This window comes from Micromys minutus, assembly GCF_963924665.1.
Source record: "Micromys minutus genome assembly, chromosome: 14".
Classification (NCBI taxonomy): Eukaryota; Metazoa; Chordata; class Mammalia; order Rodentia; family Muridae; genus Micromys; species Micromys minutus.
In genome coordinates this window covers 44,581,045-45,157,760 of record NC_137983.1, presented here as the reverse complement: position 1 = coordinate 45,157,760, position 576,716 = coordinate 44,581,045, and the positions used below count along the sequence as shown (strand labels likewise).

At 42.3% G+C, this 576,716-nt stretch overlaps 1 protein-coding gene across 1 annotated transcript; it reads left to right on the top strand.

Moving 5' to 3' along the window:
- Positions 1 to 177,534: 177,534 nt before the first annotated feature.
- ZMAT4 (zinc finger matrin-type 4) lies at positions 177,535 to 442,253 on the top strand (the record flags this gene model as incomplete). Its single annotated transcript, XM_080929128.1, has 5 exons — positions 177,535 to 177,636; positions 234,801 to 234,890; positions 331,907 to 332,063; positions 356,599 to 356,826; positions 442,153 to 442,253. 5 exons carry the CDS (start codon positions 177,535 to 177,537, stop codon positions 442,251 to 442,253), a joined length of 678 nt encoding a protein of 225 aa, XP_080785254.1.
- Positions 442,254 to 576,716: the final 134,463 nt, after the last annotated feature.

Genomic DNA, 576,716 nt, shown 5'->3' with positions numbered 1-576,716 from the left:
CCATCGGGGGCTGTCTGTGGCAGCCATATTTTCAGGAAATTCCTTCTCCTTCGGTTTAAACAACCTTCCTTCCCATGGCTGCTGACTGTGTAGATGGTTCCAGTTCCAAGTCATTTTCTTACTGCTTGGGTGGGCTGCTGATTTCTCCGTGGCCTCATTTGAAAGTTCTTGAGAAATGTCGAAAAAAACGAGTATCCGGTTAATTACGCTGGAGAGAAGACACTTGGAAGTTGGGAGTCAGAAGGAAGGAAAAGGGCAGAAGAAACAAGTATAGACCATGATAAGGAAATAAAAATAAAGATTCATGTTTTGAGCAAACTATAAATTCCGTTTCTGAGTTCACATTTTTAACACTGGGTTTAAAACATTTTGGAATGTGGGGTAAAGAGAGACATCTACGGCTTCTCAAGTTTCTAATTTGAATCTCTTCAGTGCTGCCCTGCTCGTGATCTCAGTCCTTAGAGGTTTGTGTCAAGTCAGTCTTTGGGGGATTGGTTCTAATGCTTTGAATTAATCGCCCCCCAAATCAGGAATCTGTGTGTTTTTTTTTAATCCATCAATAAAGAGCCAACAGCCAAAGGTTGGACAGGTAGACTGAGGTGGGACCTTTAATTTGCTAGAGCTAGGAACTGGGAGAGAGGAAGGCGGGAGAAGGTCGTGCGCGCGAGAGCCATTCGCGAGTCCTGATAGCTCTTGGGCAGGTGCTCCAGTGCAAGCTGTCGGGAGCGCAAAGGGCTTTAGTTAAACTCACTGCTACATCAGTCACTTTCAGCCAACAGATATTCTAGAATCCTGGACGTGATAACGTGAGTTGGAACTGGAGGAAGCTAATACTACAGGCCCTCGAACTAGAATCTCTTCTCAAAAATCCGTTTTCATTTCCAGCCTCTTATGGGAAACGGGAGACTGGAGCAATGGCCAAGTTCCCCAGGCACAGGGCACTGGCTCCGCAGCAGGACTTAATGACCATTTCTGCTAACCGAGGCCTACAAGTCAGTCGGCACGTGCGTGCGTATTTCCCAGCTTGCATTTCGTCTTTCCTACGAGCTGTGATGGTGATAGAGGCAAACCACGGAGAGGCTGAGAATCTCTCTCCTCCTAGTCTTGACGAGAAACAGTAAGTTCACCTTTCTATCTTTACACACAGTGTGCTATTTTCTCTTAACATGGGTGAATGCTATGCAGATCTGGGCTTTACAGCCAGGATCCCAGGGATGCTAGAATAGGGGATGCGGTGAGGTCTTTAAGATGGAAGATGGCATTTTGCAGCCAAGTCTGTGTGAGGTAACTGAGCTTCAAAAACAGCCTGCAGGGCTAAAATGTACCAGCCCACAGCTCACACATGAGAATAAGTCATGAAAGTTCTGTGCAGCTGAATTGCTTCTCCAGTCAGAGGCGACGAAAGCAGGATCTCCACTCTCATCAAATGTGGCCTGCGTGCCCCAAGAATGCGACTGGTTACATAGGTTTATTCTGCTAAAAATCATTCTAAGTAATTTGGACTGTGCAAATCTTCCTGCGGCTAGGAAGGCACACAGAACTCTCTGGTAGACTTTACCAGCAGTGCCTGTAAGCTGAGCTAGGCTGAAGGGGCAAAAAAAGGGTAGGCCGACTTCTTGCTGTCTGAAGTCATGCAAGACAGCAGACCTTCGGGGGACTACTCTATCAGTGGAGACTCAAGACCACCCTCAGTCAACTGCAGACCATAGTGACCATGGACGCTCCTTGAATCCATTTGAATGGCACGAGTTGATTGCTAGTCTTGAGAAACGGCCTGAATCCATCCTACATCTGTTCATCTGAGGACAGAAAAGGGGATACACCATACTGTAAAAAAACAAAAAAACTTGACTCGGTTACTCATTTCTCCATTTCTCTCTGACTCACCCAATTTACGAATAATTCCCCCTCCATTAGAATATGTCCTTATGATGAGTTGTCTCAAACCCCAGTAGTGTGCTTTATTCCAAGGAAGAGCTCCCCATCGCTTGGGAGTATATGTGTGCTCTGTGATAAAACCTCCGTTCCTGTCCATTGTCTCATAGCTCTGAAGTCTTCCTGTGTGAAGAGCATGAGAACACTGAATAAAGGCCTCAGGTCTGTCTCTGAGATGCCTGTGGCCACCACTAGCAACAGAGTTGTCCAGTACATCTTACGTTTGTTCATCCCTCTGAACTGTCCTCTCTTACCTGCAAGCTGGGATGCCACAACTTGTAAACACTCATGCCTTGAACACCTTTATCTTTTCCACTGTATCCTCAAACTCTCAATAATATATTCTATTTTATTGACCATCTATTCTCCCTTTCTGGTTTTGCTTTCTGGAAACCACCCAGAGCTTTTGGGGAAAAGAAAGAAAGAAAGGAAGGAAGGAAGGAGGAAGGAAGGAAGGAAGGAAGAAAGAAAGGATGGATAGATTGAATACACACCTGAGATCTTTCACATCTTAAACTGATTGTATTCCCTCTTCATGATTTTTTTCCCTTTCCTGGTTGATAGATGTCTTAAACTTATTACTGTTTTGACCAATAGAAGGACATCTCCCCTCTGTTCTTGAGCACAGGAAAGAAGGAAACCCATGATGATTTTTGTTACTGCAGCTCTGTAGTACAACTTGAGATGGATTAGGGAAGGTGACACCTCCAGCCTTGTTCTTTCATTGTTCAGGCTGTTTTAACTGTGAAGCTTAAGACTGTGTTTTCAATTGCTGCTAAGGACTGTGTGGAAAGTTTGATGGGGCTTGCCTTGGGTCTGTAGAATGCTTGAGTGTAGAATAACCAATTCCACAGTATCAATCAACTGATGAACACGTGGGAGCTTTCCATCCTGTGGTATCTTCTTCAGGTCCTCTCTTTAATGCCTTGAAGTTTTTATTACACAACTCTTACTTTTGTTGTTAGAGTTCTCTCTCTCTATGTATGTATGTGTGCATGTGTGTGTGTGTGTGTGTGTGTGTGTGCATATATGTGTGTGTGTGTAACATAATATATATCATTTTACTGTATTAGGAACATTATATAATTTTACTATATACTATATTCTCTATATGTAATATATACTATATATTACATATAGTATATTTTATATTGTATAAATATGTACTATATTATATACTATATATAGTATACATACTCTAGAGTATATTTATTATATACTATATATAGTATATATACTGTACACTATATATACTATATTCTATAATATATTATATACTATATTAATATATAGTATTATATTATATATGACATATATTATGTTATATCTATAATATATTATATATTAATATAGTTTTATATATAGTATATAGTATTATATACTATATTATATATAATATATTATGGAATATAACATAATATATGTCATATAACATGTAATGTGTAATATACAATAATATATAATGTGATATATGATATGAGATACATGATATATAATACATTATATACAATACATAAAGATATAATATATATGATATATGATGTATAATATAATACATAAAACATATAACATAATGTATAACATAATATATAAAATATATAATATATAATGTGTTTAATACAATATACAATATATAACATAGTATGTGTAATATGTAATAGATAATGTACAATGTATAAAGTATAATATATAATATAAAACAAATAATATAGAATGTTCAATATGCTACATACAATATGCAATATATAATATGTAATATATAATTTACAATGTACAGTGTATAGTATATAATATATAAAATATATTTTAATAATTTAATAAGATATTTGGCATATTAATATATGGTATTAATATCATATATAATAAATATGTAATATATTTGATATGAGATATATAAAATCATTAATATCTCCTTCAGTTGTCTTATTGGTCTAGTGAAAAATTCAAGTAGTATATTGAATATGTATGAAGAGTATTATTTATGTTGAGGTATGTCCCTTGTAAGCGTCTTTTCTCCAGGACTTTTTTTCGTGAAGGGATTTAAAATATTTTCAAAGCCTTTTTCTGCATCTTAGAAGATGATCACATAGATCATGTCTTTCAACCTGTTACACAGTGGTTTGTGTTTCTGGATTTCTATTGCATCTCTGCATCTCTGTGATGAAGCCAACTTTATCATGGTGGATAATCTTTTTTATGTGTTCCTCAATTTGGTTTGCAAGTATGTTATTGTGAGCGTTTGCATCTATGTTCCTAGGAAATATTAGTCTGTGCTTTTAACTTGTTTAATCTTTGTGCAGTTTTTATTTTAGGGCAATGGTTGTTTCACAAAAAGAATTAGAAAGTATCTCTTCAGTTTCTATTTTGTGGGATAATTTGATAATAATTTCTCTTTGAAGGTCTGCTTTGTTTCTATATAGAGTCAATCTACCTTGGGCTTTTTTATTTTTCTTTCTATTTTTTGTTGTTGTTTTGGTTGGAAAATTTTAAATCACTTCTATTTTACTGAGAGCTATGGGTTTATTTAAATTGTTTATTTCATTTTGATTTAACTCTGGTAGTTAGTATATGTCAAACAACTCATCCATTTCTTTTTGGGTTTTCCAGTTTGATAGGATATCAATGTATAGCCTCACCAGTCTATGAATTTTCATAGTATTTGCTAAAGTCTTCTCATCTCTAACATTATTAATTTAAATATTTTTCTCTCCATCTTTTCGTTAATTAGGCTATGGGTTTGTCAATATTGTTGATTTTTCAAAGACTCAGCTCTTTCTTTTATTGATTCTTCGTGGGTTTTTTTCCTTGATTTTTTTTCTAATTCATTGATTTCGGCCTTTGGGTTTGATCATTTCTTCCCATTTACTCTTTTTGGATATTATTTCTTCTTGCTTTTCTAGAGCTCTTCAAGTATGTTATCAAGTTTATATATATGTATATATATTGCAAACTTGCCTCTAAGAACTGCTTTCATTATGTCCCATAGGTTTGGGTGTGTTATGTTTTCATTTTTACTCAATTCTGAAAAGCTTTCAATTTCTCTGATTTCTGACTTGATCCAACTTTTACCCTGTAGTTTATTTACCCATGAGTTTGTGCACTTCTTCCTGTTTTTGTTGTTGTTGATATTGAACTTTAATCCATATTGTTCAGACAAAATACATGACATGGCTTCAATTGTTCTACATCTATTGAGGCTTGTTTTGAGCCCTAATATGTGGTTAACTATAGAGAAAGTTCCACAAACTTCTGAGAAGAAATTTTATGCTTTAGTGTTTGAGTGGGTCATTTTGTTGATGTCTGTTAGATTCCTTTAATTTATGAAGTTATCCAACTCTAGCCTTTCTTTACTTAGTTATTATCTGTATGTGGAATCTATTAGCAGAGTAGGGTATTGAAGTCACCCAGTTTTATCATTAATATATAATTTTAGCTATTTTATATATATAAATAATAATTATATATAATATTATATATAATAAATAATTATATATATATATATATATATATATATATATATATATATATATATATATATATATATATATATATATAATTTGTTCTTGTGTTTGGGGCATAGATGTTAAGAATTCAAATATCATCTTGGTGGGTTTTTCTGTCAATGAGTATATGGTATTTTTCCTTGTCTCTTTTTTATTAGTTTTTATTTGAAGTCTTTTTTTTTTTAATGGCTTACTTCTTGGGCCCATCTGGTTGGAATATCTTTTTCATCCTTTTCCTCTAACGCCATATCAATTTATCTATTCTTGATAGTGAGTTGTGTTTCTTGGAGACAGAAGAAAGTTGAATCCTGTTTTCTAATCCAGTCTTTTGTTTGAGGTATTGAGACCATTAATATTAAGAGTTATTAGTAAGTAGAATTTATTCATTAATTCTTATTTTGTTGTTGTGGTATGGATTTTTCTCTCTCTTTTGATAAACTATCCTGAGATTCTTTATTCTTTGCGCTCCTTTGAATTTCTAAACACAAAGAGCTTTCCTCCTTTCCTTTATTTAAAAAGTATGATTTATGGTAGGCCAAGCCTTTATTTTAATTTTCCATATCCAGAAACAAGAAGAATTATCTTGTAAGAAAACACACATCTTTCATGTCCATAATAATAAAAAATTGTTATGTGCTTCTGGACATTTGATTTTATTTTTTCCCCAACTTTTTAATTAAAAATTCTCTGCGTTTATATTTCAGATGTTATCCATTTCTTACAACCCCATACCCCCCCCCCTCCTCCCCTTGCCTCCATGAAAGTTCTTTCTTTCCCAACCACCATCTCTCACTTCAACAACTTGGAGTTCCCCCACACTGGGAAAACAAGCCTTCACTGGACCAAAGGACTCTCCTCCCATTGATGTCAGAAAATGCTATACCCTGGCCATAGGTCTTTCCATGTGAACTCATTGGTTGGTGTTTTAGTCCCCGGGAGCTGTGGTGGGATTGGATAGTTGATAATTTTGTTCTTCCCATTGGGTTGCAGATCCTTTCAGCTCCTTTAATCTTTTCTCTAGTTCCTTCCTTGGGGTCCTTGTGTTCAGTCTGATGGTTGGCTACAAGCATCTTCCTCAGCATCAGTAAGGCTCTGGCAGAGCCTCTGAGGAGGCATCCATATTAGATTCCTGCCAGTATGCACTACTTGGCATCAGTAATAGTGCCTGGGTTTTATGGCTGGTTATGTATGGGGTGGGTCCCCAGGTAAGGTAGTCTCTGAATGGTCTTTTCTCCAATCCCTGGTCATCTATTTGTCTTTTTATTTTCTCCCATGAATGTTTTGTTCTTCCTTCTAAGAAAGACTGAGGCATCCACTTTCAGGCCTTCTTTCTCTTTGAGCTTTATAAGTTCTGTGGATGTTTCCTTGGGTATTACAAGCTTTTTGGGCTAATATCCATTTATAAGTGAGTACAAACTATGTTCTTTTGTGATTGGGTTACTTCACTCAGGATGATAGCTTCAAGTTCCATCCATTTGCCTAAGAAGTTCATGAAGTAATTGTTTTTGATAGCTGAGTAGTACTCCATTGTGTGCATGTACCACAGTTTCTGTATTCACTCCTCTGTTGAAGGACATCTGGGTTCTTTCCAGCTTCTGGCTAATATAAATAAGGTTGCTATGAACATGGTTGTGCATGTGTCCTTGCTAGATGTTGGAGCTTCTTTCGGTTATATGCCCAAGAGTTATATAGCTGGGTCCTCAGGTAGTACTATATCCAATTTTCTGAGGAATCATCAGACTGATTTCCAATAGTGGTTGTATCAGTTAACAGTCCCACCAGCAGTGGATGAGTGTTACTCTTTCTCCACATTCTCCCCAGAATCTGCTGTCACCTGAGCTTTTGACCTTTTAGCCATTCTGACTGGTGTGAAGTAAAATTTCAGGGTTGTTTTGATTTGCATTTCCCTGATGACTAGGGATGTTGAACATTTCTTTAGGTGCTTCTCAGCCATTCGATATTCCTCAGTTGAGAATTCTTTGTTTAGCTCTGTACCCCATTTTTAATAGAATTATTTGAATCTCTAGAGTCTAACTTCTTGAGTACTTTGTATATATTGAATACTAGCTCTCTATCAGATGTAGGATTGGTAAAGATTTTTTTCCCAATCTGTTAGTTGCTGTTTTGTCCTTTTGACAGTGTCCTATGCCTTACAGAAGCTTTGCAATTTCATGCCATCCCATGATTTTTGAACAGAGAGCATAAGGCATTGGTGTTCAGAAAAAAAATTAAGTAGATAAAGGCTACTACTGATTTGTTTGAGTTAATTTTATATCCAGCTACTTTGCTGAAGTTGTTTATCAGCTGTAAAAGTTCTCCAGTAGAATTTTTGGGGTCATTTAAGTATACTATCATATCATCTGCAAATAATGATATTTTGACTTCTTCCTTTCTGGTTTGTATCCCTTTGACCTTTTTTTGCTGTCTGATGGTTCTGGCTAATATTTCCAGTACTATATTGAATAGATAAGGAGAGAGTGGGCAGCCTTGTCTGGTTCCTGATTTTAGTGGGATTGCTACAAGCTGCTCATCATTTAGTTTGATGTTGGCTACTGCTTTGTTGTATATTGCTTTTGCTATGTTTAAGTATGAGTCTTGAATTCCTGATGTTTCCAAGACTTTTGACATAAAGGGGTGTTGAATTTTGTCAAATGCTTTCTCAGCATCTAGAGAGATGATCATCTGATTTTCTCTTTGAGTTGTTTATATAGTGGATGACATTGATAGATTTCTCTATATTGAACCATCCTTAAATCCTTGGGATGAAGCCTACTTGATCATGGTGAATGATCATTTTGATTTATTCTTGGGTTTGGTTTTTATTGAGTATTTTTGCATCAGTGTTCATGAGTGAAATTCGTCTAAAGTCTTTTTTCTTTGTAGGGTCTTTGTGTGGTTTAGGAATGAGTGTGATTGTGGCTTTAAAGAATGAGTTGGGTAGTATTTCCTCTGTTTCTCTTTTGTGGAATAGTTTGGGGAGTATTGGTATTTTGTGGAATAGTGTGGAGAGTATTGGGCTTTTTTTCTGGTTGGGAGGTTTTTTGATGACTGCTTCTATTTTTTTAGGGGTTATGGGGCAGTTTAGATGGTTTATCTTATCCTGAATTAACTTTGATACCTGATATCTGTCTAGAAAATTGTTCATTTCCTCTAGATTTTCCAGTTTTGTTGAGTATAGGCTTTTGTAGTAGGATCTGATGATTTCTTAAATTTCCTCAGTTTCTGTTTTTATGTCTCCCCTTTCATTTCTGAGTTTGTTAATTTAGATACTCTCTCTGCGTCCTCTAGTTAGTCTGAATAAGGGTTTATCGATTTTGTTGATTTTCTCAAAGAACCGGCTTTTGGTTTAGTTGATTCTTTGTACAGTTCTTTTTTGTTTCTATTTGGTTTATTTCTTCTCTGAGTTTGATTATTTCCTGCCGTCTACTCCTCTTGGGTGTATCTGCTTCTTTTTGTTCTAGAGCTTTCAGCTGTGCTGTCAAGGTGTTAATGAATGCTCTCTCCAGTTTCTTTTTGGCAGTGCTCAGAGCTATGAGTTTTCCTCTTAGTACTGCTTTTATTCCATCCCATAAGTTTGGGTATGTTGTGCATTCATTTTTGTTAGATTCTAAAAATTATTTAATTTCTTTCTTTATTTCTTCCTTGACCAAGCTATCATTGAGTAGAGCATTGTTCAGCTTCCATGTACCTGTGGGCTTTTTGTTGTTTTTGTTGTTACTAAAGACCAACCTTAGTCTACTCTGGTCTGATAGGATGCATGGGATTATTTTGATGTTCTTGTATCTGTTTAGACCTGTTTTGTGACCGACTATATGGCCAATTTTGGAAAAGGTACCGTGAGGTGCTGAAAAAAAAGTTATATTCTTTTGTTTTAGGATGAAATATTCTATAGATGTCTGTTAAATCCATTGTGTTCATAACTTCTGTTAGTTTCACTGTGTCTCTGTTCAGTTTCTGCTTCCATGATTTGTCCATTGATGAGAGTGTGGTGTTGAAGTCTACCACTATTATTGTGTGTGGTGCAATATATGCTTTGAGCTTTAGTAGAGTTTATTTTATGAATCTGGGTGGCCTTGTATTTGGAGCATAAATGTTCAGGATTGAGAGTTCATCTTGATAGATTTTTCCTTTGATGAGTTAAAAAGTATCCTTCCTTGTCTTTTTTGATGACTTTTGGTTGGAAATCTATTTTATTTCATACTAGGATAGCTATTCCAGCTTGTTTCTTAGGACAATTTGCTTGGAAAGTTTTTTCCCTACCTTTTACTCTGAGGTAGTGCCTATCTTTGTTGCTGAGATGAGTTTCTTGTATGCAACAAAATGCTGGATTCTGTTTACATATCCAGTCTGATTGTCTCTGTCTTTTTATTGTGGAATTGATTCCATTAATGTTAAGAGATATTAAGGAATAGTGATTATTGTTTCTTGCTGTTTTTGTTGTTAGAGTTAGAATTATGTTTGTGTGTTTTTCTTCTTTGGTGTTTGTTGCAAGAAGATTAGTTTCTCGATCTTCCTAGGGTAAAGTTTCTCTCTTTGTGATGGACTTTTACATCTATTATTCTTTGTAGTGCTGGATTTGTGGACAGATATTGTATAAATTTGGTTTTGTCCTGAAATATCTTGATTTCTCCATCTATGGTAATTGATAGTTTTGCTGGATATAGTAACCTGGGCTGGAATTTGTGTTTTCTTAGGATCTGTATGATGTCAGTCCAGGATCTTCTAGCCTTCATAGTCTCTGTTGAAAAGTCTGGTGTAATTCTGATTAGTCTGTCTTTATATGTTACCTGTCCTTTTTCCCTTACTGCTTTTAGTATTCTTTCTTTGTTTTGAACATTTGTTGATTTGACTATTGTGTGTTGGGAAGAATTTCTTTTCTGGTCCAATCCATTTGGGGTTTTGTAGGCTCATTGTATGTTCGTGGTCATCTCTTTCTTTAGGTTAGGGAAGTTTTCTTCTATAATTTTTTTGAAAATATTTACTGGGCCTTTTTGTTGGGAGTCTTTGCTCTCTTCTATACCTATTATCCTTAGGTTTGGTCTTCTCATTGTGTCCTAGATTTGATGGATGTTTTGGGTTAGAATCTTTTTGATTTTTGCATTTTCTCTGACTGTTGTGTCAATGGTTTTTATGGTATCTTCTGCTCCTGAGATTCTCTCTTCCATCTCTTGTATTCTGTTGGTGATACTTGCATCTTTGAGTCCCAAAGTCTTTCTTAGGTTTTCCAACTTTAGGGTTGTCTCCTTTTGTGATTTTTTTTTTTTTTTTTTTTTTTATTGTTTCAATTTCTGTTTTCAGTTCCTTCACTTGTTGGTTTGTGCTTTCCTTTAGTTCTTTAAGTGATTTTTGTGTTTCCTCTTTAAGGGCTTCAACTTGTTTGAGTGTGTTTTCCTGACTTTCCTGTACTTCTTTAAGTGTGTTATGTATATACTTCTCGAGGATTTCTATCATCATCATGAAGATTTTAAGTCTAAATCTTGTTTTTCTGGGGAGTTGGGATACCCAGTATTTGCCGTGTTGGGAGGACTGGGTTCTGATGTTTCCAGTTTGTCTTAGTTTCTGTTTCTTAGATTTTTACACTTGCCTCTTACCATTTTGTTATCCATGATGCTAGGTGATTTTGTTTCTTACTAGAGCTTGTCTCTCCTCTGGGTCTTCAGAGGAAGTTTGTTCATGGGTGTTTGTGTCTCTGGGTAGGCTATGAGTTCCAAAGGCAGTGCCCAGTCCTGATGAAACTGGGTTGGGTCCGGCCTTGGGCTGGAAGTGTGTGCTCCCAGGCAGCACCTCCACCTGTACCCTGTGAGTTCCAGGCTGTCTCTCCCTGTATAGCAGTGGGGAGGGAATGTGGACTCACACCTCTGATCAGGAGTGAGAGCCCTCCTGAGGCTCTTCAGAGTACCCAGCAATCTGTGGGCAGGCCACCAGTTCTGATCGGTGTTCAGCTCTCTATGGGCAGTCTGTGAGTTCTGATGGCAATGGGCCAGCACTAGCTGTGGGTGCAGATGGAGGCCCGTGGGCTCCATAGGGAGTGCACTCCTGTGTCTTCCCTGGGCGCTCAGTTCTCAGGTGATCAGGCTGCCAGTCCTGATGTCAGTGTGCCTGATCTGTCCAATCCCTGCACCCCGAAAGTTCCCAGAGGTCCTCCGCAGACAATTAATGGAGAGAGAGCTTGGGCTCACCTGTGGGCTGGGCACTCAGTTCTTTGTGGGCAGGCTGCCAGTCCTGATGTCAGTGTGCCCGATCTTCCTGTGGCTCTGGGCAGAGATTGCTTCTGGACATTTTAAAAATTATTTATTATATTGTATATTATTTAGTTAACTTTGCATCCTAATTGCAGCTTCCTCTCCCCCTTTTCCTCCTAGTCCTTTTCTCTCTCCTCATCTTCTCCCTATCCCTCACTCTTTCCTTTCTCCACAGGAAAGGAGGTCTCCCATGGATGTCAACTTGCTTTGGCATATCAAGTTGTTGTAGGACTAGGCACATCTTCTCCTATTGAGGATAGGCAAGCTAGCCCTTCTGGACATTTTAAATAAGGTGAAACTGGATCAAATTGCACTATGAAAACTTAACAAACAAGCGAACCCCATCTTGTTCCAACAGTGTTCTATGTAATCCCTAGCAAGCACTTAATGGGTGATTGTTTTTTCATTTTCTAGGCTTAATGAAATTTGCCAGGATTTATATTTGTTCAGTTTTCTGAGTATGTAAATAGATGAACAATAGCTAGTTTTATTTACAGAAGACCTATGGTCAGGATGATTGGAAACTCCATTCTTAAAATCAGTATGAGAAGGAGGAGGAGTTTTTTTTGTTGTTCATGGATCCATTGCTGTCCTGTAGAAGACACCAAGTCTACTCTGAACTGACAGGAACTCAGGGGGTAATATCCCAATATAGACCTGGCCAATATTTTTATCTTTTGTTGCCCACTGGACATCATTGCTTCTTCTGAATCCAGAGATGTAGCCTTACTCTTTTACTGAGTTTTCTAGAGCAGTCAAGGGAAGGATACAGGAATGTGCTCAAATTTGTATGTACAAGTGATTTCAGTAGTTACAACTGTCACCTGAGCACTGGTACCATTTAGGAACACAAAAAAATACTGTTATTGGTCTAGCAGAGCTTGCTTCATCTGGGATTTCCGAGATTCAACATCTGTTCGCAGTCTCACACCACTGGCCTGATATACTCAGTCCCAAATGCTTTTTGGCAAACTCTGCAGTGTGCTGTTTTGCCTACTTGCCTCCCCAGGTCAGTCATATGTGGGGCAGTGGACCATACTAGGAAACTTGGTAAGGTTGAGTGGGTTTGCAAGCCCCAGAACCTCATGCCAGAGAAGATAGATGCTTCCCTGCTCCCTGACCAGGCCCCCTCACATGACCACACCCTATGGAGAGGACTGTGAGGATCAGTCAGGAGGGGCAGTGCATCATGTAGATGAGACACCCCTAACATCTCAGATCAAGCCAATAGGAAGCATCTTCTGTCAGACCCAACCCACCCCCAAAATGTATATAAGATTCTATCCAGAAGGAAGAAAACTGTGAGAAATCCTCCATCACTGATCATCTGAAAAATTCTGTCACGTAAGAGCTGTAACACTTCCTAGGGAAAAGGGTTCTCTCCTCTCCTGAAGCTGCCCAGGCCCACTGTGGTCACTTCCTGCCCACTCGCCCTGACCTAGCCAACACCAATACCTCATTTGCTAGCTGAGTAACCCTTCCCAAACCCTGCTGACTCTGTGGCTCTCTGCTTTGCACAAACTGGCACCAATGTCGTGCAAGACTCCCCTTTCCCTTTTAGGGAATGAAACACATTGACTGTTCCAGCTGGGTCAGAGCCCCCATGTTCAGTACGCTGGCTTCTTATTTTGTAATTTCTGGATCATGTGAGTGTTAATACTGTAGTCACCTTTGCCTTGATTATCTGGACTCTGAGAAGCAGTTTTTATATTCACAACATTCAACCAGAATTACTTTAATACAACACACAACAGTTACTTCCTATTCAAGGTAAAAAGTGGGAGCCATATATTATATTAAACTCACATCCCTCAGAGTTGTGTAACAGTAGATGGCCCCTTATTGTGATTCAGAAATGCAGTCAGTAACATCAGTGGGCAGAGAGTTGTCAGTGAGATTGTCTCCTGAAGATAAATTCTGTGAGCCACGCATTTTCCATGTTTAAAATAATATTACATTTAACTCACTTTCGATTGGTAATGTAGTGATGTACATGGGGGTTTTATAGTTTTCTTCCAATTTCTCTACTCACAGAACAAAGCCACGGTTCTTCACATCTGGAGGGGACCCTCCTGGATGTAGATTGTTCTGTGTTAAATGTATGCTTGTCCTGGGGAAAGAGCCCCTGCCTCTCACAAAGAGTAGGAATAGGTCAAACACTGCTTCTCACCACAGACATACAGTTAATCTCAGCCTTTCAAATCTCCAGACCGGCAGAAAGAACACTATTCAGACTGACCTAGGCAAATGATTCTTATACACATAGGGTTCTAGATGCTTTCTGTTCATTGACCTCAGCAAGTTTTTAAAATTAGTTTTAATGTTTGACAGTGGCCTATGTTGTTATTAGAGTCATCACCGTTACCTCCTCTCAAATAGATTATAGGAAATATACTGAGTTGCTGCTTAAGCTGAAGACATAAGAAACACTGAAAGAAAACCAGAATTGCTAGAGCTTGGAATGAAGGCATTGTTTGATGAGGAGAAAAGACAGACCTGCTGATCTAGGGATATAGTTCAACGAGAGGAGTGCCCAGCACAAGACCTTGTGTTTGATGCCCAACACTGAAAGAGAAAAGATGGACGATTCTGATCCACTCAGTGGTTGCTGGGAATAGAAGTTTCTGGAGCTCTAGAGAGACAGTGATTCTTGTTTTTGAGCATTAACTTAGATTACAAATACCCTATGTCAATAGAATGAACAATCAATGCATCTCAGTGTCAAATGCCTACAATCCTGTGATACTGATGGCTACATGCCTAGTATTCTCAAACGGAGTTTGCCACTTACTGACGATTAGGAATATGTAGAAGTCATACGGGAAGCGTTCAAATCCTTAGTCATTTTAGACCCAGGTCACATTTGTTATTTTATGTATTGTTTCTTAACATTAGTTCTTAGGGCATTTTGTATAATGAATTTTGATCCTATTCTTCTTCCAACCCTCCCTGGATTCTCCCCCAACACCCCCTCCTCGCATCCTATATCACCCAATTTCTCAATTTTGTCTTTTGTTTTGTTTTTTCTTTTTTCCATCAAGGGAATATTTGTGCTGCCCAAACATTCTTGAACGAGTGGCTTGCCAGTGGAATGTGGTTGACTTACCAGGGGTTACGTACCCTCTTAGAGAAAACTGACCCTTTCCTTCTCAACAGCCAACAGTTGTCACTAGCTCCTCTATTATGGGTAGAACTCCATGCCAAACGGTAGGGAGTGAGTGAAATCATGAGTAAATGTGGTTTTTTTGTTTTTGTTTGTTTTTTTTTTTTTTTTTTGTTTTTTAACATAGACATGACCAGGTCAAGGACCACACCCACAGGAGTAGAAAGACCTCAGTGGCATGGGACTAAACTTCTAGTTTGAGTACAAATGCTAATAGTGTGTGCAGAAAATATCCACGATAGCTTTCTTCCCCTAGATAATTATGGCCTGAAGATGACTCCTACAGAGATGAGCTAACTCTGCTCCCATGCTTTTTTGCAATAATGCCATCTTTCTGTTCAACTGTATAGAATAAACAAACTGGGCTTCTGGGTTGCTGTGGCCTCTTCATATGATAACCCAAACAGTCTGATCTCAGATTTTCTGTCTGTCTGTCACTGACTGTCATTTCTTTGCTAGGATTCTGGGACCTAAGCTGTGCCAGGATGTCAAACCTTGCGTGTGACTCTCTCTGACCCTGGGGATTGTCAGCCAATATTGGTCCACAAGGGCAGTGGTGCAGAGCTGATAAACAGGGAGGTGGTCCAGAAGCCCCGTAAGTATGTCTATTAATGATGACACACTGAGAGTCAGCTGTGGGGAGACAGATCAACTTTACTTGGTGGTGATTCAAGGATTATTCTGTTTGGGGGGTTAGGGGATAGAAATATCCAGGATAGGCAAAGGTCATTGGCTAAAGGCTTAAAGTACCAAGATGCCTCATTAGCATGGGAAAACATTCCAGGAATCTCAGGTGCTAGCTGAATGGGTTATTATTAGGGGAAAGGAAGTTGAGCCTGTAATCTTAACCAAGGCTATGTGACATTCTGCAGGTAGAGATGCGTGTGGGTTTTGAACTCCCCAGACAAGGTCAGAGGAGGAGAAATCCTCTTGGTAAAGGGAGCCTGCAATTTTGCACTGAGCCCAGAAAGCTGTCTGTCTGGACAATGGTGGACTTCAACCTTAATTTAGTAGGACAAGAGTACCCTACTCCTCTCTCTGTGCTGGGATTTGATCTGACTTGGGCTTGACAGGTCATTTATGCTGTTACAATTACTGCAAATTCTTGTGTGTAATCTTCCTCTTGTATTTAAAAGACCCTGTTTGTCTGTCGTTCTGGCTCTTACTGTTTTCCTCAGTGATACCTGAGTCTTTAGAGGAAGGAGTGTAATATGTGTGTATGTGTGTGTGTGTTTATGTGTGTGTGTGTGTATGTGTGTGTGTGTGTGTGTGTGTGTGTGTGTGTGTATTCTCTTTAGGGCTGAAGACTACAGAATTGTAGTCTTTTATTCTGTACCCTGTCCAATTGTAGGTCTCTGCCTTGATCATTAACTGCAGACAGAAGCTTCTCTGATAAGATCAAGGGGTTCCTTAATCTATGGGTATGATAATTCATTAAGAATGGTTTACTATTATGTTTATTAAATAAAATAACAGTAGTAGGTTTTTCCCTATTGCCTACGATCTATGTAACCATAGATTCTAAGTCGAATAACAGTGCTAGGTATAGGTTTTACCTTGTGAATGGGCCTTAAATCCAACCAGAAAGTGGTCAGATATACTCATGATGTTCAATCCACTATTGCATCGATGGGCATGTTTTGCTAGATCAGCCATTACTGTAGCTCACAAGGTTTATAGTTGAGTATGATCAATGCTTACTTCCCTCCTCTGGTAGGGTGCATAACACCTTCCAGCACTATGAAAAGTAGCCAGTAGGCACAAAGTTTCTTTTACTGATTTTTTTAATGCGACAGAGTGTGGTTACTTGACGTATGGCAGTTACTTATGATACACTTTTGTTGGAGGATGTTTTTGTACATTGTGTATTCAAATGCTGATTTCTGTGCGTGTTGACCTGGTTATAGTCTGAACTTTGGTGTTGTCATTAATGAAGCGTCTCCTGACTCAATATTCTGTAAACACTGTACTCAATCACCTTCTGATTGCTTAAGTAAAGAGCTGAACAGCCAATAGCTGGGCAAGAGGTGGAACTTCTGGGACCCAGGAGGAAGAGAGAGAGAGGGTCTCAGGTGGGAATGGGGAGTTACCATCAGGAGAAGAATGAGGAGGAGGGGCCAGGGCAAGACTAAAGTGGCAGGTAAGGAGCACATGGCTGGGAAGTAGGCCAGGCCAGCATTGTTGGGCAGAATAGCCGAGTATCTGCCCAGCAACAGTACCTGAAGCTTTTAATGAACATAAAGGTATCTGTGTCATTCAGAGTAAAAGCAGGCACAGAAAACTGGACTTTTACAATTTTGAGCTCTGGTAAATAACTCTTTTCCCCAAAGATATTTTTCTTTCTTTCTCTGTCCAGCATTATCTCGTAATACAGGATAAGTTTTGACTGTGTATGTCAGGGACCTTAGTGTAGCTAAACATGGGTGGGATTTTGCATACATGTATTTTGTGGTATGTTCCTTGGGACAGCAACAACTCCCACATGCTAAAATGCTCATCTTGTGGCCTTTGAATTTTGAATTTCTATGACTGAGCTTAGAAATAGCCTAGACATTCATTCAAGGTCTTAAAGCATGTCCTAAGATGGCTTTCAGAGCCTTCAGTGGCACCACTGGTCAGAGGAACAGAGTGTGCCCATTTATTACTACAGTCAGATGTAAGTTTGGTCTGCATGTATGGCTGGATGAGTAGGAGAAGGAAAATGCCCCATTTTATAAGGTTTATAAGCAAATTGCCTTAAGGAGTTTCTCAAGCTCCACATTTCCCCCACAAATGTCCCATGGGAATGGCAGAGGGACATGGCACACACAGGAACACCCCACTTCCTATAAGGATCTTTTCTGCTACACACTATTATGTATAATAGTCCCTTTTACATTTTCCATGTTGGTGCAAAAAGACTCAAAACTACAAGCTGGAACAAAGCACACACACACACACACACACACACACACACACACACACACACACACACCAGTTAATTGGCATTGAGCAGGGGTCAATGGTGATTGTTGGTTTTGTTGGGTTGGGGAGTGATGGTTTTAACTTCACTTTATCTCTTACAGAGATGCAGCTTGTTTGAGCTGATAACAGAAAGCCTGTCACTCAGAACCTTCCATTTCTAGTGGTGGGATACAATGACTCTTTCAAGATTAAACAGTGAAAAGCAAGGCCTAGGAACCAGCCCTTTGGCATTAAGATCCCATATCTTTGGTCTCCAGCTCACATCCTGTTCCTTATTTCAAGAATGTGATTGGCATCTAAGGCAGGCTCCCTCTCCCCACAACTCAGTGTTGTCCAGATTCTACAACCCACATCTGGGCCTTGAAGAGATCAATGGTACATCCGTAGATGAGGGTAGCCTTTTTCTGGCTCTTCAGTTTCCCTGTCTTCCTGACAACCCTGAACCTTCTTGTTTTGATACTGTTGTTTTTGGATCACGTTCACAGGTTTCCGGTTGCCCCAGACCTTACACAGACTTGGGTGATTTGACTTCTATTGCCTTAATCTATCAATGTTCTCCCTTGGCAAAAAGGCTCATGGAGCAGCTGAGCCTGTCTCCTTGGATACAGATCGGCATCTCTAGCACTTCCCTTTCTTTGAACCTTTGTTGTCTCCGAATTACCCACAGGAACATCTCACCTTTCTGGCCTGGCACAGTTCCAGCTTTGTGATATTATATCCTTACAGCCTCTCACTAACATTGGCCACCAGACTCTCTCTTTTGTGTGTGTGTGTGTGTGTGTGTGTGTGTGTGTATGTGTGCTTTGTTCCAGCTTGTAGTTTTGAGTCTTTTTGCACCAACATGGAATATGTATAAGGGACTATTATACATAATAGTGTGTAGCAGAAAAGATCCTTACAGGAAGTGGGATGTTCCTGTGTGTGCCGTGTCCCTCTGCCATTCCCATGGGACATTTGTGGGGAAAATGTGGAGCTTGAGAAACTCCTTAAGGCAACTTGCTTATAAACCTGTTCCTCCAAAACAGGATCTTTCTAAGCCACTGAAAGTATCTACTTGGTGGTGATAGGGACCCCAACCTTCTTTTCAGGTGAAACAGAGACATTCATTGTCCCCAGCAAATGTCTTCTTGCTACAACAAAATGATCTCTATGTCACCCGAGACAGCTCATTTTGAAGGCTTAAGGTTTCCCCTCCTTAACTAATAAGAACCCAATAAAGCATGCCTTGTTCCTCAGAGCAAACCTTCTCAGTGGCACGATCTTCATATCACTTTTGCACACATATTAAGTTGCATCCCAGAGCTAAATGGCCTTCTTTTTGCAAACATAATGGAAATCTGGGGAGGCAAGCTACAGCAAGAGAGGGGTGACAAGGAAGAGTCTTTGCCTGCTAAGAGTTGCTAGATTGTCTTTGGGCACTCATAGAAAACTAGCCCTTCATTTTATCTTTGAATAATAGATTTTTTCTTTTTATAATCACAAGGGATCTAGAGGTTCCCAGAATTTAGAGCTAATCTGGTACCCTGAGCAGATATCCCATCTTTGTTGATGCTGATAAATAGAACATGTAGATTTGACTACACATCCCCATTGATGAAAAATTCACTGCACACAAAACAGAAAGCAACTGTAAGAAAAAGGTGTGTGTATGTGTGATATCACATCTGCACCCCAGAACCTATTTCTAGAATAAACTTCTAGATGGTACCCAAAGAAAAATTTGTCTCCATTCATTTGTTGTGGCTATGCACAAATCAGAGCCAGGAAATTCAACTTAGAGGGCTTATGGGAGCGGAGGGGCTCCTTACCCAGCTCTTCCGTACTCTGTATTGTGTTGGAAAACACCGAGTGCTACTATTTCATCCCAGTGTCAGATGGGAACACAGGACAAGGTCCCCTGACACTTGCAGCTTGAGGACATGTGGGGGAGATGGCAGTTCCAGCTTCAGATGACGGCAGAAAGAGGGATGCCCATTTTATGTTGCGGGGATGCAGCTTGGGAAGAAAAGGTTGATTTCATCTTGTCCTTTTCAGCCATTCTTTCAGGGAGTTCAGGGATAAACACATGGTGTCTAGGACAAAACTGCGCACGTGTGGATTCACTTTGCTGTGCAGTTGAATGATACCCAGAATAGCCTGACTTCTGCCCTTTGCTGGCTTCCTTAATCCCACTAGCTGGCTACTATATTTCTGCATCTGAGTCTTCATCTGCAATAAGGATGAATCTAGTAAACGCTCTGTCATGTTTTGTGTGGATTAAATAAATGTATACCATCTGATTAACGGACACATGCTGGCATTGGCACATGGACATACCATTTGAGTTTCTATTCAGTGAAACAGAACAGTGCACATCATACATGGAGCTATTTTTCACAGCATCTTAGAATCTCAAAAAAAAAAAAAAAAAAAAAAAAAGCTCTTACATGAACTCCCTCTTTTCCCATCAAGAATATCTCCAGAATGTACAAAGTAAATTGGAAGAAAATGGGTCTATGTACTCTTTAAGCCTACTGCCCACAGCAGCGAACCTTCTCCAGCATGGCTGCACCTTCTCACAATCTCCTCTGAACACCGCCACCAACCAGGTACCAAATGTTCACATTCGTGAGCCTCTGGGGGGATATTTTTCATATCAGGACTTGTTCATAATCAACTCACTGAGTTCTTTTTCATACTTTCCAAGAGGAAAACTGATAACGGGATCAAAAATTATCTGTCAATGGTAAGGATTCGTTAGTGCAGCCTCCCAGCAGCAGAGTGACGTGTGACATCTTAGACTTCTCCATTTTCCAGTATTCCCTCTAGCACGATCCAGATAAAGCCCGGGACTTACTCTTTGACCCTAGGTCACTGCCTCTGCTGTGGGTCTGGCTTTATTAGTCTTCCCTGATCTTCTCATGTATCCCTGAGATCAGAATGACAAACAGCATTGTGTTTGTTCAAGATAATGTTGGGAGATAAACAAACACAGCATGAAGCTGGGTGTCATAATCAGAAAGCTTTTCGTGAGTTCTAATTACCTTGAGGAGAAAGCACCAACATTCTTCTAAGTGTAGCTAATTTTCCGTTAGAATAAAATGAAAGAGGAGGCAAAGTTTGACTCACTAGGCAGGCGATCATGTAGCCAGTGAAAAGTAATATTTTATTTTGTGACATATCTGAGTTATGTCCTCTTTCTGGCAAGTGACCTACAAATAACATTTTATAAAAAAAGAAATGCTTCTTAGATATATCTTTGTATTGTAAATACAAATACAGTTAAGTCACAATATAAACGTTTAGAAGTTTAAAAATGGATCCCCTTGAAGAAACACAGCTCTTAAGTAGCAGCCTATTGGCATGCATATGTCGTAAGAACTCAGGAAGCAAACAGCACTCAGGCAGGCAGTGTTGGAGAAATGATGTGTGGTATGAAGTTGTATGGACATGAAGCAAGTTGGTTGTATTAGTTGCTTTGCTGCTGCTGTGAGAAAAACATCCCAACCAAGGCAGCTTATAGAAAAGTTGGGCTTATGGTCCCAGAGTCCATGATAGGGACAGAATGGCAGCAGGAGCAGGAAGCTAAAGGGACAAATATCTGAGGGCAAACATGAAGCAGAGAGAGCAGCCTGGGGCAGGCAGCAAGACTCTGAATCTCAGACGCCCACTCCTCACGAGGTATGCCCTCCAGAAAGGGTGAACTTCCCATACCTCCAAGTACCGGCAACTGGACCAAGTGTTCAAATTCCCAGCCTATGGGAGACATTTCTTACCCAAAGATCCTATTACTGTATCTTGGCTTTGCTCTTTATTAGCAGTACAATCTGTGGCAGGTTATGCCACAGATGACCTTTATTCATGGAAGATAAAGCAGCTAATCCCCCACAGTTATTCTGAAAGCTGAGTAGCTTGTTCTATATGACAACACAGATCTCTTACTGTGTTCTCTGCTTTCTACCTGCCTCTAATCCCACCATGCGTACTATTTATTTTTGACCTGTGGTGAACTCTACTTTTGACTGTCTCCCTCTATGAGGAGAATTTGCCAAAAGCTTATCATCAGCATTGTAGGAAAGCATCCTTACCAGACCAGGGGAGGAGATGAAGTTCCCAAGCCTGACTCCTAGCGGCGTGTGCAGTGTGCAGCATTAGTGAGCATTGTGTGTGCAATATGCAGCAGTAGTGAGGAGTGTGTGTGTGTGTTCAGTGTGCAGCAGCAGGGAGAAGTATGTGTGCAGTGTGCAGTACCAGGGAGAAGTGTATGTATAGTGTGCACCAGCAGTGAGCAGTGTATGTGCTTTGCACAGATCAGTCGTGGTTAAGTCTGACTGGTAAAGCTTGCTAATGTTTGGGAAGAAAGCCAAAATAATCCAGTGGGAGAAGAGTCACATTTTAATCACACAGAGCTACAGAATTCAGATTTTTATGTGCAAAAGAAGAAAGTTGGGTTTATTGCTTTTGGTAAATTAATATTTAGTTCAGAATGTATCGTAGAGCATCAGCTAGATTGTAAAAGTTGTAGAATAAAGCAAACAAGTAATTCTTGGTTTGAAGTTAGGTATGACAAAGGAAAAAAAAACAAGAATGGGATTTTATCAAAATTGAAAACTTTTATTCTTCAAAGTACATATTTATTTAAGAAAGCGAAAAAACGAGTCGTCAGTAAGATACTTGCACATCGAGTTTTTTGATCGATGGCTAGTATCTAGAACACAGACAAGACACCAACTCGACAGGAAGAAGACAAATATTTGAATATTTGAGTTGTGGAATATTTAAATGGGGGAGAGGTGGGAGGGCAGAGCAGGAAGGAAGTATGAAAACTACTGGAAACCGGCTGCTTAATAATCTCATTAAAATACAACTCTTAGAAGAGTTTAGGGGAGGTGCCCTGCATGGGTAGACACTGTTTCTCCCAGAAGCCAGCGGTTGTTGGATGAAAATCCCAGGGTCAGGTACGGGATGCTCCACACGTTGTTGGGGCGGGGAGGCCCCTGATGCCTCCTGAAAATGCACATTGACATTGTCTTTACTCTTGGCCCATTAGAAGTTGATGGCGAGACCCTGTTGCTGAAGACATGGGCCACACACTTTGCATACAGAGCGGAGAAACCAAGCTAAAATGGAACCAGGAGCTTTCTCCACATTGACTAGCTTCCACAGGTTTTTATAGTGCCAAAACGTAGGGACAGGAATGAGATGATGAGGTTGCTGCTTAGTAAATGGACCAGACCATGTACTTCATGCCCCAGAGTATGGTTGTTACAGCAAGGGGAAACTTTTAGTTCAAATCACCATAAAACATACGTATCAGAATTTATAGGTTGTAAACTAGTGGCCAGAGGTATGCCTCCTGCCTAGATACTTATATTGACATGAATAAAATGGAAGTACATGTCCAGTTAAGAGAAACTAGGGAATAGAAAGAAAAGCCAAAGCTAAAAGAAAAGACTAGAGTGAGAAACACAACTTGGTGTGATACAAAGTAAGAGAAACCAGAAGAACAGGAAATCCAGACTGCCTTTATATAAGCAGCAAAGCATGCCAACCACTGGTCAACCCAGGATGTGTTCATACCGACATGAAAGAACATGAGTGAGGAATCCTCAAGTGGGGAAGTTAAAGCCAGCAAAAGAGACCAATCTGTCACTGTTCAAAAAAAAAAAAAAAAAAAAAAAAAAAAAGCTTAGAAAGCATACTTTCTCAAAGTTGAGATAAAACAATTGTGAGTCTGTTTCTGAGCCTGGGACAGAGTATCTGGCCATAACTTCTAAAGAGTGTAGGTTGCTTAGGGCTCATGGTTTCTATGGTGACCTTTCACTTATGGGCCAATGAGCTGGCAGAAAAATATGAGGGGTGAACGGTGAAACAAAACTACTCATTTCAGGGTGTGTATGTGTGTGTGTGTGTGTGTGAGAGAGAGAGAGAGAGAGAGAGAGAGAGAGAGAGAGAGAGAGAGAGAGAGACAGAGACAGAGACAGAGACAGAGACAGAAGAGAGACACACAAACAGAAAGAGAAGGCTGAGGAGGGATGGATAGACAGAGAGAGGTGATGAGGAAGGAAAGGAGAGAAAAAGACACAGAGAGAGACAGAAAGAAAGGTAAAAGGGAGGAAAGTAAAGAGAAAGAGGAGGGAGAGACAGAGAAAGACACAGAGACACATGGAGAGAAGACAGGTAGAGAGAGGATGGTAAGGAGGGAGACAAAGAGAAACCTGTTCTAATGTCCTTTTCAAGGATTTACCTCCGATAAAGTTACTTCCTTTCTTAGGCCTCATCTCCCAAAGGCTCTACCATCCCCCAACAGTACTGTATGGTAGCAACCAAACCTGTAGCCTATGGAGAACATTTAAGATACAAAACTGTAACAGTCTTCAACAAAACTCAGTAGCTGCTCCTTATGAAAACATAAGCTGTGAGTCAATGGGTGTATGTTTAATGTGTGTGAGAATATACTTATATAGTTTACACACACACACATTAATACCCTTTGAACCCAATACAGAGTTTTGTGGTAAACTACTGCAGGCTTTTCCATGGAGGTTGGGAACAGTGGAAGGGCGGTGAGACTCTTCACTACTATGTAATGTTCTACAGACTATATGAGACATCTCTGATGAGAAGCAAGAGAATGGCAATTGGAAGGCATATAAATTTCTGGAGACATTTTAACGGCAAAACACTTAATGATAAATGGAGCAGAAATGTCTACAATATGTTTGCAGATGGAGGACTAATCACCCAATAAGGAGGAAGATAAACAATCAGAAATTTGATGGAAAAAGAAGAACCAAGTAATGGACAGATCAGAGAAACAGTGTCTTTAAGACTTGCAAATAGACTGATAAAGAATACCCAGCTCATGGAAAGAAAAATTCAAAGCTTCATAACATTTCCACTTACTGATCCAGCAAAACCCCAGAAGCTTGCAGCTCACTGTGGCAAGGTTTTGGGAAAGTAGGGCTCTTGTGTTCAGTGTTGGCAAGTAGCAGAGTAGGAAGAACCTCTGGATGGGATCCCTGGACACAGCACACAGAATACTAGACGTATAATCTTTGGACCAGAAATCACTTCTGGTAGTTTTCTGAAAGTATGCATTTACTCTTAAGGATTTAAAATAATAGATACTGGATGTTATACACTGCTGGTATCTGTCATGGCAAAATGGTACAAACAAATAGAATGTGCACCCATAGCTTTTGAGGAACAACTTTCCTCAAATTGAAATATTTCATCCTGGGGGAAGACTCCGTAAGACTTGGGAACAACTCACAAGTTTCAGGAAGTTCCTGAAACTTACTAGACTAGTAATACCACCCAAAATGTGTACACACACACATACATACATACATACATACATACATACATACATACATACATACATACACACACACACACACACACACACACATATACACTACAAATATACAGGCAGTAACAATTGCTGAGAAAAAGAGATTTTCTGAACAGTCAAGCTTTCTGCAAGTGGTATAGAGAACTCCAGAGTCAAAGCTTTTATAGATTATCATTCATGCTGAGTCATCCTTTTGGTGATGAAATTGCTTTTGTAATTATGATCCTGTAAGTAGCCCTTTACCTACACCCCAGTAAATAACTCCAGTAAACTCTCTGGTTCAGGAAGCTAGACTTGGGTGACATTTTCTTTGATTTGTCTTTGATGTCCTACCTAGGGTGAATAGATATTTGTTCTTAATCCCCAGGAAAAGTCATCTAATGAGAGGAGACTGATTGACTGGACCAGAATGGGGAGGACCTGACTCCACAGTTATACAAAGGAGAGAAACTGCTCTTAATTGACAGTGAGCCAGATTCAGACCATATCACTAACAGGCAAAGACAGGATGCGAAAGCTACATAGGTTTTGTTATTCTGTGCACAAAAACCACGGGGAGATGAACACAGTCCTGTGTATATGTTTGTCTCTTTGTGTTAGCGTGCGGCATTTGTTTTGACATGAAGAAAACTAGGAAGGAAAAACTTGATCCTCACACAAGAGTGGATTAAGAGAAATGTGTGGTTCATCCTATTTTAATCTTTGCTGTATAGGTTGAAATTTTTAAAGAAGTAGTGTTGGGGATACAAAGATCAAGCCCAGAGCCAAATCCTAGCCTAATGGCCGCACAGATCAGGGGAGAGAGGAAAACTTGTATTAGTCCTTGCTGATTGCTGAGGGGACCTGTTAAGTGGTAACCTTGAACAATGTGGAATGAAATGTTTGCATGTGGGCCTGGGGTACAGGCACTGACAAAGCTTGTTACCTAAGGACCTACCAGCACCCATCAAGGGCTCCTAACTCTACTCTCCATCTCCCTCCTCTCTCTGTCTTCTTCTACAGCATTCTACACCGCCAGGGTTCCAGCTTCATCCTGGCCACAGATACAAAGGAACAATTCCAGCCTTCCCAGAGCTCCAACTAGGGAGGCAGACAAGCACCGAGAGAACTCTTCTTCTGGTGGCCTGAGTAGGGAAAAGGAAACCCACGGCACTTTAAGAGATGAGGAAGGTCATTGCTCCCTTCCTTCAACTCCACTGTAGCGGTTACAACGGTCACTCCTGTTTCTTGTCACATGGGATGATTGGTGCTGTCCCTGAAGTAGATAAACCACCCTTTCCATCTGGGCTCCAAAACACGTCACCCTTGTCACAAGCAGATCTTCCCCAGGACCGAGGGGTCTGCTGTCTTGCATGGCCATTGTGTTTGGCCAGTTCTAAACCTCTCAGGCAGAATCTGTCCATAGCATTCTCTCCATGACTCATGGGAGCTGATAGATGGCTTTGGGGGTAGAAGTGTCTCACCTCAAATGTGCCTACCCCAGGTACCTCTGAGAAGGGGTCCTAAGTAGATATTACAGCCTTGGTCTATTAGCCATGAAAATACCCAAAACGAGTAATGACAAAAACAAACAAAAACAAAAAACCAACCAGCTTACCCCTTGCCTGCTGTCTTTTAATAAATAAAAAGAAGAAAAGAATAGCATGAGGTAAGTTCTAACTTTCTTCTGGTAGATGGGTCTTTTCTAGAGAGAAGCTATCTGGTTCAGAGGGAATGAGCCCAGGACAGACATTAAAGCCAAAACAGTGCTAATTGCTGATATCTCGTGCTACCCTGAGACGATTGAGAGAGGGACTGGGTTGGCTTCTTGCTTGAGCCGACCAATAATCTTGAGGAGCTTCATGCTATGTTTTAACCTCTGGGCTTTGGCTCAGAGAATCCTTTTGTCCCGAGTGAAAAATCTTCTAAATCGATGTGGGATGTTTGGACAGATAGATGCAACACTAGCGTCTTCCACAAGGTGGCAGACTTTCCCCGGGAAATGCGCTCTTCCGTAGCTGTTGCAGAGTTAGGCTGTGGCGTTTCACAGCATTCCTTGACAAATGCCATTTATGTTGACTTGGCTTTGTTAATGTGTCAGAGGGAAGATGTGCTCATACATACTGGTCGTGTTTGTTACCGTTTTAATTCTTAAATTTAGAAAAAGAAATAAAAACAAATAAAGCTTTCACCGTTTCCATGGCTGCATATAAATGGATCAATCAGAATAGTTAGAGAGGCATAAGGAAGGGACAGATAAGAACAAAATTGGGTAGAGAGCCGCGACTGAAGAGCCTCTTGAGGCAGCTCTTTCTTTCACTGTGGTGTGGATGCTGTCTCAGTATCTGTTGAGTAATTTGGCCTGTTGGGAGGGGAGGAAATGCTCTCTCTTGTCACTCCCTTGGAAATGACATGGGGGTGGCCCTCCCCACTGCAAGCTTCTGCTACATCAGGACCTGAGGATGCTTCGCCCAGTCTCCTGGCTACTTTCCTTCCTGGGTGCTGATAATTGTTCTTTAAAAAGGCGTCTAATAAAAAGAAACATCCGTGTGCACAGGCATAGAAAACTGAGATAATCACTTTAGGAAAAACAAAAACAAAAACAAAAACAAAACAAAACAAAACTAGTTAAGGAGATGCGGGCCAATCTTTTCAAGCCTTCACTTTCAGCCCAGAGGGGGTTAGGTAATGCAAACAAACAAACAAAAAAACTGGAAACATCTGGAAACATCATCACCGTTACTTACACTATATTGGTGGCCCAGATACTTAAACTTACTGGTCTATTATTTTAATCCTAAGTACAATGATCTGATTGCTCCTGACACTTATTTGAAATTTCTGTAAATAAACCTGACTCCAGGTTTGGAGATGCCTCAGAACTAGACCATGGAGGGAGACTTCCCCATGCTGAGGATTCCCGGGCCCTCCATTCCCATTCCCTCATCCCCCCCAATCCTGCCCCAGCATCTAATCACCTGGTCGTGATCCATGGCTGGAGGCAGCCTGGTAGGCACAGTTCTGTTCCTGAACGCTGAGCTGTGTGACTGAGAAGAGGCTGATAGGCAGATGTCACTAAGGGACTGATCGTCAAGCACCCAAAGGGAGACAGAGGCACGATGCAGCTGGGGAGGAATCTTGCCTGGAAACAGACAACATGAGTAGGGCTCCCCCATCCCCCCAGTCTTATCCCCCAAGTCCCACATAGCAGAGGCAACCAACAGAACTGCAGGCTTGGGCTCTCAGTGGGACATGAGCCACTTGCTTATAGCTGACTTACTAGTTAAACAGCCAAACATTGCTTTCTGTAGCCGCTCCCCCTCCCCCCACCAAACGATTTCTGCAGGACAATGCTAAAGAATGCCACCTTTTCTCTGAGTGCTGGCTAGACCCGAGTTTGTTGCTGGAAAAGCTATATCCCGTAGAATGAGTACCAGGGATTGCATAATAGAAACCACGCTAAGCATCCATTTTTACCTGCTCCTGAGGTGCTCATAAAGGACACGGCAGGTTTGCTCTCGTAGGATCAGCGGCCTCAGCCTTCTGCTAGCCAGGCAGGAGTCTTTGGCTGGTGAGAAGCATACACGGTGTAGACCAGACCCACTTGACCATGACCTCTGAACTTCAGTGGGTGAATATATCAGCAACCATGTGCTGTTTGCCTAGCGAACAATTTCCTTGTTTGCTACACACCTGATGAACAAACACCAAAACCTCAGGCCACTAAGCTTCTACCTACTTCACAACGAAGAAATGTGGGAGGCGGGCAAGGCCTTCCCCAGACTCTGACTTCCGCATCTAGCCCTCAGGTCTCCTGCCGTTTGCCATGGGCATATCCTGTGCTTCTAGATACCACACTCTGGGCCCTTTTCCTGTCACAGGAGGTTGGGGTTCCAGAACCACCTCCTGTATCGTTCAGAAATGACCTGTTCTTTGTTTTTTGTTTTTTGTTTTTTTTCTTCTTGGTTTCTGTTTCTTCTTGGGATTTTTTTCAGAGTGTGACTGCCGTGGTTGCCTGTTTTATTGCCCTGCTCAGCTGACCACCCTGCCCAAGTCAGTGCTCAGAGGGAATGCCTGCTGGTGTTGGAGGCTGGAATACTGGAATGGGTTGGGGGGAGAAAGGTTGGAGGAGGTTTTTTTGATCCACTGGAGATGGGGTCAAAGAGGAAAGAGAGACCACAGCAGGTTACCTGCTACAGAGACTGGATGGGGGGGATTAGATCTCAGGAGCAATAGAAGAGGCATGGGTCCACCTTCAGTCTATGGGACAGGAGGATCTTTGGGACCCACAGGAGATGAGAGGAGGAGGCTGGGAAGGGTGCCATGGGTATTCTGCTGCAGCACTGGGAGCCTGGATACAGGAGAGTCAGAGAGAGAGAAGAGAAGGTCTACAGGGTGTGGCCTATGGGTTAGCAGGGCTGCCTGCTGGGATTAGGGGCTGGGAAGGGGGGGCAGGGAGGTCAGTAGGGGACAGTCTGTGGGATCTGCAGGAGATGTGGGCGGGGGTCAGGGGTAAGGAGGCTGCAGCTGGTGTTCTGTTGCAGTGCTGGGGATGAGACTGGGAGCGGGCAGTGAGAGGGAGAGAGAGGGAGAGGGAGGGAGGGAGAGAGAGACAGAGGGAGAGAGAGACAGAGAAAGAGAGAGAGAGAGAGAGAGAGAGAAAGAGAGAGAGAGAGAGAGAGAGAGAGAGAGAGAGAGAGAGAGAGAGAGGAGAGAAGGTCTGAGGACAGCCCACATAGTTTTCTCTTCATACAATGATCTACCTACCTTTCTACCACACAACACAGCGATCTTTCTCTTCCCTCCCTGTGTCTTTCCCGGATTCCTATTCCACTGGTGCCAACGCTATGCCCTCATGGAGACCTGCGTGGCAAGCCAAGGGCCTTCTCAGTCAGTAGGAGGACTTGTGTTCACCAGCCTGCTCCGTGGGCTCCTCGGTTGTATCTCTGTTTCCTCCCCCAACTCCTCTCCAATGCTCAAAGCCTGAATTGTCCTTCACCCCCCACTATTGAACAAATGCGTTTATTCTATGCCTGCTAAGAAACAATGAAAAATATAATTAATTATTCGCATTACAATTCTTTAGAAGGCTAGAACCAACAAAATGTATCTTCAATGATAACACAGACTTTATTAGGCAGATCCTGAGGCTGGGTTCATCCCACATTGGCTCTCTGCGGGATGGGAGAGCTTTAGTCCCAGAAGCTCAACACCTCAGAACGAGAGAGGCTGGTGATGCAGCCACTGTGTGAGGCTGAGAGTCTAGAGCCTTCCTAGAGAGTCTCTGGTATAGCTCGGTGAGTACAGACTGAAGCACCATGTCTGCAGGCAAGGGCATCAGCAGAGGAAACACTGCTGAGCATCCTGTCGTGACAGCCCATCCTCGTTGTTGGCTTGACTGGATTCTGAGCTGGAAGGCGTGTCTTTGGGGATGTTTCTGGAGTGGTTTGGCTGATACTGGGAGATGCCCTGAATGTCAGCATCACAGCCCTATGGGCTGGAGTCCAGGACAAACCTGAGTAAGCAAGTTACCACTATCATCCATGCCAGAGGTGGGTGCACTGTGGCCAGTGACCTCGTAATCCTTCAGCCATGCCTTCCTATCAAGATGATGGCGCCCTAAAACTGTGAGGCAGAATAATCCTTTCATCCTGGCTTAATTAGGCTTTCTATTGCTATGTTGGAACGTCATGACCAAAAAAGCAAGCTGGGGAGGAAAGGGTTTATTCTGCTTGCATTGTGTTTCATTGTTGAAGGGAGCCAAGACAGGAAGGAACTCAGGCAGGGCAGGAAACTGGAGTCAGGAGCTGATGCAGAGGCCACAGAGAATGCTTGGTCATCATGGTTTCTTAGCCTGCTTTCTGAAAGCATCCAGGACCACCAGCCCAGGGATGGCTCCACCCACAATGGGCTGGGCTCTCCTGCATCAGGAACTAATTAATACAATGCCTTAGAACTGAATCTTATTGAGGAATTGTCTTAATTTCCAGTCCTTCCTCTCGGATGACTTCAGCTTGGGTCAAGTTGAAATAAAACAGTCCTGCACACAATTCTGAAGTTGCTTTCATCATGTTTTCCCCCCAGTAATGAGAAAAATAATGAATGCATCCCCCTTTCACCCCTTTGATCCATGTAGGCTCCCAGCCTATTGGATGATGCTGCCACATCTAGAGTATGTCGTCCCCCGTCAGCACATGGACACAGAAGCCAGTCACATGTTTCCCATTGATTCAGTCTATTGATAAATATTAACCATTGCGATATGTAATTTATTCTAAACCAGTTCTGTTCTCTTTCTAGTTTTAAGTCTTTGAGGACTTGGTGACTTAAAAATTATAACTTATTAATCAACTGTAGGACTCTGACTATCTCTCTCCTTTGCACCATTGTGGCTACAGGGCAGTAGGCAGCAAACAGCAGGGGGCTCATGTGGCCTCTGGTTTGCTTGCTTTCCTGGTGCTTATCTGAGTACCCAGTGCTTATCTGAGTACCCAGTGCTTATCTGAGTACCCAGTGCTTATCTGAGTACCCAGTGCTTATCTGAGTACCCAGTGCTTATCTGAGTACCCAGTGCTTAGCTGAGTACCTAGTGCTTAGCTGAGTACCTGGCACATACAGAGTACAGTCACCAGCTTCACTGAGCAAGCAGGGGTCTCGCTAAGATTTCGTTCACAACTTAAACCCCCATGTTGATTAATCAAGATATTGGGTTAACAGACCCGTCTTCAGAAGTGAGGTGCTCAGTGTCTGAGGCATTACATGCAGTCAAAACAATGTCTTGGAGCTTGTGCTGGTGACCAAAGTCAGGCCTGGGCAGCAGTGGGTGTAATAAGAATCACAGGGCAAAACAAAGAATTGGTTCTTGCAGGAGTGCAGTAGTCACAAGCCTGTGCTACTCTAGGTCTGACTGCATTTTACTTTGAGGTATAAGGCTCTCTAGCTCCTCATCTGCAGGGACTTGCTTTGCCCTAGGTTAAGTTCTGGCCTCCTGATGGGCCACATGCTCACACAGAGGCAGAGAGCAGCCCAGATGCAAGAGCAAAGCTGCCAAGCTTTTCCTGCTGGGCCAGGTGAAAACGCCCGTGCTTCCCCAGCTTTCTGGAATGATCCAGATCTGTTTCTGGTGTAAAAGCAGCCACAGGCAATAGAAACTGCGGCCGCTCGGACCCCAGTCTCAAGCTTGAGAAGCAGGTAGCGAGGGATTTGGCCCATAACTACATTGTTGCCCTTGTCTGTAAGCAGATTAGTCTAATGACTCCACAGCTGGTTTTGTTGTTGTTGTATTGCTCTGTTTTTATTTATTTGTGTGACACAGGGTCTCACTATATTTGGCTTTGAATTTATAGCACCTCTGCCTCCCAAGAACAAGGATTAAAGATGTGTGCTCTTTTGTTCTTTTTCTTTTTCTTTTTCCTTCTCCTCCTTTTCCCTCCTGCTCCCCCCCTCCCTCCCCCCCCCTCTCTCTAAGTCAGGGTCCTACCATGTAGCTGTGGCTATCCTGGAACTCACTGTTTAGACAAGGCAGGCCTTGAGCTCACAGAGATCAGCCTACCTTTGCCTGCCAAATGCTAGACTTCAGGATGTGATAGTTAACTCTGCTTTTGATTTTTAAATTTACTTTTTATTTGTGTGTGTGCATACAGATGGTGTGTGTGTGTGTGTGTGTGTGTGTGTGTGTGAGAGAGAGAGAGAGAGAGAGAGAGAGAGACAGAGAGAGAGAGAATATTATGATTGTGTGTGTGTGTGTGTGTGTGTGTGTGTGTGTGTGTGTGTGTTCCTTTGGAGGTCAGAAAATAACTTGGAGGAGTTGGTACTCTCCTTCCCCTCTGTTCTGAAGCGAACACTCATGGTTTTGTTTCACTGTGTATTCCAGCCCAGCTGGCTCTGGGTTTCTGGGCAATCATGTTTGTACTTCCGGTCTCACAGTGGGAGAGCTGGGAGGACAGAGTCACATTCTACAGAGTCACATTCTGCTTCTTGCTTTTTTTGTATGGTACCCAGTGATCTGAACTCAGGCTGTCAGGCTTGAGCGGTAAGCATGGTTATCCACGGGTTAGTCTCCTTGTTCCCGCTGTTCTGTTCTCAAGACTTTTTCCTGTTCGGATTAGTAAAGGTCTCAGAAGTTACAGAATTTATGGAGTGAATGTCTTTCTAAATCCCTATCTATCTATCTATCTATCTATCTTTCTGTCTGGCTGGGATTTATTGGAATGACTTACTAGCTGCAGTCCAATGGCCAGTTGTGAATGGAAAGTCCAAGAATCCAGCAGTTACTCAGTTCTTCAGGGTTGGGTGTCTCAGCTGGCCTTCTGTTTATGGAGGAATCCCAAGTCTCCAAGGCCAAGAGTAGATGTGCCAGCAAGTCAGGAAGCAGGCAAAATGCCAACACTTCCTTTTCCTATGTCCTTATGTAGGCTTCCAACAGAGGGTGTGGTCCAGGTTAAAGGTGTGTCTTCTAACCACAAAGGTCCAGACTACAAGTGGATTCACCCACTGCAAACCAAGCAGAACATCTCTCCCAGGTGTGCCTTCTACTTCTGTATTGCAGTTCATTCCAGATATAGTCAAGCTGACAGGCAAGAGCAGCCACTCCACTGCATAACCAGCACTGGCCCATCACTCCCATTCTCCTGCCTCTGCCTCTCTATGCCCGGGCGATGCCATCTGCTTCCAACCTAATTTTGATCTGTTTCTACTTGCTGGGTCCTACGGATTGTTTCTGTTTTTTGGGGGGGCTCCAGTCTGGTCACTGTGCCCCGTGGCCATGTTTCCTGCTCTAAGCGACTCTCCCACAGTTACACAGAGGGAAACCAAGAAAAGAAATCAGGCCAGGAGCCAATGACAAGAGAGAGGCCAGAGTTATTCATGAGAAAAGATGCAGAATCACATGTCTAGGATGGATTGAGAAGAAAGAGGATTGAGAAGAAAGAGGAGAGGACAGGGTAGGGGGAGGGGAAGAGAAAAGAGGAAGGGGAGGTGGAGGGGAAGGGAGAGAAGTTTATTCTAACATTTTGATAAGCTCTGCTGCTGAAACTTTTTAGCGTCTTCTCCCCATCAACCAGGTAGAGCAGTTTCACTTCTCTAAATCTCGGAGAGATTTAGAGTCTGGTCCAGGCTGGCTTCCGGGTCTTGAGAGACGAGATGAAATCTCTTTGGACTTGGTTCAGAAGAGAGGCTCCAGGGAAGTACACTTCACACCCCCTTCAGGAAACCTCTCCTTGTTCCCTAGACTGACTTCTGGGTCCTCTTTCTTCTCACTCTCACGGCTTTGTAGAACTAGAGACCTGGACCTAAGCTTAGTGGCTTTACTCCAGCTTCCTTGTCAGCACCGCACCCAGGGTCCCTGAGCTTCCTGAGCCCTCTTCAATTTTTACTCTAGGAAGAAAAGACGAAAACACAGGCAAAGAACCATTTTGCCCACTCACTGTGGCTCCAGCCTCTCCCACCTTCTTCTGACCCATCTACACTGTGGTCAAGAAGCTGCCTTAGTTCAGATGCATGGCAAGGACCTCAAGGAACATGTGGGCCGACAGAGAAAAGCTCATTAGAAGGGATGGTCAGCAGCTATGCTGCATAAGGGGTCCGACCTCATCAGCCTCTGGGTGGCGCTGTGGAACAAACACTTCGTCATCTGTATTCTGCCCATACACTCCATGGTGGGCCATGGTGGCTATTCTTCCTTTAGCTTTAAAAAGGCAAACATGAAATCAAAACAAGAGATGGAGGAGATCTAATTAGGAGTTCATAAAGCAGGACTGGTATCTCCATTATCAGGCCGGAGCAAGACTGCTGTTTTCTTTCTACTCTGCCACTGATATAAATGAGTTTTTAATTCTCCCCTTTGTGAAGAGCAGGTTATCACACTCTATTCATTAAGTGATTTCAGGCTCTGCATCGGGGCTTAACTATGGTTTAAATTAGCAGGCTCTGCCTCTAACGTCCTTAGAGCGGCAGAAATAGGGAGGCCAGAGAGAGGTAACACACCCTCTCATGTACCTCAGGGTTGCATTTGGGTGCTGAAAGATGCAGATGTGACCTTGGACAGACTGGAGGCAAATGCTAGAGACCTGAGTGGAAAGGCCTCCTGCTGTGCCCTAGGTGACCTCCTGTTTCCTCATAGTAGGGTCTTTCTTCTAACCTCTTCTTTCACAGAGCGCTATGGCTTCTGGGAGCTGTCTGGAAGTCCCTGCCTTTTTCTTCTCTGGTTTCCCACTTACTGTCTTTGCTCTTCTGCGAGTCCATACCCCTCTCTGCCTGTCTGCATCCACCCGGTGCTCTCAGGATCCAGCTCACGTATCTCCCAGGACAGTGGTTCTCAACCTGGGGGTTGAGCAAACCTTTCACGGGGTCACTGAAGACCACCAGAAAACACAGAGATTTATGTTACAGTTCATATCAGTAGCCAAATTGCAGTTACAAAGTAGCAAGGAGAGTCATTTTATGGTTAGGGTTACTGCGCCATGAGGAACTGTAATATACACTCCCAGCATCAGGAAGACTGAGAGCCAGTTTTTTAGGAGGCTCCAACTCCCTACAACCATTAGACTTTTCCTCTTGGATTTCTCTTGGCTTTTAAAATAGTACAGACAACTGATGTTTGTGTATCTCTGTTCATCCTGCCCGATAATGTCAACCCCAGGGTCGGGAACCCTCAGGTTTATACAGACATTGATGTCTACTCATGACAGAGCAAAGTGTACCAGGTCCAAGCGAGAGGGCAAAGGGAGGCTGCGTACTGTTCAGCCAGTCTCTGCGCCTGGGATTTGGCTTCTTGGTAAGGCATCACTCAGTGACTTCCATCTGGTCCTGCAGTATGGTTTGTCTACACTCTGCCCTTGATCCACCTTTACCCTCACTTGCAGGTTAAGTAAATTTGTGTTTTTCAGTGCTAGGGATGGAAGCCAGGGCATTTTACACAACAGCTTTACCACTGAGCTACACGGCCAGCCATACCCACCATGTGATCGAGTCACAAGCCTGGGGCATTGTTGATTTTCACTGACCCGTACGGATATGCATTTGTGAGACCCGGGATCTGAGGTCCTGAAAGAACAGTACGGGCTACAGCCTGATGCTCTCGGGGAACTTACTACAGTTCCAGTGCACTTTTAGAAGTGAGTGCGACAAAGAGAGTAACCATTCGAGGAAGGTTTTCTGAGTTCAGAGAAACATGATCAGAAAAAATATATCTAAATAAAAGCCAGTAAGCACATACTAAATGTTGACAGAGCAGCTCTTTCCCAGAGCTTTCTCAGGTCAGACCAATTTAAACACAACTGTCTGGCAAGTGCTATAGATTTTATCTGGGAAGGCATAAAATCAAGGCATGTCCAGGTTTAGGGTACACTGCCCAGATTGGGTTCCACAGCTACGATCTGACATCCAACAACAACAAACATGTCTTATAAACTGAATGTAAATGTTGGTCACAGGAGGTACAGAATCCAAGAACAATCCAGGGAACAAAATGCATCTGAGGTAAGGGCCCCTCTGCCTTCTGTCCTGGAGCCTCTCTCACGGGTCCCCAAGGTCTCATTGGTCATTGTGATCGGTCATTCTTTTGACTGTGGTTTGGCAGGGCACACTCAGAAAGTGGAGCACAGTGCAGTGTGGAGCATCTCCTTAGGGCTAGAGACCTGAGGTGCTGTGAGCTGGTTTTGATCAAGTCTCTGCAGATCCCTAATTTCCAGCAGTGAAATATCTCAGCGAAGAAGCTGTTTTCCTGTTCCTCCTGTTAGCTCCATTTTGTCATTGTAAATTTGGCTGGAGGTGGGGTGGGGTGGAATGGGGTTAGGGGTGGGGATAGGAGTGGGGGTAGGGGTAGGGGTAGGGTGGGGGTAGGGGTGGGGTGTCAAGTCAAGGACTTGCATAAAAATGAGTGGTTGAAGACTGTTCCTGGGACAACTAGGGAGGGAAGGTGAGCTGTCTGGGGAAGGGAGAGAACCAGGATGAGGCTGACTTACAGGAGGCTACATTGTCCCCAGAAAGTCTGCAGTTGGTTAGGCACCAGGCCTCCATACTTCCAAAGTTATAGATTGCCTAAGGGAGGAGGGGCCTAACTCTAAGACGTTTCTGTTCTCTGAGCACAAGGACACCATGGCTGTCAGCCCAAGGGCACTCATGAAGTAAGCAGACAGCTTGTGATGCGCAGAGCAGGTGCAGGAGGTGGGAACTCAGGTAGCAAAGGGACCCACGGGTACTAGAGAGGTCTGGCAGCACGGAAGAGCCTGGAGCTCTGGAGAGCACAACCCTGCTGGCTTACAGATGGCACGTGAGGCCCAGAGAAGGGAAGCCACTCTTCCCAGACAATTCGATTGTGAGTGGCAGGGCTGGGAATTTTGAACAGGCCTCTTTGCTGCACCTCAGACCTTTCCTGTGACACGGAGCCATCTGTCACCAGGTGGTATTAGCAGCTGATGTCCTCAGGATCGCACTGGATACATTGACTCAGAATGTATGCAGCCCTGTTTCCACCCTCATAATGATACAACAGAACCAAAGCACCTAAGGCCGGGAGTGGGGGGTGGGGAGTTGGAGGAGGTGGGGGGTTGGAGGGGGTGGGGGAGTGGCTAGGTGGGGGTGGGAGGGATGAAGTCCGGGATGGCTCAGTCAATAAAATGCTTGCCATTGCAAGCATGCTGATTGAAGTTCAATCTGCAGAATACAGAAAAAAAATTCTGGGCGTGGTGATACATGCTTGTAATTCTAGTCTCTGGGAAGTAGAAACAGGCAGATTCCTGGTGTTCTCTGGCTAGCTAGCCTAGCCTACGTGGTAAATCTCAGGCCAGTGAGAAACCCTATCATATAAAGTGAGATCCATTGTACCTGAGGAATGACACTGGGGGTTAACCTCTACCATCTCTGTGCATGCAAACACATGTGCATACACACCTTCATTCACAAGTGCCTGTACACACACACACAGACACACACACCCCTTCCCCTCCTCCATCAGATCATGAGATCTAGTGTCTGTACAGTGAGAACTTTACAGGACACTAGATCTCAGAAGCCCAACACACTTTGTCTGAAGTGTCAGGTCCATTTCCTTTACTCTGCTACCTGTCCCCCTGAGCCCCTCCCCCATTTCCCTGCCCCAGCCACTGGATCACTGAGTGACTTTCATGCTTTCCTGTGGATAAACAGTGGTTGAAATGGGAAGAGATCCCAGCTCCCAGCTCTAATCCTGAGAACAAACTTTTGCTGTCTGCCTCAGTGAAAGGTGCTTATGGGGCTATAGTAGTTCCCCCTTGAAAGTGGTTGTATGTTGCAGTAAATATTAAAAATGGAAAGGCTTATCTCTTTATCGGCCCTTCGGTCTCACTCCGTGGGCGTTGTTTCTAGTATGGAGCCCGCGCATGGCTCTGTTGCTCGGTCCAAGCTGCCCCCATCTCACTCCACTCACACAACTGCCTCCAACCCGGGTAAAATTATCGCCCTGCCTAGTACAAACATAACTTTAAGGCCTGATAGCTCTTCATACAGGTTTATATATCAAACTCTTAATCCACAAACCCTCTACACGATAAGATTACATCAAATAGACAAAGATACAAACTGCCCTTCTATACGAGATATAAGACCTGTGAAATCCTTAAAATGTTCATAGCTACCTAACGCCAATTAAGTCCATCTAGATCCAATTCATTCTTTTCAGTGTCCATCTTGGTCCTTCTCTCTTGGTCCTGCTCCCTGTCCCTTGCTTTCCCCTTTCCTCCCCTCACCTCTGACCTTCTCTCTCCACCTCCTTCCCCTGCCCAATCACTGGCTCTCGCCTTTATTTTACTAATTAAAATGGGAAGGTTCTGATGAAGTCCTAGGTGGCACTTCTTGGGGAAGTAGAATTAACATCAAAATATGAACGGTTGTAGGACCATGTGCAGTTGCCACATACTACATAAACAGAAACTGTACTCCAGCCTTCGAGTCTTGAACACCGTCAACACTGAGAAGTAGTTCTCCATTGAGTTTGGCCAAGTGCCAGGAGCCAGTTACCTTCTCTTTTCGTGCACTGAGTAGCCTCACCAGGTCTTCCAAGGGAAAACAAGCAGGGTACACAGAAAGTGACTTCACTGGGATGACATCTTTCTTCTGTCACTCACAGATACCTCAGTTAAAATGCCAAGGGACATTGGGGTGTTCTGATCGCAAGTGCCAAGCATCTCTGCTAATGACATTTAAAAGGAGGACTCGGTAGTTGTAATTCTTCTGAACCCTATTGGTGAGTCACAGTGGAAGGCAATATGGACATGTGACAGAAAACAAGTGAACTTTGCAGCTTCTACAAGCAAGGAGGACCTGCAATCTGGCCAGAGGCTGGGAGGAGGCAGGGATAATGCTAGCCAAGGCTAACGCCCTACTGAGCTCACTGTTGTTCAGTGAGAAATGAGTCAGACTTGTTTGCGGGTGGGTAGAGAGCTCTCTGTGTCTGGAGACTCTGGGTACGACAACTGTGGATTGAAACCCAGGAGAATGGCTCTGCTGGCTGGTGGCACCAAGGAGCCAGAGTGTCACAGAGCAGTTTTGTTGGTGTCATTGAGAGATTGCCTACTCCTCCCAGGCAGTAGTGTGTTCCACTCTGGGTGCTGGCTGGATCTAATCAGGACTCATGTCCATGGAGTGTGAGATTTGTTTGAAAAGGGTGTTCTATAGAAATAGCCTTCTTTTCAGTCATTGTAGAGTACCATTATTATGTTATTGTCATTGTCTTTTTGCTTGTCATTTATTTATTTATTTATTTATTGTTTATTTATTATTTATTTATTTATTTATCTATCTATCTATCTATCTCTCACATATTACATTCCATTCATAATTTCCCTCCCTCCACTCCTTCCAGTCCCCTCCCTGACCTCCTTTGTCCCCTCCCTGACCTCCCATGTCCCCTCCTTGACCTCTCCTGTCCCCTACACCCAACTCCAATTCTCTTTTATTTTGTGTGAAAAGAACAGGCCTCCCAGAGAGATCAACCAAACATGACATAACAAGTTACAACAAGACAAGGAACAAGATGAGATGAAGCAGCCCAGGAGGAGGCAAAGGGTCCCAGGAGCTGGTGACAGAGTCAGAGACACCCTCCACCCCCACTGTTAGGAGTCCCATAAGAACAGCAAGCTGCACAACCGTAACACTTGCTTAACAATATTCATAGCAGATTTACTCACAATAGCTAGAAAGTGAACACAACTTAGATGTTCCTCCATCAGATAAAGAGTGCGGTCTGCCTACACAGTGGAGTATTACTCGGCTATTTAAAAAATGACATCACGAAATTTGCAGGCAAATGGATAGAACTAGAAAAAAAAAATCATCTGAAGTGAGGCAAACCAGACCCAGAAAGACAAACATGATAGTTACTCACTTATAAATGGATATTCACTGTTAAGTACGATCATGTCACAATCCAGAGACCTAGAGAGGCTAAGTAACAAAGAGAGCTCAAGGGGGGATAGAATCTATTTTTGGGGTAATCTGGAGGTGGAGGGAGAAGTACCAAGAGAGTGGTATTATCACCACCACCACCACCACCACCATCACCACCACCATCACCACCACCACCACCACCACCACCACCACCACCCACCACCATCACCACCGACACCACCACCATCACCACCACCACCACCACCACCACCACCACCACACCACCACCATTACAACCACAACCACTACAACTGTGATTGTTATATTACTTAGTGAAATTAAGAACATGCCATCTTGGGGTTTAAGAAGCTTAGAACATGTGGCCTAAGACCTGGGGACTCTACTGAGAACTCAGCAGTCTGGCTGTTGCTGGTGCAGCTCCAGTGTCTGCTTCTGCGGTGGTGATTATTTCTATATGTTCCCTCTTTAAACTTAAATTGCCATGGAATTCTTACTAGTTTAGATGTGCATGATATCTGTGCCGAATAGTTTATGCCAACTTGACACAAGCTAATGTATTCTGACAGAAGGGAACCTCAACTGAGAAAATGACTTCATAAAATTGGGCTGTAGGCAAGCCTGTAGGACATTTTCTTAATTTGTGGTTGATGGAGGAAGGGCCAGCTTATTTTGGATGGGGTCATCCCTGAGATGATGGTCTTGGGTTCCATAATAAAGCCGGTTGAACAAGCCACGAGGGACAAGCCAGTAAGCAGCATCCCTCCATGGTCTCTGCATCAGCTCCTGCCTCCAGGTTTCTGTGTAGGTCCCTGTCTTGGCTTCCTTTGTTGAAGAATTGTTCTGTGGAAGTATAAGCTGAAGAAACCCTTTCACACCACAAGTTGCTTTTGGTCATGGTGTGTCACCACAGCAACAGTCACCCTGGCTAAGGCAGCATCCTTGGGTTGCAGAGAATAGCAGGAAGAGTGTGGCTTGGGCTAGTTTGGAGTCTGTCTGAGGACAGTTTAATTTGGTGGTGCTGCATGCTCTATAGTTTCTCTCTGTCAAAAAGAAAGGTGATTGCAGCTATAAAGCAGACTCCTTAGTGGGCTGTATCTGTGACCAGTGGGGAAGGTGATATAATCTCTTATCTATAGCTATTGAGTTTTGGACTCAAAGCAGGTGAAAGAGATCAGCTCCTTCTCTTGGAAAGAAATACTTTGTTAGAAATCCCGATACCTGGAGACCACTGAGGATGAGAGAGCTTCTCTCTCATTTTCACACAGTGAAGGCCAAAGCAGGACATGACTCCTCAGCCAGATGTTTCTCAGCCCTGCCCTTACAGTTAGTCATGTGCTTAGGCATGAAACTTGGACATTTCATGAGCTATATGTTTGTCGTTGATACCTTTGAGACCTCACAGGTTCCTGCCTTCATATTTTCTCCACTCCCTTCTGGGATTGGCTTTCAAGGGACATTTTAAAGTCTTGAGCATGGCAGATCTGTGCATAGCTAGGGAGCATGAAACCAACTGCCCCAAAGGAATGCTGTTTTACAAGACATAGACCTCCTCTATTCAAACCATTGTACTATGTGGTTCTTTGAAGATTTGCCCCGGTGCATTCATCATGGTGAACTGAGAGAAGTTCTAGATAATGAAGCCTTTAGGAGGCAGAAATGAGGCAGCCTCAGACACCCCAACTACCACTGTGGAATAGATTTCCCCTTATTGCCTGGTATTGAGCTATTGTTCTATTACACTGGAGACCAATACACTGGAGTTAAGGAGCTTGTAAAAATGGGAACACTGAAACATCCTGTCTCTTTATAACAGTTTTTATTTCTTTAATGGCAAATGGTAACAGTGCTTCTTAGACCCAGTATGTGCCACAGCATTAGACAAGGTAATGAACACAGAGATGTGCAGTTGGTTAGAGCAGTGGTTTTGAAAGAAATGGTCTCCATTTTTATTCTTAGGTTTGAATGCTTGGACCATAGGGAGTGGCACTATGAGGAGGCATGGCCTTGTTGGAGGAAGTGCGCCATTGAAGGGGTGGACTTTGAGGTCTCATATGCTCAAACTATGCCCAGAGTAGTGCATAGTCTCCTGACTCCTGCAGATCAAGATGTAGAACTCTCAGCTCCTTCTTCAGCCTCATGTTTGCCTGCACACTGCCATGTCTCCAACTGTGATGATAATGGACCAAACTCCTGAAACTGTAAGCCAGCCCAATTCAATGGTTTCTTTGTAAGATTGCTATGGTCACGGTGTCTCTTCAGACCAGTACATCTACAACTAAGACAACAAGACACAAGGGAGAGTCAGTGAATAGAGACACTGAGAAGACGCTTAGGAGGTTTGTGCTATGTAGGAAGCAGACTTTATTGAAAAATATCTAGGTAAATATATCCAGCTCCTCCTTTATCCATAGGAATTTGAGCCAGTGACTCTCCCCAACTATACCTACAACAATAATTGGCTTACACGATGAACTGGCTGGTCTAGTAATTCAAGCAAGTGCTGATCCAGATGCTGCTGTGAAGTTATTTTATGCATAGAGAGCCACAAGTCAGTTTCAACGACGTTAGCTGTAGAACACAGTATATCTTATCCAGTAAAAGCAAAACCAAGGTTTCTGGAAGACAGAAACTACACTGTCAACTCCTGTCTTAAGAGAGTTTTGAGTCTGACCTATGCATTTCAGACATGGTGGGCCCCACATTCCTGAGGCAGTTCTTTGAAAATGTCCCCTTTTCTCTCTTTTTGCTTTCTTCTTTACAACCCCCTTTGTTAGGTAACACTAATATACATCCATATATAATTGCATCTAGTTCAAGGCTTGAGTTATGACTGCATATACATCCCATGGCCCAGTATTTTGTGTGTACTTTTCTGTCTCTTAAGAACACAAAGAATTTAACTAATCCATTACCTTTCTTCTTTTCCTATCCAAAGGCACACTCTAGCCTAAGAGAATTGAAGGGTCATACGATGTGGAGAATTAGAGGTCACTCTGGGGAGCTTTTCTGCCTCCCTTCAATGTAGCGTTGGATGAGATACCTGGCCATGGTTTTAGAGAGCCCCTGTCCCAGCACGCCATGCCATGTATTGGTGGCTTTCTGTACATCCCTTTATCCATGTTAAATGCTAAGGGTTGTATTAATTGTGGCTCGCCTCTCAAGGCATCCGGTCTTACTCTTCAGGGCTCATCTCTGCCTTCTGTGCTTTGTTATTTCTGCCTGTTTACTCTTTCCTTTTCGTTTGTTCTTGAGAATGTCTGTCATGTATTGGTGCATAAGTATATCTTTGTTAAATATATTCAGCAATATACCACCTTTCTTCCTATTGTTTTGTTTTTTTAATTCAAATATTTTGTATAAACTATATTTTGGCCACATTCTCTACAATCTTTCAGCTCCTTCCAGATTCTCCCTACTTCTCTCCACACCCAGTTTTATCTCTTTCTTTCTCTCCGTCTAAAGCAAAACCAAAATAAAAAATATTGAAAACAAAATAAATGAACATAAAAATCCAATAGGACAAAAACATCAGAACAATAGAGGTCAACTACTCCTGGATCTGGGGCATGCCCTGGAATATAGTTGCCATATCCAATGTCAGTCCATTGGAGAAAACTTATTTTCCTAGTTTCTGCAAGTTTGTATGTGTATCAGCTCCAGTGTGTCTGGAAGACACTGCACCTTTGTGGTCCTATACCATCTCTGGCTTTCACAGTCTTTTCTCTTTCTTTTCCACATAGATCCCTTATCTTTGAAGGAGAGATTTATAAATCCTTCCTACTAAGACTGAGTGCTCCAAAGTCTCTCACTCTCTGCCATGGGCTGATTCTGTTTTTTTCTGTGCTCATCACTACCTACATCAAGAAGCAACTTCTCTGATGAAAGGTGAATAATGCACTGATCCATGTGTATAGCAGAATGTTATTGGGAGTCATTTTTATTGCTGTGTTCTTTTAGTAAAATAATAGTAATAGGTTTCCTCCTAGGCCTATAATTTATCTAGACTCAGATTTGGGCCACTCTAGCTGTATCAGGTATAGGCTCCATTTCTTGGAGTGGATCTTAAATCCAATCTATAAGCGGTAGCTTACTCCCGTAACGTTTGTGCCATAGGTACACTCCTGTGTCTTGCAGACAGGTTGCCACTGTAGGCCACAGGGTTTGTAGCTATGTGTCCGATGATTACACGGCTCCTCCCCTAGCATGCAGAGGACCTTCCATCCTCATGAACGTTTGTGAGTAGGGTGGAGCCTTTTGATTGGCATCAGCTTGATTTCTCCATGCTAGATGACGTAAGCAAGAGGTCTCCTCAGCAACAGCGCTTACTATCAGGTTGTAGAGAGTAGCAGCCTTGTCAATACCCTGTGGTATTTGGAGGGCTCCATGGCACCCCGTTCACCAGTGACTCAACAAGATCTAACCCATTCCTGGTAGTGAAGCCTTTAATTGGTACCATAAAATGTCTAGTTGGGGCATTGCAAACCCTAGTCTATGGTGACTCCATTTAAATTACTTCTTCCACATATGTGAGGAAGCATCTATAACAGTATATTCGCATGTGGCTTTTCAAAAGGTTTCGGTGTTAGTTTTCCCTCCCACAGTCATTCTTTTACTCTGCCCTTCAGTTCCCCTCCCCATTTAATTTCTCTATGCTAGTTTCTTCTTATCCTCCTGATAATACCGTATTCTTTCCCCCCCCCCTCATTGGAAACCCCATTCTCTACACCCCTGGTCCCTTACTTGGTATCTAACCTCAGAGGTTATTGAGATTGAAACACATATGTCTAAAGTGTGAAAGCTATACCCTCATATCAGAGGAGGCACAGAATGCTTGTCTTTTAGGGTCTATGTCACCCCCACTCAGATTTTTCTAGCACCATCCATTTGCCTGCAAATTTTGTAATTTTGTTTTTCTTAATAGCTGAATAATATTCTATTGTGCAAATGTGCAATGCTTTTATTATTCATCAGTTGATGGACGTCCAGGCTGCTTCCAATGCCTGGCCATTATGAAGAGAGCGGGAGTGAACATGATGGTGTTCTTTGCCAGACCGAAGCCTTGATGAGGTCCCATTTATTAATCACTGGTCTCAATGCTTGTGCTGTTGGTGCCCTCTCCAGACATTTCTCTCCTGAGTATTCCCCCACATTCCCATTTGTGAGATTTGGAACATTGAGTCTGTTTTAAAAGATGTATTTATTTATTATACACAAGTACTATATATCTGAAGAGGGCATCGGATCCCATTACAGATGGTGTGAGCCACTATGTGGTTGCTGGAATCTGAACTCAGGACCTCTGGAAGAGCAGTCAGTGCTCCTAACCACTGAGCCATCTCTCCAGCTCTGGAACATCCGGTCTTATTTTGATGTTCTTGATCCATTTAGAGTTGCTTGTGTACAGTGTGATAAACATAGTTCTGTTCTCATTCTTGTACATGAAGTTATCCAGTCTGACCAGCACCATTTGGTGAAGAGTTTATTTTTTTCTCCAGCTGGGGGCTTGCTACAAACTGCCTTTTTATGCTGAAGCATGTCCCTGGTATCTCTGGTTCTCCAGGGCTCTTTTTAAGGAAGAGATGTTGGATTTTGTCAAAGACCCTTTCTAATCTAATTAGATGATTATGTTGTTTCTGTTTCTTAGTCTGTCTGTGTGGTGAATCATGTTTACTGATTTACATAAGCTGATGCATCATTGAATTTCTAGGATGAAGCCAACTTCATGATGATAGATAATCTTTTTGATGGGGTTTTAGTCTTAGTTTGTAAGTATTTTACTGATAATTTTAAGAACTTTTTTTTAGCAAGGCATCAAGGGATGTTGATCTATAATCCTCCCCTTCTCTCTCTCTCTCTCTCTCTCTCTCTGTCTCTCTCTGTCACACACACACACACACACACACACACACACACACACACAAACTCACATAGAAATATTGTTGTTAGGTCTTTGTGGTTATGAAGAAAGGTAATAATGTCTTCAAGAAAAGAGTTAAATAATGTTCTTTCAGTTTTTATTTTGTGAAATTATTTGAGGAACTTTGATGTTCATTCTTCTTTGAAGGTCTGGTAGAATTGTGGGCTGAATCCATTTGTCCTTGAGCTAATTTTGGTTGGACATTATAGTTTCTGCTTCTATTTCACTAGGGTTTATGAGTCTGTTCAAATTACTTATTTAAGTTTGGTAGGTCATATATATATATTCATTCATTTTTCAAATACAGATTTTTTAAAAGTATGTCTATATGATTCTCTGGATTCCCTTGTTATTCATGTGATGTCTGTCTTCATTTATAATTTATTACTTTGCCTTTTTTTTTTTTTTTTTTTTTTTTGCTTTTGTTAGTTTGGCTAAGAGTCTGTCAATCTTGTTGATTTCCTCAAAGAACCAGCTGTTCTTTGGATTGATTCGATTTTTTTTGTAATTTTTCTGTTTGCTTTGTCTCTATTTCCTTGATTTTAATAATTCCTTCCCAATTACTTTTTATGATTATTGTTTCTTCTTGTCTTTTTAGAGCAGTGGTTCTCAGGGTTTGTAATGTTAGGACTCTTCAATGCACTTCCTCATATTGTAGTGGCCCCCAACTATAAAATTATTTCCATTGCTACTTCATAACTGTAATTTTACTCTGGAAAAGCATCTCAGCTCCTATAACCATTAAAATATATGCTTTCCAACAGCTGCAACCCATATGTTGAAAACCACTGTTCTAGAGTTTTCAAGGGCAACATTAGATGATTAATACTTGATCTCTCCAACTTTTAATGTAGACACTTAGTGCTACAAACTTGCCTCTTTAAACAACCTTCATTGCGTCCTGTAGGTCTTAGTATTGTATTTTTGTTGTTCTATTTCTTTACCCTAGAAGCAAACGGATAGATGGCCTTCAATTACAGCCCAGCACAGCCTGGACCACAAACAGCCTCAAATGAGCCTCTTTGGTGCCTCTGGGAAAATTCTCAGCAGTAGACATGAAGGGCAGCAATGCCAGCCATGGAATGTCTGAGTGTAGAGTTCCTAGCATGGCTTCCATGTGGACACTCTCCCCAGCATTGCAGAAGAATCCTCAAACCACCAGCACTACCCAGCTTTCCAGTGCCCGCCAACAAGAGAGATGGCGAGTGGGTGCCTTAATTGCTCCTCTCTAAGTATCGGTCAACTAGAGCACCCTTTGCTGTGCTTTGGGGCACAGAAGTATACAGAAGTTGGATTATCACCTTCTGTAAACTGCTGTTCAAAGTCTTTGACTATTTGTTTTTATTTATTTATTTATCTATTTATTTATCTATCTATTTATTTATTTATTTTGGTTTGGACTTCTGACTTTTTCTTGCTAGCTCTTTGATATTTAGAAGTTCATTTAGGATCTTCATTATTAATTACTTGTATATTGTAGATTCTATAAACGTCTCCCATCTCGTTATTTGCCAATTATTTTTTATTTGGGTTAAGAAGTTATTTTCTAGTCTTAGATTGTAATTTTCCATTGTCATTTATATTATAGTTTATCATTTGTATTTCAATATCCAGACATCTGGAATTCATCTTGAGATTTGGAGTTAGGTAAAGACCTAGAATTATTTTGTAATCTAACCAGTCAACACCCCCAACACCATTCATAAGCAACAGCTGCAGTATGATTTGTGGGAATGCATAACACATGCACATTCATACACACACACACACACACACACACACACACACACACACACACACATACACACACTCACACATCTCTTTCCTTTATTTCTTTGTTTTTGTTTTTGTATGCGCTAAACTTTTTAGTATCACAAATTGTTTTTAAAATTTGCAAGAAAGTCTCATTATGTATTCCAGGATAGTCTTGAACTTGTGATCTTCCTGCCTCTGCCTACCAAACTTAGAGAATAACAGATATACACAAATGTCTGGCTTATTATGACTTCATGGAACATTTAGGACAAGTGTTTTCATTTCAAGCATCATTATCAAAGTTAACAGTTTTCACGAGCCTTTCTTTCTCTAACTTTTATTGATTGATAAAATTAGATACATATAAAAATTCATAAAGAATCGTACAATGCAAATCAAACACATAATTACCCATGTACTTATTTCAGCTGATAAAATGCAACAGGTGTGTGATAAGCCAGTCTTCTAAGCTCTGTCTTCAGAGGAGGACTTGGTGGTGAACTGGATTTTTCATTCTTTTTCTTATCCTAAAATTTGCACAAATAAATATGCATTGTTTACATTTAAATATTTTATATTTTGTTCTATTGGTCTCATGAAATGGTGGATATATTCCCCAGCCTTCTTCTTACTTCAACATTGTATTAGCAACGTTAATCTCTGTGTTGGATGATCAATTTGTATTGTTTTGTGTTATTCCATTAAGTGAGCAAGCATATCATGCTGATCTGGTGGCTCACAGGTTTTGTAATTACTAGTAATGGTGTGATAAGTGTTCTTGTGTATTTCTTACACTACTTATGAACAAGAATTTCCCTATAATAAAGCTCTTAGATGGCATAATACCTTTAGTTTAAAAAATATTGAAGACTTTTAAGAGATATTAATTTTATGCTCTCTTCTATTTATATTGATTGCATTAAAAGTTACATTTAATAAACGTCAAATTTATTTATTAATTTATTTAAAATCATGGGACAACTGGTCATCCTCGTTCTGAAGAGTAGAATTAGACTCTTACTCTGCCTCATATGCAAAAGCCATCTCAAATGGATAAACGACATAAAATCTGAGTATATGAAAAATTACCAGAAGGAAATATAGAGGAAAAGGACCATGATGTTGGTCTGGACAATGAATGTTTGCATGTGATTTGAAAAAAAAAAGCCAACAAAGGTGATAATGGCTCATAGCAAATGCAAAGTTTCTGCATGGCCAAAGGCACCTTAAGCAGAGCAAAGAGAAGCATATGAATGGGAGAAACAGTCAGCAGTGTGAAGAAGTGACTAACAAACCAGGAGCTTAATACTAAGGAAGTAATCTTATTTACAAAACAAAGGAGAGGAATGCATATTTCTTGGAAGAAGGTAGACAAATGGTTAAAAGATGCTTCGCATCACCGATTATTAGCAAAATGCAAATTAAAGTTCCAGGGAGATGAGACACCTGTGAGCAGCCACTCAAACCTGCTGGAGTGTCTGTCATTATGCAGAAGATGAAGGATGACAGGGTGCACTCCCGGTAGGGGAGTACATTAATACAGCCATTATAGGACAAGCATGAAGGTCCCTCAGAAATGAAAATGTCACTGCCACTGAGGCTAGGAGCCCACTACTGGGTGCAACACCGAGGAAGGAAACTCAGAGCTTTGGAGAGATGTCATCATTTAGCGGTCTGTTGTGGCACTGTTCTCAGAAGTCAAATGGCATGGATTCAAACTTTGTGCTCATCTATGTGTGAGTGAATCAAGAAAATATGCTCCATATAGACTTACATTGGGTTTTCATCTCAAGTCTGTTCTACGTTATAAAAACCATAAGTCAGAAATATACTTGATATACTTGTTATGGTTAACTGTGACTGTCACCTAACATAAACCTAAAATAATGTAGAAGAGAGCTTCAGTGAGGGATTTTTACATTGGGTCTGCCTGTCTGTAGGACAGTTTGACTGGCACCTTCTGATAGCTGCACAGATAAAACAGGAAGAAAAAAAGATTTTTGCCTTTGGTCATTTGGCCTTCAGTCTTGCTGACAAGTCCAGCAACCCTGTTGCTGCTACTACCGATTCTTCCTTGACACCAGAAGCAAATTCTTCAGGCTTCCAACATGAGCTGAAGTAGCCCTCTAGGAATCCTCCAGGCTTTCAGCACCAGGTTTGGACAACTGAGGAACACAGCCTCAAGGAGTGGGCAGCTACAGGGTTCTCAGCATTTCTAGTGAGACAGTCACTGTCAGACAACTGTGACTGCTTCATGTAAGTCAATCTAAGTCAAACTAATAAACACCCTTTACTATTTACTTAACCTGTCCCTTCTCCAGCTAACCCTAGAGAGTGGAACACATGACCTATCAAATATGATGGCCTAATATAATTAATATAATTTAGTAGGGGATACAGAACAGGTTGTCTTCCTCACAGAGTGTTGGGTGGGTCTGTGGCTTGCTGCTGCTGTCCAGCATGACGAAACAGTATCACACCTCATTTTCATAAGTTGGGAAAAGATCCTACTTCAGGATTCGGACTATGGTTTCTACTGAATGTGTATCACTCGAACAGTTGTGGAATAAAAACTGTACAAGTCTAGCCACTGTTTATTGGGGGCTGTCTGTATATATAACAATCCTATTTATCATTTTAAAAAAAGAAAATCTTGTCATTTTTGATAACAGAAGACATGATGTTAAGTGAAACAAGCCAGACACAGAAAAGCAATCATCTCACACTCTTACTCAGTTGTGGAATCTAAATAACTTGAACTCATAGAAACAGATACTAGGCTGGAATGAGGCTTAGCTGGAGAATTTGGCTAGAACTCACAAGGCTCTTTGTTCAATCCTCTCTCTCTCTCTCTCTCTCTCTCTCTCTCTCTCTCTCTCTCTCTCTTCTCTCTCTCTCTCTCTCTCTCACACACACACACACACGCACACACACGTGTACACATACACACATTAACTTATTCACATACATACACACCCACAAACAAACACATCACACAAATGCTCACACATACACATACACACATATATATACACACACACACACACACACACATATATATATATATATATATATATATATATATATATATATATATACACATATACATACACACACCACAAAGCATACATATACCAAATAAACATACACACATACAAACACACACACACTTCAGAGAGAATAATGGCAGCTACTACTCAGCTCAAATGGCACAAAATTTCATTCAGATGGGAGTAATAAATCAGGAAATATATTATACAACATATAACTAAATTTCATACTAATGTACTATATTTTGGAAAATTGCCAAAAGAGTAGATTTTAAATATCTTTATTCTAAGGAACAATATGCACACGAGATAATATATGTTAATTAGTTAACTTAGCCATACTCCAATATTCACATATTTCAAACATTTGCTAGATAAACAAACATATTTGTTGGCTAAAATTGCACAATGTATAAATAATCCCAAAACCTACTATATGTTGATGTAAAAACATTTTCAATAAAAATGACTGTTCTAAAACATGAAAAGTTAAAGAGTGATACTGTCTCACCCTTTTGAAAACCTCATCAAGAAGAGAGGTAGCTCCTTATCTTGTTTCAAGATTATAACTGCTATTTGGTTGAGGTACATGAAGAAAATATGCCCTTGCTTGGGTTTGTAGCTAGAAAAAAAATAGTCTTTTCAAATAATTTAGGCTATTATTCTTTGATTGCACACCAATTTGACAAGTAGTAGTTTCTTAAAGGCTGGTTGCTGTGTGGAATCAGAAACCATGTCGGTGACCTTTTCTCTCTGCTAAGATGATGTGTGTTGGTTTATTCTGCACTCTGAGTGAGTCATTTGCTTCTGCATGGCTTTGCAGCATCACACACTAACTGGCCATTTGGGTACCAGTTCTCTGGGATGCAGAGGCATTACAAATGCTGATACTTTTATTCTAACATTGCATTCTTTCACATCATCCATGATTTCAGCAGAAAAGTCTCTGTTATATGTGAAGTTTCCAAAACCTCCAGTTTTCACTTGAAAGACTGTGTTTGCCACCAGCAACAAGTAATGTCCCTTTCTCCAAGTCAAAGGTTTACCTCACTCATTTTGAGTAAATTGTCGATATTAATATTCAGACTTGGATAATGAAAAATTCTATTAGTATCTGTTTTCACATAAACATGGTGTCTTTTTTGGTGTGTCTTGCCATGATAAAAACAGCTGAAGAAAGGTTTGCTTTGGCTCACACCCTCTATCATATTAGGGATGGTACATGGCAGCGAAACATGTGGTGGAGGAGACGTCTCACGTGATGGTCGGCCAGGAAGCAAAGAGCATGGCAGGAGTCAGGAAGTGACCCACTTCCATATGTCTATCTCTACTCCACAAAGGCTCTCCTGTCTTCAGAATAACACAGTGAGTTGTTGAATGAACCCCCAAAACATGAGCCTGGCTGGACATGGTGGCTTGTGCCTGTTACCCCAGAATTGGGGAACTTGAAGAAGGACTATTATGAGTTGGATGTCAGCCTCTGCTACTTAGTCCTAGGCCAGCACAGGCTACAAAATAAGATCCAGTTCCAGTCTCTTCCCCCTCCCAAAGAGAAGCCCAGAAGATACTCCCATTTTAGAGCAGAATACACTGCAGTCTCCTAGGCTGCTTGGTCAGCTCGCCCCAAGCACTTGCTTGAGGTCTTTATTGTTCTGTATCTTCTTCCCATTCCTTACGGAGAACACTTAAAGTGTGGTCATCAAGGTTTTGATTTTAAAAAATCGAACGCATTTCACTGCTTCAAGGGAATTTTTAAGTAATATTGCTTTTCTTTTCCTCTGGCTCATCGTTCTCAAATTTGTAGCAATCCTAATGTCCCTGCCTTTAAGAGTGTTGGGATCACCCCTGAGCACCACGCCCCTCACTCCAAGTGCAGTGAGTATACTTGTTACAATGTAGATTTAAAATACAAAATTCATATTGCTGAAGGTGTGGTGGGCAGTGTGGTCAGAAGTAGGGTATTTGGAAGACTACAGGATCACAGTAGCTAAATCTCAGCTACGGACTCATTCGTTAGTGGACTTACTGAAATGGGGCATGGAATCGTCAGAAGGCGGAGCCTTGCTGGGGAAGGTGGAGCCTTGTTAAAGAAGGAGGAGCCTTGCTGGGGAAGGCAGAGCCTTGCTGGGGAAGGCAAACACTGGGGAGGGATGCATACAGGAGGTCTGTATTTTGTCCCTGAGCCTTTCACTGTTTTTCCTCTGCTTTTGACTGCCATGAGATAAGTAGGTTGTCTTCGCCACAGGCTCCCTGCCACAGTTTCTGCCCAGCAACAATGAGCTCAAAGAGTGACCATGGACTGAAACTGTGTGCCAAAGTAAACCTTTCTTCTTGAGGTTGACTATCTTCAGGTATTTTGTCACAGCGACGAGACCTCACCATCACAGTATACAGCAAACCATATGCCAGGTAACGTTTAGCCCAGTGCAAGAGAAGCAAGTTATACCTACACATTCTAGAGGTAACAGTGTGGGGCTATTTGGGACACTGGATAGGACCTCAGTCCCTTCGGGGTGGTTCACACACAGAACACAACTGCTCCCCCCACCTGAGTACAGTCTTTAGGTTTCCTAGATGGTGACAATTCCTTTCATTTGTTTTCAGATAATTGTAACGCTGAGAGGAAGGGACAGGTCTCGCTTCTCCTGATTCACATTCTCTGCTCGCTGGTGATGACGGGTGTGTTTTAAATGGTGATCCACCTCGATTACCTGGTCCAGCAGCTGTTTATTATCTGTGATTTTTTCCATTGGGAATTTTAGGGTCTTGTCTTATTTTGCACTTAGTTTTTGCTTTCTCCTATTGTTCCTTGGCATCCTCCGCATGCTATAGATTTCTTCATTGATTTTGTCTTTCTGAGACGCCTTCCTTTTGTTTAGTATCTTCTTTAGCCAACGTGTTTACCATATTTCTCTCCTGAAATTTTATATTTTCAAGTATTTGTTTCCAGTGCCTGTATCCGTGGCTTCGTTTGGCAGGGTCCCCACTCTTTTCTCTTGTAAGTCTGTTATAGTCACGCCGCCAAGGGCTCTGCGTCCCTCACCTGCATCTGTGCAGAGGGAGAGAGGAGTAAGCTCACACTAGCTCTCTCCTGCCAAGAGTTTGTTCTGGCCTTCGGTTTTGTTCGAGGGTTAAGCCCATTGTGTAGATCACTTTGTGGACATGATGGGGAAAGGAGAGAAAGAAGAGACTTCAGTGGAGGGAAGGTGGAAGGGTTTTCTGGTAGCTGGGCAGGGGACGTGGCAGCAGGACATACGGACAGAGATAACTGGCGGGTGCTGCTGTGGGGGCGGGGCCTCTTCTCCTGTCAGGCAGTTCTTGCCTTAGCAGACTTCCATGTCCAAGGGCAGACTGAGGAATGGAAACCTCAGTCTGCAAGTGTCTACAGGTCTCCAGCAACCATGGAAGTGTGGGTGCCAACGCCCGCCTGTGACTTAGCGGGAACTGGAGGCTTGCAAACGAACCCCCAGGCACACAGGGAATACAAGCTCTCTGAAATGAGTCTCGAGAGCAGCAGGGGTGAGATGGTGACACTGGTACCATCCGAGTGAGGAGAGCTTAAAATATCAGAGCCAGAGGAGGTAGGTGAACACAAGGGAGGAAAGAGAGACTTCCAGACACAGCAGGGCAGCTGCAAATCTGAACCCACAGCAATTATGACAGCGTGCACAAGCCCCATGCAAGATCAAGGCAGGCCAAATCCAGCTTGGAGAGTCCTGCCCCTAACAAAGGAATGATTGACAGTTGATAGCTACTAGGAGAATGATTGACAGTTGATAGCTACTAGGAGAATGATTGACAGTTGATAGCTACCGGGAGAGGGGTGTTGGTTTTCTTTCGGAGTGTAGCCCCTGGTAAGTCAAATACTCCAGTGGAGGGTCTCACATCCAAGAATACATGAGCAGTGCAAATTGGAATTGATGACTTCAAAAAGAAAAAAAAGAACAACAGAGAACACAAAACCGGGTGGGTAGGGAAGGGTGGATAGATATTGGAGATTTGGGATAGGAGATGAGCTAAATATGATCAAAACATGCCATCCACAAGTTCCAAAGAACTAATTTAAAAAGAGAACAAAAAATTGGCCTTTCTCGCATACAAATATGGGAACTGATACACCTTTTCCCCCTGCCTGCTAAAATCAAAGCTTTGATTGTATTCATTGTAAATTAATAATGATTGTTTTATTGTGGGGAGAGGACTGGCTCCCTCTCTGGCTCGGTTCCAAACTTGCTCTACCTTGAAAAATAACAGGCCCATAATTAAATTAAACACCGAGTTTGGTGATGCCCTGGGGGCCATGTCTGGACATGCGTAAGTTACCCTGATGCCAGGGCTACTTCCATTTTGCCGTATTTCCCCCTGAGAAGCTGATGCATTTGGCATTTGGTTCATCTGAGGCTTAAGCTCATTTCCGTTGGTCCTGCTCTGATAAAGGTTTACAGAGTTGAAGTCATGTTAACAGCTCACTCCTCTTAAAGTTGTGGCTCTACTAATGATATGTAATGCCACTAGAGAAGACCATGTAATCTGAAACATTAGGAAGCTGACCAAAGCAAGGTGTAAAGAATTGTTCTGACATCAAAGAGCCCACTCCTGAGAAGGCTGGCATGTTCCCAGGACAGGTCCCTCTGAGCTCCCAGCCGCAGTGTTAAAAGGAGCCACTAGCAAGAAGGGCCCTGGATCAAGATTTCCTTGCAGGGTTTTTAAATGGCGTGCTTAGTAAGTGAACTTTGAAGAGATGCACTGGGGCTGTGGAGACAGAGAGGTTTGAACATGCCAGCCTCATCCAGCTGATAGGGCGGTGCTGCAAGAGATATTCTCAATGGCACCGGGATCTTGGATCTGTGCTGTATTTGTTGGTTTCTTGACGATGTGGCTGGTACTGTCATCTTAGATATTATACACTTTTGTTGTAATTACACTGACAATACCCAGGGAGAAAGTCAACTTGAGTCCTACCACACACACACACACACACACACACACACACACACACACACACACTCATATGCACACACACTCTCTCTCTCACAATACATTTACACACACTCACGCACCTCAAACACACACACATATACTCACAGATAAACTCCTCTCTCTCTCTCTCTCTCTCTCTCTCTCTCTCTCTGTCTCTCTCTCTCTCTCACACACACACACACTCTCTCTCTCTCACACTCTCTCTCTGTCTCTCTGTCTCTCTGTCTGTCTCTGTCTCTCTGTCTCTCTGTCTCTCTGTCTCTCTGTCTCTCTGTCTCTCTCTCTCTCTCTCTCTCTCTCTCTCTCTCTCTCTCACACACACACACACACAAAGAGAGGGAGGGGGATGGAGATCCAAAGGAAGAAAGCCAGCATGTACTGTACAACCAGGCTGTAGAACCCAAGGCCATGCCAAATGGAACATGCAAGTTACTCTCTTCATTGATAAACTGATCTAAAGATAAACGAAACACCCTTGATGTCAGAGCAGCTATCTAGGGTCAGGGAAAGGGCAGTGGCCCTATCAGGCTCAGAAAATCATCTGTCATCTTCCAGGAATGAGACAGATGTGGCAAAGTCAGCTGCCTAGACCCCCTGCCTGCCTGTCTTGAATCCTGCTGAGATCTTGCCAAGAGACTTTCGACTTGGACCACCTTGCTTCCAGCCTCTGGCTTTCATCTATCTCTTGACTGCTATCCCAGCATCTAGGGCAGTGCCTGGCAGCTTTGGGCAATGACATATTTTGTTGGGTGAATTAGCAGCCTCGGAGCAAGTTGGCACCGTTGCTGCAGATGTGCCCTCTGGGCTCTCTGTCACACTTCTACACTTCCCCTTCACTTTGACTGGCTGCTTCACACACAGCTTCTAAAGGGACTCAAGTGTCCCTCTTGTGAAGATGGAACCTCCCTCTAGTCCTCTTCCATATGCTCTAGTCAGTGTTTCTTGTTGCCTGCCCCTTCCTTCCTTCCTTCCTTCCTTCCTTCCTTCCTTCCTTCCTTCCTTCCTTCTTCTTCTTCCTCCTCCTCCCCTCCCTCCCTCCCTCCCTCCCTCCCTCCCTCCCTCCCTCCCTCTCTCTCTCTCTCTCTCTCTCTCTCTCTCTCTCTCTCTCTCTCTCTCTCTCTTTTTTCTTTCAGGTCCATCGCTGGATAGGTTTCCCCTGGCACATGCAGGTGTGGGGTGCAGAGGCTGGGCGCCCCCAGCTCAAGACTCACAGGCTCCTAGGCTCCTGTCTGGATTCTGCCAGGGCCGCTGCAGTCCCCCACCTCTGGACTTGCCTGCTCCCCCCACCCCCTAGCTTCCTGGCTGGCTCCCTCCTATCTCTCTCTCTCTCCCCCAGTGTCTGGAGACAGTATCAAGAAGACCCAGGATGGATCCTGTTTGGCTGGCTGGCAAAGCCTGGGTGCCTCAGTGTCTTCTTTCAATGTGCCCCACCTTCCTTCCTGTGCAGGGGTGGGGGGAGACCATCACCCAAGATGAGCTTTGTCTGAGAGCCCAGGGTCTTTCTGAGTATTCTTGGCTGGCCTGGAACTTGTTATATAGTTCATGCTGGCTTTAAATTTAGAGGCCTGCCTGCCTCTGCCTCCTCAGTTCTGAGATTGACGATGTGAGACACTATCCTTCCTGTTTATTAGATTAGCTGTTGTAGAAAGGCTCAAAGGAAAGAGTTCCCTGGCAAAGTGATTTTCTGGGGGAAGGAAACATTAGACTTTGCTGATTTCTCCTAGTCGTTGGAGTATCATGGCTTCTTCTACCTCAGCCACAGACTTTACATCAGCTCTTTATTTGGGCTCCTTCTATCTCCACCCCCAGTCCTTTCTCTCCTCATCACTGCTACCTGAGGGGTTAACCATGACCCACACGATAAAGGGAACCACATTTCCATCATGAACCACATTGCTGTTTCAAACTCCAGACTGTGGGTCACATTTCCATTTGACAGTTCCCGGAGGCCTGGAGATATCACCAGACAACTCAGAACCCCTTTGTGGGTTGAATCTCTCTCCTCAGACTATCTGTTCACCAATCCTCTCAGCCAGGACATGTGTGACGGAGAGGGTTTAATATGGAGAACTGGCTAAGGGCACCATAAAAGTGGGGTTACTTAAAAGTGGGGTTACTCAGACAATTGTAGTAAACAGCCTCCATCAAAGGCCAGAAGTTGACTGAGGTTGGACCCAGAAGCTCTGAGGAAGCATTGAGAAGAAAGTCTCAGGTCAGAGCCAGAGAACAGTCTACCTGCTACCCACATGGGAGAACGAGGCCCCATGTCTGTCACGTCATGTGTCACTGAGACAAATTCCTGACAGAGAAATGACGAAAAAACGGTTTCTTTTTGTTGACAGTTTCAGGGCTTGTATGTAGCCCAACACAGGGCGAGGCACCGCGGCTCTGTGGCCACCGAAGTGCATGTTGGATGCTCCACAGAGGGCGAAGGCAGACAGAATCCACGTCTGCAGCTACACCTCACTTTTGAAATGTGTAACACTGGGCTGGAGAGATGACTCAGTGGTTAAGAGCACTGACTGCCCTTCCAGAGGTCCTGAGTTCAGCAGGACATGGTGGCTCACAACCATCTGTCATGGGATCTGATGCCTTCTTCTGGTGTGCCTGAATTGAGCAACAGTATACTCATAAATAAAATAAATCTTTTAAAAAAATGTGGAACACCATTCAGAGTAGCCCCACCCGCCGGGGCTGAACCCAAGCCCTGTGACGGTCGGCACAGATTCAAACTCTTACAAGCAAAAGGACTCTGGGCCGCTGGCTGGTGATGTTGGCTCTGGAAATCTGCTTAGGCCTGGTTCAAGGGTAGTGGTTCTCAACTTTCCTAATGTTAATCGCTACTGTTTAATACAATTCCTCATGTAGTGATTCCCCAACTTCCTAACTGTAACTGTGCTGCTGTTATGAACCACACTGTAGATATCTACATTTTCTGATGTGTTTGGGGACATAGGTGAACCCTATGAAATGAGTCTAGAACCATAGGTTGAGAACTGCCTTGTAAGACACTGGAACTTTTCCTGCTTGGCCCACTGCTATTGCTGGCTCCGCTGGGAAGGCCACCCCCTTCCTTCTTCTGCCTCCCTCTAGTGGCCACTGGTTGTAGAACAAGAACACCCCTGAAAAAAGAATAGCATAGCAGTTCTTCTTCCTCTCCTCCATCTTCTTCTTTGCTTCTTCAGAATTTAAAGAACAAAATTGGAGCTGAGTCCAGAGAGAGCATTCCCTCCCTCACCTTCCAGCCTGCTTGTCTCTGTGCATCCTGTCCTGCTCCAACCCAGGCAGTGGTGTCCTGTTTGTAACAATCCACAGTCTTGCAACTACAGTTGTAGTATGAAGGGCCTTGCCCTTCTCTCCCAGGCCTCAGCCCTAACTCAGTTCATGCTGAACAAAGCAGTCATTTTTTTGTTTGTTTTAACCTGGCCCTTTGGACTCTTCTTCTCTTGAAGCCATTCTTACACCAAAGCGCTCTTTTGAGCTTGACCTTGCTTTTTGTCAATGCTGTTCACCATTAGTGGGCTTTCCCTCAGTGGAGAAGGGACAGCTGAGGACAGCATTTAAGTGTCATCTCCTTGCTTTTGTCCTGCTCTCAACTCCACCATTTCCTGCCTTGCATTCAGAACTTGGTCCACACAGAACCGCAGGCGGCTGCACAGAAGCGCTGTCATGCCACCAACCTCATTCCTAAAGGGTGTTTTTTGGAATGCCTTGTTGCCTTTACATGTCCTTGCCAATGGCTCCCTTTCAAAGGCTGCAGTCATTGCGCTTCTGAGATGCCAGGTTTTTCCGGGTGAAACTAATTGCTTAATTCTTTGCCTTTGTCACATTACTTAGTACACCGAGGTTCCAGATAGGAACTGGGATTATATTCAGCAGTGAGTTCATGAAACCAGAAGACATGTTCAGTTCGGGGACTGGAGGGGTGATACCCTTCGTTTGTTACTTTTCAATGTTTCAGCTTCCATTCCAGAGTTCAGTACGGACCCCCCAGCTCAGTGTGCTAGCTGGGTTCATACCCACCTAGTGGAGAGTGAGTGTGTTTCTCTGTGGCTGTGATTAAACACACCAACCAAAAACGTCTTGGAGAGAAGGGGATTGATTTAGCTTACACGTTACAGTTCACTTTCTGGAGAACCCAGGGCAAGAACCTGAGTCAGGAAATGAAGCAGAGACCATGGAAGAATGCTGCTTCCAGGGTTGTTCCACTCAGCCTGCTTTCTTATACAATGCAGGGTACCTGGCCCGGAGTGGCATCACCCACAGCGGGCTCCCCCACCAATCATTAACCAAAAAACTAATTTTCGTAGACTTGCTTCTATGCCAGTCTGATGGTGGCACTTTCTCAACCAAAGCTCCCTCTCCCTTGGTGACTCAAGCTTCTGTCAAGTTGCCATCATAGTTTGGGAGGAGACACGGAAGGGTGAAGGGCACAGACTAAGGCCTCCCTTTCAGCTGAAGGTGTTGTGAAACCAGGACCATCTTCCCTTGGCTGGAGTAATAAGTCTCCATGCTTCTGATGGCAGAAGTCTCCACACCGCCAAGATTCAAGTTTGTAGGGATAGCCATGTTAGTCAGGGCTCTCTAGAGTCACAGAACTTATGGATAGTTTCTATATAGTAAGGTATTTGTTGGTGACTTATAGTCTGTAGTCCCACTCCCCAACAATGGTTGGCAGCAGCTGTGAGTAGAAGTCCAAGGATCTAGCAGTTGCTCGGTCCCACAAGGCAAGCAGGCAAAGAGAGTCTTCCTTCTTCCAATGTCCTTATGTAGGTCTCCCTCATAAGGTGTGTCACAGATTAAAGGTGTGTACCACCACACCTGGATCTGGGACTTGCTTTGTCCCAGATGACTTCGAACTCAGAGATCTCCTTGCCTTAGTGTCCAAAGATTCCCAGTCTCTATGCCTCAAAATTAGGATCAAAGGTGAGCCTCCCAGTTTTGGATTGTGTTTCATTCCAGAGATAGTCAAGTTGACAACCAGGAATAGCCCCAATAGCTCATTCCAGGTCTTCAGGTCAAGTTCTGCCTACCAACAACCCCAGGTGGTCCTCACTTCAGCCTCCACTCTGTCTACATGACTTCCTTCACTGAGTGTCTTAACACAGCTGTCTCTGGGGATCTCAGTCACTGGAGTAAGGCTCTCCTAGTGTATTGTAACCTCATGTTAAATAACAACATCTGCAGAGACTCTGTTTCCAAATACATCTTGGTCCTCAGTCCTCAGTGGCAGTGCATGCTGTGGGACAGTGCAGAGCTCAGTGTGAGGGTCTTACTTCTGTACCTTTTATCAGGAGAGACTGGCTGGCACATAGTAGGGGACAAACCATGCCTGAAATGTAATACAAGCTTTTCTGGATTCCGGCATGTTCGATCTGGGTTCTCTCCAATTCACTGCTTATTTTCCCTCACAGGTTGGTTAATCATTTTGTGACATTTTCCCTCGGGGTGTGGGGGGGGGGGGAGTAAAATTCATTCAGTGTGGGATGACTTCCTGGTGATATTCATATTCACTTTACATTTGTCTTATTATTTTCAAAATAAGGCACGGGCACAGTTTAAAAGTGAAATAAGGATTTCAAAAAAAAAAAAAAAAAAAAAAAATCAGAAAAGAAAGGCTCCAAGACCACAGAACTATGCCTTTCGGAGCCCCAGTCCACAGGTTCTATTCTTTGTACTGTGTCAGTGGGTCTTCTGAAGTTTAACTGTCCCCTTGGTCACTGCTTTCTGTGAAGTGTGGGGTTTCAGGCATTGCATGTGACCTACCTATGCTGGCCCAACCCCTTAGACTTTCCTCAGCAGCAGCTGGCCCGCATCTGTTTAACTACGGATATCACCTCTCTTCACCCGAGGACTTTCTTTAGAGAACCAAGGAGCCTGCCAGAAGTGCTAGCTATTTCTCTGGGAGCAGCCTGTAAGCAGATGGGAAGTGGTGTATAAATTGCCTTCTTCCTGGCTCCTGAGGAGAGGTAAGTCTGATGCAGGTGTTTACCATTCCATGGCTCCTTTTTACAGAATTTGCAACCTGTGAGTTGCCACCCCGTTCTAGGCATAAAGTGACCCTTTCACAGGGGTTATCTAAGACCTTCCTGCTATCGGATATTTATATCATGATACATAAAAATAGCTAAGTTACAATTAGGAAGTCGCAATGAAAATAATTTTATGGTTGGGGGTCACCACAATGTGAAGAACTGTACCGAAGGGTCGCAGCATTAGGAAGGTTGAGAACCATTGTTTTGACGTATTTAGACCCACCCCCGTAAATGGTTTCTGACTGATTATGCACCCTTCTTGGTAGAAATACCCATCTTCAGACTTTCTTATCTGATACTGTCTGTGTTTCCCAAAGGAGGCTTTAAAGATACCTTTTATGTGGTAAAATCCACACAATCTAAATGCTCTCAGTGGTGGAGAACATTTTCAAAGTATGCTTCTCAGTGAAACAAAGGACAGTCACGCTTGCTCAGCCACCACCTCCAATGACCAGCCACCTTGGTCATCCAACACTGAAACCCCAGATTCACTAAAAATATAGTTCCAAACCTTCCTCTGAGTTGCCAACCCTGCAACTACATAAATGTGTCTCTGGCTTTAACCCTACTCCCAATCCAATCACTGCAGAGGAAATGTTGGGGAAAAGAGAAACAGCACAGAGCCATCTTAAGACCATGCGCTGTGAGCCCAGGACTGTCTCCATTCAGTGGAGACACTGGCTTTGAGGGAGATCTTGAGAGAATCGTTATTTGCTGTTGTGGTAATTCATTCATTACTTCATCTAACCGGTGTCTGTTAATGGTCTATGTGACAGCGATATGCTATGTGGCTGCCTTAGCTACGGCGAGTCGGTGTCAGGGAGACAGGGTCATAGACTGTGGGCCCAGTCCTTCAGACACATTGGATAAAGGAAGTAACGGTGAAGCAGAGGCCCGGGTGAGGCAAGAGAGAGCCGTGTTCTGAGCCCTGCTGCTGCTTTCAAACCCATGAGGTGATGGATTTGAAAGGTTAACAATCTGTTTCCTTCTGCCTATGTGTGTATAGGTCTTTTTGGCTCTCTTTGGTGTGGTTATAACATGCATCTTAAATAAGTTAATGGCTGTGATATTACAGGCTTATGCAAACATTGTTTACTGCAAGGCTAGTGGGTGTATGCAGTTATATTTTGCTCTTGGTTTTATCCTTAGAATTATAAATACTTTCATTCGCATAGTTTAGTCATGAGCAGGATTTAACAGGAGGAAGGGAATCACTAGATGTTTGCCGTCTTGATTTTGTTTTCACTCCTGTTTTTCCCCTCCCAGTGAAACCTTCTGTCTCCTGCTCCCTTCTCCAGCCACATCTTTATCTTCATTTAAAGCAAAAGAAACCAGGGCTTGGCATAAATAACACCGGCCAATAGTTGGTGTCAATGCAAAAACACAGCTCTCATCTCGGATGGGACGGAAGGCAGTTTATACTAGAGACAAACGAGTGACCACCACGGCCTGGAAGCATAAATTTGGGTCACTCCAAGTTCTGGGTTTCAATGAAGTAGCCATTTCATGAAATTTTTATAGCAACAGCACAAAGAAGGTCATAAACCAAAGCACTTCAAATACATGACAGAAACATTAAGCAGACAGCTTAGCTTCACAGAGAGATCTTAGCCTTCTGAGAGCATTCTCAGCCCTTTGATTGGTGGAACTCGAGTTCGTTAATCCATCTCAAAAAAGGTATCAACTGTTAATCGGGATTCTAGGTTTAGCTTTATCTGCTAGTCCCAGAATGTTAGGTCTGACAGAAGTTAGAAGGTAGTAGCCGTTTAGGTGGCTAAACCTAACCCAGGATAAATTGTAATGAGATCTCTCAACTGCCTCATTCAAATTCACTACCATTATAGGAACTCCATCAGTCAGTTGGCCTTGATGCTCAGGAAGAATTCCCACTCACATCAGTAAGGGTCTTGAGGTGGGCTCTCTTAATCTGGAGCTCATCATGTTTCTTTCTACCTATAGCCGTTATCATCCAAACAAGTTCCAGCCCTTTCTGGAACTCGGGGGAACTCAAGAGCAGTGGACACGTGCTCTTACTTCCGGGTCTGTGGGGCAGGCACCCGTGGGGTGGGCACTGGTAGCTGTCAGATGTGGAGAAGCTCAGGTAGGCAGAGCACAACATGGAGGCAACCCCTCTGCTGGGACTGCAGGAAACCTCTTCAGAGGAAATCAGCCTTCTGAACCAGGACCCTCCCCTAAGGAGCCATCTGCCTTTTCATTAAGAACAGAGGGTCTTCAGTTTCCGGCAGGAAGCCTAGGGCGAGCGGCAGAATGACGTAAGGAAGGCATTGCTCTGGAAAAATGCCTGATGCAGGCACGTGACCACCAACTCAGCACGCTGCAATTTGGGGGACTCTAATAACAGGTACACAATGGGGAGGGGGTGCAAAAAAGTAGAGACTAAGGCATGTCAAGTGTCTTCCAAATACACCTGCAAGGTGCGATTGATTGCAAGTGCAGCCAGAGGCGCGGCACCTGGAGAACGCAGCCTCATAGGCTTTTCTTGCTCCACTGACCTGCCCCATTCACGCGCCCCACTAGAGCCCTCTGCTGAGTGTGACACAGAAGCAGTCGGACACCCTTGCCTTTCTTTCACCTTCCAGTCTGCTGTGTCATGTGATTCACCTCTTCCTGTCTCCTTGACTGTTGCTCTCCTCGGAGGAGCGCTCTCCCCCTCCACCATCTTGGGCAAAACCTTTCATGGTCCCCTCAAGAACATCCCCAAACTGCCTCCTCTTGTTCTCCTTCTTGCTGGCAGGTGTGCTCCCTCTGGAGGGAGTGCTCCCTCCTCTGAGGCCCCTAGGCAGCTTTCCTATCTCTCTCTTATTCAGCATCCTTATCTGCCTCGTAATTATGTGTAAAGAAGCTTTTGGAAGGCATGGCCCTATATTACTTACTACTTCATCTCCCACAAACCAGGCATGGTGTCTTGTGTGTGGTGAAGCTTCAAGGTATTTGCTGAACACAATCTCCCCCCACCTACCACCACTCGGTTTTTCAAGACAGGATTTTTCTATGTAACCCTGGCTGTCCTGAACCTCTACTGACCAGGCTAACTCAAAAGATCCACCTGCTTCTGCCCTGGCTTCTGCCTCCTGAATGTTGGGATTAAAGGTGTGTGTTACCACCACCCGACTGCTGAGGATGATCTTTAAATTTATTTTTGGTCAAATGTATTCACCAATTGTTAACCAAGGCCAGTGACCTCAATGAATTACCCTGCCGGGCCTGTCATCCTTCTTCCGCTATAAGGTTCCATCAAGACATTGTAATATCATGATGTGCTTTCATTCCCTGATATGTGTCACCACAAATAAACCACCATGTTTATTAGTCTATGAAGGAGAGACCCAGATAGATCCCAGACTTTGCTAAGGTGAGCACATGAAACTAAAGATAAAGCATATCTTGAGAAAATAATGCTTCCCGAGTTCCCAGGACTTCCTTCTTAATGCAAGTGCCTCAATTAGGCACGGAAAGCCAGTGATAGTGTGTTTAGCTCTGCACTTCGAAATGATAAGGCATAGAGCGTAAGAGGCAGGGGGATCACGGGCAATGCGTGTGGTCTTGGCATCGAAAGCTGGGGGGGGGAGTGTCTGGCTCTAAGATCGTCACCATGGGCTTTCATTTCTTCTGTGCTAAGAGGTGGTAGAGTGAAGGCTGAGCAACCATGATGCAAGAGGTGGTCACTTAGGAGACACATGTCTGAGTGCAGGGCGGAGATCAACCTCCTGCTCCTTATCTGATGTGACAGCTGGCGTAGCAATGGAGAACTCCAGGGGAGTCAGGCGAGGCGGCCCACCTGCCCCTGCCTGGAAATCCTGGCAGCTCCTGCACATCTGTATCAACCAACCTGAAAGGGCCTCTACCTTCAAGTTCTCTGCCTGTTCCAGCCTGCAGCCACAGGGCCAGGGCCTGATATTGCCTTAGCATCTTGCAGATATGTGGATCTCAAGATGCATCTTACTATGTCGGGATCTCAGTTGTGGACTAAAGATGGCCTCTTCCCAAGACACACAGCAGGTTCTTCCAAAGTAGGGTTAGGGTGACAGGACACACGGGGCTTGGAGGTCTTGCCTCTCTGACAGGAGAATTTCTTTGTCCTTACAGTATGGCATGAAGTTGCTTCCCCTAAATTTTACCACGTCGTATGTTCATTTTATGCCATTTGGTGACTCTTATCTATGTCTATGGTGACATCACACACACACACACACACACACACACACACACACACACACACACATACACACATGGACACACATGCACACTCCTGCACATACATGCATCTCAAGTCATAGTTTAGATGAGTGCATAAATACACTCCTGTGTAAAAGAAGTTGAAAGACCATTACTACTTTTCTCATGAGAATTTGCAACTTAAGCAGAGATGTTAAACGACCCAGAAAGCCCTTCAATAAAGAGATCCCACATTCTGGCTTTCTCTATTTTGTGTTTACGCGCCCTACTTACCCTTCTAACCCCTCCTCTTCCACACCACATCTTTTCACTCCAGGGAAACACTGGGCACCCTAAGAGTTGACAAATAGGACAATAGGCGGCAAGTGGCTGGATGAGAAAAGTGTTACATTAAGACGCTGTGACAGCTAGTGTGGCAACTGCGCTTGGCGGTAGGGCCCAGGCTGTTGGTCCCTTGCATCTCTGGCACCTATATGTGAGATGGAAGAAACAGGGCCCCTAGGTTCCCTGCTAAGAGTTCTGGGAATGAACTGCTGGGCCTCCAGTGCAGTCAGAGGAGCTGTGCTCCTTTCTCCTCCATCACTGTCACCCAGCTAATCCACAACACATGGCTGCAGTCACCACAGCAGTTCTGAAGCAGCAGGTAAGGCAGAACAAGATGCAGGAGCGGCTGCTTGGGAGTGAGTGAGGCTAGTCAGTAGGTTGCTGCTCTGGTGTTATTTCTTCCCCACCCCCGTGGTTTCAGGGAAGAACCTGCAAGGGAAAGGACAGGAAACCATTTGAGCTCTCTGCTGCCTTCAGCTAACAGGAAGGGACAGAGGAGTCACCGTTCCCCAGCAACAATTCAAGGCTCCAGCAAGCCGACACTGTCTGTACAACTACCCTTGTTCCTTCCTGCTCCCATCCTGGTGGGCAGCTGGATGGGGAGATGTTGCTGCTGCTGGGGTGCCCTGGGGCAGGCCTTAAGCAGCCTCAGTAGTCTGCGTGTAGGGAAGGGACCGGGTGGCCTCTGCTCACTGCACGGTTTTCCATGCTGGCAAAGCAGGGCTCTCATTGCCGGGGGTGCAAAAGGTCCTCAGGAATCCGGTTAAGTTGTAATTAGGAAGATGGATTTCCTGCCCTTCTCCATGTCTCACAATTAACACAGAAAGGCCTGAATAGTGTGCATTAGAGGGCAGGTCCAAGCAGCCACAGCAAGGTCAGTGCAGGAAGCCCAGCCTCCTGGAGCTTTTGCTGGTTCTCCCAGGTAGGTGCTCTGAAGTTGATGCCAGCCGCTGACATCTCAGGAGCTCAGTTAAGAGACAGAGCAGCAGGGTGAAAGCGCAAGGTAAGCCCTGGGCAGCCTGCATCTTCTCCTGCTGCAACTACTTCTGCATTCCTCCACCCAGGCTGCCTGTGGTTGGTTGCTCTTCTGGGACAGGCAGAGGGAGGAAGGTGGGAAGGAGATGCAGTGCCCCTATGAAAACAGGGGTGCGCCGAGCCCACAGTGCTGGATTGGGAGGCAAGGATGCAGTGAGAGCCACTTCACCATAGAACCCCCTAGACCGAGGCTTTGAGGCACAGTTCCAGCATCTGGAGGCTTTAGCAGGTTATTAGCTCCCAAGAGTTTCAGTTTCCCCTCTCTGTAAAATTGAACACCGATGTTCTCGCTACCATTTAACAGAAAGCATGAATATATTTAGGTCCCTGTCAAGGTGCGCTGAATGCGGTGGGTGGGGGTGACCGGAAACCAAAGCAGAGTCCTCAGTGAGTCTCGGCTCTCGGGATGAGAGCTCCACCGTTAATTACGCAATCAGCTCTCCAAACCTGCGCTTTATGCATCTGCAGATTCAACCAGATGGACTGAAATATCGGGAAAGATGGTGTTAGCACTGAACCATGCAGTCTTTCCCCCCACCTTGTTTTCCTGTCACCAATACAGGAGGGCAGTTATTTCAGTGTGCCTTCATTGTATGAGGTGTTGTATATGATCTAGAGGTAATTTTAAGTATACAGGGGAGTGTGCATATATCATGACTCAAGCATCTTTGGGGTTGGGGAGGGGAGAATCCTAGAAGCTGTTCCTTGTAGATTTTTGTTGGAAATCTGTCAAGGCAAGAGGATAGCCAGGGCCAGAGTATTCGTGTGGAGAGGCTAAAAGTCTGGTCAAGATAAGTATCTCTAAGGTGACATAGGACTAGAAACAGGAAGAAAATGAAACATAGGAACATGTATGCAAAGGTATTGGTGTGAGAGGCTGGGGGGAGAGGCTGATGGAGAGACTGGAGAGAGAGGCTTGGGGGAGAAGCTGGGGGGAGAGGCTGATGGAGAGGGTGAGGGAGAGGTTTGGGGGAGAGGCTGATGGAGAGACTGGAGGGAGAGGTTTGGGGGAGAGGCTGATGGAGAGACTGGAGGGAGATGCTTGGGGAAGAGGCTGATGGAGAGACTGGAGGGAGAGGCTTGGGGAAGAGGCTGATGGAGAGACTGGAGGGAGAGGCTTGGGGGAGAGGCTGGGGGGAGAGGCTGATGGAGAGGCTGGTGAAGAGGCTGGAGGGAGAGGCTTGGGGAGAGGCTGGTGGAGAGGCTGGGGGGAGAGGCTGGAGGGAGAGGCTGGGAGGAGAGGCTGGAGGGAGAGGCTGGGAGAGGAGAGGCTGATGGAGAGGCTTGGGGAGAGGCTGATGGAGAGGCTGGTAGAAAGGCTTGTTCAGGAAGGAAGGATGATGGATGCTGAAAGAGGCTAACTAAGCCTTTAGATCCTCTCAGCTTTCAACATGATGGTGGGGCTTTCAGCAGGTCCTTAGGGATGGCTTAGTGACTTTTAGGAAGAGACTCAGAGAGATTCCCACCCCCTTGCCACGTGTGGTTGCAGGAAAGTAGCTCTGATCTGGGGTCCACCCAAGGCGCTGGATCTTTACCTGTCTTGGACTTCCAGGAACCAGAACTGTGAGTAAGAAATCTCGGCTGTTTATAAGCCACCAGTGTATTGAATTCAGACGTATCAGCCTGAATATATCAAGACAGTCAAGTGTGGGTATCACCAACATGACTCAGTTGGTAAAGGCGTTCCCACTCAAGCCTAATGACACGAGGCAACGTTTGTTTAATCTACAGAAAGTAGTAGAAGGTGAGAACCAACCCCATGAAGTTCCCCTGTGGTGCTCACACTTCCCCCATCACACACACACACACACACACACACACACACAATAACAGTATAGTAAATTAATCAAAAATTAAAAATTGTATTAGTTTTTAATTTGTGTGTTGAGTGTTTGCCTGAACGTTTGTGTACCATGTGTGTACAGGGCTCATGGAGGCCAGAAAATGGCATCAGACTTTCAGAGACTAGAGCTGTAGACGGCTGTGAGTCAACATTTGAGCACTGGGAATGGAACCCAGGTTCTCAGGAAGAGCAGCCAGTACTTTCAAATGCTGAGCCTTCTCTATAGTCTCTTAATTAACTCCTTGAAAAGACAGTAGTAGAAAAGAAGAATGCACAGTGTGTGTGTGTGTGAACGTGAGTATGCATGTGTGGAAGTACATGTGTGTGTGAGTTTGGAAGTGTGTGCATGTCTACAGGGGAAGGGGTAGGTAGATCTCAGGACCTTCATAGCTACTTAAGTGAGCTGAAATGCTACTGGAGGCTTGTGTCTGGACAGGAAGTGGCCTGCATACATTAAGAGCAATGATTCTTAAGCTTCCTAAAGCTCTGACACCTTAATACAGATCGTCATGTTACGGTGACCCCCCCCAAAGCATAACATTTTTATTGCTACTTCATAACTGTAATTTTGTTACTGTTATAAATCATAATGTAAACATATGATGTGGAGGATATCTGATATGAGGCCACCAAAGGGCAGCTAAGGAGGCAAGCAGACAATCTCAGAAACCAGAAACCTTCCATGCAGCGGTGGCAGTGGCTTCCATCACTGCAGTGGTGGCTGGGTTAACAAAAGCTGCTTGCTACAGCAGATACAATGTATAGGATTCTCTGGCAGGTGACCCTGAGTATAAACTATTAGGCACAACAGAGTGCATAATTGTGTTCTGAGCATCTGGTGAGACAGAGATGTGTCTGTGTACATGAATGGATATATATATATATATATATATATATATATATATATACACAATACATATATACATACAATACATCATATGCATATACATACACATGTAAATATACATGTGCATATGCATATAGATGTACATAGACATACACATACAAACACCCCCCCCACACACACACAAAGCAGGCAAGAAGAGGGTATTTGGGCTCTGCTGGAACTGAAACCCAGATTTAGGTTTTAGAAACATTGAACTGTGAATGTCCATGGGTGTGCATACAGAAATGCCTAGCAGGCATTTGGATTTCCATCCCTGGGCCCAAAGAAGCATCTGGAGGTGGCAGATAAAATTGGGAATCATCAGTCCATGTATGATTAAAATCTTTACATCCTGAACTGTGTGAGACAATTGAGAATGAAGTAAAGTTTAGAGGTGGTTAAGTCTAGGACAACCCACCATTTTAGAAGCCAGACAAGTGAGAAGGAAAGAATGAGGAAGTCTAAAAGGCTCACTTGAGACACAGCACCAGCTGTGCAGACAGCAGGAGAGCTGGAGGCATACCTCCCTCACTGCTGCTCCTCCCTCCTCTTGCCTCTGCTTGCCCTCACTTGTGGCCTCGGGATTCCAGTGCCTTAATGAATACACAATGCTGGAACAATCAGTGTGTATTAAAATAGCATCCCAGGACTGCTCATCTCAGCTGAGGTCTTTGGAGCCATCTGTGGAGGAATGGGTCACTGAATTAGGTCAAAACCTGTAGTGTTGGGGGCTGAAGGAAGACTCAGGGAGTCATCCCCAAGGAAGCTAGGTTCTTTTATTTGGGGGAAGGCTCTGAGTACACTTTAGTTTTCTGGTTTCTGAGATTGGTGAATTTTCTTTCTTTCTTTTTTTTTTTTTTTTTAGTATAGAATTGAGTTTATTTAGGGCATGGAGAGGGGTGTTAAAAGGATAGTAGGGAGAGAGAGAGAGAGAGAGAGAGAGAGAGAGAGAGAGAGAGAGAGAGAGAGAAGAAGAAGAAGAAGAAGAAGAAGAAGAAGAAGAAGAAGAAGAAGAAGAAGAAGAAGAAGAAGAAGAAGAAGGGAGGGGAAGAGAGGAGAGTAAAGGAGAGAAGAGGAGAAGAGGCCCACCATGAGCACATGGAAAGAGGGGAAGCGAATGGAGAGAGGAGAGACAAAGGGGGTAAGAGAGTAAGAGAAGCAAGAGCAAGGAAGGAAGAATGGTGGATTTTATTCTTACCGATCAATTTAAGCCAAGGGTTCTCTTGTCTTCCTTTCTTCTTTCCCTACCTTCATCCTTCTTTCTTTCCCTCCCTCTCTCTCCTCCTTCTTTCCTTCCCTCCCTCCTTCCTTTATTCCTCCCTTTCTCCCTCCTTCCATCTTTTGTTTCTCACTCCCTCTCTTTCCTTTGTCCTTTCTCCCTCCCTTCCTCTTCCTCCCCTTTTTCTTCCTTTCCCCTTCCTTCCTCCCTTCCTTCCTTCCTTCCTTCCTCCCTCCCTCCCTTCCTTCCTTCCTTCCTTCCTTCCTTCCTTCCTTCCTTCCTTCCTCCTCCAGCCTCAGCCTCTTTCTTACTGACCCTTTTCCTCTGTCCCTCAACCTTTTCTTGCTCTTAGTTTCTCCTTCTGGCAGAGAAAGATCTGACCCAGTGCTGGATCCATGACTGTGAGCCATCATACCCACCTCTTGCTTTTGTTCTGAGGCCCAGCCTTGAAATTTTGGTCACTTTCTCACTATAGTGTGGTGAGAGACAGCATGCAGGGGAGAATGTCACTGATGTCACACCCCATATGCCATCAGGGACTCTGAGAACTATGACGCTACTGAACCGCTAGAAGACCAATGTCCTGAACAGTGGTAGTTTATTTCCTTAGTAATTGCCTTCACCAGATTGTGTTTTGAGAGTCACTGCTTTGGCTTTATTAACCTCCTTAAATTAATCACATGAAGTTCATAACCACATCCATGATGAAACTGTGGCTATAGGAACCACACACAGTATACCTTTCTAGAAAATACAAACAGCAAGAACAACAAAAACAAGCAAGCAAGCAAACAAGCAAAAACCCAAATACCTTTTCAAGGGTATTTTGTGGAACCTCAATCTACAGAGAATTAATAGGGAAATCTCAGTAAGTCTGAGAGAACAGTGTCTAGCGAGATTTGCCTCAGAGGCTTCACTAACAAAGAATGTACTCTGAAGCCTCAGACGAGATGAACTATAATGTTACTTATTCCATTTTGTTGGTCAGGAGATCATACTTAGGGCTCCATTTCTTGGTGTTAGTGTTCACAGGACCAGCAATCGAGTATCCCAATGTTTTAAACTTAGTAGGGCTAGCTTCTTTCTAAGGAGGTAGTAGTGCCCTGCAGGGATGCATGGTAGCCAGGAGCCTTACACCATTGTATCTTCTTCCACTATTGCCAGTGGAATTCCTGTCGAAATATATCACTCAGTACTGTTTTGTATGTGTCCCATGAGCCTCTGGATTTCTGTCTGAAGAACTAAGCTTGTCTTCTGCATGACTGGTCCATACACCAGGTGTGTGTGTGCAATCTTTGCCCCTCCCATCTGTGGTGGTTAATGATGTGTAGACATGGGGGTTAATCTGCTTTAAAGACAGAACTGAATTATGTTGTGCTGAAAGTTCCAAAGTGGGGAGTATAGAAGGAGGAGGGGACTGTGGACCAATGAGCAAATGCAGCCCATACCTGTTCTTAGGGCTGCCTACTCAGCCAGGAAGACCAACAAGGACAGTTCAATCACATACCCTTGAGAGAACCAGAGTGATCTGAGAGATTACAGACGGGTTCACGTCTATGAGTAAGCTTTAAGAAAAGGCTTAGTAAATTCTGGAGCCCCTGGAGGAGAGAATCCCCAAGGCTTGGCTTTCTCTGTTTCCTGTCTGCATGAGTCAAGCCCCCTCCATCCACCACTCACTCCCTGAAATGCCTTATCACAGGGTCCCAAAGAAGTAGGACCACATAACTCCGACAGGGATCCATCAAACTGTGAGCCAAAATAAGCTTCTCTCGTTTTAAGCTGATAAGTTTGGGTATTTTATTACAGTAACACGGGACTGACAGACGAGGGGCAGGGGGTGAGTGGGGGATTTGGATATAATCAAAGGATATTTTCAAACTTAGGGAAACATAATTACAAAGCTTGCTATGAAAACTCTCAGGCAGACTGTAGAGAACAGGAAGTCCCTTGAGGCCTCTCAAGGTTGACTGGGGCTGTGCAGAAGATATAAGCAAAGAGAGGTTACTGGGAATTGGGTGGGAAGCCTAAACCATCAGGGTCACCACACCAGGGAGCAACAGGCAGTCAGTTGCAGGCATGGGAGAACATTCAATGGTCTTTTCTCCATCAGGTATTCTCCTTTTGTAAAGACCACAGTGCTTAGCTTACTCAGTAGCTGCACACAGGGCCAGAGTTTGAATACGGCAAAAGCCTTGCCTAGAACTGAAGAGAAAGGGCAGGCATCTATTCTTGTACCATTTTTCAGGGTTGTGCCCACAACAGTTGACTTTGACTTTTGTATATCCACAGGGCCAGCCTGGTGACTCTACACAACCTGGTAATTCTGAATATTTAAAAGTTCTAATGCTTGCATGGAGAAAGTACAGAACCTTTTGGCTGGGACATTCAATTATTCAGGAAGGGCTATCTTGGGAAGGTCGGAACTGCAGGAGGCCCCACCTCTTTGCAGGGCATTGGGAGGTCAGCGTGCCACCGGATGATGTGTAGTGGGGACTAGTCAGTCTAACACGTCACCCACTCGGCTTCTTCCCAGATGCCTTGAGTTCTGGTATGCCGCCTCCACCCACACACAGCTCATAATTAAAGTTTGTCAACAGCCTCTTTCTTGTGACAGACTCAAAGTCTGATTCCATCTAGGGCTTGGTTTGGGGCACGTGCCTGTTGCAGACATCCTCTTCAGTTGCTATCAGGATCTGACGAGCCATTCCCTTGGACTTGAGATGATGGTAGCTTCTCTAAAGCTTACCACCTCTGCACATGTAAATGCAATACCCTGGGGTACAGCGGCCTTCCTCCTTCCTCTGTGCATTCAGTGTCAGGCTGCAGAGACATGCTTTATTCTTCCAAGAGTCCCGTGTGGGCAGCTGTCATGTGGCATCACTCCAGCTACCCACAGCTAGCACAGAACATCACAGCAAAGATGCTCCAGTCAGCACAAATAGGGAGTAGCTGGGGCTGTGCATGGGGCTCCTAAGAGAAACTCCTAAAGCCCGAGGTGTGGCTTGGTGTGCTCCTTCTCCCCTCCCCCTTTCCTCTCCCTCCCTCTCCCCTCCCCCTTCTCCTTCCTTCTCCCTCTCCTTCCCCTCTCCCTCTCCCCTCCCTTTCCCCTCCCTTTCCCCTCCCTCTTCCCCTCCCTTTCCCCTCCTCTTACCCCTCTCTTTCTTTCCCTCTCTGGTTCATCCTTTCACTTAATAAGCATCTATTCAGCTATAATCCAGGAATCTAAGAAGAATGATTATTCTCAAAGCGACTGCAGTTGTATGTCTGAAACAGCTGTATATATTCTTTCAAAACAGCATGAGAGTATTGTAGAAGTGTTTTTGTCTCTTTATAGACATCTACACAGGTATATGTGTGTACATGTATATGTGTATGTATGTGTACATGTGCATATGCACGCATATACATGTATATGTTTGTATGTATACACACATGTATATGTGTACATGTGTGCATATATATGTTTGTCTACATACATGTATGCATATATGTATATGATGTATATGTATGCATATATGTATATGTATGTTGGCTCTAGCTGTTTTTAAACTCAATGGCTCAAGTGAGTCTCCAGTCTCAGCTGCTCCAGTTGTTGGGATTACAAGTGTGCCTGTCTCTTGTCTGTATCTTCACTCATAAGACTACAATGGCTACAACCTATAGTATGCTCTGTATGCTCCATACCTGTTCCAGTTACCGTCGAGCCAGAACGGACTACTTCTCAGCAGAAGCAGGACAGAACAAGGTAAATGTCATGGCTTCCTCGGAAGGAAGGAGAACTTCCCCATGAACTCCTCCTCCTGTCAGATTCACAGTCAGGCAACACACTGTGTGTTCAGCATTCCCTTTCAGAGAAGTGGCCATATTCTCCGAACTAAAGCTCAGGGCCTCCCAGAGGTTCCCTCTGTCTGTAGTGCTGTCTGCTGCACTTGTCCTTACAGCTCCGTGCCTAAGAGAACACAGCTGTGTGCCTATGGCTACTTGACCAGATTTAGTCACAAGTGAAGACAACGAGAAGGTCAACTTCTCAAGAGCTGCATGGTGCAGAATTACCTATGACTGATGCTCCAGTGTGAGTCCCTGATGCATTTCTAAGTACACAAAGATCTCAGTACATGAACCACTGGATTAGTTTGAGCACATGGCTTTTCTCACCCCTTACCCATGACAGCATTTGCCAGGTGTGAGGTGCGTCATCTCCCAGGCTGGGGCAATCTGTCCATTGGAACAGATGTTGAAAAGTCCAGTACAACCTCCTGAAGTTCTGAACAAAAGCTCCCAGGCAGGATAGGGAATGAAGGGGTGCATGACGGAGCAGTCAAAGCAGAATGGAATTGTATGTTCACTGAACCCCAAAGATTTTCTACACAAGGCTAAGGGAAAGCAAAGTGTGAACATGCACCTCCTTGTAGCTTGATGTCAAGGCGATACATGATTGGACAGTAGAGAGCTGGGCAGGGACAAAGTTTTAGTCAGGCATAAGAGAAGGAGAAAGAGGGAGATTCAAGATGGAGGCAGCAGAGGAGGATGGTTCAGATCAAGGTGAACTAGATAGGTTTTTATCTTGTCTAGACAGGCAGTTTATATCTTTATTAATTTATTAATAAAGGCAGTGAATTTATTGTTTGGATGTTTGTGGATTGGGAATTTAACATATGAATCTGATTGATAAATTATTTATTATTGAGTCTTGATGTCACCAGGCTATGGAGGACAGTGTGGGAAAGCAATGGCTGAGAGGCAGCCGGAGCAGGGCCTGCAGACTGAGATGTGTGTGCAAGGCTTCATAACTAACTGCTTAGGGGACTGCATGATAGAGAAACAGACCAGGTGCCCAGCCCCACACTGGAGTGGCTCCTGAGGATGAGACCCTGCCCAGACCGGTAGCAGCAGATTCTATTTTATTTTTGCCACAGCTCCTCCTTTGCTCATTTTGTTGGTGGAAGGTTTTAAGAAAATGCAACTACGCTGCTCAGATGGAGAGAAACATTTTGTCCACCACTGCTAGTGATGGTGTGAACATTCTCCAGCAGGCGTTCTATCCATTTGTGCATGTCTTGTGGCATACGTATACATGCATATATGTAACCGTCTTACCATGCTCATACACTTTGAGTCAGCAAGTTTAGTTTTTTTTTGTTTAGTTTTTTTTTTTTTTGCTACAGAAACCATCAAATTAATTTATGAGATTTATGTTCAAGAATATACTTCTCAGCCATTAGTGTACTTAAAAAATACCAGTAGCCAACCAAGGGTCCTACGGTAGAAAGCCAGATACATAATGGAGTGAAGAATCGGAGAAGAAGAGTTCATGCATGAAAAGTGATTCTCTCAAAGAGTATTTGTTGCTGGGGGGAAGTAAAAGAATTTGGGACACTGAATCTAGATGGAGTCTTTCAGACTTTTTAAATGTTGATAATACAACTGAAGGAATGTTGTTTTAATAAAACCAACCCAGCAGAAATGTAGTTACAGAAGTTTTTCCCCTAGATCTTTTTCTCACCTTGTTGTTGCATCAGCAGACCCCTTCTCTCTGAGCTATATTTGAGTGCTCTGTGAAATGTGACTCACAGAGCCACACTGCATGACACTCACAACACCTGTTAACATACCTGGCACCACTAACTGTGCCAGCAAGACATGCCCAGTCTAGATAGGAACTCCTAATGCTCGTTAAAGTTGTCACATCATGACTTAGTCCATTTGTGGTGTCTGCCACACAAGACTGTAGCCATTTGGTAAAGCAAAGAGTGTTACTTAGCTCACACCTTTGAAGTCTGGAAGTTCAAGATAGGTGACCCTATTTGGTTGCCCTGAGTGAGGCTTTTCTGGCTGTATCACATAATGGAGGCCTTCCACACAGGAAGAGCATAAGAGAGGTCCCAGGATGAGAGGCTAACAAGAGAGTATGGAGGGCCAGGTTACCTCTTATATAGCAGCCTGATTATTTAAGGCCAGCCATGTTAGGGTCCCCTGGATTGCAGTTAATGTGACTATGAGTAGTAACTGAAGGCAGGCTTAGCCATTCAGTCACCTTCTAGCCCCTTCCATATCAGTGTTCAACCAAGAAAATGAAACCACTAACTAAAACCTCCAAGTCATTCTACTGAATTTTAGTACTAGGACCCCATCTCACCTTGCCCCAGAGACTGATAAGTTCCAAGGGCCAACATCTCCATTGTTGTTGGTTCAGCTTGTCTTCAGCATCTCGCCGATGCCCATCTTAGCTTGCTGCGTGGCATAATGCCTGCTGTATATTTTCCCAAAGCCGACTTTCTGCTTTAGGCAGAGTTGCCTTCAGTGATTCTGGAACGAGAGCTTTACCTTAATGCTGCATAATGCTGCTTCCTTCCTTCCTCGAGGATGTTCTCAGCTGACTACTTCACCTCTGAGGATTCCGTCCACCTCTGCCCCTATGCCCATTCCTCCTGGGGCTGCAATTCATGCTCCAAACATTTTTATGGGAAAAATAACTTCCAGAAGGGGTCAGAGATTAAAAAGGATCTCTTCACTGCCAAAGGCGCAAGATAGACAGGTGACACTATAAATTACCCCCTCTGGCCCAAAGCCTAGGGATTATTAGTTAGCTAATTCACACTTAATAGCCTAGAAGGCTCAGCTAATAGGATCATTATGAAGCACTGAATAGGTGCCCAGAACAGGTGGTAAGGCTGAGGGAACTGGCACCCAGCCTCGAACATCTATGAGGGCATTTTCTCTTCAAAGTGACATGTTCCGAGCCCATCTAACTTGTTTTGAAGACAGAATGCTTCCACCTGCCAAAGCAATGATTTGCAAACTGTGGAGGCTGCAGAGGGTGAGGACAACAGTGGGAGGCTGCTTTTCATTATTTATCAATATCTGAGTACGAACTGCAATTTTACAAGACACACCGGCTTACAAAAATGTTGCACAACTAAACACAATAGCGGATAGCCACGATGTCTGCCTTAGGATGTCTACCACCGACCCTTCAGAGGCAGGGATTTCTTGTGTCTACAGGTCATCTCCTTTCTCCTTGCAAGGGAAACAGAAGGAGGCAGAGGATATTCCACATATCATGGCTGGCGTTGTCTGATCCCCCGATTTAGATTTGAGATGTGAACTGATGCAGTTCCGAGGCTGTCCATGTGGGTGCTTTGGACAGGGACACTTCCTGTTGCCGGGCTTTCTGCTCAGGAGAAATGGAAGCCTCATGGTTGTGCTCAGCAACCAGTTGTGACCCTTCCACCGGTGGATAAAATGTACCCCCGCCTTTAGTTCTCTCTAAACTGCAGACTAGCAGGTTGGCAACGTCACTAGTATAATGTGATTTTCAGTTTCACGTCAGCACGTGGGAGACTGACTACTTTGGGCTGCATAGTCAGCCTCTGTACAGTGTAAGCTACCTTCAAGTAAACACCTCCTGACCTCCCAGGGGCCTGCGAAGATGCAGAAATCAAGTAGAAGGAACCTTAGCAACACATAGCCAGGCATCATCTCATTGGAATGAATGTCGCTTCTTCATTCATGTCAGGAAGGAAACCAGGTTTTTCTTACTGTCATTTGGTCAGGAGGCATTTGCTGGTAATAGGGCTACAGAATGATCTCTTATAGAAGCTGGTAATTAAGATCTAAATCTTACTTTTAATTGTGTGTGTGTGTTCTGTATACTTCTGCGGGAGGTTTTGGGGAATGCAGATGAGGTTTAGTAATGAAGACACAGAGACATCTGTATAGTATACGGCTATCGGCTTTTTGCTGGGACTATCAGCTATTACCCAACTTAACAGGACTTCCCGGCCTCTAGGTCCCTGCCATGTGTTTTTACCTCCTTGTTCCATTCCCCATTCCTATCCAATGGTCTGCTCTCCTGTCTCCTACTGCCTGGTCAAGCTCCCAGCCTCCCCCCCACCCCAGATTCTCTCTCAATTTCTCTCTGTGTGTTCTGTGTTTGCTTCTTTCTAGCTAGGTGTTAGGAAAATTAAACAGACATCCGTGCATATGACTTCATGTGGCCATTTTCTCTTCTGATCCACAAACTCAGCTCTCGCTCCTCCCCAGGGAGTGTAAGTGATGGTTTCAGAGTTAGTTATGTTCAGGACCCAGAAGAAAGATGATAGAGTTTTTTTAAGTGTATGCTAATCACATTCTTTCGCCTCGAGCTACTTTAAGAGGGCACTGCAGAGGGCTGCAGAGAGCATGCCATCTCTGGAAGCTGAATTCTCGAGACCCAAGGAATGCAAAAGTAACTTTCCATTAAAACGATGATGTAGTTGGCTCAATCTTGTGCTGCGAACCAACTGTTTGACTCTCTCAGCGCAGCCCAGATACCCGGGCTCTTGTGTTCTTTCCACAGAGGTGGCAAACATCCTGTGCCGTTCTTCTTCCCTGTGTATTTACTTAGCTTTCTTCTGTGTCCAGTTTGTTCTCAGCAAAACAATCCCGTGTTATTCCTGCTGATCATGTCTTAGACGCACACGTGTTTAATATATCTGCCAAGGAACAATTGCTTTGCTATTTCTTGCTTCTCAAGAAGTTGGAATAGCCCAAGCCCAAATCACCAGCCACAGATGGGAGACAAATACTGTCCCATCAGTAGGATTGTAATGTGGTAGAAATCCAGTTCTAGGGGATCTGACAAAAGATCAACAAAAGAACTGTGGTGGTTGCTGGGTACTGGGTGCTAAGTACTGGGTGCTGGGTGCTGGCTATAGCAGGATTATGAAATTGGAGGAAAAAAACATGACCCAGGTTACAACTGACTTTCTTCTATAATATATAAAAAAGTTACCCTCAGGTAAAAATTTAGAGTATGAAGAGACAACCTAGCAGTTAAAAGCACTTGCTGCCTTTACAGAAAACCTACCTGGGTTTAGTTCCCAGCACTCACATGACTGTTCACAATTATCTGAAACTCCAGTTCCAGGTGATCTGACAGAAGATCAGCAAAAGAACTGTGGTGGCTGCTGAGTGCTGGCTGCTGAGTACTGGGTGGTGTTTCTGACGGATGATTTAGTGCCCCTGACTTCTTCTGCTCATTCTTGCCTCTTGCCAGGCTAGACTTTCCCTTCAGCTTAGGGTAGTCATTCTGGGAACAGAAGAGAATGCACAAGAGAAATGTTTGCACAGGTAGTTCCTAAGTGCACCAGAAGAGCCACTCTGTAAGAAGAGCTGACCGAAAGCAAAACGTGCCTTTAAAATAATTTTGTGATCCATACATCCCCTCCAGAGTGCAAATGAAGTGGTTATTTCACAATTACTCTTTGACTGCAAGACTTTGTAGCCAAAAATATGTTAAGATTATTTAACTTTATGTCTTATTCCTATGGCATTGAACATTCTTTTAAAGACACGTATTTTAATGTCTACATAGTATATGTCAATTTATACCAGCAGTGATGTACTTTGTGACAGTTAATTTTCAATTATTATTGTTGTTTGTCAAATTTCCTGAGTGTGTTTTGATCTGAAGCTCTGATCACGGCATTTTGTCAGTTAAGGCATTGGAAAAACTGTGGTGGCTTCTTAAAGGAAAGATTTAGTTCATTTTCCTGCATGGCATTGAGAAGGGGAAATTCTGTTCCCTAGCACACTGGGGAGCCACGCCCCTTTGTATGTAAACCACGCCCCCTTTGAATTTGCCCATGCCCCTTTTGTATTGTGACACTGCCCCTTTTATATTGTGACTCCACCCCTTCATGTAGAAGTAGAAAAGGAGGGAGAAGGAACTGAGAAGGCACATTAACTACCTCAGCCTAGGGGATGTCCCATCAACTAGAGCGCATATTCCACTGCTGAGAACCAGCCTTGTGGCTTCAACTAAGCAGGAGATGGATTCTGGAACAAGTCTAGCCATGTGCAAAGGATGCAGGGACAATGGCTAGTGGTTAATAGCCAAATGCAGTGGCCAGCCTCACTCTGAGATCTTCAGAAAGGACTGGGTTACATTTCTGAAATCTGACAACACTATTTCTTACATTATACCCTCATTTGCTTAAAGCATACCCTTTCCTCAGCGGCCCTGATGTTTTCTCTTGTTCCGGTAAGGCAGGGAAACCTGCATTCCTGAGCATTGCTTTGCCTTAGCATCCCTGGACAGGAGAGAGTCTCACACCTTTAGATGCAGAGGGCAGGTGAGGCTCATGTTCAGGAAACTGGATCTACTATGAACTGGGAGAAACATGAGCTTCGGAACAGGAGAGTCTGCTCTTGCTGTTGACATTCCGAGAAAGTTCAGTGAGGAAAGACTAGATGAAGGGGAGTTTCCAGCAGCAGTCAGGAGCTGGCAGTGTTTAATTTGTGTGCTAATGTGGAAACTAGCTAGCAAAATGACCCGTAGGGAGAGATCAAAGAGAAGCTCTAAAGCATTCTGGATCCAGAGGGACCTTGGGAAACTGTCCTGTATCCCCTCCCACAAATACCAGGATGCATGACCTCCTTACCACCACAGACACACACTCCTTAGGCACAAACACACTTCAACACAGCCTTTTCAACAGCTTGGTAGATAGGCAGAAGAAAAATGAGGGTGTCAACTGTGCCCTTTGGCCATTGCATTTTGCTGGTATCTTTCTTCTGACCTGTGTTTTCTTCTCGTATTGAATGTGTGCTTGGTTTAGTTATAAACGACAAGGTCTCGTTAACAACCAGAAGACAAAGGGCTTTAAGAGTTATTTTATTCTTTAAGTACCATGAACACAAGATACAAAAATCAAGTGCTTTTTAAAGGTATAAATTTAGAGAGCTGCCTGTCCTCCACTCCAGACATAAGCATCTCTGCCTCTGGAGGGGGTCTCTCACTGCTCCTGGGTGGTCCCCGTGGACCATACCCACATCCTTTGATGTATGTGCAGCATACCTGTAATGTGCGCCTCTCTCCTGCTTTCACACACTATCAGCATCATTCCTGGTGTTCTGTATCCCGCTTTAACTGCTCAGCACTATGCCATGGGGACCGCTGACATGTCAGGCCCTATCCAGGGTGGCTTTTCTTCTTCAATAGCTGTGTGTTAGACCACACAGGGATCTAACTGTAGTATAAAACTCCTAGAAATGAAGTTACAAAGACCCAGGCACTCATCTTTTGTTATTGTTGACAGGCCAGCTGGGGGAAAGGTAGCAGGTAGGGAGTGCCTTCCGAGGGGGCTGGGCGGGGGAGACCTGTGGCCCATGCATGGCAGGCAGAGTTTCACTCAGGCCACACCTTTTTGTCTGTTACTTTTAGGCTAGGTGTAGTTGTAGGCAGCGAAAAGTATCTGAGTTTTCACTGTGAATTCAGTAGGGGTCAGCTGTTTACTAGTTATATTTGAGTTTTGGAAAAACACATTTTTCTTTTGCTCCTTTTCTTACTAGTTATCTTGTTGATTTATAAGAAATCTTCACATGTCTCATAAATTAGTCACCTGGTTCATTAACTGCCTTCTGATATGCTGGTTGCTCTGTTTCGCACTCACCACAGATTTTCTTCAGGGGAAATCGCACGACTGGGTGTTTCTCTTTATTGTGCCTGGATTTTGTTTCGTATTTACAAGAGTCTCCATTAAACATCCTGCTATAAAAATCTCTTCACATACTTTGTGTCTGTTCAATATTTTCCTTATCACACTTAATTTTTTTTTTCCGTTTTATGGATTCCCTTCCTTCCACTCCTCCCAGTTCCTCCCCACCTTCCCTCCTCTCCAGAGCCACTGTTTTTCTGTCTCACTATAAAACAAAGAGGTTTCTATGTGATAATATAATATAATATAATATAATATAATATAATATAATATAATATAAGCCTAACACATTGACATAAGACAAAGGGGTTGTGGCTGGGTTGGTGTTTCCATTTGTCCTTTGGCAGCATTCAGAGGACTTTCCTGGACTGAAGTTGGTAGTAGGTAGTGGGTTGAAGAGTCTATGTACACACCAGGTCGAGTTTTCTGTGTTCAGTAGGTTGTGTAAGGTGTTGCCTTCAGCAAGGGGTTTTGCTGTCAGTTTGGAGCTCTCATAGGACTCCTTTGGCCAACAATTCAATGAGGTGTTACCCAATGCTGGCACTGGAAGCTTTATTTGGTGACAGGAGACGTCCAGTTGGGGCTCTCTCTCCCCCACTGATTGATGATTTCAGTTAGATTGTCTACACACACACACACACACACACACACACACACACACACACACACGGAAGCTTCTACTGTATTATGCTTCCATATTGCCCCCCTAAATGGCCCTTCATTTTAGCTGTCTTTCTCCACAGTCTTTCCCTTGTTCTCCTCTCCCCAACCTTTTGATCTTTTCTTTCCAGTTCTCTCTATCCACCCACAACTACCTGTTCTAGTTCTCATCCCTAGGGATATCCCTCTGTCCCTCATCCTGACCCAAATCCCTTAACTCTATACCTAACCTCTGTGGTTCTATAGATTGTAGCTTGGTCATCATCGACTAAATAGCTAATATCCACATATAAGCGAATGCATACCATATTTGTCTTCATGGGTCGGAGTTACCTCAAACAGGATGATTTTTTTTTTTCTAGTTCCAACCATTCACCTGCCAATTCCATTCTAAAAGGGCTGAGTAATGTTTTCTTGTATAAATGTGCCTCGTTTCCTTTATCCACTCTTCATTGAGTGACACCTTGGTTGTTTCCAATTTATGGCTCCTATGAAGAGAGCAGCAGGGGATGTGGCTGAACAAGTGTCCCCACGATAAGATGAAGAAGCATCCTTTGAGTTTGTGTCCAGGAGTGGTGGAGCTGGGTGTAGAGGTAGATCAATTCCCAGCTTCCCGAGGAATGGACACACTGACTTCCATAGTGGCTGCATATTTCACCCCACCGGCAATGGATGAGTGTTTTGATTACTTCACCTGCTCGCCAGCATGAGCTGTCATTTACTTTTTTGATCTTAGCCATTCTGATTGGTAAAAGATGAGATCTCAAAGTAGTTTTTGGTTTGCATTTCCCTAATGACTAAGGATGTTGAACATTTCTTTAAGTGTTTCTCCTTCAGTCAGTTGAATTTCCTTTCTTGAGGATTCTCTTTTAGATATGTACTCCATTCTTTAATCAGATTGTTTCTTGATATCTAGTTTTTTGAGTTGGTTATATATTTTGGGCCTCTATCAGATATGTGAGTGATAAAAATCTCTTCCTATTCTATAGGTTACTGCTTTGCCCAAATGACAGTGTCCTTTGCTGTGCCCAAGAGTTTTAATTACATGAAGTCTTTGTTAATCTTAGTGTCTGTGCTAACAGTGTTCTGTTCAAAAAGTCTTTTCCCATGTCAATGAACTCAAGGCTATCTCCCCTTTCTCTTCTATCAGATTCAGTGTATCTAGTTTTGTATTTGAGGGTATTCCTTCTTTTTAGCTTCTTACTTTGAGTAATTGTACATCTCTTTCTACTTGATTGAACTTCTAATTTATTAATTTTAACGTCTGCATTTGACAAAGAATCATTTAATTTGTGAGCTAACTGTTCTGTTTTTAGTTTTCCAGTTTATTACTTCTGATTTTAATTCAATTAAATGTTGCTTCAGTTTACTTTAGGTACGTATAATTTATTCCTAATGTATTTGTAATATGTGCATGATTGATTTATTTCTATTGTTTCCTTATTACTAAAATAGCACTCGTTATATCCATGTATCCTTAGGAAATCATTTTTGAAGAACTGATTACCGCAAGCCTCATAGTTTCTATTAGGTGATGTAATGCTATCTTCATTGTCCACTCAACTGGATTTAGGATTGTTGAAGAGAATCCTATTGGGCCTCTTTCTAAGGGCATTTCAAGGGAGGTTTAATGGAAGAAGGAGTCTCATGAGTGACACCAGCTCTTAGGCTGGGGTCCAGAGTGAATGAAATGGGGAACAAAGGAGAGGAATGCTGAGCATCGACATCCGTATTGCTGCTTTTGGACTGGATGTGAGATGCCCAGCCACTCCCTGCATCCCTTTCCATCAGCTGCTCCATGCTCCCCTTGCCATGCCTTCCCTCTTTTGACTCAAAATCGGAGCTCAAACAAAACTTTACCTTATTATGTATTTGGCCACATTAGTAAGAAAAGAGAAACCCAACAGAAGTCAGGGTCATGTTTCACAGCTATTGATGCCGATCCAATGCATATCTGGTAATATCTATGCCGTGGTCCTGCTCTTATATGTCCAGTCACATGCTAATGAGATCAGAGGACGCATGTGGTGACCTGTCTAACTATATCTGTCATGGACGCTATGGATGTCCTACAGTTGTGGATACTATGATTCAAAGAAGTTAGACGTTTGCTCTGGAAACAAAGGGATGCTGGGGCTAGGAATCAACACTTAGAGCACTGACTCCTTATCCAGCTAATTGAAAAATAAAGCACCCTAGTGAGGCTTGGTGGTATAAGCCTTTAATCCCAGTACTCAGAGGTAGAAGAAGGCAAATCTCTGTGAAATGAAAGCCAGCTTGGTCTACAAAACAAGTTCCACACCAGCCAGGGCTACACAGTAAGACCTTGCCTAAAAAACAGACAAAACAGAAGAAAATCACCCAAACAACAGCAACAAGAAGAAAAATACATAATACATTGCCCATTGGTCATATCTTTCTTTCAGCCTGCTGTGAATGCGGAATTTATGTTCATCTGACAATATAGACATTCTCTCTATAAGTGTCTATCAAGCTTCTTCTTCTACTAGGGTTCTATTTCCCCATAGTTTTCCAGTGGAAGAGGTACTCACCAGGCAGGTCTGCTTATGTGGCTGGAGGACACGTGGCAAGCTTATGACAGAGCATTTCAGAACTTAGGAGGAGGACATTTGAGAAACATGGGGCTCCCTTGTCCCCAGGGTTGTTGACCACTGACCCAAGAGGATGAAGGGAGCAGAGTCAACAAACAGGGTTTCAGATAGCCAGTAAGCACAAATGGAAATTGCTATTCTGGGATCCGCTTTGAGGAGACAGATCAAGTTTAATCGGGGGTGAATCTGGGTAATATAGTTTCAGGGAAGGAGGTAGGAATATCCTGGAGAGGCAAGGATCATTGGCTGAAGGCTAAGGTACTGAGATGTCTCATTAGCATGGGGAGGCCTTGCAGGAATCTCAGGTGCTTGTTGAGTGCTTGCTGATGGGGTTCTTATTGGATGAAAGGAAGTTGAACCTGTCATTCATCTAACCAACACTAAATGACATCCTGCAGGTAGAGGGTTTGGGGGTTTTGAGCTCCCCAGAGAAGGCCAGAGAAGGAGAAGCCCTGTCGGTGAAGAGTATCCCCTGTTCTGTGCCAAGGTCAGAAGGCTATTTGGGCAATGGTGGACTTGACCTTAATTAGCTGGGTTTCTCCACATAGAAACACACAGAGATAGAAGGTTGGGGGTTACTTCAAGGATTGAAGATGCAGAGGAGGCTTGAAATGCAGACAGCTCGGAGGCAGGGGCGGAGAACAAGCAGTGCAGCTCCTCACTTACTGAGATGTGCAGACTATTGGGGGGCTGTTTATTATGATTTATGCTAACATCCTAATATGCAAAATTAATCAACTTAAGGCAACAACATGGAGAGGGGGAGAGGCAAAGTGAAAGGAAAAGAGAGGAAGGCTGTTTGCAGAAGCAGGATTAATTAGGTCGCAAAGAGGAGATGCTAGGATGTCATCCCACCCGTTCTATTTCTTCATCTGTATGGAGAATTAGCTTCAAACTATTCAAATCGCATCAAGACTCCAGCTATACTCTGCCATCTGATAATGGTGCTGAGATGATTAAAGGTTAGATAATGTCACGGTGGTAAGAATCTCCTATATTCTAAAAGAGGAGCGTCCCTTTATGAAGAGACATCAAGAGTTTGCTATCCACTGTGTGAGATCACAGAGAGAAGACAGGCTAAGTGCAGAGATCTCCACAGAATCTGACTGGGCAGACCCAGAACCTCTCATCTCAAGAACTGTTAGAAGATAATTTTACTCTGTGTAACCCACCTGGTAGCTGTTCCATCTGATTAATGCATGTCCATTTATTTCAACAGACTTTCCCTCAAACCACAACTACTCAGTAATCCCTCATTCACAGCACCAGTGACTTGGGTAGGTGAAGAGGAGGCAATGAGTTGAAGGGACACACCCAAAGCAACTCACATCGAATCACCAGCATACACCCCATTGTAACCTTAATTTTTTTCAAATCCTGTTTTTAATAATGGTTCTTAAACACTTTAGCTTCCCTAGTAGCTCACCACCCACAAGAGGTACCGGAAAAGAAAGGATCCAGGAGAAGTGGACCTGTTCAGAAAGGTTCTTTGGAGCAACGCCCATCTGTGTTGCCTGGAAATCAGCAGGTCAGAAGGCAGCGGCAGCTCGATCCACTTGCAAACGCTTCACCGGCAGTGCAGTTTAATTGAGTTGGGTTAGCAACAGCAGTGACACGACCTAGCAGAGAGAGGCAGGCCTCAGCCTCAGTCAGCGGGAGGGACCTGGAGAGACATCAGGAGAAGTTCTCTGCTGTGCCTCTCTCAGGGAAGCAAAGATCAGCGAAGGTGAGAGCCCAGCAAGCATTGCACAGCTGGCTGTACCAGCAAGCCAAGCCCTGTCTCTGCCGAGTCCTGTTTATACCCTTTAAGCATCACGAGTAACCGATGTGCCCTGCAGCAGCACGGGTCTTAGCTCAGCATGTGCATCTAATCATCCCAAGTCCATGGAGTACGGACAAATGGAGCTTACCTACACAATGTGAGGCAGACCGATACATGCACATTGTTATCAAAGAATCCTCCATCAAAGGATTTTTTCACCTGTCTTTTCTCAAGTTTGCTATAGCAGAACATCCTCTCTCCTGTGTCTGCTTCAGTGAAACGTTCCATCACAAGTCTGCCTACACCTTTCACCCTTATCCACTTTAGGGAAACACTCCTTCACATGTTTGCCCTAGCAAAACATCCAACACGGCTGACTCTCCAAAGAATTTGTAAGTTTCCACTCTACACTCTTATCTGGGGGTAGGGGGAGATTCCACATATTTAGGGGATCTTTGAAAATCTGAAGACATCTGAGGAGATAAATCAGAAAAACTTGATAGTACCTTGGTTTATGATTCCATATATGAATGTAAACTTACAAAGAAGGAGGAGACCAAGGCCTACCTTGCCACACTAGCCTGAAAACCAGAGTTCAAATCTCCAGGGCCTGTGCAAAAAGCTGGGAATGGTCACACAAAAACGGCAACCCTAATGCTTTGGGAAACAGACAAAGGAGGTTGTCCAGATTTCAGAATTGCCAGACAGGTTCAGGATCAGTGAGAGACTCTGACTCAAAGGAATGAGGGGGACAGTGACTATAAGATACCTGGTGGCTTTCTCTGGACTTCATGTCTATACTTTGGTACTTCTACACATATGTGTGTGCATATATCACACATACACATGTGCATATTCCACACACATGCACATAAGCACATATATGTGCATATGCTACAGAGGGAGAGAGGATGGGGGGGGAGTAAGGGAGAGAGAGTGATGTTAGGTATAAATCCCTAATCTTTTGGATGTTAAGAAAGAACATTCTTCTTTAAAGACTCCATCCCAGAAAGAAAAGTTTTTGCTAAATGGGCCAAAGGCTTAAACACAATATAATCCACCCATTTATCCATCCATCTGTCCATCCATCTGTCCATGCTTTCATCCTTCAACAAATATTTATGATGCCTTAGTAGCAAGTTCTGGGCCCTGAACTTTGGCCAGGTCTCAACTTACATCTTTGCTACCACATAAACAGTGAAACTTCTATTGATACTCTTCATTTTAGAGTTCTGCACAGGGCAGTACCTTTACTAAAAATTTGATTATGATCTGCCCTGTCTGAGATCCTTCAATGTTAAGGTGAGAATCCAGCATTGTTTTCTATGCCTAGTTTCCAGAAAACCGTAATGTGGCTTTATAATTTAACCATCATAAATAATTTCACAGTGGAGAATCTCAGCTGTACAACTGATTATAAAATTTACTAAACATCCCCATGTGGATCTAAAACATTTGAATGTACTCCTCAAAAGGCAGGAAGACCACATTTCTTTCCACAAAGGCTCCTCTTATTGGAGCCGAAGAGAACAATCACAAACCTGCCACACGATCACAGCTGCCTGGAAAACGGAAGAGCCACTGGAGACGGACTGCCGTTGGCAGCAGTGACATCGCTGTGACCCAGTTCTTCTTGGTCTCTTGGGCTATGGGGACTGTCTTAAGGAGTTTGTCACAGGTTTCTCTGGAAGCCTGAAACTGCCTTCTCCTCTAGAAGGCAGAACTGCGTTCTCGCCGGGCGCCATCACTCAGGGGTTCTGTAAATCTGCTCTTAGGAAGCTTTGAGCTGAAATGTTGGCAGCACCGGTCTTTCCTTCCCCCTCGTGCACCCCTCTTGATCTCTTAACCCCCTCAGACATCCATACTGCACGATTACAAACAGGCCTGATGCTAATGAATTTCAGCACTGTGGAGTCATTTGCTGGGGTTACCTGAGAAGAATATCCCAAGCCAACTCCTGAGAAAAATCAATAAAATGCTCAATAAAACCATTACGCTATGCCTTTATGTCACTCGGCCCTCATAAACACCTTTTAGCTTCAATCTTTAAAAATCCACCTACGCCCCTAGTGCCCCCCCCCCATAAGGAAGTGGAATTTTATTTCCTCCTGTTAGAGTTTCATGGTTCTTTTCCTGTCAGTAGCTTCCTCATTAGCATAGACTGACTTGTAAGCAAAAGAAGAGACTTTGAGGAGCATTGGCCATGAATGTCTGATATTAAAAATTGAATAGGGCAGCGGGAGCCATAAAGAAGAGAAGGGGGGAGAGATGGATGTGAAAGATGTGAAAGGATGGAAGGGGAGCCAGGAGAAATAAACAAGGAGATTTAGAGGGAAGAGATGCAGACGCCAGGCCTAAAGGAAGACAGTCTTTTTTACCCATCCAACCTCAGTAAAGGCCCGTTTCCCACACTTTCCCACAATTCCCACAGAAGCCTTTTCATAGCTGCAAGAGAATACTAGGCTTTCGCCCTGTTGTCTGTGGGAGCTAGTGGCTTCTGGTCAGTCTTTGCTCCTCACATGTATGAAGTGTCCTGGTTGATGATAAACTCTCTTCTCTCTTATGAACCAGTGAATGGAGATGTTACTCATTGGTAAGGTTTCTAACAGAAGCCCCTTACTGAGGAGCAGAAGGCCTGACTTGTGGGGAGAATGGCCAAGGAACATCTAAGGGACAGTTAGTTGCATTAGCTCCCTCTGGGAGCTCAGAACCCTTGGCATCACAGGAAGCTCAGAGTTCTGGCTTCACTGGGGAAAATCAAGAGAAACTAGAGTTCTGGGAACTACATAGATCTCACACTTGTCTTCTGAAGGTGAGCCCAGAAAAAGCAGCCTAAGAGCTGAGGCACTATACTCAGACAGAGCTAAGTTCGGAGGAAGCGAGTCTTTTATTCCTTAAGGGTAAAGTAAATGCAATATTTAAATAACCATGGTTCATGGTTTGTGTGCTTTGGGGCTCTGTTTTCAATTCCCTTCCTGCTCATGTAATAAATGCTCTGATGAGAGGAACTTAAGTGTGTCAGGAGTGGGGGAGGACTTATCCTGGCCACTGTTTGAGGGTACAGTCCACTATGGTGGGGACGAAAGCCAAGGCAGAGGGAGATGGAGCATCGGGGTCATAGTGCATCCGCCACCAGGAAGCAGAGGAAGATGCCTGCTTGCCCGTCAGGTGGTCAGTTTCTGTCTGTTTCATCCACCTTCAGATCCCCTGCCCCGAGAATGGTCCCACTCACAATTAAGGTAAGTCTTCTCAGATCAATTAATATAATCAAGATAATCCCTCCCAGATGTTCCCAGAGCTTAACCTTAATCTAGGTAATCTCTTACAGGTGTACCTTGAGAGCCATCTCTCCTGTAATTCTAAATCCTATCACATTGACAAGTAACAGGAGCCGTTATAAGCTCAGGCCAACTTAAAAGAGTGTTTACATTCTTTAGCCTTTTGGGATGAGTAGAGGAGGAGAGATGACCAGAGAGGGTGGTGAAGGAGCTTGAGTGACGAATCACAGCACTATGTGGGTACGGCAGTGCCATGAAGAAGCTTAGTGTGCTTGCCAAAGAAGGAAAAGAAAGGGATTACTGAGGTCTCTTCCCTTCCACAAACGGATGTTGTCTGTTGTAGAGAAGCCTAGGATGATTATTCTAGATCTGACTTCTCTGGGTACTGGATGATGTCTCAAGAGAAGGTACTTAAGCTTTTAACTTTCTTTTCTTTAACATCACTATATTGTCACCTGCTTCTTACGAAAGAAGGAGAAAGTGAAGGGGGAGGAGGAAGAGGAGGAGGAGGAAGAGAATGAGGAAGAGGAGGAGGAAGAGGAGGAGGAGGAAGAGGAGGAGGAAGAGGAGGAGGAGGAAGAGAATGAGGAAGAGGAGGAGGAAGAGGAGGAGGAGGAAGAGGAGGAGGAAGAGGAGGAGGAGGAAGAGGAGGAGGAAGAGGAGGAGGAAGAGGAGGAGGAGGAAGAGGAGGAGGAAGAGGAGGAGGAGGAAGAGGAGGAGGAAGAGGAGGAGGAAGAGGAGGAGGAGGAAGAGGAGGAGGAAGAGGAGGAGGAAGAGGAGGAGGAAGAGGAGGAGGAGGAAGAGGAGGAGGAAGAGGAGGAGGAGGAAGAGGAGGAGGAAGAGGAGGAGGAAGAGGAGGAGGAAGAGGAGGAGGAGGAAGAGGAGGAGGAAGAGGAGGAGGAAGAGGAGGAGGAAGAGGAGGAGGAGGAAGAGGAGGAGGAAGAGGAGGAGGAAGAGGAGGAGGAGGAAGAGGAGGAGGAAGAGGAGGAGGAGGAAGAGGAGGAGGAAGAGGAGGAGGAAGAGGAGGAGGAAGAGGAGGAGGAGGAAGAGGAGGAGGAAGAGGAGGAGGAAGAGGAGGAGGAGGAAGAGGAGGAGGAAGAGGAGGAGGAAGAGGAGGAGGAAGAGGAGGAGGAAGAGGAGGAGGAGGAAGAGGAGGAGGAAGAGGAGGAGGAAGAGGCAGACGTTCAGGAAGGGAGCATGCTCAGTTCATCACCAGGGTGAAAACACATTCATCTAGTCTTGAATACACAGAAACTATAGAAGATCCTTCAAGTTCATCGCTTTGCTCTTTCTTATCCACCAGCATTTATTCTTAATAGGGACCAGTACAAGGAACTTCCAGGTGGCCCCTTCTTACTTTATCTTCCTCTTTTCAAGATGGCTGACCATCAGGCTGTGTCATCAGGTAAAGCACTTGTCATGCAGGCCTGATGACCTGAGTTCAACCATAGGGACCCACTCTACAAAGCTCTGAGCTCTCTCTCTCAATCTCTCCCCCCCCTCACACACACACACACATAATAAAAAGAAAATAAATTAAAACATCATCCTTCTTCTCTGTCCCATGAGGTTGCCATGCGAATGAACAAAAAGGCAGAGATGGGTAAGTCCTGTATCTTAGAACAGAATACAAAATTCATGTATCTCGGTTAATAAAACAAACATATTTAAAGAAATACTGGCGAGGGCATAGCGCTCCTATGATATCTCCACACCCTCAGGCCCTATCTCCAGGATGGAAGAATCTGATAGAGCAGTTTGCCTTTTTTTGTAGGCAACAGGATATGAAGCTTCATTGTCCCTAGGTGTCTTTTTTGCCCCTCTTGGCATCTTCAGGTCCCTCTGCAGGAGATGATCTGACTGGATATTACAGGCAGATAAATGAGGGCCTTCATTTCTATTGATCCAGGCTGAGGTATTGCTGGTGCTGAGACTGGGTTTAGTATGCAGAGGTATTGTGTATATACAAGCCCTCAGCAGGAGGAAGGGCTGTCATCTCCTGGTAACTCAAGCAATGGTATGATTACCCCCGTGTTAGGAGTGGATAGCTGGTGTGTGGCCAGTATTGGTAAGATGCTCAGTGATTTCTAAGGAAGCATCTCCCTTAGGCATGGGTGCTGGCAAACAAGAATTCCAGTAGTTATAGCCCTTCTTCCCAGAGGGCCAAGCCAACCTTCCTAATGCCACTCTATTCCTGCCCATTGGTACACTGCTGGGTGATATGTCACAACAGTGTTCAGCTGCACATTTCTTATAAAATTTTAACTAAAGCCAAATAATTTAGATGGGCAATATTCAAACCTCTGTCTGTCTCTCTCCCTTCATGACACCGACTCAAATAAATACAATCACTATTTGAATGAACAGATCGTCCCGATCACTCGCATTGATCATTGTTTTAAATGATTTAATATTATTTAAATAATAAAACACTCTTGTCTTGAAATTTCACGAAGACGGGGAATTTCTGATTAAGACGAACTTTCTGAAGGCTCATTAAAATTCATAAAATCATTAAGCACAGTGCCCAGTGTTCTGCACGCTCCTGGCAGCCACGGTCTCTTCCCCGACTTTGTAGAGAAGTCACTGGCTCCACAAGTTTGATTGGACGGGGAGGGAGTGTAGGACAGGGAGGTGGAGAAGGGGACATTTCTATTGCCATTATCCCCAAGGAATGCTGTGTGTTTCTCTACTTAAGAAGAGGTGCTTGGAGAGGTCTTGGAGAGGGAAAAAATACAATCTTTCACCCCATACTAAACAAGATACCAAAGACAGAAAGAAATCCCTGTACCTTATTGGACGGCTCTCACCAATTCGCAAAGACCTGGTGCTGGAAGTCTTTTTCTCATGTTTTCACACATTTTGTTCTCTCTTGGCATTGCCCATATTTATTCTCCTCTCCTCCCTTTTAGAAACAGAATTTGTCATAAATAAATGATAGCTGAGAACACAGTGTAGACAGAAGGGTGAATGGAACTCCTCCTCGCGTCTCGGGTAGCTCAGGGGGATTTCCTGCAGCACGCGGTTACCCACAGGAAGGCGCGGCTCTGCTGGCTACAAGTTCATTGTCTTCTAATAGAGAAGCACAAATTCCTTCCTTAATTACTCAGTTCAAATGCAACAGGAGCCTTCATACCAAAGCCTTTTAGAGCGCTAAGGCTCTGAAGGCCTGTTAAATTAAAGAGGGCTGAGTTGCCAGTCCTGACCACCAAATGGGTATCAGTGCGTTTCACACCGGGACAGATTTAAGTTGTAAGAGACTAATATTTAATACAACATAGGTACCCGTGGATCTGCATATCTAATATGCTTTCTTCAGTTACCAAAATTAAGCAGTTGATCTATGGGACACAAAAAGATTGTTCTTCTTTCTAAGAGAGTATTTTGTGGCCAATGGTTTTAAAACCATTTTAAACCAATTTAAAATTATTGACACCAACTGTTTGCTCTCTCCCCCACTTCCCTCTCTCTCTCTCTCTCTCTCTCTCTCTCTCTCTCTCTCTCTCTGTCTGTCTCTCTCTCTGTCTTTGTGTGTGTGTGTGTGTGTGTGTGTATGTGTGAGATATTTTAGATATATGTGTGTGTGTGTATATGTGTGATATTTTAGATATATGTGTGTGTGATATTTTAGATAATGCTTTTTAGAAAGTCACTTGTAATGTTTTGCTTTTCCTTTGGGGACAATTAAACTTTTGGTGAGTTCTCAAGAGAATCCTGGTTAAAAGTTATTATTATTATTATTATTATTATTTTTTTTTTTTTTTTTTGCTAAAGGATCTCATATAGCTCAGGCTGGTCTTGAGGACTGGGGTTTCATGTTTGTTCCACCACATCTATTTCTCCCCCATGGTCCCTCCCCTCTCTGCTTTCTCTTTTTGTCTTTCTACAGGATCTCATGTAGCCCAGCCTGGCCTTTAACTAGCCAAGTAGTCAAAGGTGACCTTTACCTTCTTGAATGAGTAGACATCTATTTAATTTCTTAAATTACATTCAGTGTGTGTGTGTTTATGCTCAAACCACATATGTGCCATGGAACATTTGTAGAGGTCGGAGTACAGTTTATAGGAGTTTGTTCTTTCCTTTTATCACATGGGATACAGAAAACAAACTCAGACTCCAGAAAACAAAGTCAAGCCTTTTAATCACTGAGCCATCTGGTTGGGCCATGCCCTGAATTGCTGATCTTCCTGTTTCTGCCTGTGGAATTCTGGGATTACAGGTGTGAGCTAAACACACAGTTTCAGGTGGGGCCATGTTTCAAATCCAGGCCTTTGTGCACACTAAGCAATCATTCCACTGAGTGAGTGCTCCCATCCCCATCTCTTAGAGACAGTCTCATAATTCCAATCTCACTTGTTCCCCCCCCCCCACTCACACACACTAGTGGAGGAAGATAAGCTTCTCCCAGAAGCTAGTTTTTAAGTCATGGAAGTGCTGCTAATGGTTTTACACTGTAACCAAATAAACCAGGCTAGCTAGGCCAGCGTTGCTTTTAGAGGTGTAGAGGAGTTCCATTTCATCAGTGTCCCATTGTAAAAATCTCACCTGGTCAATGACCAAGATGGAAACAAGCATTTTGCTATGCCCTCCGTCCTACAGTTTGATTTCTAATACTAGTGTCTCTCTCTTGCTAACCCTGCTCACTTTGGGAAAGTTACTATGGAAATGACTAACATTTCTGAGATGATACTGTGTAAAACCCCCACACTATCCACATTCTTTCATTCCCTACAGTGGCTTAAGGGAGAAGGAAGGTACTTGAACCATGATTGAATGTCAGGGGAAATTATGAGAAGGGAGGAGTCCCTTACCCTGGAGTCTGGTTGGAGTCCCCCTCCAGCTGAGAATCAAGGGTTCCATCCAATCTTAAGTGAAAAGGGGCGGACTAGTATTCCTTTGACATATGACTATTTAAGTTAAAATAGCAATGAATCAGGATCAAGATCTAAATCTATATGGTCTTGATAAATGACCTCATTCCCTTCCCTGCTATTGGAAAGAAAACTATCATCTTGGTTTATAGCAAAGAGATCCTACTGTCTTGCTTTCCTGTGACCCAGACTTTTCTACCTTATCAAATGTAATCTTCTGAGTGCCCCACCCGACCCCAGGAGCCACATGGTGGTCTCATGTAGCTTCCTTCTACTTGGCTTCAGCCGTCAACTTGACATAGGACCCATCTGAAGGAGTTCTAACTGAGGGGTTGACTCAGATTGACCCGTGAGCACATATATGGGGCATTTTCTTGATTGCTAATTCATGCAAGAGGGCCCCCTGCCCACTGTGCCATTCCTGAACAAGCTGGTGCTGGGTTGTTTAAACACTAGGGATGAGCATGAGCCGGAAGAAGTGAGCCAATAGGTAGTTCACCTTCAAGGTTTCAACCTTCTGTTTCCATCAAGCTTCTGTTGCGACTTCCCTTGGTGATGGGCTGAGACCCATAAGCTGAATAAACTCTTCCCTCTGCAAGTTCCTTTTGGTCATGGTGTTTATGACAACAGTTGAGAGTGAACCAGAGCATGGAGGTGGCGTCTTGTGACTGACCTACCGTGTTGTTCTGGGGGAGGATTGTTGAGGTGTTTGGAACTTGGGGCTGGAAAAGCCTTTGAGTGCTGAGAGCTTAATACCCAATGAGAGTGTGGATGGTAAGAACATTGAAAGAGATACAGATAATGGATGCCGAGCTTATGACACCTCTGAGAGAAGCCAAGACTATTATGTCTGCTTTTGTGGTATTTTCAATTAAGATTCTGTGACTGGGTTTAAAGAATCAGCATCGATGAACGAGAGACCATAGTCATCGAACTGGGACCTTCTGGGAAGTATTTCCTCAGGGTCAGCACACAGAGGCTGTGGTCCAAGGCAGCCAAAGCTGCTCCCAAGCCGGCAACCAAACTCTGTAGTGTGAAAGAGTCTCCCAGGGTGAGCTGTGTTGGCAGGATGGAATCAAGCTTGAAGATGTCATAGAGACCCTTGCCACTATGGGAGGCCAGCGGAGGCCACTGTTGAAGGTGCAGCCCTGGAGCAGCGGAGACCCCAGGACTGAAGGGATCGTTGGGAGAAGCTGAAGCTTGACACCAAGGGGCGGAGGTGGACTATCGTCAGAGGGGCTCAGAGTCCACGGGTGAAAGTGACCTCAGCTGCAGTGGTGAGTCCAGAGTTTTTTAGATAATAGAACATGGGCACCCACTAAGGACAGTGTCTGCTGTGGAGTGAAGCCAGCCAGGGTCTCACATGAAAGGCTATATGTGCTGTGGGTTGTAAAGTCAGAGAAAGTGGAGTCACCTAAGCTCTGTGGAGCTCAGAAGATCCCGAACGAGTGCTAGAGGTTGTGCACTGAGCTTTTTATGCTGATCAATTTGTCAACTTGGGTTTCACTTTGATATTGTTGTAATTGGGTCTTGGTTGGCTCTTCCCTCTAGGAATAAGACAATATGTAACTTTCTTTTTCTTTTTTCTTTTTAAATCTTATAGGATCCCACAGAAAAGGAGCTTTGAAATTTTATAGTGTTAATATTTTTAAAAACTGTGGAATGTTTAAAGCTTATTTGGGGGACAAAAATGGAAAGGTTATGACTTAAAGGGGCCATGTTGGTATCAAGCTGACAGTGTGTGGATTGTCCTAGTTAGCTTTAGTTCTCAGAACAGGATTATTTAAGGGAATCTCAGTTGGGGAATTGGTTAGATAAGATTAGTCTTTTGGCTTGTCTAGGGGCATTCTCTTACTTGCTGATGGAGGAGGTACCCTCTGTGTGCTGTGTCATCCTGAGAAGGTAGTCCTACATTGTATAGGCGGCAGGCTAATCCTGAGTCCGAGAGAGTGATCCAGTAAGCCACATACCTCCGTCTCAGCTTCAGTACTTTTTTTAAAATCTCTTAACGTGATGTCCATTAATTGTGGGCTATCCAAGGTAACATGAAATAAACCTTTCTTTCCCAAGTTGCTTTTGGCAATGACGTTTATCACAGGAACAGGAAGCAAAATAGAACAGGTTCTTGAGCAACCCTTTGAAGAGAAGAGTTTCAAGACCCATCAAAATCCTATATGGGACTATTGCAAACACAAAGAAGCAAGACTTCTCTTGGAGAACCCCACACCCATTCCATCAGCTGCACCTTCCTTTCTGTTCCTTCTTCTCACCATCTTTCTTAAATCCATATAAACATGTCTTTTAATAAACCACAACTCTGCTTTATACTGGCTATTTCTGAAATCCTTTTGCGAGTTGAAGCCAAGGATCTGGTTTGAACTGAGTCAAGGTCCTTCAGAGTTAAGGGGACTTCTCATGGTTTTGTGTGGGGTAGTATAGAACTGTATTTCTGTCTCTGTTGCTGGTGTCAGTGCTGAATGAACAGGAAGCTAGAGGGACCCCGGCCTGGCATAGTCTCACCAGCTGTGCAAGTTCTCAACCTTCATTCCGACTATTCAGATCTAAGACTCTGAAGTGTCCTTTCCCCTCTCAGCCTATTAAGGGCAAGTTCCGCAAGGCTCAGAACTGCACACCTATGTGTTGAACTGAACTCTAGTTGTCACTTCTTCACCGTGTATTTGTGCTGTCTGTGAGTTTTAGTTATAAACTTATACCAGATGCTGTTACCTGAGTCTAAAGCCTGGGTTGGATCCTTCCAGATTCTTGGTCTCCTATTGAAAGAATTGAAAATAAAGCCTCCCCCCCCCCCCCCAGATTTACAGAGGAAGCAAGATAATTTCATGTGGAGATAAAGACCAGTATAGATTAAAGATGGATGCATTGGGAAGGCGTGACAGTAGACCTCGGGAGTGAAGTTTCTCAAGAGCTTTAAGTTTCAGCCTGAGGTCTGTTCCTCTGGGGTCAAGAGAAAGAGGGTTTGATGACAAGAGGTGTAGTTAAGATACTTCTCTGCTTAGATGGAAAGATAGGCTGCACGGTCTTTCCCTATTATGTCTGCCTCTTTCCACAATGCTTCTGATTTTAGTTATATGAATAAACATAAAGGTGGTTAATAGGGGATTCTCCCTAACACAATTAGTTCAAGCTGGATTGGTCCTTCTATTCTTCACACTCAGATTTGTTGGGAATACACTCCAGTAGAAACTGTCTATACTTGATTGTTACCAGGAGTGGGGTAACATACTATCATTACATGGCCTGATGCAGATGAAGGGGTCAGGAGATTCTGAGGTTGCTAGGTGCGTTGTTCAGAGAGGACTGGGTGTGCAAAGAGTATGCCAAGCACATCCTTACACATCAATACAAGAGGAGAGATAACCTACATTATCTCTTTTGCCTGCCTCAATAGCATCTCCAACCTCCCAGAGCTCAGAATGTATCTAGGGAGCCAGATGTCACCCCACCAGGTAGAAGACAATGTTCAGCTTGCTTCGGAGGCTGTGGAGAACAGCTGGATGGCAGCTGATCAGAGCCCAGAACATGTGGGGGACAGATAGGGCAGGACTGGATATGTCCTTTCCAGAGAGGTGGAATTCCAACATGAGAAGCCCAAAGGGTTGGCTCTTGAACCTGGAACTTGATTTTTTTTCTTTTCCTTTGAATTAATTAAATAAATGAACAGTTATCAGAAGTAATTCCAGAGCCTTGCACACAGCGGGCAAGTATTGCTAAGCTTGGTGGATGAGCTGCTCTCTGCCTTGACCCTAGATTCTCTAAAACCTTTACTTCAGAGGATCACCTTAATCATTTTTGTGACAGATTCTAGATCACATCTTTCTACATGGCGAACACACATGAAGGTGGATAAAAGTAAAACCTGTCTTACTGTTCTGAGTGAGAAGCCAAACTGTTCACCTGATGCAGGTGGAAGGTCCACGTTTGTCCCCCTCCTTACTTTGGCTGATAATTTGTGAGACTGCAATTAATAGAAGGAAACAGGTTACAATAATGAAACAATCAAACACATACACAGCCAGCAGGCTCCTGGAAGATGCTTAGGTCCAGAGTGCCTGCCCATTTGGGCCTCCCCTGGTGAGAAATTCCAGACTTTTCTGGACTTTGAAAACAGCTCCTTTCAGACTTCAGATAGAGTGCAAGGACAACTTGAGACCTCGAGTTGGAGCAGTTAGTGGACCTTTAATGAAAAGGACTAGGCACAGGAACAAGACAAAGCATGTAATATGTCCCCTGAACAATTTGAAATGACCTTCAGATGACCTCCAAGGTGTAAAAGCATCCTTAGTTTCTTCAGCCCTGAACCTTGCTTTGCTTTCTGGAGCCTTCTGATACCAAAGGTATGATTCCCACATCAGCAAGGGGGAGAAATAAGGTTGGATGGTTGTTGCAGTGGGCTTTGTTTTGTGGAAGTTAAATTGCTGGAGTATGAACCTCAGTTCAATCTCTCTCTCTCTCTCTCTCTCTCTCTCTCTCTCTCTCTCTCTCTCTCTCTCTCTCTCTCTCTCTCTCTCTCTCTCTCTCCTCCCACCTCCCACCCCCGCCCCCCTTTCTCGCCCACCCCCACCGTTTTTGGCTGTACTCCCCTTCCTTCTCTGGGCTCCCAGTTCTGCCCCTGACACCTGGCGGGAGGAGAACCTTACAGGTTGTCAATGAAACATGGAATTATTTCCTTTGATGGCTTAGATAATAGTAGAAGCCAAAGCAATGAGTGAGGTCGGCCGAGACCAATGCAGTCCTGCCCGGGACTGGAGAGCCAATCACAAGAGCAGGAGGCGGGGCGTCGGCGCCAGCAGATAATTGCTAAGTGCATCGCTAGCACAGTTGGTCCGAGCTGCTGAAAGGTCTGGTCGCAGAGACAGGAACGCAGCATCCTCAGCGTGCTCCCGGCAGCGTCCTCCTGCGCTCCGCCGGGTAGCGAGCCTCCGGACAACAGTCCCTCTGCTTCTCGGAGAAGGTACCTTTATCTGTGTCCCGGGAGAGGGGGCTGCTTCCGCTCTGTTTCACCCGGGCTTGCAGTTAGCACAGGTGGAGGATTGCAGAGAGAAAAGTTTAAGGGGGAGGAAAGGTGAACAAGGCGGAGACCCACTGTCTTTTGTTGGGAGGAAAACAAGCCTACAATTTGGGAAAACTTCTGCACCGCCAAGAGCTAGGCTTGTTTACTACTCTTAATTAGCAGCGCTCTGGTTCATGGAAATGGGTCTGCTTTGGGGCTAGAGGACCTGCAGGGTTAGGGTGTAGACTCAGGTTTGCAGGGTGACTGACACTGGACTCCGGATCGGCTGCTTCCTGGGCTAGAAAGATGCTGTGACCATGTTAAGCTGGTTCCAGAAGCAAGCTTGGTTTGATTGGATTTTCTACCACTGGGTTTGCCCTATCCGCTATACCTTGACCTGCCTTGCTCAAACAACTGTGACCTTTAACTCCAGTCCTTCCCCCAACTTTTCTCATCTTCTCCTGGGCTACTTTCGCCCACTCCATGTCCATAGGTCTTCTTTGGTGAAAAGAGAAATTTCGTAGGGTGTAGGAGTCTGTCCTGTTTGACCCCGTGAGCATCTACCTATCTGCGCATCACCCAACTTAGTGAAAAAGAAATCCCTACTGTTGACAAAGAAAGTACTTCATTGATTAGCTTCTGAACACCCTGGAACACTTTCTTGATTTGTTGTGTTCGGGGAAAACAGTGATGGAGCTGAATTTTATCTCGGGGTGCTTTACACTCCTATCAGAGAGAGGCCCAGCTCTGAGGTCCCGGCAGCTCTGTAAGTGAGGACGGTGAGAGGGGAAGCTACTGGAGGCTAGGCTGTCTAGATGCTCAGGTACATCTATCTGTTCAGGTAGATGGTGCTGCAGTCCCTACACACACTGCTTCTGATAACTGGTCTTCCAGTAGGAAAGCTCACCATGGCCCTTGGTTGGTTCTCTAACATTCCACATTGTTGGGACTACAAGGGACTTAATTGCACCGAGACACACTTTTGATCCTGGACACGAAGATCGATCCTTTCAACTTTTGCTACAGGGCAGTGCAAAGTAATTGGGCCTTGAGGAAGAGGCTGTTCCCAGGTGGGGTGAAGGTGATGTATGTGGCCTTGGACTTCCTCCTTTAGCACAAGGGGAGTTCCTGCTTCTGTGCCTGTCACCATTGGGCATGCAGTGGTGTGTCAAACCTCTGAAGTTCCCAGTCTCCTGGTGATATTACAAGTCCTTGGGATTTGGGGCATTTGGGGTTCATGTGAATTTCCTCCATTCAATTCCTGTCCCAGACTTGAAACCACTGACAGCATTCTGGTAAGATTGTTCTGGGAGATGCTCTAAGCAGTACTGTGCACACCCCTGTGACACCCCCCCACCCCGCCCGCCTCTGAGGTGTGACAGCCTTTGATTCTTCTGCTCCCTGAATCATTCCTGCTTACGAGTCCTATTTTCTTCACTACCACACACAACAGGTTCTCCCAACTGTTTTGGGTGGGAAATGTTATTGTGGAAGTCCTACTCCCAGTGGTTGAAGATAGCTGTCTAACCCTCAGTGGCTACAGTTGGTTAGGATGTATGTACGTTGGCTAGAAGTAGAAAATAAACCCCAAGCTCTGTATAGTGTAGCTCCTTCTATCCAAGGACCCTAAGTGGAGCTGGGCTTTTCCAGGTTGTTGGGGGCAGACTTAAAGGACTTTTCTTTGCTCTGTGATGTAAGGCCAAAGAGGCCGTGGGGCCAGTGCCTAGAGCTGAGAAAGTGGACTGATTGCAGATACCTCTTTTTTCCTTTTCTTAAATGAGCATAGCAATAAATGAGGTAAGCTTTTGAGTTTGAGGGGTGCCTTGTGCCAGAAGCCAGGAGCAGAACATTAGGGTCCCCCCTTCAATTTATGCTGATCTGTGATCTGTTGATGCCGATCATGATAGAGAACATTTAAGTAAGGCATTTTAAAACATCTCCTCGTGGTGACTCATGCACAGAGGGAAGGGCTGGGTGGGGGAGGGATCTGAGGGAGCTTCAAAAAGTACAAGTGGGGCATGCCAGAGCACTTGCTTTCTCTCCCTCTCCCTCCTCCTCATTCTTCTTCCTTGTATTTCCTCATTTGGAACAGAGATCATTAAAATAACAACTTAAGCTAAAAACAAAGAGTATAGAAGGAGGAGAGTAATTGAGAAAACTCAAACCGCTCTCCTTGTAGCTTCTCCTTGGTCAGTGTGAGCTCAAACCCCAGGACCCTAAACCTCTGCCCTGATCCATTTCGGAGAAGCTAATCACTGGGATGTGGCTGATTAACTCATGGCGAAGCTGAGTGTGCGGAGGGACCGATGGCTGCTCAGGAAATTAAATTTGTTAGTTGTCATTTCATCGAATCGAACATGATGGCTTTAGCTAGGAACCTGGATGGCACCATGCATCTAGCATTTTTCTCTCTCCTCAGTTGGCCAGCCAGGATTTCTGTCACTGAGCTACTGTGATGTGGAGCTGTATCCAGGCTCAGTGTGACTCCCCTAGCAAATGAGAGACTTCCTCTATTCTGGGTCTCGGTGCCCCCTCCCCTCCCCACCTCCACCCCAGCATCCCTTTCCATGATAAACATGTCAATAAGTAATCTCTTTGCCAACCTGCTTTGATCTTACCCTTTTGTGTGGACTTGCCCCCTCCCGTTAAAGAGAATTGTGCCCAGAAATAGGATGAAAACATTAATTTTTTTTTTATCAGAGAACTGTCCTTATGTTTTGTTTTGTTTTGTGTTTTAAAATTTAATTTTGCAGTTTTGGGGAAATCAAATGAGCACGTATATTGGGTTAGGTGTTTTGGTAAACGCAGCCCTGATGTCTTCTTTCTCTTTGGGGATGTACGCATTTCGCAGCTATCCTCAGGGATGGGATGTCTGTGGGTTTGAAGCAGGTTGGAACATCCCTGAAAGTTGTCAAGATTAAGTCACAGTGTCCCTCTGTTTATTTAAAATGGGGAAATGGCTGTTTTGAAACGTAAGCTCAGAAATGTATTCTCTGAGCTCAAGTGTCCTTCAGTTTTCATTTAGAAAAATTATGAGTAACTAGTTCATCTGACTCACTCTTCCGCACACTCACATCTCTGTCCCTCAACCCTGCAGGGAACCTGAAGCAGGTGCCTTCCCCAATTTGGTGGGCAGGTGTATTTCTCTCTCCTTCCTCTATTCTGGTTCTTCCCAGCATTTCAGGACACCCTAGGAGAGATTTACTCAAACACCCTGTTCACTTCATTTCAGAAAGAGTTAACAGGAGATCCCAGGAAGGCTGGGTTAAGCCAAGGGCGACTGCCCTTTTCCAGGAGACAGTTCTGCCTCAGGCCTCAGTGGCACTAGTCGGTAGTGTGCTGCTGATTTGTGTAAGGCAGACACAGCAGATGGGCAAAGGTGATTCCTACCCGGAATAGGGCACCCATGCCCCACTGTCCTGAGGACCACTCCTCCACACCCCTTTCACAGCCTTCGCACCGTCCATGTGGAGACTGACCTTGGAGACGTTGGCAGACATTGTACTTGTCTGCTATGCTCCTATTTCTTTGTTCTCCTTTAACCCCTGATTGATCAGTCATTTGAAAAGATCAACTTTACTCCCATACGCTCACAGTGTAACCTGCAGAGGCCTCTTTCTCCCATATTCGCAGAACACACCAACACTACCATGGAACTACGCTTGTGTCGGGTATTAGAGTATGTCTTGACAAAACCCAAAGATGTTTGTAGCATCTGCTAGCAGCACAAGGAAGACAGAACTGTAGGATACAAATGGAGAACTTGTGGCCCTTTGCTACTCAGCTAAGACACTGTGTGACTACTTAGGGAGTAGTGGTAATGTTGGGGTTTTAGCTGGGGATAGTGGCATGTGCCAATAATCCCAGCACTTGGAAGGTGGAGACAGAAGAGCTAGGATTTGAGGAAAGCTTAGGTGGTTAAAGAGATCCTCCCCCCAACCACCACCAATACCAATGAATGAATGAATGAATGAATGAATGAGTGAATATTGGGTCTGGCACTTGAGCCCTGGGTTTTGATCTTACACATCACACTCATTTGCTTTTTTGGCTTTTACTTTCCTCCTGTGTAAAAAGATTGGACTGCGTTCTTCTAGGCCTCTTTCTGCAGTGACCTTCCCTTTTGATCTTGCCAGGGAGTCTGGAGGCCACAACTCTGCAGCCTCAGATGCCGCCATACTTTCAGAGCTAGAGTCTGGGAACACAGGTCAGGAGGCATAGTGGATGGTGTGCCAGAAGACAAACAGGCTGAGGGGTGATGTCATAGCAGATTCTGCTTTAGGAGGGGATGTTATATGGAGGATGGCGACCAGCTGTTCTCCATCTCCAGTAAGGATTGAACGAGAGAAAATAGACAGAAATTGCAGCAGATGGACTTAGATTAGGTATGAGGAAGAATTTTCCATCAGCAAGAATTTTTTTTTTAAAGGGAAGGTTGTGAGCCTCAGAGATAATCTTTAAGAAATGGATAAGCTGGAGGTGTTAGAGGAGTTGGAGCCCAAGGACTGAGTTGGTGAAGGGCAGAAATCCTTGAGCCTCAGGATTCATCTCTCTCCTGGGGAAGGACCTGCAGTCATCCCCCCTCCCCCAGCTACACCCTTGGCAATGGGACTAAAAGTTTCGGAGACTGGAATGAATGAGGATGCAGGGAACCCGGGGTGCTCCTTGGGTAGATCCCTCTCTGCCCTGAGCTGGCTGCCACCTTGATGGGAGTATTCTGGCTATTACCTGGAGATCTCCTGTTAGCTCTAATTGTTTCCTGTAGACCTGGCAAATGATCCCAGAGAAGCAAAAGCATTTGATGGCATCATCCGAGGAGTCAGTACCAGAACAGAGACCAGAATAAAGCCCTAACCTGCATCTTCGGAATCAGGATTATTTCCTCTACAGCTCATTTCCTTTTAATTCCCCAACTAAATAGGCCATTTGATTTATTGGGCTCCTGATATCTTTTACCTGACTGGCAAAGATTGACACCTGCTGCTGAGAATGTTCACTCATAGTTCATTGATACCCGTTGCTGGCAGCCTGTTCATTGATAGCCCATGGATGCCCGTTGCTGGTACTGAGCTCTCTGTACAGAACCCATTGCACACATTGTGCATTTATTTCCACAGTACCCACTGGCCACACTAATTGCCTTTTCCACGACCCCCATTGTTCACACTGTTCCTGACTACATTCTCTGTAGCTTACATAGCATACCTGTCCATCTCCAGATAGGAGATGGCCTTTGCCATCTCTGGTGGGGGGGGGGGACCTCTATGTGTTACTGCCAGACCACATAGCAGCATTTCTGTCAGAACTCAGCAAAGAGAGAGAGAGAGAGAGAGAGAGAGAGAGAGAGAGAGAGAGAGAGAGAGAGAGAGAGAAGGAAATAGAGAAGGGAGCACCAAGAAAAGATATGGAGAAATCGGGAGAGATGCTTCATTTGAATCTTGTAGTGATTGTTGATGATAGATATCCATTCAATTTCATCACAGAAATTATGGAATAAAAAGACCCATGACATAGGTCATACCATAGGTAAAATACTGTGCCCATTACCTTTAACAATCAGAACTAACAGCTACATATGAAGAGCATTAGAGGAAGGTAGAGGTCTGGCCCACAAGAGTTTCCCAGGGTCCAAAGTCTGGCTCTCTATAGGGTGGGGAACAAGCTTCACAGTTGTGACAATGTTGCAGCTGCTAGGAAGGACTTTGCTTCATGGTGTTTGAGTCAGCTAGAACTGAGCACCACCAACTAATCCCTCAGACTCGGGCAGCATGTGATGTCTGTCCACAAAATGGCTTCAGTGGGAGATTTAAAGGAGCCAAAGGAAGAAAGTACCTCGCAGGTGCCAAACTGGGATGCTCAGGCCCCAGTGTGTGAGATGGGCTTCGAGAGACAGAGGAGGGAGTTGGAAAAACCAGCATTTATTTGTGGAGGGAGAGAGGAGGGAGAGAGGAGTAACACCACCTGGGAGAGAAGTTTGAGGAATCCATTAGACACGCACCCCCCAACCCCCAGCAATTCTTTATGCCTTTGTCCTTCGGGATGACCTTTACCTATACTTAAACTTGGCTCCTCAGTTTGGATGCTGTGGACTGTACTGGAAATGGGAGTGTTAGGAAGGGAAGAGCTGGGTATTGGGTGTGAGGCTGAGCACATCCTTTGGCCGGGGAGGGGGAATTCGTAGGAAACCTCTGGAAGAAAGGGATGATTAAGAGTAGGGAAAATATAACTTTTACTACCAGGTCTAAGATGGAGGGGTGGCTGGAGGTGAGCCATGTTTGCCCAGTTCAAAGGCACGGGATAGCACAGTATGCCTAGAGTACTTGGGTACTGTTGAATCTGAATACATAAGGTGTGGTTTGGGGGTGGGGGCAGAGAAGGAGGAAGGGTTCTGGGTCTTTGCCAGGTAGGAAGAGTTCAGTTTCAGGCAAGAAATGACACGGTCTCCTTTAGAGTTAGGAATACCAGCTTGGATAGCTGCCAAGTGGAGAGGGTGAAGTTTGGGGCGGGGCAGGGGGGTGATGAAGAGAAGATGCCACGTGGGACATGTGAAATGTAACGGGAGGTCAAAGAAGATGGTGGCAACTGGGGAGGCATAGGTCTGGGAAAAACTCCCAGGGCTGAGGTGACTTCTGCAGGCATCTTCATTGCCCTCACAACTGAATTCCAGGGAGCATACAGATGGTCGGGGAGATGTATTTTGTCTGCATGGAACTGAGCTCCATGGGAAAACGGCTTGCTCTTCAAGGCCTGTGGACTTGCCCAGAATTGCAGGAGAACTTGTACAGCTGGAGACACAGAGTGTGACCCGTAGGACCCACATCTGACTTCCACTTGCTCTCTATGGCTTGTTTGCCCCACAACAGAGGTGCTGCCTCTGGGAAATCTACTGACTTCATGATTCACTCTAGATCGGGGCGGGTGGGGGTGGGGCGTGGTGGGGGAAGGAAAAGGACTTCTGAATCTCAGTGAGGACAGGCTGACATGTGATAAGAGAGACCAGCCATTGTTTCTGAAATAGGATAAGAGAAAATGGATTAAGGGTCTGGAGAGATGGCTCAGCAGTGAAGGGCACCAGCTGCGCTGTGTTTGAATCCCAGAACCTACGCGGCAGCTCACAACTGTCTGCAACTTCATTCCAGGGCATCTAGTGCCCTCTTCTGGTGACTGTGGGTACTGCTCAGACATACAGGCAGGCATAACACCATACACATAAATAGACTCAAAAAATTTGAAAAGGGAATGGTCTCAGAGGAGAGGGACAGGATTCAAGTGGGGGAATTAGAGTCTCTAATGGAAAGGACCATTAAAATACAGGCACAGGATCATCAAAAGAGGTGGTGAACTAGTTTTCTGCTGAATAGTAGAGGAAAAAAAACGTCCCTCAGTAGGACAGTAGACAGCAAATTTCCTACTGATACTTCAAAACATATAAAAAAGAAACAAGCGGGTAGATTATGCAAAAGCCTTGTAGTTAGTTTTTACAGTTAAGACCAAGACATTGTTAGCTACCTAATTTATTAGCAAAAATGAAAAATGTCCTATCCAGTGTCGGTAGGAGTGTTATAGAGTACAATAGACATTTATATGCTTCACTGGGAAGATAATTTGAAAATATGAGACAGGTCTCAGAAATGCCCTTTAAACCAGAAAGCAGGCCTTCTCCAAGGAATTAACCCTAAAGAAATAAACAGAGATGTGCAGAGTAGTTCTAATCAGGGATATTTCTTTCAGCATTATTCATGATAACAAAACATTGTGCGGGGGATTAATTAAATCTAATATGGGTCATCTATAAAATGGAAATCAAAGAAGCTATTAAAACTACATTGAATAATATATAAGGATGTAGAAAGTGCTAATAATATACCTATTAAGTAAAGACTGGAGACTAAACAGAGTGTAATTTCAGTCAAAGTAGAATGGAACACCATAACTTGGAAATAGATACATTTATTTATTTTACTTTTTGATTTTTCTAAATTTCTTACAGAAATAAAGGATATTTTCCAACTCAGGAACAATATTTTCCAATTCATAAACAATGTTCCTCCTTTTAAAAAATATATTGAAAATAATCTTTTTTCATACGGTATATTCTGACCAGGCGCTCCTCCACCCCCTCCTACATTCACTCCACTCCCCAAATCCTCTCCCCCATCATTAGTTGGGAAGTCAGCAGGTATCTGAAACAAAGAACAAACAAAATGGAAATGGACAAAACAAACTAACAGACAGACAAATAGACAAAAAAAAGAGCCAAGGAAAAAGCATAAGAAATGTATAAGGTTCACAGGTACACATACTCACGTACACAGAAAGTCCATTAAAAAAAAAAAGCCAGAGACTATAATATATAAGAAAAAGACAGGTAAAGTTTAAAAAAAAGTTCAGCCAAAACATTATGAGACAAAGAACCTCTAAAAATACCATGAGTTCATTTTGGGGTCTGCCCTCAAGATTGGTTTGTTTCTCCAGTGAGACTCCATTGCAGAGAACTAAATTTTCTCTTGCACACAGTTATCACTTGGAGATAGCTTCTGGGCCAGGGATGGGGGTTTGTATCTATGTCCCCTCTCGGTGCTGGGACTCCATCCTGTGTAGACCCGTGTCAGCCTGTGTCTACTGCCACAGTCTAAGTTCATATGCACATCAGTCCTGTTGCCATCCCCTCCTGGCCCCTCCACTCTTTCTGCCCCCCTCCTACAGAGAAACAGTGCTCTTTTATAGCAGTCACTGAAGCCAGAGACTCTCTCTCTAGCAGCGTCTATACCTGTAACAGCATTGTAGGCTCACTGCTTACTGTGTAGGACTGGCAATGTGTCCTCAGTACATTTGGGAAGGTGATAAAAAAACATCATTCTGAAATCCAGCAGGCACCCAGCTGTAAGAACTTATCCTCTGTTCCTCTGCGCAGGTGACAGTCACTGTGGGTGGCCAGGCCTTGCGGCTTCCTGCACAGCTCATCCCTGTGGCCCAGGTCCTGTCTGTCACTGTGATCAGACCCGTCTTAGCATTTTGAGTAGTATGTTTTCATGCACCGCAAGTGGAGAAATTAAGGCACAGAGTGGTTTGCTACTCGATCAAGGTCTAGGAACAGGCACTGGGAGGCACAAGCCCAAGGCGCTTCGGTGCTAGATGCCTTGGTTTTTGCAGAATATTGGATTTACTGAGCTCTTTATGTTCTTGAGGGGATGGCAGATTTCCACGGGACAGTGTGGAGCCTCACCCTTCCCTTCTTTTTAGTCAAGACCAAAATCAATGTCCTCATAGCGATTTCACTTTGAGCAGGGGCTGTGTGGGTCATGAGCCAGAGGCGAGCCCACTGGCTATATCCTGCCCAAGAGTCTCATTTGGATTTGTCTTCTAGAATGTGTATGTTTCCTACTGTGGTTTCCTCCATTGCATAAACTCTGCGCAGCCAAGTCAGCTCGCTTGGGGTAGAAGACACCGCTGGCTGGCTTCATGATGTGTGTCGGGCCACATGAGGACTCTGGGGGTGCCTTCTCACAGCATGGCTGGTGGTGGCTCTTATGGGCATAACCTTGGGGCTTTTGCAGGCTTAATTGGGGGGGGGGGAGTGGGCAGCTTTACAGCAAGCAGGGCTGGTTGAGGAGCTGTGTGTACATAATTTGCTGCTCTATTTATTTTAATAAAAACCCAAATGTATGCGGTCTTTTGAATTTGGGTGCTTCAGATGTGGGCAAGATGTTCTCCCCACTTTGCAGGGAAAGAGATCATCAATAGGGAATGGATATAGAATTGTGAGAACAGCCGAATTCTGCCAGCAAATCATACCTGACTTATCCGCAGCAAGAATTTCCCATGGACTCGGATGTCCTGGGTAAAGGAGGGGTGCGAATCAGTATCCTATACAGCCCTCATGGCTGCCTGGGAAGCCCATAGTGAAGTGCCAGGGAGCCTTTGGCTGAATTCTGCAGAGTGAAGCTAAGCACAGGTACAGTTGTCAGAGTGGTCTCAGAAGGCCCACAAAGACAGAACATCATGAATGCTGAGGCTGGAAGGATGTGACTAATCTGGACAGTGGGAGGGCCATTCTCTAAGGAATCAGAGGAGTCAGAGTTAGTAAGGATCGTCTCCAACTGCCAAGGGGTTGTGGGCTGCATAGAGGTGAAGTTAAGACATGCTGCAGGCACCCTTTCTTACAGGATTTGCTCTCTTAGAAAGTCTTTGTGGGTTGTACACTGGGGCAACGTGGCACTGGGGGGGGACAAAGGGAGGGAGATACTTCAGGAGCTGGGGACACTGTGGTAGTGAGGGACAGGAAGGGAGGGAGACACAGAGGCAGACGTGGGCTGGGATCGGAATGGCTTCCATTTTCCTCTGCTGAGTTCTTGAGTTTGTTCCTGTTGAGAAGAAGTTGCCTTGTGGGGGTCCAGGTCGACAGAAGGGAGGGTTGGGACTGCTACCGCTCTGTGAATACTCCCTTTCTGTTGGGAACTTAAGGTGTTCCAATTTATTAGCCAATAAGAAAACGGGGGCCAAGGTGGGAGTGAGCCAGTGAGACTCAGAGGAGTGTTTAGATACGAGTGGGGATCTCAGCTGGAGGGAGGTTCTAAGGGTGGCCTCTTTTAAAATTGTAAGTTGCAAACTTTTAGGTGGGATAAGCTACCTGTGGGAAAGAAAGGCAGAAACCTAGGATGGTCCTTTGGCTTTATATTTGTGGAAACTTGGTAAGAGCACCTTATTTTCCAGGGGAGGACCCAGGCTTGGACTGCAGCTGAAGTCTAGTAGTGAACGGAACACTGCTGGTGCAAAGCCCACCCTGTGTTCCCGTGATGCCCAGGTAGCTCCCTCTGCCCTTTGATCAGGATTCTAACCCACTAACATTTGGATGTGAAGGGGCTGGTTTTGAATTTCTGTCTACTCCAGTAGTAGAATCCCCTTCTCCCCATGGCCACACTGATCTCCAGGAGGCTCTGCAGAAGGATTCTGGTTGTACAGTCATTTTGTCACTGGGGTCTGGTTTGGTTCAGAACATCTCTGGGGCAGGTCACCAAGGAAGATGGCTGGCTAGGACATGGGAGCCCTAGGATACAGCTCCGCCTTTTGGTTTCATTTTCCTGTGGTGCAGACAGTTTATTTCTCTTCCAATATCCTTCTACTTAAAAAAAAAGTGAGTCAAAAGCTTTGCACACTTAGGTATCCACTATCTCACATCCCAAATCTTGAGAACGGGCAGAATTCTCTAAGAAGCAAGAATACAGCAGTGGATGAGAGTGTCCTAGGTTCCAGCCTTTTTGAGATTAGATTCTAGGTGGAAAGATGGGTGACTAGACCATAAGTAAATATGATCAAAGGCTGGTTGGTGTCTGCACGGAGAAATATAAAGCCAGCCAGGGGAGGATGTGTCCCAAAGAACTTTTTCTACAGTAGCACTCCTCAGAGACCTGAACTAGGGGAGCTTGTCTTATAGATACTGATGACTGGCAGCCAGTCAGGAAAGACCTCCAAGTTTAAGATTCTGGGATGCACTCAGTAATTGCGAGGCTGGAGGTCAGACTCGGCCTTCTCAAACTCTGTATAGCTGGAGGGGGGGGGGGCAGTGCTGTGTGTCTGGTCTGTGGTATCCGACCATCATTGACTGTTATCCTGAGAGTACACTGTAGCAGGCCATGTGTAGGCAGGGGCCAGCCAGGAGAGCAGGATCCTGACTAAGGATGGTGGCGGTTTACTGGCAGTGGTCAAGATCTATTTATGCTTGGAAGAGGGAGCAGGCAGGATGTGTTGAGGAATTGAACTTTGGGTTTGAGAGAGAACATTCAAGGATGTGCAGAAGGGTTTCCAGTGACGTGGGAAGCTCTATATAAGGAGCAAATGGGGAAGGGGAGTCGTGGAGGGGGTGAGCGGAAGGACAGGATGTAAAGAGTAAATGAGGGTCAGAGTAGAGCAGTAAGGAGTGACGGTGGGGATGGTGGATGGCGGGCATGGGGGCGGGACAGGAAGTGAGGGTGGGGATGGTGGATGGTGGGCATGGGGGCAGGACAGGAAGTGAGGGTGGGGATGGTGGATGGCGGGCATGGGGGCGGGACAGGAAGTGAGGGTGGGGATGGTGGATGGTGGGCATGAGGGCGGGACAGGAAGTGAGGGTGGGGATGGAGAATGGTGGGCATGAGGGCGGGACAGGAAGTGAGGGTGGGGATGGAGAATGGTGGGCATGAGGGCGGGACAGGAAGTGAGGGTGGGGATGGTGGATGGTGGGCATGGGGGCGGGACAGGAAGTGAGGATGGAGATTGGTAGAAGGACAGAAAGCAAGGATTAGGGGGTCCTTGTTGAGGCAGAGTGAGGACTGGAAGTGAGGATGGTATGGGTTGCAGGATGAAAAGTGAGGGTGGAGGGGACAGGGAAGGAAATGAGGATTGGGCTGTGGAAGGATAGAGGCAAGGACTGGAGATGCTGACAGGACGGGAAACGAGGTGAATGTTTTAGGACGAATGAGAGACATCCAATCAAAATGTCCACTGTGAAGGTGGGTTGAGAATCTGGAGTCCAAAGAAGAGGTTTAGACTACGGAAGGACTTCAGGGTCATGATTGGCATTTAAGGTCACAGGGCCGGATTAGCTTACTCAGGAGAGCGTGGGTACAGAGGTGGTAAAGACGGAGTTTTGAGAATGGCAGTATTTATAGATCTGGAAGAGTAGCTGGCAAACTTCCTAAAGTGCCAGACAGTAAATACTTTCGGCTTTGGAGGCCGTATTGTCTTTCCAGCAACTGTTTAACCCGACTCTTGTAGCACAGAGCAGACTTGGCGGACAGCTTTAACGATTAAGATAGACTGTGTTACAACAGAACTTCACTGCAAATCCATCCGACCCATAGGGCAGAATTTCCTGACCTTGGGTATAAGACATTGAGAATTATCCTGGAAACAGGAAGGAGAGGAAGTAGCAGTGAGAAAGGGGTGGGGTTGGGGGGGCGGAACTCTGCCTCAGGAACCCAAGGTAGTTCTGCTTTAAGCAGCTCAGTGGAGTCTGCTGCTTATAAGGTACTTTGGGTGGAGTGGGTTGAAGGAAAGTAAACAACTCCGTGGTAGAGTGCTGTCCTCAAGAGATGCAAAGAGATGCAGTGGTAGCGGCAGGATTACCTGGAGGTCACAGTCGGCAAGTCTGCTTTGGAAACGGGAAATCCAACAGGCCCTTGGTAAACAGATGCCACTGGTGTAGGAGCTTGAAGCTGAATACTCAGTGATACTCGTCGGGCTAGCGAGGGCAGGTCTTTCACACTGATGGCTGTGGTAGGTGCTGTGGTGGGTGGGGATTCTTTTGGTTGCTTTATTTCCCCAGGTTTGCAGGAGGATGTAGATTTGTAGGAAGAAGAAAAGGCCCTGAGTGTGGTCGGGCATCGATTTAGAGGTTCCCAAAGCAGTGGGAGAGGTGGGAGAGGGCTGCAGACAGTAGCAGAGGGTTGTATTAGTTCTCTAAAGTGAACATGAAAAGTTGTGCATGTGTGCATACGTATGTGCGCATACGAATGCTTCTGTGTGTGCATGCATGCAAGTATGTGTGTGTGTGTGTGTGTGTGTGTATACTATCACTTGAACTTTCCACTACAGTAGATGCCATGGAAATTCTGAAGCGTAATGACAGAGTTAATAAGGAGGAGCTGAGAATGTTCAGGGACTCCTGCAGATTCCTGGAGGCCTGGAGCTGACTGCCGAGGTAGCTTTTGTATAGATACATTTAAAGGGATGAAATTACCCGCCCAGAGGTACAGACAGCTCTCCTCAGGGATCACGGGTGGAGACACTTTAGAGAGAAAGTGGGGTGTGGGGAAGGATGCTGATGGGTTTGAAAAGCAGAACAGCCTAAGATCAGGTACCCAGCAGAACAGCTGGCCGGGGACTTTGTGATGGCCGGTGCTGAGATGGGGAGAGGCATAGCTCTGGGAACCTGTGAAGAGGTGAACGTTGTCCCAGTAGTACTGACCACGGAGAGAGGACGCCGTGTGCAGAGCTGGGTATCGGCATGAGGCTGGCTCTGCCTGGGATTTGTTGATTTGTTTTTGTATAGGATGTCTTCTTAGATTACCAAGGATGGGGCAGGCTGCATTTGAGACTCAGAATTGAAGTCCTTTCAAGAGTAAGAGAGGCAATGAGTTGGAATTTTATACCTAACCAAGGAGGAAGGCTTGTTTGCTATCCTTCCTGATCGTATTCCAGAAGTATCTTCCTTAGCTAGTTACAGCTCAGAATAACAAAGCTCAGAGACTTCAGATTCACCCTCAATAACTCCACATACCTGACTCAAAGAGTCTGTGTGGCTTTTTCAGACCCAGTTAAAATTTTCCTTTAGGTTTATTTAATTTTATGTTTGAGGCTGTTTGGCCCGCATGCATGTCTGCATATTGTGTGCACACTGTGTTCTGGGAAGCCAGACGTGTAACATGCACCTAACTTCAAGCCATCTCTCCAGCCTCTAAATCCAGTTTCATCTGCTTTCAAGTGCCTAGATAGGGTCTTAGAGGTTTGCCGTTAAGATTGGCTGGAGTGTCAGATGGGAAGGGCTTAGCCTTACGTACTCAGGGTCTACCACAAGCTACAAAGGGTGGTAGATGGCTCTCCGGATGGGACAGGATAGTGGGTGGGGTCAGGTATGGGTTTCAGAAGAAGGGCTGTAGGGGATCTGAGTGCCACTCCAAATAGCATAGCATTAAAAAACAAAAAACAAAAAAACAAGAACCTCGGAGCCCTTCAGCTGCAGGAACTGCAGAACCGAGAGAAGGTAAAGGTGACCGAAACCTTTGCAATGCTTAGTGCAGCAGGAAATAGATTTCTCACAGCAGTCAAATGACTTCTTGGAAAATCCTGTCCATCTCCCTAACTTGAGCTGCAGAAAGCAAACGATTGGCCGGGAGATGCGCAGTGACCCTTGAGGCTGGCCTTGAGATGGCACACATTGCTGCGAACCTTCTGCAGCGCACAGTGACAAGCCAATGAGGCAGAGGCGTAGTGGCCGGTTTTTAGTGCTCTCCCAGAGGTGTGGTCTTTGGGTCTCTCTTCCTCTGAGGTGATTTTGACCTTTTGGACTGAGGTAGCTGGAGATATTTCCTCAGGCCTCTGAGAGGGGGACATAGTAAGTGACAATGGTCCGATGATGCACCCATCATCAAACTGTCACCAAGGTTGGCACGTGTTGCTCCCATCAGCACGTAAAGAGAATCATGGCCTGTCATTCTCCTTCCGGAAAGGACAGACATACTTGCAGAATAGCGGCTCGCAAGAGCTGTGTTTTCAAAGTCCTTGTCTCTCTGGGCCTCTTAGAACTGCACCTCAGGATTTGATTCCACTGATCTTTTCCCACGGAGGCTGTCAAAACTTCAGGGTGCTTGTCATCGAAAGAGGGGTTAGTCGAGGCTGCTTCACATTCTTTCCATGTTTAGAGAAGACACTGCTGCGTAATGGTTGTGGAGAGATGTATAGTGGTTTGGAGAGTCAGGAGATGCTACGCAAATCTCCTCAGAGTGGCATCAGAGCGTCCAACATATAGAGGGTCGTTTATCCACACAGGAAACTAGGTGAAACATAGTTGAGAGGAACCCCTGAGAGCGTCTAGGGAAATGTTTGAATGCATGAGTGGTCAGCTTAGTGCTAACGTGGGGCAGATGAGGCTTGGGGGGGGTCTGGTGGCTCTGAAATGGGTTGAAACACATGGTCAACATTTCTCTATTGACTGCCATTCATTTGTGGAGTAATGGTGTGTGTTGGGGGAGGGTTACCTCTCAGTAGGTGCTGCCTGGTGGAGAGCAAGGGTAATTCCAGTCATGTACTATGACCAGTAATAACTCCAATCATAACAATACTAAAGATGCTAATTAAGATGGAAACAGGATGAAACTACGTAAGCTGTAAAAATCATTGAAGGTTAAGAAAGACATTACTCAGAGTCTCAGAGTACAGCAGGGGTAGTCTTCTTCAAAGTCTGGGTTTTCGGGATTTCCGTACCTTTTAACTTACTTCCGGGTTTCTGCCCTAAGAAAATAATCAGAAAAGAGGGAAAGTATATGCGTGTGATATCGCTTATTGAAGTCTTCTATGAAGCCTTGGAAAACTGTCAAAGCTCCCTGTCCTGGGTAGTCCTAACTGTGGATACGACACAGCCTAGAGTCATCTGAGAGGAGAAGGTTCAATTGAGGATGATAACAGCCTGTGGACAAGTCTGTGAAAGATTGTCTTCCTTGTTAGCCGACACAGGAGGACCCAGCTCACAGGATGCTTACCATCAACCCTCTGGCAGGTGGCCCTGGATAATGTAAGAGTGAGATTCAAGCAGGGCTCCACTGTTCTTATTTTCTGACCTTGAGTTCCTGCCTTGAATTCACTCTAGGGTTGCTCTGTGACTCGGAAGTATAAACTGAATCAACCCCCCCCCCCCTTCCCTAAGTTGGTTTTAGCCGGAGAGTTTTATCACAGGAACAGAATGAAACTAGAACACACCCTGGTAGAAGGTGACCAGCCAATTGTAGATATTGTACCCCACCCACACAATGGCTAGCCACCCTGGAAGACCCGGGGAGACATGAATGACATGAGCTCTTGAAGCTGCAGGTGAACAAGTCGGGGAGCTGGCAACAGTGTTACCCCAACAAAAGTGAGAACAGAACTCTGTCTGGGACCTGCCATTATGGGAGATTTTGCTTGTTTGTTTGTTTGCTTCTTTCTTGTAGTTTCCAGATATTTTGTGGCAGACCCTTATTGATTAATTACAGCACAGGGATAGGAAGAGAATGAGATCCAGTGGCCTCATGTTTTTGCCTTGTTTGTGGATCAGCCCTGGTACTGATGCCTTGCAAACCTGGCTTTGGATGGACATAGTTCGCACTCCTCCCTGACCTGCGTGGAAGAAATAACATTTTGGGAATACAAACAGACATTGGGGATGAGCACTGAGGACAGAGAACAGGGCACAGATGATTTCCAGTTGCTCTGTGTCCAGAAAGCTGTTTACTTCCAGAAGCCACAGACATGCTCATCCCAGTGTGTTGGCATGTTAGTCATTGCTAAAACCACATTAGACTGGGATCCACCGTTGCCTCTCTTTAGGTTGCCGCTGGAAGCTAGGAAGAGGTTTTGTAAAACAGGAAAGCAGCTCTGCCTACACAGTGCTAACAGAACATGGGGGCTGGAGATGCAGGGGGATGCGGGAGAGCGCTCAGGCAAAGACAATGGACTGGAGCTGGCGTCTCCCAGGAAACAAACAGTCCTCTCCAGCGTGATCCACACCACAGATACGCTTCACCTAGCACACCTGTGCCTGCGTGGAGGCGGCGCAGGGATGCCGTTTGTAAATTCTGTACTAGGTTAAGTGTACCAATGGGACAGGCTGTATAACAGAGTCCTACACAAGCAGTGATTTTCTGAGGATGTGCAGCCTCAGGCACGCACTCCGAGCTAGGCATCTCTCCTTGAGTAAAACTGAGGCTGTGAGGTAGAGTTCATTCCCATATATAAGCTGAACGACATAGTCTTGTTATGGATGCAGATATAGTGTATATATGAAACATATGTAAAATCAGGACTTTAAGAATATATTGGTTTTGCTGAAAGCAGAGCACACTTACTTTAGTTCTGTGAAATAGCATAGAAATTCAGATATTTTTCTCCCCAGTCCCAAGAGTTCGGACTTTAAATATTTTAATACGTCCATTCTTACAGCATGATGTGGGAGGCCCTTTGAGGCCTTAACTTTGATTCTGTTCAAGGAACCAATCTTTCCCAGTCGATAGCAACTGTCTCCAGGCTGAACAGAGGCTCTTCCCACGGAAGAATGAGGCAAGGCCATCAATTTGCCTTTCACTCATTCACTTAAGAGCTGAAAAGGACGGTGAGAACTCTGGGACTTGGCCTTTGCTATAGGTGCAGAATGAAGTCCCGGAGAGCGCTGGGCTGGGATGGTGCTGAGCGGATGTAAACTAGCTTCCATGGAGTACAGCTTTCTTCGGGGATGTGCTGTGACTGCGGATCTTCCTCTGCTTTGGAATGTGCCCAGATGTTTGGCTTCTTTTAAATCTCTGGCATGACCGCGGCCAAATCTATAAATAGCAGCAACATCAGCTATAATGCTGGCATGAGGTTGATTTTTATTTCCCCACCCAGTAGGGGGAAAACACTCTCCCTACAATGCATGTGCATGCATGATGAGCACATGTGCACACACACACACACACACACACACACACACAAATGTGCACACACATGTGCACACATGCACACATATGTGCGGTTTTATAGTTAAATATCTAAGCTATAAGCAGAAATCTTGGATGTAACTCAACCCCATCTGTGTTTTTGTTTCTTTCTGTTTTAGAAATTAGGAACAAAAGCAGCTAAAGAGCTTTGAATGGTAACAGGGAAGAAGAAATCCTAAGAATCTACTATATCCAGGGACAGTGCTAAATTTAATTAGTTCCTATTCTCAGAGCTCACATCTAGCAAGAGGGCAGAATGACCATCTACTCCTTGTACCAGGCTTCCTGAGGGTACTGTGCAAAGTCACCTTCCTGAAGTTCTGTGGTTGTGTACACGGTCTTTAATGGTGGCAGTGACAGAACATCGCAAACCAGATGTTTCAGCAGCAGGAATTTGCCTTCTTGTGGTCCTGAAGGCCAAAAATCCAATATATGGTGTTGGCAGGGTAAGATCCTCCTGAAGGCTGCAAGGGGAGGACCTGGTAGCCCTTTCCTGGCATGTCTTTAAAGTTAAAAAAATAAATATATTTAAAGAATTATGGAATATACTATTGTGTATTGTGTGTATATAATAAGTTTGTGTGTGCACACACACATGTTAGCATGTCAGCAGAAGCCAGTAGGGGGCATCAGATCCTCTGAATCTGGGGTTCTAGTTAGTTGTGATCTGCTCAACATGGAAGCCAGAAACAGATCTCTGGAAGGGCAGCAGCTCTTAACCCCAGAGCTGTCTTTTCCCCTACTTGCACCCCTCCACATAGTCTCTAGGTGTTTCTGCATGCCCCGTTTTTTAGCAGCCCAGTCACAGGGGATTGTAGGTCACCTTAAGATTTTCCTCATCTTAACTTGACACTTCTGTTAAGTTAAGCTTAGCAAGACTTGGGTACCGAGCTGCAGCAAGCTGCTTCCCAGAGATCCACTCCATGTCTGACATGACCTTTCAGGTAACAGTCACACCTCTGGCTGAACTTTCCTCAAACGGTCCCTGATTTTCAGATGTCTTCTCTCTCTTTGGTAAGGAATAGGTTTCTGTGATTCACATCACTTGGGAGTTTTCATTCTGCCAACTTGTTTCTCCTATTGTCAACTACCTCTTCTTCCAATGATCAGATGGGACCTGTGGTCAAAATTTCTTGGAAAGAACAACACCTTATACTGGCCCTTCCACAAGGCTGATACTGCTTAAGAGCTTCAGTGAGGTGGAGAGGAGGGACTGTCGTGGGTTCAAACCTAATTACAGTTTATGATGGGTATCTTCAGTTTCTTTAATAGCCATTCCTTGTCCCTCTGTCTGTGCCTGGCCAACATCCTTGTGATTGACAGGTAAACCACTTTGGAGTGTGTTAACTACACAGCTTCTGCCAGCCACTGAGTAAGAGTATTGCCATCAGCATCTGAAGCCAATGGTGGGTACTTCCCTGCTTTGGTGGATTACCTGGTATTTCCAAGGCAATCAGTAGGGTCTCCATTTAAGATTTTTCCCATTACTGTAAGAACTTCATAGAACTATGACCATGATGGAACATGAACCTAACTCTGTGTTTCTGGGACATATTTGACTCCAGAATAAACCACCTCTGCTTCCACATGTGAAGCAAGACCTGACAGAGCTCCCATCCAGACCTGATGTGGATGCCCAGGAGAGTGATCAGTGGCCTCCTCTATTGCTCTAACTTGGGGCATCTCTAAGAACTGTGGGCAGTATGCATTCTGCCCACCATAAACAGGGCTTAGCTGCCCATTGACTCACAGCCTGGGCCCAGCTGCCTGCAAGACTTCTTTCATTTACACATGGCCCATGAAGCCCATGTGTGCATGCACACATATAGACACAGACAACACAGACACAGACCACACAGATACACACATACACACAAGCACATAGACATACACATAGACACACATGAACACATGTATGCACATACAAACACATACATACACCTACAGACATAGATACACACAAGCATACATATATAGACAGACATGCAGACATACATATAAACATACACATAGACACAAATGGACACATGAATGCACATGAACACATACAAACACCTACAGACACACATACACACATGTACATACACATACAGACATATATAGTCACACGCACATGCACACACAAGTTTCCTCTTGTGCTTCTTTTCTTGGCAAGCCCCTAGGTAACCATTAGTACTTTTTATCTATGGGGACTACACACACAGACATATATAGTCACACACATATACACACACAAGCACATAGACATACACATAGACACACATGGACACATGTATGTACATACACAAGCACATACCTACAGACACAGATACACATACATCATACACATACAGACACACATACATACATTTCTACATACACACACACACACACACACACAGAGTTTCCTTTTGTGCTCCCTTTATTGGCATTCCCTTAGGCATCCAATCATTAGTATTTTCTCATCTGTAGGGACTGCAGCTGACATTCAGTTTCTGCAGACAGGCTACTCACTTGTTTTCTCTTTACCTGGTTGGCAGCAAACACAGACACCCTAGTTTCATCCCTACTGCCTTGAAAAAAATACTGTGACCAAAAGCAACTTAAGGGATAAAGAGCTTCCTGGTGTCATTCCTGCTCATGTACCGTCATTTCCAGGAAATAAAAGTGGCAGGGACTTGAAGCCACCCGTCATAGCCAGTCAACAGCAAGGTGAAGTAATCGTGAGCGCTCTTAGCGCTCAGCCAGCTTTCTCTGTTCTTCAACAGGCCAGGCCGCCCAACCCCATCGGGGCTGCTCAGGTCCAGGCTGGGTCTTCCCACATCAATTAAAAGAGCCAAAACAGTTCCTAACAGTACCCACATGATCTAGCCTCGCTCTGAGGCTCTCGTCCCAGCTCATCCGAGAGCAATGGTTCCCAACCTTTCTAATGCTGAGACCCTTTAGTTTTTCAAACTGTGGTGGCCCCCAACCATACAATTACTTTTGTTGCTACTTTATAACTGTATTTCACTGTTATGAATGACAATGTGAATATCTGATGTGCAGAATATCTGACATGCTCCCCTGTGAAAGGGGCGTTCAGTCTGAGAACCACTGCTTTAGACTGTGTCATGTGAACAATTGAAACTAACACCACAGCTGGAATTCCAAGTTGCACTTATTGTTTATAGACACACACTCACCAGCTGTTTCTTCCTTTGGCATCTTCTCCATCCTGAATAAACTTACAAACTTCTCTTCTCCTTCCTCCCCAGGGAAGCTGGTCAGGGGCAGGTTTATCTAGACTCATGGATACATTCGAAACGAGCCAACACTTTTCTGTGTGCTAGAGGAGACACATTTGCTCAGGGACTCTGGGATGTGAAGGGCCGGTTTATTTTCTCTGGAGAAACTTTGAGACCCCCACAGAGAGAACAACTGAAGGCTAGGGTAAAAATTCACCTTTATACCTGGATATTCTTTTATTTCTTTAGGTTTATTGGGGAACAGGGCTGTAACGTCCCATTTCTAAGTGAGGCAGGAACAAAGGCTGTCTGTGAAGGGCAGGCTGCTGTATGACATCTACCACGTGTACATATGGCATATTGGGGCTAAGGAACACCACTTTCTATGGCTGGGAGCAGGAAGAGGCAGGTTTCTTCTTATAAACTCATAAACACACCCATCCCGACTTTCTTCGGCTTATTTACCAAGAGGAGCCACACCTGGCCTTCCAGGCCGCTCAGGTCCCAAAGCTACCAGAGAAGGCCTTGGATCAGTGACAGGGAAGACCATTACAAACTAGTTCTGATAGTTAAAAACCACACATCTGCAAAAACAAAGGTGTAAGTGCCTTATGTTTAAGCTTACCTTGGTTAGCTGCCCAGGAAGGTGCAACGGAATATATACCAAAAATTCAAATAGCCCTTTGTAACTTTGACCTGGGGGCGGGGGGGATGGTGGTGAGGGGGAGCAGGAGGAAGAGATGCATTGAGTCGGGGGCTGCCTATCTGAGAGAGATGCCACCCGCCTTTCGGGGGCGACATCGTCAATGATGAATGCTGATTGCCTGTTCCTGCAGGGGCATGGCAGCAGGGGCATGGCAGTGAGCATTCTATCCATTTGTTAGGAAAGAGAAACAACTGAAACCACTTCCTCCAGGACTTGCTGCTGAACTCCCTGCCCACAGGCTTCTGGAGAGCCTTTCATTGACCTTCCACAGTGCCCAGGGGTGGTACCTCAGCTACAGGAAGGGGCTGGTGCCATTATGTGGGATGTTGTGCTGGTTCCTCTGGACTCTGTCCTTGAAGAGGCATCTACCACAGAACACTTGCTAATGCTCAAACTGAGCAGAAGCCACCAGAGGGCCCAAGGTGCTCAGGGACTTGGCACAGGTGTTAAATGCCACTCTAAGGAGGAGGCAGAAGGAAGGGCCTGAGAGTTGGGGCTTGGGGGCTGGAGATGGTGGGCAGAGGATGTTCAAGTTCAGAGGAGGAACTGATCTGGGCAGTAGTGTTCAGGGTGTAAGAGCTAGGCAAGGAGCATGGGTCCGCGCTTGATCCAAGGCCCATCAGCAGGCTTGAGTGTGAGGGATAACCAGGCTCTCTTGGCTTGGCAAGCATATGAATGTTGATTATGTCTTGCAGAACGGTCCTTGTTTATATCTTTGTAGACTAGAGATGCCTTAATCTAGCCCAGGACCTTTAGCTCATTACTACATCTCTAGCAACTTGCAGGCTGCAGAACTTTCCCCCTAGTCCTTCAGGCTGTGACCAAAGGTGACACATGCACTCCACCTCACTGTCACCTCCTTGCTCGGAGCCAGTGCACCTTGTGCCTCAGAGGTCCGTGCTACTGTCCTCTATTGAGCTTCTGTAGCCGAGACACGACATTGCCCTCCTCCTGAATACCCTTCATTAACTCTGCAGGTTCCTATACTGTGCACCCGTCAAGGCTCAGTTACACCACACCGAGCACGCTGCAGCCTCCTACCTTTCTCACCTCATGCGTCCCTGCTTCTAACAGATGCCATCCTGGGACTCCCTAATAGAAGGTTAGTAAAGTACCTTCTGCTTTGTCCCAGGCATCGCTCTTGGTACTCTGGATAAGTAATGAACAAAAGAAAAGTTCAAAGACTTTTGGTCTCATTGAGCTTACATTTTTAGCTGGAAAATAAAATCCAGACATTAAATAATAAAGATAACACATATGTAAATTGTAGAAAAGTGTTAGATGATAGTTACTTTGACAGAGGAGAAAAGAGAGCCGGAGACTGGATTTGGGAATCTAGGGATATAGGGGCAGCATGAGGTTGCTATTGTAAATAGAGTTGTGATATTAACTTTCATTGCTAACTTGATACAATCTAGAGTCACCTGGGGAGTAAGTAGCAACGGAAGTTTGTCTGTATTATATAGGCCTGTAGACATGTCTGTGGGGTTACATTTTCCGTGGGGTTACATAACCTTGGTTACATTAATAGAGGGGGAAAATCCTCCTCCGGTGGTCTAGAAAGGGTCCTTGAGAAAGACTCTTTTCCTAGCAAGGACAATCTAAAGTGCATCAAGAACAAAGAGGTAAAGCATACTGGCTGCTTTGCCTAGGTTTGATTCCCAGCACCCACATGGTGACTCTCAAAGTTTCTGACTCCAGCTCTAGGTGGATCTGAGATGCCCTCTCTGGTCTCTGTGGGCACCAAGCACTGACATCATGTACAGAATAGATATTGATTTCTGTCTTTTGTCTGTGGATATTGCTGTGATTCCCCTACTAAGAAATTCTGAGCTGAATAAACCTACTTAAGTTGCTTTAGTAAAAATAGTTTATCACAGGAATGGCAAAAGACACTAAGCCAAAGGTTGTCTCTTAATTGGCACCCTAAAGGAGATATGTATGAAAGGCCTTGAGGTTGACATGTCCACAAAGGGGTTGAGAACAGGAAAGAACCAGCAGGGGTGGGTAGTAGGTAGTAAGTGGGGAGGGGGGTAAGTGTGTGTGTGTGTGTGAGTGTGTGTGCATTCGAACGAGTGTGGTGGGGGGCATAACAGAAGTGAGGACAATCATGGAATCTTACAGGGCATTTCCGTAAGACGCTGATGTGGGGTTTGGGGCAGAAGTGAGGTGGGAAGCTTTGTTCCTTTGGAAGAATTTGTCTGATTTTATATTCAGGTGGTGGGGTGGAGTCAGGGGACCAGTCAAGGCAGGAAACAGAGGGTGGAGGAAGATTCCGGCTTTAGTACACAGTAAGTTGTATTTGAGTCAATGATTGAAACTTGGAGAGAAGGCAAGGCATTGAGAACTGCTACATTTGGGGACTAGACTTGGGGTAGAAGAGACTTAGCCACCCCGGGGCAGGGAGAACTCGGCCGGGGTGGGAGGGTGGGGAGGGGGGCTGGGTGAGGAGGACATCTGATTCATGAAGAGTCTGAGCTAGAGACTTCAGGGAGCAGCTTCACCCTGTGGTTCAGCTTCCTGGCCCTCTTTCAGAACTGAGAATCAAGGCAGAGGGATACCTTGTATCACAAAAGCTGCCTTGGTTAAAAGCCTTACTCTAGGGGATGGTATCAACTGATTTCATCATGATAGCTTAGATCAGGTTTCCTAGATTAGTGGCTTCCCCAGTTGGAACTTTTGCTTTTTTTTCTCCAGCTTCAGTGACAGCTCACCAGTAGAGCTGAGGAGATGAGGAATTGATCTCAGGTGGATTAAATCCCATGAGTTACCTTAACCCTTGATATGGGCAAGGCACATTTTCGAGGGCAAAACCTTTTTTCTAATCTTTCCTCTCACAGTCATTATCACACCTAATGAAGATGATTAATCGGTGTTAATTAGTGTGCCAACAGAGTGTGAGTAGCGTTTAAAAACCGAATCTTCCTTTTGGGTCCTGGGAAGAGTCACGTCACAAACCTGGCTTATTATTTTGATTGCTGACTGCTCTGCCCCTGCTCATTAGCGTTCAGGGGTGTGTGTGTTTGGACAGTGTACACTAGCACCCATGTGTCAAAGACACAGCCACGAGCCTGTGGTCTTAGTGATCTAAGAGACAGGGCCTGGTCAGAAGTGAGGTCAGTGAGGTGGACACCCAGAGTGAGTGTTGGTATGTTCCCTGTTCTCGTTGCCTAGCTACAGTGAGGTGGGCGGATTCCTCTGAGGTTTATTTCTTCTACACCGTGCTGCCAAAAGGCTCAAAAGCAACAGGTCAACGGATCACAAGTCAGCGTCACAAACATCGCCTCAAACTTGAGATCCTCCTGTCTCAGTCTCTTGAGCACGCTGTATATCTCATGAGTTTGTCATAGTGACAAACACAGAGGGTGGGTTTTTGGCTGGTGAATGGAACGTTATATAATCAGGGACAACTGAAGCTGGAAACAGCCAGCAGGACCGATGGTCACATTTTCTAATTGAAAAGAGCTTCTGGGACTCACTGTTGACTGACCTTGTCTGCCGAAGTCCCCTGTACCTATATGTTCTAGTGTCTACAAAGCAGGAACAGAATATCTGGGCATAGGTTTTCCTTGATGCTAGGCCACTTGGGCTGCCTCATCACATAGCAGGAGGCTGTAGACAGGCCTCTGCAAGGCCAGGCTTGAGTTCCTTGTAACTAGAGTCAGCCCTTTGAGGACCCTTTTAACCATTCTGGGCTCTATTATCCCCCAAAGCCAAGGTGAACACAGATGCTGCCTGTGAAATATGGGGTCCCTGGTGTTGATTTAGAAACATCTACCCAGCAACAGAGGAAGGTCATAGCAACAGCTTTTAGACTTATTTGCATCATGGATAATGTTTTAAAATAGCTTTATTTCAGAGAGCCATTAAATCCTGATAACTGGGCATTTTTGTAGACAGAAAAAGAAATAAGGGGTGACATTAACATTATCTTTCCTGCACACATGTGCTGGTATAGCCAAAGAAGGCCTATTTGGGGCATGGCTTGCCAGTCAGGCGACAAGAGGTTTCTCAGATGGGCCAAAGGCCACCCATCTCTAAAAGCCACAGCTGCACACTTTGTTCCTCTGAAGGATTATAAACCTAAATCTCTTTGTGACTGTGCATAGAACATTAAAAAAAAATCCTTGTGGGGCTTCAGAGACTGAGGTTCATCAGTACTGACCAGCCTTGGTTATTTAAAACCCTGGAGGCCAGGATTTCTGTTGTGATGGTCCACACAGGGTTCAGCAGGCTGGCCCTGCTGATTGCTCAGTGGTTTGCTCTGGGCTAAGAGCCCTGTGGAGTAGCAAGCCTCCTATGGATCCAAAAACAGCCACCTACAACTAAAGCCAAGGGAAGGTCTCTCGTCCCTCACCTTATCACCCCAACCAAGAGTAGGATGTGTGAGTTCAATGCTGTTTTTCAGTTCAAATCTAGTTTTCTGACAACTGTCCTATAATTTAAAGCGCTCTGAATATCACTGGCACTGAATGTCACCGGTGGGGTATGGAGGGGGAAGGCTTCTCTAGGGATGCTGCCCCTCCAAGCTGACATGCTGTCACCTTCTCTCCCCTCCAAACCCCAGCTCTCATCCAGTTGGTCAAGGCAAAGGGCAGGTTGCCTGCCTTCCCAGGGGTGAAGCTTTAGAAGCACAAAAGAGGAAGCAACTAGGTTATTTACCCTTCTTCTCCTGAGTGGAAGCCCTGGGGACTGGGAGGCAAGGGGTGGAGGTGAGGGAGCACTGTTGCCTAGTAACAGCCGCATCCTGCTGTGGCAGGACTTGGGTCTGAAGGAAGGATGCTTCCACAGGCACCTGGAGGGTTTCTTCTCCAGCTGGTAAGCTTTTGGTGCTGCTCTGTGGGGTTCTCATTTCAGATTCCACTCTGTGGGGTATCTTTCCAGCTTTGTAGAGCAGCTTCCTTGCTGAGTATGTGTGCAAACATAGGTACTCTTGTGACCCTGCACAGACATGCTCGCCATAGGACTCGGACAGAAAGACAGAAGCAGCCTTTCTTTTTTCTTTTTCAATAAAAAAACTTTTTCCTTTATTTACAGTTCAAAATTTAAACAGGATTATTAGTTCTGATCTGTAAGACTTCCAGGTCCTGGATCACACACTGGTTCAGTCTTGTCTGGATTCCATTTCCCATACTGTGAGATCACCACTGGCAGTTTGGGCTTATTGTTGGGGCCTGTGGGAACATTCTCCATCTTCCTCATCACTAGAAGTCCATCAACAATTTTTTCCAAACACTGAATGCTTTCCACCCAGCCAATCACACTTGGCACACGTGATAAAGATCTGGCAGCCATTTGTACTGGGACCACTGTTTGCTGTAAAAAGCAGGCCTGGAGCCGAGTGTCTAAGTTTAAAATATTCATCTCCAAATGGACCCCGAGAAATACTGGCAACTCCAGTACCATCACCATTAGCAAAATCTCTGCCCTGAATCATGAAATCCTTTAATGTGATTTATGAGGTCTTAGAAGTTGCTTCCTAGTTTCAAGTAGAAGCTTCTCTCTCCTAGTGGCCGGCTGCTCATAGCAACCAGAACGCCTGCTTTTGTCAAAGTTGCCCTTGATATCAAATAGCCTATTCTGCCTTTGAAAGCATGTCACATCATTTTCCACCTGAACATCATGATTTTGAGATGAATTTCTTTTGCACTTGAGCTACAAAACCAATACACTTGGAAAGGATAACTCAGTAGTCCTTGTTGCCATTTTAGACTCATCGAGATGTAGTTTATCAAGTCCATTCCTGAGATCACAAAAACATTCCTTCTGGGGAGGAGGCAAGAGCACAAAAGGACAGAGTCCTGGGATAAACGGTGCTCGAACCGCAGGCAAAAAGTGCTGAATGCAAAACTGTTGATACCGAGTGTCCCCATCATCTCCCTGTGTCCTCTCTTCCGCTCCTTGGGCCTCCTGACCTCCGCTGAATGAATTCACATGAGGTCTTCTTGATGTGAGAAGAAGACATTGCAGAGGAAAACACGTTTGCTGAGTACAAGTGGACAGTAGCCAAAGGGACCCTTGTGTAGTATACGTGCATGCACAAGTGCATGTGTGTGTCTGGAGGTACACATGTAGGGGTATGTGTGTGTGTGTGTGTGTGTGTGTGTGTCCCTGGAGGACAGCAGTCAGCAAGTGTCTTCCTCAATTGCATGACACCATGATATTTTTAGACAAAGGTCTTTGACTGAACCTCAACTTCCTGTTTCTGCTGGAAAGTTTAACCAGCAAGTACTGGGAACCCGATGTCTCTGCCCCCTGCTTCCCACCACACCACTATTGCAGACACACATTGCCATGCCCACTGTTTTATGTGGGTGTTGGGGATTTAAAATCAAATCTTTGTGCCTGTGAGACACTTTACTGAATTTAATCATTCCCTAGCCCCTGTAGATATCCCTGTTTTACAAAAGGTACTTTTACTTTGGATTCTCTTTAAAAGTCATATTTATTATTACCGTATTGTGTGTGTGTGATATGTGTGGGTGCTAGAGGACGACTTCTTTTCCAGCTGTATGTGGGTTCTAAGGGTTGAGCTCCTGACCCTGGGCTTGTATCATCATGGGCAGGCAGCATGTACCTTTACTAATTAAGTCATTTTTTTTGTCTCCTTTTCTTTCTATCTTAGCACCTACGACATCTACATGTCTGAGAGAAAAAAATTAAATTCGGAGATAGCTCTAGAACTCCATTCTCAGTCTGGCAGAACAAATGATAAATAGGAGAAGAATTTTACGGAGACCTTCCACAGTACAAGGAATATGCACAGTACAAGGAGATAAATTAGTAATTTCCAGGGGGAAAATCTGTCTGCTCAGAATTAGCCAGACTTCTTGATATTTATATTATACATGAGTAGGGTGAAAAGGTCCTTTCCCTTTCAGGTTCTTTGAGTCAACTATGAATTTGATTGACAGGAGGAAAGTCATGTGATCATATACATGCACATAGGTGCCTCACATAGAAGGGCATGCAATTGAAGTCAGTAGAAACATCCAGAGCTACAAAAGGGGTGACTGGTGGGGGGAGCAGTCACAGGAGCACAGAGGAAGAAACAAACAATGGGGTGATTCTCTGGTTCCTTAGGTAATAAGATTACCTAGAGCAGCCTGCTTCCTAATCCGCACAATTCACTGATGTAGATTTACTTTAGACAGGCACATATGCTTTATAAAAGGCCAGCTTTTCAGAGTGTCGCTGCTGCCTGATATTTCTCAGGAAAAGCAGCTCAATATATACTGAAGAAGTGTATTTAGGAGTATAGAATGTTTGATCTCCTGTAGTCATTTTGGAGAAGTGAACCCAGAGCCACTGAGGGAGGAGTTGTGAAGATCCTCAAGGATGGGATCCAAAAGATCAGGGAGTAAACTCCAGGAGAAAGAGCTACTGGCTGCTGTGGGGGCAAAGCAGGTGGTCAGGGCCCAACAACACTTCTGATGCATTTGAGCAGCTCATCCTGTCTTATGTGGTTTTTTTCCAGCAAGAAACAAGATCGACAGTCATGGTTGGCTCTTGGCAATTTTTCACATACTAGGCATTTTAAGTACCATAGAAGAAATTTTGTATACATATCTGGCTCACATTTTCTCATTGTTGACAATATGTGCCTGTTGCCCTGGGAATGAAGGTGAGGACTGTATAAAATTCTTTGCCCTGGGGAGCTTTGGGACTATCTCATTTTATACATTTCTATTTTACAGAGTGATGAAGTTGTGATAGTAATTTTGGGAGTATAGTCAAATTCAGTAACAATACTTGGCAAGTGGAGTTTTAGGTCCAGATCCTTTTGATTGCAAATTCCAGCTTTATGTTTCTTCTTCACAGGCTAAATAGAACAAAACAAAATGCCCCGTTACCCCCCCTAGACTGAAGAAGAAGAATAAGCCTAGGTCAGTTGTAAAGAGGTCATTGGGGAACTTTTGGGTGCTCCATCTCCCATTACACAGTGCATCTCCTTGTAGCCACTGGATTGTTCATAAATTCTCCTCACTAAGGACAGATGGTCATCGGGAAGGGGGAGAGTGGGATTGACTCTTCTTGGAATCTTAGTCCCCACTGCCTGCTGTTCTACTGGAGATGGGGAAGACAGAAGTTAGCGGATGGAAACAACATCAAATAGGCAAGATCATCAAAGAAAATCCCCAAGACACAGCATATTTAAAACACAAAGTATATATAACAGAGAAAGTGTATTGAAAGCTGCAAGAAAAAAAGTGCAAACAGTTACATATAATGGGAAAAGCCATCAGAGTAACAGCTGGTTTCTCAATGGAAACTTTGAAAGCCCAAAGAGCCTGGAGCAATGCATTTCTAGTCCTAAAAGACATGGCAGCCAGCACAGAATATTTCAACAAACAAAACTGTCTGCCATAACTGAAAGATAAAGAAAACCTTTTCACAACATAAACAGCCTAAAAATTGTTGTATCTAAAGATCCAAACCTATAAAATAAATACAAGGATCATGTCTTTGGTCTGAAGAGAGGAACGGGCGTATCAGAAAGCCCTTAGAAAGAGATATGAGGCCATAGTGACTCAAATACAAAACACCACTGAGAACACAAGCAATAGAAAAAAATCAATAACTCAATGATCACAATTAACATACATTTTAATAATAACTTTAAATGACCTCAATTCTCCAAAAGATGGAGGCTGACTGGATGAATCTACGAACAAAAATCCATCTATCTGTTTTCCATGAGAAGCATGTCTTTACTCTAAAGATGGGCACTGTCTGAGAGTAAAAGGATAGACCAAAGTATCCAATCAAAATGGGACCCAGAAATAGAAAGACATTGCTATCCCAATATCTGACAAAATAGAATTCGATGTAAAACTGATCAGAAGAGATAAGGAGGGACACTTAGTTCTAATTAAGGGAACAATTAACGAAGAAGACAACACTTTCTTTTTTTTTTTAAAGACAAAGCTATCTTAAATATATATTTCCTAAACTCTAGAGTGCCCAACTTCATAAAAATAAAATCCACGACTGGATTAAGGCATATATCAACATCAACTCATTAATAATAGGTAATTTCAGTACCACACTTCCTCTAATAGACCAGTCATCTGGACAAAAATTAAACGAAGAAACATCAAGATTAATTTATATTGCACACCAAATGGGCTTAACAGATATCTACAGAATACGCCACACAAACACCAAAGAATGTACATTCTAGCCAAGACTACATAGGCCATATCCTGGGACACAAAACAATTCTTTTCAACCTCAATATGATTGAAATCCTTCCTTTTGTTCTATCTGACAAGAAAGGAATAAAGCAGAGCTGACAGCAGAAAGACCACAGGAAACACACACACTCAATGAGATGAAACAACTCATTAGTAAATGTTAAATGTGTCAGAGAAGAAATCAAGGAAGAAATACATTTTTTTTCTGGAACTAAATCAAAATAGAAACCAAATAAACCCTGGGACAGGTGGAAAAGTAGTCCTTTGAGGGAAATCAGAGCAGAAATCAGCAAAATCTAAACAAAAATTAATACAAAATATCAGTGACTCTAGGAGCTGGATTTTTAAGAAGATGAACAAGATTGCTCTAATTTTTATTACTTCTTGGTATCAGTTTGGCTTGGATTTGGATTATTCTTGTTTCTCTAAAATTTTGAGTTGCATTATTAATCCATTTAGCTGTGCTCCTTTTGTGTTTTAATGTATGTACTCAGAGCTAGGAATTTCCCTCTTCCTTATACCCAGAGATCACTTCAGTTGTCACCTCTCATCAAGGAAACTGGCAACAGACAAGAGACTGTTACAGAAAACCACGAGTAATCAAAATGCAGAGCTGTGGAGCCCAGTCCCAGTGGATACATCTACAACGTGCTCTTATGCTCAGGCGCAGAGATCATTGTCGAAGAGGGGGCAGGACGATTGTAAACCAGAAGATCTGGGTGTTTGGTGTGAGACTGTGTTTCCTAATAATGTCAGAGACTACACCCTTAGAGTCTCACCAACATGACTGCTTAACATGACTGCTTAACATGATCTGAACCAGGACAACAGCAACAGACCACTAACGTGCATGGGGTGGAAGCCCAGGCCTCCTCAACCCAAAGTGCTATGGGCAACTAAAGAGCATTGGAAGGGGAAGAGACGGGCTTCACCAGAGAGATGAGCACAGCAATGTTTATATATATATATATAAAAAACATTCAGCTCTGTAAACAGACATCATAACAAAGTATAAACAAGTAACAACCGAACAGGCTATATTTAGGAGTATATATCTACACACACATACATCCATGAATGTACCAAGAATTAATTTAAGGAGATGATGCATTCGAAGAAGAAGTGTATGGGAGGATTTGGAGAGAAAGGGAAAAATAATATATTAATCTAAATAAAAATAAAATTCAAAATTTATGAAAGGGTAGAGGCTTAGCAGGAAGGAAAATTCCTTGGAGGCATGAAAAGCTCCCCTTATTGCTTCATCCAGCCTGCCGCTCTGAGGTGATTCACATGGCCCATTAGCCTCCAGGGCTGCTGTGATGTTTTCCCCAGCCTCCATCCTAAGGCACACGGTAAACACCAGGACAGCTGAAAGCAGAGGCATATTTCCATGTCTAACCCAGTCAAAGCTTGGCTGTCTTGTCAGGAGAGCAAAGCCAACTGACAGGACTTACTTGCCCTTGGGAGGTGAGGGAGGTGCTTGCAGCCACCAGGATGACAGAACCCTCAGGATCAGAGGTGACAATGTGTGTATGCTGCCCATATAGGAGAGTTGAGAAGTGCTACCCAAGGCAGAGGATCTCCTGTTGGCAGGGTTGGACATGTTGGGTTTGATCGGACACATCTGATTCTGAGGCCTTCACGTCGCCCTTCTGCTTGGTGTAATGGGTACTTGGTGCCTTCCCAACAGAGACGCTCTCAGAGTGACACGTGGTGGCCATTTGGTGGCAAAGCAAGGCAAGAGGGGCATTCGCATACTCCAGAACAGTGGTAAAATGGACAGACATTTCTCCAAAGCTTGTTAATTTGTAAGCCTGCGTGTAGCCTGAGACTCTGGGGGCTGAGACACATACAGAGCCTTTTCTGGCCACAACAAGTACAACTCGCTGTAGTCTTGTCAGAGTTCAGTCTAGAGCACAGGGCAGCTTGGGGAACTTGTGATGATCTTGGCTTAAAGAGGGTAGGGTATTAGAAAGATGTCAGACTCTTTATTTTACCTAAGCAATGCTCAAGCTTTTCATTTTGCTGTCTCAACTCAGCTCTGTTGGGCCCTCCTGGGTACTCCAGTACAAAACAAAAACAAAAACAAAAAAACTAGAGTAAAAGCTCACAAATCTTGGGCAAAGGAGACTTAGTTCCCGACTTGTAGGTTCGGCCGAGCCCGGTATCTGTCAAAGGCAGGATCCTGGGACTTCTGGGGACTGTAGGTCCCAAAGGGAAGGGACAGCTCTCCTTGTATGGCATGGCCTTCTAAGTTGCAGTGCTCCACCTGTGTTCTGCTAACTCATATCTCATAGCCCAGTCCTCTGGGCTCTGTTAATGTGAACACAAGAGATTTATATATGAAAACCCCTGGTGTAGTTTTTTTCCCCCAAATAAATGTAGTTGCAATGCAAAGCAGGTCATGTGTTCAGTCTATTAAACAAGTAGGTTACTAACATATTAATGTATTTGTGCTAAACATCGTCTTAATCTCTGTTCTAGTCTGTAGCTGAAATAGTAATCCCTGACTTATCATGGTTTAGGGTTAGCCACGTAGAAACAAGCAATGTGGAGAATTAAAATGTAAATCCTGTAGCGTGTCATAGGCTGTGGGTGTAGCAGGAAGAAGATAAAACTCCATATGAGGGATGGGGCCCACATACTTCGGTCCAGGAGTTGCAAACAGTAGTGGTGTACATTGACTGTTGAAGTTAGTCCAGTTGCCTCCCAGCCCCATGCTCCCAGAAGTAAGATTTAGACTCAAAATAGATTTACAAATACCTTGGCCGTATATTTAGGCTGGACTTTGACTAAATTATAACTGAAGATAACACATTTATTCTACCCTACATTCTGCCCTGTGGCTGATTATCTGTCATATCTTCCTGGAAAATCTCCAGCCTGCTCTCTCTTCTTTTTATCTCTTACCATTTCCCAGCATTCCCTCCCTTCCTGCCATCGTCCCACCTCCTATTTCCTGCCTCTGCTCATTGGCCGTGGGCTTTTTTATTGACAGGCAATGCTCATAAGAGAGTCTCTTTACAATTGACAGTGCTTTGGGAGTTCACTGCACACTTAGGGTACTGTCTACATGCAGCCTAAGGCAAGTCCTAATGTTGCTTTTCCATCTGTGTACCATTTGTATGTGTATCCATGTATATATACATAAGTGCACATGTATGCATGGGCACATGTGTGTAGACAGGTTCATACGTGTGGTACCTTTCCTGCCAAATATCCACAGCCATAGCCTCAAATCCATTAAATGAAGCCATTGTCTTTGGATCCCCCAGGTGCTCGCTGGCTGTGGAACACCAGAGAGGAGCCAAAGAGTCCCCCTTGCATCTCGGGCGCACATTTTGCAGGTGTTGCCTCCTCTTAATTATTCATCAACTTCCTTTCCTAACCCCTTTCATTTTGGAACTTGTTAAAAAAAAAAAAAAAAAAAAAAAAAGACGAAACAGCCAGATGTGAGCCCAGTCTCATCAGTAATCCACAAGACACCAAGCCCACCCCACTCATCTCTCAGGCTTTATGAAAAGTTAAAATTAAATCAGGGCGGCGTGATTAAGCTAAGTGATTTTTTTGCTGGGTTCGGATGAATTCCTATGTGTGCCACATTGTTGTTGGTAATGTGCTCGGGGTGCAGCGGGCTCAGAATGCACATTCGTGAGCCATTAGCAGAAATGGATCTGCTTAGAGAGGATCGCTTGACTTTCCAGCCTGGGACCCGTACTGCCTGCAGAGCCTCAGAACCCTTGTCACTAGGCTACGGTGCCTACAAGCCCTTGAAATGGAGGAAGGCATAGCCAAGGGAGGACACATCCCACTGTGCAGAAAGGGCGCTGGAGGGAATCATCTGCTTTTGGGAAGCCATCAGCAGCGGGGTGGTATTGGGGGGATGCTAGGGCATTGCTGAACTGGGCTTGCAGGCAGGAGTCATGAAGCGGCTGCAAACCCTTCTGGAGCCTGGCGCATCAACAAAGGTTCCGGATGCTCAACTTCTCGCCATTACTTGCTCCCTGGCTGCTATTCCTTGAGAACAGCTGGACAGTTGGGTGGTTTAATGCCGTACAATCTGCAGAGTTGCTGGGCAGATAGGATGTAGTTAGTGAACGGGGGAGAAGAAGGAAGGGTGTCTCCCAGGGACAAGATGTTCTGTGCGTCTGGTGCAGAGAAAAGCCACATTCAGCTCAGTATCAATGAGCTGGTGTCCTAGCCTTCAAATTGAGTGCTATCAGGGGCAACATGTATTTATTTTATTATCAAATTTGTTTTCTTACTGCCCCTACCCCGTGCATTTGTGAGCCTGTGTGCATGCATGTGTGTGTGTGTACATGCGTGCGCATGTGTTTGTAGGTGGGAGGAGAGTTTGAATGATTCAGCTCTCTCCTTTCACCACTCGAGTCCTGTCAATCAGGCTCAGCACTTGGCATTAGGCACCTTTACCTGTTGACCCTCTTCACCAGTCTGTGACATTCTGATGTTCAGTTTCCTTCTGAGCCCTAGGAAGACATTAAAGGTGTAGGCCCTTCAAGAACTGTAGATAGGGAAAATATAGCCATGTTTGCTGAGGGAGAGTCTTGGGATTCTTCCCAGGGTTGTCCCTGGGAGGGTAAAGTCCACACTCAGCCTTGAAGGCCCTATTGTAACTGGCCACACCCCCTCCTCTAAAAACCTATCACACAGGACTCTACGTGTCTTAGAGAGAATCAGATAGCACGCTGTTCAAGACTTCCTGGTTTGAAGGGGAACTTGATCAGGGGATTAGCTCTGGGTTCTACTTGTACATTTCATTCCACAGTCACATTTTTGCCATTGACTTTGATTCTCAAAACACTGTCAGGCTCAAAGGACAGGAGGGAGAGAAGGTGGTATCTGCCATTCTTGTTATCCCCTTTCCCAGTTTCCCCTCCAGAAACCCCCTATACCATCCTCCCTCCCCCTGCTTCTAGGAGGGTGTTCCCCCTACCCACTCACCTACCCACTCCCTCCCACCTCACTGCCCTGACATTCCCCTACACTGGAGCATCAAGCCTTGGCAGGACCAAGGGCTTCTTTTCCTATTGACACTCAACAAGGCCTTCCTCTGCCACATGTGCAGCTGGAGCCCTGGGTCTGTCCATGTGTACTCTGTGGATAGTGATTTAGTCACTGGGAGCTCTGGTTGGTTGATACTGTTGTTTTCATGGGGGTTGCAAACCCCTTCAGCTCCTTCAGTCCTTTCTCTAACTCCTCCATTAAGGACCTCGTTCTTAGTTCAGTGGTTGGCTGTGAGCATCCACCTCTGTATTTGTCATGATCTGGCAGAGCCTCTCAGGAGTCAGCTGTATCAGGCTCCAGTCAGCATGCACTTCGTGGTATCTGCAATATTGTCTGTGTTCAGTGGCTGTGTATGGGATGAATCCCCAGGTGGGGCAGTCTCTGAATGACCTTTCCTTCAGTCTCTATGCCATACTTTGTCTCCAGATTTCTTCCTGTGAATATTTTTGTTCCCCCTTCTAAGAAGGACTGAAGCATCCGCATTTTAGTCTTCCTTCTTCTTGAGATTCATGTAGTCTGTGAACTGTATCTTGGGTATTCCTAGTTTTGGGGTTAATTTCTACTTATCGGTGAGTGCATACCTTGTGTGTTCTTTTGTGATTGGGTTACCTCACTCAAGATGACATTTTTTAGTTCCATCTATTTGCCTATGAATTTCATAAAGTCATTGTTTTTTATAGCTGAGTAGTACTCCATTGTATAAATGAACCACATGTTATGTATTCATTCCTTTGCTGAAGGACATCTGGGTTCTTTCCAGCTTCTGGCTATTATAAATAAGGCTGCTATGAACATGGTGGAACATATGTCCTTGTTATATGTTGGAGCATCTTTTGGGTATATGCCACTCCTGCTGTGCATTTTTGAGAACCTTTGATTTTGGTAAAAGTCTTTCCTTTTCTTTTCTTAGTTTGTTTTTGGTTTTTGGCATCTCTTCCTTACTTTTGCTGAAAGATGAGATACCCACACTCAAAAAACAGTTTTTTTAAAAAAAATATTTTGTCAAGATCTTTCATTGTAGTTGAATTTCACATTTGTGTCTGACCCTGCTCAGAATTCATTCAGCAAATATCTGCATTTATTTATTTATTTATTTATGTCACTTTTATTTAAAGAACCGACTTTCTAAATTCAGGAAGAATTTCAGTAAACATTTCAATAAAAGTCCTCAGGATTTTACATTCTAGGACTCCTATATTTCATAGATGTTGGAGCTTTCTACCATACAAATGAATTTTGGTGCATCCCAATTTTCAATATGTTGTGACATATAGTTCAGTTTTTAAGAAATATAACTCACAGCCATCTCCTAAGCACTGTGGTGGTTTCTACATTTTTTTGCTTCCATCCAGCTTTTACTACTGAAGTACAGAGAAATGTCAGTTATCTGGTAAGTCATGAGCCCCACTGTAACCAGGAACAGGGAATTCAAAATTGAGACCCTCTTGACCACCAGTTACCAACTGGTTAAATGCGACACAGACCTTTCTTCCTGCTCGGATGATGTCTAGGTCTGCAGAACTGCCCCTGCCCCCGTCTATGCCTGGATGTGCCAGAATGGCTGTCGTCACAGGGCCTTGTCTGACACATTGGCATCAAGTTTCCAGTTCTCTCAGTTGTCCTACAGCCTCTTCTGAATTGCATAGTTCCATTCCTGTGAAGTTTAGCAACGTGTCTGCTCTATGGAGGTTGTGGGTGCCCATACTCCTAGAGGAGAAGAGGAAGCAAGTCCACCTTGGGTTGTTTGTAGATATTTTTCATTTTTCCTCTCTTCCTCCCCCCACCCCGTCCCCTCCATCTCTTCCTCCCCCTTTTTCTCTCTGTGTCTCTTTCTCATAGGATCCTTTATTTATTTAGGCTTCTTTTTTTTTTTTTTTTTTTTCCCAGACAGGGTATTCCCGAGTATCCCTGGCTATTCTGGAACTTGCTCTGTAGACCAGGCTAGCCTTGAACTCAGAGATCTACCTGCCTTTGCCTCCTGAATGTTGGAAGTAAAGGTGTGTGCTAACGCACATGACTTCATAGCACCTCTTGCTCCAACACTGGAATTGGATGATTTCCCAAGCTTAGGACAACAGAACCCCCACTGTTGTTACCTATGGCAAGATCCAGCTCATCCATCAACTGAGAAAGGAACCAAGAGAGCTTATCTAATCAGTAAAATAAACCCCAAGCAGTGTGCAAATACTGGTTAAGTATCTTCTGTGTGCTAATTATATAGGACACACATCATAGAGATGGGTTAGTTACGGGCAGAAATATATTCCTCTTTCTTAGGACTTAGATAATGCAGCTGCTGGCTGGTAAAAACAATGTGTGATTTTTCAGACAGGTAAGCATTCCAATGACACTGTAAGTGTGGGTGTGTAATCTTGATGTGGATGCTACTTATGAGTGTTGTGATAACTTGCTTTGGTTTCTGACAAAAATTAACAAATTTTACAAGATCTATCCTAAGTGTGGCTTCTTATAAAATTACTCTTCTGTTTGCAGAGGGGATTTTTTTTTTTTTTTTTTGTACTTGGACATCAATAACTCTGTCTTACAGATTCTCCTTAAATCTACATTCTGGGGTGTGTAGTGACCTGTACTGGGCTTTGATAGCGGGCCATTGCGTGGGGACTGGAATCTCTAACAGTCATCGATCCAATCCATCCTGTATGTTTGCTCTTACAGCTTCAACAGCCCTTTCTTCCCTCGTGTCAAAGGCCTCACCAGTGAAGACAAACAGAAGAATTCTGTTTCGTACTGAGCTCCTTGGTACCTCTGCTTCCTTCAAGTTCTTGTCCGGTTTTAGAGCACACTACCGTAATCTTTTATGTGGGTTTAGGCAATGCTCTGGCCTGGTTGCTTTATTAATCCTTCTTTGATTCATAGGCATTGATTGCACATGTCCAGCTCAGTGGGGTCTTTTCACACATGCACAGAGTGCACTTTCTCCAATCCTCACCTCCATTTCCAATCTCCAAAAATTATCATTTTACTTTCAGGAACACTTCTTCAGTTTTTACGTGTGTGTGTGTGTGTGTGTGTGTGTGTGTGTGTGTGTGTGTGTGTATGTCTTCGAGTGTGTGTGAGTGTGTGTGTAAGTGTTTATGTGTGTGTGTGTGAGTGTGTGAGTGTGTGTGTGTGTGTGTGTGTGTGAGTGTGTGTGTGTGTGTGTGAGTGTGTGTGTGTGTTGGTACTCATTCCCCTGGCTTATTTTACTTCATATAGCATCTGCCAGTTCTGTTCTTTTTCCTTTAGATGACACGATTTCATTATTTTTGTGGCTGAATAGTTCTCCATTGTGAGTATCTGCCACATTTCTTTATGTATTCATATATATGCTTATGCACACACACACACACACACACACACACACACACACACACACACAGTGGCTGACATCTAAGCATGGCTGTAGTGAGCAGTGCCACCACAAACACTGGCATGCAGGTGACTTTGGCCGCTGTTTTCATTTGCTTTGGCAACATACCCAGACGTCCCATTTCCTGTCTAGATTTCACATTTTCTATGCTGTAGTAAGTGACTAAAATCTAATCCCTTCTTCCACTTCCATGTATGTCCTAGAGAACCATCTTGTTCCTAGCAGAACAACCACATTCTCTCCTAGAGCTCACCTAGCCTGGCCTGGCCTCTCTGCTTTTTCTACCTGACTTCAGCCATTACACTGTTCCTAAGTGAACCAGGTGATCTCTGGGCCACTGTTCTTTGACTGCACTACCTGCTTCAGATCACCTAGGCCCTTCATTGCCCAGGCTTTTGTTTTTCAACCTGGGAGAGTCTTCTCAGTCAGATTCATCCAACACATGTGCCAGAGCATGTAACATGTACCAGAGCTGGAGTAGAATGCCAGCAAGGAAAATAGGCATGTTCTTTCCCTTATAGTGTCTGGAACTAGTTGGGGGAGGCATTACTCATGACTATAAATACTGATATGTCAGGGAAAGAACAGGGCAAGAGTGTCAGAGTGGCCCAGTTTACAAAGGCAGGAGTGCTTGAGGAGGGTTTGCTTCCTCGAGGCAGTGATATTGATATTGAATTTGAGACTGTTCTGTTTGGGAAATCTTTTACACATAGCCATCTCTAGGAGTCTGCTCTTTTCCTTCTTGACAGGTTCATGTGGCCTTTTCAGGGCTTATAGAGCACCAGGTACTTCTTTTATTGGAGTATTTATCTTGTTATATCACAACTACCTTCCATCTCTCAACGTTGGGAGCTGGCTTGGATATTTTTTTTTTTTATTATTCTCTCTGTATTTACATTTGAAATGTTATCCCCTTAGGCTACCCTGATTCCCTCTCCCCTCCCCCTCTACTTGTCTTCACAAAGGTGCACTAGCTCCCAATCACCCTCTCCACCCCAGTGCCTTGGCATTCCCCTACATTGGGAAAACAAAAGGCCTCTTCTCACATCGATGCCAGACACTGCTATTCTCTGCTGCATTTGCAGCTGGAGCCATGGGCCTCTCAATGTGTGCTCGATGGTTGGTGTTTTAGTCCATGGGAGCTGTGGAGGATTTGGTTGGTCGATAATGTTGTTCTTCCCATGAGGCCACAACCCCCTTCGGCTCCTTCATTCTTCCCTCCCACCCCAGCATCCTCACCAGGGTCCCCCTACTCAGTCTGATGGTTAGCTGCAAGCCTATTTACCTGCATGACTCTGGCAGAACTCTTGAGGAGGCACCCCTATCTTGTTTCTGGAAGGCTCAGATTTTAAGCACGTAAGTAGTTGCACATAAATATCTGTCGGTAATTTGGGGGTAAAATGGGGAGTCAGCTTTGCAAGCCATTCTCCTAAAGAACAGCAAGGCAACCGTAGCTTTCCAGTGAGTTCTTAGTCTCTAGATTGCCTGTGGTCCTGAAGCAAGCTGTAAGAGTTGCCAGCCTTGTGCAGTATTAACAGAGGGCTGGCGTGGCCCCCGAGAACTTGAAATCATACTGGATATTGTCACAAAGTTAAAAAAAAGTCTGTTCTAATTGATAAGTTAATTACATAAAAGAAATTCTTGAGACATAATATGACAATGTCCCAGTAACTCACTCCGACAGGACCTCTGTATCTGCCTAGTGGACCCTTTTCTATGGCAGAACACATTAGCCGTTGGTTACTTCTTCATATGTGGAGTTTTTGTTGTTTGTTTGTTTTGCTTTTATGGGCAAGTCTCATTTATCCCAGGCTCGCTTTGAACTCCTGAGGACGACCTTGAAGTTCTGAACTTTTTGCCTCTACTTCCCAAGTTGCTGGGGTTGAAAGTGTTACAACCTTCCAGTTTTGTGTGGTGCTGAGATCCAAACCTCGGGCTCTGTGAATGTACCAGGGAAGCATCAGAAGAAAGCAAGCAGTCCTAACTAGCTCTTTGTATGTTCTTAATGTTTTTCTTTCTGCTGCTAGGATTTGTTCAGGCTTTGTTAAGATTTGCACATTCTAAAGCAGGTGTTCTACCACTTGAGTTACACGCCGCATATTAAAGGTGTTTGAGTTGCCGGATTGCCAAATGGATCTGGAAGACTATGCAGAAAGCTCTTAGGGTACTGGCCAGCCTGTGTGAAAGAGACAGTGTTTTTAAACCTTCCTCCCACTGTACTTAGCTCTGATTTGACTTAACTTAGCTCATGGTAATAAAGAGCTCTTCAAGAAGCTTGCTTATATACACTCAGGGTGATTTATATTCCTTGCCTAAACAGTTACAACTGGTACATCTCTCTTACACCCATAGCTCATGCTTTGTGTCACATGACTCATGATAGCAGAAACCGAAATCCTTAAGGTGTTCGTACTTTGCCTGTATGCTTGTATATTGCTAGTCCTGACTATTGCCACTGGTAGACATTTGGAGGGGCTGAGGATTTGGGTTTCTGTGCATGTACCACTTGCAGGGAGGGGAAGCCTGGGAGGAGTGAAGGAAGACGCATGGCCCTTTTTCTTCTCCCCTGCGGATTTGTGTCATCATCACACTAAGCCCTGTCATTCTCTGATGGTGGGAACATCCTGCTACATGTGAAGACTGCCTGGGTTGGCTCCCTGACAGCTTCTAAGGTAAGGGAGGCCCTGGAGGCAGGCACGTGATTTTATGGATATTTTGCATAAATCTAATTTGCCTGGAAAAACATAATCCTTTTGATGTTGCTGGGGTAAGGGTAGCCAAAGCAGCCACAGCCCAGCTGGAGAGAAGAGGCATTCACACAGATTCTATCCTCCAGCATGGTTATAAAGCTTTCTCCGAGGTAGCTGTTGTCTTTTCAGTTCGGCTAAGTGCAAAGAACTTGCACGTGGAAGAGACGAAGGCACAACCTCACAACCAATTGTAAGTTCAGACGTCGTGAATGGGCCCCTTTGCTTCCCAGGGCAATGGACGGCTGAAACTATAGTTTCAGCTTATAGTAGTTGTGGGTAGATTTCCTCTGTCTGATCATAGTGACAGAGAGACCAAGGGCAGGAAGAGGAAAACAGCAGAGAAGGGCATTAAGAAGGAAGCAGGAACAGGAGCATTAATGCCTAAGGACAAAGCTAAGTCCTCACTTCCGGCCTGGCCAGGGTGGGCTTCAAGAAAGAAATGCTCTTTCTTATTCTCCCTGTGATGCAGGCCTTCTGAGGAGCCTCAATTTATGGCCTCATTTTTTTTTTTTTCTACATCACAGCAGCGAATCTAAGACCCACAGAAGGGAAGCCATGATTTTGGTCAAAGGCATCTCTTTCACATGCCCTCTTTCGCTTCTGACACATTCAAAGACTTACTTATTAATCTGTCAGTCTCAAGAGCCAGACGGGGAGAGGAGAGATTGCCTTTGATCTGGGTCCCAAGGCAGCACTCCCTTACTGAGTTGCTGCTAGGCATACAGCCAAGAGACCCAAGGGAGCATCTAGTCCAACGGGACGTTAAGACAACACCAAGTGTTATTAAATATGAAGAACCAGCTTTGCAGGAGGTGAACTTGAGCAGCTCGATGTTTATTCCCTGTGCCAATTAGTGACTGACTCCTTGAATGTCCAAGCATATTCTTGAGTTACCTGTCGTTGACCTTGTCCCAGACACCTTGAAATATATTTTGAATTGTACAGTGTAATGCATGGCTCTGAAGTCCAGTGGACTCCTCTGTATTTCCCCTGGGCTTCACCACTGAGCTGAAAGTACATGACTTCTGTAGCACTTCCAGACTCCTAGCCCATACTCCCTTCTGCCCTCTGGGCTCCTCCCCAACTTTCACATCCTGACTTTCATCAATGAACTACAGAGTATGCATTCTTTTATGGCTGCCTTTTCTTCCTTCAAATATTATTTTTAGATGGCCCCTTAGTGTCTTAGTGGCTTTTTTTCTTTTATACTTTTTGATTGTCTTTTACATTGTACGAATGTATCTTAATTCCCTATTTATGAGTGTATATATAATATTCCTAGGTTTTTATACAGATTACTATGTATATTCTTATGAGGTTTATTGGGAGATATGCTATTATAAAATTTACATAAATATATAGGTGTGCACAGCTGAGTCAAAGGAATTGCATATTGAATGTGAACAAATACCGATAATTTTTCCAAAAGTAGATGCACCATCCTCCTGAACTCCCACAATGCACTGGATTCGAGGAACCTCTGCCTTCTCCTAATCTCTGGTGTTGTCAGGTTTTTAACCAAAGCCCTTCTAGTGGGTTCGTTGTGGAATCTCACGTGGTTCCTGATTCAAAGGGAGACACCGGGCCTCCGGGAGGCAGCTTCTAGTTCCACCCCATGCTGCGTTTTGATCTTGTGTGGTCATCAAGCCAACACAATCAATGTGCTTGTGCCAGGCTGTGGCCTGTGGGTTCACTTGACTCCCCCAGTCCTTTTCTGTTAAAACCATCAGCTAGCATGCCATGAGGTTTCTTCCGATTCTTGTCTGTGATTAAGGGAACTTCACATCTGCTTTGTCTTAAGAGCAGAGCTTGACTATGTTGATGAAGTGTTGGGAGTATTGTATCCAGTCCTCTGGCTTGTCGCTTCCCAATTTTAGCCTCAGTTGACTGTGAAGCTCTCTGGGCTCCTTAGGACCTGTGCTAGCAATCGCTAAAGCCTCCCTCCCAGCCTGGCTACATCAACAACACCAGCTCTCCAGTCTGTTCCTATTTCAGGCTCACGCTGGTGCTCTGCTATTCTGAATGTAAAGTGGCCTTTCAAGCTTTGGGCCCCAATGCATGCTGCACCCTTGGAAACTTATCTTTGTCCATTTTCTAGTAACTGGGAGATACGGCTTCCCATTGGCAACCATAGGCACTGTCCATCTGTTTTAAGGTCATCAGGGTTGGTATTCTTCCGTTCTGGGCATCATCTTCCCAGTATACCCCTCTGCTGGGTGATGGCAGCTACGTTTGTTAGCTTAGGCAGGCTCCAGCAGCTTCATGTTCAGTTTTCTGCTAAAGCTTCAGCCCACTCTTTTTTTTTTTTTTTACACGAACTTAACAAGTCTCCCCACATGAGGATGTCTTTCTGCTGCAGGATGCCTTTGTTCTGGCCTGGTGGCCTCCTTCCCCCCTTTCTCTTTATGTTCTCTGTTCTGTCCTTCCCGTCTTGTATTGGACCCCGAGTTCCACTTCCTACATGAAACTTTGACACTTTCTGCTCTGAATCACTGTCTCCATCCCCACATTCCTTTGCCGCTCACACCTTCCTTAAAGCCCAGCATGAAGGAGTACATGACTACATTAGAGTCAAAACAAATAAAAGAGATTAGGAACGTGATTTGGACTCTGTGTCTGTCTCTTCCTCCTGACCTGCTTAACCTGTGTAGGAAAAGACTTGCTGAGATGCATATGTGCTTGCAAAGTTATTGCAAACAGTAAGGCAGTCATGAGTACTATGGTCATGATACTGCTTGGGTGTGGCAAACAAGTCTGTAAGGAAAATGGTCCTATCACTGGACCTGTCACTAATCACTTTTGTTGGGGGAAGTCGCTCCAGTAGCCAGGAAAACTGCTTCTGAGGTCTCCAAAGGCCATTGGTTATGCGGTGGAGGGCACTGCCCCCCCCAACTTGTAGATAATTTTGAGGGGTCAGTTTTTAATCTCTGTGAAAGTTAGGATGAGCACTCTGCTTAGAATCATGTGAGCATAGCAATAGAGCCTGAGGGGTTTTGTCTCATCTGGCACCGAGGCTAAAAGCAGCCAGCAGAGAAACCCCATAATGCCTCTGATGAGCTCCAGTGGGCGCCATTAGGATTCCAGGCATCCTGGCTCTGCTGGGTAAAACACAGCTTGTCAGAAAAATATTACAGGCTGTAATGGCTTCTGGTCTGGACAAACCATTTACAAAGAGCCTAAGTTAAGTGGGCTGGTAGCCAAGTTTTGAAGGCTAGTGTCATTTGAAATGCACACAAACAGTGGGGGATGGTAGAAAACCGTGAATGCCAGTGTGTTTCAGTGAGTGGTGGGAATTGCAGACAGTGTGGGTGCACAGGACCCCACACAAACTTCATTTACCAAGTGTCCTGCCTGCCCTTGGATTGTGATGATCTTTCATACAACCTGCATTACAGATCTGTAAGGTGTGGTAGTGTGTGCATTGCAGAAATAAGTCCCATAGAAAGGAAATTAGCCCTTTAAAATTAAACTTTCACAACTAACAGATCTTAAAAAATGTTAGCCTGTTGAAAGTGGTTACTTGTTAATATTTAGCCTTTCAGAGTATCGTTTTTCCTCTTTGTTCTTTCTGGTGTCCAAATTGACCACTGTGAGCATCCAGCCAAGACTTCTGTCTGCCTCTTGGTTCTGCTTTAAGGTCCAGAAGCATCCTGACATCTGGGCAGCACTGCAGTCTGGCAGCCCTAAGGGAGTCAGATAATCACAGGATCCTGCTGAGATGCCTCCTCCCTGTCTACCAGCTCCACCTGCAGGTTTAAGGCCCAGGCTCCGGATAGAGAATCCTGTCTCAAAGCAAGCATTTGCACTGGGTGCAAACATCAACTCTGCCAAAGGACATGGCTCTCAGAATTCATCTTTCTACCTCCCCTGGCTTGAGACCTCATTCAGTATGTTCTTCCTACTTCAAGTTCCCACTGTGGTACCTGACTTCTTGTCCCTGAGGGTCCCCTTATATCACCCAGGCTGATTTATGTTTCTAATATTTGCATGCCCATTTTCACAAACTGTAAGTAAGAAAAGGGACTTTTTCTCTCTGTCCTGGCTTTATTAGCTATGGGAACTTAAAAACCATGTGCACGTAGTGGGTGCTTAGAACATGTATGTGTTTTGGAGTATGGAGCTGCAGGGCATTTACAGCAGTTGTTCACAATTGTTGTTCTTTAGACTACTGAGGTTTCCTACTGTCCCTTAGGGCATCTATGAGATCCCAGTTATTTTAATTATAATGTTAAGATGTTGTTGCCTTTCCCACTCTGAGATACTTAGATTGAAGAAAACAAACAAAGCAAGCGAACAAACACACAAAATTTGGGGCAAAATTGTTAATGTCAGATCAAATCAAGTCAACATATTAAAATATACGGGTTTGAAATCAAAATCTAGCCTCCTCCAGGAAGTTAACCTGCCAATTTCAATCTAGAATGGCCTGGCTGATGGAGAAATCACTGGTTTGAGTGACAACCCTTGACATTTTTAATATTCTGAGTGGAAAAATGAGAGACATATCTTGAACATGCTTGTCTCATATCAACACAGGACCGTCTTTCTTTCTTCCTTTCATTCTTTTATTTATTTATTTATTTATTTTTATTTTAAGAAAAAGTTATTTGTACATTTTCGTTGGGAATGGAAATAGAAATTTTCACGGGCCATTTATTTTAACTTGAGGAAAAAAAATGAGTGACTGGCAAACGATTGCTCTTCCAACTTAAATATTTATGAGAAATGTAGAAAAGCTGAATGAAAATGAGCCTGTCATTTAAAAGGGGCACACAGGACTATATTATCATTTTCCCAGCTATAGAATTCTAGCGTTTGAGCAAAAATTAGAGCTTTGGGAAATTTGTATCCATCATAATAGGTTTGACAGCTTCCTATACCTTAAAGGCATCTCTGATGAGAAGGTTAAGGCTATTGTTTATTTTTTAATCTCATAGAATCAGATGTGTCAACGTTTGGAATATTTGTATAACTCAGTGAATAAAAATTCAAATGACCAAAGCATGATGTCCCAAAGCCACGGGCAGGTAAAGAGGCACAACATAGACCAACAGACACTGATTTGTGGTAGTGCACACACAGTTGACTGCTGTTGCTGTGGACGGAGAATTATAGATTACCTGGGGGAAGTGGTCCTTGGTGAAAGGAAGATGGCACAGTGGTTAAAGTATGTGTTGCTCTTGCAGAAGACTCAGTACAATCGCCAGCACCCACACTTCGTGGTGTATAACTGCCTGTCCCTCCAATTCCAGGGATCTGGCCTACCTGGGGACCCACATACACATGGCGTACACTCACACTCTCCTGTGTATATACGTAAATGGAAATATAAACCTTTCATAAAAGAAATTACCCCTTGTCAAACTTTTGTTTAACAGCAAAGAAAAGTAGCGCTGATGAGATCTTCTCTTTGCAAGCCATTTTTGAAAACCCACAAAGCTGGGTTTTCTTTATTATTTCAATTCAAATTGCATATCACACAGATTGATTAGAAACAGGGTTATGAAAACACAGCCATTGTTTACTGAGCCCTTCGGAGAAGAGATACAAAAAATGTGAAACACATCATTGTTCTCATTATTTTCTTAAGAAGATTATGAAATAATCCCTTTGTTCTAAAATAAGATTTAATTTAGAGGAAAATTGCAAATATCGTAGAGTTTCTATGTACCACCTTAGTGTCCCCTAATCTTAGTGTCTTATGTCATCCCCGAAGTCCCCAATGTGACTCCATTTTGCCTTCATTTTTACCTAGCTGCTCCCCACCCCCAGCTAAGCAGTTGTGGTGAGCAGAAATTCTCATGTGGTCTTATCCATAGCCTTGCAGAGCTCACTGTTTTACAACAAAATGAACTCTTTTCATCAAGGGACCTGAAAAATCTGACACTTCTGATCCTGCCTGCCCCTGGCATGATGTAATTGTTTTGGCTTCATAAATCCTACCCTGCCTCTCTCCCCAGTCAAGAGATTTCCCCCCCCCCCGGCATATGCCTACTTTTGACCACTCACAAATAAAGTACTCTTCACCTGACCCTCATGAGTGGCACTCACCAGAGTCTCCAGTGGATACAACAACCAGGGTGCAATTTTCAAAAGCTCAGAATTAACTTAGATTACAACTGCTTGTGGAACGAAGGATATTTATTGTCTTAGGGTTTTACTGCTGTCAACAGACACCATGACCAAGGCAACTCTTATAAGGACAACATTTAATTGGGGCTGGCTTACAGGTTCAGAGGTTCAGTCCAGTATCATCATGGCGGCAGCATCCAGGCAGGCATGGTGCAGGAGGAGCAGAGTGTTCTCTGTATTCACATGAAGGCTGCTAGTGGAAGATTGGCTTCTAGGCAGCTAGGATGAGGGTCTTATAGCCCACAGCTACAGTGAACAATTTCTCATCAAAACCACGCCTATTCCAACAAGGCCACACCTCCTAATAGTGCCACTCCCTGGTCCAAGTATATTTAAAGTACCAGAGATATTCTTCAAATTTCACATTGCATATAAAATGTAGTGGTCCTGAGTATATGATGTTTGAAAACAACCAACACAGAGTGCTTCTAAGAGGGAGGTGTTGGTTTTTGTGAACTGGAAGGTTGTAGAGACAGCTGTAAGGTGAGGGGTTTATGTTACTCCTTTGGAGGGTTTATCACCTCTTCTTCAGTCAGTGAGATCATAAATACCCTTGAGAGTGCAAGACTAAATTCAGTAGCACCAGAGACAGCATTGAATTAAGCCAGTTAGCTTAGTCAACCCAACTGATACTTACTGTGTATCACCTTTGTGCCTAGTTGCATTTTAGACCCCAGACGATTGCTCCTAAAACATTTCTGGATTTCTTCACTTAAAGACCTTAAGTCCTTTGATGAGCAGTTGAGGAAACACATAAACAAAAATGACATCACCATATATACTGGAACATGCTCCAAGGCAGAGGAATGAGGCTGGGGAGCCAAGTGGGCAAGAGGGAGCTGGGCAATGTCTATATGGGGCTCTGACGGGGATATGGAACTGGTGTTTTGGAAGTGGTCATGGCCAGTGTCAGTGCCCATGGAAAATGAACCACGAGGAGGGTATCAGGGAAGATGTCTACTTGGAGAAGTGGCCAGGAAGAGGTGGGTTAGGGCTTCTGAGTCCAAGGGGATTTTAGATGCCTCATAAGTCTTGCCAGGACTATGGCTGAAGGTTTACAGCGTTCCACTGACAGCTGAGGTCATCCTGGACCAGTGAAGATGGCAAGGTAAAGGGTAGGGCCTGGGCCGCAGGTCATAGTCTCTGTGGGAAGTGATGGCGACTTGAAATCCCGGCCTTCTGCTAAAGCTGGTGACACAGAGTTAGGATCTATATTAGAGGGAAATTCATTTCTTTCTTGCTAAGACATATAGTGAGCAAGAAGCAAAGAAATGTAATGGTCCACAAGATCTCTGGTTCTGTCCTGAACAACTTAGACTGTGTTGACTGGGAAGCCACTGGGGTGATGGCCTTGTAGGTAGATCCTCTCGTTCTTCCTGGCCCCATGTCAGGGTTGAGCTCTGTTGAATGTCCTTCGTAGTGCAGATGTGGTTCAAGGGCCTATTCTGTGCAAGACACTGAGCTGGATGCTGAAGGGGATTCTCATGAGTGTGACTCATAATACAAAGCTGTATTTATCTCCTGGCATGGTACTGTAGAAGTATAGAAGATGCAGTGAGTAATGCCTTCTGCATGAGTTATCTTCTTTTTCCCACCCTTCGAGGAGTGTGTTGAAGATGATCTAGGTCTAGGAAAATACCTGATAAGCAATGTATGTGTGTGCTTTTCAGGGGACAAGGCGGCATGATTCAGCAACAATTTTCTAAGATCTGGGCGCACAAGAGACATGAATATAGCTTTTTCGTCTCTTTCCCTTGGGAGGCTAATAGCATTTCATCTTACTCCTCCTTTCTGTGTCTGTGGGAGAGAGGTGGGTGGAGAAATGTCATTACTTATAAATATATTACAAGTAAATAATACCAGTACTCAGAGAGGCAGAGGGATGACTGTTCCTTGTGCTGTGCTGGCCCAGGTCTGTATGCTTGTTGGTTTAAAGATGATATTAGGAATGGGAGTATGGCTCACTGGTAGAGCTCTTGTCTAGCCTAATTGGGGTTCTGGATCACATCTCCATTACTGAAAAACAAAGAAGCAGGGGTGTTACTCATTAACCCAGGGCCCCTGCAGATCAGGGAGGATGTTGACAGCCTGGGTTTTTTTTTCACTCACACCATCTTTCACCCCCTCTTTCCAGATAGATCTGTGGGCTGGGCTCCCCCTAGGCAGCTGTGCAGGCTGACCTTGCCATGCGTGATGCCAGCCTGGGGTGGGGTTGCCAGTTCAATGGCAGCTTGTCCTCCCAGCATGACTTGCCACCTGCCAAGAACAGAGCTCACCGACCTGTGGAAGAACACTGAGGTCTTCTTGGCACTGGAGCCTGAGGTGTTACTGAGGCAGGTTCCTCAGGAGAAGCTGCAGTGACGTGGGTGCTGATGCCCCACATTTATGGGACCAGGAACCACAGTGAAGAGACTTGGGAATAGAGAACAGAATAGGTGAGAATCATATAGCGGTAGCCATTGGCAACAAGGATAATGACTTCATTTTCTTTGGCCTTTATTGAGTACTAAGAAGGAATGGTGCTCCACAGTCTCACAACAATGTTACCACCGTGCTTTCATGGACCATTTTATAGGCAAGTTGAGTGAGGTTCAGGGATTAAATGACTTCCTCAGAGTTCTGTAACTAACAAAGGTCAAAGTCAATGTTGACACCTAAGTGTGTGTCCCAAGAGTCTCATGCTGGCTTACGACATGGTTTTCTTTAGGAGCTTCATTCAGATTTGTGCCAACAACACAAAAGAATGACTTTTGTTTGTGGTGGTGCTGCTAGGGTACAATGAACATTTTCTTGTCATACTCAAGACATCTGTCATGTGATCATACCCAGGCACGGTCTCTGTGGACAGAGTGGGAAATTTGGTGCAAGAGGGGATGGCATATTACTTTGACTCCCCACCCCAAACACCCATCTTAGGTAGTGTGATGAGACACTGCAACCAAAAGCAACTTGGGAAACAAAGGGTTTATTGAGCTTACACTTCTACATTGTAGTCCATTACTGAAGAAAGACAGAACAGGAACTCAAGCAGGGCAGGAACCTGAAGGCAGGAGCTGATGCAGAGGCTATGGAAGGGCATCCTTACTGGCTGTATTAGTCAGGGTTCTCTAGAGTCACAGAACTTATGGGTAGTCTCTATATAGCAAGGAATTTGTTGGTGGCTTAACAGTCTGTAGTCCAACTCCCTAACAATGGTCGGCAGCAGCTGTGAATGGAAGTCCAAGGATCTAGCAGATGCTCAGCCCCACAAGGCAAGCAGGCAAAGAGAGCAAGCTTTCCTTCTTCCAATGTCCTTAGGTAGGTCTCCATCAGAAGGTGTGTCCCAGATTAAAGGTGTGTGCCACTATGCCTGGGTCTGGGACTTGCTTTGTCCCAGATGAACTTGAACTCAGAGATCTCCTTGCTTTAGTATCCTAAGATTCATAGCCTCAAGATCAGGACCAAAGGTGAGCCTCCCAATTCTGGATTGTGGTTCATTCCAGATATAGTCAAGTTGACAACCAGAAATAGCCACTACACTGGCTTATTCAACTTGGCTTGCTAAGTCTTCTTTTCTATAGGACCCAGGACTACCAGCCTAGGGATAGCACCTCCCCAAATGAGCTGAGCCCTCCTCTTTCAATCATTAATTAAGAAAATGCCTTAAAGCTGGAGCTCAACGGAGGCATTTTCTCAGTTGGGTTTTCCTCCTTTCAGGTGACTCTAGTTTGTGTCAAGTTGACATAAAACTAGACAGAGCACACCCCACCCCAACCACACACACCTTGTTCCTTTCCTGATTGGCAGCTCTTAAGCCAAGGACTTTGGCTACATTAGTATAGTTCTGCACTTTAAGAGCTGCATCCACAGTCTTAGGATTGTGCTCTTGTGGCCCAGTGCAGCTTAGATGCTGAATTATTCACTTCTAAGACTTCCCTTTTGTTATCAGAAACCGAACTTCCTGGTTAGTGTCATCATATAGGTTTCAATTTCCTCCTTTAGAGCAACGTCTTTTCCCTAGCCAGCTAGTGGAAGGGGGAGAAACAAAGACACACTGAATCATGGAGTTTCTCTTGCTCTTTGTGTGTGTGTGTGGGGGGGGGGGTATCATGTTTACCTTGTTGAAAAATTGGCTTAAAATTAGAAGCCACATGCTTTGGGGATGATCTCACACAATCCAAAGTCAGCACTTTTGGATGGTCTAGAAGGGCAGACTTTTGGTTTCTTATTAAAGCCCTGTAGATACTGGCTTGAGGGATGTAGATTCAGTCTTGCATCCTGAATGCAGTTAAAGAGCTGCATAAAGGTGGGGTCAGGGAAAATGCCCAGGGCAGAGGTGACTTCTATGTTCCAGTTTCCTTTCCCTGAGAAAGGTTGCAGATTATCAGGGGAGGATGTTTCTCCTGCATGGAGCAATGCATTATTAGTGGTCTGCCTGAGGCCTAAGGGAGCACCTTCTATGGCTGGAGGAGGACTTGAACTTTCCTGGAGCACCTTTGTCCTCCCATATGCTCCCTTTGCAGTCTTTCCTCAGTGTCCCTTGCTTTAATTTCAGGGACAAGTGTCTTTGGGAATAAACCAACCCGTTCTTTCAATATCCTGTCTCAAGGCATGGATAACCCAAGAATCTACAGCCTTTGCAGTTGGGGGAGCTTTGTCCTAGACACAAGGCTGCATAATTTCCCAGACACTCCAATGTGGTGAACAGAGAATGTAAGAGTAACTACCCATTTTACAGACAGAGATGCTGAAACTTAGCATGTTCATGGGGCCTGGATTACTTCGACTTCTGTATCACAGGATCTGGGAGGATGGGGTGTCCTTTAAGGGCAGAGGATAGTGTGAACTTACACTTGTGGAACTTTGTATAAAGCCCACTCTGGGCCCCTCTGGGCCTTCTGTCCCGAACAGTGGACAGGAAACTGCCAGGGACCTGCACCGTGCTCACCCTCTACCTCTTCCCAGAATCTAGGATGTGTCTTACTTGCCTACCCTATCCTCCCTGCAGTGTGGTCCCCACCTCCACCTTCCTCCATAAAGGAAGGCTGCTGAGGCAGAGACAGCCATGGGACAGTGAGGTGGAGCATCACTGCTTCAGCATGCTGCTGTTTTTCACCGTTCATCACAGGAAGTGCAAAAAGAAGCAATGCAGTGCTTTTAATTACTCTGCATAGAGCAGGCTATCAAACACCCAGAGCGTTGATTACAGATTCCACAGCCAGGATGGTCAGAGTGCCACAGCCTTGTCTGTGTCCTTACCCTCAGTAAAGCCATCTTGATCATCTCCGGGCATCTTCTAGGGCATCCAGGAAGGAGAATGGAACCCACCACACCACCCAGTCTTCCTCCAGGCTGAGGGCAGATTGCATAGGAAAGTAGGGCACATGGGTGGGAAAGACGGGGCAGAAGGGAGAAGTTTTAAAGACTGTGAGGAAAGAAAAATGAGTGTTATTTGGGGGAGCCCATTTAGACCAAGGTTCACAGTCTCTCTGCAAGGCTGGCTGCTCTGCAGGCTGTTTAGTGAAACGCTGACAGATCTGGCTGATCATTCTCCTCATGCCTCAGGACACCTCTCCTGGACTTGTTCTCTGTGAGTCTGCACAAGGCTGGGATCCAAATCTAGGAATTTCAAGGTTCTTAGGCAAAGAGTCTTGCTTCCCGCTCAGAGCCCATCTGTCCACTGGCTGGTTCTTCTCTGGACATTTGGGGCAGGTCCTAATTGATGCTTGGCTTTGTCTGTTGTAGGCATTTGGATTCTCTTGGACTCTCACTGTCTCTTCCAAGAGTTGCTGGTTTGCTATTTATTTATTTATTTATTTATTTATTTATTTATTTATACATGCCAACAAATGCTCTTAGCTTGTGAACCATCACCTGATAGGCTTTTATCGTTCCTTGGGACAGTGAACACAGATTTTTCCGATGTTCTCCCGGTTGTCTCTTGGGGCTCTTGCTATGTGAGAACTAACTTGTGTAAACTTAATCAAGTATCTCTCCATCGCTGGGATCACAGGATATTGCTATGTTTTTCAGGAGGCTGCCACAACCTGCTGGTTGATGGACCATTTTAGCAACTGCACCGAAGGCTGCATTATCTTTCAGAAACAGAAAAGCCATCAGCTGGCCTGCAGCATCCAACAAGACTGAGGACCCGAGGGAGGCATGTTTTTTGTTAATTGCCTAGAGATGCCCATTAATAACTTTTAACATTTTGTCCTCTTCCTTGGGTGATCTACAGGCTGTCAAATCTTAAAACAAGAGTGTTTTCTCTGGAGGAAGCAAAGCTTTTGGAAATAATAATGAAGATGCATTTAGAATTTGCTTTTTGGAGCCGTTTGGCTGTATTGATCTGAGAGCAGACCCAAGGCATGCACACATTTCACTTAGCGATCTCAGTCACATGGAAATCGGGGCACGGAGCTAATTGGAAGGTGAGGCTGTAAAGGCGGTCAAGTGGGAATTATTGCTGCTTGGTATTTAGTGCAGAGGCCCACTCAGCCCCTGTAATCATGTGAACTGGGATTGCATCTCCCAAAGCTAAGAGAGCTCAGTCACTGTCACGCTTTTAACTCATTGATGACACATAGTCAGTGAAGCTGAGGGGCTTGAGGTTCCATTCTGGAGATAGCTTGTTTCTACTCATACCAATGCATTGGTGCCTGAGTTCTTACCCAGACTCTGCCTCAAGCTGTGCCACATTAGGGAAATAAGTTTTCCTAAGGATTGGAGATTGAACCCTGGCTTCATGCATGCTGCGGTTCTTACTTTTGTACTGCTGTGATACAACACCTTGACTGAAGAAAGGTATAAAACGAAGAGTTTATTTTTGGCTCACAGCCCCAGAAAGATTAGAGCCCATCACGGTGGACATGGCAGGGAAGCGTGGTGGTAGTCAGGCATGGTGAGAGCGCATGTCTTCAACTGCAAGCAGGAAACAGAGGACAAACTTGAAATGATGCAAGTCTTTTAGCTCTCAGCATGACATACTGCCCAGTGATATACTTCCTCCAGTAAGGCTATACTTCCGAAGACTCCTCAAATATCACCATTTGGGGACTGAGGATACAAGTGCACCCACGACTAGGGGAGACACCACACTCACACTACCATGCTCGGTAAACTCTCTATTGATGAACTCTGGTCCTAGAATCACTTCATTATTTTTAGGCCTCAGTTTCTTCTGCTGATCCACATAAGAGCTCAATATATTTACATGTGGATAAGTTCTCAGGGCAGGGAAAGAAGAAAGTCTCAGCTCAAGGAGAGAACTGTAAGCTTTGCTGATTTGTTCTACCTTCAGCAGATTGGATGAAGCCTACCTACTTTGGTGATGAAAGTTACTTTTGCTTAGTCTATATGTGCAAATCCTAACATCTGGAATCAGAAGAAATGGCATATGAGCAGCTTCCTCAGTATCCTTTATCCCGTAATGTATAATGTTAGTTGACGTGCACAGTGAGCATTGTTTCATTTTTTAAAATACTTTTGCTTACCTTTTTTGTTTTGTTTTTGTTTGTTCATTTATTTATTTTATGAGTACACGGTCACTGTCTTTAGACACATTAGTAGAGGGCACCAGATCCTTTTAAAGATGGTTGTGAGCCACCATGTGGTTGCTGGGATTTGAGCTCAGGACCTCTGGAAGAGCAGCCAGTGCTCTTAACATCTGAGCCATCTCTTCAGCCCCTGAGCTATTGCTTCATTTAGCTTGGTTCAGAAAGCAAATAAGACAGGTTTCTCTTCTGCTCTCTAAGTCTGTCAGTCACAGGATAGTCAAGCACTTTTTAGAGTTCTTTGGCTGGTCTAATGAAACTATCCAGGACTTTTTTTTTTTTTTGGGATGGGGTGGGGAGGCTGGGCTTTTGCTGAATGCATGCATTTCGGGTTATATGAGTCTAGATTTTTCTGGAGGTTCTAGATGTTCACCACCATGTAGAAAGGAAGATGCTATGAACAGATCCTGAAAGCATGGGTAAGACCCTGCTGGCTTTACTTTCCATATCCCCCAGTTGTCCCAACCAGCCGGAACTCAGTTAACCCCAGACTCACCCAAGTGCTTTTGATTTCACTGGTTTATCTTGAAATGGGCATGGTTTGAGCCTTTCATATTGACGGAACACATGAAGGCACAAATCTTCCTGGCAGAGGGGAAGGCGTAATCTCAGGTATGCTGCTTGGGACCTCACATCCATCTGGTGTTTAATAAATAGAAGAATCACTACTGGGTGGGTAGAAGGTTGGAGGAGTGCGAAGCACATGGAGATAGAACTTGGGAGTAGTTAGGACTTAATGTTGCTGTTTTGGGAAGAGCTCAGGAGGGGTTAGTTCAACAGGTGGAGAGGGGCTGTGTTCTTCTCCCAGAGAAAATGATATTTCCTATGTCCACCCCTCCGCTTCTTTCTAGTTCATCTTATTCCCAGCATAGAAATGACACTTCATACTGAGCTGAACACAGTGTGCAACAGAAGAGTCTCTTACCCATGCGGTGCTGAGATGGGGCTGGGTGCTGTATGGTCGTAGTTTGGTACTGCTTTCGATTTTTGATCCAGGTCATAGCACTGGGTGGCATTGGGACAGTTCAGCATAAGGGAAATGAAAGAAACCCAAGCTGCATCCTGGTCTTGCCCCTCTGCCCAGGACTTGAATGAAATTTGGGGATGCAATCATGAGGAGACTCTTTTAAAAATGTTTTATAATACCTTGAAGGAATGCGGCTGATTGAAGACCAGCCAAGGACCAGTCAGGCCCGAGATCTGTAATTATTGCTTTCTTTCTGAAGAGATTTAAAGTGGAATTAAGTGATTAAAAGAACCTAATTACTTTTGAGCTCCCTTTATGACCCTGGCAGGTGAAGTCGGTTTTGAAGAACTGCTTTTGTCGAGGCCCCAAAGCAGTCATGGGAACCAAGGCAGGGTGTGGGATAGGCAGGGCATGGGTGGCTGCTGCTATGGCTGGGGCTGACCTTCCGTGAGTCAGAGTCTCCATTCTGTCTTTTGGTAAGGGGGAAGAAAGATACTGGGACTATTTTACTAAGTCCTAGGAGAACCTTGAACCAAATGCCCCAGTAACAGTGTGATGTCACGGGTGTAGTATGATTTTGGAGTTGAAGGTGGGAGACATGGATTTGAATCTTTGACTACTTGGTGATAATTCTGTGGATTCATACTGAGCTTTAGTTAGACACGTGAGGTAGCTTTCCAGGGCCTTCACAAATACCTTCATGGCTGTCAGGATGAAGCGCATTCATTTCATGGAACTAGAGAAAACAACATCAAATAGGGGGTTTGGTATATTTTTCCCTACAGCAGTTGTAATAAAAGTACCATGCAGAGGGTGACTTAGCAAAATACAGATTCCTTCTCTGGATATTTATGAAGGCTTGACATTGAAAATCTAAGTCTTAGGACCAGGACCTTCCTGAGAACTCTGGAGGGACATCCTTTTTACTTTTTTACCTTGTCCATGCCACGTACTGCCTGACTCTGCTGTCCCTCCTGTCATATGTCACATGACTTCCACCCTCACATGCCAGTTGTGTTCAAGTGCCGGTTTTCTTATAGTTGCTGGATTGGGGTTCACCCTGGGCCTATAGGAGACAAGAGTCTTCTATCTACCTCCAGGACTTCTGTTTTAGTTACTTTTAAATTGCTGTCATAAAACACCATGGCCAAACCAACTTATAAAAGGAGACATTTAGTTGAGGTTACAGCTTCAGAGGGGTAGGAGCCCATCACCATCATGGTGGGAAGCATGGTAGAGGGCGGTAGGTGTGTCACCGGAGCAGCAGCTTAAGAGCTCACACCCTCATCCACAAACAGGAAGCCAGGGGTACACCCCACCGGGAATAGAAGTCTTTTGAATCCCCAAAGCCCACCCCAGTGACACACCTCTTCCAATAAGGTCACACTTCTCACACTTTCTAAATAGTTTTGCCATCTGGAAACCACATCTTCAAATATTTGGATCTACCGGAACTATCCGAATTCCAGCTGCCTTAGCTATACTTCCAAACGAGTTTTCATTCACGAGTTCTGGGAGTTAAAAGTCATACAACTTCAGCTAGCGAGCCAATGATGGCTGTAGAGAGATGAGCGTTCAGCAGCATCTTCCTAGTGCCACAGGCATATTCTGAATGGAGATGCAGCCACTCCAAGGCCATGAGTGACATCTGTTAGAAGAGAGGCACCCTAGGAGGCAAGGGAAAGATGGTGAGTTCATCCAGTTTCTTGCTGCTTCTGTTCCAACAATAACCACATCTGCTCCCCCCTTACTCTAACTTTCATCTCCAGTAAAGACTCAGTGTGCACGAGCATCACAGTAGTGGAGGGAAGGTTTTGCACCTAACTACAGAGGCACCATCTGCTAGTTACAGCCAGGTCTGTAGCACTGGTGTGGGTAGACGTGTCAGTGCGTGCTGCCGGGTGTCCTTGAACTCCCCTGTTGTGCAGTTGTACTCATGAGTTGCTTTCTAGAACAACACCCTTTGGGCTGCTAGCAACAATGTTTCAGGATGAGGCTTCCTGAAAGAACAGAAAGAAAAAGTTCCGTTGTCCCGCTTGACTCTGCCAAGTGCCTTTTATTTTCATTATTTCATTACGTGCCCTTAGCTGTATTCCAGCTGCCGAGAACAAAGGTAAGCAACCGTTACTGCTTCTTCGGCCCACAGTACTTGAGTAAGTCAACACCTTCTTTCCAGAACGCATTAAGACATTTAGACAAAGGTGTTGTAAGGTGCTAGAGGGACCCGAAAAGGAACCTTCACCCAGCTTTGGGGAGATTAGTAAGTGTCCCAGGGAAGTGCTGTCTGGTACCAAGATCAGCTGAATAATGTGATAAGCACTAGCCACAAGCTATGGATGGGGAGGAGGCAAGAGAGCTGTTGGCTGGTGACAGCTGAGCTCACCTCTTTTCTACATCAGTCGCTGGAAGTTGTTCAGGCTTCAGGCTTTTTCTCACAAGAAAGCCCAGGAGCAACTAGGATCCTAAGGCAAAGCCAACCTGCACCTGAGCCAGCTCTTCTGTGGTATATTCATTTCACAAACGTGATAAATTATATTGAGTTTGACTGTCTACGGTCATATGACACCTCAAGGGACAGCTTTTGTTTTAGGGCAGAGCAATCGGTAGGGTTGCTGTTCTTCCTGCCCTCTGATGCCAGCTTCAAGTGGGGCTACTGTAGTGTACAATTTTTGTTTTCATGGGACTCCTGGGTAAATTAACCAAGGAACTCCCTCGGGTGCCAGGTGGCTTGAAATATCTCATTAGGAATAGCTGTGTGGGAAGAAAAAAAATATTTTTAGCAGTGGGTAGGAAGTGTCACTGAAATATGACTTCTTTGACATTATGGAACTCAGAAGCATCGGTTCAAGTCAGATGGCAGACAGCATCTGTAGCTATAGTGTGTGTACAAAAGAAGTGGAATTGGGACTCAACGCTAGCATATTATTAAGCAGTATTGAAGGTATCCTAGGATACAGCTTCACCAGAAACACTTCATCTCCTCCCATCACAGACATGCTATTTTGTGAATAGGTACAGGAACTTCCGGAGTTGTTGGGCTCTGGGGATTGAATTTGTCTCTGGCTGTAGAATACGGTGTATTACCAGTTACCAGTGAGGCAGATTTCAGTGTGGGCCTAATATGTGAGGTCTGCCTCATGAATGAACAGTTAGGGCTTGCCAGGAAACAGACTTTAGAGAGCTTACTGCTCAGGGGACTCACTAGGGATGCTCTCATGGAGAGAAACACCCTAGAGGGCAAGAGCAGAACAGAATGAGGCGGGGAGATACTGGACTTCAGTTGGCTCTGTTGGGAGTTTGCAACTGAAGTGGCCTCTTGGTGTTGGTCCACTGTGAGAAGCAAAGATTGGAATTCTTTTCCTTTGTGACCCCAGCTGGTGGCTATGGTCCCAAGGGAGGAGTGATAGTGAATGAATAGTCATTTCTCTGCAGCACTGAGGCTGATCCTGAAGGACTGAACGCTACCCCAAATTTCTAGTAACTGGGGCAAGATCTTCCTTGAGATGGTACCTGGGCTGCTGCATCGCCATGTTCCCAGTCTTTATCATACATTTGGTCCTGGTTACTCGGTCAGCAAGTAAGAGTCTATTGACTTGGGGCCATGATGCTGTATTTTGTCAGTGAGGAATTGGAATAATCGCAGCTGGTGTTTGCTTTTGAATGCAATCAGTACTTAGATCTGCCGAATGGTGTTACAAATAAGGTTGGTCACATGTCACAGATGAGCCTGGGTTTGACCTTTGTAAATAAAATGTTGCACATGAGATTAAGACTCCGGCTTGCATCCGGGTTACTAGGCACCTATGGATGTTGTCAGGAGGAAGGTTCTTGTAGGTCCTGCTGGTGTCACTGGCTCGTCACACGTGTGTTGTCTTCCAAGAGTTGAGAATGGCGGGTGTTGTTCCTTCCTGGCTAAATGGCTCTTCAAAGGAAACAACTAAGAGCTGGAAATGGGTTTTAGGAAAAGAATGCCATGGGGGGGGGTTATCTCCATCTCCCTTTTTACCTAGAAGATGGAATGGCCCTGCCCTCCTTTATACCTATTTGGGGGACATGGGATATCATTTCGTATTCTTTCTTCATCTGAAAGGATTGGATTAGATGATCCCCCAGATACTATGCAATGACATGATGTTTTACAATTTGTCTATACCTTGGATGACCTTATTCTATCTCCAGGATGCTCAGATACAACAGGAGTGTCACGCTCCTCTTTGTTTGTCTCGCCACGTTTTCATCTTATCTTTATCTGCCAGCTATCTTCTCTTTGCTTGCTAGCTGTCCATGAGAACAGGCCCTCCCACCCCTTCAAAGGGAGACATGAGGAAGAGGGAGACTAGAGGTGAAAGGTCAGTCTGCTGCTGGTAGGTGGGTGACCTGGGAGGAGGCACTGGCATTTCTCTCTAGAGACCAGAGTGATGATTAGTAATCACGGGCAGCAGAGGGCACTGCCATATGGACATGTTTGGTCTGCCCCCAAAGCCTAGGATAGAGCAACCCAGTCAGGGGATGAATACAGACCAACTCAGTCTCCTTTCCAGGAAGCTGCCTAGTTGCCATTCATCGTGGCTGTTAAGGAGAGAAGAATGAATGGGGGCAGTGCTAAGGGGTGGGTTAGAAAGTATTAATAAATTAAGAACTGGCTGGAGAGATGTATATTTTCCTCCCAACATCAGGGCTGTTGCCAGACAGCCAAGCTGTCATTTCTGGCGAGGTGACAAGACCCAGCTACTCTGATGTGAAGCACTTGGTCATTACCTGGCATCCCAGTGGTCATGGCCATCTGCTCGGTTTGCCCCCTCATATGATATCAAAGTAGACTTCAGAAGACAGAAGCATGGTTCTGCCAGAGGTTTTGAGGCAGATTTGTTCAAAGAGAAAGACCAGTATTGCTAAAGGGCCTCCAGGACCTGAACCCCATTTCTGGTCAGTGACCCAGTGACAGGCTTCAGGCCTGAAAATGATGCCTTTTGTTCCTATAAATTTATTTTAGCCTCCAGAAAGTAGTGGATTGCATTACTCCTGCTGTGAGGGGGAAGCCATACAGAGATCACGACTGGCCCTTCCATTGCACCGAGCACAGAGCAAGTGGAACAGTTTAATTTCTGAGTGGAAAAACCTCAAAATGTTTATTCCTAGCTTCCCCACAAGACATGTAAGATACTTGCCTGGGTAAAAGGTGTGTGTCTGTAAAATGTTTTTCAGTCATATGAAACTAGTCATTAAAATATAGTTTAGGTGATGCTAGATAAATCCCAGAATTAGAGTGGCCAAGGACATCAAAGATTCATTTCAGGAACTTGTAACTTGAGATTCTACACTGTGTTCAGGTCTTCAGTGCTCCTGTGATCTTGAACACAGGCTTTCTGGCTTACCAAGGTGACAGTATCCATCCTACTCAAGAAGGAGAGACCAGATTTCTGTGTGCACTGTACCTTCAGGTCCAGGCCTAGAAGTATATACATCATTTATATAGAGATTAGATATATGGTACTTTGGATAAAAGAGGGGACTCTAGTCTAATCTTTGTCAACTGGAGACTGAACCAAGGAAAAAAGCTATTTGTGACATAGAATATAGAGGCTTCATTTCCAGACAATCCTGACCTCATTGCTATATACATGGTATCTGTTATTTATCACATATCCTCTGTCATCTATATGCCTGCCATCCATCCATCCATCCATCCATCCATCCATCCATCCATCCATCCATCCATCCACCCACCCACCCAACCATCCATCCATCCATCCATCCATCCATCCATCCATCCATCCATCCATCCACCCACCCACCCACCCACCCATCCATCCATCCATCCATTCATCTGCATCTGTGTTTGTTTGTCATCTCTGTAATCAGATTATCACTTTTACCCTTTACCATCTGTAGTCACAGAATGAGCCCCCTCCCTCAGGGCATCTTCTGAAGCAAGAATTGGATCCAGCAACATCCTACCCATAGCTCTCTGGTTCTTTCTTGTCCTATTTTTCTTCCCTTTTCACTTGAGGTACCACCATCTTGTATCCTGTGCTTAATTATTTCTAAACGTTTTCAGAGTTGTTTGTTACCTGGATGGATGTCCTGTGGCTTAAAAACCGTGTTATGTGTGTACTCTTTGTACTTTCTTTTCATGTGGTTACTAGGCGGACACGGTTTGTCCATATTCTTCTGTCTTGCTGTGTTGTATTTTCTCCTCTGTTCATTCTCAGTTTATTTGTCTACTCTCTGTGCATATGTAAGGTGTAGAAATTTTGCTACTTGAAGAATGTGCCATTCTCATACTTTACCTGCCCCACATTGTCCAAAAGCAAGATCTTTCCCCCCTGTAAAGTGTTACAGGGCTGTTGGGATTGTAGGACAATGCTTAGCTTTCAAGCTATCTTGTTAAAATTGTATGGGTGATCCCGTGTCTACACCTTCCCCAGCACTTAGGCTAGCCTAACACCCTTGGCGTCAGCAATCTTCTTATTGACTATTCATGAGCACACAGTATGTGCACAGCAAGATTTACATGTCCAGTTCCCATGGTGGCTGAATTCTCAAAGCCATCAGCATTTTCCATTACTCGCTGCATGCCGAGGCAGGACGTGTCCCAAGACTGCAAACTGACTCTCAGATTAGGAAGGAATTCTACTTAGTGGATGGCACAGACGGTGAGCTCTGAAAACCTTCTTGATAGGTAGCCAGTCCTCTCCCCTCTCACGGAAATATTTTACTTACTAGATGGAATTAATTAGTTCGATAATTAAAAAGATTAATTAAAATTTAAATTCAAGTGGAATTTTGGCCACTTTAGATGTCCTACAGTTTGTCGGTGCTGGGGAGGAAGGCGATGAGACAAATCAGGGCCTGACAGTTTGGATTCCTTGAAAAGCCCCATTAAGTTAGCATGCTGTCGTGAAGGGGAGATAGACATGGTTATGTCTGGCCGACGGGCTTCCTGTGCAGTGGCCATGCAACCTGGGTCCAAAGCCAAACAATGGTTGCTGATACTGCCTTATGTCACCTTTGGATGCAGGCACTGCCTCTACATCCAGCATCACTGCACTGATGACAGGAACAGTCCTGTTGTCCCAAGTCATGCAAATAACTTCAGCAAAGCAATGCTTGCTTATTCATAAACTGTAAGTTTGAAGATTTGTAGCCAGTGTGGAAAAGGAGTGCTCTAATTTTTATTTTATTTTTTTATTTTTATGTTTGGCTAATTAAAGAAATCCACTCTTCTTGAACATTCACCAGCTTCCTTTAGAATTTGATAGCTCCACAATGAATTTTTGCCTTGATTTAAGATTTGTTATTATTGTTTTTCATCGTTATTCTTATTTTATTTTAAAGTATGTATGTGTGTGTGTGTGTGTGTGTGTGTGTGTGTATGTGTGTGTGTGTATGTGTGTGTGTGTCTGTGTGTCTGTGTGTGTACATGGGTACAGGTGACTATGGATGTCAGGAACTCCTAGAACAGGAGTTAACGTGGTTGAGAGGTGCTGGAAAATCAACCCATGGCCTTCTTCAGGAGCAGTGTATGTGCCTGACCACTTTGTCATCTCTTTCTCATTTGAATGGCCGCCTCAGTCTGACTCTCTAAAATGTGTGAGCATCGCTTTGATGCAATGAATGACAAACAGGGCTGTGCTTTGCTCTCTCACCATTCCTCCCCCACCTTCAGTCCTCCTGGGCTCGGGCACTTTCCGTTTCTTTGCTTCTGTCTGTCCTTTCCTGTGTGGTGCTGTCTTTGGTTTTACTCCCACCTGACATGGAGAAGGAACTGAAAACCCAAGTTCTAACCTTTTGTCCACCCAACTGATAAAGATGCTGGGGTTTCTCCAACAGTGTCTTGGAGAAGCAAACATAGTTTTCCCTGACAATAGCATCATCAGCTTGCAAGGCCCATGTCTGGGCATAGACAGATTTGTTACTATTGGACACATCAAGCTAGTCCCCAAACTGATGTTAAGTATCTTCTAGAAACCTAGACAGAAGGCTGTTTTATTTTTGTTTGGTTTTGTTTTCTTTTGTTTTCTCCACCAGGCCTTTTTGCCTCTGGCACTGGCTTGCAGCTCAGTCTTACTGTTAGGTAAAGGGAGGAAGACTTCTAGTATTGACTTCATCTTGGCCAGAACCATTAGGGTAAGAAGAGATCGCTGAATGGCAAAGGTGGTGCTGGGAGTGTAGGAAGCTTTTTTACCTCAGCTTGTGTGAATCTTTTATTGAGGAGAAAGAGAGATGATAGCCTGTCTGATGGGGTAACGTGATGTATGTTTGATTCTACTACTGGGATCTTCTCCATGAGACCAGCATCTTAGAAGTTCACTAACAGTCCACTAACCTTGAAACCCAAGCAGTGCCTGGCAGGTAGACTCTACCCAATACAAGTTCGAATGAGTAGAGGGGCAATCTATGAGGCTGTGGCATGTCTGAGACTTTGGTAGATGTCATTGGCAAGTAACACGCGATTCCTAAGGGATTAACCAAGAACTACATAGAAAGGCCTCAGCTGTGGTCTCACTGCTCAGCCTCAGCACCAATGCTGCTGAGACCCTGTGGGATCTGCATTTCAAACTCATCCATTCAAAGGGAAAGGAACCAGATAGGAGAAGTGGCTGGGAGCCAGGCACCTGCTGCAAGCACTGTGGTTTGCCTCCAGGTTTGGCCAGAGGGCCAGTGTCCTGCAAGCTGTCAGTGTGCTGCCTTCCTTCCCAGATGCCACTGGGCCAGGCTGTGCACATAAGAGAGAGGCTGACAGATGTGAATCTATTGTGAGGGTACAGTGCATATCCAGCAGTGGCACGTGGCTGTGAGTCAGGAACCACACAGCCTAGTCTTACAAGGGAAGAGAGTGTTGCCCTTAAGAGGCAATTACTTAAATGCTGTGAGTCAGTTTTGCTCCTGCCGTTGACACGGAGCAAGGGAAAAGTGTGGGGGGTAGGAATGGGGGAACTCTCAGCTCAGGGTAGGAAACAGAACTTGTGGGTGTATCTGGTTGATGGGTGGTGAGGGTGTGAACTACCAGATTCCTTTATTGGAACATTAGTCCTCCTGGCCAGAAGGATGACTGTAATTTGGAGAAGCACGGAATCCCAAAGGTTCTTTATGATCATATCTTTCACCTTCACCCCGCACTTTGGGACATCTTTTATGGGGAAATGTGGGCAGGAGGATAAGACCAAAAAAAAAAAAAAAAAAAAAAAAACAGCACAGACATCCTTACCTATTCTGCTCCTGCTAATGTTAGGATGTTAGCTTGTTACCCCTGTCCTCTGGATCGATTTTGGGAACCTACCTTCATTTCTGGAGTAATTTTTTTGGCTGTGTGTGTGTGGTTTTATTTTTTCTTTTCCTTTTCTGCTTAGTCTGCTGCCACGGCAACCAGCCCTACATCACTGCATCCTCCTCCTCCTGGCTTGGAGGGAGATGCAGTAGAGACAGGACAGAGCCATCATCAGAGGTTCTTGGGAGCCTTTGGGGGTTACAGAGAGGGTTACACTGTTGACTTGTGTTTTGAAGCTACCTGTCTGCCTTCCAATTCATTTCGTCTTTGTTGCTAGGTAAGCTAGTGGAGAAGGCTATAGTGACAGAGACCTGGAAGGAGGAGGAGGAGGAGGAGGAGGAGGAGGAGGAGGAGGAGGAGGAGGAGGAGGAGAACATGAATTGCTAGAAAGCACTGAAGGTAACATCAGGGTTCAGAGAATAGAAGCCAACAGACAACAGAATAATCCAAGACTTAATTGCTTTGTGTTGAAGATGGGCCAGTCATAAATCTAACATCCCCCTTCGACTTTCTAAGCATATTTTAAATGCTAATAAACCAGAGCAGAAAAAACCAACCAACCAACCAAACAAACAAAAAAACCATGTAAGTGCTTTTAGGGGGTATAACTGATTGTTAAATGTGGAAGGTATATTTTAATGAGAGCATTCTTAGTGGGCCATTGCAGGGGACAAATGCTCAGGTTGTCTGTGAATACTGGGAAGCAGGGACCAGAGATGCTGAGAACTGCTTAGTTGTTTCATGGTAGGCGGGAAGGGCATATGGCGGGAGTAGGGGGTAGGGTGGTGAGGGGAGGTGCCAGACTGGATCAGAAGGCCTGGTTGGCTTAGGCATGGGATGCTGTAGTTCCTCAAGGGGTCAGGCTACATTGCAAAGAGTAGTGGGTACCTAATCTGAACGTGGCTGTGGTGGCCATGCCTGAAATCTTATGGATATAAACATGGATGAAGAATAGTTATAAGTCATAGTTCAGGCCAAGAAAGGGAAGTCTAGGCTCTAAGGTCAGAAATGGCCTCTTAGGCATCTATCCTGGGTATTCAAACAGTTTTTTTGGCCCTGGACAGAGGGACCACAGCAGAGACTAAGCAGTACAGAGAGTGGAGAAAGGCAGCCCAGCCAGGGGATGCACCCATGGATAGAGGAGTCATCCTTGGCCTGGAACACTGACTGTCATGTTGGAGACGCAGGAACCTTCAGGCAAGTTAATCAGCCCCGAGCCTTAATGTTTTCACCGAGAAAATAAGCCTTTCACTGAGCTGGTGTAGGGGGAAGCCCGAGGCAAAATCTTTATACTCCCAGATGGGGAGAGTTCTCAAGGATCAGGCGCTGTTGGGAGTGTACTTAGAGGCACTGCAGTCGTGGGTCTGTGGATCTGGAGAGTTAACAGAGTAGCCGTCATGGTACCTGTGAGGATCTTAGGTTGGGAATGGCACAAGTCTTAATTCCTGGCCTTAGATGGTCGCAGAAAGGAGATAGTAGGCTAGTAGGAGTGGCCATGGAAAAGAGAGAGCAGGCTGAAGGTGGCTTATTAACCTGGGTGAGCTTTAGGATGATGGCCGCCATAGCTAATGGTTGAGCAATGACCACACAGTGGAGACCTTCAGAACTCCTTCCCTCAAAGAACTGGGGTGAGGTTGATGCCCTCCATCCCGAGGGACCATGGCTCCTCAGACACCTTGGATCAGCCACAGTGATAAGTTGTGGGCTAAGACTCCTGGTGTATATGGCTTGCTGCCAAACCTTTAATTATGGATGTTTCCTTTTGTGGCCCTTAGGGAGCAGGCTACAGGGAGAGGAGCAGAAATTGGAGAGAGGGAGACAAATTCTCCTCAAGTCACCCCAGTGAGGTTTGGCACTTCCAGTGATAAAAATAGATTGTCGTCATTTCTGGAGTGTGGGGTCTTCACAGGCCCCAAGCCTGGGTATCAGCTGGCAGGAGGGGTTTCCAGCTGTGTTTCATCACCTGAGGATGGTCCAGATAATAGAATGGCAATAGGGACTCTGATTTCAGCACACTGGGTCTGTCATTGTCCTGCTCAGCCTCCAACAAGGTTCTGTTTATTTCTCTTCTTAAATATTTACAGTCTTAATCCCAAAGCACCACATCAGAATTGATAATACTGCTAACAACGGGTCGGAATATTGGCTTCTTAAGGATCTGCCATCTGCCGCTCTGGATCTGATGTTTTAGCAACTCAACTTCTGATCCTCACAGTATCCCAGTAAACTCACCCCTACCTTCACACATAAAGAGACCAGAGCACAGAAAGCACACTGGACTGGCTGGATACCCTGGCTGGCGAGCCACGAAACCAGAGTGGGAGCTAATGACTTGCTTCTCTCAAGAGCCTCATATGGCTTTCAGCATCTCTTGAGTCACCTTTATGTTCACAGCATCAGTCATAGAAAGGAGAGGATAGTATTAGTCCTTCTTGTAGAGCCCATAATGGTTTCAGTCTGTCGTACTTCAGTCTGCTTTGAAGGAGGCCAGAAGAGAGCTGCATCCAAGGGCCCTAAAAAAGGTCTCTCTGTGCCCCCGGAGATACATTTAGCACTTGACTGTTGTCAGAATCTCCTGATAGTCTCCCCATGTCAATCCTCCATCCAGTTCTTAGCTCTCTTTGCTTCTGTTTTACTCTATGGTTTCCATGGTTAGCCCCTCATATTCACATGCATTCTTTTGCCCGTTAATAAACAGTTTTTTTTTTTTTTTTTCCTGCCAGGGGAGGGAAAGAACTGATTTAGAGTTTGAACCTGTTTCCCTCTATCCTTATTTTATCCATTGTCCAGTCTAATTCAGCCTCCTTGGAGAGTTCCCTGATAATCTGCCTTGTCATCTCAAGCAGGATAGCACTTTTCACTAATGGTTTTAGCTGTTCTTTGTCTGAGGGACTGGAGTGTGTGTGTGCGTGTTTCTCATTATATTGCCCTTGAGAATTTGGAACCAAGGATTGTGCCTACTGTCTACACATAGTAGTGTCCCAGTGACTATTATATAGTGGTATACATCTTTAATTCCCGTATCTGGGAGGTAGAGATGGTCTATGCATTTAAGGGAACCCTGGTATATATACCCAGTTCTGGGCCAGCCAGAGATATTGAGAGAGGGGAGGCTGGGGGATACATGTGTGTGAGCATGCACACACACACACACACACACACACACACACACACACAAGCACACATACACACACATACATACTCTTCAAATTTTATGTATTTGAATTCATATGAAATTTGAACATATATCTGTATCTATCTATTTATATCTCTATCTCTATTGCCCAATTCTTTGTTCAACTCTGACACTCATATACTATCAATTTTATATTCCTGGTTCTCCTAGAATAAACTGGGAACAGCAAAATCATCTGACCAGATTCACACATGGTCTCTCCTCTGCTCTGGGTCTCCTGAGGATGGCACCATCCTGGGTGAATGTTGAAGATAATCTAGGTCACATGAGTCCCTAGTGATGGCTTTGCTATGTGCCTTCGATGTGTGCTATTGGCTGAGTAGCAATGAAGAAACTTTTTTTTTTTTAGTTAGAGGAAATCCATTCTATTATGGTTGTCTTTTTTACCCAGAATGCCTAAGGACCTTATGCATTCCAGATGGGAGGTCCTCACACTGTGGCTCTGCCTATAGAGGACTTGATTGCTCTCCCAGCTGCTATAGAAGACATGGCCAGTTAGCCTAGAGGACAAGGCTAAGAAGGGAAGTTTGCTTTGCCTTTCTCTCTCTTTCCACCTGTTAGGTTCTGAAGGAGAGTGAATCCAAGAGCTCTTCAAGTAAGCCGGGGGTGGGGGGCAGAGGGAACCAGATGGTAGTTTTCCTTCTTGCTAATTCGAGTTGAATGGATTCAGGTATTTTGCTCATGTCTCAGACCCACAAGGGTCTGTATCACCTGTTCCATAGCGCACGGACTAGCTGTTCAAATCAATATTCTTACATAAGACCATGGGAAAAGCCATATTTTCTCTTCTTTTGGGATTTTTTTGGTAGTCTACACATTTTATGTTCTGCCTTTAAAGCTATTTCGGTGGCACAGCTGCTTTTCTGAGCCACAGACTCCCACGCGCTCTGCTCAGTCCAGCGTGCATCCGAATATCCTCTCACGGTGCTTGATTCCCGCAGTTGGCCATATGATGAGGAACGGGTGTGCAGGGAGCTCAGAGATTCTTATTAAGCAGGTCACCCATGAATCTATCTTCATGTGCTTCTTTATTAAAAATAGCAGAGAACATGATAATCCTTAAGCGCAACCACTTACAAGAACTTGGCTTAAAGACGTACATTCTCACTTACCATTAGGCAGTTCTTATGTTCTGTTGCATTTTTCTCCTGTACTCAAAAGTTATCTTTTCCATTTTCATTCTGGGATGAGAGGAAAGATTACATCAGAGGCTAGGCTGTTGTTAGGGTCTACTTTACCCTGTCAGACCACCCCTGGAGCCTCCTTGCTTCCCTGGTACTGCTTTTGAAGATGGACCATTGAAAATAGACAAAAGGTTATGGGGAAGGGAAGGACCCAGAAAGAAATACAGAGGACTTTTTTTCAGAAATTCAAGTATGGGTATCTCATGAAAAAGGAAGATTTGCTGTTGGGTCTAAGGCAGAATTAATGAGTGAAAGGTACAGTAAGGTAGATTTGTATTCTACCCAAGAGACATAAAGATTGCACCCTCCCTGAGACAAATTGCATTGAGTATGGTGAGGGGTAAGCCTTGGCCTGTGGCAAAAGGTGAGCTTCCAAGCTCACTAACCATCTGCTAGGGACAAATACTTCGAGAAACTACAGATCTGTACCAGCTCTGAGACTCAATGGTCTACGGTATCTGCAATAATTATTAATTTTCCAGGTATTTGAAAATATGATTAATGTTTTATATTTAGCACTTTTTGGCTTCCTTGACTCACTGAAATTTTCAACAAGTAAAAAAATATCTACTAGAGTCTCCATATCTGTGAGATAAAACAGAAGCCTACAGAGTTAAGGGATTCACACACACCACAGGGCAGCAGCAGCCCTGTAATGGAGCTGGGTCTTTGTAGAAGGGAACCAGCTAGGTCATGCCACCGGACAGTAATGCAGTTTTAGATGGTCCAGAAGGTTAGGAGGATGTTAGAGTGGGACTCACCACCGTGCACACAGTGGGCCCACTGGTGGAGACTCTCTTGCCTGTCTATGTTGCAGTCTGGTACAGACTTTATCTGTTGCCCCTTATCACTTTCTCAGGCATGAGGACTTGGAGTGCATTCTCATGACAGGTTGGAAGTAGAGGATCCATTCATTTACCATTTATTCAGCTACGGTGGGAGGATGGTTTAATGGACTCTGAAATCCCTACATGTAGAAGGTGGCATGTATGGGAAGATCTTCTCGTGTTCCAAGATGTGAGGTTAGAAGGAAGGTGGGATCCTCATTGTTTTAAATTGTAGCCACTGAATTCAAACCATAGTTTATGTTGCATGTAAAGCTTCTGTGATAACTTGTTCCTTGGTAAAAAAAAATATGTTCATTATAGAAACATTTCAAAATAAAGTTATTACACAACAGTGACCTATCATTTCTGAGAACGCACTCCACATATTTAAAAACAAGTACTCTGCTATGTGCATGAATATCTGTACACTTCTGAATTTGGATTTATAACCCACATCTTTTTTTTTACTGATTTTTATTGAACATATTTTATTTACATTTCAAATGTCCCATTTTCCAAATTTTTCTCCATATTCCCTATCCCTTCCCCCTTCCTCTGCTTTTATGAGGGTGCTTACCCACCCCCTCCTGTCTCCTAGAACTGACATTCCCCTAAACTGGGGCAAGGGGTAGGACCAAGGGCTTCTTCTCCCATTGATGCCCAGCAAGGCCATCCTCTGCTACATGTGCAGCTGGAGCCATGAACCCGTCCATGTGTATGTACTCTTTGGATAGTGGGTTAATCACTGGGGATTCTGGTTTGTTGGAGTTGTTGTTCTTCTGAGGTTGCAAACCTCTTAAACTCCTTCAATTCTTTTTCTAACACCTTCATTAAGAACCCCATTTTAAGTTCTATGGTTGGCTGCAAGCATCTGCCTCTGTATTTGTAATGTTCTCACAGAGCCTCTCAGAAGATAGCTATATCAGGCTCCTGTCAGCATGTACTTCTTGGCATTAGCAATATTGTTTGCGTTTGGTGACTGAATATGGGCTGAATCCCCAGGTGGGACAGTTTCTGGGTGGCCTTTCCTTTAGTCTCTGCTCCAAATTTTGTCTCCATATTTCCTCCTGGGAATATTTTGTTCTCCCTTCTAAGAAGGACTGAAGTATCTGCACATTCTTCGTCCTTCTTCTTGAACTTCATGTGGTCTGTGAATTGTATCTTGGGTATTCTGAGCTTTTGGGCTAATATCCAGTTATTACTGAGTGCATCCCATGGTTGTTTTTGTTTGTTTGTTTGTTTGGGTTTTTTTATTTTTTATTTTTTGCAATTTGGTTGCCTAACTAAGGATAATATTTTCTAGATACATCCATTTGCCTAAAATTTCTTGAACTCATTGTTTCTAATAGCTGAGTAGTACTCCGTTGTGTAAATGTACCACAATTTCTGTATTCATTCCTCTGTTGAAGGACATCTTGGTTCTCTCCAGCTCCTGGCTATTATAAATAAGGCTGCTATAAACATAGTGGAACATGTGTCTTTGCTGTATGTTAGAGTATTTTTGGGTATATGCCTGGGAATAGTATAGCTGGGTCCTCAGGTAGAACTATGCCCAATTTTCTGAGGAACTGCCAGAGTGATTTTCAGAGCAATTGTTCCAGCTTGCAATCACACCAACAATGGAGGAGTGTTCCTCTTTCTCCGCATCCTTACCAGCATCTGCTGTCACCTGAGTTTTCTATCTTAACTATTCTTACTGGTGTGACATGGAATCTCAGGGTTGTTTTTATTTGCATTTCCCTGATGACTAAGGATGTTGAACATTTCTTTAGGTGTTTCTCAGCCATTCAATATTTCTAAGTTGAGAATTCTTTGTTTAGCTCTATCCCCAATTTTTTAATAGGATTAATTGATTCTCTAGAGTCTAACTTGAGTTCTTTGTATATATTAGATATTATCCCTCTATCAATGTAGGGCTGGCAAAGATCTTTTTCCAGTCTGTTGGTTGCCATTTGTCCTAATGACAGTGTCCTTTGCCTTACAGAAGCTTTGCAGTTTTATGAGGTCCCATTAGTCAATTCTTGATCTTGGAGCATAAGCTATTGGTGTTCTGTTCAGGAAAATTTCCCCACTGCCCATGTGTACAAACCTCTTCCCCACGTTCTCTTCTATTAGTTTAACTGTTTCTGGTTTTATGTGGAGGTCCTTGAACCACATGGACTTGGGTTTGTACAGGGCAATAAGAATGGACCGATTTGCATTCTTCTACATGCTGTTCACCAGGTGGACCAGCACAATTTGTTGAAAATGCTATCTTATTTCCACTGGATGATTTTGGCTTATTTGTCAAAGATTAAGTGATCATAGGTGTGTGGGTTCATTTCTGGGTCTTCATTTCTATTCTATCGATCTACCTTCCTGTCTCTGTACCAATATAATACAGTTTTTATCATGATTGATCTGTAATACAGCTTGAGGTCAGGGATGGTGATTCCCCCAGTTCTTTTATTGTTGAGAATAGTTTTCACTATCCTGTGTTTATTGATATTCCAAATGAATGTATAAATTGTTCTTTCTAACTCTATGATGAACTGAGTTGGAATTTTTATGGAGATTGTATTAAATCTGTAGATTGCTTTTGGCAAGATGGCCATTTTATGTCTTCTTATTGGGGAACTGAGTCCATTAATGTTGAGAGATGTTAGGAACCAATGGTTGTTGTTTCCTGCTATTTTTATTGTTAGAGGTAGAATTGTGTTTGTGTGGCTATCTTATTTTGGGTTAATTGAAAGAAATTTACTTTCTTGATTTTTCTAGAGTGTGGTTTCTCTTCTTGTGCTGAAGTTTTCCATCCTTTGTAGGACTGGATTTGTAGAAAGATATTGTCTAAATTTGGTTTTGTCATGGGATATCTTGGGTTCTCCATCTTTGTTAATTGATTACTTTGCTGGATATTGTAACCTGGGCTGGCATTTGTATTCTCTTAGGGTCTGTATGACATCATCCTAGGATCTTTTAGCTTTCATAGTCTCTGTTGAGAAACCTGCTGTGATTCTGATAGGTCTGCCTTTGTATGTTACTTGATTTTTTTAAATTGCTTTTAATATTTTTTCTTTGTTTTGTGCATTTGGTGATTTGACTATTATGTGACATAAGTAATTTCTTTCGTGATCTAATCTATTCGGAGTTCTGAAGGCTTCTTGTATGTTTGTGGGCATATCTCTCTGTAGGTTAGGGAAGTTTTTTTTCTATAACTTTGTTGAAGATATTTACTGTCCCTTTAAGATGGGATTTTTAGCTCTCTTCTATACCTATTATCTTCAGGTTTGATCATCTCATTTTGTCCTGGATTTCCTGGATGTTTTGGGTTAGTAGCCTTTTGCATTTTGCATTTTCTTTGACTGTTGTGTTAATGTTTTCTATGGTATCTTCTGCCCCTGAGATTTTCTCTTTCATCTTTTGTATTCTGTTGGTAATGCTTGGATCTGTAACTCCTGGTCTCTTTCCTACATTTTCTATCTCCAGGGTTGTCTCCCTTTGTGATTTATTTATTGTTTCTATTTCCATTTTTAAATCCTGGATGGTTTTGTTCAATTCCTTCACCTGTTTGCTCCTGTTTTTCTGTAATCCTTTACAGGATTTTTGTGTTTTCTCTTTAAGGGTTTCTACCTGTTTAACTGTGTTGTCCTGTATTTCTTTAATGAAATTATTTATAATCTTGCTTTTTCGGTGTGTTGAGGTATCCAGGACTTGCTGTGATGGAGGAACTAGGTTCTCATGATGCCATATTACTTTGGTTTCTGTTGCTTAGGTTCTTGGACTTGCCTCTCACCATCTGCTTATCTCTGGTGTTACCTGGTCTTGCTGATTCTGTCAGTGGCTTGACCCTCCTGTAATCCTGTATGTCAGCACTATTGGGGGACCAGTTCTCTCTCAGCAGTGTCTGGGTATCGATAGCTATGGCATTGGGCATAGTCAGAAACCACAGTTTTCTGTCCCAGAATGCACCTTATTTCCTGTGTCCTGAGAGCTCCGGGTGGGATCCACAGAGCAGAAATGGTGCTCTTACCTGTGCTCTCAGATGTATCAGAGCTCCTGTGAGACAGGCTCTCTCCCAATGAGGTCTGGGTACAGAGTACTTTGGCACCACCAGGTCAGCTCCAGGCGCAGGCAGAAACTGGAAGGCTGTAACCCACATCTTATCTCTAGGGTGGGAATGTATCAGAATGCTTTTGATCTATTTGCCATTGTTGCATGAATTGGGTACTTTGCAATGCTTTGTTAATCTATATCACATGTGTTAATTATTTTGTCACAAAAAAACCAATAGCTACAAATCTGATTTGTTTAAGCAGAAACATTAAAGATGGATTCTATGTTTTAAGGCTCTAGCACCTCTGTTGAATTTTCATAGGCAGATGATCAACTCCTCATTATTGAGGTTAGTTGGTATAGTAACATTGGGGGTTGAACATATCTGTCTTCTTGATCAGAACACTAGCTACTGGGACCCTGGCTTTTCACACGTTTAGTATTCTGAGTTATCATCAGAGTAACAGATTCCCTTTTCTCTTCCTCTTTTTTTCTGTTGACTTTTCTTTAGCCTGATGAAGTCCTCCGATATCGATCAGGATTTATTTACAGACAGTTACTGCAAGGTGTGCAGTGCACAGCTGATATCCGAGTCCCAGCGGGTGGCCCATTATGAGGTAAGCAGAGCCTTGCTCACTCAACTGCAGTCCTGCTATGGCAATTGAGGATACTTGCTCATGGGACTGGGAAGTTTGCAGAACCATATGTTGTGAGCCTGTATAATGTGACTCAGGTTCAGACTGTGCTTTTTGGAAATAGGGAGTAAAGGTTAAGGGCATTATTCTGCAACTCGGGCTACTTCCAAGACTTTATTTATTTATTTATATGATTATTAATGTTTTTTAATGCGTTCTTCCTATCCTAGGAACCCTGTGGGCTTCCTTTTCTTGCTTTCTCTGTGAGGAATACGGATCACAGTTTGTTCTCTCAGTGCGGGATACATGTCAGTCAGACCCATAAGCAGAGACAGGCTCAAAGGCCCTCGGTAGTCTCACAAGGAGACTTGGGTCTTCACTTTAGGAAATGTGCTTCCTCTGAAGATACCCTTCCCAGTAGCAATCTCCTGCGATCACCAGCGTGTTTTAAACCCCAAACACTCCAGAAGGGCATTGTGAACTTTAGCACAGGAGAACAGGTGGATGCTCTTTGATCCTGTATCAGCAGCAGAGGATGATCGCAGAGGGGTTGTCCTATGTCCCAGGGAGGAATGGGGAGCCAGGAGGTGAGGAGAGAGAGCTGGGATCCCAAGACACTGAGTGCTGCATTGTGCATTCTGGTTTCAAAAGAACACAGAGCCATGGGAATGGGGGTTTTCAGGTGTAGCGACTCGTAAGGAAGCTTGGATTGCAAGGCTTAGCCAGTGAGTTTTGATTTTCATCTGAGGAGTCTAGTAAACCCAAGTTGTCACTCTCACTCACCAAAGTGACATCAAGCGACACTCACCTCTCTGCCCCAAGTTCCTCTATGCACCCCGAAAATAATAATGACAGCACACTGAGAAACCTGCCTTCCCCATGGGGTTTTGTGATATCTGAATGCAGCCTTTCATAGTGTTTGAGGCCGTGCCTTGGAAGCCAAGTGTGTCAAGCATGCAGTATTCCTTTTATTGCCATGAACTCCTTCGCTGCAGTGTGTTGATGAGGGGGAGCAAGCCTGCTCTTTGAACATCTGTGAAATGGACATCTATGCAAAAAAGTCAGGACAGTTGCCCACCCCTGCCATTGCACAGGGCTTCTTATTCAGGTCGTAGAAAATAACATGATAGTTGCAGAGAACCTCCTATATCTTTTCCATAATCTCTTACACCTTCCTCACTCCTAACATGCACCTCACCACATCTGCATAGATTCAGCTCAGTATCAGCTTGTAGCGAATTTAACTTTTGCTTTTTGTAACTTTCTGGACCCTCCCTTCCTCCACCCCCTCTGCCCACTTTTGATTTGTGTGAGAATTTTGGACCTGGGGGCTGACACATTATTCTTTTGCCAAGAAGAAAGTGAGTGCTGGAAGCGGCAAAAAGTGAATTTGTTTATCAGGAATGAATTCATTGTTTTGGAAATAACGAGCTCTTTGATCTCCGTGGACATGGCTCATAAGCGCACATCAGCACTGTTACTAAGAAATGCTACTGAAGATCAGGGGAGTTCTTTCTGCTCTGAAGCTGCACACCCTCATATCAGGCCTCTCCGATTTCATTTTTAACCATTGTTCATGATGTTTGAGGACAGAGACTGTTTTGCTATTTGCTCTTCCCTAATTCCTGACTGATACCTGCACACACATATATATTATTTAATATATATTTTATTTGATTATAGGTATTCTTGGCATTGGTAAGGTGGATGGGTCTCTCCTAAGTATGCTGGAGATGCTGTACTGTTAGTAGAACCAGACTGCTAATGCCGGAGTACTTAAGACAACAAGGCTTTGAAATAAACTAACAAGAAAACAGTAGAGCATCCTAGATGCTTGACTAAAGGTGTAGTTGTTTTGTTCTCAGGTTCTCTTATTGATGTCCTGGACTCTTGCTGTGGTGGAATCTAATTGTTGATGGTACGTGTTAATTGAATGTAGCACACATGGGTTAGGAAAAGGAAATTGGTCAATAGGATCCCCATCAGTGGTGTCACACTTCGCCCAGCGACTTTAAGTGCATTCCCACAGAATGTGGGTGGGCTCTGAGCGATGCCTTTTGCTTGCCTTCCTTCTATCAGATACAGCCTGTGTATTCTGGCTGCAGAGAGGCTAAGGCACAGAATTGGCAGATCCCTCCATTTCTTGTCTCTCTTGTCCCTTTGTTTGGAACATCTAAAAAGTAATGTGCCCCAAACCACTGGGACTATTTGAAAACTGGTATTCTATTCATCTGCCTTCAGCTCCACAGACAGCCTCTGCTGCAGTGAACTGTTGAGTGGGTTTCTCAATGAGATAGAAATCTCACTCAACACATTGAGAACAACGTTGCTGTGACTCTCAGTGCTCCCTTTCATGTGACTCACTCCTCCAGTCCAGGCTGGTAATGGTTCTGCTTTCCTATGGGAACACATCAGTGATCATCACTGTGTATTTCTATGTGACTGGTAGCACTGGTCTGAGATACTGGAGAGATTCGGAACCAGTATTAGAAATGGTCTTTCTGTAGTTCAGTCCATTTATGTGGTTTATTGTAATTATTTACTAGCATGCTTGAATAATGTCTGCATTCCAGAGATAAACAACTTGGGTCATGGTGGATAATCTTATTTTTATTTATGTCTGTATTCTTTTTGTAAGTATTTTTCCCCTCAGCATCTTTGAGTTTGTGTCCATCAGGGTTATTGGCTGATGATTTTTCATTTTCATTGTGCCTTTGCCTGGTTTGGGTATTAGAGTTACATGGAGTTTGTAGGAGTTTGAAAACATTCCTCCTTCTCTCCTCCCTCCCTCCTTCCTTCTCTCCTTCCCTCCCTCCCTTTCTCCTTCCCCCATTCTCTACCTCTCCTTTTCCCCTCTCTCTCCCTCCTTCCTCTTATCTCTCTCCTTTCTCTTTCTCCCTTTCTCCTTCCCTCATTCCCTCTCTCTCCCTCCCCCACCCCCTCAATAGTTTAAGAAGAGTTGGTTTTAGATATTTGAAAGTCTGGTAGAGTTCTGCTGTGAATCCATCTATTCTTTGACTTCGTTTACTAAAAGGCTTTGTATTACTATTTAATTTTCTCATTTATTATAGGTCTGTTAAGGTTGTTGGCTTCTTGATTTAATTTTGCTGGTCTGCCTGAATATAGAAATTTATTCATTCCTTTTAGGATTTTTAGTTCATAAAATACATTTTAAATGTGTCCCTTTTTCTGTCTCTCAGTTAGTTAGGCCATATGTTTGTCAGTCATGTTTAACCTCTCAAAGAACCAATTCTTAGACTTACTGATTCTTCGTATTGCTTTGTTTGTTTCTATTTCATTAATTTCTGCTCTGAGTTTTATTATTCATTGCTGTTAACTGGGTTTGACTTTGGTCTGTTCTTTCTTTTCCTAAATCTTTGGGCTGTATCATTGAATCATTTATTTATGTTCTTTCTGAGTTTTGAATGTAGGTACACAGAGCTATAAGCTTACTCAGTAGAAGGCTGTTTTCAGTGTGACCCAGGCTAGTTCTGATGAGTTGGGGAAAGTGAATAGATGGTAGGATCAGCAGACTCACTGAGGAGGAAGATGCTGTTATGGCTAGTTTATTGTCAACTGGACACAAACTAGCATCATCTGGGAGAACAGAACCTTGAGTGAGAAAATAACTTCTTCACTATCAGGCTGTAGGTAAGCCTAGAGAGCATTTTCCTAATTAGTGATTAATGGGAATGGGCCCAGCCCTTTGTGGGTGGGTATACCTCTGGGTAGGTGCTCCTGGGTTCTGTGAAAAAAAAAAAAAAAAAAAAAAAAAAAAAAAAAAGCAGGCTGAGCAAACCAGAGGGAGCAAGCCAGTAAGCAGCACCCTTCCACATTCTCTAAGTCAGCACCTACCTCCAGGTTCCTGCCCTGTCTTGACTTCCTTCAGTGATCAACTATAATGTGGAAGTGTAAATCAAATGAACCCTTTCCTCCACAAGGCATTTTTGGTCATGGAGTTTTATCTCAGTGATACCAACTCTGATTCAGACAGATGCATATGATCTGTCTGTGCAGAGAAACTGGGTGTTTCTCTTTTGCTTTGACACCATATGTGTTGCCACAGTCAGAAACTGGATGGGATCCTCACTGTAAGCACATTTACTGTGTTTGTTGTATATGTAAACACTACTGTTCTAGTTCCCTGTATCTTGATTTGTGTCTTTGTCACTCAGTTCTTTTTCCTTTTATATTATAATCAGGTATTTTTAATATTGTTTAAGTTTTTGGAGAAAATTTCTTTTTATATTAATGTTTTATTCATTTTTGAAACACTGGGTTTACATAATTTAAAAAATCAGTAAATTTAAAATAGTGTATAATGTATAAAATTTCCCTTTTATTCTTCTTAGCCCTCCAGATGCACCCAGTTTTCTTTGAAACATTTTATGCATAAGAATAGAATGTAATTCTTCCATACATATGTTCATACACACACAATATGTATGTGTGTGCATGAATGACCAATACGTATTCCATATATAATCTATATTACAAATGGAAAAAACTCTACCCTTATTTTTGTTGTGACATAAATATCTTCTTTATGGTTGCAGAGAGTAGATGAGTTCCAGAGTGAATTTGTAATATTTAATATAGTCATGGAAATGTCAAGCATCTTTATAGCCCAGGCAATGGGAGTAGAAAAGCCTTCCTCTGGTTCGAATAAGAATGATGAACAGTGTATATAGAAAATATCAACTACTGCTTTCTTCTCATTGGAAGACAGCAGCCTGAGACAACGTCCCTAAAAAGACCTCCTACCAAAATTAGCTAAACCTGCCTCCTCGTTCATCTGTATACTAAGAACCTTTATTTAGTTGTGTACAAAAAACCCACCTCCTTGACTCAGTTGTATAAAACAAACACAATGCGATCCCACAATGCATCTGTCCTTTCTGCATCCCCTTGTTTCCCAAGCCATGTAACTCACGGTTATACCAAAATATTTTCTGAATTGCCTGGTAATTCCTTGGCATCCAGAATGAAACCCTGGTAAAAGGCAGACAGACTTTAGCTCTCAAAACCTGTTTAGTGATATGTTTGCTACTTATCTCTTAGAGTTCCACCAGTATAGACTGGAAATGTTCACTGATGACTTATCTTCCAGAGTGTTCTTCTTAGCACTCACCAGAGGACATATTCGTTCCAGACTGGATTGTGTTTTTAAAATTCTTCTGTATTAGCCAAAGAGGAAATCCCAAAGTCTCTTGACCTGAGTAGCGTGAGTATTGAGCTACAGCATGTGCCTAGACTCACTTTCTTCCGAAGTTCTCAGGTTCTTCAGACAGTGCACTTCCCTCTTCTCTAAGACTTGAGAATTTAATTAGCTTCCTTAGACTTTTACTAAGATGATTTAATTTGGAGTAGAGTTTTATATATATATATATATATATATATATATATATATATATATATATATGCGTATATATACATATATATATGTATATATAAGTTTGAATTGTTTCACACTATTCATCTACTTTCCTCATTGCTGCAACATAATATCCAGTTCCTCCAGTCAGTACAAATGAAGGATGGGAGGGTTTGTTTGCTGCTTACAGAGTGATAGAAGTCCATCATGGTGGGGAAGGTGCTGTATCAGGAGTGTGAGGCTTCCGGTCACATGGCATCCCCACCAGGAAGCAGAGAGCAATGGATGCTAGCATTTAACTTGCTTTATCTTTTTTATTTAGTCTTGGTCCCAGCCCACAGAATGCTAGTGCTTACCCACTGCAATTAGCCTAATATGGACAACCCCTCTCCAAGTGCCCTTAAAGCAGCCTAATACAGATAATCTTTTTCAGGCATACCCAGAGGTTTATTTACCAGATAATTCTAGATTACATAAATTGATAGTCATTATTCATTATTGTGATCCCTTTCTTTGAGTAGTATATAAATGCACACATGTCATTGGACAGAAAGTTACTGGTAGGAGCCCCTCTGCTCAACCTTACAGCTTGCCTTGGTCCCTACCAGGACAATCTTTTAAAACCAATTATGCCGCCTTGTAAAAGCCCTTCCATTCTTTTGAAAGGTTTTAGATTTTACTAATAAAGAAGAAAAATAGATTATAATGGTATCCTCTGCTTTGAGTATTTGTTCTGGATAGTTTTGTGTCAATATGACACAAGGTAAAGTCATCTGAGAGGAAGGAACCTTAATTAAAAAAATGTCTTTATAAGATGGGGCTGTAGGCAAGCCTGTTGAGCATTTTCTTAATTAGTAGTTGATGGGGGAGGCCCCAGTCTATTGTGGGTGGTGCCTGGTCTGGGGATACAGGAATCTATAAGAAAGCAGACTGAGGAAGCCATAGAGAAACAGGTTAGCAAGCAGCATCCCTCCATGGGTTCTGCATCAGCTCCTGCCTCCAGGTTTTTGCCCTGACTGCCTTCCAAGGTGAACAGTGATTTGTAAGTGTAAGCCAAACAAACCGTTTTTCTCCAAGTTGCTTTTGTTTTTGATCATCACAGCAATAGAAACCTTAACCAGGACAAACTAGTACCACAGTGGGGTGGATATTGCTGGACAGGTCTAATCATGTTTTTTTCTGGGACTGAGGAAGGAGTTTGGAATTTTAAGCTAGAAAAACCATTGATTTGCATTTCCCTGGTGACTAAGGATGTTGAACATGGTGTTTCTTAGCAATTTAATATTATTCAGTTGAGAATTATTTGTTTAGCTCTGTACCTCATTTTGTAATAGAGTATTTGATTCTCTGGAGTCTAACTTCTTGAGTTCTTTGTATATAATAGATATTTGATCTCTATCAGATGTTGGATTAGCAAAGATCTTTCCCCATCTTGTTGGTTGTCCCAAGTACAGTGTCCTTTGCTTTACAGAGGCTTTGCAATTTTATGAGCTCCCATTTGTTGATTCTTGATCTTAGAGAACAATCCACTGGTGTTCTGTTCAGGAAATTTTCCCCTGTGGCTATGTGTTCAAGGCTCTTACCCACTTTCTCTTCTATTATTTTGAGTGTTTCTAGTTTTATGTGGAGGTCCTTGATCCTCTTGTACTTGAGTTTGTACAGAGCAATACGTCTGGGCAGATTTGCATTCTTCTACATGATGACCACCAGTTGGACCAGCACCATTTGTTGAAAATGCTGTTTTTTTCCCATTTGTTGGTTTTAACTCCTTTGTCAAGTGACCATAGGTGTGTGGGTTCATTTCTGGATCTTCAATCCTATTCCATTGATCTATCTTCCTGTCTCTGTACCAATACCATACAGTTTTTTTTTTTTTTTAAATCACAATACAACTTGAGGTCAGGGATGCTGATTCCCCCATAATTTATTTTATTGTTGAGAATAGTTTTCACTATTCCGTGTTTATTGTTATTCCAGTTGAATTTGCAAATTTCTCTTTCTAACTCTTTGAAGAATTGAGTTGGAATTTTGATAAGAATTGTATTGAATCTGTAGATTGCTTTTGGCAAGATGGCCATTTTTATAATGTTGATCCTGCCAATCCATGGGCATAGGAGATCTTTCTAACTTCTGAGATCTTCTTCAGTTTTTTTCTTCAGAGACTTGAAGTTCTTGTCATACAGATCTTTAACTTGCTTAGTTAGGGTCACACCAAGGTATTTTATATTATTTGTGACTATTGGAAAGGGTGTCAGTTCTCTAATTTCTTTCTCAGCCTGTTTATCCTTTAATTAGAGGAAGGCTACTGATTTGTTTGAGTTAATTTTATATCCAGCCACTTTGCTGAAGTTGTTTATCAGCTATAAGAGTAGGACTTTCTGGTGGAATTTTGGGGTCACTTAAGTATACTATCATATCATCTTCAAATAGAGATATTTTGACTTCTTCCTTTCCACTCTGTATCCCTATGACCTCTTTTTGTTGTCTATTTGCTCTGTCGAGGAATTGGAGTACTATATTGAATAAGTAGTGAGAAACATTCCATCTCACACCAGTCAAAATGGCTAAGATAAAAAACTCAGGTGACAACAGATACTGAACAGGATGTGGAGAAAGAGGAACACTCCTCCACTGTTGGTGGGATTACATGTAGAGAGCCGTTTGTGCCGCACCCAAACATGGCGCCGGCTTCCCGCCAAGGACTCAGCAAACAGAGCTGTTGCCCAGCCAAGAGACTTAGAGCGCATGCGCCATATACATGTCATAGCCCGCTCTCGGGCATGCTAATGAGTTACTGGAGGGCGCACCAATCAGGTAGCGACACAAGTCTCCTGGGCATATAAAAGCAGTGCATTTCTCTCCCACGTGGAGTCCCCTGTTCAGAGTGCTGTACAATAAAGGTTGTTCGCAGAAGAATCCTGTGGTTGCAGGCCTTTTCCTGCCAGCGGGAAGTGGTGCGCGAGACAATTACAAGCTAGTATAACCACTCTGGAAATCAGTCTGGCGGTTCCTCAGAAAATTGGACATAGTACTACCTGAGGACCCAGCTATACCACTCTTGGACATATACCCAAAAGATGCTCTAATATACAACAAGGACACATGCTCGACTATGTTTATAGCAGCCTTATTTATCATAGCCAGAAGCTGGGAAGAACCCAGATGTCCTTCAACAGAGGAGTGGATACAAAAAATGTGGTACATTTACATAATGGAGTACTACTCAGCTTAAAAACAATGAGTTCATGAAATTCTTAGGCAAATGGATAGAACTAGAAAATATCATCCTGAGTGAGGCAATACAATCACAACACACACATATACATGGTATCACTGATAGGTGGATATTAGCCCAAAAGCTCAAAATACCCAAGATACAATTCACAGACCACATGAAGCTCAAGAAGAAGGATGACCAAAATGCAGATGCTTCAGTCCTTCTTAGAAGGGGGAAAATACTCACAGGAGGAAATACAAAGACAGAGTTTAGAGCAGAGACTGAAGGAAAGCCCATCCAGAGACTTCCCCACCTGGGGATCCAGTCCATATACAGCCACCAATGCCAGACAAAATTGTTGATGCCAAAAAGTGCAAGTTGACAAGAGCCTAATATAGCTGTCTCCTGAGAGGCTTTGCCAGAGCATGACAAATACAGAGGCAGATGTTGTAGTCAACCATAAAACTGAGAATGGGACTCTTGATGGAGGAGTTAGAGAAAGAATTGAAGGAGCTGAAGGGGTTTCCGACCCCATAAGAACAACAATGCCAACCAACTGGAGCTTCCAGAGTCTAAACCACTATTCAAAGTGTACACATGGATAGACCCATGGCTCCAGCTGTATATGTAGCAGAGAATGACCTTTTTGGGCACCAGTGGGAGTAGACACCCTTGATCCTACCAAGGCTAGATGTCCCAGTGTAGGGGAATATCAGGGCAGGGAGGAGGGAGGTTGTTGGTGGGTGGGTGAATACTCTCAAAAAAGCAGGGAGAGGGGGATTGGACAGGGGCTATGAAGACGAATTCTGGAAAGGAGATAACATTTGAAATGTAAATAAAATATATCCAATAAAAAAGTAAAATTATTGAGTGTTAAAAGTTTGGTGAGCTCTTACATGGTAGGTTGGAAGGTAAAGGTGCTGAGAGAAATGCAGACAATGGAGGTCTGGCTTGAGAAATTCCAGAGGGAGGTTTGAGAGGCATGAAAAACTATCAGGCCATTGCATATTTCAATTCGAGAATCTGTGGTTCTAGCTAGCTGAGAATGAAAATCAGCCACAATTAACAAGAGACCTGAATCACTGAAGTAAATATATTGCTTTTCTGGGACAACTGATGCTGGTTAGCTAGAACTGAGAAGTTAATAGTGATTAATAAGAGACCAGCATAGTTGAAGTGAAATCTTTTGAGAAGTGTTTTCTCAGAGTCAGCACACAGAAGCTGTGTTCCAGAGGTTCCTGAGGTTGTACCTCCTACTGGCAGCACAACTTGGAGGTATGAGACTCACCCAGTAGGCACTGGTTTTGAAGGCATGGAGGGGTCATAGAGAGCAGGTGACGCTTGGCACTGTGTGGCAGGGCTGGAGTTGCCTGAGAGAGTCCAGAAGATGCTGTTGGTGAGAACGCAGCCCAATTTCAACAGAAGAACCACCATTTTGGGGTTGCTAATACCATGGGATGGTTGCCAAGAATAGCAGCACCTGAGAGTGGTTCTGGCTAAAGCCTAGGAGGCAAGCTGTGTGCCTAGAGGGTAGAGCCAGAGAAGTTACCCAGTTGCTCTATTCACCATGCCAGGGCATAGGCCTGTAACTTCATATTATATATTATATATGGTTAAGTTGCACACTTTCCTATTGGTCCACAGTACTATATAAAATGCACTCCATTGGAAAAAGTTTCAGGACCAAACTACACTGCATAGTCGAGCCACGTGACAAGCTTCCCAGACAACCTGAGTTTATTGTTTGCTTTGTTGCTTTTGCATTTCCTACTGTTGAAGTCATCCTAGTGGATTTAAATGTTTGAGCCTGCGGTGGCTGAAAAGAGGGCTCACAAAGGGATATTTTCTCCCAGTGTAGTGAGGTCTGGGCACAGCTGTGGTTTCTGCCATGTGTTGCTTTTTATAGACAATACATTGCTCAGACCTTTGCACTTTAGGCTGGTGGTAGATACTAAGGAAAAGAAGCAAGAGCAGTAACTAGCATCAAAGTAGAAAAATGTGTGTGTGTGCGTGCATGTATGTGTGTGTGTGCGTGTTCATGCATGCCAAACTGGGCCTGCATATAGGGCCAAGCATACCCTCTGGTGTTGGCCTCCCTCTGTTCTTTTTGTCAGTCTCTGGTCTCTGGTTTATTGTGCAATTATAAGGCTAGCTGACTGGTGAGTTCTCAGGATCTCACCTTTCCCTCCCCCACATCACTATAGGCTTATCATCACTATCTGGTACATCTGCCACATCTGGCTTTTTATGTAGGTTCTAGAAATTTAAATGTTTTTCCTCATGTCTCCTATCAAATCTTTACCCTTGCCTCCTTTCTTCCTTTTTTTCTGTTCTTTTTTCTCTTTTCTTCCTTACCCCTATTCCCACCCCATCCCTCCTTTCTGCAATTATTCCTTCCTCCATTTCTGTCTTTCTCTTCCTTCTTTTTTCCTTCTCTTTTTTTCCTTCTCTTTCTTTTTGTTTCTCTCTTTGTTTGTTTCCTTCTGTCTCCTTTCTTTCTTCCTCTTTTCTTTCCTTTCTTTTCTTTCCTTTCTTTTCTTCCTTTCTTTCTTTCTTCCTTTTTTTCTGATACAAGTATTAATATAGCTGAGATTGGCCTTAAACTTACTGTGGGGCAAAAAATGACCTTGGATTTTGGACCTTCCATTGTCTACTTCTCAGGACCTGTGCTACTAATCTCAGTTTATGTGGTGCTGGGACCCATGGCATGCAAACACTTTAGCAGCTTAACTGCATCCCCAGAATCATTTTATAAATATCTGATACACTTTTTATTTATGTGCTTTAAAATGTGTATAGCTTCATGGGTGTGGATATTTTTAGATAAATTTGGAATAGCGGTAGATTTAGAGAAATGTTGCAAACCAATACTAGAATTTATTTGTTTAAACTTGACCCAGTTTCTTCTACTGTTAGCATCTTCCAATACTATAGTAAATTTGCCATCCAATGAAGCAACATTGATGGGTTACCCTTACATAATATACACTATTCAGTAGCAAGTCTGGACTATATTCAGATCTCTTTCCTGTCCCTTTCCTGCCCCAGGAGTCCACCTTAGCTTTCGCCTTGCATTCAAGTGTCACACTTATTGCTCCTCACCCCGTGACTCCTTTTCAGACCTCCCTTATATTTGAAGACCTCACCAGTTTTGAGGGTCACCGGCCAGATGTGTTCAGTAGACGGACACTCAGAACGTGTCTGTGTTGTTCTCCATTGAAGCCCCTGCTGTGTGTTTGTGGAGGGGAAGAGCTCAGAGGCAAAGTGAGCCTTTCACATTTGTGCAAGGTGCCAGCACACTTACTCATGTGGCTGCTCCCCACGATTCTTTTGCTGAGTGTTTGTTCATCTCTTCACGTCTGCGTTTCTCTTGTCTTCTGTCTTTCTAGTGTAACCTCTGACTGAACATAACAATGAGAGTGCAAGGATGGTTGTTCAGTGTGTGCAAATGTTTTCCCCAATATTGAACTCACCCCCACCTTGCTGTTTGTTCAGTACTATATTTTTACACGTGCATTTGATTCCTTGCTTCTTGACGGCTACACAACACTCTGTGCGAGTATTGGTTCAGTTTTACTTTACCATTGTATTAGGAACAGACATCCATATTGTCTCCAAGATCCCCTCCCCCACACATGGTGCTTTGACAACTATCCTTAATAGATTTACTGGAAAACTTCTCTGGGAGTTGGTCTTGCATGCTTGTAGAGTGCAACTCAGAATTCCTCCATTATAAGACATACTGGTTAGCTGGATTATTTTGTCTTCAGATGAGATCTCAGGGGAGGCTGGCTTGAATGTGCTATGTAGTTGAAAATGACGTTGGACTCATTTTCATGTCTCCATGTTCCCTAGTGTTGAGATTACAGGCATTCGCCACCATGCATGACTTACAGATTACTAGGGATCTGACCCCAGGGCCTTATGCATATTAAACAAGCACTCTATCAACTGAGGTTGTCCTCCACTATAGGACAATTTAACTCACAATTCAACTAAGCCTTAATTTCCTACCCATAGTCCATAAAAGTCCTCATATTGTTGCATGCCTGTCAATAATTTAGCATCCTCATCTCCCCTAATCTGTTTGGTATTTCATGTATTCTTATCTTAAATTGTGTTCTATAATGATAAACTTATAATAACGTTCAGAAACTGCTCAGCCATTTAGTTTTCCTTTCTATCTGATTTCTATTCATATCCTCCGTCTGTATTTCCTCTGGTTTCCTTGGGATTTTTTTCCCTATGTTTGTTCTCATTTCTTTTTCTTGGGCTCAGATACTGTAAATACCTGTGCCCATTCTATTATGTGCATTCGGATGAGTTTTGATAATTTTTAAGCTGCTAAATTTTGTGTAGATTCTAACAATGCTGATTTTTCATTGTGTCTCTCTGTGCTGAGAAGGCTTTCCTGAATATGTGCTATTGTTGCCGCTTAAATTGGCTTCTGGTTGGAGGTTATTTTCTATGTACTCCTTTATTTCTTTCCCTTACATCTCTGTTGGGTTTCCATTTTTAGGAGTTTGTGTGCCACCATGTCTTGCTCTTCCTGAAGGATGTGGCCACATAACACTAGTGCAAAGTCATGATTGCACACTCACTAGTGCACACTCACCCCCACTGATTGAATGAAGCCAAGCATATCTATTGCTTTGCAGGTCCCCTTGCAGCGAGCGATGTGACTTAAAACCTATCGGTGTCAATACGAGTCTGTGTGAGCTTTTGGCATTAGAAAAATACATTGTCTGTCATTAGAATGATATGAATATTTCTTGCCAAGCTCTCTCTTGAATATTCCTGAAGTAAAAAATCAAAACATGTTCTCTCTTATTTTTCAGCTTCCCCCATAAGCTGTTTTTTTTTTTTGAAATCATATTTTACTTGCAAATCACAACCATGTTCAGGGTTCTCTTTGTAAAACTTTATGCTTTCAGGTGTTCCAATGTAGTCTATTTTGTTCTAAAGGTAAAAAAGAATGTTTTATTATTATTTTTTTTTGAATAAGCGATATAGTGTGTGCTTTCATGTTCTGAGTGACATGTCTAACTCCTGCCCTGCTCCCTCTCACTACCTCCTGTCTGTTCTTCATCTGGGTAGTCAGGATAATCTAGAAGTATAAATGCAAATGTGCATGACAGTCTTAACCTTTCCTGCTTTAGGGGGCGTTGGATTTGCTCATGTCAGTGTGAACAATCCAGTTAACTCAGTTTCCTCCCATGCTATGTATAGTCATAAGACCAAAGCAAATGATTGTGAAAGTCTAGTGTTGAATAGGACAAAGCCACAGAGGTGCTAGGAGTAGGTGTTGGTCCTTTAAGATCTCAAGTATCCTTGAACTACCCAGCAAAGCCAAGCAACGCTGGGCATAAGTATTTACATAACAATCAATACTCCGATTCCACTAACTTGAAATTACTGGACCACATGACATTTTGACTTTATCATGAAGTGTTTTCTGAGAAGAGGAATATGAAATGGTGTTACAGCGCTAGCACTGAATAGACCACAACTAGAGGAACACAGTGTCAGCTTTCTGCCCTCCCCCACATTTCCATTAGCCAGATAGTATCAGATCAGAAAAGAGGGATGATTTGCAGGCATTTACAACCTTCTGAGTTAGGAGCCAGGCGATGACCCACACTGATATGTGCCTGCATTTTCTCCCCCAATGCATTTTTTTAAACTTCTACATTACATAAAAGCACTGTAATAAATCCCATTTCCCTATGTTTTAGAAATTTGTAGATGAAAAAGGCAACAACAACAGCCTTCCCAGCACAACCCCACCCCAAAGCCAAAACAGCAGAGGAAAAGCAAAATCAAATCCATGCATTTATTTCCGGTCAAGAGTTATGATTTTGGCTTAGTGATTAGAAATGTTTGCTGCTATAGTAGAAGACCAGAGTTCAGTTCCCAGAACCCACATTGGGTGAATCACAACCATGTGTAACTCCATCCCCATGAGACCTGATACCTCTTTGTGGCCTTTTAGGGTATCTGCATGTGGGTGTGTAATACATACATATATGCGCAGACAAGTGCTTACATTTAAAAGAAGAAAATATGAAAGAGCTCAAATCTTACGAACAGATTATTAACGGCACCTGTATAGATGTGAGAACTGCTTGTGGCTAGGCAAGGCTTGGGTGTGTGAGCCACCAGAGAGAAGCACAGCCCGTTTACAAGGCAGATGAGATTCGATTCATTCTCTATAGCAGCAAATGGGGAAGTATTGGAAAGCATTGCCTGTGTCTTTTCATTGGGCCAAATTTGTAATATATGATAGAGCTAATAGTTTAGAAACAGGAGTTCATTGTTCCTGATGCAGAACAAAACCAGCCTTGGGCAGCATATGACGGAGCAGTACAGTTGCTTATATTTCAGAAATCCTACTCCTTTGTGTTGAGATTTCTGTCCTGCGTGGGATCATGAAGATGTTCTGGTCTGTCATCTGTGTACTGAGTTTAAATGAAACAAAGTGAACCTCCACTAGTGAGGTGTGACATCATCTCCACACATGCTTAAGTTGTTTAAACCCCACATGCCCAAGTGAGAGTTCGGAAAGTGCACAGAGGTGTTTCTGACGCCTGGTTAGGAAGACAGCCTGAGGCTGTGGATTCTCGTCGGCTTTTAAACTTTTGTTTCTTAAAGATGATCCTGACTGCATGTATTCTTACAAGATTTTCCATGTTAACAGTCAAAAGGGAAGGATTTTAGAAAAAGGACGGAGATAAACTTACTTTTTCTCGACAAGATTTATTTGATCCCCAAGAAGTTTGTTCATGGGAACACTTGAGAAATTCTTTTCTCCAGTTTTAAGAGATATTGGTTCAAATTATATGTATTATGAAATATTTAAGTACACCATCTGGTTATTCCATTTTTATCTATTTAAAATTGTATCTTATTTATTAATATCTAAATAAGCATTAATACATACCTACCACTTGGGCTTTGCATGATATTTCTGTACATACACGGAGCATGTACTTATCAGCACTTGGTTCGAATCCCCTGATTCCCCCTCATCCTGGTTCCTAATCACCACTAATCTGTCCAAGTGGATGTTTCACAGCTTTTGTACAAGACAGTGCGCATGGCATGTTTGACTCTCTGGCTCTGACATATTTGTCACCATAATGGTCTCCAGTTCCATTTATTTTTGTTACAAAAAAGAGGCTTTAATTCTTAAATTTAAGATATTATTTATTTGTGTGTATGTGTGTGGCGTGTGTGTGTGTGTGTGTGTGTGTGTGTGTGTGTGTATGCATGCATGTACATGCACATAAATGCATGAAACAGTGTGCTAGTAGAGCTATGTTTCTAGCATGGTAGTAAATGTCTTTGCCCACTGAGCCATCTTGCCAGCTCTAAGGCTTTCCTGTATTATGGTTGAATACTTGTTTTTAGATGCGATGACTGTTCGTTGGCATCTAGGGTGAGCCTCTAGTTTAGCCATTGTGGGCATACTTCAATGACTATGAGTGTCCAGGTTTCTTTGGTATGCTGACTTTATTCCTAGGGCATAGACCTAGAAATAGATAGGAAAGGTGAATTGCACAAATCATACAGTTGCCTTTTCTTTTTCTTTTTTAGCTTTTTGGAGAACCTCCACACTTTTTCATATAGATTGTGCAAATTATATTCTTACTAATAATGTATGTGTTATACCCTCACTAGTATTTCATGTATGTGTGGGTGTACATGTGTATTTTTGTGTGCACACTGTTTTGTATTTTAAGACAGGCTGACCTTGAACCTGTGTAGAGCCTCCTCTTTCAGCATAAGTTCTGAGATTATAGTTTGCAACACCATGCCTGATTTTATTATTCATGTTAATGATAGTCATCCTAGCAGGAGTGACATAATGTAAGATTTTGGCTTAAATTTTCATGTTGTTGCTGGTTAATAATATTAAGTATTTTTTATTTTTTCCCTTTAAAATAAGTTTATGATATAGAGTCAGACTGTTGAGACTGTCACACAGGCAGTGTACTTTGTTTTCATTCCCCTCCCCCATCTTTTCCCACCACTCCTCTCTTCCTCTTGCTGGTTCTCCTTCCCCCTCCCAAATAGTCCCTCTTATTTTTGGGGAACAAACATTTTATAACCCTGTCTGGCTTTCTGCTTTCAGTAGATCCCTTCCTCCCCTATTGTAGTCCCAACTGCTGCACACACACACACACACACACACACACACACACACACACACAGGCACATGTGCACTTGAGAACACACACATTCAAGCACACACTCAAGCACACACATACATGTAAACATGCACACACACACTGGCACAAGAACACATGCATACACATATGCACTCACATAAGAAAACACATGCACACATACAAGAACACAATGCACACATACATACATGTGCAAACATACACACATGCACACACACAGAGGCATGCACACACAGAGAGATCTGGGACATAAGAGAAAATACACAGTGCTTTTCTGAGTCTGGCTTATTTCACCAATGTAATGATTCCTGTTCCATCCATTTTTATTCAAATGTCATAATTTCATTCTTGACAGCTGAATAAAATTCTGTTGTGTATATATAGCACGACTTTCTTTATCATTCATATGCTGATGGATATCTATCTAGGCTGGTTCCATTTCCTGGCTACTATTAATAGTGCAGTAATAAACAAGTTTATGTAAGTCTTGCTGTGGTACGTTGATTTAGAATCTTTTTTGTTATGTATCTAGGAGTGATAAAGCTAGGACATGCAGTCACTCTATTTTAGTTTCTGATGAACCGATGTCCATGGTAGTTACACCAGGTACCTCCTTTTCCATATTCTCGCAAGTAAATATTGTTTCCTGGATCAAAGTCATCTTGACCTTGGTGAGGTGTAATCTGATGCGGTCTTGATTTCTGCTTTAAGGATGTTCCACATATTGGCTGGCCCTGTTTCTGCCTTTGAGAACTGTCAGTTCGATTCATTGGTCTACCTATTGATTGTATACTTTGTTTTCTTGCTATTTGATTTTTAGAGTTCTTTATAGTTTCTAAATATTAATCCCCTCTCTGATGGCAAAAATACTCTCTATTCTATAGGCTGTGTTTCTACTTTACTAGAAGTTTCCTTTCTTGGGGAGAGGCCTTTGAATGGCATGGCATTCCATTTCTTAATTCTTTGTTTGTTTGTTTAATTTATTCTCTCTTTTTAGAAACATTCATTCATTCATTTATTCATCCATTCATTCATTCACTTTCTATTCCTGATTGTTTTCCCCGTCCTGGTCTCCTCTCATACAGACCCTTTCCTCCTCCTCTCTGCCCTTCACTGAGAGGGTAGAAAGATCCCCCACTCCCCCATATCCTCCCACCCTGGCACATCAAATCTCTGCAGAGCTAGGCGCACCCTCTCTCACTGAAGCCAGATAAGGCAGCCCAGCTAGGGGAACATATTTCACAGACAGGGAACAGCTTTATGGATAGCCCTTTCCCCCACAGTTGGTGGGGGACCCACATAAAGGTCAAGCAGCATATCCGCTACATGTGTGCAGGGGTGGGGTCAAAGGTCCAGCCTCTGTATGTTCTTTGGTTTGCTGTTCAGTCTCTGAGAGCCTCAAGGGTCCAGGTTACTTAACTTTGTTGGTCTTTCTGTGGAGTTCCTATCCCCTTCAGGGCCTCAATTCTTCCCCTAACTTTTCCAAATAAGTTCCCAAGCTCCAGCTAGAGGCTGTGGGTCTCTGCATCTGTTTTAGCATCTGCAGCTGCTGGATGGATCCTCTCAGAGGACAGGGATGCTAGGCTCCTGTCTGCAAGCATAACAGCATATCATTAATAGTAAGAGGGATTGGTGCTTGCTCATGGGATGGGTCTCAACTTGGGCCCATCATTGATCATAAGATCCCTTAGTGTCTGCTCTAGCCCTTGTCCTTGCATTTCTTGCACCCAGTTTGTGGGTGGGTTGGTTTTCCTATGGCTCCAATGGGTTTCTTCCTGGCTATAGGAGGTTCTATATCCCCATTGCTGTGAGTCTCAGCTAAGGTCACCCCCACTGATTCCCTGGGAACCTCCCCATTTCCCATGTCTTTGGTACAACCTCCAGATGTTTCCCAAACTCCACCTCTGTCATTTGCCAATTTTCTTTCTTTCTCCTAGCCCTCTGTGATTTCTTAATTTTTAAGGTTGTTTCTGTTGCCATCCAAGTTATCTTCAGAGTGCCCATGCTTGTGCCTATACTGTGAAGTGTGTTTCCTGTTTTTCTCTAGGAGTTTCAGAATTTCCTGTTGTACCTTAAGGTCTTTCCTCCATTTTGAATAGGTTTTCCTGCAGAGTAGTAGATTTGATTGCCACTCTTATGCATAAACATCTGATTTCCTCAGCACAATTTGTTGAAGAGCTTTTGTTCGGTGAGTGTCTTGACACCTTTGGTGAAGGTTATAGGATTTCATCCTGGGTCCTCTGTTGTACTCCCTTGGAGCCCACACCCATTCCTATTATGTCACTGTTTCTCTTGGTTGCTAGGGCTCTGACAGGTCACTTCAGGCTTTGTGATGCAAACGTTGTGCTTCCTGCTTAAGGACTTGGATATCCAGGATCTCTCCTGCTTCCATCCCCACATGAACATGTTTTCCCCAGTGCTGTGAAGAATGTTGCTGGCATCTTGAGACATTGCAGTGACTCTGTAGACAATTATTGGTGAAAGATCTAGTTGTATAATATTAATTCCGCTGATCGATCTGTAAGCATTGGACGATCTTTCTCTCTAGCAGTGTCTTTATTTTCTTAAGAGTTTTCCTTATGGAGGTTGTTCACCAGTTTCTTTAAGTTTACTCACAGAGGTTCTAATTTTGAAGCCGTTGTGAGTAAGATACCAGCCCCATTTCTTAATCAGCAAGTCTGTTAGTGGTGTGTAGAAAAGCTAATGGTTTTCATATTCTGGTGTATTCTAGTAATTTGTCAAAAGATTCAGCAGGTGCTTCTGCTGGAGTCTGTAGAATCTCTTGAGTAGAGAATCATGTCAGCACAAGCAGAGATAACCTGGCTTCTTCCTTCTCTGTTGTCACCCTTTAATTTCTTCTCTTGTCTCTTGGCCCTAGATAAATTATTGAACACCGCATTGAACAAGAACGGAAAGACTTGGAGCTCCAAGCCTCAGTCCAGTTGCCTTCTGTTTTCCCTATTTGCTATATTGTTGTTTATGGGTTTGTTATAGTTAGATTTTGCTGTGTTGAGACGTTTTTCTCTACCAGTTAAAATGATTATCTGATTCTTGTTGTGAAGTCTTTTATGTCCTGTTCTGTGTTCATTGACTTGTCTGTCATGAATCATCCTTGCATCCCTGGAATAAAACCCAGTTTGGCTGTGGAGTATGATTTTCTTGTGTTCTTGAGTTCAGACTGCAAGGATTCCATTAAGAAATTTTGTGTTTATGTTCCCCAGGGAAAGTAGTGTTCCATTTCCTTTTTCTGTCGTGCTCTGTTGGTTTTGATATCATCCTTAACTCCTGTGCTTTTGGGGCACAGTGACTTCCTCCCTAGGTCTACTTTGTTCATCTGCTTTTCATAAGAACTGACTCTTCCTTTTCTATAGTATTTCTTTAGCTCTTCTGCAGTGTTGCTGGTCATCTGTGCTGGGTTGATGGTCATCTGCCTTAGTTTGTGCTAGTCTTGATGTGTCTTCATTTTCTCACCAAGTTTGTAAGATAGCATTGCTGAGTATAATATTCTTGATTAGCAGATATTTACATCTAGGGATTGATATGCATCATTCTCTGCCTTCCAGGCTTTTGGAATATTTTTTTGTGTTATTCTAAGTATTCACCTTTATAGGTGAGTTTGCTTTTTTTTTTAAATTTTATTTTTGATCTATTGACTGTAGTATATCATAGAAAGGTTCTTCTCTGCCAATGTATACTTAGAGTCTAACTTCCCCTTAGGTTTGTAAGCCTTTTATGAAGGAGGGTGTCTGAATTTTGGCAATTTTTTGCTCTTTATTTTTTTGACTTTTTAAATTTTTGACTCTTTATGCCTTTAGGGTTTAATCTTGGTATCTTCTATACTGTGGCGTTGTAGGTTTTGTTTCTTGATCATATCCTAGGGTTCTTAGACCCTACAGTTAGACTTAACCAGTTTTAGTTAATTGATCTCTCTGTCTCTGTGCATGCTGTGTTCCTGTGTGTGTGTGTGTGTGTGTATACACACAATATGTGGTCTGTGTATGATATATATGGTTTGTGTGTTGTATGTATGTGTTTATTTGTGTATATGTGTACAGATGTACTTGCATACATATAGAGGCCAGAGGTAGATGATGGATGTCTTCCATTTTTAAATCTACCCTATGTTTTGAGACAAGGTGTCTTAGTGGACCCAGAGCTCACTGGTTTGGATAGGCAACCATCTGCCTCTGCCTTTCCAGTAGTAGAGTCCCAGGTTTATAATGCTGTGTCTTGCTTTTTGTTAAGTCCTGAAATCTGAACTCTGGTATGCATTTCACACACATCTCTAGCCCTATATTGATATATGCATGTAGTATTTCTTCAACCTTATTCTCCTTCTCTATGACGTTTTGGCAAAGAATATTGCTGTTCTGACCTTGCCCTAAGAACTTACATCAGGTTAAAGTTTGAAGTAAAGGCTAATGTCTTTGCTGGAGAAGATTTCAAGACAACCTAATATTGACTCTGACCCATTGTTATTCAAAATAATTCTAATGCTGGTTGATAGTTAAGAAGAGCAAGTGATACACAGAAATACAAATTATGTAGTTTTAGGGAGGAAATGAAACTAAGGAGGTTAATGCTACTTCCAAGGCTTATGCCTGAAGAGTGGCCCTGACAGTCAAGGAGATCAACAGCATGAAGGAGGGCTAAATCTGGGCTGAAATAAAGGGAAAGATGCCGATGGGGCAAGATCTCACCCAGCCAAACTTCCAGCTTAGGAAAGGAAGGTTTCTACTCCTAAACTTAACACTAAAAACTTCTGCAAATGTGATTCAAGAGTCTCCATTCCAAGGGAGTACCCAAACTTGTCTGTTGCCTTTTGAGTCAGGAAGGATACACCAGGGAGGGGTTGTGGGACTTTCCTTCTCTATTAAGGAAAGGTACTTAGGCCAGGGAATGTGTGAAACAGTCCCTGCTTGTAGGCTCTGAGAATTCAAGAGTCCCAGAGAGGCATTGCATGATGCTGTGGAAGTGGAGCCCGAGTCACACTGGAAATTCTATGCTGTCAGAGGTGTTGGAGCTGTGGAATATCTACAAAGGAGAGCTGTACACGGGAAGTTGAGCTAGCCCGAGAGAGACGTATCTTGCTGCTGGAAAGGCAGAGACATCTGAGCCTTTAACATCAGACATGAAGTTACAAGATCTGGAGTTTGCCTGCTGGAATTCAGTTTTTGGTCTAATAGTTCCCCACTATGCTCAGACCTCCTACCTTTGGGATGGTAATGTATGTTTTATTATGTCAGTTTATGCTGGAAGTATGTGATTTGTTTGTGATTTTTACAGGAGGTTACAGTTAAGTCTCAGGAGATACTTTAGATGTTTAGACAATGCTGTGGCTGTGAAAGGCTATGGGAACTTTTGAAGTTGGCCGGAATGCATTTTATATTCTGATAAAGGCATGGAAGTTTGTGGTCGAGGAGAGGAATGTGGAGATTTGGGACATTTGATTACTTGGTTTCCAGGTGGTTGCTGTTTGGGGAAGGATTAGGTGTGGCTGAAAGAAGTAAATCACTGGGGGGAGGCTTTAGGTTTCAAAACCTTGGCATTATTTTAAAGTTGTGGATCAAAATGTGAGCTCTGAGTTGCTGCTCCAACCTCAGGCCTGCCTGCCTCCTGCCAAGCTCTCTGCCAAGATGGTGCTGGACTCTTATCTGCCTGGGATCATAAAATCCACCTTCTGTAAGTAACCTTAGACATGGTGCTTTATCACAGCAATAGAAAAGCAACTAAGCAAGCCATCTGATCCATTTTTTGACTGACTCATGATTTTTGTGTCTATGTTAATGAGAAGCATTTGGCTGGAGTTTTCCCATATTTCTTTGCTTTGTTTTAGACCTAGGCTATTGCTGTTCCTCAATCAAAGGAATTCAGCATTGTTGAAGAATGTCTTAGGGAACAGATAAAATTCCTTTTTAAATGGTAGGTGGAAGTTGGCAGGGAATCCATGTGAGCTTTCTCTTTTGTGAGAGAATTAATTCAATAAGCTCAACCCCAACAAGTTCTCTATAGATACAAGCCTCTTCACAAGTTCTCTATAGATACAAGCCTCTTCATACTGCTCATTTCATCTTGTGGGGCTGCCCTTTAGAATTTCTCCATTTCGTCCAGTCCATCGGCGTTGATAGACACGTGCACGCTGTTCCTTTACTGTCCCTCTAGTGTCCGTGGGCCCATAGTGATGCTTTCTTTCCCACATCTGATATTAATGGTTTGTGTCATTTCCCTTTTATTCTTTGCCTAACTAAAGGCTTTATAATTTTATTGATCATTCTGAAAAACAGGCTTTGGTTTTTGATGATTTTTCTCTGTTTTCTGTTTCCCATTTCACTGTTATTATTATTATTATTTTTTTGCCCTAAATTTTAAATTGCCCTCTTTGGATTAATTTTTTTCTTCTCTATTTCCCTAAGGCTGGATTAGAAGTGACTGATTTTAGAGCTGTCTTACCCTCCCTTGCTTTCCTTCATCATCTTCTTCTTTCTTCTTCTCCCCTCCCTCCATCATCCTTCTTTTCTCCTTCTGTCCTTAAGCTAAAGGCTTTTCATTCAGTGATCAAACACTCTTCTCAATAACCCTTTCAGATAGGGCCTTGGTATATAGCTCAGTCTGGCCTTGAACTCACAATCTTTTGGCCTTCATCTCCCAGGAGATGACATTACAGGCACATATTTATTCATTTTTCAAAATATATATTTAAAATCATATATTTTTCTTTAATCACCATTTTTGCTGTACCTCACGCATTTGACAAGTTGTTTATATTTTCATTTTGTTTATATATTTTATTTTTATAATGTTTTTATTGGATAGTTTATGCATTTGCATTTCAAATGTTATCCCCTTTCCCCATTCCACCTTCTCCCATCCCCCTCCCCCTGCTTCTATAAGGATGCTCTTCTTCCCACCCACCCCCTCCTACCTCAACACCCTGGCATTCCCCTACACTGGTGAAATGAGCCTTCACAGGACCAAGGGCTTCTCTTTCTATTGATGCCAGACAAGGCCATTCTCTGCTACATATGCAGCTGGAGCCATAGGTCCCCCCCCCACCAGCTGTGTACTGTTTGGTTGGTGGTTTAGTCCCTGGGAGCCCTGGGGGATTCTGGTGGGTTGATATTGTTGTCCTTCCTGTGGGGTTGCAGACTCCTTCAGCTCCTTCAATCCTTTCTCTAACTCCTCCATTGAGGTCCCCATCTTTAGTCCAATGGTTAGCTGCAAGCATCCTCATCTGTATCAGCAAGGCTCTGGCATAGCCTCTCAGGAGACATCCATATCAGACTCCTGTCAGCAAGCACTTCTTGGCATCACCAATAGTGACTGGATTTGGTGGCTGCATATTTTTTTATTAATTCACTGAGAATTTCATAAAATCTATTTTGGTCAAATTCATCCTACCCTCTGCACTCCCCCCATGCCCGCCAAATCCTTTCTGTTCTTCCCTTACATCTCCCTTCATCCTCTTCTCTCTCTGTCTGCCTCTGCCTCTCTCTCTCTCTCTCTCTCTCTCTCTCTTTCTCTCTCTCTCTCTCTCTCTCTCTCTCTCTCTTTCTCTCTCTCTCTCTCTCTCTCTCTCTCTCTCTCTCACACACACACACAGAGTCTATCTTTCAAAACCATGAAATTCAGTCTGTGTGTTTCCCGAGTGTGGACTGGCTTAGGGAGTTTATACCTGGAACTCCTCTTCAGACTTGAAGTTTGGACACCATGTGGTTTCAGGTTGATGTGGTGAGTGGAGGGACTGATAGATCAACAGGTGAGGGAGGGGGATGGCTCTGGGGGGTCTTTAGTGAGGGTTTCAGGTTAGGCTGTCTGCAGTCCCTGAGCCCAGTGGTGGGTAAAAAGGCTGATGGTTGGTAGACAGATGGCTTTTCACTGTCCTCTGAGATTTCTTATCTGACCAGTGTGTTATACAGACTTGCTTCATCCTGTACTATTTGGAGGCACGATTAAAACTTTTTTTTTTATTACGACTTTCATTGTGGTCTGAGAATAGATATTGTTGATTGTGAATTATTAAAACTGACTAACGTGTATTTCACAGTCCAATCTTTTTGTACTTTGGTGGATATGCTCTGTGTGTTGGAGAAGAATGTGCCTTGTTCTATTAGTGGCTGAAGTTGTCTATATATAGGTATCCATTATGTCCAGATGATTGATGCATCTCTGCTCACCTGTGTCCCCACTGATCTTCTGCCTGCTGGAGTTTTCCATTTTCGGGAGAGGCATGCTGAACTCTTCAACTATAATATTGGATTTGCTGTTTCTTCTTACAGCTCTTACCATTTCCATGCTCTTTTTAGATGTGCTCACATCCGCACATGCTTAGCTGTTATTAGGTACACATGTATTAAAGGTTCTAGGAGATTATCCCCTCTGCTGTTAGGAATGTCTGGTATGCCTGATAAGGATGCTTGGTCTCACACATGTTCTTTATGAATTAGTATTGTTCCATCATTTTTAGTTTTAGCATATCTATTTCTTTCTCCACAATTTATTTTTGGCTAATACATGTCTTTCTGTTTTGTTTTTTTTCTGACTTTTTCAATAAAACATATAGCTCTTATTTCTTGATCTATTCTAACAATCTCCATTTTTTACTTTGTTCATTTAGGCCACTGATGTACAGAGTTACTGATAAATTGATATGTACTATATTTGCCTCTTTCTTTTGTGTTCTTGCACTATTTTTGTCTTTTGTCTCCTCTCTCACTAATGCATTATTAATAAAATAACAAAAATGTTAATAATATCATTTAAAAACATTGGATTTAGAAATACATTATATATATTATATATATAAATATATTATATATTAGAAATATTATTAACAACTAAGCCAGGTAATGTGCTTGGATAAATGAATACTTTATAACATCGAAGTAATTTTCATGCCTCCTATTTCTCCTGAGTAGATTCTAGTCATCTGTTTTATTTATATGACCAAGCGTAGCATTCAGCACACAGTTGCTACTACTAATCTTTATAAGGTGCCAACTGTTGGAATAATTAGAAAAAATGAAGTTTTAAACTTATTTTCTTCTGTATTTCTTTTCAGACTTCATATAGAATTGAGACTCTGGTCTTTGATTTTTGCTTTTGTTGATTGATGGTTAGGTTATGTGTGTGGCTGGGGGTATGTGTGTGTGTGTGTGTGTGTGTGTGTGTGTGTGTGCCACAGAACTTCTGTGAAGCTCTAAGAAGAGCCTATGACCCATTCTCCCCTCTCACCAAGTGGGTTCTAGGCACAAACACAGGTTGTCAGTCTTCATGGCAAGAAATCATCTCTATCTTTGGAGTTATGTTGCTGCTCTTAATTTTTTTTTAATTTACAAATTTTTGAATACTTGTTTCCACACTTGTATTTTTTATTTAAAACCATTCATGGATCCCTGAGAGCCCCCAAGGAGAAGCTTCATTGGTGAAAAGGGAGATGTGTAAAATTAGGAATGGAAACAAAAATTTTCTTTCTCTCTGTCTCTCTGCTTCCTTCTGTTGGTTTGCACACTCTGCCTATATGTCAGAGGATAGAGAGATCAGAAACATTGCTTCCATATCTAAACAGCACTTGGTGTTTGTCTGTCTGCCTGCCTATCTGTCTGTCTATCTATCTATCTATCTATCTATCTATCTATCTATCTATCTATCTATATCTATCTATCTATCATCTGTCTCATTCATCTATCAATCTGTCTATCTATCCATCCCATCCATCTACCTGTCTGTCTGTTTAGCTATGAATGAATGACAAGATAGCCTTAGGCTGAATGGTAAAGGTAGGAGGAGCTGGGAATATGTTCTGTTCCCAGTCCATGGAGAAGGCTGCCCCTAAAACCCTCTGAATGAGCAGAAGCCAAGTGGAGAACGCTGGACTAGAGGATGGCTGAGAAAAGTGATCGGTGTGCTTATTGTACCTAGAGCTTGAACTTTGTTTCATTCATGATAACTCCCCCCCACCTGTTGACATGAGTTGAAGCTAGAGAAATGAATACTGAGAGAAAGCCACAGAAGTAGGAAAGGCAGACGTTAACCTTGGCTCTATACAGCTATGGAAGGGGCAGTAATAATTACCTACAATGAAGATTCCATCTGTCTGAGCCACCCAGCGTTGGAAGTGCTTGGGACCATTCAAAGCACAGGCTGGGGTGGCTGAGGCTCTAAAGCCGGAGAATTTATGCTGTACATGGAGCAAGCAACCTCTTCAGGGTAGACTCAGTCTGAGAGGGAGGTGTTTGTTGTTTTCGAAGTGATTTTTCTGTTTTGTGTGTGTGTGTGTGTGTGTGTGTGTGTGTGTTCCTTCATAAGGCTTGCAGACTGTGCTTGAGAAGTAGACCTGCTTACTGAGTTCTGCTGCACATTAGCAGCCTGATATTAGCGCTTTGAAGCAGAGCCATGCAGATTGCAAGAATATATCCTCTGTGGGGCTTGACAGGTCTTTGCCAGGGGAAGGGGACATGAACATTGGGAATTTCTTCCTAAGATGTGTCATTAAGTTGTACATCTAGTCTCTCAGCTTATCTGCATATGTTCCAAGTTCTTGGAAATGCTCTCAGACTAAGGAGGTGCACAGGGTTATTGGGGCGTTTCACTCCCTTTCTTCCTCTGCTGGTAGGCTGGTCTGTGCCTAAGAAAACAGGCAGGAGCCTACAGCTTCCCAAAAGCCTTGGGTCCCTGACTCCTCCCCTCTGCCTTGGTACCCTGACCTTTTTCTTAGCTGCCCTTTGGTTTGCAATCCAGGATCCTTACCCCTGTCTAGGGCTGTGTGCTCTAATGCAGGTTTTGGCATTGCAGAGTGCATGATCATGGAGACACTGCAGGAGATCAGTCTGGAACTTGTGCAGAGGTTGCTGCTGTATGGGCTTCTCACCAGCTCTTAGCTGTGACAGCCACCAAGTTCATGCAGACATGGGCACGAAGATTTACATGCATCATCTTACCTCATGATTTACCACAATGTTTCTGTTGCTCATGGTGGGCTTAGAGCCTCACCCATTTGGGCAAGTGCTCTGCCACTGAGCTGTTCTCTCAGCTGTCCTTCCTTCCTCCCTTCCTCCCTTCCTTCCTTCCTTCCTTCCTTCCTTCCTTCCTTCCTTCCTCCCTTCCTTCCCTTCTTCTCTCCCACTCTTCTTTTTTTAATAACCTTGAAAGCAGGGGACTTTATGGCTTTACACCTTTCTTTGAGTAAATTGTGATGCAGGGACACCACCCCACTTGCCCAGCTGCCACACATGAGCCTGTGTGCTGGAAGAGTCCTCAGCAATGCCTCCCCTGGTCCCTTCACTGACCCTCTTCCAGAGGAGGAAGAGGAGGAAGGCTTTCAGAGGAGGAAGGCTAGGTGAGGACACAGTTCAGTTCAGCTCAAGGTGCTCCCTTCAACTGGATAGTGTTTTATTACGCTTTTAGAGTCTAGCCATTGACCCAAGGTTCAGAAATACAGGGATGGATGACTGCTTCCTGGCTCCTCAAGGGCAGGCACTGATGTGTAAATCATTTACTATAAAAATGGGACACCCACCCACTGTGCTAGATCAGAGGAGCACTCACCGCCTGGCTAGGGACTGGCACACCTCACAGCAGTGGCAGTGATGAGAGGCAGGGTGGGCCTATCCCTGGGAGAAGGGAGGTTCTGCAGAGTGAATGGAGTTCCCTCCTCTATGGGAAGACGGTGAGGCTTGGCAGTGATAGTTCAGACTATAATTAGTAGCGCAATTTCACCTGTGCTTAGGGGGCTGCGGGGAGGCAGTTTGGGAACCCAGCTGGATGGCTAACTGCCAGGCATGGAGCAGGGCTGGGGACTATATTGAGTGGATCTTCCCCTGAGCATGGCTTAGATACAATACCTGAGATTCAGTACCTGAGTCCCCTGATACCTGAAAGCAAAGAGGGAAACAGACCGCTCTTGCTGGGCTTGGAAGGAATTCCAGATTGAATGTGATAAAGAAACAGTAGGGGATGCTGTGAGGGATGTTGCAAGCTTGCACATCCAAGTTCTTTAACCTCACCTGCCTGGGCAGTGGGCTGTGGGTGGCAGGGTGGGTGGGAAGGAGACACCCGGCTAATTAGTACAGTAAAGTAGCACCTAAGTCTGTAAGTCTTTCTTTTCTCTTTCTTCTTCTCTTTTAAAAGGAAATACCGCCAAGACAGTGATAAAAGGCTGGGTGGAATTCCACAGTTCTGGAGAACAGAGTCAGCCAGAGGGATGCTGACTAGAGCATTTGCTAGTTCCCTCCCTCAAGTGGTTTTCTCCTCCTTTTCTAAATAGCACACACACACACACACACACACACACACAAAATGCATCTCGAAATGGCCTAAGAGCCTTGTTCATTCTTCAGCATTGATTTGAGTAAATGCTACGGGGACCATTCGAAGGCTAGGAAGGAGAGTAGTGGGTAAGGGTGAGGCAGAGGTAAGCAGAGGAGGAGGAGCAACGTTGGTCAGCAGTGGGGTGTACTCTCTGTGATTTCTCTAATGCATCTTGGAGCTTGCTGTTTTCTTGCACTTTACAAAGATTCAGGAAGCTTCTTTTTTTTTTTTTTTTTTTTTTTTTTTTTTTTTTTTTTTTTTTTTATAGTCACTGCTGCCCACCGATGCCCCGCCAAAGCAGAAAGCCAGCTGTGATGGTCGCAGCAGGATCGGGGTGTAAACTTCCCAGTCCTTCACACGTCTGTTTCTATTGAGGATGTAGAATAAGTTGACTCGGATAAAACAAGAAGAAACCCTGAAAATTTTAATTGGGCCTTTTGGTTTCCAGGCTCGTTAAATAAGAAGAAGAGACCCCGAGTCTTGTGTGAGCCCTAAAAATACTTGGAACATAAACTCTGACTTTGGCTACTCAAGCCGTTATTGGTTTTGCAATTTGCAGAACAGCAGGTGTTTATGATGAAGTGTGGGGAAGTTTTATATGCCACATGAAGGCAGTGGATTGTGTGAAGTAAATCTGCGGAGAACGTTCACATCCCGAGTCTCAGAACTTTAAGCCCGTGTTGTTCTCCTGATGAGTACATTTTCTCAACTGCTGAATCAGCATACTCAAAAACATTCGAAAAGCCCCTCAGTCCAACTAAATTTCTGTAGCTGTAAATTCCAGACTTAACCATTGCAGCCAGAAATTTCACTAAAATGCAGTCCCATGGGCTAGTGGCCGTGGTATTTCATAAGGGCTATTCATAACCTCAGCTTCTGCCTATTGGAGTTAATAGGCATGTCTTCTGTAGCTGGCTGACTAAAAACCCCTTTGTAGGAGTGTTTATAGATTTCAAACCACTCCCCGGGACTACTCATGGAGATCTGTGCCCCAGCCAACAGGAATAAAGGCTATGTGGTTGGCCATCAGTGTGGGTCAGGACTTTCAAGGCAAGCGTGAAGGAGAAATGTGATTGGTGAAGGCACTGGGAAGGTGATCTGTTTCACCGATCATAAAATAAAATCATTGGACCCCTAACTGAGGAGACAAGGAGTCCAGGGAGGGGTACGGCATTGCCTTGAGTTTCTAACAGAGGCAGTGCTTTTGTGCATCTGTGTCTAGCCCCTGAGGACATCTGTCTTGCTGCTGCCAGAAGAAGGGGGTGGGATCCTTGACTCCTGTCTGTCAGTGTCCCAAGCTTTACTGGTAGGTTCTTGTTCTTATGCTAGCACAGCCCTGTATCAGTGACAACACAAACCTCAGGAAAGGGTGTGACTCAACTGGTCAGTCAGCCACCCGGGTGCCAGTCTGCCTGCAGGACACACAGAAGAGAAATCTCAGCTCATGGAGAAAGATGTGCCTGGGTTGGCAACCTCCATGCCCATCAAAGAGGGCAGAGCTGAAAGGATAAAGGTATAATTATACATTATACTGGCCCCACCTTGTGATTCTGTTCCAAAAAAACATCCTTATGAATGGGCTATGTTCACTTGTCTTTCTCTCACCAATGTGTTCAAGCTAACACCATAGGAAGAAGCCTGGTACAAATGTTTGACTACCTAGTATCAGATTGGTGGGGCCTGGGATTATTTTGACTGGAAAAACACTTCATAAACTGAAATATATGGTGTGTTTGTTCTCTCTAGGCACACCAAGCCACAGTACATCCAGTGGAGAGATGTGCTTGTCTAGTGGGTTGCTCTGTAGTGTGTTGAGTAAATGTATTTCTGAAATATTTTTCGATGCGTGAATTGGGTATATCTTAATTCCCCTGATGCCATTGGAGCCTCCAGCTCTTTCCATTCATGAGAATGTGGGCTGCTCCTCTGAATGTACCTGGGCTGCAGATCAGACCAGTGAGAGTCATTGGCCCACTGCTGAGACATATTTCGTACCATGCTATGATCCAGCTGTGGTAGATCAACGGATTTTATTAAATGGTATTTGTATTTGTGACTGAAATTTTCCATTAAGGATTTTTTCTTTATTTTAAAGCTTTTTAATCCCCGAGAAGTCAGCTAGCAGGTAACTAATTCCAGGGGAATCTCTTCGGTGGAAACAGACGTTTTGCTTTAGTGACTAAGAATGCAAGGCGCCAGGGGAAGAGAGAAACATACTTTGTTTTTCACGGATGGTTGCATAGAGTTGTCCTTGAGGAATGTGTAAATCTGGGGCAGACAACACAAATATGTGTTTCTACCAAGAAAGCCAAGGAGGGACCAGTTTGTCACACTTCTACAGAAGGTGACAAGAAGCATCTGGGTATTTGTCATTGGAGATGTCGCCTCTTGAGAGACCTTGTAGCCACCAGAAGCCCCAGGGCTAGAAAGATGACAGCTAAAGCAAGTGATTCTGGTCCTCACGGTCTGGTGGCTTTAGGAACACTGGAAAACTTGATGTCCATAGCAGCTCATTTCTTTTGGGGATGCTTGGACTTCTCAGCCTGACTTGAAGAGGAGATGAACTGTTAGCAAAACTCAAAGAAACATCCCAGAAACTTCAGAATGCCTGAGAGGGCAATGCACACTTTCAGAAGGAATGTGAAGGCTGTTGTCACTCACTGTTAGGAAGGAAAGGCAGCTTTAGGCCATTGGAAAAGTGGGGCAGCGAGTCTGTGTCTCTGGCTTCATTGAGGTCTCTCATGATGGACAACCAGAGGCTGCAGCCGCTCCTGGGGCGGCATGGGCCAGATTCATGTTCTCTATCCCGTGTCTGGTCTGTTCTTTTATTTGGCTTGGAAGGAGAATCAGGGCTTGTGTCTGGCCTTCACATCTTTGAGAGAATGGATTCATTTTTTCCAGAGCATTTTTAGTTTTAGTTCCCATGTGCACCTTTCATGTCCTACTTTTCTCTCTGGTATTAGCATCTTGTATGATGGGTGAGACACATTGGCCATGATTGGTCTGTGAGGCTGCATACATCATTGGCACAAGCGCTCACTCAGTGTGAGGGGACATTCTGCGGGTGTTACAGCATCACCCTAAGTAGATTCACTACCCTAATTGCTATGTAGGGCCCGAATACTCTCCCCTCTCTGTGTGTCTCTCTCTTTGTCTCTCTGTCTCTTTCTGTTTCTCCCCCCTCTTTCTGTTTTACACACACATACACACACACACACACACACACACACACACACACACACAGAGAGAGAGAGAGAGAGAGAGAGAGAGAGAGAGAGAGAGACCTACACACACACACACACACACACACACACACACACACACACACCTACACACACACACACCTTAAGCCCTTGCAAACACACTGGCCATTTTACCAGCTCCACTGTTTGGTGTTTTGTAGACTGTTGTATGATTGGACTCTTTACATTTATGACTTTTTGTCTTATACTTAGTAACATGTTTGCCTCAGTTACTTTTCTCTTGATGTGATAAAACAAACACCAATGCCAAGGCACCTTATAGAACAAAGAGTTTGTTTGGGCCTTAGGGTCCATGAAGGCAGAGTAGAGAGGGCAGGCTGAATGGGTTAGAGCATCAGCTGAAAGCTCCCATCCTCGAACACAAAGAGGAAGCAGGGAGATCAGCTTGAAATGGCTTTGAAACCTCAAAGATCAACCCCAGTGACATAAATACTTCAGCAAAGCCACACCCTCTTCTCAATCCTCCCAAACTAGACACCAGCTAGAGACCAAGTATTTGAGCACATGAGGATGTGAGGACCACTCTCATTTAAGTCACACTGAACTACCCTGCTCTCTTAGGCTCATGGCCATACCACAGTGCAAAATGCACTCTGTCTAACTTCAAAGGTCCCTATAGTTATTTGGCTTCAACAATTTACAGAGTCAAAAATCTCTCCTGCAACCCAAGACAGTCTTGTAATTGTAAATCCTTGTAAAAAAAAAAAAAAAAAAAAAAAAGCAAACTATATACTCCAACATACGGTGACATAGAATATACATTTCTGTTCCAAAGGTGAGTCCGAATGGCTCTCAGCACTGCTGTGACGACTCTGTGTGGCTAGGAGTGCTCATTCATCTCTGCTTCAGTGTTCAACCTCTTTTCTGTCCAAAATCCTATGGTCGTCCACATTCTTCCCCCTTAGAAGGAAAGTTTTGGTTGTTGGGCTGGGGACAGCCAGAGTTGAATTGAGTGGTGAGGGAATACTGGACCAAGGCGAGCGAGCATAAAACCCAGCAGTGCATACTGCAAGTCCAAGGGCTTAGATGGCTCTGCTGTTTCATCTTTGCTGCCTATAAGATCTCCCTCCCTCCCTCCCCCTCCTCCCCCCTCTCTCTACACACATTCTCTCTCCCTCTCCCTCTCTCTCTCTCTCTCTCTCTCTCTCTCTCTCTCTCTCTCTCTCTCTCTCTCTCTCTCTCTCTCTCTCTCTCCCCTGTGTGGAGCACTCCTTGGCAGTGGCTCAGTCTTGCCCATCACCTTTGGCTTTCCAGCGCCGTGAAGACTTCCACAGCTTCCCATGGTGGCCTGTCAGGGCTTCTTGAGCTCTCCGAAGGCTCATGCAGGGACTGCCATGCTATACATTTCTGGCCTTAGCTCTCCTTAGCGACAAAGGAAAATTTCACAACCCCTGTATTCCTGTATTCTTCCTGACCTCAGACCAAGTTTGCCTGCCTGCTTTGGTACCCTCTTGAATCATATTCCTAGTACCTTTGATTTGTTGTTATTGTTTTGTTATTGTTGTTGTTTTGGGGTCAGAAATTCCTTAGGACTTTTTTTGTTTTGCAAATTGGAAGCTTAGCTGATGTGGTCCTGCCCTTGAGGTCCCCTCCCCCCCAATTTACTCCAGTAGGATCAGTCTCTTCATAGTCTCCTAATCTCTCTCAGCACAAGCCTTGGCACCAACTAAATTTCTCTGTGCTCTTTTTCTCCTTAAACTGTACATTTTAAATAATTTTTTGTGCACCTCATTTGCTCTTCGAATTATAGACCTGAATAAGAATGATTACTAAAAACTACACGACAGAGCTAATAGCAAACTGTCTTGAAATCTCTTCTACCAAAGAAATTAGTTCAGTACTTTAACATTTAGTCTCAGGGAAGCTCTTAAGATAAGGGCAACAAGCAGTTCTTCTCAAATTTTTCAAATTTTATTTATTTATTAACTGATTTACTTGCTTATTTATTTAATTATTTGCGTGTTTATTATTTATTATTTACTTACTTTTTCATTTATTTGCCAAAACATAATGGGAACGGTCTCTAGCCTACCCACTTGCTAATATTGTTTTCTTTAAAACCCTTGAGCTGGGCCTCCACAGACCACATCTTCCCCTAAGACAGGCTCCTCCTAGAGCCCATTACTCTTTGCTTTGGTGTTCAACTACTTTTCTGTAAAACCCCAAGGTCTTTGTCATTTCTCCCAAGAACTACATGATCACGTCGGCGCTGTACCAAACCACAGTCTTGGTAATTTTTTATTTGCTTTGTTTTGTTGTTGTTGTTGGTTTTTGCCTTTTCCATTGCTTTGATGAAACAATACGGCCAGGGCTGCTTTTAGAAGGAAAATCCCGCTGTCCTGTTTCTGTTGGTTCAGTGCGCATGCCCAGATGGCTGGCATCTATGACGGAGCTTAGAGGCAGAAGGCAAGACTAGAAGTTGCGAGCTCACACCTTGGACCTCACACCGGAAGCAGAGAACAAAAGCAAATGGCATGAATCCTTTCCAACCTGCACATCTCTCAAGGTCACACCTAAGCTTTTCCTCAAAGTGCCACCAGCTGGGAGCTAAATACTTCAATGCTTGGGACTTATGGGAGAATTCACTCAAATTTCCATGTTTAAGGTTTCTTTATTTTTTTTCACACCTTTGAGGCTCATTTCTATCCTTTTCTGATTAATCCTGTAGATATCCTTTCATTGAGGCTGCTTGTAGTTCTATTTAAATCTTTAGAATACATGAGACTTATTGAAACAGAAAAATGGCTGAGTGATAAACGTTTTTTAAAGGAGTATATATTTCCTTTTTTTGGAAATTTATTGCAATGTTAAAGATAGACACAATATTTCTAATTTTTAATAAAAGTATTCTTTTTCATGTGTGTTCTGCTCATGGTTTCCTTCCCCTCATCTCCTTCCAGATCATCCCACCTCCCTAACCCACCTGAAAATGAATATTTTTTTCTGATTAGGATAAAGTTGAACCATTAGAAATCGCCATCATCTGGTCACTTTTCATTTTTGGAATAAATGTGTCATATATTTTAGCACAACTTACAATCTCAGCCTGTAGCTAAAGTACAGAAATACAGAACGTTGAATGGAAAACACAGTATTTTTATTATTGGTAAATTAACATAGCATTAATGTGAGATGTTTTTTATCCCCCAGGGTCTGTCTAGACTTGTTTGTCTCATAGCTAGCACCAGCCTGTTTTTTATCCCCAAAGAGGTGAGGTCCACCTTGCTTGTGTTCAGCCCTAGAGTGACCTTGACCTCGAGTGTGACCACTCAGCTATCATGGGACTTGTCCAGAGAAGTCCCATTAGCAGAACTTTCTGGTCTGCAGAGGAGACCTGGGGTCACAGGTTCAGACAGGAAGCTGTGGTATGTACTCCACAGTGATGAAATATGCTGTTCTCGGCATTAAGAATATCCAAGTCTCCAGGCATTTGGTCTGGGTTCTGGAGGTCAGCAGTGATCAGTCCAGACTATGGTCTACCTCCAAATGCTTACTTTGATAAGGCTTACTCTGCACCTTTTGGTCCCATGCCTGTCTTTATTTTCTGCTGCCTCAGCCAGGGGATGCAGCCAATGCTGAGGTTCATGGGCTGTTGTCCTGGGATTTCCTAGAGAGCTTTCCTATCGATTCCCGTTCTCCTGTGGTTTTGGACCTTGCTCAAACCAGCGCCTTACCCCATAAGGTCTGGGTGCCTATCCTTATTCAGCAACCTGTGATGCTCCTCTTTGTATTCTCTCAGCACGAAGCTTACTCCTCTCAAGAAAGAGAAGCTTGGGGTGTCTGGGAAGAACTGTCCTAGCTACAGTGGACCAATTGGATGGGTGAAGAAGGACACTAGCAAGCCATGAGCTGGAGGAGGAATAAGGGACCACGATGGCACCTTTGCTCTGCCAGGAAGAATTAGATCTTAGTGCCTGGGGTCCTGCATTTAAAAACAAAGAAGAGGATTTCTAATGCATTGACAGAAGAATAGTCAACCAAGTGTAGGGCTGTGCTGTGTGTGTGTGCTGTGTGTGTGTGTTGTGTGTGCTGTGCTGTTCTGTGATGTGCTGTGTGTGCTGTGCTGTGCTGGGCTGTGCTGTGTGTGTGTGTGCTGTGTGTGTGTACTCTGTGTGCTGTGTGTGCTGTGTTGTGTGTGCTGTGCTGTCGACCCTGCGTCTATCTCCTTCTGTATCTGCCCTATGCACCTGTGCCTCACACACCAGCCATGTTACAACTAGAATTGCCTCATTTTGGTCTCTCTTCTTGATGGCCATCTCTCCTGCACCTCTGATTATTCAAGTTCAATAACCCAGAGTGTATACCACAGTAGTCTTTCAAACTCTCACACTGAGAACTCTGTCTAGCTTTCCTCACCACCCCAGAGTCACCTTCCAGATGTCCTGGGGCTGCTCCTGTGCCTTAGGACTCATTGAAATTATTGCAGCTTACAAGCACTAATCCTGTTCATCCCACCTCACCCTTTCTCTCCTGTGGAAAGCTGAAGAAGTGTTTTTGTCACCAAACTTCCCTCTCCTGGCTCGGTGACAAACCCAGGTGACTCCTTTATGTATGCTGCCTCCCATTCATCATGGTTAGACACACCTTATTTCTTGGGAATTAGGAGTAAGGAACCATCTTTTTACTGGTGATCATTCCTGACACCAGACTTCTTCTAATGAAACTTTCTGTGACTATACCATGGACCCGGGCCTGCCTGCATGGTTCTTATGCATTGAATCCAACAAAACTCCAGAAGAAAAAAAAAATTGGTGAAGAAAGTTCATAAAGTCACTAATGTGGAGCTGAGACTCTGTGGATATGGCCATTATGAAAGTAGATTTTGTTGGAAATATTCAGTATTCCATACATCTCTCATGAGGAGTAATGAGTTGAGATTTTTGTTCTTATAGGACCTATATATTTTTTGCACATTTTTACTAGAAATTAAACAACTCTGAAAAAGGTGTTTTACTGTTTGCCTGAAATGGGAGGCATTTCCCCCTATTTTTATTTAATTATATTGACAAACAGAAACTTATTTAAAATGTACACTTCTGCAAACTTTGGTTGTTGGTATCTATGAGACCATGGCCCTGGATAAAGAAGTAACAAATCTTACCTGTTCCCCTATAGTTTTCTGTCCCCACCTCTCTCCTCTCTCTACTGCCTGGCCCATAGGTGACATACACTGTAGCTAGTCATTACATGCTGTAGACTCTGATTGGGGCATGATCACAAACGTTGTGGTCTCTGTGTGTCCAGCTGCTTTGACATTAGAGTCATACATATCAATGTTGGTCAGATTTCTGTTACTATAATGAAATCCCTGAGAAAACCAGCTTATAGAGAGGGGAAGGTTTATTTTGGCTCGTAGTTTTGTAGGTTCCATTCCATAACTGAATGGCATCATTGGCTTTGGGCCTGTAAAATGTAGCATGCCATGCCGAGAACATGTGGTTAAGCCTTATGGCTAGGATGTAACACTGAAAGAAGAGGTTGGGGTCTGTTATCTTTACAAGGAAATGTATCTAATAGCCTAAACACTGATCTGTGTTCCACAGTCTTCCAAATACACTAACCTAGACACCATCTTCCAGTGACACTAACCTAGACACCATCTTCCAGTGACACTAACTTAGACACCATCTTCCAGTGACACTAACCTAGACACCATCTTACAGTGACACTAACCTAGACACCATCTTACAGTGACACTAACCTAGACACCATCTTCCAGTGACACTAACCTAGACACCATCTTCCAGTGACACTAACCTAGACACCATCTTACAGTGACACTAACCTAGACACCATCTTACAGTGACACTAACCTAGACACCATCTTACAGTGACACTAACCTAGACACCATCTTACAGTGACACTAACCTAGACACCATCTTACAGTGACACTAACCTAGACACCATCTTCCAGTGACACTAACCTAGACACCATCTTCCAGTGACACTAACCTAGACACCATCTTCCAGTGACACTAACCTAGACACCATCTTACAGTGACACTAACCTAGACACCATCTTACAGTGACACTAACCTAGACACCAAGCCTTTAACTCTTGCTTCTTTCAGAATGTGTTACAGATCCAAAGTATATTGATACTGTTGTGTGTATCAAAAGTTCCTTCCTTATAAATTCTCCCGTGCCCCCATGTCATATTTTCTTAGGTCTTATAGTTAGTTCTATGATTGTTTACTTCTGAATTATCTTTGCATCTTTATCAAAAAAATCAATTGATGATATATGTGTATCCATTTCTGGCCACTGTGTTTCAATGATCTGTTTTATATATTGATATAACTCTTCACTCTCTTGATTACTATAGTATCATGGGGACTATTGAAGGGGTAGCATAAGTCCTTCTATAAACTCTCCTTTGCTTGCAGTTGTTTGGGCTTTTCTAAGCACTCTTCATATTTATATTCACTTTAAAACCAGCTTTTTAATTTTTGTAAATGAGAGATGACAAATTTTGATCAGAATTGCAGTGGATCTATAAGTAACTTATAGATAGATGAATAAACATCCAAATAGCACCAAGCCTTGCATGGCACACATTTCTAACCACTTGGTTTAGCTTTAAGTCCTCCTGTATTTATTTTGTTAGCTAACTCCTTCAGTTTTCATATTGTTGGCACCATCACAAGTGACCTTGTTTTAAGTAAGCTCCTGATTGTTGCCATACACTTGATTTTGTAGCATCTTTCTTGTATCCTGCAACATCGCTAGCTCACCAAGGTCTTAGAAGCTTTTTAATGGTATTCTATGGTAGTTTCTTCTCACAGAGCTTGTTTGTGAGATACAGTTTTTTTCCTTTGAATTTAAAAGTCTGAAGATTACTAACTAATGATAATATGCAAAACATGTTTATGTGGAGCTTCTACAGTAGCGCGTTAGCCACCATCATGTAACACAGGCTGGCAGTGAGGCATGGAGGTTTACAGTGGAAAAAAAGGAAATCCAGTGTGTCCAGTCAGGAGCCTGTGGGCACAGGGAACTCTTGGGCAACTTCACTGGAAGTGAAGCAATCTATAGTTTTAGATTTTTTTCTTCCAGCTGATACTCATTTGGAAATGGAGGTAAAGTTAGATAAGCTATCAATAATTAATCATATTCTGGTTTTTTTTTTTGAAGCTGATTGATAACACATTTTTGGCTTCTGTTCCTGAAGACAGTAGTTTGACTGTGGGAATGCAAATTAGTAGGTCATAGGTTAGTCATAGGTTAGTTTTCTGGGCCACTTGCTGCAGGTGTGACTTTGGCTTTTTTTGGGTAGGTCAGTCCTTGTTCATCATGTGTTCTTTCTTTCCATTAGCAGTCTGAAGTTGGTCATTTTCTTGTTCTCCACTATAGCATCCCACACAAAGAATTACTGCACCCTGGGAACCCTTAACCTTTAACCCTGAGTATCTTACCAACCCAAGGCTCTTTGTGGTCACATTTGCTCAGACACAGGGTGGTTTTACTTCTTCTACTTCTACTACTTAGTTTTGTTGTGATTATTTTAATCTATTTGTGCATATGTGACATACACATGTGTTTCTAAGGATTTCCCTGGCTAGTCCTCTCATCTTTCTGTGGGAGTTTGGGGGTGGCAGACACACACTGTGGCACAATCTTTATGTGGTTGGGTTCTGAGGACCTGGACTTTGTAACACATGCATACTCGCTGAGACATCTCCCAAGACTCCCATTTCTACTTTGATCAAAGTTCTTTCATTTTCCCTCAATTTGGAATTTATGCTGGCTTTCCTTTTGAATTCACTGCAGTTTTTACGAGGCCTTCCCATTTTCTATGCTCTGTATGTATATGGGAATCTTATGATGGATTTTTAAATGTTAATCCTACCCTGTGTTTTTGAGATAAATCCCATTAGGCCCTGGTATATTATCTTTTTAAAAAATCCATTGTTAGAGCTGATTTGCGAAAATTGTTAATTTTTTTCTCAAGTCTGCACTCATGAAGTTCAGCTCTTTATTTTCTTTTATTGTGATGTCTATGGCTATCAAAGCATGCTTATATCACAAAGAGTTGAAATGTATCCCCCCTCTCAGTTTTGGAGGATTTGTGTGCACTGGTTCTCTTCCTTTCTTAATATGTTGTGGAATTTTTTGATGAATCTCTACAGCAATGGTGTTTCCTTTGTAGAAAAGCTTGTAAAGCATCAATTCAATCTCTTAACACACTGCCCTTTAGATTTCCTTTTATTCTTGAGTGAGCTTTGGTAGTTTGTTTTTCAGCAATTGGTTCATCTTATCCTAAGACTTGTGACTGATGGACAGGAAGTTTTCCACACCACCTGAGTAAGTGTACGCTCTGAGACAGTGTTCTCTCCTCACACCGGTGTGGGTGTGAGAGGCTGATTCAGGCTGCCTTCCCCCTCTCAGTGGTCTAACTAGAGGTTTATCAATTTTTCTGATCTACTGCTTTCGTTGATCTTGACTGTTTTTCTCTTTTCTACTTTGTTGAGTCATGTCTGATCCTTTGTCCATATCCCCCACTTCATCTTCCCTGCCTCTCTTCAAGGTGTTTAAGGTAGATTCCGAGGCCATTGTTTTCTGTCCTTTCTTCTTTCTTCTTCTTATCATCTAATACTACAGATTTGAATGTTGTCTTAGTTTGGGTTTTTTTTTTTTTTTTTTTGCTGTGAAAAAACACCATGGCCATGAATCTTTTAAAGAAAAACATTTAATCGGGGCTGGCTTATGGTTTTAGAGGTTTAGTCTGTTGTTCTCATGGTGGGAAGCATGGTGGCTCCCAAGCAGATACTGTGCTGGAGAAGGAACTAAGAGTTCTTAGGTAGTGAAAGTGAAGGCTGAAGGCTGAGAGACTACCTTGAGAATAAGATACCTCAAAGCCTGACCCCACAGTGACACACTTCTTCCAACAGGACCACACCTACTTCAATAAGGCCACACCTCCTAATAGTGCCACTCCAGATGAGCTAAGCCTTCAAAAACATGAGTCTATAGGGACCACTCTTATTAAACAACCACAAATGCATTTTCAAAACCTCTGTGTCATGAATTTAGAGTGCTAAAGTTGATTAAGATTTTTTTCAAAATACGGGTATTATGACTGGGATGTTAAGGTGGTTGAGATGTCTTGATGGTTATGTTTCATCTTTATAGTTAAGGAATCAAATTAGCATCTTTAAATTATTTTATTTTATTTTATTTATTTTTATTAATATATTTTATTAATGTTTTAAAATTAATTTATGTATTTTCAATGACATTTTATTAAACTTTTCTTGTGAAGTTTATTTTTTTAATGTTATATATATTTATACATAGAAAGAAACTTCTAATCTATAAATGACCTTAGAAAATATTCTATCTGCTTTTACCCTTGAATTTAGAATAGCCTTCTATACAATGCAACTCCAGTCTCCTGTTTGGACAGTCTGATTGTGTCTGTCTAAGGCCTAGATTCTTTGAAGATCAGATTATTAGGCATATTGAAGCCAAAAGAAGCTAAAAACCAGTGGCTGTGGGAATTTGGGCCAGTAACAGGAATACAAGGAGCGATAGAGAATGGCAAATCAATGGATATTTGTGAAAGGGGATGCTAAGATTTCACAGGAGAATAACTAGACTCACTGATAGCTCAATCTAAATAGTTCACATTTTAGATGACTTATTCCGGAGTCGTGAATCGACATCTATGTATTATGTTCATTGATGGTTTGGAGAACAAATTATAGATGAGGGTTTATATTTTGTTACACTGTTCTAACACAATGTAAGGATATTAGTAGGTTTCTATATTAGCTGATCTCCTCCCTTCTTGGTGTATAACTTCACCCCTACCTGACAGGAGTAACCACACAGACAGTTAGAACTGGGGGACATGTAACTCAGTGGAGTCCAGAAGAAAGGACTGGATGGAGAACAGATGGTACTGTTTAAGGAATTAAGTTTTGCTGCATCCTGAATTCATCAACGAAGAAAGGCACTAGTGACAGTGGACTCCCCTTTCCCCTGTGTTTAGTAAGAAACAACTGCCATGGGCCCAAGAGAAGCTGAAGATGACTAACCCCCTCTATCTGTGTTGAAAAACAGAGTCATAATTTTGTACCCCAACTCACCATTCCTCAAAAGTCCACTGCATTTATATGAAAGAGCAAATCAGGAGTAGAGGTGGGCAGCCCTACTAGGCATCTAGTCAAGAGCAGGCATGGTGCTGTGGCATCAGGTGGTCCCTGGAAGCATTTGGATGAAGGTGTTATTATTTCCCTTGGAGAAATGTCTACCGAGATTGTGAATACATGCTTGCAAAGCTTGAACACCTGGAGTCTTGGGCTATCTTCATATACGCCCATTTATCTGTGGCTGTCTTTAGGGAAGAATTCTGAATGAAAATTAGATTGCCATGCATGATGAGGACAAAGGAGAGATCATAGACTAAAGACTATGTGTTCGAGGAAGACAGGCAAGCACCAAGGTAGACGGGAAGTTCTGTTTTCTTTTGGTCTAACGCCATCCTGCAGAGAGCGGGACTTGTTCAGACATCAGCTCAAAGCAAGCAGCCTTCATGGATTTTCTGCTTTTTGAATACAGATGATTGGTCAGAACACTGTCTTTTGCTAAAGAGGTTGCAGTGTAGGCTTCCATGATAGAAGCTGGGGAATGATTAAACTATAAAACTATTGGACAAACTAATTAAATCAGGGTAATAAGAGCCAAGCAGCACGATTCATGATGTGTTAGAATGGGATGAGCCACTGAAGCTCTGACCATGGCGCGAGCCTTGGGTAGACATAGAGCTGAGTCCAGCATCATCCTGCCTATGTGGGTTCTTTTCACATTTTTGATGATGTCCCCAAAGCCAAGTTTTTACAAGATGGATCAATATTTTTCCTGGTCATATGTGTTTTTACTGCCATGTCTCAGATGTGATTGGCTAGTTCCAGGTCACAGACATTTACTCCTAATTTTTTTGTTTTCCATAGAGTTTCACAGTTTTAGTACATGGGAGGCTGAGCACCCACTTGGAGTTTTATGTATGACGTGAGGTGAGATGTGAAGCTTTGTTCTTTATGTGTGGATATTTGCTTATTTCAATTTCACTTTTGATCTTGGTGCCCTTCAGAATCATTCGGCCACAAGTGTCAGGGTTTATTTATGGATTCGCAGTTCGCTTTCCTTGACCCCATAGCTAGCTGTCCTTATGCCATCCCGATGCAGCCACCAGAACTTACCCACTGAACTAGGAAATTTTAGCAGTTTTGTTCTTTCCAGCATGGTGTGGGCTAATCTAAATTCCCGTCGTTTAAGGATCTGCTTATATTTAAGTGTTATTTTTGACACCACTATAAATTAATTTCTTTTTTATAAATTAACCTTTTGGATTGTTCACTATTAGTATTTAGCAAAGCACTTGGGCTTTAGATATTAATCATGCATCTTGTAACTTGGTTGAATTAGTTGCGAATTAATTCACTCTAATACATTCTCCCCAAATAGATCTATCAGGGTCTTGTCATCTGCAAACAAATTACGATTTTTAAAAATTTGATTTTAATTAACTTACAAAGTAAGTAGGCTTCCTTATGGATTTTTCCTACATATTACCATGTTGTCCCTCCTTCTATTCCCTCTCCTTCTCCCACATCCTTGCTTTTCCTCCTGGCTTATCTTTCCACCCCAGTATCCCCCCTTCCATTTGCATATCACACGTGTGTGGCTTCTTAATTTAACTTCAAGTTTTTATTTGTGTCACATGCACACTTGGGCACATGCCTTGAACTCATGTGTCCACATGTGGAGGCTAGAAGTTGGCATTGAATGTTTTCCTTTATCTATTCTTTAACTGGCCAGCAATCCCCTGAGGCCAAGTACCTCTATTTTGCTAGGCCTACCATGCTCAGATTTACTTGGGTGCTTGCATGAGCAAGCACTTTTCGTATACTGGACCCCCTCTTCCCATACCACATGCGTCGCTGTTTATACGATTCCTTAAGGGCCTGTCATGTGCAAATAGAAATGGTTTTGCTTTTTTTCTGGGTGATGAATTGTTAAACCTGATTGTGTTGTCTGAACCTCTCATACAATATGGAGTGGTAATGTGGTGTGGACATCCTTGTCAGGCACTTTGGCACTTCTCCTGCCACCAGCAATGCCTCCAGGGGTTTCTATGATGACCTTTGTGACTTGAACAATTTCATTCTCCTTTCTTTTTTAAAAATGTATTTACTTATTATTATTGCTATTATTATTATTATTATTATTGCTATTATTATTATTATTATTATTATCTCACTTTACATCCTGCTCACTGCCCCCTCCCAGTCCCCCCTTCCCACAATCCTTTCTCTGCCCCCTCCCTTTCTCCTCTGAGCAGGTGGAGCCCTCCTGTGTATCTCCCCAACCCTCACACTTCAAGTCTCTATGAGGCTGGGTGCATCCTCTCCTACTGAGGCCAGACAAGGTAGCCCAGCTAGAAGAACATGTCCTACACACAGACCGGTAACAGATTTGGAATAGTTCCAACCCCAGTTGTTCGAGAACCACATAAAGGCCAAGCTGTACATCTGCTACATATGTGTATGAAGGCAGGGTAGGTCCAGCCCATGTATGTTCTTTGCTGGTGGTTCAGTCTTTGAGAGCATCAAGACTTTTTGACACTATTGAAATTGCCATGGGAGGAGGAGGAAGGAGGCATCTCTTCAAAGTGGCTGAGTTAGAGTGTTCTAGTATGGTTTGAGAAGGGGGACTTCTGAGGTGCTGTAGAAAGAGAAGAGGCATCTAAGGAACGAAAGCTGACAGTTGGGAAAGTCAGAAAGCTGAAAGAAGTTCAGGTGATGCTCCTGGCAATGTGCTTCTTCCCGGCCCCACCCTGCCCAAACTCTGGATGTCTCTGGAGCCTGGCTGGGGCAGGGTTCTTCCTGCTGTCTCTCACTGAAGTGCCTGCCATCTGGCTGAAGCCAGGAGACTCTCCAGCTGTTGTTTTCCTGCTAGTGTGGGCATGGCATCTGTGAGGGCGAGGAGGACCAGGACAAAGGGGAGCAAGGGCAAGGGGGATGGGCAACAGGAATGGATAGGGTCAGAAAAGGTGTGGTGTCATGCTGTGATCTGTCAGAATCCTCATTCCTAGGGACCATCCAGGAGCTAGTGGAAGACAGAATTCCAAGACCTCCATCCTTTTCCGGATTAAGTCCGAGAAAGCCTTTCAAAGCTTTACCATGAGGTAGAAGCTGGTGTCCCATGACATCATGCCTTAGGTCATGGAAAAGAAAGGATGGTTCTGTATTGGCTCTGCCTTTGTAAAGGCAGGTGCCAAAGTGGGACCCAGGAACCAGAGCCCAATTCAGCCCTCAAGAGACTGTGCTCGTTAGTTGAGGGACTTGGAGGTTCTAGACACATCTGGGGATGTATGGTTTAAATAAAACGATCGTCTACTAAACCACCTGTCTAGAGAAAAGGAATTACTTCAGAAATTCCCCATTTTTCCCCCTTGAATCGTGTGATAATTCCAAGCAATCCACAAACAGACTAAAAGCTGGGGCTAGATCAGGCAAATAGATAATTTTCAAAGCAGGTGGCACATGGGCTGACAGCTACGGAGCTGCAGCTGGCCGTACATGCAGGTTCTCTCTGAGGGTCTGAAAAGCAGTGGTAACAACTATGTCTGGGAAAAGAAAAGATGCCTCTGAATGCTTAACTCTGTTTGGGGACACAGCAGCACGAGATTCAAAGGGGGAAAAATCCTGTTTCCCCATCATTAAGTTAAACAGTTCCACAAAACTTCATCTTTTTTTGTTTGTTTGTACTTGGCATCAAAACTGGACCCAAGAACTTAGTGCTAATAGTGGGCAGCCTTGACACACTTTAGTGATGTAGCTTTGTGTGTGTGTGTGTGTGTGTGTGTGTGTGTGTGTGTGTGTGAAACTAGTTCAACTCTGTATGTGAGCACCAGGAAGAAGAGGTAGGGTACTACTTTATTCTGTTCTTATACACTGATAAATTCTCTTTGTAAAAGTTCCTAGCCTCTCTTTGTCAATGAAAAATGTTATCTATGTGTATAAGTTGTTTTAATGATAACACAAATATAATATTTTTTACTGTCTTAACATACAATTACATTCATATTTCCCATTCCTTTTCTTTCCTCCGACTCCTCTCACTCTCCATCTCAGAATTATGGTTTCTTTTCCTCCAGTTTTTTTTAGTTTATATATTTAATGCCTAAAGATATAAAAACATAAACCTGCTGACTCCATTTAATTTTATTTATATGGATATGATTTCAGGGCTGAACAGTTGGCATCAGATAGCCAGCTGGGGGCTTGTCCCCAGAGAGAGGTATTTCTCTTTCCAGGAAAAATTTAAATGTAGCTACATTTCAAATGAGGCAAGTAAATGTGTTTTTTAAAATATAATTTTCTGACAGATGAATAGTTTTCTTGACAAGGAACTATTATGTTTTATCCATATATTATATTTAAATATAATATTTATATATGCTATTGTTTAAAGTGGAGTTTTACCCTGTCATCTGATGCACCTGGTTACTTAAAGAGTTAGAGGGCATTTACAGAAAACTATGAAATTGGATCAGGACTACTAACATAACAAGGAACTAAAGATTTAGTCATAAGTACAGAATTCAGTTTGGGAGTACTTATATAGAACATCACAGCTTGCAAAAAATAGGGTAAAAGGAAACTCTAATGTGAAAATGTTATACAGAATGAATAAGCCATCAGACAGGGAAGAGGCCACCAGACAGGGAAGAGGCCATCAGACAGGGAAGAGGCCACCAGACAGGGAAGAGGCCATCAGACAGGTTGAGCAGCATGCGTGAGCCCACTAATTCTTCAGACCTCTTTTTGGTTATTGGAGTAACCATTTTAGCTTGTAGCTCACTACTTTTATGGGACAAAACCTCTTAATTATGGAGTAACGTCCATAGACTAGACTTTGCAAGTCTTCTGTCTATGTCCACAGAAGGGTTTATTTGGGAGGTGATATTTTTATGCATTGTTAAGGTTTCCCTGAAATCTGGCTATGAATGTTCTCAAAGAACTCGAGTCTCCAGAAGGTTACAGCACAGGACTGGCTGGTGTTAGAACTTAAGAGCTTTCAGATTTCAGATGATCTGGGGGTTTATTCCTTCCAATGGCCCTGGCCTCTCTTTCTTTAATCATTGATTCCCCTCTAGCATTAACTGCTCTGTAAGGGGCTTAGTGAAGAATATAATTTTCATCCCCCCCCCCCCCCAATAGCAAAAGAAAGGCAAGCCTAAACTGGCTTGCTCTTCCATTTCTCTTTTGACTGCTCAGAATGCACAAGCATGGGAACACTTTATCTCCAGACACACCACAGGGAAACAAAATCCTTTCTCTCCATATCTTGGTGGTGATTTAATTTTTTTTAAATTGCAAGACTTTGATTTAAAATTGTAATGTGCCTCCGTAGTCTCCTGTGCTTGCAGACAGCAGTTTGGATTCGGTACAAATATGTTTATACAATTATGGCACAGTGTATCCTTCCATCCACGGTCTTTTCCAACCCAAACGCATGTGCCCAAATCAGCCCTAATACATGACTCATGAAGGACAAACGTTTCTTATATCAAATGGCTTAAAAGATAATATTTCAGAAAAACAAAACCAGAATCAAAAGAGTTACGCAATCCTAGGAGTTCTGAGGCCATGTTTTAAAGGATGGTTTGCTTTCTGAGTACATAAAAAGGAGTCTGAGAGAACACGTAGTTTAGATAGATGGCATATGGATTACTCAGCTGGGCTTAGAGAACAAGACAAAACAGACTGGGAGACTTGGGAGACACACTTCCTTGCAGCTTGAAGCCAGAAGTCTGTCATCAAGGTGCCAGTGAGACCGTTTTCCATTCTGCTGAGGGATATGACTAGCCTGCGGACCAGAAGGGAAAGAGAAAGGGAGAAACAGAGATGACGCCACGGGGCAGACCTACAAGTCTGTTGATCACAGAGACAGAGGTCAGAGTTACTCGGCCTTGAATGTGCTGCGGTGTATACACTGTACAGCTTTTCCCTTTCTGCCCGCTTCATGGCAGTTCCTGTTTTCTTCAGAGCTTGGACTTGGAATCTGGTCTCCATCGGGCACCTCCTGAGGTTCCTGCCTGAGCATGCTGCCAAAGTCAGGGTGCTGCTCTGGGACACACAGCGCAGTGTTTGGGTTTGGAGACAGCAATGGAGGGCTGGTTCTTCCAACTCTCATTCAGAGGGATGAGACTCAGGCAAAAGGATCCCTATGCTAAGTCACCACCTTTGTAATGAATTGAGAGAATTGTGTACTTTCCCTCCTAACTATGGAATGCTTTTGTGTGTGTGTGTGTGTGTGTGTGTGTGTGTGTTTAAAAATTTAGAAAAATCAAGGATGTAAGAAAGTTCAAATCGCTTGCAATTAGACCAGTGGTTTCCAACCTGTGGGTCATGACCCCTTAGGGGGTTTCATATCAGATACCCCACATATCAGATATTTATGCAACAGTTTATAAGGGTATTAAAATACAGCTATGAAGTAGCAACAAGATAATATTTATGGTTGGGGTTCACACATGAGGAGCTGTAATAAAAGTGTAGGATTAGGAAGGCTGAGAACTGCTGAATTAGGCAATGTAAGTCCCTCAATACATCAATACATCTTCCCTAGACTTACACCACATATACATGTGTACTAGTATGTTCGTTTATAAATGTGATATCCTTCATATTCTTGTTTAAAACTGCCATTTTTATTATTACTATGTCTATATTTTTTATACTGTTGACTAGTGTTCTCTGTCTGCTACGGTATAGTCACCTGTCATACAATGTTTTATAATATTTGCCTTTGTTTGGGGGCATTTGACTCATTCTTTGATAGCCGTCTTCATAGATTCTGCATGTGTCTTTCATTGATTCTCGAAGTAAATTTATAGAAGTGCGTCAGTTCACTGCATTAAGCCTTATGTTTTTGATACTTACTGTCAAATCTCCCAGGCAAATGTTCTATGGACTTGCCTCCCTCTGAGATGAATATTGGAATTAGTTTTACTGCCAACATGGATCACGTGTAATGGAGGAACCAGTACCACTTTGATGGGAGGAAAAAAAAAAAAAACTTTTTTTTTTTTTAAATTTAAAATTTGTCAGGCTGCATTTGTATGGATTTCATAAGTGTCTTTAGTTATTCGTGTTTGTAAAATTTTATTTATATCTTTTGTCTAGTCAAACATTGCCTTTTCTGTATGGATTAGTGATACAGTGAATTCTGTCAAAGGCCTGTTGCAAACACTGCTGGGTGCTGGCTGGTTTTCTGTCCACTCACGACACAAGCTAGACTCCTTTTAGGAGTGGGAGATTGAAAACGATGCCCCGATCAGATCAGATCGGTCTTTGAGAAAATATGTAGGATGTTTTCTTGGTTGATTGATGTGAGAGGGTCCAGGTCATCACTGGTAGTGCCATCCCTGGTTGGGTGCTCCTGGGTGTCATAGGTTAAGCAGGCTGAGCTAGCCATGGAGGGCAAGCAAGAAGCTGACCTTTGATGACAGCCTCCCAGTTCCTCCCTTGAGTTCCTGCCCCGACTTCCCTGGATGAGCATCTACAGTGAGATGAACTAACGCTTTCCTCTCCCAGACTGTTTGGGTCACGGTGCTCACTGCAGCAGTAGAACCCTTGGCCGAAGCTCCCGCGTTGTGCAGTGCTTCTCGGGGACCTTTCCTCATCACGTCACTGTCACTGCATGTTCGTCGCTCTCACTTCTTTTGCTTGGCTGATGAAAATTTTCCTGACTCAGGGCTGGCTCGGTCCAGCTGGTTTCCTTACATCTGAAGGCCTTTAATTTTACTTCATCTTGTCTCAGTGCAGCCATAATGCATGAGTCTGGTCTTGTGAGTGTAAGTAAGTTCCTGTTTAAATTCCCCTTATCACTTCTGCTCTCCAGACAGGGGTCTTACTTCAGTCTAGCTTACCTTGTACTGACTTTTAGTTCTACCTCCAAGTGCTGGAATTACATGCCCGACGTCACACCTAAGCCCCCATTCACATTTTGTTTATCTTAACTTCTGCAGAGATTGGCAGTATGTTCCCGCTCTTGAACGCTGTAAAAGACCTTCAAGTTATGTGATGACATTTTTAATTTCCTTCCTTTATTAACTCAGACAGTATCATCTCAATCAGGTGTCTGGTTTCATTTCTCAGGTTATGCCCTCGGTTTGTGTTTTTCTCTCTCATTAACTGACACAGCGTGTGCACCATTTACGACTTATTTCTATTTGTCCTTGCACATACTTGCAAAATAATTGTTTGATCTCTCCTCTGATGATCTGATAAAAGCTGTCCTTGGATTGTGGGTGGAGCTCAAGCATGGCAATTGACTGCTTGGCACAGCAAGGCCCTGGTTCCCATCCCCAACAGCACCCGGAACTTTCCTTTACACCACATGGTAGTTTACTGTGTACCACTCACCCTGGGCATACCAGAGCCTATAAAGGCCTAATGCATGCTTCTGTGTGTGCACCAGCCAGGATACTGGGACTCATTCAGTCTCTTCCAGTTCAGTTTCAGTTCTAGGAGTTGCTGCAAACACTGTCAGTAGCTCATAACCTGTGCAGGAGGCCTGAAGGTAGGTCTGGGCATCTTGGGCCTTTTCCGTGACAGCAAAGCCTTCCCTCAGGGTTTACCTTTTCTGCCTATCTGATCCAGCATGCACACTTACTTAGTGTAGGAAGGTTCTGGGCCCAGCTTACTTCTATTGTAAGAACAGAAGATGACTCTTACGGTTTTCCTACCTTTAACCTTGACTTCTCATGTGGTCCGATAACAGTGCTAGGACTCACATCTGAGTCCTAAAAGTCATGAGCCCTGAAGTGGGATATGTGGTGGTTTGAATGTGCTTGGTCCAGGGACTAGTACTATTATTAGGAGGTGTGGCCTTATTGGGGGAAGTGTGCCATTGTGGGCGTAGGCTTTAAAGACCTTTCTTCTCCTGGAAGCCAGTCGTCTATTAGCTGCCTTCAGAACAAAAGGTGGAACTCTCAGCTCCTCCTGCACCATGCCTGCCTGGATGCTGCCATGCTCCTGCATTGATGATAATGGACTGAATCTCTGAACCTGTAACACAGCCCCAATTAAATGGTGTCCTTATAAGAGTTGCCTTAGTCATGGTGTCTCTTCACAGCAGTAAAACCTGAATTAAGACAGGGTTGGTCCTACCAGGACCACTTTCCTTTCATTCTTTGAGAGGGAATCCCTGTCTCCCACTGGACAACAATTCTCTAAACCCCAATGAGTTAGACTCTTGATGTTTGCTGTCTTGAAATATCTCAGAGATGGCGGCCTGTGAGAATCACAGTTCTATAATTATCAGTCCATTCTAGGCTCTGTTTCCTTGATGTTCTTGGCTTTTTTTCCTCTGGTTTCTGGAGGAGGTTTAGCTAGATGGCCAGGATGGAACTAGATGGAGAAAGACTTATCTCGGAAATGAAGAGTGGATCGGGACGATTGTTTAAGATCGCACCTCCCCTGCCAGCCTCAAAACTGAGATCTGAGGATGAAATGAGACGATGAATGTGGGAATTCTTTGAAGGCTGCTTGAGGAATTATGCAAATACAAACGTGCTTTGTGACCGCCACATTTTGTAAGAGGAGAAGCTGGTACCCTCATTGGTAACAAGCTTGAGTTAGGCTTTTCAAAAGGGAATGTGCAATTTTGCAAAAATGATTATTTGGGTGAAGTACAAATCAATTCCAGTTCCCATGTTCTCCTTGCTTCTGCTCAGCAATCTGAAATAGGGCTTTGCATTACTCTTTGTTCCCTTAAAGTATTCTTACTTTATATAGTTTCTCCGAGTGTCAAGAGATTGTTTCAGCTAAAAAAACTAATCTTCAGATGGCTCTGACTCAACACAATGCCCAGGGCATGGCAAAGGCATTTAAAGTTGAAGAGTTGGTGATTTCCCTAGACCATTGGGGAAGCTTGAATGCATGTAGTTTCAGTAAAAGTAAAGTCTTTTGGATGAAGCCTCTCCAGAGACAGTCATGCTAGGCTCCTATCTGCAGACATAATAGAGCATCATGAATAGTATCAGGAATTGGCTGTCTTACATGGGATGGGTTTTAAGTTGAGACAGTCATTGACTGGCCATTCTCTTAATCTTTGCTCCATCTGTATTCCTGCACATCTTGTAGCTCAAACAAGTTATGGGTTGGAGGTTTCGTGGCTGATGCCCAGAAGCAGATAGAAACAGATGTGGAGACCCACAGCCAAATACCACGCTGTGCTTCAGGAGTTTTGAGGAAGAGTGGGCAATTGAGTTGAACAATCTGGATGGGTCAAGGACACTGTAAGATCTACAGAGTCAATTCATTTGGGCCCATGAGGGCTCTCAGAAACTGAACCACAAAGCACAGAGCATTCAGGGGTTGGATCTAAGCCCCCTATGCATTTGGGGCAGATGTCCAGCTTGGTCTTCTTGCAAGTCCTCTAACAATTAGACCAGAGACTTTCTCTGACTCTTTTACCTGCCATTTGCTCCTTTTCCCCTAAGTGGATTATCTAGTTGGGCTTTAGTGGGAGAGGATGTGTTTAGGCCTAGGGTGACTGGATGTCACAGGCTAGGGTGACACTCAAAGAGGGCTTCCCTCTCTCCTCAGAGAAGGGGATGGGTATTGGGGGGAGGAATTTGTGAGACTGGGAGGAGAGGTGGAATGGGGCCCTGAGATAGAGATGTAGGGTGAATAAATAAATAAGTAAATAAATAAAGACAGGAGAGATGCTGTTTATTTCCTGTTCCTTTTTTTTCTTCCTTCAAGTGAGTGTCCTTTCTCTTTCCTGAAACCTCACCAACTAAACCCTGAAGTATTGTTTTCTCCTGGAAGCTAACTTCACTTGATAGCCACTTGGTCACTTTTATACCTTTGAAAGGCAGAGCACATGGTCGGGAATGAGAAATCTTGACAAGGTGTAAGAATCTGTTGTCATTGTTGTGTCTGTCTCTAACAGCGGGCCCCGTTCTGCTGATGTGGATACACTTAGCCCCCTCCTCAGTGTCTTGTCAATACATGGAATCTGAATTTTTACCACACAGTGGAGAGCACTATCACATTGTCCGTACCAAAATGAAGTTCAAAACGTTGAATGGGTTGAGAAGGCTCATCTAATATCAAGCATCCCAATGAAAAAATGAATTTGCATTTAGAGTGTTGGCAAAGGTCAAGTATACCAGTGCACAGTCTGAGCACCTCAGAGCATTGGTGGCTTTCACCAGATGTAACCACTGGATAAAAAGTGAACTTAGAGTAGACCACCATGATGGGAGCCGTGGCCACGCTCACGTTGTATTACCAGAAGGTTTTTTTTTTTGTTACAAACAAACAAACAACAACAACAAAAATAAAACATACTCCATGTTTTCTTTTATGTCTCATTTTTTAAAAGATACTCTGTATTCAGATTTGAGATGTTATATTCCTCTCTCCCACCCAGCACCTATCATCCCTCTCCCTCCATTTGCCTTCACAAAGGTGCACTTCCTCCTAATCACCCTCTCCAACCCATTGCCTTGGCATTCCCCTACATTGGGAAAACATGCCCTCCCTGGAACAAAAGTCTTTTCTCACATTGATGCCAGACACTGCTGTCTTCAGCTACATATGCAACTGGATCAATAGGTCCCTCAATGTGTGCACAGAGGTTGGTGTTTTAGTCCATGGGAGTTTTGGAGGGTTTGGCTCATTGATAATGTTGTTCTTCCCATGAGGTTGCAACCCCTTTCAGCTCCTTCAGTCCTTTCTTTAGCACCCTCATTGGGGTCCCTGTGTTCGGTCTGATGGTTAGCTGCAAGCATGCTCAGCTGTATTTACATGACTCTAACATAGTCCCTAAGGAGGGATCTCTATCTGCCAGTAAGTACTTCTTGGGATCAGCTAATAGTGCTTGGGTTTGGTTACTGCATATGTGGTGGATCCCTGGATAAGGGGACTTCTGAATGATCTTTAGATCCTTTCCCTATTCATCTCTTTCCAGTAACACTCATGGCTACTGCGACGTTTAGCTTTGTGCTTGGTGGTCTTTATTCTATATCTCTTACAAGGCAAATGAGCTCCCCATTTCTCTCTTCTGCATAAGGCTACTCCACTGTTGCTTTAACAAGACTTCTATTGTTGACCAAGCCTCTCTGTCCCATGTTTCTTTGTTCAAGAAGGCAATGCTAAAGGGAACATCTTTGCTTCAATTTAATTGTAACTTTCTGTGGGAAGTTCACTTGCTAGAATAAGTTGGAGTGACATGACTGTGCCAAACTTCAAGAAGTTTCTAGAAGGTAGTGGGGAAAGGGAGTCAGTTGGAGGCACCGAGCTAGGTACTTCAGAGTCTTCTAATGAGGATGTGATAAGAGCCAGGTTTCGTGGAGATGTTTCAGAATGTCAAATGCTCAGGAACAAACTGTGGAGATCCTTTCCTATGGTTAATCCAAATTTAAGGATTCTAATGGACCCTTCCTCCTGAGAGGGCTGGCTGTCACTTTCCTGCAGGGTCAGCTGTGGATGGAGGTGTGGAATCTGACTCTGGCAGTTAGGAGACAGCATGGGATGGAGCTAAGAAAAGGGTGGGCACTTATGAAGGAGAAACTAAGGTATTTTCACTTCTACCCCGAAGGTTATCATGGTCTCCTAAACTGTGCAAGGCTTTAGCTGAGCCCCAGGAATAGCCATGCCTGCTCTGTGTAAATAGGACCTCAGACTCTGAGTCAGACTATCAGGTGTACAGTCATCCAAACTGCTGATGAGCCTCAAATCCCAACCTCTCTCCTCACTAATGGATTCAAAGAAAGGCTTGTCATTTATTCTGTTTTCTTTTTCTATTCTTTTTCTTTCTTTCTTTTTTTTTTTGTTGTTGTTTCAGCTAATTTGTTTTGTTAAACTGCACTTAAGTAACTTGGTGAACTCTTGACTTTGAGGAAGTCTTCTCAAGAGAAACAACATACTGCAGGAAAGGGAGAAGGGGGCTGGAAAGCAGGCCCACTGTGAGAGTTCAAACGTTGTCATCATCCTGGGTGTACTGGTGGTACTGGGGCTGGAGAACTGGAGAAGCACACCTGCTTCGGTCTGTGTGAACATGAACAATGACGTCTAGTCTGTTTAGCATCCACCATATATGGTTTCCCTGCCACCTACCCAAGCTCTGTGTTCTGAAGACTGAATTGTTTCTTTTTTTATTCTTCTGCCTATGGCTGTTCTTTGAGTAATACCACTATCCTTCATCTCTACCCCCTCCACAATAAAAAATAATGTAGATTTTAGTAATCAACATCTCTCTCTCTCACACACACACACACACACACACACACACACACACACACACACACACACACAATTGATTTGTACCATGCCATTCTCAAACATAATTGTAGAACTTGAGCAATGTTGTTGGAACATCTGTCTTATCCTCAAAGGTCTCTAGTAATCTGTGCTATCAATTTTCCCATCAAGGAAAACAACCCAGACAGCCTTCATTAGGATGTGCTCTGGAACACAGTGGTGACCACAGTGTGTTCCCAGCCACACTGAGGTACTTAGACACTTGTAAAATTCCTCATGCTCTACTACTGCTTGCAAACCCACTTGAAGGTCTTGAAAGTGTCCAGGGACTGTTTGGAAGTGTGCTCTGCTTGTTCTAGGCAGAATAATGGAATTAAGACATGATGAATGAGGAAGGCTGGCAGAAAGGATTTATAGTGCACACAGTAAACAAAACACAACTCGCTGGCTTGTCTCCGAAAATCGCTCTGCCTCTCTGGCTAATCCATAAACGTAAGCTATCATCCGCTGGGCTGCCTAGCACTAAGCTATGAATGAAGATGAAGTAGAGGAGACAGGGAACCCCAGAAGGGGGTGATCTCCATGTCTAGGGAAGGGGAAGGGAGCTGAAATGAGTATGGTGGGTTAGGAACTGGGGTTGCTGATAGGGAGGAAAACAGGACTTTGGAGATCACAGTGTTTTTGTGGGAAATCATCTCATGCAGGTCTCACAACAGCCACAGTCGCATTGTGCTCATTTTGTGTGAGCAGAACATCCAACTCATGTAGACCAAAAGCACATTCCAGTTGATGAGGAGCCTGGTACCACGCAGCAATCAGAGGGTAGAGCCAGGGCTTCTTCTCAATGTCAGGAACGCTTTCTGACTGCATGCTCTTCTTTTCTGCTTTTGGAGAACATAAAAGTTAGAATTCCAATATTCTTTCAAGTGGTAGAGAACAGCTCAGGGAAGGGGTGTCATATGATTATAGGACTAAGAGAAAGAGAACTAAGGTGCAATGTGTTTCTCCTTGTAGGCCTTGAACTGGTCAAGGTCCCACAGTCCTTCCCCATCCACCTGAAGCTCTTTGCTTGTATTATTTGTAGGGCACTTGAGCTTTAACTAGTTTCCAGGCTTGCTGTAAGGGCCAGATACCCCTGGGTTCTTCATGCCCCAAGTCTGAGCTCAGAGAAGCAGTTAGAGAGAGAGTCTAGTACTCTTTCTATTACAGCTGATCCTTGCATAATTTCAGTTGCTTATGTGTCTTACTCTTGAGGATAACTAAATACATGGTATAAAGTGAACTGATTCATAACTCTTGGTTATTGCTTTTATTTATCCTCAAACTGGCTTGGGAACTTGCCCTAATTAATCTACCTGAAGCTGTCTCCCATGTAATTTACAGGAGCACAAGAAAGTATTTTCTACCAAAAAGAACTTGAATTTGTGTAATTGTCTGCATTTCCAAGTACTCTTCACAAGTGGCTACTCTTATATAGTACCTCCTTGTGTTTTTTTCCTCCCCAGAGTCGAAAACATGCCAGCAAAGTCCGGCTATATTACATGCTTCACCCCAGGGATGGTGGGTGTCCTGCCAAGAGGCTCCGAGCAGAAAATGTGAGTATTTAGTACCATACAATGGCGTGTGTGATTTGCTATGAATTTTGCATGTGTATGAATAGGAGCTATGTCCAGATTAGTAACAAAACTCAGAGAGTAGAGATAATGCTCCTTGTCCAGGGTCATGTTCTGGATGGGGAGCGAGTCCTATTTGTTGCTTGGCCTTTTCTACTGGAACCTGCTAATATCTCAGGCTTCTGGTAATGTTTTGCTGGAGCTCTTCAGAGAAAAAAAGGTGCAGAGTTACTGGGACAGAGCCATCGTGGGTGACAGAAGACAAGGGCCACCAAAGACAAAGCGTGGGAAGACAAGACCTAAAGGGCAAAACTGTCAGGAAGACCAAATGCTTTGTTCTTTACATATTTGATTTCTCTGTTGTGTAGAATGATCTGCCAGCTTGTTAATTTATTATGAGGACCACACATATCTTCTGCAAAGAAACATGCTCAGGGTATTTGTTCAGGGACCCCCTCTGCCTGAGGGTGCATTTACTTGAGAAGACAATGACAAGTGTGAAGTTGCTTTGAGGTTAAAAAGTCAGCACTGGGTTCATTTCCAGCCAGGCATTTGTCCTGGCAGGGGCTGCTGTATGAGGGGCACCCTCATCCTGTAGATACAGAGGTCCTGTATGCTAGCATTGAACATTAAGCAATTAAACTTTGAGTTCTGAGAGCTTGTGGAATAGCATTGTTCCTATGTGCCATCAGTTTGTAGGTGTTGGTCCTCTTTTTTAAAGAAGTGATCATTGCGGGCTGGAGAGATGGTTCAGTGATTAAGAGCACTGATTGCTCTTCCAGAGGTCCTGAGTTCAATTCCCAGAAACCACATGGTGGCTCACCACCATCTGTAATGGGATTGGATGCCCTCTTTTGGTGTGTCTGAAGAGATCTACAGTGTACTTATAATAAACAAACAAACAAACAAACAAACAAATAAATAAATACATCTTTTTTAAAAAAAGAAATGATCATTGAAGAAATATTTGAAGAATGTGGACTTGGGGGATTTTCAGGGAAGAAAGAAAGGGGTCAAGAAAGTGTGTGTGCCTGAAGATGAATAGCTCTTGGATTGTCCCCTCACACTAATGTCACATATGCCACTTAGCACTGTAGCATGATCTGACCACAGATAGACTAATCTGGATAAATTATTATTGTCAGAAGCAAATGGGAGGGGAATCCCACCAGAAGATCTTATCCAGGGAAGCTTGTTGCTGAAGGGCCAGAATTTTCTGGGTGGGGTCTGGGATGTGAGTGGAGTTTATCAGATGGAGGAAGGAGGCAAGAAGGAGGGAGATATCTTAGCTCCATGCTTATCAAAATTGCATGCTAAGCTTAGATGAATTAGCTTTACTTAGCTTTATGAGACCTAAGAATCTTGTACGTACATGGAAATAACACTTTCTTCCAATGAACAGGTAAACTAGAACTGTTTTTGTTTTCTTTTTTGTTTTTCTGTTTTGAAAATAGCCTGGATCCTTACTTTATTCTAAAAGTCAGGAGGTGCTGAACTTTAGGCCTACTGGAAAAAGAACTATTTGGACACATTTTTATTTATTATATATAATCACAGATGTTGTACTTTGAACTCCTTGGCCTATAAGGTCTAGAAAATGGGCAGGAATGGGCCTTTAGCTGGCTTTGTGGACTTGGAGGAGAGACAGCCTTGGCCTCTTTGAGCAGTTCCACAATTTGCCTGATGTGGGCTCTGTTCTGGCCAATAAATAACATTTATCCACCTCATATAAGGAGAGATATTTGGATTTTAGAACAAGGACCATTTTCAAGGCTTTCTTATTTAACACCTGTTTGGAAACCTTCCTTCTCATGAACCTGGGTTTTGGAAGTTTTATCTACCAACGACTCACTATTTATCTTGCCATTTCCCGTAATTTACTAATCACAGTAGGAAAGTAAATCATAAACACAAAAGCAACAAGCCAATCCCACGTTAGGAGGAGAGGTAGTTGGTGACTTTGTTACACTCTGTGTAACTTATTTCACAGGTACATATGCCATTTCTACTAGACGTTCTGATATACAAGGTACAGTTCAGAAACGGCTTCAGCTTCTATCTAGGGCTCTGCTGTAAGAATTTGGAGTAGCTCTGCCTTGGACAGACACTCACACTAACAGAGAATGATTATACAATGGTAAACAACCAATCCATATATAAAAGGAGATACCCTGACTCCAAATCTATATTTTTTTTTCAGCCAAGTAGAACAATCTGCTATAAATCATACTTAGATGGTGGCATATGCTCTTTCTGTAAATGGTCCAAGAAAGCACTCATTATCCCCATACGAAGAGGCACCTAGGTGGGCTGCTTTTGATCAGCAACAGAATCTCTAATCTTTATCCTTGCTGCTAGTTTAGAACCAAAGCAGAGCAAGGCAGACATGCACCCTTAATGATAGTATGGGGTGCTTTTCCTTTAATTGGCCTTCTACCAGCTTTTGCCCACACCCACCTGCAATCAGGATATGCCTGAAGACTTCCTTGTTTCCTAGGAGAAAGAGTCCTTCTCTTCTGGCCTTTAAGCCATCTTTAAACCCATGTGGTGGTGGCTCTGTGGTAAATCAAGGTTCATATAACTAGAGTTTTGTACATAGAGTGTCCCCACTCATGTCCATAGGGCTACAAAAGGAGAAGAACAACAGTAAACTCACAGCTTCATCTGGGATGTCACTCATGTGTGTTTTTCTACCCTCCTGGTGCTGGAGCACATTGCTAACCAGAGTCCTGGACTGAGAAGCACCCCCACATCTGTGCTTAATGCCAGGACAGGGGATAGCTTCTGAGAACCGAGGAAATGGAGGAAACTTGTTCCTCTATTTCCCCAGGCTCTTGTGCATGCCATCCTGCCATTCTCTCAGCCCTTGGAGGGTGCACGACAGCCCCTATTAGAATGGAGGGGAACAACTTGTGTCTTAAAGCCCTCTCTACACTTCCATCTCCGGCTGTAGAGTTTCCAGCTTCTTAAATCCCCCTTCATATATATGTATTATTAAGATTTTGCAATTGGAGTTTTTATTTCTGCTCCTTGAAATTTTAGGGCAGGACATTTCTCATTGAGGCCCAAGAGCAACATCAACAATGAAATGAGTTTTTATAGTGAATTGTCTTAAAGACATTTTCAGAAATTCCTTATATGCTAGAGTCCAGGTGACTTGAGAGATGTTTTAACTCAAGGTGACTGTGTTTAGCACCGCTGGCCTTTATCTTCTCCCCATGAGTCATGTGCTTTGGAAACATCTATTTAGGAAATGGACCTTTAAAGAAAATCGGGGTTCAGATTTTGTTGCCTTTGATTATTGGAAGGCATAAGTAGCTGCTGATCAAAGTTGCCAATCACTAGTGATTAAACAGCACATTTTTATGTGTCATTATATAATTCCCGGTAAAAGGTGAAGCTTGCATTTGGTTCTTGTGCTTAGGATGCATGGAGACACTTTCTTTGAGGTATTAAAAGCTCAGCATGGCTTGAAATCCAGATGGGGGTTGAGGGTGGGTGTCAGTATCATGTAGACTTTTCTTATTACCGAGGTGAAAATAAGGATGGGAATATATGTGCCATAATGCTTAGGCTGTGACATGTCACAACTGGACAGGCCTGACATTGCTACTTTAATTTTTTTCACTCCTGTCCCCAAGATGTCTCAAGATGTCTGACCTTTGGCATTAATTCTGATTCCTGATCCAAAACACTGTTCCTGTGGGACAAGTATAATAGAAACAGTAGCCAGCTCTTCCCACATTCTCCCCACACATGCTCTAAGTAGATGATGCACTTTCATAGAGTTCATCCTCAGCCTTTATGTAAGGCAGAAATACACATTATCTCCACTCAAAGAAATGAAGTGACTTGACTCATCATACAGTGGTACATGGCAGAGACTTGTCTGGGAGAAGAGAAAACAAAACCAGAGAAGGTGCTTTTTCCCAATTCTGTTTCCTAGCTCTCCCATGCTTCTCTATGAGACAGCTTGCATGCATTCCTAAGTGCTGTAAGGCACTAGATGCTCCCGCACTCCAACAGAGTGGGAAAGTTCTGTGGGTAATCTGTATGGCTCCACACAGTGTGTTTCTGCTTCTATAGACATGCCTGGGCACGGGGGAAGGTGTTCCCAGTTGCCACTGATAGTTTCAGGTTTTCTGAATGGGATGGCACCTAGCTGATTTCTGAAAGAGTGTACTAGTAAACCATTGAGAAAAAACAGTGAAGACTTCTGTAAGGGTGGGATCATCATGAGCCATAGCTTTACGAGACAGGACAGAAACCAAAGGCATTTCTAGTATGCATAGCCCTCTGAGCAGCCGTCAGTTTCACACCAGCATTCCAGGAGTCTAGATGAAAGCATGCTATTTTCCTCTCTCTAATCAGCTGTGGCTGTTGAAATCCTTGGGCCAAAACCTGGTTGCTTCTTTGTACTTTCATCTCCTAGAAGAATCTTGGAGGTGAGACTTAATTGTTCTGTATAGACCCCATATAGTAAGATCTCATGTCTGTGTCTACTATGTCTATAGTAAGATCATGACTATGGAAGTGAGATTATTCATCAAATTATTCAGCTTCAGAAACAAAAGTTGGGGTTAGAAACCGAATGTGGTGATTTGTATCTATGACCATAGTACTTGAAAGGCGGAGGCAGGAGGATGAGGCTCATCTCTGGATACTTAGGGAATCTGAAGACAGCTTGAGCTAGAGCTACTGGAAGGAGATAGGTAGGTGGATAGATGGATGGATGGATGGATGGATGGTGGGTAGATGGATGGAAGGATGGAAGGATGGAAGGATGGATGGATGGATGGATGGTAGGTGGATGGGTGGATGGATGGATGGTGGGTGGATGGATGGAAGAATGGAAGGATGGATGGATGGATGGTAGGTGGATGGGTGGATGGATGGGAGGATGGAAGGATAGATAGATAATTGTGATATAAATAATGATAGGTACATAGTATAATAGAAATAGATAACATATAGATATATATAGATATGGTAGAATTGACAATAGATAGATAAATAGACAGATAGATTGAGTGAATACAAATGTCAGAACTGTACACACAGGTAGCAACATTTCACCTGTACCCTGACACACACTGTGCCCTCACTCTCTTTTCCTAAGTGGCATGAGCTAGGTTCGTAGTAAAAATTTCAGACAGGTGTATTTTCACACCTGCTGAGTGTTTGGACTCCCAGACTTCACAGTTAGAAGGTGGGGTTCTGTCCCGGCTCTGCTACATATTAGTTTTATAACATTGTTTTGAACTGTTAAACCTTAATCACTATGATTATAACTGGGGCTGTAATTACTGCCCTTGCCCATTTTTCAGAAGTATGACAGGGCTCGAATAAAATCTCCCCTTTTCGAGAGCGTGGTAGACTGTGAAGGGTATACAGAGTGTTAATGGCAGGGAGGAGACTTTTCTTCTTTGTTTTTTGGGATTATTTCCTGATCTCTGCTGCCTCCCACAACGATCAATCAGCCCACTTATATGTGGCTTCTACTATGTGCACATAAGAGGCTACATTGCAAAGGACACATGGAGAAGGAAATGTGGGGCTCATTGCTTACTTGGATAGAAAAAGAATACATAAATAAATGGATGTATGTTTGTGTCACCTTGTTGTTAATGAAGCAGGTGACCAGAGAAGTTATGACTTGCTTTGAAGGCAGAGTAAGGTTTGTATAAGTATGGGGCCTTGTTCAAGGTAGGCCCTGTGCAAAGCCTTGTAGGCAAGTGAGGTCTTGTAGAGGCCTAGTGAGGCGAAGACTTCCAAGGTCCCTTTCTGGTTGGCCTGGCTCTGAAATTGGGAAAATATTCTGTAGGAATTCTGTGCAGCTTGCATGCTCAGTATGTGAGGGAGAAGTGTGGGTGGGTGTCTTTGTGGGTAGAGAATTTATGGCTGTAAATCAATCTAGCTTTGGAAGCAATAATCACATAGATTTAATCAGGGGAAGTTTGGCTTAATAGGCATTTTTTTTTTGTTGTTGTTTTATTTTGCCTGATTTCTTCCAGTGCAGGTTCTGTTCCATTCTAGCTAAGAGACCCAAGCCACACGTCAGCATGCTTCCACCTCCACCTGATTCTCACAAGGATCCGGGAAAGCTGGGCTGGGATGTTGGGTGACGTTGGAGATTGGGTTGGTCAGTAGGGTGAGGCGTGTATCCAGGGATGGACAAGGCATGCATAAACCATTACAGATAACTAAAGTGATTTGGTATGATCGTCTACTGCAATTGGCCATAAAACCTTCGGAGTGATCGGAGGAACTTTTTTTTTTTTTTAAAGTTTGAAGCACAAGGTTAGAAAGTACTAGGTATTTGGAAAATAGGTACAGTGACTGGGAGTGACTTGGAATAATGCTTTTTCATAGTCAGGGCTTGTTGATAGTGGTACTGGATGAGGGGTTCTATACCCCAGGCCTGTATGAGGTCTCCGTGCTTCAGTGCTTGTTTAGCTTTAGAGTAGGACACAGTTCAGGGCCCTGGGAAAAGGAGAAGAGATTGACCATTTAAATCATCTGAAGATCCCTGGACAGTTTGTCATGATTTTTTTTTTTTTGTTGTTGTTGTTGTTTTTTGTTTTTTTGGTTTTTTTTTGTACTGTGAGCACAAAAATTTCTGCTAATGATTTATGAGATGAAGGATGGGAGCTTGGAGGTCTGTGTCTGGCCTCAGCCTGGGTGAATAAGGCCGCCATCCTCAGTCCTCCACGCACTCGGTGGAAGCTCAGTTTTCCATTGAGCCCTTTCCTGGGTGTGGCAGGTGGATTGACTCGCTGTCTCTTGTGAACATAGGGTTCAGGTATCATTCAGCCTTGCCAGACTGCACAGCATGACCAAAGCTGATGACCTTCCTTAGTTGACTTCAACCGAGAGAGAGAGAGAGAGAGAGAGAGAGAGAGAGAGAGAGAGAGAGAGAGAGAGAGAGAGAGAGAGAGAAGACAGCCTGAGATCTTAAGCAAAAGAAATTGATTTCTTACAGTCCATTTGGTTTCCAGTGAGGGCTAGAGCCTCACATGGCTGGGGTAGACAGCCTGGTGTTTCTTCTACTAAGGACATTAATCTCTTTCCTGTGGGACCACTCTTGTGACCTAATTTTTTCACAAATTACTTCACCAAATATCACATTGTGGATCACAAATATGAACTCAATACATGGAATCTGAAGGGACACAGGCATTCTGTAGATGGTAACCTTGACTGTTGACAAGATTTTTATCAGATGTGATTCCAAACAGCTAATTCCATATAATTACAATGATTTCACTGGGGTTTCTCATATTTCTTTCGAAATTCTCCAAAGGGTGAGTAGGAAGCACTAATTATTTTTAGTGTTCTCTAACCAGTATAAATAATTCTGCCTGTAGCATTGACCGTTTATATGCCCCACCCCTCCATTGTGATTTCATATGTGCATCATCTATGTATCTCAGGCTGGTTTCAAACTCGTGACCCTCCTGGCCTCAGCCTCCCAAAGGCTGGGTTTATAGAGGCATGTCACCAAGTTCTGCTGTGGTTTTCTCTCTTATGACAACTTGTACTAGGACCTATTCTCACCATACAATGCTGTTTTGAGAATATTTTTAAGTATTTATTATTAGTGTGTATGTTCTTATGTGCATGCGTAAACGTGATGTCCGTGCATGGCTGTATGCATATGTTGCATGTGTGTGGACGTCAGAGGATAATTCTTTCGGGTCAGTTCTCTCTGTCTACCTTTATGTGGATTTGTTCATCAAGTTTTTGGTGACATGTAGTTTTAATAGCTGTCTCATTTAGATACCCATCCCACACAACTATACAACTCTCAAATTCGGAGATCCTGTTTATTATCAACCTCTGCTTTTCTTCACCCCCATCTTTAGAGGTTTTCATATGTTCCACCTTTTACCTTATTGCTGAGTATACATACACACATGTATATATATATATATACATATATATATATATACATATATATATATATTACTTTTTATTGGATACTCTCTGTATTTACAATTCAGGTGTTATCCCCCTTTTCACCAATTCCAACCCCCCCCCATTAACTCCATGAAGGTACTCTCTCTCCTAACCTCCCTTTCCTACCTCAATGCCTTGGCATTCTCCTACATTAGGAAAATGAGCCTTCGCTGGATCAAAGGCCTCTCCTCTCATTGATGCCAGAGAATGCTATCCTCTGCTGCATGTACACCTGGAGCTGTGGGTCTCTCCATAAGAACTCATTGTTTGGTGTTTTAGTCCTGGGAGCTGTGGTGGGTTTGGTTGGTTGATAATGTTGTTCTTTCCATGGGGTTGCAGACCCTTTCAGCTTCTTCAGTCCTTTCTCTAGTTCCTTCATTGGGGTCCCTGTGTTCAGTGCAATGGTTAGCTGCAAGCATCCTCCTCTGTATCAGTATGGCTCTGGCAGAGCCTCTGAGGAGGCATCCATATCAGGTTCCTGCCAGTAAGCACTACATAGCATCAGCAATAGTGCCTGAGTTTAGTGGCTGCATATGGGATGGGTCCCCAGGTGAGGCTGTGTTTGGATGGTCTTTTCTTAAATCCCTGCTCCTCTATTTCTCCCATTATTTCCTCCCATGAGCATTTTGTTCTCCATTCTAAGAAGGACTGAGGCATCCACATTCTGGCCTTCCTTCTCTTTGAGCTTCATACGTTCTGTAAACTATTTCTTGGGTATTCCGAGCTTTTTAGGCTAGTATCCACTTACCAGTGAGTACATACCATGAGTGTTCTTTTATGACTGGGTTACCTTACTCAGAATGATAGCTTTAAGTTACATTCATTTGCCTAGGAATTTTATGAAGTCACTGTTTTCAATAGCTGTATATTACTCCATTGTGTAAATGTACCAGGATTTCTGTATCTGTTCTTCTGTTGAAGGACATCTGGGTTCTTTCCAGCTTTGGGCTATTATACCTAAGGCTGCTATTAACATGGTGGAACATGAGTCCTTTTTATATGTTGGAGCTTCTTTTGGGTATATGCCCAGAAGTGGAATAGCTGGGTCCTCAGGTTGTATTATGTCCAATTTTCTGAAGAACTGCCAGACTGATTTTCAGAGTGGTTGTACCAGCTTACAACCCTACCAACAGTGGAGGACTGTTCCTCTTTCTCCACATTCTCCCCAGCATCTGCTGTCACTTGAGTGTTTGATCTTAGCCATTTTAACTGGTGTGAAGTAGAATCTCAGGGTTGTTTTGATTTGCATTTCCCTAAAGACTAGAGATGTGAAGCATTTCTTCAGGTGCTTCTCAGCCATTTGATATTCCTTAGTTGAGAATTATTTGTTTAGCTCTGTACCCCATTTTAATAGGGTTATTTGATTCTATGGAGTCTAACTTCTTGAGTTCTTTGTATATATTGGATACCAGCCCTCTATAAGATGTAGGACGAGTAAAGATCTTTTCTCAACCTATTGGTTGAAATTTTGTTCTTTTGACAGTGTCCTTTGACTTACAGAAGCTTTGCAATTTTATGAGGTCCCATTTGTTGATTCTTGATCTTAGAACATAAGCCATTATTATTCTGTTCAGGAAAATTTCCTCTGTGCCTATGTGTTTTAAGCTCTTCCCCATTTTCTGTTCTATTAATTTCAGTGTACCTGGTTTTACTTGGAGGTCTTTGATCCACTTGGACTTGAGCTTTGCACAAGGGGATAAGAAAGGATCTATTTGCACTCCTCTGCATGCTGACTGCCAGTTGAACTAGCACCATGTGTTGAAGAGGCTGTCCTTTTTCCACTGAATGATTTTAGCTCCTTTGTCAAAGATCAAGTGACCATAGGTGTGTGGGTTCATTTCTGGGTCTTCAATTCTATTCCATTGATTTACATGCCTGTCGCTGTACCAATACCATACAGTTTTTTAATCACAATTGAGCTTGAGGTCAGGGATGGTGATTCCTCTGGAAGTTTTCTTATTGTTGAGAATAGATTTTACTATCCTGCGTTTTTATTATTCCAAATGAATTTACAAATTGCTCTTACTAACTCTGAAGAACTGAGTTGGAATTTTGATGGGGATTGCATTGAACCTATAGATTGATTGCCTTAGGCAAGATGGCCATTTTTCCTATGTTGATCCTTCCAATCCATGAGCATGAGTGATCTTTCCACCTTCTGAGGTCGTCTTCAAATTCCTTCTTTAGAGATTTTCAGTTCTTTTCATATAGATTCTTCACTTGCTTGGTTAGGGTCACACTAAGGTGTTTTATATTCTTTGTGACTATTGTGAAGGGTGTCAATTCTCTAATTTCTCTCTCATTTTTAATTCTCTAATTTATTCTTTGAGTATAGTAAGGCTACTGATTTATTCGAGTTAATTTTATATCTATATCTACTTTGTTGAAGTTGTTTATCAGCTGTAGAAGTTCTCTAGTAGAGTTTTTAGGGTCACTTAAGATGATACTATCATATCATATCATCTGCAAATAGTGATATTTTGACTTCTTCCTTTCCAATTTGTATCCCTTTGACCTCTTTTTGTTGTCTGATTGCTCTGGCTAGTAATTGCTACCTACTATATTGAATAGGTAGGGAGAAAGTGGGCATCCTTGTCTGATCCCTGATTTTTGTGGGATTGCTTTAAGTTTCTCACCATTTAGTTCGATGTTGACTACTGGTTTGCTGTATATGGCTTTTATTATGTTTAAGTATGGGCCTTGAATTCCTGATCTTTTCAAGACTTTTAACATGAAGGGGTGTTGAATTTTGATAGATGCTTTTTCAGCATCTAATGAGATGATCATGTGTTTTTTTTTTTCTTTCAGTTTGTTTTTTCTGGTAGATTACGTTGATGGGTTTCTGCATATTGTACCATTCCTGTATCCCTGGAATGAAGCCTACTTGATCATGGTGAATGATCATTTTAATGTTTTCTTGGATTTAGTTTGCAAGAATTTTATTGAGTATTTTTGCTTCAGTGTTCATGAAGGCAATTGTTCTGAAGCTCTTTTTCTTTGTAGGGTCTTTGTTGGTTCAGGAATGAGCATAATTGTGGCTTTGAAGAATGAGTTGAGTAGTGTTCTCACTGTTTCTATTTTGTGGAATAGTTTGGAGTGTATTGGTATTAGGTCTTCTACGAAGGTCTGATAGGATTCAACATTAAATCCATTTGGTCCTGGGCCTTTTTTGGTTGGGAGACTTTTGATGTCTGCTTCTATTTCTTTAGGGGTTATGGGGCTGTTCCAATGGTTTATCTGATCCTGATTTAACTTTGGTACCTGATATCTGCCTAGAACATTGTCCATTTCCTCTAGATTTTCCAGTTTTGTTGATCATAGGCTTTTGTAGTAGGATCTGACGACTTCTTCAATTTCTTCAGTTTTTGTTGTTACATCTCCCATTTCATCTCTGATTTTGTTAATTAGGATACCCTCTCTGCAGCCTCTAGTTAGTCTGGCTAAGCAATTATCAATCTTTTTGATTTTCTCAAAGAACTAGCTCTTGGTTTTGTTGACTCTTTGTATAGTTCTTTTCTTTTCTGTTTGGTTGATTTCAGCTCTGAGTTTAATTATTTCCTGCCATCTACTCATCTTGGGTGTATCTGCTTCTTTTTGTTCTAGAGCTTTCAGTTGTGCTGTCAAGTTGTTTGTGTATACTCTCTCCAGTTTATTTTTGGAGGCACTCAGAACTATGAGTTTATCTTTTAGCACAGCTTTTATTATGTACTATAAGTTTGGGTATATTGTGCCTTCATTTTCATTAAAGTCCAAAAAGTCTTTGATTTCTCTATTTATTCTGCGACTAAGCTATCCTCGAGTATAGCATTGTTCAGCTTCCATGTATATGTGGGCTTTTTCTTGTTTTTGTTGTTATTAAAGACCAGCCTTACCCCATGGTGATCTGGTAGGATGCATGGAATTATTTCGATGTTTTTGTATCTGTTGAGGCTTGTTTTGTGACCAAGTATATGGTCACTTTTGGAGAACATGCCATGAGGTGCTGAGAGGAAGGTATATTCTTTTGTTTTAGGATGAAATATTCTATAGATGTTTGTTAAACCCATTGAGGTCATAACTTCTGTTAGTTTCATCGTGTCTCTGTTCAATTTCTGCTTCCATGATCTGTCTATTAATGAGAGTGGGCTGTTGAAGCTTCCCACTATTATTGTGTGTGGTGTAATATATGCTTTGAGCTTTAGTAGAGTTTCTTTTATGAATGTGAATGCCCTTGTATTTGGAGCATAGATGTTCAGGATTGAGAGTTTGTCTTGATAGATTTTACCTTTGCTGAGCAAGAAGTGCTTTTCCTTATCTTTTTGGATGACTTTTGGTTGAAAATCTATTTTATTTTATACTAGGGTGGCTGCTCCAGCTTGTTTCTCGGGACCACTTGCTTGGGAAGTTTTTCCTAACCTTTTACTCTGAGTTATTGCCTGTCTTTGTTGCTGAGATGAGTTTCCTGTATGCAGCAAAATGCTGGGTCCTGTTTATGTATCCAGTCTGATAGTCTATGTCCTTTTATTGGGGAATTGAGTCCATTGATGTTAAGAGATATTAAAGAATAATGACTGTTGCTACCTGTTACTTTTGTCGTTAGTGGTAGAATTTGTTTGTGTGCCTTTTTTATTTTGGTTTTGTTGTAAGAGGATTATTTTCTTACTTTTCCTAGATGTAGTTTCTCTCCTCCTGTTGGAGTTTTCTATCTATTATGCTTTGTAGGGCTGGATTTGTGGGCAGATATTGTATAAATTTGGTCTTATCCTGGAATATCTCAGTTTCTCCATCTATAGTAACTGAGAGTTTTACTGGATATAGTAACCTAGGCTGGTGTTTGTGTTCTCTTAGGGTCTGTATGACATCTGTCCAGGATCTTCAAGCTTTCATAGTTTCTGTTGAGAAGTCGGGTGTAATTCTGTTTGTTCGGACTTTATATGTTACTTGTCCTTTTTTCCTTACTACTTTTAGTATACTTTTTTTGTTTTGAACATTTGGTGTTTTAATTATTATGTGTTGGGAGAAATTTCTTTTCTGGTACAATCTATTTGGAGGTCTGCAGGCTTCTTGTATGTTCATGGTTATCCTTTTCTTTAGATTAGGGCAATTTTATTCTATAATTTTTTTCAAGATATTTACTGGCCTTTCCGTTGGGAGTCTTTGCTCTCTTTCACACCTATTATCCTTAGGTTGTCTTCCCATCATGTCCTGGATTTCCTGGATGTTTTGGTTTAAGAGCTTTTTAATTTTTACATTTTCAATGCTTTCTTTGTTATCTTCTGCCCCTGAGATTCTCTCCTCCATCTCTTGAGTTATGTTGATGATGCTTGTGTCTATGACTCCTGACCTCTTTCCTGTGTTTCTTATCTCCAGGGTTGTCTCTCTTTGTGTTTCCTTTATTGTTTTCATTTCTGTTTTTAGATCCTTGATGGTTTTGTTCAGTTACTTCATCTGTTTGCTTGTGTTTTCCTGTGTTTCTCTAAGGGCTTGTATTTATTTTTCTATGTTCTCCTGTGTTTCTTTAAGGGAGTTATTCATGAGCTTCTCCAGGCCCTCTATTATCAGCATGAGGCACGATTTTAAGTCTAATTCTTGTTTTTCTGGTGTGTTGGCATATACACTGCTTGCTGTGGTGGGAGAGCTTGGTTCTGATGTTACCAGGTTGTCTTGGTTTCTCTTGCTTAGATTCTTGTGCTTGCCTCTGGTCATCTTCTTATCTTTGATGTTAGTTGATCTTGTTGCCTCTGAATAGAGCTTGTCTTCTCTGTGCATCTGTGAGCCATGGGCTCCAGAGGGATATTGGTCCTGGGTGTTCAGCTCTCTATGGACAGGCTGTGAGTTCTGACATCAATGGGCCCGGCTCTAGGTCTGGGTACAGATGGAGGCCTGAAGGGCACAGACCCAAGCAGTAGTGTGATACCTGCACCCCGAGAGTTCCTGGAGGCTTCTCCCCATGTAATCAATGAAGAGAGAGTGTGTGCTCACCCATGGGCTCACTAGGGAGAGCACTCTTGGGTCTCACCTGGGTGTTCAGTTCTCTGCAGGCAGGCTCGAAGTCCTGACGGCAGTGTGCCTGATCTGCCTGCAGCTCTGGGCAGAGATGGAGGTCAGAGCAGTCTGATGAGTATACATATTTAAAGGAGTATACATTTTTTACTGTTTACCCAAACTGAAAATAAGACATCAGAGAGAATTTTAACAACTCAGTGTTGACTCGCTGTAAACATACATTCATGAAAGGATCTGCTGGGGGACTGTGGCCAAGGTCTGGTCACCACTGTGCCTCTGTTACACAGCTCTTCACAAAGATCTTCCTTTTGCCTTGTGTACTTCACACGATGTGGGCTGCACTGGGTTTGAAGTTTTGATCTGATGCTGTATCATATATAGGTGAGTCCATATGGAATAGAGGAGTGTGTGTATGTGTGAACACATGCTGAAGACCAGTTTTTATTGATTCCACTCTTGCAGGTTTGTCTACTATTATGATGTAGTTCTAAAATGATCCCCAAAAGTTATGCTCTACAGACTTAATTGCCAGGTCAAATTTTTAAGTTGATTTGATCTTGGGTTCTAGCCACATCGGTGGTGTATCCTGTTAATGTGACTGGGAGGGGGTACAAACTTCAGGAAGCTTGGCGTCTCTGGAGAAAGTTGGTCATACCATGATGACTATACCCCCTCTCCCTCTTCCCTTTGCTTCTTGGTCTGTGGGGTGAGCAGCCTCCTCTCTTACACTCATTGTCATCATCAGTAGCTTTTACCTGAGTTTGACCCAAAGCAATGATGCCTGCTGACCTTGGTCTTCCTCTGGAACCCCAAGAACCCTTTAAATCACCTGATGATTGTCTTTCCAATGGGATCAAATGAGGCAGTGTCCTCTTAATATGAACCTTTGTTGTGAATAAGAATCTTTTTTAAAAAGTCAACATAGTACTGTCTTTCTCATTTTTGGGCATTTGGGGTTGCTTTTTTTTTTTTTTTTTTTTCCTGTTTAAATGGCCTCTAAGCACAGACTTGAAATACTGTCTGGTAAGATATGCCGTAGGGGAAAAACACATGTCTTGTGTAAACTCATAATGTATACTAAGTAATGTGTCTTTAAACAGAAACACGTATAAAACAAATTACATATTGATCAGTGTATAAGAATGTAAGCAGAGCTTGTAGGAATGAATATTCCCAGGGAAGCGATGGTTCAGTGTTTGCCAATTCAGTGTCTGCAATGACTCTGTGAACCATAACACTACAAACTGTGAGACCCACCTGTGTGTGTTTACACAGGTACTTACACATGTACAGTTGTGTAGCATTCCATAGTGTGAATGCCCCAGAACTCATGTGGTTACCCATTGCTATTTAGGGTTTTTGTTTTACATGTTGATGTATATGGCCTTCTTCTACATATAAATCACACACATATACACATACATGAGAGAGACAGACAGATAGAGATAGAGAGATAGACAGAGAGACAGACAGAGACACAGATAGAGAGACAAACCAAGAGAGAGAGAAACAGACTGAGAAATACAGAGAGACAGACAGACAGACAGAGACAGACAGAGAAACAGACATACAGAGACAGAGAGACAGACAGAGAAATAGAGACAGACTGAGAGATAGAGAGACAGACAGAAACAGACATGCAGACAGAGAAATAAACATACAGAGATAGAGGACAGACAGACAACCTGAGAGACAGCCACACTGAGAGACAGACAGAGACAGAAATGGACAGACAGAGACAGACATAGAGAAGGAGAGAGAGTTTGCTATAAGTGGGTTCGCTCAATCAAACGCTGTAATTTTGATAAGCATTGCTGAATTTCTAATGTCCTTTGAGACACTGCATTCATCATTCATGCTGCCAGCACCCACTGCCTATTTGCAGAATGGTGCACAGGCTTCCCTAGAATTTCTGTGCTTATTCTAAGAAAAACACATGAGCTTTGATTTTGAAGAGGTGCTCTCACACTGGGGACTTTGTAGGGACAATAATCGCGCAGGTGTGTTTTTCTCCCGATTCCCCTCTACAGAGGAGTGAATGGGGAGTGTGCAGAGGTCCCATGAGATGCTGTGACACATGACAAATTGTACTATTTCCCAGGTCTTTTCAGTGTTATTTGCAACTTCTATAGTTCTATTAGGAGTGGGCCTGCTGTTCTTCTCTGGAAGATCTGAAGAGCAATTAGAAGATCAATAGGCATGGAAGAGCAGTTATGTTGCCACCATATTAAATCAGGAGTCAGAAATTAACTGCTGGCCAAATTCAGACACGTCCTGTGTATGCAAAGTCTGCAAGCTAAGAATGGCTTTTATATTTTTAAGTGTTGGAAAAAGCTAAAGAAAGGATAACAATGGCGATGTATAAAATTAGATGAAGTTCAGATTTTAATGTCCACAAATAAAGTGTTATGGGACAGAGCCACAGTTAGTCTTTTAGGTTATGCATATGACTGTTCACACACAACAGACACTAAGTTTTCAAGCTGGGACAGGGAACAAATGTCCCAGAGAACCTTAAATGTATGTTTTCTGTTTCTCACAGAACATGCTTGCCCATCCTCTTGTGAAGTAGATGATTTTAGGGTCGGATAATGGGGCCCTGACATTCCTTCAGGCTGTGTCTTTGCTCCTGAGCAGTATTTTACGCAGAAGATGCAGACAGAGCCTGTATGCTTTCTGTGTTCAGAGTTTTGGGTTAACTGGCCAGAAGGGTGAAGGCTTTGTCCCTTGGAAAAACCTTGTAGCCTTAGGTCTAGGTTTGGGTCTGAACTGGTTCTCAACCCTTTCTGTGTTTGAGGCTTGTCTCACAAGGTAGCCGGCATTGGAGCTGGGGTATTCAGAGATGATCCTGAAGAACCTGCTTTTCTAAGGAAATAATCCATCGCTTCATTCATAATTGAATGGGCCGTGAGGAATTAGGGCCTGCCTGGAGGAAATCAATCACTGTGGAGTGGGTGTAGGTGTATCTGAAAGGAATCTTTCCTGTTCCCTCCTTCTCCATGATGTAACCAAAAACCCATTCCCCACTTTAGATCATGAGTACCCCAATATTCTCCTTTCTACTGCCCTGGCCCAACCCTGCAGTGGGCCCACTTTACTTTCTTGTTTTATGCACTCAACAATCTGTACTCACACCTGAAGCGTTGGAGCTAGGAAGCTTCAGTTGAGGGAGATCTTGTGACTTTTGTCTTTCTGGATCCAGGTTAACTCAATATGATTTTCTAGTTCTATCCATTTACCTGAAAACGTCCTTATTTTATTTTTTTCTAACAGCTAAGGAGTATTCCACACTGTATCCATATTGGATTTTCGTTATCCACTCATCAATTGAAGAACATTAATTTGTTTCTACGTCCTAGTTATTGTGAATGAGAACAAGAAGACAACTAAGCAAGTGTCTGTAGTGCATAGTGAGAGACACAGGTTTAACTTCACTCTTCTGCAAGTGGACACCCAGTATTTTTAGAAATATTTCTTCAAGGTATTTCTTTTCTTCAGTATATGTCTTTTGTCATGTTTGTCAAATATCAAATGGCTGAAGTTACATTTACTCAATTTCGACTCTTCAATTTTGCTCCATTGGTCTTACTTGTCTGTTTTTGTACCAGTACCACATTGTTCTGATTACTGTGGCTCTGGAATATATCTTGAGACCTGGAAAGGTAATCCTTCAGCATTGTTCTTTCTGTTCAAAATGGTTTTTTTCCCTATCTTAGCTACTTTATGATTCCATATGAATTTTAGAATAGTTCTTTCTATTTCTATAAAGAATCAGATGGGGATTTTGATTCATATCTCACTGAAATTTTAAATGACTTTTGGTAAAACGGTCATTTCCACAGCATAAATTCTACTCACCCATAGCATGGACCATGTGTCCATTTTCCAGTGTCTTCCTCCATCTCTTTCTTCAGAGGTTTAAAGTTTTCACTCTAGAGGTCCTTCCCATCTTTGGTTATGATTATGTGTATACATTTTATTTTCTTTGAAGCCATCATGAAGGTAGTGTGTCATGATAGTGATCTCTTCCTATGTGTGTGTGTTGGTAATGTAAGTATAGAGACACATTGCTTACTTGTGCAATTTAGTTCTGAATCCTGTCACAGAGTTTGTTTATGATTTCTAAAAGATTTCTTGCGGATTCTTTTTGGTTCTCTAATGTATAATGTTATGTCATCTGCCTTCATTCCCCATCTGTAGCCCTATAATTTTCTGCTCTTGCCTTGTGATTCCAGAGTACTTTGAGCACAATATTGAACAGGGGTGGGATAGTGAAATCCTCATCTTATTCTGATTACAGTTGGTGTTGCCTCCAGTTTTTAGGATGATGTTTACAGAGGTGAGTTTTTGCTACACCACTTTGGTTCCAGGTAGGTTGCATGTGTGCACTTGTCCAGGATCTATCTGGATTTGAGCGTGGAAGACACACACACAGACACACATGTACAATGCACACACACTCAGAAGCACCTACATATGCACATAGGTGGGCACATATATGGAGCTAAAACACAATGGCCATAACCAATACACACATTTAAATAATAACTGTAGATATCAGTAGCTTCGAGTCTCCAATCATAGGCATACATATAAAGTAATAGACTTCATCTATTCTCTCCAAAACCACATCCTAACTTTGAAGACAGACACTACCTTAGGCTGAAACAATGGACCTCAATCAAATAGGACCAGAAAGTGAGCAGGTATTCCTATCCTAATAACTGATGAAGTAGACTTCATATTAAAGCTAACTGAAGAAACAAGAGTAATACTTCATTTTGGCAAAAGGAACAGTTCATCAAGCAGATATCACTATACAAAACATATGTGTACCAAACTGGCACATGTAGCTTCATCAAGATATCTCCTACTGGATTTAAAGACGCAGGTTAATGTCAACTTATTAATAGTAAGTGACTTCAATACTCCACTTTCTCCAGTAGAGGGGTCATCTCTATATAAAAAAAGGTCAAAATTAAATGGCACCACACATCAAATGCACTTAAAAGTTTTCTGAAGAATATTCCACTCAACCACCAAAGAGGAAACGTTCCACTCAGCAGACTATGGAAACTTCTCTAAAAAAAGGGCTACATCCTGGGACACAAAACAAATCTCTAAAAATTTGGAAAGATTGAAATAGCTCCATGTTTCCCATCTGCCCCAAATGCAGTAAAACTTACAATTGACAGAAAACAAATCCCTAGTAAATATACACAGAGTTATTGAGATTAAACAACTCACTACGGAGTTATGAATGGCACAGAGAAGAAATCAAAATAGAAATTAAAAAAAATTTCTAGAACTAAATTAAACTATAAACTAAAGATAACAGAAATTCTGGCACACATTTAGAGTGGCTTCTACAGGAGAAATTTATAGCGCTAAGTGCGTGCCTACCTTAAAAAAAATCAGAACAATCACAAGACTAAATGGTTTAATGATGTAGTTTAAAACTTTGGTAAAACAAGAGCCAAACAAATGTGAGCCTAGTGGATGGCAGGGAAGAATAACTGGAGCAGAGATTAATGATACAGAAGCAAAGAAACAGTATGAAGAATGGAGGACTCTAAGAACATGTTCTTCGAGAAGATAAACAAGATTGTCTTCCTTTGAAAAGACACAAAGGGTGACGTCACTGGCTTGTAAACAGAACAGCGAAGAGTCAAAATTAATAAACCTTGGCTTTAGATCCTAAGGCCCACAAAGTTATGAATTATTTACACACTTGTTCTTTCATTTAGGAAGTATCAATTGAATATAAAGCAAGTCAGATACCTTGCTGATGGCTGAGATCAAATGATATGTAAACAGTTTCCCTTTATAGAATTTACCGGGACAGTGCAGAAGTTGTCATTAAGGATTCTTGTAACTGCACAAATGTAGAAAAATCCATGAGATCTTTGGCATCAGGGAAGGCTTTTATCAAAGGGTGATACTTGATCTGAGTTTAGAAAGTGACTAGTAAATACATGACAAGGGGAGGGTGTAACATGGCGGCATGCCCTTGGATGTGAAGGATGGCTGGTGGTTGGAGTGAGAAACATGCAGAATAGACTGGGGGATAAGTAAGTAGGTAAAAATCAATGATTAGGATGCCTATGAAGGAGAAGGTTTCTGAAATATATCTCTGGGTTTAGAAACTGGACAACGACGAGGATAGTCCGATGTACTGCAGCGTATCAGTTTTGATCTTCAAGGCTGTAGCCACAAATGGCAAAAAGACCCAAGGAGCTGGCAGATTATACAGATACCTTTATCCAAGCTGCTCCAGGTCGAAACAGACTGAGCAGAATAAACTTGTGGTCAGGGGCATGTTAAGCATCACAGGAAAAAAATGGGCAAAATTTTGTCCTTGGAGGGCACTGTACTACTACTGCCTTTATAGTAGGTACAGTGTCTCATGATGGAGGAACCCTCAGCGTGAGCCTGGCCACATGGAAGCACGGACCAAAGGCATTGTGTAGATGTACTGAGAACATGATTGTTTGTCTTAGTTTCATTTTCATTGCTGTGTTAGAACAACCCGACCCAAAGAAACTAAGGGGGAAAAGGGCTTCTTTTAGCTCCCAGCTCCCAGTTATAATATATCATTGTGGGAAAGTCACAGAGGCAGGAGCTTGAAGTAACTTGTCAGTTCTACATCCAGTCAAAATCAGAAAGAATGCAGGGATGCTCACTTGGTACTGAGCTTAGTTTCTCCAAACACATGTAATTCAGTATCCTCTTTTGAGGGAATGGCACCTCCTGTGGTGGGCTAGATCCCCCCACATCAATGAAGGCAATCAAGATAATACCTCATAGACAGGCTCACAGGCCAACCTGATGTAGACAATCCCTTATTTATGCTCTCTTCCCAGGTGATTTCAGGTTGCATCATATTAACAAAACCCAACCTCACAGTGTTAGAGACTCTGTTGACCCACACTAGGCCATTAGAATGTGGTCTGGAGTTTCCCTGAAAAGGATACAGATGCTAACAGAATGTGGGCATGTGTCTCAAGAAGGACTAGGGATACTAAAAGCCCAGCTCAGATATGGCCTTGAGAACTCAGCAATGATGGGAACTAGCATGCTCAGAGTTAGACCCTGTGAATCAGGGACTAGCCTTAATTACAATTTAAAAAAACAATAGTTTTAATGGAAAATCTGTCATGTGTACATATTCTTAGCAATTATATATCTTTGGATTAAGATCTGAACTATAAACCATCGAGTTAACTTTGCTAAAAAGAATTATTTTGTGACATTGGATTTGTTTGAGAAAGCTTGTGTGTTGTGAACATAGTTTATGTAAGAGGCTAACTTAGTTGGGGTTACTGTTGCTGTGAGAACAGTATGATCAAAAGGAACTCAGGGAAGAAACAATTTGTTTCCCTCCCAGTTCCATGCAACAGTTCATTGTCAAAAGCAGTGAGGGCAAGAATCCAGCAGGGCAGGAACCTCTGATGTTTCAAACTGACACAAAATTAGGATATGGCCCCTTTAATAACTGGACCCAGAATGCACCCTGGCATCACAGATGACCTTGAGTAGTTTTTTGGGATCTGGGAATCCATGTTTTGCCTCATCAGCCCCTGTGCTTTTACTGGCTGTCTCTAGAAAGTCAGAACTGTTTTCCTTTTCCTTGCTTTTCTTGTACAAACCAGGGCCCTTCACAGGAAGTGCGGTTGCAGTCAGAGGGCTGTCTTTCTAGCCCACACCATGAAATTCTAGTAGTGTTCTACAGAAATTTATAATCCTGCCCAGTATGGAGGGGTGGGTAGGCTTCCATGCTTGATGGTTTTAAGTCATGTGGGTCACAGCCCCTACCATGTGTCTGCCTTTGTGTGTGAATGTACCCCTGAGAATGAATCAAAGCATATTTTTGTTCGGAGCTTTTTGAATAAAAGAATTCTGGCGACAACAAACTGAAGAATTGCTTTTGTTATGTGGTAATTATTCTCTCAGTTCTTTTCTGAAATGCAAGTTTTATTCGTTGGCTTTTCTTGGAGGCGTGGCATGCTGTCATATCTGAGGCTTTGGATTCCCTAGATACAACTCGATGAGTCCCCGCACACGTGCCTGCTTTCTTCAGCTTTTCGTCTCATCGGAATTGTTCTTTGAGAGATTTCTTGGGTTAATCGTCTATAAGTCTATAATTCTAAAATAAATAGTAAGTTATTTTCTTTTCTGTAGCATTTTATTCTACATTGACTTCTGTTGTGATCATTCCCCACGTGCCTGGGTCTGTCCATCTCTTGTTAAGGTACTGGGAAGGATTGGAGAGGATGCTATTTGCTTCTATTCCTTTGTCCCACATTGCACAGGGAATCTTTGCTCCCATGAAAGCATGCCATTGATCATGCTTGCTGTCTTCCCATTAGGTGACCCCATGTGACCATTTCACTTCTCTTTACCCTGGGCAGTCCTTGTGGTCAGGATTGTTATTCTTGCAGAAGCGAGACCTCTTTGCTGTGTTTTGGCTTATGGCTGTTTGGATTGGTTTAAACTGAAAACTCTAACTCTCTCTCTCTCTCTCTCTCTCTCTCTCTCTCTCTCTCTCTCTCTCTCTCAGATACTCATGCAATACACATGTGCATGTGTACACATACATAAACCCACAGAAAAGCACATATATCCACACATATCTACGTGCATGTGTACACGTACACATAACTATACATGCACACGCAGAAAAACATGCATACACACACAAATATACAACTGCACACACTGAAACACACATGTATGTGTGTACACATACACTCACACAGAAAAACACACAGGCACACCCCCTTACCTTTCCCCTTTGACCTAAAGTCACCAAGGTTTGTGGCATCAGAACACAAGGTACATTTGTAACTTTTGTGATGTGGATTTCATACAGAACAGAGAATGTTGAGGCAATGGGGGACTCCTGGCAAACACTGGGGGATACATCTCACACAGTAGGGTGGGGAGATGTACTGACTTCTACATATTTGCAGTTCGGTATCTTTTTGGACTTGGATCCAGCAAACGTTTCTTATGCACCTGCCCTCAGTCACAGATAGCTCTGCGAACTTAGCATATGGAGTCTTATGTAACCTTCAGAAGGCTGCTCATGGGAGCCTTCTTACATCAGCTCCACAGATGAGGCAAGAAGTGTAGGGGGCAGTAGAAAGCGAGATTGGACCAAAAACTGAGGTCAGGAATGTGGAGGAAGCTCAGCTGGTAAAAAAACACTCAACTGCATTAAGCCCGATGACTTGAGTTCAAACCCTGGAACTCATGTCGAGGTGGAATGGGAGAATCAGCCCCATTGAATTGCTCTGAGCTCCACATGCACACCACATGTCATGTGGGTTCCTCCTTCCCTCTGTCTCTTACACTCACAACAATAATTATGTAACCTAAATGCTGACACCGAGGTCATCTGCATCTTTGCATCTTGCCACATCTGGTGGCTGCCCCTGACGCATACGATTGCTGTATTTTAAAGTGGAACTCTTTTCTCCTTCCTGGTGCAGCCTTTGTACATAGAGGTGCCAGGAACCTGCAGACCGCTCTTCACTGTGGCGCCTCCTGAGCACATGGCTCATACTGTGAGTGGTTAGTGTGCTCTACCAGAGATCGCCCTCGGCATGATTTCCTTGGTTGCTGCTGGAGCTGGTGTCTTTGCGGACCTATTGCTGAGAGTGTTCAAAGCCCATCCTCAGTGTCGCAGAAGGGAAGGAACACACTTTGGGAACTACCCCAGGATCAAATCTTCTAGCTCCTGCTAGCTGGATGACCATGGTCAAATTCCTCCATTTTTCTTAGAACAATTTTTCTCATCTGAAAATCATAACAATAGATGGGATAATAAAAGCTCAGAGTAGAAAATATTGGCTTAGGCAAGAAGGATGCTGGACAGTTGTCACTTGTTTCCTTTTCCAGGGGGCTAGTGGTGGCCAACCTCTTTCCAATTAATTTTATACTTGACAGAGAGGAAAGCCATTTTAAAACCAATTGGTACAAGCTAGTGTGGGATAGGTTCTAGGTACAAGACTGAGTGCTTCTGAGACACTTTGGGTCTGTTTCATCTCCTTAATTTCTTCATAGAGTCCCCAAGTAATTGGTAGGGATCTAGAAAACCCAAGAGGAAGAATTACAGTGCTCAATACCATTCCTTTGAAGAACCTGAACTAATTCAGAATGGAGAAGGTTGTGCTGGTAACTGTACAATACTTCCCTCAGAGGCACAAGTACACCTTATCATTCCTTGACCAGTCCAAATTCTTCAGCCTGGCCAGAAGAGAGGGGAGACTTCTCCAACAGCTACAGATGGTGACATATGGCCCTCAGCAGTTTGTACAGAGCCCTTATCTGTGTTTCTGCCCCTTCTGCTCACAGGCAGTGTTGATCAGCTTTGGCACACTGACTCTAATAGATATCAAACATGCAAGTGTTTAAGCATGTCATTCTCGGAGCCCTGCCAAAGCTCTGTGGAAGTATGTGTGAGCGAGCATTGTGTAGGGCCATTACCTGATCACAACAGGAACCATTCATTTTGATATGTGGCACTGTAGAGCAAAATGGACTTGCGGTCACGGATAATTTGTCTATTAGCTTTGTCTTGGTGCCAGGCACACTTAAAAGAAAAGTCTCATAGAACAGGAGATTATTCTTATTGTGAATTCATGATACAGAATGCATTTTTCTTGGAACTTGTTACTTGGTTTTACAGCCGACCTTTAAAGGCATGTTTGTGACTGCACCCATTTAAGACCTTGACAAATATTATCCTCTATATGATTTGAATAGTCATTAGAACTTTGGCAATAAGCATCAGATGCATATCATAAGGCATATGGTTGGTTTGTAGATTATTTTGCAATTTAATTGTAAATGAAAAAAATGTCATGCTTTGTTGGTGCAGTGAGTGATGGTTAACCTTTCCTTATTAAATTTCTTCTTCACATTTCAGCAGTGTGTAATCCTAGAAGGTCACTGGTTGGCATTAGCAACCTCAGAAATAAATGGTCACAGTGTCACATCCTAGAAGTGACAAATTAGTTTGCTTGATCTCTCATTATCCCTTATAGCTATTCTTGTAATAGAGAATGGAAAAATTGAAAAGACTATGCTCTGAAATGTCCTGGGCTCTTAGAAATGAACATCATCCATGTACTTTCTCTGCAGCTTCTTGTTACCAATTCTGTGGCATTTTACTGTGTGTGTGTGTGTGTGTGTGTGTGTGTCCTCATTCTCTTCCTGCGTGTGAGTTCTCTACAGCCAGTGACACAAAGGAAAATAAGGAGCTGAAGAGAGGGAGGAAGAGTAGGTATGGGGTGCTAAAGAGGGAGAAGCGAAGTTCAGTGTTTACCAGAGGATACCTGGACCTGAAGGGATGGTCAGGCTTCTTGCGAGAGTCTTGTCTTCTAGAGGTAAAATGAAATTTGTAGTCTGTGTGCACTTCAGGTGAACATCCAGAAATGACAAGGGCTCTGTGGCAAATCACTGAACCTAGATTGTTTCCTCTTCTGCTCTGTGTTACCACATGTTCCTTCCTATCTTAGTCACATGTAATATAAATGTGATTGTATGCAAAAGGGGTTCACAGAGTGTTTATAATCTTAAATATCTACTTTCCTTTTTCCCTCCTCCGTTCCTCTGTACCTCCCTCCCTACTTTCCTCCCTCCATATACCTGTCTGTCCTTTCTTCCTCCCTCCCTCCCTTCCTTCCTCCCTCCCTTCCTCCCTTTTTTCCTTCCTCTTTCTTTTTGTAATCTGAGGATTGAACCATGGGCCTGGCACCTGCTAGCCAAGCTCCCTGTCTATAAGGATGAGGTACATTCTCAGCCATATTTTCTGTTATAATAATTATTTACACATATAATCTACTGATCCATCCAGACATAGGGTGAGTTGTGATCAAGCCTGGTAGGGGTCACTGGAGGTGACAACTCTGATAAGCACTCTGGGCTCAATGAGCTTATGAAAAGTACTTGGTCTGAGAATTGTGGAGCAATTTTTCTGGGCAGTGATCTCTACATCCTTTGAAAGGTACTTAGGCATTAGTTGGGAAACAAGCTAAGAGAACAGTATTCCATGTAGATACCACAGCATAGTGGAAGTCCAATAAAGTACAGATAGAAGACGAGCATGTCTGTCACATTAGGGCACCTAGGTAGGATAGACTAGAAAATAGAAGACACACAGTGAGGACTTTAGAGGAAGGATGATGTTATTATAATTTACCTTCAACTTCTATACATGAGAACAGTATTATTGACAATAAAAGTGTACTAATGGGAGACTTGATGTACATGATTTTGGCCTCTGTTCATGACTCATTTTAGGGTAATTTTATCTTTAAGTGCAATGAAAAGTCATGGGAAAAAAGTTTAATTAGCAGACTAAATTCCAATTTGGATTTTTAATAGCTCTCTATCACAGCACACAGACAAGCCTGGAGAAGTCCTAAAAGAGGAGTTAATGAGTCTGTCCTAGCGCTTTAGGCAGACATGACTGTCTGTTGTGTGGACTGGGATAAGAGGGGTGAAGACCAGAAGGGAATATGTGGACAGAACCTGAAGCTGGCCGTCAGGTCTTTGGTGATGGCCGTCTGGTCTTCCTGATGGGTTTTGATGTTTCTGCTTCTGCCTTCTTTCCTTCTTTCCTTCCTTCTTTCTTTCCTTCCTTCCTTCCTTCCTTCCTTCCTTCCTTTCTTCCTTCCTTTCTTCCTTCCTTCCTTCCTTCTTCTCCACCTCCTCTTCTTCCTCTTCCTCCTCCTCCTTCTTCTCTCTCTCTCCCACAACAAGATGTGTTTATTTTTATTTTATGTGTATGCATGCTTGGCCATGTGTATGTTGTTTATTCCTCTTTTCTTCAAAGATTCTCAAATTGTCTAATCTTGCTGTGCCAGTTAGGTGTTTTGTGGTTTTGATGGTGGGTGGGGGTTGTCAGCTTGACCCAGTCAAAAGTCATCTAGGAGGACAGAAATTCAACTGAGGAGTTGCTCCCCTCAGTTTAGCCTGTGGGCAAGTCTGGGGGGGCATATTCTATATTGATGATTGATGTGGGGTGCCTAGCACTCTGTGAGTATTGATGCCAACCTGAGCAGATTAGCAGCACCAAAGACCCCCAAACTAGCTACTAGCCAACCAGGCCGTCAAGTACAGACAGAGATCATTGATGCCAGCTAACTCTTCTCCTAGCAACTTAGTGGAGGATAGATTTATTTCATTTGTGGTTCAGGGGATATATCCCAACATTGGTGGTAGGCATGGCAGAGGATACTGGTCACATTGTGTCTAAAATCAGGCAACAGAGAAAGGACCTGAAATTGGGCCAGGCTTCCAGACTTCAATGCCGGTCTCAGTGAGTCAGTCCTGTGAAAATCTCCACCTCTGTAACTGTCATTTTTTTCAAAACCTATTTTTAATGACAGTTCTTTAACAGGATCTCAGAGAAGTGGTCCTTTTAGAAAGACTCTTTGGAGCAACTCTCATCTGTGTTGTCTGGGAATCAGCAGCAGTTCAGTTCACAGGTCAGCAGCGACAGCTCGATCCACGTGCAAACGTCTCACGGCTACAGCAGCCGTCCAGTTCCACAGAGCTGGGAGAGCAAACAGGAATCTGCAGCCGTGGCCCTACAGCAGAGACAGCAGGCCTCAGCCTCAGTGGGAGTCTGCAGGAGGGAACAGGGAAGAATGTCAGGAGAAGTTCTAGGCTATGCCTCGCTCCTGGGAGTGTAGATCAGCCAGTGGAGACATGAGACCACCAAGTGTTGAACAGCTAGCTCTAAAGGCGAGCCTAGCTCAGTCTCTGTCATTGTCTGTCGAATCCTTTTCATACCCTCCAAACATCACGTGTCCTCAGCAGGTGTCTTGTCTTAACATGTGTGTGTGTCTTAGCTGACATTACTCTGAGACTGAGGAAAACCGTATGTAACACACCACCAGATGGTTTTTTGGTGTGTTTCTCTCTACGGAGTTCCTACAAATTCACCTCAACCATGCAGTGTAAAGTAGTCCTTTATCACGTGTGTCCTTTCACGTGCTTGCTTTAGCAGACTATCCTTTCTCCCGTGTCTGCGTCAGCAAAATGTTTCTTCATGAGCCTGCCTTAGCCTTTCACCTGTGTCCACTTCAGGAAAACACTCCTTCACATGTTTGCCTCAGCAAAACACCCTCCAACACAACTGGCTTTCCAAAGAACCCTTAAGTGTCTACTTTATACTTCCTAAAGCCCCCAAGCCCTCCTAAAATGGCATTATTGATGGGGGCAAAGTGTCCTATCCTAAGAGCCAATGGGAGACATTTCAATTCAAAGGACAATGGCAGTTGGGATGTTTTCAGACCTGCAGGCCCACCCCACCGTTCTCTGGATGAACTGATTAGATAAGGAGGTGCTGTTTTAAACCATGAGGCACTTGTTGAGTTTCTTACATTGCAGGATCCAGGAGCTCACTGAGAGGATTGGAGAGGCCAGGGTTTGGTTTAAATGACTTAACTATAGTCATCCTGACACTGGAAGATGGAGAGAAACTGATGAAAAGGTGAGGAGATTCCAGTCTACAGCTCAGAGGAACATTTTGGTTTGAGAATAGAAATTTGTCTTTAATTTGTGCTGTTGACAGCCCCTGAAGAGAGAGAAGGAGGAGGGAGGAAGCCAGAGCAGGAAGACATCCTGCATGGGACAAGCAGCAGCAGGGACATGGAGTGACAGGCAGAGAGTCGAAGGGCACAAGAAGTGGTTTGTGTGAGGGCTGCTAAGGAAAGCTTAACCGATCCACATCACGTTAATGATAGAGGGAGGATAAAGCAGAGATTTTTTTATTGGGCATTCAGTAAAATGTAGATTGGGAAGCCTGTTTTAATGTACCCAGGAGGCACACTGAGTCATGAACAATGTAAGATGCCTAGTGTCCCTTTGTTAACTCCTAGCATTGGACTTAGTGACCATGGAGACTCATATGAGGCAATACATTCTCTTATGGGAGATGCTGAGTTTGGCAGGTCTGTCTCTGAGTCAGTGGGGACATGCTGAGAGCCCAGAGCCACCGTTTATGACTGAAAGATTTTAGAGTTATTCTTGGTAACATGTAAGTGACTAATACCTGAAGTATTGTGTGTGTGTGTGTGTGTGTGTGTGTGTGTGTGTGTGTGTGTGTAAGGCACAAAGGAATCTATTCTGTAAAGTGTAATTGTGAGGGTGGGTTCTTGTTTTCCCTTTTGTTTCTATTTTTCATAGAGATTCTTAAGCTGTCCTTGAAATCAGCATTTTTCTACCTTTGTAGTCCAATCACTGGAACTGCAGATATATGCCAATGTGACTGATGCACGTGTGTGTGTGTGTGTGTGTGTGTGTGTGTGTGTGTGTGTATACATATATATATATATATGATGACCTGATTCATGTTTATTTATGCCTATATTTTTTGAGTATATGATGTGTGTGTGGGGGTGTGTACAGGTTATAGTCTGGGTATGGAGGTCAGATGACAACTTTATGGAGAGCTTTCTTTTATTTTTATGTGGGTCTGGGAATCTAACTCAGGTCTCAAGGATTACACAGCCAAAGCTCTGACCCACTGAGCCATCTCAAGAGCCTGGAAATCATGTTTTAAGACAGGTAATGAGACTTTGAAGTTTTCTTTATAGACAACAAGAAGAGAACCTAATGATACAGAATTGCAGAGTTATGGGTATTTTCTCTCTTAAAAAAATATTTCTCAATGCACTCTTTCCCCCTCCCAAACTTGCTTTTGTTTGCTTGCTTGTTTTTGCTGTTGCCTCTTTGACTTGGCTGCCAACTTCTTCCACTGACTGCACCACCAACAACTGAGTTGCATTTGACACCCCTCCCCCACAATGGCTATGGATCTGGGTCCTGGGATTCTAGCTCATCTGACCTTGCTCACCTCACCCATGACCCTTCCCTGCTGCTTCCCCCTGAGGTCAAGCCTTTGCCAACTCCAGCCTGGCAGAAAGCCTCTGCCCCTTGACCTTCATTTTAAGTCTAGTTTCCCCTTTAACCCGTTGAAAGAAAAATCTGCTGCCAGTATAGCCTTTCTTATTTAAGGGTTGATCTTAGCCCTGTCATTAGCAGACATTTCAGTGGTTCAAGCCTTAAGTCCCTCAACGTTCAATCCTGGTACCTCAGGTAGCATTGGTGGGTCATGGCAAGACCTTTAACAAGTGGGGGGGTCGTAGGAGAGCCTGAGAAAACCTGTGCTCAGGAAGGGGCTGTGGGGCCTCAGGCCAGTCTCTGTCTTTTGTTTGTTTGTTTCTTTGGTGACATAGTGAGAACAGTTTCTTCTTCTCCAGCGTCCCTGCTAATGCCATGGGGTACCTCGAGGCTCCCCAGAGATGGGTTAACGCTGGTGGACTTGAACTTCCAAAGTCCTGGAGCCTCCCAAATACTTTTTCTTTATAAATTATCTCATGAGTCTCTGTGTGGTGACATGGAGCCAAAGACTCTTCCTACGCCTCATGGTTCTCAGCCTTCCAAATGGTGCGATCCTTCAATGCAGTTCCTCGTGTTGAATGGTGAGCCCCAACCACAGTGCTGTTCTCCGTGGTGCTTCAAAACTGTAATGTCACTACTGCTGTGAATTCCAAAATGAGTATTACAGTCTGGTGGTCTTAGGCAACTCCTGAGAAAGGGTCTATGAACACCCCCTATTGGGGTCATGACCCACAGGTTGAGAAGTAGTGTCTTAGATGGTTAATTTTTCTCATGACATGAAACTTCAGTTTCTTGATGAGAATCTATTATAGTCCCTACTCGAGGGTTGCTGTTTAATGTTAGAAATTAGATGGAAATTTCAAAATACCAGTGTCAGAAATTTGCTGAAGGTTTTCATTGTGTGTGTGTGTGTGTGTGTGTGTGTGTGTGTGTTCATCCCCAGAACAAAGTGGTATCAAGAGTTGTTGTGACCATGGTGATAGTATCAAGAGTCTGCACTGGGGTGGGGTGTTGTCCCATCATTCTTGAGTTAGAGCTGAGTGTGGCCTGGTGACCACGTGAAGGACAGTGAAAGGTCTGACCCATGTCTTAGATTTTCTTAGGTCCAGTGTGATGGACCACAGGGCATACCACATTCTCTTTATCTGTGATATTTATAGAATCATAAAAAGAAATGGGCTTCATAGCAGGTCAGCAGGTGGCTCATGCCTTGGGCCCCAGTCCCTTGAATACTACACTCTCAGTTTTAAGGAGGCTGTCTTCTTTTCTGGCTGGGAACAGATCCCTTGCAGTAGTCTGAATGGAAACCCCAAGTCAGCAGTCAGTGAATCAGTCTGCTGGGCTTCCAGGATGGGGCAGGGGACATCTTGCTTCACTAGAAAATCTCAGGTCCCATCTGAGGGCATTCATGGAGTCCCCTGCTAGGAATAGCAAGCCCAGCCTGTCCTGCCGAGTCCTGAGCTCCAGGAATTCACCACAGTGAACCATGATCTACCAAACCAGACAGTCCTCGCTTTAGAACACTTACCATGAACTGTCTCATGATCTCTAACTAACATGTTTGCCCCTGTAGAAAGGAAAGCTTATTTTTTCTTTAATTAATTCTGGACAATCCTTATCTGATGTGTGACCTAGCTCTAACAGTGCCTAAATGAGGGGAGTGCTGTGATCTGCAGCCCTATAGCTAGAAATGGTCGCTTCTTTTCCAGGCCCCTTCATGGTGCTGAGGTTCTTGAGGCAGGGATCTGATGAGCCAGCTGTGGGCATACTATTGTACTCAGAATTTAAGCATGGAGAGTTGGTGTCTGGCAGACTGAGAATGAACAAGGGAGAGGCTGACTCTGGTGTTGGAGCCAGACCTGTCAGTGTGCATTGCCAGACAGCCTGGGTCACCATTGGAGGATGCTTGGTGCACACCCACAGAGAGGAGAGCTTCAGAGCAGCTGTCTGCATTTCTCCCTGACATTGTGCAACCCTCAGGCCACAGTCAAGCCAGAAGCTCTGTGTTTAGCTGTCATCCTAGGTTACTCCTTTCAAGTAAGAACTCAACAGACCCAATTAAATGTGTGTTCAAGCCATGGATTCTTATTAAGGAGAAAACCTCGATTTTTTTAAAAATTCTCTTAAAGAAGTTGGCCTTTGGTTGAAACTGAAAGCAAGTCATTATTATCCTAGTAGAAATATATTTATTTCCTTTCCTAATTTCCCTGTATTGTTTTATTCATGTTATCTGAATAGTAAAACCCAATCTGTGTGAAATCCTTAACAGTATGGTATACATTGCTAAGGAAATGTTTGTCTACAAATATACTTGCAGAGGAATAAACACTTCTGTTTATTACGAGTTTGTGCAGAGTATATTTATAAAAGCACATACCATCTTATTCAGCAGACATGGAATTACAGTGGTCAGTAATGCTGAAATGAAGAGGAGAGGGGATGGAGAAATGCTTCAGCAGCTGTGAACATGTGCAGTTGCGGTCTCTCTGTCTTATCTTCTGTGATGCTTCTGCGGCCCTAGAAGACAGAGGCAATGGCTTTTATTCTACTTTAACAATTCAGTTGCTAAAGTAGTTTTAGTGAAATTCCTATTTTTCTACTTGTTGAATGTTTATTATATAATTTACTTGACCAGTACTCTTTATTAAAAAATTAAGCTTACAATTTTCACTATATTTTTGTTTACATTTACATTTGTACAGAGACATTGGTCTATCTATCTATCATCTATCATCTATCTATCTATCTATCACCTATCTATCTATCTATCATCTATCTATCTATCTATCTATCTATCTATCTATCTATCTACCTTCCTACCTACCTATCTATCATCTATCTATCTATCTATCTATCTATCTATCTATCTATCTATCATCTGTCTGTCTGTCTATCTATCTATCTATCTATCTATCTATCTATCTATCTACCTACCTACCTACCTACCTACCTATCTATTATCTATCTATCTATCTATCTATCTATCTATCTATCTACCTACCTACCTACCTATCTATTATCTATCTATCTATCTATCTATCTATCATCTATCTATCTATTTGTCTACCTACCTACCTATCTGTCATCTATCATCATCATCTATCTACCTATGTATGTACACACACACAAACACACACATATCATCCATCTATTTATTATCTAGCTATCTATCAACTTTCTCGTATCACCTACTCTTTATCCATCATCCATCTATTTCTGAATTATTTATGCACTGATTTACCATCCATTACCAGGTTGCTGTTCAGAAAGGCAGTGACTCACATTCCCATGAAGAATGTATGAAAGCCTATATCTTACCTTATGCACACAAAACCTAGATATAATTAATCTTCTTACTTATTGTCAGTTTGATGGACAGAAAGGTAATTTCCTTATTTCATTAATGCAGATTTGGTAAGAAGCAAGGCTTAGCATGATTTCCGGTGTCTGTATCTACATTTTCTAGGTCCTCACAGCCTGTTCTATGATTGTGATTGTGCCATTTATCTCTATTGCTTATTATATTCTGTTCTTTATAGTTCATCCACAGTCCACGAAATTGTTTTAACTTTGGAAGCAAGTTTTGTGTTTGTATGTACATACACCGATGTATTTACCAAAAATTAGTGTTCTGCAAATGAAATTCTGCTAAAGGAGACAAAAATCAACTGACATAGCTTGTCCTAGATGTATAATGACTGTACTAGAGAGGTGAAAAATTAGGAGGTTATAAGAATCTACTTTCCTTGTGATATCAGTAAACATTTCTGTCCAATTGTTTCATGTTTTTAGCATTTGCACCACAACTATTAATTGTATTTGTAGAGGAGCCAGAGCACAGCCTTTATACAGAAGTCTTGGTGGAATTCTAGCCTGTGAACACAGACTGGGAAACAGAACATCTTTATGGGCACCAAACTCTTGAGACTATTCATTACTTTGTAAACACAAACAATAAACCACCGATGGTTGGTGACCACAACAAAAAGAATTTCCACATTGCCTTGCTGTTGTTACAGATAGCTTGAAATATCATTACTCTCCTGCTAGATTTTGTTATTTTATAAAGTGGGATATATGTTTCTCTACCCTTCTATTGTAAAGAATTAAATATTATGACAGTTTCATTTCCATATAATTGTTTTATGTAATACTGTGGATTGAGTTTTGTTTTCCTATAGCATTGAATGCAGCACCCAGGACCTTACACATATTTAGAATCTTAGATACCTTCCTATTGCTGTGAAGAGACACCATGACCAAGGAAATTTATAAAAGAAAACAATTAATTGGTGGCTTGGTTACAGTTTAAGAGGATGAGCCCATGACCATTGTGGTAGGAAACATAGTATGTCTCTAGAGGAATAGCTGGGCGCTTACATCAAACAAGTTGGAACTATTGGAGGCACTGAAGAGAGATAGGGGCTGGGGGAGAGGAGTAGGTCTCTCCTGCACTTCCCCCCAACAATTCCACACTCCATAAATCCTTCCAAAACCTTTCTGCCCACTAGAAATGAAGCATTCAAATACATTAGCCCACCAGGAGCCATCTTGTCTATACTACCGCACTAGGCAAACATTTTGCCTCCTCTTTGTTTTTGGAATTCAAGGGCATTCTTCTAAAAAGGTACCTTGAGTTGTTATCTTATGCTGGCAGCCCCTGAGGTGTCTGCAAATGGGTGCTAACATTATTTGAAGATTCTTTGTTCCTTGCTGAGATGCTGGGGTTCCTTTGCTCACCTCCTTTCATGGTATGCTTCCTCCACAGTATACCACTTTCTAGGACCCCTGTTCTATGTGACTAGAAGCCTTGCCTGGAAGGTTCCTAGAATTCTTTCCAACATGATATCGAGACTATTAGCATCCACCCCATGTTCCACATTAAATAAAATTTTATTATAACTATTTTAAAGAATTATTATAATTGTGTTTTCAAATCCTTGGTTATGGGAAACTAATATAATTTCCAACTGGGCGCAACTTTCTGACAACCCTTGAGCTTACTCAGGGATTTTTGCAAAGTGGAGGAATCTAACATACAAATTGTTTCTAAATGTGATGCAAGTTTTATGAGCACTAAATTTAACAATTAATGAAGTTGACATATGATACTTTTGTGTACATTTAATTAAGCATTTAGAAGTAGCAGTTTTTGTGCTTTCCATATTCTGGAGCCCCCTTTAAAAGTCTATTTTGTATGTTTTGATAACTAGACCTTTTAAGGCACTGTGTCTTTGCTTCCTGATTCAATGAATACCCTTGGGAATGAATTAATGGATTTCACTCATAGATTTTGCTGAGAGACAGGACTTACACATACTTGTGGAAAATGATGTAATCACTTGGTGCATATCACATGTGGGATGGTCATCAGATCAGAGGAAGGAACACTTTCCTCTAAAGGAGCCATTCCTGTGTAGGGATGTTGGACTCTTCTGCCTATTTTGATGTATGTCATAGGACATTGTAGAAAACGGTGTGGCCACTCTGCTGTTGGAATCTAGAACTGAAATCTAGAATGCTGTCAACTGTGTGTTGATGACTCTGTACCCATGTCTTGCTTTCCTCTGAGATTGACTTTTTAAGTTTTCACACACAAATGGGAGTTCATGCTATTTGTCTTTCTACGCCTGTGTTATTTCACACAACAATGTCTCCACTTCTATATGTATTGTTGAAAATGTCTGGATTTCATCTTCTTTTTGTCTCAACATCATTTCACTACATATGCACAGATGTGCACACATATACAAATGCAGAAATATACATGTACATGTTTTATATTTGTATTCACATATTTCTCACATTGTCCTTGTGTTGGTGAGCACCCTGGCTGATGGCACATCTTGACTTTTGTGAGGACTGCTACATAGGCACCAGATGCAGGTCTCTGTCTGATATAGTAACTTTATCTCTTTTGACTATTCGATCAGTTCAGAATCAGAAAATAATTCTGTTTCCAACATGTAAACATATCTTCTTATATTTCCCGTAATAGCTACATTGATGCACATTCTTACCAATTTTCTTTAATATCTGTGTTCTTCTTTACTATGCAGCAGGGTGGCTTTGCTATTTTCATGCACTGTGACTCCTGCCCCAGTCTCCTGTGTGCTTAGATGACAGACCCATGGCATAGTACCTGGTCTCAAATTGCATTATATTTATCCATCTTTCTTACATATCATACCCTCAAGTTGTTTTGTTAATTAATACATCCTTGGTTTCCAATGCCCATGAGAAAACCTTTTTCTCACATGCCTGGAGCCTTGGATCCATGACAATAGAACCCATTGCCTGAGCCTTATAGCTAGTCTATTTGTTACCTTCATGCAAAACTGCTTTGTGCCAGCGTCGATATCCACAGAAACCATCTGACCCTCTGATTTTCTATATTCTGCAGTCTCACTCTTCATGTTACACAGTCCACTTGCTGCTGTGTCACTGCCTCCACTTTCACAACCACAGAGACAGGTATTCCACTTCCTATCTTAAGGCTTGTGGCAGAGTCTGAACTTGCTGCTATGTGTGTTTCTGCTTCTCCAAAAAGCATAGTTGTCTTAGTCAGGGTTTCTATTCCTGCACAAACATCATGACCAAGAAGAAAGTTGGGAAGGAAAGGGTTTATTCAGCTTGCACTTCCATATTGCTATCCATCACCAAAGGAAGTCAGGACTGGAACTCAAGCAGGTCAGGAAGCAGGAGCTGACTCAGAGGCCACAAAGGGATGTTGCTTATTGGCTTGCTTCCCCTGGCTTGCTCAGCTTGATTTCCTGTAGAAACCAGGTTTACCAGCCCAGGGATGGCACACCCATAATGGGCTGGGTCCTTCTGCTTTGATCACTAGTTGAGAAAATGCCTTACAGCTGGATCTCATGAAGGCATTTTCTCAATTGAGGCTCCTTTCTTTGTGATAACTCCAGCTTGTATCAATTGACACAAAACCAGACAGTACAATTGACCCCTTGGAAACTTGACACACAAACACATCACTATTAAGTTTCAAACCTTACTTTCTTATTCATCCCCAAGATCTAAATAACCTTGAGTCCCACAGTCTTACATATTATATCTTACATATTAAAATTTCAATCCCGTTAAAATATCCAATCTCTTTTGAAATTCAAAGTCCTTTTTCAATTCAAAGTCTATTAATTATGGGCTCCACTAAAATACTTCCTTCTTTCAAGAGGGAAAAATATCAGGGCACAGTCACAATCAAAATCAAAATTAAACTCTAACCATCCAATGCCTGGGATCTACTCACAAACTTCTGGGCTCCTTCAAGGGCTTGGGTCACATCTCCATCTCTGCGCTTTGTAGCACACACCTTGTCTTTGTGGCTCCAGCTGCCTGTTCTCCACTGCCGCTGCTGTTCTTGGTGGACATCTCATGGTACTGGCATCTCCAAAGCACTCTGTCTTCTGCTGCAACTAGTCTTCACCAATAGCCTCTCATAGGCTCTCTTCATGGTGCCAAGACTCAACTCCTCTGCATGACCCCTTGAGTCCTAGGGCATTAATTGGAACTAAGGCTGCACCTTCACCAATGGCCTTCCATGGCCTCTCACAGTGCTGAGCTTCAGCTGTTCTTCTTGACCCCTAAATGCCTTCAAAACCAGTACCACCTGAACGACTCTTACACATTACCAAGTCCAGCCACAGCACGAGGTACAACCTTGGCTATCTCTGGAACACAGCCTCTTTGTGCTCTCAGGAAACACTTCTCAGAAGATTTCACCTCAGTGATACTGGTCTCTTTTTAATCACCACTAATATTCAGCTTCAGCCAACCAGCATCAATAGTTCCAGCAATGCCAGGCTTTCAATTTAGTAGTTCTTGTATCTTGTTAATCACAGCTGATTCTTCCGCCCCAGCTAACCAAAACCACAGAATCTTCACAATCAAAACAGCAACAGCCCTGACAAGAGTCTTTAATCTTCCCTCCAAAATTTCACAAGCCAGGCTTTCATCTTCTGCACTGTCTGTAACATTGTCTACCAAACTCCTATAGGACATCCCACAGAGCTCTTAATATCTCAAAGGCTCTTCTAGCTCAAAGTTCCAAAGTTCTTCCACAGTCTTCCCCAAAACATGGTCAGGTTGCTACAGGAATACCCCATTCCTGGCACCAATTTGTCTTAGTCAGGGTTTCTATTTCTGCACAAAACATCATGACCAAGAAGCAAGTTGGGGAGGGAAGGGCTTATTCAGCTGACACTTTCACATTGCTGTTCATCACCAAAGGAAGTCAGGACTTGAACTCAAGCAAGCCAGTAAGCAACATCCCTCCACAGCCTCTGCATCAGCTCCCACTTCCTGACCTGCTTGGGTTCCAGTCCTGACTTCCTTTGGTGATGAACAACAATGTGGAAGTGTGAGCTGAATAAACCCTTTCCTCCCAACTTGCTTCTTGGTCATGATGTTTTGTGCAGGAATAGAAACCTTGACTCAGACAATAGTCATTCTTCACATCTTAGCTTCTTGAGTACAAGGGAATGATTTTTCTACCCATTCCAACCCAGTGCCGACTTCTATTGCCCGTCTCCTCTGCTTTTGCCTACTACTATACCTCTTCAGTGGTTTAGGCTTACATTTATAACTTCCTGTTCTTTCAGGCCAGCCTCTAAGTCCAAGGGTACTTTTTTCTTTTCCTCATCTGTTTCCCATCCTAAACTGTACTTCTTCACGTCACTTTCCTCTCCCCTGAGCTTGTGTTTGCTGCTCCCCATCCCATGCCCTCACTGCAGTAGCACTAGTTGTAGATAAGTTAGTAACTGGCTATCAAGAGAGTATCCACTGTCCCAGGTAATTCTAGCATCAAAGCTAAACATTTTACATTCCTTGTAGCATAGACTTCTTTGTTGCAGTCACTCATAGTCTCTGCATTTAAAGAAAAAAAGCGAGGAAATAAAACAGATTAAGTAGGCTATGTGGTATCGCTTAAAAACAGTGCAGGTGGCAATTTATAAAATTCTCCACAATCTATGTAAGATTGCTGCTGGGATTATCAGTGGTTTGATCGAGGAAACGTTTTTCTTTGTGGTGCAGACAAAGTCAGTTTTTATTTATCATGAACTCTACTTACAATTTATTTGCAGTGGTGAACTTGAAACTTGAATTTGAGATTTTTCTCCTTCATTGCTAGTGATAACAGAACGTTGCTCTCCTGCTGTGCCAGGCAGCAGTGAGCTGCCACTATCAAAGGCTTAAAGACTGATGATACTCTGTGCCAAGGGTGGGCTGTACTGATGTTACACTGTTGCCAACCATGGGCTCAGAAACACCATGCACAGAGGGTAGGGCTACTTAATTGCATTATAAATTCAGCACTTTTAATGCAGCCTGTAGGGCTATTAGCCCATTAGTAAGATGAGCAGACTGGAACTAACCTCAGACTTCACTCCCTCTGCTGGGTACCCATGTCATTCATCCTCTATGGGTGTGGCCTCTGGCCTCTGGGAAAATGGCCAGGGTTGGGGCTGACAGCTGGTGACTAGAACCAGTGAGACCTCTTGGTCCTTTGCCCAAGTCCTTGGCTTTATCCCTTCTCTTTTGGTGCTTTTTGGTCACTACACTGATCCCTGTCACCACCCTATTAACTTTCAGATGTCCTTCCTGCTTCCAGACCCATGTATGCAAATGCTTCATGATCTCTCCGTCTGGAAGTTCCATAGCATGATACGCATCTAACCAAAGCTAAACCTGTGCTCAGTATTTCTAGTCCTGGTAACTGGGAGCCCTCGCAGACACTGTGGTAACTGGGTGCCCTCAAAGATACTCTGGAGTTCAGCCATATTTTCACTTCATAAGCTAGTCCTTTCTGTTCTATCTGATAACTTCTCTGGCCCATTTTATTTAAAAAATTCTATTTGAGAATTTTAAACAATATATTTTTATCATAGTCAACTTTCTTCCTCCCCTAAACTCCTTCCAGATCTACCTCTACTTCCCAACACCCCCAAAACTTCATGTGCTCTTTTTCTCACTGCTTTGGAAAAAAGTCCAATTTTGTTACCCATTTATTACTGGAACATTGTCAACAGGGGCCAATGCACCTCCTCCTGGCCCTTGAGCTATGACCTCTCAGTAGCTGCTTCCTTAGAGACTGGAACATGTGAACCCTCCATGTTAGAGTGTTGAATGTTGATTGAAGCATTCCCTTTGACTGTACCCTTCCTGTTGTGATGAATAATTTTGATTGTTACCCGAAGTGGATTAAGAAATGTCAAAGAGATTAGCGAAGTACACCCCTGGCTGTACCCCTGAGGGGATTTCCATACACAGTTTCATCAGGAGGGATCTAATCTAGTGAATAGACCAATCCACGATGCATTCATAATGTTGAGAAGTGAAGAGTGAAGGGTGGGGTCTGGATGGAGGAAGGGTGCCAGGGGGCCATGTCTGTGGAGGGCTGTATCTTGTTTCCATACCTTTCTATAGGACCCCTGTCTTTCAAAAAGTTAAGGGCTCCCTTTGTCACTCCCACCAACCAACTCATGATGTTCTGCCCAAGTACATGTAGCCAAAGGACCATGGACTGAACTCTGAGATACTCAGTTCAGATAAATAACTCACTGCATTAAATTTTTATTTTCCTGTTAGGTGTTTTGTCAAGAAAAAGAATTTGTTCTCCTAATTTGTTTCTCTTCATTCTGACCCACCTTACAGAGGAACTGTCTAAATTGCAAAAGCCATCTCTCTACAAGCTTCATCTTGCTCCAGCAATCCCTGCAGGGCTGCGCCATTCTCCTTTGTCTGCTTGCCTGCCTTTTCTATAGCTTACAATGTATCTATTATTTGCAACTGTGCTTTTTGTTTTTCTCTGACTCCCAGTGCCCCAGGACCAACCGTCCTGCCTTTCATATTTGTATTGCCTTCCTCACGGTGGCTGTTGACAAATACTAACCCAGTAAATGTTGTTCACAATAATTTACTGCTGACTGATGGAGAAAGAGCAGTTCCAACAATAGAGAGGTTCTGGGTCACGGGCTCATTGAGAGAAAGCACCTGACCTCAGTGGGTGCGAGTTGCTCTTCCTTCATCATGGTTGGAGTACTGTGCTCAGCAGGACTCCCTCTCCCACTTCATTCATAATTTGTTTTTTATGGTGGGCTGTTTGCAGCAGGCTAGCCAAGGTCAGAGAATCACAATTGTTTTTTAAACTACCCTCATATGTTTTCTTGACGCAGCCTAGCTCAGTGCTATGTGAGGACCATGTCATGCACTAGCATCATGTTTTGCAAACTGTGTGATTATGGGCTATGGGACGTTCTCTCCTCTGTGAATAGAGGCAGACAAGTGGGTGCAACAGAAATCAGGTTTTCTAGTGAGCTGACTCCCAGGAGCTACCTCTCAACCATTTTATCTACTGTCTAACTCATATTCTCTATTTAAGTAATGTTTTAACATGGCCTATTCTGGGCTGGTATCTTTTTCAAATAACTGGCTGTTATGCTTATGCAGAGAAAAAAATATTGAGCCATTTTGATGGAAATCTTATGAAATGTGTAAGGACAGTGTCTTGTTCTCAGTAATCAAAAGATACCGATTTTCTATCTTGTCTCACTAAGGTCATCTCTTTTGTTGCTTATCTAACAAGCATTTATTAAACTCCAGCTACATACCAGATACGGTGTGCATTTGGTTTCTTCATTTTCAGATTTGTCACCATGGAGCTCACTTGATACAACTTGGTTGTTTTGCTGCTAGCTTTTAAATTTGTAGTTTTGAGTGATGGTGAGTTAGAATTTGTGCCTAGGGCATCAGATTCAATGAGAAATTCAAGTTCTCACCAGTTTGGTCAGATAAATGCTGAGTCACTATGTCTCAGAGTAACCCTTTAGTCTCTACCTATGGGAATCCTTCCAAGAAAATAAAGAGATTTTGTTCTTCAAAAGTCAAACTCTATGGGTTCTGTAATCTTTTGGTTACAATGGCTACTGATTTTGTTGTATTGTCTGAAATAAAAATTATGTATTGTGCATGTGTGTGTGTGTGTGTGTGTGTGTGTGTGTGTGTGTGTACTAGTATCTTTGTCAATCACTATTACTAAATTACAAAGTCTTGGTCTCTTGCTATATCACTTTAACCATGCTGGCTGGCCAGTGAAGCTACTGATCCTCCTCCTGGTTTTTCTTCCTGAGTGCTGGGATACCTGTACATACTGCCTGATGCTTTTACAGGGAAGCTTTAGCACCATTTGGTAGGAGGAGGCTCCTAAACTTTGCCTTACATTGTGCAGTACAATATTTTACAAGTGAAAATTATCTCATCTAAAATGCCCAAAGCATATCTGCTGAAAAATAAATTCACTTTCATGTTTATTGGCTAATTGGTGCTGCAAATAATGACATCCAGCAGAGTGCTAAGCTCTGTCCTAGGCATCAGTGCAGGTATAGGTAAGGTTCTCTTGAAGCTACAGGCAAGGTTATCTTGCAGCTATAGGCAGGGTTTCTTTCCTCCTCTGTAAACTTTGTATTTGAGTGATTCTTATACTTTGGGTGATGTTTATTGTGATCTGTTTATTGTACAAACTTGCCTTTTTGGCAAACTCTGTGTCTGAGGGATACTTATACCTACAGCATTCAACTGTCTGTACATCTGAGAAATAAAAGTGAGAAAACCCAGAAGACCAGATGCTGCATGTATCAACTCTTGAACTTAAATTTTAGTGCTATGCTCCTAACGTGATAAACAGCAGTAATATTTTGTAAAGTTGGCTCTTAATTTATTATTTAAATATACCCGAGACTTACAATGTCTGAAATATGAACATCTGGGATTCTTATTAAAGATTAAATTAGTAATTGTTATGTTATAAATTTTTGAGCATAGTATTATTTAAGTAAGTACATTGAACAACCAAAAACAAGGGAATATCAGAGCTTTATGTTATAGTTTCTCAGTAAAAAAAACTGTATTTTATTACTCCAAATTATTACTCTAAAATTTGCAAAAATCAGCCTCTATTTATTGCTAAGTATATTATGGCAATTAAATGTGTATTTCATTAAAATTTTTATGATAGTTCTAGAAACTTTTATATAAACTGATAGTTGCTTTAAAGAGTCATCTTATTAGTAACAAGAGATAGTGGGTTTCCTTGTGGCATTTTCATACATGCATATAATGTACTTGAGTCATAGTCTTTGGGTCTTTTGCTCTGGCCTTTTACTCATTCTCCATTTTTTTCTGATGCTAAAGGTCTTGCTCTGAACTTCCCACTCAGTGTTGCCTGTTCCCTACTGAAATCATCATCTTATACAGATATATTACTTCTTTGCCCCTAGTGCTATCAGTTAGGTTTCAAATGAAAGAATTGTAACATTCCCAGTTTCCCTGTATTAGACATGCAAGCCCAGAGCCAAAGTTTACCACTGTTAGCCACTGCAAAGTGTGCTGTGTCCTAGCACAATGAGACCTTTATAACAGCTCTGTAACAATCAATCATTTTACTTGCCCTACCAAATGCTTCTCTAATCCCAGGGATCCTGCCTGCAAGTATAGAGATCTCTCAATGGCAGCAATCAGAATACACTTCTACCTACAGTGACTATTCTCTTGTTACTTCATGGAATTCACAAGATGTGCATTGCATGTGATCATATCTGCCCTCCAAGAGAAGCAATATTTGGTTTCCTTGACAACCAAATACAAGAATAGGCCATGGGTTTTCATAGTAGTCAGCAGTCCCTCCTTACCGAAGAACTGACAAGAACTCTTCACTAGAAACTCTGGGGAAATTGCATCTGAACTGATTTTATTCACTACTGCTCTGTAATTTCCATGCTCTTTAAAAATGTAAACCAATTTTGAATATCCATTATATATTCCAGATTTTATCAGTAATTTGATCTTGGTTTTGTCATGTACAAAGTATATATTCCCCCTATGGGCTTTGTATTTTAGCATCTTACCCCAAGGCCATTGATAAGTTCTTCTAATAGGAAGACCCTCGTCCTCTATGGGACTCAGATATCAAATAAGTACCCCAAGCAACTTGGGGCATTGCAGCTTAAGTGAAGTTTTTGTGTGTACATGGATGATACCCTAAGAACCACCAACCCCAAACCCTGGTGCTGTCTTTTATTCCATACTTGAGTTCTCAGTATTCAACTAGAAGATGCTCATTATTTTGAAAGGAAGTGCTGCTATAATTCAACGGACATCAGATTTCCGTTCTCTTTCCAGAAATCTTGCTGGTCCCCAACAAGTCCATTCCACAGATCTTATTGTGGCATCTATGGTTCTGGATGACTTGATTCTAGCTTATCTTTGCTTTGTTTTTTAAACACCTTTTTTGCAAAACCTACATTTGGATATGTGGCTTCTTTTTTCATGGCTGTCTATACCTTGTGTCTTCTGACCTTGCCTTTGGTCACTATTTGTGCTTGTATAGGTACTCCCATCTTCCCTGCCTTCTTTCCCTGGTTATTGGCACCCTGTTGTCTTTTAGTCTCAACAGGCAACCATGTCATTTGTAAAGCTTGAATTTTCTCCTAGAAACAGAGTCTCTTTCATTTTCATGTTATTAACATCTTGTTTTTGCCGGTTCTCTCTGGCTATACCTAATTGCTAACATATACCTTCAGGGAGTCATTTTCCACAGAGATTCACCATGTCTCTCTTGGTAATTCATGGAATGGCATGTAAGTTTGTGAGAAGAATCAGGAAGCATTTGTTGGAAGAGTGGCAGTCATCGAGATAACCAAAAAAAAAAAGTCCTCATTAAAACATATGATTAGACTTGCTAACTTAGACGTAGTTGAAGCTTGCCTATCACAAGCGATTTCTTCAGCAGCAGCCCACCTACTGTCGTTATCTAGGATCCTTGTATATGTCATTCTTAATGCTATCTGATAGTGCCTAGGGCTTCACCAAGAGCAGAGTATCTCCTTTGCCCATCTCTGAAATTGTCTTGACACAGCCTCTAATAGCTTGTGACTGCCCAGTGAGTATAAATGCTTCTATATCCAGCTACTCGTTAAGGGACCTGCAGACAACTCCAGTTAATTCTGAGAATATAGAGAATTCGTTCTGCAGCGTAGATTATTACCATAAGTCATGTGAATCAGCACTACGGCTAGGCATTCATTGAAAATCAGATGTACTTATGCTGTCCCTGGCAATGTTTTTAAAATGCCAGACAGGATGGAGTTTCAAGATATTTTCAGCTGGAAATACAAATTCACTAGAGTCTCGATTTTTGTAAAGACAATGGAAAACTTAATGAGAAACAAAGGACGGGTCTCTTTTCACCCCTCACCATGGCCCTTGGGTTTTCTCACTAAAAAGATTACTTCGAAGATCTGGAGAGATGAGAGGTGGCTTCATACTTAAGAGATGTATTAGTGCCAACAACTGTCTGTAAGTCTGGCTCCTGGGGTATTGGAGCTTTCTAGACTCTGTACCTGCAAGCAAACACACATGTGCATGTGCATGCACACACACAAACAAAATAATCACCAGCAAAAAAGAAACCTTAGACTTCTTATTAATATTAACTACTTCAACTGGATGAAAGTATGAAGGTTATTAATTAATTACTTGATTAATTTTTATGGTAAGGTTAAAAGTGAGAAGGCCATACTCAGCCTACGTCTGCAATGTATCTCTGGATCCAATGTCTGAGTTCTTCTTGTTCCCATAGCCACTGAGGCCTGCGATATTCACAGCCCTTACCCACAGGTATGTGAACTGCCCTTGGCAATGCTGTTTCAGGCCTGAAACTCAGAAACCATCACTTCCTCATCTGTCCCCTGCCATTGCAGGTTGTGGCTTCAGAGCGGGCCCTACTTTCAGTCCCAGACCCTTAGTACTAAGTTCCTTGTTCCAGTAGAAAGGTCCAGTGTCTGTCTTCTCTGTGAATGACCCACTGCATTTTTGCTGAGTGACACAGTATGTTTAAGGTCCATTCATGTATAGTATATGTCATAAACTCCTTTTTGGAGACTAAACGTATCATTCAATGGGTCTGTTCTTCTAGCTACGTGCTCCTGGATGCCTCCCAAATTTCAGTTACTATGATTAAAACTGTTAGCTACAGGCCTGGTATCTAATCTGTCCAGGCTTGCCTTCAGTCCTTTAGATTAAGCAGGTGCAGGATAGCATTTCTGGGTGGTAGGGTCTTTGATTTGAGTGTTTTGAGGAACTTTACTGTACTACCTACACTGTTGCATATTTCCAGCAGTGCATGGGAGTCCAAATAGCTCTACATCTTTGAAAATACAAGTTTCACTTATTTTTTTTTAAAGTAGTGATGCTAATGAGTTTGTAATTTTGCTTTGTAGTTTCCTGATGATTAGCGTGTAGGCTAATTACACAGCTCCTTTACAGAACAGCTATTCCTTTCCTTTTGGTGCCTGCCTCTCATTGTCCTTCCTGTTTTTGACAGCTTTGTGCATACATTCAGTCTATTGGCATTATATTCACCCTGTTACCTTCTGGGGCTCCCTTTCTGAACCCCTCTTCCCATCTGTGTCTTCATCATTCCTCAATGATGTTAGAGAAAATGACTCCTCCCGGAAACAACTGACAGTTATAGATCTTTGGGAAAGAATGGGCCACATGGGCAGCTCCTCTATCTGTGAAGGACAAAGTCTTGGGTAGGCTCCCATAGCTACTGTGTGTCCATGGTTACAATGGCAAAACCCCATTTGGTGTCAGCTTTTCCACAATGCTCTTTCCCATTCTCTGGCTCTTATATTCCTTTAGCTCTGTCTTCTGCAGTGTGTCCTGGGACTTGGGGCATTGAAACATGCTATAGATGTCATGTTTAAGGCTGTGCCCAAGACTTCTTCTCAGTACTTTGGCCAAATATAAGTATCTGTATTATTTATGGTCCTCTTCAAAAGAGAATTCTTTGTTTCAAGATGAGAGTTGCACTGGCTGGTATAATGGTGTTAATATAAATATCGAGAAGACAGCCTGAAACATGTTAGTTCATGTAAATAGCAGTAGTATGTTCCCTCTTTGGGTCCACGCACCCCATCCAGCCACATGCTTTACAAAATTTACTGGGGATGTGCATACAACATACATGTGGGTGTTAGAGGACAGTTGTAGGAATCTATTCTCTACTTTCACCATACATGTCCTGGGGGTCACACACTGATCCTCAGGCTTGGCATCCAGCACTGAGCTATGTTGCTGGCCCCAGCCATTGGCTTTTGACCAGATCTCTAGTACCAGATGTGTGTTCCCGCCTGTGGAGTGAATCTCAAAGCAAACCATAAATCAATTTGTTATCCCACAAATAGCCATATTACGATTGCCCCAGAGAGCACATCTTGTCCTCAGTAGAGTGAGACTTCTGATAACTTTTCTCCCATGGCGTTCTATCACTTTTCAATGCCAGAGAAGAACTGGGTGAGCAGGCAGTTTCCAGTTCAGTTCTAACCTCACTCCTCTGTGTCTTGGAATGGATGTGCATGTTGCCTTCAGCGATAGAGCACTGCTATCTAGCCTAAGTGGGCAACCAAGAGAAATGGCAACAGCACATATGCAGCCTTTGGAGGGCCTCTGAGAGCTCTGGCCAACAGCTCTGAAGAGGCTATCCCACAAGCTACTGGATTCTTGCATAAGTTCTTGCCTGTCGCTTCTAGCATCTGCATTATCTACTCACAAAAGGCGTCTCTGTTCTGCATTTATTTTACTGTTAACATTTTCAACTTCAATTTTTAGTTTATAAAATGGTGGGTTTGTATATTGTCTCTGTCATAATCCTGCATTTCAGCTGGTCTTATTTCTCTTGCCCAATTCCTGCACCCAACCCTGTGTAAGGCTTTTCTTGCCTGTCTCCTCTGACTTTCAGATTCCCTGTGGTTCTGTCTGTCCATGGATCCTTCCCTGCCTTTTGACCTCAATAGACACTCAAATTTAAAAACAGGAATTAAATATTTGAAGCTAGGCTTCATACAAGAGAGAGCCTATGAGATTTTTCTCTCTGGATCTGCATTATATCACTCAGTATGTTTTCTACTTCTGTCTATATTCCTGAACACTTCAGAGTGAAAATTTATTTTGTGGCTAAGGAGAATTCCATTGTGTATATGTATTGGATTTTTGCTGTCTATTCATCAGTTGGTGGACATATAGTATGATTTCATTTCCTAACTATTGTCAACAGATCCTCAGTGAACATGGATGTTCAGATATCCCATTTAAAAAATCAGATTCTTTGCATTTTTTACAATAATTCTCTTTTTTTCTGATTTTATTGGATATATTTTATTAACATTTTAAATGTTATCTCCTTCCCAGGATTCCCCTCCATGTCCCCTATCCAATCCCCCCTTCCTGTGCTTCTATGAGGGTGCTCCCCTCTACTACCTCACACGTCCCCACCCTGACATCCCCTACACTGCACCATCAAGACCTTGGCAAGACCAAGAGCTTTCCCTCCCATTGATGCCCAACAAAGCCATCCTCTGCTACATGTGCAGCTGGAGCCTTGGTTTAGTGATTGAATAGTGGTTTAAACCCTGGGAGCTCTAGTTGGTTGGTATTGTTGTTCATATGGGGTTGCAGAACCCTTCAGCTCCTTCAATTCTTTCTCCAATTCCTACATTAAGGACCCCATTCTCAGTTCTATGGTTGGCTGTGAGCATCCACCTCTGTATTTGTCATGATCTGGCAGAGTCTCTCAGGAAACAGCTATGTCAGGTTCCTGTCAACAAGCACTTGCAAATCTATGAGGTCCCATTTATTGATTCTTGATATTAGAGCATAAGCCATTGGTGTTCTGTACAGGAAATTTTTCCAGTGCCCATGTGTTCCAGACTCTTCCCCACTTTCTTTTCTGTTAGTTTGAGTGTATATGGTTTTACATGAAGATCCTTGATTCATTTGGATTTGAGCTTTGTACAGGGAGATAAGTATGGATCTACATGCTAATTGCTAGTTGGATTAGCACCATTTGTTGAAAATGCTCTTTTTCCCCCCACTGGATGTTTTTAGCTCCTTTGTCAAAGATCAAGTGACCATAGGTGTGTGGGTTCATTTCTGAATTTTTAATTTTATTCCATTGGTCAACCTTCTTGTCTTGGTACCAATACCATATAGTTTTATGACTATTTTTTCTGTAATATAGCTTGAAGTTGGGGATGGTGATTCCCCCAAAAGTTCTTTTATTGTTGAGAATAGTTTGCTATCCTGGGATTTTTGTTATTCCAAATGAATTTGCAAATTATTCTTTCTAACTCTATGAAGAATTGAGTTGGAATTTTGATGGGGATTGCATTGAATCTGTAGCTTGCTTTTGGCAAGATGGCCATTTTTACAATGTTGATTCTGCCAGTCCATGAGCATGGGAGATCTTTCCATCTTCTGAGACCTTCAGTTTCTTTCTTCAGAGACTTGAAATTCTTGGCATACAGATCTTTCACTTACTTGGTTAGAGTCACCCCAAGGTATTTCATATTCTTTGTGACTATTGTGAAGAGAGTAATTTCCCTAATTTCTTTCTTGACCTGTTTGTGTTTTGTGTAGAGGAATGCTACTAATTTGTTTGAGTTAATTTTATATTCAGCCATTTTGCTGGAGTTGTTTATTAGCTCTAGGAGTTTTCTGGTGTAATTTTTAGGGTCACTTAAGTATACTATCATATCATCTTCAAATAGTGATATTTTAACTTCTTCCTTTCCAGTTTGTATCCCTTTTACCTTTTGGTTTTCTAATTGCTCTGGCTAGGACTTACTGTACTATATTGAGTAGGTAGGCAGAGAGTGGGCAGCCTTGTCTAGTCCCTGATTTTAGTGGGATTGATTCAAGTTTCTTACTGTTTAGTTTGATGTTGGCTTCTGGTTTGCTGTATATTGCTTTTCCTGTGTTTAGGTATGGACCTTGAATTCCTGATCTTCCGAAGACTTTTAACATGAAGGGGTGTTGAATTTTCTCAAATGCTTTCTCATCATCTAATGAAATGATCATGTTTTTTTTTTCTTTGAGTTTGTTTATATAGTGGATTACATTGATGGATTTCCATTTATTGAACACTTGAGAACACTACAGAAAACACTTGCCTTAAAAATATATTGTAGGCTAATCCTTGGTACAGGGGTAGCTCATAAAGAAAAGAAAAAGCAAGCGAAAATAAAATAAAATGTTGAAAATTTTTAAGTGACACATTTTAAAGAAGAAGGCTGAATTTTTAAGGTTGTAAGATATTACATTCAAATGTTCAGTTATGAACAATAAAAATAATGTCATATCACAAGACATACCACGTACCAAGGGAAAAAAATAAATCAATGTAAAGTTTCTGCTAAAAATTTTCTATATGAAGACTATACAGGATTTAGGAAGATGTATAAGGTGACTGTGGTCAAAATACTTTGTATAATATATCAACATCTCAAAGAAATAATTAAAATATTATATTTTGAAAACTATGAAAATTGAAAAAACAATGGATCAAAAATGATTTAGGAAAAAAAATTCTTGCAGATAAATAAATCACAATCTACCCAAATTGATCGGATGCCTTAAAATCAGTAGAAAGAAATATATATTTATATATTATTGCACTGAAATAATGATCTCAGATAAACAACCTAAATTTACACTGTAATGAATGAAAAAAGGAGGAACCTCAATCCACAGCTAGAAGGCTGTAAATAATAAAGCTCAGAGCAGAGAAGCATAAGGGATGTGTGTGTGTGTGTGTGTGTGTGTGTGTAATATATATATATATATATATATATATATATATATATATATATATATATATAGAGAGAGAGAGAGAGAGAGAGAGAGAGAGATCAGTAAAACTAAAATCTGGTTTTTAAAGAAAAAATATTCTGTCTCCAATTACTGAAAGCCAAGTGAAAAGTGAAGTCACAGACAGGTTCTGTGTAGACAGGCTTAGGAAAGCACACTGTGCACACACACAGCAGTAAGCCACAACCTAGGGATGGAAGGCGGAGTGCAGACAGAGCAGCCAATTCAGTGGATGAAGGAATGAAAGAGTGAATCTGAGACACCCAAAAATATAAATCTTTTGACAGAAACAAGTCCTGAAACCATAGGCTTTGCAAGTAAATAATGACAAATTGTAAAAATAAGAACAAAACCCAACACCGACCTTTCTAAAAAATTATATCAAAAACAAAAGCAAAAAAGAAAAAAAAAATCTGAAAGAACAGAGACACTACCAAGTGGAGAAAATCTGGGGTCAGAGACAGTGTGGTATGGTCAGGCAAGCACACTACTGTTATAGTAACATTTAATTCCAGTATAAAAACTTGAGTAAAAAAATGCAAAGAAGCAAATGTTTTCTGAGCCTGCCTGTTACTTTGTGTATCTCTATATATGTGGAGGTGTCTATTCGTAGGATTAAAAGCAGCTGACAGTGGTTAAAGCATAGATTGCTCTCATGAGAGGTAACCAAATCCTTTTTATTCTCTGTCTTGTGCAGCTCTTTCAGAGTATAGTTGCTCATCATGGAGCTGTCAGTGAAGCAGGGATACCTGTTACTTGTTCTTATCCTGCTGTGGAGTGACGTGAACCTCGGTGTTTAGTGCCACCCTTCACCTCGAAGGTGCAAAGCCTCAGTAGACCCTGGAGTTCTGAACTAGTTACCATAGACGGATTTCTCCAGAGCAGTTGTGAGATTGGGGTGTAAACACCATTTCTCCCCAGAATCTTTCCTAGACCTTTGATCATTTTGTTCCTTTCATTTTGAACCAGATTCATTTGCCCTTTCTTTAGAGATGTGCTTCCATGGAATTTCCCGATAAGAACTTTATTTCAGTCATAATCCCGTGTACTTGCCAGGGTCTAAATTCTCTCAAATCTAGGTTGTAATCCTCATACTCATACCCCTTTCCCAAAGTGAGGAATATTTTTGCATTTTAATATATTTTTCTTACACTTAAAATATTTTGATTAAGATATATGTATGTTCGCGCACATAAATAAATATAAAACTACAACCTGCTGAGCCTGCCTTTAAGGCTAACCACTTGGCATCAAATTTTTTTTTTTTAGCCTGGCTACATGGTAATGGTAACCAGTTAGGGGGCTCATCCCCGAGGAAGACAAATTTTTCCTCTCTAGGCAGTCTCTCTTAATTGCCTGCAGATCTTCATCTGGGTGCAGTAAGATTTCTCCATCTACACTGGGATCCAAACTTGAGTTTCCATTGTTCAGGACTTGTTTAGGCAACCGTGTTCTTGAAATTTCATGGGTATATATCCCTTGACGTCTCAAGAAGATGCGATGTCTCAGCAGTTTTATTGGTCCTCTGGCTCTTACAGTCTGTTCACTCTACTCTGATGTTCCATGAGCATTATACTCAGGAATCGCATTGTAGATTTATCTTTTCCTTGGGGCTCTGCTGCCTGTGACCAGCTGTTGTCAGTTGGTTGACGACTATATACAGGTGAGGGCTGGCACTAGGTAGGTCAAGGTGACACATGATTGGATGGTAGAGACTGGGGCAGAGACAAGATTTTGGTAAGGCAGAAAAGAGGAAGAAAGCGGGGGATTCAAGATGGAAGCGGCAGAGGAATATGGTTCAGATCAAGGTGAACTAGATCAGTTTTATCTTGTCTAGGTGGGTGGTTTATATCTTTATTAATTGGCAGTGAATTTATTGTTTGGACGAATTGCGGATTGAGCATTTAACATATAAATCGGTTTGACAAGTTATTGATTGTTGAATCATGATTTTACCAGGCTGGAGAGGACTGTGTGGGACTGGGTGCCTGGCTCCACACTGGAGCAGCTCCCATAGAGTGTGAGTTCCCGTGGAGTGAGACTGCAGGACCGGTAGCAACAGAACCTTTATAATAGTTACCACAACAGTTGTCTGTACTTCTACCAGCTCTAACTTTCTGTAGAGGACTCTTTTGCTGCAAACAGAATATTCTTTAGTAAGGGATGGATGCAGGCCACACTTAATATATAACATGCAGTTAGGAACTATACTGGTTGAATAAAATGGCACTAAGAGAACTAGAAGGGTCTTCTCTAAGACAAATAATCTCATTCACCATGGATAGTTGGGTGGACTTACAGTGCTATATATGCCTTGCCTATTGGTGAGATGTCCTTAAGCTCAATTACACAGGTCTGGCTATTGCTATAATGTGTGTCACTGTTGATTTTAAGGCATATGTGCCATGCTTGTCATTGCTATGGTTTGTAGGAACTGCTGAAGGATAAGGACTATGGATTGATTGCCCCCCGTAGGCAGCATGCACAGCACCTTCCAGGAATATGAAAGCCAGACCTTGGGGATTTAATGTGAGACCAGTTTAAATCCTCCCATTCCTGCGTCTGAAGTCTATAGTGCCTTCAGCAATAGAAACTTACCCTCAACCTTTGGGAGGCAACAAAAGGCAAAGGCCTGCATTGCTTGGGGAGTCTTTTGGACCCACTTGACCAAACTCCAAAGGAAGTTTCTCAGTGTAGGTGGTGTTTTGTTTTCTTTTTTTTGTTGTTGTTGTTAGGTAGTCTGAAGATCTTGACAGCCTTGTCATCCCAAGCTGTAGAACTTTATTTAAAATACTTAAATGTGTGTCTCTGTACACATATATGGCTCCTCTGTCTTTTCCAAACATTATTAGTGTTATTTGTTCAACTTCCTTCTCCTTCTGGATTGTCCTTCTCTCGGTTTTTCACATTTCCCCTTCCACATCACACGTGTCACAGATTCACTACAGATTCTCCCCACCCACCCCACCTTTCTATTTCCCTGGTTTCTGGTTACTGCCCACTCATCTGAAGATCTGGAGCTAGCAATACCTGGTGAGAGAGAACATGCAGCATTTGCCTTCGTCGTCTGTGATGTTTCACTCAGTAAACTCTACCCTAGCTCCATCTCTTTCACACCATCAGCAGTCACCATTTGTCAACTGAAGAACAGTTGGGTTGCTTCCATTTCCTGGATATTGTGAACAGAGGAGACATGAACATGGCTGACCAGCATCAGCAAAGGAGGATGCGGAGCTTTGGGAATACACCAAGAAGCGGGATATCTGGTCCTATCATAGATTTATCTTAGCCATTGAGAATTCTGTATACTAATTTCTATAGTGGCTGTACAAGTTTTCAAAACCACCAACAGCGAATGAGGGTTAATTTTTGTTCAAGGTGATGGATAATGTTCAATTTTATTCTTCTACATGTATACACACAGTGTTCCTAGCACCATCTGCAGATGTTGCTATGTTTTCTTCAGTGAATGCTTTGGTCTCTTTAGCAAATGGTTATAATTATGCATGTGCGTGTTTGGGTCTTCTGTTTTGTTCTGTGGCCCACATGTCTCTTTTGGTTTGCTGTACTATACTGTTTTTATTATAATTCCATAACATATTTTGAATGGCAGTCTCTCCAGCACTGTTACTCATGATTGCTGTCGCTACCTATGTTCATTTGATAGAATGGCCATTTTCACAATATTATTTCCACCATCATTAGTAAAACTATAAGACAACAATTAGTAGTTGGTTTTATCTTTTAGGATTATTCAAACAGAAAGACCACTTTGTTAGGTGGTGGCTGCTGGAATTCAAACCCAGGACTTTACATATATGAAGCACACATGCTACTGTCGAGCAATATTTCCTGCCAAATTTATATTTTTGCAACCCATTTTTAAAGTGACACCCCTTTCATCTGGCAAAGATTTTACTGGGAAAATATTCATGAGTTCATGATTATGGGCTTTTGTTCATGGGCAAATGTGATAAATGTTCAGTTTGCATTTCTATTATTATGGATTATCTCTTTTCAGTTCATGTTAAAACATAATGTACTCACATCATGTGAAATTAAAGTTGAAATTCTGTGAATTGCAGGTCTGAATATTTTAAACATAATGATGGCCATTCAAACACATTACTCTTTATTCATAGCTAACCACATTCTAAATAATGCCAAATTTGTTAATTTAAAATACTGACTCTTCAAGAAAATAATGTACAAAAGAAACTCTAAATTGAACTATTTAATTGTTGTTACTTTTGATACTTTTGGATCATTTAGTTTTTAATCAAAACAGTTGGATAATAAAGTATAGCACATCTGTTTTATAATCTAACATGATTAACAGTAAATATTTAAATGAATAGCAAAATGTTATTACTTTAAGAACCTTAGTAGTATAAAATACAAATCCTTTTAACAACATTTACTTATCCTAGCCTAAAGGTCTGAAGTAATATACAGATTGCCTATGTAGGTATTGCATAAACAGAGATGTTTGCTGTCTTCCAAAAGATGCATGCCCCACAATTCAGAATACAGGATTTTCTCTGCCTAAGCACATCATTTTCCAATACTTCTTACATGTATACTAGTCATTAAGCTCTTAAAAAGATAGCGTGCAACAGTTGAGATAAAGAACAGATGTGTGGTGTCTATACAATAAATTTATTTATACCTTGTACATTATGCAGTATATAGTGTATAATATATTATATTTTGTATAAATGCTGGCTATACAATGGAATAGTATTCAGCAGTGCCCAGAAAAGAATTACTGATTCACACAGCAATATGGGCAAGTCTCAAAATACTGTGTTGAGAAGTAGACTATGAAAAATTGCTTATTATAAAATTCTATTCAGGCGAGGTACAATGTAACAAAACTATTCTATGGAGGTAGAACTCGGACAGGAGTTGTCCTGGATTTCCTGCTTAATTAACTAGAGAAGAACACAAAAAAATTGTCTGGGTGAGATAACTGTTTGGCATCTTCTTCTAAATTTTGATTTAAACAGATGCAATATTTATTGAAAGTCATTGAGCTTGAGGCTCAAGATTGAACTGTGTGTGCTCACATGTATATGTATATATCGAATTAAACTTTAAGTAACATGGAATAGATTTTCATAGGTTTTTCTTCTGAATTCTCAGCCAAGTTTGTCTCAGGACAAATTCAAAGCAAGTTTGTCCCTTAGGAGCCATTTGGCAGTGTATGGAGATATTTTCGTTATATTCTCGGCACTTAGTTAGGCAGTTCTGCCTCTAAGCATCTTACAGTGCAGAAGCAATCCACAAGGAAAGACACAGAGAGAGAGACAGACAGACAGAAAGGAAAGAAGGAAGAAAGAAATCAAAAAAGAAAGAAAGAAAGAAAGGAAGAAAAAAAGAAAGAAAGGGAAAGGAAAGGAAGGAAAGAAGGAAGAAAGGAAAGAAGAAAGTAAAGGATCTCTTCTAGAACATCCATACTGTTCTGGCTGAGAATCCTGTTTTGGCTGATTGCAAAGGGTCTTGACCCTAGGGAAGGATGGACCCACAGGGTGGATGGATCACAAACATTAATGTTGTGTTGTCTGTGTTTGGGGATCTATTTCTATTGTGTAAAGATGCTGAGATTTGTCAGAGTTTGTTCCAGTGTCTAGTATTATTATAACTAATGTGTTTTCTTTTAAAATGGTGAAATGAAAAATAATATTTACTGCAAGTTCTCTTCCCTGGGAGATATAAGTGGAATTTGTCTTAACTGTTGATATAAAGCAAAACTCTGCTTCCTCTAAACCATTATTATTAATCCTATGTCATGGTCAGTCAGTTTGTTTTTCCTCATGATTTAAATCACGGACCTCTCAGGACTTGTTCTGTGGGCGGCACTTATAAGCCCCTCTCCAAGATTATGAGGTTTGCATTGTGCCCCGGCTCCTTATGTTATCCTAAATGCTGTCTCTTGTCACCAATTCTACGAGTCTTTATTTTCCCTTTGCTATTTAACTTTTTGAGGCTAGCTCACCTTCTTTGTGTAAAAAAAAAAAAATTGTAGCTTATAAATAAAAAAGTATAAATGAAATATTTATTCAAATACCCAGTGTTCTTTTATTCAGGCTTTTGAATTAGTAATGATTTTTGTATCACAGACCTTGAAGGGATTTTTGTCTTAACCTCTTAAGTTTGAGAGAGATAAAATGCTGTACTCAAGTTCATAGTGATAATTCATGAAATAGTTTCATTTCTGAAGCACAAAGTATTTGCTTTTGTACATATGTATGCATTGGTATTTTAATAGGGAGTCAGTCTTGCTCACCCTAATTGACAAGCTTGGTGACTTCTTTTACGATAAAATGGGCTCGTGCCAATCTATGGAAAACACTGCTGATTCTCAGCCTATGACCATACTTTTCACATAGCCCAGAGTTTGTTCAGGTATCTGCCATTTTCTGATAAGCTGTAGACTTCAGGAGAGTGGGAGAGAGACAGAGATCAAGAGAGCAAGAGAGAAGGAGAGAGAAGGAGGGGAGATGAGGGAGGGAAAAAAGGAAAGAGAGGGAGAAGGACAGGGAGAGAGAGGGAGGGAGGGGGAGGGAAGGAAGGGAGGGAGGGAGATGTCTCAGCATCAGTTGCCAAGTCAGGCAGGTTTGGAAAAAAACAGTGGTCCTTGTCTTCTTTGTAGAATTAGTGCTTGGGTCTTTGTTGTGCATGTAGTGAAGTACAGGAGGAATAAACTGAAGGTGTGTTTGGGAATTCTGGGAATGGTTTTGCTTACTCTTCAAAATACAAAGAGGGGGAGATGATGGTTCTATTCTTTCTGTGTAGCTAGATACAGTCACCATAAGACCATAGAACAGTCAACCCAAAGCACAACTCACTCAGCTTAAACCATAGGCCAGGGAATTGAAAACAGCCAAGTCACATGTTCAACTGTCAAGCTCCTACCACAACTAGCCCTTTACCTTAAATGATCTTTGCACTTACTGTGTAAGTAAGTGAAGTCCTTAGGCTAGTTGACTTGGTGTCTGCTGTACAACTGAAAGTACCCTTCTAAACACTTTCTTCCACATCTCCATAGAGAAGGTGGGTTTGCGGTGTCTCTCCTGTGACTGTGTGTGTCCAGTATGAAATATAGACTTCAGATATAGATAGCAGGTCTTCAGCTTAGTCAGAACACTCTAAGACTCCATAATAACTAACCAATACATGGCTGGCAAAGCTTTTCTGTATGAAGCCAGGAAATTGGGATTTTATATGATGCCAATCATGCCATTTCTTTTGCCTCCCTTCCTCTGTTTTTATACTGCCAGAGCAGCTGCAGACAGTCTGGAAGTGCACCAGCATGAATCTAGCCCAATACAGCTTTGTTTCCAAAAAGCAGATGTGGGCTAGGTGAGGACTACCCATAGTTTGATTACCCTACCTTTCTTACATAGCGTGTGTTCACGGCTGGTGGCAGAAAACTCAGGACACAGAACAGGTGATTGGATAACTATTTACCTACTTGTCTCACAGCTGCCTGCATTGGCTGTCCTCTGGTGGAAGAGCCACTTATACAGTAAGATGATATAGGAAGGCCAAAGGATCAAGAGTTCTATACCATTGTGTCTTACTTTATTGGTTACCGGATGATGGATGGTTGGCTACAGCTTCTTGATGTCATTTGTCTGGAGTAGGCTTACTCCAGTCCATCTGCCTTTCTTAACACAAACATCTTTGACCAAGTAAGAAGCGATGTTATTAGACTTTAATGTTTTCATAAGGACAGGTGAGTCTATCCAAGAATACTCTGTCTGAGAAAGTGCTTCTGGTGCATTTATTTGTGGCTCTACTTACAGTACTAATGAACTGTGTCGAACAACATGGGAGGTGAAAATCACTGATAAAGTGATTTGGGGAGTAAGCAGAGTATTTCAGTTGATGACTAAATAATAGCGTATCGTCAGAGTGGAACTTGGAGGATCTTGGGATACACAGCGTGGTGATGGTGTGGCACATGAGTGAGCAGTCCAATGTTTATCACTCTGCCCAAGTCCTTTCCTGTCCCACTTTCCCATGATTTAAAGAGCAGTTGTTTCCATGAATGGAGCGATGAAATCATGAGTGATTATACCCAGAGTAAAGGTGAGCTTCTGGGAGATCACGGAGTGAGTTGCTTTGCATCCTCTGTGACAGCTGCACTAGGCCCAACCAAGCATGTCCATCTTTGCCCAAGCATTTTCCTTCCCATACTGCTCTTTGAAGCCCATGTAGAAAACAAACATGAAAACACATGTTACTATGAGACATATCTACCCAGAGTATCCTGATTATTTTTTATTTATTTATTTCATGTGAGTACACTGCTGCTGTCTTCAGACTTACTAGAAGAGGGTATCAGATCTCATTACGGATGGTTGTGAGCCACCATGTGGGTGCTGGGATTTGAACTCAGGAACCTCTGGAAGAGCAGACAGTGCTCTTAACCACTGAGACAGTATCCTGATTAACACAGAAACAAAAGCCTGCAACAGAGAGAAAGAAGCTACCTGAAGATGATGACAAATCAGCTTTGTTACTAATTTTGTCCTGTGTTTTCTGTGGGGACAAGTGAGCAGGGGATCTACCGAGACGTAAATCCCTCCAGCTCTTTCTAGATCACTGGTCCTTATTTCGAAGACCTGTGCTTTGAAGTTGATGCTCGTTGACTTGGTGGGAAGGAACACAGGCATCAAAGGGCAGGCAGAATGCCTGGCCACTTTAAAAATGGCTTGACTCTTTTTTTTTCAATTTCATTGGATATTCTCTGTATTTACATTTCAAATGTTATACCCTCCCCCCCTCAACTCACTTCCATGGAGGTGCTCCCTCTCCCAATCACCCCCTTCACTTCAGTGCCTTGGCTGGTTGATTATGTTGTTCTTCCCATGAAGTTGCAGACCCTTTCAGCTCCTTTGGTCCTTTCTCTAGCTCTTTCATTGGGGTCCCCATATTCAGTCTGATGGTTAGCTGCAAGCATCCTCATCTGTATCTATATGACTCTGGCAGAGCCTCTGAGGAGACATCCATATCTGGTTCCTGCCAGTAAACATTTCTTGGCACCAGCAATAGTGCTTGGGTTTGGTGGCTGCATATGGAGTGGTTCTCCAAGAAGGAAGGCTAGAATGTGGATGCCTCAGTCCTTCTTAGAAGGGAGAACAAAACACTCAGGGGAGGAAATACAAGGTCAAGAAGAGGAGCAGAGATTGAAGGAAAGATCCACAGAGACCGCTTCACATGGCTTGACTCTTGATTGCACTCCCTGTAGTTTGACTCCTAATTAAGCAGGCACAATGGGTCTATAGCAAAGTGGTTCTATTGGAAAATGACACTGGGAGTGGGGTCATTATTTTTACATTGGTAGAAAGTGTAACTAATGGGTGAGGAGTATGGGGGGCACCAGTGTGGACACTCATGGAAGATGAGTGTGGACACACCCATCTCAGCAGGCCGTGCCCTCCACTGGTATTCCTTCTGTCTTCTGCCCACCCTCCTTAGTTTCCTCCTGGTCCTGGGCAGAGGGAATTGATTGCCAGTGGTGCAAGTTTGGTTTTTTTTTCCCTCGGGGATTACATCAGATGATTTCATTATTACATTTTTGAGAGTAGTATGAATATGAATTTATCATATTTGATAGCGGTTTAATTAAAGCCACAGTTATGGCTCCTTAAAAAATTGTAGTCTACAAAAATCTGAAAGGCTTGAAGCATGACAAAGCAAGAGGTAAAGATGTGGTTGAGACGTGGGAGGGGGGTTTCGATTTGTTTTGTATTTATGATAGAAATACAAGTGCCCCCTCCCACATAGATACAGTAAAAGATCTGAAATGTGGTTGTATGATGTGTCTACAAGTTAAAGCTTTGTGATGCGGGGAATATATGCCCTTAAGGATGAAAGGCATTTTCTGCTCTGCCTCAGTGTCCGGCTTTCCAATACTTTGAGATCCTTTGGTGGATTATGCTCGGTATAAGGAGAGAGGCATTTGTAAAAGTCTGTATCTGGCGTGCGATCTTACTGGCCTTGTCCACCTCCATTTTCCTGTAACTGAAGTCAGTAACTGCAGTCAGGGATGGGGAATGAAGCATGCATTTCTGGCGAGAGGCAGTTCTTGCATGTACCCTAGCTGCATCTTCACAGAAAATTCAAAGCATATTTTATTAGGAAAATTAGATAGGAACTTGGAGTGAATGAATCATGGCTGCCCATTCTTTTCACATAATTAATACTGCCAATTAAGACTAACGCTAGTAGAAATGTCAGGGGTGAAACTACTTCTCTTTGGGTTATGAAATAACCAAAGTAGGCTGCAATATTTCAGATGAATATTAGGCTAAGTAATATGCTCAAGCTGGACAGAGTACTATATGCCTGTCACCCCGTGCTTAAAGGAAAACAACCTAGGCAGGATGATTGCAAATTCCAGGTCAGCATGAGCTGTGTAGAGAATTCTAGGTCAGCCTGTAGTTCTCAGCCAGACTGAGAACCTGTCTCAAGGGCCAATCAGAATAAATAACATGCCCAGAAAGTAGGGACACATGTTTACACTTAGACACTGAGAAGTGCTTTGCAATTAGATAAATACAGATAAATCTGTTGTTGGCTAGAGTTTGTATACAAGAGGCAAAGGTCATCCAACGTTCACTGATCATATTCCAGAACGTTGTTCTGGAGTTAACATCTAGACTAAACTAGATCTGGGATAAAGAGGGCTGCTGGTAAGCATAGGGTGTGTATGTCTGCTTCAGGGAGAGCAGGTACCTAAGCCCCAACAACTGTCACAGCAACTTACTCATTATATGCTTTTCAAAGCTTGACCATTGCTTTGCTATTATACACCGAAGGGGACCCCGGGTTCATTTCTGGGCCTGGCCCATATCCCACCTGAGGGTTCATTAGAGTGAAGTACCTCAGCACTTGGTCATTTGCTTCCCTCTGTGTCTGAGGATTATTCCAGGTCATTGCTGCAGTGCAGGCTTAAGAAATTTGTGTGAGAGGGAGATTTTCAAGAGTTTCCTCTAAAACTGACTTCTTTCTTTCTTTCTTTCTTTCTTTCTTTCTTTCTTTCTTTCTTTCTTTCTTGTTTCCTTCCTCCCTCCCTCTCTCTCTTTCCATCTTCCTTCCCTTCCCTCCCTCCCTTCTTTCTTTCTTTGTCCTTTTTTTTTTTTTTTTTTTTTTGTCTTGGAGAACTCATCTACTTCGTTCAGCAGGCTGGGCCCCAGCTCTGTGGATGGCTGTTCGAAAGCTTGGCTTTTTGCTTGAAGCTTTTGTTTTCTATGCACATATCTCTCTTTTCTCATTCTCATGGAGATGGACTGGGATAAGATGAACTGGGAGAGAAAGGGTTTGTAAGATCAGTAGCTAATGTCAAACTCTTCTGTGAAACCCACAGATTTCTGTGCTTTCTTCCTATGTACGCCGGCGTTTTACCTGCGTGCCTGTCTGTGAAGGTGTTGGACTCATTGGAACTAGAATCACCAAAAGCTGTGAGCTTCCATGTAGGTGCTAGTAACTTTGAACCTGGGTTCTCTGGAAGAGCAGCCAATGTTCTTAACTACTGAGCCATTTTCCTGCCCTGTCAACATGTCTTTCTTTTCCCTCTTACCTTTGTCTGCACGTCCTTCTTACTGTTGTCTTTTGATAACCCTGAAAGATTTTGGTTTTTAATTAAAAGACTTCAAAATCCGTTTTGTTAACATATACTGTTGTATGTACTTAAGAGGCATGGTATATTGCTGTTATGAATGTGTGCAATTAGAACTCAACAGCTCAGCTAATTACCATAGAAATGTCCACCATTTCTTTGCAGTGAGTACAGCCCATTCCCATCTCATATTCTAGCAATCCCTATCATCACTTTAACACAGCCAGGGGATACGGAGTCAACATTAATATCCATCACTGGACAAACAGATAAGGAAAACTATAAAAACTGGCTAGGTATAGTTACGTAAACTCTCTGTTACTCTGGTTATCTTGAGAGCATTGTTATAAAGAGTTTCCTTCAGAACTGTGTTTTATCTGCAGGACTAGGGATCTGTATGGAATTGTTAACTTGTCCAGTTCATTTATGGCCTCAATAAATTTCTCTCTCTGGTTCTCAGCTCACCCCTGAGGGCATCAGTATCTAGATAGGGCCCACCTCAGCCCCAAGGCCACCTGACAGCACTGTGATTCAGCCAGCCTCGGAATCATGGAGTGCTCTGTCTCTGGAATAGATTGCCAACAGTTAAGAAATGTGGGATGCTGTGTTAGTTAATTAGCAGCTATTTATAAGTGTCTGTTCTATATGAAGTTCTAATCCAGAAGTTGGCACGTAGAAACCAAGAGCTAAAAAACAAAACTCTACATGCAACGCAGTGTCTTGGATTGGCTCCTGGAGAAAAAGCATTAGTGGAAAGCTGTTTGCGTTTGAATAAAGACTAGACCTGCGACAGTCATGCCTTACTGCTAAGTTCTCAGCTTTGACAAGTGTATCACAGTGCTGTGGGATGTTTATATTAGGGAAAGCAGAGGGAAGGGGCTATAGGACCATTGTGTTATGTTATTGCCACTTCGGTATTAAAGTGACTCTAAAATGAAAATTACATCAAACAATACCAGAAATACTCATAGCCATGTACTTCAGCAAAGTTCCTGTTGTGAGGTTTTAAGTCTATGTAGTTTTTGGGAGAAAAAAGTATTCCTACTGATTTTGCATATGTAGCGGTGTAAGGTGTTATTTTGATGGATTGATCCAGAAAGAGAAAGGAACACGCAGTTCTCTGGGTCTTTTTATACCCTCCATTGTAGAGGCCAAGTACCAATTAAATAGCAAGTGGGATTGTCAGAAACGTCCCATCTAGTCTCTTCTGATCCGGAGTTACAGACCTTCAGTGTGTGGAGGGTTAATAGCGAATTGCTATTCCATCCTATTGGGAAAAGATGGTGTTACAGAGTAATCACAGATAAATTACAGGATTATGAGAAAGAGAACGTGCTTCCGCTCTTCTCTTTGCTGCAAAGGAATTCTCAGGACTTCTCACAGGATAGCACTAATGCACAGACATCAGCTAACCCGTGAAAGAGGTACACTGGCAATGATGGGATCAAGAATTCAAAGACTAGCATATTCGGGCTTTCTCTAGGCTATGCTAGGGACATTTCTTTCTTTCTTTTTTTTTTTTTTTAGTGACAGGGATGGATGCATCTTTGTTTGACCAGGAAGGCAAATAAGAAATATGCCCAGGTGAATGTTAACTTCTGAAGGATTACCTGTGCTCAGAAATCCCACAAAGCTAATAAGAGCAGGAAAGGTCAGTGCCCCAATTAATCTGACTACCGCCTAGCCGAGGGAGACAGAGTCAGAGGAAGCTGTACCCAACCTCACTGTGGCTTTCTTGGCCCTGTGCAGAATCACCTGGAGGGCTTGTTTAGGCTCAGTATCCTTGATGCAGCAGGTCTGATATGAATCCCAGTGCATTTGCATTTCTGTTCATTTCCTGGTACCCCCAAGGCTGCCGATCTAGGCACCCCATTGTGAGAATCTAGACATTACCTTTGCAATGTGCATAAAGAATCCAGTTGCAATTTCAGTTTTGTCTTAAAATTTTTTTTTGTTTAAAAAGAACCTTTAGTAATTCTCTATCTTTTCCTTACATCTGAGACATATATAGTATTTTACATATGGAATTGCCTTCTATAAAAGTAGCAATGGGAGGTGAAGCATCTATCTGTACCCATATCTGATTGGCTACCCTGTGGGTAGCTAGGACCTGGAACCTACAATAGGGGTGATAAAGGCAGAAAGCCACAGGCATTTGCAGGTTGAGATAGAAAACATCTATGTTGATGCTTGTAGGTGCTGCATGTTTTCACCCTGCAGCACATTCAGAGTGTTATGGGCATGTAAGTCAATGTACACAGAACCCTGCCAGCCAGGGATCCAGCTCAGATCACCGAGATGAGCCACCCTGTGCTCCAGTCAGCAGAGACAGCTCTAGTTGTTGAATTTACTCTCAAGGCATTGAGTGGGAATGTCACTGGAAAAGTCATAATCTTTCTCATGTTGCAAAGTTCACAAGATACAGAAAAAGAGACTTGTTCACTTTAAGGGACATTTTTTTTTTAAAAAAATATTTCTCTCTTTAAAAGTATACATAGTATGCATTGTTTAAGCCACTTGGGACAAAAGTAATTTTTCATAATGATATGTGCCTATATATTTCATTGTTGATATTTAGGGGCATATTTTCCAATTTTGTTTCTCTCCTACCTCCTCCACCTTCTCATGCATGCATAAAGGAAATGCATGCATACGATCTAATGCTGGTTTTGCATGTGGCACTATGTGGATCCCGCCCACTGCTTGAGTTTGGTTCTACAGCTCTCAGAAAAAAAATGTAGATTCCTATAGGAATCTGCTGGAGATTCACCCCGCCCCTACCTTCCACCATCTATGCCCACCTTCCACCCACCTGCCTTCCACCTCCCCCACCCTCCACACCCCACTCCCTTGGCCTCTGTACCTGGTTGCTTCTTTTTCACACTGCTCTCGAATCTCCAGCCTGAAGGGTGATGTTGACCTGACCCACACCTCCATCCGCACACCTCTCCATCCTTGTTTCTTTTGTCAGTGATATTTCTCAGTTCTATGCTTCTAGGCTCTTGTTCAAACATCCCCTCCACAGTGAAGCCATCTGGATTCCTTTCAAAGCTTATACACTTCTTTCTGCAAACTTCATCTTCTCCCACTTATGGTCCTAAGCAAGGAACGTGACTTGTATTTTATTAACTAATGTCAAGACTGTCACCTTCCCTGCTAGAGTATGAACTGTCTGTACTTCTCCTCAGTGACATTCCACAAAGATCTGTCTCAGAAGATTGAAGGTTGTGGCTGTCTGTCCTGAACCATATTTAATATTCCATGTATAGGAACTTTTTATCCCTATCATTTTAATAGCTTTGTTAACAACCTTGCTTTCTGTTTTATCAATCTATGATGACGGCATGGTTTATTAAACACAAATTCATGTCGGTTTAATAACTAATTCACTAGGTTTGTTCAGATAGCCTGCATTAACTTTGTGCATACATTTTCTCTTATTTTATATTTAACTTTTTTTTTTTTTTACCAGAATTTCAGCCAACAGCCTCGACATAGTTTCTCAAGGATTTGAGGAGTTCCTGAGGTAATTTTCAGAAGTGAACTTACTGGGTCAAGGAAGCTGTCTTTAAGGTTATGATACACAGTTTCAAACTAAGCTCCAAAATGCTCCTGTGTCTGCAAACAGTGTTATTTAGAGTGTTTATTCCTCCTCAACTTGGGAAACACTACATACAGTTTACAAGCAAAGAGTGATCATTTCCTAATTTTTGTATTGTATATTTTTGTGGGGTGTGCACGTGTGTGCATGTCTATGTGTGTATTCATGGATTTCTATGGATGTGCACACATCTGGAGATGAGTTTGCAGAAGGCAGAAATCAGTGTGGGTGTCTTCCTTTATTGACGCCCATATTTCTGTAAACAATTTGACTAGGTTGGCTAGGCAGGAGGAGTTCCAGGAGCTGCTCACCTTTACCTTTCCATGTTGGGATTAGATATGCTCTGCTTGGCTTTCTTAATACGGATACTAGGATCCAAACTCAGGCCCCCAGTGCCTCTTCAGTCAGCACTTTACTGACTGAGCCATCCCCCATCCCCACAGCACTCACAGAATTGTTTATATCTATTCTTTAGTTTATGTTTTCTGCTTAATTTTGGATGAAATTTTTTTTTAGTGCTTTACAAATGCTCTTTATATAGGGGGTATTTAAAATACATATTTGGACAGCATTTTGCAGTTAAAACAATTAATATTTTGATGATTACAAACTGCAATAATATATATGATTTCTGTATTGATACAATTTCAGTATAATGTGTACAAAGCTTGGCTCATCCTAAGATTGAACGAGTATTTCTGTGTATATATTCTAGTTATTTTATGCTTTTATTATTTTCTTCAAATTGTTTTCTTCTCTTATCATTCCATTTACTGGATTCTCATTTTCCTCACTGACTTGGAATTTCCTCAATCACATATGAATTTACTTGTGGTGTCTTTGTTTTCTGTTCTACTTAACTTGTGTTTTTCTGTAGAGACCCACTTGAGAAGTTCTGAATCTGGAAATAGATAGGCCTTTTCTAGTTGACATTACAACAGTTTTCATTGTTAATTTTCTAAATTATCCTACTTGTTTAGTATCTCTTGGTTCCCCCCCCCCTTTTTTTAGAATGAGTATCACAAATTGCAGGGTAGCTGCAAACTCACTGTGTAGCCAAGGATGTCCTTGAGTTCCCCATTTTCCTGCCTCCAGCTCCTAAGAGTTGGGATTGTAGCTGTGCTTCCCTGGCCAGTTTCTGTAGTACTGGGATCAAACCCAGAGCATTGTACAAGCTTGGTAAGCAATCTTCCTACTGAGCTGTACACTAGCTCTTTGTTGTTTCCTGAAAAGAAAACTCTGAATGCCTTTCTCTCAATACCCAGTGATTAAATTTGCAGCAAGCTTATACATGCATTTGGGAAGACATTTCTGATTAAACTTATGAGTGCTCTCTCGGTGCTCAGTTGTCTAGTTCATTCATCTCTTTCTTATAGCCATTATTAACTGTGCCTTCCAATGTGAAGTACCTGGACCCATTTTCAGATTCTGGAAGGTTCTCAACCAGAAAGGCACTGCAGTATCTTTTCACACCCTTGCTGGCTTTATTTTCTAGGTGACAGTTATGATTTTCAGGATGCCAAGTCTCTGGAACTTTCCCCGTGTATGCTCTCATAGCATTCTTTTGTTGGTGATATGAATGGCTGCATCAATTACAATACAAAGCATTGGGTTTATATGGCCGATGGTTAAGGAGGATTACCCAAGCAATGTGTGTGTATTATTGGTTCAATCAGGTGTAGCACAGAGAGATCCCTTCACTTTCTGTTGGTTCAAATATGAGTCTTCAGGAGGGGTTGTGGGGCTCTCTACAGTGCCTCACCATTGCTTCTAAGGGCTCTTTTTTAATGAGAATCGACACGGAGAAGCTTGTAAAATAGTTTGTTTTTCAGTGTAAGCACATTAATGTACTCCACTGTGCCTTTGTCTCTCTGTGTCTCTCTGTTGATCTTTCCCTATGTGTATGTATATGTGTGTGTATATGTACATTCATGTGGTACATATATATATACACATACACATACAGATATACATACCAGTGTGTGCTGAGTCAGTGTATCTGCCATAAAAGTATGTTTGAGACCAGAGACTGACACTGGAGTGTCTTTTGAGACAGGGTTTTTCAATGACATTAGAACACCTGTGTCAACTATTTTAGCTCTCAGTGAGCCTCTGGGGTCTGTTTCTATCCACCCTCAGCTCTGTGTGACAGACACACACTGCCACAGTCAGTTTTGTATAGGTTCTGAACTCAGGGCTGCCTGAGCTGTCTTCTCCAACCCTTTACGGATGTTTTTCAGATTCCTTCTCCATTGCCTTCTGTCTTAGTTTTCCATCACTGTGACAAGACACTATGACAAAAGCAATTTGTAACAGAAATTATTTAATTTGGGAGTTCCAGAGAACTAGAACCCATGGACATCTTGGTGGGGAACATGGCAACAGGCAAAAAGGCAGGGCACTGAAACAGGAGGGAAGAGCTTACAGGCTGACACAACAACTATGAGACAGAAAGAGAAAGAGGAAACGGTATGAGGTTTTGGAACTTCCAAGTCCACTCCCAGTTATACACCTCCTCCAACAAGGCCACACCTCCTAATCCTTCCCAAACAGCACTGCCAAGTGAAGTTCAAACATTCAAATATATGAAACTTCGGAGGCCATTCTTATTCAAACACCACAGCTTCCTGTCCTCCATTTACGTGTGAAGAACCTTGGCTTTTTCATGGATACTTTTCTGAAGTGCAGATTTTGCTGACTGGGCCTTTATGGTTCCATTCATCATTTTCCTGTGTTCCCTGAGAACTGGCAGATGGATCCAGAGAGCTGATTGGATTTGGGGTTGATGCATTTGCAAGCCTATAAATGGTGTTGAGTTCTTTCATCTTTAGGCACATGGTATCTGATTGTCTCTTCATGTGATGTTAGCAGCTGTTGGTACTCAATGCCTAGATACATTAATTCATTGGAGTTTGCAAAACTGTTTTATTCTATCATTTTCCCCATTGATTAATTGGGATAATTTTAGAACAAGCAGTTTGCCTCATTTGCTACTTGGCACTCAGTGCTACAGTTCTTTTAGGAAGAGAAGAAAAATAAATCTGTATTTTTCTTTGATCAGTTTTCCAAGGAAAGATTTGGTTCCATATCATCTCAGAACAGTGAGCAATAGTATTTCTGGGAAGGGTTTTATGAACCCATGGATGAAATCAGATTTGGTGACTGTGTTTGTTCATTTGCAGTTACCGTTCTTCTGAGGCTGGGTTGTCTCAGTTCACCTCTGAGTTCTTACCTTAGTATAGTCATTGTCATTCAGTGTTTTTCTATGATCTAGGATATCAGGATGTTGTAGGTTAATTTACCTAAGTGCATATTAGGAACTATGTTCCAAGTGCCCTAAACAAAAATACTGCATTTCTGTTTTTTTGTAATTGTAATTCCTGTTTGCTGCAATTTCCTTTTTTTTTTTTTTTTCATGTGTGGTGTGCACACATATGTGTTTATGTGCTTGTGGAGTATGCTTGTGTGTGTGTGTGTGTGTGTAGGCTGGAGGTTGATTTTTTTTTTTGGCTGGAGGCCAAATTTTTATCAACTGTTCTTATAACTTATTCTTTTGAAATAGTGTCTCTTAGGAAACTCAGAACTCTTGGTAGCTCCTCTTGGTATCTGATGGCTCCTCTGTCTTCCCAGGCTGGAATTATGGTGACCTTTCATGTCTGTCTAGCATTGACCTGAGTTCTAAAATCTAGTCTTCCTGTTTGGTTTGTAATTCCTTTGACCACTGAGCCATCTCCCCCGGCCATGTTGGGTGAGATTCCTAAGTGTTATGAAATGAGACTCTCCCAATAATTGTTCACTCATTCTGTCCAAAATAATGTAGATGTTGTGAGAATAACAATGTTGATACTGTACTGCTGGTGCAATTAATGGAAACAATGGAAACACCATCCTTTATAATGCACATTCTTTCTACTCTCCCCACTTTTCAAATGGAGAAATTAGTAGTAATGTGAACACATTACTGCTTATAGCAAATTTCTTGCTGCCAGTTCTCATACTACCCACATGGATATGCATTTACACACACACACACACACACACACACAGAGAGAGAGAGAGAGAGAGAGAGAGAGAGAGAGAGAGAGAGAGAGAGAATGTATGTTCCCTCTGGTTTGTATAGCAGAGTCTCTTGTACCATTCTTGTTATTGAACTTAATGTACATTGTAGTGGGCACACATGAGGCAGCTTGTAAGAAGAAAGCCCTGAGATCTTGCCTGGCAGCTGTTATCTTTCTTGACCATTGATAGTTTGGTTTTAGTTTTGTTGAATGTCTGCAGCTTTGAAAGTAAAACTGACATGACTCATTTGTTTTGGAGTAACACACCACAGGTGAAGTGTCTGTCGTTGATCTAGTTCTTCTTCTAGTTTCTTCTGCAGAGGTCTATGCTTTATCCTTTCTCTGCTTGATGCTTTCACTAGAATGTATTTTCCTTTTGTTCCAGACTGGCATTCAGTGCAAATGGTTTGCTCTCTCAGTATACACTGTCTTTAATATTAATGTTAGATTTGCAGCATTCAACATTTGTGCTGTTCCCATGCTATGGATTTCTCCAAAATCTCACAGATTGCGCCCAGCCCTGGGGTTTCTTCTTTTACCACTTGCACTGAATCTCTTTGCAAATCCTTTGTTGTCTTGAATATATTCAATGACTTCCTCCATTTTGCCCTGTGTCTGTCTGACATAACTCTTCATTGTGTTTAATCAGCTTCTGTTTGTTCCAGATTAATCTTCATCTCTGAAGTGAATTGTTCCTCTTTTTATTTTGTAGCTCAAGCACCCAAGTTGTGAATTATATGGCCTTGTTTTCCTTGTCTGTTAGTATTATGTGCTGTTTCTTAAAGACTCTCCGTGTGTTCGAAATGGAAGGCTGTAGCTGTGTCTTTTTCCGATAAGCATTTATATTATAATATACTTTTTATAGTGTGTGACATAGTTTGTTTCTGTCAACTTGACACAAACCTAGTCATATCAGTGAAGAGAGAACCTTAATTGAAAAGTTACTTCCATTTGATTGGCCTGTGGAGGCCTTTCTGATGTGGGAGGGCCCAGGCCAAGGTAGTCCGTGACACCTTTAGATGAATGGTCCTGGGTAATGTAAGAAATCAGGCTGAGAAAGCCACAGGGAATGACCTCCATGGCCCCTGCTTCAGTTTTTGCCTCCAGGTTCCTGCCTTGTGTTCCTGCCCTTGACTTCTGATAGTGGTGGATTATAAAATGTAAGCCAAGCAAGCCCTCCTGACCAAGGTAGTTTTGGTCAGTGTATTGTCTGAGCAACTGAGAGGCTGCTTTGAATTCTATCTAAGCTCTCTGGATAACTTCCTGTGAAGTTATTGTTGGTATTTTCCTTTGGCCACTGTCAAGTGTGGCATATTCAAAAGGACAAGGCTCAAGGGTGCTTTTCTAACTCTCGGTGGCCGCTAATCTTAGCATGTGGGATATTGTTTTAAAATGTAGTGGTTTGTTGACTTAAACTTATGTCTTCTCTCATTCCCTTGAGGTAGGAACCTCTTCTTTGCTTCCTTCGTGTGGCTCTGGCCCTCATCCACTTAGGTTTGCTTTCAGAAGCTCCTCCACAGCTGGAAGGAGGGTGTGATGGGGTGAACCATGCTCTCCTTGATGCTCTTACTTTGCCTCTGCCTGTATCAGTAAGTTGTTGGGAGAGCTTCTGGCCATGTGTTGGGTCAGACTTGTTTCCACTGATGACTGCTCATCTCTTGGCTTCATTCTCTTGCCCTGTAAATGCTGTCACACAGGATTTGTGGGTACTCTTGGTTTATCCTCATTCAGTATTGTTTCAAACTTCCTAGGGACACCTTGTTACCTAAGTTGGTAATAAACACCATCTGCGAGTTCTTGTTCAAGTTTTGTTACTGTTGTTTAAAAACTTAGAAATTTAGAAGATGTCAGCCTTGCTAGTAACATCTTCCAGAATCTTCATTTCATTTTACGTGTCTGCAGTTTTCATCAGTTAGAGGCACACATTTCAGTAAGTAGAGGCAGAAGGATCAGGGAGTTCAGGGTAATCTTCAGGGGCACAGCAAGTTTGAGGCTAGCTTGTGAGACCTTGCTTCAAACACTACAGCAGCAACTACAAAACCCCAACTCTAGTCACGTGAAGAAGGAGATGAATGGCATGCAGAATAATGATAAAGCATTATAAAGAAAACACTCTGAAAGAGACTGAAAGTTGTGGTGTTAAGGACAGGAAGTTTCTAGATTCTGATCTGGCCTGAGGGAGGATTGTGTGGGGCAGTCACGAGGAGCATTAGTCATCAGAGGGCCACTTTCCGATTGTTGCCATGGTATTTCCTAATTTTGGAAGCTCACCCAGATCAGACACCCCAAAGAGAAAGGCAGGATTCAACTGCTGTTTTTCCACTGTGCTTGCATAGCCTTAAAAAAGCTTCCTGTTCCATGAGTTGGCAGGGTCTGTTGATAATGTCCTTAGTTTGGCTGAAGGCAACAAGCCTTTGTCTCTCTCTCTCTCTCTTTGATCCTACTCTCCTAAAAGTAACCCAACTCACATTTGCAGTCTATCATGAGTTGCTGGGGTGTTCCACCAACAGACATGATGAGGCTGTAGGCCAAGGGAAACTGAGACATTGTACACCAGTGATTTGACCATGTTACTTTGATTGTAGTCATCTACAAGTTTCTGAACGAGCTTGTAAGCCATGATATAGTGCTGGTTGAAGAGGAATCTGAAGGTGTTGCTGGGAACCTCTAGTTGACAATCAAGGCAAAGGTGTCGGTGTGGATGAGAGTAAACAGGTACAAAGCCACCAAACACATAGAACTTCCTGTCCAGGTGTGTCTGCTCCATCTGGATGCTGCACCTGATGCTTCTCATTCATAGACTCTGGTGTTGTACTGCGTGAATCCAAAGACAGTGCAGGTCCTGAATTTCTGGGTCATAGTTAATCCCCACACTACCCTCCATTTTCAGCAACAGCCTGACTCCAGCTGTATCTTTCTCCATCTTGATTGGACAGGTAGCTGTTACCCTTGTGTTAAAAATGAAGATTTATTTTCATCTACCAATTGCATGTCTCTCCCATTTAAAGCACAAACTAAACTGTTGTTTTTTTTTTTTTTTTTTTGTTTTGTTTTGTTTTTCTTTTGATGCAAGCATGCTCCTCTTTAGCTGAGAGGATCTGCAACCCCATGGGAAGAACAAAGTTACCAACTAACCAAACCCACCACAGCTTCTACGGATTAAAACAACCAATGAGTTTGCATGGAAAAACCCATGGCCCCAGGTGCATATGCAGCAGAGGATGACATTTTCTGACATCAATGGGAGGAGAGATCTTTGGTCCAGCAAAGGCTCGTTTTCCCAGTGTAGATGAATACCAAGGGTGGTTGGGAGAGGGAGCACCTTCATGGAGGCAATGGGAGGAGAGGGGGGATGGGATTGTGGGAAAGGGATAACATCTGAAATGTAAATACAGAGACTATCCAATAAGAAAAGTTGGGGGAAAAAAGAATGTTTCTCTTTAATGTTTGGTACTTTTTTTTTTTTCAAAAACATCACAGAAAAATGTATAGAATAATATACTTTCTCAAAGAACCACCATTTAATTCTGCACGATGTGCTCTATGCTAATGGTGCTACACAGTCAAGTGAAGTCTTAGTGAAGCTCTATGCTCTGAGGGAAAGAGGAAACCTCTGTGGTTTGGAGTTTCTGAAAGCCTTGGGGAAGTATGTAGCATTCACAGGGACTGAAGCTTTCCTCGATGGGATGTGCTGTGTGAACTAGGCCATTGGATGGATGCACTTAGGCAGTGATAAAGAGAGCACAGATACCTGTTTCAGTTTTCCCTTGTATACTCAGTATAAGTCGCTGTGTGCCAGGCAGTTGAATAGACCAGGGAGGGACCTTTTCCCAATGGGGGTGGTTTCTGATCTCTGTCCTGATCCAAACCTGGAATTTGAAGGGCTGAATTTTCACTGACCCCTAGCATGCAGTGAGGGAGGCTACTGACAGAGGTGAGCTGGGGGAAGTGAATCCCACTTCCAGACAAGACCTTTGGTATTCCTAATCAGTTTGTTGTAGCTGTTGAATGTGGAAAGCAATGCTGGGAAAGAGACTATGAAATTACAGTAACTGTATTTGTTTAAAATGTCGTTACAAAGAACTTATTTTTAGGTAGTCCAGAGCCATTGGCAGGGCCATGGAAGCAGCATGCCTTGCACTGGGCAGACATGAACAGACATGAACCAAACTTCACTTTCCCCATATTCTAAAGTAGAACATGGTAGTGTATTTATGTATCATCTCTGGGCTTCATTCCTATGATCTGTAAAAAGAGAGTTTTATTCATTTATGCATACTCCCTGGCTCTTTCATGAATTGTGAGCTTGTGGCAGGGAAATGAATGGAAGGTCTTAACACATGGTATGGCCACCTTCCATCTGAATGCCATCTCTCCATATTCATTTATCTTTAAATTCACGTGGTATGTATATGATAATCACTCAGTGGAGTAGGTGGCTACCGTGTTCAGTGTAGTAATCACAAGGATTCTCAGTCACAAGGATCCAGTGAAAAGCAGATTATCTAAATTTAGATGTCTTTGAAATAGGAAAGATATACTTAGTTTGAAGTATTAGCACAAGAAAAATCAAATATAAGTAATCATTTTTATGTTGACCATGTGCTAAAAGGAAGATATTCTGGATGTATTCAGTTAATTAAAATAGATATTAGAATTAACTGATGATTCTTTTTTTTTAAAACATAGCTATAGGAAAATCTAAATATGACTTCATACTTAAATTTAAATTGTGGTTTTATTATGGCTTGCATCATAATTATATAGATAAGTGTCTCTAAATACTATAACAAACTTAGTATTTTAGTAATAGAGTGATAATAAAATTTAAATATATTAACCACAGAATTGTATTCAATATGATTGATGATAATGTTGATGATGTTCTGCTGGTGAGTCTAGTCTAGGTCTCCTGCATGTTAGGCAATAAGTCTACTACTCTTTTAAAGAAGCATTTTCCAACCTGTAGGTCATGGCTTTTCTGAGGGTCAAACAACCATTTCACAGGAGGCACATCAGATATCCCACATACCAGTAGCAATGTTACAGTTATGAGGAAGCCATGGAAATAGCCTTATGGTTGGGAGTCACCACTACATCAGTACTGTACTAAAGGGTTACTGTGTTAGGAAGACTGAGAACCTCTTGTTTCCCACACTTTATAGATTCTGTTATTTGGAAGTGTCAGATGAGTGGAATCAGTCAGTGTTTGGCCTTTTGTGATTTCTTCTCCTACTTAACATACTATCCTCAGGGTCCATCCCTGCTGTAACACATCTCAGGACTTCATTCCTTCATGACTGATAGTGGGCTTTGGTGTGAGCAGATCATGTATCACTAATTCTCTAGCTGATATACACTGGGATTATTTACATATTTATGGTCTTACAAATTATGTTGCTATGGGAATTTATAAATAAATGTCATATGTACATATACTTTAATTATTTTAATGAAACATACATTGATTCTCCTTTTTGTGGTAATAATGTCCTGTGATGTCTCCAGCAGTCTAGAATAGCTGCTAGGTTAAATAAAGAGCTGACTTCTTTTCATCTTCTTGCCATGGCATGCGCAGCAATTAGTCAACACACGATCGTGCTTCATAGAAGTTTCTGTTTGAAGATTATTAGCATATATTTCTTATGAATAAATATGCATAGCATATAGTATTTTAATAGTAAAATACTAACCAAAGAGAACTTATCACTGTTCTTATCTGGAGTAATGTTACTCTATGTTTCTTTGTTTTTTTAACCTTACAATGGATTCTCTTTCATGTTTCCATTTCACACTATGGAAATCATCTTCTGGAGTTCTCTTACAATAGCTCAGTGAATTTCATTATTATTATTATTATTATTATTATTATTATTATTATTATTATTATTATTTTAGGATTTGGCTGATTAATGTTGAACATGTTAACAGCAGCTTTGTCTGTTGTGGTTAAGTGTAACTCCTCTAACACATTTATTTTTTTCTTTATAAAGTACATGAAAACTTCTTGTACTTAGAGTCACTAGAGAGCACTTTAGCAGTACCCTTGGGGCCAAGGAAGGATCACCAACTAAACTACAGATGCAAAATGCAGGGCACCAAGGAAGCACACGTTCACAACCTAGGTGCTAAAAGAAATGGGTGGAACCAAGACTTTTGGCCCTGACTATTCACATCAAAGGATTTGAGGATTTTGGTCTTGCATGTGCATCCATGATTCATAAACACATACCCAATATTAAGGACTGAATCTACAAACAGATTGAATTATTTGGTCTTTATAGTAACTTGTGGTATTTGTTAGAATTTGTATTTATTTGTTTGCAAATGTCGATAATGTACTTTGATCATATTTTTTCCCCACCATTTTCCTCTGACCCTCCTTTCCCTCTCTCACAGAACTTGTTTCTCTTCCCTAACAGGTCTTTTTACCTTTATGTCTCTTTGTAGCCTGTTGTATTAAATTAGGGGTATCTGCCTGAGTGTGGCAATTTACCCATCGGCACACAACAGATGAATGACTTGCCCTCCCCCAGCAACTACTAACTGCCTATAGCCCCTTAAGGAGGCCTAGAGCCTGACTGTGCTGTTCCTCCATCCTCAAAGGAATGCTGATGGCCCCTCCTCCTCCTCCTCCTCCTCCTCCTCCCTCTCTTCCTTCTCCTTTTCTTCTTTATATCTTATGCTGTTGTGACTGCATAGATGAGCCAGCAGTGTTACATTAAGGAAACACTTTCACATAACTCCTTCTGACTCTTGCATTCTTTCTTCCCTCTCTTCTGCACTGTTCCCTGACCCCTTGGAAGGAATGAAATCGATATCTCTGCTAGGGTCTAGCATTCAACAGTCACTTGTTCTCAGAAAAAAACAAAAACAAACCTCTGGCCAATGCAGAGAGAAGCACTACTAACCAATAGGTATAAACATTAGTATTTAGAAGGTAATTGGACAACATATCCATTTAATAAAACAATAGATCCCTCCCTAGGTAGGAATCCCTCTTGTGGAACAGCCTAAAATCTAATCAGGAAAGAGGTTAGTTGCCTCTGTAAGAGTCATGGAGCTCTTGTACTTCCACACATGTCTTGTCTGGTAGGTGGCCATTATAATTTACAGGATCCCCAGATCTGTAGAAAATAGCGCCTTCTGGCATAAAGCTAACCAACAGTGAGCAAACATCTAGTTATATTCTGGTTGCTTGTTCCAACATCTTATAGTCAAAGTGGAAAGTGCCTGCGGCAATGGCATCCTATCATCTAGTTCTTGTGGGCAGCCAAGAGCCATTCCTATAGCATGTACTGTTTTGAGGAACTCTGTGGCCTTCCTGACCACTTCATAAATGCACAACCCACATTTGGCTCTGAGATGTTCGCTTAATGAGCTATGGCTTCTGAAAGCAATAATATCCAGTACCTCAGTTAAAGCTTTTATTAGATGACAAAATAATAAAATAGTCACCTATTACAATTACACAGCTTTAGGTTTTGTTAACCACTGCATTTACTCTTACATCTCTCTGTTCCTCTAGCTCAGTGGTCCTCAACCTTCCTAATGCTGCAACCCTTTAATACAGTTCCTCATGTTGTTAAGCCCCCGGCCACAAAATTATTTAGTTGTTTCTTTGTTGGTGTCATTTTGCTACTGTTAAAAATTTCAGTGTGAATATCTGATGTACAGGATATCTGATAAGTGACTCCCAGAGGTGTTGTAAGTCTCAGGTTGAGAAATACCGGTCTACCCTGATCTCCCCCGCCTCTACTTTCTTATCACATGTGCCCAATATTCCTTTCTCCAACAAGTAGCCCACTCCCAGACAATGGCTCCTTTCTTGCTTATTATCTACTTAAAAGCCATCCAAGTTAGATACAGAAAACTAAGAATCTGAGGCGACAATCTGCATAACATGTAGCCCTTGTCTGGGGTGGCTCACGTTATTCAGGAGAACATTTCCCAGTTCTAGCCATTTTTTATGCAAACCTCACTGTTTCCGTTTCTTGGGAGTGAAATAAAAATTTAGTCCTGCATTTACACTACATTTTCACTATCTGTTCTTCATCTGAAGGATACATAGGCTGATTCCGTTTCCTAGTTCTTGTAAACAAAGCAGCCGTGAACATGGATGCAAAGGTGTCTTTTAGGAGGACATTAAAGATACATCCTTTAGGTATATGACCAGGGCAGTATACCAGCATCATATTTTATTCTAATTTTGACGTTTTTGCAAAGATGTATAGAATGGCTACTTTATGCTCCCAACAGTCAGTGGACAGAAGTTCCCCCTTTTCAATGGTCAAACTTGAGCCACTATTGGATCATTTTACAAAGTGCCCAAACTTTCATGTTCTCACTGTTTCTTCACACTCTTGCCAAGGCTTGTTACCACCTACATGTTTGAGTTTCAACATCTTAGAGGTTATACTGTGGTATTTGATTGTATTTTTATCTAAAATTTATGTAAAAGTTTATATCAATGATGTTGACCATCTATGCATGTGTGCCTTGTAGTTCCCTAGGGACTCTCTGTAAGACACCTGGTAGATCTGAAATCCTGGATCTTACAAACTCTGTATTTGCTCTGGTTCCTTCCCTTCATAACCGTGGCTGCATTTTATTTATAAATTAATCACAATGTGCTGAAATGATAATAAAATAAAGCAGTTACAAAATATAATAATAGAAATCCTCAGAGATGCTCTTCCTGTGTGGGGACTTTACATGGAGGAAGTATCACGTGACTGCCTACGTACTAATAGACATTCGACAAGGTGATCTGGAAAGCTCTTACCATTCTGTGGCTCTTCACAGGGAGGAGTGCAGGCACCATTGCTCATGAAGTTTTCAAGCACTGTGGTACATTGACAGCTGGCAACGGAGAAGACACTTCAATGAGGAATGAGTGATTAATATATAGAAAGTGCTGACATATACACTTGACAGGCAGATGACTCATCCCCAGGCATGATGCAGGGGGCCGGTGTGAAGTGTCACACACTCCTCACAATGGCATTTGATTTAAAAGGATGATTTATCCCTTTTACACTCGTTATTTTAAGATTACAGAAGATTGTGGCAATTAAAACTTTGGAAAATCAAATTTGCAAAAACAAGACTGTGGTTTCAGCCATTTGTATGTCTTCCATATAGATCCTTTACCTATTCTTTTGTATAATTTTTTAACAATAATAGTTATATATACAATGAGGGAATTGAACAAGTAGGCAGATTAATAAGAAAAAATAAAGAGAAGACAAACCAACCAGACTTTACAGATGCCTAATGAATTTTCCATTTCTCCTTCCACTGTTATCAAGCACTGTATTGTCCTAATGGTTCCATATTTTAATTATAATATGATGAGTAATACTTTTAGTCTTAAATTTCATTTCTTTTCTGGTATTGTACACTTGCCACACTTCTTTGTGCCATGTGTCTGACATCTTCCTGTCTTTGTTTTTAGCTGTTTGTATTTTTATTCTAACATATGTTTCTTTTCATCTATTTCAACAGTCCTTGTATTTGGGTTGTTTTAGGTTTTTCTTCTTTTTTTTTTTCTGTCAACTTGACACAAGCTACATTCATCTGGGATGTGAAAACCTCAACTGAGAAAATGTCTCCATAAGATTGGCCTGCAGAGATGTCAGTGGGGAATTTTCTTGATGAGTGATTAATATAGGAGAGTTCGGCCCACTGTGAGTGGTGCTACCCTTAGGCAGGTGGTACTGCGTTGTATAAAACAACCAAAACCAAAACCTGAGTGAGCCATGGGAAACAAGCAGAAAGCTGAGCTCCTCTGTGTCCTCTGCTGCAGTTCCTGCCTCCAGGTTTCTTCCTTGAGTTCCTGCTCCAACTTCCTTTATCGATGGAGTGTTGTCTGGAGTGTAAGATGAAACCAACTCCTTTTTCTTCCCATGTTGCTTTTGGTCAGTGTTCCATCACATCAAAAGAAAGCACGGTGTAGCAGTTACAACCACACAGTAGCAGACTGCAGCAGTCTATGCAGTCTGTTCACATTTGCCTGGATCAAGTCTCTCTCTGGACCCTCATTTTTTCTGTACTTGTTTGTTCTAGTGATGGCCTAGACTATAACGTTTTAGTTTCTCTGTTGTTAAATTGAGTTATTCCTTTAGTGATTGTTCTAGTCCAGCTAGACCCAACCCTACACAGCTCAATCCATTAGAGCCGGTTCTGTTCAACTGGTTTATGGGCAGATACAGACATGCCACCTCTGTGTACTTCTCCTATGACTGCTATCATTAGGCACATCATATTTACATGTTATGTATTCAGCAATGCCATTGTAATGATTAGTTATATATAATTGTATATCTGTTAATCTGAGAAAAGAATTGGACAGTGATTATACAGTTTTGCGTTTGCTTTATTACTCTTCTTGTTTCTCCTTGTTGTCCTTATGAATTTCAAATTAGATGTGGTATCATGTTACAGTCCAGCCCAGCTTTGACACTTCCTGTCACCTTTGAGCTATATTTGTCCAATATATGTCTGTATGCCATGGGCTCAGTATGGAATGGTTTATATACAAATTCTCTCCCTCTCTTTCTGTCTCTGTCTGTGTCTGTCTCTGTATCTCTGTATATATATATATATATATATATATATATATATATATATACACACACACATATATATATACATATATACATATATATATCTAAAACATATATATATATATATATATATATGTTATCCACAGACATATATATTAGATAATATATATATTATGGTGTCCTAATTAACCTTAAGTGCTCTTGCTTACTTGTGAGGATTTGGAGCACTGTTTTTAGTCTCCCGCCCTCACCTTGAAGGCTTTCCTTTAGTATTTACTGTAAAGTAGGTACTCTTGGCAGATATTCTTTCTCTGAACTTTCAGTGTATCCCAAAAAACCCCTGCTTCTGGGCTCCGTTGTTTTGGCACAATCTGTTACCTTTGCTGTGCTTGTCTTGTGCAGGAAGGGTTGTTTTCTGTGTTTTGCAAACAATGCTCTTTGTTTCCGCAGTTCTATTGTGATCTGCTTGGTGTATTTTTTCTGAGGCTTTTCCAGACTGTGGTTCTGCTCCGCTGTAATTTTTATGTTTGAGACATCCTGAGTGACTGTTCTCTTTTGGTCTTCTGCCTCTGTCTTCCTTCTGACACTCTGATTCCAACTCAAATCTACCTCCGAATCCCTTCTGTGACCTCTTGCTGTTGGTTCTTACGCTTACTATATCCGGAGATTCTTTTTGGTCTGTTACAGTTTATACTTCTGAATTGAGATGCTGCTTGAAAAGACGTTGTTTGACACTTTCATCATTTCCAGTGTGTTCCTTTATTTCTGTGGAAATGTGCTTAATTTCTTCAAGTCTTTGAAGTTGCTTTATAGTGGCAGCTCTAACCTGCGGGTCATGGGGGAGGTTACATATCCGATATCCTGCATATCTGATATTTGCATTACTATTCATAGCAAGCAAAATTACAGTTAGGAGGTAGCTGTGATGTAATTTTATGGTTGGCGTCACCACAACATGAGGAACCATATTAAAGGCTCGCAGCATCGGGAAGGTTAAGGGTGACTGCTTCAGAGCCTTTGTTTGTTGTCAACTGCTTTCTTTCTTCTTTTCTACATATGGGTTACAGTCTACCTGCTTTTATTTCATTCTATGTATCTGGTTTCGAATAGCTTCTGGTTTTGTGACCGGATGCCTTTATTTAGAGTATGCATCCTAACAATGCTGGGATCTGACTCACCTCGTCCTGGCACTATTTCTGCTGTTATCTTTCTATTCGCTTGTCAATGTCCTGGCCAGACCGGTACCACCTGCCCTTGAGTCTGCAGCCACCTCTGTCCTCATTCCAAGGTAAAGAGAATGGTGACAGCTTGACAAACCTCTCAAACCATCTCTTAACTTTGGCCTCCTTTAAGCTCCTCAACGCATCTGGAAACACAACCGGTGTTTAAGCTGCATTGTGGCATAACAGGCATAAGGCTTTCCCCAGTGTCCTGGCTTAAAGGTCTTTGCATAGGACTGGAATTTGATGCCAAGAAGCCCCTCGATTGTCTCTTCTCTGGTTCTCTGTGGCAGACCTATCTCCTGTGGTTTAGCTTCTCACTGCACAGGAATACTAGCTCTCTCTCATCCCTTCACCACGAAGGTTCCCGCTTGTTTGTGAAAGCATCCTCAAGCCAGACAGCAGTAGACTAATCCTAGAGCACTTGGAAGGCAAAGGCAGGTAGATGGACCATGGTGAGTTCCAGGTTGGGCTGGTCTAGGGAGTAAGTTCCAGGACAACCAGGGGTACACAGAGAAACCCTGTCTTGAAAAACAAAACAATAACAATATAAACAAACAACTAAGCATGCATCCTGGAGCCACATAGCTCCCCATACTCTAGATCAAACAAAGCTAGGTTCCCTGGGGACAGTTTAGGAATAATCATTTCTTGTGTGCTTCCATCTTTCAGTTCCGGGAAGGTGCCCTGAACCACTGATCACTGAGCACAGAGACAGCTTAGTGCTGTTCTCAGAGCAACCGGCTTGCTGTGGCTGAATGAACATGTTCCACATTGCTCTTCTGTGTGTGGGGCCTATGTGCAAGCTGGGGTAAGGTCAGCCAGGGCCCTCTTGTCATGGCATGCTGTACTTGGAATGGAGGCTCTTGCCTGCACTAAGAGTGTGTTGAGAACCAGAGTACTTGACCACTCAATTGTGTCGCCAGACATTTCAATCCTACCACCTAGAATTAAGTGGGATTTGATAAAGGCTAGCCCTCTCTCCCTGCATCCCCTGATAGGGCTCGAATATTGAGGGAGTCTGCATTGTTTGCCATAGACAATAGCTAGAGCTGTGTCATGCTACCCAGAAGGCTGATGAGGGAGAGGGTTGTGCTGGAGTATCTGGCTTATTCTTCAAGTTTAGATAGTCTCTTCTCTATATATTTCTGAATACAGTGCTTGCTTTTGAAAATAATAGTTTATTAATTCTCTAGGAGTTTCATATAATGTTGTTTGATCAAACTTCCCTAACTCTTCCTATAGTCATCCCCTTAAAAAAATCTATTTATTCTAATTAGCACTGTCTATTAACTTCAGAGTGTGGGAGCAGCCATAGGAGCATGGGTAAGCTCCCAAAACCACGCCCTCAAAGAGAACTGTCTCTCCTTTCAGTTGATGCTGAGGCCATCAAATACCAGGGTTTGTTGTTGTTAATGACAGGGCCTGGCAATGTCCTTTTCCTTTGCCCACTAGAATGCTTGCTGACAAGATGAAGTCCAAATAGCCACAGCTGCTGTGAGCTCATGAATACATTAGTCCTGCCATGTCCAAAAGATGCCATTTCATTCCACTCCTGCCATCACACGCCTCTGGCTCTTAAAATAGTCATACCTGCTTCCACGATGGTCCCTGAGCTTGCGGAAGGGTGTATTATAGATCTCCAGTTTATGGCTGTGCACTCTGAACACATTTGTCTTTGACCAGATGTGAGTTTTTATGTTTTGTTCAGTGTACAAAGAAGCTTCTGTGATACACAAACTATGGCCATAGAGATGTGGCCTTAGAGGAAGTTTTAATTCTGTAGATGCTTAGAGGAGTGCTTCTTCTCAACCTGTGGGTCACAGACCACAATTTAGGGATCTTGTTTCTTTAAAAATACAGAAATGGGATAAGAATGTTTTTGTTTGAACCCCAGGTATAGGGATTCGTGATTACTTTTGACGGTGCAGCAGCTGACTATGATTTGCCTCATGCGCTAGCAGAAGTGTGGTTTTGCCAGCTGCAGATAGTTTCTGTGATTGTGTGACACTGGAATTTTGGGTGCATTCCAGAGGGTATATAAATGCTAGAGCGTTGGTAATCATGGTTGGTCGTCATTGCTCATTAAGAGGAGTTTGTTGCAGTTTGTTAGTAGCTATGCTCAAAGAAGAAACAAAAGGATAGAAGTTGGACTTGAGGGTCTCTATCTCTTTCTCCCCTCTTAAACCTTCTTTCCCTCCTATCTAGTGATGGAGGGTAAAACTAGGGGACTAAAGGGTAGGAACAAGAATAATCCACAAAGCAGCAAAGACTAGCTACAGATCTCTCTGCAGATCAAATGACCCTTTTGTGGGGTCACATTTCAGATTATTATTTATAACAGTAACAAAGTCACACTTATAAAGTAGCAACAAAAATAATTTTATGGTTTGGGCTCACCACAGCATGAAGAACCATATTAAAAAGCTGCAGCATTAGGAAGGTTGAAAACACTGATTTAGAAATTGATAATAGTAGGATCTTCCTTGGGGCCATAAGTTGGCCTCAAAAGCAGGTTCTTGGCCAAATCTGCAGCAACAGGCATTGCAAGTCCTCCTGTGGAGCAGGCTTCAAGTCTAGTCAGTAGCAGCCAGTTATCTCTATGACACACCTCCCTGCACCATCAACATATCTTATCATGATATGCATTAATTATAGTTCACAGGGTTCACAGATGGGTTAACTCTTTTTTTGCATAAAAGTATACAAATACATTTTTATAAGGTTGTAATTAAGTATTTGTGGGTACATATACTTTACCCATATGTATATATGTAACAATAATATAGGAAAAGAGGTTATTAATTTGAGGAGATAGGAGAGAAACTGGGAGGGGCTGTAGGAAAGAAAGGGGGATGTGATACAGTTCTATTTTATTTAAAATATATTCTTTTTTTCTTTTTTTCTTGATCTTCACACAGTCTCTGGGTTATTTCTGGGGTGTTCAGAGCTTTCTGGGGTTAGTATCCCATTGTCAGTGACTGCATATTATGTCTGTTCTTTTGTGACTGGGTTATCTCACTCAGGATGATATTCTCTAGATGCATCCATTTTCTTTTTTGTTAGGCCATTGTTTCTGATAGCTGAGTTGTACTCCATTGTGTAAATGTACCACAATTTTTGTATCCATTCATCTACTGAAGGACATCTAGGTTCTTTCCAGCTTTTGGCTATTATAAATAGAACTGCAATGAACATTGTGGTGCATGTATCTTTTTTGTATGTTGGAGCATTTCCTCCCCAGAGGCTCCACAGGATCTTCTTGGTGCTAGCCCCCAAGGAGGGAGCTTCCTGATACTTACCAACATGATTCCTATATGTACTGTGACTGATGTGTGTGGTGTCTTCAGCAACAGGGTCTTACTGTTACGTTCTGGTGGATAAGCAAGAGCAAAGCCAATGCTTCCTAGTCTCAGGGCTACAACTGACCGACAACTCTAGGGGGAGATATTCTATATATTTAGAAGGTATTATTTAAGTGGGGAGGTTTTCGATATAGTAGGGAAGTATTTTATATAGTAGTGAGATAGTCTTTATAGTAGGAAGATATTCTATATAGTGTAGGGGTATTCCATTTAGTGGGGATGTTTTCTATAAGTGAGGAGATATTCTATATACTGGGGAGGTATTCTATATAATGGGGAGATGTTTTATATAGTGTGGAGATATTCTATTCATAATGTGAAGGTATTCTATACAGTGTGGAGGTCTTCTATATAGTGAGGAAGTTTTCTATATAGTGGGGAAGTTTTCTATATAGTGGGGAAGTTTTCCATATAGTGGGAAGGTTTTCTATATAGTGGGGCAGTTTTCTATATAGTGGGGAAATATTCTATATAGTGTGAGGGAGGTATTCTGGCACTAGGCTTTTCATTTGCCAACCTATGGCTTCCAGGAGGAGTGTTATTACCTGCGTAAGGCAATGCCCATTAAACTGTGTTATATGAATAAGTAAATGGAAAAATACCAGGAAGCGTATGCAATAGTAGGTCTCCATATGACTTTCTCAAACATCCTTAATGTTGTTTGCTTTTAAAGTAATTTCTAGTAAGGCTAAAGAATTTTTCAAAGACATGTTTTTCAGCAGCTAATGATTGTTTTGCTGAGAAACGATTTTGTAAACCGCATCATTTTGCTGTTCTTGTAGTGACCATCTCTCTGGGACTTTTTGTGTGGCCTAAGGCTAAATTGAGTGGAGATGATCATATCAATTGAATTCTAAAAACAGAACTTGGGGAAAGAAAAAGGCCTTTCAGGAGGAGATACCAGCCAGAGACACCCTGGTATTTTTTTCCTCCTGACTGAATGCTATTGGAAAACTTTTTAGCTTTGCAAAATGCTTCTGTGTAGGAAGCTTTCATATGTACCACAAGCATATTTGTTCTTTCTCTTAGTAATGCAGATATTGAACTGAAACTTCCTGTCTCCAGAATAGAGCCCTTGCCATAAGATAATCTTAGGTTCTTCCTTCATTTACATGATAGCTTTGGGGCCTTTTATAAGTCTTTAAGCAAGATATTTAAATACATTCACTGGGGTCTGTCCATCAAAATGTATGAAGTTTTCACCCTAGGCTACATGTGAACTTTGCTCTGTCTGTAAGGGGAAACTTTTAGAAAGATGAAATAACCTGTCGCCTCAAGGAAGGACTAATTTAGGATTTAGATAGCTAAGAATCCCCAGATAAATCTTGGACAGACCTGGGCTTAGTACTGTGACTCTGGGTGGTGTACTCCTACCACCATCCTGGGGGTGAATACAGTTGAACCATCTAGACTGTGTGGTAGTGCTGTGTACACAAAGCGCGTGCTGCTGGAGTTAAGGCTGCTTAGCTTCTGGTGTATTTCCCTCTCCTTGTTGTCACCCTGCCCCCTCTTCTGCATCAGTGTGATAACTGTGTTGCAGAATATTGTTAGGTAACGGTTGCTTCTTTACTTCTAATCATCTTTGCTTCTTTTGCATGATAAGTGACTGACCTTGCCCTGGGAATAGAATTATAGAATCATAGTTAAAATCATGGTCATAAAACTAATGCAAATATTGGAATCATCTTCTTATATTTGAACCGCCAACTTACTGTATAAATTATATATGTATTTCCTGTTTCTTGCTCTAACCACCTTGTCATTCTGAAAAAAAAAAAAAAGTTTAACCTATGATTAGATCTCCCTGCATTAACTGTCTCTGGTTTTGACTTTTACGTCATTCAGATTCTTGGCCCCATGAATAACCCTTTTCTTTTATTCAGAAAACAGTGTGGTGATCATTGTGCTAAAAGCTTGGTCTTCACTGTTAATGAGACATTTTCCCTGGCTTTAGAGGAGTTTTATGATAGGAGACAAATAAGAAAAAGTGAATTAAGGATTTAGCATTCTCCTATGATAGGAGATAGGTGTCAGAGACTCCATCTCATAGAGATAAAGTTGAATTGAGCCATGAGTGTTCACTGTAGCATGAGAGATATCCTCACAGATATTTCTTCATTCTGTACGATTGGGAGAGTTCAAGAAGAGACTATATGGAGCCCAGGGAGCCTTATGGAAGAGTTGGGGGAGGACTGAGGGCTTCAAAGTGGGTAGGAATTCATCAGGAAGATCAACAGAGTCAACTAACCTAGACCTTTGGGAGCTCTCAGAGACTGAGTCACCAATCAGAGTATACATGGGCTGGATCTAGACTCTCTGCACATAAGTGTCAGATATGTATCTAAGTCTTTATATGGGTCCCTCAACAACTGGAGTAGGGGCTGTCTCTAGAGAAGTTGCTGGTCTATGGATCCCATTATCCTAACTGTGGTGCCTTGTCTGGCCTCAGTGAAAGAAGATGCACCCAGCCTTGCAGAGATTTGATGGGCCAGGGTTAGGAGATACCCCAGGCAGGGTTCCATCCCCTCAGAGGAGAAAGGGAAGGGGTGGGGGACTCTTTGTGGAAGCACCAGGAAAAGGGCTGACAGCAGTAAAGTCAATAAACAAGTTAATCAATGGGGAAAAAGAAGAGACTATAATTCCTTGATTATTGTATCCTTTCTTATTTTAACTTTGTTTTTCCTAATCTTAGTTTTAACAGCCTCCTTCATAACAATGACTGACTCACATTCATGTGATACCACACCTAGCATAATTATTTAGTTTTTAGAAATGTGTTAAGTAAATAATGTAAATCTCTCAGCCATTCTCAAGTTTAAGAGAAGATTTTTGAAATGTCATAACACGTAATGCTTCACATACTGTCACTGGCCCTGTGTCTGAGATTTCAGTCTTTATTTAGAAAGGCTTGTGTGTGGAATGCCTGCCCTTCTGGCATTTAACTCCACCTCTGAACAGCATTCCTGCGTAATGAGAGCTTACTCAAGAACACACCCCCATGTCTCCACCACCTCCTCCCGTCAACAACTCCTTTACTTTGTGATTGTTGAAATTTGAAACACACTTTCATGAAAAGAAATATAAATATCTAGCCCAAATCATACAACCAGCACCTAGCCTACCATGGCTACTCCTAAATCCACCTTAACCAATGTCTAAGCTTCTTCCTGAACCCACACCTGCAACTAATACCCTGCTCTATAATAAAACTTTCCAACACTTCCTCCAAGGTGTAGTCCAGTGTGTTACCCTAAATCTCTCTTTCATGCCTTTTATGGAAACCCTATAACCAGGATGTCAACCTAGTCTGGTTTCCTCTGCCTGTACCATAAAGGAATGTCAGGCTTCTGACAGTCTCTTCTCTGTCTTGTCTCCAATCAAATGGATTCTCCCAGTACATATATACCCAGCCTCCCCACCTAGTCAGTCCTACCCCACACTGTACCTGTAGAACATCTCAACACCAGGGCAGTCCCCTCTGTTCATCTGACTTCATTTTATCCAAGTCATTTCCCAGCTCTAGATCCAGTCAGCCCACACTTCCCATCTTTTTGTCTAAAACTACTTGTCAATAAAAATGTCTGAATGGGCTGAAATAATTTCATGTGCCAAGATCTCATCCCCCGAAATGCCAACAATGTAAAAGATCAAGCCAGGATCTCTGCTCCAACAGCTATTACTCTTGGAGAAATGTCCGCCAATGAGAATTGCTAAGATAAACTCCAAGACAGAGAATTATGAAGGAACAATCACAAATTCATCACAGAATTCAAGAAGTTTAAAAAAGACACATAGAAACAGCTCAGCAAAATTAGAAAGAATTTAAGGAGAATAAAGGTTTAAGTGATTTCCAAGAGAACACAGATATAAGGTTGATAGAAACTATGAAGACAATACAAAACTTTGGACAGAATTAAATCCAAAGATAGAAACATTGAAGAGGACTCAAGCTAAAAATGAAGATACAACCTAAAAATTCAGTAATTCAAGTAGAAAAATCAAAGGGAAACTTTAGAATCAAGCAGAAGATATCCTATCAAGACACGAAGATAAAGAAGAGGATCTATAACAAATAAGCAAGGAGTGAAAAATTTAAAAAGCAAAAATAAACAAACAAAGACCAGGAAAGGAACACAGAGGAAATGTGGAACACCATGATAGAAACAGGCAAGTCTTTAAATTATAGACATAAACAAGGGAGAAGAATCCCAAGTCAATGGTATAGACTAGAGCTTCAACAAGAACATTTTCCCAAAGGAAGGTCAGATACACCGTACATTTATGAGTAATATACTGAGTATCCAACAGACAGGAACTACAATGAAGATTCCCATAGCATATCATAGACAAAGCATTATGTATACAGAAGTGTATTGAAAGCAGCAAGGGGGGGGGGGACAACTAAGTAAATCAAGCCAAACAAAACCAACCAAACAAACAAACAAACAAGCTACACAAGTCACATATAACGAAAAAGCCACCAAGTTAACAGTTGATTTCTCAGTGGAAACTCTAAAAGCCACAGGAGCCTGGAGCAATGCATTTCAAGTCCTAAAAGACTATGACAGCCAATATAGAAAAATATAGCAAGGAAAACTATCTGCTGTGATTGAAGGAGAAAGAAAAGCATTCCAAGGCATCAACATTCTAATTATATCTGACAAACTAAACATAAGAAAAACACAGGAAATACAATTCTGGCTGAAGAGAGGACAGAGCATAGCAATAGATCTGTGGAAAGAAATATGAAGCCATAGTTATTAAAACAAGGTACCATTCAGAACACAAACACTATCGAAAATCAACAACATGTTGATGGCACTTAACATACATTTTTAAGTATTAATGGCCTCAAGTCTCCAATAAATAAACACCGCCTGACTAGATCAAGAAGCAAAATCCATTTGTTGTCTATAAGAAACTCAACATTAAGAATAAGCATCACCTTAGAGTAAAAGGACAGGCAAAAGTATTCCAGTGAACTGTGACCAGGAAGCAGGCAGGTGTCACTATCCTGATCATTTGACAAACTAGATTTCAAACTAATACTACTCAGGACCGATAAAGAGGGATACTTAATCCTAATTGAGAGAACAGGTAACCCTGAAGATTTCTTATCTTAACATGTGCACCAATCTGGGGCATCAAATTTCATTTTGTGTGTATGTGTGTCTGTGTGTGTGTGTGTGTGTGTGTGTGTGTGTGTGTGTGTGTATGTGTGTGTGTAAAATTAAAAACACAGACTAACATCTACTCATTAATAGTATATGGTTTCCATACCTTACTTTCTCCAACTGACAGGTCATCTGAAAAAAAAGTAAACATCAGGATTGAAGGACATAACAGTTATCTATAGAATATTCCACATAAATATCAAAAAATACATATTTTAGTCAGGATTATATAGAAGCCTTTCTATAATAATATCCTGGGACACAAAATAAATCTTTACATATATGAAGAGATTGAAATCATTCTTTTTGTGCTGTCTGAAAAGAATGCAATGAAACTTAAAATTGACAGCAAAGACATTTCTAGTAAAGACACAAACTCATCGAGATGAAACAACTCATTAGTAATGATTCGTGTGTCAAAAAACAAACAAACAAACAAAAAAAAACTAAGAAAGAAATCTAAAACTTTTTGGAATTAAATGAAAAATGAAGTCACAAAACAAAAGACTCTCTGGAACATATTAAAAGCTGTCCTGCCAGCATAATTTATAGCTCTAAGTGCATTCATTAAAAATAGAAATTAGCACAAGTAAATGACTTAATCATGCAATTCAAATGGTGGGAAAAACAAGGGCAAACCAAATCCAAGCCTATTGTTACTGCAAGAAACAATAAAAAGCAGATCAGAAATAAAGAAACAGAAGCAAGAAAAATAATAAAATAAATGCACCTAAGTCTATTGTCTTTGACTTTTGTTTTTAAATTGACAAATACTTGGTCCAACTAACTCTAGGAAAGAATGACATGACCCAAATTAAGATAATTAGAAAGAAGAGATAAACATTACAATAGTCAGCAAAGAAATTCAGAATAACATAAGAAAATATTTTAAAAATCTCTACTTCATTAAGTTGAGAAACTTAAACAAAATGGAAGAACTTCTAGACTCAGCCAAACTATCCACTGAACTAAGCCAACTGACCCAAGAAATCAACGCCTAAACATATGCATAGCAAAGTAGGAAGAGGAAACTGACATAGCAGCAAAAAGCCATTCAGCTAAAAAATAAATAAATAAATATTCAGCACCAATGGATTCATAGCAGAGTTCTACCCTACTTTCAGAGAAGATCTACAGCTAGCCCTTCTTAAACTATTCCAAAAATAGAAACAGAAGAAATACTTCCAAACTGTTTCTATGAAGCCAAAAGCACTCTAATACCCAAACCAGGTAAAGATACAACAACAGTAACAACAACAAAGAAAATAACAGGCCAATGTGCCTAATCAACATAAATCTAAAAATGCTTAAGAAAACTGTTGCAAGCAGAATACAGACATACACCAAACAGATTATTCACCATGATTATTTGGGCTTGTTCCTGAAATACGGGGATAGTTCAAAAGATGCAACCAATAAGCCTCATGAACCACATAAATAGACTTAAAAACAAAAATCACATGGTTATTGTAATAAATTCAGAAATCCAGTATGTCTTTATGCTAAAAGTCTTGCAGAATGTAGAACCAGAAGGGAGTATATCCCAATATACCTCAGTATAAGCAATATATGTGAAAAACACAGCCAACATCATCTTAAATGGGAAAAAGCTTAATGAAATCTCTCTGAAGTCAGAAAGCAGACTGGTTGTACACCATGCCCACTCCATCTCAGCACTGTGCTTAGATCACTGGCCGGAGCAATAAAGCAAGAGAAAAAAATCAAAGGGATGAAAATGGGGAAAGAAGAAGCCACGCCATTGCTATTGCAAAATGATATGACACTAACAATTAAAGATCCCCAAATTCTACCAGAAAACTTCTAGAAATTAAAAACAGTAAAACGATGAGCAGTATTAGCAGTGTGCAGAATAAAGAGCTCGCACAGATCTATAGATGTTTTATATACCAACAGCCAACATACAGATCAGGGATGGACGCTCATTGACAATGGTCTTAAAGAAAAGGAAATCCCTGTGAATAGTTGTACTCAAGGAAAGAAAGGAATTATACAATGAAAAATGTAAACTTTTGAAGGAAGCAGTAAGAGAAACACTAGAAAATGGAAGGTCGCCCCATGCTTATATTGCTAATTATTATTAATTTAATAGAATTGGTAGAATTAAAATTGCAATAAATGACCATTTTATCAAAAGCTATTTGTAGATTCAATGCAATCCTCACCAAAATCCCCATCTCATTATTCGGAGAAATAAAAGTATGCTAAAATCTATATGAAACTACAAAAGACACCAGACAGCCAAAACAATTCTGAGTAAAAAAAACTCTAAAGGGATTACAATCCCAGATCATATGATATGCTACAGAGACGCATTGGTTAAAAACAATACTATACTGATACAAACATATATGCATACCAACAGGACAAAATTAAAGACCTAAACATGAGTAAATCTAACTTCATCCACTTAATAATTGACAACGATGTCAAACATATATTGAAGAAAATGAAGCATCTTCAAGAAATAGTGCTCGGGAAATCAGATACCCACATACTTGAGGATGAAACTAGACTTGTATCAATTATCTGACACAACGAAAGACATAAACACGAAGTCCGAAACAATAAATCTGCTAGAAGAAAGTCCAAGCAGTACTTTCTTCTGTATGATGCAGGTGTAAGGAAGGACCTCCTGAATGCAACCCCATTTGCTCAAGAATTAAGAATCTTCTGCACAGTAAAGAGAAGGTGATAGAAGCCCAGAGAATGGAAAAGAATCTTTGCCAGTTATACATCTGACAAAAGACTGATTTCAGAATACATAAGAAACTCCGAAAACAAAGAGTCAAAAAACCCAAATGATCCATCCAAACACTTGTTTGGAACATTTCTGGAACATGAGTTCTCGAAAAAAGGAAAGAAAAAAAAAAGAGTAAGAAACATCATCAAAAAAAAAAGTTCATCACTTTTGGTAGTTAAGGAAACATAAATCAATAATACTTGAGTTTTCCTCTTGCTCAAGTTGGAAAGGGAAACCTCACCCAAACAAGTCACACAAAACGCTGCCTTGGAAGTGAGAAAGCTATCCATATTCTATGCTTTTAGTCACAATAGCTAGAAAACAGAAACCATCTAAATGTCTTTCAACTAGCAAATGGATAATAAAAACGGACACATACACTGTGGGATAATACTCATCTGGAAGGGAAAAAATGATATTTGCAGGCAAATGGACGGAACTAGAAAAGATCGTATTGAGTCAGGAAACCCAGAACCAGAAACACAAATGCCAACTGTGTTTTTCATTGATAGTTTCTTCATTTCTTTCATTGATAGTTCCTAGCTTTGAACTATTAGATGTAGACAGAGCCTGGTGTAATTGCAGAAACCAGGGAAGTATACAATTCAATCTTTGTCAGGATAGAGCGATTGGAGAGCAATTAACAAGTAGGGTCCTAGTGATCAGAGGGCTGGGAAATGGGGGGGGGTGTTTAAGGAGGGAGATGAATGTAAATAGAGAAAAGAGGGAGCAGGGCATAGGGGACTGGTAGTATTCAAGTGATTTGATTGGGGCAATGGAAAAAAAGGAACACCTTATAGGAGGGTGAGGGAAGTAAATACAGAAGAAAGAAAAGTAAAAAAAAATATAAGTAAGTGTGTCCAGTTAAGCCATGTGGAATCATACTATTAACTATTGACTTTCAAAAAAACCAATTAATTTAATAATGTTTAATAATATGCATATATATTTATTTAATGAAGTTTTTGTCTCACCTGACATTGCTCTGACCAAGGGCCAGAGACCTCTTAAGATATATTCCAATACTAGGCATGAGTAGCATTTTTTGTGTTGCTAATTAGGGCTGACCAAGAGAGTCCCAAAACATATAGCCTATTGAAGGTGCTTTGGTTGTCCTTTAGAGGTAGAAGGTAAATTTCAATTGCTGACAATACCATGGATTTCAGAAACAGGGCCCAGAGAGACTGAGATATACCCTGAGGTATAGCTTTCATGGTACCTAATGGTGCCATTCAAACTTCCACAAGAGGAATCAACAGCAATCTTGACCAGCTGTGATGCCGATGAACCACTTCAATGCCCAGCATGGAATGATGACACTCAGAGGACACCAGTGGCACACACACCTTGGCAGTAACAAACAACTTTCTAACTGGGCTTAAGGCCTACTCAACAGAAGGAAATTCATGCCAGGTGCTGGAAACCTACACAGCCATCAGTGCTGGTGAAGTCATGAGTATCGAAGGACAATCACCTACAAGCACCACTTTACTAAACCAGTGTCATTCCTGACAATAGTCTAAATATTCATCCTTATGCCCACAGATAAGTGTGATTTCAACTCGGCATCAAGGAAATTTTCATTTGCAGCATTATGAGACCATTACAGAAAGCCATAGGCAATCAAAACGTAGTTGTAGCGCCAAGTACAGAGTATAGAACCAAGACTAGAACCAAGTATAGAGTATGTACCAAGTACATGTATAGAACACTATTGCACCCAGGGCTTATGGAAAATTGAGAAGATAAGACGAGAAGGTGCAAGAGCAACACTCACAAAGTCTCACCAACATGACTCCTGGACAGACAACATACCAACTGAGTTGGTTGTATGTAGGAGTGCACATGCATTCCTATGTACGTATATGCACACAATAACAATGACAAAAGATGCTGTACTTTTGAACAGTGAGAGGGGTATATGGGAGTCTCTGGATTTAGGGAAGAATAGAAATGTTGTAATTACATTGTAATCTCAAAACTTTTGAACATTTGACAAAAAAACACATTGAACTAATTATGCCTCACACACTGTGGGAAGGTTGCCAGTTTATTTTCTATTCCCCCAAAGTCTTCCAGCCCCCCACACTTCAGTGAAAGCATTGTACTTTCTTCAGTTGCTCTGAGATTTGATGTTGCCTTGTATGTCTGGACTTTTCCTTTTCAAGGAACTTGGTTGGAAAGATCAGTGAGAGACAATCTCCTGGTCCATCTTATTTCCTAGCAAAGTACATTGTGGATTGTAAGGGTTTTGTGCCCTTATTTTAATTGAAAAGCAAGGGCACCCCAGAGCAGAGTCCTCTGGAAATGTGGCCTTTTAGGTCAACTTATTGACACTGACTACCATCCCCCACTCCAAGCATTGTAGAATTTGAATCTGTTGTTTCTAACTTTCAAGTATAGGACAACCTCCTGGAAGATACACACACACACACACACACACACACACACATACACACAACACACATATACACACACACACATACACACAGAGAGAGAGACAGAGAGAGAAACAGAAACAGAGACAGAGACAAAGATACAGAGACAGAGAGAGACAGAAAGTCAGACAGAGAGATAGAGAGAGATAGAAACAGAGACAGAGACACAGAAACAGAGACAGAGACAAAGATACAGAGACAGAGAGACAGAGAATCAGACAGAGAGACAGAGAGTCAGACAGAGAGAGAGAGAGAGATAGAAACAGAGACAGAGATAAATATGTGCACGTACACACAGGCACTTATGGATGCACACATGCAGAGAGAAGAACATGCACACAGATACATAGACACAGGCACACATATGGACACACAAAACCATACACAGACATATTCATACCACATACAAGCACTCACTCACACACGCGCACACACACACACACACACACACACACACACACACACACACGTACACATAGAAGGACTGTCTTCCCATATACCAAAATTTAATCATTCAAGATCTCATATATGCTAATTTAAGACAGGAATTAGTTTTCTAACTACCACATAATGTGTGTAAGGTAACTCTCTGGCAGTACGGACATTTTATAATTATGCAAAAATTATATAATTCTCTGTTCCTCCCAATCCTGTTCCCATCTTCCTCCTTGTCTCCATCCTATTTTAAATTTTATTTCTGGGTTTTCTGGGTCTCTAAGAAGGGACTATTGTGGAAGAAGAGATCTGCTGAGGATGTTCTTTAGCAATGAGATGCTATGCTCTTTCGGTTCCACTGAGGAACAGATTTGGTCCTTATCTTGGAGCCTGCTGTACCCTCAATTTCCAACAAGGCAGGAGGGGAAGCGGCAGACTAATCGTCTGGGAGAGCAGAAGTAATTGATGATCTGCAGACATAATGGCTGTGTCACATGCTCTGACAAAGGAGTTGCTTTTCTCCGATTCACAATTCATTTTCATTAAATCATACAAAGGCATAAAAATTAAGCCGGACTAAGCATTCCATGCACCGTTTAGCCAATCACCTTTTCTAAAGAAAATGGGGGGAAAAAAAGAAATCACACAAAATCTCGCTAGAAAATCCAGGCACGGTGGTCATCATAGCATTGTGAGAGATAAGCAAATTAAGTATGAAGGATGCTCAAGTCCTTAGAGCAACTTTTTTTCTAAACACAACTTGAACAGTGCAGCTATGTATCCTGGTGAGGCTAAAATTGGCAAAGGCAGAGCCGAATGCCAAATGATAATTTCTGCTAAATAATTCAGGCCATGTGAACTTTGATATTTCTCTTACTTTAATGAGTATAATGTGGGCAATTACCAACTACTCTTCTCACAGTCAGACAATGTGCTTTTTCCTAATTGTGGACTCCAATTTTCTTTGGGTAACTCATCTCTGCAAAGTTTCCTATCAACCCAGGGCTTTGCACATGTATGTAACCACTACATAGATGTGCATTACTGAGTTGACGGTAATTATAAGGGAGAAGCTTAGCTGTCCGGCAGTAGACGATGAATCTCACGCCATGGGACTTGAGCTGCTCTGTGACACTGTCTATCTCCTTTTCCCCACACAGGGAAGCGATGCAGACATGGTGGATAAGAATAAATGCTGCACACTCTGTAACATGTCCTTTACCTCAGCCGTGGTGGCCGACTCACATTACCAAGGCAAAATTCACGCCAAAAGGTTAAAACTGTTGCTAGGAGAGAAACCTCCATTGAAAACCACAGGTATGTATGTGTGTGTTGGGGGGTGTGTGTGTGATCCAGGCTGGCACCAAGAGCCACACAATCTCTTTTCAGAAGCTGAAAACTTTTTGGGTCAAATGGCTGGTGACATTCAAAACCCACAGGGAAGGATGGGGAACCTGGGCACAGGGGACCATTGGAGTAGGATTGTAGAGCATGCTGCTTCTAAAGTTTGTATCCTCCAGGATGTCTGTCACATTGGTTGCATGTCATGTGAGAAACACATCTGAGGTGCTCTTCCCAGGTTCAGGCCGCATCCCACATTGTACAGGAAGTTGGTTCCTGCCAGTGCCTAAGATGTTACCATCCTTTACACTTGTGCTTTGGACACACCACAGCACAATTACATTGCATGGTCTAAGTTTGGTGGAAAAGAAACACAAGTAAATCATAAGTCTTCCCAGCCACTTTAGATTTGACAAGTATGTATAGAATTCCTGCCATTGTTACTGGGGGAGCTGTGTTTCAAACCTAATTACTCTCATCAGCAACTTAAACATTGACTGTAGATTACCTGACCTTCTAAATGTTTAGCTAAACAATCTCTTTGGAGGTGTACCAAATTGTGAATATATACATACATACATATACACACATATATACATATGTATATATACACATACATATACACACACACATATATATATACATATATATATGTATGTATATATATAATTTAGCAGTGCTGAAACTGTTTGGACAAGATTTATATTGTGATGAAGATGTTACTGTGCTGGGTTATAATCCCAAGAAGTTAGGGGATATTTTTCATTATGTCTCCTCTTGCAGTGCAATTAAAATTTAGTAGTGCATTTTATCTTGCTGTCTAATGAATCGTGCATAAATCGTGGGTGTAATTATTTTTAAATGGTATTTTGGAAAGGAGAGAGTGTTTGAAACAACGCTTAGTTTTGGCTTCACTGGTGTACTTCTTCAGCTAATTGCTTAACAAATAGCAAGGAGTCTTTTCACTCAGTTTCCCGGCTGAGTTTGAGTCCAGCATATTGTTTTCTTGGAGGTGGATGTGACATTCAGGTGTACAGTGGGTTTGTCGGGAAAGGAGTGCAGCTCATTTTGGAGCCTCTGCATGACGTGGCATTGAACACAGGGCGCTCTGTTGAGATGCCTGTTCTCTGAAAGGCTGAGGCACTAACCTTGTGACCTGTGCAGCGTCAGATCTCTTAAAATAGACACCTCAAAGGAAGAGTCACTGGAACATTTCTATCTTTTATTTCTGTGAATGAGCAACTAGCTTATCTGATCTCTTTGCCTAGGCAGAAGGGTGCTGTTGAATGTCATTTTGGAGGTAGTGTACTTAGAAGTAGTGCTGGGGGGGGGGGCTGTATCTTTGTTTTCATATTGGTTAGCAAATGGGAAAATGATTATTTATGTATCAAACACTATCACATGTCAAAAATAGTTCTTTATGATTTTGTATCTATCTTCAGAAATTCAAATAATCCCAGAACTAGGACATAGAACTCAAGGATAACTTATTAACTCTCAATATATTGCAAAGACAGGAGCTGGCAAGATGTCTCAGAGGCTAAACTCACTAGAAACCCTGAGAACCTGCTTTGACTCCTGGACCTCTATGGTGGAAAGAAAGAATTTAAACTATGTCTTCTATATAAGCACTATGGCAAGCATGCCCCCATAAACAAATATACTGAAACACTAGAAGAACGCACACACACACTACACACATACACACGCACCACACACATGCACACACACCAGACACACACATGTCACATCACACATACACCACACACATACCACACATACACACACCATACACATATATATACATATCACACACACACACCTCACACATATACACACATACACATACCACACACACACACACATCCCACACATACACTACACACATACCACACACATACACACACACACACACACACACACACACACACACACACACACACCAGATACACACACAGAGAAATCTAATTGTTTTATCCTAGATGATTTCTCATTCATTTAACCTCTTATCCATCTGCTTTGAGCAGAAAGGATCTTGGAAGTTGCCAATCACAGACCAGATTGGAGTCCCAAGAAGCTAAGCTGATCCTTGGGCTTGAGATTCTGCCAGCCATTGAGCACAAAAATATGAAGAAGTAGGCACTTGGAAGTGTGGCCCAAGCTAACAGGAAGAATACGGATGGGAAAAAGGGCATCATGTTATCATGGCTGAGAAACACAGGTGAGCATCAGTTAAGGAGCAGGAATCAGGCTGGAGAACCAGCATAGGATAGAAGGAGAACAGGACCCTGGTCCCAGGCTTCATGAATTGGGCCTAAGACACAAACCTTGTTATTGTCAGGGCAAGGACTTAGAACCTGGAAAAGATCCAAACCATGGCATTGGAGTTGCTGTGGGTTCATTGCATGACATCATATTGCCTTCCTTTGCAGGCCACAGCCTTTCCTAATAGCAATTTAGAGAGAGCTCAGTCCTGAGACTTCCTTGTGCACGTGTACAAATGGGTTAGTACCACCTAATCGGCTTGGCTTAGCTGGCTTGAAATCTTATCTGTAGTGAAAACAAAGGGCAAAAACCAGACATGTAAAACCAAGCTCACTGAATCATGATGCCAGAGAAGAGCAATATTCTGCTCAGGTATGCCTCTTATGTTGCCAGCCTCTCAAACTCTGATTTCTGGATGGGCATAATTGGAGTAGAGCTCATTGCTTCTCTGTGCTGTCTTATCTAATGATGAAGAAGGCCAGGACCTGTGAATCACTGTCTCTTCCAGCTGCACCCTGTACTCAGCTCAGACATCACCTGAGAACTCTACAGGACCTCATGCCCTTAGAGTTGCCTTCTTCAGATGAGAACATCTTTACCAGGACTTCTAAATTGTATATCCAACCCTCTGAAACACAAACTAGTTCTATGTCTAGTTTTTGTTTTGGTTTTTGTCTTAGAATCTCTGGTCTGAATAGCTTTGAAGACAAAAGCACACAGAGGGATGCTGGACCACCATGTTGTCATAGGGCTGAAGAACTTTCGGTGTGGATCCTATGGAAATGGGAAGGGTGATTTATGATGCCATATCATGTCATCTGCAGTGAGATCAGAGAAACCAGACTGTATGGAGAGAGGCCAGAAAGCAGAAGGCTGTGTCAGTTAGCTATCACTATAGCAACAGAACAAAGACAATTTAATTTACAACTGATCCTTCAAAACAAATACAGACAAATTTCAAAAAAAAAAAGTTGGTTATTTTTAAAGTAAAAAAAAAAAGAAATATATTGATGTTTGAACCTTTCTAGGACTCCCCCTCATCTCATAAAAGAGAGAGTCTCGTGGGATATGCAAGATTGAATGAACAGGTGATTCCCAGTTCCCACTCTTTCCTTCATGTCCCTTTTCTCTCATATGATTCTTGCTTCCTTCTGCTTCAGAGTCATTACAAGGCAAGACTGAGAGGTTCACTAATTTGATTGATGATTTGTGGCAGAACCCTGGGAGGCTGGGACAGTGAAGGAGAAAGGATATGTTCATAAGTGTAACCAGCATCCTGAGATGTATCTTAGAGCAGAGTCCCAAAGGACCACAATGATTGTGAGTGGCTGTTACTGAATTCTAAATCCAGGGTGAACATGATATGTTGCAACCGAAGATCAGTGTTGGTCATTTGCAGGGGATGGGATTGGGGCTCCTGTGTTTGAGACCCCAGATCTGGACTTGAAATTCACATAGGCTAGGGAGGTAAGCCCTTACCAGAAGTGCCCTTCTCAGGGCATGGAGAGCAAGAAAACCTACTGTGTCATTGAAACATCCATGCCTGATATCTGGAATCTTTCTCACTAGCTTCTACCAGTTCTCCCGAGTGTCAGGGATGTGGGGTTTTGGAGGAAATTAGGGTCCAACCTATAAGAAAACGATGCTATGAATATTCTCTTCTGAGAGGCTGAATAAAGGAGTTGAGTCTGTTTAGTATGTGAAATACATCGCTCTTGGGGAAGTCTTTAAAAAGATGTCATAGGAAAGTGCTATAATTGTGGAGCATGTGTTTTGTGTGCATATGTGTGTTTGTTCATGTGCCCGAGAGCAACAGATATAACCAGAGAGTAGGCAGAAAATCAGAGTTAGGTGGGAGCTCGAGACAGGGAAGAGTCTGTTGGTACCCAGAGATGTTCGCAGGCAGAATGTGAATGTGGGAGCTGCTGATGCAGAGTCTGCTGCTGATTCTTGGGGCTTTTCCAGTTGGAGCTCCATAAGCAGTTAGTGCTTAGCTTAGATGACTTTTCAAAGCCCTCTAAATCGGATATTTCCTGCCTTCTGCAATGTGTCAGTAGACCTTCTGACAGGACGGCCGGAGAGAACACTGACTCGGGGTCCAAGGAATGGGGAGCTCAGGCACAGTGTGACCAGAGTCAGTTTTATACTTTCTGGTCGGAACGTGTTCCTTCCCCGGCTTCAGTCTTCTTGTCTGTTGTTTTGTTCTATTGCTGTGCATACATTTGCATATATCTCCTGTTCTTGCAAGGGAATAGCTTGGTTCTCTTCCACATTCTGAGCCTTCGATTTGTTTTCCTGCTGCCTTGCCTAGAATACAAAAGCTACTGCATCAAATCTCTTAGGACAAGACTTTCTGAGCTATTCTTTTGTGGGCTGAGGCAGAGCCTGGCACTTGGAGCTGCAGGGAAAGGGGAGGCATTTCTGGTGGTAATGAAAAGAGGGACTGGGGCTAAAGGTTGGGGAAGGGCCAGGAAGGCAAAAGAACAGTCAAGGTCTGCTCAGTAAGTAAGCCTTTCAGGAGGCAAGAGATAACAGTTAGCAAATAGGAGCTAAAGTCTTAGGCTAGCAACTGGAAGCAATGGGGAGTAGTTTTAAAGACAGAAACTCAGGATAAAATAAGAAATCAGATACCGGGATTAGGACTCCAAAGAGGGTCTGTGTCTCAGGAATATAGAAGGATTTCTGTTATCAGAGAGTAAGAACAGAGGCTAAGCAGATGGAAGCTTGATACCCAAGCCCAGAGGCAATGGAAGAGCCATTCCTCCCCTGCCCATATAACAGGGTAAATCCTAAGCAGGACGGAGACATCCTTCCGGTTCTGAGATGCATAATGGCTTCCTTCTGGTCTCCGGTATAGACAGTCTTCAATGCCGCTCACTGAGCCTGTACCTGTGTAATGTGATGCCCGAGTAGCAAGATAGATGGTATCCAGTCTGACATCGGTGGCTCCCTATGAGCATGATCCCAGGTGGCTGAGGGTAAAATAATATCATCTGAAGATATTCCCCAGGACCTGCATAGACAGCTTATGTGGCAGGGAATCCATTTCAAGTGGAATTACAGTGACTAGTTCATTAGCTTTGAAACTAGGAGATTATTCTGGAGTATTCAGGTGGATCCAATACAATCACAGATGTATTCTAATGGGAAAGGGAAAAGCAAGGGGATCTGTCAGAATGATTTGGGGGTTTAGGAAGAGTCCAGCTGTCTTCGGTGCTGGTGGAGCTGGGGGAAGGCAAAAGTTCCTTTCTGGAATTGTCCAAAGAGTAGCTTTTAACTGATGAAGTTTGTTTTACATTCCTGATCTGAGGAATGGTAGATTACAAATGTGTGTTACATTGAAGACATTAACTATATGATAATTTGTCACAGGTACAATTGTGTGGTGGGGACTAATTTTCCTGAGAAAAAAAACTGCCTTGTCACCCTTATGTTCAATTCTCATGTTGTCTGGGGACCCACGGTTGTCTAAGGACACCCATGACTGTGGGCAGGGCATGCTAGCAAAGCTGGAGGTCTATCTTCATATGAGTCCTATTCTTCAGGTAGGGTTACTCCCCCCGCCATCATTCACAGCCATTGTGACTAATTTTCAGACAACATATGTACTGTTCTCCCTAGTATTGAAAGCTTGCCCAATGTCCTCCCTGTTTGATTCCAGTTTTTTTTTGTTAACATGCATTCTCAAATGTAGCGCATAGTTTCTGAATCCCCAGAATGTGCCAAATGTGCCTCCCCCCCCCCCCCCCGTAGCTGCCTCACCTCTGAGATGCCCTTCCCTCTTTCTGTGTGTGTCTAAGCACTTCTCATCTTGCTCAGTCCTGTATAGGACTCCCCTAGTCTTTGGGAACTCTCGGAGAATATGTTGTGGGCTTTTGTATAAGCCGTGGGTAAATCCCAGTAATTATTAGTGAAGGACTCCACTTTCCTGAACTTCCTTTCCTTGCAGTGATGACTATCTGAGCTGATAACAGAATCAGAGAACACATCTGCCCCTTCATCAGAGCCTCATAAATGGCTCTGTCCTTTCCAGAAATGCAGCTATTTTTACTGACTCTGTTCTGGACTTTTCTCCAGGACATATAATTTGCACACGGGCTGTTCCATTGTTCATTGCCCAGGGCAAATCCACTATGTTAATTTATTTTGCCAGTTGTTCTAGAAACTTGCATCATAAAGGAGTCATCTCTCCATGGTTAATTCTTCTTCTGGCGCATTCCCAGACACCAGCTTGACTGTGTTGATTTTCTGGATAGTGAATGATAGAAAAATAGAACTTGGTGTTTGGTTCCTACATGGTGACACGTCTGAGTGCAAAAGTGCAGGCTGATGTGCAGAGTCAGAGAAACCCGACAGAGAAGATGAATCAAAATAGCCCAGCGCAGTGTGGAGATGCAGCTCAGTGATAGTGTCATATATATATATGACATATCTATATCTATATCTATATCTATATCTATATCTATATCTATATCTATATCTATATTTCGTAATAATTGAAGGAAAAGAGTTTATGAATTTGAGAGAGATACTTAGGAAGGGCTAGAGGAGGGAAAATGAAAAGGGACAAATGATGTAATTATATTATAAATTCAAGTATTAAAAATTAGGATTACAATACTTATGGAAGAAAGAAGAATGAAAGAGGAAATCTAAAAACCAGAAAGGCATCTTTCCAGGCAGCGTTCATGTTCTGCCATGAGTTGAAGAAAAGTTTAGATTGTGAATGCATAGTCGGAATGGGTGGCTTTACTGTATCTCCTATTAGAGGGTTCATTACTGCTCGTGGCAAACATGCTGCTTATCTGAAACTTGCTCACCTACTACCCTAGACATTAAGTTGGTTGTGAGTAGGTAGAAGATAGGTGTCATTTTATGGCCAAGCTACAAGTGTGAGAAGGAGTTGGAAGCCTGTAGCGATGTGCTGGAGTTGAGTGTTGCTGCTCCTGGAGTGCCTCATCTATCCTGCTGATGCACCGTCCCATCGGGTTCCAGTTTCACCTGGAAGCTTTTATGAACGCATCCATCACTCCCACAAAAAGTAGATCTTGAGCTCCGTGTTTTGTGAAATTCCCAAACATCATTAGCCCAACAGTAATGACACTCCAGCTTGCAATAACCTTTCTTTCATCTTTGACGCTGCTGTGGTACTGCACCTGCCTTAACACACTGGGAAATCCCTGCAGTCCAGTCTGGAGACCTGCTTAGCAGGGACCCTGGTGGTGCTTCCTTAGTCTTGCTGCGGAGCGTGCCAGGGTGTTTAGCTCGAAGAGCCGATATCTATTGGATGTGTAAAATTGGGAGCAAACATTAGAATAATGACAGCTGTTGAAATATTCATGGCTTCATTTTCAGGTGAACAGCCTCTGTTAAACTTCAAAGACAGTGGTGGACCTGCTTGCCCCCTTTCTTGACTTGACAAAAAGCTTCTCCTGAGAAGGAGATGGTATAGACTGGAATCCAAGACACAAAGCCAGCCTCTGGAGGTGAAATCCTGGGTTACCTACGCAAGTTTGCGTACACTTTGTTTGCACACTAGCATTCAGATTCAAATGCACTGTGAAAGGAGTATAAGACAGATGCTGCATACAGAAAATCCTGGTGCAGTGCCCACCATGAATACAGAGTTATTATGTTGTCCTATGTAAATACATGTGTGTGTCAGCATGTATGTCAACCCTTATTGATGAGTAAGGATTCACTGAAATTTACAGGCTTTCCAGAGCACCTTGGAGTTATCCCACACATGTAGAGAACTGTCAGGGATGTTAGTCACCCCCGTTGGGGAGCTCCACAGTGAGGCTGAAGGAGGCCAGACACTAGGCTGCTGGTGTCAGCCACCACACAATTAGCAGTGTCTTGGTTTTGCTTTCTATTAAAGGTGAAGCCTTTTGACTATGAGTTTTTCCCACTGACTGCCATTTATAATTGTCACAAGTGTTGTGTCGAGGAGCTTTTTAGTATCCCTAAAGCAAGCACCTGGCAAAATCACATGTACTAGTTCAGGTTTGTTTCATGCCTTAGTTAGAACACCACTGGCCATAGATTCAATTATTTGCGTTGAGTAATGTATCATAAACAAATACACAACAAGATTATGTGCTGGTCCATTGATTAGAATATGACCTCAAGCTCATGAGCTTCCTTTAATACCACTGGCTTACCGCTCACTGTTCCTGGCCACAATTCAAAACCTATTATGAATAATGAGGACTGACTATTTCTATATCTAGCAAAAATTACCCTATATTCATTTCTAGACATTAGGCTTCAAAAAGTCTGCTCATTACTCTGCAATGAGATAAAGACTAACATTAAAAAAAAAAAAAAAAAAAAAAAAAAAAAACCTAAATGTGGTTAAACTGTGTGGCGCTGAGTAGCCTGACTCTAGCTTAATAATAGAACCAGTAACCACAGCTGGTAACTGCAAAGCCATTAGATGGGGTTAATCATCTTTACTGTTTTATGTAATCTCTGTGCTTTGTCATACATAAAACATAGTAATGCATCATTATTAGGAGCCTCTTACTGAAGAAGCCGCTGAGGCCTGCAAGTGAGTCACCTGCACTGTGTGGGGTCAAAATTGAAAAGCAGAAGGCGGGAGGATCCCAGAGTCCTGGACTTAGCTCTGCTCCCCAGCAGTAAGTAACGTGTCATGAAATGACCCGGCTGATTTTGGCGCCCTTTCCGCAGTTCAAACGCCAGGGGCTCGCACTAGGTGATCAGTAGCCACACAGCCACAAGGGCAGAGATTTGTACTTTTGCAATGGATCATTCTTCATTTTGAGGGACAGTGAGCAGGATGGGAATGGGAGCAAATCAGTTATGGCTTTTGCCACTCAGCTCCTATGTGAAAGTGTATTGACTGAATATTTCTCTTTGCTTCTATCCCCTGGGGAAGAGGAGCCAGGGCTCTGGGCATCTTCCATGAATTTCCATGCCAGACACAGACTTGCTTATTTGAGTTCTCCGTAGAATGAATAAAGATCAGGGTATTCTGTTTGAAAGTTACATAAATTCAAATGTTGAATAATGTATGCACCCCAGGTTCCATCCACACCTCCTATTTGCATATGAGATTTTATAGACCATTACGGTTCTATCCTCTGATTCAGGTTCCTTAGATTGCTTGGCATAATCTGTCTCGATACCTGTTTTCATAGCTGCGTGCAAATACAAGAAATAGCTTTGTAGAATTGCAAATCATCTCATTTTCCTTTTCTGGGACCTGAAGCTAAGAGGTGTGGAATCAGCTCTCCAGGATGTGCAGGTGGTTGGAAGCAGGAACATTTCTCTTCCCCTGTAGTTATCCCTTCAGAGTATCCTGTGGAAGGAGGAATCACACCCGGCAGTTCCTGGACCATCCTTTGGTCATTAGGGCTTAATCATGTCAGCCCTGTGAATGACATGAGTTCATATCTTTTGGCTATGACTTTTGTCCTCTGGACCACAGTAGGTTTGGAATGATGACTTGATCAAGTTTTTTGGCTTCTTGCATTTTTAACTAAAGATACAAGATCGGTGAATTAAGGGTTTTAACATTCCAACTACTGTTCCTCCTTTCCTAGGCCAAACGTGGAAATGTAATCACCTCATATACAAATAATTCCTCTTTTGAAAATGACTTACTTTGCCCCTGGTTGACAGTGGAAACGAGTTGTCAAGAAGCCAACCCATAAAGTTTTGTTAGTATGAGAAATAAAGGCTGTCCATCCATCTCAGCATTTATATTAACAGTCACGGTATGTATATGTTCAATAAAAGTTTGCTCTCAAAGTTCGCTCCAGTGGTGTCACCAGGAGCTTGTGAACCCTAGCCTGTGGTCATCTAAGGCAGGTAACTAGCAACGGTCTTTGATGTCTTCACGGTAAAACATAGTTTCAACCAGAGAGGTGATAGAATCTTTGCCTCTTCCCACCCAGCAACTGAATTCCCCAAAGGCTATAGACTTAATTCCCTGTCCTTTGAAGACTTACTACGGTGAGGATCTTGTGGGTGAGAGTACCATATGCATGCTGACTTCTGTGCAACTACTGTCTTAAGTGATACCCACAAATGCTTTTAATGGCCATCACCTCAACGTTTCTCCTTTTGGTGATGAAGAGAGCTTTAAAGCCAAAGAGGACTTAAGCAGCCTTCTGGATGTAACTGGATGAGTGCCTTCACCATGTCTACAAAGGAGTTCAGTGGCACAGGATATTGATCAGTTTGCTGTCAGCAGGCGACGTGGCGGGTCTTAGGATATGCGCACAGAATGAGCACATAGAGCTATTCAGATGAATCTGGCAGCAACTGTAATTGAACTAGCTGTGGTAGAAGCTCAGACCATGTCTAGTCCGTGAGACTGGGAAGACACTCATCAAGTAGGCATTATACCTAAAGTAATAAGTAGTGAATGTCCCGATCACCCTTATTCCTTGACATACTACAGATCTTGAACACCAGCCTTGAAGCACCATGTTTCCTTTTACAAGTATATCTTAACAGGTGATGGGCTGGAATAAAGCATTTTAATAATTAATAATAATAAAATAATAAACAATGAGAAATATTATTATTAATAATAATAAATAAGTAAAACAACAAATAATAAAGCATTTTATTTATTTAGGAAATTTAGATATTAAAAATTGATTATCTATGTATTTTACATCTCTCTATAAATGTATTATTTAGATATAAATAATCTAGTCTTATTTACATTTAACACTTTTTACATTAAAATATTTAGGTTTAATTTTTCTCTGACCATGAGGCTTTGTGAAAGGGGCAGCTCCCATCAATGCCTGTAGCTCCCCTCTCTTGAGGGACACAGAAAAGGCCTCTTAATATACTCAGTGGGTTCTCTGCCTCGAAGCTTGGGCTGCTTTGTGATTACCAAGTGTGGTTACACCGGGATGCTGTTGGATACTTGACCTTAACAGGCTGCCTACTAGATCCCAGACTTCCTGAGAACTGGGTCTCTCCACCTTTCTTCCTTAGGCTTTGTACTGGCCATGTTTCTCCGAATGCACTTCTGAAGAGCCCCATACCTGCTCTGAACTGCTCTCAGGCAGCCCAGAACTCTGCTGACATTTGTGACCTTGCCTTTTCTCTCTTGTTCCAATGGAGTCAATGTCTGTCCTGAGAGCATGGGCATCCCCTTCTCAGACTCCTTCCCATATTGCTAATCATAAATATGACTGTATCTTAAGGTAGGAAAGCCAGGCCTCTCTCTGGGTTTAGCTTTGTGTTCAGAATACGGTAGGTAGGAAACATGTTAATTTTTATAAAGTGAGTCAACAGGGAGTTGGCTTAGGAAAACAGAAGCTTATCAATTTCTTTTCTTTTTTCTTCCTTCCTTTCTTTTTTTTAAAACTCGGATAGCCTTCAAAAAACCGCTTCTCTGGTGGATTTCTCACTAAGCGATTTCCACTTCTCTGTTGAGTGCAAGGGAATTGAGGGCTTTACATTTACCTAAGATTTTTCAAGAGCATTTTGTTGTATTATGAGTTACAAAGGAGAGATTAAGGGGACCCTGCTAAGCCTTTTCAATCCCTCTGCAGGCTACAATTTTTATTGTTAGTTAGGGATGGCTACAGGCAGGGTCTAGGAATTTTGAGCAAAGGCCTCAACACTGGGAAGTTAGGGAGAACATTAGAAGCTGGCAGGCCCCAGTGTCCTGTAGGATAGACTGCCACCAGATTGCTACCTGTTAAGATCACTCGTCTGAGAAGCAGACACAGACTGAAGCCTACTCTTCAGTTCTTCTGGTGATCCTACCTTGATTAATACAAACTGCCAATCATTAGTCTCCACATTTTGCTTTCAACCAGCATAGCAGCTGAGATCTGGGACTTTTCTCCTTCGGTTAGTAACTCCGATGCAGAGAGGGTATTGGGGGGAGGCTAACTCTAGGTGGAAAAGCATTTACCACAGGTTTTTAAATACAAAAGTGGAGGTTAATCCACACATGTTTGTGAGCCCTTATATTAAAGTGCTTGCTGACAGGAGCCTGGTGCAGCTGTTCCCTGGGAGGTTCTGCCAAAGCCTGACCAATACAGATGTGGATGCTCACAGCCAATCATCAGACTGTGTGTAGGGACACCAATGGAAGAGTTGGGGGAAGGACTGAGAGAGCTGAAGGGGTTTGTATCCCATAGGAAGAACAAAAGTATCAACTAAACAGATCCCCCAGATCTCCAACCAAAGAGTACAGATGGAGGGACCCATGGCTCCAGCGGCATATGGAGCAGAGAATGCCCTTGTGGGGCATCGGTGGGAGTGGAGCCCCTTGGTCCTGTGGAGGCTGGATGACCCATGTAGGGGAATGCTAGGGTGCTGAGGCAGGAGGGGGTGGATAGTCAGCACTCTCATAGAAGCAGGGGGTAGAGGATAGAAGGTTTTCAGAGGGGAAACCAGGAAGGGGGATAACATTTGAAATGTAAATAAATAAAACAACCAATAAGGAAAATTTTTTGCTTTCCAAAGTGTTTACGTGACGTCCGGAGACAGAATAAATTCACAACAATCTCATCTTATGCACCTGTTTCCAGTGAGATTGCATTTTATTTGCCTCCCCCAGCCTGTCTGCTGTGACAGCCATCCCTTGTTCCACGGGAAATCATGGTGCTGACTTCTCACTCCAGCTTCAGTTACCAACTGCAGTCCACATGCCTTAGCATCAGGTCATTAAGCACCTCTCTTTTAAAGGCTAGCTCTTCCTGCCCACTCTGCCTCCTTCTCCAGCCGAGTCAGAAAATAGAAGGTTAACGGGCCAAATTCCCTCTTCTCCACGGTGTCTCAAGTGTTAGTAAGTTGTGGTTCAGCATCTCTTGTGCCATTTAATTCGATTTAGATCCTCAGCTAATAGGTGTGCACCTGCCTTCATGTGTGTGTGCCTGGCTCTGCTTCCTAAGCCAGCTGTCCTGCTCTAACATACCCTCCCCAGCATCCCGTCAGACATCTTGCTCTGCTGTGGAAGAGTTTCTGATCTCTGTAGTAACAAAGCTATGGCCAACTATAGGGCCTCTCACCTCTCACGCTCCCACAGCCCTGACCTTTGCTAGCTCAGCCCCTTTCAGGATGCACAGCAATGGGAAACTAAGGAAAGAATGTGAGCAATGAGAAGGTGCAGGCTCCCGCATGGGTGAAAACTTATCTTCAAACAGCAGTTGAATCCACACAGGAAAATGTACAAATGTCCCATATAGTCACCTTATGCAGAGTTGTGAATTAGAATCTACTGTGATTTTTCTACCTATATGATATTGTTTTTTACTTGTTGGCTTCATCATTTTTTTAAAAAAAAAAACATAGATTTTAATAAAAATAGTGCTGGGAAATCGGTCCCAGCAATAATAAAATACGTCCCTTGTGGCATTAAAGTTTATGAGTTGTGCTGCTTGGCGTAGATCTTGGTGGCAGCCGTGAAGCATATGGCCCAATGGGACATCATACTTGGGAAGGTTGCTCTGAAGGTAAGTAGTCCATGCAGTAGATTGTCCCCCACTGGGACTGCTGTCAGCTTTTAAGGCACCCAATGGCACCTACAGAGCTGTAAGGCATACTGTTGTCACCTGAGGGGATTTTGAACTGGTTAGTCTAGTGAAGCCAGAGAACAGTGAGATTTGAACTTCCTTCAGTTGATTCTGACTCTCAGCTAAGACAGAGACCCACTGAGTTCTTAAATCCTAATTTTCCAAAGTTAATTTGCACATGAATTACCTGAGACTTTGCAGACTACAATTTCCATCACCTGGTTGGGGAATGAGCTGAGATTAACTGGCTGACAGGGGGTGTTTGTTCTTGGTGGGGGCACACAGGAGGGACCAGATTTGACCTACCTGTTCTCTCGCTGGCTGTCCTTGCTTCTTGCAGCCTCATCCAAAGAAATGATTCATATTCTCAAGTTCTCGGCCCCTGTCATTTCCATATAGTAGTAATGATGGGTATTGATGAAGCTGTGGTAAAATTAATGACAATGACTAATTCACTTGGTAATGTATGCTCTGCATAGTTCTCCGGGGAATGAACTATCTTGATGATTTTCCAGCATTTTTGTGAAGAGACTTGCCCAGCCTAAAACCTCTTTCTTAATTTTCATTCACCTTCTGTTCACTGGCCTTACTGCTTAGTTTAAAAAGCTGTAGTATAAAACCTGGGGCGTCACATTCTTAGAGACCAGGGGACCTTAGCATGGAACACAGTGGCTGCTTTTGGTATAAATGTTAGAAGAGACCTACTGTATCCTGGAGGACAGGAGCTCCTCTGTGGCATGATCACATGCAGTTCTAGAGTTACTTTGAGGTTTTATAGAGCTACGTCAGAATAGCTTTGACTTTCAAGTTTGTTTTTATCCAAATAGCAGTTACAAAGGAGTACTTCACCCTTAGATTAAGTATGAATAGATAAAATGCTATGCATGTGTAGCTAATGTTATACTTTGGGTAATTTTTTTTTTTTTTCTGAGACAGTTTCTCTATGTAGCTCTGGGTATCCTAGAACTCACTCTGTAGATCAGGCTGGCCCCAAACTCAAAAGATCTGCTTGCCTCTGCCTCCTGAATCCTGGGACTAAAGATGTGTGCCACCGCCACAGCACAACTTAATATTGTGCTTCTAATACAGAGTCCATTTTCCTAACTTGAACACCATATAGAGTACTGAGGTCAGTGCTAACTTCAGAGTATATGCGTAAAGAATCTCAGTACTAGAGTTAGAGAGAACAGAACACCCCTTCTGTGTAGGGAAGATGGTGTGGGTGAAAAAGCAGATGTGTTTGTGGGAGTTCTGCTCAGAGAACAAGGCCAGGCTCCCTTCCCACCAGGACTTCCAAATGTTCTGCTTTTCCTGGTCCCAGGCTGCCAGGCTGCTTCTCTTTCTCCAGATTTAGTAGTGGTGCTTTATGTCAGACATGCTCCTCACAGTGATCACTGTTCTCATCTCTGATTCCTCTATAAATAGTCATGGGCTATACGCAATGATCCGGGAAGCTGGCTTCCAAGTCGAATAGCCGATGCTGTAGGATAAGTATATTCCTATTCCCGAGTGTCGGGTATGGGTGGGGTGGGACGGCTGACATATTAGGAAGATCCCCGGCCAGTGCCAGTGCAGGTGACAGCTGCACAGTCCTCCTGCTGCTCTTACCTAAGTGTCTGGGATCTCGGAAGTGCTCTGGCTCAGACCACTTTCTGGGAGCAGGTGTCAGCAAAACCACCGGACTTGCCTTGAATTATGCCTCTTGCCTGTGCTGGGTAAGGCATCCGAAAGTTAGGAGCTGGCAGCATGTCTAGAGGCTTGTCTAGAGGTGAGTTAATTCCTGCCCATGCAGCAAGCAACAGTTCACCCTTAGATATGATTTCGTTTTTAAAAATGAATCCAAAAATTCAGGGAAATTTTTTCGGAATTATTCCACTCCCAAATTTAAATTGTGCACCCTTTTGAACAGTCTTGCTCAGTCCTGCTCAGGATACCAATGACTCTTTGGTACAGTGTATCAAAGCTAGACTTACTACTTAGACTACAAATGTTTATGACTCTAAGTTTAGTCAGTAATGACCCCAAAGTGCAAGAGTAATGGAGCTAATCATTCAGACATGTCAGGTAGCACCATAGGCACGTCCTTTAAAGGTGAGGGTAAACAATCTCAACTGGATTAAAAAAAAAGATGTGGTATCTAATTGTAAAAATGTGGGTTACCTTGAGCTAGTAGCTCCTGTGGGATCCAAAAGACATTGCTGTCTTCAGATTTTAACATTCTTTATGGATTTTATATCAGTTCCATGTGTTTTTTTAGGCCAACTCACCAAGGGTTTGGGAATTGTGACCACAACCAAGAATAATCCTGCCACTCGGAGGGAGTAAAGCATCTTCCCTAGGAAGAGTCTTCAGATTCCAGGAGGCCTTGTGTGAGAGAGTCTATGAAGAGCTGGGCTCACTGATTCAATAGCAGCCACTATTACCAAGTCAGGGGATGCCCATAGCAAGCCATGGGACTTTCTCAGATGCAAATTAAGTTACAGAGAGTAAACTTCTTTCTTCCCCTAACAAAGGCTTGCCATGTGCAGGCCCAGGACCCAGCACCTGAGATGGATCAGTGAACAAATAGATAATAACCCTTGTTCTGTGAAAATGGCATTCTAAATTCTTGTTAGTATGAGGAAGTTACAAAAGGCTTTTTCATCCTCTCTAAAGTTCTGTGTAATAGCCTATTTTTCAGAGATGAAGATTCTGCAGAAAACACACGTTCTTAAGAAATTTAGATCCCAATCAGTGAGTGAAACTGGAGGGAATTATTCTGTATTAATGAAAACCACTGATCTACAACTACTGTCCTAATGAAGACTGATAACAAATGCTTGCAGTTCTGTGAGGAGCAAGCCCTGCTAGCCGGCTGATTGTGCTATGTTGACACACAGCTGAATTAGAATGACAGGTCTATGGACTCATCTTCCTCTTTGCTCATTGGGAAACACAATACCATAGAGCCTGAAACATCACATGCTATAGTGTTTAATTTATAGTGTGGCACATGATTTGTTTTTTAAAGTGTGGGTCACAAGATTCATTTTAGGGTCTCTTTTAAGAGAGGAGGAGGGGGTACTTAAGTTTATCTAAATAATTGGAACCCTTTCTGGTCTTTTAAAGTACTGTGAAAACTTCTTTCTCCTCTGGGTCTTCTGGGAAGTCAGGAGACAGGGGCACTCTTATATTATATTCTGGCACACTACCTTTCTTCCATCTCAATTCCAGGAAAACCAACAATAAAATAATAAATAAATCATTGCAAATGAAATCTTTGGAGATTTAAGACCCGGTTGTGGTGCCGCAAGTCTCCCGAGTCATGTTTTCCCAGGCTTTATACTAAAACATGGTAGCATGAAATGCAGCCTGCACATAAATTATAAAATAGAAATGCTCGCCTCCACACCAATGAGTGTGTATACATGAATATTAAAATATTCATAATCCGGAGTAGAAACAAGCATTGCTAAGATTCTGATTTGTACCCTCACAGTATCTGTATGTGGTTTTATGATCTGAGTGTGCATATCATTTCATGTGTGATTTGCTTTCATTCCCTGTGCACGTTATGAAGCAGATTCTTCAGTTTCTGTTCTATTCTGAGCATTTCTGTAGGTCACTTTACACTTTCTTAAAATATGGCCATACTGTTTTATTTTCTATTGCTGTAGGGTATTTCAGAATATAGATACCTCCACCACCTATGATGAATATACCTTTTTAGTTGCCATTAGCTCTGTGACTGTTATGTTGAAATTCTCAAAGCTCTCAAATTCAAATTTCTGAAGATATTTATTAAAACCACCAAGTAAATGTGACCAAAAGTCCATGGTGTCTCCTTTCCTTCTTATTTCTTTCCTTTTTTTCCATTCTCCTTTCTTCCTTTCTTTTTCCTTCCTTCCTTCTTTCTTTCTTTCCTTCCTTCCTTCTTTCTTTCTTTCTTTTCTTTTCTTTCTTTCTTTCTTTTCCTTCCTTCCTTCCTTCCTTCCTTCCTTCCTTCCTTCCTTCCTTCCTTCCTTCCCTCCCCGCTCCATCACATGCACATCTAACATTGTGCACATCTGAGCACAGTGGGCCCTCGCCTGGGGCATGGAGCTGCGGCAGGTACCTACAGAGGCTCAGAACAGCTTGGCAATGAAATGATTTACCCTGGCAGATGGGTCTGCTGCAGCACTCAGTGATCCACTTAGATGTGCTTTCTACAGCATTTGGGGGAGAGAGTGACAATTGCTGACAAATTACTACTGTCATTAATCTGAACTAAGATAAGAAAGAAGAAAGGCAGTCCATCATAAACACTGGAAATCAATTTCTTTTAAGGGAAAAATGCACAATTTCAAATAATGCCCATCGACAAATAAATAATGCTGACACCTGAGAAGTGCATTTGGGTGAGACGTGATGGCTCATTTGGCCTATTGATCCCAAGCCACCACTGGGAACCAGTTGGCATAACCGTGAAGCTGGTCACACAGCAGGATATTTGGACTTGGCTGTTTCTTATGCTACTTCTTACTAGAATGTGTCCCAGACTAAATGGTTCATCCCGTGAGTGGAAAATTGTACCAATGGCCAATCAAGTGTTTGGGGCAAGTGAACGAAGAAAGTGAAAGTGGTAATACACAAATTGGAATGATTAGCATAGCAGGAAATAATGCCAAGGCAAAAAAGCCACATAGTTTAAGTGAAGCAGGTCCCTGGCTGTGTCTCCAAGGCATGGGCTCCATGTCAGAGCAGCCTGTACTTTCTTATGTCAGTATTTAGAGACTATTGAGAATTAGTGAGACTATGAAAAGAAGAACATGGTGGTGGGGGTGGTAGTATTAATGATGGAGACTCAGAGAGAGAGAATGAGAGGGACAAACACAGATAGGAAGGTTAAAGGAGATGGGAATTGAGAGAGGATGTGGGAGGTGTTAAGAAGGGGTGATGGTGGAGGGAGGGAGGGAGGAAAGGAGGGAGGGAGAGAGGGAGGGAGAAAAGGAGGGAGGGAGGAAGGGAGGGAGGGAGAGAGAGTTGCTAAGAGGGAAGAAGGCTGAGAAAATGAGTAAGATTAGCAGGGAGAAAAGTAAGACAGAAAGAGGACTTGGCAGATGTGCAGAGGACATGATGGGGGGGGGGGGAAGATATGTAGCCATCAGTGTGGTATTGAAGAGAACTCTTCATTGACTGCCAGCTTGTGATGCCCCCTTGAAGATCTGGTAGTACATTCTGTTGGCTTCATTGAAACATGTGCCCCTAAACTTCTCACAGATTTTTCTTTTCCTAGTGTGACATTAATGCAGCTCTTTCCTCAGATGGTAGGGATAGGCCCAGCAGGTTTTTCTGTTTCAGTTTCAAAAGTTCTATATCTGGAAAACTTCCTAGTATCAGCCATTTTATGATCATTGGTACCTTTTCAATCACTTTTTGACAAACTGACTTAAGAAGAGGAATTGTTTAGCACATAGTTTCAGAGGGTCCATTCCTGTCTGCTTGTCCTCCATGCTTTGGGGCAGAGCATCATTGTAAGTGGGGGATGGGTAAGGTGTGCTGAAGACTCCTGTTTCTGGAAGGCAAGAGGCAGAAGGGGAAATACAAGGCACCGTGCTGGCATATAGCTTCCACAAAACATGCTTCAGGCACCAAAATCCTCCAACTGGGTCCATCTGCTCCCTTTTACTACCTCCCCAACAGATGCATCTATCAAGAGATGAATTGATTCACCATTCCAGAGACTCCAGGATCCAGGTCTCTGGAGATGCCATCGAAAGATACACTCGCATGCTTTTCCTAATGTCTGAGTCATTTCTTAATCCAACCAACTTAATCCATCAGCAGAAATGACAATCACAGTACCATAACAGAAGCCAGAGAAGCAGTCTGGACTCCAGGATAGATAGGACTTCCTACTTGAAAGTGAAGTTTCTAGAACAGTGTGCACAATGTATAGTCTTTGAAAACTAAATAGGCCACCCTACAAATGATGGCGATTAGAAAATAGTAGCTTTCAATTTGCCTAATGTAGTATCTCTAAAAGGGAAGCCTAGGGTGTAAATCCATACATTGACCATTTGCTTGCCACACTCCCTGCTTAGGTGTAAATTTCTCCAACAGCTCGGCTACTCCTTGCTTGTATGTACACTGGCTACCATGACCCAAGTTTCTCAAGCCCCTTATAGCATAATTTTGAAGAAAAAAGAAAATTTTGCTTCCATCTACATGTACTTGCCTATAATGCTGACCATTTATTTACTAATTGGTTAGTTGTTCCTTCATTCAGTGAAAGACATGTGTTATACTCTACTAGCTGGTCACCTCTTATGCAGAGTAGGATTGCAAGCAGAGTTTCTTATTGTGGGCTAAAGCAGAATTTTGACAGCAGTGCAGACACTAAAAACATTTTTATCCTCATATCAGCTGGTGGTTTTGTCAGAAAACACAGACAGGGGTCATAGGTACACTATGATTCTAGGTTACTGTTCAAGACAACTCACCTAGTAACTCTCTGTTGGGGTGCTATTCTCTGACAGCTATGGTCAAGGATATGAAATTTGTCTAAGGCTTTGGATATGACTCTTCTAAGTCAAGTCTGAGTGTCTAGTTCCTAGACAAACTGTGGTCTGTGTGGGTCATTGTTCACTGGCTACAGATCCATGACTTTTCATTCAAAGCATTTAGGCTAAAAACGTCTTGAAAATGAGAAAATTCAGGATTCTATATATGTACTGTACTAGTTTGCTTTCGGTTGTGTTGGTAAACACCATGGCTGAAAGCAGCTTGGGAGGGGGATTTTCAACTCACAGATTCTTCACTGAGAAAGTTCAAGACAGGAGCTTGAAGCAGAAACCAAGGAGTACTGCTCACTGCCTTCCTCTCCATAGCTAGCTCAGCTAGCTTTGACACAACCCAAGTATACCTACCTAGGGATTAGCACTACCCTTAGTGGACTGGGCACTCCAATATCAATTAACAATTTAGAAAATTGCCTACAGACATTTTCCAGGCCAACCTTATGAAGGCACTTTCTCAGTGGGGTCTCTCCTCTCTAGATTGTATCAAGTTGGCAATAAAATATAACCAATACATATACTGATACATGCACCACAAGCCATGAGTGTATGAACCTAGGGAAAGAGTTAATTAATAATTCTCCATTGCAGTATGTTTTACATTAACTGGTATTTCGCTGATAAATACTATTTTATGACTTCTGGTCAAGTGATTGTACTAAATGAGCCATGATTGTTCTTAGTTCTTTAAAAAAGTTTTTGAATTGTATCTGGGGATTGTGGCTACATACTAGAGAAGGCAATGAGAACAAATGTATCTGTGAAGGTTTGTCATCTCATTCCCCTTACACACACCTCATTTCCATACAAACACACATTTATATGACTAAGATTACAAGTGGTTTTAAGAATTTCCAAGTGAGTGGTATAGTTAGGGAACAGTTGTCAGTTGAGAGGAAGGAGAATGGTCTCTTTCTCAGGTTGTCAGGGCTTCTTTCAGGAGATGAACAGAGGAGCATCCTATAGGACACTGTAGCCACAGGAAGGATGCAGCTAGGAGCCACATGCCCAATGCTAAGAGTCAGCTGATGGCAGGTCATAGCCACAATTCCTTAACTCTAGAAAGGTCTTGTTGAGAAAACAATTAAAATTGCTACTTAACTTCAGTAGTATTAATATTTAATATTAGCTCTTTCTGAGAGCTATGTTTTTATAAGATGCTAAAATAAATGTGACGATTTTCCTACTACTTATAGAAGAAGCAGGTCTGCTGCTGTTGCAAGTGTTGTGGGGCTGTCTTTTGCATGAAGATCTAAGAGAGCTTTATTTATAGTTTTTTTTGTTTGTTTGTTTGGTTGGTTGGTTGGTTTTTGTTTTGTTTTTTTTTTTTTTTTTGTTTGTTTGGTTAGTTTTTGCTTTGTTTGTTTGTTTTTGTTTTTTTTTTTTGAAACAGGGTTTTTTGGTGTAGCCCTGGCTGTTCTGGAACTCACTCCATAGATCAGGCTGGCCTCAAATTGAGCTGAGGGAAGTACACCCATAACTCAGGGTTAGGGGTGGAGTTAGGGTTAAGGTCTTCCTGCCTCTGTCTTTGGAGTGCTGGGGTTAAAGGCATGAGCTTCTATCACTGCTATTTTATGGTAATTTTAAAGGAAAATATGGTATTACTTAGGCTGTGGTTCTTACCATTGGATGAACATTGGAAACCAAAGTTAGCAGGGCTATGTGAGAATACCCTTGGACTTGATTCTTATCCCTACATGTTCTCTGTGTTTGGTTGGATGTACAGTTTGAAATAGAGCTGTAAATGACTCTAATGTGAAAAACAAATCAAAACAATACAGACACTGATTTTGAGTGGTTAACTCTCCTGGGTTTAAATTTGAGAAGGGTAGGTGAGACCAGTATTGGATATTTTCTTACAAGTAGAATACATGAAATATATTTTATAATTATAAAAAAAAAATAAACGGAAAGTAAAATTATATGTTGCCGAAAATGTGCTTTTCAATCAAAGACAATCATTATTCTTCTTTGTATTTATTTGGTGAGGAGAGTATACTTGCCCTAGAGTTGTGACCATCCAGGCACATACAGATTTTATTAAAATGAGAGTCTGTGCTCCTCCTATACAATTTCTGTATTTGTCATGGAGTCAAAAACATAAATAAGTAAGCATGTCTACAGCCTGCTCATTCTTACCTAGTGAGCCAGTAACCATGAATGTGCCAGCGTAGGAAGAGATGGTGATCCTGTGGTGTAACTTCATGGCAAGCAAAGATGTCAGGGATCAGGAAGCTCACATGGCTCAGTGGAGCTGAAGCCCCAATCAGGATCAAACTCTGATTCAAGGCTGTTTCCAAGCTGCTGCCTTTGCTTCACAGGCCTGACAGGATTGGGAAATGGCTTGAGATGGAAGATGGTTGGAAAATGAACTTTCAGGGTTATGCGCTAAGAAAGTGGAATCGGGGAGAGCAAAGCTACAACAGAAACAGAAGAGCAAACGGCTTTCCTGTTTGCCAGAACGCTTATCGGATAGATTCTTGTGTGACATTTCTGCTCGGATGTAGAATATCAGGTATCAAGTAACAAAAATGACCGATAAATTCCTCTTAGCATCCGGTGTAAAGACAAACAACCCTGCTTCAGGAGTCTGTGTTCATTCAGACTGTGAACCTTTGATGTGTTTTCCATTGTAGCTGTGTATCTTCAGATACCGATGAGGATGTAGGAAGCTTTAGAAGCAAGGTGAAACTTCTTTGAGATAGGAGACGGATATCTTTCCTTAGAAAGGTGGGCTGCATATTTGTGGCTTTCATTAGTGTTGCTAAGTCCTGGCAGAATGATTTCAGATGGCAGCTGAGACATATGGCCCACATTTGAGCTTCATTTCTTTTCGGTTCTAGCTGACCAAATTCAGCAGGGAGGCTTTTAAAAAACGTTAAATGTCTCAGAGTCCCTCCACACTTAGGCCCATTTAGTTTAATCTTAGCTACAACGATGATGAACACTCAGGATGGAGACTGGCTGAGACCCTGTCACAGTCCACGGGGCTCAGATGAAGCTGTCACATAGCAAGTATGCATTTGTGTATCAGTTGTTTACCTCAGACATTAAAGAACCCCCATAAAGCTTTGGAAGCTTGAGGAATTGATTAATTAGTTCTTTAACTTGTCTTTGATGTCCCAAGCTGTTGCTTTCTCTTGGAAGAATCCCCTAATTGTCATGATTTTGTCAACTACAAAATCCTTGTCATGGAGATTAGGGACACGTGGAAGATGCCATTAAATTGCTTATGACTAATGAGCCATTGAGACTAAATAAAAGTTTCTTCCTCCAAAATAGTTTGGGTTGAAACATTTTCTTCCTAGGATTCAGTGCAATCCTCTATAAAACAAAGAGGTAGCAGATCTTTAGCCCCTGTGTTTGCTAAGCATGAACAGGGTTCTTGAGAGAGGGTGTGCTTGTTGGCCTTGGATTTTAAGTATTTATTTGGTCATGTACCATGCATAATTCCACCTGTCACCTTTATACCACTCCCCTTGCTGTCTTTGAAGTCAGTCTTCTGAGAAATAGGACAGTAACTCCAGGCACGCTCACTGAAAGGAGAGAGACATTTTGTATGTTGAAAGCATACAGAAGTTATTTTTACTTTCCATTAGTAAACTCCTTCAAGTTCAATTCTATTCTTTCCCTAGGCTAGAAATAACTGCAAGTTCACAATGGGATGTGTTAAATTAATAGCTGGGAGTACAATCTCAAAATAGTGATATGAGCCCTTTCAGCTTAGATAAAGCAACATCTGCTCAGGAAAGTGTCTCGCCTGGTCTTTCTGGAAGAGAAATTGTGCTTTCAAAGTCAGTGTTAGAAGGTTTGGTCTGAAATAACCTATACCAATAAAAAGATTACATATTTAGCATGGCTACTTTAGTTTGTGGTGTGCAAGTTAGTTAACCAACGACTGGTTATTGGCTCTTTCCACTGTATTACCAGTTGAGCCATTCTGAGTCTTTCATTCCTGGTTGTACTTCAAGGTGATTGACAAATGATGTTTTAAGACTTTAATTTAAAACTATTTTATACAATCTTTGATTTTAACACTTTAGAGACTCTTGTTTCTGGCCAATAAAAAATGAATGTTGGCAAAGGTAATTTCGCGGTCTTGACAAAGTCCTAGACATTCTGAGCCTGGGCTGCTGATTCCTCAGGACTGAAGGGAAGTGTGTCCTGACATATTGCTGCTTTCTCTTCCAGCAGCACCACTGAGTTCACTTAAGGCCCCTCGAGTGGACACGGCCCCCGTGGTCACATCTCCCTATCAGAGAAGAGACTCAGACAGATACTGCGGTCTTTGTGCAGCCTGGTTTAATAATCCTCTGATGGCCCAGCAGCATTACGACGGCAAGAAACACAAAAAGAACGCAGCTCGGGTCGCCTTGCTAGAGCAGCTTGGAACATCGCTGGATCTGGGGGAACTCAGAGGTGAGAGAAGTCACTTAATTATTTGTCCCAAACCAGGCTCTCTGCAAATGCCTCACATTTTCCCAGAGCAGAATAATGATTGTTTTAGCATGTTAGCATTTCTTCTAGGCCCCGCCCAACAGTTACCTTGCAACAACCTGATAGGACCCTGGCTTAATATAAAAGGACTGTTTGGCCTCTCTCTGGCTCTCTCTTTTCTTTCTCACTCTCTCTGGGACCCCTGTCTCTGCCCTTTGTCCCTCTCCCTTTTCTAACCCCTCCCCTTCTTTCTTTCTCTTTCCTTCTCTCTCTGTCCCTTCTTTTTCTCTGCTTCTACTCCCTTCTCACACCCTCCATGCCTCCCCAAATAAACTTCATTTTTACTAGACCGTCATATGGCTGGCATCATGGTATTGCTGGCTAAGGCACCCCTCCTGCCACATTATACCACGTTTTATACCACATATCAGATGGGAATCTCTCAAATGAATGGATAGAAAAGGAAATGAGCTGTAGCTAGCTTTAGCTTGGCTTTTAAGACCATCTCAGTTTCAAAGTATTTACTTCCATATTTGTACTGACTCCCTTTCAGATCAAAGATGTGGACCCATGAACCATCTTATTTTTCTCTCTGCTTACACTGAACCCTTTCTCTAGTGATCTGTAGATAAGCAGAAAAGAAGCTGAGGTCAACAATGGTGCCTTATATAATCTTGCTTGCTAGTCTACATCCAGCCAAATAAAGCAGCAGTGCGCCTTGTGGTCCACTACAGCCATTTCTTGCCTCCTGCCCCCAGGTCTCTAGGCTGCTGGAAAGCATTTGGCATTCATACAGATTAGTTGTCACTGAAGCTGTAGCAGGAGCTTGGATGCTGTAGATTAGCACAGACTTCTGTGGATTCCTTAGTGGCCACAACCAATTTATGGAACTCAGTGATACATTTTATCCTCAATGATCATTCAAGCATTTCTTGATATCACATAAACATTATTTACCAGCCTGATATTGGTGATATAGAAACAGAATAAAATTTTATACATATATTATGTTGCTATTTTTTTTTTCTCAGAAAAAGATGCCTTGTAAAGCCCTCTGATCCCATGTATCTCAGCCTGATACATTGTGTTTCAGATGTGATTTTGCAAGCTGGACAGGAGACCAGCAATAATAACACTTGTGGGCTATAAAGTAGCAAATTTACAACCAGTATTTGAGAAGGCAACCTGGATTCAGCTGGGTTCTGCAAGAAGAGCTAATGCTTTTAGTGCCCCAGTCTAGTACTGGACCCTGAAGAGGGATGCTTCTGGCAGTAAATGAACTCTTAGTCACAGAAGTGGGGTCAAAGGTCATGATGGGATATGAGCTAAGTTCATTGAGAAAGGCTTTGCTGAGGAAAAGGACTTGAGTTGGAGCCAGATGTATGAGCAAACAAGAAGCTATCTGATTAAAATCATTTGTGTGCCAAGAGGCAGGACACATAAGCAAAGAACGGGGCTCTATGCACCCTCTGGGAAATTCACATTCTGCTGTGTGGATTCCAGTTTCAGGGCCCAGGATGCAAGGGCAAAGCTGCAGTTGAGGCTGAATTTTCCTTAATGTTTGAACAGTGACTAAGAACAAACATGCAAGCACTTTGCTTAATTTCTTGTGAAGTTTCTCTTTACAGAAAAACTTTACCAGTTCTTAATGTGCAGTCTGTCAGCTATGTTCACATTGTAGAAGGTTTTAAGTCAATGGAACTGGTTTGTTTTGTTGGAATTTCTGATGTTAACACCTTTGCCTTGTAAACAGAGAAGTCTCCCTATAGCTGATGGCCACTCCACAAAACTGCTCTTAGTGACAGTTAACAAGTTGGCTCTCTGGCTCTTTCATAGTAGGGAACTGGAGGAGAAAAATGAGCATGTATTTATTGTCTATGGCAGATACCATGACATGAAGAATTATTCCTATAGCACATTCTTCTTGTCTAGTCTGAATTATCTGCCCTGCATCTTTTATGTGAAACTACATCTTAATGACTTAGGCATTGGATTCTCTTGCACTAGAGTGGCTTGTTTTTGGTATGGAAGACAGAAGGATGCCCTTTGACTTGGTACTGCTATCTGACTGTGACTCACTAGCATATCGAACACTGTCCTTGGATCCACGTTTTCTGGTCACGCCAGCTGATGCTTTGATATATTTATGCAGATGTTCTATACTTCAGACCATGGAGGAATAAGGCGACCTTGGGGAACTGTCAGTCTTTAAAAGATGCACATGTGCATACTGTTTTTGACATAACACTAAATCATGATTGATTAATAAGACAAAAATTCATGGGAAGTACAGGCATGTCCTAACTTTAAAATGTGGCCCCAGGTGGTGGTGGAACATGCCTCTAATCCCAGCACTTGGGAAGAAGAGGCAAGTGGATCTTTGTGAGTTTGAGATCACCTTGGTCTAAAGAGGAAGTGGTAGGATAAAGAGGGCTACACACACACACACACACACACACACACACACACACACACACACACACACACACACACAGTGCTCCAGGAAGAAGGAGGATACTGATAGTATTGCCTTTTTCTTTCTCACAGCAGGTTCCTCATGATTTTATATGCCATGGTTATCATGGCATTCCTTCCTTCCTTCTCCCTTCCTTTCTTCTCCCTTCCTTCCTTTCTTCCTTCCTTCTCCCTTCCTTCCTTCCTTCCTTCCTTTCCTTCTAAAAAATATTTCTTATCATTATTCATATAGATTGTCAGCAACTAAAAATCTGGCTTTTTGTTAGTTCTTATTGATGTGCAAGCCCAAAGCCTCTAGCTTACTGGAAGAAGTAATAGTTGCTCAATAATTGCTGAATGGGTAACAAGAAAATGTCAAACTAAACCAAAAATAAACCAAAAAGAGCTGGCCCACGATTCTGCAGGCCTCATTTCTATAAGGTCCCTGATTGAATAATTTTCACAATACATTCACAATGATTCTTCTAAATTTAAAAAACGATGTGTATTTTAATGTACACTTAAATTTGCAGATACTAAAGTGTTATGCTTTTATGAGTTCTGACAATGCAAGTACTTGAATAATTCATATTCCCATGATCATATGGGACTTTTTTATATCCTGAGAAATATCTGGATGTTCCCGGTCAGCCCCAGTATTCTGACCCCCACATACACCACACACATGAACATAATGCATAATCATTGTTTACACCTGTGACCAAAGACACTCTTGATTTTTTTCTACAAGCTTATAGTTTTCATTATGATGTATCATATTATAGTATATCTCAAATTAACTTTTTTGTACAGTTTGAGGTAGGAGGGTTAAATTTATTTCATTTGCATTCATTGTGCAACAATTACAAAAAAACTTGGTTAAATATTTAGTTATCATTCCTGAATTGTCTTGAATTATTTTGTGGAAAATCTATTGTTTGCGGAGCTGGAGAGATGGCTCAGCAGTTAAGAGCGCTTGCTGCCCTTGCAGAGGGCCTTGGTTTGGTTCTAGCATCTACATGTTAGCTCATAACCTCTGTAGCTCCAGTTCCAAGTATTCCACATCTCTCGCCAGGCCTCTGAAAGTGTTGCATACACATGGTGCTAGCAAAACACTTGGGCCTAAATAAACTGTCTTTTTAAAGAGGAAAATCAATTGTTTGTATTGTGTTTATTTCTGGACACGTGGTTTCCAGAGATTCTCACGGCCGTCCATGCTGGTTGTTTAGCTTTGGGACAGTCTTGAAGGCAGGGACTTCATGGTCTCCAGCTTGAAGCTAGTGTGGCAGCTCTAATGCCTTTGCATTCTGTATGAATTTCAAAATCAGCTTGTCAGTGTGTAGGCAGAGAGCTATCTGGACTGTTGAGTGAGATTAAATTATGTGCAGATCAGTGTGGGGGAATTAAATTATTAAAAGCATAGAACCATGTGACCCGTGAATACTTTCTCTGTTCTTGAGACTTTCAGGTCTGCCAATGATGGTTTAGAGTCGGGGAGAACCTTTTATGCATCATTTGTTCAACCCGTGTTGACTGTGTGGTGTTGTTTAACCTATTACAAAGTACAGGTGTAATAACTTCATTTAATGTGTTTGCTGGTAGCATTTGGAGACTTTTATACATTGATCTTAATTCCTGTGACTTACACATAATCTTTATGTGATTTTCATATGAATTAATAATTTGAATAAGGTGCATGTCATGCTGCTTTGGGTGTTCATTGTACGTTGTCACTGGAAACTGTACAACTACATCATTCTGGCTTTTACAGCCTCATTTAACAGGTAAAATTTCAAAGGAAAAAATTCTACAGACTAACAAGGCATTAGAAGTAAGATTGGTTTAAATATTAATTAGCGTATACAGTCAAGTATCCACTTGTATTATTTGTCCCAAGAAAAGAGATGATTGCTTCTCCACATCTGAATTACAGTTGACAAGGAAAGTCTATCTCTTTTCCTGAACATGAAGTCTACCCTAAAAACAGCTATCAGAGCACCGAATTATGAAACTTAACAGTTACAGGGTACTGTAGAGTTTTTCTTTATGGTTTAATCTCTTTGTGCTGGCATAAAACATCTAGAGAAGGCACTTTCTTATTTAGAAATAGTGGCAATGTAAATCCTAAAACTATGACTACTTGTGTATAGAATATTCATTTTATGCACCTTAATAATTCCTTTAAAAACTTCAGAATGAGACAAAGCTGAAGTTTATTTGTTGTTTTAGAGGACTTTAGATTCTTCTGCTGTAATTTTGTCTGAAGACACAGCTTTCGAGTGCATTTGAAAATTTAATAATGCTTCCAAGAATCGAAAGATGAATAGCCCTGTAAGACACATTAAATGTCATTGAATTATACATGCCCTTTCTTTCTACAGAGCAAGACTCTTCAAACAGCTTGTTCTCCTCTGGCCTGTTACTAGAGGCATAGGTCTAGGCTCCCATACCACAAGTGTTCCCATCTCCCTGACTCAGCACCTCCTATTGCAGGTGCACCCATCTCTGACTCAGCACCTCCTATTGCAGGTGCACCTATCTCTGACTCAGCACCTCCTATTGCAGGTGCACCCATCTCTGACTCAGCACCTCCTATTGCAGGTGCACCCATCTCTGTGACTCAGCACCTCCTATTGCAGGTGCACCCATCTCTGACTCAGCACCTCCTATTGCAGGTGCACCCATCTCTGTGACTCAGCACCTCCTATTGCAGGTGCACCCATCTCTGACTCAGCACCTCCTATTGCAGGTGCACCCATCTCCCTGACTCAGCACTTCCTATTGCAGGTGCACCCATCTCCCTGACTCAGCACCTCCTATTGCAGGTGCACCCATCTGTGTGACTCAGCACCTCCTATTGCAGGTGCACCCATCTCTGTGACTCAGCACTTCCTATTGCAGGTGCACCCATCTCTGACTCAGCACCTCCTATTGCAGGTGCACTCATCTGTGTGACTCAGCACCTTCTATTGCAGGTGCACCCATCTCTGTGACTCAGCACCTCTTATTGCAGGTGCACCCATCTGTGTGACTCAGCACCTCCTATTGCAGGTGCACCCATCTCTGTGACTCAGCACCTCCTATTGCAGGTGCACCCATCTCTGACTCAGCACCTCCTATTGCAGGTGCTATACTAGAACCATGAACAATTTACTCATTGGTTTAGAAAGTTGAGGTCGAACAACTTAGATATTTTTAAATGGATTTTAAAACCTGCTTAGACTTCAATTATAGAATAAGCACAGTTAACTCCTAAAAATGGATTCTTGACAAAATGTATGGAGTACTTTTAGTAAGTAAGTTTTCATATGGTGTTCATGACTCTGTGAACAAGGGTAAAAGTAGAAACACAAAGAAGTTATATTCCCTTTCATAGAGGCATGGGCTTGAGAGGGACTGTTCTGATGGGATGCTACATTCCAGCTCCTTCTACTGCCAGAGTTGACTGTAATGGGGATTGATCTCAAGGGGAGGCAGCAATGTATACAGTACGTTATATCATAAAACTAGGGTGTGAGTTAGAAGAGAGGAAACAGATCTACCTCAAAGGAAGTGAAACGTGGGAATGAGAGATTTTCACATTCTCAATTATTTCTGCTGTGGGGTAGTATTGGGACTTGGCTCTGCTTCATCTTGGCTTGGCCTTTGTCAGCATCCCAGGAGGTTGGTTGCTTAGCTCATCTAGACCTTGCTGCTTCAATGTCTTTTGTTTCCAAAAGTATCTGTGCTCAGACATCTGGACAATAGATCTCCAAGACCAAGGAGATAAAGGATGCCTGGTTGGGGGGGGGGCATAAAATAATGTTCAGGACAGCAAGACCAGGTAACATTATCTCAAATCTCCATGCCTTAAAACTAAACCCAAGAGACATTTATCATCTTCCATATTTACCATAGATGGATTTGAGAGTTATTTTGCCCTGTTCTCCTGATACTGTAGTAGAGATGGGCTCTGGGTGACTGTCCTGTAACTAGGATGGGCTGAAGGATAGAAACAACTCATTTTACCCTGGGAAATAGATTAGTAGTTGCAAGTTACTCTCTGGGATTGGGAAGCCAGTGGTCACTACAATATAGCAGCAAGAAGGGACTTAGGGGTAATGGAAATTGGTTCTTGATCATGGCACTCAAATAGACATCATTGTTAATATATATATAAGTATATATATTAATATACTTATTAATATATATAAGTATATATATTAATATATAATATACATATTATTATATTAATAATAATTATATATATAATAATATAATTATTATTAATATTATATATATATATATATACTTAGGATACAATGGCATTTAAATGTGAGGAAAGGAAGGAAGAAGAAGAGGTGGTCTCCTCTTATGACTGGCAGTCAGTCAGTTACAAGTCTGTATTTTTTTCCTTAAGTCTCTCCAGACATTTGAAGAATCTCTAGCAGAAAGCATCAGCCCACTTAACACCCAACACCATAAATCAGAGCAGCTGGACCGCTGACTTCTGCAAAAGGCATTCCTGTGCTTCAGTGGCTGCTTAGTTGGAGTTGGCAGTGTGGTTAGCATTCACCTGTCTCCCTCCACCTGATTGATGGGAACAGAATATCTGATTAGGTAACTAGAGATGATATTTTTATGAGCAGGGTTATATTGTATGTTACTTCTTTGTTTCATCTCTGTTTTACTCATCCATTCATTCATTCCCCCCACTCACCCTCCTGATATTTTCTCATCTTTTACCACAAGCCAGACACAAGATGCTGAAGATACTCCATGACCAGAGAAGATTTCTGACTCACCAAGTGACAGGCTAAGTGCTAAAGGGACAGGAAAGAATGGCAATAAGATGGGAGGTGGCTTTCCTACAACAGGTTAGTGATAGCCCTGCAGCATTTCTGAAGCTCTTGAGCTCCATCTGAAAGGTCAGGGAGACAGCAGTATGTGAGCTAATGCCTTGTCTCAAACAGAGAGCCAGGTCATCGAGTCATGCATGGAGAAAGAATGGGGCCTGTTCCAGTACTGATTGTGTGCAAAGCTGATGACAGTTAGGAAGTAAGCTTGGGGACACAAGTGGCCACATTCAGTATGTTGCCACAGGTCATGATAAAGGGTCTCTACTTTCTCCATGGGCGTGGTAGGTGTTTACGTGACATTGCATATAAATCCAAGCACGGCATCTCCCTTCTACTTAAAGGATGTACTCTTCTCTGTCCTTGACTGCTTGTTCATTCTGTCCTTCAGTAGCTCTGCTCTTACCGCCCCCACGAATACAACCCTCCCCTGCTTCTTTTGTTCAAGGCTATGTTGCCAAGTAGCAGATTTGTAGGTGAGCCAACATTACCCTTAGAGATCCAGCACTTATCTGTGATTGACAAGACTAAAGCAAAGACCTTGAGATTCATTTGGTATTGGAAGGTAACAGCAACCGGCTGGAATTTCTTTATTAGTGCTGGCTGAGGCTAGTGGCTCTGGATCTGAGATCAGAACTCCCAAAAAACCGAGGGCAGAAACATGCTGAAGCTGTAGCAGTAGTGAGCAGCCATGTGCCATTGCTGTCGGGAACAGTTGACTTTATAGGAGAATTGGACCTGATACTTATAGCTTTCATCTCAGAGCAGGGGATCCTGGTGACTGGTCCAAAAACTCTCCTCTGACTGAGTTAGTTAAAGAGCCAAATTACTTTTAAAAAGAGTGAGACAAGAGTGGTAATGGGAATAGAATTACAAAAAAAAAAAAAAAAGTATGAGGCTTTGAGATACAGTGGCACCAGTCAAGCTTGGAAGAATGGCTGAGATGTGCTCAGGTTAGGAAACAGCATGTGTGTGGATGGCTGCAGTGGAGGACTAGCTCTGTAGAAGTCTGATGTGGGCTTTGTGGAATGGCTGAGACTTACAGTTATGTATGACAGTGTCAGGAGCAGGGTGGAGAGCAAAGAAGACTCAGATAACAGTGACAGGGGACACACCTACTTATACCTACAGATAATGAAGCCCCATCTCAAAGCTAATAATCAACAGGCAGTCACATGTTGATTATCTGTGTCTTTTCAATGGCTCGATATAGAAAGCAGCCCAAGGCTAGTTAGAAGGGAGAGAAATTACAGGCAAAGATATATGTTAGAAGATCTTTAGCCTTGTTGGGATTTCCAGTAAGAAAAAAATGGCAAATGAAGTCAGTTTAGGGGTGGCTGGGGTCAACAGAAGAGAGAACAAATTAGAAGAACCTTGAATGCTCTTATATCTAAAATTTCCCTCAAAGGTACCCATGTGTTGAAGATGGCTCCTAACATGACACTATTGGAAAGTGGCAGAATTCTTTGAGTGGTGAAGTCTGTCAGGTCACTAGGTAACTGAGATATATCTTCAATGGAGGTCCCCCCTTTTTAAAACTGAGGGCAGAAACATGCTGAAGCTATAACAGTGGTGAGCTGCCATTTGCTATTGCTGTTGGGGATAGTTTTCTTTATTGGACAATTGGACCTGGTACTTATAGCCTTTCTTTTGCTTTCTAGCTACGACACCATTTTCCTCAGTCACAGCATGCTGCTACACAGGTCCTTAGCAATGGTCCATTGGGACATGAGCTAACATATCCAAGAACCTTTCCTTTTGTAAGTGGATTAACTCATGTTTCTAATAGTAACGGGAAACTACTAACACGCGTGGAAACTGAAGAGGAGTAGGTAGACAAGTTGACTCATGATCAATGTTCATAGTTTTCCAGGACTGAGGAGAGAACCCAGGGTCTCACTCATGAGAAACAAGTCAGAGGCAAGCAGTCTGCCTCTGAGCTACTGTCCTAGCCCTAGGGGTGGTTCTCTACTTTCCTAATGCTGTGATATCTTAATGCATGCATTCTTCATGTTGTGGTGGCCTCTACTATAAAGTAAGGTTACTTCCTCATAACTGGGAGTTTTGTCTCTGTTATGGATGGTAATATAAATATTGTGTTTTCCAGTGGTCTTAGATGTACCCTACAAAATGGTCGTTCGATCCCCAAAAGGGTCAGGTCGAGAACCACTGTCCTACAGCCTTAAGCTGCCCTGCCTCCTTGCTGCTCTCGTGGCTCTTGGGACTAACAATAGGACTCCATTTAACCCAGACTCATAATTGCAACAGTGAAGGCCACTTCCTCTTTGAATCATCCATAGTGTGTAGACCCATAGATTGTTGATGGAAGTCCTACACGATTGTCCTCCCCTGTGCTCACCCTCTCTGTCCTCCATCCCCCCCCCATACAGTCAGAACCATGGCTCTAGAGTGGATAAGTTAAAGTTTCCGGCACCACATACTTGACAAAGATTACTGTGTCAACAAAGGCGCATTCTTACTATGTTTAATCAATTATAACAAGCACACTGGCTTCTCCCTTGCACTAATGTTTTCGATCTGTGCGAGCAGTACGTAGTTTAACTAGTTAAGCATCAGCAGGTAATGGGACCTTTAGGCAGAGACGGTAATTATAGAACACAATTCTAAATTGAATAGCAGAAGCGCTGAAGCAAATACTTAGCTTAGATTACACCTGGTTATTTTTACATTATTATTTTTAATGTGTTTTGACACCTTAGCTGCTGCATGTAGGTTTCATCTGATCTTCAGAGCCCACCTTCTGGGTTAGACAATTAAGCTATTTAAATGTCTCATATCCTGTCATAATTGTTGGTGAGAATGAGAAAGGAAAAGTGACGTATAAGAGATCATTTCCTTTATTCATTCATTCATGTATGCATTCATTCATTTGTTTGTTCAAACTTACTCAGTCTCTATTATGGGGGAAAAAATTGTGCCAAAAGTTATAAGGGAATGCTAAATTGTTTATGACTCACTCTTTAATCTGAAAAGATTTAAAGTGCAGACAAAAGAAGAAGAGAAAACGACATTATTATTGAATTAAAACACAAGATAAAAAGGAAAAAAAAGACTTTAAAGGCCCTTTAATCACAATGGTTTTGGAATCTAAAAAAGAGAAGATAATTACGTCCAACTTAAGATGAGCATCAGGACCAGGGAAGTTGGCGGCAAGGTTATTTAGAGCAGAGATGAGCTGCAGTGAAGGGGCAGGGAGTTGGGGAGAGTAGAGCATCACTAGGAATAAAGATGGGTTGGCGGTGTAGATGAAATCAGGATGGGAAGACAGTGGCGAACCATGACAAGCTGTTTGTCCTAAGTCACCTGCTGACCAGTATCATCTATACGTTAAGACTGCCAGCAGCGAGTTTGTTTGGTTGGGGTCCTACTCCTGTTCAGATTCCAAAGGCCAGAAGACCCAGATCGAATGGGTCTGTAACTCCACTGAAAGTCTGCAGGTGTACTGAGGTGGTGCAGAAGGAGAAAGATGTGTTGCTTCGTGTGTACTTTGTGGGTCTCACACCAGCTTCATAAAAATCTGCCAGACAATTGGATTTTCTGAGACCTGAACAAGGAAACTCTAGGCCTTGGGAACTCTAACAGGAAAAATAGATTTAATGAGGACTGTGAGTAGTAACTTAGATTTCTGTTAAGCCTCAAATCCAACAAGAAATGTGCTTGATGAACAGTCACGGTGGCCTATTTACACCCTGTGGGCCAAAGCGTTTCTCATCTGGGGCAGGTTTTGCCCATTATTTTTCCTAATGATGCTAATAAATGTATTGCTGTCTGAGAACATGTGGTTAACTCTTCATCTTCATTGACTTAACTCCCAGAAAAAGATGTGCATGAATTTTAAAATGGCTTCATTTTGGCACATCTGCTACCATGCATGTGCTCTCCACAAACTAATTAAACAGGAACAGGAAACTACTAGATTCCCTATTTTAGATACAGATGTTGCATCATAAGCAGCCCTGAACTGATCTGGAGAACATCTTATTTTTGTGAGATGTTGACCAAGAAAAAGCAAAGAGCAGCAAAAATTACCCCAAATGTGTCCACACTCATGTGACTTCCTTTAAGGGCCAACTGAGGCCACATGGGGGACAACTGTAAATGTGATTTGCAGCTGCTAAACAGTCCTCTTTTTTTTCTTACTCAGAGCTCCAAGATGTTCACTGGTACCGCCTGGACGTCCCCATTGTTTGTTTTAAGGTTAAGAGCTAGGATGATACTTTACGGAAACTTGATACAATATTTTTCTAAGGTTATGGGAGGATATATCTGTCATGCTTGGCTCTTAAGTCATTATGGCTGTTAGTGGCATGCTTTGTGACAAAATAAAAGGTACAGAGACATTAAAACTAAGAGAGAAATGTATCCTTGAACCAATGGGAAGCTATTCTGTTTGTGTATAAAATTATAACTGTAGGTTTATGTAGAAAAATAATCTTAAGTATCTTTTATGTTAAGTTTTCTGCAAAGGGCACAAAGATGAGATTTACTAACACTGATTGTGGTGTAAGAAACAGGAAAAAGATTTTCTCAGAGTGATAGAGAACTGGGAGTAATGGAAGCAGGAAAACTGTGATCAGGACGTGTTGTATGACAATGGAATAAATAAGTGGATAAGTAAATAAACAGATTTGCTCAAAGTACAGCACACCTATTGAGATGCTCATTATATTTTTCTTAGTATTTAATGAGTATTTACCATGTAATAGACACCACAGCAAATCCCAGAACATAAAGATGCCATTGCCCTAGGTTGTAAAGAAGACATTTCCTCTCCCAATAAGTCTACAACATTGTGGTTTCTGTGAAAAGGAAAATTATATGATAAGTGCTCTTAAAATTCACATCCTTGAAGATGGCACCCAAAGCTTTCCAGTATGTTTGCTCATGTCAAAGAACAGAGACAGGAGGAAAGGAGAGGAGAGGAGAGGAGAGGGGCAGGGGTCGGCAGGGAGGGAGGGAGGGAGGGAGGGAGGGAGGGAGGCAGAGAGAGAGAGAGAGAGAGAGAGAATGAAATATGTAGTCAATTGATCATTTCATGATTTACATCCTTTTTGTCAAATATATTTTTACTGGTAATTATGATTTTATGAATTGTCCCTCTCAAAGTAGTGGCTACTTAGTTGAGAGAGAAGTATGATGATAGAATTTCGCCTAAAACCCTCATGTGGCTGTGTGTCTTGGACTAATAGTGCTGCCCTAAACACCGAGGAATACAACACCGTGTTTTCTTTGTTATGAATCTCCTGAAAAAATAGTGTTCATTATTCATTCAACACATTTTAGGTGCTATTGTGTTGTTGACCCTATGAACACTGAAGATGTGCTAGTGTTCCATGCATGATCCTTGAGCTCAGCCAACTTCTAAGCAGCTAGTGTACATGTTAATGTGATTTAAATATTTCAGAACTACCATGACTTGTATGTATACGAAATGGAAAACCTTCTCCATGGAGTCTTGCAAACCCAGATGTAATGTAAAAATTTACATCAGCATAACTATATTTTTCTCTAGAAACATGAAAATTGCTAGTGTTGAGGCAATAGGAATAATATTTGCCTCACCAGATCTTTGTTTGGAAGACAGTTATGATACCTACATTTTTGGGTGAACCTGTAGACCTCAACGATGAACAGAGATTTGCCATAACACAGATTTGGAGTCTATTTTTATAAACTATGACAAATAACGATGCATTTACTGAAATAGCTAATGGGCCAGTGAGGTGATAGCACAGCTTTTCACAGACACCAGCTGGCACGCTGCTAAATGAGTTGGAATGAACGGGTGAGCACTTGTGTTTTGTAAATAAGAATCTTGATTTCTTATGCAGTTCTACAGGAAGAAAGGCATCTCCCTCCTCCTGGAAGCTCTGGTTTCACAAAATCCTGGGCGAATGAATGAAGTTCAAGGGAGTACACTCAGTGGCCTGGCCCAGGGTTTCAGTCCTATCTCTGACCAAGCAGTAGCAGTCAGAGACGATGGTTTTCCGCTCTGGGCCTTGGCTTATTGTTTATAATGAAAATATAGGATTTGATCAGCTGAGTCACCTCCTAGCAGTTTCCCTTTGGTCTAGATAGTTTGCTATGACCTCACAGGCTTGGCCACTGTTCTTCCAAAATAGAAGTTTGACTTCTCAGGCTTCATTTTTAAAAGTGACCCAATCTTTGACCCATACAAAAATTTTTATTTGACTTCTCTTTATGGTTTCTACCAGTCCAGGGACAACCCATGCGTGTGACCATGTAATAACCTCTCACTATGATTTGTCTTGACTCTGCACAAACTGTATCTCAATATGTAGCCTCAAAAAAGTTAGCATGCAAGCGATACTATACTTTCTTCATGCCCTAAATTTCCCTTCAATCCTCACGGGTCAGCACACAGAGACTTTCCCACTCCTGAGGTGTCTCTTTTTCATTATAATCCTGCCCATTAGTGCTAGGCACACATTCTTTAACTCATCTGTCTTTAGGCCTCCGGTGTAAACATACTCCAGTAAGGCTGGTAGTCAACTGCCTCTGCATTCCATTGTACATACACATGTATCCACATACAAATATTGGTCACAGATTATTCCTGTCACTCATTTTTCTCTGAGTGTGGTCACCATGTGAGTGGAGCTCACGGTCACTGTAGGCCAATCATGGGGACCGTGGCTGCTAATAGTGGAATAACTCCTACCAAATGAACCCCTGTACTACAGACTCTGGAAAAACTGAAAGATTACCTACTTGAGGGCAGTGAAGAGTAATTCCAAACCAGGCAGAGCTTCAGGGAAATGAACAACTGGGAAGCTAAATTGAGAGTCTAATGACTTGGATGCTTCCTCTCAGGGTTAATTCATCGACACCCAGCAGCCTCTCTGAGACTCTGATGCAACGGAGAGGTGCAGGTTGCCGCAGGCAGTGCATTCGTTAAGATAAAAGCCGAATTGCTATTTAATAAATGAAAAAAAAAGATAAAAAGAAACTCCAAGAGAAATGATTGGTGTAAAGATGCCTGAAAGGAAAACTTGTGACAGGAAAAACTCAGAATTTAGAGGGGAACGCCCAAATTTATTATATGTCCTCTGCTTGTGCTTGACCCTGACATCGAATGACATGTCCAAAAGGTCATCCTCAAGAAACCCAGCTGAGCTTCATTGTACTGAGAAGCGTCAGCTCCTGTCTCTTTCACATGACCCTCCACCCTCATCACAGGACAGAGACACTGGGGCTTGAACTCATCTAAGTCCATTGCCTGCTTTAAAAGAAATATTCTAGCAGAACAGATAGAGTACAGTTTACACAACATTTTCTTCACTCTACCCAGATATAATTCTAAATTAACAAACATGACAATGAGGAAAATTGAAACTGTGATTAGGACTCAGGAGAAAAATAGACAAATGCTGAGCTGGTCCAGGAAAGTAGCTATTTTGTTCAGACTTGAGAATATAATATAAAATGTCCTTCTGAATTAGGAAGTAGAGAATCCACCAGGAGAGCTGGGAGTCCTTGTTCAGCCCAGAGTTCAGTTCTCAGAACACACACACACACACACACACACACACAGAGAGAGAGAGAGAGAGAGAGAGAGAGAGAGAGAGAGAGAGAGAGAGAGAGAGAGCAACAGACAGAGACAGAGAGACAGACAGACACATAAACACAAAAAAGACACAAAGAGACACATATACACAAACAGGCATATACACAGAGCAAACATACAGATCTAGACAAACACACTCACAGAGATGAACAGACATACACACAGACACAGAAACACACAGATAAACAGACATGGACAGACAGACAAATACACACAGACAGACAAGCAGACAGACAGCAGATGAAATCATGAGTGTGTATGGTGGGCACAGGCGTGTCAATGATCCCGGTCTGAACACTGATATTGACAGTGTTTGCAGGAAGTAGCCACAGCTTCTTCCTGCTGACTGCCTGGAGCTTAAGACTTCTCCACAGAGATCCCCTACAGAGTTTAGCATGCCTCCTTGCTCAACTGTAATACCTCTGTGGAGATTTCAGGCTGCCAGTGCGTTTCCCTCCGAGCAAACTGCACACCCACTCTCAGCTTTTCTTAATGTGGCTCTGTGGTTTTTATTGTTCCTGCTCACCTCGTTCTTGTTCCAAAACATATATGCACACACACACACACACACACACACACACACACACACACACACACACACTGAAACAAAAAGAACCACAGGAAAATTTTGGATGTGAAAATAAAAATTAAAAATTATTGAAGAGTTTATAACATGAGCTGAGTTGAGAAAGAAAAAAAAGTCATGAAACTTATAGATTTGCTTTTAAAAAATGCCCAGTATGGGATCACAATATCAAAAGATCTCCATAAGTAAAAGAAAGAAAGACATATGTTTGAGAGACTCAAGAGCACCGAGAAAAGCAAACACATGCATGGGAATGCACACATGCACATACGTATGAATGGGTGTATATGTGTGCATGCACAAGCAGTCACATGCACACACAGGCATGCACACAAATGCACACATATGTATGCACACACGAGTACATATTTACACACATGCATATCATCTCACACAGCTCCATCTGACTGCTAAGAAGGCCATAGAGTATTTTGAAAGCAGCCATAGAAAAGGAAAGACTGAACGTTTACAGAGAACAGAAACAATATAAATTGAAGCCAGTGTTTTATTGTTTTAAAAAATTCCAGAAGCAAGTGAGTCTATATAAAATATTAAAAAGGTAATAAATAAATAAATAAATAAGCCAGTCAACTGAAAAAAATAGTATTCACAAATAAAGGTATAATAAAGATATTTTCACTCAATAAATTTAGTCTTATAGACTCAGATCTGAGAATGAGAACATGCGATGCTTGTCTTTGAGTATGAATCACTTCTGTAACATAATGCTTCTCAGTTTTATACATTTTCCTGCAAACTTCCTATTTCTTACAGCAGAATTAAATGTTCTCACGCACAAGTGCCCTGTTTTCATTCTCTACTCCTCTAAGGATGGGTATCAAGGCCTGGTCCATTTCCTGGCTGCTGTGATTAATGAACAGTATGGTGGCTTCCCACTTGGCCTTAAACTCTGCCCCCAGTGCCTTTAAGGCCACAGTCCACTCGTTAGACGAACTACTTCTTTATAGAATGCTTTTGCCATTTTTACTAGGAATAAATTATGCATAGGCCTACAGCATGGCTTCTGAAGCATCAGCTCCAGTTCATCGATCTACAATAATGGTGAAGTTCCTTCTCTCGTTCCATATTGCTGTGATCCCAGGGATGGAACCTGGACCACCAGGCATACATGGAAAGCAACTTTACCCACTGGACCATCCTGTCCTGTTGGATTATCTTCCATTTATGCCTTACAGTGATTAGTACGCAAGCCTTCTACTTGTTTTGGTGAACGTATTCCTAACATGTCTTTTGAGAAAGTTAAAATGATTTTTCCCCCAAACTTAGTCCGAAGTTTTCATTACGAAGGAATAGAAATATAATTGAGTTTTATATAAAGATATCTTGAAACACTGTGGAATTCATTGATTTGCAGGGAGATGGGGGAGTGAGGGAGAGGGGAGGGGAAGCAGAGAGAAGAGGAGAGGAGGGGGAATTACACGGGATTCTTATATGTAGCAAAATACCAGGATGTGCTATGTGCAGAAAGAGAATTTCACCAATATAACATTTTCTTCATTTTCTTTGAATTGACCTTGGCTAGAACCTTCAGTGCTATGTTGAAGAGAACTTGTGCCAAGAAGTCATGCTTTCATTCTGGGCCTTAGGGGGAAATCTCTCTGTTGCACATATTAATATTAACCGTGCAGCTTTTATCTCTTTGTAGTTTGTTGAATCTTAGAGCATGAAAGGCTTTAGAGGCTTTTCACATCCCTTTCCTTTGCCCACTTAGGCAATCCTGTGCTTTTTCTTGCTTATTTTTATAGCAATTATATTAATTAACTTATGTATGTTAAACCAAATGTCTATTCTTGATATCGCTGTGAGCTAATCGCCATGTGTATCTTTTGCGTGTCTCCTCCGCTGGTGTTTCTTTCGCTAAAGCTTTTGTTTCTACATTTATAAGAAATATTTTTTCTGTGTCATGTTGGTTCTCTGTTCCGATTTAGTATCGAGCTAATGAGAGTGCTTGGTGAGTCTGAGCAATACCGAGCCCCGCTAGGTGTAAAGGGCACACTTGATGGTGCTCACATATGTAAGCTTCACTGAGCGTATTCTTTGATAATACTGTGTACAAGGGAGTCTTTCTCAGCATAAGACCTAAACTGTGGGAAGCACCACCCTAAAGAAGGGGCGGGGGGAAACTCCTGAGGTCGGTACAGGGCTTGGGGATAATAAGTTACATACATAGTTAGAAGCCAGTCTCTGCATCAGAGGGAAGCCATGGCTTTGCGATTTTACTTTTGCTGTAGCCAAAGATGCCGAGTGCAGTTATGGACTATATTGAAAGCACATTTTCTGACTAAGAGTTAACTGGTCTTATTTGAAATAACTGAATACAGTAAAAAACAAATAGTGAGAATAACAATTGTGACTTTAAAAGAAGAGACCAGCCTCTGCTAGAGGCGCCTTTGCCTCACATAACTCAGTCTTGTGTGAGCAAGGCAGCTTCCCTCTTCTGCTCGTAGGAGGAAGGGTTCATAAAAAATTGATAACAATTCTTTAATCAGTGGCATTCACCAGTGAAGTCATATGGAAACGGGAATTTCATTACAAACTTACTAGTCCATTATGTGGGCTGGTTATATGTCTGTTCTGATGATGTGTCTTGGCTGATGCTTCCGGCTTTGCTTTCTTTCTGTTTGTGTCGGGCTGTGGACCTGCACTCACCTTTCTGAACCTCCATTTGTGCATGGTCCTTCCTGAGGCTCCTTTCTCATGTATGAATATTTGTGACGTCTCCTTTCCTTTTGGGCTGAGTCTTTTTTCTTCCCGTTCTGATTTCTCAACATGAACTCTCAGGTTTTTGATTTTAGGGTCTTGCACATTTCAGTCTCCGGGTTTTCAGCTCCACTTTTCATTCAATGCTGCCTTGCTGCTCCGAGGTTCATGTATTGTCGTTTTCGACTTTATCATCACGTTTTGTTATCCCACTTCGGACTTCATGTTTTCGTCTACTTAATGCTGTGTGCTTTAGTTTAGGCATACTTGTGAGTTTCTGCAGTTTCCTTCGCTTACCGATTTCCAATTTTCTTCCATTGTGCTTAGTAAACATACACATCTGGCTTTCTTGAATCCTTTTAAAGTCATTAGGACATGGTCTATAGCTAAATATATCATCTATCCCCCAAACCGGTCCATGTACTCTTAAGGATGTGTCTACTGACACTGGGCTTAAAAAGTATGGGCTTTTGTGCCTGGCTTTTAGGGTTCCTTGTTTACAATGTCTACTCTTTGATTTCCTTGTTGATTGTTTGTTTAGTTTTCTATCCACATGAAGATGGAATGTTTAAGCATCCAGCCGCCTATCCTTTCAAGCTTTGGTTCAGTTGTTCAGTGCATCTGCGCTTACACTTGTAAGAACTTATTGATAGATTGGGTGACATTATCAGTATAAAAATAACACTCTTTGCCTTAAATTTTTAAATAGAATTGATAACTGTAAGTAAATGTATTAAATACTTCATTGATCTCAGTTATATCACTGATATATATATATATAATCAACTATATTTAAAATTAAATGAAATCAATTTTGTAATGAAATATGAGAATAAAAAGTTCTTCTATTTTATACAAAGCAATGCAATATTAATCACAAGGTGACTAAAAAGTTCAAATGTGTGCACGATAATGCTTAGGAAAATTGCTCAAAATGTAGAACGAGAATTTCAAGGTGAATGCCTAAGGGCTAAGTGAAAATGACGTGGAGATAGTAGATAAATAAAAAGTGGTCATGGCTAATAGAAAACCAGTGTAAAGAGGAAGCCCCACTTGAGACCATCTCAAATAGTTACGTTAATGAAAAGTGGGTTTAAAACTCCACTTAAAGGGCAGCCTTTTTCAGAATGGATGAAACAAAACCAAGCCAGTGACAGCTATAAAAACTGATTCTGGGCAATGGCAACTGTTTATGAGAGTTGCTTATTGTAGAGAGATGCTCATCTATTTCAGGGTAACTAACTCATTATAAGATTATGTCTGCACTGACCACTAAAGGCCATTATATTTCCTCTTTACACATGTCTCTGTGCTTTTCTGTGTGTCTCTGTATGTAATACTGCTTATAGAAGTATTACATACAGAGATGTATGTAATAGAAGATGTATGTTTTTCTTATATAAATGGCCTCTGTTCAGTTCAATACATTCAAATGTACTTAACTCCCCTCTGATAGATGAAGTTTCTAACTAGGGTTAGAGATCATATAGTCAAACTTGATGAATTCCAGCCATGTAGGAGTCAGATATTCGTCTGGAAATTATCTGTTTCTTTATCCTAAGGTGGTCCATACTCCACTCATAGATCAAAAGAGAATTCTCTTTCCTAAGTCACAATATAACTAGATACAACTGTTCCCCCTACTAGTAGTTTCTTCTTTATTCATATAAAGATCCATCTAAGTAAAAACCCTTACTCAGTGGACACAGATATTTTATATTGTATTTCCCTCTCATCCACCGACAGGGCTCCTCACATGATTACTCTCCTTAATCACTGTTCGTTTCTGCCTCAGGACTCATGGCTCCCATCTCTATCTCAACTTCTTACTTACTTTCAACATATACATTTCTTCTAGAATGATTATAGATGACAGAAACTGTGATGTTAATCTATCCCATAGTGTCATGACTAATGAACCAATATTGATGTGGTATTATTAGCCACATTCCACGTTTTGTTCAGATTGCCTTAGTTTTTATCAATTGCTTTGTTTCTGTCCCAGAATCCCATAGAGAATATGGGATGGCATTTATTCATTTGTCACATTAAGTTTTCTTGTCTGTGACTTTTCTTGTCCTTGACAGCCTTAATAGATTCATTTGTTTTTGTATTTCTCATGCCTACATTTATAATCTCAAGAGTCTTCATGATGCTTTTTAGTTATTTTGGAAAGATTTCTGCAGTTATACTTGGTATTTTCCTAATGATTAGACTGGATCAAAGCCCACGGTACTGTTCTGTTCACATAAGTGTATGGTCTATCAATATGACTGTCACTGTTTAGTGAGCCTTACTTGTCTGTCTCCCTGACAGCTTTGTTAGTCTTGTTCATTCTGTGCCATTGGGAATAAGTCATAAGTCATTATACAGTATACGTGTACGGAGTGGGGACTCGCCTTCCATCCCTTTGAGGGAAAAGCCTCCGAATAAATCATTTGGAAATTTTGACAAAGGAGATTGTTCTTAATCATTTATTTATAGCACTATGGAGTCCTATATCTATCTGTCTGTATATTTCATATTTTGGATTATAATCCAATTTTTATCCATTTATAGTGAGCCAAATTACGATAGTTATGCTACTAGGGCCTCTTGATCCTACGCCCCTGTGACACTCCTCTGCCATTCTATGAGGAGTTGAGGGTGTTTTGTTCGTGTAATTGTCCTTCCTTCTGACATAACCATGTGCTCCCAGGCACAGCCTGTGAATTTCTTGACTCAGTCCATAGAATCTGATATTTCTTGGAGGAATCTCCTCCTCCCCCAATGATGCTACCAAGGAAGACTTGGTCAGTAGGTACTTGCTTAGTTTGAATGATTTTTCTCCCCCTTTATTCCATCTAATAAGAGTTTATTACTTCAAACTGATTTTTTTTTCCTTTCAAACTCAATCGATTGTCTTAAGCGCATCATTCCTCTGTGTATGAGTCTCCTAAACGCTCTCCCCGCTTTAATCTAATTCCCACTTGGCAACTGGAGAAAATCATAAACTATAAACCTTGTTATGTTGTTACCACGGTTTAAAAATTTTTCATAAGAGCAGCACTGCTCTGAGGGTATGGGTTTAAACTTAACCTTGTTGGAAGGTTTTTCCAGGACTGGGTTCCTATTTTCCTTTGCATCATCTTCCCATCTAGAAACTCTGAAAGGCATCTTAGATGATCCTTACTAAAACGCCTAAATCCTTAGGAGCCTTGGGATGTTTTCTGACCATCACTCTTTGGTCAGTCTTGCTTCCTTGTCAATCTTGGTCATCCTTCACTTGTGGAAATATGTTATAATGCAGCACACATGGAAGAAGTAGCAGCTTGCCTCCCATCCTCTTGAGAGCAGAGCCTTATCTGCAGATGGTCCTGCAGCCATTTGCATTTTGATATTAATCTCACTTCCCCAAGAAGGGCTCCTTAGTCACACGTTATCAAGTGACTTCATCTGAACCTTCCCATTTTAATTAATAAAATAAAGGTGAGAGCTAGTGGTTGGGCAGGGGAAGGGAGGAGGAGAAAGAGGGTCAGAGGTGAGGAGAAGGGAGAGCAAACGGGAGGAGAGAAAAGGACCAAGATGGAGACCGGGAAGGATGAATTGGATCCAGGTGGACTTAATTGGCGTTAGGTAGCTATAAACGTTTTAAGGATTTTACAGGTCTTATATCTCATATAGAAGGGCAGTTTGTATCTTTGTATATTAGATGTAATCTTATTGTGTAGAGGGTTTGTGGATTAAGAGTTTGATGTATAAACCTGTGTGAAAAGCTATCAGGCCCTAGAGTCATGTTTGTCCTCAGCTAGATGGTAATTCCACCCAGGTTGGAGACAGTTGAGTGGGTGGAGTGAGACCATGGGGGTGGCTTGGACCAAGTGACAGTCTGTACACCTGCTCCACACTAGAAGTGGTGCCTGCGGAATGAGACTGTGGGGCCAGTAAAGAGATAAGCCAATTCCATTTTTAATATTTACCTCATTTATCTAAAAAATTTGGTAAGTTTTATGACTAGAACTGTGGTCCCTTCCTATTTTGACAGAATTCTCTCTTGATTTAGTTCTGATTTTGGATGAGCAGATATCCTCCTTTAGGGAACTTCCAGCTAGGTTGGACATCATTCACATCCCTCCACAGCTGTCTGCTGCGTGTCCTGTGGTAGTACTCATCACAGAGGAGGACAGTCACCTTTCCTTCATGCTCCTCTAAATTTGAACTCACTTTCTGTCTGTGCACTCAACATTGAGCAACATCTAGCACTTGCTATGAACTGAAGAAGTGTCTCATAGTGATCTGTGAGAGACCACTGGATAGTTCTCACCATGCTAGCCCAAGGCACGGTGCTCACTGACTATTTACAATAATGGGTCATAGATTTTCAAATATTACATGTATTAATTTGCATGTGTACAGTGTTAGGGATTGATAGAGGCAGATATCCAGAGAAGCAAAACTGTCCTCTAATCAGAGCAGCTGAAAACCATAGTCTCTCTGTAGAAAGGAGACTCTAAGCACATGGTGTAGGACTCTTGGATTTTTATAGGATCGCAAAGGACGGGCTTTGGAAATAGAAGGACCCATCTGCAGGTGAGTCCCCCTGCAGTCTGGAACTGTAGGTACCAGTGGGGTACTATGTGGGTCTCTTTATCAGAAGCTACCATAAATGTTAACAGTCAGGTCAACTTCCTTCTCCAGCTCTTCTCTGTCTGCCTGAGGGTTTTAGGTCAAAAACCTTCATTTCAGACCTCAAGAATGGACAAAAATAAGTGGGAGCAATATATTCTTTCATTGGCTATTTCCTGCAGAAGGGGGATGGTGGAGGGGGCTATGTCCTGAGGATCTAAGGAGGCATAGGTCAGGTTGTTTTTAAGTATCAGGAGAAGCATTTTAACTTGATCAGCTGTGATGGATTATGCCATTGTAAACCCCTGGAGAAACTTTTGAAAAATAACAAATTGTTAGAGCGCTGAAAAGATGATTTGGTTACAGAATGGAGCTGAGAGGCTGAGAGGTTGTCCAGGCAGAGGAAGGGGGTGAATTAAAGGAGGGAGAGGGAGAGGGAGAGGGAGAGAGAGAGAGAGAGAGAGACAGAGAGACAGAGAGACAGAGAGACAGAGAGACAGAGACAGAGAGACAGAGAGACAGAGAGACAGAGAGACAGAGAGACAGACAGAGAGACAGAGAGACAGAGAGACAGAGATGAGCATCCGAGAGGACATGGGTATTGGTAAATAGGGGCCGCCATATAGGGTGAGGGAGGATTTTTTTTATTTTGCCTCAATGGGCTCTGAGTATTTGGCAGGGTTAAACTGGGGAAGAAAGGGAAGGATGCCAGTAGAGTTGATAAACTGGAGGCGAGCAATAGCTCTGTGTTTGGGATTATGGCCAAGTACAGGAGGTAAGAGCACAGACCTCTTGGGAGGTCTGTTGTAGCTATAGGATCTGGGGAAGGACTCAGTTACTATGCAAAGATGTAGCTTGATGGGAATGTGGATCTATAGTGATGAGGGGGCAGGAGCATCTCAGGAGCGCTGGAAGTTAGTGGGTACAGACCCAGAGGTTGGATGAGCAAGTGGAATTGCCCACTTTTAAAAGCATTTAAGTTCTGTCAAAGAAAGATGCTTCTTAGTCTCTTGTGCAGCGATTAAGACGGTAAGATTTTATTTTGAAAAGTTAGAGATGGAGGAGCACCCTAACGGGGTGGCTTAGGGGACACAGTGATTGGAACCAGGGGCCCCAGGACAGTTGAGATAAAACAATGCTGCATCTCCTTGTTTTGTGTCACAGTGACTAGTCCCATTGCTGGGAGTGCTGAACCAAAGTAAGCTATCAGAAGTAATAGGGTCTATGGCACACCGAAGGGAGGGAGCAGGAGAAAAGAGTGGACGGATGTAAAGCATTGTATCTGTCTAGGGTGAAAGGGTGAAGGTGCCTTGCAGTCAGGGCTTCTTCACAGCATCCCCAAAGCCTTTTTATGAACGTATCAGAAACTGGTGGAGCTGTGCAGTGCTTTTCAGCCTTCCTATGCTGTGACCATTTCATATAATTTCTCAGGTTGTGGTGACCCCCAACCGTAAAATTATTTTGTTGCTACTTCATAGCTGTAAAATTTCTGTTAAGGATCCTAATGTAAATATTTCCGAAGGGGTTATGACCCTCAGGCTGAGAACCACTGTCTTATACCATGAGAGCTTCTAAGACAAGCAACATGGAAACCTGCCTGCTTGGGCATAGGAGGAAGCCTGGTTATTTTAAAGGAGGGGATCCAGGAAGAGAAACGTTTAAAGGGCAGGAAAAAAAAAAAAACATAAGTAGGGGGATAATCCATGAGGATATGATCTAGGGCAGAAAGAGGGCGCAGATCACATCCTCAGCAGTAGTCAGGAGATCTAGGTCTCTCTCACTTCAGGATACGGCAGCAAAAACATGGGTGGTCGAAAGAATGGTAAGCCACTGTGGGATTTCTTTAAGGATTTCTTAGAGCTGGTAAGAGAAGAGAGGCTGAAAGACCGTCAGTCCAGGTTTTTTCGGTTCTGGTTTTGGGGAAAAAGTGTCCAGAGTGACAAGAAGAGATAAGTTAGATGGACCTTTAGTCCCCATTTCAGAGGTCTTTGAAACTGTATTTAGAGAATTGGAGGCACCCTCTCTAAACTGCTTCAAGCTGACCAAAGGGGCGATGTGGAAAGGACAGTAGTGAGAGGGCCTCCTAGAAAGTTCTCTCGAAGGAGCCATGATAAAACTTAACAGACGACTAAGATCCTAGATCATAAGATGGCCATTTGGTGATGACACATATTTTTGGATTGTGCTGTGAAAGGGAGGTGATAACTGTGGGGAGCATTAAGAGATGAAGTCATAAATGTTGTTTAGTGAGGTGAATCTAATTATACAACTGGCTGAGCCATGTACCAGAACCCCGTAGAAGGATAATGTAACTGTGATCTAGCCTTCTGTTACATCGGAGTCCTGCATAAGGAAGATGAACCTGGAGGCTTTGTAAAAGAGATCAGTTGAAGTCAGCATCTTAACTGACATTTTCAAAAGAGGAATCGAATCTTACTGCGTCCTTATATAGGATTGTCTAGCAAAATTCCAAGGATAGCATTTGTGTATCCTGAATAATTTCCCAGACCTGTGGCATTGATGGCAGCAGATCTGGCAGCCTATGTTAATCAGGGAACGTGGGTGGTTAGGGTATAGAAGGACATACTATATATGTGGAAAGTACTCTTCTGGAAAAAGATGGTACTCCATAGTTGCTAAGTACAGCATTTAGGTTTGGTGGTGCTTTGAATATGCTTGCCCCAGGGAGTGGCCTCATTAGGAGGTGTGGCCTGGTTAGAGGAAGTGTGTCACTGTGGAGATGGGCAATGAGACCCTCCTCCTAACCATGTAGATGCCAGTCTTCTCCTAGCAGCCTTCAGATGAAGATGTAGAACTCTTGGCTCCTCCTGCACCATGCCTGCCTGGATGCTGCTGTGCTCCTGCCTTAATGATAATGGACTGGACCTCCGAACCTGTAAGCCAGCCCCAATTAAATGTTGTCCTTATAAGAGCTGCCTTGGGGAACTGCCAGACTGATTTCCAGAGTGGTTGTACCAGCTTACAATCCCACCAACAGTGGAGGAGTGTTCCTCTTTCTCTGCATCCTTGCCAGCATCTGCTGTCAATTGAGTTTTTTTGATCTTAGCCATTCTGACTGGTGTAAGGTGGAATCTCGGGATTATTTTGATTTGCATTTCCCTGATGACTAGGAATGATGAGTATTTCCTTAGGTGCTTCTCAGCCATTTCATATTCCTCAGTTGAAAATTATTTGTTTATCTCTGTACCCCATTTTTAATAGGATTGTTTGATTCTCTAGAGTCTAACTTCTTGAATTCTTTGTATATATTGGATATTAGAGCTCTATCAGATGTGTGTTTAGTAAATATTCTTTCCCAGTCTGTTGACTGCCATTTTGTTTTCTTGACAGTGTCCTTAGCCTTACGGAAACTTTGCAATCTCATAAAGTCCCATTTATCAATTCTTGATCTTAGACCATAAGCCACTGGTGTTCTTTTCAGGAAAAATTTCCCTGTTCCTATGTGTTTTAAACTTTCCCCCACTTTCTCTTCTAATAGTTTCAGTGTACCTGGTTTTATGCAGAGATCTTTGATCCACTTTCACTTCAACTTTTTACCAGGCGATAAGAAAGGATCTGTTTTCATTCTTCTGCATGCTGACAGCCATCCTCAGAAAATTGGACATAGTACTACCTGAAGACCCAGTTATTCCACTTCTGGGCATTACCTCAAAGATTCTCCAACATATAATAAAGACACATGTTCCACCATGTTTATAGCAGCCTTATTTATAATAGCCAGAAGCTGGAAAGAACCCAGATGTTCTTCAGTAGATGAATGGATACAGCAATTGTGGTATATTTACACAATGGAATACTACTCAGCTATTAGAAGCAATGACTTTATAAAATTCCTAGGCAAATAGATGGATCTAGAGAACATTATTCTGAGTGAGGTAACCCAGTCACAAAAGAACAGACATAAAATGATGTAGTCACTGATAATTGGATACCAGCTCCAGAAAGCTCTGAATAACTAAGAAACAACTCACAGACAATATGAACCTCAAAAGGGGTGAGGGGAGGCCAAAATTGGAAGCCTCAGTCCTTCTTAGAAAAAAAAAATAAGTGTGTAACACTCTCTCAGAATGTGCTACACCTAGACCTTAAATCATTAATAATTCAAGAGCTAAGAATGCAGCTTTGTGGCAGTTCTTGGTATTTAAAAATCATTATGTTTAATCTTTACACACCAAGAAAACTTGGGCTATTTCCATGTTACATTTTGTTTTACTTCTACTTTATGCTCATTGTAACTAGTAAGATTTCAATGCATACTATCAAACCTTTAAAAAATAAAGTACTGACAAAAATATATTCATATAGTTTTATGCAAAAAATGCTTTTAAAAATCTGCACATTTATCTGGTTTTTTAAAATAAAGTTGTTTAAAAAATTAAAAAAAAAAAGAGTTGCCTTGTTAGTGATGTCTGTTCACAGCAGTAAAGCCCTAACTAAGACAGGTCTGGTCTCCTGTTTTAGAAGAGAGGACTGTTTTTCACAGATGTAGATCAGACACTGTAACGCTGATACAAGTGAAGCTTTTGCCCTGTATCTGGGATATGTATTTGACTAAGATTGAGATACATCCTAAGGCATAAATTGTTCCTTTGTCCCAGAGTGGGTGTCATATACAGTATGAGTCACTTGAGTGGTCCTCATGTTAACAAAATATTAACTGTTGTGACACCAAGTTGCTTGTGTTCAAGAAACCCTTATTTAACATTTCATTATTGCCCCAATGCACAAACATGGTAATGCTAGTCATTTAAATATGCCAAAGAGATTTCATAAAATAGTTCCTTCAAATGAAAAGGGAAAACTTTCAACTTTACACCGGGATAAAAAAATTACATGGTAGTTTTTCTTTATCTCAAAGTTTAATGTGTGATATGTGGTTAAAATACAAACTCACTAGATTTGGGTTTATATTTGCAAAGAATATATAAAGTATACAGGGTTTGGTGCATTACATAGTTTCAAAAATCCACTGGGGCATCTTAGAAAGTACCCCATCCACCTACCTACCCCCACAATGGATAAAGAGAAGCGACTATATTTGGCTATCCTAATATCTTTTTGTTAGTCTCATATTTAAATTTTTTCTTTACTTCTTACACAAGCATAATGTTTCTAAAATATAATAGCAGCAATGACAGCAACATAAAGACAAAACAAAGAACAAAACATGGTTAACTTGTAGCAGGTTTAGCCTCTTCTCTAGAAAACCTGTCTTCTCCCCTTTTCCTCATCCAAAGGAGATCTGAAGTAAGGCAAGAATTCTACAGGGCTTGAGGGGAGGGACAGTACTCTGTCTGTTAAATGAGCTATGCTTACTCGTGGCAGTACAGCTCTGGAAACTGTCACATGTAACAATATTTGGGGAACACTGTTTCCAATTTCCTAGGGAAATATTAAAAAGATACCAGTTTTCTCTGGGTAAAAACAGGCGCAGATGAGCCCTAGCCTACCTGTCTGAATTCGTGTTCCATATATACTCTTCAAAAATATAGTTATCAAAATGAACATGTTTTGTTTTTGTCGGAATGTCTTTGAACCCAAGGCACTTGTAGGTGTAAACTTCTTGGTGGCTTCAGAATTCCAATACATTCTGAAAGAAGCCATAGGGACCATCAGTCCAAGTCTGCTTACCCAGGTACATACCCAGAGACTAGGATAAACATGTTCAAATAGTACACACTCCCATTTTCATTTTAAAAGTGAAGGTCAGAAAAGGACACATGGCTATACCATCTTTCAGTGAGCAACAGCAAATTTCACAGAAGAAATGCAAATGCTTGGGTATGCACTATGACAGAATACACCGGTGACAGAAAACCAGCGTTGCCTCCCCCCCAGACTCACTTGCCAACAGTTGCTCAACTGTGACTGGCCAGCCACATCTGTATCTCAAAAGGACAGTTTGTTGAGACAGGAAATTCTCAAGATAGCCTGTTTTGCTTGAGCTAGCAGTTCTGAGAGGAGGTTGTAATTTCTCAAGAATGTCATAATCATACACCTTCCACAGCGTTCTCAGTTTCCCTATACCTAAGTCCATTGCTCATTCTTATAAGATCAGTTCCCTCCCTGCCATCTGACTTCCATCCCAAAGGAAGGTAGATACCCTTTGCTATGCTAATAAACAGCCTCATCTGTTAGGCTAGACTTTGGTCTTCTTGGCTTCTGAAATCTAACATTTTAGTGCTAAAACCCTGCGCAATTTCTGGGGCCTTTGCTGTCAGTTCCAAGTCCTTCTTTTGAGATGACAATGACCTTCTTATCATCTCTGTGAACTTTTGGAACCTGTACCCTTGAGAGCACAGACACCCTCAGAGCTCACTACAAAATCTAAACAGCCACTAATTGTGATGCAAAATCCCAGCAACCCGTGGCCTCTGCATTGATGAACAGTGTAAGTCTCATGGACAAAACCTCATGTCTAAGGACTTCCTTGGCACTCTGAATAAATCCAGGTTGTCCTCCTGGGAGAGGAATGGAATTGTCTTTAATTCTCCTTTTATTTTCTTTATCCCTTCTTCTCTTACTCTCCCTCTTTCTCAGACTTTATTTGATCTCCAGGTAAGAGGCCATTCTGCATTTATCTCCATATAGAGCTGCCCTATCAAGGGCTGGGAACACCCTTGTGATTGGTCCATCAGGCTTCCCCTCAGGCCCTTTTGTTCTTTGACTCTTTTGGAGTCTATGAACCAGGACATTGGCTCCTAAATACCTGGCACAATTTTGGTCAATCCCACACAGAGGGATGTCTTGGGCAGTGGATCTGACATTTATTCCTGCCTTACTTCCAAACCCACCATGTGTTTAAATTGTCCATTCCAAAGGACACATCTTTAACTGGTCACTGGGCTAATGTAAAAGATCTGTCTGGGGAACCTCAGACTGGCCAACCTTGTTTAGCTCTCAGTTCAAATCTGACCTAAGTATATGTTGGATAATGACCGCTGCTGGCCCGAATTTAAAATTTCTGATTTCAATATCTTAAATGACTTAACCAACTTTGTCAAGCAAGATGGAGACAGGTCTGAAGTTCTTCCATATCCTCTACTATTCCCAAAGCCAAGCCTCTTTCTGTCTCTACTCAGGCCCTTTACTTCATTCCTCACTTTAGCTTTCACCAGCTCAGATTTACAAATGCAACCCCAAACTCTCTCATGTGTTGATCTGGCCGATAAACCCCCTCCCTATCAAAGCAGGGTACATTAAGTTATGTTAGCAAATGTTCCTCTGTTATATAAGCCTGTGTACTGGCTCTGGATGAGAGTCAGCCTTCCTACTTCAGGATCACATTTGTTCTCCCATCCCGGGTTTTGGATCAGGTTGGCCCCTTTTTTCTACACCTGGGAAAAGCATTGCAAAACAGCTCAATTCTTTCCCTTTCCTGGAATTGGCCTGGTAATGTTCCTTGGGATGTTGTTCTTCAACAGCTCTGAAACCTCATGCTGTGATTCTAGCTCTTCTTTCTGCTGCTTGTGGACTCAGCTTCAGGAGCCCAGGCCCTGTAATTCCTTCTTTGTTTCTTTATTTTGTAATTTTGAGCCCACCAGCCTAGGCCACAGGCACTACCACCTTTTATGTTCACACCAACCTACTTATGTAAGGAGTCATTTCAAGGTAAAGGATGAAGGATATAAACCGATGTTTAAGCATTTTGTCTTTTATGACGCATCGTTGTTTTTAATAAAGTTTGAATTTCATCAGATAAATTATTTTAAAATGAGGCCAAGATATTGAAGTCTCCCACTATTATAAAGTCTAAACCTATCTTTTGATGTCTATTGTGTTTGTTTCATAAATTTGGCAGCCCAACATTCAGTTCATATAACACGTTTTTGTGTACTATGGAGAAAACTAAATAGGATGTTCAGTAAAGGAATTGGTAGAGACTTCAGCTGCCTGTAATTGAAACTGTGGAAACCTAAAATGAGCTCAGATACCTGCCTGGGGTACCTACTTCCTCCCAGCACCGGAAAGATACAAGGACTTGGTCTTTGTGATGTTTTGCTCAGCTATACTGATTAAAATGAACCGATGTTTAAGCATTTTGTCTTTTATGACGCATCGTTGTTTTTAATAAAGTTTGATTTTCGTCAGATAAATTATTTTAAAATGAGGCTAAGATATTGAAGTCTCCCACTATTATAAAGTCTAAACCTATCTTTTGATGTCTATTGTGTTTGTTTCATAAATTTGGCAGCCCAACATTCAGTTCATATAACCATTTAGTTATTATATCTTCTAAATGAGTTGTCAAGGCCTTCTTTATCTCTGCTGTTTCAGTTGAAGTTAGTCTGTTTGCAGCTTTCAATTGCTTGACTCATAGCTTAAAAAAAAATTCTGTGACTGTCTGAGGCATGTTTCTTAGCTGAATAGTGTGTTTTAGTCTAGTCAGTCTGTGTTTTGAAATTGGTGAGTTGAATCCATTTACATTTAATAGTATCAGCGACAGACATTTTGTATTCTATGTGCTTTTGCTTATTTTTCTTACTAGTCATATTTTTGGTAGTTTTCTTCTTCTGTTTATATCAAGGGTTTTCAGGGTAACTGTGTTAGCTTACTTCTATTCAAATTCTATCTTATCTTCTTGTGGATGAGACCAGTTTTCTCCTCCTCCTCCTTCTTCTTCTTTTGCTGTATAGCATTTCTTTAAGTGTTGCTGCAGTACTGGCTTGGTTGTTAGGAATTGTCCTTCATATGAGCTTATCTTAGAAATGTTCATATTTCTTGGTCAATTTAAGATATAACTTGGTTAGCTATTATCAACTATTTTTGTTGATAGTTCTTTACTCTCAGGGATTTAAAGATGTACTGGCTGACTTTGTGTCAACTTGACACAAGCTGGAGTTATCACAGAGAAAGTAGCCTCAGTTGAGGAAATGCCTCCGTGAGATCCAGCTGTAAGGCATTTTCTCAATTAGTGATCAAGGAGGGAGGGCCCAGCCCATTGTGGGTGGTGGCATCTCTGGACTGGTAAACCTGGGTTCTATAAGAAAGCCCAGGGGAAGCAAGCCAGTAAGTGACATCCCTCCATGGCCTGTGCATCAGCTCCTGCTTCCTGACCTGCTTGAGTTCCAGTCCTGACTTCCTTTGGTGATAAACAGGAATGTGGAAGTGTAAGCTGAATAAACCTTTTTCTCCCTAACTTGCTTCTTGGTCATGATGTTTTGTGCAGGAAAAGAAACCCCTGACTACAACAAATTAGTGCCAGCATAGTGGGGTATTCCTGTAGCAACCTGACCATGTTTTGGGGAGGACTTTGGAAGGACTTTGGAACTTTGAGCTAGAAGAGCCATTGGAATGTCAAGAGCTCCGTGGGAGGTTCTGTAGGAGCTTGGAAGATAATTTTGAGAACAGTGCAGAAGATGGAGGCCTGGCTTATGAAATTTCAGAGGGAAGATTAAAGACTCTTATTAGGGCTGTTGCTATTTTGATTGTGAAGATTCTGTGGCTTTGGTTAGCTGGAGCTGAAGAATCAGCTGTGATTAACAAGATACCAGAACTACTAAAACAAAACCTTTGCATTACTGGGACTATTGATGCTGGTCAGCTGGAGATAAAATTTAGTGGTGATTAAGAAGAGACCAGCATCATTGAGGTGAAATCTTCTGGGAAGTGTTTTCTGAGAGCACAGTGAAGCTGTGTTCCAGAGATAGCCAAGGTTGTACTTCATGCTCTGGCTGGACTTGGTAATGTGTAAGAGTCACCCAGGTGGTACTGGTTTTGAAGGAATGAAGGGGTCATGAAGAGCAGCTAAGGTTTGGCACTGTGAGAGGCCATGGAAAGCCATTGGTGAAGGCGCAGCCTCAGTTGCAATCAGTGCCCCATGATTGACAGTAGTGTTTTGAAGATGGCTGTACCATGAGATGACCACCAAATACAGCAGCAGCAGTGGATATCAGGCAGATGGAGCATAGAAGACAAGGTGTATGCCTCAAAGGGCAGAGCTGCAGAACTGACCCAAGCTTTTGGAGGAGCCCGGAAGTTCGTAAGTGGATCCCACACATTGGATGGTTAGAGTTTGATTGTGCTTTTGATTGTAACTGTTCCTTGATGTTTTTCCCTCTTAACAGAAGAAGTAGAGCCCACAGATAAGAGATTTTGAATTGAAAAAAGACTTTGAATTTCAAAAGAGACTGGATATTTTAAAGGGACTGAAATTTTAATATGTAGGATTTTGTAAAGACTGTGGGACTCTTAAGGTTATTTAGATCTTGGGGATGAATAATAAAGTAAGAGTTGAGGCTTAATAGTGATGTGTTTGTGTGTCAACTTGACAAGGGGTCAATTGTGCTGGCTAGTTTTGTGTCAACTTGACACAAGCTAGAGTTATCACAGAGAAAGAAGTCACAACTGAGGAAATGCCTCCATGAGATCCAGCTGTAAGGCATTTTCTCAACTAGTGATCAAGGAGGGAGGGCCCAGCCCATTGTGGGTGGTGCCATCCCTGGGCTGGTAGACCTGGGTTCTGTAAGGAAGGAGACTGAGCAAGCCAGGGGAAGCAAGCCAGTAAGGAACATCCTTCCATGGTCTCTGCATCAGCTCCTGCTTCCTGATCTGCTTGAGTTCCAGTCCTGACTTTCTTTGGTGATGAACAGCATTGTGGAAGTGTAAGCTGAATAAACCCCTTTCTCCACACTTGCTTCTTGGTCATGATGTTTTCTGCAGGAATAAAATTTAACCCTGACTAAAATAAAAGGTATTATCCCATGCTTTCCTGGGTTTTATAAGATTCTCCTATATTTGGCATTATATATGAATTGTCATTCAATTAATATTTTAATATTTTAACCTTTTAATATTTCTCCCTTTGTACCTTTTATATGTTTGCTATTATATGCTGCAGAGACCATCTTCTCTCTTCTGTCTGAATGGGGTTAGAAATGTTCCTTGTGTTGGAATGTCAATTTTTTCCTTTAGGTGTAAGACATCTGCTACAATTCCAGTGAACTTGTTGCTTGTGGCTCCAGACTATCTTGGGCTTCTTTGACCCTTTGGATTCTTAGATTTCATTTCTTGAATGTATCCCTAAGATCTTGGAAATAATGATCATATTTGTTAATTTTACTCTTTGTATGTGTGTAAATCTGTTTATCTTCATATCAACCTTGTTTCTGTTCCTAATGTCCACTTTCCTGCTTGGTTCTGTCCACTGCTGCTCTCTACTGTTTCTCTCCTTTGGTTGTTCATTCCAAATTTCCATTTCTTTCTTTTTCCATAGCTTCATTGCCCTGGCTGAATTCCCTTTTTTCATGTTTTCAAATTCTTCCTCCAAGTAACAGAACTCTTTGTAGCCTTCCATTTTATTATCTTTCTTGTCTAGATTCTTCATTAGTTTCTATAGTTTGCTCATCTGCTCCTGTGAGAATTTTTGTGGCCATTGATATTTTTTTAAGAGTAGGAATCCAAAATCCTTTTCTGCCATTTCAGCTATTTTGTCATCTTTATTTCAGGTGTTAAAATGCTATAGCTTTGGATATTGTCAGAGTGGGTTGTTGTCTCTCATTTTGTGGCTTTTATAGGTGTAATAGGACAGATGTGTTCTCCAGGTTTATTTGCTCACCTCTTCTTCCTTTTAAACTCTTCCGTTTACTTGTGTGTTTTTTAAATTCCAGTCTTAGTAGTGAGTTGTTTTCACCCGTGTCTATTACCCTGTTCTATTTTCGGGAGAAAGTGATTACAGTAACAGATAAAATGCTTTGAAATAGTCCCAAGATTACCTTGCCGTTAGACAATAGCTGCATTCTCCATCGTGTGTCTCTGAGAAGGAGCCAAGACAGTATCACTATGGTACTGGTTGTGATAAACCTAGTTTATAAGGCGTTTTTAGGGGTCAGAGTATCAATAATTACCAGTAAAATGAGACAGAGATGATGAAAACTGAAAGGATGGAGGGAAGTAGATAGTTAAAGGTTTGAGAAGTAGCGTTTCTGTTACGTATCTATTGATAAAACGCCACGACAAAGGCAGCTTATAAGAGAGTGGGCTTATTTTGGGATTTCGTTTCCAGAGAGTTGAGAGTCCATCACCATGGTATCAGGGAAATATGACAGCAAGCATCAGGCATGGTGGCAGAAACAGTGGCGAGGACAAGTCTGGATCAGCAAACAGGAAGCATGGAGAACAGACTAGAAATGGTGAAACTTCAAAGTGACATATTTCTGTTAGCAAGTCCACACCTCCTAAAACCTACTCAAGCAATGTTACTAACTGGGGACCAAACTCAGACACTGGACATTATCAGGGGACATCTCATGGAAGTCACTAAATGTTGCAAAGAAAATGTTTTCAGGGCTTGTAGAGTATGTTGCAGCATGGCTTTCCTAGTGACAGCACAAACTGAAACACAGTGCTATAACACAGAACCAAAGACTTCAATAGTAAATTATGAAAAGAAAGAACACTACAATTATAAAAGAGAGAAATTGCTAAGACATACTTTCACAACACCCCTCCCAGTCACTGGCTCATACTTTCATTCTTTCCAACCCCTTTTATGATAGTCCCTGAGCCTTGGATAATGAGAGGTTGACCCAACTACAGTGGCCCACTTAAGAGTTATTTATCATGGACACTTCTGCCATTTCTGTTCTATGCATTAACCACTAGCCACAGCAAAAAAAAAAAAAAAAAAAAAAAAAAAAAAGAACCTCTGGTCAATGTTGAGAACAGCTCAAATCTTTTGGTGTATGTGTAAATATTAAGAAGGTAGGTTGACAATACAATCATTTAGCAAAATGGACTTAACTGTTACAGGCACCAATCCTGAAATCACTCCAAAAGAAAGGGTACATTAAACTCCTGTGTAGAAAACTATGATTTTCCAACAAAAGGAAAAAATAATTACAGGGTATACCAGAACACCGATGACATGAAAGGAGAGGGGGAAAAGGCTTGAGACCAAATTATTTTTTTCCTCATTACTCCAAAAATAATCTTTTCACAATAATAGTACCACAAACTCAAAGTTACATAATATATGACTAATTTAATCTAGAAGTCTTTTGTTATTGTTGTTTGTAATTTCCCTTTTCTTTCAAAATATTTTTTTGGGAATTTTATGCAATGTGTTCTGATCATACTCAGTCTCTCCATTAATCGTTCCGAACACATCCTCATTAGTCTATCTGCCAAATTTCTTTTCCTTTTTTTCTTTGTAAACCTGTTGAGTTGACGTTCTAAATAGTCTTAGGTGCAGGTTTTAAAGAAAAATGAACCTTCCTATTCTTGCAGACAGCAAGTACAATCATTGCAGCCGGGGGTAGAACTCCAAGCCTACCTTTCCCTCCTCCACGCAGGGATCTTGTCAGGCCTATGCTGAACTCTCTTGTTCATGCTGTTGCAAGCCCAGAGTCCATTTGTGGATTTCCCCACTTGTGTCTGAATGGTACTGTTTCCATACAGATATTAGCTTTCTCTGGTCTTACAGTCTCTCCGTACCACACTCTGTTTTGAAGAGCTTTAGCCTTGTGAGAAAAGGTGTAGTGTCCTATTTTGGGCTGAATGGTCCACGGTCTCTTAGTTTCTGCATGTTGAATAGTTGGTGGATTGATGTGTTAGTTGTCATCCACTGCAAGGAGAAGCATCTCTGATAAGGTGTGAGAGATGCTAATCTATGGGCATTACAATTGTGAATCATTTTAATACTATGTCTACCTAGCAAAATAATAGTAGCAGGTTCTTCTTGGGGACCTGTGACCTATTTAGCCATAGGTTCTTGCCAGGTATGGGTTCCATCTTACACAGTGAGCCCTAAATACAATCAGAAAGTAGTTGGTTACCCTCATAACCTCTATGCCACAATTGTACCAGTAGTAATATTTTCCTACGACAGTTATAACTATGGCTCGTAGTATTTGATAGCTAGGTAAGACTGATGGTCATTATCTTCTGGTAGTTTACTTAGCATTTCCCAGCATTTGAAAAGCTACCCAGTAAGGCTGAAGCTTCTAGGACAGCACTCACTTGATTTCTTTGTGTTTTATGACTCAAATACACAGTATCTTCTGCAGTAGGGTTTTACTGTCAAGTTCCAGATGGTAGCCAAGACTAACAGTAATAGTACTATTTGGAGTTTATAAGACCTTGATTGGTCAACAGTTCAAGAAGAGGTAACCCACTCATGGTACTAAGGATTTTATTTGCTACCTCACTTAGCATGTTTCCAATAGAATCTGTTTTCCTGTGGACTTACATTATTCTTGACCAAATCAGCTTTGTTTCTTGGAAAAGGAATTAAAAACAAAGGGGAAATAGTTTTGTTATTTGCTTAAACTATGACTGTTCTCTTATTCTGTACTGGAACCGCAGTTCATTTATATTGATCCAGCTCATTATCATTGATTTGTTGGATGGGAGGGAGACTTAGAAAATGATAGAGACATGTCCTAGCTTTCCAAAGTGTGTCCCACAGTAAGAACGAACAGGTACAAGCTATAGCACCCAGGGCTACCAGCCCAGGGTTGGTACTTCTCACAGTGGTCTAGGTCCTCCCACACCAACCATCAACCCAGAAAATTCCCCATAGTCTTACCCACAGCCCAGTTTATTAGGACATTTTCTCCACTCAGATTTCCTCTTCCAAAACGAGTCTAGCTTGTGTCAACTTGACATAAACTTGCCAGCACAATGTGAGAGAGAATCAAAGGCACACAAAAAGCCTTTTCAAAGAACCATGTGACAACTTTGAAAGAAAAGCAGGACAGTTTTTGTTAACTGGCCCTGGTTCCACAGCACTCTTTTTTCCCTTACAACTTTATTTTAAAAACTCAGAGATACATGTACAGATTATTAAAAGCATTTTAGCATAAAACTATATGAACATATGTTTGTCATCACTTGATTTTTTTAAAGGTTTGATAGTATGCATTGAAATCTTACTATTTACAATGATCATAAAGTATATGTAAAACAAAATGTAACATGGAAATAGTCAAAGTTTTCTTGGTGTGTAAACATTAAACCTAATGATTTTTAAATACCAAAAATTGCAACAAGGCTATCTTCTTAGCTCTTGAGATATAAATAATTTAAAGTATAGGTGTACCCCACTCCCAGAGGGTGCTATACACTTTTTTTTTCTAAAAATGACTGAGGCTTCCACTTTTTGGCCTTTCTTTCTTTCTTTCTTTCTTTCTTTCTTTCTTTCTTTCTTTCTTTAACCTTCATATGGTCTGTGAGTTGTTTCTGGAGTGTTCAGAGCTTTCTGGGGCTGGTATCCAATTATCAGTGACTGCATATTATGTCTGCTCTTTTGTGACTGGGTTACATCACTCAGCATGATATTCTCTACATATATCCATTTTCCTAGGAATTTCATAAAGTCATTGTTTCTGATAGCTGAGTAGTACTCCATTGTGTAAATGTACCACAATTTCTGTATCCATTCATCTACTGAAGAACATCTAAGTTCTTTTCAGCTTCTGGCTATTATCAATAAGGCTGCTATGAACATGGTGGAGCATCTTTGGGGTATATGCCTAGAAGTAGAATAACTGGGTCTTTCCACAGCACTCTTGTTGGGATCCTGTTTAGCTTGTCTTGTCTAACCAATGCTGAACCCTCAGCTTTAGGCTCATGTACCTTGTTTTTGCTTGTCTCAAGATCTGATTCTGCCCAAGATCCTGGTTGGGATTCTGTAAACTCTACCCCACAGTTACCTGGCAACAGCAGACATGCTGTGCCCCAGTCACCTGACATTATAAAGGGGGCTGTCTGCCCCTCTTCTCTCTCCTGCCCTCCTGCTCTCTTGGTCTCTGGCCCTTGCTTTCTCCCCTTGTCCCTCCTCTCCCCATTCCCCCCTCATGGCCTGCCTCTACTTCCCCTCATCTCTTTTCTCTCTTAACTCCCCTCCCCATGCCCTGAATAAACTTTATTCTGTACTATACCAGCATGTGGCTGGTCCCTCAGTGGGAAGAGATTCCCAACATGGGTCCCCCAGAGGCATTCCTCTTTCTCCCATGCCGAGCTGTATCTCCATGGGCCATACCCCCCACTCTCTTCATCTTTTTCCTAACAATCCTCTCTCCATCTTCGTCTTGTCCCACATCTGCTTGCATTTCTGCAGCATGCTGGTCTCTAAATGGCTCTCCTGGCCTGCCACCTGGCACTGCCCATATTTGTATATGAAGACCATTGTCCAGTGTCATCTTAATTTTTTCTCCTAAGGATAAGAGAATTTAGTATATATAATTTTGGTCATTTGTCTATCTTTTTTGGACAAAAGTCTATTAAGGTATTTTGCTTATTTTTTATTAGATTTTTGAAAATTATTTTATTGCTGTTAACTATTTGTGCTCTTTATATATTTTAGACAAGCCTTTACACACGTGGGGTATATAAGCATTTTCTAAGACTGCACAAAGTATCTCTTCATCCTAATTTAGTAAAAGTTATCAATAATGATGAAGTATTCTTGAACATAATTTGATTAAATGTGATTTGTTACTTTTTCCCCATACAGATTTAATAGTTTCCTATGATTATTTGGCTGAATTTGGCAATTTTAATGTCCTGCTTGCTTCTCCAGGGTTTTGTTGTCTTTATTAGTTTAAATTTTAATCAAAAGACAGACTATAAAAGTCAACTGAAAAAGGACAAAGTAAGTTACCATTACTTCTACAATACTGGCAGACCACGCAACACGCTTGTACTCATGGAACCTTACTGCTCTCAAATGCCAGGTAGGATCACAGGGTTTATGTAATTTCCTCAGAACAACCAAAATGAAACTGATTGCTGGGCTGGCCAGGTGGTCCAGTGGGTAAAGGCATTTGCACCAAGCTCTGTTTCATTGACCTGCCTTGCTTAGGTCACACACACACAGACACACACATACTACACATACACACAAATGGATGCACACACACACATACATGGATGCACACACACACACACACACACACACACACACACACACCCATACTACAATAAAGAAAGGTGGGTAGGGCAAACATGGGACCAAGTAAACTTACATGTGGCACAGACACTGGCAATGACTTCATGGTATGTGCATTTCTCCAAACTGAAGTTGTGTACATTAATCCTCACAGATTTTCTATGTCAGTCAGTTTCCTATGAAGAAACTTATATCTTAAACTGTTAGCAAAACATTACCTTTAGCTCACTTTTGCCCAGGTTATCAAGATATTGTATATGTAAACGTTGGGCTTTTATTTCATTTCTGCTTTGCAGTAAGATTGAAATGTCACCTGACAAAAATAAAATGTATGTAGTTCTGTTCTGCTCCCCCAAATGAGATGACTTCTGTTTCTTTGTGACATCAAAGCCCCACTTGTCTTTCTTTGGAAGGTCTCTTCCTCTGCCCTTGCCATCACTAACCAAGCCTGAACTTCCTCCTTGCTCCTGTGACATAGCTTTCTGAGAGGTGGGCAGTAATTAGGCACAGAAGCAGAACTATTCTCAGTGTCTCTTAACAAACATTAGACCCTACTTGTAACTATTTCGGCGCTGACTTGTGAATTCTGTAAGTCTTCATGCAGCGTATTGCAATGTTGACTTTAAAAAAAAAAAGTAAACTAAGCTCTCACATGTCTCTATTCTGAGAAAGAACTCAGCATTATCAAGGCAGGCCTCTTAACAACATCTGGCAAATAAAACCTCGCTACGAAATGGTTCTCTTTGCTACTCGCTTATTATGAGGTGTTCTCAATGTGGGGAATGCACCACACAATGAAAGTCACAGTCGTGTGGGATCCCACTTTCCCATCTGTGGAAAGATCAGCCTGTAGATGTGTATAAAGGGAGTGATGAGGGTAGGGCATGAAAACTTTGCTGTTAGCTTCTCCCTCTTTAATAAGTATTATATAAACAGCTTTACCTGAGTTCTTTCTTAGGTATTTCTATCAAGCAGCAAAGTAATATGTCTTAAATGTTTTACACACACACACACACACACACACACACACACACACACACACCAGAAGATCTTTGTTAGCTGAAGCCGTGCTGATAAACATGTATGCACGTCAGAAAGCAACTTTAAAGGCAAAATATTTATCTTGACTCATGATTTCAGAGCTTCCAGCCCATGGCTGCCTCCCTATCCTACATCAAGGCAAGAAAACATGGTAGAAGAACAAAACAAAGGAAAGCTGTTTTCATGGGAACAGAGAAGCAGAAGATGGACTGGATCAAGATACACCCTCACTTCCGTTACCAAGGCCCCAACCCCAATGATAACCAATACAGCTAGAAACTCATACGTGGATAAACAGACACGGCTGAAGCCTTCATAACTGAATTGCCTCTCAAGGCTCTAACTCTTAAGTTTGGCTGCTAGAAGTCCAATTCTCCAATACAGAAGTTTTCAGGGTCCACATCCAAATCATGACACAGAAGTTCTAAAATTCAGATACTTGCCTAGGTTGTCATCCTGACTGAATTGTCTCAGTTACTATTTTTAATTCTCTGCTTTCTAACTTAGCAAGGGACCTACTTAATAATGACTTAGGTTTACTACATTTTTTTTTTACTGTTGTAATTTGATGTGGTCTTAGCAGATACACAAGAACAGATAATTGCAGAGTATATCAACAGAATACCATGTTATATTTCTGTACCTGGATACATTGTGCAAAGTTTCAATTAAGGGAAACACACCTGCTTCACAAGAGAGTAGTCACTGTTTTTCTAATGAAAACAGTAACCATCCTATCTTAGAATTTTGGAATGTGGGCTACATGCAACCCAAACTCTTTATATGTGCTTTCCTCTGGCTTGTTCCCTCAGGGAAGGGAGGAGGCTGGGGTGTCAGCAGGCATATCTGGGTTATTCTGTTATGAAACTGGAAGGGTTCATTTTCTGAGACCGAGTTTTTTTTTTAATGCTTCTTTGGTTGTATAATGTTGACCTCTCTGATCAGGCAAAGAAAGAGGGGTGCAGAAGCCTGAAGAAGGAGGCTCTCAGTCACTTCCTCAGGTTGGGAGGAGCCTGTGGAAACCACCCACTGTCATTGTTGCTCAGCAATTTACATGAGAACAGTTGACCTGGGTTGTCCTTTTGAAATTGGTTTCTTTCTGAGACCAGCTCCACATAATGCCACGTTGTTTTACTTTGGCCACATTCTTGAAGCATTCTCTCTGACCCCTTTGCCAACCAACATTTGACATTTGCCTTAAATTGTCTTTCAAGACAGAAAAGGTCTCTGATGTGTCCTATATTGTTTCCCGAGACTTGCACGGTTTTACAATCTTTAACATTTTAAAATTTAAGATCCACTTTTCCTTCTCCTTTTGGACCTGAACTTTACTTTCCTCAAGAATTCTGCATGTTCCTATCAGCTACAGAAGCCAATCTGCCTCTCTCCCTCCTTCCCTCCTCCCTCAATATTATAATGTAATTACAGAACCCCCTTTCTTTACTTCCCTCCACCCCTCCATACCCCTTATTGCTGTCTTTCACATTAATGGACTCTTTTTCATTAATAGTTGTTAGGTACATAAATGTAATATGTATATATCAATATATTCCTAAATTTAACCTGCTAGGTTTGTATATTACCTGTATGCATTTTTTCCCCCCAGGGAAGTCATTTCTTTCAAAGGTTACTTTGGTCTGCATTCAGCAGCTCTCTGACCTGATAAAGTTGCTGAGATTCTCTCTGCAGGGATGGTTCGTTAAAAATATGAAAAGTTGTCCTTTAAAATCTTGGTGATTGGTCTTATGGATGTGGTGAGATTAAAATTGATCCTAAGGCTCTAATTCCTCATAACAGATTCCTTAGTGCCCAGATGTTCCCATTAGACTGTCAGTAGACTGTCTCAGACACAAATTCTCCCTTGCCTCATCCAGTGTCGGCACAAGCCGCTTGAAGCTCTTCTCTTTAATTAAAGCCCCTCTGGGCTATGTCGCCTGAGACCAGTCCCTTGTTTTCCTTGTCTTAAGGCCCCTAAGCTTCAGCAGGCACATCAAATTACCCTCATTTTCTAAGATGTTATTCATTTTCTTCAAGTAATAATAGGAGGTAGCTGAAGCAATGTGAAGACATTTGAAGCTGGCTTCTGAGCACCACCCCCCCCAAATCTTCCATGGTAACGTGAGTTTGATTGTGTTCTTCAAAAATAAATTGAGCACTGGCTTGGTAAATGACTAATGGATGCAGGTCTCAAGTCCAACTGTTTTGCTTTATGGAGGAGATGCTGGTTTTCCCAAATTAAAACTGTTCACAAACCATGCTCAACCCTGCCTTTCGGGGCAGTGAGATTATCAGCTGCGATCAGTTCTGTTCTCAAGGAGAAAGGCCATGCAAAATGTACATACATGCATGCCTGCATGTGTTTGCATTTTGCATGCTCTCATTTTTTTTCACTAAGAAGTTTTGTCATGCCCCCTAATTCCAAAACAATTCGGTATTAAAAGGTACATTTGAATGATTGCAGGCTCATTGGGAAGGTTTTCCTGTTCTGACTGGACTAACTTGAAGATCCATATATCTCATAGCTACAGGCCAGTCATCTTCCTCACATGTCTGTGACCGTTAGCTGGAACTGGAGTCTCAGACACCTCCTCTGCTAGGTAGTTCTGGAAGCTCTCGGAATGTTCCAGAACTCAAATTCATTTTCTCTTCTTCAACCTTAACTGATTTTTTTATTAGATTAGTTTCTCTCACAAGCTCCCCTCTGAAATGTTGCCTTTCAAATTTCAACTACAGAAACCATGTCTGCTTGTCCTTTAACCCACAATAGTGAAATCTGAGAGCCTTTTCAAAACCATGTCACTGAAGGTAAAGATACAGAAGGTGTAGCTTCCTTCCTTCCTTCCTCTTTCCCTCTGAAGTCACAGAAAGAAGTAAATGGCAGCAATTCAGACCTAGGACTTCCCAGTCTCATGCTTTGTGTGAGACATTTCAGCCACTCCCACAGTAGGGCTTATTTTCAATAAAATATTAGTGTACCTTTAGACCAATGAATGGGAACATTTTTGATTGCCTAGGTCAAAAGATGGAATCTTAGAATGTGGGTGTGTATGAGTACTGGACTGACATGTGTGTGCGCCCATGGGTGCTGGGATAAAGGGTGGGTGGTCACGTGGGTACACAGGAATTGAGTATTCGAAGAAAGAAAGCAGTGTCAGAAACACTGGTTTTCCATAGAAAGCAGCAGAGGTTTGTTGGGGGTGGGGTGGGAAAGAAGGGCAGCGGAGGACTGTCTAGACAGAAGTCCTGAACACATCATGGAAGCAATGGCCAAGACTTATTGAGAACTTGTCCTCACACCAACTTTACCTCTTGGTTCCTTTGTTTACCAGGCCTTTTAGAAATCTTCCAAATGCATACAGATTTAAGGGAGAAAGCCTAAGAATCCTACCTGTTCACCTGTTTCTGTAGCTGAGCAATTTACCCATGAGCCCCAGGGAAACTGCTGCCTGGCTGTTGACAAGATCCCCAGCATTCAATGGGGAGATAAAACAGAAGTAAGGCCGATCCCTGGGAATGGCACCATGAACTCCTTGTAAATACATAGGAATTAATGTCTTGCAAATGAGGTACACGGTGTTGAAGGGCTGTGGGTAATAGATTCATAAGTGTGCAGGAGGCCGCACTGCAGAATAAATCACTCTTCAGTAACTTGGCTGTAATTACATGGACAGTTCAGTTGCCTTTGGGCATTCACACACAGTTAGTGTGGAATGATTGATGTGTGTCTGAGTTGTTTCTAGTGATAGTTCAAAGAAGGTAATTGGACTTAAGATTACCATGCTAAAAGATTGGAAACCTTTCCCTTGCCCACCTCGTTCATACAGTTAGTGATAATAGGGAAATCGGGTTCCCTCTTGGGTTTCTTAATCTCATTAATAAAGGAATTTAAGAACCAACTAAAATGAAGCTCAAGGACAGTTTTATGGAGGGGGGGAGTCAGGGCAATAAAGCTATACACTTCAGCAGGTACCTGGAAGAAGAAAGTGGAGAGAATGGGGGGGGGGGGGGATACCTGGAGACAAGGAAAAGGCCGTGCTGTGTGAGCTAATCAGCATAGAGAACAAACTTATGGCATCAGGCAGCCACATTAGCAGGAAAGGTCTCTGGAGAAAGAGTAAAGAAAAGGGAAAGTTTAGGTTTCCTAAGTAACTGAGAAAAGTAGGCTGACTTAAGACTCAGCATGGCTGTGCATGCTAAGTGACCCCACCAGGGGAGGATTCTGGGAAGGAACTGGACAATATCTCATTAAATGGATAATGATTCTGCCTTTCAGTTTAGCATGGTGACAGGTGAGCCTGCCTTCCTAGGAGCAATGCCACTTTGAGGAGGGGTGGGCCCTTCCAGGCGATTGTCCCACTCTATTGGAATGTCAGGTTTCTACCCAGCTTAGAGACTCTATTTTCTTAACCAGAAAGACATTTCCCTTAGTGATCCTTTCTTGCTGTTCTACTAACAGGACCCAACAGAGCCCTTCAAAGTCCTCTTCAGGCCGTGGTTTTCAACCCGCCTGATGCTGCCCCCCTTAATACAGTTCCACATGTTGTGGTGATCCCCAGCAATAAAATTATTTTGTTCATAACTGTGCTTTTGCTGGTATTGTGGGTCATAATGATATGATGAATATCTTATATACAACCCCCATGGGGTTGGGGAACCATGGGGTTTCGAGAGATGATTATGCATGTGGACCAACTCTGATACAAAATGTCATTGCCATAGCTTACTTTAAATCAAGGATGTAAGACAACGGAGCTTTTTGTTTGTTTTTTTTTTTTTTCTTTTTTCTTTTAGGATTACTATTATAAGGGTGTATTTATGAGCTGTGAAAAATAATTTCTTCAAGGTGAGAGACAATAGGAAATATTTTATCTCTTAAAAGGACTGGCTTAGTGAGGTTTCCATTGCTGTGAACAGGTACCATAACCAAGGCAACTCCTATAAGGATGGCATTCGATTGGGGCTGGTTTACAGGTTCTGAGTTTCAGTCCATTATCATCATGGTAGGAAGCATGGCAGCATCTGGGCAGGCGTGGCACTGGAGAAGCTGAGAGTTCTACATCTTGTTCTGAAAGTAAACAGGAGGAGACTAGCTCCCAGGCAGGAGAGTTTTAAAGCCAGTGTTGACGTACTTCTTCCAACAAGGACACATCTCATTATAGTATCAAGCATATTTAAACCCCCACAAGGACAAACCTGAGTATTGGCTACAAATTCATTAGCAGCTTGCTTACATGCATCAAAGAATAAAGCCCGTACACTTGTATAAACCTATAGGGTCTTCATGAATCTCTACCTAAAGAATTTTAGTTGTATGTAGAGTGATGTCATTAAAATCTAAGTCGTCTTTGGTTGTTTGAATGATCTCTTCTGCATCAGCCCTAAGACTTGTTCACATCAGTTCTTCTTTTCCGCTGCTCACAACTTGACGTTTTTCTCTCCCTCCTCCACGGTTCATCCAGCCTTCTCTAGGAAACACTTGTGTGCATGTGCACAGTTGTGACTTACAGAGCCCCAGGGTCAAGCTGGGGGAGGGGTGGGCTGTGCTCTCAGCACATCATAGCTGGAGGATTTGAGACAGGCACCCTGGTCTAATCATTTTCCCTACAACATTTTTACCAATAGATGTGCATACCACTAGGGTGGGTTAGCTGCTTTCTGACCATGTGACACAGCCTGTGATATATGGCAGGGCTGAACTACTTTAGTTCCTGGAGATGCTCTCAACCCTATGACACTTTAGCTTTGGCCACCATTTATTCCTGCTAGGGTGAGTATCCAGTGGCTGCGCCTATAACACCAGACAACTTGTTCAGGTATTCTCTGAGAGGCTCCCAGCCAGATCTCGGGTATTTCTGGGTTCTTTATATCCTCCCCAGGGAGGGACTAAGAGAGGATACACTTTGGGGCTCTCACCAGGTTGCTCATGGGGCACCTCAGATGACTTAGACGTTGGTGCATTCAGATTTGATATGGAGGTGCTCACGAGATGACAGCGAAGATGGAAGAGATTAATTTCACCTTTATAACACCCTGCACAATTGTCTTCGCATTGTTTGGTACCCACTTCCTCTCACTGCCTGCTCCCATCACCCAGCGTGTTAAAATGTTTATGCTCTCTTCATTTCCTCTCTGTGACTACACAGCATGTGTCACCGGAGCACTTGGACTGAGCTGAGTTGGCCAGGCTTGGCTTTATTGAATGTGTCAAAGTGGATTTAGGGAATGCACTTGGACATAGTAATAGGAAAAAAAATAAAGGGATTCTGAAAACGTCTCATTCTAGACAGAGGTTTCCATGGCCCTGTTATCATTAGCCACTCAAATCATTAATATAGAAAGAACAATGATAATTTAATTATTTTCATTTCTTTAGCAATGAATTGTAATATTCCTATTTAAACTCTGTTCTCTCAGTCTTGGTATATATTTGTGACAAAGAATGAAAAAGCAATGTAGACAAAAAGTGAAAGGAAAATTCCGGGACAAGTCCCTGTCGTGTCTGGTACTTTGAGTTAGCCACTTTCCCCTTTTAACTAAGACAGAACACATATCATGAACCTGCCTGTCATATTTGTGTGTGTATGAGGGTTTCACACACTGGGCAGCGTCATGTTGGTAAATTCCTTTTCATTATAGTTTCTCAAACCACTATGAATTTAGTAATTCAGTAGTTTATTTTTTATTACTGTGATGGGTTTATTTTTTTCTTACTGTGATGGGTTCAGATATTGACAACCATGGCTGGGAAAGCTCTTCTGTCTGTGATCTTTAGAGGCAAACTGGATTTTGCCTCTTTAAGCTCTGGGTGGTGCCTTTTCTTGTGCCTTTGCCTCTCACAAGGATTTACTTTTCACTGCATTAGGACCCACCCTGCTCCAGGATGACCATGTCTTCACATGTCTGAGACACACAGTCCCCAAAGTCCTATTTACTTCTAAGATTACCTTCTGGAGTTCACAAAGAACATATCTTTGGGGAGTCACTACATCACTTGCTGAATTTGATATAGTAAACTCCTTTATTTCTTATGCTTTTGATAGTCTTGTTCACACATTATCAATTGGTAATTAGTAGCAGAGAAAACAGCATACTTTCCAAGAGTCTAAAACAGTGTTTTGTGCTTTTATTTTCTTCTACAAATGTTCCCATTCCCTTTCTTTCCCAGCAATTTTGGTATATTTGACATGGATTCTGGGGAAAGTCTTGCACTCCATACAATGCTGGTATCACAAGCATCAGCAGCCAAACATTGTACTTCTGGAATATTCTACCTGTTGGTGCAACTGCTGGATTGCCCTGAAGAGAGAAGCACAGACATGGTGATTCCACTCAGAAGTTAGGAGCAGAGCTGGGCATGGGCCGAAATCCAGGTCTAGGTCTTGCCACAGCTCAAAAGGGCTGCAGGAAAATGGTCTCTATTTTAGTTTAAGTATGTGGTATTAGAGGATGCATTATGTAATGAGAAATTGTTAGCTATGCTGCTGGTGGTGTGTGTATGTGTGTGTGTGTGTGTGTGTGTGTGTGTGTGTGTGTGAGGGAGGGAGAGAGAGAGAGAGAGAGAGAGAGAGAGAGAGAGAGAGAGAGAGAGAGAGAGAGAGAGAGAGAGACTTCATTATGAGTCAAGGAACCATAGAAGGGGCAGCTTCCTAAGCAGTTTCCATTTCCTATCCCATGAAACCTTTTCTAAATACCTAACCCTGTTTTTAGTGGCTTCCAGGAAACTTAGAGTGGCATATGTGATCCACATTATATTTATGTTGTCTGGTAAGATTCTATATATTTATAAAACACACTGTTAAGATAAAAGTACAGATTCCCAGAGTAAAATACAGTGGACCTACGCCTGCTATGTGTGCATTTAATCTGTATGTGCAGATGTAAACATTTGTACACCTGCATATGCATAAGGCATCTTTCATGAAGATTACTAGAGAGTCACGCTTACCTGTCTCTGCTATGACACCATCACTGGTGTCTTGCTTATAATCTTTGACCTATTAAAATAAGGGCTTTGGGTACAAGGAATCATGAATCAATGTCTATTACTGTTTTCAACATTACATCTGTTTAGACAGTGTGGTGTATATTGTTACATGTTCAATGTCGGCCAAGTCATAAGGAAATAATGTGAAAAATGTCAAACTATTCCGGCTAAGAAATGGCATCATGAACACATGCACACACATGCTCACACAAAGTACATGCATTAGCTATGCCTGGGGCAAGGGATGCTGCCGTGGTCCTGCTTACTTAAGGACGTTGTACTGTGATACATGTGATAAGTCATGAAATCTCCCCATGTTCCTTTGACTCTGAGTTCTAGTTGGTTTTGCTTTTTTTATATTTTTAATAATTCACCCTCTTCTATGGGTATTTATTTGAAAGTTTTTGTTGTTGTTGTTGTTGTTGAATATGCTAAGTCATCCCAGTATAGGCAAACACCAGTGTGAGCACACACTGAAATATAATTAATTTGGAGCCAGATTTTAGCCCAAAGTCACTAATGCACTCAAGTGTTATTGAGTGTGGTCTCTACACATACTCCAATGGCTGCATGAAAAATTAAGAGCAGGCCTCACACTGCTTGCATTGGAATCCTGAGGTCCCTACTACCTGGTTGTAAGGTTAGGTAACTAAATTAACCTCTCCAAACTGGTTTCCTCCTCTCTACAGTGGAACTGAGGGTAGTTTTATCTTCCCCATAGGATATATGTGAGGCTTATTGAAGCTAATTCACTTAATGGCATTAATCCTCAGTCTGGCAAGGAGAATGTTCCCCAATAATGTGAGCTCTTGTTTTCTAATTATGGATGTACCTATGAAAGACAGAACAGGCATTTTAAGTGCAAATAAAGTCCCATGAATTTTCTGTAACAGGCAGTATATACTTCTCTTTGACACCCAGAGAAACTTCAGTGGAGAGTGAAATTTGGTCCAGACTAAAGAGAATATGATAAATTCTTGTGAAGGCTGGACCGACGTTCACAGTAAGCTTTCTCAGAGGAGATGGCAAGAACCAAGACCGAGATAGAAGATATCGAGATTCACTCGCAGTGTGTCTGCACATGCTTGTATGTAAACACAATTTCATTGTTATGGGTCTGCACATTTAGGTTGTAGGTGGGAGTCATGTGTAGCACTGAGGTACAGTGGCTTTTTAAAGTGGTTCTTTTGTGTCATGGCCAGCTTTGAAGGACCAGAGCAGTATTGGCATCTGCCTCATTTATGACAACCCATGATGCCACTTCGGTTGTCCTTCTTAGGAATACTGACTTTGGCGACCCTCTCCATCTATTTCAACTCTTACATCCATATGCTCCCTCCAGCCATCCCTCCTTTTCTCCTCTTCTAAGACTAGACCACAGCTTTCTGTATTGAAAATAGTTTCTTAATTCCAAAGCAGCCTCGCATCTAGCATGCTCCCCACCCCCAAAGCCAGGCCATCTTGGTCCAGCTCTTACGTTTTTTTTGTCCCTTTCTTGTGGGATGCTTCCTGAACTTGGAGGTGATGCAGGTATCCGGTTTATGGTTGAAACTCGCTCATTCTCATCACGTTGACCAGGGATGTGCAGTTGCCACACCCAGGCTCACATTCCTATAATCACAGCGTTACACTACAATGGAGAATGCTACCTCAGCCCAGGCCTGGGAAGTGTTACTACACTCCTTCTTGAGCTAATAACTGTGTGTCTCCCTGTAACATTCTACCCATTTCCTGTGAACAGGGTTTGAAGATCTCTGTAGCTTCACCCTAACTGGCCCCAAGTTACCTTTCAGTTGTTGGCTTCAGCTCCTTGTATAAACCTTCAAGAAGTTATTTCCACAGGTTCCCACCTTCTCTGTTTCTACCTGCCCCTCTTCCCTCTGAGTTCTGTAAGAAATAGGGCCATCCCAATTACAAAGCCTTATCAACACGCATATTTGTTGAACAATGGCAGATGTCAATGCTATATAAGGACCAAGCATACTTCTCTTTCCTGTGGTTAGTGTCTCAATAAGCAATCAAAGAGGAGTTCAAATATGAAAATTATCTAGGAAATCCTTAATCAGATAGGTATAAAATGTTTTGATTATGTTCCTGATTACACATAATTGAAGTTTTTAAATTACAAAAAAGTGATTTGTTCAGAAAGTTGATTTACGATATTGTTATATGATATTGCTTATAAATTTTAGAAAGACATTTTGTAACCTCTGAGATGTTTCTTGTGTACTTCTATATAAATGCATATGTGTGCGTTTGCATATTTTTCAATTGTCAATCGTGTCACCTGTTTAAGTGTCCAGCCCTTCGCCCTGACTCTGCTGCAGATATGTCTAATTCTGAGATGTTCTGATTATGTAACATGGTGACACAACCTGAACGTGCTTAATGCCCTTGAAAACTGCAGAGTCTCTAATAGCACATTCCTCAGCAGTGTTCTTACAGTGAAAGCAAATCTCATATTCTCAAGGATAAACCAAATTGCATGTATCCTGACCATTAGCTGTTTGGATATTGATTGGCAGAGCCATCATTTGTCGGATCTCAGCTAGACCAGGCGCAGTTAAGTAAAGAAAGGTACATTCAAAGAGAGATGTGATTTGAGGGGAACCGGATAGAAGCTGGGCTCTGGAATTGGGTCACCAGGACAGTATAACCCCAAAGCTCACCATTACACGCATTTACCAACATTGCAAGGCTGATGTTGCACCTTGTTCCTGTAGTGCAGCCAGAAAGGGTGATCTCCAACATCATCATGTGCGTCTTCTCATCTCCTACCTGAGTCTTGTCCATCCACAGCTCACAGTGTGTTTGCGTCTCTGTAAGTCACAGAAGGGAAGCTTATCTCCCACCAGTGGATGGGGAAGTAATGTCCTCTTAAATGATGTTCCAAGTACAAAAATGAATTTCAAATAGCCCTTTCCTCAGCTGGCTTGGCTGAGTCCCACACATGTCCCATGTAGTCTCTCCACTCACAGGGACATATGTGGTTCCTCATGTTATATTTATATTGACTGGTAAGATTCTATGTATTTATAAAACATACTGCTGTAGTTTAGACAAAGGAGGAGGAAGAGGAGGAGGAGGAGGAGGAGGAGGAGGAGGAGGAGGAGGAGGAGGAGGAGGAGGAAGAAGCCAGGGATATGTCTGGTAGAGGTACGGGACAGGGGGTGCCTCTGTGAGCCTATGCTGATGAATTCCTTCCCCCTGAGGTACCAACCATACAACAGATATAGTATGGAATAAAGTAGAATAGAGTTTATTTAGAGCATGGGAGAGAAGTGAGGGGGTAGGAGAGAGAGAGGGGGGGGGGGAGAAAGAAGGAGGAGGAGGAGGAGGAGGAGGAGGAGGAGGAGGAGGAGCCAGCTATGAACAAGTGGGAGAGGGAAGGAGGGAGGTGAATGGGAGGGAGAGAAGGGACAGAAAGGGAAGAGGAGAAGAAAATAAGAGAAAGAGAGAGGAGCAGTCCCTTTTATACCAAGTCAAGCATACCTGGCTATTGCCAGGTAACTGTGGGGCAGAGCCTGGGAGAAATGCTACCACATACTGTTAAGACGGAGGTACACATTCCCAGAGTTAAATACAGTGGACATGTATGCTTTCAATCTGCATGTGCATCCTTACCAGTTCCTCTTGATGCCCCCATCACTGCTGGTGGCACAGTAGCAGCTGGCACAAGGGCTTGTGGGTATTTTATCATCCCAGAGACTGTTTTGGTCATGTGTATAGCTAAGCTGTAGGTTAGAGAAATTATTTTTCCCTTTCCACATGTGAGGATGTGTGGTAAATTCTCTGCTGCTCTTTCTACATATCTGGGGCTTTTAAATTCCATCAGTGTGTGCTTCCTGTCTATTTTCTCCTGGCTTCTGGGATCCCACACCTACCTGTTCCTAGCCCCACCCAGCACCGTCTAAGCCTCCTTGGCTGGATTCCTCTCTTCACCTGATTATAGATACTGGCATGTCCAGGGCTTTGATCTCTGATGGAGATCCTTAGTCACCTAAAGACAAATGATGCAGAGTCACTAGAAACAGCCCTTACTGCCACAGCATAGGACCATGATTCATGGAGTTGAAAGGGTCAACTGAGGAGCTTTGGGATTGCACAGTGTGCAGATAACCTGACTCCAAAGTCCTGTTCTCCTACACTGATGAACTATTCCTTGATTCCTTTACCACACTCATGCTAATCATTGTCACATTTACCCCTCACCTCTAAATTTCAGACTGGTGTTACCTCTCTATTTGCTCTGTGTCTGCCCTCAATGTCTAATAAATATTCCAGCCTTGGCATCATTCAAGCAGAACCAATGATTTATTTCCCATTTCATTCCATAAAACATCAGTGTTTGTGACATACAAGGACAAAGGACAACCAGTTATGGAAAGTGTCATCCCTTGGACATATGTCTGTACTGTGGTTGCTTGGAGGGGCAGGGGCAAAGTATTCCTGTGAAGGAACAAAGACAGTTCTTCCACTGAAGGACCCTGTACTGGCTGGTTTTATGTCAACTTGACCCGAGCTGGAGTCATCAGTGGAAGGAGCCTTAGTTGAGAAAATACTTCCAGCTGTAGGTGTTTTCTCAATTAGTGATCATTGAGTGGTGGCGGGTGGTACCATCTCTGGGATGGTGGGCCTGGGTTCCACAAGAAAGCAGGCTTAGCAAGCCTGTACACAAAACCTTTCCATGACCTCTACATCAGATCTTGCCTCCAAGTACCATCCCTGCTTGAGTTCCTGCCCTGATTTCTTCCAGTGATGGATTCTGATGTGGAACTGTAAGCCACACAAACCCTTTCCCCCTAAACTTGCATTTTTTAGTCATGGTGTTTCATCGCAGAAATAGAAACCCTGACAGACCCATACCACCTAGGAAGGATCTCTGGTTTTTAAGATGCCTTCATTTGGGTTGCTACTAGAATGTTTGGAACAGTCCTCATGTTCGTAGTAACCTCTGACAGTTACAGGATTCCTTCTAACAAGTCTAAGCAAGGCTCTATTTTTTTTTTAAATGCAATTTGAGTATTAGTGAAAATGAATGTACTTAATACATTGGAGTAGAGTACATTAGACTATCCTTGCTTTCATTTTTTGCTGTGTTTCCTATTTTAATCCTCCTTTGGCCTTGCACAGAAAATAGCAAAGGTGTATTTTTGCAGTCCTAGGAAGGCTGGGGTGGTGACTGTATTCGTACAGAGTAAGTCCTGAAGCCTGCCTCCTTTATTCTGCTCCACTGTTCCACTGCTTCTACAGAGCCTAGCATACAGACGATGGAGGGGATTCTAGTCTCCCTCTGAAACTGTGGCTCTTCCTTTGTCCTCACGGCATCTTTGCAAGCATTCCCAGTTTGCACTATATGCTACTCACGGACATGCAGTGCCCTTGGCAACACCTCGGTTAGGCATACATCTCCTGCTAGAGCTGGGGTGCCAAATGCCCTCCAAGTCTCCATAGGATGTACCGGGAAGGCTTTTCGGTCATTAAGTGGTTTCCCTTGTATTTGAGGATCCTGACTCTCTCTGGTCTCCTTCATGTCCTGGCTGATGGAATAAGTGGTTTGTTCTGCATTCTACCCTATATCTATCCCACCACGGGCCCAGAACTCTAGGTGTATCTGATTATAGATGGGCTCTCCCAAACTGTGAACCAAGGTAACCCCCCACACTCTTTCTTCTCGTTATCTTTTTCTTGAGTACATGTGCAAGGGATTGATCCTGGGCTCATAACAACCACTGAGTTATAGTTCTTGCTCAAACCGTCTCTGTGTAACTCCCTAGGACCTGGGATATTGGAGTCTTGTTGACGGTTTGTTATGCGATCACCAACCCCATCATACCGTCTGCCATGTAGAAAGAAGGCAGTGGAAGTGAAGGCGGTGTTGATGCTCCGCAAACTCCCACAGCCCTGACACTCAAGCTGGCTTGCCCTCTCCTTTAGAAAGGAGGCATCCAATCCAGAGGAGAGAAAGGTTCCGTGCAACTTTTCCAGGTTTGATGGCACTGTTCCCAACAGTTCCTCTTGCATTGTCCTAGCTCACTCATGCCAGCCTCTGGGAAATGTAAAACCTCAGGTTGGAAGGGGGAGGTGTTGGTCATTTTTAGTGGTGAGAACCCAGTGCTCAGGTCTAGGGTTCTTCCCAACACATGAGTCACAGATACCATTTTGCCTCAGATGTCTGAAGTAACAGTTTGTTTGCCCTGTGTTTAATATATTTAAACTATAAACCATAAGAATTAGTGAGAAAAAAAAGAATTAATCAGGCCATTTAGTAATTAGAAACACCCTTGAATTTTCTGCTGTTTCATACATTGGTGATGAGCAGTTTACGCCTATTAAACAATTGAGACAATTGCATTGGAGCTTATCATAATGGTTCTTCTAGTAATTTTGTTAAAACTGCAAAAGGTTCAATATTTGCAGTGCCTTTAAAATAAATTCCTAAACCGAGCTACCAATGCCAGCCTTTGACATTGCCAAAATAGGAAGTCCCCGGGGTGAGCTTTATCAAAATATGATTTAATTTGCCTTGAACAATTCATAGATTATCTCAAGGAACCATTAAAATAATTACATCTTAGACCTCGGTGGCTCTAAAAGACCAGTTCACATTACTCATTTTAGAGAAAAGAAAACCAAAAGGAGCAAAGGAAAAGTAACTTCATTTGCCTCACTCCAGGTCCCAAGCTGAGTGACAGGAGCTGCCAAGGCCTCAGGACTCCCACTTATAAGGTGATCCTTGGTGTGCACAGGACAGGGTTGAGGAGTCAAGTCACAGTGCCTTGTCCCACTGATTTATATCTTGGTATATTAAATTCAATTCCCAACCCTGCTTGCTTCCATAGCTCTGTTCCCTCTGCCTTTACTTTTGCTCATTATCAGCCCTGTTTCTGGGTCCACATTTCTTTGCAGTGTGCCGGCAGCTCAGACCTGATCATTTAGACTAACTTGAAGCACAGCTAAAATCAAATCTGGTTTCTAGTTATTTCCCTCCATAGGTGAATGCTAGATTGGGGACCACCTTTAGTCCCTTTTCTCTGTATTTAGCCTTTAATGAGCCAAGTTCTGGCGTTACCACATACATCAAGTACTCTCCACTCCCCATATATTTCCTGGGCAGGTCCTGGGATATATTAAGCTGCCTCATATGCACAAGATCTGTGTTTAGTACCTGACTACATCCCTAAAGTCCCTAGATCCTTACTGGTATCACTGAGGCTATAAGGACAGAGTCCAGTGTCTGTCCCAACCTATATTTCATAGGGTAAAGGGGCTGAGATGAGTTATGAATGTTGTTGCTTCTCTTACAATGCAACTCGGTGGTGGAGTACAGGCTTCAGTGGTGGAAGAGAGCATCACTAGTGGTGTTGTAGATGGCCTGTTGGATATGAGGGCACAATTGCAGGATGAAGTCACAGTTGGGGGGATGAAGGCACAGCTGGGGGGATGAAGGCACAGCTGGGGGGATGAAGGCACAGCTGGGGGGATGAAGGCACACCTGGAGATTGAAGGTGCAGCCAGGTGGGGTGAAGGCACAGCTGGGCAGAATGAGGACACAGATAGGCAGAATGAGGGCAGGCACAACTGGGCAAGATGAGGGTGGAGCTGGACAGAATGAAACCCAACTGGGAGGGGGATGACATAGCTGGGGAATGGAGGTACAGCTGGGGAGATAGAGACACAGCTGGGCAGGATGAAGGCACATCTGGGCTGGCTGCTGCTGCTGAAACCCACACACAGCACAGGCTTCTCAGGATTGGGAACTAGGAAACATGCCTGCAAACACTACTGTTGGACAAAGGTCTTTTATAGCATTTGCAGTCTAGTTCAGGCAGATTGGGTACACATCATTTAATGGCACAGTTATAGCCTAGCAGGGCTGTGTGTTGTAGGATGCCTCAAACAGAAGTAACCTTATCAAAACAGGTGAATAACATTTTTAAAGCAAGAGACACAAACGAGGAATAACATGGCACACATTTTACATCAAGAGTTGTTCTCAAATGGTAGAAGTGATCTCTGCCATCCAGACAAATCTTACCTTGCTGCTAAATAGGTATTCTGTGTCTTAAGGGAAGGTTCCTAAGAGTTTAATTTTGGGTCTCAACATCCTTAAGTAATTATTTGGGGGGGGGGACTTGGTCCTCAGGTTAGTAATATTATGAGAATAATTCAGCTTTTAGAAGGTGGGGTCCAGTGGGAAACCTGTAAGCAGTCAGAAAAGCATCCTTGAAATGAAGTTGGCCACAGGTAATGGGTTGTGTGTCAAATCTGAAGACCACAGGGTAACCCACCAGTGAGAGGCAAGTGCTTTGCTGTCTGGGGGGAAAGTCACACAAAGTCTTTTCCCTTGCTGCTTAGGTCTGTTAGCACCAAGCTGGGGACCAAGTCTTTAGCACATGGGTTTTTGTTGTCGTTTCAGATCTGAACTAGAGCACACTGTTTGTGGTTTAGGTGTCATCTGTACATTAGAAAGGAGATGGACGAAGTACTCTGAGGTTCAGAGACTCATTAAACACTGCCAGGCGTTCCCTGGGGCCTTGTTCTGTTCTTTGTCCCTTTCCGTTTCCCAGAGTCTAAGGAGATGTGTCGACCATAGTTCTTCTCTGTTTGCCACAGAGCAATGTAGCGTTGCCGTCTTCACAGATGTAACTTCACAGATGTCATTGCCATCAATAGTGCCTGAAGGAACCTCTATGGTCTCCCAACCCAAGTAGAACTTGAATTCCACCAGCAGCATACCACACTTGTTAAGGGTGATGTCTGTGTGCCTGTGTACAGAACAGCAAGAAATTTAGCTCTACTATTTTCTTTATACTTGTTTCTTTCCAAGTCTTCATTCTTGGGCTAGAACAGGTACAGACTTCGGAAGATATGCTTTAAAGGTAGCAAGACCGTTTGTAGACAGCTCCACTGGTACATTTCCTGGGACTCTCACCCACATTTCACTTATCATCTTGATGTCACATGTTTGCCACTGACCTTTGTTTATCTGCAGGTTTCTTCTGGTCACCATTTTGCTATTCTTTTGGCGGCCATAGGCATCAGACAATGAGTGTTCCTTTCCTTTTATGGCTACCCTTCTATGACCACATGGATGGTGAAGAAATTCTAGCTCCTCACCTCCTTTGTGGGGTCACTGGGAGTCCCCAATGGGTAACCCCTGAGCTATAGGGCCACGCCACAAAGCTCACTTGCTGGGCAGACATTTTTCTAGCCACTTATGTCTATCTTATCTCATGTTCCCTCACTGTAGTTCCTGAAATTGTCCCAACAACTGTCCTGTGCCTAATTCAGTGAGTCCATCCTGGTGAAATCGAGTCACCATTGTGGTACCAGATTGAGGTTTCAGGCTAGGTTCTGCCTGAGAAGTCCACTCCATGGATTCTCCTGTGATCCTCCTCTGACCTCTGATATTACTCAGATATTGGGCATCTGCTTTCTCCTACAGATGCTGGGTTACATGTAGGTGCACAGTTGAAAATGGCTCTATATAGTTCCAAACATAAGGAAATGAAAGGAGTTGGGTTTAGAAGCATCACTGAATGCTTCAGACCTTTGTAGTTCAGAGTTTTTGTTCACACAAAGTTCAGCCTCTTAAAGGACATGTAAGCCTCCATTCCACATTGGCCACCTGGAGCATCAGTCAGAAATGCTGAAGTGTGTCTAGTACCAAGGGGCGTTGTTTGCACTTGCTTTCTCCATCCAGTCTCTCAGAGCTCCTCAGGGATCTCTGGCAATGGAAAGCCCCACCTTCCACTGCCTTTGTTCTACATACCCTGGGTATAGTGTTCTCCTTTTTATTGTAATGAGGGGGATTTTCAAGTATCTAAACGTTGAACATGGAAAGTCCTAGTTAGGGGATCTATTCTTAGAATACAGGCTTGTGGAATCGCATGTGCCAGGGGCAGAAATGGCACCAAAAGTTACAGAAAGCAGCAGAGAATTAATTTCTGAGCATCCAGTCTGACTCGGTGACCCCTACTAATGTAGAGAGAGAGGGAAATGTTCAAGAAGCATCCTCACGATTGGCCTGCGTCTGGTGCCTTACTGCTTTCTTCCCCATTTCACACCACTTGTCTGAGACAAAGCTATGTGTAGAAGGATAGCTTCTTCTTAGACATACATAGCATATGGCTGGAGATGCAGCTAACTTGGTAGTGTGTTTGCCAAGCATGTGCAGGGCCCTGAGTTTTATTCCCAACATCGCATAAACAAGGTGTGGTAATTCTGTAATCCCAGCATTTGGGTAATGGAAGCAGAGGGATCATTGGTTAGAGATAATCCTCTGCCACAAAGCAAGTTTCAGATAGACTGGGCTGCATGAGAGCCTGTCTCATATACATATACACATATACATACACATACATATATCATATTCATATACACATACAACATGTACACATACAACATGTACACATACAACATGTACACATACAACATGTACACATACAACATGTACACATACAACATGTACACATACAACATGTACTTACACATAAACATACATATACACATACACATATATACATATATGTGTGTATACACACACACATACACATACACACACACACACACACACACACACACACACACACACACACACATATATATATATATATATATATATATATATATATATATAAACAAAGTATTCCAATGATCTTGGACCTCTTTAGTAGATATATACTCAATACTCATTTTGCATCTGTGAAGAGTCTAGTGATAACATCCTTTCTCTGTGTAGCTTTTCCTCTAAAGTATGCAGGGGTATGGTGCTTCCAAGTTCTGAGTATCTCACATCTAATGTTCTCTTCTCTTACAATAGTCATTACAACCCCACGTGCACTAACAGATGCCTGCTGAAAAAATGTTCATCTACTCTGTAACTTCCCATTTCATTTCCTTTTAGATTTATATACATCTTGTAAGCCCTGCAATAGAATGTATAGTGATCCAGAATTCGGTGATAACATTTAGAGTCTTCCACAAGACTAACCTCTGCTATTAAAATTGTAATTACTTTGAAGATGATCTTTAGTTTCAAGTGTTATAAATGGCTTATACTCAAACTTTGGTGGCCATATGCTTACAGCATTTCAAAAAGTCCTGCCTCCACACAGCTTTAGGGCTCAAATGTGTGAGTCTAGGAAGTACGTGGGTTTCTAGGAAGTTTTGTGACGGTCAGCGTTGTGAAGCCTGTGTGTATATGTGTGTGTATGTATTATATAACTGGCCACAGTCTTTACCTAAGTGGATATAAAAAATAGCCACAGGGCAGCACAGTGTGTGTGTGTGTGTGTGTGTGTGTGTGTGTGTGTGCATCCATATGTGTGTTTAAACTCTCTGTTTAAAAATGTACATGATGTTAGGGATGTGTCACTGTATGTTGCTCTAAAAGTTTAAGTAGAGATCAGAATAAATTCTTCTCAAAGCCAGGGCCCAGGCATAGCTTGTGGTAAAAACACACACTTGTTTTTATAGGCGATTCCATGTGCTATGAAATGAACTTTTGAAATAAGTTCACACATTTGTCTTGATGAATTTACTACTAATTATGATTTGCTTGAGTCCTGTCTTTTCTTTACACTGGCTGCTGGAAAACCCAAAGCCAAAGTTTATAAGAAGCTCCCAGCCTTCCTCAGACATGCCTTTCAACTACAAATAATTTATTTTTTCTTTTGTACCTAATCCAGAAACAGGGAAGTGAGCCAAGGGCTCTTAGCTTATTTTGAAGAGGCTTCAATTTAAAGCTGCATCAACTCCTTTTTAGAGGTATACTTAGTCCCAGATTCCCTAGAAAATAAAGCTGGGGGCAAGAATTAGAAAGCATATATTTGGTTTGCAACATCCAAACTCATGACAGAAGTAGCAGAGGGAGAGGTGGATGGTGTAAGAAAGATGGGAAGTCGTGAGGATCGATGTGCATCTGCTGAGGATCCTAGCAGGGCTGCCACTCGGTATGGTATGTGCATCACTGGTCTATACTCTCAAAGCCTCCTTCCAGTGGTCCAGGAAAGAGGGAAAAGTAGGAGATCTATGATCTACATCTTTATCTAGATCTAGTCTGTTTCTGACATTCATTGGAGGCAAAGCAGGCTCGCAGCTTAGCATGTCCATGCTTCCAGGTTATGTCCTCCACACCCTTTGGTGGTTGTCTAGAGTGCTAGATTTCCTAACCTCAACAAAGTTTGTTCAGCAGCAACAGCAGCAGAAAGTCCATGTATCTCACTGCATAGTGTCCCAAGGTAAGCATCCGAATGACACGTAGTTTAGGAGATCCAAGAGGATTTGCATAAGGTAAACAAGTGGATAGAGGGCAGAAAGAAGGCCTGGGTAGGAAGAAGATGGGAGGGGAAGGGCCAAACTTTACTGAGCCCATTTACACTGGCAGGTGAAGGACTGGCTCGGGGGGAATGATGGGTAGAAATACCACTACCTAGAGCATGGAATAGGGAACTTGTATATAGACATGTGGTGATGAGAGTAAGGCAGAGAGATGTTGAGTTGGCAGCCCCTCCAATAAGGATGACATCTGTCTACTGGACATGCTAATCTGGAGCTTGGATTAAGTCCAAGTCTTACTGGGTGGACATCAGATCACACACAGAGCTGTAGTTCAAATGCACGAGTGGGTCAGACTGGCCAATAAGGCCATGCATGGGTCGAGAAAGGCTGGATTGTGGCTAGAAGAACACCAGCCTTTAAGGGAAGCCTATTGCTTGCACATGGTAGGGGATGCCTGGAAGGAAAATGCATAGATAGACCTGCTAATGGTACAGAGCAGAGATTTTCACTTGTCATGAATAACGTGTTTATCAAAGAGTCTGCTTCACTGCTGATGATTTGTGTTGTCACATGACTGGTCCTTGCTTCTGTAATGTGACCCCAAAGCAATTATTCTGCTGTTCAGTGCAAGCAAGAACAAGAACGTGCACAAGGATAGTGAGTGTACTTGGCCTATCAGGACTGTGCTTGGAGCGTTACGTCTGCTCCATTGTCCCTGCCTTCACAGTAACCCAATAATGGGACCAGCAGCAACTTTATCCTTGCAATGCAGCAAAATGGGTCTCCATAGAGGCCCAGGTCAGGTGTGTCTTCCCCCACACTAGACCATGCTGCCTTGCCCCTGATTGTGGGTCAACTCACAAAACCTCGTACTGAGGAATAAGCTTTCTCATATGCAGGGGGCATTCCAGGACCTGCTCCTTTAGGTTCAGTGGTGCTGTTAAGCTGATTGTCTGGAAAAGCAAAAATAGATGATAGTAAAGTTTTATCGTTAACATATGTCAAGAAAACAGTTTTTTTGAGCCCTCCAAACTTTTACTTTGTACCTTTACCGGTCTCTTTTCTAATCCTCAGAATAAGGAGGCAACACAAATATTTTCTCTTGGAGGGTCCTACACTGACACATAAATGACAGAATAATGTTTTTTTTTTCTAAATGTCAGTACACACACCAGACATTGAATCGTGCATTTCGGAAATCAGAAGCATCCCATAGATAATGTGTACATTTCCCGGGCAGACACAATTAATAATGGCACACTGATGTAGCTTAAATGAACCACAACCTAAATAATGCTGTAGCTGACATGCCGGGCCTTTGTGTCTGCCTTGACTAGATTTCCAACATTTGGGTGGAATATTTATGTGCTTATGTAAAATGAAAGAGCGCAGTCACGCAAGCTATTACATGGACCATTAAAGCCGCTTTCATGTGACTCCACAACGGAATTTTCTACATATTTTACATTTGAAAAAGAAACCTTTAAATTAAACACTGACCCCTACTCCCAGAACTCAGAAAAGTGCTTTGGGTCTTTCTGAAATGGTAAATGTGTTTGTCATATTTGGGGGAAAGCCCAGGTATCAGAAAGCTGGATGTTTCTAGGTCCAGCTCTTGTCATCTCCCCTTTTTTGTTTATAGAACCTATAAATTTGAATCAAAGGTATGTTCAAAGATTCATAACCCTATGTAGCAACATCATATCTTATATTTGGGTGAGATGCAGGTATTTCCCTGGCTGGACAAAACCCAAGTTAAATTGTATTTGTGATGTTGATGAAGGACACCATGCCCATAAATTCCAAATGAAGCAGGTCACACATCCCCACTTCAGCTGGGTCACTGAGTCATCAAGAGGCCCTGACTGCCGTATGGAAAGCCTGAATATGACTTGGTGGCTCACCCACTTGATGAGGACATATTTGTGTGATTGTCTTTGGGTATCCTCTTGTGGAGGAAATTTGACCCAGCACTGCTCCCTCTTGGAACTAACTTTGGCTTTTTAACAGGGTGTCTAAGGCATGGTGCTCTCACAAGGGTTTATCAGTCTGATCTAAGATGGAAGATAGGTAATCTCTTTGTGCAAACATGGAAAAGTTTGTCCTGGTGGTCTTTAAGTTCATGCACATGCTTATTGTTGAGTCATTTCTCAGTTTTCTGAAATTATTATAGAAAGTGGATGTTTTCTGAATCCCAGACTCCATGTCCAGTGGTCATTTATTTTTATATTCCTTGTAATTCCATTTTAAAAGATAGAAAAAAAAATCGTTCAGCAGTTGGAACCTGTTACAATGAAATGCACTCATCAGAAACTACTACTAAGGACCTGAGATGCCTTTACCTTGGAACTAGTTAAACTGAGGTGTTGGCACTGTGTTCTGAATCTGCAGCTACGTGCGCCTAGTTCTATTAAAAATAACAACAATCCCATGACTTTGGTCCTCCATGAATCTGGTCTCTCTGTGGGCTCAGTGGACATAATGGGTATATGTTAACCCTCCCCCACCCCCCCCCAAACACAGTCTAATGAGCTGCCAGGATGGGAGACTGCAGAAAGCCAGAGGAGGGATAGATCCTTCAACAGAACCAGGATGTGAGGGCAGGAAAAGGAATCTAGGTGAGCACAGAAAAGAAATCTCAGCTGTGGGTTTATCCTTCTCAGTGGTGTTTGCCTGTGGTTTGGTCAGACAGAGGTCTGGTGGAAGGCCAGGCTGACGAACAGTCCTTGTAAGATAGGTCCAGCTGAAAGGAGGATGTGATTGGCAGCCCTTGGGTCATGCCTTGGTGAAGGGCCAGAGCACTGGTGGGTAGATAAGCCTGTGAGATGGTATTGCTCCTCTGCACATAGGCATGTACCTGCAGAGACTGAGGTTGGGAAGGTCCTGTACCTTTTAGAAGTATTTGAATTTTATGAGAAAACTTTTCAGCCAGGATTTTATGTCTTTGCTTTCATTTTATTATATTTTTTTACAATAGTTAAATTTTGTGTTGCATTTTACAACAGCATGGTCTGCAACATCATAAGAATTAGAAGTCAGTAAGTTCTTTACTACAAGATACCTTGAGAAAAATTCTTAAACTATTTTCTCAGAAAAAAAAAAATGTTCATCTTCTGGGAGTTGTTGGTACCTTGGATGAAGGTTTTGGTAAACATTCTTGTTCGTTGTTTTGTTTTTGTTTTTAAAGCTGTTGAATTCAAAGCCACAAAGCTTTTAACTTTTCTCTCTCCCATCCAATCCTAGCCCTTTAACCACTGTGAATTATGGTCTCCAGAGTTCCTTAGCACACAGTAACCCCATGAGGCTTACCTATTTGATCCATTGCATTGTTCTGTTTGGAACACAATGTACCTACCCAATAATTCACACTGAAAATGAGATCCATTCTGGGGCTTCTCTTTCCTGGAACATGGTACAGCTTGCTGATGACTTTATAGAGATAAATATGAGAAAATAATCACACTCTAGAACTCAAGCAGAGGTTGAGCTGGAGTCCTAGAGTTTTCCCTTTGAGCCCTACAGAGACTCTGTAATCAAGCATAGGCCCAATAGCAAGGAGGGGACATTGTGGTCCTTACTGCACCAAGCTGGTAAGATCAGAGCTCATCAGTCTCTTCCTGAGGGTGGGAAATTGCCAAGAACAATCTGGACCCACCATTGGGCAGGTGACTCACCAGTGAAATGTAGGCAGTTCATGCTAGCCAGGGCCCAGCTGGGACCTCATTTACATCCCATACAGTGGTAAGATGCTGTTGTTGGCCTTTATTTTCTTGCAGAAGCCAGCAGAGATAAAGCCAGAGTAGAAGTTAGAACAGCAGAATGCCTGAACACAGAGACATGTGATCTCTCTTGTATCTGCTGACTCCTGCTTTAGGGGAATTACAGATACTGCGAAAGTTGCAGAGTAAGCTATCCAGGTTTATTTATAATGGTGGGAAGAAAAATTTTCCCTGTATGTATACACACATGAATTTAGGAGCTGTGGGTTGACTCTTTGGACATGGTACAGTTATTTAGGGGGCAGTATCTAATGTAAGTGAGGAGGGGTAAATTTGGAAGAATTAAATCATAATAATTTGAATAGATTGGGACCAAGAGAAGCTGCACACTCTCCATTAGCAGAGGCAGCATCCAAGTCTTGGAGAGGAAACCTTGGTCCTCTCAGGAGTAGGAATCATGGGTTGCAGGGACTCTGGTATTGGAATGAAAAATTCCAACAGTGTGTCTTCAACCCGGTCTTCAAATACTTCTAGGTACAGCCCTGGGAAGGAAAGGCAAAGAGGCTATTATAGTACATCTGAAGGTAATTCATCATACACTTCAATTCTAAGTTCAAAGGAAGACAGCCTTTCCCATATCGTTGTTGCTTAGCTTGTCTTCTTGCATTTGCATTGGCTTTTGCATTTTTCTATCTGATAGGCAGAAGTATGTATAATTATATGGTGTCCCTATATCATTTTACTGAGCACATATTTTACAAAGAATATCTAAATGTTGGGAAGCTTCTTTTGTGAAATTTTCCAATTTAATCTTGGAAATTTGCTCTGCTATTTCTTAAAAGTCAGTTTATATCTAGATCATAAATATATATGTATAAATATATGTTTATATGTGTGTGTATTGTGTACACATATGTCTGTTGGACAATGTAGTTCTACTAATTAGCTTTAAGTATAGATCTCAATAAAATGCCTACTATGTGTTAGGTATGCTGACATACATGAATGAAACAACTGATTGTTTTTTTCCAGTGTTTTATAGCCAAGTAGCTCAGGAGGCCAGATTGCTAGTTATTTAGAATAACATTGAGAGAAAAAGAAGAAAAAATATTATCAGAGGATCTGGGACCCTAAATTTCCATATGATCCACTCAATAAAAAAAACCACAACCAATCACAGTGCAGAGTTGTGTATCCCAGTCTCAATGGACATATATGCAAAACACTCCTATACTTAAGTCTCAGGGAACAGTAAGAAGAAGGGAGAGAAAGACAGTATCAGCCAGAAGATTAGAGAGTTTTTTTTTTTTTGCGAGATTCTGTCTTCTAGTATTGTCAACAACTACACTCATAAAGTCTTACTAATATGATTTCCAAAGCTTTAGCTGGACCATGGTTACATCAGTGAACAAGACAAACTGGATAGGGAGGCTGTAATCCTGCACTGAAAACTATGAATAGCATAGGAAAGCTTGGAGTGGAAGGGTGCCCTTCCAATGGGGCAGCACATGAGTAGGTTTCCTACAGCCAAACGGTCAACACTGAAAACATACCGCCTATAATATTCTAGAAGCTGAATGGGTTATACATAGGAATATATATATGTGTGTGTGTGTGTGTGTGTGTGTGTGTGTGTGTGTGTGTGTATTTGTGTACAGTAACACTTAGTGAAAAAAAGAGGCAAAAATTTGAAGGAGAGTGAGGATAGGTATGTAAGAGGATTTGGAGGGAGGAAAGGGAAGGGAGAAATGTAATTAAATTATAATCTCAACAAAACCAAAAACCAACAAGAATGTTTCAAACTGGAGGTTAATGTCAAATACTTGTAATTCAGGGAATCACATATTCAAAATCTCTGATTGCCCTAAGTATGCCTACCCATCTCATTAAATTATTTTATCAACTCCCCTCCTCAGCAAATTGTTACTTTTCACTAAATACTAGTCATTTTTAATGACCTTCTCAGCCTGGTAATACATGGTAATACAGACACTTAATGAAAACTCTCTGTTTGTTTGGGCATTGGGGTGGGGGAAGTTTCCAGAGTCTGGGGAAGCTTCTGGATCTCAGGATGCTAGGACTGATGTTTTACTTATTGTTCTATGCATGTTTACAGAGAATCCAAAAGTAATCCATTATGTCCTCGGAAATAGACATTCTATGCTACTTGACTTTCATAATATGCATACCAGTCACATGCAAAAACCAAAACTGAATGTTTTCTGTTTTCAAACCCATGCTATAATAAGAATAGTAAGTCTGTAAGATTCAGGGGGGTTTAAAAATATACACAATTGTGGTGCTTTGTATAGGTATAGCCCTCATAGACTTATGCATTTGAATACTTGGCCCATAGGAAGTGACACTATTAGGAGGTATGGCCTTGTTGGAGTAGGTGTGGCTTTGCTGTAAGAATTTTGCCAATTATGGTGATGGGCTTTGAAGTCTCCTGTGCTCAAGCTGTGCCCGGTGTGGTACACAGTTTCCTTCTGCTGCCTGGGAAACAAGATACAGAACTCTGAGCTCCTTCTCCAGCATCATGTGTGCCTACACACTGCCAGCAGCCATGCTTCCTACCGTGCTGATAATGGACTGAACCTCTGAAACTGTAAGCCAGCCCCAATTAAATGCTTTCTCTTACAAGAGTTGCCATGGTCCTGGTGTCCCTTCACAGCAATAGAAAGCCTAACTATGATAACAATCTTCATCTTCTAGACTATTTTTGGAAGGCAGATTAGAATCCAGGTGGGGAGACATTCTACATGCTGCAGAAGACTCCTGCTTGATCTGGAAGCATGGTTTGAGATCATCATGAGCTTCAGATAATAGCTCCTTGAAATTTCTGACCAAAATAAAATAAAAAGATGAGGCAAAGGAGCCTGGAACCAGCCCTTTGAAGATCAATCATTTCCTCAGCATTCAGCTCCTCTGTTCATCTTCGGATGGCTGGCCACTGTGTTTCCACGTGTACATTTTCTTTGTATCTCCACGTGTCAGAAACACTCCCAGCTGCAAGACTTTAAATATGAATGGAAAACAAAACTAATCTGCTCTTGTAAATGTTGGGATTCAGTTTGGAATTTGGGGATCTTTTAAAAGTAAACTGTGTAACATATAACACACACTCTGTGCTTTGAAGAATGAGATTTAAAAAAGGGGGGTTGGGTGAGTTGGTTAGCAGTATAGCTGGGGTTGTTGAGACAAACTTTACTAAATAAGCAACATTTGAAAAAGGAGTTGAGGAGCTGGGGCCCAAGGCACACCCATCCAGAGGGGTGGAGTATGAGGCCCTGGAGCTGGGCAGAGTGTGTAGGTGATGGTAGGGATGTGGGGGGAGGAGGGGCACAGGGATACAGGGATGACAGATGGAGTATTTTTCTAATACTTTTTAAAGGTTTTTTTTTTTTTTTTTTTAAATGTATCATAGTACAGTGTAACTCTCTTAAGACACAAAAGAAGAGCGCATTGGATCCCATTATAGATGGTTGTGAGCCACCATGTGGTTGCTGGGAATTGAACTCAGGATCTCTGGAAGAGCAGTCAGTGCTCTTAGCCACTGAGCCATCTCCCTGATCGAATATTTTAATGATGACTTTCACATTCAGAAAGCCACAAGTATAAACAAAGAAACTTGCCCAAATACCCTACAAATTAAGCAGATTGATTGCCTCACTATTTTTCTTAAGAAAAAGTATTCACCTGTCCAATTTTCCTTGAATAATCTTCATCTATAATTTTAATTTGAGGGGGGGTTCTGTTTTCTTTGGAGACATCTTAGAAGTCACACTTGGATTGAGAAATGCAATAATAAACAAGAGAATATATTAGCTTTACTATGAAAATTAATAGGAAACTAAAAAGCAAGGTTTGGACTCTCTACTTCTGAGCTCCAGTGCAGCAGGAAACAGAGAGTGAATTGGAACGCATGGCAGGTGGTCCTTCCATGTGGCTGTAGACCCATCCTAAGAACAAATGTCCTCTAAGTAGCATTAGCCACCTTTCATTTGCATTGGAAGTCTAAAGCATTACTTAGTTACCTTGAAGATGTAATAGCTCATGATGCTGTTAAATTGTGCTTGGAAGCCACATTCCAGGTACCCATGTGTGCACAGAAAGCACGCATGTGCTTAGTTTGTGTAGCATCATGGCAATGTGGTCATCTGCAAACTCTACATTTGAGAACATCAAAGATAAGTTACAAAAAAAGCATTCTTTTACTGTCCTAACTTTATGGCTTTGTGTTGGGACATAGCCACAGCTATCCTGGCTACCTGTGGCCCACTGGATGATTCTTGGACACACTTTTTTTGGATAGTCCTTAGCATAGTGATCAACATGACCCTGCTCCTGTGTCAGCCCAGTGACTTCTTCTCAAATGCACAGCTGAAGAGTCAATGTTACCAAGTGGCCTTCAAGTCCCTGTACTTTCTCATGTTGCTTCCTTGTGTGTATGTGTACAGGATGTGTTGGCATGGTTACCTACTAAAAGTACCCCTTTCTCATCTTTCTAAGACTATAAGTTATTACATGCAAAGGCATGCTGCCAACTTCAGTGTGTATCAGCGAGTTGGTCAATACTGGATTAGTACTTTAGGGGAAATGTGTCTACGTGTCCTCTTCTTACCCATCCTATCCATTTACTTTCAGTTACATAGCTAATAGTCTTGAATCCTAAAATGACTATTTCCTTAGCACGAACGCACAGTCATACACACACACACACACACACAGAGAGAGAGAGGGGTGGGGTGGGGTGTTCTGTGTAGTAAATGACCTTGCCCAAAGATACCACAGACAAGCAGGTGAGATTTCTACCCCAGTTAACTGGTTCCAATGCCAAAGCTTCCCTCCGTTGCTCTGGCTCCTGCCATTCAGATATCCCATTCCTTTGTGGGAAGCCTGAATGAGGAGACAAGGTTGCCTTATTTAACTGCAGACCTTGGATGTAGGCTGATCTGTAAACATCTGTGCTTAAGTTTGAAAGGCTCCTGGATATTGATAAAGGAAGGTTATGAACCATTTCTTGCCTCTGGACACATCAGAATCTGTTAGGAAATCAGCATTGACAGTGTCCCAAGAGAGCAAGTGGCACTGTCAGCAGAGACTATTGATAAAGGAATAGAATCCCAAATACACAAAGAGGAATTCTTCAGATAAGCTCTTGCTTGCACCCTTTAAGAGTGAAAAAAAAAAATGCCTTTAAACTTTCAACTCTCAATACTAATTTCTGCTTGTTGGGTATATTTGACTTATGAACTTAGCTAATTATATAATTCAGTAGCCACAGACACAGAACTTAAAATAAAACCAAACAAACAAACAAAGATAGTAAAAGACACTGAGATCCGTGATGTCAACAGCGTTGCCAGAAGCGTTGTCATCCAATTTTTTCTCAGTGTTTTCAAAGCATCATTTTAAATGAAGACTAGGGATCATTTTCCATTCAACTGTAAGCTAAGCAAATGTGTAGGCTGATGAGTACATGAGGAGTCATGTGACCTGTCAAAAGATGGAATAAATAGCATCTGTAGAGAAGGTAGCCTGCCAGGATGCCTTATATATGCCTGTTGCAAAGCGAGTGTTCTTTCTAGACCATTGCGTTATTATGAAGTTTCCCAGTCATGAGTGGTGTCTTCATTTTTGTTCAAAGTATAAGATCACCATGAGTAAAAGCAGCTATAGTCCTTTTGTATGTATGTATATGAGGGTTATCAGAATGGGTGTTCACTGTGAACTCTTAGGGGAGAGGGACAAGAGGTTCCAGAAATGCAGGGGAGGCAGAAGATGGCACAATACAGGAATGTAGAAAGAGGTCTGCTGACTGTGAGAGAGCACAGGGGCCCAAGGGGGATGAGAAGGAGTGTGGAGAAAAGTACAAAAAGCCAAGTTTGTTTGAAAAAATGCCATAATGAAGCCTAGTTCTTTGTAAGCTAAGAAAGAAAAATAATTAGTTTAAATAAAATGCAACAATTCATTATCATTTACATCCATTGAACTGCTTGTTTCTCCTGCATTACATATTTATATTAATTTATTTAATTCTAATATGAGCTCTGAATGGTTGTAATTTCACCTCTGTTTTGTAGGTTAGGGAACAAAGACACATCATAATCCAATGGTAAGTATAGACTGACAGGGGATATGATGATTTCTTCCCCTAGAGCTGATGAGTAGTTGTCTTGTCATTTATCTTCCTCTCCCCCAAGTCTGAGCCTCAGTGTTTCTCAGGATTGTTGAGACCCTCATAATCTCATCTTTACACAGGATATTTGGTTTCTGAAAGCACTAGGTTCCCTGTTCAACCTGTGAATCCTGCTTCTTTCTGTTGGATTCTATATGGGGTAATGGAGTGGAAAATTATTGGGGCTAATTTTTTTAATTGGGAGGCTCCTGTCAAATGTCTATAAATAAAGTCACAGTGGGGCAACAGCTGTCACTTGTTGGCATGAAGTTGTCAGGATTATGCGCGGGCATGGTCTTGGTGATCTGTGGTCCATAGTCTCAACAATCTTTCTCTAAATCAAATACTCAAAGTGCAGAACCCCCTTTAAGGGTGATTTTTTTTGTTGTTATTGAAGACTTTTACATTCGGAACAGCTCTGTTAGGGAGACAGTGGTGTAGGGAGGCAGCACGTACCTGGAACTTGACGTAGAACCAACTGGCTGGCTACCTGGGAGACTTTGAGAACTATGGATCAGAAAAGGCTCAGAGAACGAACTGTAAGAATAGCAAAGGTAACTGGGCACCTAGCCAGTCTGTATGGGCGACAGAGGGCAAGAAACAGAGATGATTGATTGGAATATCAATCATTTAAGAATCATTGGCAATTAGGGCATTTTGCTCTAGTCTTTTTACCTGTGGCTCTTATTGGGCATTATTTTTTGCCCATATTTTGCAAGCCTCTTCCAGTGTTGCTCATAGTCACTGGTCATGAAGAACCCTGAAGCAATCATGGATGAAGGTACGTTAGGACTGTTCATTGGGATCTCACAGAATAGAGCTAAAGGCATGTGTCAATGCTGATTGATAGCTCTGAGGGCATCGCTACAATTAATTCATTTTGAGGCAAATCATAGGAGTTGCTAGGAAGAAATGCGCTTCCTTGAAGGACAATAGCAAAGAGGAGGAGAAGGCCCATGCATGTTGGTCACTGTGGAACCCATAGAGCAGCATCAGAAGAGAAGGGACATGCATGCTGACTTGATCATAGATACTACAGAGCAGAAGGAAAAAGAACATGCCATGTGTGCTGAGTTTGTGGTAGATGCTGTAGAGCAGAAGGAGAAGAGGAGGAACATGACAGTTGACTTGGTCACAACCTCCTGTACAGTGGCCTATCCTAAGACCTAGCCAGTTCCACTTAGACCACATCGACGTCAGACAGAAGGGAATGCATTTCCTACGTTTTCTATTTAACATGTGGGTAAAAATCGTTTGAGTACAGTCCAAATGGGTAGTTAAGACAGCCTATCTAAGTCTGCCTGGGATACAATCAGATTCCCCAAACAAACGCAAAGCAAAATGGTTCAATTCTCCGGTTTTCATGTAAGTTGCAAAGAGTAATTTAAGAACAACAATGGATCACCTTATAACTGGCTGTATTGATGTGGATATCTCCAAACCATCCAAGCTGATTACACACCTTTGCCCTGTGGGATACCCAAGGCTATCCTCTAAGGTGCAAGTGTTTAGGTTGAGCAGTTTAGGTTGAACTGCTCTATTGCTTCTGAATTTCCGCGCTGGTGACAACTTATTCCCCAGCCCCTGGGTGGGCCAGGCATCCAACATGGCTCAAATTGTCATTTAATTGCTGGGAATGTGTTCCCTCTTTGGGCTCTGTTTGTTTGGAAACAGCTTTTGAAGATGGTAAGCCATTTCCTTGCTGTTTCAATCTTCAAAGCTTTGCATATTCACTGTTCAAACAGGGAAAGGACTGTTTTAGTAAGTTTGTGTGCTTTGTCTAATTAGCTGTTTAGTACCCTGTAGTCTATGCCTGCAGGCAATGGGTTGGATTCAAAAGGCATTTGGATGCTTTCTGTGGTGCTCAGAGTGTCTCAAATGTGGAATAGCAGCCTACTCTGTGCTCTAATCTGGGTTATGGCAGAGCCCGGTGGTGGTGAGATTCTGTAGATGGGACCCATAGAGAGGAGCCATTTTTATTGTGCAAGCCTAAGTTTGGATTCGAGAGCAAGTGAGCAACAGCCATGCTTTCTTTGCATGGCTCCCCAATTCTTGTGTGGAAAATGGGGTTATCTGAGTTCTTCCACACAGTCAGTGCTTGGAATCTGATGGAGAACTAACAGTTAGTCTAGACTTGAACACCTCACCACAATCACTCTTTCTCATCTCCCTCACATAACCATCTCAAATTAATGTATTCTTATATACTTTTAATTCATTACTTGAAAGTCTCATATATATGAGAATTTTGGTCACGTCCACTCGGCATTCCCTCCCACCTCCCCAAAGCACACTGACTCCCCCAGCAGCCATCAACTGCCAAAGGCTTCCTCACTAAAGGTGGGGACTCAAGAGCCTCTCCCTCATTCACGATGGAATTTTTACAGGTTTGATATTGCGTACATCTTATATAGGCAACCAAATCTGCTGTGAGTTTATGGTCATGAGTTGACCAGCCCTGCCAGGCCTAGATGGCAGCATTTCAGTTCCCCCTTTCTCCACCCTTCTGCTTTTACATTCCTTCAGCCTAGTCTTTCTTGATATTCTCAGAGCTTGTTGGGAAGAGGGTTGCATTGATATAAATGTACCATTTAAGGGTAAGCACTTACAGTCAATTTATTCCCAACATTTTGACCAATTACACTGTGTGTGTGTGTGTGTGTGTGTGTGTGTGCATGTGTTGTTTATATGCATAAAGATATATGTGTATATGGATATTGCTCTTTTATTTTTGTAGGTTTTGCTGTTGTTATTTTAAGTCGTGTGCCTTCCCTTACATTTCCCTCTCATTTTGTAAAGTCTTGGTTATCAAAGTCGCTGGCTTTGAAATCAGAAGTCAGTAAATTCACATCTAGGTTTTTCTGTTTATTAGTTCTATGAATTTAATGTCTTTGAACCATTGTTTTCCCATCTGTAAAATGATATTCATAAGGGGTTTTGAAGATGACATCTATCAAGAGCTCCTTCATCCTTTTTAGAGAGCTGTCTTTTGATACTTCAAGTTTCCTGCTGGTCAACCTTTGATTGGAAAAGGAAGCCATTGTACTTGATGTAAAGTGTTTGTTACAGGGCTCAGATCTCAGGCAGTTTGGAGCTGGCTAGGCCATCTGTCGGAGGTTGGTTTTTCTGGGTCTTGGGTTGCCAGCAGTTGGGAGAAAGAATGGAGTTTAGGGGAGAACAAAAGGCAGTGACACTCTGAGGGGGAGGTGGCAATCACGTGGAAGACCTGGGGACTGTCTCTGTCTTAGCACCTCTAACCTCAGTGGTACACTGAACTACATACATGAGTGACTGGGCTCCCCTTGCATTCCCGTGCACATGGCCTAAGATGCTGCCCTGTTGCCGTGACAATGGAAGCATCAGCTGGCAGAGATGCCCTTGGTGTAGTTCCTGAAGCTACAGACCCATGGCCAGGAGTTAATGTCTAGCAGTCCTAACACAGCCTTCATTTCCTGAGCCTCTTCATCCTTTTATTTACCACTGGTCCTCCGAGATAGCTGCCTACAGCCTTAAATCCAGACATTTGCTCATGTTATAGTTTGGCCACACATTCCTAACCCCAGCTTTTGAGAATTTGTTCTAACACAGTTACAAAATGCGTGGAATTTGGTCCCCACCCCCTCACTATGAGACAACTTGCCTTCAGAAAATGTCTCAGGAGAGGCTCAGAATCTTTTCAGAGCTCACCAGGCAGCCAGTACAAACCTGTTCCGATGGACACAGAACTGGGACTGTATATGCTGTTCATATGAGGAATAGCTAGAATTCACCGAGATGGGAGCGCAACAGAGGCATCTGTGTCAGTTAAGTAATAAAGTGCACACACAGAGAGAGTGAAGGTTTCAGAAATCATTTCAGAAGAGATTTGGGAGAATTGACAAAGAATCGGTTTGATACCAGTAAGGGTGTCAGGAGACACACACACACACTTTTGAGAGCTTTAAGCTTGGTTGCTCCAAGAACAACTGTGACTGTCCTTGACACTGATGTGCCCGCAGCAGGGTCATTCTTTCATAAGGAAATCAGAACACAAGGAACCAATGGGTAGTGGTAGAGATGCCACAGTGAGTGTGAGCACACCCTGCACTGTGAAGCATCCCGGGAGTATACTGAGCAGGGCCTCTGCTTGGGCTAAGTGTCTGCAAGCATTAGGCATATTGGGGGAAATTAAAATAAACTTGTACCAGGTTCCTGTGCAAAGCCTGCTCAGGCTTGAACTGAATTCAGCTTAAGCAGAGGCTCCCCTGGAGGGAGGGTATTCCTGGCCACGGGTGGGGTTAGAGAAGGCAAAGGAGCAATTCCGCTTGTCAAAGATAAAGCATCTGAACACAGACTATTGTGTTATGGACAAGAAAAAGTGCTTTGCTCCCAAATTTGTGGATTTATAATAACTGTGATTTCAAGGTTCCGGTTATAGATTTACTGAAGCTCAGCCACCTGTGGGACATAGCCACTCCTGTTTTGAGGATGCCTGAACAATTCTCTAGTATCCAGTGAGTACATATAATCCAGAATCTTCTGCTGAAGTCCTGGAAGGAGAGAAACAATTCTTAAACAAGCAAACAACAAGCAAGTAAAACAAACAAACAAACAAAAACAAAAAACCCACATTTTTTCTCTCATATTTGGATTATAATATAACTACATCATTTCTTCCTCCCATTTCTTTCCTCCAAACCCTTCCAAACACCTGTTTTTGCTTTATTTCAAATTCATTTCTTCCTTTTTTTAATTGTTATTGCATACCGAGGCATATGTAATACATGTATGTTCCTACATATAACCTTCTCTGTCTGTACAATGTTAACCATGTGTTTGTTTTCACGGCTGATCGCTTTGGTGCTGGATAACCAACCAGTGCGCTCTTCTCTGGGGAAGACCATTTCTCTGGTCTCAGAGTTTCTTCTTTGCCAGTAGTGCAGGGTTGAAGCCTTACGGGATTTTCCTGATGCACTTAGGGATATCCATTGTCCTCTGTGTTTCGTTCCTGCTCAGATACTTTCTTCCCTCCTTTCTGCTATTAGACAGCTGAACCTCACAGCGGAACTCTGCTGTGAAGAATTCAAACTTCACCAGGAGCCCCACACTAGTGTGTGTGGCAGGGAGGGTAAGGTAAGGTTTATACCTTCTGGAGAAGAAAGCTGATTAGATAAAAGAGATTTCACACAGTAGGAAAGCTCCTTTTGCAGCTAAACTAACCCATTTAGTGTCATTTGTTTCCTCTTTGCTATCAAATCGATTCAGGACAAGATACTAAGATATTTCCCTTCCCGAGTTTTCCAAACTGCACATAAGTCTGCTTTCTTTAATTTCTTTCTTAGTTTCTGTAAACGAAGGAAAACGATCCATGCTTTATGATTGTCCATGCTTGGGTGGCACGTGAGGACACAGGTCTGATGATCCCGAGGAGATTTCTTGCTTGTCATCTGTCCCGGAGGCAGTGCACACAGTGCAGGAAGCATGGACTCCGAACTAGGAAGTCAGGCCTCAGAACCAGCTCTGCCTCTGCTCTGGGCCTGCCCCTCATCTTTCTCATGTGTTCCGAGTGACTACAGAGCCGAGCAGTGAGTGGATGGATGAGCCACGTGGCAGATATGTAGTAGAACTTTTAGATAAAATCATTCATGCGTGTATGTTGGAAAAGGACAGGGTCGCATATAGGACAGTTTGATTGGAGGATGTCCAAGCCCAGAAGTGGACAAAATAATTCAAAATCAACATTGTTCTTACCTTTATATTCTGAATCATCCTCAACACTTGTTCTGGCCTTAGTGAGCACTATTATTTCAGAATACATGAGAACATTTCTCTGCATGGTGAGGAGCTATCAAAGCATCACCAGGAAGTCTGTGTTCTGGTAATTCAGTACAACACAAATGTAGATGATCACAGAACTCAAGTTTCTGTGTAAAGTTAGGCATGCACTTTTTTAAATGCAAGTGGGATGTGCAGGTCTTAGGTATTTGATTCGGCACATTTTGGTAAGTGCACATACCTCGTAATTGCCATCCAACATCAAAATAGAAAACATTGTCTCTTCAAAATTTTTCAATTTTCACTTGTCAGTTCCCACTGCCAAAGGGAGCGCTTTCCTGAGCCCTGGCTTCCTGTGAGGTCCTTGTTGTCTTCATCATCCTGTCAGACAGTTTACCCAGGATTTGCCTTTCCGTGTCCCAGGACTTTACCTGAGAATGTGTTTGATATTCATCTGTATTGATACATGAATTAGTACATTGAAATTTTTTTTCTCATTTTTATGTCATTATATAAGTATACCTTAGTGTAGCAATTCTTGGGTGGATAGATTTATTGTTTGGCAACTATAATTAAAGCTGCTACAAGCATCTATATACTGGTTTTACACACACACACACACACGCACACACACTCACACACACATTCTAACACAGTCTCCCTCCCTTTCCCCTCTTCCTCTCCCCCTCCCTCTCCCACCCCCCACACATATACACACACAGCTCCCCCACTCTATCCCCCCACATACACCTTTTTATTCCTCTAGAGTAAATCCCCATACAGTAAGGTGTGTGACTAAAACTTTATAAGAAACCACTAGATGGCTTCTCCAAGAAGTGCCATTTCCAGTTGCCCCAGGAACGTGTGAATTCTAGTTGTTCACATGCTTGGTCACACTTAGCATTGTTTTATTTGATGGCGGCATTTGTATTGACTGTGAGATGGTGCTTAATCATTCATGTAATTTGCATCTCTCCAGCAACAACTAAGGCAAAACAATTTTTCATGCGCTTGTTGATCATATTTATAACTTCCTTTATGACACATCTGGTCAAGTAGTCTGCTATTGGAAATACTGGGTTGTCTTTTAATGATTCATTGGCAGGAGCTAATGCTGCTTTCAGGACACAGCCCTGTACTGGACACATCTCTCCTCGGGTAGAGCTTTCTGCTCTGTTTCCAAATGGCATCTTTCATAAATAAAGTCTTTGTATCCTTAAAAAAAAATTCTCTATTCTTTTTCATGTATTTGGAGCTTCTTTCATAGAATGTGCTTCTTACATTATTCATGGAGATATTTTATAGTCCTTATATTTTTATAGCAGTTCTAGAGTTTTAGCTCTTATAGTTAACTGTAGTCACAGCCTTGGTTTTATTGTTTTTATTCTGTTTATTAGTGTGTGTGTGTGATGCATGAGTATGTTTGTCTGATGTGTGTGTGTGTATGTGTGTGTGTGTGTGTGTGTGTGTGTGATGTGTTTGTGCATGTGTGGGGGGCTGGGGGGTTGTGCCTGACACATGCGTGACCATACATGAATGATCAGAGGACAACTTTGTGGATCTGGTTCTTTGTACCTTCATGTGGGTTCTAGAGATTGGGGTCAGTGGGTTTGGACCCTCCTTACTGAGTCCCAGCACCATCCCAACCACCTTATTTTTATGGGTGTTAGTGTCTCAAGCCAACTCTAATTGTTTCCTTAGTGTTCAAATGTGTATCCACTCATGGAAAGCTTTTCCTCCTGCTGAATTGCCTTGAAATCTTTATTCAGCGTGTTCAGCTAACCTCTAATCAGCAACACCCTCTGGACTCTGGACTCCATCCCGCCCCACTGGTTCCCCATGTCCTTGGTACTGACTGGACATCATGGACTCCTCAATATGGCCCCTTAAACTATTTTCTTTTTAGAAACTGTTGTGACCATTCTAGGTCTCTTGGTTTCCCCATCTATCTCAGGCTACAAGTCTCAGTCTACAAAGAGCTTTTTGTGAGTTTAATGGGTTTGCAATGAATCTGTCAGTGATTAATGATGATGCAACGTGGATTCAGTCCATGAACCTGGTTCCAGACCCCCATAGGTTCATATGGATTGCTCTCAAAAATATTCGTTGGTTTAGACTTTCCAGGTCATCAACAAACTTACTCTGCTCAAAATGCAGAGGCCTAGTTTGATAATAGCAGGCCTTGTCCAAGTGATCCTCTTTGCTTTTTTCTTTTCTTCTCTTTTTTATTTCTGCTTTTGCTGGAGGTTTATTTTGGATAACATGGTTGAAGTTACAATGATACATTGTACTAGAGGTCTGGGGCATAATTTGAGAGTAATTGGCTTCTTAATCAGAGGCACCTTCAGTTCTAGTATTGAATGTCATTTTAGCTATAAATTTTACATAAGTATTCTCTATCAAATTAAACCCTCTTCTGGTTTGCTGGTTCTTCTCTGTAGATGTTGATACATTTTCTTCCCCAGCTGCCGAAAGTGTGTTGCAAAGTTAATATTACAAAATCCCTTAGTATTTGATAGGATTGTGTAGAACGACCCTCTGGGCTTCCATCTTTCTATGTGGGAAAATATTGACAACAGATCCCTGTCTGTTGTTGAATGGCTGTCCACTTGACTCTGGTACTTGTGCCTGACTCATGCATATTCTGAGATTTATTTGAATACTAAACGCTCACAGCATTGTACATTGCCATTTTTAATTGACCCATATGGTCTGTACTGGTGCCTACTCTTACTAGGAGGTATGTGTTTGCTTGTTTGCTTGCTTATTAGTTTGTTTGTTTCTAATCTCCACTTAAGGCATTTGGGGGCAGTATTTGAATTCACCTTTTTAATGACTAGAATTTGGTTTTATTAATTTTTATGTGGATGTTTCCCTGTCCTTGGTTCCTGTGACTTACAATTCCCCTTCTTTTTCAGATGGGATAAGTGCTTGCAATCTTCCAGGCTCCAGCACTGAGACTATAAATCTCTCTACCACCTTCTTTGCAACTGTATCTGTAGTGTTTTCTTGCCTTGGGTCAAGCTGCCTTCAGATTTCTCTGCAGGAGTGGTTTAGACATATTTTAGATGCTTTGCAAATCTTCTTGTGATTTACTTCCAGTTTAATTGAGTTGTCATCAAAACTCCCCTCTACAAACATAATTTAAGTTTACAGGTTTACAGGAGCTGGGCACACACTGCATGTGGGTGTCTATCAGTGAACACTTACAGAGGTGTTGTTACAAACATAAATTAGTTAGTACAAGATAGATGATACTTTTGGTCCCATTTTCTGGGCACTGTTGATTTTTCATCCTGTTTTTCTAACTGCCAAGAGAGAGGTGTGAGCATCCGCCGCTATCATTGTGGTCTTGATTTTTTTTTTTTTTTTTTTTCCTGCCTTTGGTTTTATCAGGTTTTGCATTACCTGATCTTAAGCTCTTAATGGCTCACTGACATTCCAAGTTATGTCCTGCTGATGAAATTCTCCCCTTGTCATTATAAAGTGCCCTCTTCGTGTCTGGGAATTGCCTTGCTCTGAAGTCTGTTCAGACATGAACAGAAGCATCTACCCTTTGTTGACTTCCTGTTCTACTATTTCAATTCCAACTCTTTTAATTTTTCACTTAGTGTTCCAATGAAGCAATTCTGATCTCTTTACTTCTAGCTCCTAAGTACACAAAGTCTGCCTTTGAATGTAGCATGTATTTGATATATTTGGGTCTTGGTTTTTATCTCCTCTGACAATTTCAGCATTTTGAAATTTTTAACCCGTCTATATTTAATGTAATTATTAATGTGACAGAATTTACTTTTATTACTTTGATGTTTGTTTTCTATGTGTTCCATCTATTTTGTTTTTATTTTTTGTACCGATATGTGTACAGGGAAAGGGAGGTATATGTGTGGTTAGGAAAGACTCTGTGTGTGCGTAGTATATATGTTTGTGGTATATATGTATGCATATCATACATGTGTAGAGTGTGTGCTGTATGTGTGGGTGCATACAGACAGTCACTTTCCCACAGTTCCATGTTTTCTATTTTTTTATACCTTCTTTCAGCTCACTGTGGGCTAATAGAAGTGCTTACCCCTCTGCGTATATGTTCTCTGTCCTTAACTCTTTACATTTGTTTAGTAATTGCTGTAAAGAGCCTGCCTTACATTTCCACTCTTGTAGATTTAAAATTGCACTGTTTCATATAAAATGATTCTTCATCCTCTGCTTGAAGTCCATGCATGTTATGAACACTAAAATATAATACCTAGATTGTTAGTGGCCTTTGAATAATAAAAAGCAATTTTAAAATACCCATACATTTGTTATCTTTTAATTATTTTTTTACATTTTAAATTTTATTTGTGTTTGTGTGTGTGTGTTGTGTGTATGTGGGTGTGTATGTGTGTGTTTGTGTGTTGTGAATATGTAAGTATGTGTGCTATGTGTGAGTGTGCATGTTTTCTGTTTGTTGTATGTATGTATGTGTGTGTGTAGTGTCTATATGTTGTATATATGTGTTTGTATATGTTTGTGCATGTTGTATATATATGAGTATGTGTATGCTGTATGTATGTCAGTGAGTGTTTGTGTGTGTATATATATATATGTATTATGTATATGTGAGTATGTTTTGTGTTGTCTGTATGTGTATGTGATATATGCATCTGTGTTTTACATGTATGTGAGTGTGTTTATGTATGTATATATATAATATGTATGTGTTGTGTGTATGTGAGCATGTATATGTATGTGTTTTTGTGAGTGTGTGTGTATATGAATGTGTGTGTGTGCATATTGTGTGTGTGTATTGTGTGGATATGAGTATGCATGTATGCATATCATAGTGTACATGTGAAGTCAGAGGACAACATTCAGAACTTGCTTTCCTTCTTTCTATATGTGAGGCCTGAGCCACAGAAGGTGGCCATCAAGCCTGGTATCACTTGGCTAGGGCCATATTTATCTATTCGGATGCTTATGTCACTGTGCTTTGCCTAGAGAACTCAAATTCAATCTGGTGTAGAGTTTTGTGTGATTTGCTTTTGTTTTTCTTCACCTTGAGAATTTTATGCAGCGATTCAGGTGTGCAGGCATACTGTGTGTCTAGGTTTTGCTTATGGACATATATTTGATATTCCTTGGGTTTCAAGTGGCTTACTACTGGATGCTGAATTCTCCATTGGTACGGTTATTTGGCTCTTTAATTCATCTTTTCACTTTCCTTTTATTTGACCACTTTTCTTGATGAGCCTCTTCCTCCCCTGCCCTCCATTGCTGTCTCCTCTCCCTGGACCATTCCTTACTCAGCATCCCTTTGAGAACATGTTACCATCTGTTTTTAGCAAAAGACTCCTCACGGAAACCAATTAGTGATGCCCACATGGACATGGGTGTGGGGCTTACCCTGGACCATGGCCAACCTATTAAGGGCCATATCCTCAAATAAAATTCATTTTCCTTCCCCAGAAGTCATTAACTTCCAATAGTTCCTCACCCAGGGGTGGGGCCTTGAGAGCCTTTGTCCCCATCCTTGCTAGATACTGGTCTCATTCAAACAACCACGGATGCTTGAGTCCAGAACACACTGTTTCATGCAAATCTTCCCTAGCCTCTGACACTTAGATCCTTTCTCTGCCTCCTCTTCCATGACATTCCCTCAGCCTTGAAGGTCACTTGGTCATATTTAGCATGGATCATGTCACCATCACTTGGTGTCAGTGCTTGGACCACTTGTGAGTCTCTGTTTACTACTGTCCACTGCAAAAGTAGCTTCTCTATTGAGGCCTCAGAGAGCCATTTCTGTGCTGAGATCTCAAGGAGTATCAACTCCTTGTTTGCTTTTCTCCCCAACTAGCTCCAGAAGAAAACATGCGATGTCTTATCATTTCCAACATCCTCAGTGTTCAGCAAAACACCTGGCACCATAATACGGACTCAGTGGTGTTTCTCTAATGTGCAGTGAGCACATCAGAAGCAGTGTGGACTCCAGTTTTACTGGGCTTGAAAAGACACATTGAGGAGACACAGTCTGCTGACCTCTCCAGACCCCTCTGCTATAAACACTGTGCTGGGAAATATAAATACAACTGGATGTGTCTTCAAGAAGCTCCTCCAAGTCATAAACTCTGTCTTGTTCCCACACCATCCGCTACTAGGCTCCAGGGCTTTAGGATACTGTTGATGTGCTATCGTGTTGAAATGGATCCAGTAAGAAAGTTGACATTTTTGATTCAATAATTAGCTTCTTTAGTTCCCAGAGGGCAAAGAGCCATATAATTCCAAAGTAGTTAGGATTTCAACTAAGTATTAATAAAGCCCACAGTTCGCACTGAGAATGCCTTCGTGTGGGGGAGGTTCCCTCTACCCCTCTGGTTTTCTTCTTCTTTATGCCCACTTCTTACCCCTGTAGTTTGTTCTGCAAGAAAGTACCCAATATTCCTGCTTATGTCTTGGTTTAACTGCAGAGCAAAAGAATTCCTGTGGAAAGTGGCAGGTCAGAATTTTTTTTTTTTTTTTTAGATTTGTTGATGTTCTTAAAAGTTCCCAGTTTTAAACATAAATATTTATGCCTATTGCCAAACTGAGCCTCCTTTTAAAAAAAAATGAGGAGCCCTTTGATTAGTGTGAACTCTAAGGAGGACTCACCCGCAGCAGTTACTGTTTATTATGAAAAGATTGATGGAGACCTCTGGAGGGAGTTATTGCCTGAAGCCGGATTTCATATTTTGATTCTATGCATAAAAGAGCAGAATGGATCAGGCCTGGATAAGCATCCTGACAACTTCTATACTGGCTGTGATAACTTATATCCTCTGGGTTTGGGGAGGAGGATAATCTTTCGGAAATAGGAAGCAGTGCAAGCTCAGCTCTTTCTAATGGAGTAGCTTGGTTTTTATTCCTCAGAGCCACATTCCTAGGTCTAAGTCAAGTTTCAAAGAAGTGAGAAAAGTGAGACACACCAGGGAACTGGGAGGTTTTGTTATTGTTTGGTTTGGTTGAGCCTGTCTGGCTACTGAATATAGGGTTGGATGGAGTTCTGATTTGAAACATCTCCTGGCCCGTGCTTAACTTACTGAACAGAACCTATAAAACAGTGGCTCTCAACGTGTAGGTTGTGACAGCTTTGGGGGTCACATGGCCCTTTCGTGGGATTTAATAGCAGATATCTTGCATGTCAGATGTTTACATTATGATTCATTACCATAGCAAAGTTACAGTTATGATGTAGTATGTGATTGGGGGCGGGGGGGGGGTATGGCTCGCCATGACATGAGCAACTGTAACTTTAAAGGGTCTCAGCAACTGAACCTTGCGAGCCACTGCTATAAAAGGTTTTCTTGGGTAGCTGCTTGAGGTCCGGCCCCTACTCTGCTCCTTGCTTGCAGCGTGGTTCTTTCCTCACAGTGGATGTAAGGGCAGGTCTGATGATGCCACCATATTTTGTCATCTGAAGGTAGACTCTGGAGGCAGCTTTTCTTTGCTTAGTCTTCTTCATATTGTCTCCCTTGGGTGGTTCTCTCAGGGTCTGGATTTTCAGTTTCATGAAGTCCCTTGCCCCTCCATAGACATGGGAAATCCCCACTAATATTTCCAGGGCAGAGCAGATGTGCCTACTGCTTATCATGAAGAACTGTGTAGTACAGCTCTTTGTTTTCCTTCTTGGAGCTTTGTGGTTGTCTCCTGGGACTTTGTTCTTTCTTTTCCTCACTCTGTTACCCTGCTTCCTCAAGGCTGAGAATGGAGGCAATGGGGAATGACAAGTTACGTCACAGAGACCATACAAGGTAGCATAGACTCACCCCTCCTTACAAGGGTCTCAAACTGACTAGTGTGCACTCCTCTTCTATAGGATTCAGCACCAGCTCTACTTTCACCCCTCTGTTAGGGACACTGCCACCGGAGGAATGGGTACCACTGTGGACCTCTACTACACCAGAGGTTTAATGTAATGTATGTAATACTGCTGGTAATACAAACTTACCTTTGGATAAATCAGTGCTCAGAAATACTCAAGAGTTTGCTCAACTCCTTAAAAGCAGAGCATGACTTTGTTGGAATTCCTAATGCCTAGCCCAAAGCTGATGCTGTATTAATGAGGCAAGTAAATAAACAGGAATAGATATTCCTAACTCTGATGGGAAGTTAGATTGCCCCAAAATTGATTTGATTTTTTTTCTATTGGTTACTTGACTTTATTAAACAGTAATATCTAATGTTACACTTCAGTTCTGTTTTGGAATGGGGATAGCAAAGGAATGGGGCATGTTCTGTTATTTAATGTGTTTAATTTTACTGAACAGATTAAAACTATGTCTATGGGACTTGTGGGGTGGCTTGAGGAGAGGAATAGCATGTTTAGCTTTAGTTAGAAAATTCCCAAAACATTTATCTTGAGAAGTTCAGAGTTGCTTCAGCCATCTATATATAAATAGGACAGTCTGAGTCCAAACACCTGCATATTCCCACTTCTGCTGAGTCTGGTGGCTGGGCTCTGGGAGGAGGGGGAAGAGTGGCCTTGGAGCAGAGGACTCAGGAGTCTTTTCTGATACTCATAGCTTGCCTTTGTGGAAATTCTAAAATTCACTCATCATCTGGACTGATGGCAAGATGCAGCTAACCAAGCCTGTCTGTCTCCCACAGGTCTGAGACGCACGTACAGATGTACCACCTGCAGTGTGTCGCTCAACTCAATAGAACAGTATCATGCACATCTGCAAGGATCAAAACATCAGACCAAGTAAGTACTCTGTTCCCACTCCATCCCTGTTCCCACCCCTTCCCTGTTCCTACCCTTTCCTTGTTCCCACCCTTTCCCTGTTCCCACCCTTTCCCTGTTCCCACCCTTTCCCTGTTCCCATTCCTTCCCTGTTCCCACTCCTTCCATGCTCACACTCCTTCCCTGTTCACAAACCATCCTGTTCCCACACCTTCCCTGCTCACACTCCTTCCCTGCTCACACTCCTTCCCTGCTCACACTCCTTCCCTGTTCACACTCTTTCCCTACTCACACTCCTTCCCTGTTCACACTCCTTCCCTGTTCACACTCCTTCCCTGTTCACACTCCTTCCCTGTTCACACTCCTTCCCTGTTCACACTTCTTCCCTGTTCATACTCCTTCCCTGTTCACACTCCTTTCCTGTTTCTATCCCTTCTCTGTTTGTTTCTTCTATTTCTGTTCCCACTCTTTCTCTGTTCCTATTCTTGGGTCCTTCCTGTGGACTTGTTTTTGCAAGATCATTAAACCCAGACATGTTTCTTCTCTTCAGAAAGGCAGACTGATACACAGTTTATCTTCTTATCCCTGAAGTCTCCTTGACATTTATGCAGTTTGAGCATTCCAAGTGTGCCTAGCATTGCTGGGAGATTAGCTGCTTCTCCCCGGTCAGCACAAGTGATGGAATTTTTTTTCAAAAGTAATTCAGCCTGCTTTATGACCTTGAGGAAACTTTTTAGGACTCTATTTTGTTTTTGAGTAACTGACATGATCCCTGTTTTGTAGTAAAATCTTCTGTGACCTGCAGTCAAACTCTGGATATCTCCTATCATGTTCCCATTCTGGGTATATGTTGTCAACTATTATGAAAATGTAACTTATCCCCTGGTATATTTAATTCAGATCTAAGTCATATGTGTGTGACATATGTGTGTGTGTTTGTGTATGTATATATGTATGTATACATACATATATGTTTATATACATATACATATAATATTTAAATCATACAGGTATATTTAATGCATATTAAATCTTGGCAATATGTCTGTATATATGTGTGTGTGTGTATGTGTATGTGTATGCACATGCACACACTCACACAAGCACATGTTCTCTCTGTCTTTCTCTCTCTCTCACACACACACACATATGAAGAGTTCATCACTGTAGTTTAGCATGTTTAGCATGTTGTTTATACATGTTAAGAGGTGGGTTTCCTTGCCAGTTTTTTGTTAACTTGACACAAGCTGGAGTTATCTGAGTCAAGGTGCCTCCATAAGATTAGCTTTTAGGTAAGTGTGTGGGCATGTTTCCTTAATTAGTGATTGATGCGGGAGAACCTGGCTCACTGTGGATGCTTTCAGTTCTGGACAGGTTGTTCTAGTTGCTATGAAAAAAGCAGTTTGTGCAAGTCACGAAGAGCAAGTCAGTAGCTAACATCCCTCCATGGCCTCTGCTATATAGTTCCTGTCCCCAAGTTCCTGCCCTGCTTAGATTGCTGCCTTGACATCTCTCAGTGATGGGCTATTAGCTGGAAGTTTAAGTGAGGTAAACCCTTTCCTAATGGGTTGCTTTTGGCCATGGAGTTTTGAAAACTCTAAGACAGGAGGCTTTGGTGGAATGAAGATATTATGTTAAAACATGAGTAGTAATTTTCTGGGCTACATTGTGAGTAAGAGCATCCTAGATACTAGACATGTAAGTTATAGGAGGTCCGCCTCAAGGGAGGACGTTTAGAGCTAGAATCAGCTGGAGTCTGTTTTCTCTTCCTTCTACTGTCTTGAGAGTCCAGGCTTCCTTAGCTGCGGTCTACCCTACCCCAGAGAGGGTCTACATAAAAAGAAATCCTAAAATGTTAACAGAGAAAAATTATCAACCCTTTGTGGAATACCCCGCAGCTTCTGAATTGATTGATGACATCGACTACTTCATATGGTCCCAAGAAATCTCATTTCCTCATCTCCCTAATTAATAATGGATAAGAGGCACTCTATATATTTTAGTTAACCAGTGTCCAGTGTGCAGGACAACATGAGAGTATCTGCACTTGTGTAAGTATTTATAATCTTTTAAGAGCATGCATTAACTCTTCTTAATAAAGCAAAAAGGACGAACAATAGTGACTTTAAGTGGCATGTGTTCCATGAACAGCAATTCAGACACCAACTCTAGCTCCAGGAACACGTCTCTCCATCTGATTCACATAAAGTATTATTATCCGCCAGGGAAAGTGGACCTCGGAGAGCTAAAGTTGCCAGAACCTAGCAGAAAGAGGACTGGTCCCAGCAGGGTCTGCTTCTAACTTTAATGACTGCTCAACACTCGGTTTCACCAACATTCCCCTTTAACAGGGACATGCTGGTAAAGAGAGCGGTGGCACACTTTTAAAATGGAAGTGTCACTTCACATGTATGAGTCAAGAGATACATATGGTGATGAAACCTTCTCCACACTTATACATCTGTCTTCTATCTCACAAGCAGAACTCTGCTCCTCTCTTGAGCGGAATGAGGGGAAATGAACCAAGGAATTTCAGTGGTCCTCTTCTGGATGTCTGTTCTCTTTTCCTTTACACTTAATCCTTTTTATGCCTGCTTTTCTCTCTGTCTCTGTCTCTCTTTCTCTCTCTCTCTGTGTGTGTGTATATGTGTTTGTGTGTGTATTGTGTGTATGTCTGTAGTATGACACAAATAGACCGGTGTCTACAGAAGTAAGGAGAGTAGACCCCCCAAAGCTATATCCCCCAGGCAGTTAGGAGCTGTCGGATGTAGATGCTAAAACTGAGCTCAGGTCTGGTGGAAGAGCAGTAAGTGTGCCTAACTGCTTAGTCATGTCGCCAAAACCATGTTTCATTTTAACATCCTCATCTGCTTTCTGTTTCTCCTTTCCTGCCTGTCTGGTTCTAGGTGTCAAACTAGGGGTCTCACCCATACCAAAAACCACTTCCACCAATCATCCCTGCCCCCTTGTTTTCTTCTCAAGCTATAGAATTTTCTAATTTTAAATAAAGTTCAGCTCATTGGTCCTTCGCAGCTTAAGTTTTATGAGTATTATTTGAAATTTGTCTGCTCATCCCAAGGTTTTTAAGATAAATTTCCTTGTTACTATGCACATGTTACACTGTCTGTCTTTAGGAATGTAGGTGTCAATTTTTTGGCTTAGTGTGGTGGAAGGGTCAATCTTCAAATGTTTCCTATATGAATACTAGCAGATCCAGAATCATTCATTTAAAAGACAATCTCAATTGTCCTGTGTGTAAACAGGTGGTTTTCAGGCTTGCCTGTATGTTGTAAACAGGTGGTTTTCAGGCTTGCCTGTATGTTGTAAAAAGGTGGTTTTCAGGCTTGCCTGTATGTTGTAAACAGGTGGTTTTCAGGCTTGCCTGTATGTTGTAAACAGGTGGTTTTCAGGCTTGCCTGTGTTCCTGCCGGGATTCTGGACTCCCCACCCTAGTACTCTCCTTCCCTTACTCCGTTGCACAATGACTCTTATAGCTTTATAGTAAGGCTTGGTATCTAAGCGTGTAAGTTGTCTGCTTCTGAGTTTTATCTCAAAACTGTTTTTATTATTCTTGATCCTTTGTGTTTCTACATACATTTTTAGAATCAAAATTTCAGTATTCTTGAAAACATTTAACATTTGCCCCCACCTACGTGCACATCATCCTTTGGCAGAGCCTCTGTCTCTTTCTGTAAGGTTTCGTAGGTCTGTCTGTGGGAATCTTGCACAAATCTAAGTTTCTTCCTAAGGACTTGCTGTTTGGAGAGTGTTAGATCATCAACAAAGAGGGAAAAATGGGCAAAAGATTTATGCCATATTAGAAGACCAGAATATAAACAAGATCATTAAAAAAGAAATGAAAAACTCAGTTATAAACAACAATGTCCCTGAGCCTGTATCCAATTGCTTTGTTAAATTTACTTAACAGTCCAATTCCATCAGCAAATAATTTCGGGTTTTCTGTGTGAGAACATCATCAGCAAACATGGTGAGTTCATCCACAACTCTCACCTTTGGCAACCGGCCTGGTCACAGTGGAGGTCCGGCTCTGAAGCGCAGGCTCAGATAGCTCCACTGCCATTGTCATCTCTTCAGATAACTGGGAGTCCAAGAGAGACACTTGCTTATCCTTCGCGATCTCTAACGCTCTTCTTACAGTTGGATGATGAATTTCATCTAGTGTTTTTACTTTACTGCTGTGATCACAGTCTCTCCATTTTCATTCAGAAAATGAATCGGAAACTATTAGATTGTAGTCAATGATTTTCATGTACCAACCCAACATTTCACTGAAACCTCGTTTTCCTTGGAGTATTTTATTTTTATGTATTCATGGAATGAGTGTCTGAAAACATTTTAGTATTTTTTCCCTCGCCCTTTTCCCCCTCTTGTGTGTGTACATCTTTATGTGTATTTTTAATGACAGGCTTTGGGACCATAATTTTTCTTGTAATGGTTTTAGTGTCATTATACGGTATGTTTAATTTTTTTCCTTCTACTTTTGATCCTTGAATATATGAGTGGTGGGCTAGTTTTATTTAGAAATAATTCACTAGTAAAATTATCTGGCTCTAGAGCTTCATACTTTTGGAAGATTCAGTTTTCAGAGTTTATTAATCTCACCTTCACTGCTGTAAAGTGACCTAGGAGAGTCTCTAATTTTATCCATCCTGCTGTTACATATTTGTTACTCTTTTTTAATGTCTTTATTAGCATGCATTAATTATATGTAATAATTATATGAGTGTTCCGTATAAGAAATGCCTCCAGTGATCCCACACATTTGAATAAATAGTGTTCAGCTAGTGTAGCTGTTTGGGGAGGGTAGGTGGTACAGCCTCGCTGGAGAAGAGCATGCCTAGAGGTGGGCTTGGAGAGTAAAGGTGTTGCCTACTTGCAGTCCATCCTCTGCTCCATGCTTGTGCTGAAGGCCTGAGCTCTCAGCCTTCTGCTTTGGCTGCTACCCAAGGCCATGCAGGGTGCCCAACCAGTATGGACACTAACTCTGTGTAACCATAACCCAAACTAAATTCTCTCTTCTAAAAGTTGCCCTGGTCATGGCTTTCATCATAGTTGTGGAAGGAGCTGCCATAGGTGCCTTTATAAAATTTTCAGGCATGTCTTTGAAATTCTAGAGTTGAATTTTGCATATAGTAAGAGATATTCTTCTACATGTTAGTGTCCAGTTTTTTTTTCAGCATCCTTTGTTGAAGATACTATCTTTCTGAATGGTGGAGAGACATGGTCCCCATTGCTTTTGGTAGTTGGTGACTACTGGAGGAGGAAGAATGAGAATTTTATGGGAGTTTGCTCAGGATTGCTTTGACTATCTAGGTGCTTTTTTGTTTGTTTCCGTGATAATTTTAGCATTTTCTTCTCTATTTCTATGATGTATGATTTTGGACTTTGGTTGGAGAATGCACTGAATCTATAGATTGATTTTTGGCACAATGGCCATTTTCCCAATATTAAGCTTCCAGTCTGTGAGCATCAGCGGTCTTTCCACACCCTTATGTCTTCCTCATGCCCCTTGCCAGTGTTTTCAGTGTTTCACGGTAGAGATCTTTCACTTGTTTGGTTATGTTCACTCCAATTGTTATTTGTTTGTGTTTTGTTATTGTTGAGCCAACTGTGAATGGAATCGCTTCCCCGATTCTTATTCATTATGTCCAGTATTGATATAGAGGAAAACTGCTGACTTTCATGTATTAATCTTGTATCCTGAAGCTTTGATGAAATTGTTTATCAGCTCCATGAGTTTCCTGGTGGAGTATTTAGGGTCTCCCTTGTAAAGATGGACATCTTATGCTTCTGGTTTGGATGTGTTTTATTTTCCTGTCCTGTCTTATTGCTTTGGCTAAGATGTCAAACATTGTATACCAAAGAAGAATTGAGAGAAAAGGCTCTCTTGTCTCTTCCTGCTCTTAGAGAAATGCTTTAGAAAAATGTTGTCACTTACCAGTATGTTGCTTTGATTTGTCATGTGTGTGTGTGTGTGTGTGTGTGTGTGTGTGTGTATGTGTGTGGTGTGTGTGTGTGTGTCTTTACTAATCAGTATCTTTTCTCTTTCATTTGGTTGATTTCACATAGATTATCAATCTTGTTTATCTTTAAAAACCAGCTCTGTATTTCATTAATTCTTGTAATTTTTAATTAAATTTGATTACTTAATAAAATTTAGTTTCTGCCTAATCTTAATCATCTTCTTAGCTTTATTGCTTTGAGGTTTAGTTTGTTCTTATTTTTCCAAGAAACTAATGTATATCATTCATTTGACACTCCTTGGTGTCTCAAATATGCTATTCATTGTGGGCACTCGTAGTAATAAACTTAGAATTTCTTTCTTTGTATCTCAGTAGTACGTTGTATCTTCATTTTTAAAATTTATTACCTATAGTTTTTTTTCGAGATTAGTATAATTCTAGAATCACCCCCACTTCCTTTACCTTTTTCCAAACCCTTCCACACACCCTTCCTTATTGTCTTTTAATTTTATGGCCTCTGTTTTTATTAATTATTCTTACACTTATTTGTGTATGCATATTCATAAACATACATATTCCCAAGTACATAACCATAACCCGCTCAGTCCCTATAGTGTTATTTATATGTATATTTTCAGGGCTGAATATTTGGTATTGGATAACCAATTGGTATACTGTTCCCTGGGGGAAAGTAGTTCTCTTGCTCTTGCCATTCTTTTGATGCCTGAACATCTTGGTATGAGGTTGAGGTCTGGTGGACTTTGGGCATGTTATTGGTGTCATATTGGTTCAGCTCATGCCAGATAGTCTTGCTAGTATGATTTGATGAGTGTAGCTTCTGGCATCAGTAGGAGACATGACCTCATAGCAAACTTTCTGACCTTCTGTCTCTTAAAATCTTTTCACCTACCTCTTATGAAATGTTCCCTGAGCCTTAGGTATGCGAGTTGTATTAATTTTTAATCATTTCCAGAAGGTTTTTATTAGTTTTCTTGTTTGTTTTTTAATTCAAATTTTTAGTGGAACATGCAGTAGATATTATTTGGTAATGTGTTGTTTAATCTCTATAGTTTTGAGAATTTCCTGTTCTTTCTCTTGTTGTTGACTTCTAGCTTTATTCCATGGTCAGACAGAATATAAGTAATTATTTGAATTTTTCTGTATTTATTTGAGACTTTCTTTGTGTCTCAATATATAATTTCTTTTAGATGAAGTTCTATGAGCTGTTGAGAAGAATGTATATTCTGTGGTATTTGAATAAAATATTTTGTAGATGCCTGTTAGGTCATTTTGATTTATAAAGTAATTTAGCTCCTAATTAATCTGGGTTTTATCAGTATGATTGTTTCATTGGGTGAGAGTAAGGTAGTAAAATCATTATTACCTGGTAATAGTTATCTGTAACTTTATATCTAACTTTACAAAATTGGGTATATCTGAACTGATGCCTACTTGTTCATAATTGTAATAGTCTCATAATTAATTGATCCATTAAACAGTATGCTCTGCCCAGATTTGACGTATATTTTTTTCAGATATTAAAGTACTAATATCTTCTTATTTCCTAGTTTGGTTTGCATGAGATAACCATAGCAAGCTGTTCTTGGCACTATGATTCCAGGCAGATATCCTCTCAGAGTCTGTGGTGTTCTCTTAGAGAGTGTCTTAGTTACATTTTTATTGCTGTGATAAGATACCATGACCAAGACAATTTGTAGAAGGAAGAGTTTATTAGAGTTTAAAGTTTCAGTAGCAGGCAGGGAGGCATGGTGCTGTTGCAGAAGCTGAGAGCTTACTTCTGAACCACAAATAGGAAACAGAGAGGAAAAAGTTACCTGGAAACAGTATGAAGTTTGGAAAGATCAAAACCTACTGACAGTGAAGTGCTTGCTCCAATAAGGCCACAGCTCCTAATCCTTCCCAAACAGTTTCACCAACTGGGAACCAAGTAGATATATGAACATATGGGAGCCATTTTCATTCAAACTACCACTGTGAGAATTCATTTTTGTTCCTTTAATGCACCCAGATTGTGATAATTTTTAACGGTGGATTTCAAAAAAATATAATACAGTATCCAATAGCCTTTGTTATACATGCAACCCCCAAGTTGCCTTTTGTTAGTAAAAAATTTGCTTTGCTCATGCTGTCAAGGACAGCGATGAGGGTGGTGGTGTCCTGACTGATAACTGGACAGAAGTTGAGTATAGAGTAGAATGTTTAAAGGCATTGGACATGGAAATGACTGTGTCATGATGCCAACCAGATGGCTACATCTCTGTTTCATAGGTTAGGAAGCTGAATGTTGGAGAAGTTAGCTGACATGTTCAGGGCTTTAAAAATAATTACTTGGCACAGACAAGGAGCAGAAGTCAGGTTTTCTGCCCATCATTTTAATAAGCACCTTTCTTAGTGAAACTGCTGTCTTTATTTAGCAGTGTTCATAACTTAGAAGTGGCCATTTTCATTTTTTTAGAAAATATTATAAATAGCCGAATAGTAGTCAAATTTTTCTCCTTTGTTAAATAGCCATCTATGAGACTAAAGACTCAGAAATGCAAATGCCTACACTTAGTCGATTCTTCAGTGCTTCCAGGGGAGCTAGTCTATCAATTAGTACAAATGAGTAAAATGAAATTTAGAAGCCTTGAGTATATACCATACACTAATGAATAATTCCCCCTTAATGAACTTAAATTTGAGCTCAGGGAACACTCTGGGCCTCTGCACATTACATTACCTAAAAGTAAAGGACATAAAAGTTGTCATTACTTACTTTGATCCTTCAGCTGATTAAAAAAGAGACACAAGTATCAACCCAATCAGAAAGGAGAAGTAATTTCCAAATTCTTTTGTTCTTTTAAGAAGTAGTGATATTCATTGTTCTTTCTGGAGTTTTCCCTAAGTGGTGCGAATTCTCAATGTGAAGGTTCATGTTTCGCATTTCTGTTATAACCATCCATTTATGAAGTACTTAATGGCTGCTCAAACTAATTTTCAGGCACAGAATATATTTGCTTTGAGCACTTTACAATGCAGAAGAGCAGTGAGTTGTTTAAGTAGTACACAACAGTAAGTAAAAATATTTTTAATGCTAACCATAAAGAATTTTTTTTATACTTAATACAAACTAAAAGCAGCTTAGACGCCCTTGAATTAGTAGTACTCTCCGGGAAAAAAAAAATCCAACAACAAACAAGCATGCATATACTTCTTTGAAAACTAAAAATATAAATATTTTCTGTGGACTTTTTGATGTAGTTCACCATTATTAACCCCGAAGCCCACTGTTTAAGGAGCTTGGGACTTCGGTATTCTGCTTTATTTTTGATACACAGTACATTTTGGCAGTTATTTTCTACTTTCTTTTTTATTAATATTTATTTAGTTAGTTAGTTTATTATGTGAGTACATTGTCTCTTGTCTTCAGACGCTGTCTTTTGTCACCAGAAGAGGGCCTTAGTCACCATGTGGTTGCTGGGAATTGAACTCAACCTCTTGGAAGAGCAGTCAGTGCTCTTAATTGCTGAGCCATCTCTCCAGCACCCTGTTTTCCACTTTCATTTATATGATTTTTACTATATATTCCTTACCTAAGGGCACTTTTTAACTACTGTGTTATATGAAGTTTAGATCTTATGTAGGCTTGAAAATGAAACATATGGGGCACATGTTCATTTGTGTGTGTGTGTGTGTGTGTGTGTGTGTGTGTGTGTGTGTGTAGCCTAGAATTACCAAGTACTCCTGATGTTCTTCAGTTCATTCATCTCCTTCTTTCTTCCCTCTTTGTAGGACTTATAATCATTATTTTGTATTCCTTGACATCGGTATGAATACTGACTAATTTATGGTGAGGATGAGCTGATTTAATGTCTTAGAATCAATATCACATTCTTTGTGATACAGTCTTGTGTGGGCATTAAGTATCAGTGACCATGAGTGAAGAGCCACTCACTACCTGACTTGATTCAGAGATATGTGAGTTCTTCCTCTCTCTTATGTAGCCTTGAACGGGTTTAAATACTATTATTAAGCAAGCCTATTGAGATACAAGTTAACAGAAATAAAAAGAGTATATTTTATGTGCACAATTTGATGATGTTGATATGCCTGGATACCATGGGATCACCAGTTCAGTTAACAGTCAAAACACATTCAGAACAAACAGTGGCTTTCCCCATCAATAGCCTTGCCTAAGCCTAGCCATCATTGCCTACTTTGTTGTCTGGAATGAAATGGAATAGTATGTGTTCTCTTCTGCCAGCTTATTTTGCTCAACACAATGCTTTTGAGAGTCATTCACATGGTTACATGTACTGGCAGCTCCTCCTTTGCCTATGGTGTTTGAACAAAGCATATCACTGTTGAGCATCACCAGCCCTACTGGAAATGTACTGGGCTATAACATCAGATGCAAACCGCCCATCAGCTCTCATATTCTTCACTTGTATGATTTGAAGGCTTCATTATTTAACTTGAATTGTTTTTTTTTTTTATCAAGAAAATGGCTATAAAATATTTCTTTCTAGTGTTTATTTCTCTACTCGTGGGTAGTCCAACAGCAAACCAAACCCCTAAATAAAGTTGACCATCAGAATATAAGACAGGGCCTTTCCATTGGCTTTAACTGAAGCTATGAGGGTAAAGTTTGTTGTTTAAGTAGGAAGTAAAGGATAGAGCTCATAATAACTTCATTCTATGTCATGATATGACAATCATGCTCCAATAGCTATTCAAGAAAATGATTTGAGGAAGATCAACTCAGGAAGGCTCTCAAGGAGACTGTATTTGCTTAAACACTAAACTACCAGACTTTCATGTATTCTGTGCCTTATGAAAAAAATCATATCCTATATCTATTATCTACAAATATATAATTATGTATTAATTATATACTAATCAATTTTTAATGTTTAAGCACTGAAATTTTAACTACCCACAATGAGAGCATTACATAGATATTAAAATTCTCCTAATTTCCATATATCCATGTCATTAAAATAGTCATTTTGAAAAGGAATAGTATGTGTGTTTGTAGATGATTAGTTGCAATTGAAATTGCTAAAACTTTTAGGGAATTCAGGTGGGCCAGAATGTGTCTATTCTGTTAAAATTTATCATGAACCATCTGTAATTTTAATTAAGTCAGTGAGAGACACTGGTTTACTAATCAGACTCCATTGGAAAAACAGTGGAGGAGGTGAGCGGGATGGGTCATGTTTCCCCAGCCCCCGTTGAAGGGATGAAATGTGCTCTCTTTTCCTCTCCTTTTGTAGTATGGAGGGGACAATTGTCCTTTTGGACTGATGTTTTCATGATGTAGATAGGGTATGACTGATTAGATGAACCAGCCCTTTACGTCAGTTCTGGCCCATCACTAAAATCTGCTGAGGACTGACCAAGTGGCTTGGAGAGCAGAGCAGGTGTGAAGAGAGGCACATGGCCATGGAGGTAACAATGCCTCACCCCTTAGCTACCATCATGCTAAGGAGTTACAACCAAGAATCTGAGTAACAACATAAGTGGGTGTAATATCACACAAGCACACAAGATACATAGTCAGTGCTTGTGTTGGAACTTTTAACTAAGGTTGTGGTAAGAGACTCAACAAAGAACTTTGGGAGTGACACCAGTTAGGCATCTTTGACTCTGCCATTCAACAACTATGTGCCTTATGCATGTGACTGAGTACCTCTCTCGGGTTTAGTTCCCATGTCTGTGACAAGTATCAAATTATAGAAATGTGGATTGATACTGAAAGGAGGAGGCAGGAGGGAAAATCAGGAGCTCCAAGTTATTAGCTTTAACTACACAGTGAATTTGAGTAGCACCTGAGATACATGAAACCCTGCCTTAAAAAACACCACATAATGCAGGCACACACAGAGATACACACAGAACATACCACACCACAGACACACATAGATAAACACAGACACACACACACACACACACACACACACACATTTTACATACAACCACACCATGCACAAGCACACACAACATTCACACCAGGAACAACCATACTCACACACATACATACACACACCATACATTCACACACCATACATACCACAAACACTGCCGATACAACCATACTCACATATAAACACACAACACACAAAATACATACAACCACACATATACGCACACAAACACACACACATCACATCTGACTATGTTAAGATAAAGTTTTAAGATCACAACCAACAGTAATAAGAAATATTTTGACAGTGATTGTTATGGAATATTTTTCCCTCAAAGAAAAGAGTTGATTATTCATATTGTTATCTAAAGTTTATCTAAAATGAGTCTTGAGGAATGGGTAGATGGTGTTGGGTAATCTGAAGTAATCTTTAGATTGGTGGCTTCTACAGTTCCTATCCTTCCACAGATTGATTTATCTTCTCATTCTCTTACCCAAGGGTAGGGCTCTGGATTCTTATTGAGGACACATTCCACTCACAGAGAGGAATCTCAGCTAACCTTAACAGGCAGCAGGACAGCAGGACTGACCTGGGCCAGCACCAAAGTGGCCCATTCTGAACTTCTCGACATCTTGAACTTTATTTTATACAACAGTTTCAAATTTGGAATTTTATTCTATATCATACTAAAGAATATTTCCTATGACCAGTGGTGAGGCTGAGGGACAGAGTGCTTGCCTAGAATTTGTGATGACTTGTAGGTTGTCCTCAGGACTGCCAAAGGGAACAGATGTATTCAGAATGTTCTCACTGTGGTCTTCATAACCTGGTTTCTTTCTCTCTCGACCTTCGACCTTACTCAGCAGTTTGATTGTAGTTCTCCAGGCCTGTGAGATGGCCCAGACACTGGCACTGGCAGCACCAGCCTGAGCTGGGTATACTTCCTTGATGCCATCTGTCCAAAGCTGGTAGAAGAAAATGCCACATGCTGTCTCTGACATCTACACAGGTGCTGTGGCATGAGCTCAAACACACACACACACACACACACACACACACACACACACACAATAAATACATTTCAATAACACATTTATTGATTTCTTTAAAATCGTGTTTAGTCAATCGTCCACAATTAGCAAGTTACCCTACGGACACTATGGGTTATAAAGAAACTAAAGAAGCTGGAGTTGAAGCCGTCCTTTGCTGATTAGTGTTTTTTCCTTGATCTGGGAGATTCCTGATGGACCTTCTTTACTATTCTAGTTCCATTCAACTTCTTACCTCATTTTCAACTTTTAGTCCACCATTAAAAGTGTATCCTTGCTCTACTTGGGGATATTAAAGGCACGATTGCAACTAGATTTTGGATAGCATTGACTAGTTAAATCTAACTGACTGCTTACATTTGGAAATGCTATGTTCTTTTCTTCAGGATTAAAAGAGGTTTGATTTTTTTTGTTTGTTGTTTAAAAACAAACTGGAGAAAAAAATCTCAGATGAGGGTGATGCCTCTGATGTTAACCCTAGTTATTCATTACAGTTTAGATATAGCCACTGTGAAGGAGTTGTTCTTCTTTGAGCTAATATCTAGCACATTATACATTATGATGAGGAAAGTAAGATATAATTAGAATCTAGCCCTCAGTCATTACAACTTATAGAATAACTTCTATACACCTGTCTCACCTCCAATTGTCTTTAACGGGAAGGAGTAAATGTGCATTTTTTTTCCTATAGCTTTTTGAGTTACAGGAAATTTCTCAGTCGACTTCATGCTGAGTAGTCAAATCAAAATCAAAATCTATAATGTTAGCTTTCAGAAATGTTGGTGAATTTTCAAGCCCCAGGACACAATTAATTCAGCCTTGTATCATAGCCTCTGGTGCGATTGTGTTCTCCAGAGAGATCCTGTCTTTTCCCTTCCTTATGTAATTACCTTTTCTTCAAAAGCTGCCCAGCAGGGTGGCATGTGACTTTATTCTTTTATTTGCAAAACCATCACCACTGAACTTATTTCTGTCTTAACAGGAAGACCTTAGGAATGCCTTAAATAGGTAACTTAAAAACTCTGATTTTATTTCCTTGATAATAAATAAAGTTCAAATAATAGATCCAATGTTCTGACTTTTCCCCCCCTGGGGTAAAAGAAAAATATGCCTAGGAAAAAGCCCAGATTTTTATGAGCAGCTGGCTTATTAAATTAGGATAGAGTTGTCCTTGAGTGTCTATGTGCACTTTAAGCCTCTGTGGAGATGGGTCTCATTTAAAATCTAGTTTTTTGGTCATCGTAGCTTGTGTTCCAGGAAGCTGAGTTGGGCGTTTCAAATTTTCCAGGAACTTCTATAACAGGTTTCAAAAGCAACCATACAGCTTTCTATTAGTCTTAGAACTGGACGCCCTAACCTTTGTATCCCATGCCATATAGGAATCTAGGGAGCAGAGACAAGCTTCCCTTGGAAGGGAGCTGGGAGAGCATGGTCTGAGGTAGAAAGCTACTCAGCCATAGAACTCCTCTCCAAGGTGAGACAGGAAGCAAACAAATTCATACCAGCCATAGGCAAACATCAACATGGGTTTCTTAAGTTTTCCTTCCATTTTTCTTTGTATGTACATGTGGAAAAAGCAGCTTTCAAAGAAAACTTAATTGGTCATCCTATGGGGGCAAAATACTATGGTGAGTTTAGAGACTTGTTTCCGTGGCTAAAATGATCTTGAGATTTTTCAGTGAGGCAGCGCCATGTAAAGAACTTCAGATCATCCACTGGCTGCTGTTCTGCACATTAAAGGACCTCCTTACTACACACTGAATTCTAAGTCACTTCAAAGAGTCGTAGATCCGTACGCTGTGTCTGCTGTCCTCAGGTTCTGTGTTCAGGCCATTGTTCAAATTTCCGAGCACTAAGGTGTTAACAGTGTCAGAAGGAAACCTTCCAGTTCCTGTGAACACTGGGAACTGCAGCAGAGAATGCTGCGGCCTCACTGGGAGAGCAATTGGTTACTGAGCCATCTGAGCTGTTGCTATGAAAAAGTCGCTGAACTAACTGAGAATCATTATGTACCTACTGTGTACAAAATATGTGACTTCCCTACAAAGATTGGTTCTGGTTGAGGGAGCTCTCAGAGCCTGGGATCAGAGACAAGAAGAAGGGAGGGAAGCTGGCTCAGGATTAAAAGTGTTGTTAGCTGTGGACCAGATGTTGGCACCAGGACAGCATTGTAGGTTTGTTCCTAGAAAATCACTGAAGTCTAACTTCAAAGCCTTCTCTAAATGCCATTACTTCCTTCCCTAGTAAATTCCTATTTTTCTGGAGGGGCCTTTGAAAAACCTTTCATTGTTTATGCATGAGGACTTCCATCACAACACCTGATAGGATACTTCACTGCTGAGAAATGTGTCCCACTGATTCCGTGAAGGGCAGGTGACATTCATGATCAAAGAACAATTAGAGAAATTGTTGGTTTCCTGTTGAAAAATCGCTTTAATTATCTGTTCTCCTTTATGCTACTAATACTTTCTGTAGCTTCATTTAAGGGACTGGTAAATGATCACAGAAGATAGTTTACCCACCAAAGAGTAGGCCAGGCCAGCACCCGACTTTCTAACTAGAGCTGTTTTATGGTTCTAAAGTGGGACCTTTGCTCCCAGTGTGGGTTTATTTTCCCCCTTGAAGAACATTTATTCTTGATCTTTTCATTAAAAGATCTCATCCTGTGCCCTCCATGGTTGTTCTATAATTATCAGTCTTCCTCTCCTTAACTGTTTAATTAGGGTAGAGGCCAGCAGTCTACTTCATCATTAAAGTTGATGAAGGTTGTGCGTAGTATCCCTGAATGATACTGTGATTCTGACATGGTTATTGGAGGATTTAGCTCACTGTAGCCCCGACTGTGCCTCTAATGGAATTTCAGTGGATTGCTTTCTCCTTCCAAAGAGATAGCCTTGTCCCCATGTATACCTGCTGGGTAACTGTCAAAATTTTATCCACAGAGGGGGAAAATGTGCCTTTGTCTACTTTCCCCCAGAAATCCCAGCCCAGGGATAAGTTGCACTGTGACTTGTGCAAATGACAAAGACTAGAAGATGGCGAGAGGGGAAGATGGGAAGGGTGGAAAAGAGATATCAATCTGCCACCAGATGCAACAGAGATGCTGGAAAGGAGGGGCTGGGTTCTACACGTGTTTTCTAGACCTTCTCACCACCTTAGCTGTGTGGGTTAGATGTTTCCAAGTTTGACATCCATGAAAACGTAAAGGTGACAGTAGACATTATGGACCAACCCCTGTGGCAGTTTTAGAAAGGAGAAAGAGACAGGGTGTGCGCTGGCTAGTGTTTATAAAAAACTTTAACACATGCTAGGCTCATCTAGGAAGAGAAATATCAACAGAGAAAGTGGACTGAGCAAGTCATGTGTAGCAAATTAATAAGCAAATTGATAAATTAAAACTCCTCCATAGGTTCTGTATCAGCTCCTACCACCAGGTTTCTGCCCTGTCTGGGTTTCTGCCCTGCCCTCCCTCAGTAATAGAATAAGATATGGAACTGTAAGCCGAATTAACTTTTCCTCCCTTATTTTTGGTCATTTTTTTAAGCACAGTAATTGAAACCTAAAACAAAGTAATTTTGTTATCATATCTGTGTAGACATTGGCCTTTGAGTTTGAGTGCACCTGAGATAAACCAGTGGAAAGGACCCATCCACTGGCTGCTAGGACAATAGTCTAGAGCTGTCCCCTCAGGCATTTGAATATCAAAGGCAGAGCCAAAGCTGGGAGGTGGCAGAAACTCTTATTTCCAGAATCCTTCACACTCCAACACCCTGAATTCTAGATTACGATTTGACTTCACGGAACAGCTTCCCGTAAGGAAAAAGCCAACACAGTATAATAAATCATGTGCTTATTCTCTGTCCTCAGATGGACTGCTCTAAAAAGAGAATTGGAGGTAGACAGAAATAAATTACCGCTTGCAGAACCATGCACAAGGGACAGAATCCTGGGGCATAGTGCCAACTTAGATTCTAAAAGCCCAATTTAGACTGTTTGCTTTTGATTTTATGTTTTTATGATTATTATTATTAATAATAATAATAATAATAATAATTTTGGGATTATAATATATCATTCTTCCTTCCATCCCTTCCCTTCAAACCCTTTTGTATACCACTCCTTATACCCTTTCAATCTCAAGGATTTATTTTTCATTATTTTTCATTCAGTATGTATATAATATATATGTATGTACATACAGATATATGTGTATATATAGTCAAGTATATATACATACATACATACACACATATATATGTATATACATATCAAGTAGGAAAATAATTGTTCATTAAGGGTGGCCATCCATTTGGCCAGGGAGGCACTGTAACATTTGAGACCATATGGGTCATGTTGTGACGGTCACAACAACTGGGATGGACATACACATACAGATACACTTACACATATACACAATTCATATATCATATATCACATCATATATCATTGGGAGTCACTGTGTCCTAGAAGCTACTGAGATGGATGAGCAGGAAGCAGACAAGACAGCACAGGGAGAGAACAGCATGTGCATCTGAGGCAAATGCATGTTTGCCAGCACATGTATATGACAAAGGAAGAGAAGTGTAGTGACCTATTTTGAAATTCTCTTCTCAGTAAGAAAACATATTAAGGCTTTAGAAATGAGGACTAAAGACTGTCTGGGGAAGGTGCAGAATCTAGAAAGAAAATCCTGAGAGAGCAAAGGTGGAAGATCATTGTCTTCTAAGAATGGTCATCCATTTTGGCCAGGGAGGCACCATGACATTTGAGACCATATGGGTCATGTTGTGATGGACAACTGGGATGGACAAGAAGGCAAGGTGATGCTTAGCAGTGATACCTGCTGAGCCCCACAGATGGCAAAGGTGATGTTCGGAGTGTCATGCGCAGCCCGAGACTGTGTGTGAGCACATTCTAAACAGCAGTGTGTGGGACTCAGAAAAGTAGAACTCTTTCTTGTGGAAGCAAGCATTCAGTGCAAACTACCAACCAGGGGTCTTCCCTGGCGCATGGCAATCTCTCCAGTGTGAGGAACCACTGGGAATCGTGACTGTTCAGGTGACCCAAAGGGGCTCATGAGGTCTCTGTGTCTAGCCTGAGATGTGGGAGGAGCCGTGCTGGTGATTGGCAGACATGGGAGTTGGTTCAACACTATACCAAGTTTAGACATTTTACCTCAGGATTGTGACGTTTTACCCAAATGGAATATTCTGTAGTAGTTGGAAGAGAAAACTGGCGTGTGGATCTGCCTAGAACTCAAAGAAGGCATGTTGAGCTTTTCTGTTAGGGGAGTCGGTGTGCTATGTAGCAGAGAAGGAAGCCAAAGGAGAAAGAAAAAGAGGAGACGGAGGGAGAGAAAAAAGAAACAGAAACAGAAAGAGGGAATATTTTATCTGTCAGGGTCTAATTACAGGAAAAGCCAAGTAGGAGATGCCTGTCAGTCAGATCTCTCCCTCTCTCGCTCTCATATACACTAGAAATTTTCCCTTAAGTAAATATAGGAATTGTTTCAGGTGTGTCTTTCATTAATGTTTAGAGTGGAGTGAGGACAAGCCAGAGGCCCTAAATAGAAGCTGCACTGAACACCAGTTCTTATCACCTTCAGCTTCCATAACGTGGGTTCTGAGGGGTCTAGGATTTATGTGTATAAATAGCAAGTGCTGTCAGAGGACACAAATTCCCAAATTCATAGGAAGAGAGTTCTAGAAACATGGCACAGCAAAGAGGATTGGGTAAAGCACCAGTGCCAGGCAGCGAGATAAGTGACTACGTGACAATGCACAGATGCGCCTTGTCCCTCACGTGAAAACAGTGAAGGTTGGCCATGCCTACAGACCCCGCTACTTGCTTTAACACATGCAAAGGAAATTAGGAGTCGAGCTAACCTCAGCCATGTGCCTTGGGTGAGCACATCTGAGCACTACACATGCAGCTAATGGGTGTGCATCTAGAACGATTTGCACTCAGGATCTAAGCAATGCAGATGCGACCTGAAGAAAGGGAGGTTGTGTTTGCATGTGTGAAATGACAAGTAAGGAGAAGAACAACTTCCCTACTGTCGCGGTGGTGCAGGGAAGCATGGCAGGGCTCTTGTGGAAGCCAGACTGTCCGTGAGTGGAAGTAGCATTATTTATATAAATTGTTAGGATAAGCAGTTGTGATAAAATATCCCATTTTCTCTGTGAAATTGTCTAGTTTTTCTCAGTATGCATATTTAAAGTTTGACAGGATTATGGAAGATCATTCAAAAACAAACAAACAAACAAAAATCAAAAGGAAAGAAACTGCTTGGCCACTTTGTGAATGTGTGGAGCTGAAGACTGATGGGAAGGGGTGTCTTGTTGGCAGTGTCTGGGAGCCCTCTGCTATAGCTGGGAGGAGAACTGGGGAGCAGGAAGGATATTAGGGGGTGCAAAGTGTAAAGTAGGAAATGAACCGGCCCTTCCCACCTTCAGTAGCTCCTCGGCCATCACTGACAGCAGAAGGGGGATAAGTGGACATAAAGGGAGCAATGCTCCCTTTTAGATGGCCCATTCTTTCTCTGTTTTAGACTTAAAAATAGCATTTAATCTCTCTCCCCCCCCGTGTGTGTGTGTGTGTGTGTGTGTGTGTGTGTGTGTGTGTACATAATGCATACACCTGAAAATCTTTATCTCAAACAGGCCCTCGCTGTATTTTATTCCACATGGTGAAGAGAGAATACTTGAGATCCCTGAAGCCCAGGACCTTAAGTTTCTTCCTCCAATCTCTTGTATCTCCACCCAGTGCTACCATGAAGCCTGAAGCTCAAGGCCAACGTCTGGTCATTAGCCTTGCTTCGTCTCTTGCCTTTACATATCTCTCTATGAACAAGTCTTGTGATACCCTCTGCAAACTCTGGCTGTGCCCCATTTTCTCTACTCCTGGCTCCACAGTCCCAGCCTGCAGTGGTTCTTCCTGATACTCCTCACAATACCTTCTTGGCTGGCTTCCATGCCCCCATTTTCTTTTTTATGTACTGTTTCCCATCTAGGAACTGGAGCCTACATTTAAAACATGACCCGGGTCATAGCCTACTCCACGTAAATCTTCTGAAGTCTTCTTACCACACTTGGAGGTGTACTTACTGGTGGCCCATGGAGCTTTATACAATCAAGTATGCCCCTGCCTGACTCTATCATGCATTCTTTTGAAAATACAGTAAATTTACATTGGTGCAAAGATTCTTTGGGCTTTGTCCACTGCTGTCTCTCTAGTACTTAGAAAGGGCTGGCATCCAGAAGATATAGGCTGTAACCCAGTTTTATAGTCAGATGTGGGTAATACTAAAATCAGGCAGATAATGTCCTATTGGAGAAGCAGTAAAACACAACTTGGGGGCCCAGCCTGCTCTGTAGGAAGCTTTGCTTAAAGAGGAGGTGCCATTTAAGGTTTTGAATCTCTATCCTATTAAGACTGACTTATATTTTCAAAAAGGAACTCTGAAATATACCTTTGAGTAGCAACAAATATTTCAAATGGTCTAGAAAATTTCCCGGGATGAAGACAGAAGAAAGAAATAGCCTCAAGCTATGAGCAAGAAGTGGGAGCTAGTGTAGTGAGCACTCAATGTCCTCATACCTACAAAGGTGATGGGGTAACATAGAAGCAAGGTGGTCTTGAGAAGGAAAAGTCAAGTCCAGAATAAGGCCTAAATAATAGGTTACTTACGTGTGCTCAAGACCCTAGGTATTATATTCTGCAAACACCCATATATACACATATTTACAGAACAAGAAACAAGTAACTAAGAAAGTACTGCAAAGTCCAGGCAGGTGTCCTGCCTCTGAGAGAGTGGGTTTTAGATCTGGAAGCAGTAAGGAGGGAGTGTTATCTAAGACACTGCCAACACTGTGAAAAGAAGCAAGGAAGGAGTGAGTCATAAGACAGCTGCAGACTTCTAGGGTGGTGGTACGGCTTGAGGAAAGAAGGAGGCTAGTTGGGAAGGGAGAAGAAAGTCATAAGATCACTTTTATTTATGTGTGGATCAAAAGGGAAGCTTTATGTTTGTTTGTTTGTTTGTTTGTTTGTTTGTTTCCATGAAAGCACACGAACTGGGAAGGAATATGGATGGAAGTAGAAATATGGATTCCGAGAGCCCATATGCAGCATATGGATTCTGAGAGCCCATATGCAGCGGTAGTTAATAATAGCACAGGTGATGGTGAATCATAAAGACACATTGTGAGAAGGAGAAGCAAGAATGACATCCCAGAAAAATTCAGGTGTGGGATGAAGGGATGGAACAGCAATACTAAGAGGGTCAGAGTCATCTGGCTGCATTGTCAGAACTCTGGACAGATTGAAAAGGAGGTATCAAGGAGAAATCCGATGAGATGAGGTCTAAGTAGCACCTTCAAAATATGAATGTGGCTCCATTGATGAACAAATGCAGTTTGTGGAGATGTCAGAAGGACAGGCAGATGGGGTAGGTAGGAGAAATGAGTGGACATGATAAAGAGCAGGAGGGGCAGAGCCCATAGGAGTGTTCTCCACTGAGTTGATGGAGGGAGGCAGAGGGGTGTGTACATAGATCATGTTGTCAGTGAAGGAATGTGGAAAGTCTTTTGGAAGACACAGCATAGCTTTCTTGATTACAGACATTGATGTTGATGTTGTACCATGTTGTAACATTACCCCCACGGCTATGTGCCTTGGAAAGTCAGCTTAGCTCCTCTCTATCAGCATCTTTATCTGAAAATTAGGGGTTCAGTACCAGTTGCGTGGTGTGATAAGAAGTGTCCTATCAATCTGAGGACAGTACTCAGCCCAGAAAGTGCATAACAGATTCTTGATACTGTTTCTGCTATGGATGGTTAAGATGGTAGAGGAGATCTGATTTTATTAAGAAGTGTCTGAAAGGAGGCAGATAGAAAGCAAGTAGGATGCACAGCTTTCTAAGACATTGATAGCTGTATCACAGGGTCTGTTATGGAGATGTTAGTGATTGTTCAACATTTCAGGAAGGCCCCATGAGAACAGTGTTTACCTGTTTCAGCACCACCTGAGGCTCAGTATAAATGCTGCTTTCTTTAGCCAATATTTGTTTCTCAGAAGAAGAACCCTGGTATAGTTTAGAAGGCATTAATAGGTTGGACAGTTCTAAAAGCAAAGTCATAAGTCAGCAGTGACATTTAAGTTGGTGCTCTGAAAGTAAAAATGAGGCCATCTCTACCTGTGCCTTTTTACATGACTTGTAGTAAAAGAGATAACATTATTACTTTTTTTTGTATTAGCTAAAGGTGTTTGACTTTGCTATAACAAAGTATCTGGCACACATAATGTAAGGGGGGAGGGGTTTATTTAGCTCACAGTTCAAGGGTGCACAGTCCATTCTTGGTTCACAGTTCAAGGATACAAGTTCATCATGATGGAGAAGCAAAAGCTTGCAGGAGCTTGCCACATTGTTTCTGCAGTCAGGAAACAGGGAATGATGAATATCAGTGGTCAGCTTGCCCTCCCTTTTTTAATTCAGTCTGGGATTCTAGCCTGTGTAGAATAGTTCAACCCACAGTTAAGGTGAATCATTCCATCTCAAGTAACCTACTTTGGATAATCCCTCTGAGGCATTCCCAGGGACTTAACTCTTTGCTGATTGTAGATCCTGTCTAGTTAAAAGATCAACCATCCCTTCACCCCTTCTCAACTTCACATGTGAAACACATCAGTTTTATGGCACAATCTTTCTCCTTTTATGCCTATAGGACTGATGTCAGAATCTTGTGGGAATGGCCTATATTCCATGTTTCTCTGGAAAGTCTGGTCTTTGAAAATCCCACCAGAATGGAACAGTAAACTCTACTTACACCTGGCACATCAACTCTTACAAGCAACACATTTCTGGTTTCTGTGGTAAAATACCCAGCAAAAGCAGTTAAGAAAGAAAGGGTTTATTTTGGCTAACAGTCTGAAGATACAACACATCTTAGTAAGGAAGCAATGGCAGTGTGAAGCTAGACAGCTGGTCACATCATAAGTAAAAAACATCAACAAAAGCCAGTACACAGCTTGCTATTTTCTTTTTATTTAATCCAGGACTCCAGCCTGTGGAATGGTGCCAACCATAATTAAGATGAATCTATTTACCTCAGTTAATCTAATCTAGATAACCTAGACAAGCCTGCCCAGAAGCTTGTCTTCTAGGTGATTCTCAATCTTGTCAAGTTGGTAATTTTAACCATCACAGAAGGGATTCATGCGCAGACAACAATATGGAGGGAATCATGTAGTTAAGAATTCAAAAGCCACACATTGCCCTGATATCCACATCTCTCACTGTATATAAAACATTCATAGACAATGGTTCACTGAATATGGCTGTGACATGGACAATAGTGATTTCCCTACAGCTCCAGTGGAGCTCTTATGAGGATGCTGTGACCTCAGGCATGGATTCCCATATGAAAGTACTCACCTTTACCTTTACATTGGTGCTCAGAGATATCTGCAGCCAGCACAAATACTTTGACTAAGGAGACATGGCTTCCAGTTTTCTTTTTCAAATCACTTTCAAGTCCCAAAGCTGTCAGCTCAAAAGTCCCAGAGGCTTAGAGCACAAGAGATTGCTTCTTATGTCTAACAGACTTCAAAACACTGGCATATCCAAGAATAGTCTTTATTGGATACCTAGTGTTGTGTAACAAATTACTTGAAATATGATCAACTCAAAGCAACAGATAACTTGTTACTGGATCGGGAAAGTATTGTGATATGATTTAGGGCTATAGTCAATGCCAATTTGGTCTAGTGCCTTGGGGACTCAACCAGCTACCAAAAGAAATTTCTGCCATAATAGCTGCCCATAACTTCCAGATTATAAAGCCCAAGATAAAGAACGAAGAGGCAGACATAGTTCCTTTTGTGACCCTATCTCCAACCTCACACACTACCACTTCAACTGTCTTCTATCAGTCAGAAATATATTAAGTCTTGCAGATGTAAAGCAATGGAGATCCCCCACTTAGTGGTTTAAATGAAAATGGTCCCCATTGCCTTTTAAGGAGTGGCACTATTAAGAGGTGTGGCCTTGTTGGGGTAGGTTTAAGGAAGCTTGTCACTGGGGGGTGGACACTGAACTCTCAGATGCTCAAGCCAGGCCCAATGCCTCTCTCTGTTTGTACTATCTCCTGATCCACATGGAGACTCAACCCCTTCCCTAGCATTATGTCTGCTCGTGTGCTGCCATGCTTCCTGCCATGATGACAATGTACCAAACCTCTGAAATGTAAGTGAAAGTGCTTTCCTTTATAAGAAACATGGCCATGGTGTTTTTTCCCAGAACCCTCTTGAAGAGAGGAGTGGGGGGATGGGAGGCAAGAGCATGTTTTCCACATCACTACAGTTCTCTATGGGTCAGGGAGGTGTCATCTGCATTTTTGTCTGGGTATCAGAAGACTGAGTCTGCCAGTGTTGTATGCACAATGAACATAGGAAGGTTTGTTTAATTTGCAGGGGTTCACGGAGCACTGGTCTGCTTCCTGTAAAGCAGCCACAGCAGATTGACTGGTGGCAGGCAATGGGAAGTACACTGGGCAAGTTTCTCAGATCATGTTGTACCAGAGTTTGGAATGCCAAAAAATAGTTAGTGAGATAGGCTAGCTGTGAGAGGGTTATTATGAGACTCTCTGCAGGTAGTCAGTTCCTCTCAGAAATCTGGAATGTCTTACTGGCTTGCTCAGCCAGTGGTGACCGAACCTTGATCATGTAACAGATACCATCTGTATAATACCTATGTATCTTAGTTAGGGTCTCTATGTCTGGGAAGAGACACCATGACCAAGGCAATGCTTATGAAGGTCAGCATTTAAGTGGGGCTGGCTTACAGACTCAGAGGTTTAGTCCATTATTGCCATGGCAGGAAAGCAAAGTGACATGTAGGCAGAAGGAGCTGAAAGTTTGGAATCTTGATATGCAGGCAGCAGGAGACTCTGTCTCTGGTTATAACTTGAGCATAGGAGACCTCATAGCCTGCTCCCATAGTGACACACTCCTCCAACAAGGCCACACCCACTCCAACAAGGCCACACCTCCTAATAGAGACACTTCCTATAGGCCAAGCATCCAAATATGTGACCATATCAGGGCCAAACCTATTCAAATCAGTACACGATGTATACCTTACTGAGTCCTCACAAATACTGAAAGAAGGTTAATATTCTTCTCTTGGGCTTAGAAATGAATACTCTGGAAGTTCCAATTATTTCAAAGTCACACATCTAAAAGAGAACACAAGATTTGAATTTCAGTTTGTAACTATTGTATCACAGCCTCTTCTTTGAACATAGATCAGTTGTAATTGCAGATACCATCATGGGTTATATTGTATTTCTTAAAATGTACCATGCCCCTAACAAGATCCTTGCATGGTAAGCTATAATATTGCATCATTCTGTGAAGATCCCCTTCCTCTGTGGATTTTACTGTCCAGGCATTTAATGTGGGAGTGGTGGTCTTGTTTTTGATTTTTGTTTTGCTTGTTTGTTTGAGTCTCCTCTGCAAATTCCAGTCCGTTCAATCGTACAAGGACAGTGGTAAGTTACATGCTACAAGCCACACACGTTTCTTTCTAATGCATAGAGACATATAATCATACAACTGGTATAATAAACAACAACTTAGCAAACTTTGAATGCTTGTTTATAATTATACTTTCAATATAAATCTCAACAGACCTATCTGGAATCTTTCTTAGTCATTCCTTGCTGGTTAGTATTTTCTTCTTTTTTTCCTCTTTCCCCTCCATGATTGTTATAGCCTTTGGTTTCTATCCCTGCCCCAGAGCTTCTCTAAGTCATTCACAAGTGTATTCATTTACTCGATCAAGAAACATTTTTTTTTATCTCAACGTGTACTCATCAACAATTGACTGTGTAGTAAGCAGTTTTTCCAGTTGGTAGTGAACTACCAATATGGACCTAGAGCTGTATAAGACATTATCATTATAATAAAGACATGAGGTCATTGTATTAGCCTGTGACTGGTTCCTTTTGAAAGCAAATTCCATGAGAAGATTAGATATGTAAGGATTTTATTAGAGAAAAGTACATGTGAAAGCAAATGAGAGTTCTAAAGGGAACAGGGAGAGGCGCCAGACCTCAAGACTAACATGGAACAAGGGAAGAGGAGAGGTACACTGCTGCCCCCCAGACCTTTGTGCTGAGAAAGCAGGGCTGCTTGATGGAGACATGCTTTCTCCAACACACAACTCTTGTCTTCCATGAAAGGGCCTGTCATCCTTGTTCAACTGGGTTATGGTCTAGCGACAAGTGGGCAAAGCAGGCAGGCTCAGCACTGGGGCCTGTCATCTACTATTCTCACTTGAGCTATAGGACTACGTTCCTGGGGCCACCTCCCACACAGAAAGCCACAGGATTCCTGGCTGAGCAGGAAAACTGACTAAGGGCTCCCTCAAGCCTTTTCCATTGGAGGAGAGCTGTGAGCTCACTGCGGCTGAACAGTTGGCAGGAGGAATGGGATGTCCAGTAACCAACTGAAGTAGCATGTAAATCAGAACCTTAAAACAGGGAGGGGAGATTGAAAAGCTCCAAGTAGGGAAGAGATTTGTTCTCCTCCCAACCAATCAATGATTACATTGAGTATGTGGCAAGAGACAAGGATAGGTTTAGACTGATGTGTAGGTGAGTGTCCTTCTGGAGAATAGTATTTACTGTCAATTTGCAAAAACTGGGAGAGGGCTTGGAATTCGAGAACGGTGTCATAGGACTACCTATGTCACTGTTAGTGTCTTCAGTTCCCCTCCTGGCTCAGGTCCTCAGTAGGAGCCATTCTCAAAGAGAAGTATTATATAAAGAAACATATTAGTGAAAATTCACACGAATAATATAATATTTGTTGTCTCTCTGGCAAGGTTTTGTATGGCCATCAACAGATAACATAAATGTTGGCGTTATGAGCTTGTCTTTCTTCCTCCAGAGTTGTTCCAATTACCACCCCTCCCCCAAAAGTCAGCCAACAACCCAATATAGGAATGAGCTTTTTCATCCAGCATCTATGTATCTCATGACATTTATCTACTTGGAAGAAGCTAGAAGTGAAAATGGACAAACAAACACGCACAACTATACAGTCATCGAATGCTTATAAACAAGTGTGCTGTCAAGTGGTCAAGGGCCCAGCCAACATCGCCCTGCCTTGGTCTTCCTCTGTGTCTTCCGGGGAGAAATCTCTTAAAGCTGTGTAGAATATACCAGGCACAGCACCACTAGTATAATAGCATGCTGACATACACACTAGTCAAGAGCAGCCTTACGTTGGCACCCATGCCAGGCTATATGGCATTACCTGCAGTCCTTAAACCAGCCACGCAGGAGTCACGCACAGAAACATAGCACAGCAGCATGAATTGGTTATGAACTTTATTTCTGTTGCTTTAGATAGTCAGTCAATACAAAGATTTCCCATCAGAATTGTACGTGTCAATCACACAGAAGGAAGAGTTGGCCGTGCAAAGGTTTGAAAACAACACACTATAAAAATCTTTCTCGGGAAGACACACCTAGGCGCTGTGTAGCATCCTTCCTCCTCACCTCCAACTCCCAGCCCAGCATCCTTTTAATCACCTTCTTTTAATTCCCTATGTCCTTAGTGATTGAGCTGCCACTTGGTTGCCAACCCACTGGAATAGCTTTCTCTTCTGTTCCTGGGCATGCATGAGAGCCTACAGGGCCACATGCACCTGACACTCCTTCTTCCCGGCATGTCTCTGTCCCCTTGCCAGCTTCTTGCCTCTTTTCCCCAGCTGCAGCTGCACAGACTCCTTTGTTCCCTCTGAAGAGCTCATTAGTGAGGTCTCCTCCTCTTGCCTTATCTCTTGCTGGACCCACTTGCTGCTTTCCTTGAAACCAAGTTATGAGGGGTAAATGGCTGGGCCCCTCCTTCCCATGACCTCTCTTCTTGGTGGACCTCTGTCTTTCATTGCCTTTACCTGTGTCTGGAGTGACACATCCAGCACCTATTCCAATTCTGCATACAAACCGTCAGATACTAGCCTCTGCCATATCTCCATCGAACAAAAACAGTTTGTGGCTCTAAGTTTATAGAAAGAACAAATGTCAGGGTGGCAGCATTTGAGCATTGCCACATGAGGGGATGGGGCTGAAAACGCAAAAAAACAGCTTTCCCTAGTCACATGATTGGGAGATGGTCAAACTCATGTTCTAGTTCTAATCTGGACCTGCCTGGCCCCCAGGCACACGTCTTTTCTGACAGTCTATGATTTCCTTTATTTTCAATAGCTAGTAAAGAGCTTTCATGGCACAGCATGGAGCTGCTGAGATTAATAGTCTCTGAATTTTAGGTCAGGGAGCCAGGCTGTGAGAGACTAAGAGGAGCCAAAAAAGAAAGGGAAGAAACATCAACAAAGGAGCAAGTGGAGGGGGTGTACCCCTGTGGTTTATGAGATCACCCAGGCTGGATGGCACACACAGATGGGGAAACAGGGACATGCATGAGCCAGCCAAGTGTTCCATTTAGATGTCATACACAGATGTCTAATTGGCGCTTGCTGTTTATTAACAGAAGCTGCCTCGCCATCTAGAAATGAGAGTTTATCCACACAGTGAGAAGGATGCACCTGAAGAAATGTCACCGACTCCTCGTCACCATTGCAGCAGCCTGTCTTCTACCTGGTAGCCTGTTGTGGGCTTTAGATGCTCTAAAGCTGTGTCCTCTGTCAGACCAGCTACCGCAGGCAAAATGTGTCAGTTCAGAGCCCCTGGAAATGGGGAGGAGCTGTATCCCTGGCCATTCCTGTATGCTACAGGACAACCTGCATTCCTCTAGCAACTGGTTAGGTGCAGAGAGCATTGCCTGGCATCTGCAGCCTTCACAGAGCATCTCCAAGCTCTCCTGCTCTCTGTTCAGCCAGTCACCAGCAAAGAAAGGTCATGGGTTAGAAGCAGGTAATTACGCTGCTTCTGGGATTGAGGGTTTCCTCTGAGGACCATGGTGGTGCAAGTCATTTCTTGAGTCTTTCTTCCTCAGTCTTAACCAACAACAACACAAAATATTTTCCTGCCAGCCCTGGATGAAAACCACCAGCATGAATTTTAATCAGGGTATCTTGTTTTTCGGCCCTGAATTTTTCCCTAATCAATTTCTCTTTGTCTATTACTAAAAGTAAATAGTTATAGAGTATGAGAAGCAATCGATCCTAACACCTAGAATTCAATTGCTCACACTCCAGTGAATGTTTCTACAGAAGCCGAATTTATGCAGTGGGTGTAGCCCACGAGGATTATTTTTCCTTTTGAAAATGGCTCACTCTCGGGCCTCTTTGAAAAGGTGAGCTGGTGCTGTGGGTGTGTTTCTGCCAGATGCACTCTAATTTCCTTTTCCTTCCTATGCCAGGGACAGTCATGCAGTGATGGCGAAGTCCCTGTGGGTCCTCCTGGCCTTGACTCTTCATTTTCCCCATGCCCAGGATTTTACTTGGCTGCAAGTGGTCCTGCAAGGGCCTTGCCCCTCAGGCCACTGGGAGGTGTGAGGCAGAGGCTTCCATGCATGGTAGGATGGAATGCACTGGGGTTAATCGCTGCATCGGTCTATGGCCATCACAGGCCACAGAGATGGAGATTGAAGATGAAAAGACTACTGGTGCTGGCTTTAATGACGAAGTAGGAGCATGTCAGAGAACTACCGAATCCAAGCACAGTATTTCTCAACCTCCTCAGCACTACTCTGTCAGAGCACTGTATTCTTGACCTTATTGACCAGGAACCATCCCAGGGGCATCAGCCACAGAACTGTACTATTGAAGCCCTCAGGAGGCTGGGGAGTCACCAGATGTCAGCAGGCGGTGTCCCAATGACATGCTCAGGAAAAAAGGCCTGTTCTGGGCCTTTCTCCAGCTTTTGGTTGATAATGGTAGAATCCAAATCTTAAAGTGGCATTCTCTCTCTCTCTCTCTTTCTCTCTCTCTCTCTCCCTCCCTCCCTATCTATCTATCTATCTATCTATCTATCTATCTATCTATCTATCTGCACAGTACAAGACTTAATTTTTCTATTAGTTACTTCGGTATCCCTGTGACTAAATACCCTTAATCTAAATACATCTAAGAGGAGGAAAGATGTCTTCTGTCTCAGGGTTTCCTTGTATTCAGTACACCATGGGAAAGCAGGGTGGGGGAATGCTCCCCAGGGCAACAGATAATGTGGGATGGAGCCGCTGCTCACAGAATGACAGACCAAGCAGCAGTGAACAACCAGAACTTGGGCTATGCACTAACCTTCAAGCCCACGCTTTGTGACCCACTCCCATCAGCCAGCCAACTCCTGCAGGGTTCACATCTCCAGCTTAGCACACGCCTGAGAACAAGGTTTCCAACAGCATCTGTCAGGAGGTTTCAGACTCAATCCATAGCTCTTGTTTAAGAGCGTGTCTTCCTCATAACTTACCAAGGTCATGGAAGTCAATGGCACCTTCCAGACTTGGCTTAGTGCAAGCCTTTTGTCCTAGCCCTCGGGAGGCAGAGGCAGGCAGATCTCTGAGGTTAAGGTCAGGATGGTATACAAACTGAGGACAACTTATCTCAAAAAGCCAAAGTCAACGACCAAACAAATCTAAAATAAAGTAAAATGAGTAAGTCTTACCATTTGTCGGGACAGTCTTGAGACAGGAGACCTCTGGGCTCCTTCCTTGGGTGCCTCCTGCTTTTCCATGTTTCATACAGCATCTCTGGCTCCATTGCTCCTTGCAGTTCCAGACTCTCTCCTCAAGAGACTCTGACACTCGCTTTCTGTACCTGAGATGGGACTCCTTCAATGTTTGAAAGTCTGTTGTGACAGACTGATCACGTAAGGAAAGATGACTGATGATACTTTACTTCGCTAGCAAGTGTGTGGGTCCCATTGTCTGCTCTTAATTAAACTGTGGAAGAACACCTTACAGGGTGAATTGTGTGATCGTCTGATAATATGAAGTTCAAGCCTAACAGTTTTCCTGTCACTAGCTGTTTTCACTGTGAATTAACCACTTGTAAAGTCCTCTCACTATTTTGTTCATTCATCATTAATGCCTTATGCACATGTTGTGTACCCATTATAGAGATTGTGCAACTGCAACTCAGAGAGCTGAAGTAATTTGCTGTTGCCATCTGATACACAAAGTGTCAGGTGACATTCTATGCCCCGCATGTCTCTCGGAGACAGTAGGAAGGATAGTCGTTTGAAAGGTTAAGTTCACCTACCGGAAACACTATCGACCTCTGTAGGGTGCACTTTCTTTTGTTTTGGTCCGGATCTGGTTGATCTGAAGAATGTCACAGCAGACCACATGCTTTCAGACACGCTCTGTGATCTCACTGTCTTCCTCTAGCCTCTCTGTACTTGTCTAAGAGAGAGTTTGGCTCTTGTTATCAAACATGCTGGCAGCTTTGGTTGGTGGCTCTTAGGATATACATGCCAGTTGAAGGTTGCTGTGTTGTAGCTGGGTGCTGATTGGTGTGTAAGCCATGATGCTGGGGGGAAGAAAGGTGGTGCAGAATTCACTCTGTAGATCTCCTGTTCTGGTGTATATGGTCATTTTTGATGAGTCTCACTAAAAATTGGTGAACTTCGAAACAAATAGCAGACAGTGTTGGGCTTGTCTCTATTATACTGTCCTTGTGAAAGCCACAGGACATCGGCATGTGGAGAGAAAGGGAAGCTCCAGGATGATTCATCTTCCTAGTCACTGAGCAGGTAATGAGGCTGAGGCACAGAGAGAGACATTGTCACTGTGAAGCAGCCATGTTGTGGGAGATTCTTACATGGTCAACCTTCCTCTCTCTGCACCACAGAAAGTAAACACATATATCAGGTTTGAGGAATTCGGTCTAATTATTGCCAAAATGTGTTCTAACAATCTACACTGTCATGTTTCTGCTGTTGCTAGCACTAGGCAGGCAGCTGGGGTACTAGAGGCCATCCCAGGGTCTACTACGGTGGTATAGAGCCTGAGCTTCTCTTTCACCTCCTTACTGCCTCTCTCTGGCATCCCAGCTTGATACTGTGTCTCTGCCAGTGGGATGATACACATCTCATTCTTTTCTCAGATCTAACTCACGCACACTTTTCTTCTAAAGGACAGTTATTACTATCCTTCCATCAGACCTATGCTACCCAGACTCGCCCTTACAAGCTCTGTCTTGGGTTTTTGTAGCTTTAATCCACCCTGTCCCAGGCCAGCATTGGGCATAGCCTCCCTCAGTCTGTTGCAGACCATTGCTGTCCTGAGCTCAGCAGGGATCAGTTGGTGTTGCCAGGCCCCCAGGTTTTCAGAAGCTGTGCTCTGCAGGAGGTTTGACAGTGAGCTGAACAGGGGGACACACTATTTCAGAAGGTATGCCAACTTTTCGTCATCTACTGAAGACTAAAGCACTTGAGTGAGGTGGGGGTCAGGTGGGGGCCAGGTGGGGGCCAGATGGGGGACAGGTGAGGACCAGGTGGGGGCCAGGTGGGGACCAGGTGGGGGCCAGATGGGGGACAGGTGAGGACCAGGTGGGGGCCAGGTGGGGACCAGGTGAGCAGGTTCATCTATACAAAATCACCTACTGTTTCTTCATTTCCTATTCTATGTGTGAGAAAGAAATGAATGTTTCACACTGTTGTGTTTTATAGTAAAAAAAAAAAAAAAAAAAAAAAAAAAAAAAAAGGCCAGGAATGTGTTTGGTGGAGGCTAGGTATGGTGCAGGAAAGGAGGTGCCTCTGCAGGCCCAGGCTGAGGCATCCCTCCCTGCTGAGATACCAGCAACACAATATAGAATGGAGTTTATTTAGATCATGGGGGGAAGTTGATGGGGTAGGACACACACACACACACCGAATGAGAGAGAGAGAGAGAGAGAGAGAGAGAGAGGAGTAGAGGTTGGCCATAAAAACACAAAGGGGAAATGGGGAGAGAAGGGTCAAAGAGGGAAGAGAGAGCAAGAGACTAGAGTAAGGAGGGGAGGAGGGGGCAGGGTAGAGCCTAGGAGAAATGCTAACACACATAGCTATAAAATCTAAGAAAGGCAGCACTTTGATTTAGGTTGCAAAGTGTATCTAATTAAAGAGACATTTGGAGGCCCCAGCCCAGGTCTGTCATTAGAAAATTCTGTGGTGATGTAAAGGTTTTGTGTCTACTCTACAGCATGGAACCAAGGCTGGGTGCAGTTGTGAATGTTTGAAATGCAGCTGATATCAGGGGCGACTAACATTTGGTAGCATTTACCTTAAACTGTTTTATACTCTAATAGCCAAACATGGCTGTAGATACTGTGGTGGGGGTGAAGCCTCCTTTAGCAGGAGTAGTATCTCATACCCACCAAACATTTAGCATCCTTCGCATCTACCATCTTCCTGACACTTTCATCACACCCTATAGGGCAGACAGAACCTCAACTGTCTTTGGTCTCAAGAAGCTGGCCCTGCTTCAAGCCCCTGCATCTGTGCCAGCCAGTCACCTCAGACTCACAGTCGACTCAGCCTAAAACTGAGGCCCACATAGACGATGAAGACCAAGAATAGCAGTTACAAGAGAGCAGGTACCAGCTACATAGTACTTTTGTTTAGTAGCTCAGTCTTCACAGCATACTGGTGACTTCTATGTATCACTATGGTATACCCATTTTATGGGTCAGGAAACTGAGGCAAGACCAGAGAGGTAGCTTGTGCTAAGGTTTGAATTCTCTGACAGCTACTGAAGCGGTTCTGTCACGATACCCTGCAGAGAAGTTTGTGATCTAGCACCCTGAACAGTCTCAGTGGTTGTGCTGATGACAGACTCTGAAGTAAAATAAAATAATAATAATAATAATAATAATAATAATAATAATAATAATAATAATAATAATAATAAATTTATATTATATTTATTGTATTATATATTTATATTATAATTATATAATATAAATACTATTATTATTATTCCAATAATGACCTAAGCTTTGCCAGCCAGTTCTAACACTGCTCTCAGGGTTGAGACACACTTTACAGTGTCCCCAGCAGGCCTGCACATCAAACACCAGTGGTAAACCCCAAGGCTCCTCCCCCAACCTGCACTTCTCAGTAGCGAAGCATCTAAGAGTTCCCACTGTTGCTAGTTCAAGGATTTGCTGGAAGAAATCTCAGCATCTAGGAAAGAGTTAGGCTTCTGGCTAGCTTTATTTGGTTGCAAATGAGAACCAGTCAGATGAGAGGGCATGGATGACAAGGTCTGGGGCTTAGCCTTCCCGGAGCTTCTGTGCCGGACCCTTGTGAAATGAACACACATATTGAAACACTCCCTCAGGAAGGCTGGCTGAGTCCTGGGGTCAGCAGACAGGACAGTGGCCTCACTGTGTGGTGGCTTAACTGTGCTTTGGCTCCAGCACTTTTACACTCCAAGGCTGGGCAGGCTGTGGCCTCTGCCCTCTAATGAAGAAGCTGCTCTTCTCAAGTGTGGCTAACTTCTGTTCTAGAACTACCTCAGGGCTGGGTGACATCATCATGTGACCACCACAAACTATCACGTGCCATTGACAATAGGACGGATTCTCCTAAGTGCTGAAGATCTCCACCCTGAGACCCTGGAGAAAAAGTCAAACACTTCTATAAGAATCTTCTTAAACTGGCATACGTTAAATAAATAGAACTATGACATCGTTGTCTCGCATGCACATAATGAAATTCTGCACATGTTCTATGCAGAGTAGCTCAATACACAAGCAAGTTTTCTGGTGACTAATGTTAAGATTCTGAAAGCCACACCCCACCGTTACCTGGCAACAGCCAGGTATACCCCACCCCACAGTTACCTGGCAGTATAAAAGAAGCTTCTTGCCCCCCTCCTCAGTCTCTTATTCTCTTGTCCTCTTGCTCTCTTGCTCTCTTGCTCTCCCCCCACCCGCCCTTCCTCTCCCCATTCCCTTCCCCTTTCTCCCTCCACATCCTCATGGCTGGCCTCTGCTTCTCAACTCTCTTCTGTCTTTCTGTCTCTACCACCCTCTTAACTCCATTCCCCATGCCCTGAATAAACTCTGTTTTGTACTATACCATCATGTGGCTGGTTCCTCAGAGGGAAGGGATTTCCAACATGGGTCCCCCATTGGCATCCCCTTTGCTCCCGTGTCTCACTACACCTCCATGGAGCATACCCCCCGATTCATCTTTTTTCTAACAACCAAGGGTAAGGGCAGGGGCCCAAATGTCTCAGCCTTTTTAGTCATTCCTGGGTATATGCATTTTTTTCATGTTCTCTTCATGAAGTTTCTGTTTAGATAGATGCTACTGATGCCTTTATTTTAGAGACTCATGAAGATGAAAAACTTAGCGATGCTGCCCATGAACATCCACTGATAGCTATTGATGTGAGTTTGGCTTTTTGTTTGTTTTTAAGTGCATGCATGTGTGAATGTGTGCATATGTATATATGTGACCTTGGAAGCCAGAAGAAGGTATGAGATCCTCAGAGCCGGAGTTACAGGTGGCAGTGAACCACCTGACACAGGTTCTGGAACCAAACTTGGATCCTCTGAAACACAGTACTCACTCGTAGCTGCAGAATCATCTCTAGTCCCTGGTATGGGGCTTCAAATCATTTTCTACCCGTTAATCACAAATCCTTTGAGTATATAAGATAAATGGGTACTAAGTAAATGGGTGAGGAATAGGAATGTGAGGCTCTAAGTCTCCCTAGACATAAGGGCTGGAAGCAAGCTTGTTCAGAGGGGAGTGGATGAGTGATGTCCACACCTGGATGAGCTTGTTTCTTCCAGGTGTGCCAGTGATGTCCACACCTGGATGAGTGTGTTTCTTCCAGGTGTGCCAGTGATGTCCACACCTGGATGAGTGTGATTCTTCCAGGTGTGCCAGTGATGTCCACACCTGGATGAGTGTGTTTCTTCCAGGTGTGCCAGTGATGTCCACACCTGGATGAGTGTGTTTCTTCCAGGTGTGCCAGTGATATCCACACCTGGATGAGTGTGATTCTTCCAGGTGTGCCAGTGATGTCCACACCTGGATGAGTGTGTTTCTTCCAGGTGTGCCAGTGATGTCCTCACCTGGATGAGTGTGTTTCTTCCAGGTGTGCCAGTGATGTCCACACCTGGATGAGTGTGATTCTTCCAGGTGTGCCAGTGATGTCCACACCTGGATGAGTGTGTTTCTTCCAGGTGTGCCAGTGATGTCCACACCTGGATGAGTGTGTTTCTTCCAGGTGTGCCACTTGATTCCTTTTCCCATTTTCCTCGTGTGTTCTGACTGTTCTGTATGTTGCCCTTACAAGGGCAAGTTATGGACCGGCTCTGTCAGGCCTTATACAAACATAGGCAACATGGAGTTAGGAAGAGACAGCCCCGGACATCGCACTGGGCTCAGACCATCAACAAATGGTTACCTCAGGAAATCAGGAGGTTGTGGAGGTAATCCAGGAGAGCGGCTAGGACAAGATTCCCAAGTCCAGAGAAATGGTGAAGGAAGAGGAAAGGAGGAGGTTGGAGGAGAGAACATGGTTGCTGAGGCTTATAAATGAACAGGAACTTAACAGATTGAGAGTGGAAAGAGGAGCAAGTCTCTGCCCACTACACCTATCCAGCTGCTAGGGCTCAATGGCGCCTCAAACCTTATGGTTTTGTGAACTTCTTGCTCTGTTTACTTTTGTTCTTGAAGCTAAAACCTCTAAAAATGGAGAGTCCCCCCACAAGGAGGAGCTTGGCTGTGAGGGTCCCGTGAATAGCAAACATGAATGTCCCTGTGTTAGGGGCTCTGTCAGGCTTTGCATTTGTAAAGCACTAGTTCTGGGTTTCCTTAGATAATCCCTGGGGTCCCTCTGGCTCTAACATTTCATTATTTTGAGATTTTCTTGGGGAAAAAAATGTCTTGCAAAGCAAATGAATAGTGTAAACAAGATTATAAAGTGAATGTTTGCCTTCTTAAGGGAATAAACTATTCTAAAATGCATCAGGAACATTCATTTGCATAGAAACAATGCAAATTTTATATAAGCAAAGGAGGCTTTTTTTTTTTTTTTCTGGTTCTTTGGTAAGTTAATTACAACCCCTCACCCCCTTTTTGTCAAATTGTGTCTGTGAGCATTAGGAAGCTATGTATCTGAATTCCTCATAAATAGCCTATACTTTGGGCTGCTCATGATTTCTGTTCATGATAACTGAATTTTCTGAGATTACTTCCCAGTCCCATGGGCTATAAATGTATGGAATTTGTTTTCCCAGGATAGGTTTGAATACATTCATCTTGTGCTTATCTGATGCCAACTGAGCCCTGTCTGCTCCTCAGGCATTCTGAGTCAGCAGGATCTTGCCCTGCAGCTTCCCAAGGCCTGACTACACTTGTAACTCCCACTGTCTGTGTTTGTCTGCATCTTTCTTTCTCCCTCATATATTTGAGTCCTCCTTCCCTCTACTCCCTCTACCAACCAGACTGAATAGAATGCCATTAAAATTGAATGCTGCTCATATTTTGTTCATTTAGAGAATCACATTTAAGATTCAAGCATCATTCAGCGGTAGCAATGAAAAAACACAGAATCCTCTTCCTCTCCCTGCTTCCTCCATGGTCCCTTCCTCCACTATTTTCTGAACCTTCCACTCTCCAGACAGATAGCCTTCTCAGAAGCAGGGTGTCCTTTGACTGTCTGCTTTCATATGCATAGAAATCACTTGTAGCCTCCTGGAGCTTGTCTATTTTCTTAAGGCTCTGTACACCCAAGTTACACCCAAGTGGCTGTTGCGAAGAGCCAGTTATATTTGGCTGTGTCAGGTTGGATCCAGGAAAAAATTATCTGGAGGAAGAATGGTCCTTTTTAAAGATGAGGGCAGCTGGACAAGTAAAGAGGGTGAGTCAGATCCCAGGCAGAAAGAAAAACCTGTGCAAACAGACAGGGCAGAGGAGAAAGTGGCAGGGGCGGGGACCTAGAGCAGTCTCCAGAATCAGGATGCGGAGGGGTTACCACAGACTATGATTGGCATGAGGTGGTCCAGAGTCAAAAGGCAACAGCCAGTGTTGTTGTGTCTCTTCTGTTCCACGGGACTGGGCTTTCTGGAGCAAGCTGTGGCTCTGTGATGCTGAGACAATAGCGGATGTGGAGTGAAGTGAGAGGCCAAGAGATCTGTGATTGCTTGGTGGCCAAAAGGGCAAAGAAAGCACAAGGACAAAGCCTGGAGTCCTGTCTTGACATTAGGGAATGCAAGAAGAGAAGAATACACATGGCGTTCCCTAGAGAAGCACAGTTTAACTTGCTTTTTCACTGTAGCATCTGAGAAAGTTGATCAAAAGGTATTAAGTCTTTGGCCACCAAAGGACATAGATAGTTGAGGAGGTTCTTGGTGCTGGGGTTGAATTCTAGACATAACACATGCTAGGCAAGTATTGCAGCAATGAGCTGTATTGTTGGCCCTCTGTTGGCTTTCTTTTTATCTTGAGATAGCACCTCACTAAGTTGCTCTGGCTGACCTTGAACTCACACAGTACAGGAACTTAAACTTGGGATTCTCTGGCCTAAGCCTCCTTTACAGCTTGGAAGTCAAATAAGTCAAAATCCCAACTGTGTAGTAGAGAAAAATCTAAGAGCAGGACTTCTCTTTGCCTGGTACCTCTGCCTGTGTCATTTCATATGAACCGTGACCCCCGGTGACACTTGATCGCTGTTTACTGTCAGAAATTCAGCTGTATGAAATCAGACAATGCTGGTGTTCTGCTTTGGATTTTAGCTTATTTATGGAACAGTTGAAATTTAGCATGGGAAAAAAATGGGTCATTCCATTTCCCTCTAATATAACCCCGTTCAAATATGCATGGTTCTCTACATGCATACATTTTTGGTCATTTTCAAAGGTGGGATCATTTTTCAGTGGTTCTCATGATGGAGATGTCTGTCTGGGATCTGGGTGGGGGAGAACAACCTACTTGTTAAGTCTTTTTGGAGCCAACGTGCAGCACGAAGCAAGAGTGGAAAGAGCTGTTATGCTTGTGTTTACTTGATCCCAAGGTACAGGCCTCATCTGGCTTCTTCCAAAGGCCATCACATCCCCTGCAAGGTTGTGGCTTCCATAGAAGCTACAATACACAGGAATTATGTGTTTCTCTCTGGTTCTCTAACATGGAGAATTCTTTTGGAAGATGTGTGAATGCAACCTTTGCCAATGATTTCACTTCATCTTAATGGTATTCCAAGATCCCAAGAAAAGTAGCCCTTAATATCTAGTATTCTAAAGGTAGAGAATGTGAAAAGGGAGGCCGCATACTTATCCTGACTGTTCTGTGCATTCATCATAAGGAAAGCGCTTCGTGATTGACATGCGCAGGATGAGACCGAATTCCCTCTTCCAGTTTGATCCAGTTGAAGACAGACCATGAAACTACTGCAATGACCAGTCTGGGTTGCTAACCTGATTGGCTAACACACCTGGGAAAAGAGATCATCAGTTCAAGGACTGCCTCAGTTCGTCTGGCCTGTGGTCATGTCTGTAATGACTTTTCTTGGTTAGTCACTGATAGAGGAGAGCCAGCTCCTGTGGGCAGTACCATCCCTAAGCAGGCAGCCTGAGTTGCATAAGAAAGTTAGTTTAATGTCCTCCTGGATGCAAGCTGGTCAGCAGCCATTCCTCCATAGTTGCTGCTTCAGTGTCTGCCTCAGGCTCCTGCAGTAGCTTCCCTTGATGATAGATTATAAGTCATATGATTAAATAAACCCTTTGCTTTTCATCATGATGTTTATCATAGCAACAGACAGCAAACTAGAATGCCAGCCCTCCACATAAATTGAAACAATGTAATGAATTCTCCTTCTTATGCGTTTCTTCAATTTTCTATTTTAAGAAATTTCTGAAAATATATGAATTATGCAGCTTATCTCTCAGATGAAAAAGAATTTTCTGCTTGGATTGGATGGCTCCATATTTATTAATAGCAGTAAAAAGTTCCATGTTCTTTGTATTTGATGGGGTGCTGTGTAAAATATGAAGGAGCCATTTTAACAAGGATACCAGCAACAGGAGAATAATTATAAAAGCTATATGGAATTGAAAGATGCTTTAATTTGTCATTACTTCTCTGTGCTCAGAAAGGACCTGAGTAATTATTCTGACTATAAAGGGAACAGAATGATATTTTTCCTCTTTGTAAGATTAAATCCTTATTATATACCATTCTCACTATAAGTTAAAACAAAACCCCTCCCCATCTACATCCCAAGAGTGATGTAGTCAGAACTGAGGACAGCCCAGCTGCAGATGTCCAGGGTTTCCTCACTGGTACCCAGGGTCTCCTCACTGGTACCTACAGATGCGTGATCCAGACTCATTTTCATTTGAGAAGTGTTCATCTCCACAGTTTATTGAGATGAAATACTTGTCTTCTCAGGATGAACTTTTGGCCTTTATGTCACATTAACTCACGCAGTTGACAAGGATGCTACAATTTTCTTAGATCATGAACTGGTGGTGACAGAAACCAAAGGCAAGGTTTTACAAACAGCGTTTTCTCTTTTCAGAACCAACTATATATATATAAAGAAAAAAAAAAAAAAAAAAAAAAAACTGTGGTTTTCAGGTCACTTCAAGGCAAAATTTCTAGCCCTTAAAAAGAAGAAAAGTCTCTAGTTTTGCGTGGTTTGCATTATACTAACAGTGTTCAAATCCTTAGGAAGATACTAAGAACATTCTACAACAGCATTTTTCTTGGGAAATGAAGTTTCAGATATGAGTGGCAGTGTTTTACTTTGAAGCTGTTGAACATTCATTAGATTGCCATGAAGACATTTGGCTGCCAGTTCTGTACGATGCTATCCAGACGGCTATGGGATAACCCAGACAGTATTAACTTCCTGTAAGCCCTGCTTACTGCAATAATAACCAGTATGAAAAGCCATGTTCATGGGTGTAATCGTTGCACAAAAGTTAGTGGGTAACCACCTGCTTTCTATTAGGCTGTAAGGGCCAGGCCACAGGAAAAAACTCAAGTCTGCTACTGCAAAGTTGGTCAAGAAACTATGACTGGTAAGGTCACAGGACCTAGTAAAAACCTATGAATGTTTTTTTATATGATCATTGTATCAAACAACCCTCCAAATTCATGGATCTTTATCTATCATGTTCTTATTTCTTGTCAGAGACATTTCTTTGTGCAGTGGATGTCGGTTAGTACAAAATCTCACAACTGGTCCATTAGCAAGGAATAAGTGATGGTGGAATGCCCAGCCACTAATAGGACATCTATAGTTATAACTCTTCCCCAAAGTTCAAGAACCATTGTGGAAGAAATGGGGCAGAAAGCTTGTAAGAATAATGGGCAGGAAAGACCAGTGCAAAATATCTGATATCAATTGCACACAACTTCTTAGAAGGGGTGGAGTCCCATGTCGTTTTCTACCCCTCAGTGCTGGGACCTCATTGGGCTTGAAACTGTGCAGGCCTTGTATATTCTGCTACAGTCTCCAGAAGGCCATATGTGCATCAGTCCTGATGTATCTGGAAGACAGTTTCCTTGGAGTCATCCATCACCCCTGGTTCCTCTTCCCCATAGATCCCTGAGCCTTGAGGGCAGAGGCTAGAAAACTATATCCCATTTGGAACTAAGTCCTCAATGGCTCTCACTCTGCCCATTTTCCAGTTGTGAGACTCTGAATTCTCACTCACCATAAGGAAGTGATAATATTAGGTTTTCTTGTAAGCCCATCATGAGCTATGTCATTTCCAGTTCTTGGCTACTCTATCAGTGTCAGATTATAGGTTGCATCTTATATGTGCCTTAGATACATTAGAAGAGACAGTGCCCCAACCAGACATCTTACCGAGTTATAATTCTAGTACCAAGTATGAATCACATCTTGTTGAATGTTTGGCCCAAGGGGTCCCATAGAACCCCGTAAACATTACAGACTATTGCCAAAGCTGTTAGTGGCTCTTCACAACATGATGGTGAGGCATTACTGCTGAAGACAACACTTAGTTATAGAACCAATCATGGTGAAGTTGAGCTGGTATCTAACTAGGAAGTTTACCCTACTAACTAATGCTCATGGTGCTAGAAAGTCCCCTTCAAGCTACCACAGGAGAAGGCTAATTAATATTGCTACAAACCCTGTGACCTACAACAGTGACCTGCCTGCCAGATAGACCGGTGTAATAGTGGCACAAAAGTTATAGGGAAAACTAACCATCTTTTGATATCTGATGTTTTTATCTTAATATCATTTGAAAAGGAGCTAGTGTCTGAGTTGAGAGTGAGGAAGTACAGATTTTTCACAAGAGGGAAAGGGCATTGATAATTCAGCCATCATATAATGCAGATTATTTAATCTCCTAAAAGAATCACCACGGAAGTTCTGAGGAGATGGATGAGAGGGTAAAGCATTTGGTTACAAGGCCAAGGAACTGTTAATAATATAAATGCCAGGCATAACTATGTATGCTTGCAACCCTAGCACTGGGAGGGCAGAGACAGGTAAATAAATCTCAGGGCCTACCACCCAGTCAATCGAGCCAAAATGGTTCCTTTTGAGTGAAGCCACCCTGTTTTAGAAATACGAAGTGGGAAGAAATAAGGGGAGAAACTCAAAGCTGATCTCTGGCCTCCATACAGACACTCATAGGTGACCAACCCACACATAAACACTTCTCTCTCTCTCTCTCTCTCTCTCTCTTTCTCTCTCTCTCTCTCTCTCTCTCTCTCTCTCTCACACACACACACACACACACATACACACATACACACACAAATGATTCACTATCTAAATTCAGCTTAAGATAAGGTTGGGGGTGGAGGGTAAGACAGAGCAGAGGGGAGTGCCAACAAGTATAATTATGGAAGAAGGTATTACTCTCTTCCTTTTTGTCTTACAGCCTGAAGAATAAGTAGTGGCCACATCAATCAAGAGCTAAGAAGAGTCTCCAGCATTTTTCTGTGGTAGAGAACTGCTCATCAACCAAAAGAGGATCCTTTCTTGAGCAATGAACATTTCTTACAAGGATTCACAGATTAACACATGACCAGTATTGATTTTTGAACGTAAATAAGATTTCTTTCTCTTCTTTTCATTTAGTGGCAAGTTATACTTAGATTTAAAGGAATCCTTTTCTGATAACGTGTTTAGCACAAGTTCTAAACTGCAATCACACACAGCTGCTAGTCAGAGCATTATTCAAACTTACAAAGAGTGGAAAATTTAATTTCCAGTTTATTCTAGATTTCCGTAGAGTTACAATGATTCTGTGAGACCCTTCATGATTATCATATAAGCCTCCTAGATCCATTAACGAATATACTTTTGTCGTCATGGAGAACATAGTGGGTGATGACAACCACAAGAACAGAACAAACTGTGGTTTGTAGAAGTTATATAAGGAACAAAATACCAGTCCTTCCTGCTTTGCACCGATGAGCCAGCCTTGCCTCTAAATGCCAGGAGCATGAAAACAGGTGGAAACAGGAAAGACCTTCGCTCTGGATCACCTTGATGGAAAGCTTCTCAAGATGAAGCCAAGTTCTCCTTGCAAGCTGCCAGATCATAGCTTAGGAAAAAGAGAATTAGCTTGATTGCATGATGATCCTACTAAGTAAAAATGTCTTCACAGCAGTGGACCTTGATGTACTTGCTTTTCTAGAGGTATCCAAAGGAGAATTTTAGACCCCAGAGTGAGATGGAAGTAATTCTTGGAAAGTTGGCCTGGATTGTGGACTTTAATTTGGGGCAGTAATGATTTGGTGTGTGTCGGGGGAGAGAGAGAGTGATTAAATCCTGAAGAGCTTTTCTTCTGTTTCTCTTCCATCTCGTTGCCGAGCTGGGATTCAGTGACTTTGAACAGAACTCCTCTGGGTAGAGGATGGACCAGAGAATTAATGCTCTTTGAAGGGATCAAGTCTGAGTGTGACCACAAAATTCCTTCTGTAGGGCAAATTGCTCTGCATTGTGTTGGGAAGTGGTGTCTTGCAGACTCTGCCACTTCGGCACAGAACTTCCTTTCCTGGGCTCTCAGCTGGCTGGAGCAGCCCTTTAGACCTTGTGACCACCAACCTATCGTACGTCAAGACTTTTTCAGACATCATGCTTTCTGCAGAGATCTGAGGTGGTGACAGCCAGTGAGCAATAAATGAAACGACACGGAAATGCAGTGTTGTTCTTCAGGTGCCTGTTTTGTTGTGTGAGGAGGTCACGGTCCATAGGGACCAGACTGTGGCTGCAAAGAGGAAGGTCACACACTGTGTGCAGTCATGTCGCAGGTGGGGAGCAAAAGGGGTGTGGTGACAACAGTTTTATTTTGCTATTTTAGAAAGAAGCACACAACAGAGCTACAGTCCTCCCGTGATGGCTTTTCTTCAAATGTGTGGAATAAAGCTTTACCTGTCAATTCTGCTGTAAAATAAGCATAGTCTGAGTTTTTTTTGTTTTTAAATCTTTGTGTTTCTGTTTAGTGCCTGAGCTCTTTCCCTGAAGTGTTGTGTTTATTTATTTTTTTAATGACCTAAGATAGAAAAGCCTATGAACATAGATTTCCTTTGCATTACAGTGACGCTTTGCCAAGTCCTTTATAGATAAGCCTCCAGCTACAATAATCAGATTATTTCAGAGTGCCTCATCTAAATACCATTGCTCTTTGGCAAGCTGCCACAAACACCCACCAGACATTTTCTTGGTTTGATTGTTCTCAAGTTTTCATGCCCATGCAGATAAGGGGAATGTCATCCCAGCATGCTGTGAGGATCACTTGGCCAGGCTACTAACTGCAAGAAGGCCCAACGTGCTACTGTGTTCTGGGGTCTATAGAACAGAAACGCCTTTCCTCCAGAAACTGCGTGTTCATGTTCTCCTTGGTGTGGCTGTGTATTTAATTAAGTCTGATGCTACTTTCCACTTTTATTATGACTGGTTGGGGGTTGGGCTTAGGGCACATGTTTGTTCAGGGGCCCCTTGATTCTGCTGGGAACAAAAGAGATGAGTGCAAACCTGTCTGTGTCCCTGTCTCCTGACCAGTTCATGTGAAGCTCCCTTGGGAGAGAGAACCTGGGGTTATTTTTATAACATTTGAGGAGAACATGGAGAAAACCCATCTGTGAGAGAGGAGAGCTGTCCATGTTACTGTGTCTAAAGTACCTTGGCTGTTCCAGAGTGATGTCTGTTAACCACATTAAGTTTTCTGGCCTTAATGAGGAAAATTCACACCTACTGGCCTCGCTCTGTTTAATGAAACAGTCATTAGCATGGCGGTTAATTTGGGCATCTCCCTTTCTCTCTTCTTTTCCTTCTGTGGTATAATCTCAGAGACACAACATTCCTTGTCCATTTGCTCTACGACTGAACAAACGCCATGCTTAGGTGTGATTCCTCAGAAAATGAAGTCACCCTTAGCCCTGGCCATACAGTTTGAATTTGCTCCTTAAAATGTTCTTCCCTTTTAATTCAGATATACGCTTGAGGCCAGCAACATGTGGGGGTGGCCACAATGCCATGATAGATCCAAATGAATGAGCTCTCCATATATCCACAGTCCAGTAAACTAACAGACATGCTCAGAAAGCAGTCTGCTAAGCAGCCAGTGCTGCGGCGATTCCTTCTGCTGATGAAGTCGCCACAAAGCTCTCATCCATTGCTGCTGGATGGGAAGTCCAATGGGATTTGTTTTTTCTTGGCCCCTTTGATGACAGAGACACATGAATTGGAACTGCAAGGATCTTCACGCGATCTGTTGGAGTACCTTTATTAGGCCAACTCAACCAATGGGAAAGCACAATGGGACTCACATATGAAGCTGACACTCCTGCAGAGCTACCCCCAGGTAGAGAGGCCATCTTTGTGTCAAAGCCAGTGAGATATTTTTGATGAGGCAGCGGGAACACAGGGCACGAAACCCCACTAATAGACCACCAGCTTGTAACTCCATTCCCCACTAAATACCTGTCTTTCTCTTGATCAGCTTGTCCAGTGGATTCTTTTTCTTTTGTAAGAATAAAACTAAGAACAGTCTGTCTGTCCAACATATTATTGTAGGGATGGATTTCTCCCCTGTTCCCTTCTGATTTTGAATTTGTTCATATTCAAGGCATGTTAAACTACCTCATAGGTTTGTTGTGTGGATTAGCTGATTAATAAATAACATCTGATTAAAATGCGAATCTGTATGTAAATGTTGCCTTAATGTTTTCCTTGATAAAGATTTGTGAGTCAAATCAACTGGGTGATATTTAAATGTAATATGTAAAGGCCAGATGTGGTGGCCACACCTGCCATCTCAGCATGCAGGAAGCTCACATCCTGCATGTAAGCTGCTGATAGACTAAGGGCACATTCCCCAAACTGGTAGATACTCCACCAGATATCACCAAACAACCAGCAAAGAAGATCCAGGGTTTACTTACATTATATTTTATATCTTTAGACTTTCGTATCGATCTTGTTTTTTGAGACAACTCTCTCTACAGCTCAGACTAATCTTGAACTGCCATTCTCCTGCCTCAGCCTCTCTAAGTGTTTTTAAATTCTTAAGAGAGGGGGTCAATATCAACCTTGAAAGTATCTGAACTGATTTTATGGTAGTTGAGATGTATCATTTATAGTCGTTTATCATAAAATTAAAGTGGTTTTTGAGATTATGTCTTTGATACTATTACTGTAGGTTTCTTCACATCTGGAACAGTCATAGTTGTTCTATAGCTCCTTTGAGGTTGGTAACACTGGTGAACATCTGCCTGGATCATGCTCTCTGGAAAACTTGTCAAATGCTATTTGTTTATGTGTAAGTTTTTTTTTTTTTTTTGGAGGGGGTACAGGCTCTTGTGCCTAGAGACCAAAGAACAACCTTCAGTGTTTGTTGTTCCTCCAGCACCATTCACCTTGTTTTGGCCAGTGAGCCCTATGGTCTGCCTGTTTCTAAATCTGTAGCACTGGGATTTCAAGGATGCACCCACCACTATGCCCAGATTACCTGGGTTCTAGGTAGGGACTGAACATGGGTCTCTATTGTTTGTCCCAGAAGTATGTTGACAAGTGTTTTACAGAGTGAACTATCTTCATAGTGCTTAGCTTAAAACAATAACAATAAATCCAGCAGCCTAAAGAGAAAGAATAGAGCTAAGACCGTCCAGTTACCCAGTGATGTCATCCAGAAGCTTCATAGCAACTGGTTAGAATAATTTTGTTGCTGACTCTACTTGGCAGCCATTTTCCTCTACATGATTAATTATTCCTTAATCGCTATTATGAGTAGAGGTTTTACATGCTAATTTCAAGTGCTTCAACTTAATTAGTAATTCACTCTGACCTTTAAAACCCTTACTCTGTAATCTTCGAATTATATGAGTGGGGGGGGGATTGAATTTCACTTTTCTTCCGACTGCCATTTGCAAGTGATCTGCAAACTGCTGTCACTCAGAGTCAGCTGGGGTTGTCACAAGTCCAAGCTCAAGTTCTCTTTGGGTCAGCAGAGTCAGTCAGGGCTAAAGGTGACTCAGCTTCTGAGAACTGAGATAATGCAAACCTAGCACCTTTTTTTTTTTTTAACTTAAAGAATATGAAAATAACTGCACAATACAGATTCCCTTATAATTCTCTTTTGAGACTCCTTTGGCAAACTTTCCACAAGGATTGCTGCTCATCGAATAGTAAAATGTCTGGCAGAAAGAGCACAGGCAATACAAGCCTTCCTTATAGTGGCTAAGGTTTCTGCTTTGAGGTCATTTGGGTTTTTCTGTTTTGTTTTGTTTTGATTTGTTTTTATTTGTGTGTGTGTGTGTGTGTGTGTGTGTGTGTGTGTGTATTCATGTATACTCAAACATCTCAAAATTGTCTTCATTATTCACTGAAACTGGTTTAGTTGTTGATCCTGCCTGTAACATTAGTACCCATGACTCTACCACCGGTGTCTCAAGAGCTGTTCTCCTCTGTCCTTTAGTCCACCCCCCCACCCCCAAAGAAGTCTCTGAGAAGCTAATAATCAGGGTGTGAACAGCTCCTCCAGTATTATTAACACCTTATGGTGTAGGCAAGGGCATAGAAATATTTACTTGTTTCATCAAAAATATAATCTCTTTGGCCAGTTGGGGATAATGTAATGGAGGATGGTCAGTGTTCAGGGAAGATAGCTTCCACTCACAGACCCATCTGCCAGGTTCTGGGAGAGCACGCTGAGGAAAGATACACAGGACAGGCTCTCTCATTCCTAACCTGTGGCTCTGGGGACATCTGTGCAGTCCCAAGTCTTGGTTCCATGTATGAATTCTGCCAGTTCCTTCCTCATTTCCAGGGGTGCCTTTTGTGACCACAGGCCTTGAGGACCATGTTGTCAGAAGTTTGGGTGTGTCTTGTCCTTTCAACCTTTGTTTATTCTTTACCACACTTAACTAAAAAAAAAAATACTGGTTTCAAAATGTGATAACAAGAAACTAAAACCAGTATGTTGAGTATAGGTCATTTGGGAGGCATGTTTAAAAATACATGAAGTTGCCACTTGCTCCCTGGAAGTAATTCTTAAAATATTTATTTTTATTATCATTAATAAAAACATTTCTTTGTTTAAGGACAGTAGTCATAAGCCTGTGCCAACCCTCTTTATATCTTTTTATAACGTCTCTTGGGTTTAGAGAGTTTAACCCGGAAGCTAGGCAAGTGTCCCCTGTGAATTCTCTGTGGGGTTCTAGAATAAAAGGATGTCTCGCAGGACTTGGGTTCATACAGACACTGGGTGCTTGGCCGTACTGTAGAGAAGGAAGTGGATATTGAGATTCCATCTCTGTTGTGTTGTTTCTCACCCCTCACTGACTCTAAAGTTGCCCCTTCCTATGCTCCCCCCTTTCCTACTTCATAGTCAGGCTTTCTCACTGTCCATACCTCCTGTCCATGGCTGTAGCACAACAGACTCTTTGTCTTTTAGGAAATGTCTGGTATTATCTCAGCTATTTCTAAGATTTTTAAAGAACTAATCATTTTTTCCCATTGAAATTATATTCTTTAGCCAAAAATCAGAGAAGGGAAATTGGAACCACTAGATGGAAGAAAACTATTAAAGTTTAAGAAACTGAACTCTTTTGTAGGTAATGATCCAAATTTTAAAAAGTGATAAAAGTTGTGTGTGTATATGTGTGCATATGTGTGTGTGTACACTGTGTTGTGTGCATGTGCTGTATTGTCTATGATTGTATGTGTTTGTGCTATGTTGTGTGTGCATGTGTGTGAGCTTGTGTTGCTATGTTTGTGTGTATATGGGTTTATGCTGTGTTGTGAATACATGTGTGTATCTTTGTGTGCTTGCTATATTGTGTATAAGTATCTGTGTGTGCTGTGTTGCATGTGTATGAGCGTGTGCTTGCTGTGTTGTGTGTATGTGTATTGTGTTGTGTATGCATGTTTGTGTGCATATGTGTCTGTATTGTGTTATGTATATGTGTGTATGTATGTGTGCTGTGTTAGTGTGCCTGTTTGTGTGCCTGTGTGTGTGTGCTGTCAGCTTAACACACCTGGGGAGAAGACTTCAAGTAAAGCTTTGCCTCTAGCAGATTGGCCTGGAGGCAGGTCTGTGTGCAGAGTCCACCTTGCATGGTGCCACCCTAGGCAGATAGGCTTGCGTTGTCTATGAAGATAGTGGGGCAAGGCAGCAGCTCTGTTGTCTCTGATTCAATTCCTGCCTCTGCATTCTTGGCTTTCCTCAGTGATGGACTATGAGCTGTTAGCCAAATAAAGCCTTTGCCCCAAGTTGCTTTTCGTTAGAATGTTTAATCAGAGCAGCAGAGACCAAACTAGGACACACAGATTTACTAATTTAGTAACTAGTCATTAAACACAAGCAAAGGGTACACTACAGGGAAGTTGAATAACTGGAGAGCTAGAGTATCAGTCTGCCAATGCTTTGTTTCCATCTTGGATACATTATGTAATTTTTTCCCCTGAGTTTCAGTTACTCAGTATTTAGAGTGAGGTCCAGAGTCATTGTCATTACTTAATGTTGCTTTAGAGTTTGTAGCTGAGGTTGGCCATAAACTTAATCCTCTTGCCTTAGCTTCCAAAGCATTAGAATTTTACCACTATGGTGTTTAAATGGTGAGCCCTTCAGCCTAAGGGGAGGCAGACTGGATCATTGGTAAGCTGGGCAAGCCTCTATCACTGAGCCATACTTTTAGTTAAGCTTTACTTCTGAGAGATTTGAAATTTTTTCTACAGATGATCTTTCTTCTCTCTTTGAGATCATACAACTAACAGTTGTCCAGTATAAAGGGCTGCTGAAAGTGATCTTTAAAACCATCTTGTCCACCATCCTCATTCTGAACATGCTCATTTTAAAGCACATGATGAAGTTAAAACATGTATTGTGTGTATATGTGTTTGTGCTATGTTGTATGTACATGTGTGCTTGTGTGTGTACTTGCTGTGTTGTGCATGTTTGTATGTGTGTAGGTGTGTACTGTGTTGTCTGTGTTTGTGTGTATGTGTGTTCGTGCTGTGTGTGTGTGTGTGTGTGCCTCTTTGTCGACAGTGTTACTGCTTGAACAACTCCCATAGGGAAGGGCTTCCCAAAGAAAGCAGTGTGCCCCAGAAGCTGTCATTGTGAATTACAGAGAGGCACCATTATCTGTCCCTGGTCCTCTGTTTTCCAGCACAACCCCCATCCAGGCTACAACCCCTGCTTGTCCCTCTTTGTCTTCGTTAGGATTTACATTGCTGTGAAGAGACACCATGACCATGGCAACTCTTATAAAGGAAAACATTTAATTGGGGCTGGCTTACAGGTTCAGAAGTTCAATTCATTATCATGGCAGGAAGCCTGACAGTATCCAGGTAGACATGGTTGCTGGAGACAGACATTTGAGTTCTACATCTAGATTGGCAGGCAACAGGAGGAAGACTGAAACACACTTTCTCCAACAAGACCACACCTACGCCAAAAAGGCCATATCTCCAGTAATGCCATTCCCTGTGAGTCTATGGGAGTCACAGAAACTCCCATACCCTTCATCCCACAAGCCACCTGCCTCTGTGCCTAAAGCATTGTCTGCCAGCTGGGCTCTTAACCAGTACAGGAGCATCACACGGGGAGCTGAAGGCCAGCCATCCTGACCTCAGAGCAACTCCTCAGGACGCCTCCTTGCTCCAGCACAGGGTGGACATGTAGCTCCCATACCATGTGTGTAATACCCATACAGAATATAGGCACCCCTATGCTTACTAAGGTGATCCTACTGCAGCATGAGCTTTGTTATTTTTATGACATTTCCTGGTGATCGGTAAGTAGCACAGCTGTGGACTGTGCCCCTTTGTTCCTTTTTTATCCCTTTGTCTCACGATGGGAGGCATTTAACTGCAAACGTAAAGCTGAATTTATGGCTGCCGGTCTGCTTGAGTGTAATAAATGTCAAGCAGACATTGCTGAGTCACAAACTTTGTGAGTTGAGACAAACCCACTACATAAATCTGCCCACTGCTCAGGAGCCCCACTCTTCCAGCTTGGCTGTCGGCACTGGTACGTGTGAAAACCTGAGAGCCCAGCTCTCCAAATAAGTTAGTGCCTTAGCACCTTAGCTTTGCTCTACTGTCCCTGATTAGAAGGCTGTGCCTCTGTCAGAGGGCCGCTTATTCGTAGAGTTCTCCACAGTCATGGATGTCAAGGAGCGGGGCATGAAGTTGGGACACAGCCAGGGTTTCATTACAGTTGGGAGGCGGGGTGAATTTCTGAAGAGTTGGAATCTGACTACGTCTGCTCAGTCTGATTGAGGGTATGATGCAGGTCAAAGGTCTGTGGGGCCTTGGTCAAGACTAGGGGTAGAGTTCAGCTCTCTTACCCAAAGAGCCTGATGGGCCTCATTGTCTACACTGACATATGATACAGATGCTCAGCTCCCAGGGGCCTTCAGTGGAGCTTTGGCTCAGGCCAGATCCACACTTCTTGGTTCTTCTTCCTGAAACCAGGTCTATAAGCTCAGTGGAAGGACTGTTTCCCACTGATGCCTCTCTAGAAAGGCAGGGCAGTCCCTGCTTCCCCAGGTGGCTCCTCTGTGCCAGCTGTTCCTCAGTTCCACCAGTCCTTCCAGCTGAAAGTGTCCTCGTCACGTGCGGATGGATGGGATCTTGACAGTCCAGCGTGTGGCAGGAACAAAGGAGACATGTGTATGTGTGACCCACAGTGCACTTGGTTTTAAAAGTCACTTCCAAAGCAGGGCATCTCCTTAGCATTGTACAAGACCCTGGAATCGATTCTCATCACCACAGAAAGTCAGTTTCCCTGGCTCGGGACCTGAAGAGATTAATCATCCACAGTCATAAGCGTGAGCACACTTTAAAATGCTGCTTGTGCCCGAAGGCAGTCAAGGTGCGGACAAGAAGAGAACAGGGACTTAGGAGACTGGGGTTTCTTAGCAGTGCTCTGGCAGTAGGTAAAAATGGTCTTCTAGCAAATAAGCTCCTTCCTCCAGGTTTGACTTCTGTGGGTGAAATGGTGGGGAGCAGATGGGGTTGGCCACTCTACAGAAGCTGAACTCAGTAGAATATTAAAGTGACTGCACTTTTATTACAATACCAAACTGAAGCAGCAGCGACGTGAATTAAAGCAACCCGGGAGTCCAGCTGGATCTCGTGAGAGGAACACTGGTGTCATCTGCGCCATTAAGAGCTTGTGCCGTGACTGCCCAGATTGGAAAGCTGTTAAGACTCATAAACTGCAAAGACTCCCAAGATTCCCTTGCTTTCCCTGCTCTCAGAAGCAGAAGGGTGATGCCCGGATGCCATCACCACCCTTTGGGCATGTTGTGTGGTCTCTCACTCATTTGCCTTTTCATTTTGTGGCTCTAGAATTGTTGAAAGTGTCCCTACCTTCAACTGGCAGTGACGACTTAATTTTGTAAACAAATATGTTAACAGCATTCACAAAAAGAGCCTCCTGAATCCAGGATGAGATCGGCTGTAGCCCAAGGGCAACAGAGGAAAGATTTTTTTTTGTCCCTGCTTTTTAACAGACCACATCCTGCAGCCTAGGTATCGGCAACAACAGCCATGTATCTGTCCTCAGTGGCTAACAAGAAGCATCCCATTACCTCCTTCTTCTGAGTGTGCGGTCCTAACCAAACGCTCTGGCAAACCCCACTGACCCCAAAGTCATAAAGAAAGAGCAAGGCCAGAGAGCGCTAGGAGGAGAAATGAGGGGCATTTTCTTCAGCCTGGGCTCAGGAACGCTAGGAACCACTTCTAAGAAAGAGAAGAAGCTGGTATCGCTTGCATTAGAAGCTACAGTTGAGAACAGGGCCAGAGGAAGGCATCGTTTTATGTCCCTGAGCACAGCGCCTGCATGACTGTGGTCCTCCAATGACCCATCTCCATCAGTGCCAGTGAGCAGAGTGAGACCAAAGCTCCCACTAGGCGCTGGATTGCACAAAGGGAACAGTGCTCTTAAAGCACATCACCGTAAAGAAAGATGGGGCAAGGGCAGCCTACTCTTCCACATGATCACTATGGGGGGGGGGCTCCCTTGAGATTAAGGTTGTTAAGATAGGGGGTATAAATAATGACAGTATAAAATGAATACTTGGCAACACTGAAGTCCTGTGAGCATGCCCTGAGTTTTAGGTTTAAAAAGACCCTTATTTAAATACAAGGTCTGGAAAACATTTTTTAAAAAAAATCCTTGGTATCCCTTAGTTTGGATGCTGTTTTACAGAGTTGGACATGAGAGGTTCTGTGGAGCAAAGAGCCCTTAGGAAGTGAATACTTCAAGGAAGCTAATTTGCTTTTAAAATGACAAGGCTGGAGAGCTACCGTCATCCCACTGGTGTATGAAACAACGGCACAGTTCCCTCGGATTGCAAAGCACTGGTAATTCTGCTTCTAGGGAGCATTGGCCAAGAGGCACTGGATTCTGGAAACACTTTGGCTGGGTGAAGCCGTGCCATTGATTGGGAGACCACAGAGCAGAGCTGGTAAAGGAGGACCTGTCCAAATTGGGCTTTGGGGAAAAGGAAAACTGTGAGTCGTCAGATGTTTATTCAGCAGCTTGGTATTGGTCTATAGAAGTGAAATTGAAAAATTACTTTGTCGTGACTCCTAGGCTGGAGCCAGACATACAGTTTGCATGAGGCTTCCAAGTTCTTCTCCAGCGGAGGGGAAAGACTCGGGCACCACAGAGTTTCAGACTCACTGCCAATCCTGCGGCATCTGGGGAAGCAGTTTCCTGTCTATACTATATGGGATTACATCAGTACACCCTAACATCCCCATTCTGATTCCTTCCTTCCAAGCCATCCTCCTGCCTATTCTAAGTATCCGAAAGACCACACAGTAGGCCTCTCCTCTCCCGGGACCAACTCTTCCACATCTTCCCTATGTTACGCCCTGCAGAATGGGATGTTATAGGGCTGGAAAGATTGAAGAGATCAGCTGGTCATTAGCCTTCACTGGTCTTCAGTGGGAACCTATTGCCTTGACGCATTGGCATTGGTAGGCTTGTTCCAGCCTAAAGACCCTCTAGAAGAGAGACTTAGAGGCCTCAATATCAGATGTCCAAAGGATGCAGAGGTAATTCAGTCTGGGAAAATGCTAAGAATACTGACCAAGTGGAAAGGGCTTGCTGTAGCATAGATGGCTGGAAGGGATGTTGATTTGTTTCCAAATGACTGAGTGAATTTTGAGTGAATGAGGAAAAGGGGACCTATCCAGTGGGCAGGGCCTCAAGTCAGTAGTGCTAAAATAATGAAGGGGCGGGTCAGAAGTCGATGGAAAGAGGTTTCTAAGAGAAGTGGAATCCAGTGATGGATCTCAAAAGAGCCAATAGGGAGTGCCTCTACAATGGCTTTCCTGTCATTTGCACCTAAAAGAGACATTCATCTAGGACTCTGAAAGAGTCACTAGGAACTGGATTGCTATGAATTGCAGGCCTCAGACTGGCTGAGCAAAGGCAAAAGCCCAGTATATCCAGGTACCACAAGTCACAGCCAGCCAAACACCTCAGAGTAGGTGCCCCAAGACTGGAGCCAACTCTTCTGAACACCCCCAAGTCCTAGGACAGACTTGGAGGCTGCCTTGGTTGTGTTTCACAATTTTCCACATGCCTCAGAATTTAGCCCTGGGGCTTCCATAACTGCCTGTGGGTCTCTTGGCAGGATGAATGACAGGCTTCTGTCCTGTCTGATAGCAGATTAGCAGGTCAACTGAGAAGCTGGGAGGCTGTTCACAGGAACTGTATGCAGTGCAGCCAGTTGCTGGCAGACAAAGCTCTGGCAGAGGCTGTTGAGGAGAACAGGGGTGCCTGGCAACAGTAGAGAGGATGGGAGGTAAAGGTGACAATCAGCATGAGCTTGTTCTGTCATCTCCTAGGACCAAAAAGCAAAACCAGTCCTGTGGGCACAAGCCATTGCTAGAGGTCTTTCTGGGAGCTAAGAAACAGTATAGAAAGGATCTCGAGTGAGGCTGCGCTTGTCACAAACTTAAAGCCCTCATTAGAAACACATTGGATAATCACATAATTGGTATTTGAACTTAGGTAAATAAAGAAAAAAGTGTTGCTGCTTATTGTGCCCAGGGCGGAATGGACTTGTCTAGCAGCATGGAGCTCGTAAGCAGAGATGAGCTGCTGTCTGTTTGATTAAGAGCCTGCATTTCACCGAGAGCAACTTGTCAAGTCGATTTCCTCTGCTTGTTTGTGAAATATCCCAGGCCAGTTCAAGCCATCAACATGACTCAATATCTTACGGCTTTATGAGATCCACAAGATTATTTTCTTTTCCTTCTAACCCCTCCCCCCCAAAAAAAAGTGGGAGGAAAGATGAAATCAATTCATTCTGTGGAATGCAACAAAGAGTTTGTCACATGTTCTTAGAAAGTTATATATCATGTATGCAATATGTCCAGGAGGAAAGTCAACTGACTATAAGAACTTGGACCAAAGAAAATCAGTAAGGCCATCTCAGTTCTCCTGAAATAGTAGGCAGAAATGACTGTTATGAGTGACTGGAAGCATTGGTTATTAGTGCAACTGTCATGGTAATGTGAATGTCGCAAGACCAGCAATGTAAGTAGCCGTCAGAAAATCATCTATGTGTGAGCCTTCACTTTAGTGAATTCAAGCAAGTTAAGAGAAAGAAACAAAACAGAACAAAACAACTCCCCAAACAAAAACAACAACAACAAATCAAACAAAACCTATTTGTGCACCAGATCTAACCTAACCTGTTTCCATACCCTCCCTAAGGACAGACCTCAGGACACACCTTCTGATTCTGATGGTCTGGAGATGCTCCATCCCACAGCTGGGTAAGAAAACATACAACAACAAAACCGAAGGTGACTGACCTGAACTTCCAGCTCACTAGCAAAACTAGGCCCAGCGTCTAGGGCTGAGAGGCCACTCAATGCAGCTGGTACTTGGCACTTCCTGTTGTGAAGAGTCAAATCCCTACCCCCTGTTCTCACCAGACCCTGAGAAGCTCAGACTTAGAAATAAGAGACCAACGAGGTCATAAGAAGTACGGAGACCAGGAGGCAAATCTGCAGCTAAAGCCATTGGTATACAGGCACGAGGACTAGCGTTAGAGTCTCAGAAACCAATGGAAATTCTGGGTGGGGGTAAAAACCCACTTCTACCTTCAGGCTCAGAAGGTGGTCACAGAGGATCCCCCACATCAACTAGGTTAGCAAGAGTGGCTACATCAGCAAGCTCTGGGTTTGACTGAGAGTCCTGCCTCAGTGAGTATGGAAGACATTGAGGATGAATCCTAACATTAACCTTTGGCCTTCACGTTCAGGAACAGAAACAATACTGTCCCTGTACATGTGTAAATCATGTATACACACATAAACAACTGGTACAAACAAGAAGTTGGGAAATATTTAATGAGGCTCTGAGTGATTGTAATCCCCAGGCAGTGATGACTTCGTGTGTGCCTCTAATGAAGACACTGGGGTCAGCTGGCACAAATGTCCTGTCCGTACATACATCACTTTGCTAACCTGCACATGCATCAGGCATATTATGCTGAACAAAGTTAGTACACATGTAACCTAAGGAAGATTTTCACAATCAGCAAGTAGACCGTCTCACTCTGCTTTTATACTTTATGCCGAGGTGGGTGCCATCAGCAACGTTTCTGAAGATTACTAGCTAGCTTGAGGCGGCGGAGCGGGTCTAGCCTCTTGAGCTGAGTAAAGAACGATGCTCCACCTGGCCCAGGACTTTCCTTACTTTTGCTACAGCCTTGCAGGTCTCATCGTTTTCTCAGTCCTACGAAATCACTGCAGTGCTCCAATAGCTCCTTCCCAGACACACCCATAATATGTGTCCTATACTTTAAACTTCTTATGTCTTACCTTTACCTTTCCCCCCAAACGTTTTCCTCGGGTGTTCCTTGGGTCCAACACAATTACACGGGCCAATTGAACAAACAAGAATAGAGAGTAGGCTAACCGGGTAAACATAACCCCATCTTTTGGTGGCAGCCATAACCGATGCTCTGGTTCTGGTATAGAGCCCTACTCAATCCTTTGAGCAAGTAATCACAGGGCATCTGATGTTTACTCAGTAAAGTTTTGCTCCTACACTATTTCTCAGCTGTCCAGAGGGTGCAAAGCAGACCCCTACTCCTATATCGGTAGCTAGGGTCCTATCAAATGCTACTAGGGTGCGTCCAGAGGGCTTTCAGCCATCTACTTGAACTCCCTCAGATGTTCTTCCAAAGTGCAATGCTGAGTTTTTCCCTGGACCCAGAAACAACAGAGGAGGTTGGACCCGTTCCTTTCCGGCTTCCTCACTCCAAGCAAATGGAGTTCCTACATTAGACAGAACCCTTATTTCCTGTGGTGTCCAGCTCAACCATAGGCTTCTTGAGCTTCACAAACAGCATTAGTTTCTGTCTCCACCACAGATTTTGGAACAAGGGCCCCAGTGGTTGTCTGAAAGAAGGCAGCTCTGGGCTTCACCCCTGCAACTCTGGGCTTCATTCCTTCAGCTCTGGGCTTCATCCCTGCAATTCTGGGCTTCACTCCTGCCAGTGGCTTTCTTTTGGACAGAATTTGAAAGCTGACACCAGCTCTGTTACTCCTCTCTCTCAGCTGCCAATCACACTCCCAAAGGCTCCCCTTCCCATTGTTAGCAGCTGCTTGCTTTCTTCACCTGAAGTTTGGGCATAATAATGGCCTGTTTAAAAATACAGTTGTGGGCCTTCTGTAAGATCTCTCTGTGAGAAACTGCTTACCATGTATTCATTCCAAAAGTATTTCTAACTCATGTCACCATTATGATGCATTCATTATAGCTGATGCTTCTCATCTTAAGAGCTGACTGTGTGTGGAGGTGGAGGGGGTGCTCAGAGTGGTGGAGTTTTATTCTTCTGCAAAACATTGAAACAAGTAAAGATGTTTTTCCTTCTCATTTTTCAGTTTATATTTTTACAGTTTCATACAACCACACAATGTATTGTGGTGGCGTTCACCCCCATTAACCTATTTTATTCCCTGACTGTTCTGTTCAACCCCTTTCCCCCCAACTAGTCTCCTTCATTCTCCATGTGCCCTCTCTCTGTCTCCCTCTGTCTCTCTGTCTCTCTTTGTCTCTGTGTGTGCATATGTATGTGTGTGTGTGTGTGTGTGTGTGTGTGTGTGTGAGTGTTTGTGTGTGTGTTATGTAGATGTCCTATAAAGGGCTCAGTACACAGATATGTTTCTTTCCTATATCAACAGTAGGGTTTTACCGTCTACTTCTAGCAGACATCAAGAGCCTAGGGGCTTTGACCAATAATTGATAGCAAGTCAGTCCACAGCCACCACTGGGATTTTCATTTAAAAATCTCATGACGTCTGAGAGAGCCTTATACCACTATGTAGAACACCTCTGTTCAAACCATTTTTTTTATACTATTTGCAAGTTACCTTGGTAATTAGCACATTTTGTGTGCCTTTCTCACACAGCCTTGCTTTTGGTTAATTCTGCCCATCACTCAGCCCTTTCCCCATTACCTTCCCCTCCCCCATGAGTTCTCCCCATGTCTAGAATCTCCCCAATCGCTACTTCCATTTAACATGTGATGTGTTTGTCCCCCCTTCATCCTGGAAACCTCTTTCCCCCTTTGCACGACTCTTTTCTTATTTTCTGTCCTCTCTAGACACTCCACCTTAAACACTACAAAGCTTCCACATAAAAGAAAAATCAGAGTTTGTCTTTCTGGGCCTGGATTACCTCTCACACTATAATATTTTTTTCAGTTTTATCCAAACTACATTTTCATTATCTACCCATCAGTTGAAAGGCTTCTATGTGACTCTACTTTCTGTCTACTGAAAAGCTGAGCAGCAACAAATGTGGATGTGCAGTTATCTCTGTCCAATGACATAGTCTTCAGGTATATGCCTGAGGGTGATATTATATTTCTTAAATTAAAAAAAAACTTCACCCTGATTTATGTAGGGGCTGCATTAATTCACAATCTCCCCAGGAGTGAGTAAGTGTCCCCTCCTGCTGCCATTCGTTTTCTTGATGATAGGCATGTGACAGGGCTGAGACAGAATTTCAGAGCATTTTTGGTTGGCATTTCTTTGGTGGCCTGTGATGTTTTAAACACTTTTTGAAAAGTGTGTATTAGCTATCTGCGTTGCTTCTTCTGAGATCTTGTTGTTCAGTCCTGTAACCCATATTTTCGGTTGGGCTTTTCCTTTGGTGAGCTTTTTGAGCTCTCTCTATATTATACATATTAGTTCTCTATCAGCTGTATTGTGGGCAGGGATTTCTCTCATTGCAAAAGCTGTTGCTTGACTCAGTGGACTCAAAATTTGTCCTTCAATATACAGAAACATTAACTTCTTGAGTTCCCACTTGTTAATTGTTAGTCTCACTTCCTGCTTCCTGAGCAATAGAAGAACTTTCCAGAAAGTTCTTGTCTTAAAGCATAGTCTACATCTCCTCCCTCTCACTGTTTTAGCATTTTGAGTTTTACATTGAGATCTTCGACTCAGTTGGAACTGAGCTGGGGTCTGGGGTGAGCAGCAGGGATTTAGTTTACCCTTGAAAATATAGGTCTAGCAATCAACACTATTAGCTGAATATCCTGTCTTTCATCCACCACATATTTTTGGTATTATTGATCAAAAATTGGTATTACAGCTTTATATCTGTGTCATATTTTAGTCCACAGATGCATGTGTTTGTTTTTGAACCAGTGCCACGATATTTTGTTACAATAGCTTTGACTATGGAGGGTAAGTGTGCCTGGTTGATCTTTGCCTACGCAGGTCAAACATTCAAGCAGAAATATAAGTCATAAAAACAGAGAAGAGTGCTCAGAATTGGCTCCTAAAAATACCCTTGGATAATGGCATTGTCCAGAATTTCCTGGACTATATATCTTGGCTTCATATAATATTAAAAAAATGAAAACCAAGGAACAAAAAATTCTATTCAACCAAACGTGCTATATTACACTGGACTTGATAGATGTACAGGATCTTCTCTAGCCATAAATTCCTTTCTATTATTTTCAGTTTGTAGGGTCTATGCCCTTTTCTTTTGGACTGGAGTAGGCCTTAACCATCAGAATATGTTTCAATGAAAGTTCTGGGTCTTATAAATTGGCGCCTAAAAAAAAAAAAAAAATCAGAGTCCTAGACTATACTAATAAGAAGTCTGGGCACCATAATGAGGAAACCACAGAGACTGCAAAACAACATAGATGGATGAGAAACCTAAGAGCCCAGCCTTCTAGACACTCTCACTGGGCAGAGACACATGAATAGATCTGCTGGAAAAGTCCATCCAAACATTGAGTGTCCCCAGATAACCAGGGAACAGTTATTTGGAAGGTAATTTCTCAGCAGCCAAGAGACACAATAGGTCTGTCCAACAGTCTTCATTGGTCTTCCTGCCTGATGGTGTCACACAGAAGAAAGTTTTATGTAACTGGACACAGCACCAACCAAAAGAGATTGTCTTTCCTGCTTCCAGGTTTTATAAACAGTCTTGGAAAATGAGAAAAAATATCCCTGTGGAAGGAGTGGAGCAGAACTGGGGAGACCATGGAGAAACAGAACCACAGCTTAATCAGTGTGGTTTCAACCCTCCTAATGCTGTGACCTTTTAATGCAGTTCCTCATGTTGTAGTGACCACAACCATAAAATTATTTGTGTTGCTACCTCATAACTATAATTTCCATGATGTAAGTATCTGATATGCAGATGGTCTTAGGCAACCCCTAAGAAAAGATTATTCAACACAAAAAGGGGTTATAAACCATTGGCTTGGAGGTTAAGATAATCAGCAGGATTTGTAAAGCTGGATTCACAGTTTTAGGGAAAAAAATCTTCGAAACAAGATTTCTAAAATCATACCCATTCAACCTATTTCTATACATTGGTACTTGAAAAATGAAGGACATTGAAATTATGATTAGGTTCTGACAAAATGCAAAGCCCAGTATGGACTCTCTGAAAGATTAAAATGAAAGATTTGACCTTAGAATTTCTAGATCTAGCTTTATCATGGTGCATAAAAGTTTAACAGTTCCAACAGTCATAAAAGATATAAATGTAAAAAATGATAGGCTATTTTGGACCAATTTCTGAATATTGTTAAAAATGTAGTTTTATGAAGGGCTCAAAATGTAATTACTAGGAGTGATCTATGAAAGAAGTGCTGGAGAGACAATCCTGTCCATATTTTAACTAGGATTTTAACTGATCTTATTGATAGCAAGGGGAAAAAGCAGCTAACAGCTCTTTCAAAAAAATGAGTGTCTTTGTTATAATAATTAAATTATCACTTCAACAGTATTATTACTTTAAAGATGATCCTGTTCTTTATGCTCAAGAAGAGATTGGGGAAGGAGAAAACTTTTAGCTGCCATGTTCTCAAAACATACTGGATATCCATGGTATTGGGTGCTCACATTTCTTATGAGGTCATACATTGCCTACTTTTCCTTTGGGTCTATATGAAACCATTCAAGAACTCTCTTTGTCTAACACTCAAAATGCAAAATGTATCTTAACATTATTTCTCACTGAGCCTCCAGGTACTCATTTGGTGATGCTGCAATGGCTCTTTTCGATTTGTGTTTTGTGTCTGTCTTTACATTTCTGAATGTTTTCTGTGATTATTGACCATCATATTGCATTATTGTCTCTATTCCATTGTTATAATCTTTAGTTGTTCATAACTCTTCATCTGTTGATGTACAGTCAGGCTGGCCCTTTTTATTATTTAGTAGCAACCCTGCTTGGGGAGGCTGTGAGGCAGATTGTGTTCAATGGTTGCATTCCAACGGTCCCTAAACTTTGCTTATTCCATCTAACAACTTTTATAACCCTGTCTGCTGCTCGGATGCCCATTTTTCCATCTCAGCTTGTTTCAGTACTTAATCTTTTTGACTCTTCGTTTGATAGAGTATTCCCATTTTTGAGTATTATTGAGAATTTATGTAATAGCTTTCCAAATGTATTTTTGTTTCTTGCACTAGATGATGAAAAATATGTGTTTGCTGTCTTATGTCTCAAAACAAACTCCTGGCTCTGCTGCTTGTTTCCTTTGGTTGTTACCAATCCTTATGAAAGACAAGAGCTCTAAGATCTAGCCTTTATCCTCAAAGGAAGTAGACTCTTGTAGATTCCCATATTTATTTGTTTTAAGTTGCTGTTAAAGCTCATCTAGAAGGATGCAGAGAAGTTAATTTACCTAACTTACTTTGCTTTACACATATATCCCAGTGACTTGTAACTGTTTCCTACTTATACTATTGGTCTGAACTGACAAATTGCCACAGGTATTAGCCACATAAGTCAATTAGAATTAAATACATATGAGGCTCTATACTCTCATTAGCATGAGCCACATTCTAAGTGCTTTGTACACATGGGACATTCTAGTCATTTCTAAATCTCTACCACCTGTCACTGTTGTAGAGGGGGATTCATCTGCTCCTCTAAGGTAACTCGAGTTACCTTGACTTTTGTAAAGTTAAAATGTTCAATAATTATATTTCCCTGTAAGATTTGGAAAATGGAAAAGGAATGCAGCCCCTGTGTGTCTCTATCCCACTTCTTCTTTCCCACCTCCACCACCCTTTATTATGTCCTTAATATCACAAGCTGTAAAACAGTGCTTCTGATCTGCTTTGCATGTTGGCCACTGCAGGAAGTTTAGTCCCCAGAAAGGCCCTGCTCAGAAAAAAGACCAGGTTCTACAAACAGAGGCAATGGCCAATTGCTTCTATGTGGGTAGAGAGCTGAGATGTGGTACCCAGGGCAGCTATCAGGGGTACTGAGGTTAGCTACAGACAAAGGCCCTTTGCCTCTTAGGCAGGTACACCTGCACTGAGAGCAGGACTGATGGATAGCTCCATTCTGTTTTCAGGTCTAGATTGTTGTATCAAACACTGCATCTGTGTCTTTCAGAATAAGGCCATTCACCCACTTGCCCATCTATTACACATGTACAGCTTCATCTGCATCTACTCAGAATAAGGCCATTCATTGGCTGTCACATTTGCCTCTGCTCAGAATAAGAACATTCACTGGTTGTCCTATCTGTATCTGATCGGTTTAAGGCCATTCTGGCTGTCTCTCTTCTTTGCCCTTCCCTAGGAGCAAACTTTAAAACACTAGGTACACATTAACTTATAATTCCTCTGAAAATGAAAGAGCTAAAGAGTATAACCTAAGACTTTCAGCTAAGTACGGTTTCAAATATACAACACACCCTCAAAAATAGCAGCCTCACCCTAAGACCCATGTTCAAATACATGACCCCCATAAGAAACATTTTGCATTCAAACTCTAACGTGGCTAAAAGTTTACATTGGAAGGAAAAAGAAGAAAAAGAGAACAGGAGAAAAGTGGGGAGGAGAGGAAAGAGAGGGAAAAGAAAAGAGAAGAGAAAAGAAAAAGAAGTGAGTTTGGAAATACAGGTTCTGCCAGGAAGAGCAATTCTCCATCGTGATGATTCTTTTGGTTTATTTCTTCTTTCTTAACAGCCCATAAAATTCTTCTATTCAAAATGCCATCTGGTCAGTCTGTGAGGCCTCGTGAGCCCTGCAATCACTTTCACATCTATATATTAACTCCCATGAGCCACCGGAGCAGTCATATTCAATACATAAACACATATGGTTGAACTCAATAGTGTTTTATTTATAAAGGTGGGAATTTGAGCTTTATTTAATTTTCAAATATCTTGATACATCGTTCTTTTGTTGCTATGTTCTGGCCCTTTGAACAGGTGATCTTTCATCTTGTGAGGCTTGGAGGCTGTAGAAAAAATTATCAGTGGGTAGAGATTTGGTCCACAAGCCATAGTAACCAATCATGCCTCCATCTAAAGCTATAATAAGAGTATTGAGGTATTTTCATTCAAATTGCAGGATTCTCAGACAAATGATACAAAGTAGGTACAGCCTCTTGTTACTAAAACAAGATGCTCCAGACACATATGTTAAAGAAAATGGTTGATTTTGTCTCACAGTTCTGGAGACTGCACAGCCCCGATGCTTTATGCTTTTGGCAAGAGCATCGTATGGCAACAGGTTCATGTGGTGGCACCAAAAGCCTACGTATAAGACAGACAACAAAACTATACCAAGATCCTATTAGCTCCTTGGAGATAAGACCTTGAGAGATCCCCTTTGGGCCCTACCTGCTAATGGTCAACATTCCCTACTAATAGAATGAGCCAGGAGAGCAGGGCTTTCCCTGTTACCATATTCACATAAGAATGCGGGGGAAAGTTTTACCCTACTCCTTCCTCTTTGCATTCTCAGTTCATCTTTTCCTTCTTCCTTCTGGATCTCTAACTTGCTTTGAGTATTCAGAAAGTTCCCATAGACCTGTTAGTCTACTAGTAACCCTATAGTGATATGTCACATCCATGCATCTGCTCTTTGTGAGTCTGGTGGACTTTATCTTTCTGCTACTGTGGGTTTGCTGGTTGGATGACGGCACAATCAGCATGAAATAAATCTACTTCAAATAATTCGCATCATCCAATGGAAGACTTCATTTGGAATAATACAGCGTCTTTGGAAATACAAGTGCACAGCTTATGAATTGAAATGCAGAGTGACAAATAATGGAAGTGCTTCCGAGTACTTTGCACCAGTATCTGGCCCTTCTGCAATCTCTTGATAGCTTCCCATCAAGCAGTCCTTGATGAAAGGGCTCTATCTCTGACAAGTTTCAGATCAGCTCCCATCCCACTCCCAATCATAGTTGGAGGGCCTGACTGAGAGGTCTGGAAATGTGCCTGACCAATTTGCTCATGTCACCAGGATTCAAGTCGGCTTGTTCTATCCCCCTAGGGGGATTCTGGAGGGGCCATACCTTCACTGTGTCTAATCCATTTTACTCCAGAGTCTCAAACCCCCTCTGTGTCCACTGCTGCAACTAGGAATTCAGCCTGGTAGAGTGGGAGACAGAAACATCATGTGCCCTAAGATGCTACAAAATTCTACTGGCCTGCCTGCAGCAGTTAGCCTCATGAGGACCAGCTAGGACAAGGTACGGCTAAGAGCTTTGCTTCTGGGCTCAAGCCTCCATAGTCCTAGTACTCCCCAGCAATCCTGCTGCCATCACAGCTAACTAGTCCTACCTTCAGAATCTGAAGCATGGACAACCCATCCAAAATATTATGGGCCTCTTTTCTGGTTCTTGTCTGGTTCTAATGGTTTCAGAGTCTAAGAAATATTTAAAAATAAGGAACTGGATTAGGTCCATGGTTGCCTAAGGAACAAGAGAGCAAAGAAGTGAGACTATATAAAATGTATCAGAATCTATCAAGCATCATATTCCAAATGACACACCAGCCTCCTTCCTTCTTAACGCAAATGTAGCATACACACCTGAGGTGGAGCATAGGCAGAGTGCGAACTATGAACCTTTGGCCATACATTCTGCTAAGGAAATCCATCCCCAGATAGAAACCACTAAGCTAAATCTTCAGTGACTGGTACCATCTTCCTGTAGTAATGGGAATGCATTGATTATTTATTGATCACTTAGCTCAAAACCATGCAACATTGACAACATGGTTTTCTTGGACTTTAAGGAAATGGTTCAAAGGCAGTTGGTTCCCTACACAACCTCTACCTTTATGGTGCGACTCTGGCAGCTTGTACTGCTCTGAGTGGAAATGATGCACATGATCTTGTGAACAGGATCCTGGAGGTATTAGGCACAGCTATCTTGTTCATAGATTCAGAGATCTTTGATGGAGCTGGATGTAGGTCATCAGCAGTGCTAACTTGTGACCTGAGTCTTCTGGTTCTTGTCCCTGTGGTTTGATGCATTCCAATGCCTCTGTTGATTTCCCAGCAAGGTCAAGATGTTCTAAAAACATGAGCCACTTGCTTACAGTTTGTTGGCTTGCCCGTTTTCTGAAGTGGGAATGTAGGTTCTTTGAGAAAGAGACCTTGTCAAACATGTTCAGAGGGTTCCAGTGTCAGACCAGGAAACTCAATAACACTGAATGGGGGTCATCTTGTTTAAGTAGTCTTTTCATTCCCCCTATTTCTTTATTTCTTTATTGAAGAACTTTATTTTAAAAAAACAAAGATAAATGTACAAATTTTAAGCATTTTGCATAAAAGTATATGAATACATTTTTGTCATTGCTTTGCATTTTTTTAATAAGGTTTGGTAGTGTGCATTATGATCTTACTAGTTACAATGAGCATAAAGTACATGTAAAACAGGATGTAACCTGGAATTAGTCAAGGTTTTCTTGGTGTGTACTGAGTAATTCCCCCTATTTCTTACATCACATCATTTATGGATCTTAATAATTTATGAGCTCTGTGCCTTTAAGTCAGTCTATGGATTTCCTCGTACTCCAATCTCTTTTGGGTCAGCCTTCTCTGTTAAGGAAAAGGGTAGTGATAAGCACTGCATGGTTTCCTTCACCTTGAACCTTTAGCCTCCAGAGTTTCTGGCATCATAATCTTGATAGTAAGCTCCAACCTCTCCACACCATGTATTTGCCACGGGGTTTGGGGACCCATGACAGACAAAAGTATGGATATTACCAAAGTCCCACATGATGAACCAATGAGTTTTATTAGGGTTACTTACAGGAAAAGAAATGACTCAAACTACAGCTGAAAAGCCCACTCCAGCACCAGGAATACCTCAGACAAGCTGGGAACCTGAAACACAATGCATAGTCTACAAGAGACTCAGGGTGTTGGAGAATGTCCTTTCCGGGTACCTCAGTTCAGCTGAGCCCCTTCCAGGCTGTCCTCTGCGTCTTTGCAGATTGGCTCATCTTGACTCCCAGCAATCATTGCTGTTTAGTCTGGGCAGGAGGCGGGGGGGGGGGGGGAAGGGGGCTAATGAATCTAGGCCTAGTGGTTCTAGAGACTTCCTAAAGCTTTGTTTTTTGGGTTTTTTTTGTTTTTTTTTTTTTTTTTTTTTTTTTGAGTTGTTTTCTTTCTGTCTTAAGGAGCTCTGATGTAGGACTGAAATCTTCAATCTTGGAAGAAACTGCTATGCAGCATACAGGGGTGGAAAAATCAGTTAGGACTTTGAGATGGGGAATGACTGAAGATAAGGCACCTCCAGGGCTGAGTCCTCAAAGCCCAAACTATAGTATAAGAAATTGTAAATCAACAAGGTAGATCAGTTAGGTCTGTTGGGTTCAGAGTGGAAGCCAATAAAGGAAAAATGAAAAGCTGTGTTTTCGGAGCACTCAGGGAGGCAGCTAGTTCAGGATCAGAACCATGGCCCCAATGGAAGATTGTACAACATTTTTAAAGAATGGGAACACAAAGCATGGGGGGGGGAGAGCTGCAGTGTTATTTTGGTGTATTGTGGGTTAAACAAGGGAGTATCCATTGGAGACTGGGCCATATCCAGGGCACCTGGCTTCAAGATTCATTCGACTAGACATTAGGTCCAGAGCAGGTCAGCTGCATGTAGTTAAGTAGGGTGTAACAGGCAATTGGCTATATATATAGTTTACAACTTATGCAACTTGGCTTAGATAACAGAAATCTCTATATTCTTTACCAGCTAGCAGACAATTAAGAAAACATTTGGAAAAGCAGGATAGAAGTTCATTCCTAGGCCTGGGAATATAAACTTGTTTGATCTTGCCATCAAGATGGAGTAGTTGCCTTTAAGATGGCTGGTCTTGAACAACTGTCTCCATATAACTCATTCTGAGATGTCTGGACTCAGACAACTGATTATAATAGAAGCAGTTTAGCTGTTTAGTTTCTCCCTTTAATTCAATGGAGTCTGAAAATAAAATGGTGTACTTAGAGTAAGTTTCTTTTGCTTCCCAACAAGACTTCCCCTGGAGGCCAAATGAGATTTCAATCCACAATTTCTGAAATGGGGAACTACTGTGGGCTATCTACCAGTGAAGATTACTCAAACAGGGGTTCAAGCCCGTAGAAAGTCTTTATTGGCTGGTGAACAACTATACTGGGTGCTTGGGAATTTCTTGGGTCAACTTTTAAGCCTGGTTGACACATCTCAGCAAGAACAGTAGCCAGAAGCAGAACTACAGAAGCCAAAAGGCAAGGTTAGTGCATCTGGAGACTTTCCCAGAACTAGGGACTTTGATGGATTAGGTCTTTGTTCTCATTTGGGCAGGGGATTGCTGCCTGTGTGCTGGGTTTCAACGCTCGGTTTGCATTATGGTACCTGTTGTGTTAAGTCTGGGGCCTGTAACAGAACAGAACCATTCAGTCAGCTCAACACTGGAATACCAAGAGTGGGTCCACACATTCTCTGTCATCCCCATTTTCTTCTTTTTTTTCTACTAAACAGGAACTTGGTATTCTGAAGCAGGAAGAAAATGTAGAAAAGCAAAGTAGGGGTGTTATGGTTAACCAGCCCACATCCAGGGCTTCCCACCTCATTTGTCAATTTCACAAGCAACCGCTGAAGGGCGATAATCTACCCTAGCACTCAGGACTTCTTTTTGGGTGGGACTCAGAAAGTTGGGCTGAGGGATAAAAGAAGCAATGGTAGTGGTCTGTGAAAATATGAGATCTGTGTGACAGAATTAAGCATAGTAGAGCAAAGAGCATCTTCAGTCAATGTGACTTATCTTTATCTGGATTTATACAAGTTCACTGGCTTCTTAGTGGGGCTGCAAATGAACACTCCAGGGCAGATTCTGAGTAAAACCATGGGAGATCCACAGGAATCTACATTTCTGGACAGGGGGCCTAATGGGACAGCTGTCACTTTCTCTGGGTGGCTGGTAGTTAGAGCTGTCAAGCTGTGCTTCATGGTACTGGTACAGAAGTCATAGTGTATTTTACAGCTCTTGCTAACACCCTGGTTTGGCAGGGACGATGGCTACCCCTTGCTCTACCACAAGATCATCTCTTTACTCGTACAGGGTGTAGTTCCAAGTAATGATTCCTCCAGTCCAATAGGAATGTAAGATGAGCAAATGGAGATGCCATTGGATGGCGGTGAGGAGAGCTGAATCGCACATTTAAGGAACTGAGAAAGAATTTTGAGTAGGGAGAGAGAGAGAGAGAAAGAGCGAAGAGGAAGGAGTCCCCAGAGCCTCCCAGTTTGGTGTGGCATAAGCCGGTGCCTGGAAAGAAGGGGAAAATCAATACAAGCACCTCCAGTTAGCTTTTTATTACCCATGTGCTGGTAATTCTAAATGTCAGTGATGAAATTTTCTCGAACTGGGGAGGCTAACCTCCCACCCCTTAGCTCTCCGTATGCAGTTGCTTGAAAGTGAATTAATGTAACTCTCACTGGTTGATGAAAGAAGTGAGCCCCAGTATCTAGCCAAAGCCCCAAAGCTAGAGTGTCTGCTAAAATCCAGCTTTCCTTTCTGAGTCCCAGAGACCTTTCCAGCCCATTACCTGCCTGACTTGGGGGTTGGAAACACGGTTGGGCCCAGCAACTGCACAAAATTTGATCATGCTAAGTAAATTAAGAAATCTAGAAACGCTGGAAAAAAGCCCAGTTGGCTACCCTCGGCACCCGTTTGCTTATAACCCATCCTGGGAAATTTTCAGCCTTAGAACTGTTTGTTTCTATCTGATTCTTCATTTGTAGTAAATTAGCTTTTTTAATACCAGGAAATTCATTTCTCTTCATATAGGCTGGTTTCTATCTTGAGAAGTTCTTATGATTTTTTTTTTTTCTACTTGTGCACTGAGAGGGGAAATCTAAGTCCTCCAGTGCAGGTGTTCAAGGGATGTAGCCAAACATATATGATGATCCAAATGTAATTTTAAAACCTGTTCAATTTACACTTATAACCTTCATCCTACCTAGTAGGCAGAATAGATGAACTTAGATATTTAAGGCTTTTATTTGCTAAGTTTTTCAACTGTAGCTTTATTTTTAAGTTTGAGTCCCACTGCTGAGAAAGCCCTAGACATTAGCCTGTCCCTTATTCATGCCCAGGGCCTTGGCTTCCTGAAGGGGCATCTCCAGCCTTCTAGATGGCATTCCCTCCTGTGCTACTCAGCTGTAGTTCTGCTGTGGAATTTCCTGGCGTTTTACATTTATTACTGTTTGTGATTTCCTTATGAAATAAATCATTTCTTTCCCGAGCTTTTAAGATCAGAAACATATTATTTAAGACCCACCTGGAGACAGAATTAATCCTAGGAAATGCATCAACACACCAAGTGAAGGGCAGGCGTGAGATTAACTGACCAACCCACATCAAGAGCAAGCTTCCATTTGATTTATTCTCTGAAGGAGAATGGATTCATTATCTGGGTGACATATCTCCTGAATTATTTCTCCTGCTGACTTCCCTCTGCCCACATCACCTCTCCATGGACACACTGAAGTCATTTGTTTATACTGGATCTTGGCTACTTCTCACCACACCCTGTGCATCATGTGTATACTAAAATGCCTTTTTCCAGCTTTGACTCCTGTGGGGGAAGAATAGGAGAAAAGACAATGGCAGGATGCAGAAATCCATAATGAACTGGAGAGACTGATGTTGCAGGGCATAGAATTGGGGCAGAATAGATTCTCCTTCTGAGAGGCAGAGAAGTCAGTGGAGATTCCTGGATTTCCTCAGTCGTCTGCACTTCACAACACCCACTCCTGACCCGTGAATCTTCAGTGTTCACATCCCAGAGCCACAGGACACTGCTTTAAACCAAGATAACCTGAGATTGCCTATGTGCACAGAGCACTTAGGAGTAGTACTTAAGGTAGATATGATGAAGCCCCAGGGAACCAACAAAACCTACAACCAGGGAGCTTGCCTGGAGTTGGTAGTGAATGTGAATGTTCTGGATCATTCACTGGGTTGACAGCAGGGTAGAACTTGAATGTAGAACCTGGAAGAATTATTTTACCTGCTAGAGTCTAAACATGATGGGAAAAAAAGTGGGCTTTAGATGCAGCAGGGTCTTGGTCCCAATCCCAACTCCAACATATCAACATGGTAAGCTTTGGGAAATGGGTTCTTCATGTGGGCCATTATAGTTGCTGTCATATTCCTGCAACCAGTTTTCAAAAAGAAAAAAAAAATTCCCCTGGGTGAATTGAATTAGTTAAAATATACAGGTATCCCCTAGTTAGGATTACCACTGCTGTGATGAAACACCATGACTAAAAGCAAGGTGGGGAGGGAAAAGTTTTTACTTGGCTTATACATCCACATTGTCATTGGAGGAAGTCAGGACAGAAACTGAAACATAACAGAACCTGGAGGCAAGAGCTGATGTGGAGGCCTTGTCCTTCAGACAGAGCAGCCTTTGAGGCTCCAGCCGTTCTGTGGTTAAGCATCATATTTCTAATTGTATGTGTGTGTGCCTAAGTTGGGTTTGTGCAGTATACACATGCGGATATCCTTAGAGGCCAGAAGAGGGAGGCCATTGGTTGCAATAGGATTGGAGTTACAGATGGTTATGAGTCACCTCATGTGGGAATGATTCCCTACAAGAGCAGCAAGTAATATTTGCAGGCCTTGTCCGGCTGCTTTTTTATGTGTGTATGTGAATATGCTATGGGGTTTACATCTTAAATGGACATTTGGATATTTGAACTTATTTCCAGACATTGCAGGGAGCTTTCGAATTACTGATGTTTTCATCTGGTTCCAATTTGGGAAACTAGAGTATGCCAATTTCCTTTTGATCTAATCTTAAGTGGTCCAAATCAGAATATGCTCTGACCTTAATTACTATGAATAATGAGTTGGGAGATGAGGAAGAAGGTAGGTAGGAGTGTTTTGAACCTCAACATGGATAGAGGAAAGATGGGTGGGACTTTTCCCTTCAGGAGTGGCAAAGAATGTATCACCCCTCACCACTGTGATGCTTCCTTCTCTGGACCAAATTATGCTCTCATGCAAGATCCAGGGAACATAAAGTCTGGTTAGTTTTTGCTTTTTTGCTTCCTCTGCCGCTGAGGAGAATTAGCTGCCTAACTGGATTGGGTAAATCTAGAATGGAGAGACTTACAAACAAACATCATCTCCTGCCAGGTTCCAGGACTCACTCTCAGAAGGGTTTCTCCAGGGCCTTGGATATGTGTCACAGTATTGAGGGCTTTGGCACTTATGAGGAGTTGAAGTCTAATTAATTTAGCCTTCAGAATTGGGAAGACTAAATGTCTACACGCGTGAACCCTTTCTTTCCTTTAGAATTTCTAAGTAAGAAGGTCATATTTGGCTTTGTCTCACTGCTTAACTTTCTCAGAAGTAGGAAGAACATATTATTGACTTCTTTCATAGACTTTATTACCTGAAAAATGTCTGTGGCCTAGCCTCAGCCTTCTTCCTTAAAATTTATGATGATGTATGGGAACCATAAATTGACCATACAATATGTATACACAGAAGTGGGTAGAAGGAGAGACACGGTGTGTCCCATTTTGAATATCTCTCTGGGCAGAAACACATCAAGATGCATCTCTGATGGGGAGTGTGTTCTGTTAAATAGGCCAAGGTTATGAGTTCAAAGTCTGTCATGTGTAATTAGTGCTGGAGAAGTTAAATACAAACCTCTTTTCCAAAGTTCCAACCTTGGATTCTGACCTTGAAAATCCACTTTTTCATCAAGGGAGTCAGGACACAATTTGTATAAATGGCCTCACCCAAACCCATCCTTCTCAGAGGGAATGTAGCTGAAGGTGTTGCCCTGTGTGCACATTTGAAAAGTGTGAACTTAACACCAGTGTTAGTGCATTAAAAAACAAAAACAAAAACAAAAACAGTATCCAGAGGTTTGCAGGCATAAAGGTAAACATTCCCTTCATTAAGGAGAACAGTTACTTATTTAAGAAAATATTTATTGTACCTCAGCCAAGGAGCTAGGTGCTCCTGTAGAAATCAATGAACACAGAGTACAATCCCCAGTGATACTGACTGCCAGAGTGTAGTAGGAAAAACATGAAAAATTAACTAACTAGGGTAGTGGATATAAAAACCACAAAAATAATGGGTTGGGCAGTAAATGCTAGGAAGAGTCCTTGAGGGTTTAGTCAGAGGGATTGAGCAAAGAGATGGGCAGAATTTTACTTAGTGAGATCTGACTAGAGGCAGGAGCACTGGGGAGAGATTGTAGGGATGTTATGAGGGTCCTATCCTAATGCCCCACCCAGTGCAACATGGGCAGAGATGTAAATGAAGAACAAGAAGAACAGGATCCTCCTGTACAGTGGGTCATCGAGGAGGCCCCCATGGCTAATGATGGGAGCCAGGCCCCCATGGCCAGTGAAGCCATATGAGAGATGAGAGAACAAATGGGATGGGACCTTTAGATGCAGCCAGGGCCAGGATTAAGGACTTGTACTTTATCTTGCAAATAGTGACAAGAACTTGGGGACTGTTAGAAAGAGATGAAGTCATTAGCAGTTAGTTTGCATACCCAGATTCCCACAGAAGTGGGAATCAGCACATGGTATACTGCTAGCCACACATCTACTTCACAGCTCTTACCACAGATGTGATTCAGCGTTCAATGTTGATTACTGTCCTTGTCCCTCTCCCTCAAACACGGCAAGCCCATCCAGATTATTATAGCCCCACCTCCTGATACAGCACTACAGGCAGTGAGTTAAAATAATAATAATAATAATAATAATAATAATAATAAACAGTTTTGAATGAAAAGATTTTAGATTGTATGACTATCTGGTGTGGGAAAGAGACAGAGACACACACACACACACACACACACACATACACACACACACACACAGAGAGAGAGAGAGAGAGAGAGAGAGAGATTGAGAGAGAGAGAGAGTATGTAAGTGAATGGTAGGTTAGCTGAAACAAGAGGGGTGTTATCGACTCCTGAGAGTTATGAAGAAGGTGCTAATTGGGAAATGAAGGCATGCTGTTAAGACGCACTTATGGCTCAGCTCAGACATTTTCGAGTTTACCATGGGGAATTTAACTCGAACAGAAGCTTTCAGAGCAGGTGTCTAAGAGATAACCATAGCAATTTATGACAGAGAGAAGTTTGGTGACAATGTCTCAGGTCACTCAGGTCATCCTTGTACAGCCAAAGCCGTATGAGGCCTTCTCATGGCTCAGCCCTGCCTCTCTTTTGTATGGCAAGAAACCAACCCTGAACATGCCCTGGGAGCTATTTCATTCCTATAGAGAGGCGATAGGAGACCTGGGACCTCATGAGTCATCGCACGGCATCAGGCATCTTTCCTGGAACAATGTGTTTAATTGCATGCTACCACTCCAGCTCAGCACTGGGTCTAGAAATCATTGCCAAGAGGACTCTCCCTTCACAGGGCCCATTTCCACCTTCTTCCAGCCTTTTCCTTCAGAACTCTGCCTGGCTTAAGCCTTATTCACCCAGATGTTCTAACTCCATTTATCATTCTACAGTGGTCTTCCTGATCTAAGAGTGCCTGTTGCCTAGACCACTGGACCCAACTAATCAAACACTGTAATGTGGGTGTCAGTTTGGGATATGTGTGAGGACATCAGGGAAATGGAGTCATTCTGTTAGGACACGCCAATGTCTCGGCTCAGACATTTCCAAGTGTACCATGGTATAGCAAATATAACATTGGTATAAGAGCTTGATCCTACTACAGAGATGCTTACTTGTGATTTATTGACCGGGTATCATTATTTTTTGGTTGACTGATCTAATGAAATTCTTGTGAGATGTAGGCCAACAGTTATTAATGGTATAAGCAGAGCAAATGCTTCCAATTTGAGGAAGAGAATTCAAAAGTAGATCCCATAGCTGGCACACACAGTGAGGTTAAGCTTCTGGATTTGGGAGGCACCTCTATAGATAAATACATAAGTTCAGTTACTCCTAAAGTCAGTTCATATGCTATATACAGTGATTCAGCAGGAGGCTCTGTCAGCAAGCCCTTGTACCATAAAGAATATCCCAGTTTTCATTACCTTTTAGGAAAGAGAACATTGGAGAATGTAGTAATATCTAGGAAAAGGCAGGGCAATCTTTACATGTCTCTAGTTTATGAGAAGAGGTATTTTTTTTAAGACCATAGATTAAAATATTGACTGTGGAGATTATCTAACATGAAAGCAGGAAGAGTGTGAATCAGAGTTGGTGGGCGGGGTCATTTGGGAGTGGGTGGGATGACGTAAGAGAGCCTGAGAGGGGCAGCGTGCTGAGTGTGAGCATCCTCAGCACTTCCTCTTGTAGATGCACACTTTCTCTCATCCTTGACATTTTTGTAGCCAAGAGCTGGTGATGGGGAAAATGTATCAGAGGCAGCCTTTGGCTGTGTATGATAACCTTCTCAGGGAGCAGCAGACCCCTCAGCCTGTCAGTGATAATGAGGGACAGGAGCTGGCGCTGTCCCCCTCGCAGGGCTCCATGGGTATGTGTCCCTAAGACCTAATTTCAAAAGGCAAGAATAGAGCGGGCGAGGAAATGCTTCTATTTAATATCAAACAAAAATCCACCCTGGCTCTCTGCCGCTAGATATTCTAGTCCAACCTTTTCCAGCCCCTCAGATGTAAGCAGTTGGAAGTCTTTTCTGAAGTGCTGCACTATTCAACCTTTGAGAGGAAGGATTTGCCATTTAACAAGGAAGATGCCTTTTTTTTTTTTTTTCCAATGCAGAAATGGGACACCAAGTCTATCGCTTAGGATTCTGGTTCTTCCCTGATAAAATATACTTAATACATAATGTCCTATAAAGGCATAAAATTACACAGATACACAATTCAGAGTATGAGATCATGTTCTGTGCCCTGTCTGATGAAAACTCTAGAGATAAACCTCTGAGTTTCTATTGAGCTGTTATAGGAAAAATAGTTCTCTAATTTATTTTTTATTTAATTTACTATTTTTACTTATTCACTTTGCATCCCACTCACTACCTTCCTCCCGACAGTCCTTCCCCTCTCCCCCTCCCCTTCTCCTCCGAGTGGGTAGCAGCCTCCCTGGGTATCCCCCTACCCTGGTACTTCAAGTCTCTCTAAGGCTAGGTGCTTCCTCCCCCGCCAAGGTCAGACAAGGCAGCCCAGGGAAACGAACATACCTCACAACTAGCAACAGCTTTTGAAATAGTTCCCACTCCAGTTGTTTGGGACTCACATGAAGACCAAGCTGCACATCTGCTTGGATATGTGCAGGGAAGGCCTACATCCAGCCTGTTGTATGTTCTTTGGTTGGTGGTTCAGACTAAGATTCCCCAAGGGACTAGGTTAGTTGACTCTGTTGGTTTCCCTTTGGAGTTCGGAGTTCTCTTCTGGGCCTACAGTCCTTCCTCCTATTCTTCTATAAGAATCTCCAAGCTTCATCCACTGTTTGACTAAGGGTGTCTGTATCTGTCTGAGTCAGCTGCTGAGTTGAGCCTCATAGAGGGCAACATGCTTCTCTCCATAAGCATAACAGTCTATTATTCATGGTGTTAGGGATTGGTGATTGCCCACGGGATGGGTCTCGAGTTGAGCTGGTTATTGTTTGGTCATTCCCTCAGTCTCTGATTCTGTAGATTGCTTTTGGTAAGATGACCATTTTTGTGGGAAGCCACCGCATTCGCCATTACAAGATGGCGCCCAGCCCAAAGGGAGGGTGGCCAGTTTTGAGATAAACAACCTAAGTGCAGATGCACATAGGCCTGTTTAGCTGACTCATGCTGACTCCGAGTATGCTAATTAGGGCGCACAGAATGCACCAATCAGGTATCGACACAGTCCTCCTAAGCATATATAAGGAGGGTTGGTTTCTGGGCTCAGGGTCTTTCGCAACTGCAATCAAACCTGCAACAAACGCCTGTAGAAGGATCCTATTGTGGCGCGTCTTCCTTGCCAGCAAGATAGGCAATCGCTACACATTTTTACTATGTTAATCCTACCTAATCATGAGCATGAAAGATCTTTCCATCATCCGATATCTTCTTCAACTTATTTCTTCAGGGACTTAAAGTTTTTGTCAAATAGATCTTTCACTTGCGTATTTAGAGTTACACCAAGGTATTTTATAGTATTTGTGATTATTGTAAAAAGTGTTGCTTCCCTAATTTTTTCTCGGCCCATTTATCATCTGTATAAGGAAGAGATACCAATTTCTTTGAGTTGATTTTGTCTCCACCCACTTTGCTGAAGGTGTTTATCAGTTGCAGGAGTTCTCTGGTAGAATTTTTGGTATTGCTTATGTATACTATTATATTTTCAGTAGATACCAATACTTCGACTTCTTCCATTCCAATTTGTATCCCCTTGATCTCCTTTAGTTGTCTTCTTGCTCTGGCTAGAACTTCAAGTACTATATTAAATAGGTAGGGAGAGAATAGGCAGCCTTGTTTCAGCCCTGATCTTAGTGGAAAGACTTTAAGTTTTTCCTCTATTTAGTTTAAAGCTGGCTATTGGATTGCTGTATATTGATTTGATCATGTTTAAGTATGTGCCCTGTATCCATGATTTCTCTAAAACCTTTAACATGAAGGGGGGTTGGATTTTATCAAAGGCCTTTTCACATCTAATGAGATAATCATGTGATTTTTTTTCTTTCAGTTTGTTATTGGTGGATTATGTTGATGGATTTTTGTATATTGAACCATCCCTGTATCCCTGGGGTGAAGCCTGCTTGACCTTGATAGATGATGCCTTTGATGTGTTCCTGGATTGAGTTTTCAAGTATTTCATTGAGTATTTTTGTGTCAGTGTTCACAAGAGAAATCAGTCTGAAGCTGTCTTTCTTTGTTGAATCTTTGTGTCAGGGTGACTATAGCCTCGTAGAATGAGTTTGACAGTGTGACTTCTTTCAACAAGAGTCTCCAGCTTCTCCCTGACACTGTCCTTGCTTGATGCTAGCAAGAGTTTCTCTAAGTATTTCGACCACTCAGAAATAAACTCAGCCTTTTGAACTTCACCTAATTAGATGCTTCTTCACTGAGCAGCAAGCTATGAGCTACTTCCATTTCTTGCAGCAAGTTCTCTTAGCTGGTCACAAGTCTTCTCGTTTATAAATGCAGTCAATACCTGAGGAACAAAACGCTGAGCTCATACTTGTCTCAGGTATGCCAAGTAGGCTCTGCAACAGCTGAGTTCTCTCATTTAGATCTGAGCAGTGGAAGGCTCAGGCAAGGTGAAGGTGAGCGTAGGGTTGAGGGGCAGCACGGGCCTCTCAACAGGACAGTTCTATTTTATGTTTTTTTCCTTGGGAGTATGATCTGACACTTCAGAAAGTGGCATGGGCACATAATAATAACCTCTGAAGTGTGGAACAGTCAGAGGTACTTGGCAAAAAATCAGAAGAGGGGACCAGAGTAAAGTCTTGGAACGTGAACTTGTCTTGCCTCTAGTTCAGTGGATCTCAGTCTTTCTCATGTTGTGACCCTATAATAGTTCTTCCTGTTGTGGTGACCACCAAACATACAATTATTTTTGTTGCTACTTTATAGCAATAATTTTGCTACTGTTATGAAACATAATATAGATATCTGTTATACAGGTTATTTGATATGTGACACCTGTGAAATGGTTGTTCAACCCCCAAAGAGTCAGGAGCCACAGGTTGAGAAACGCTGTTGTAGTCCGTACACTTTTTATGTGGTTCTGTGAGAACTTCTAAAATTCTCAGGATGTCAGTTAGTCTGAAAGTTAAAATTCTGGTTTATGTCTATCTATTCCTAAGTGTGGAATGAATGAGCTCATAGAAAAACTCAGTCACATTCGTTCCCAAGCTTCAGGGTATTTTTAAAGTTCATTTTGCTAGAAAGAAGTCTGAGAAGACATCATCAAACTTGTAGAGAAAGGTAGCTGGGGGAAGAAAAAGAAGCAATAAACTGGGTGTCATATCTAGAAAAACGGAATCTTCACTTTTGACTTTATCAGAGGGTTAGTTAAGAACACAGCAGAAATGATGCTAGAGATGCTGGACATCCTTGCCCCTATGGTGGTTACTGGAGACTAGACTGGCCTTACACAATAAGGCCAATATTATCATTGGAAAAGAAGTTTCCAACCTTAAAAACTCACATGGCATCTTTGGGGGAAAAATGACTTTTTTTAATGGGTGTCATTGCTGCCCACAAATGAAGGGAAGCTACATGTGATGGTAGTTTGTTTCCAAATATTTTTGTTCATTTAAAGACTTTGGATGATTTTGCATAAGATTTTCTACTTTTTGGTGTTTGTTTTTCATATTTAAATGCAACAAATGGCCCAATTAAGTATATCATGTTGAAGATTCAACAAACCAACTACATGAAGAACAAGGCTCAGCACTGAGACTATAACATAGAAGACCAAGGCCCACCACTGAGAACATGATATGGAAGAATTAAATTAGCTTAGTTTCCTGTCCCTCCTTTTTTCTCCCTTCAGAAGCAAACAAGAAAGGAAGGGCTCAGAATAAGTTCCTGCTCTTCTAAATGTGGAATGCTCTGAGGCATTTTTTTTCTAAAAGTCTTCTAAATAAATTACACCTTCAGAAATTTAACTAGCAGTGTTTTAAAATCAGATTTACAGGAGATTTCAGACTGGGCCTCATTTCAATAACTGTGAAAAAATCAATATTTTTTTACAAGAAGTATTTCTTTTGGAGTATCAAATATGAATATAATTAGGTGATTTCATTTTACATTGTTTTTTATTGACTCAGGATAATGGTAACAAAGTCATAGGTAGGCCTAGTATCTCAAAGTAACTGGTCATTTATTTCTTTTCAAAAACAAGGCTTTGGGTAAGTCTGAATAAACAAAATTTGAGACATCTTTTAAAAAGAGAGGGGAGCCGGAGAGATGGCTCAGTGGTTAAGAACACTGACTGCTCTTCTAGAGGAGCAGAGTTCAATTCTCATCTCCCACATGGCAGATCACAACTGTCTGTAATTCCAGTCCCAGGGGATCTAATTCCCTTTCCTGTCCTTCATGGGTACTAGGGATATATGTAGTACACAGATATACATGCAAACAAAAATATATGCATAAAGCAAGGAAATTTAAAATTTCAGTTGGGAATAATCTAGACACCAGAATTAACTCTAGAATCCTCTTAAGGCCATAAAAAGCTTAGGGAGCCATGAATTCCCTATATTTACATTTTCTCAGATATAAGATCAAAATGAGAACAGAGAGCATCTTTCCTTAGTAGTTCTGAGGCTGTAAAAATAACATAAAGGACTCTGCAAGTATTTAATTCTGCATAAATGTAGTTCCCATAATCCCCTGGGTCACTTGAGCCTAAGGGAAACAACCTTCACAGAACCAGAGAACAATATCAGTGTCCACCACGTAGGCATCACTGCCTCCTACATGAGTCCAAATGAACAATCATCTCTCTCCCCTTGCTGACTCTGGCTCTTCAGTGAAAGCCCAGTCCTGATGCTGAGCTCACCATGCTCTGGCCACCAGTTTTGGCCTATGTTTCTATCTGAGGGCTTGACACTACCACCGGAATCCAGTGTGAGGCTATTTCTATTAGGGGATAGAAAGCATCTTCCTCTGGTGTTAAGATGCTTGTCAGGCTCCCTTAAAATAAAGCTTGTGAACTCCCCGATAAGGAACTGGTGGTGGCATGCTCAGGATGTGGATAGGGGATATTAGGAGGGTGGATAAGGTGTAACACTCCAGGAAGCATACCTGGGAACTGGGTGGGAGACATTAGGAGGGTGGACAAGATGTGACACTCAGAGCTCCTGGGTCATGTTTAATTTTCTAGGGCTGTCACAAACAAATGTAAACAAACCTGGTGTTTGAAGGAATGTTGTGCTAGCAACTATTGAGGCCAGCCTCTGAGATCAAGGTGCTATCAGGACAGCATGTTCTCTGAGGACACACAGCAACATTCTCTCCTTTTCTCTCCTGCTGGCTACTGACCTCCCTGTGACTATGCAGCTCCAGTCCCTGCCTTTGTCTCCACATTCCTCCTTCCATATCTCTCCTCTGAGATCAGGAATGTTCCCAACAGCCTATGTGGTATAGGCTTGGTTATCAAGCGGTAAAGGAACAATTTAAGAGGTAGGGGCTAGTAAAAGTCTCACAGCATTGGGTCTTGAAGGCAATACCCCAGTCTCTTCTTATTTCATGAGGTGAGAGGCTTAGCCCCACCATCTTGTATTATCTTCATCATGTGAAGCCACCAGCCCGGACCATGGAGACCAACCAATCAAGGAATGAACCCTCTAAAATGTTAATCTGAACCAAGCCCATTATCTTTACAAGTTAGTATGGCTCTAACATTTGTTCTAGTGATTGAAAGACAACAAAGACTTCTGTTTAAAACATAGATGAATAAATATATACATAAATAAGTGAATTGTCATTAATCAGAAACCTCACCTTGACAGTCCAAGTTGATCTCATCTTATGATTCTTTTGTGTTAATTCTATCACAAAAGGCTCCCACTCTAAAATTACCTATGTCCTGGGGGCCCATCACACATGCCCCTAAGTCAGTGGTTCATAGCCTTCTAACGCTGTGACCCTTTGTTTCTCATGTGACAGTGACCTCCAACTGTAAAAAGATTCTCATTTCTGTTTCATAACTGTAATTTTGGTGCTCTCATGAATCATGATGTAAATATTTGTGTTTTCTGGAGGTCTTGGACAACCCCTGTGAAAGGGTCATTTCATCCCTAAGCGGGTTTCAATCCACAGGCTGAGAACCTCTGCCCACCCTATATCCTCCTGGTAGATAGACTATGGAGAGAATCACCTTAAGAGGCCAATAAAGATTCATTACAGAAACTGCTTTTCTCCTAAATCCCTGACTCATGACTCTAGTCATTTGTTGGCTGTTATTACAAGAATATGTGTTAACCCTTTGATTACATGTGGATTTTTTTCCATTTATTAGATATTTTTAATTTACATTTCAAATGTTATTTTCTTTCCTGGTTTCCCCTCCTGAATCTCCTCCCCTTTCTTCAATGAGGCTGCTTCCCCACCTACCCACCCACTCCTTCCTGTCTCCCTACCTGGCATTCCTCTATATTGAGGCATCGAGCCTTGATAGGACAAAGGGCCTCTCATCCTACTGATGCCCCACAAGGCCATCCTCTGCTACATATGAGGCTGGAGCCATGGGTCCCTCCATGTGTACTCTTTGGATAGTAGTTTAGCCCCGGAGTTCTGGAGAGTCTGGTTGGTTGAAATTGTTGTTCTTCTTATGGGGTTGCAAACCCCATCAAATAAGCCATGGGTCTAGCTTGTGTTCCTCACACTTCGCATCTCCCACCTCTGAGGACACTGACTCAATGAATACAAAGCCGTCAATGAATCCTGGCCTACAGATAGGGAGATGATACTTAACATACTCACACTCCAACATTCTCTGGTGACATAGCATTAACCTTTTAGTTTCTGAATCACTAGATAGTCCAAGGGTCCTGAAGAAATGGGAAAAAAAAATACTTGGAGAACTCAAGACAATAATCCCAGAAAGATTTTAAGTTTGTCAACAACCTGGAGTCAAAATTCCAGATCATTGACCCTTCCCCATTAGGTCCTGTTTAACACTCCCCACTGACTCAAATTGTTCCCCATACCACTCCAAATGTGCTTTTGCTGAGAGTTTACATATGTTTTTCCTTCATTGTGTTCTGTTCAATCTAAAGGCTCTTCTTATCCCTTACTAACAACTAAAACCAATGTCCTGTAGGCTGTGAACTCCATATAGATTGGGACTGTGTACTTCACAGCCATGTATCCCCATTATCCTGTATACCAGCCACTGTGCCTGACACATAGTAGGTGCTTAAGAAATGTTTGCTGAAAGAATGGAAACAAGTAAATGGAGTTAGACAATGATTGGTGGCTTGTAAAGGTCCCCCAGGTCACCCAACCATGGCATACATGGCTCCAGCAGGACTTGCCATTCCTCATTCCTTTGCCTTGCTTAAAATCATTTGATTACATCCCTGAAGCTGACACCCAAGGTCTACTCCTATATTTGGCTACTTTCTCCTCCTGAGGCTGACAGAGGTCCAGCTATCAAAGTATTGAACTCCAGCAATCAAAAGCCCCTTGTGGCTCATCTAATTAACATGCCTAACCAAAATTAAATACCTCATCCTAACACAGGGATTGCCTTTTATATTTATAAAGTGCCATTTCACTGTGGACCATATCTATTTCCTTTCTATGCAGAGGCAGTCTTTGTCCCTCCTTCTTACCCCCTCCCCCAGGACAAATAGCCCTGTCCCTTCTCTCTTGTCCCTTTTCTTCCCCCTCTCTTGTTCCTTTCCCCTTCTCCCTCTTCCCCTACCTGGGGCAAATAAATCTTTGTTCTGAGAACCTGATCATGGAGTATCTTAAGCTGATGCTGGGGGTGGGGGGTTACAGCTTGGGTAGGCAGTTGTAGCATGGAACTTAAGAAGTGGTTTAATTCTTCATTTTAAAGGTGTGGGGGGTGGGGCAGTCTTTGTTGCTGAAGTGGATGTGGGCTGTGAGAAGTAAGAACATAGAAGGCCCCAGAAATTTTGATCTGAGAAAATACAAAACAGGGTTTTCATTTACTGGGTTATTCAACCGCCAAGAGAAAATAGGTATAAGGTTAAAGGCGGGAGTTTAATTTTGTCCGTGCTGAATCTGAGAGAAAAGCCAGATCCCCAGGTAGAAATATGAGGGAGCTAGTTGACCAGGTAATTGGTCAGGCATTCCTGAAAAGCTGAGCGGCAGGAACATAACCTTGAGGGAAATGGAAGTGAGAGGAGGCATCAGAGCTGAGACAGGGATGGTGGCAATGCAGATGGTGCCCCTGCAGCTTACTGTGTTTCCAGGCAGCTCTGCTTTGCAGGCTTGGTCAGCCTCAGGGCACCAGCACAGCCTCCACTTTAACAGCAGGAGAGAATGCTATTGCCCAACCCGGGCATGCATGAAGGACCTTCTGGGGCAGGGGAAAGGAGAAAGCATCATTAAAGCATGGGGGTGGGGGGATGACAACAGGGTTACAGTATCTTTGAGGAGCCATGCTGCTTCCAAAGTCACATTGCTTCCCAGGGAGATAAAAAAGTCCTGGCCACCTGCTGTCTGTGTCCTCCTTCCTTCTCTCAGCCTCCATGACCTGGAGTACAGATGGGCCAACAGTGAAAAGCACCAGGAAGCACGAAGTGTTGTGCCAGGTACAGAGTATTGTCTCAGCCAATTTAAACTCAAGTTCTTTTACCCAGTAATAGGAACTCAACTCAGGAACTCAGATACCCTCCCACTGATGCCAAATACAGCCTCTGCTGAGAACCATGGATCCCTTCATACTCTTTGGTTGGTGGTTTAGTCCCTGAGAGCTCGGGTGTTGGAGGGGAGTGTCTAGTTGGTTGATTTTGTTGTTCTTCCTATGGGGTTGCGAACCCCTTCAGCTCCATCAGTCTTTCCCTAACTCCTCTATTGGGGTCAGTGCTCAAATGCTCAGTTCGATGGTTGGCTGAGAGCATCTGCATCTGTATTGGTCAGGCTCTGGCAGAGCCTCTCAGGAAACAGCCATACCAGGTTCCTGTTAGCAAGTACTTCTTGGCATCAGCAATAGTGTCTGGGTTTGGTGTCTGCAGATGGGATGGATCCCTAGGCGGGGAAGTCTCTGGATGACCTCTCCTTTGGTCTCTGTTCCACTCTTTGTCCCTGCATTTCCTTTAGACAGAAGCAATTCTAGTTTAATATTTTTGAGATGGATGGGTAGCCCCATCCCTCAACCAGGAGCCATGCCTAACCTCTGAATATGGTCTCTACAGCTTCTCTCTCCCCTTTGTTGGGTATTTCAGCTAATGTTATTCCCATTGGGTCATAAAAACTTTTTACTTTTCTGACATCTGAGACTTTCTAGTGGCTACCCTCAGTTCCCCACCCCACACTGCTACCCACCTCCATTCAATTTCCTGACCCTCTGTATTTCTTCCCCCTTCTCTTCCCACACCTGATCCCACCCCCTTTTCCCCTCCCCCTCCTCTCTCCTTTCCAAGTCCCTTCCTCCTTCTACCTCCCATGATTATTTTGTTCCTCCTTCTAAGTAGGACTGAAGCATAAATACTTTGGTCTTCCTTCTTCTTGAGCTTCATATAGTCTGTGAGTTGTATTGTGGGTAATATACTGAGCTTCTACCCTAATATCCATTTATCAGTCGGCACATACCATGTGTGTTCTTTTTCGACTGGGATACCCCTCACTCGGGATGATATTTTTTAGTTCCAACCATTTGCCTAAATATTTCATGAAGTCATTGTTTTTAATAGCTGAGTAGTACTCCATTGTGTAAATGTACCACATTTTCTGTCTCCATTCCTCTGTCGAAGGACATCTAAGTTCTTTTCAGTTTCTGGCTATTATAAATAAGGCTGCTATGAGCATGGTTGAGCATGTGTCCTTGTTATATGTTGGAGCACCTTTTGGGTATATGACCAGGAGTGGTGTAGCTGGGTCCTCAGGTAGTACTATGTCCAATTTTCTGAGGAGCTCCCAGACTGATTTCCAGAGTGGTTGTACCAGCCTAAAATCCCACCATCAATACAGAAGTGTTCCTCATATTTATGCACATGTTCTTTTGTACAGAGATTTCAATGTATGTGTCTGTGAAATGATTGCAGTGGAAAGAGGAGAAGGGAGAAGGGAGAGGGGAGACAGTTACTTTGGCTTGTGACAGCCACCTCAGCTTTCCTTGTGGTACTCTTACCTTCACACTTCCAGAGAGGCACACCAGGCACACCCTCACTGCTGGGAGGCTTCAGTAGCCACTGAGACTATTGCCCATGGCCAATGCTTAAGTGACTGTTTCTTAAATCCTTTGGGGCTGCAGTCATGGAATACTGCCCAGGCTTTTCTATGTGGCCAGAAGTTTGGAATGTTGAAGGTGTGTGTAGCTAAGGTATTTGGGGGAGCAGAAAGAAATATGGGCAGAGAAAGATCAGAGTCTGGGTGTTGTTAGAGTTGTCTCTTGTGCTGTCTTCATCTGTCCCACTATCGGGAATTTTGCAGCACATTTAGCAAGTGTGGCTAGCAGTTTGTGGCTTAGCCCTAAGATAAGAGAAAGCAAAGGGTCTGAAGCCTCAGCTATCACATACAGACATCAGTCCACTTGGGCTACGATCCTTCTTCACCAACGTGGGTGGGAGTCAATCAGCTGAGGACTCAGAGAAAGCAGAAAGGCAGAGCAAGGCCATCTTTCTTCCTACCAGAAGCAAGAACATGATAGTTCTGCCGTAGTGTGTCACAGTTCCAGGTTCTCAGGCCTTTCATCTCTAGAACATACATTAGGTTTTCTGCTTTGACAAATTGGATTATAATACTGTACGACTTTCAAGTCCCACAATCTCTGGAGTTGTTTTCCACAAATCCTGTCTGCCCTCACCCCCACTTTCTGTCTTGTATTGGTTCTATTCCCCCGAAGAGCATGTATACCTACTCAGAGAACATGATGTTGTTTTCTGGGGTGTGAAAATGACAACCTCTTTTGAAGAATACGCCATCAGGTGCCCTGTGGTTTCCTCGTGTTATACTGCCTTTGTCTTTCCTCTTGTTTTCTTCCAACATCCTCTCCAGCACCAGAAAGCCACTCCAAATCCAAAGTATTGGCTGATCCTATTTTCTTTTTGAAAGGAAGGGAAACAAACAAACAAACAAACAGACCTCAAGCCCTTGCAAGCCTCCCCCTGATTTGCTGGAACAGCCAAAGCAGTGCATAGCTGTATTGATTACACCCACACTCTGCCGAGTCCAAACACTGATTTATGAGTAGCAAAGTAGCAAAATCACTCACAGAAAGAAAAGTAGGTTTATTGACAGAAAAATATGTTGTCCCCTGTAATAAGAAGAAAGGCTCATAGGCACTGTCCTATTTTATTTTACATTTTTAAGAAAATAATTGTAGCCTGTCAGAACTGAGGGTCGACCATGATCTTGGAAAACACAGATTGAAACAGTTCTATTGATAAATAAAATGTAATTCCCCGGATCACAAATACTGAAAATGTGATTCTAGGAAAAACAAGCACTCTTTAGAAATTTTATTTATGTTATTGAAGGGCTATTTATGTAAGAAACACATAAAACTTTAACATTTTGTAGATTACCTGAGAAAGAGGTAAATGAAAAAATATTTTTGCAAGAATAAGTATTGTGCTGTCCAGTCACATAAGCAGAACAGACATGAGCCAGTGAGCTGTATTCATAAAAAAGGGTAACCAGGTGGAAGAAGTCAGCATCTTCAACAAGTGGTGCTGGTCTAACTGGTGATCTGCATATAGAAGAATGCAAATTGATCCATATTTATCCCCTTACACAAAACTCAAGTCCAAGTGGATCAAAGACCCCATCATAAAAACAGACACACTGAATGTAACAGAAGAGAACATGGGGGAGGGGATTAGCTTCCATGCATTGGCACAGGGGAAAATTTCCCAGACAGCACCAGCAGCTCAAGCTCAAAGATCAACAACTACAAATGGGACATTATGAAACTGAAAGGCTTCTGTAAGACAAAGGACAAAACAGCAATATACAGATTGGGAAAAGATCTTTACTGACTAGCCCTATATCTGATAAAGATCTAATATCCAAAATATATAAAGAAGCCAAGAAGCTGGACTCCAAAACACCAATACCCAATTGAAAACTGGGGTACAGAGTCTCAATAGAGGAATCTCTAATAGCCCAGAACAGTTAAAGAAAAGTTCAACATCCTTAGTGATCAGGTGTGGGGCGCCGCCCACACATTCCCACGCATTCGCCATTACAAGATGGCGCTGATATCCGGCTGGAGTTAGCAGTAAACAAGCCATGTGCGCACACGCTGGGTAACTTTTCCGCCTCATGAGTTCCGCCTCATGAGTTCCGCCTCTTCCGTGGCGTCATAGGGCCTGCTGAGTTTCAACCAATCAGGGGGCTCCGCGTCCAAGGCAAGGACTGATTCCTTTATAGGGGACGGGCTGGATAGCTCCTCTCTCTCTTCCTCTCTTCTTCCTCTCCTCTTCCCTTCTTCTCCCTCTCTCTTCCCCGCTCTCTGGTCCCGCTCCCGTGTGTTTCCGTTTCGTGGTCTGGTTCGTGGGCTCGTCCGTCTTGTTCATTGTGTTCGTCTTTTGGTTTTCTCCACCTTCTTCGTCTTTTCGTCATGTGAAGCAAGTACCGGTTTTCCAGAGCAATAAAGTTTACCGCAGAAGAATTCTATTTCGTGTGCCGCGTCGTTCTTGCAGGCGAGACGGTTGCGCGGGACAATCAGGGAAATGAAAATTAAAAGGACCCTGAGACCTTACACCAATCACAACAGCTAAGATCAAACACACAAGTGACAGCATATACTTGTAAGGATGTGGGAGAAGAAAGAAGAACACTCCTCCATTGATGGTAGGATTGCAAACTAGTACAACTACTCTGAAAATCAACCTGGTGGTTCCTCAAAAACATGAAAATAGTTCTACCTGAAGCCCCAGCTATACTGCTCCAGGGCATATACTTAAAAGATGTCCCACCATGCCACAAGGATACCTGTTTCTCTATGTTCATAATAGTGTTGCAGAAAATGTGGTTTGTTTACACAATGGAGTACTATTCATCTATTAAAAGGGAGACATGATGAATTTTGCAGGCAAATGGATGGAACTAGAAAATATTCCGAGTGAGGTAACCCAAACCCAAAAGGACAAGCATGGTATGTACTCACTGATAAGTGGATATTAGCCAAAAACACACAGAATACCCAGGATACAACCCACAGACTGTAAGAAGTCTAACAAGAAGGAAGGCCCAAGTGAGGATGTTTCAATCCCACTAAGAAAGGGGAACAAACTAATCACAGGAGGCATAGAGAGGGAGGGACCTGGGTGGAAGAGGGGAGAAGAAGTGGAAAGGGGGGCAGGAACAGCTATGGGGGAGACAGGAGAGAAGCCCAGAGGGCTAGTACAATGAATGGAAATATGTACTGCTAGGAATGGGGTGGGGGGAACTCCTAGAAAGTCCCAGAGACCTGAGATGTAGAAGGCTCCCAGGACTCAATGGAGGTGACCTTAGCCAAAATGCCCAGCAGTGGGGAGATGAAACCTCCAGTAGATAGACAGAACTCCCAGACACAGATGGCGGTCACCAACACACCTTCAACATAACTCCCAGACACAGATGGCAGTCACCAACACACCTTCAACATTTTTGACCCACGTTTGTTTCCATAAAGGCCATCCAGTGACTGGCCCAACCTGGGATCCATCCTATGGGTGGACACCAAATCCTGACACTATTACTGATGCTGCTTTGTGCTTGAAGACAGGAGTCTAGCATGTCTGTCTCCTAAGGGGCTCTACCAGCATCTGACTGGGACAGATGCAGATACTCACAGCCAGCCATTGGACTGAGGTCAGGAACTCCTATGGAAGAGTTAGGGGAAGGACTGAAGGAGCTGCCTTCCCCACCTCTCCTGTTTAACTTTCCCTGATCTATTATTTCCCTTTAGGCTTCTATACCACTGCATTCTCTCTCCCCTATCTTGAAATCCTCAAATTTCTCTTTACTTACTCCCTATCCTCTAAGTAAATCCCCACAACAGAAAGTCAGTAGCTAGCATCTTTCTAAATGGAGAAAAATCAAGCATTTCCACTAAATTGGAAATAAGACAAAAATTCCCACCCCCCCCTTCATGTTCAATACAGCAATCTAAGTATTAGCTAAGGCAGTAGGACAAACAAAATAAAGGGTCTATACACAGAAAGGAAGATGTCAAAGTATCCTTATTTTCAGGGACACTACCAGAAAACTCCTACTTTTTAGAAAAGGATCAGGACATGAAATTACTACATAAAACACAGTAGCCTTCCTATATAAAAATGACAAACATTTCAAAAAGGAAATTGGGGAAATACTCCCACTGACAACAACCTCAAAAATATTTTGGATTAAATCTAACCTAAGAAGAGAAAGCCTTGTACAATTAGAACTAAAATAAAATGGCAAAAGAATTTTAAAAAGGAAAACAGAAGGTAGAAAGGCTTTCTATGATTATGGAGTGGTTGGATTAATATTGCGAGAATGGCTATGTTGCCAAAAGCAATTAACATATCCAACAGAGTTCTCATCAAAATTCTAATACAATTCTTCAGAGAAACTGCCAAAATAATATTAAGTTCACGTGGTAATAAAAAGAACCAGGCCATCCAAAGCAATCTTGAACAATTCAAACAAGACAAAGAACATGCTGGCAATATCAACATCCCAGATTTCAAGTTATGCTACAGAGGCTTGGTAACAAAGCATCATGACACTGGCCTCAAAGCAGACGTGTTAATCAGCGGGATAAAACCGAGAACACATATGTACGTCCACACTGCTATAGCCATCTGACGTTTTATGGGGCATAAGACCAGATCTTCAACAAATGATGCCAGTCCATCTGAATAGCTGTGTGTAGAAGAATGAAGCTACAATTTCATCTCTCACCCTGCACAAAACTAGACTGCAAATGGATTTAGGACCTCAGCCTAAGACTTGATACTCTGAGTCCTACAGAAGAGAGAGTCAGCAATACACTTGAATTTATTGGCACAGGTAAGGACTTTCTGAACAGAATCCTGATAGTGTACTTTTAGCTGTATTTTGACCAACAGTTAATAAATGTAAGCTCATGAAATTAAAAAGCTTCTATACAGCGAAGTACACTTGCGGGCTATGCAGGCCACTTAAGAGTCAGGGAGCGCTTTTCCTGCTATGGACACCCTTTGTAAACTTTGTCTATTTGTAAACCCTCAAGGTAGGAAAGTGGCCAGCCCCCTTGCCCCATCCCCAACCCCAGCACCAGCATCCAGGCCCCTCCCCCAGACTTCCCTAATTGTCATAATGGCAAAGGCAGAGTTTCCAGCCTCTGCAAAGGCCATGAAGGTCATTTTCAAACTTGATCCGCCCTGGATTATGTTAATTTTAGGTGAAAAGTCTGAACAAAAGCCACAGATCCCTGAATAGGAAAACATACTAATCCCTGAACTTCCCACAAAAACCCACCAATTCCTGAACATGAAAAAGCCCACCACTCCCTGAGCTCTCTCAAGCTCAGGATTTGAATCCCACCAATCCCAACCCTGGAAACCTCCACCCTAGAAAGCTCCGCCCCCAACAGTCCCTATATAAATAAGCACCACAGTTTGTTCAAGTCCCTGCTGCAGTCTGCTCTCTCCTGGGACTCTCATCTGAAGAAGACAAGAAGCAATGAAGAGAAGAAGCGAAGAAACAAAGACAAGGAGCAGACCTGAGCTCCTGAGCTCATTTGGGAATACCCTCCCCTGGGAGCTGCAATGCCTCTAATGAGGAGGCTTCCTCTCAGAGCTTTGTGGTTCTGGGGCTTCAGTGTCTCAGATGCCTTTCCACTGGGACACTGTCCCACTTCAGAGCTGTGTGGTTCCTGGACCTCTGAGTTCCAGGGCATCTTCACATCCAAGCAGAAAGGCCAACAATTACCACAATTCAATTGAAGACGCATGGTATAGAAGGGGGGAAAGTCTTTTTCTTATCTATGTATTTGACAGAGTGTTATTTTCTAGACTAAATACAAACCCCCAAAACTAAACACTAAGGGGGAAAAATCAACCTAGTCCATACATGGGACTGTAAGAGAAAACACTGGGCATAACACATGAACAAAACAGTTCTCAAAGACAAAACACAAATGACTGGGAAATATAAAATTTGTCAACATTTTTTACCATCAGAGAAATGAAAATTGAAATCACATTGAGATTTCATTTTACCCTAGTCAGAATGGCTAAAACAAAAGACACAAAAAGACAATAAATTTAGGGAAAGGGAAACACTAACTCAGCGCAGGTAGTCACACAGCAGATATGGAAATCAGTGTGGAGTTTCCTCACAAAGCTATAAATAGACTCATCCCATAATCTAGCTATAACATTTTTGGGCATATACCCAAAAGACTCTATATTTCTCTATAGCTGTACCTACTCATTCACATTCATTCCTGTCCTAGTCACAACTGCCAGGAAACAAGCAGCCAAGGTATCCATTAAGTCATGAATGGTTAATGAAAATGTGGTAGATATATGCAATGGAATTGTATTCAGCTGTTAAAATAAAAGAAATTATGAAATTCACAGGTGAATGGATGGATCCAGGAATAATCATTTTGAGTGAAGTAACCTAGACCTAAAAAGACAAAGGTTGAATATTTTCCCTTATTTGTGGGTTAATCTTCAGATAGATGTTGGCTTTTCCATATAAGCTCTCTTTCTCTCCCTCCCCCCCTCCCCCTCCCTCCCTTTCTTTCTCCCCCTCTCTCTCCCCCTCCCTCCCTTCCTCCCCCCCTCTCCTCCCCCTCCCCCCAAGTTGAGTTGGCTGTGGCTTTCAGGGCTTTGGGATTGTCATCATAGTGACAATGGTACTTAGGACTTTGGGTCTTTCAGGACACTAGCATTCGGGATCTAGAACTGATTCTGGTGGTATTAAGAATCATGCATATCTAGGACAGCCTCCTGAAGGGTCTCTCACCAGTCAGGAAGACAGCAGGTTGCTGACCATCAGTGCTCTGCTACATCTGTTTTGACACTTTGAGGTGCTGGTAGGTGGACACAGGCCCAGAAATGGGGCTTTTATAACTAACATTAGCCTCAAATCAAGGTGATGGTATCCATCATGTGGAATGTTTATGGTGATTTATTCAGTAAATCCATGCATTGTCACAGGGACCGAGTCAAAGGCTTTCTGACAGAGATCATGGGGTTTAAGAATAACTTTGAGGTCTAAAATTTTCTTATTCCCAGCCTCTACTTCTTTTAATATCTACAGCATATTGTAACAATCACAGAAGAAGATAGATGATGGGTGATAACAATATATGTATGTGATAAAGGAATGTTAGAAAGAAATTAACCAGTAGTCAAGAATTCTGTTAGAGGGCCTATATTGTGAAAGTTGAATCCTATAGAAGAGATTATATATACTGCTGCTTAATGCATTTGTTGGATAAAACCCTGAGGGGGTGTCTTTGAACTTTTCCCTACCTTTACCAGGATCCTCCTTGTCCTGTAATCTCCCCAAGTCCCCCTGTGGTTCCCAACCCAACTCAAGTAGTACTGATAAGATTGTTTCCAGATCCTGTCCTGCCAATACTTTCTCCCAGTTCAGACCTGCATTTTTGTGACAATCCTTTTACTATGTGGAGCTTTACTAATGAGGCTATAGTTCCTATTACAAACTGGAAAAGCATATGACCTGGATCCATCATCCCTGTGGTCATCATGCACTGGATTAAGAAATGACTCTCAGAATTAGAGAGATGGGTCATTGGTTGAGAGCACTGAGTGTTCTTCCAGAGAACCCAAGTTCAATTCTCAGCATCCACAGGGCAGCTCACAGCTGTCTGTAACTGTTTCCATAGAATCTTAATACCCTCACACAGACGTGATTGCAGATAAAATAAAATGAAAATAAAGCATTTAAAAGGAATTATTACTCTCCAGCATTTGAAGTAGATAGGAACATGCTGTAATCAATAAAGTAACACCCCAACCTCTCCAAACTTATTCTAAACACAGTTCTGAGGATAAACATGGTTACAGAAGAACTCGCTTTCCCCATGTTGATTAGGATTTCCTCCTAAATCAGTCGGAGTAGCAGAGTCCCCAGTGCTCAATTTGTAAAGATTCAGTGAACCTGTACATTACAGTGAATAATACCACAATCAGACCCGGAGCCCCCTGAAGCTGTTAAGCCTCAATATATATGTTTTTAATAATAGTTGATGTGGATTTAATATAAACCAAGTATCCAAGTTAATTAAATGTGTTGCTAGGAAAATTTTCAAAGCTTAATTCAAAGTCATACTCAAAGGCCTTGGGTGCCATTTTAATGTCACTGGAGTATTGTTGGTTTGTCTTGGATGAGTAATAAGGGCTGAGGGTAGACGCTAAATAGTCACATTTTTTCTCATTTCCCCAGACCATCTACTTACTGAACAGCATCAATTCTAAAGCATCTCCTTGTAACCCCTTCTTCCTTGCCTTCCCTCGGGATCTAAACAAAGCCACAAGTCACACAGTTATAAAGCACAGTAGGGTGGCAGCAGTTTACAGCAGATCAGTGTGTAGTTTATAAAGAGCTATAAGAGATGGGTACGAAGGCTCTAAAAGCAGAAAACAATCTACGAGAAAAGAAATGGAAGGGCTGGTTGTTCTGCTTCGATTGCTACACATTGCACACATGCATTAAATAGCACACATGCAATTATTCTGTCAACTAGGAAGTTAAAAGGGGGCTAAGTGTGGTGTAGCATGTCTTTAGCAGGAGTGCAGAAACCATTTGGCACTGGACATGAAGCTAAACAACTTGATAATTGCCATGCTAGGTTTTGGTCTGGCTTTAGTCCAGTGTCTCCCCCACTGTGCCCCAGTTCCTTCATTTCAGAACGGTGATGTGACTTCTGAGCTGTTTAAGGTTGGAACTGTATAGTTTTTTTTTTTCCTTTGATTTTTACAGGAGCTACAATGAAGAGGTTTCATTGAGTGCCAGTATAAACTTTGAATGCCGAACTATTAACAGTGGAGGCGACCATGCTATGAGGACATCTGAGGTTGGACTAAATAAATCTTGCTAAGATGCTATTATCATGAGACTATAAAAGCCATGGAGTGGAATGGGGTGATTTGAATGAGATGGCCCCCACATTCTCAGACATTTTAATACTTGGTCCTCAGCCAATGGTGCTGTTTGGGGAGGCTCGGGAGATATGACCTTACTGGAGAAAATGTGTCACTGGAGAGACAGCTTTGAGGTTTCAGACTCTCTCCATTATGCACTTGCTGTTTGAGACATATGCTCCCAACTGTTCATGTTGTTCCCCCCCCCATTGTTATGATGATGGGATTCACATTCTTCTTGAAACACAAACCCCAAATAAATACCTTTTCTTTTCTAAGTTGCCTTGGCCATCTCCAAACCGACCCTAAAATTGGCTTCTGAAATCCTGGCAGAAGAAATCCTGTCTTTGGCCATCCGGCCAAATTTTTAATTGGAAAAAAAGTTTTCATACAACATATTTTGATCATATTTTCCCTCCCTAATTTCTTTCAGATCTTCTCCACTTTATGGTTGTGCTCTTTGTTTTTTAAAATAAAATATAAACTACCAATCCCCTCACACACAAAATAACCAAAATATGGAAATCAAAGTAAATGAGAAAAAGACAAAAAAAATAATAATAAAAATAAAGTCCTAACAAATCACAATGAGATGAAAAGTCTGTAAAAATACCATTGCGTTCATTTTGAGTTTGTCAACTGCTTCTGGGCATAGAGCCTTTCCTCAAATGTGGCTAATTTACCCAGGAGAGTCCACTGGAGAAAGCTGACTTTTCCTTTGCCAGTTGGAATCAACCGCAGGGAGCTTCTCACTCAGGGGTGAGAGTCATGTCTACTTCCTTCTTCCTGTTTGGCTTAAACCTCTGCAGGCCTTATGTGTTTTGAACCAGTCTCTGTGAGCTCATATGCACATCAGTCTTGTATCTGTTAGATTCCATTTCCTTCAAATCATCCATCACCTCTGGCTTTTACAATCTGTTTGCCTCCTCTTCTTCATGGCTCTTTGAGCCGGAGGGAAGGCATTAGACAAGACATCCCATTTGACGAAGACATCCATTTGGCACTGAGTCTCTCAAAGTCTCTTATTCTCTGTACTTTTTCTGATTATGGGTCCCTGTGTTAATTCCCATCACTGTAATAGAAGCTTCTCTCGTGAGGACTGATACAGGCACTGATCTCTATGGGTATAGTACTATTTCATTTTTATTGTTGTTTTTTTTTTTGACTGTATTATGTTTTCCCTAGACTATGACCTATCTAGTCCCAAATTCTTGGCTTCATTAACAATGCTGAGTATGGTTTCCATTTCATGGAGTAGGCCAAATTACACAAGATACCTTTCAGTACCATAAATGATAGTCAATAGAGGTGGATCTTCCTTCGAGTTAGACACCAGCTAGACTTCTCTATTTTTGATGACATAAATGTCTTCCGCACTAGGACATTATCATCGGGTTGTAGACATCAGCCAATGACCTTGGCAATAGCCTGTTTTGGTGGGAGATTTCTGTAGGGTCTCTTTGGACAAGATTCAACAAGATATAACCCATTTCTGATACTGGAGTCTTTCACTTTTTTGGCATAAGATGTCTAGCTGTGGCATCATTTCCCCTATTGCTTGGTGACTGTATTTAGAAATCTTTCATATGTGTACAGATTTTAGGAAACTTCCACAGTAGTGGTTTTCCTTGTTTATTCAAACAGCTTTTAGTGTTACAGCTGTATCTCTCAATAGTCTTTCCTCATGCTCCTCTTTTATCCCCTCCCTCCTTAATCTTTCCATTTTAGTTTACCCTCTGTCTCTTCATTTAAAAAAATATATTGTATTTTCCCGTTCCCTGAGAGATCTTTTCCACCCCGATCCCCAGTCCCTTATTAGGTACCTAACCTCTGTGGTGGTTATTCAGATTGTATCACTATCAAAGATAGAAAGGCCAGCCTTCACATATAAGAGAAAAATATACTATTTGCCCTTTTGTGTCTGGGTTGCTTCACTCAGAAAATACTTATTCCTAGCTCTATCTATTTACCTTAGAATTTCATAATTTTATTTTTCTTAGCAGATAAATGATATTCCACTGTGTAAATGTAACACATTTCCATTATCCATTCATCAGTTGATGGGCATTTAGGCTTTAATGAAGAGAACATGGACGAAAAGATCCATGTACATGGATGAGAAGTATCTCTGTAGTAGGACGCAGAGTTCTATGTTCAAGAGTGGTTGGTATAGCTGGATTTTGAGGTTGATCAGTTCCCAGCTTACTGAGGTCACAGGTCATAGTGACAATACAACTTTGGATTCCCATTAGTAAAGAATAGGGACCTACTTTCCCAAATCCTTGCAGTATAAGGTGCCATTTGTTATATTGATCTTGGCTATTCCTACTGGTATAAGAAAAAGTCTCAAAATAGATTTAATTTGGATTTGTGTAATGACTAGGGATATTGAAAATGCCCTTGTTTCTTGGTCATTTGTATTTTATCTTTTGTGAATTCTCTGCTTAGTTCTGTGCCCTCCTTTTTTAAACTCGGCTATTCATTTTTATGAGGGTCAGAATTTTTAGTTCTTGTATATTTTAGAAACTAATCTTTTATTAGAAATCTCATTGCATTCTTCTTCATGTAGCCAGCAGTATTTGTTGAAGATGGTGCCTTTCTCCAATGTGTATGTTTTGTTTGTCAAAAATCAGATATCTATATGTTTATGGACTATGTATAAACCTTCAAATCAATTTTATTGATCAATGTGTTGGTTTTTATGACAATAACACATTATTTTTATTGCTATAGCTCTGCAGGGCAACTTAAAGTCTGAGATGGCAACACCTCTAGAACTTCTACTCTTCAGGATTGTTTTAGCTATGCCATTTTTGGGTCTTTTGTTTATTTGTTTGTTTGTTGCTATATAAAAATGAAGAGTATTTTTGCAATTTCTGTGGTGAATTGTGCTGAAATTTTGATGGAGATGGTATTTACCTTGTTGATTGATTTTTTTTAGAATGGCCAATCTCACAATAATAATTCTACTGATCCATGAGATGGATCATCCATCTTCTAGTGTCTTCTTCAATTTTTTTTCTTCAGTTTTTATTATATAAGTCTTTCACTTGTTTGCTTAGACTTATCCCGAGGCATTTTTGAGGCTATTGTGAAAGGTACTATGTCCCTGACTTTTTCTCAATCTGTTTGTCAGTTTTACATAGAAAGCCCATTGATTTTTATGCGTTATATATCCTGCCACATTGCTTAAAGTGTTTATCAGCTATAGAAGTTTTCCAGTGGATTTTTTTTACCTTCTTTTATGTATAAAATCTTACTCTCTGCAAATATTTGAAAATATTGCTTTGACATCTTCCTCTCCTGTTTGTGTCCCTTTGATCTCCTTCAGTTGGCTTTTTAAAATATTTATTTATTTATTTGTATATGTCTGATGATACATTTAAGTGTGTGGGTGGGTATATGTGTATGTTTGTGTGTTTGTGTGTATGTGCACGAGTGCACACATGCACATGCTTCTTTGTGAGTTTATGTGTACCACATGTATGCAGAAGGTCTTGAAGGCCAGAGGAAGGTATCAGATCCCTTGGAGTTAGAGGTCTAGATGGTAATGACCTGTCATGTGGGTGCTGGGAACTGAACTTTGGTCCTCTGCTCCTTTAGTTGTCTTATGGATGTAGCTAAGACTTCAAGTATTATATTGAATAGATATGGAGAGAGTTGACATTTTTGTCTCATTCCCATATTTTGTGGAAGTGCTTTCATTTTTGTCCAGTTAGGCTGATGTCAGCTATGGGATTCTTATAAATTGCCTTTATTTTGGTGAGGTATGTACACTGTATCTGTAGTTTCTCCAAGAGTTTTTATTCTGAAGGGATGCTGAATTTTGTCAATAGCCTTTTGCATATCTGATGAGATGGTTGTATGGCTTTTATCTTTCAGACTGTTTATGTGGTGAATTATGTTTAGCGATTTACTCATGTTAATTCATTCTTGCTTCTCTAGTTTGAGTCCAAGTTCATCATAGTGGGTATTCTTTTTGACATCTTCTTGGATTGGTTTACAACTGTTTTATTAAAAGTTTGGACTTAAGTTCACAAGAAAAATTAGTCTATAGTTTTATTTTTTGTTTGATTATTGTATGGTTTGGGTATCAGGATATTAGCCTAATAGAAAGAGGATGCATTGCTTTGTTTTCCATTTTGTAAAAACTGAGAAGTATTGAAATGAATTATTCTATGAAGGTCTGGTAAAATTCTACCGAGTCCCTCTGGTTCTGGGTATTTTTGGTTGAGAGACTTAATTGCTATTTCTGTTTCACTTGGATATGTTCAAATTGTTTATTTGATCTTTATTTCACTGTAGTAGCTCATATATATTGTGAAATTCATATAGTCTATTTAGGTTGTCCAGTGCTGACATCTGTGGTCTCTGAGTCTGTAGAACACAGATCCATCCCTTTCTGGCTTTCAAACGCTCCATTGGGAACTCAGGTGTTAGTCTAATGGACCTACCTTTATGTTTTACTTGACATTTTCCCTTGACGTTTTTAATATCCTTTCTTTGTTCTCTACATTTGGTGTTTTAATTATGTGTTGTGAGGAATTATTTTTGGTATTATCAATGCTCTGTATGCTTCTTATACCTTGATAGGCACCTTTTTCTTTAGGTTAGAATACTTTTCTTCTATAAGTTTGTACAAAATTATTTCTGTGCCTTTGACCTGGATTTATCCTTCTTTCTGTATTCCTGTTATTTGTAGATTTGCTATTAGATAGAGTCCAAGATTTTCTGGATGTTTTCTGTCTGACATATTTTCTTTTACTGAAGTATCCATTTCTTGTACCTTTTCTTCAATACTTGAGCTTCACTATTTTATATCTTCTAATCTCATTATGAGTCTTACCTCTCAGGTTTTTGTTTGACAACTTATTGTTTCTTTCTCTCTAGTTCTATTACAGCTGGATTTTGTTTCTTGATTATAGTTCTCCATTAGATTCTATTTTTATATCTTGAGTTGTTTACATTTTTATTCAACTGTTGTTTGTGTCTCAATGGACTTCATTAGGGGATTTATTCAGATCTTTTAAAGGTCCTTGAATATATTCCTAATCATCATTTTGAAATCTTTTTCTGGTGCTAAAGCTATATTGCATTTCTCAGTGCCTACAGCAACAGGATTACTGGCTCCTGATGAAGACTTATTTGTCTTGGCTGTTCATGTTTGTATGTTTGCACCACATCTAGGAATCTATAGATATACTTGAGGTATTTATTGTTATTGATTTCTAGCCTGTTTTTGTTGAGAAGATGTTCTGTTCTATGGTTGCTACATTGATCACTGAATTCTAGGCAAATGTGTTGGCTGTGGTGAAGGATCTCTGGCTGTTCTCCCACATTCTCTCTGCCTTGCTAAAAACTATTAGATTACATTCCTAAGGCTAGACCCCCAAGGTCTTTCCTCTTATCTGGCCAATTCTTTCTCCTGAAGCTGACTGCCAAGGTTCAACTTTCAAAGTATTGAAGTCCAGCAATCAAAACCTCTTTGTCTCACCTAATTAAATCACAATTAAACACTTCATGCTAATACTGAGCTTCCCATTTTTACCTTTATAAACCACCATTTGCATATAGACACTGTCGATTGCCTCTCTATCCAGAAACAGTCCTTTGTCCTCTGGGACAAATATCCCTTATTCCTCACCGTTGTTCTTCTCTCCTGTCTTCATTCATTATATCTGTCCTGTGTCCCCATAGGAAAAATAAATTTTTGTATTTAGAACTTTGTTTTTGGAATCTTGAACCAGTACCATTTGGTATATGTGGAGTCTCTTGTAAAGAGTGTTCTCTGGGTCAGTGGGTGGCAGTTCACTAGGAGGAAAGGCTAAAGGGGCCATGGGAAAGTGCTAGAGGGACCAGGGTCTGGATCATGAGACAGAGACCCCAGGGGGTAGGGTAGGAGGAGTGGCTTCTGCAATCAGGCTCCTGTAGGACTAAAAGTAAGTCTGAGGAAGGTTTAATGGAGGACAGGAAGAATAGCAAATATTGCCTACCTGAGTCCCAGCCTAGTGTGGTCATTGGGTGTTCCTATAGAAAGTGTTTCTACAAACCAGCAGCTGACCAAAGGGAATATAGATGGGCTAGAAGAGAGGCAGAGAGAGTCAGGAGGGAAGGGATAAGCTGGTCTGCACGTGCATGCACATCCATACATATGTGTGCACATGGGCATGCATGTGTGCTCTGCTCATCCTCGTGTACTAATGTCTGAACTCTGGGAAGAGAAATAAACAATCAACCAGATGGGAATATGAAAATTAGACATGTACTAAGTGCTGTGAAAGACCAAAGAAGAGATGAGGTTGCTCTCTGAACCTGGAAGAGATTGGAGACTGTGGGGTAGAGACAGCTGAGTGAGGTTGAGGATCAGGAACCAACGTGAGGGTCATGAAAACATGCATTGAGTCAGGAGACTTTTGGTAGTTTGGTCAATTTGAATGCCCTTCACATAGGGCCATTCTTAAATGAGAACGATTACTGAAGGGCTTTGTAATCTATGCCCAGGGCCTTGGGTTTCACCTTCAGTCAGAAGATAAAGAGGGCATTTTCTTTCTTCAGGCACCAAGCCCAGGAGATGATGGCAGGAGGGTCCCTGAAGAATGTTCCACAGGCTGACAGTCTACTAAATGACTCGGTTAAAATTTAACCAAGAAACACCTGTTTGTGGAAATAGGTAAAGTCTGAATAGCCTTCCTGTTCTATGTGCCATAGGGAAGAGGTAGAGACATTAGAGCTGTGTTGGCAATGCACTTTCTGTGGCAGGCTCACCCTTCAAGACGTGTCTGTCTGTTCCTGTGCCAGAAATCTCTGGGAATCTGTGTGGGTCATGACAGGCAAATGGATAAGGTCTTCCAGAATTCACTGTCTGTTTGACGCCCAACACTCTGTGCTTTCTGTCTGCCTTTGGCAGTGCAAATAAAAGGAAGGTAGCTTCTCCTGAGCTGGCAGAGGTGCAAGGAAGTACAGGGCTGAGAGATCAGATAAGGGGACATTAGACTTGGGCCACTGCTCTTGGATTGTTAAGTTTCTTCTGTCAAATCAGTTTCTCTTTGCTGCAGTGAAATTCCTTATTCTCCCTTTCCTCCCCAATTCTTCATTTTAAAGCAAATAGTTTATTTTAAAGAGCTACAGAGATGACTCAGTGGTTAGGATAATTTGTTGCTCTTAAAGAAGACTTGGGTTCCCAGCCCCCAACTAGTGGCTCACAACCATCTGTAGCTCCAGTTCCAAGGGATTGGATAACTTCTAGCATGATGGGTACTGTGCATGCATGTGGCATACATACATACATACATACATACATACATACATACATGGATGTGAAACCCTTAAAATAAAATGAAATAATGAAATATAAGCACTTAAAAATAGTATATATCCTTAAAATAATATATATATATATATATAAAGTAGTACATAATTATTGCTAAGAAATTTTGGGTATATAGGAACATTTAAAAACAGAAGCACAAATCATCGTATTCTCAACTTCCAGACATCATCACTAGTAGTCATGAGGTATTGTGGTTGGATGAAGATTCTATAAGCAATTTCACATAAGGCTGAAGGGTAATTGAGCTTTTTTCCCATTTTTCTGCTAGCCTTTCATGAATTGGAAGGAAGGAGAGGTTGCTACCATGACCACACATGCCTATCTATCTTACCTCGGGTAATCCAAAGCCATGAGAAGGCATAGAAGCTCAGTGTGAGAGCATTTTCGATACTTTCAGATGTGTCTCCCAGCCTGGGAGTGGCCTTCTGTGAAGGGCATGAATTGTCTTCTTTAGATTAGATTTTAGGCTGTTTTATTAAAGATAACCGCCTAGCCACTGTTCTTCACGGCCATTGGCTAAGACTCAAATCCACTGGTCAGTGTTACTCGATACAGATTTTTTTTCCCCTCCACTGTTTTGCAGCCAGAACACAGGCATGTGATGGATTGAATGCCACTTGTCACATTCATCTCTCTGCACTCAGTGGCTGATAGATTATGGAGACCATTCCCTCTGCTGCTCCAGGTGACACACAGAGCCAACTCCTCATTTATGAAGTTTCGATTATTCCCCTTGTTAGACACAAATCTGCTTCTGTGAGACCTTGTGATTCAATCACATCACAGTGGTGGAGGAGCTGGGGACAGCTGCTGGGCGGAGTCCACTGCAGGCAGGCAGTGAGCCTTCTGCTCCTACCCCTCCTTCCAAATTTGATTTGCCTAAATGTTTTGCTTTCTAAGCAGCAGAGAGCTCCTGTTCAATGCCCGTGGTGCAGAACAATAGGAGAGGTGGGGAGACAGGAAATAGTACTTCTGAGTGCACACTGCGTCCACCACCTCTCCCTACTTTGCGCTTTAGAATCCCCCACACTGAGCTGCAAATAGTACTCTAATGTTGGGAACAACAGCCTGGCATTCTGTGTGCTTTGCCTGGATGCCTGAGAGTGTTTCTGGGATGGCTTCCTCTTAAGTGGTGCTGCAGCTGACTCTGGTCACATTTACCTGATTGCTGTGTCTCCCGCTAGCAGCTCTGATGGAGTGTCTGCTGAAACCTCATACACATAACTTTCATTGTTCACATTTCTATGGTTATTCTGGTCCCTGCACTCCTACCAGAAGTGACCAGCATGTTCTTCTTGTGGGAACCAAAGCCATCGTTGGCTTATAGTGACAAACACTTCCTCATGCCATCCACAAGCAAGTTCTGAAGGCCAGAAACCACTTGATCAGGTTAATCACAACAATGCCCCCCTCTTGGTGCCAGCTTCCTGAGGTGGTCACATTTGTTATCACTGTGACCAAATAAAAACTAACAGAAATCGACTCCACAGAGAAAATGGCTATATTGGCTCGTGGTTTTTATCATGGCTGAGACTGTAAGATTGCAGATGCCTCTGTGTACTCAAGATTCAGATCTCTCGAACTTCTGCATACAAAACCTGTTCAAGAAAGATTAAAAAAAAAAAACTTGTATGCAGAAGACTTGAAACACCACCTTGCCTAAACACACAAGCTTACATATATACACTCACACACACACACATACACTCACACACACACACATACACACACACACATACATGCACATACTCACACACATATACATACTCACATGTAAAGACTTACATACCAACACATACACACAAACTCACATACACACATTCTCCAATACACACCAATCACATACATTCACAGCCACACAATCACACATACACACACACATACACACACACACACACACACACACACACACACACTGCTGGATCATAGGTAATCTATGATCAGAGAGTTACTATTACTAATTCAGACTAATTACAGGAATAAACCTGTGGGCTTCAACCAGGACTGTCAAGGAAATTCAGAGCACCTGACAATCAAGCAGCCATATTTTGTGCATTTCTCATTATTCAATAAATGTGCATGTGAACTTTGCTAATATGCTCTTGGGTTCTGAGGCCAGATCTCAGAGCTCTGATTGTACATAAAGAGTAAAACGAATGTTAAAAGTAGCTGTCCTGACTTTCTATCAAGTCTCACAGAGCTGACTAACCTAAGAAGTTTGGCTCAACAGTGCAAGGACACATGGGGGTTAGTCAACACTATTAGAATGCTTACATCCTGACTATTAACTTCAGGTTGAGGACAGAAGACCTGAGAACGTCCAGGAGAATAAGTGAGACTATTAGAAAGAAGGCACAGAGTTACCATGCCAGGATTGTGAGCCCAGGAGAGATAAGCTTAACTCTGTCGGTAGCATGCTCCCGGTTTTGTCTTTCTGATTCTGTTTTCTCCGATGTCAAGGACAGAAGCCCTTCCACAGTGAGTTGCTGGGAACTCACTATGAGTTGCTGCGTAGTTGGGACACTTAAATGCTGCCTGGGATATCCCGCTTCCTCATAATTGTTAGTTAAAATTAGAATATTAATGTTATATGTAGTTCATATTAAAGAAACAATACAGTGGTGTATACAATGGATACTCCCAGAACCCATCACAGGCTTATCATTTCATGTTGTCTTCTGCTTCCCAGCCATGCCACCAGCATACATTTTGGATAGGTGCCCAAGGGGTCCACTTGTCCCTTCTTACATTTGCCTCCTCGCCCTTCTTTCCCTCTGTGCCTCCTGACTTGTGTAGTGTGGAGAATGGTCTACATTATCCATGCTTTTGGCTTTGAGTTAAGCCATAATGGACAAAAGTGTAAGAGTAAAACCAGCTGGCTGATGGATAGACAGAAGCATCAGAGAAAAAGCAAAACCCTACCGAATCTGGTGTTCGCAACACCCATCAGAGGCGAACAGAGTACCCAAGCAGAGAGAGCATGCAAGAGCAGGGGCAGCAACAGGGGAAGCAGGGGCACCGGCTGGAGGTATCAGTTAAGAGTCCCGTCCATGGCTGAGCTTCCCATGGGAACTTGAGGTTTTCATTCCCATTGCCTGTATTTCAGACCATGCAAAAAGCAACAGTGGTCTGTGTTGGAAGTGGATTTCCTTCTACCTGTTTTGAAGGAATGTCAGTGTGTTTACCCTTGGGCTGTCTTGCTGTTCTCTTTCCTCCCTGTCACAGTTAGTGGTGCCAGCTTCTGTTTGGACAAGGGGTCCTGGAGGACATATTGAGACAAACTTACTTGGGGTTGAAATGGGAAACAGAAAGTGGCTTGAGCCCTGCTCCAAAAGCTAGCTTCTCAGTGAGCTCAAAAAGTGCAGGACAATCTTCCAACATGATATACGTCATGCCCCCATCTACCATCGAAGCCGTGCTCCCATATCTCAGGCATATCCGTCACTCTTCTGTATGGGACATCTAAAATACAGAAGAAATTGGCTTTCATTTATTGATTATTTTCTCTCAATCTGAGTTTAACTTGTTACTGAGCTAAAAAGGGACTCCTTCACTTCATGAGGCTGCCAAGCTTGTCAGGGCTGGAGCTGACCTCTCTGCTCTGCCCTCACTACAGGGCCTGGGGCTCCTTCCCTCTCCCCAACTGTCCTGCAATACTGAGTGTCAGCCAGAGCTCTGCCACATGCCTAGTTTGGCTGAGACAAAGCTGTGCCCTCTCCACATTCTCAATCTAAATGCAGGCCCATGGGACATGGTTTGCTCTTTTCTAATGTGGCAGAAGAATGTGAACCAAAGGCAGAGATTTTCCTCCACCATCCTAATTCGCTACCTTCTTACTTCAAAAAAGGACAAATTGTTTTCCTTTTGTTCCAGATCAATTTTTTTTTCCAACAAGTTTGCCTTTCCTTTCCTGTGTTTCACATGTCATTAGTGGAAGACAAGATGCTGGCAGAGTAGAAAAACATGAGCATTAGACTTATTCTGGATCACTCTCCCTTTGTGATCCAAGTTGAATGCGAAAACGTGACAAAGGGCACTGCACTGTGGTATACACCCAGTCAGTTGACACTAGACAAGGAATATCAAGGTTAGGAAAACCCCAGTCTTACAAAGAAGTTTCTAGCAAACAAGACCCACTTTTGCCCTGGAGGCAATGTTAGCTTCACTTATTTTAGTTAAGAAACAAAACTTCCCCTTCTTTCTAGGGAGATCCTTTTCTTTTTTTAATATAAAATGGCAGTCACTCAACAAATAGTCTGCTGAGATTATCTGCAAATAAGCTTGTCAGGACCTCATCACAAAATGCCCAGAGATACCAGAGGCCTACAGAGAACGTCTTCCAACAATTTTTCAGCAGAGACCAAATAGCCTCTTGTTGAATATCTAAAGCATCCTGCATTTGGGGCAGCCCACGTTCCTCCAGCTCAATTTGTCAGCGCACATTCCTTTGGCTCACACAGACAGAGGTGGTATACAAACTCTTAGGACTACAGCTCACAAGAGTCCCAGATATGGGCTCTGGAATCAGGTGTTTTCTTGTAGGACACTTCATTTTTAACAGTTTCTCCATCCTTTGGGGGAAAACATATGTGTCTATAAGAAGTTTAAAATTATTTTTTCTAAAATTCTGCCCTCCCTCCCTACCATCCCATGAAATTTTAATAGCATAGACTTGGTTCATCTGTTTAATGGATGCTGGTTCATTGCAAAAGCACAAAAACATCAGGATATCAAGGTTTTCTTATCTACTCAAGATCCAATTTTCACCTCCTTAGGAGTGATGGCATCTCATTGAAATATATTATCTAGCGGATTCCCAAAGGCCTTTGAGGAAGCAAACTCCAAAGTAAGTTAAATATGCAGATACTTTATTAAGTAGAATGTTTGCATGAAAACCTATGGGGGGGTGGGGTGGTGAGATCACTGGAATAGCCGAGGATGGAACACTTGCCTGGCCCTGAGTTCTATCCCCAGCATTTCTAAATCAACAGTGGCAGCGGCAGTAGTAAGTAAGAAGGTATGCAGAGGAAGAGGGAGAGGGTCATATGAGGTTCTGTCCTGGGCTCAGTACAATGTTATTCATAGAGAATCTGCACCTGCACATACATGGTGCTCACTGTCTGAGCTGCTTGGCAGTTCTCTGTTCCTGTGTGGGCACGAAACCCATCTGGTGTCACAGGCTTGAGGCAAGCATGTAGCCTAGGACAAGAGTGTCTCCATGATTGACCATTCTCCTGCAGTTTGCCCAGCTGCATTTGTATTTCTAGATTTTTCTACAAGAAGCAGAAGTTGGGATTGTCCTTGCCCCCCAAAACAACCCAGGAACATGTCTAGAGGCTTTCCCTTTAGTCTTTATACCTAGAAGTTTGCTGTCATTAAAGGAGAAATGTCCATGTCCCCTATGGTTCCTTTTACAATATTCTGTTTCGTTGCTCCCCCAACCCAGGCTTCCACGCTGTATGTTTCCCCCAGAGTGGGCAATAGCCGGCTCGTCCCTCCTTTTCAAACTATAGAAATAATTGGCTGAGTCCCCTGGGCCTCTCAGCATGCAGTTAGCAGAGCTGGGGTTTTGGAAGATTCCCACCAGGACTTGCTTAATCCTCCCCAAATTTGTTTCACCTCCTGATACCCTTCCTCTCCTCAATGTCATATGTAAAAATATTTCTAGCCTCATCAGAAACTGGGACTCCTATGTCCTCCCCTGCCAGGTGGTCAATAATTTAGCACGTGCTTCCTCAGCAATTTCTAATCTGTCTCAAAAAAAAAAAAAAAAAAAAAAAAATGCTCCTGAGCAAGTAACTACCTAGCTTTGATGATTGTGCACCATGGACAATTTCTAATGTCTTTGCAGTCCCTGCAGACCCTAACTTCAGAGAATTTTTATTCCTGTAACAGTTCCTGACATGGTTAAAGTATAGTTCAAATCCCTTATCCACGGGGACCTGCTGACTCTCTGTGCCCTGTCCTCATCCACTCCAGGATCATGTGTTTAAAGTCCCCACAGCATGAGCACAGTTCTGGAGTTTTATCGTATCTCTGTCACCCCAGTTTGTTTCCTGAAAACGGTCATGTATAGGATGAATTATCTCTTAGCACTATTTCCAGAACTGGGAGACTGAGGCATGAGAACTAGCACTAATGCTAAGTCAGAATGATCTACGAAGGAAGGTACTGCTAGCCCAGTCTCCACAGTCACACACTCACATACACACACACAAACAGACACATAGACAAACACACATACATACACAGACACACACACAGACAACCACACAGAGACACACAGACATACACAGACACATACACACAGAGAGACACACAGACACACACACAGGAGAGAGAGAGAGAGAGAGAGAGAGAGAGAGAGAGAGAGAGAAATTTTGAAGGAAAGAGACAGAGAGATTGAGGGAGAAGAAGAGGGACAGAGACAGAGAAAACAAAGAACTATGTCCTGTTCTGCCATCTTTGTCCCCGGCTGAGCCTGGTAACTGTCCTTGTAAATAAGAGAAAATGCTTTGATCTTCCTCTTCACATGACACAAGTACGTTACTATGGTGGGGCCTGCACTGGGAAAATAGCCCTGACTACCTCAGTTTCTAGGTGAAATCAGAAGACTTTGTGGACTGATTGTTTCCTTTTAAGTTAAAACTTCCTAACTGTAGTCTCAGATACCCCAGGAATAGACCCATCTGAATCATAGTTCCAGAGTTCAGTGGATGTGATCTTTTGTTGACTGTTAACAGAAAGGGTGGTGTTGCAAAATATTTTTGAACGAGCAAAGAATACATTTAGCTCAAGTAGAAATAACTTGGATAAGAGTAGCTTCAACAATATGGTTTTATCTTCTACCAATAACCATAGACATCTCTTGACTGTTAGAGCAGCTATTGCCTCAAACTTTCAGATATATCTAGAATTTTTCTGTCCTTCTAATGTCGCTTCAGTGCCAGAGAAGAGCTCTTTATGGGACTGTGCCTGGAGGCAGAGGCTAGAGGGGTCACCTGACAGCAAGAGAGATAAGGAGTGAGCAAAAGAGGGAAAAGATTATTCTTGTGACCACAAACATCCCATCAGTGGGGAAACATCCCAACAGACTTCACCAACCGTCTTGTTGGGCTGAATAGACCCTGATCACCTGCTCCTATGTCAATGACCCTCAGAGGGGTGGTGTGTTAGGGACTAAGAACCAACCTGGCATATTGCCATCTGAACCAGACTGAGCTAGAGGATCCGGGACAGATGTCATACAGATCCTAGGAAGCACAAAGGCCAATCCAGGTTAGAAACCAAGATATTCCAGGACAAAACCAAATTTACACAATATCTGTCCACAAATCCAGCCCTACAAAGGATAATAGATGGAGAACTTCAACACAAGGAGGGAAACTACACCCTAGTAAAAGCAAGAAGGAAATCTTGCAACAAACCCAAAACAAGAAAGGCACACAAACATAATTCTACCTCTAACAACAAAAATAACGAGAAACAACAATTGTGGTTCCTTAGTATTGCTTAACATCAATGGACTCAATTCCCCAATAAAAGACACAGACTATCAGACTGGATACGTAAACAGGCTCCAGCTTTTTGCTGCATACAGGAGACTCATCTCAATGACAAAGACACTACCACAGAGTAAAAGGCTGGCAAAGACTTTTCAAGCAAATGGTCCCAAGAAAGAAGCTAGAGTAGCCATTCTAATATCGAATAAAATAGATTTTCAACCAAAAGAAATCAAAAAAGATAATGAAGGACACTTTTTACTCATCACAGAAAAAAAAAAAATCTATCAAGACAAACTCTCAAACCTGAACATCTGTGCTCCAAATACAAGAGCACTCACATTCATAAAAGAAACCCTACTAAAGCTCAAAGCATATATTGCGCCACACACAATAACAGTGGTTAAGGCATTTCTAATGGCCTGGGGTCAGTGCATCTTGGAGCATGTCTGGAAGTAATTTACCCAGAAATAAGAAAAGAACAGTTCCAGTGTAAGATTCAGAATGGCTTTATGGGGCACAGTGGCATACCTGCCAGAGAATTCTACCTGGTAAATGCTGAAGAAGCTTTGCTCTGCCAGGTGGACTCTGTGTCAGACACGTGTCCTGTTTGGTAGTGACACGATTCAAGCCAGCCTTTTTTCCCTTGCAGAAGAGACTAGAACCATGTGGCTAAGGTGTTTATTAGCATCTGGGCGGAAGCTGTTACTCTTCCGCAGCACAGGGGACGGCACAGAGTCCCCTGGACACCCTTGCCTTAGCGCTCACCTTGGCCACACTCGAGAGATAAGGGCTACCGAGCTGCAGTAGACGTTTGGAAGAATCCTTTTGAGATTCTGACGCATTTCTTAGTTGAATATTTCATCCGTTTTCACATTGAAGACTGAAAAATTTCATGCTCACAGCTCTAAAAACCACAACCCACATAATCAGTCACACATAAAGGGCCATTTCAGATCTGAGTACCGTTGCAGAAAACGTCCGAACTATAGAAAGACAATCTCTTCATAATGATTTGTTTTCCATTTGGGAAATGTAGCTAGAATTCCTTTGATCTAGGCCTTTTTATTTTTTCCTTCTTTTTTTCTTTTTCTTTCTTTTTCTTTAAACTAAAATCATAGGAATGGTGAATCATCCCTTTGACCTTTGTATCCTCCTCTTACCTCATTCAATATCGAGTCATGAGCACAAGGTTGTTATCTGTCAACTACATGGAAAATGGTCAACAGATTGGTTTGCTTTTAGTGGGCTTTTGAAGAACATGGAACCCAATAGACTCAGATTAAATACTAAATATACTGATTTCTCAAGGTGACCTTGTTTTTCCTCGGTCTGAAGTGTACTTATCTTCTGTGTTATTTGATTATCTTCCTTTTCCTGCTTTACTCGGATTCCCAGTGTAGCGTATTTTATTGGGTATTTTGTGCAAAACCAACTGCGTTCACTTAAAGTGCAGTTTGATGAGTTTTGACAAATGCATACAGTAAGGTCACTGCCACATCAAACTGAAGGGCATTTATATAACTCACACACACACACATACACACACACAAATATCTTCCTGCTGTCTTGCAGCCTAACTTACTCCTATTCCCAGTGGCAGCCAGTCAGTTCCTGCACCAATTCTAGTCAGCAAATGTGAGATTTGCATTTCCTAGAATTCTAGAGAAATGGGCAAATGGTGTTTACAAGTTTACATTTTCTTTCTATGCCTGTCTTTTTTTATTAACACCTAGGTTTTGATAGTCATCATACCCTGTGTTCATATGTGGCTTCCCATGTATGGATAAACTACCTTCCGTCAATGTATGCATTGAAAATGAACATTTAGGCTGTTTCTAGCTTGATGCTATGGGAAAAAAGTAAAACACTGAAGTATCTAAGGTAACACACATTTTCATTCATCTTAGGGAAATACCAATAATAGAATACTATGATTCCTTGTTTTAATACATTATAAACTATTTTTTCTTACCTCATTGGAAACATGTTCAATAATGGCTTTCTTAAAGAGTTTTTTTAATTAATTGTATGTACTTGTGTGTGGGTGGCTGTGTATAAACATGTTTACATGTATGCAGAAACCACTGGAGACCAGAAGGGGACATCAGATGACCCAGTGTTATGACAGGTGGTTGGGAGCTATCTGACATTAGGAACAGAACTCAGATCCTCTGTAAGAGCAGCAAACTGTCTTAACCAATGTGCCAGCTTGCCAGTGTCCTATCTGGCAATTCCAATGTGTGGGTTTATCTCAAAGTTGTCTCTTCCTGGAGAGTAGGTTTATTCTCTTGGTTTGTTTAGATGAGTTAATTGTGAACTATATTAAACATGACTATTAAGAAGTGGCAAGTCTGGGTTATTTTCTTTTTCTTAGAGATTATGCGTGCTTTGTGTCATCAAATTGCTAACTTAATTGGATTCAGACTTCCACTCTGTCGCTTCTGTGGGCAGGTGCACATACCTAGGGAATCCATTTTTTGGCTTTTTATGAGGCTGCTCAATTAGTCTCGCACATGTGTCTGCCGAGGGCCCTCCAGAGTGCAGACAGGGTTGGATCCAGGTTTAGAAGATTTTCCCCTTAGTATTTTTACTTTCAGGGTTTTCTTTGCTCTCAGGGCCCGGGCTCTTTCATTTCATTTCTTTGTTCGTTATCACAGAAGGACAGCTGCTTCTCCCCTTGGCTTTGGCTCACTGTACAGTGCCCCCAGGGGGCTGCTGTTGCATTTTGTGTAATGGGCTTGGTTGGTAAAGAGGGAGGGGCAGTTTAATGGTGGACTTTTGTCATACGCAAACACAATGCTCTTATTCATATTCATTCTGTGAAGATTCGTATTTCATAAAGCATCTCTTCTTCAGACAGCTTTATTTGCCCCATTCAAATGTGCTGCGTTACAGCATTTTTAAAAATAAAAGCAGTCCCATGGGGACTGTACCAGCTTTTAAGTTATCAGTCCCTCTCATGGTTTTCCTTCTGTAAGCTAGGTGTGATGCTACCACTTCAAGATGAACACATAGACAACTGAGGTCATGGCGACCAAAGCTAGACAAGCAGAACACATAACACAGCAAAGCACCGTGGCATTACAGCAGAGAATGATAAACTTGGAGGCAGGTAGTTGGGGCCTTCACCATGCTAGGGAGGCACTCTAACACTGAATTCCATCTTCTGACCAAACACAATAGATAGGTTGAATATAGCAACAACAACAACAACAAAACAGGGTTTGGGACAGAAACGAGGTCAAGGGCAATGATACTAGTGACTTTGCTTATTAATAAGAGATAACCAAAATTATAAAATAGCTATTCTTGCAACTTGAGGTAGGAAGAGTCATTACAATATGATGACTTGGGTACCAAATAAAGACAGTAGGGATCTGCCATTTCGGATGGGTAGAGCAGATGACAGATAAGGACATAAAGTAGAAATAGAATTGAGTCACCGTATGATGATGAGATTCTTCCTTCCCATGGGATCTGTTCTAAGACCCTGTGGTTGCCTAAAACTATGTTCAGTAATAAACCTACCATTTATGTATATGTGTATGTGCTTGTGTATGTGTAATGAATATACACATAAATACATATAAATATGTTTATACATATGTATGCATGTGTAGATACATATATATATGTTGCCTTTTCCTTTACATACATATAGTAAAGGTTTGTTTTTAAATTAGAGTAAGAAATAACAAACAAAGGCAATAACACAATAGAAAAATCATAGTTCTCGACCTATTGTAGCCAAGGTTGTTTGAGGATGGATGCTTGCTCAGGCAATAACTTACTGGACTGTCTCCACCTCTCTGTGTGACCATCAGGTAGCACAGTGCTTACATGAAGCAATGAATGGAGACGAACTGCATATGCAATGTATGTAGGGCTCCATGCACACAGCACTGGAGATGATGCTAACTATTGATCTGATAAACAATGTGGTTGTTATGTGCAGAGCAGGCAGGTGGATTTCCATCATGGATAGGAAGAAAGCAATGATGCATACTACAGTTGGGATGGGATGTGTACTGGTTAGGTTTTTCAACTTAACACAAACGTAGACATATGTGGGAAGAGGAAAGCCAGAGTGAGGAATTACCTCCATTAGATTGTCCTGTCAGCAATTCTGTAGGACATTTATTATTATTATTATTATTATTATTATTATTATTATTATTAATGATTGATGGGAGAGGGCATAACAAGCTATGGGGATTGCTACCCTTGAGCATGTGGTTCTCTGTGGTCTAAGTAATCGGGCTAAGCAGATCATTAAACAGTGCTCACTTACGACCTCTTCTTCAGTTCCTGCTCCAGACTCTGCCTTGACTTTCTGTCCTGACTTCCCTCAGCGCTGGACTGGGCCTGCAACATGTACACCAAATGCTTTCCTTCCCGGGTTGCTTTTTGGTCACGACAGAAACCAAACTAGGACAGAGCAGGACAGCAGCAACTTTATCACAACCTCTTAGAACTACGGAGTCACTTCTTTCTGGACTTTCCTTAATGTCTTTGAACATCACTGGCAGGGTTCCTGATAACTGGCAGGGGTGGGGGTGAGTAGCTCACTCCAGAAGCAAGAGTTAGACACAGACACCATGATGGCACCCTCTGTGTGTGTGACTGTGTGAATGCATGCTCCCATGCTCATTTGCATATGCATGCACATTTCAGCCTCTAAGATATGGTCCTCCTCTTAGAAGACCAAGGATCTCAGAGCCACAAGCTGCACCTCTTTCCTATATACAAAATGACATATATTCATAACTTCAGCCAAGCCACTGTTCCTGGGCTCATCTGTTCCTCAAACTTGGTCTACTTCTTTCGGTGTCTGTTACTAGCAATATTTATCTACTTCAATTATTTGAAAGGTTCATGACCATTTTTTCCCCTGACTTCCTTGATTCCTAGTCATGCTGTTCCTTTAAAATGTTAATATTATCAAATGTAAAATCTTCAGAACTAAGCTAGGAAATATACATATATAATCTGCCAATGTTGATGCCTCTGAATGTTTTGCTCAGTAAGTGACAAGATGCCACCTGTGCTGTCCAAACCCTAGAACACCTTCTCTGTCATGGTGGGCCTCTCCTGTCCATGGGTGTGACTTTGTTCAAATTTTTATTAGAGCTTTATCTTCTAGAAATTTCATTTAAAATAGATTTATGTTATTTTATTTTTGTTTATGTGTGCACATCTATGTGTATAGTATGTATGTGCAGTACTTGTGAAAGCCAAAAGAAGGGATTGGATCCCTTGGAGCTGGAGTTACAGACAGTTGCTAAGGTGCAGGGAACTGAACTCTGGCCCTCTATGGGGACAGCAAGTTCTCTCGGTAGCTACGCCATCTCTACAGTTCCTCCTGTAGACACATTTGCTTTCTCAGTGCTGGCCTAAACTTGCAATCACTCACTTCTGCTTAATCTCCAGCATGAACATGAAGGCTTATATTAGTAAACATCCTGAGGTTTTAGTTACAACATATTTTGGAGTTCATTCACTGCCCGGTGTTTCTACAGTGACATTAAAACAACTGCCTAGCAAGTTCCTCAGCCCTCAGCCCTATCTTATGCCACATCTCTGATGCAGCCATTGGAGTCACTGATCTGGAGCACAACTTACTGTAGCCTTTCCTAATTTAGGATGCCCATTGTATCGAGTGAGCAATACTGGTAGACACGAGCTCCAAAGCATCCCATTCCTCATCTCAGCTCCTCCCAACCCTGGTTCTCCGCACACTGTATGACTTTCCTCCAGCCACGCCTGCAGTTTCCCCCACAAAGAGTACCACCCATGTCTCCCTCTCGCTGGTCACTGCCAACTCAAGAGAGTCCATGGACTTGATATCCATTTTATCCTCTTCCTGCCTCTGCCATAGACTTTAATGCGTTCGTTGTATTGACAGGGTTGGTGTATACTAGTCTGTTCTTACTATGCATTGGCAAGCCAGTAAAATTTATTTTTTTAATTTTATATTTGACACTAGTATAGTACCCGTCTCCTGATGCTTTCTTCAAGGATGAAAATATGCCCATTGAGCTGCATAAGGGGCACTTTGGGTGTTTCATGAGACCCTGGGGAGTGCCTGGAAAGCGTCGTTACTTTCTAGATTTTCAAGCTTCTTTCTGATGGCTCTTCTCCTCAGTCCCTTGGAATTGGCATCCTATGCTCTTGGCTATGAGATACTTTTGTGAACTGAGTGTGTCATTAGCAGCTTGTATGCTCTCGGAGTCAGCACCTGAAGTATATGATGCACCTCAGTGGAGCATCATAGACTGCAACTCATTGTAAGATGTCGAGAAGGTATTTTATTGTGCTCATCCAATCTAGAGGGGTGGGGGCCCCAAGCCAGGGATGTCTGGCACCCAAACAGGGGAGATGTAGAACTTTAAAGTAGCTAGAAACTATTTACAGTTATCACAGTAAAAAAATCAGTTATGAAGTAGCAATACAAATAGTTTTATGGCTGGGGGGTCACCAGCATTTAGAAAGGTTGAGACCCACTGAGCTAGGACCTACTACATTCTTGCCTGCCATCTAGGATAATTACCTAAAGACCAGAAACATCTACACTCGCTATTCAGGGCTGTAGCTGTTCATGGCACAGATGCCAGAGTTCTGGGGCCTCCTAGTACAAGGAGGTGAAAACTGGAACTGGAACTTAATGCTCTTGCATCCTGGAGGTGTCTTCTTTCTGGACACTTATTCCTCATCTTCTTGTTCCAAGAATAATTCAATTAATCCTATGGAAAGTTCAAGTTTTCAAAGCTTGAGTGTCAAGGAGTAAGCAGAAAGAGGAAAGGAAAGGGTTCACTTAAGTTGAAATTCTCCTGTACCAGGAAACCCAAGGAAGAAAACCACTTTGTTATAGACATGTTTGAGTTGCTTTTTGCTGCAGTGGTTTTTGCTCACAAGTTTCACCATGCATATTTCTTTTTCCTACTTTGCTGCAAGGAACAGCTTACTAAGTTCAGAAGAATGGTAGAGAAGGCAGACCATCTAAGCTTCCATGTGCCAAAGTAAACAGACTTATCCCATGGCAAGGAGATCCTGCCTAATACCTATATCTGGGACTGCAGGACTCCTAGTCCCATACTTCAGCTTCCAAATGATCCGACAAAGCCACTGCTGTTATTAGGAGCTCTCAGCGTACCCATATGGACATGCCAGCTGCAGCTCACCCCATATGGGTGACTGATGATACAATTGCCTCTAATGAGCAGCAGGCTCAGACAGAAGGACCGAGAGATGCTGAGTACATGGTACCTGCCTTGCAAAGTAGCATACCAGTCTGTATCAATGTCCCTGGGGCTCAAGTTCATGATGTCAAAAGCCACACAGAATGCCAGGGAGCTAGCCTTAGGGAGAGCAGAAGCCAGCATGCTTCCTTTCTGGGAAGGGGACACCTTGGCTGTTTGATGAGAAAGCCACAAAGACTGACTGTGAAGTAAGTTGGGTCCCCAGTGCCCTCGCCATATGCAGCATGAGCTTGTGCAAGTTGATGAACTTCTTGGAGCACAGCTGCAAGTCAGAGAGACCAGTATCCATCTTAGAGGGTTGCCGTTTTAAGTAGATGAGAAAAATTCACAAGGAACTAGCCATGGCACCTAATAATGACCTGGATTTTCAAGCCGAGTAACCTTGGTAGAAATCCTATCTCTACCATAAATGATGGCCACCATGACCTTGTTTGGCTTATCTGTTTAGTGGGTTAACAATTACTGTCTGATCATTTATTTTTCACATTCAATGGAGAATTGTAAACACAAGGAAACGAAACATAGAAGAGGCAGGTATAGAGACCCTGCTCACTGTCCATTGTCTTCCACAGGCAGCATCCACTCACCTGAAACTGAACCCGTGCAGGAAGGAGCTCACTTGCCACCATCACAGACTCTCCATGACTACCAGGACCCTGGTGGGCTCCTAACACATCCTGTGAACACTCACAGTCAGAAATGGATTTGTTGGTTGCTGTGTCAAGAATAGGAGTGTTAATGGGTAGGTGCCAACCGTATATCAAAGACCATCTCTGGAAGCCATGATTTATACCTGGTTAAGCCACAGATTTGCCTCACTTCATCCTGACCACCATGACGAACTTAATAAGGAATGCACAAGAAAGCCCTTTCTTTATTAAAACCTGAGGAGTCTATGTTCTCAAATATGGAGAAGCCCGTGAGCTTTTCTTGAAGTGAAGACGTATCTGATAAAAGAAGAAAGAGCATCGACCATAAATGAAAAAGAAGAAACTCGGGGTTTGCATCAGCAGCATTGTGTTCTCGGGTGAAGGAGTGCCTTGGATGCAGGGCAAAGGACAACACAAGGTCTGGGAAGGCAGGCGATGCCCTCACCAGCCGCGCATCATGGGAGGATGTTCCTGCCTTGGAAGGAACCGGCCACCTCTTAAAGGGCGGGCGATGTACTTTCTGGGCCTCTTGCTGTGACTGAATGAACTTGAAGAGCAGCAGCCTCAGGCTTTCCAGAAGTCTTTGTACTCTAATGTAGGAGCTGAGCACACACACGCGCACACACACACACACACACACACACACACACAGACATATGAAAACTTAATTCTGTGATTTACCTTGAAGATGGGAGGCAGAGCTGGATCATGGGCTGGCTTGGAGACAAGCAGGTCGGGTGGCGATGGAAACTGGACCACTTAGGTATTCCAGGGTTGTCACAGTCTAGAGCAGAGCTCCAAGAACACAGGGCGCCCGGGAGCTTCCACAGTCATTATGTATATCTAATATTCCAAATACCCAAGACTCAGCAGCTGGAGAAGGAGGGACACAAGAATTATTGCTTCTATTTTTCAGATGGGAAAAACAAGTGCCGGCATTATGAAAATCATGGCGTATTAAAAATGGAAGGGATCTTGGCTATCTATGCTTAGCAACGGGGTTTACCACAACTCACCCCACATATGGAGACCTATACATATCCAAGTTATAAATGCAGATGGGAATGATGAGTGAGCAGAGAAAAAAAAAATCAGAGATATGTAAACAAACACTAAATCCCAAGGCTCCTAAAAATATGCAGCAAGGGAGTCTAAGACTCTTAAAACGAAAACAAAGGGAAACAAATGACCTTCAAGGTCGCCTGACCCAAACCTCTCACTTTATGGATTAGGAAATGAAGGTCTATATTATATTTAAAAGCATCAATGAAATGCGTTTCTTACTTTCTATAGCTGAGCATGGAATTATTTCCACTTTAATGTTTCAGATTGATTTTTTTTTTTTCCAAAATGGGCTTTTATCACAGCACCGCTGACCTCCCAGAAAGCAATTCCACACTAGAGTGGTGTAGAACGCCTCTCAAAAAACTGTAACCTTCGGGGAGCCATAACTTTACACAGCCGTAGAGATGTCCCTGGGCTGGGGACGCCATTTTCACCACCAACTTCCTCCCTTCCTCCCCTCAAATCATGCCTTTAACCCTTAATCCCTTCATCAAGTTGCCTGGAGTGCTCCCTGTCTTTATTTTCTTACAGTTGCTGGGCTGAATGCAAAGTGGGAGAAGTCACAAAAACCCTCTGACTTGATATTGACTGATCCCGAGACCTGCCCCCAAAGAATACAGCAGTGGAGTTGTCAGCCAGTCACGGTCACGTGACACTCCAGGTCGCTTGCCTGAAGAAGGCTCCTCTTAACTGATGCTTGATGCTACTGCCTCCAGTCAACTTACTTTGGGCAGTGACTGCACCGGAAGCTGCTGAGGCAAAGGGAAGGAAATCCCCACCCGGATGGCCCTGCTCCAACAAGCCTTCCTCCAGATAGCACAGCCAGGGAGTTCCAGCCAACAGAGATGTAGAGTAGCAGCCCGTACATGACGTTTTCATTCACCTTTATCTGCTTGACAGGTACAACCCACCTTGATCAGGAGACAGACAGGTACTTTATGAAACTTGAAACATGTTTCTGAAGGGTAAAGAAACGTGCCATATTTAATAGCAACTGTCTCATCCATGTACTTTGGATCCTCTTCCCATTCCTTTCCCTCACCCTTGTTTTTAGGGTTCCACTTGTGAGTTCAAAGCCTGAAAGCCTTTGACTCTAGCGCAGACTTCTAGGGACCCAGGTAAAACACAAATACTCAGTTGCTGGACCATTGGTCTTGCTTTGGTTTAAGTTGGATTAGGCAGTCCTTCCAGGCTCACTAAAACTAACTCAGAGTCTGTGGTGGTTTGGGTTTTTACATTTTGCCACTAGGAATTTATTTGAATCTTTTAGAAGAGAACATTTTGGTATCACTTTCTCCTTTCACTCTCGCTTATGTGGGTTAAGGAGACCCAGTTCCCACTAGAACCCAGAGGGAACATGGGATTTGTTCCAGCCAATGCGTGTACGCCAGAGCAAAGACTGGCCAAGAGCGTTCACAAGTTTCTAACGAAGCTAATTGGGAAACAATAAAAACCCACCACCAGGACCTCGTGATGAACATAGCATGCTGTCTTCTCTGGTGCACCAATGCCCTGAACCTAGACTGGAGTGCAGCAATCGAACCGTGGTTGCTCAAACCATACTGAGGCCAGTCATCCTGTAACAAGGGAAAGCAGGACCAGGCTTCCCCCACCTCTCCTTGCTAAGCTGAGGCAGGGACCCAAACCTTGGCATTCTTTTATACTATGTCTATTTTACATGTAAGTCATTTGTAACCTGTAGCATCTTGGCTGACACGGAGCTCCTCTTGCCTTACAGTTTTTATTTTTGTAGTCCATCTTTTAGTTTGTCGCTGCCAGACTGTTTCCCAAGACTTGTTTTTACTAAATGTTGAGTATTTTTAAACCAATGTTTATAAGATTTAAGCAACAGTTTCAAGTCAAACTGATTATTTACCAACACAACTTGGGAAGAAAAAAAAAAAAAAAAACCGAAAAAGACTCAAAGTTCCTTTTACATTTCTCTTTAGGCTTTTCCTAGATTCTAAATCTTCCTTGTACAATACCTGGAGGTAGCCACGAGGCTGATTTTTGTCTTAGTTATATGTATTGCATGTACTCAGTACCTAATGAACTACAACCTGCTTGGCTTTAACTTTACTTATACGAACTCACAGTGTTTGTATTCTTTCTGGACTTGTATCTTAAAGCTGACTGTCAAGCTTCGGATTCTTCCATGTGGGTGTGTGCAGCTGCGCCCATCTGCTTTGCATTTCTGATTTGGGCAGTGTTGTTTATCTCCGGGATTATTTTGCTTGATGCTACAAACATTTCTGCTATGAACATTCTGGGATGGATATCTTCATCCCATGTATGCACACATTTATGCAGAAAGAAGAACCTGACTGCCCTAACTTACCAGTAATTTCAAATTTACTGAATGAGGAAATGAGGAAAAGCTGGGGTTTTTGTTTGTTTGTTTTTTGTTTTTTGTTTTTTTTAGGCTGGCCCCTATGATGATATGCATTCCTGTAAGCAGAGGGTATTTTCACTATTGGAACTAGATATCACCAGCCTTTACAGATTGTCAGTAATGACGGCTGTTCATTTGTCTAGCCCCTCATGCAGGTTCAGCGTACATTTTTTTTTCTCATTGATGACATCAAAAATCACAACTCTATCTGTATCCCAAGAATTTGATCAATGTTACCTCTGAAGGTAAAATTGAAGGTAAACCTAATCATGTTTTAATTTTTAAGTGAATATGTGGCAGGTTTATTGAAGTAATTAGTCAATGAGAAATCAACAATGGAACCGGATAAAGCAATGTATGCAGTGAGCAAGGGGAGAAAAAATGCTTAACTGAGAAGGTTCCTTTCCCTGGGAAACTTGGCAGGCATCCCACAGAACCGTAAGCACAATGCTCGGGAGTTTCTCCTCTATCCTACAGAAGTCTTTGGATGGCATCATCATCATCACCATCATCAACAACAACAACAACAACAACATAGTTTGCATTCTTTTTACATCTGCCGTCTGCCCACACAGAGAACTCTCTAGCCCAACAGCTAAGTCAAAGAAAAGCATCTCAAGAGCAACGGGTAGGAAGCTTTTTTTTTTTCCCCCAAAGGATCACATCATAACCATTTTAGGTTTGGTCTCTACTGAAGCAACTTATGCCTCTGCAGCAACCAGCAGAGACCTTAATGAAAGGCAGCAGCTGCCAACCAGGCGTGATGAGGGAAAGTCCCTGTTGATGAAAGTCGCTCACTGTGTTCTGAAAAAAGAAAAAGAAAGAGAAAAAAAAAACTCCATCAACTTACGAAACTGTAAAGAGTCTCTTCTTTGGTTATAAAAAGCTCCAGAAATTAGTCTTGATCACAAAAAGCTGGTTTCGGTGGGGGAATGGACTTGCCTCATTTACATAATTGTACAAAAAATGTTAATGTTAAAAAGACTCAGCTGATACTGTTCCCGGAGTAAGGACTTTGTGGCTCTAAGCAAATTTTAAGAGCAGAAAATTAATCATTTGTGTGTATGTGGGGGGGGGGTGTTTATACACACGTGCATGCATGTTCTTATGTGTGTGTGCACAGACCTCAACCTCAGGCAGTGTGTCTTGGAAACCATCCACCTTGATTTTGAGACAGGGTCTCTCACTAGCATAGATCTTCCCGAGTGGGTTAGGCAGTCTTGTAAGCCTCAGAGATCCGACTGTTTCTGGGATTGTAATAGGCACGACTACACCCAGCATTTTTTGTGTGGGTTCTGAGTATCCAACATAGGTCTTTATGCTTCCAGGGCAAGCATTTTACCCATCTCCCAAACCCAGAAAACCAACATCTCTTTAGAGAAACTAAGTGCTTTCTACTGTTTCAGAAATGGGCTTTATTGTATTATTTTATCTTATTTTATTCTCTCTTCTGAGTTAGGGCTTGGAAAGCAAACCCCAAGATACTTATGCCCAGGAGTTGTGCCACAAGGTCTGTACCAGAGGGTGAACTCCTGTCTTCTTTGCCAAGATTCCTGGAACCTGCAGATAGGTTTCCTCCCTGTCTGTAAGGACCAGCAGCTTTAAGGCCAGGTGCCATGCCCTCTACTGGCTCTGGGGCAAGAATCATTACTGGGCTTATCAAGCGACTGACAACATGGAAAAGCCAAGATTGGGTGGTACCATAGCCACTGTAGCAAGCCTCAGGAGTCACACAGCCAAAGGGACAAATCTTGGCAATGTTAAATACTACTCTGTTTTTGAACAATGTGACCCTCAAAAAATCCAAACCAAAGCCAAAACAAAAACAAACAAGGAAACAAGCAAAAAACAAAAAATAAATTACAAAAACACCCAACCAGCTATGTTTCTGATGTTTAGTAATTGTATATACTCAGGTAAGACTGGTCAAGGGAGACATCTATGTGCTTTTATCCTATGGTTTGGTCAGATCTTCCCACACCTCAGTGGTTCTCACCCTTCCTAAGGCTTCAGCTGCTTAATACAGTTCTTCACGTTGTGACGATCCCCAACCACACAATTATATTAGCTGCAGCTGCATAACTGTAATTTTGCTACTATTCTGAGTCATAGTGTAAATATCTGTGTTTTCTGATGGTCTTGTGAAAGGACTGTTTGAGCCCCAAAGGGGAAACGGCCCACAGATTGAGAATCACTTACCATACCTGTTTATACTGATGGCTTCTTCTCTTCTGGGGGAAGAGCATTTCTCTAACACCTGGAGTCCCAGCGGTGTCTGTTTATATATTTGGGGTGGGTCTCAGCCCTTGAATGTAGACAACATTTAATGTCACATGGATTAACCAAACATGTACGTGACAGCAGACCCCTAAAATGGGAGCAGATATAATTGGGAATTAACTGGGACCCGCCTCCTGGGTACTTGGCCCCACAGTAATGACAGCACGGATGTGGCCCAGTTAAGTCAGCACAACCTAGAAATGCAAAAGCCTTCAGAGCACATCGATTTCTCTGGCTGATATTGTGAAAATGAGCCTTGGTGAGCTTCAATCCCTGAACTTGCTAAAGCATTGCTCGTATTTCTTTCTCTTGCTTATAACAGCTATCATGATCTACCTTCTTATCACCCTTCAGTATGGGATTGAGCACTGACCCTGACGTAAGTATAGGGGTTCATCCTGAACATGTAAGAAATAAGAAAGGGATATGCAGGGGGCAGGTGAAGTTCTGAGTGAGTGTGTATTGTTTGGCATGGATTACCAGCCATTAGTGTAGTGACTATTATTATTCTGAGGATTTGCTCTACCCAGTTGTTGCCTTTAAATATCAACTAGGGGTTTCTACTCAACTTCAGACCATTCAGTTTCCAAATAAACACAGAGACTTTTTACAGTTGTAACAAGCCTTATCTAGCACCACAGCTGAGCAGAACCCTTTAAGTTATCTCATCTGCTTCCCCTGCCCAAATCCTCATAAATATTTGCATCTGTTCCATTTGAGCTGCTCCTGCCTCATCAGACCAGTCTTCATGGCCACATACTCACAGTCCATACTACCCCATGGAGTCTTCCTCCTCCCTTCTCTCCGCTCTTAGACTCCAAGCTCAGGAACTGAAGCTCCACCTACTTCTCTTCTACCCAGCCCAGGATGAAGGCATCTTAATTAGCCAATCAGGGATATGTAGGGAGCAAAGTTTTGCACAACCAAAGCTGGTGTACATAGGAATTTATTCATCGTGGGGCATCCAGACCATGGGATACAACACTTAGCATTTAAATACCCAGCAGCACCAGACCAACCCCAACACAAGAGAAAAGGACCAGCTCACCAAGCTTCAGTGTGAGGTCCATGCTCTGCTTGGGCATCTACCACCTGGCAGCTGCTTGGCTTTGTCGGATATAACATGAACACAGTTAAACTTAAAGCAAACGTGGAAACAAGCTCTGGTCCTTTGGCTGTACTAGCCCTCAATTTTTCTCCACTTATTTATTTATTCACTCCTTTTCCAAGTAGCCAAAACCATCCTTCCCTTCCACAGAAGCCACAGGCACACATCCCAGACATAGCTCAAGAACTGATGATGTTGTCATGTCTCCAGCCCACCTTCATGGTCTATCTAAATCTTCCCTGTCTCTACTTGTCCTGTGCACTGGGCCTTACACTGAGGATCCCACATCTCTCATTTGTGTTCATTTTTATCTTTTGGTTTTTCCTTTATTTTCATGTTTCCCTTGGGAGTGTTCCCTCTTTTGACCAGTGAGAGTTTCCCACAGTCCTTGAGTCCCATGGTCCTTGCCCTTGTTCAGGTATCACTTGACATGCTCTGTGTATCTCCAGGGACTGGCCTGACTGGGTAGTGAGTGAATGAGGAAACCACACATGGAAAAGCTGGAGTTATGTGAACTGGGCTCTCTAGTGGAGAACAGTCAACGTATTGGATGCTTAGTGTGTCTGTTATAGGCAGTTGAACAAGGAAGTAGTGTTAAATACAGATAAACAAAGATGTGGAGTTATTGTATATACAGCTGAAAAGGGAGGAGGTATAAATAATATGGGAGGAAGCAGTCTCTGTTAAGGGGACCAAACACCCAGGGGGAGAAAGCTATGATGGGCATTTCCTGCATATGTTCTAAATAGATGCCTCCAAATCAGAGAAAGGTCTTGGATCTAAGGCTTTGAAGTTCTTACTATGACCATGCCTGGGTCAAACAAGGCAGATTTACTCAGGACTTCTCTCATTCCCTACAGGAAGGGACAGTAAATTCTGTGTCAAAGGCTATATAGAAAGCATTTTTTTAAAAGAGGATCATGAGGTCTTTATGGCAACTTTACAGACAGTGTAGAAAGTGATATGTATGCCTGTCTTCTAATGAAGCCATATTTACGCAAATAGTTGCAGTTCATTTATAGGTCTATATTTTAAATCTGGGATGTGCTCCAGTTTCTTTTTATCAGATATTTTAGAAGGAGAAAAATGGAAACAGATCAATATTCGGAGACAAAGATATCACTTTCAGCCAAGGGAAATTGAGTTCTGGTTTTAGATCAATATAATTGTCTTAGTAAGGGTTTCTATTGCTGTGATGAAATACCATGATCAAAAGCAACTTGGGGGATAAAGGGTTTATTTGGCTTACACTTTCATATCTCTGTTCATCATCAAGCAATCAGGACAGGAACTCAAACAAGGTAAGAACTCAGAAGCAGGAACTGAAGGCCATGGAGGGGTGTTGCTTATTGGCATGCTCCTCATGGCTTACTTAGCCTGATTTCTAATAGAACCCAGGACCACCAGATCAGGGATGGCACCACTCACCATGGGCTGGACCCTCCTCTATTAATCAAAGTACCCTATAGTTTCGCTTAATACCTGAACTGAGAGAGGCCTTTTGTCAGTTCAGGTTTCCTCCTTTCAAATGACTCTAGCTTATGTCAAGTTGACATAAAACTACCCAGCAAAGTACTCTCTGATACTAAATGTACCATTCTTGAATAAAGTCATCAAAATAGTGTCATCTTTAGGAGACTTCTCACATTTTATTACAGACTTATTTTCAACAATACTTGAATGGAGGCAGAGTTCCCTCCTGAAGGAATATGTACTTTGATCTTCCTTAATTACATTTATGAAATAAAAATTTCTGGTTTCTCTGGAGACTTGGTTGTGTCATGTGATGTTTTTCCAGAAGCTGTTTGATGAGGAGGTGTTTTGCTGAAGCAGACATATGAGAGGATGTTTTGCTGAGGCAGGTACTTGAGAGGATGTGTGATGTTTGGAAAGAATGTAAGTAGAACCCAACAGACAGTAAACAATGCTCTTGCATTGGTTTACCTTGCAACACTTCACTGGTCATCATTTATCTTCTCTTGTCATGACGACTAGAGAAAAATGCAACAAAGAACTTCTTAAGGTGTTTCAGCTGCTTCTTGTTGCTTCGACAGACTCAGGCCAACTTAGCAGAGCTTTACTATTTCTTCTGGATTGAGCCACTGCTGCTGATTTGTGTTTGGTGTTTGCCAATTGGACTGGACTGTGGCTACTGATTTGTGTTTGGAACCTCCCCCAAAGAACTACTTCTGAACAGGTCCACATTTGTCCAATTAACTATCTTTCTCCTCTACCTCTGGTTGGTGAGCTAGAAAGGAGGTTGAAGTGTTTAAGAACCCTTATTAAAGTAGGTTTTGAAAAAAATCTAAGCATGCGTATATACATTTTACAACAATAAGAACAATGAAATTATTTAATTAAAAAATTGTTCCTTTTCATGTTAAATGGTATCTTGACCTTTTCACTGTTCTGAATAGGATCTCCTAATAACTCATATTTCTACCCAAGCATGGAAGATGTCACAGAAAGGCCAAGGATAGTGGTTTTCAACCTGTGGGCTACAACCTTTTTGTAGCAATAAAAATAAATTCATTCTGCATATCATATACTTACATTATGATTTATAGCAGTGGAAAAATTATAGTTATGAAGAAGCAACAAAGATCATTTTATGGTTGGGGGGTTACCACTACTTAAGGCACTGTAGTAAAGGGTCACAGCATTGGGAAGGTTGAGAACTGCTGACCAGGAGGTGAGGGACTATGGGCACCTTGGTAACAAACGTGAAGGGCTTCTTTACATTTATAGATTGGACTTTGCAGGTCAAGTTTATCTATATACCTTCTGCCTTCTTAAAGTGGTAAAATGGACACTTGTTAACATTAAAAAGTATAGCCATCCTCTAACACATAGGAAATTAAGAAACTAAGAATGTACACACATAATGTATTTGGCAGTAATCTGTCATACAAGGATATTATCAAGTATTCAGTCAACATCTCAATTCAAAAATTTGAAGCCCAGGCCTTTATTTCTCTTTAAAAAACAAAGGGTGACCCATGTTCATTTTATCATACTCAACTGTAGAAGGCAAATGTACTGGCCATCTAACCATTAGAAATTGTTCTGACATCCTTTCAGTGTAGCTTCCGAAGGAGCGGCTTCAAACATTCTTGTTGCTGGTTTTAAGGCTAGCATAACAAAACATTAGCAAGTTTGGTTCTTCCTTGTAAGGAAGTTTGTGAAACCATTAGTTTTAAATGCATTCTCACAAATGCCTGTAAACCAATCAGAACAGAGCTTAGTTGCTTTGGCAGACTATACAATGTCTCAGCATATGTGGTAGATTAGTATGGTGTATGCATACATTTGGCTGTGTCAACCTATTCATCCAGAAGCCTGGTCTTTCAACCAGAAGGGCACAGAATTTTCATCTTAGACTTCATGATGTCAGCTTCAGGGCAGAGTAATATGGAAAACAGGAATGAACCCATTGCGACCTTGAAGAAGACCCCCCCCCCAAAAAAAAAGCAACAAAGAACTCACAGTTCTGTTCTGTCTCCTAAGGACTTGGCTTTATTCTGTCACAGGGTACAGAAATCTCTCTTAGCTTTCATAGGCTCTCCAATGGCTACTGCCACCACTAGGTAATGATGGCAACTTCAGATAGACTTGAACACATCTCTTGACCTGGAGACTCAGCTCAGAAGTGGAAACAAAGGTTAAATAATTAGGGGGTAGTGGGGGGACAACAAAAGCAGGTTGTTTGCTTTTGAGAATGTACTCAGTGCTGTGGGAAGGAACATGACCTGCAGAGCCCAGGAGAGCAACTGGCTATGGAAGGCAAGCCATCCAGAAACCTCGGCAGAGCCTCCGAAGGTGTCAAACATAATTTCCCCAAAGCTAAATAAAAGCCATGTCTGTCACACAAACATGAAATAAGCATCTGTTCTGGATTCCCGTAACTCATCAGTGAAAGAACCAGCTAGATGATAAAGCTAAGTCTCTGATTTAACAACTTGTTCATTGCCTCTGGCTATGAGCAAAGAGACACCTTGTTGTTGGTGGGGTTCTTCTATCAGTCAGGAGCAGAGCAGATGACAGTCCTTTGCTCATCCTAGCTTGATGCCTGGCTTGGTGGCCAAAGCTATCTGATGCTTAGAACTCATAAAATCAGATCAAATCAAATCTGGCAGCGCAGCATGGGAGGAGGAAGAGACCCGTGGATCACTGTGTGCCCCACAGACCTGCCCTCTAGTGCAGAACACAGGAGGGCTATAGACACCTGCTTGCCTTCACATCACACCGCACAGATGTTACCCAGGGGCCTGCCATTCACAAGACCAGCCTGCAATGGAAGTCATCACAATGTGTGAGCATGTGGGGATCAGATGGGAGAGAAAGGCAAGGGGAGCAGCCTGAGCATCAGGAAGAGAGATGGAAGCTGGAGAGATGGCTCAGCAGTTAAGAGCACTGGCTGCTCTTCTAGAGGTCCTGAGTTCAATTCCAATCAACCACATGGTGGCTCAAAACCATCTGTAATGGGATCTGATGCCCTCTTCTGGTATTCAGGTGTATATGCAGATAGAACACTCATACAGAAAAAAATTAAATAAGCCTGAGAAAGAGAGAGAGAGAGAGAGAGAGAGAGAGAGAGAGAGAGAGAGAGAGAGAGGGAGGGAGGGAGGGAGGGAGGGAGGGAGGGAGGAAGGGAGAGAGAGATTGAGAGAGAGAGAGAGAGATATTGAGAGAGAGAGGGAGAGAGGGAGGGAGAGAGAGAGATAGAGAGAGAGATTGAGAGAGAGAGAGGGAGGGAGGGAGGGAGGGAGGGAGGGAGAGAGAGAGAGAGAGATTAAGAGAGAGAGGGAGGGAGGGAGGGAGAGAGAGAGATTGAGAGAGAGAGATTGAGAGAGAGAGATTGAGAGAGAGAGGGAGGGAGAGAGAGAGAGAGAGAGAGAGAGATTAAGAGAGAGAGGGAGGGAGGGAGGGAGAGAGAGAGATTGAGAGAGAGAGATTGAGAGAGATTGAGAGAGGAGACTTGTGGGTAGAGAAGAGTAGCCTGTTATGAGTGGCCATCTCTACCACCTGGGTCCATGGTGAGGTTGTCTTCCCAAGCTGCTGCTGAGGGCCCTGTCTGAGTTTGTGAGCATGCAGCAGCAGGGGATAGAGGTCAGTGTTGATGTCCGTGGTTCATATTCCCCTAGAGAACATAGGATGTCCCTGGGTAGCTGCCAGGGACCACATGAATGTCCAGGGGATGTGCATAACTGGCCCTGCCTCTCACTGGATGTAATGCTCTAAGAGCTGACTCCATCTCTCAGTGCTGGCAGCACTTTGAAGAGCTAGACCCAAGCCTTGCTCAGGCAGCATAGGGTAGCTGGCCTTAGAGGCAAGGATGCTGGTAAGCCATCTCTGAGGGCCAAAATATCTATCAGAGAGCTGACCCCACCACCTGTCTGCTGGGCACAGAGGTGATGATTCCCTCCCTCCACCCCTCACCACCTCTGGTAGTTGGGGAAGCTGCCCTCAGGGTCCTGAACTCAGAAGAGCTAGCATAGCCCCTCATCAGCTACAGTACTCAGGAGAGTGGGTCCTTCACCTCATCTGGACAGTGCATTCGAGCTGGCGCTGGTGGAAGGGGTGCAGATGAGCAGGCTCAGGGGATGAGAACGTGGGGGAGTTGGCCCTGATATTTCTCTGTACTGAGGTGGCCTGTTGGGGGTGGGAGGGGCATGGCTTCTATCCCCTCACCCCAAGCCACCTGAGGCATTTGGGAGAGTTGGCCCGAGGGTCATGAGAAGCTGGTCCTGTTCCTCATCTGCTGCACTTGGGAGGGCAGCCCTGTACCAAGCCTGTGTAGCACAGTGAGGTTGGGCCTGCTCGAGGAGGTGAGCCAGGCCCAGGGGCAAGAGCACAGGAGTGTTGGCCTCAACAGCTCATCTGTTCTGGGGTGGTATGGATGGAGGGGTGATTTCCCACCCCCACCCAGCCACCTGTGGTAATCAGGAAAGCATGAAAGCGGGAGAGATAGTCCTGTCTCTTCACTGTAGCATCCTGGAGAGCGGTCCCTTCACCTTGCCTGGGCAACACACTGGAGCACGTCATGAGGGTGAAGGCACTGTGAGCCAGCCCCGAGGATATGAGAGGGGAAGTGCTGTCCCAGCCCCTCAGAGATGCAGCAATTGGAGAGTGGATTCCACACCCTGCTGGGGCAATGCAGTGGTACTGGCTCTGGAGACATGGGCATGGGTGAGCCAGATGATGGCATTGGGTGGCCTAGCCAAAGTCGTGCTGGAGAGCTTGCTCTGACTGTGAGGATAAGGGAGAGATGACATGCTGAGCTGACCACTCAGGCCCAGATCCAGGACTCTGCATTGGCCCACCCCAAAAGCTACATCAGCTTTGAATGGTTGGGGTGTTTGAAAGGGCCATTTCTGCCTATCCAAAGCTGCAGCATCTCCATGATACAAGACAACAACAAGATAAGTGGAAGAAGTCTGGATGAGGATTCAGTAATGATGATGTCACAGAAGCTAGTGACCTCAAACCAAACCAATGACTCATTGCGGTGAACATATGCAAGTGATGATGTGCGGACAGAGGGATACGCTGTGGGACAGACAAACTGTGACACACCACAGCTTCCACGAGGAGCTTTGGATTTTCATTGTGGTTGCTTGTTTGTTCGTTGTTTGCTTGCTTGTGTGTGTTATTTTGTGGGGAAGTTGTAAGGGCAAAAGGAAGATCTGAGGGGGCGGGGAGATGAGCAGGACTGGGTATGTAATGTACAACTCACAAAGAATCAATAAAAAGTTAAGAAAAAAAAAACCTTGGCAGATTGTTTTTCTGCTCAAAATTCTCAGTGAACTACTTTTGTTTTGGTTCATAAATGTGTTATTTATTGCTTGGACCTTGCAACCAATGGCAGGGGAAAACACGTGAAAATAAGATGCATGGTAAATTCCTGCATCCTAATCAAGCCTTAGCCCAGGCGCAGAGATCTATTTTCCTGTAACTCCCTCCAAAGCACAATCTTTATCCTCTAGGGAGACAATGCAAAAAGGAGGGACACAGAAGAGAACTCAGAGGTCAGTGGGTCACAGGTCAGTGGGTCAGAGGTCAGTGACTTCACTGTGGCAATGAATGAGGGAAGCAGCAAGATAAATGGGTCCCTAAGTCACACGACCTCTCACAGGACATTCAAATAGTGGACACAGAATTTCATGTGCAGTATGTTTTTAAGGACCTAGAGTTATCAATCAATAATAAGATAGTATCAAAATCTTGAAATAATAGATTTAATGAACAAATATTTTGTATTTATTGTAAATTTCTGCATTTCTCAAGGACAGTGAAATTATTCAATATTTCATACACACATACACATAAAATGAATGAAGCATTGTATACCTCTCATTTTATATGAAAGCCCCAGGCACGTATATATACATATATATATATGATAAACCACTCATGTCCTTCACAACTCTCAAATCCGCTTTTCTCACAATATGAGAAAAACACTGCTCAGACCTTAAACAGAGCAAAAGGAGAGAGAAATGCATCTTCTACAAAACTGGGAAACAAAGCAAGAAACTTTCAAATTAATAGCCATCTGCAAAGTGCAGGTCAGAGGATAGGAAAGAATTGGAGATGACTCAGACACAGGGGTTAATAGTGGGAATTTGGAAGACCTTGTTCAGCTTTGGCTGACAGGAGGCAATCAGAGTGAAAGCTGATGTTTAAGCGGCTGAGGGACTGTGCAGGAACCAATCACTTTCTGGGAGTCTCTCCTTCTTTGTTCTCTCACACATATACCCATTCTTGAGAAAAGTTCTTGTGGAATTTCCTGTTGTGACATTGTTCTAAAATGTCTTACATACTGCTCTTGAATGAAAGCAAAAAGCATGCGGAATAGAACTCTCTTGTCAAAGAACAATTTTGCAAGCCAAGGAGGCAGGTGTGATTGACAGCTGTCTCCACAGAAAGATCGCCAGGTACGGGGGATCTAGCCATGCGGTTTTCATGCCAAGCCCACATGTGGAGAGACTAGCTGTTCTGTTTTTCCAGCCTATTCATCAATATTTACAATCTCTGTGTTGTATGTCACCTAATTGTCCCCCAAATCAATGTGCCGAAGGCTTGCTTCCTCAGTCCCCAACATTAGTGTCCCTGGGTCTTTGGGAAGTAAGTGAACTTTGGGATTTTGACCTCATCAGTGAATTTATCCATTTGTGGATAAACTGCTTTGTTTTCATGAAGGGATTTTTTTTTAAACTTTATTTTAAAAAACAAAGAGAAAAGAAAAAAATTTAAACAATTTTGCATAAATATATACAAATACAATTGTGTCATTGCTTGGCTATTTTTTTCTTTTTTTTTAAGGTTTGATACTCTCTCTACATTAAGGTCTTACTAGTTACAATGAGCAAAAAGTACATGGAAAACAGGATGTAACCTGGAATTAGTCAACGTTTTCTTGGTGTGTAAGGATTGAGCATGACTTTTTTTTTTGTTTTGTTTTTGTTTTGTTTTGTTTTGTTTTTTTCTTGAACTTCACACAGTCTGTGAGTTGTTTCTGGGGCAGTCTGAGCCTCTGGGGTTAGCATCCCACTATCAGTGACTGCATATTATGTCTGTTCTTTTGTGACTGGGTTATCTCACTCAGGATGATATTCTCTAGATGCAACCATCTTCTTAAGAATTTGGTTAAGTCATCGTTTCTAATGGCTGAGTAGTACTCCATTGTGTAAATGTACCATAATTTTTGTATCCATTCATCTACTGAAGGACATCTGGGTTCTTTCCAGCTTCTGGCTATTATAAATAGAGCTGCTATGAACATTGTGGTGCATGTATCTTTGTTGTATATTGGAGTGTCTCTGGGGTATATGCCCAGAAGTGGAATATCTAGATGTCCAATTTTCTGAGGAATCGCCAGACTGATTTCCAGAGTGGTTGTATCAGAATACAACCCCACCAACAGTGGAGTGGTGTACCTCTTTCTCCCCAACCTCACCAGCATCTGCTGTCATCTGAGTTTTGGATCTTGGCCAATCTGACTGGTGTGAGGTGGAATCTCAGGGTTATTTTGATTTGCATTTCCCTGATGGCTAAGGATGTCGAGCACTTCCTTAGATGTTTCTCAGTCATTCGATATTCCTCAATTGAGAACGTTTTGTTTAGCTCTGTACCCCATTTTTAATAGGGATGTTTGATTCTCTGGTGTCTAGCTTTTTGAGTTCTTTGTATACCTTGGATATTAGGCCTCTATCTGATGGGGTGTTGGTAAAGATCTTTTCCCATTCTGTTGGCTGCCGTTTTGTTTTCTTGACAATGTCCTTAGCCTTACAGAAACTTTGCAATCTCATTAAGTCCCATTTGTTAATCTTTGACCTTAGAGCTTGAGCTATTGGTGTTCTGTTTAGGAAATTTTCACCTGTGCCTATGAGTTCTAAGGTTTTCCCTATTTTCTCATCTAATAGTTTCAGTGTATCTGGTTTAATGTGGAGATCTTTGATCCACTTACACTTGAGCTTTGTACAAGGAGATAAGAAAGGGTCTATTTTCATTCTTTGGCATGCTGAGTGCCAGTTGGACCAGCACCATTTGTTGAATAGGCTGTCCTTTTTCCATTGAATGTTTACAGCTCCTTTGTCAAAAATCAGGTGACCATATACGTGAGGGCTCATTTCTGGATCTTCTATTCTATTCCATTGATCCACGTGCCTATTTCTGTACCAGTACCATGCAGTTTTCAGCACAATTGCCTTGTAATATAGCTTGAGGTCAGGGATAGTGATTCCCGAAGATGTTTTCTTGTTGTTGAGGATGGATTTCGCTATTCTAGGTCTTTTGTTATTCCAGATGAATTTGCACATTGATCTTTCCAACTCAATGAAGAACTGGGTTGGAATTTTGATGGGGATTGCATTGAATCTGTAGATTGCTTTTGGTAGGATGGCCATTTTTAAAATGTTGATCCTTTCAATCCATGAGCGTGTGAGATTTTCTGAAATCTTCCTCGATTTCCTTCTTTAAAGGTTTGAAGTTCTTGTCATACAGGTCCTTCACTTTCTTAGTTAGAGTCACACCAAGGTATTTCATAGTT